This window comes from Hippocampus zosterae, chromosome 8 (genome assembly GCF_025434085.1).
Source record: "Hippocampus zosterae strain Florida chromosome 8, ASM2543408v3, whole genome shotgun sequence".
NCBI classification, from domain to species: domain Eukaryota; kingdom Metazoa; phylum Chordata; class Actinopteri; order Syngnathiformes; family Syngnathidae; genus Hippocampus; species Hippocampus zosterae.
Genome location: NC_067458.1, coordinates 6,497,008 through 6,978,629, shown reverse-complemented (window position 1 = coordinate 6,978,629; position 481,622 = coordinate 6,497,008). Strand labels below are relative to the sequence as shown.

The following is a 481,622-nucleotide window of genomic DNA, read 5'->3' as shown; positions in this document are numbered from 1 at the left end:
AAAAAGCTGTTCCATCCTAAAGCCTGCACACTGAACGGCGGACTTAGTTTTTAGTGCGTGTGTGAGTGAGTGCCAACTCGCAGGTTGGCGAGCGGGGTGTGACATGCTACATGGCCGCGATTTGTCGATATAGCAATTATCGTGACACGCCCAGGTCCTTTGAGAGTTACACTCCAGGTCCAACTGCTCAATTCTGATTTAATGCCCATGTATGAATTTTGTGACTGTTTCTTTACCTGTATTATTCAAGTGACACATTTCCAATACAGTGTGTTTACTTGCACGGAACGTGAAGCAACCTACATTCACAAATAATTAAATTGCCCTAAATAACTACGCAAATGAACCCAACACGGGCCCAAAATATACAAGAGATGTGCCAGGTTCACATCTGAAGAGATGCCATAATGCAAATCACTGACACCCCCAACTAATTTGTGCAGGCAGCAACCCCTCACTCTTACACTGCTCCTTTATTACATTGCCATTTAATTTTGTGCCTCAAGTGTGTGAGTTGAGTTGAGGTTTTCTTAAAACGAACGCTTGCAAAGATATGCAACGTTTTCGACAATGTACTAGACCAGGTGTCCACAAACTTTTTCCTGTCAGGGCCACATAACTTTTCCCTTCTCTGATGGGGGGCCGGTGTCAGTTTGTAACATCAACGATCGTAGGGGAGCTTAAAAAAATATTGTTTCCCAGAAAGCCACACATAACCAAATAACCCTTTCCAGGTTCTTTACAGGAAACAAATAATAACACTATTAATGAAATAAATAATAACCAAATAACCCTCTCTGAGTTCTTCACAGAAAAAACAGGAAATAAATAATAACTAAACAACTCTCTCTCTTTATAGCCACTTGAAATCCACAAAAAAAGAGTTCTGCCATTTACGAGAACGCCACCTATCTTGTCTTGTTTATGTCTGCTACCGTCTTGTTCACGTGTTCTACTAATTGATCTGAGACAACTAAAACACTGAAACATTCTATGGTGTGTAAATAACTTTGTGACCTTGATTTTAACCCTATTTGCGTCATGGGTCATTTTCCCCCGAAGACCACCTTTGTACTTTTTTTGGTACAGCTTCCATGGAAATGTGAATAAAAACATTTAAATTTTTCTGCAGTTAGGGACAATCTAGGAAAAGTCATAAAATTTCAAGTTTAAAAAAATGATCATTTAGGGTTTTTTTGGGGCGTTTTTAACACAGTGACAGGTCATTTTGACCCGAGGACAACAGGAGGGTTGGAGGGCCGGGTCAAATGTGCCCGTGGGCCAGACACGGCCCACGGGCCGTAGTTTGGGGACCCCTGTTCTAGACAAAAGAAAAATGGCTATCATTGTGGTGGAGTCCAGTGAACACATTTCTTCCCATACTGGGAAACCACTTGAGCTTCCTGTTTACTTTTACCGATAATGTGACTATGAATGGTTGTGCGCTTCGCTCCTCTCTAACCATGTCACGAAGTGAATGCCAACCTAACAAGCGACCGAGCATGCCTGCCCACAGAGGGTGGAAAGCTGCTCCTGGCAAACATTGGGAACACTGCTTCCCCGCAGAGCCCTCACAATGTCTGTGCAGCTTCTTGCAGGCTGTCTGACTGACAAAAACACTTCAGAATCACACATTCACAATTCTGTAGGCCCACTAACATGTCAGGAAGCACACTTCAACCCACTTACAAATATCTCCAGCACAATTATACCCTGGTCTGTCAAGAAATATTGAAATCAACCCCCCCCCCAATGCCCCACCACCTTCCAGCCTCCATGTTCTCTTTCTGCCATCTGTGTCTAGTGTTTCTTGGCAGATCGGGGTCCAGACAATCCCAGTGGTTGGTGGGTGAACGTGACCTCCCATTGCCAAATAACTGGCCTGTCTTTGGACTGTTTGTATTAAGGGGCTGGAAGAAGATGCAGCAGTCAATGGAGCAATGGTCAACATACAGAGCCATGTTTCCACAGAGAGGGACAGATGGGTTTGATTCACCACAGTGCGGTTCGTAACAGGAACCTGTGATCTCGCTTTCGTTCCCAAAGCGCGGTGTGGAGGTTGAGTCAGGATGACTGCATACATGTAAATCACCAATCGGTGAAAAAAATCGAACTACAGATGTGAAATAAAGTGATTGGTATCTACCAGTCTGAAATGAGCTACAAAGTAATTCCTCAAGCTGTGAGCCATTATCCACAAATTGACAATATGCATGGAAGATGGATGAACTTTACCAGGAGTGGCCAGCTGACAAACATTACCCCGAGAACATAGCAACGACTCATCTAGGAGGTCGCAAAGGAAACCAAGACAGCGATTTAATTGTCACTGACCATTTGCAATTGATGGTACATTCTTTCAAATCATATCTAGGAAGCAGAATGACATAAAAGTCTCTTCTTCATTACAATTCTAAACGTTGCCTGAGACTTAAGTTTGTTCCTGCTCATGTGATAAATGTGTTGGACAAAATTGCTCTATGCTTGCACTTAATTTCATGAAACCATCAATCTGATTGTATGTGAAAAAAAATCTTCTTGGTTATGTTCGTTGCTTGCTATGGTGTCAAAGTCATTATTTTGGTTGACATGCGCTGTAAGAATTCAATAGTAAAGGCAGGTTATTTTAGAGTTTGTGCTCGGATCAATTGCTAATTTGTTCTTCAGCGTGATGAAAACAGAGGGAAAGGAGGCTCGAGTTTGAATGTGTGCAAAACACAAAATGCCAGCACCACCACATCCACATCACCTGCCTAGCACAGCTAATGTTGTCAATTAACACTAATCTGTTCATTTTACACTTGGGCAAGCACTCCAGAGACAACTATTTGTATGCAGTACGTTGACAAGTCCATTTTCCCCACGATGTCATTTTTAAACTACATTCACATCTAAACGCTTGCCGAGTTCTCTCCTTTTTCTTCACAGGAATCACACATTGTACGCTACAATGGCATCCAAAAAGGATATTAGCGGATATTAGCGTTCACACAAGATCTTGTGTGAATGATGCTGACAGATTGGAGGACATGAATCATTGAGCAGTTGTTCTCTGACAAGAAGGCAAGGACTTGCCTGTCACACAGGCTGATTTTTTGAAATGCATGAATCACTTCTTTTAGTGTTGAACATAATTCCGATGAGACAAGGACTGTTGTTTTCACATTTGCCCATAGGGACTCCGTCTCAAAACAAGAAAAGAATTCAAACAGCAAATCCAACTGAAGCTGCTCCAAATCACTATCCAAATTGCATCTCTGTAGGTGTTTGGGCAAATTAAACCAAATACAGTGTAATCTTTGCTTACGCTGTACAAATGAGGTAGAAAAGCTTGATTGTCCCTCACCAAATTTTATAAACCGGAGCCCTGTCGGTGTTTGAGCCTGTCAGCCATTGAGTCAGAGCGTTTTGAAGTGGGTGGGAGTACAGAGTGGAAAATGCTCGCTGGGACTGAGAGCATGAAGGCGTGGGTGAGCAAAGTGGCACCTGGTTTGCACTTGGTGGGCGTCGGGGGAAGAGTAGAGGAGGGAAAGAGCCCGGCGTAAACCCTGAGTGGCAAAGTGGTTCTTGCATGTAGGAGTTGATGGCGAACGTATCCGGGCTTCGACTTGCACTATGATTAGAGACATCTCACTCGCTGCTCCATTCTGGTGAACTGAATAGGATGGATACCGGTAATTGGATTTGACAGAACTATGAACTAGTCTAAGTCAAGTCATATTGAGTCTCTTCGAAACCAAGTCATGTAATTCCCATTTTTGGCAAACAAGGTGCATGTCCTAGAAATACCAACTCCAGTCTACCTAGAGTGGGGGGGGGGGGGGCGTTTACCCGGGCTCATGACCCGCATGCGGCTCTTTGGTGCCGCCCTAGGGACTCCTTGGAGCTTTTTCTAAAATGTTTGAAAATTGAAAAAGATGGGGGAGGGAAATATATTTTTTGTTTTAATATGAATTCTATCAGAGAAAAAACATGACACAAACGTTCTTAACATTTTCCAATGCTGTAAAAATGTGCTGAATAAATTTCAACATTTCTGTCAATGAGGATTTGCGTCATAGCCTGCGACATGCGTTTCTATTGGCAGGGCGGGATGTCAGTCGGGTGGCTGTTGTAAAAAATCTGTGTTTCATGTACAATTCACCGAGGGTACTGGCAAAGAATGAGATTCTGGGAGGGCCGAGAGAAGCATTTTTAAATGGCACACGTGAGCTACGATAGTTAACACGCTGCAAAAGTGCGTCCCATGCCTTGTTCATCATAGCCAACGTTATGGCTGTTGCTCATTATGGCATGCATGTGTAAGCGCGTGCGGTAACGGGTCGATCGCGGGAGGTTGGTTGATCAAAAATCGGTTGGTCAAAAATGGTTCTGCACCTCTGCTCTCCAGATGCACTGCAGGAAAAAAAAAACATTTAATCATGAAGGCTCATTGTGTATTTGTCGCCGATTTAAGTCATTTTGATAGTAGGCTAATATAGCTCATATAGATACAGCAAGTGCTGCCTTCATTATAAGGCTTAAACAGTCTAAGGCTTTTATTTTTTATTTTTTTTGCGGCTCCAGACAATTATTTTTGGTTTTTTGTTTGGTCCAATATGGCTCTTTCAACATTTTGGGTTGCTGACCCCTGACCAAGAGTCAAGTCAGATGACTCGAGTGCCCCATCTACGGTGACAACCCTCGTAGAAAATGCTCCTTATCAACGCACTGCATGCATGACTATTAGCTTGATCACTCGAGCCAGACGACTTTAGAAAAGTAGGGCTGGAAAATATGCTGCGAGTGCATGCCTGCTGTACTTGCTGGCAGAGCAGAGTGAAATGACCCAAGGGCTCTTGGACACTGCGCTCCGTGCTCTAATTTCGTGTCTTTGCTTGGCAAAGTCGAGCGAAGCACTAGTGACAGCAGAAGAGGCAAGAACATTCTTTCGTATGGATTCATGAGCATGAGCGCTGTAATGTGGAATTATTGTGCAGTCGCCGTGGTGTGATCCTTGTATCCGCTATTTGGACGATTAACAGTATATCCGGTCTACAGTGGGAGAGCAAGGGGCAGTTTATCCAAGACCATTTTAAAATGAAGCCAGATCTTTTTTTTGCCCGCTCCTTTGCGCACCAACAGTGTGTCAACATTTTGGGAAAATGCTGGCACCACTAAAGTGGCAGATGTGGGCATGCATGCGGACATCACATTCATTCATGAATACTATGCTGGAACACAGATCTGTTGTTGTAAGAATGTCATGCAGGATAACGAGCTTCATCATCTCTCTGTAGTGAAATGTAAATTTTACTCCACCAGCATTTCTCCCAAAACTAAAGTATGTATTTTTGAATGACACTAAATGATGACCCCCCCCCCCACACACACGTACACACACACACAATAGTGACGGTGGTGATATTAAAAAATAAAATAAAATAAAATAAAATAACAATAATAATAATAATAATAAACCAGGGTAGAATGAGTGCTGGCGGTCTTGTGGACAAAAAAAATCTGTAGATCATGCACACATATTTTGAAAATGTGAAAAGTTGAAAGATTATTGGGAAGAGGTTTGGAGAGAACTGAAGAAGATAATCAGCTATGAAATACCAAAGACCGGCTTAGTGATGTATCTAGGCAATATAATTCAAGAAAGTGTACTAACGAGAGATGAGTACTTGATAAAAGTGTTGCTGGCTGTCAGCAAGAAAGCCATAACAATAATATGGTTTAAAACTGACCCGCCAACAAGAATCAATGGCTGGAAATAGTAGGAGAAATATTTGAGCTGGAAAGATTCACAAACATATTGAGGGTCCAAGTAGGGAAGTTTAAAACGAGATGGGAAAAATGGGAGGAATATAAAAAACAAACAAACAAATGAATTAGAGAATGACACCACAAATCAGGAGAAGTCAATGTAGATTACGGATATAAATCCAAAATGAGGGACACTTGTCACTGTTGATCACAATATATTATTTTATTTATTTATATATACCTGTATATATATATTTTTTCTGTCACATATGTTTACACGTTATTTTGTTGTTTCCTGCGTTAAAAGACTTTCGCAGCCATACATGGACGTTGTTGTGGAAACTAACTACGGGTGGAAATATAGGAAACCCTTTGTATTCAAATGTGCAGACTTGGTCCTATATGTTGTTAAAATAATAAAGATGCAAGTTACAAATATATATATGTATATATGATAATGATTATGATGTGATAATGAATTGAGTTCCACTGTGATTCAGAGAGAATGTCCCACACTGGTGTCATATTTCGCTGGGGGGCAAGGCAGAAATATAACGCGTAGTACGTCTACCAAATTTACAAACGCGCTGAATGAGTCAATTTCTTTGGCAGTAAAATGACAAAGCTCCCCTTTTTACGGTGATCCCAGACTATTCTCTGTGGTCAAATTGTCGGAAGACAATGCATCAAGACTTATGCTTATGCCTGTGTTTATGGCGAGCGCACTGGTGCTAATCTACCACAATAGGGCCCATCCATCGATCCGTCCATTTTTTTTTAAGCAGTTTATCCTCATGTGGGTTGCATGCGTGCTGGAGCCTATCGGAGCTGTCTTCGGGCAGTAGGCGGATTACCCTGAAACGATTACCAGCCAATTGCAAGTCACACATAGACATAACCATTCGCGCTTACAGTCACACCTCGGGACAATTTAGACTAAGAGTGTTCCATTAACCTTCCATTCATGTTTTTGGAAGGTGGGAGGAAACCAGAGTGCCTGGAGAAAACCCACACAGGCACGGGGAGAACATGCAAACTCCACACAGGAAAGCCATAGCCAGAATCAAATCTTGCACCTCTGCACTACGAGAACGACGCACTAACCAGTCGCCCACTGGTCCACCCAAAATAGGGCCCATTGAATTAATCTTCTTAATAATGAGAATTCAATAAAATTAAAGTCCTTCATAGATAATGTTTTAAGCAAAATATTAGCATTGTTCATTCTCATATAAGTGCAAAATAAAGGCTTTGTATGTACAACCACATTGTTTATTATTCTACTGTCAATCTTTCTTTTGGTTCTGGGACACCCTGACGAAAGGTTTGACACATGAAAAAGCTGGCATGATTTCTAAACCTTAGAAGGAGTACAGTCTATCTTCTGAAAATTGTCAGATGTGGTGCTTAGATTTTGAGAAATTGCCTGGAGCTGAGCCTGGCCAATAGTGCTTGACAAGCTAATGAAATTGAAAAGACACTTAGGGAGTCACAGAGACTCGGAGATGACGCTACCCGCCTCAAGGATAAACAATGTGTTCATCACTAGATAGCTACCTATAGGATATTTTGAGTGCTTCAATGATGAAAGTTACATGTAATATTTTGTCCAAAAATTAAATGTCCACAATTGGCCAAATTCTTTCATAATGAAACAACTGAAACCCATTGTCCCCAAATTCCTTCTAACAAAGTTAGTTAAAAGTGAAAATACTGTATATTTATAATTTTTTGTCCAGACTGTTTTTATTTATTTATTTTGGGATACGCCCGGGCGGCCCGGTAGCCCAGTGGTTAGCACGTCGGCTTCACAGTGCAGAGGTACCGGGTTCGATTCCAGCTCCACTCCCTGTGTGGAGTTTGCATGTTCTCCCCGGGCCTGCGTGGGTTTTCTCCGGGTGCTCCGGTTTCCTCCCACATTCCAAAAATATGCATGGCAGGCTGATTGAACACTCTAAATTGTCCCTAGGTTTGAGTGTGAGTGCGAATGGTTGTTCGTCTCTGTGTGCCCTGCGATTGGCTGGCAACCGATTCAGGGTGTCCCCCGCCTACTGCCCGGAGACAGCTGGTATAGGCTCCAGCACCCCCCGCGACCCTAGTGAGGATCAAGCGGTTAGGAAGATGAGGAAGATGAATTTTGGGATACGCCGTTTGATTGTCCTCATTTGTCAAATGTGGCTGGTGGGCGCCATTATGATTGCTTCAAAAATAGCGTCGGCGGTTCTGCAGTACAGATATCGCACACAATTCACGTGTCTCGTGCTGATTTACTGCCACCTGCTGCCTTCGGTGCAAAAACACGGCGGCAAATTTAAAGAACGGTGGATGGGAAGTGCAAATAAGAGCAAAAAAGTGCAGTAGTTTCTGCCACTCCTCTTACAAGTGGGAGGAGTAAGAAAAATGGATTCACCACTGATTAAAGTGAATCCTGTAATGAGATTTAATTATACTGACATAAAAGTGCGACCAACATCCATTCGCATGTTTTGCTTTCATCAACTAGTGTAAAACACAGGCGGTGGTGCCAAATCCCACAGGCTAGAAACAAATAAAAGCACTCCTAAGAGCCACTGAAAACAGCAAATTCAAAATCCCTCAAGTCGTACCCTCGCTCATTTCAAAAAATGACTTTGGGAATAAAATGTCACCATCATGAATCAAATGTGCGTTTCGAGACTTTCTAATATGAACTAAACTGTAAATATCAAAGTTAATTGAATAAATACAAATGTCGAATTACGCTTTCGTTATGTGACGTAAAATGAACAAACAGAAGCGAAGAGAGGAAGAATTGCTGAAGCTGTGATGGGCTATTTACAGTACGTGTCCGAAAAATCCCAAAGCCTTTGCCCCACCCCCCTCCACACAAATAATAAACAATAATTTATACAAAAATTGCAATGCTTTATGCATTATAATTACAAATAAACTCAACAAAATTTGCTGGGTTATGTAAATTGCGGGGTTCGTTGTTTTTAGTGGATAGCTCTTCTTTAGGAATGACAAAAGGAGAGATGGAATCCTTGAATGCAGTTTAATAAAAGGGGTCGGGGGGGCGACGTCTGCACCGCAGCACGTTCACACAACTCTCATAACTAAAATTAACATGAAATAATATGATGATCAAACATAAAATGATAATGAATAATATTACATAAGCTTACAGTTGTAATATTTCATCCGTAGTAGGACCCGCCCGCCACTCCCAAAACCATTTACTGTACTTGAATACCGCTGAATTGTAGCATGTACAGTAGATATAAAAACAATAAACAGTAACAGAAAATATAAAAGAGACAGGTTTGTCAAGCGTATTTAAGATGAAAGTGTCCTTGGCCTCGAAGACCGGCTCGAGGACTTGGTGCATAGCCTTGGGAGTCAAGTCCTTGGCCATGGATTAGCGATCCTCGGACACAATGAGAGATTAGAGCCTCGAAACACTTGTATAATGACCGCTAAAATCACGAACGAATCTAATAAATTCCATCCAAGGAAACTCATATTGATGGTTCAACTCTGGCGCTGTAAGAGGGGCGGGTCTGCCACTGACAGTTTACAGTTAGCGCTACGTGTCAACAGCGGCATCACAGTTAGTTTCAATCACGGTTTGTTGCGTTTGCGATCGGCAGTTTAAATAGCGTGTAAAGCCTTTCTGTAACAGTTGTGTCTTTTATTTAGTTATTTTTGCACAGTCGTCACGTTTGTGCGGTCGCACTCGAATGTTTGTTTAAAACAAGTAATTTGCATTACAGCTGTATCAGCTGTGTCAATAATGTTCACTTCTGGGTTTGGCCGTTGGGATTTGGAGTCCTTTTGCTCGATTCGAATAACACAAACAACAACATATACATACAATTATAAACAAACGTTGCAAAAATTTAAATAATTCAGGAGCAGGCCTGAGGATTTCAGCTCTTTGAAGTGAACAATGAATATACTATATTTGTATAGTAAGGCGTTTTTAGCCGAAAAGAAATTACCATGGATAGTAAGGCGTTTGAACCCCAAAAAACGACCACGTATCGTGAGGAATTTTTAGCGTCGAAAATGACCATGTGTAGTAAGGCGTTTTTAGCCAAAAAAAACCCCGACCATGTTTAGTAAGGCGTTTTTAGCCGAAAAAAACCCGACCATGTATAGTAAGGCATTTTTAGCTCCCTATAAACGACCATGTATCGTCAGGAATTTTTAGCGTAAAAAATGACCATGTGTAGTAAGGCGTTTTTAGCCCAAAAAAACCCCGACCATGTATAGTAAGGCGTTTTTAGCCGAAAAAAATGACCAGTAAGGCGTTTTGGGATCTTTCACCATTAAGATTAAGATTAAGATTAAGATTAAGAAAACCTTTATTAGTCTCGCAATGGAGAAATTCCAGATTCACAGCAGCAAAGTTATGAAAGGAAGAAGTAGAACAACAAAAAAATAGGAGCTGCTGGAAAGGCAGCCACTCTCGCGGCGCCATTTTGAAGTCAAAATAACAAAAATAACACAGGACAACACATAGGACAGAGACAGTCGTGCAATCTTCACCACTTTTCTGCATACACTTTGTTGTCTGAAATAGTTATAGATGAAAGAGGAGAGGATCAAAGTGTCCTTTCACCAGTGGATCAGAGACATCATGCTGAAAAATGTGCACACGTCTGCTACAAGCAAAGTTTTGAAAGCAAACACGCTCATGCTCACATTGGCCTGAGCATCCAACTGGACAGGAGAGAATGTTCCTCAGCATTCTTATTCTGGAGGTTTACAAATCGTACAAATGAAAGTACAACACGTATTGAACTGTAAAATGAACTTTATCACATTCACATGGCAATGAATTTCAATTTGATAAGTTTATGTGATACAGTACAGGGGTGAGTGATGTACATCCTTCAGTACGTGACTTAATGTTACGTCTGTACACAACAGCTGCTGATCACTGTTTCAAAAACCGTTGACAATTTGTTCAAATTTTTAAAAAATGCCCAACATAAGAATCCAAAACGATTTAACCCAAACAATAACAACAACAACAAAAAGAACAGGTAATTGCCTTGGAAGTCTGCTTGGACTTAAATCGAGATTTGTAAATGCCATTAGGAAACTGAACTCAATTCATTGAATAAGAGTCTTCTAAGTATGAAGGAAACAGGGAGCTATTATAACAAGATTACAAAAATGTACTGGAATCGCACTTACGAGAATGAAATCTTAACATTAAGGGCAAAATGGTGTAATATGAGAGGAAAAGTTGTGATTTAATGAGTGTGCGGTTACAAATGTATGCTCTCATTAAGGCTATATTCTCTTACCATGTCCAATTTATGTAGCGATCCTTATGTTACACTTTGTAAAATAACTATTTACCTCATCCAATACAAAATTACGACTTCTCATTGTGTTTCAGTCTTGTATTTTTGATTTGTTTTGTCTTGTCAGTGTAGCTTGACAGATTCAACGTTTGTGCCAATTATTTTCTCATCAGTGACTCAATAACAAAAATGAATGTAGAGCGAAGCTTGCTTGCATTGCTCACGGCAGAATATGACGCTTCAGCTTTTTAAATGTTATTATCTGCATAATAATGTACCGTTCTCTTACCATATCTACAGTAACATTTTGGGAGCTTTGAAAACACACAATAAAACTTTGAAAAACTGTTGTCATGTAAACGTATGAATTCTTCCAAGTAAACAAAAATAAACCTCAAACATATCCAAGGCATCCTTAATATAGCGAGACACCATGAACACATCAAGGCGAACATCAGAGGATCGTTTCAGGCTTACTCGGCAACAATAAAAATCGGGAGTGATCGCTATTTAGGATTCTCCCCTTGACACTACATAAAGAATCTCTGGAAAACAGTAGACATGTTTGTACCGAAGTGTCCAAAATTTGAGCACAAAAACAATCGAAGCCACAGAGCGCAGATCGGGTCACGTGACTCTTCATCAGGAGGAAAACTAAGTGATTAATTAACTATAGTCTATGTCTTGAGGGAAAATACAATAATGCATTCAATAAAAATGCACGCACGCACGCACACACCCACACAGTAAACACTTTTCTTGTGTGGACCAGTAGCCACAGAAACATGTCCTCACCCAAAAAGAAAAGAAAAATTAAACATCTACACACACTTTGAGTGGTTCACCACAGAGGAGAAAACAGACAGGCCTTTTCTCTTCAAAGCAGCAGCATCCTTCCCTCCCGTTCTTCTTCTTCAACAAGGATTTTCCAACTTTTGTCCTTTTTATACTTCCACGTGCATTACAATTCGGCACGCACATCGCGAGACGTTCCAGGTATCGGGAAACAGCGAATGTTGGGCAGTGTCAGAAATTGTTCAGCTGGTAATGGCACTGCCCAAAGGCTGCCAACTTCCTTGTTGTGAGATGACACGGAAAGAATTTTCCGTTCCAAAAGTGTACACAGAAAATAGTTCCAGTTGAATTACGGAAAGCCGTCCAAGGTTTTATTCAACAACCCTCATGTCAAGCTTCTGGTCGGTGTACTATTTGTCTTGACTAGTTTGGACAAAGAGCATCCTCGTATGAGGGTCGTTTAATAAGTAAGGTGAATTTTTCGGCATAAGGACTTCTAATACAAGTAGAAGCTTACTTTTTTTCAACATAGTCTCTCATGCACTCTCACACCCATCCGTGCACAAGCTCCCATATTCCCTTGGCATAAAAATGATGTCTGTTAGGTCCCCTAACTCTTTCATTCCACAAGACGTACTTGTACGTCTTTTTAAATTTTGGCCCCGCCTACCAAGGACGTATGTCTAAGTCTTTTTTTTTTTTTGCGTCATAGAGAGGAGGAGGGTCTGATGCAATTAGTGAATGAGATGCATAGTAAATCATGTAAAAAAGCGACCAGTAGGTGGCAATGGTGCCTCACATGATTGAAATGCATGCTTTTACAAAATTCTCTTTTTCTCAATTTTTTGCCCAGGAATCGCAATTTTCATGAAACTTAGCCATCTTGTAATGCCGATTGCTGAAGAATGGAAAAAAATAGAAACCAATTTTTTTTCTGCTGAAAGAAGAGAGTCCAAACATTATTTTGGTAGACTTCATGTTTATATGGCATTGGAACCATAATATTCTGTGGGCCTTGCAAGATCAGTCAAAATCCAGTAAAACGCTGAGATTGAGGGGGTTGCTCCAGTGAAAATGGCGGGGATTGAATGAGTTAAAAGTGTTCATGAGAGGCACCAAGTTTGAAAGGGACAATGAAGTCAAAAGTGTTGTGAGCGACCGGCTGAGACATCAGTCCAAAGATTTTAACGCTGAAGGAATAAGGAAGCTTGTGCACAGAGGGGAAAAGTGTGCGATAATGCTGGGAGACTACTTTGACAAAAAAATTATAAAATCCTTATACCAAAAAATTCACCTGATTGATTGAATGCCCCTCATACATTGTACGGGCCTTAAGATGAACATCAATGATATCACTCAAACGGCTTTCCGTTTTGAATTGCAATTGCAGAGCTTGTGATTCAGGTTCATTGTTGACACAATGAGACAGTGAATAAACTGCAACTGTCTCAACAGTACGCGTGTAGACAAATATTACATGACCGGATGCAGAGATCTTGTATCCGTCCTGCAAATTTGAATAAATAGCTTTATGATGCTTTAAAAATCTTTTATCTTTATAGTGTTTTTCTATGTGTGTAAATGAAGTTTGTTCTTTTCCTTGTAAGGTTCCTGCGTGTGAGTTTTGATTATTGAAAGTCCTGTGGTCCAGTAGTGTTGACAAGTTGGTTTTGTGTTCGCGTTGGCCCTCCACGGGGAAAAAAATTATGCTTGTTCACAGGTTGAAGCCTTTGGCTGTTCCAATGAACTTCCCCGAAATGGGCTGAATTTGTTTTCAAGGCTGCTCTTAAAAGAGTCCAGAAGGCCCGATACCTTCAGAAAACAAAGTGAACAAAATAAAGAGTTTGCCCATTTTCATTGTGTCAAAAACAACCCCCCCCACACACATTTTGAGCTCAGTTCAATAGAAAAAAAATATCTATATATTGGCAACGATGATGAGCGCAATGTGAAGTGTCTTAAAAGCGCGTTTTCTAGATTCTACCCATGTCATAGATCAACACTCGGCATCCACGCTGTGAACGGTGACCGCCGCTTGGAGGTGGTGCGTGTGCAGCGGGTGATGGTGTGTGTGCGTGTGTCGGTAGGGGTAAAATTTGTGGCTGAGCAGGGCTGCCGTCTGAGGGGGGGTGTCCAGGTCCAGGTCGTCATCGTGGTTACCGACATCGACGCCCGCCGAAAGTGGATCGTTGTTCCCAGGTGGATTCTCGCTGTCCTCTTGAGGGCTCATCGTGCTGTAGCCTGGAGAAAGCACACGAAGAATTGAATTCAAACATCATGATTACCGTGTCGCCCTCTGCGGTTCAGCTTTCAGATCTCCGATAAATTGTTCATGTTAAAGTAATTTCTGTTTATCTTCAACAGTAACCAATCAGGTCCGAATTTAGAGCCCTGCGCTTTCTGTGTCGTGCCAACCCGTGGAAGAGAACCCAATGTCATATTGTCATAATTACAGTAAATGTGGATGCCAGGTGGCCTGAGGTTAAAATAAGATAATATATCCTTTATTTGTCCCACACTGGGGAAATTTACAGCCTCCAGCAGCAAGAATGTGGGTAGAAAGAAGAAAGAAGAAAAAAACAACAAACACCGTTCAATTGTGATTGTGAATGAAATCAAACTTGACCAAAATTAAATTTGAAAAAACAAAACCATCAAAAAAACCCAATTAACTGAAACTACATCTTAAGTTTATAAAACTAACGAAAACAATGATTATTGCTATAATGTAGTTCATTGATGTCTCTGTCAATTCATATCGCATCAGCTGTCGGAGTTCATTTTAGTGGGATTGAAAATTATTTTGGTATTGCTGTGAAAGCCATGTGCGCATGAGTGAGTCAATCAAGTAAAAAAAAAAAAAGGAAAAAAAGAAAAAAATGCTTACTGAACAAACAGACAGTTACCGAAGCTTGATATGCTAGTACAAAAGTGGACAAAGCTTGCAGGTATGTTTAAAAGACTCGAAACCGGAGTACCCGGAGAAAACCCACGCAGGCACGAGGAAAAGATGCAAACCCCACACAGGATCGCCTGAGCCGGGATTGAACCCACAACCTCTGCATTGTGCGGTTGACTGGCTAACCACTCGGCATTATGCAACATATAACATTAAATTTATGGTGCGCTATTAAGAGATTTCATTACGATATGTGCTGTCAGCATGAAATATCCAAACGCACCGGGCAATGGACTGCGGTTCAGAGGTGCTCTGGGTCATGCCGGATGCACGACAGCCAGTCATTAAGAACCTGGATTCAGCTGCTTGACCCCGCACTGAAGAAATGTCCTACAAGTCTTTTCCTAACATCCCGGTGACATTCCTCGGTTTTGCATGAAATATTATAAAAGGTCAAAGAGTTCAAGGGAGGGGCTAATACTTTCGCAATTGAGTAATGTGTAAAAAAGTAATGAAAAAAAAAAAGTATGTGGCATGGTGACAGTTGTATCAGCTATGCATGTAACTCATCAGCGGATTAAACAGAGCGACATGGTAGCAATTCAAGTGTGTGGACATTATCTGGAAGATGCCGTATACTCCCTCTCACTGCTTTAACCTCCTGACTTCCAGGGAAAAAAAATGTTGTCCAATCACATTTATTTTGAAATTCCCCAATCTATGTGTAGTAATTGGACTACTCCAAAAGAAATTTTTGAAATCCCACTACATTTTTTAAAACAGGCTCAAATACATTTAAAACAACACTTTAACGTGTTCAATAAAGTCATAATTAAAATGCCAACAGCATTTCAAGACAAAATGTGTTTGGTAAAAAGTATTACTTTTCCTCTTCCCATAAAAAGTGCTCGCACTGAGGCAAGCCATTTTTTTTTAACTTTTTCTAACCCCTACAAATTTGGTATCATTGGAAAGCACTACATGTCCTCTTTAGAGTAGCAAAAGGAGTTAATGCGATTGGATGCACTGGGTGGGAGATATTTAGGTTCACAGATGTCCTCTACAGAGGACAAATTTGAACTACTGGTCGTCAGGAGGATAATTGAGTTTTTTTTTTTTAATGGGTTTGTTATTTTTCCAGCCAAAAGAATCAATCGTTCGTGATCCAAATATGTCCCATTTATTGTATTGGCACAAGAAACAGGACCACTTCAAAAGCAGTAATAAAGGCACCCAGCCTTTAAATACAAGCAGATACAGTACATGCGCATTGAGCTAACACTCTTTTTTGGCACCCAAGTTCCTCCCCAGGCTAGTTTCCACCATATGTTGCCACACAATAATAATTTTTAAAAAAACATGGATTTCCGTGTATATTCATGAACAATTTTGTCCTGTTCTTAAACATAGCATCAAGCCTGAGGTCAAAGAAAGACTAACGGGGGTCAATGGGACAACCAGTGATTGGTGGGCCAAACCGCAACACAACGCATGCGTTGAAACAATAAATAATACAAACCTGTGATCAGTGCGCACACTAAAGTACCTAACGTCATACTAACCATCGACAAAGATAATTTGTCTTGTAATCATGAAGATTGTGTGTACTTTACGGCAAATGGTCATTTGGGACTAAAAAAAAAAAAGACTTTTCCCCCCCTGTTGAACATAATTAATTGGCGCCTTGATGTCTGCTACACGCGTTTGTAAAAATACTTCAGCAATCAAAAACGATATCACACTTGGCACACCATATTACTTGTCGTGTTGAAATGAGGTTGTTTGAAGGAGCTGGCCCAGACTCATGCAAATGAAAAAGTGCATACGCCACCCCCACATACTGCTGGATCTGGCTTTTGTTATCCATGACGATCAGGGTGGAGCCTATTATTATGTCGACTTGAGCAGAGCAAAAAGCAAGCATCCATAGACACTTTAAGCATTTGACGTCATGATTCGGTTTGGGACCAACAGGTGGCACTGTAGGGTTCTCCCTGCAGCTGCACACCTGTTGGTCATTATGTAATTGTTAGTTCTTTAAAAGGACGCCCAGCCCGACCACTCATGGTCGGGTCATTGTTTGCTCTTGGCTTCTGTTTCAGTCATGTTTAGTTCATTGTTATGTTTTACCTTCAGTCATGATTTTTGTTTGATACTTTGGACTTTGTTTGTTTAGGATTTAGTTTTCTCTGTTTTAATACAATTCGTCAAGTACAACCTGTTCCTCCACGTGACATTTGACAGATGGAGGAAGAAGTTCATCCATCACACTGCGTGAATGCGCACAAGCTCACGAATGCATTTTCAGAAAAAAGGATTATAAGATTCACTTGGTTGTTCGGTTTCACACTTAATAGGTCAGCAGTCGTTTCAAAGACTCAACTATTTGTATCCATCCCATTAAAAAGTAAAATGTCCCCGTGTAATCATATTGAAACAAATTAGGGTCGTAAAACGTATGGCGTCATGACTGCCATGTTAACAAGACTGGTATGGAGAATCAAAACACTAATTTGTCCTTTTAAAGACTTCGTAGGAGTATTGTGAGCACATGACTCGAAACCAAAACTTAATTTCAGTGGCAGCCATTTTCAGGCCCCTTTTTACCTCAACTGTTGAAGAAAAAAAACAACAACGAAATGAGTTCCTGCGATTCAATGTGTGGAGTCTGAAAACACATAAATGTATTTGGGTGTAGGAGGACACCTTTGACCCAGCACAGAGGAGTTGCGACTTTAAGTGTCTACTTAGTAATGTATTTTCTTTTAATCCCTGATGGAGTTCCACCCACTATCTCTCACTCTATTATTTCCAGCTCATCTTCCTTGTAGCCTTTGTGTTACACTCAAGATGTCTCATCTTTCGTCTTTTTTGCATCTCGGGGAAAGTGGCGAGTGGAAGTATCCTTAAGTGAGCCACGGATCACCGACTCTACTCCTGATTCCCTGCATGCGGAGCAGTATGAATAGGGAGCAGATCGCAAGGAGAGACTTGCTACCTGAATGGAAGCCACGCATCGGCTTCCACTGAACATGACCTCATCGTATGTTACACAGCACGAGCAGATCTCCATGGTTTCATCCAACGTCGCTACATTCTTAAACACTGCGCCGAAAGATTCTCTGAGCCCACTCATCTGTATCATTTGTCTGTCATCCTCGGTTATGCAACGAGCAGAGGCGCTCCGAAGCAATGCCTTACGTGGGTGTGAAGAGCCCACATGAAAGGAGCTGTCCATCCGCCCACATCCAGCGAATGTGAGAGCCTGGCTGCTAACACAATAACAATCCGGCATGTTGAAAAGCAAGATTCAACCATGAGCAGAACAGTACAGTGGAACCGTAAACGTAAAAGTAACAATTTATGGAGTATAATACGCTCTCAGATATAATCCACCTCCCCAAGCTTTTGTTGTTGTTGCTGCTCTACTCATGTATAATGTGCACCCCGAATATGCTGTCATCCAAGCTCATCCCCTATGCCGAGTTAAACTATTATCTGCATAGTACTTTGATAGATTGGGATTTCTCATGTTCACATATAGATACAACATGATCCTTTTCAGCTTTTCAGAAATGAGAAACTTACAACTTCATTTCAGTGTCCATGCATGGCATATGACAGCAACGTCTATCTCCCCAACATGGCCGCCATGTAGGCAGTCATGAGCTGATTGGCACAGCGCTATGGGAATATTTACAAAAAAATCCAGTTTAGTATCTAGTTATATCGAGTTTACTAACATATCTATTGTGTGATATTTACGATCAACACAAAGATGGGAGAAAAATCAAGACCTGGACATGCACTGTTCTGAAGACAAGCGAGTGTTAAAATGACAATTTGGGGAAATTCTGATGCTGTTTATCATTTGAGGAACCCACTTTCATCATCAACATCAGGTAAGACATGTCTCATAATGCTGAGAAAGCAGCGGAAATGATGTTATTGCGGAGCTCAAGAAGAACGGTACTGCCTGTGGACACTATTATTGCTTATCCAGAAAAAGACCCTTCTCGCTGACGGCACAATGCCTCGTTTCCAGCCCCATCATATTCAAGGGCTTGCATGAAGAAGGAGAACACGAAGAGAAGCCTTATCCATTGTTGGTGTTATTATCGGTCATCTGTCTGCTAAGTACTTCTGTCTAGTTTTGTGAAAAAATGTCCTTTTTGGAACCCCTGTCCATTACCATCATTCCAAGTCCTCATTCACCGACTCAGTACTGTTCTGCAGTCCCATCTTTACACTTGGTGAAGTGGGGGAAAAAAGGAGTTGTTCTAGCTTCTTTAGCTTCAGAAACTCCTCCTGAAAAACTACAAGACTGACTGGGTTGTTGTTCCAAATCTATTTTTCAAGAGTTAAGGTTTAGAGGGAGCTAAGCAGTCTAGTCCAACCTGACTGATGAAGTCAGTGATTAAAAGAGATGCCCTTCTACTTTTGTGCCAATGAGAGTTGAAATAAGAGGTCTTACCGTGGTCACTCTCTGTGCCAGATCTTCCCCAGTACCTTCGCCGCCGTTCTGGAGTGTGGGTGTGTCTCTCGATCACCGCGGCGATAAATCGAGTATTACTTACTGAAAGTGAAGAGAACACACACATAATTTAGAGGGGACACATTGTGGAAAATGAAGTCTTTAATTGCTTTTATGCAAATAGTTGGGACTCTGGAAAGCCTGCCAAGCCATCAAATGTGAAATAGCCACGTAAATCTTTTGCTCCCCGCCTACGCCTGAACATGTGTTTGTCGGCAAGCCGTTGGAATGTCGCTGAATAGTGTCATTTCAGTTTGGAGAATTTCCATAATAATCGCCCTTACACCAAATTTCTCTGCCCCCGACTTGGCAACAAGGCTGACTAAAGAGGCCCTTGTCGCAAATCTCTCAGTTTCCAGGATTCTCCAGTAATGCCACAAAATGTCACGAGAATTTCTGCTACAGAATCTAAGACTAGAGTGAAATTGTAGTCCACAAGCGGATATATCAAGTGTACTTTAATTCTTTGTCCTGAGAGTATTTTGGCAAAAGAACGTCATCAGAGACCTGATTAAGTCACCAGGGACCTACTTTAAATTACGGAGGAAACACATAAATGTCTCTCATTTCATTAACAGAAAAATATCTTCACATTGCAATGCTTCATTCACATACTCATTGTAATGACATCACGGTCACGTGATACCGCCAGCATAACTTACTTATGCCTCGGTCCTCGTGGCTGTCGTCATCCCTCTCATCTCTGTCATTATCCAGGTTGGACATTCTCACTGACATTTCTGGTGCAACAGGGGGATAAAAAAAAAAGTGGAGTCGTAATTTCAGAGAGATTGTGTGTGAAAATTTGCGAGGCATCGCACTGCACAAAATAAATAAATCAAGCATTTCATTTTCTCTTGCTGGGCAGTGCCGTATTGGTCCGAATATAAGACAGTGTTTTTTGCATTGAAATAAGAGTGGGGGGTCGTCTTATATTCGGTGTCTAGACATTCACAACGCTAGATGGCGCCAGAAATAATTGAAGCGAATGCTGAACTTGACCGCCCCCAGACCGAAGTGAACCCGTCACAAAGAATAAGAATGAAAATAAAAATAGCGGTAGCACAAAGAAGAAAAATAAAAAATAGCGGTAAGAAAGAAAAGAGAAGAAAATAATAGAAGAGATCATAGAAAATGGAGAAACATAGCGACAATCTGGAGAAAAGTGGGTCGAAGATCGGCCAGGTTAACACAGGTGAGGAGAAGTTATGATGTAACTTACATTTCAAAAACCACAAGCCATTCATTTACGAATGTGATTGCACTTTATTTCCATATTTAAATGTTAAGATAGTAAGATTTGAATGAGACAAAATAACATGCTTTTTCTCTCAAATATATTGTTAGAATCATTTGATTCAGATGTTCTGTAATTATTTTCTGTATAAAAATTAATTTGGAGTTCAAAAGTCTTTTTTCAAACTTGAGTCTTGAAAAAGAGGGGGTTGTCTTATAATCAGGGCTGTCTTATATTCGGGCTAATACGGTATATGTGTTAGAAGCTGCATAAAGGCGAACCAGAATCGTACAATTTTCTTACTTTGCTGTCTTACTTCTAAGTGGTTATAAGTCAGTACAGTGAAGCGGCAAATATTTGCAGTGAGTCAGTCACATATTCACATGATCGCTGAATATTTTGTCAAGGGGGGGGGCTTATCCACCGTTATACTCTAATAAAAAAAACTCCTTTAACTTATTTTCTGATTTAATGCCGAGGCCAAAGGAAAAAAAAAGTATTGCTTCGCCGGCATCTTGGGGGATTTTGAACTATGTTAATGTAAGTTCAGCAGTTTTTGTTAGACAAAAGCATTGAGTTGTCGCTGTCTTGTGGCATCTTGGTGCAAAAGAACTGTATTGAAATTATTTGAGGACCTTCATTTAAACAAAGGTAGCTCCAAAATAGGAAATCATACAATTTTTTGTGAGGGGCGCAGACAACGTGCAGAATCTTTGCCGCTACTTGCCGCAGAGCTTGGTCCTTATTCCCCAGAATAGTGGGGGTGCACTCTATATTTGTCCAAGACACAGGTGTTGCTTCGGAGTCCATACCTTGTGCCGCCAATGGCGACATGTGCTGATGCGAGCGCCTGTGGATCTGGTGTCTGTACGCGTACACGGCCAATACCAGCACCATGATGCATCCCATAATACCTCCGGCAACCGGACCCACAGGAGCAGTCTTGATCATGTTCAAAGATGCCACCTCCTCATCTGAAGAGGATATAAAGACAAAGTGGCGGGGGTCAGAGGTTACTTAGAAAGGATTTGAGACGATGCGAGAAGCCAGAAGCATACAGAACAATAGCCGCTGTGCTGCAGCAACACATTTTATTTGCATTTCTTTGTGCTTTGTGCTTGTGTGTCTTAACTGCAAGCAGTTGGCCAATTTGACGGCAAGAAAAAAAAAAATCTGAAGGAAACGATACGTCATTTATTACATTTGTGTGGTCTACACACAATATCTGCAGCACCATAAAAAAGTACATTGGTGTTTGTTGTTACTAATGGTCTCTCGAGTTACCGAAATCAACGTGGGAATTAATTGACTCACCAAGGAGGCCCATGGTGTCTACATATGGACTCTTTGCACCGACAATGCCCCCGAAGCACTCCTTTTGCAGGGCACAGTACGGCTTGTCCAGATGGGTCTTGCCATCGCTGTCCACCATGCACCACTCACAGTCCAAAACACCAAAGCAGTCGCTGAAACAGAACATAGTACAGTCAAACCTCGGTTTTCAAACGTCTCGGTTCTCGACCAATTTGGTTTTCGACCAAAGATTTCGAGTTTTTTATGCCTCGGATGACGAACAAATTTCAGTTCTCAAACAAACTGAGCGTACTTGAATGCACCACTTGACTTCTCTTGCCTCCCTTACACGCTTGCCTCCAATGTCGCTTTCCATTGTGAGCATACGTGTTCAAGAAACATGTTTTGTTTTGTTTTTAAAGCGCGTGGTTTCGGTTTTTGAACAGCCTTCTGGAACGGATTTTGGACGAAAACCGAGGGTTGACTGTATTATTACAGTTTCACTGTTTGCAATAAACAGAAAAAAAGCCTTTGATATTGTCTTGATTGGTGTCTGCCCTTTGCCCTTTTTATAGTGCCACCTGATGACGCTTGGCCAGCTACGAACATTTTTCATTTGGATACTGATGTTTCATTCATTCATTCATTCATCTTCCTAACCGCTTGATCCTCACTAGGGTGGCGGGGGGTGCTGGAGCCTATCCCAGCTGTCTCCGGGCAGTAGGCGGGGGACACCCTGAATCGGTTGCCAGCCAATCGCAGGGCACACAGAGACGAACAACCATCCACGCTCACACTCACACCGAGGGACAATTTAGAGTGTTCAATCAGCCTGCCATGCATATTTTTTGGAATGTGGGAGGAAACCGGAGCACCCGGAGAAAACCCACGCAGGCCCGGGGAGAACATGCAAACTCCACACAGGGAGGCCGGAGCTGGAATCGAACCCGGTACCTCTGCACTGTGAAGCCGACGTGCTAACCACTGGACTACCGGGCCGCCCACTGATGTTTCATTGAGTGGTAAAATTATAAACGTCTGGGGAAATCTCCAAGTCATCTTCAAACTACAATTCTAATTACTATTCATGACCACTACGTGGGACTAAACAACTAGTTACAAGTGCGCGATTGCGCGGCCTGTTCCTGTATGGCACCTTCGAGAACATGGAACTAAAATTACAATTCAGAGGATCTTCAATTAAAATTCAAAGGGGTCCAGTTGCAAGGGATTTCCCAGTGCAAAGGTACGGACCTCAACATGTTTCGATTTGCGTAGCCAACCTAGCAAATAATATTAATATAACAGCTTTTTGTTTCTTTTTCACAATATTTATTTATAGTTTTGCACAATCAAATAATGGAATATGAAAAATATAAATAATATATATATTATTATATATAAATTATATATAAATAAATAATATCTCCGTGCACAGTAAATGAAACTATTTTATTCCCTCTAAACTAAAAGAAGAAACCATTTTGCTAGAATTTGCTTACAATTTAGAGCACCAGTGACAAAGTCAAGGAAGACCGGGTGCCAAATCTGGCCTGCCACATCATGGCAAGTTAAGTCAAGTCCAACTTTATTGTCAAATGTGCAGATGAAATTTCTTCCCTCTCAAGACAACATGCAACAAGAGGAGCCGCTGCAGGTGCCTGCGCCACCATCAAAAGAAAAGTTCACATCATTTTATGTGGCCTGCCAAAGCAAATTAAGCATGTCAATTCCATGATGCGTGCTAAAGTCTGAACCAAAATTTCAAATTGTCATATGTAATCCACAATAACAGCCATTATTCTTGACTTCTGAATTTAAAACGAGTTATTTGTCAATTTGTTGTGCGCTGTGTTGTACGTGGAGGGGATTCAACATTTATATGGTTTCCCAAAATTCATAACCGCCCAGCAAGGGAAAACGTAACAACAATGTGGCCCGTGACAAAAATGACTTTGACACCCCTGATTTAGAGTAAGCAGCACTGGTGTCTCAGACTTCATTTCAAGTAATATTGAACAGGCAAATTCATCCTTAACTTTCAATGCAATCATAACAAGCAAATGCACATTTCAAGTGAAAAATGATTTTGTTTACCTTTGAGTAACCTCATTGAAGCTGCATTGATACATTCCTTCACAGGCTCTCTGTTTGGTTAACTTGTTCTAAGTCAAATTTTCTTTTATAGAGGCCATACTGCATCCTGCATTTTCAATACCATGAATCTCTTTTGGCAAACAAATGGTTTGATAATGGTCACGTGGTCTAAACAAGAGACACCATGATGCTGAATATGGTCTGCGGTGGTGACATATGCGGGGTCCCCCCCCAACAAAAACAGTCCTGTGATGATTTAGAGCAGTGGTTCTTAACCTGGGTTTGCTCGAACCCCAGGGGTTCAGTGAATCGTTCTCAGGGGTTCAACGGAGGTTTGGACACAGCCGACTCAACACGTCAATGAGTGATGACGCGCCCGCTTGGCCATCACTGGCTGTGGATGATCACATTACATTGCTTGTCCAATCAGTGCTGCGGGAAATTTAGTTCGCTCAATTGTCAACGTGTCACTGTCATGATAGTATGTCGTGTGATTTTTTTTCTGAATGTTTTCATACATGCTAACTATGTCAAGCAAAAAAAGAAAGTGGTGGGACGAATACATAGTACATGGATTCACATGCATCACAGAACGTGATGGGAATCATCAGCATCCTATCTGCACGAATTGTCGTACCAAGTTGAGCAACTCAAGTCTCGCACCGGCAAAACTGAAGGAAAGCTTCTTGAACCAGATTTTTATTTTTCAGTAATGAAGGATTCAGGGAACGTGCATATGAATTGGTTGGGTTCTGTACCTCTAACAAGGTTAAGAACCACTGATTTAGAGTGCAGTAGAAACCACTAACTATATAATTCAGTGAATTTGTTCAAAAGAGGTGTTCGGGGTTCACCTGCTGCTGTATCTCTGGCTGCAGCGAGTGTTGATACATTGAGGAAGTGTGTCCTGTAGACTGGGATCGATCACATTCAAACTGAGTGGCTCCTGATGTACCTCACAGCTAGGATTTCTGTCAAGAGCAATTACGGAAAATACATTGAGCATGAAATCTGTTGCACAGATTGTTGTCTTTTTTCATGTAAATCAATGCAAAGAACTCTCTCAAAACGTGAGACTAAGAGTTAGTTGGCTTTGACACAAGAAGGGGGAAAATATATCTGATGACAAAAAAAGAAAAAGAATAATTGCATGTCTTCCTGAAAGCAAGGGCAGACGTCACACTCGGAGGCTTGCGAAGCTTGATGAAAGGAGGTGGGTGAAACCAGAGATTTGAAGGACATTGAATGATGGCACAGTTTGGCAGAAAGAAAGGAGGACAACTGGAGACAACTACAGCAATAAAGACAAAAGAAGCACGAGCATTCAATAAAGAAACAACCAGACATTTACGATGGCGCGAGGATCATGCTTCTCTTGACATTTAAAACACACACACACAAGCACAAACAAGGCAAATTATGAGAACAGCCGGAGGAAAATGAACCAGGCATAAAACCTTAAGAGCACTACACAGAAATGAAAAGTAGACTTCCTACTAATGTGCTATTTCTGTGACATTTGGCTGCTGTACTGGTGTAGTTTTGGACCTAACAGCCAGATTTCAAATTTAACTGTCAATCTGATACATAAGGTACAAGTCTACATCCTCCCCATTTTACTTTAACCAAAACAGTGCCAAAATGTGTTAACTATTTTCGCAACACCAATAAATAATGTAAGTAAATAGATCATAGTTATTTCAGGAATACCTATTCCTGAAATATCGATTATGAAGCCGGTCGACTTCTCTATGACCGGGCTTTTTCTTGACGGAATAAGATAAGATAAGATAAGATGAGATATCCTTTATTCGTCCCACACTGGGGAAATTTACAGCCTCCAGCAGCAAGAATACCTGTCACTAATAATTTTTCGTTTCAAGGTGTAAACTCTGAATAAATAATTGCATCTTTGTATATGACACTGAAGAAGATTTACAAGAAAATAAGATAAGATAAGATAATAAAACCTTTATTAGTCTCGCAATGGAGAAATTCCCAATTCCCAGCAGCAAAGTTATGAAAGGAAGAAGTAGAACAACAAAATATAGGAGCTGCTGGAAAGGCAGCCACTCTCGCGGCGCCATTTTGAAGTCAATATAACAAAAATAACACAACACAACACACATAGGACGCAGACATTCGTGCAATCTTCACCACTTTTCTGCATACACTTTGTTGTCTGAAGGCGGTTATAGATGAAAGAGGAGGGGTTCAAAGTGTCCTTTCATCAGTGGCTCAGAGACGTCATGCTGAAAATGTGCACGTCTGCTACAAGCTAAGTTTTGAAAGCAAACACGAAGCTGTAGCGTCCATTGATGAAAAGAGATTAGTTCACTTCTCACTGAGCATCAGCACAACTGACCTGTTTTCAGCATTGGTGAGGTTGCCAGTACACTCATTCACCTCGAGGGGGCACTCACACGGGCACTCACACTCATTCTGCTCCATTCTAAAACGTAAAGAAACGTGATTTAATGAGTGTGTGCGGAGGAAACGGTTATCCCTTTTTCTACTGGCACCTACACAAACATGTGTGCTATGCATGGAATGTTTGGAATGAGGTAGTTTTCACGTGAAAGGGTACCTGTGGCAGTTGAGACAAAGGCGGTCCACTGTGCTGCAAGCACAGAAGGCCAGAGAGTCACACGTCTCGTTGACAATCCCAGCAAAAGCGTTGGTGCCAGGTATTCGTGTCAAACGATACTTAGAGCAATGGCTGCCATGGACAAGATTGGTTAGGTCCCCCTAAGGAAGACGGGAGGTGTGAGTATGAATATGAAAAGAGTCAATTGCATGCACAGTAAGAGGGAATCTGATGCGAATTCAGTGTTGCGCCACCAAAGATGACCACGCGGTGGCAGCGTTAGATCATATTTCCAAGGCTGTCCTTCAACCAGTCCTTACCGTGATGCTCGTGTTGAACTTGTAGAAGCGCTGCACAGTGCGATCACTGAAGCTGTTGCACAGATTCTTCTTGACAAAGTTGGGGTGGTTCAGTATATCATTGGCAACCAGCGGCTCCTGACATTAAAAGGAATAAGAATTTTTTTCACACATATTAGCGATACAAATATATTTTATGTTAATAATTAACCCATGTTTCTATTTTTGCCAAACGCATCAAAAATATCAATGTCATGGGGCATATAAATTGGGTGTTTGTCGGGAGCGATGTATTTTGTTGGAGTAATGCTAACTTTATCCAGTCAAAATTACATCAACGCACTAAGTTGTGTTGTTTATTTATAGATTTTGATATGTATTTGTCTGCGATTGGCTGGCAACCGATTCAGGGTGCCCAAAGCCAGCTGGGATAGGCTCCAGCACCCCCTGCGACCCACGTGAGGATCAAGCGGTTCGGAAAATGGATGGATGGATATCTATGGTGTTTAATGAGCACTTAAGCTTTGTGCTCTAGTGGAGATAAGCAATACAGACAATGGGTAGATGGGTGGCTGCCTTGTTTTGGGCTCTTTACCTTGTGTGTGATGTGCTGTTGCTCTGCAGGGGCATGACCTTTAGGGTCAATGAGAGTGGGATGGGCCACCAGATACCCTCTGTCCTCCATTATAAAGCACCTACAAAAAACACATTACATGTCCATGTATTCATGCATTACGGCACAATATAGCAGAAAAGTATTGTTTTCATGATTATTGCCCATGCAATATAAATATCGCAAGGACATGCAATAAATCATGTTGAATTGTATGCTATTATCAAAATCCAAACAGTCCAATGCAACGTTCAAATGTGCATGCCATCCAATTGATGAACAGTATGGAAGATCATCAATCACACTTAATTTACTCAAAATCCATTGAGCTGTCTTATTTTGCTGCATTAAAACACAACAATGTATTTCTTTCAGTAGTTAATAAAAATGCATTTCTTTTGGTATATGTTTAATATTGCAAATACTGTATATCAAAATCGCTAAATTCAACACACATATTGCATGTTCAAACTGACTATTGTTATTAGCAAATAATCACTAACATAAAATTTTATGGCTGCAACACGTTCCAAATAAGTTGGGACAGGTGTCAAAAAAGACGAAGAAAATTGAACAATGCTCATCAAACACATTCTACAGGTAAACATGCTAAGTAGGAACAGGTAGGTGCTACGACTGCATATAAAAGGCACTTCCCTGAATTGCTCAGTCGTAAACAAGCAAAACTGGGACAAGATTCACCTATTTGTTCACAACCGTGTGACGGAATAGTCGAACACTTTAAGGACAATGCTCCTCTACGTACAATTGCAAGGATTTAGGGATTTTCTCATCTAATATCATCAAAAGGTTCAGAGATTTTGGAGAAATCACTGCATCTAAGTGGCAAGGCCAAAAACCAACATTTACTGCTCGTGACTTTCGATCCCTCGGGTGGCACTGCATCAAAAGCTGAAATCAATGTGTCAAGAACATCATCATATGGGCTCAGGAAAAACCAATGTCAGTCAATATAGTTAGGTGCTACATCCATAAGTGCAACTTAAAACTCTACTATGCAAACCAAAAGCAACAACAACCAGAAATGCCGCTGGCCTCTTTGGGCCCAGGCTCATCTAGGATGGACTGATGCCAAGTGGAAAAGTGTTCTGTGGTCTGACAAGTCCACATTTGAAATTGTTTCTGGAAATCGGGTGAATGGGGAATAAGGTGATGTAACAGTGGTAAAACATGACCCTGTCCCAGCTTTTTTTGGAACGTGTTTGAGCCATAAAATTTGAAGTTAATGATTACTTGTAAAACTCAATAAAGTTCATTATTTTGAACATGAAATATCTTGTCTTTCTTAGTATATTCAATTCAATAAAGGTTGAACATGATTCAAGAAATCATTGTATTCTCTTTGTATACACACAATCGTCATATCCAATTAAAAGAATACATGGTATGTTATTTTATCTCCTCTCTTGCTGGACCAAGCAACTAATTGCACCCATTCTGCCAAATAACGGCCGCTCCTGCACCAGATACTCGCTTTCGGTTAATCCTGTTTTATATGGCCTCTGCACGACAACAGAAAGGATGTGAAAGGAGCTGCAGCTGGGGGCAGAAAGACGGCTGGGGTACTACAGGGAGGAGGGGGTGAAAGCATCAGATAAAGTGCAGAAACCCTTAAAGTATGTGGGGCAGATGATACAGAAAGGCTCATCTCCAAAGTGAATACCAAGAAAATCTGATTATCTATCTCTCGCCTCTTTTCATTTTTCTTCTCTTGTGAATTCACTGATGCACAAAACAGAACACACTGAAGAATTTGCTCAGAAGTGATGGTAAGATGGTAGCAGGAAGAAGTAACAATGCACACAAGAAGAAGAAAAGACAAATTTCCACCCAGGCCATAGTTTACCCACCTGATCTTGTTTCCCTTATCCTGGTTGCAAATGGGAAGCAGGTCCAACAGAACTTTATAGAAGTAGCGAAGGGTAAAGTCTATGCCCATCACTGCAACTGCATAGCCTGGGGCCATCTGAGAGCTAGAGACAGAAGATGGAAGATAGCCAGAAGCAGAAATAGGTAACAACATCTTCATTTCAATATAACACAGCTATTTACCATCAATAATTGCCTTCGCATAGGCATTCTGGAATCTGCGTTGACACAAACTACACCCCTGACTGTCAAAACACGGCACACTATCAAACATGCGGAGAACATGCGGTCAATGCATTTCCTGGTAAATAGTTCTTGCTATGGCTATCATACATTGCAATTTAGGCTCACGTAAGTGGAACAGTCAACAAGCTAATCTCCACTGCAATTGCATGCCCCTGAAAAACTCCAGCTTAAAGAACCTGTGTTGAAATGTTTCTGCGTTTGTTGCTGCAGCATCTCTGCTGTTGTATTTAGACAAGACATGTGGAAAAACATAATGCTATGCTCAAAGGTTTTTTTGGGGGGGAAGGTGAAAACACAGATGAGCACAGTGTATGTTACCACAGGACATTGTTGCATTTTCCTCATACATTCAAATAAGGATGTAGACAAAAATAATATTTTCTAGCTCAGGGGTGTCAAACTCATTTCACATTGTGGGCCACATACGGACTCGGTAGATGTCAAGTGGACTGAACCATTAACATTATAACATACTGTGCTATGAATCACCAAAATATCATCTCTTTCCTTTGTTTTGGTCTCACGAAGCATTGATTGGCGCTTTCATATCATTTGCTGCATTGGGTCTATCTCGGTGACAGACTGAGACTGCTGTTTTCTTCCCCGATCAAAACAATGTTGTCTTCTACTGTGATCAAAACAGTGTGCCCCCTAGCGGATAATCCACGAATTGCGTTTTATTTAAAATAATCATTCCGTTTCTTTAATGCATTTTTTCCACTTTTAAATGATCCCGTGGGCCGGATCGAACCTCCTTGGGGCCGGTTCCGACCCGCGGGCCGTACGTTTGACACCCCTGTTCAAGCTGCTCTACCCATGGGGAAGTTGACTTGGAATTTAATAAATCAGGCAAGACATCTGAAATCCTGTTTGAAGGGCAAATGTGATTTGTAGTTAATCAAGGAAATCATCCATCATTTTACCTGGAGGCATGGATGGTGTGGCTGATGGTAACAACGTAGCCTGCGCCACCTGCATCCAAGTAAGGTCCAGTAAAGGTGATGAGGCCAGGGTTGGCCACAGCGTGCTGGTACCTGTTACGCAACACAGCAAGTAGCCAAGAGAGAATTTGTATATTTGGGATAACATGCATCCATCCATCCATCCATCCATCCATCCATCCATCCATCCATCCATCCATCATCTACCGCTTATCCGGGGCCGGGTCGCGGGGGCAACAGCTTTAGCAGGGAAGCCCAGACTTCCCTCTCCCTAGCTACTTCTTCCAGCTCTCCCCGGGGGATCCCGAGACGTTCCCAGGCCAGCTGGGTGACATAGTCTCTCCAGCGTGTCCTGGGTCTTCCCCGGGGTCTCCTCCCGGTGGGACATGCCCGGAACACCTCACCAGGGAGGCGCTCAGGAGGCATCCTAATCAGATGCCCAAGCCACCTCATCTGGCTCCTCTCGATGTGGAGGAGAAGCAGCTCGACTCTGAGCCCCTCCCGGATGACCGAGCTTCTCACCTTATCTCTAAGGGAGAGCCCGGACACCCTGCGGATAAAACTCATTTCGGCCGCTTGTATCCGGGATCTCGTTCTTTCGGTCACGACCCATAGCTCGTGACCATAGATGAGGGTTGGGACGTAGATCGACCGGTAAATTGAGAGCTTCACCCTTTGGCTCAGCTCCTTCTTCACCACGACAGACCGATACAACGTCCGCATCACAGCAGACGCTGCACCGATCCACCTGTCGATCTCCCGCTCCCCCTTGTCCCCACTCGTGAACAAGACCCCAAGATACTTGAACTCCTCCACTTGGGGCAAGATCTCCTCCCCGACCCGGAGGGGGCACTCCACCCTTTTCCGACTGAGGACCATGGTTTCAGATTTGGGATAACACAATAAATAAATTATATGACTAAGCATGGCAGCATTTTGTACAGTCAAATGTAAATGTCTCAGAGCTACACACCTGCCCGGCGCCTCAGGTCTGCGGACCAGACATTATTAGAAGTGCCAAGAACTAAACTGAGGCTCAGAGGGGATCGAGCCTTTTCTGTTGCTGGTCCCTCTCTCTGGAATGACCTCCCACTGAACATTCGGCAAGCTTCCTCGCTGCCCATCTTCAAAACTCACTTGTATTCTTTGGCATTCGACTCAGCATGACTTAGATTTATTCTTGTTCTTGGTTTTGGTGCTTTCTACCGTCTTTATTACCGATTTGTTTTACTGTTTATTGTATATGTTCCATGTACAGCACCTTGTATGCAGTGATGGCTGTTTGAAAGTGCTCTATAAATACAGTTGATTTGAGTAAAAAATAGCTACATTCATTACAATTTGTCCGGGAGGTGAATATTCATCCATTCATTTTCTGATGCGCTTATCCTCACAAGGTTCGCAGGCGGAGGGTGTGCTGGAGCCTATCCCAGCCGTATTAGGGCAGTAGGCGGAGGACACCCTGAACCGGTTGTCAGTCAATCGCAGGGCACGCAGAGACAAACAACAATCCACGCTCACACTCACACCTAGGGACAATTTGGAGTGTTCAATCAGCCTGCCATGCATGTTTTTGGAATGTGGGAGGAGACCAGAGCAACCAGAGAAAACCCACGCAGGCCTGGGGAGAACATGCAAACTCAAACTCTACATAGGGAGGCCGGAGCTGGAATAGAACCCGGTACCTCTGCACAGTATGGTCGATGCGCTAACCACCGGACCGCCGGAGAGTTGTATTCATTCATTCATCTTCCGTACCGCTTGATCCTCACTAGGGTCGCGGGGGGTGCTGGAGCCCATCCCAGCCGTCTCCGGGCAGTAGGCGGGGGACACCCTGAATCGGTTGCCAGCCAATCGCAGGGCACACAGAAACAAACAACCATTCGCACTCACACCTAGGGACAATTTAGAGTGTTCAATCAGCCTGCCACGCATGTTTTTGGAATGTGGGAGGAAACCGGAGCACCCGGAGAAAACCCACGCAGGCCCGGGGAGAACATGCAAACTCCACACAGGGAAGCCGGAGCTGGAATCGAACCCGGTACCTCTGCACTGTGAAGCCGACGTGCTAACCACTGGACAACCGGGCCGCCCGCCGGAGAGTTGTATAATGATAAAATAACTAAAAACAATAATGATTGCAAATCATTGTGCACACATTCAGTACCCATATCCACATGCACATGTACACACTGCCGCGTGCGCGCGCACACACGCACACACACACACACACACACACACACACACACACACACACACACACACACACACACACACACACACACACACGCACGCACACACACTTGCCCCTTCGCTTCATCCAAACTAAGTCTCACCATTGTCTGCGGGTGGGGTCAAAGGCTTTGTCCATCAGTGATCCAGGGTAAATCCGGAGCACCCCACTGAGCGTTGCTATGTAACGGCGCACAATGTAGCAGTTGAGGCTACTCATTTCCATTAGTGTCATCCACTCATCTGTGACGTGACTGGTCGCCATAACCTCGTTCCTGACAGAGGACTGCGGTGGTGAAGGATGAAACATGAGGGAATGTGAGATCACAGTACAGGTGATGAAAAACGACATACGTTTCAGGAAACAGTAGGGGGAGTGGAATCTGACTTTTATGTTCTTGAGCTTTCGGGTTTGGCAAAAACTGGACAGATTTTCATCATATAAGCTCCTTCTAAATGCACCAAGAAAATATCATCGTTGTATTGTAAGGGTGTCAAACTCATTTTAGCTCATGAGCCATTAGCCACATTTTTGTTGTTGTGGTTGTTGTTGTGTACCTTGAGGCCTGGGTTGGCAATGAGCCTAGTGTTATCACTCAGATAGGCTGTGTAGTGTTCCACCATGCGCTTTGTTTCTGGCTGACTGAGGTGCTCATAGGGAGATGAGAAGCTACCAGCTGCCAGCATCACTGTGGGGGATTCTGAGAAAGGCAAAGAAAGGGACTGAGAGGTTTTCAGAGCCGATATCTGCATGGGCACACACGCACGCACATAACAAAACATTTGGAATTTTGAGAAATTTAGCTTGGTCTTACCAACAGATGCAAGCTGTTTAAAATGGAGGCAGGAGCTGGGTTGACCCAGTAAGTCCAAACGATGGTACAGGAGCTTAGAGCTAGGTGCGGTGTTCAGATGTTTGAGCTGCTTCACTGGAATTTCTGGCTGCACGTACACGATGCACAGGATGAACGACGTGTCTTGAACCTAAGGCAAGATAGGCGGGGGTTTTGAGATTGTATCTTAGACTTTTACAAAGACCAGGTTTTCGTGTTTTCTAGCTTTGTATTTTCATCTTCTTCCTAACCGCCTGATCCTCACTAGGGTCGCGGGGGGTGCTGGAGCCTATCCCATTTTGTATTTTATATGCTCAAAATGTTAACGTAGGCGGCACGGTGGTCGACTAGTTAGCACATCCGTCTCACAGTGCAGAGTTACAGGGTTCGATTCTGGCCCCGGCCTTTCTGTGTGGAGTATGCATGTTCTCCCTGTGCCTGTGTGCGTTTTCTCCGGGTATTCTGGTTTCCTCCCACATTCCAAAAACATTCATGGCAGGGTAATGGAACACAATCAATTGTCCCTCGGTGTGATTATGAGTTCAAATGGTTGTTTGTCTATGTGTGGCCTGGGATAGGCTCCGGGACGCACGCAAAACCCTTGTGAGGCTAAGCGGATAAGAAAATGGATGGATGAATTTTAATGTAATACAGTCCACGGAATTGTGTAAAAGAGCACGGCTTATATCATTTTCCATGTCTATCTGTAAAGCACAGAATGTATGACTGTGCTAAAGAGTTAATCAGAACCATCATTCTCCAGCTTTACCTACCAGCTTCCACGCATAGCTAACATTGTACGCATCTTTGCGGTTGTCTCTCAGTCGGTTAGTGTGCCAGGACAAAGATGAGTTCACAGGAACAGCGATGACCTGACTGCCCAATGGGAGACTGCAGGAAATACACTGAGTTGGTCAATAACAGCACACGGACAGTCACTTTTTTTTTTTAAAATTCCACAGCTATTCTCACTTGAGGATGTTCTGTCGCACAACATGGAATCCAGGAATATTCTCATAGTGGACAATGTCCGTGTGAAGAGGAGGCTCGGTCATCAGGTAAGGCCGCGTTAGTGATGGATGCATCAGGGTATAACCTGAAAAAAAACCCAGCCAATTTAAAATGTGCTTATACATGACCCAAAAAGGAAGACTACATACTTGAAATTTAAATTTCCTGACATCCTGAATGTGGATGATGATATGCTCTCCAAGGTGCTTCAGAAATCACACGGCATATCAAAGTGCAAACACCATGCAAACCTGGCCCCCGCAGGCGAGCAGCCATATTGGGATGACATCAGAACATTCTGATCGGAAGAGACGATTTCACCATCGCTCGTCTCGCACAAAAAGTCTGACTTTATTTTTCTTCGACTGAGGATGAATCATTTGAGCAATGATACATCCCCAAGTCTGCGAAAAAATAAGTATGAGGAATAAGAAAACACTGAATGAATCTCCTGCCATTTACGCAAAGCTTCCAGGTGTGTGTACCATAATTTTGAGAATAACACAATTTGTTCACAAACAAACAAACAATTGAATCACAACTTGGGGACCGGATTATATACGTAAGTACCCCCCCCCCAATTTTTTTAAAACCATTTCTTCACATTGTAGAGACATGTACTGGTATCTGTAGGGCTTGTGAAAAAGGTGTACTTTCAGTCTAATATGCAATGTCTATCCATCCATCCATCCATCCATCATCTACCGCTTATCCGGGGCCGGGTCGCGGGGGCAACAGCTTTAGCAGGGAAGCCCAGACTTCCCTCTCCCTAGCTACTTCTTCCAGCTCTCCCCGGGGGATCCCGAGTCGTTCCCAGGCAAGCTGGGTGACATAGTCTCTCAAGCGTGTCCTGGGTTTTCCTCGGGGTCTCCTCCCGGTGGGACATGACCGGAACACCTCACCAGGGAGGCGCTCAGGAGGCATCCGAATCAGATGCCCAAGCCACCTCATCTGGCTCCTCTCGATGTGGAGGAGAAGCGGCTCGACTCTGAGCCCTCCCGGATGACCGAGCTTCTCACCTTATCTCTAAGGGAGAGCCCGGACACCCTGCGGAGAAAACTCATTTCGGCCGCTTGTAACCGGGATGTCGTTCTTTCGGTCACGACCCATAGCTCATGACCGAAACATTTTGAACAAGCTGTAAAGATTGTGACACGAACATTTCTTTCGTTGTCCTACGAGACGTTGTTTGGACTGACCTTTGTTGTCAATGAGGAATGTGTACGAAGCAAGAGAGTCCTGATAATATGTGACATCCTCCAAAATGTAGGCCAGATTCACGTCGACACCAACCACACCTAGGAGCAGGTTCCCAAAATAGCAGGGCCGACTCACAGTCATAATAAAACCTGGAGAAAGAGAATGCACACAACATGCAGCATTTCAAATCAGGCACATCTTATCTTGTGGTTGGCTTTATCTGCAACCACTGTCAATCGAAACACAAACATGTATAAATGTGCCACCTGTTCTCAACAGACCAGTACGATTACTTATCGAATGGAATGTACTGCTGAAAGTTTTGCAGCATGGGAAAAAAAATCTATATTTTGAATCAAATCTGCTCGTGCAACACAAAAACTAACATCTCAAAATTGAGACATTTTGCTTTAGCATGAAGCATTTTCCCCCATGTTTGCGACATATGTAATTTGACTAGTGTTGTAATTCCACCCTCGTAGGTTGTCAAACGTTTTTTTTTTTTTTTAGTCAATTATAAGCTGAACACGCAACACACATTCAGATGCCTCCTTACAGTGACTCTAAATACACTTTCAAACTGTTGGTATATACTATACATTCACTATATTCAGTATAAATGAGACAAACAACAATATGTTGTTCGCCTCATCAATATGCAAACACTGGAAGGTTTTATTCTTAAGTCTTTAACCTACCTTGTCACTTTTAGAATAGTATCCAGAATTATGGCCGTTGAGCTTTATTAATATATGTTCATTGCATAAATGGTACTGTATATATTTAGGAGACTATCAAGCTATAATTTTGGGCTTTGTGATGTATCGAAAAAGTATCAGAATGCCCCATACAACATGAATTTTGTAATGACAAGCAATAAGTTCCAGAAGGAATTGTATGCTATTAAGAAAGAAAACTTTAGGTGCAGGTTAAATATCACTATGATGTTGTATCGCTACATTCAACCTTGATTTTGCATAGTTTTACAATATCGTATAGCCCTACTCTAACATATATACAGGTACATACATATGGTTTTAAAAAAAATCAATATATGGGTAATAGCTTTTGTCAGGTTGTAGGTGTTCAGTAGGGTCTTGAGCACGCACCATCTCCCATAGGGTCAGTGTAGGGCAGACTGAAACGGACGTGGTCGATCATGCGGTTGGGCAGGTTGATATAGAAGCGGCCCACTGTTGTCTCCAGGTTGCTGAGCTGGTTGAGCACCATCATGCTGCCCTTCACGACAGACATCATGACCACTGTGGATGATCCCGATGAGGACGCCACAGGAAAACGGTCAACGCCGTACTTCACCGAATTCTGCTCGGCAAGGTCTCGCAGGAAGGCCAGCTCCTTCAGACCTGTTATTCCCTCTGCAAAGTGAGGGTGGGACGCACCAGTGTTGAGCACACTATAATGTTCCATCTAGATTATTACCATACGTATACAGTCATCACTACATTAAAAATCTGATGAGTTGGGTAACTAATGCGTCAAATGTATGCAAGCAGCAGCTAACTCAACGTAATGTTCTCTTTATGCTGCGCACATGAGCAGTTGCACACTGCTCTCACCCTCCTTGCGCACAGCCAATGTATGCATCGATGTGTTTTATTAAATGCCACGTTTTCCATTATTTCTGAGTAGATAATGGATACCTGTTTTTTTTACAACCAAATTATGCTTAATATGGCATGTGTGCTAAAATAAAAGGAACAAACTAGGGTTGATTTTATTTGTGTCACAAATCTCTCTGCAATGATATGTTCTACTTTCATATATAAGTTATTTGAATATTTTCGTGACATACCGACAGCATGTAGCCTGTTATGATGTCAGGTTTTGGAGAGATCTAATACTGGTTTGGCTGCCATGTGCTTGTCTGTTGCTGTCATAAATATATACAAATGGACTGTCAATTGGCAGCCATCTTACGATGGGCTGCCACTTATATAGTGCTTTTCTACCTTTGGTATTCAAAGTGCTTAACACCGTTTCCCCATTTACTGACTTATGACGCAGCATCAGGAGTAACTGAGGTTTCAGTATCACAATGAATGTCTAACCTCTGGGTTGGGAGACAACCACTCAACTTCTGAGCCATGCCGCCAATATGCATGTTTTACGGTAGGATCTCTGTATGGAGTAGTGAATTGGATCGGATTGGATAGGATGCAACTTAATTGTAAAATGTGCTGTATGAGGATATTTCTTCCCTCCCAAGACAACATAAAACAAGAGGAGCTGCTACGGGTGTCCGCGCCGCCATAAAAAGAAAGTCAAAAAATGACAAAATAATACAAAACAAAACTCGACTGTTTGCATCAACCATTCTGAGTTTATTGACTTTCAGAATTTAGGTTTCCGTTTTGCAGTGATTTTGTCCTGATGGGCTTTGCTTTCATTTCGTTGTTCATGTTTCTGACAATATGAAGTAGGGATGTGAATCTCAGCACTGAGGACGATTCGATACACATCACGATCCACTGCCAGCGATGCGATACTTAAACGATACATGGAATTTTCTGGCGATACGATGCGATACGTTTCACCGTCGTCACGATGCGATACGATTCGATACACATTAAGTTCAAATCAATGCGATCCGATACGATACAATACAATTTGTTGCGATATTGTGCAATTAAACATGATGCAAATAAGCAAAGAAAAAAAGCTTTTAAAAAGATGGAATTCAGTATGGTATTACAAAAAGGATACCACTTTATTCCTTATAAAGAGTAGAACTTGTAAAACAACTTATTTAAGCCCTTTCACAATTGGGTTTTGTGCAAAGAAAATGTAAACAATTTGGCACCTGAGACTCACAGCTGTTGCTATAGTGTAAACACAAACAGACTCTCACTGAGTGTCTTATATGAAATATTCATATATATATATATATATATATATATATATATATATATATATATATATATATATATATATATATATATATATATATATATATATATATATATATATATATATATATATAAGCGGCTGGATAGCTCAGTTGGTAAGGCATCGTTTTGGCATACGGGAGACGGTGGTTCGAATCCCGCTTGGGGCAAAAATGAGCACATAACACCATCCAGTGTGGGTCCTTGGGCAAGATCCTTCACGCTAATGCCTACCTCATACAATGATGAGAGACAATAAAACGAATGACATGCCGGCTCAGACGTCGCCCGGCCAAACAAGGTCTGCGTCAGGTGCTGGGGAACCAGAGCACCTTGATGAAAAATGGGCTACTGGAACAAAGCGGAGATGGGCGAGATGCGATAACATGGCTCTGTTGGACTGCTACTACTCAAGCAACCCTAGTCAGAGGGGTTACATGCAGAGAATGTGGGCTAAATGGTTACTTCGAAACCCACAGTCACGGTTGACCACGAAACAACTAGTAGCTCAGTGTTCCCACATCCACAAACGGCAACTGCTCTCACAACTTGAGATTGATGAGGTACAACGCAGGTTCCATGGTGAAGGGCCCCAGGCTGTCAGATCAGAGGAGGAGGTCATACAAGAGATTGGGAGGCAAGCCCCAATGAATGCAGATGATGAGATTGGGTGGCCAGCCCCAATGAATGAAATGCTGAGCGACGCAGCAACTGACCTGAAAGCGAAGATCATGGCGAGAATGAAAGCTGGGCAACCTAGAAACCGATTACAACGACTATGTGAAGTACCATCTGAAAGTCTCATAGAAAGTGTGAATGCAGCACTGAGGGCGATCCCTACCGTAACGATCACAGAAACCAATGAGCTGATATACGCTTCAGCATCAGTGATCCTGGAGACTCTGGGCTATAAGAGCAACCATGGAAGCCATGAGATACGTTACCCACCATGGAAAAGACGGTTGGAGGCTAACATCAAGGCGGCCCGGAAAGATGTGAGTCAATTGACGGAGGCCCAGAGAGGTGTGATGAAAAGGCCGATACCCAAGAAGTACATCCAGATGACCATACCTGAAGCACTCGAAACTGCCAAACAAAGGCTCCAAGCCTTGTCCAGTCGCCTAAAGCGGTACACGAAAGAGAATGAGGCCAGACGAATAAACAGGCTGTTCGCAACACAACCTGCGAAAGTGTACGCTCAGTGGCAGGGTCCTAACAACAGAGCTGACCCACCAAGACTGGAAACTGAAAGGTACTGGAAAGGCATATGGGAGAAGGAGGTTGCACATAACAGCAGTGCACAATGGCTGGTGACCCTGAGAGAGGAGCACAGCAACCTCCCTGAACAGAACCCAGTTACCATAACAGTGGCAGACATACAGGAACGAGTCTCAGATATGAAGAACTGGACAGCACCAGGCCCGGACATGGTCCACACCTACTGGCTAAAGAAACTCACAGCACTCCATGAGCGCCTAGCAGTACAAATGAACCAGCTGCTGAGGGATGGGACTCACCCAGAATGGCTAACCGAAGGGCGAACGATCCTGATCATGAAGGATCCCTCGAAGGGTGCAGCCCCATCCAACTATCGGCCAATAACCTGTCTCTCCACAACATGGAAGCTCATGTCAGGAATCATTGCGGCTAAGATAAGTGGACACATGGATCAGTGGCTCTCACACTGCGCAGAAGGGCATTGGTAGAGATACCAGAGGAGCCAAACATCAGCTCCTGGTTGACAGAATAGTCGCACAAGACTGCAGGTCCCGACGTACCAACCTGTGCACAGCCTGGATTGATTACAAGAAAGCCTATGACTCGATGCCACATACATGGATCACTGAATGCTTGGAGTTGTATAAGGTGAACAGGACCCTAAGAGCCTTTGTTGCGAACTCGATGAGAATGTGGAAAACCACACTTGAAGCCAATGGCAAGCCACTTACCCAAGTGTCCATCAAATGTGGCATATACCAAGGCTACCTAACCCCCTAAGCCAAGTAATCACCAAGACAGGCTATGGATACCGCCTCAGAAATGGAGCTACAATCAGTCACCTCCTCTACATGGATGACATAAAGCTGTATGCTAAGAGCGAAAGGGACATAGATTCACTGATCCACACAACCAGGATCTACAGCAGCGACATCGGGATGTCATTCGGGCTTGAGAAATGCAGTCGGATGGTGACTAAGAGAGGCAAGGTAGTCTGCACTGATGGGGTCTCACTCCCTGAAGGAACAATAGCAGACATTGAGGACAGCTGCAAGTACCTTGGTATACCACAAGCCAATGGCAACCTCGAACTGGCAACAAGGAAAGCGGCTACGGCCAAATACCTCCAGCGAGTGAGGCAAGTCCTAAGAAGCCAGCTCAATGGCAAGAATAAGACCCGGGCAATAAACAGCTATGCCCTGCCAGTGATCAGATACCCTGCAGGAATAATAAGGTGGCCAAAGGAAGAGATTCAGACCACGGACGTTAAGACCCGAAAGCTCCTAACCATGCATGGAGGGTTCCATCCCAAATCCAGCACCCTGAGACTGTACGCAAGCCGAAAGGAAGGAGGCCGGGGACTAGTGAGTGTGAGAGCCACTGTCCACGATGAAACATCCAAGCTCCATGAATACATCAAGGAGAAGGCTCCAACGGATGACGTACTCAGAGAATGTCTCAGACAATGGGGAACAGAAGATGAGGCGCTGGAAGAGGGACCATCATGGGAGGACAAGCCCCTACACGGGATGTACCACCGGACCATAACTGAAGTGGCTGATCTCAAGAAGTCCTATCAGTGGCTAGAGAGGGCTGGCCTGAAGGACAGCACAGAGGCACTCATCCTGGCTGCTCAGGAACAGGCCTTGAGCACCAGAGCCATCGAGGCCCAGATATACCACACCAGACAAGACCCAAGGTGTAGGTTGTGCAAAGAGGCACCTGAGACGATCCAACACATAACTGCAGGGTGTAAGATGCTGGCAGGAAAAGCCTACATGGAACGCCATAACCAGGTGGCTGGCATAGTCTACCGAAACATCTGTGCGGAGTATGGACTGGAAACCCCAAGGTCAAAATGGGAAACACCTCCGAAGGTGGTGGAGAATGACAGAGCGAAGATCCTGTGGGACTTCCAGATCCAGACTGACAAGATGGTAATGGCGAACCAACCAGATATCGTGATCATAGATAAAGGGCAGAGGAAAGCCGTTGTAGTGGATGTAGCGGTCCCTAGTGATGGAAACATCAGGAAGAAGGAACATGAGAAACTCGAGAAATACCAAGGGCTCAGAGAGGAGCTGGAGAGAGCCTGGAAGGTAAAGGTGACAGTCGTGCCTGTGGTGGTCGGAGCACTCGGGGCAGTGACCCCCAAACTAGATGAGTGGTTGCAACAGATCCCGGGAACAACATCGGACATCTCAGTCCAGAAATGTGCAGTGCTGGGAACAGCAAGGATACTGCGCAGAACCCTCAAGCTTCCTGGCCTCTGGTAGAGGACCCGAGCTGAATGAGGGACGTACACCACCCGAGGGGTGAGATGAGGATTTTATATATATATATATGAATCTATAGCGCAAGATGTCCACCCATCCACTGTAAGTGCAACTCTTTGCGCACTGTTCAGCGACACAGTAATCTCACTTCTCACTTTGTTGTACACATCGGGAATATGTTTGTAAGTGAACACAGACGTGTCTGGTATTTTATACCTGGGTTCCAAAACGTGCACGAGCTGTCTGAAACCCTCGTTGTCCACGCTAAGGCTGGAGGTCTTTGCATATGAAATAAGCAGTGGCCTTAGTTATAGCTATTGCGCGGTCACAGTGAGTTGCAAGGGGACTCCCAAAATAAGAGGCAATTTTTTTCTGATCCTGACCTGGTTTACCAAGAGTTTCTCCGGTGTCCGACGAGGAACTGGGCGGGGAAGCGGGAGGGAAACTTGTCGGTGATCTGGTGCAATCGGTTTAAGTGGGTCTGCATATTTGTGGTGCTGCCGTTGTATGGCTTCTTAGTGCGACATTCCTTGCAAATTACGGAGGTTTTATCAAGCTTTCCGTCTTTCTTTTCGAAGCCGTAGTATTTCCAAACATAAGATTTGAATGTTGCGGCTGCATTAAATATAGTAGTTTCCTTGCTGCTGCTTGCGCTAACTTCCATAATGTTTCGCTCGTTGTGTACTGGACTGTATGTGACGCACGGCTACCGTCGGTATTCAACACAAAACGCAAAGCAATGATGGTGCATTCATTGCGCCTAGGAAAGGGCAGATATGTGACGTTTAACATGAATAAAACGGCGATTGAATCGGATTTTACCGATACCCATCAATGCATCGTGATGAATCGCGATTTCACCGATACCCATCAATGCATCGTGATGAATCGCGATTTCACCCGTCAATCGCATCGTACCCAGTGAATGAGCCGATGCACTCGGATCGCGGAGGTGCGCATCGATGTATTGATTAATATCGATTATTTTCCACACCCTTGTTATGAAGCAGACCAATCTTTGAGTAGCACTCACACATTCCAAATCACATTCTTACCAATGAAATGTGAATGTCACGCTTCTTCCAGACTTATTGGCAAAACCTTACGCCGCACACTGTGGCAGTTTCACCGTGGAGATAAAACACAGCAGAGTGGCTTAACGAGTGGCAACGTAAAATGGCCGCCAGTGGCTTCACTTCTTGCTATAGCAAGTAAATCAGTTTTCGCATGCAAATACTTCGTTATTTTCTACTTTCTTCCTTCCCAATTTTGCTGCTGTAGATAGCGAATTTCTCCATTGTGAGACAAATAAAATTCTTATTTTATCTTATCCTAAGCAGCAATGTTAGTCCTTTCATATATGCAGTCCATCTGTGAATGTAGCTCTAAGTCATCCGAGAAATGCTCAGGGAGTTTGTGTGAATGCTCTGGCACATGGAAAGTTAGAGGGAATATCAAGTTGAGCCAAACCTCATCTCCTGCCTTTAAAGGTCATTAAATGTAGCCGGAACAACCACTGCTGCCCCTCGCAGCTGTCACCTGGAACACTGGCACCTCGGATAGAGTGCAGCATGTCTGCCACAATTCAATCACTGACTGGATTACAGAAGAATCCCAAATTAATGCCAAGGCTTGTCTGTGGATAATTGTGCTGGGTGACTGACACAAGGCAAAGTCATCCCGGGCGGCAATGTCACAAGAACACAAAAGGGGGCTCTTGCTCACAGCAGAGCTTCCCTTCAATGAAGGTAGAGGGTAAACATGATGATCTTCAAGGACTCAGACCAAATATTAGAAAATATAAAATGATGACCTTCACTATATGAGCACCATCATGTTTTTACTCAGCACTACTCACAAAACTCTCTGAGTGATCGGCAGCACATGCATCACTAATAAATCTGGACGATAAGATGTTTGCTCCCTGTTCATCAAGGACCTCTTTAAATTGGTATGGTCCTCTGTCAGTCACATGCAGGCACAATGAGCCTTACATCCTTTGAAGTCTCGCTCGCTCCCCTCTTACATGTACCTAATTTACATTCCCCGGGTGCAAAAATTATTTGTTTGCTAATGCATTCGGTGTATGTGTGTGTTGCAGAGAAGGGAGGCACTTAGAAGGGCCGCATAGACAGACAAGGGCAATAAAATAGGAAAAGGAATCGCGCACAAACAAAACAAAAAGGCCTTTGAGGTTTCTGAGCCCCTCTCTATCCTCTTTTCTTCTTCTCTCCACAGCACATGCACAAAATACATTTATCATTGCCCGTTGGTGCTGCTACACAGACGTCATGCAAAATTTAATGGATTTTTCACACTTTTAGGGCAAAAGATGTAAATGTCCATTCAAGTTAGTTAATGTAACAAAGAAAAAAGCCCAAGATGGCCGCTTGAGCACCAGTGTGTTCGGCGACACTCCTGCCATTTTGTTTTTTTTTACTTTTCACAGTGCTTGTTACCTCCCTAACAGCATCTCGGTTGGTTTATGATCGCCGATCGTTGTTATTGATTCAACAACACGTCGGAGATTCGGCCGTGTTTTGGCAAGACAGTGGTGAAAAGACGCGACCTCCGTTCTTGGCTAACCTGCCGGCTGATCTCTTCCGCGTTTGCTCGCTCCCTTCACAGAAGCGCCGCCGCCGCGGCAAACGTAGCGGTCAGCTCGTGAAGGTAAAACGGGATCTGAGACACACTTCGATCACTCCGGCGTGGTGTGCCCTCGACCGCGTCACCTCTTGCTTGCTAACAGTCGTAGGCTCTCCCATCGCGCCACGGCATTTCTACCCTCCACGCCTTTCTCGGGGAGGAATCCAGCGAAAGCTTTTGAGGGAATTCCCCCGGGCTCGGCGATCGGAAGACGCAATCCCTCCCGTTGCTACTCCCACAAGGATCGCGTTGTTAAACGCCCGGTCGCTGAAGAACAAGACCCATATTCTGAGGGAGTATTTCCTTTCCAATGACTAGGATTTTCTGTGTCTCATGGAGACTTGGGCAGGTACTGGTGAGTACAACGCTTTGCTTGAATTGTTGACACCTGACTGTGGTTTCCTCGATACCTCGAGGACATCAGGCCGTGGTGGAGGTACGGTGAGCATCTTTAAGAACAATTTCAAATGTAAACGGTCCTATCTAGCTGACAGAACCTTTTGTGTCAGCTTTGGCTGCTCTGAGTCACGCACTGCTCCGCTGTCATGTGGTGTTCCACAGGGCTCAATTCTGGGGCCTCTGCTGTTCTCGCTGTATCTGCTCCCATTGGTTTCCATCTTAAGGAAACACGCCATTCCCTTCCACTGCTATGCAGATGACTGCCAGATGTCCCACTGAGCAAGAAAGACGCCTTCTCATTAAGGCCACTCCTATCCTGTCTGGAAGAAATCAAAACCTGGATGGCACAAAATGTCTTGAAATTCAACGAAAAGAAGACAGAGGTGATATTGTTTGGTCCCAGTGGCCCTGTTACATTCCATCCTGTAGACTTGGGCCCCCTGTCCCCTTATCTGAAATCAATGGTCTCAAACTTGGGCCTTAAACTGGACAGTGATTTCAAACTCGATCGGCAAATTGGTGCCGTTGTTAAATCAAGCTTCTTTCACCTTAGACAGCTGGACAAAATAAAACCTCTCCTCTCACATGAACACTTTGAGACAGTAATTCATGCCTTTGTCACATCCCGGCTCGATTACTGTAATGCCCTGTACTTTGGAGTCAGCCAGTCCTCCATTAAGCGCCTTCAGCTGGTCCAGAATGCCGCTGCTCGCCTTTTGACTGGTACTTGTAAGAGGGAGCATATAACTCCTACTCTGGCATCCCTTCACTGGCTCCCCATTCATTTTAGAGTTATTTTCAAGATCCTCCTCTTTGTTTTCAAATCTCTAAATAATCTCGCGCCACCTTACCTCTCTGAGCTCATCCGCTCCTACACACCTGCCCGGCGCCTCAGGTCTGTGGACCAGACATTATTAGAAGTACCAAGAACTAAACTGAGGCTCAGAGGGGATCGAGCCTTTTCTGTTGCTGGTCCCTCTCTCTGGAATGACCTCCCACTGAACATTCGGCAAGCCTCCTCGCTGCCCATCTTTAAAGCCCTCCTCAAAACTCACTTGTATTCTTTGGCGTTCGACTCAGCATGACTTAGATTTGCTCTTGATTTTACTGCTTGGTGCTTTCTACCGCCTTTAGTACCGATTCATCTTACTGTTTATTGTGTATGGTAAATTGCTCCATGTACAGCACTTTGTATGCAGCGATGGCTGTTTGAAAGTGCTCTATAAATACTGTTGACTTGACTTGACAACGGTGTTGTGCTGTTTTGAGTTATTCTACATGAAGATATCTGTCATTATTTATACTAATCAATACCTGATTTTACTTTTTAGCATTCTTGTACATTAGCACGGTGCCAAAGAAGCAAGACAAGTATCTCTTTGTTTTAAAATATAAATATAAAAAAGTAATAAAATAAAATATCAAACGTATAGCTGAGTTGTTGAGTTCAAAGTCTCACACACTAACAGTGGTACAACAATGTATTCGTTCGTCCCTAACGATGGAGTGACCAAGTGACTGACAATAGCATGTCTGACTCCAGATCAAGCTGGCCATTAAATTCAATGTTAGTATCTCCTCCATGCTTCTTGTGAGTGCTTTCATTTCATATTTGTGTGTTTGTGTGTCCGCTTGTCACGTTCAAATGAAGCATGTCGGTGTGTGTGCAGTTTTTTCCCAACTTTTCTCAATTGACAACCTATTTGAAGCTTGCTGAGAGGTCAATGTTTAGCTTGGCATCACAAAGCAGAAATCGACCAGACCAGCGCTCATAACTTGGAAATCTTGTGGTACACATCAATCAAGTTACCATTGTGATTTACAAACAACACTCGGATTTGTTAAGAAAGAGTTGTTGCTTTAACCTAGCATAACAATGTCTAAAATCTGGAAGAAGTTCAGATAAGGGAGCATGACTCTTAGCGTGATGAGGGCAATGCTCTAGTGACAGACCTCCTGCTATCTATCTGCACCTTTGTGTGGAACATAATAATAATTTGAAAGCCCGTGTGTTTGTTTTCCAAAGGTCTGTTAAGTGGTCAACTCACCATTCATGAGTGCATACGTGAGGATCATGACAGAGTTGTTGAAGTGTCTGTTCTCCTCTTTGACCACACTGAGCGTGGATTTCTTCTCTTGCTCTGATGACTCTCGAGATGTAATCCCAGAAGACAGGTAGATGATAACCATGTCTGTGGCTGGTGGAGGACAAAAACAAAAATGTCAGATAAGAAGCTTATTTGTTTAGTGAATAGTCCCGTGGTGATAGCATCGTCATATGCATCCACTCCCTTACTGGCACTCTGCTTGCTAAGGCTGCTGGTGTTTCTAAGAAGCTGGAAAGCCCTTTGGAAGCCTGCTGCGTGTTGCGTGGTGCCATCAGTGGCCTTGATGTTGGAGATGAAGTTGCTCATCTTCCTCTTTGTCTCGCTAGTGGCCGGAGAAAGCAGACTCTTGTAGCACTGGTCGAGAGAGCAGGAGCGGACCGTCTCTGCCACTGACAAAACGGCGATCTTGACAGGAATGACAATGGTACATATTACATGACGGAGAAAGCAATGGAACAACACCATTGTGATGCAAAACCAGCGCTATCAACAAGTTTGAATCCAAAATAATTAATGAGTAGATAGGGCCTGTTGCAAAACCCTAACTTCACTTTCCACATATTATTTCACTTTATTTCACTTAAACAATGTTTTGCTTTCAGAAAAAATGGAAAATTCGTACAATATTATATATCATATCTTAAGTTGGGCGGCCCGGTAGTCCAGTGGTTAGCACGTCGGCTTCACAGTGCAGAGGTACCGGGTTCGATTCCAGCTACAGCCTCCCTGTGTGGAGTTTGCATGTTCTCCCCGGGCCTGCGTGGGTTTTCTCCGGGTGCTCCGGTTTCCTCCCACATTCCAAAAACATGCGTGGCAGGCTGATTGAACACTCTAAATTGTCCCTAGGTGTGAGTGTGGGTGCGAATGGTTGTTCGTTTCTGTGTGCCCTGCGATTGGCTGGCAACCGATTCAGGGTGTCCCCCGCCTACTGCCCAAAGACAGCTGGGATAGGCTCCAGCACCCCCCGCGACCCTAGTGAGGATCAAGCGGCTCGGAAGATGAATGAATGAATGTATCTTAAGTAAGGGTGGCTTTCCATACCTTGTCATGTTCATCAATTGCATAAAGGATAACCAGTGCTGAGTCTCTGGCAATTTGAAGTTGTGTTTCAGTAACAGACGCGCCGTGATCCACCATTACAACAATATGTTTCGACTGGGGACGCACTGCAGAAACATAAACAGGCCTGTGGAAAATACACACAAACACCAAAAAGACATATTAGTGTCCTGATTCTCTCCTCAGTGGTTCCACAATTCAGTGAAAACATTTCTATTAAAGCAACTTGGGTCACTTAAAAACAAAACAAACAAACTAGCAAAAAAAAAACAGTTTAGTGTAATGTCACCCTTTTATGCCATTACTCCAATAGCATCAGCGTGCTAGCATCAAATCTTTGCAGCCCTCGTGCTTGTACAAACACAGTGCTTAGAACCGCAATGGTTCACCATTTTCTTTTTTTTAACTTAAATTATATTTCTGTAATATTTATCCTATGGTTTCATTTAGTGTGTTGCTGTGGATGGGTTAGTGTGCACATAACAGCTGGGTAGAGCACAGGGGATATCAGAGGATTGAGGGAGTTAGCTTCACTGTGTGTGGTATGCGGACAATATCATTCGGTGGAGAGGTGGAGTAATGTCCTTACAATGCCTGATTCACAGACAAAGCAAGAAAAGGAACCCAATCGCACTCGTGGATATGTGCCAGTTTACTAGCCCGAGCAAAAACAAAAGACATGACTGACGGTCAAAGCACCTTTTATCCCAAGCAGTGTGAAAAATACATATAACGGTAAAGGAAGCAATTGAAAGAGATGTCTTTTAGTGGTAGTCAAATAAAAACCACAACGGTGGAGGTGTGAAATTCCAATGAGCCTCAGTGGTACCTAGCCACATTCCTGTTGAGGGTATGTGTGGTCAAGGAGAATGCTGCCAACATGCTACCTGGGCCCCCCACAGCAACTGGCAGAGAAGTGAATGGGTGAGGAAGAGGAAGAGCAATGAAGCATGTTACAGGGAGAAGAGAAGAGAGAGAGGGTGACATAGGATGAGTAAGAGGCTAGTGTAGTCGATCACCTGGCAGAGTAATCGTGTAGTGCTGTTCCATACCGGTAGGTAGCACCACACTCGCTAGCTAATTGTTTTATGCTTCGAGACAAGCGAAGTTTCCAGCGCGAGGCAGTACAACGAAAGGTATGTTTCATTTAGATTTACTTTTACCGAATATGCAACGGCACTGACTCCGTTGTGCTTGGTATGTGGTGAAACAGCGCTCTGGTCTCAAGTAAGCTTAAACTCCATCTCCAAACAAAACACCCTTCACTTCGAAACAACAATGTGGAGTATTTTGTCCGCCTACGTGAATACACAGAGAAACAAGCAAAGTGCATGAAAAAACTGCAAAGGCAAACAAGAGAGCCTTGAAAGCAAGTTACCATGTCGCCGAACATGTGGCTAAATCAAAAAAGTGGCAGAGCAATTAATAATTCTCGCCTGCAAAGCCATTGTAAATGAGATGTTTGGACCCGAAGCGGCTAAAGAAATAGCCTGACTGCTATAAAAACTAAAAACATAGAATGAATGAGAGCTAATTCTGTGTCTTTCATAGATTGCTGCCAGGATATCAGATCTGTGTTCATCCAAACCATTTATTACATTGAGTGAGAATAAATTTGAAACATTGTAAAATATTGGATAGATGTTGATTTGATTCCTATTCAAGGTGTGATAATATACAGTAATCCCTCGTTTATCGAGGTTAGTGGGGACCGAAACCACCCACGATCGACGAAAATCCGCGAAGTGGCGAACCCCCCCGTATAGGTATATGTGCAGGTGTATGAGCATAAATAATATTTATAAGGCCAAATTTAATGGTATACATGCATGTTTGTAGTAATTAACACGGCTTAATGCTATATACTAATGTATTTACACATGTATAAGTTAGTGTATGAATAACGAAATACAGTAAACACATACAGTCAGGAGTGTATATGTTGCTCTTTGTGACTTGCTGTTGTTTTGCTGACTTTCACTGCCTCCTGCGGACCTTTTGCATACTTTTTGCGGCATTTTCCCTTTTTGTTTTTTAATGAATATGTTGATGAGAAATCCGCGATGCACCGAGGCCGCGATAAACGAACCGCAAAATAGCAAGGGATCACTGTAGCGTTATTTTTCAATGTTAAAAAACGCTTATAATGACAATATAACACTTAATAGGTAAAATAAGCTTTTTTCACATTTTCAGCTTGTGGGGTGCAGCAGGATTTTTTTCAATGAAAGAAATGTGCCTTGTCTCGAAAAAGATTGAAAAACACTGGGTTAGAGGTGCATGACAGGGTTAAAATGGCAAAAGGATAGAGAAGTGAGGAAGGTAGAGTGTGAGGAAGAAGAAGCACGGCCTTACAGCGAGCGAGTCTAGTACATGTTACATACAAAAGGTCCACAGAGGGAACAGTCAACAAAGTTAGTGTTCTACCTGCTGCGGTGTTCATAACTTCCTTTGCAGTGGAACTTGTGGGCCGGGAACACAGTGAAGATGCCCTCCTCTGAGCTGAAGTACTGCCACTTGATCCCTGGGTTGGATTTCAGATTGTCTGCCAAAACTACGGACCAAAGACAACAAGTGGAATTATGGCACTGATGATGTCTGGTGTCATTCCCAAACTTTATGCATACACCTCGTAATGCGGGAATTGTGAACTGAATTACCCTCTAAAGTGGGTAAATATATACATTTATTACTCGATTTAATGGGTATCTGATGGCAAGCACTGAGAACGTGTGACTTGTCAGCAAGTTTGTGCTGATGGGTTCGGTAAGGAAGCAAACATTTTTCAAAGATTGTGAACATTTGCAAATTGAAAGGGGGAAAGAAAGAAAACCCAATGAGTTCATCGGTGACCCATAAAACTCTCCTGAGAGAATGATGGTCATAATATATGACTAGAGCGTAAAGATGATTAACTAGCAGATGCCAATGACTCTAACAAGAACAATGGGAAAGCTAGGCTTGAATTTGCCACAAAAGTACAGATGAAAAAAGAAATTCTGGGACAATGTCTAAGAAGAACTGAGCTGCTCATCATTCCATACAAGTGATGAAACTCAATGGAAGTACAGACAATGATTAAAGCTTGGGCCTGGATGGCTTCAACTGTGACAGGCCCTTTTTTTTTTGCCAGTTTATAGGAATCTTAAACCTTCATCATGCATCAAGATAATGACCCAAAACACACCGCCACAACAGCAGAGGATTTCATCTGGGGGCAAAACGTTCTCTAAAGCTCTTTCATTTCTTTCAATCAGTCAAGTAAACAGCAGACTTAGAATCAAGGTCATTGTAGTTATTGAGAGCAAACAAAAATACTCAAACTAAAAAGCATTTTTCTTAACGAAATAATGATCCTTAAAAAAAACTAACTGAAATTACATGTTTCATATATCTGTATAAAACTAATTCAAACTAATTACAATTATAGCGAAAATGTCCTTCGCGTTCACCTTTGTCAATCTAGATCATAAATGAGCTCTTAGGATTCTTTTTAAATGCATTTATTTCAGTACTGCTGAACATCTGTACAGAGGAAGGAAAGTAAAAAAATTGTTTGAAAATTGTGTTTTCTTTTATTAACATTACTCAGTGATTTATTTTTTTTAATCTTGCCCTGGACAAACATGTCTCACACACACACATTTTGTTTTAGGTGCTTGTTACAGCGATACTCGAGTGGACTTTAACACTGGAGAACCCACGGAGACAAATTTCGTGTGTGCTTTTAACACACTTGGCCGATAGAGATGATTATGATTTGCCATATTTGGATCGGTGCACATGTCACTGCAGAGAGTGCGGGACAAGCTGAGACAACAGCATTAACTCCAACCGAAGAAGTTAATAGTATTTGTTCAGCACTAACTGAATTTTAGTAGGTCACACAGTCAACATTCTCCATGCAGAGATCCCATCACAAAGCCAGCGACTTCCTTGCTGCTCGCAGCAACGTAACACAACCTTTCACACAGAGCAGGAGGAGAGAGGCGTCACATTTAGAGAAAGTTTTGGGGCCTCATTAAAATGCCACCAGACAAGAAAGCAGCATTCCAGACTCGCATGAGGACAAATCCTACAAGGCTGCAGTTCTTCTTTCTTGTATTTCATTCCATTTGTCAATCTTTGCCAGCAAACAATAACAGTATAATGTTATGCTGTTATTACTATATATGATTAAAAACCAAAAGTGTAAGAAATCGTTTTGATTTGCATATATTAGTCAAATATCACAAATTCAGTCACAATGACAGCAGATTTTGTTGCAAAACCTCCTTTCGAACAAAGGTTTATTATGATCGTTGAAGCATAAGACAGTTTGGTGCAAACTGATGATATTTGACAAGGGGTGTTCTGATCTTGCTGCCAATACTCATCGTTCAGGAGCGAGGAAAAATATGAAGCGATGCAGCAGAAGAGAAACAGATTCAAATGGAAACAAGAATGGGAACAAGAGAGTCTAACCACGACAGCCTCTCGACAGTGGAGAACTAAATAGTTTGGTATGGTCCTAAGTTACTCCACCATTAAAACCTTTTTAACTACAGAGGAATCTTAAAATAGGCTGTCCAATCCGCAAGACAAACTTCAGGGAAAGTTTGTAACATCACAAAACCTTGGAGAGTTGAACCACTGTCATGAATGACTATGCGAGGCATACAACCTCAGTGTGGAGAGCATCGAATGGATCAAATGTACCATATTTTCCACACTACAGGGCGCACCAAAAAGACTTCCATCTTCTTAAAAGCTCAATGTGTGCCTTAAAATCTGGTGTGTCTTGTGTATGGTCATTACGGAAATATGTCAACCCCAAAATTGCTCCTTGCTGGAGACATGCTTACTATGTTATAACTTGCTGTTGGTTCAATGGACTGTGTCGCTGCTTTATTAAATACGTTTTTGTTGCAGCTCTGAAAAAAGAAGAATGTGGCTTTTTTTTTTTTAACGCACACTCCATTAATGGGTTTCACAGTCTCAAAAAATACGGGTACGCCTTTGTCTGTGTCCGTGCCTTCTCTTCTTCCGTTCGACTCGAGAGGTGTTCATGACCGCCTCAGAAAAAACGTATATTAACGATTCCTTCAATGAAATTATGAAAATTGAAAATAATGCATCAAAACAAAAATCAAGCGATGAAATTACAAACTAAATTCTATAGCCCCCCTACAAAATTCATTTTGTGATTTCCTCGTTTGTGAATAAACAAAAAAGGAATAAAGAACAAAAACTTCTGAGGCAGTCCCTTCAACAACATTTAACTAACATCTGATCGCTCAAGGAAATGTCAAGGGGGGTTAATAGAATTTATTTTATGATTTGCTCGCTTGATTTTCTGTTTTTATGCATTATTTTCAATTTTCGTAGTTTCATTGAAGTAATCGTTAATTTAACGTTTTTCGGGGGCGGTCATGAACACCTGTCGAGTCGAAAGGGAACAGTGTAGCTCCATCTAGTGGATGTATTGTAGATTGCGCCTTATAAACAAGTGCGCCCAAAGGTTAAAAAAAATAAAAATAGACCATTCGTTGAAAGTGTGCTTCATAATCCAGTACGCCTTTTAGTGCGGAAAATACGGTAAACAAATATGTGCTTTTCAATGTTTAAATCACATAACCGACACGTGATCAACAAAAACAGAATTTAATACATGCCAACTTGGTGGCTTGGCACGTTTTCAATTTGTTTTTCCAAAATTTCCCAAAGTTTGGTTGATTTGAGGTGAAAAGGGCCACATGTAAACAGCAACTAGAACCAGCAGAATAGAGAACTGCACAACAACCTGCATCTTTAGGAATATCTTATCTTCACTCACTGTTGGAAAAAATAATAATCACCAGCTTCGTGCTGATTCACATTGAAATGAGGACACACACAAAGGAGAGACAAACCTTAAGGACCTTGAGGAAGCATGCACACGTAAGAGTCACGCAACAAACAAACCTGAGTTGAGGTCTCTTCCGGGGTTGAAAGCTCGGCTGTTGACGGTCGGTGAGAGTCTGTCACAGCAGATGGTTTTGGACACATTGGTGTTGAAATTTCCATCAAACCTAAAAGAGGCACAAACAGGCAAAACATTGAAGAATTTATGGAAGACCTCCAAAGCCATTTGTTGGCAGAGTGGCTCTGGCTTCTCTCTCAGCACCAAAGGCTTTACTACTCCCAGGCTTTTACGTCCAATAAAACTCAACTCTCAGGTATCACATGCACCCCTGACTGTGTGCTAATGTGCATGTGTTACGATTTCAACATCACTATTGGCATGAATAGTAAGGAAAAAAAATGTTTGTTGTGAATTAAATTAAAGAAAACATCTGGTGAAAAGTTAGACTCAGTTTTTTCATTCACACTGCATTCATCTGTTGCCCAGACCTCTTATTAAAGTAGGATTTATGACTCTCGGTGAATAAGATTTTCCATGGAAAACTGCCCAAAATGTGTTTTCCCCAACAAAGCAAAGTTCCCAGATCTATATAAGACTAGTACTGATGAAAGTACTCTTTCAGTACTCTTTATATAATTGGGTAATCCAGATAGCGTGCCAGAAAGGTTCATTGTGACATGCATGTCGATAAAAACACTGAAACCTGATACCTCTTCTTTATTCACCAAAAATAAAAATAAAAATAATAATAACACTGCATGTAATAACATAATTGGCTGCAATGCTTAACATGACAGAATCTATTTGTATATTGATGATCCTCGTCAGTAACAGGATTACTATAAACAATTGTGCAACAATATTGGGTTTTTCTAAAATGTTCTCATTTTTAATTAAAAATGTAATCATTTTTGTAGGAAATTAAGGTGATTATTACGGTCAACATAAAGTGAAGTAACACGAGCTCACTGCAGCAAAGGCAGCCCATTTTGAGGTATGGATAAATATGTGGTGTCCCCATTTTTGTGTCTAGCCTGATATTTGGCAAAATAATTCCCATGGTTAATTTTAATGCACACCATCATGTTAGGAATTGATGTAATGTCAAGTCATTGACCGGGCCGAACCTTGCACCCACCAGGTACCAAATGCTTGGAAAACACAAAATAAGCTGTCGTAGGAAAAAAAATAATAAATCCAGTGCCGCGCAGGCCATGAGCAAGCTCATCAGTGGTGCCCTCTTCCTCTTCCAATACGTCCCGTGACCCACCCGGTTAGATGGCCATGAGCGTGGCATCCAGACTCGCCATAAAGAAGTCCGAGAGAGCCGAAGACATGGCAGCGGGGAACCGAAAGGCGGTACAAACGCTCGGACAGGCAGCAAAGAAGTGACAAAAACAGAGCTGCGGCTCGTACATCTATAAGACCAGTATTTCTATAAACAACCCTCACACAGGGCTGATCCTGATCTTCAGAATTAAACTCCAATAAATATGCACATTTTCAGATACTTTTAATGTCGTATTTGTATATGTTGACATTAAAAAATGCTCCCTCCAGCACATATCTCTGGAATTAAGGGCTGACAAAAGGACGAGCTATGCAGAGAAGCAGCCTGTTCTGCACTGCACCAAGGCTGCAAGCTTTGATCCTTCCATCGCTTCAGTCCGACTCACGCCCCCCCCACCCCACCCCAGCTCAGCAACACACGCACGCACACATGAAACACATGCTCTGCACACTTATTGGCTCCCTCTGCTAGACGACCTCGCCCTAGCCCAGTTTGATTGGCAGGTGCTGTGATGTACGACTCACGTTTGTACTTCACTCATTTACAGTCCCATAAGGCCAAAGTCATTACTATTCTCCTTAAATCCGGTTTGCATAGAAGCGGTGGGCAGGACGCTCAGCGAAATGTGCGCCAGATAAAAAATACATTTGGAGCTGCTTTGAATTCCACATCAAAACCTGTGTAACGAGAACGAGAGCGAGAGAGGGAGAGAGAGCTGTGAGGGGGCTTCCATACTGATCACGAATCTTAATGAAGTTGAAAAAAAAATCTATTTTAGCCTCAGCAGCCAAGAGCAATGGAATATTTGAGCACAATTTACTTAGCAGAATATGAAATGTAATTACATTAAATTGCCGTTCAACACTATGAAACATCTGCATGGCAATTTAGAATCGTCATGAAAAATGCTGCATTGATTACTACGTACCTGACCAAAAGGAGAAGGTTCTTAATGCACTAATTAGATGTGCCACTCGAGAAGTACAAGATAGCGAACACCAGTGAATGAATAGATGGTGCATTTCTTTTCAGTATTCAGACTGACTGTGCCTCTTTTCGGGGGACGAAATCAGATCACAGCAATATGGAACATTTTCAAGCAGGTGTTTCCGCATGGTACTAAAGACAGACTGTAGCAGTGATATTAAGCTGTTACCTTTCCTACAATGTTTGTTTAATAGATTAGATTAAACTGCACCCATAGAGCGGAACATCAAAAATCCTTCGGAGTACATTTATATTAAAGTGGCACACTGTTGCGCCAAAGCCCAAGTCACGAGTACGGATTTTTAATCCTTCAAAGCACGGCAGTGGCTGACCCACGGGATGCGGAGATTTCTGGAAACCACTACAATGCATGACAATACATGCAATATGCAATTAAATGAATTTTATTTAAGAAATTATACAACTGGAGCTCCAAATGACTTAATAACCTTTGAAAATGATCGTTATAGAATTGTAAGAAAGTCACAACATAAATTATGATTAACACAAGGGATCTTCGCTACATTTCATTGAACTCCTTCTTAAGGTTCCCATTAAAACTGTAGGATTAAGTATTACAAAAACGTGCTAGTTTGAAGAACTTTTCCGATTGAAGGGTTGCATGATCCAAGCAGACCAGGAGAGCTTATTCAAGCTTTTATTTCTGGTAGATTTTAATATTGTAGTGGTCTTCTGACTGGCCTCTCTCAGAAGAGCATCATATCTGTGCAGTTTATTCAGAATGCTGCAGTTTTGGTTCGGACCAGTACTAAGATATCAGAAATATTACCGTAGTCCTCAAGAATGAGCAGTGGCTCCCATTCAGCTTTTGAATATGTTTTTAAATTATGCTACTGATCTAGGTCGGCCCGATGGTCCAGTGGTTAGCGCATCGACCTCACAATGCAAAAGTACTGGGTTCGATTCCATCTCCAGCCTCCCTGTGTGGAGTTTGCATGTTCTCCCCGGGCCAGCGTGGCTTTTCTCTGGGTATTCCGGTCTCCTCCCGCATTCCAAAAACATGCATGGCAGGCTGATTGAACACTCTAAATTGGCCCTAGATGTGAGTGTGAGCGCGGATGGTTGTTCGTCACTGCGTGCCCTGCGATTGGCTGGCAATCGGTTGAGGTGGTCTCCTGCCTACTCCTTAAACTACTTTTTATTTCTTTACTCTGCTTTTATAAGTATTCAATTGTTTTGCCTTTGAATGTCGCATTTTTCCTTTCAATGCTGTTTGAGTTGAGTTACCTTGTAAATGAAATGAGCTCTATAAATAAGACCTCGTCTTTGCTTTGCCTATTTTAGCATTGCTTTGAAAATTGGATTGCAAGCTTTATATATGCAGAAAAACATGGTATTTCCTTCCACTGCTTTGTGGATGACTGGAAGATCTATGTGCCCCTGAGCAAAAAAGACGCTTTCTCATTGAGGCCGCTTTTATCCTTCGTGGAAGAAATCAAGACCTGGATGGCACAACATTTCTTGAATTTCAATGAAAGAAGTCAGAAGAGATGGTGGTAGTCCCAGTGCCCCTTGTAAATCCCATCCTGTGGACTTGGGCCCTCTGGCTCCGTATCTTAAGGCAACGGTCTCGAACTTGGGTCTTAAACTGGACAGTGATTTTAAATTGGACGGGCAAATTGGTGCTGTTGTTAATTTCCAGCTTCTTTCATCTTAGGCAGCTGGCTAAAGTGAAGCCTCTCCTTTCACAAGAGCACTTTGAAAAAGTCATTCATGACTTTGTCACATCCCAGCTGGATTACTACACTTTACTTTGGAGTCATCCAATCCTCCATTAAGTCTCTCCAGTTGGTCCAGAATGCTGCCGCTGGTCCAGAATGCTGCCGCTCGTCTCTTGGCTGGTACTCAAAATGTGCGGCACATAACTCCTACTCTGGCATCCCTTCACCGACTCCCTGTACATTTTAGAGTTCCTTTTAAGATCGTATTATTTGGTCTCAAATCTTTAAACGGTCTTACCCACCTTCCCTGTCTGACCTCCTCCGCCCCTACGCACCTGCCCGTTGCCTCAGGTCTGCGGACCAGACACTATGAGAGGTACCAAGTACTTAATAAACCGACGTTCAGAGGGGATTGAGCCTTTTCCCTTGCTAGTCCCTCTCTTTCCTCCCACTGAACGTTCGGCAAGCCCCCTTGCTGCCCATCTTTAAAAGTTGTCTAAAACTAATTTTTATTCTTTGGCTTTTGATTCAGCATGAGACTTGATTTTTAGTTTTACTATTTTTGTGCTTTCTATTGTCTCTGATATTAATTCATTGTTTTATTGTTTGTTGTTGTTTGAATTATTTCGCTCCATGTACAGCACTTTGTATGCAGCGGTGATTGTTTTAAAGTGTGCTATAAATACAGCTGAGTAAAGCAATTAAAAAAATGAACAACAAAATTTACAGGCATATTCTCCCATCAGCTTAAGTTTTGTTTTGTTTTGTTTTGTAAATGCCTGGCGCCGGCCCTTTCAAGATGCTGCAATTCTCCAGTCCAGACTTCTGACACACCGACCATGCATAACCTTGAAATTTGTGCGCAACCACCAAACAGGCGTAACTGCTAGAAGTCAAAGAGTGGGAAAAAATTCTGGATCGTGGTGTTGAAACGTGAATTTCATCAAGATGCACTTATGCATTTCATGAAGGTGCGTAGCCCCCCTCCAAAAAAAAAATGCACAGCAGCACACCTTTTCTGACTTCAGAACACAGGAGAATATACCCCTTAGTATCTTACCAATATTAATATTTTAGGAACGCTACATCACCGCTCCAAGGGACTACTGGTGGGACAAAGCCGATGGCTGCAATTTTTTATTAATAGGTCCAATTTTTGTTTTTCATAGTTTTGCATGCACAGTTTTTGCTTATTTGTATTGGTTGAGGGCAACATGCTGAGAATCAAACTGACTGCAAGAGAATTGACGATGTAACAAGTGTTGCTTCTTAGGAGTATTACCGTCCAAAGATCAGTTAAGCAGGGCACCTGGAGAATGTCTTTTTCTAAAAGCACACGTGAAAATTTCTGTTTTAAGGTGTATCCGTTATAAAGGGAAGACAGTAATTGTGGCATACTACTGAAAGCTGAGCACCGACTTCAATAGTCTCCTTCTAAAATTATAGCCTGCTCGTTAACTGATAGGGACACATTGTGGAGCCTTACTTGAGCCCTTTCTAAACTGACCTTACAGAAACTGCCAGGCACAGAAGCTTAAACAAGGACTGAGTGTCATATTCTTTTATGAACACCATTCTGTTTTTTTCCTTCAGTAGACTCATGTTGTGACTCAAAAATATGTTATTATCTCAATAACCACGACAAAATCCAAACACTCAAAACACTTAAAAGGTGGAATGACTTCTTGGGGTAACACACAATGACGGTTCATAAATACCAACATTTACCAATATTTAAAATTGTCATTTGGCAAAATGATTAAATTTCCATGCTCTCCATGTTGATCTCCCATGGAAATTGAAAATGCAGGGGCCTCTTAGTCTGGTGGCACAATTTTTGTTGAATTAAATGTTTATAAAAAATTTTGGCTGCAGAATCCAAAAGTGACCTTGATTTTTCTGTGCGTCACCTTTTTTGAGCTATAGAATGCCCGTTTCTTTAAAAAAAGAAATCTATGTATATATATGTCAATAAAACAGAAATATGGAGTAGCATAAAATGAACTCGTTTATAGTTATCAGAAGAACCAGCACTAATCCTCTGAAATCTAACTATGTACGCTTTCCATTTGCAGATATTGATAGACCTATTGGAAGCTGCACACATCTCTCTGTGATGACACAAACAACCTGCCAAATAGCTGTAGATGAGTCCAATTGTAATCAAATCTTCCTACTATAGTTTTTTAACAGCTAATCGCTGGAATTTTGCATATTTGGAGGGTAAGCTGCGCAGGGAAAAAAGTAGATAATTTTAATCAGCTTTTTTATTTTTTTGCAAATTGTTCCCCAGTGTTAATCACGATTAAAATCATTATTCATGTCATAATGGCATGGTGAAATTTATCTGCAAGCGCCCCTCTCTACCCCCAAAATGCATTATTTAAATTTGCAGGCTGCGCTGATGTGCAAAACTATGGAAGGGAGCGCACACACCGTATCTCATGTCTCACAATCCTGCACAAGTAAGCGAAAATGAAAGTGCCCTTTTCCTTCCCCGAGGAAGTTGCTTTGAAATTTTTGGACCTATCACAATCTATTTCATCTTACTATGTCTACCCCAATTGCCTTTTGAGTTGCCACATCATTCCAAGTTAGGCTATCCTCCATTTACTGCCACGATTTTTTCAGCCTGACTGTCTACAAAAGGATGTAAGTCCAAGGCTAAAGGACTGAAGACGTAGCTACATAAACATAAGCTTGTCTGTAGAGAATGTATGTGCACTATATCAAATTGTCTATAATATGCATACTTTGGTTACAGGTGGCTAGTTGGTCTTGAGCCAGATGGCTTCCCCTCTGCAGGACTGAGATGACCTTGGAGCAAGTTAAGTTTGCATTGCAAAAGCAAACAATCAGAGGGCAATAACTGCTTACGGCGAGTCGAGGGAAGTAGACAGAAATGGAGAGTGAGAGGGATGAAAGACGGAGACAGCTGCACCACTGCAGATTACCGTATATGTGAAAGCAGCACTCGTGCTTAGCTTCACTTCAACTTCATTTCAGGCCAAAGGAACAAGTAAAGTCAAGTCAACAGTATTTATAGAGCACTTTCAAACAGCCATCGCTGCATACAAAGTGCTGTATATGGAGCAATTTAACATGCACAATAAACAGTAAGACAAATCGGTAATAAAGGCCGTAGAAAGCACCAAACAGTAAAATCAAGAACAAATCTCAGTCATACTGAGTCGAATGCCAAAGAATACAAGTGAGTTTTGAGGAGGGCTTTGAAGATGGGCAGCGAGGAGGCTTGCCGAATGTTCAGTGGGAGGTCATTCCAGAGAGAGGGACCAGCAACAGAAAAGGCTCAATAACCTCTTAGCCTCAGTTTAGTTCTTGGTACTTCTTATAATGTCTGGTCCACAGACCTGAGGCGCCGGGCAGGTGTGTAGGGACGGATGAGCTCAGAGAGGTAAGGTGGCGCGAGATTATTCAGAGATTTGAAAACAAAGAGGAGGATATTGAAAATAACTCTAAAATGAATGGGGAGTCAGTGAAGGGGTGCCAGAGTAAGAGTTATGTGCTCCCTCTTACGAGTACCTGTCAAGAGGCGAGCAGCGGCATTCTGGACCAGCTGAAGGCGCTTAATGGAGGACTGGCTAATTCCAAAGTAAAGGGCATTGCAGTAATCAAGCCGGGATATGACAAAGGCATGGATTACTGTCTCAAAGTGTTCATGTGAGAGGAGAGGTTTTATTTTGGCCAGCTGTCTTGAGGTGAAAGAAGCTGGATTTAACAACGGCACCAATTTGCCGATCGAATTTGAAATCACTGTCCAGTTTAAGGCCCAAGTTTGAGACCGTTGATTTCAGATAAGGAGACAGGGGGCCCAAGTCTACAGGATGGAATACAAGGGCCACTGGGACAAAACAATATCACCTCTGTCTTCTTTTCGTTGAATTTCAAGAAATTTTGTGCCATCCAGGTTAAGTGACTGTCTGTCAGCGGTGTGTCTTCATTGTGCCTGCAGCCAAGGGCGACTGCTCCAAATTCTAAAAGCATATACCAGTGGTCCTCAACTAGAAAGGCTGTAGGTCCACTTTTTTTTTTTATAAGACCAAGGTCCGGTCCCATGCATGGCGGTCATGGGGAGCAGGGCTATATGCCAATTTAGTATGGTCAAGCCAAGCTCATACAAATCAACACTCCTCACAACCAACCAATAATACAATACATGATGGGGTGCATGAAAATAACAATTATTCACTTTGCCAGTACACAGCAAATAATGAGAGGTATTGTGTTGAGGCAGAGGAACTCTTATTTTTTTAAGTTGTGCCTGCTTAATAATAGAAATAGCCCTTTTAGGGAAATAAGACATTTTTACTTTAACTTTGTTAAACAGTAGTTGTCTTTTTTTCCATTAATTTAACAAAAGCAAAACAAAATACTAAATTTACCAAAATAAATACTAAACATGAAAACAAAAATATTATTTTCATTTGTACAATTCCCCCTTTTCACATCCTCTCTGAAATCACTGAAAAATATATCAGAAGAGGAGTTAAGAACCATTTTAAATACTGACACAAGGGAGCACAGGAATGTGCAGTGCTGTTCTTCCACTAAAGGTGAATGCAATGTCTGAGGCATGCAAATATTATTTGAGGAGGCCATTGGGATGTTCATTTACCATGTTGCTGTGTTCTGCTGTTAAACAGCTGCAAAGATCCCCGGGAGCAAAACTGGACACAATTGAAACCTCCCGCGATTCGTCTTGTCTAACTGTCTGTGTGCGGCTCTCCGGGGCTGAAGCTGTGAGCACACTGTGGCGTCGCGCATGCGTCTGTTTCCTGACACAATCATCCATTTTGAATGTGTGACACTTATGTATGTGCACACCTTAAGTTCAGAGGAGCCAATCAGCGCATCGTTATCGCCGACATGCCCTGCTCAGCCATGAGCATGAGGTGGTTAGTCAAACATACACACACAGTCGCGCTGCTGCGTCCTCTACAATACATCTGTAATAATAATAATAAAACGGATAATTTTGCGCAGATTATAGTCCAAAAATATAAAATGCATAATGTAAAAATCACTTTATAATTGATTATTACAATACAATACAATACAATACATGCTGATTTATATAGCGCTTTCACAACAGCGGCAGCTGTAACAAAGCGCTTTACAAAACAGTTAACATAAAGTAAAATAATAAACACAACACATAACATAAAACACGGACAGTCGTGCAGTCCTAACCACTTTTCCGTCACACGCTTTGTTGTTTGAAGCGGTTTGAGATGAAAGAGGAGAGAATCAAAGTGTCCTTTAACCAGTGGATCAGAGACGTCATGCTCAAAATGTGCACACGTCGGCTACAAGCTAAGTTTCAAAGTCAACAAGAAGCTGTAGCATCCATTGACGAAAAAAGAGATTGGTTCACTTCTCCTGTCCCATGGAAATCCATTTCAATTCCAAGCGGCAACTCACGGTTCCAAATACGCATCGGCGCTCTTCGCCAACGCTCCTCTCTTCTCATCCTCAACTTCAGCGGCCATCCATCCAGCCGCACCAACGCCAACTGTCCAACAGCGCTGACATAGCCACTGAACAAATCGGGGTTGTGAAAAATGCTGCCCATTACTGGCGCAAAAAACACAAGCGCCCCAGGTCTGTCCAGCACCGACAGTCAATGGCGCCGACATTCCTCCCAATCAAAATCTGTGCTGGTACAGGCGTGCTGCCGAGAAGGCGCAACCACCAAGCACAGATACTGCTCCTTTGACGAATGTCGTGGCCAAAAAGCGCTGAAAACAGTCCATATCAGGTCCACACAATGAAACAACAAACAACATGTGACAAAACAAAAGACAAAAACAGCAAAAAAGAACAGAAAAGCAAGGCTCTTGAAGAGCACTTGCCGAAGGCTGCCTACTCGGGCGCCATCTTGGGAAAAAAAAAAAATATATATATATACAATTTGAAGAGGTCCGGACAGAGGAGGTCGGCGGTCCAGTCGTGGATTGCGGTCCGCCAGTTGAGGAAGACGGGCATATACAGACCCCGGAGAGTCTTTTTTGTTTTCTTCTGAAACAATCCGCATTTTCGTAAAATAGACACTCGCGTACACATATCAAGTGGCAAAGTGCATTTGTAAAGAAACACTACATACGTGGGGCAGTTAAAAAGTAATGAGCCCAAATGAGCTTCACCTACTAAAATGGGATTTTTTTAAACAAAATACTTCATGGCATTCAGTTTCAACACATTTTGAAGGTTTATATAAACAATGTGTTCAATTATTAGTAGGTTAAAAATTAAATGATGTCATTGATTTTCATGTTGCGTTTCAGATTACAGGGAAGTCAGAAATATCCAGCCTGGAGCATATCAGGTCCGATCACAATGTCTTGTGTTGAAAGAAAAAACCCAACATGGCTGTAGCTGACAACAGCAAAACATACAGTACGGTATGTTGTCCAAAGCCACTGGCATATAAAATGGCCCTACAATTATGTTTGTGTTGAAATTGAAAGTAGTAGTAGCATATTATTACAATCTCAAAGTGACTTTGCAGACAAACCAAACTCGAGACAGATATTAAAATGGGAGACAAAACATCAACAAAGAGAAAGTGAGATTTCAAAATAAGCCGGTTGCTACTCACTCCATCATAGATGTTGGGATGGAGCAGCAGTCCTGTATTGCAGTGAGAGGAGAGGTGAGGTGGGCAGTGTACGAGGCCTCCACCACCTGTTTGTTCCTGTTCACCACATCAAGGTAGCGGTTAAACTTCTCCCGAATCTTCTTGGCCAGCTGCACAAAGGGAACATAGCGAAGTTACAACCACAACAAACATCAACACAAGAGTCAGCAACTTTTGAGTTGAGTCGAACTGGGTAGAGTTGCTTATATTAAACACACAAGGGCCTCTAAATTTTACCAATACTTCCCTCGACCAACACACATCAATTTCATATTGACACATACTGTACTCGACATCATCAAAGTTAATGGTGATGTTGTTTATAACTTTTACAATGATGCAGTTAACTTCTTGTGTCCATTCAAATGACAGATAATAATGTTAAAAAGTATGTCACATTAAGTTAACTTTTTCTCAGAAACCCTCTCCCTTCTAATGGGAAAAATGCAAAAGTCTCTTCTACTGGAAATGCCACGTCTCTGTTGTGCACCATCACAAATGAATCGTGAATGTTCGTGTTGTTTTGTTCAAATGACTGAAAACGTAAAACAGACAACTTTTACGATGAAGTGGATACTTTTCAAACCTTGGGCAAACAAAATACAATGAAACAGGAACTAGCTCAGAAACAAAGAATACATACAATGAAGGAGCAAATCATGCATCTGAGCTCAATCTGGAGCGTGGAAGATTGAATTAAAAATAACCCTTACTTCCATGGTAACTAAGGCCCTTTGTTCACATCCCGCAATTACCAGTGCCAGCAAAACTTCGGTGATTCGAGAGAGAAACAGTAAAAGGCTGAGTGACCCACTGACCGCTTGCCCACCTAATCAGGCCACCATTAAATTCTGTCAGGCTTTTAAAAGGAAGCTCTTGCAAAGCCCACAATTACCGGTACTTCTACAGCACCACAAACACAGCTCCACACATAGCTCCTGAGGTGTGCACTTACCCACAGACAAAGTCAACACAAAAATGTGTTCAGTACTAACAAACATAATGTCTGTTGCAGCATACCAATTAGCGGCAATGAACTTTCTTTAAAAAAAAAAAAAAAAAGGAAAATGGGCCATTTTTCATTTTGCATGATTGGGGGAAGGGACAGACTAGTATGAAGACTAAACTCCACTTTTAACTCATTCAGTACCAGACTCATTCTTACCCGAACTCTTGAAAAAAAAAATCACAAGTACCTTGGGATTGAATATGTGGAGTTTGAAAAGATATCTAAATATGTCTTTGGGAGTGAAATTAACAAACTGGCTCAAGAGAAACCAGAAGGTTTGAGCATGTGAGCTCCATCTTGGGTTACAGCTTGCTTAAGTGCAGACAAAGAACGCCATTCCAACCTGTGCTTTATACTTAAACCACACTCTTACGAACACAGAGCTCCTCTCTCCTTACTCTGACCGACCTGACCAGTGTGTGGGGAATGCGAAACCCAGAGTTCCTTGCAGCCGCACACTGGTGCAGGGTGCACTGTGAAGTCTTAAGGCTGAGGATTTCAATGACTGCCAGACAACATGCAACCACAGCCATTGGCAGTAGTGCTGGTGGCGACACTGACTCTTATTTTGGAGACCTTCGTTGAAATTAATACAGGGATGAGCATGGCAATGACGAAAACCGCAGAACCCCAATTCCACGGCAAAGCGATGCGCCATTTGACTGGCTCACAGAAACAACCCATTTCAATCCGGGATTGTTAGTAGAATGCTAACAACAACAAGCACAAGACAGAATGATTGGGGCATATGGGTCAATCGTACGAGGTTTGTTGGCTTGAACATTACTTAGATCTTTGGTCAAAAAAGGTTGGTCACTACTGATTGAGATTAATGTTTGACATCATGTGTTCTGAAAAGTGCTTTGTTACAGCTGCAGCTCTTTTGGGAAAAAAACCAACAACAACTATCAATAACATTAAGCTGACTTGAGTATTCATAATGAAATCACTGGGCCATTCTTCAAGCTTTCCTGTGCTGGGTGGGACATCAAATGTAAAATATTGAATGATAGTTTCGACTGCCTGAAGACTCAAATAATAAAATGTGTAAAAAAATATATATAGTCATATTCAACTGTTCTGAGTTGTTTAAAAATGTTCACAATTTATTTTTTATTTCACAAAATGAAATGCATTCAGATTAGTATCCCAAGAGTAGTTTTTTTTTCAATGTATGCACATTCAAGTCAATTGACATTCATTTCACTGCTTTTCACTGAGCTTTTAAGTTTTGACATGGTATAAATTTCAGGACTGGTATCGAGGTAGTTTATGTAGGTTTAGTATCAAAGTCACAATTTTGGTATTGTGATATGTGTGTGGTGGAGTACTCAGGGCCATCGTCCACCCATTTTATGGTGCTCATAAAATAGCAGTGATGCTCGGAAATTTGGTCAACTTGGAGGATGCGATATTTACATGCAGTCAATAACCCTTCAGAAACCCAAATATTGGCAAGGTTTGGGTTTTTAAAGACCATTATAAACTTGTACAAATATGCTCTTACTCTGTTTTTTTTTTTTTTTTTGAAACCCAAATAAGACCCCTGTGGTAGCTCTTTTAAACCTGAGTATTGGATCATGTACAATGTAAACAGGATTGGATTGTCAAAGGGGTGGGGGGGGGGGGCATTGATTTGTGTACTAAGCATGCTCTTACTCTATCTACAAGGAATCTTGGTCTTTGCAGGAAAGGAAATACTTGTAAGCGTGTCATCCTTGCCAAAAGTGCGTTGAACGTTAGCACTTTATGCGTTAGCACTACCTCCGAGCTAAATAGTTAGGTCCATCTCATTCGAAGGCCGAACCACAGATGTATGAACAGCCCGTCGCTGCTGCCATCGCTAGTGCTGCTGAAAACACATTTAAACCCATAAACAACACATCCGTGTGGCTGTCACCGGAGCTCCAAAGCACCAGACCTGACATTCCCCACGCACAAGAATGGGGGAAATTTCCATTACTCCTTTAAACTGATGAACTGGCTTGCACCTGGATCGATTAGGTATAAGTGTAGCATGTGGAAGCCAGAAAGTGTCTGAAAGGTATCTGAAAATAACAGATTTGGCAAATGCACTCAGTATAAAAATACAAGTTGCAGCCAGCAGTTCTATGTTCAAAATATCCATTCTGGCAGTGTATGTCACAGAAGCAAATCAGGATCTAAAAAGCAAAAAGACCCAAAAAGCCAAGCGGGGGTACATGTCTGCATATCAACCCAAATGTGCTTTTCCAGGAAGAAAAACAGTCAGAGTTGTCAGGGGATCGTCTGCATTACCCTTTTCCCGCACATTCACTTTTAATTGAACCTCACTTTGGCTCAAGCACACGTTCCCTCTGCCCAGTCAAAGACAAGCCAACTATGAGAGAGAAGACGTCTAGGTTAGCAGCTTCCGACTTAAAAAAGATTTATGGTTAGAATATATGGCCAGGAAGTGAAGATGGCCATGGTAATAAAACAATTTAATTTACCCTGCTCACCAGAAATGAACCGATGCTGCTGCGACTAATTATTTACACATGGTAAACTAAATTTTCTCAGGAGAATTTTAAACTGGCTGTTTGCAACAACATCAAAGTCTTTGCACCTGTGTGAACTCCGGGTGCATGCGCACATTTCCTCAACTCCAAAAACAGGCCAGTTATGCTGCAACACACTCAATAAACGTGACCGAAATGCTGAGTGCTATGAACCCATAAGCATTAGGGGGAAAACAAAAAACTGTTGTGAATTGGAAAATTGATTTTGATATGAGGAACCAAATCAAATTGTTGTATTCATAAATCATCACATCCTTTAATCATATTGCACCCCATGTATCGAATTGTCTTACTTTGTATATGGGAGAAGTACACCAGATATAACTGTATGAATCCTTTTGACATTGCTGATGATTTGTTGTTTCTTTGACTACAATTAACTTTCAATAGTTTGGCCTTGGGAGAGCTTTTACGGATTGTTCTTTTTTTCATAAACATGACAAAAGCGACAGCTGGACCACATTGAATCAAATTGAAATGCTCAAGAACATTGGAGAAAGTGAGAACATAATTAACTTACATCCTCTAACTTGTTCGATAAACCCTGAAGCAGCATTTGGGATGAACCTGTTAACCGAAAAACCAAGATGTTTCTTACCCACCCGCCGCCCCTTCCAGGAATCTACTCAGTCAGAATTTATTGCTCATATTGAGTAATTAAATATCAAGTCCCACCTTCCTGCAGGTCTAACAGTACAGACATTAGCTGACTTTGGTTCTGTGTTGATACATTATTGGATGAAATAGTGATCTATCATTACAGCTGGTTAGTCATAACGTCAATCACCATTTGTACACACAGAGTATAGTACAACAGGCTTAATTTGAATCATATGCCAAAAATAATACTATACTTCTGGCCAAGTAACCACATAGGCCCTGGTAAAGCACGTAACTTATTTTTGAAGGAAACTAACATTTCATTTTAATTTGTGCCAAGAAACCAATGAGTTTATTTGATTTTTTTGAAAAATGTAGCTGTTCTGATTATCAGGGACAGTTTGGAGGACGACTAAAAAAAATTCATTTTTTTTGAAGGGCTATATATAGATCTATATATATATATATATATATATAGAGAGAGAGAGAGAGAGAGAGAGATATATATACACACACACACAAAGACACACACGCACATGCACAAGCACACACACTCTTGGCAGTCACAGCAGAAATGCAAACATCAAGCTGACTGTTCCTTGTGGTGGCTGTTCACCAGCCTGGTCATTTTTCCGAAATTGCACGCAAACGCGTTCAAAATGCACGAATACAGATAATCATAGTCATGCAAGCCAGAAATTCCTGCCGTTTTGCAGTCAGATCCTTTCCTGTTAATTTCCTAAAGGAATGCTGTTGTCACTTTTAAGTCATCTGACTGTCTGAGGCTTCTATTGTGAGCCAGGGTGATAACGCAGGCGAGTCCAAACACAGGCACAGCTTCAAAGCTGTCCAGCCCGACTTCGGGGACCACCTTTACGTGGTGTCGGGCAAAAATAAGAGTACTTGATCACATCGACGCAAGTGCTTTTTCCCCCCTCTTCTTTCTCCCTCTCAACTTCTGCCCATAGCATATCTGCTCGACAAAAACAGCAGCAGCAGAATCTTAAAACACTTCAAAATCATCCCATCTACCCTTGAACCGGCTGAATAATGTCAATATTCTGTTGCTTTGTGTGTCTGTTGCTTTCAAAATAAACTACCCGAACATAACCAACACACCATCGGTTTGACAAACAGAGACGAAAGCAGAAGGGCCTCTGTTGCTCACCTGCTGGACTTCTGTCTCTCCGTTTGATGTCTTCTCGGTGTACACAAACGAGTTGAAAATCCTCTGCAGAGAAACAGATCGGGAACAAGGTTAGTTCAATATTTGTATCCGATTCCCCAAAATTCGCCGACTTGTCATCATTCTTGACCTGCCTGCTCAAAAATAATTTTGATGATTTGAGGTTCATGCGAAGCAAAACAATCGCAGCTTTGTGGAAAGTGACAATCTGAATTTCAAAAATTTGACAGCGATATCATTGTATTCAACTATGTAAAGTTGCACTGTGAAGACTGTGTAAAATCTCTAAATGCAAAAAGTAATACCGTATTTTCACGACTATAAGGCGCCATTAAAAGTCTTAAATTTTCTCCAAAATGGACAGGACGCCTTATGGTGCGGAGCGTCCTTTATATGCGCTGAGTTCCAAAATCTGACTGACAGCCGACACGCTGTTTATATAGAGAAAAGGCGGAAGTGACTGTGAAAGAGGTCGGCCAATCAGGGAAGGGTGGGCGTGTATATATACATATATGGAAGGGAGAGAGAGAGAGAGAGGGAGAGAGAGGACAGACAAGCTAGTCCGCCAATGGTGAAGGGTGGGCGTGTAAGTGGACGCCTCAAGCCAGTACCAACACTTGTATAGCGTGTGGCAATGTGCATTGTTGCAAAACAACTCCGGTTTTGGTTTCTAAGAACCCCTGAAAATAAATTCGACAAAAAGACACGCCTACGAAGCTCAGTTCAAACTTAAAGCCACCGGTTATGCTTTTGGCATGCGTGCCCATCTCACAGCAGCGGTGAAAAAACAATTCAAGCAAATGAACTCTGAGCTTGCCGTTATTCCCGGAGGCTTGACTAAAGAACTCCAACCGCTGGACATTGGCATCAACCGGGCGTTCAAAGTAAAGTTGCGAACAGCATGGGAACAATGATCGATGGCAAACACAACTTTACAAAGAGTGAGAGGCAGCGCTGGGCGAGTTACGCCACAATACGCAACAACGAGAGGGAACGCGGCGTTTTTGATGGATTACGGTACTTGCACAATTGTTCAATTCTTTCTACACACACACGCGCTGCCACCATGTTTCGCTCTGTTCTTTACTTTCAAATGTGGGAAAGCTTCGCATGAGAGAAATGTTGACTTTGCTGTTGCTACTCCTTCTTTCCGCTCGGCAATGCGTAGCAACTCACACTAGCATGTGATGCATTCAATGACAACTGAGATGTGCAGTCCTCTGCTTCTGATACAGAGGATGAGGACTTTGATGGATTTCTGGGTGATGATTGATCGAAAAACGTGAGAACATTGTACGATGGCTAAATAAAATACACCCGAACTCAGTTCTGCTTTCGTTGCCTTTTTAAAAACGTGTTTTTATCTTATCTGTATGTCTTGGCATGCTACCGTATGCTTCAAGCTAACGTGTTAGAGTGCGCGCATGCATGCCGTATGTTTAAGCTGGCGTATGTTTTACCACTGTAAAACTGCGGCTATTCGTACGATGCGTCCTGTGTATGTGTAAAATACAGAAATGTCACCCATTAATGAGACTGCGGCCATTAGTACGATGCGTCGAATAGTCGTGAAAATACGGTACTTGTAAATATGTCACTTTTCTCAAGCATCAAACATTTTTAAATGTATTTTTTATAGTTTTTAGTTTTTGTTGTTATTTACCATTTATTTATTCAGGTCAAGAAAATGAGAACACATTCTCACTTGCAACAGGGGAGCTGCTGAGAGTGCTCGGGAGTGGTGGGGGCGGGGGGAGATGAAAAGGAACATATTCTTTTAAGCATTGTAAAGACAGCATAACCATATTATTGATCTAACGTTCCATTATGCACAAAACTTGTGCTGAGGCTAAATATTAGCAGGTAACTAGCCAATAGCTTCCCAAGACAACTGCCCCTCTGTCAGATAGTGAATCCGCCACAATGTGCGTCCTTTTCAGATGCTCATGCTCTTGCTTCACCGTCATGATTCTCACATCAAATTCTTCAGTATTTTTGGGGAAATGTGCCCTAATTTTTAAACTCTGTTGCTATCAGCTGTTAGCCATTATACTATTTAGGCATAGATCGTTTGTTTCCATCACAGATGACCCAGATTAACACGACTGTGGCCAGCGGGAGACGAGGCAGTTTTGGAGAAAACAAAATTGTTCCCAAAAAACTAAATGACGACATCCAACATTAAATGGTTGAAGATTTTGATCAGATATGATGTTATTATGACAAGTTGAATAATCTTGGCAGCCCTAACACACACATACACACACACACACACACACACATACACACACACACACACACACACACACACACACAATAATAATAATAATAATAATAATACATTTTATTTATAAGCGCCTTTCAAGACACCCAAGGTACTTTACAATAACAAAAAACACACTCTTTCGACAGGCAGCACTAATGTTTGTGCTGGGGCAGCAGGTAAGCACGTGCTTCACTGAAAGGAACACCACTACGCAACGCCTAAAATTGCCTGGTTCCACTGCAGCCTTTTCCTACCACCAATTAGACATAACACAGAGCAGCACTTACATTGCACTACCCACGCCTAATGAACCTGATTCCTTTTAGATTGTTGTCATTGGCCATGAACTTTCTCACCTCCGGGTTAAAAGCAACGCTAACTCACAGATGTCAGCTAGTGTCGTTCCAGATGATTTTCTAAACATCAGCTGAATTTGAAGCCTTGCTTCCACCAGCTCTTGAGGGAAAGTGTGTCAACCTTGAAAAACATCAAAATTTGAACCAAATGTTTCCCATGTTTAATGAATTGCCAAACAGTGTATTGTTGTTTTGCATCATTGACGTAATATATACAGTATATTTTTGAAAAGGACAGGAGTACAGGGGTTTTTCAAATGTCAAATAAACAAGAACAAGCAAACACAAACAAGATTAAAACTGAACCAGGAGAAGAACTCCTGCTGTTGATTCAACGTTTATTCCCTCTGGTTACCCCAGTATTTGTTGTTGGAACTGCGTTGTGGTTTTCACAGCTATGGTGTAGCCAGGGAGGAATGCTCGCCTCTGAAACCTGAGAGGGCTGAAGTTTCCTAGGTCACCGTGGGCCCGTGGTCTCCCTTGACCCACAATCAAACACTAAATTGTCCACAGCCGCTTAGAGATACAGTACAAAAACACTACGGATATTTAAGACTGACCCAAGTAGAAGGCGTGCTCTTGCTCATGTCTGCACAATACAGAGACAAAAAGACGATTCCAATATTTCAGTTAATGTTGGTCTCAAGGCTAAAGAAGGAATGTAAATATTAAATGGGGAAAAAAGGTGATTTGACAAGTAGAAATGAATTTATTTGTACATTCCTAAGAATCAAATTCTGACTAAAAGGGAGCGAAATTCAAGATGCACTCGACAATAGCTCCAAATAGCTCACTTTGTTCAAACTCTTCTCCATTGATAACAGGGCGGTCTCATTTGTCTCAGTAGACTAGTTCTTAAATCCCTCCGCCAAGGAGTTAATCTAACCACAGATGACTGGCTGAGAGGAATTCTCCATTTAAATAGCAACTCCAAGTGCACAATATAAATGTCATTTCCCAACTCCATCTTGCGTCACTCATTTTGGTGGGACAGATATGGGGATTATGTTTTATTCCAAAGGGGTCAACGGGCAGTTGAACCAAGGAAACCAGTCATTCAGATGCATTCCTTTTAATTGGGTTCTCAGATGCCAGGCTCTGAGAAACATGGAGAGAATAAACTCCATCCAGCAAGGGATTCTTCTCCTTTCGAGTGATTGATTTATTCTTGTTGTGTGTCCGGAATATAGTCCAAAAATGACCAGTCAAAAAGCAAGCTGTCATGTCAGATCCATGTATGAACCGTGACGCCAATGCAAAGAAGGAAATGAAGGAAACTACTAAAATGGCTCATGAGGGATGAAAAGGACATAACTGAGTATTACTGCGTGCCACATTCTTTTGGAGTTGGGTTCAAGCGCAATAATTCTGTCCCAAGGGTCTTTTGATCAGTAAGCCATGCCTTTTTGGGAACACACAAAATGGCACAATGGGTCTACTGCTTTGGTGGGGCTCAACGAAATGGATGTGCATTTCGTCGCCGTGCTATGTACTTTGTAGAGTGAACCCATAGTGTGGCCCCACTCATATGGAGACTCATAAGTATAAGCTGAATGCATTGCATTGCGCGTTCACTATTTTCAGCCATTTTCCTTTGGTGCATCCCTTTTCTTTCTACTTTCTTCCCTACCTCCCTGCTGCCAGCCAACTCTCCACTACTACAACACATTGCACTACAAACAGCTGAAGCCAGGAATGCAGCATCAGGCTTTGCCTCTAATGCAATCCTCCCGTTTTCTGCGACCCTGTGCCTTGACTTTCTCCCTACTCTTACTTTCCTCAACTAACCCCCCCCCCCCCCCAAGCTAGAGTAAAAAAAACTGACAGAATAGAAAATGCACGTCTTGCTCTTTGCAAAGCAAAACAGGAAAAAGCTATTTGTAGTACAATAATACACAACCACAGAGAAAAAGAGCATTCGGGTTTTCGGGGGGGGGTCAGAAAAGGTACTGCAGCAGCAACTCAGAAAATACATTTTTGAGTTATTTTATTGGCGAACCGGATCTTAATTGCAAATTTGGATCAAGTGGTCATCTCAGACCTGGTAGGTTACATATTCAATCTCCCGTCAATCCCATCATCCTACTTGAGCAGGATACTCAACACCAATTTGTTGTTGATAGTGCATCAGAAACTGTATTTCTTCTCATTTTCTTACACATCAGCATACGCACTTGACAATTTCGTGTCAAAGGTGAAAAAAAGAAAATGGAGTGGCTTTAAGGTTGACAGAGTATTTGCAAAATAAATGCTTCACATTGCCCATAAATTTGATATGATGCAAAGCCATCAGAGCAGAGGTTTGGTGCCTATAAAAAGCAGAGGAAGAAAGATAAGAGTGGCTCTCTAAATGTCACTTGTAACGACTGTAAAGAAACCGAAGCCTTGATAAATTATTCTGTCTCCCTTTCAATCCGGTGGAACAGGTTGACTAATTAATTGAGTGGCCAACAGAGTCTGCCAACTGCACTCTTGCATTTTGAGGGTAGTGGGAGGGAGTGTGTGTGTGGTGGGGGTGGGGGGGGGGGATGGGAGGGTAAATTTAATTTGCGTCAATCGAAGTACCAGACAACCTCAGACAATAGCACCAAAGTCCAAGCCCACAAACACCGGACAGGTTTGTGGGTAGCATGTGGTATTCAAACGACTGGGACGAAAGTGGTCTAATTGACTTACCGGTAATATTCCTTCGACATTTGTAACCATTGGTGCATGTGAAATGTGCAATGTGACTTGAATCTGAGTCAAGTCTCAACATTAATTTTAGTTTTATTCTCCTCAATATATAATCTTGGTGTCATGGTAAATTCACATAATGGATAAAATTTCTTTTTTGTAAGTGTGTAAAATAATTTTGTCATTGAAGCAAAATTAAACTTACCTGTTGGGGGGCTGGGTATATTTCTACCTGTAGGAATGGCCCTAGGAGTCACAAGTGTTTTTTGCTGTTGCTGTACTGACATGTGACTTTTCCCCCAAACATCTCACTCAGACAAATAGCTCATTTGTACCCTTACCCTTCGCGCTGGGTGCAATACAGGGCCATTCAGAAGCTCAACCTCACAGGTTCATTTGGATGCCATCATTGTAAATGCACACAGAGGAAGATGCCAGATGTTTGGAGCTGGAAGGTAATGATATTATACTGTGTCCCACCATTGTTCTTTCAAAAATACAGTCGTTTGGGTACTGGTCACCTGTGTTGGCAATCAGCATGTGACGAACGAGATAGCTGTGTACACAGGTCTTTTCCCCATCATTAGTGTATGACGTACAGAGCACCTCTGCTCAACAGTACAAATAGACTCAATACAGTCAGTATTCATATTTGTGTTGTCCAATCTTCCCTTAGAACAGAATTTCCTTATGTGGGATACGACTATGGTACATGTCCTTTATGAACATCCAAGTATGTTAACAACATACTGTACATGTGTGACAACACAAGCTACAAAGTGCAACAAAATATTGCCCAAAAACTGCAGTATACAGTACGGGTATGTGGACAAAATATAGTATAACAAAATTAGGACTATTTGCTTCCAGAACTTCCGTTGGTTTGAATCGATCGTTAATGTAATGTAATATCGTCGTCGAAATTTCAATGCGTAGGTTTTTATTCCGGGTGAGGGAATTTCCGTTTGACAGAAGTCCGTAGGTGGGAATACTTACTGTATATACATTGCAGTGTTCAAAATTATTTCTTATTGTGGAGCAATTTGCTTTTTGAGGCTTAAATATATGCGCTGCTGTTAGTTAACATAATCTCGTCAGAATATTCCAAATCTGAGGTACAGTACTCACCAGAGATGGGCATTCTTTCCCTAGGACATTTCAATGTGGAGGATGCTTTATAAAAATGTATGTTCATGTACCATAATTGCCTGGGGAGGCAAATGACACCACTTTGAAGGAATCGTCTGGGTAAGCTTTCACATAGAATGAGGCCATCTTCTGTTAGAGTGCATTTGGTTTTTTGTTCTTGCTCAACAATATATTTACATCGTTGTTAGTCGGCGTGTGCAGGCATATTTAAGAGTCCCAAAACTACATACACATAGTTGGGTATGTGAGTGACTCCTCTCATTTAGAAAAGACACAATTTATTTTATGACCTACTTAAAAGCAACCAGTGGGGAACAAGCTGGCATGTCACCAAATAATTTACACTTGTCAAACTTCTATTTGAAGTTATGTCATTTGGACATGTCACACCTGTGACTAACATGTCTGTCGCTTTCTCACCTCTATCACAATGCCGTTTAGAGAGGAGGCTTCTTTATAAGATAAGATATCCTTTATTCGTCCCACACTGGAGAAATTTATATCAGGCAATGCAGATTTATTTATTTCAGCTTGCTTCTCCCGCCGTACAAATGTATATATTGCGGCTGGATAGCTCAGTTGGTAAGGCATCGGTTTGGCATACGGGAGACGGTGGTTCGAGCAAGCAACCCTAGTCAGAGGGGTTACATACAGAGAATGTGGGCTGAATGGTTACTTCGAAACCCACAGTCACGGTTGACCACGTAACAACTAGTAACTCAGTGTTCCAACATCCACAAACGGCAACTGCTGTCACAACTTGAGATTGATGAGGTACAACGCAGGTTCCATGGTGAAGGGTCGTACCAGAGATTGGGAGGCAAGCCCCAATGAATGCAGATGATGAGATTGGGCGAGAATGAAAGCTGGGCAACCTAGAAACCGATTACAACGGCTATGTGAAGTACCACCTGAAAGTGTGAATGCAGCACTGAGGGCGATCCCTACCGTAATGATCACGGAAACCAATGAGCTGATATACGCTTCAGCATCAGTGATCCTTGAGATGCTTGGCTTTAAAAGCAACCATGGAAGCCATGAGATACGTTACCCACCATGGAAAAGACGGTTGGAGGCTAAGATCAAGGCGGCTCGGAAAGATGTGAGTCAATTGACGGAGGCCCAGAGAGGTGTGATGAAAAGGCCGATACCAGAGAGGTACATCCAGATGACCATACCTGAAGCACTCGAAACTGCCAAACAAAGGCTCCAAGCCTTGTCCAGCTGCAAGTACACGAAAGAGAATCAGGCCAGACGAATAAACAGGCTGTTCGCAACATAACCTGCAAAAGTCTACGCTCATACCCACCAAGACTGGAAAACTGAAAGATACTGGAAAGGCATATGGAAGAAGGAGGTTGCACATAACAGCAGTGCACAATGGCTGGTGACCCTGAGAGGCTACTAAAATAGTTTGGAACGGAACGGATTATCGTGGAAAACTGAGGTATGACTATCTATCTATCTATTTATATAGATAGACAGAGAGAGAGAGAGATTTTTTTTAATACATACACACACACACACGTAAATATATACACACACTGATCACTTAAATAAACTAGGCTTACTCAAGTAGTGCAAGGGGTTATGTCAAAAAAAGTGTCTCCTGTCTGTCCTGTCTGGGCGAAAGAAACAATCAAATTCTAGGGGCTGAGATAATTTTGTACTATTCAATTGCAGGGTACAGACCACAAACAGAATGTTTGGTGGTACGTACAAAATGCTGTGTTGCGAGTTCTAAATGTGATCAATCATAATTATATCAACATGGACCAGTCAAAGTCCAGAGTAGTTTGGAGGTTACAATTGCTCTACAAGATGTAATAACCATACAACTAGGGTTGAGCACTCAAAATCAGACATATTGATAGTCAGCAGCAAAATTTGAGTTGGAAAAACTGTGATAAAAACGTAGTCTAGTCGCATTAGCGCCGGGTCTGCCATGCATCCTGGGAGTAACAACTTGCTGCTAAAGTAGAGCCAACGTGAAAATGTTCCAAAGGAAAATGAAGGCCTGGGCCTGTCCATTATGCAGATAAAATTTCAGAGTGAGCAAGGACATGAATAAATTTCACTGTGGATCAACAAAAAATAGTCTGAACGTGGGTCAATGAAAATTAATGATGCACCTGGTTCATAGTGACGTAGTTAGATCATCAAAGTTTTTATTGGCTCAAAATGTTGATGAAAGGTGATGGTTGATGGTTAAAAATTGCTCCATGTACAGCACTTTCTATGCAGCGATGGCTGTTTGAAAGTGCTCTATAAATACTGTTGACTTGACTTGACTTGACTTAAAAAGCTCATTCCCATCATCATGTGCCCACATGGGCAACTTGTGGCCTACAGTTGGAGGTTCGAAATGGTAATATTGTCTCGTGTCCATATGTGTGTTGGCTCCGATGGTCGGGGAAGATATCAGTCAAACCTGGTAAAACCTAACTTATTGTGAGAGTTTGCTGGGAATGTCTGGCATCCCCTGTCAAAAAGACCTTTAACGGACACCTCCAACAAAAGTCAGAGTGGACCATGTTCCGTGCCTCCATTGTTGAGGCGGCTGATCGGAGCTGTGGCCGTAAAGTGGTCGGTGCCCGTCGTGGTGGCAATACCCGAGCCAGCTGGTGAATACCGGCAAAAAGGAATGCCGTCAAGCTAGAAAAGAGTCCTATCGGGTCTTTTTGGCCTGTGGTACTCCAGAGCCAGATGACAGATGACGGCTGGCCAACCGGAATAAAGGAATAAAAGGTTCGGCGGTCACTTAAGCAAAAACTCGGCCGAAGGAGGAATTCGACGAGGCCGTGTTAAAAAATTTCCAGACAGCTTAGAGGAAATTTTGGTCCATCAGCCGGCGTCCCAGTACGTGGGTGCATTTCACAATTAAGCCCATGTAGTTGTTGTGAGTCGGTGGGGAGAATGGTTCATTCTCCCAAACAAACAAAGTTGTAGGGGAAGAGACTCACATCTTCTTCATAGTTTAAGATCATAAATGGCAGTACAAAAAGTAATTCTTAAAACAGACTCCTGTCAGTGCAAAACTCGTAAAATGTGTATAGTTGAGCACAGTGCAGCGTGGTTATCTTAAAACGTGAAATGATTAACTGGCTCTAGAATTTGAGTTTGCTGCTCAGTGAACAGGAGAAGGCAAATTGGGGAGCTGGGGTTAGTTAAGAAAATATGGACCCAAATTGTACTCACAAAAGCATTGCCATATAGACTTGGATTGATATTACACATTCAAATACTGTGCAGTAAACGTTTCCCAGAATTATACAACGTAACTTTGAAAGCTAAAATGATAAAGCCTGATTGTATTTCATATTGACGCCTCACCTAGTTACCAACACAAATGCACGCATGCCGGCCCCTGCCAGTTTAAAGTGAGAACACTTCATGGGTTGTGTCCCAAACTTGCAGCAGGAAGCCACAAAGCCAAATCAAACACCTCAAATACATAAGCACTGCACATTTTTTTTGCTCCGTGCTAAAAACAGTTTTGTAAATCAAAAAGCAGGAAGACATGGTGAGTGTTCAGGACAAGGGAGGAACAGGTTAAAAATAGAAATGAACTCTTTACTGAGGAGCTGCTTTAGGACAGCTTTATAATTTTCCTCACAAGAATCAACGAATGACTGAAGTACAGGACAGTTAAAGATTTGAACGCTTCCCAAGTAAAACACAATTTGGAGTTCGACTAACATTTTCGGGGAAATGTATAAAACGATGCACAAAAAATTGAATGTCACATTGTCATCATGAATGATGTCAGACAAACCATCAGCAAGTTTTGGAAAACTATCAAATACTGTGTTACGATACTTTAGTCAATATGGTATGTAAACTCCAGTTTTTTTTCCTATGATTTTTCCCCTCCCTTTTTGTATAAACTGTTCAAGGAAATACATTTTAAAAAACCATTCATCCATTATCTGGTTCACTTACTGAGTTTGAAACTAGAAGTCAAACAGCGTTACAGAATGCTGTGGTTGACTTTTAAGTATGTTTTAATAAAAATAGAACCTCAGACTGAGAGGCAAAATGACTCTTACATAAATATATGCACCATGATTGACACTGATGCACATATGACATTATTTCACAGAACACTTCCAGAACTGATTTACTCTGTTTATTACTACAGTTTTGCAGGGAGACTTACATCAGGTTTCTTATATTTCTGTTGAATCAATTATGGTATTGAAAAGAAATGAAAGCCACACCCAAACAACAGCCTTTAAAAAAGGGTTAATTTCATATCCACTCACAAGACAGCAAAATAAACCAGATTTCTTTAGTGCAACTATTGCCGCGGCTGCTGCTGCTGCTATTGTCACAATGGGAACACTCTTAACGAGAAAATAATCTGCATGGAGCATTTCCCAATTCCAAGGATCTTCAACACACAAGTGATCTTTCCTTTCCATTTAAGTTCACAATGTAAGGGCACCTAATAAGATAAGTTTAAGGTGTTACTATAATAGTATGTTGCATGAATAATAACATCAAATCATAATGCTTATATATCATCAATCAATGTTGTTTACAGTATACGTAACACATAACAACACTGTACCTTCACCTATGTGTAAACATTGATGCAGAAATGCACGCGAACAAGAACCCAGTCACTGTGTTTAATCAACATGTGAAGCCTGGATGTCAGACAGCAAGCTGGTGTGCCGTTAGCCAAATATGCATATGCAGTTTTATTTCTTATGTTGACTGAATGGTAAAAAGCCCTTCAATTCATATTCGAGAGGCTGTAGTGGCAAGGAGCAAACACTGAAGTGTGAGCGCCTTACAAAAAAATAAAAAGACGGTACTAGAGAGAGAAAGAGAGAGAGAGAGAGAGAGAGAGAGAGAGAGAGAGAGAGAGACATAATGGATATATTGAATTGATATTGTCAAATAAAGTTGTATTTAATATAGTCAAATATGTCAATATAAAAGTCATGTAACACAGTGGTAAACATGTCCCTGTCCTAGATGTTTTGGAGCATGATCCTACAATCAAATTCAAAATGAGTGTATATTTGCACATAAACAAGAGTTTATCAGATTGAACAATAAATATATTTGTTTTGTAGTGTATTTAATTTAATATCGGTTGAAAAAATTTTCCAAATGATTGTCGTGAGTTTTATTTACATTTTGCACAACATCCCAACTTCATTGGAATTAGGGATTCTCTGTAAATGACTTAAGATTGCATGGTTGCATGACTAAATCCAGTTCATTTTTGTCTAAGCCTAGTATCAATTGGAAACATAGCATATACTGTTTTTTTTTTTACGTATGTGTGGCCTTTCGAGAAAGCCATGATACAAAAAATTCTGCACTTTTTGTTGACTGATGATCACTCAAGCTTGTCCCACACACCTACAAAGGAATGTAAACAGACACGTTAATACCACAATGGCACAAGCACCCAGGTGAACACATATGCACACACTTCTCGCATTCTCAGAGCTGAGTGTTCGGAAAGACTTGCCAGTCCAACCAGGTAACACAGATGGATTAACATTTAACTCATTTACACCCTTTGACTATAAATACGTCAATTAGCGCATAGCCGTTCCCTCCCCATGACGTATTAATACGTCAATCACGTGTTTTCATGGGGGAGGGTGCAAGAGAGTCTGATGCAACTTCTCACCACAGGATTAGGCTTGACGGTAATGTTAAATAGAAAAAAAATGGCCATCGGGTGGCAGTGGTGCAAAAATCAATCACGCCGCAGAAGTAGTAGAAAGGGTGTACAGTGAAGGAGAGGCGTATGTAGATAGTGGATTGGAACATTAGCAACTATGGAGAAAAGGAAATAACTAAAAATGTTTTTTTTTTCGGTGTAAAAGCGTCCGAAAGCGGCACCAGTCAAACGAATGTCGGCCGGCACAAACATGGCGTGCTACACGCAGCCCGCATAGCTCACGCCGAGTTTCGAGTTCATCTGATAAAGATGAACTTGCTCTACGTCAGCAATCATCGCTTGGCAGAGCATTTTGTGCCTCCCGATGCCCCACATCGCCCACAAATCGTCTCCCCGGCAACTTCCAGCGATGACGGCAAAGAAGCTGCATTGCTTCGCATGGCCGACGCCGGGCACACGTCAGCGATTCGTTGGAATCGTCTCGTAATGACGACGGCGAAAACGATGAATTGGAGAGCGATTTGGATCCCGATATGTCGGACGAATACGTGACTTCGGACATAACGGAAAGCAGCTGAGAGTCCTCGCCAGAGCCGCTGGAACGAGTAGGTAACTGCTGACTAGCTTGCAAGTTCCCATTCAAAACGTCATCACTTCTTATGCCTCATCAGTCACTTTTATGTACCGCTACTTTCTCCTATAAAGTTGCCAGTAACACACATATCATTTATGTACGCTTGATGCGTCTCGTAGATGTGGATGAAAATATGTGCCGTAAATGTGCCGACTTGCATGTCGCCATAGGTTTAAAAAAAAACAAAACAAAAAAGACAGGACGCATTTGGTCCACTCAGCTCTGCTAAAACCACTAGTGTTAAATTCAAAGTCCATTTCATGTCAAATTGGATGCTGAGCAACGTGGAATGAATGGTGTAAATAACAGTGTGCGAGCATGTATGTGTGTGATTGTGTGTGTGAGAGAGATGTGGAAAGCAACAATAAAAAAATAGAAAAATAAAAGTGTGGTAATTGTACATACTTCTATAAATTACAGATTGTCCAACCAGAAGCCAAAAGATGACGACTCCTCGCTTTGATGGTGGAAAGAAAGGTAAATAAAATTATTCTACCTCACTCTGCAGCAAGATACTGTATCTTTGCAACTTTTTATGTTTCCATAATTTATAGGTCGTGCACCTGGATGTGGTGGGATGGATCGATGTGGTGACAAACTGGATGGAAGCAAAAAACCATCTTCTCCACAGCTGCACTTTTGTTCAATAGTTTTGTTGTGTGCACATAAATTATTTTGCTACAAAAAACATTATTTGTAATGATCTTTTGTAGGAGGAACACAATATTGAGGTATTTGAGCTGTCACAAAAGCAAAAAATTGTGTAAAACTTGAAATGCATGCTTTTACAAAGAGCTCATTTTCTCTGGATTTCTGCAGAAAATCGGCCTTTTCCATAAAACTTTGCAGTTTTCTAATGCTGATTGCCAACGAACGGAGAAAGATAGAAACAAACTTTTTTTCTGCTGAAAGAAGAGAGTCTCACCTTTCTTTTGACAGGTTGTATGTATATATAGCCATAGAACAGAAAATTCTGTGGGCCTTGCAAATCAGTCGAAATTCAGTAAAATGTGAGGGATTGAGGGGGATGCTCCAGTGAAAAGGGGTGGTATTAAATGAGTTAAACAGGTAAAACCAAGGTTCGAAATAAGCGGCTCCGCATTGTTTTTTCCGACGGAATTTGTGTATGTTGTCCCTCAAACGACGCCAATGGAATGCAAAACTGTGGGCCGAGTTTGCGAGTTTATTTGACAAAACGCAAAGCTGCCAAATGTTACGGTATAACTGAGTGGACCCTAACTTGTTGGGACCAGCGCGCGTGCTCTCTCGTTCAGTGTGTGTGTGTGTGTGTGTGTGTGTGTGTGTGTGTGTGTGTGTGTGTGTGTGTGTGTGTGTGTGTGTGTGTGTGTGTGTGTGCGCGCGTGTCTCGAGAAGAAGGTAATGTGTGGCTGCGCATGCTCTGTCTTAACGTAGTTGAAAAGTGACGTCGTACTCATTGATGTGCTTGCAAATGGTGGTGACTCATTAAACCTTGGCTGAGTAGAGAGAACTTTTTTCAAGCTATTTTTAACTTGTTTTTCATAAAAGTGCTGAATAACATGAATGAGCACAATCTTGATAAATCATGTGATATTTACATCGATCTGCGCTGTAAGATGTCTGTTCTGATGAATAGATTGGACATTGGGGCCTGCAAACAGGTGACGAACTTAGGTCGGTCTACATGTCCCAAGTCTCCGGGTAAAGGGCGTGAGTTGACCACTTGGTCCTCAAATGATATTTAATTTTGTTTCTCACCAATCAAAAGGTGTGAATTTGAGAAAATTATCCTATTACCGGAGGTACACAAAGTCATTGAACTTCTTCTTGGGGATTATTATTATATATTATTACAAGTGAATCATCTAAACGGGGGGGACGATCGGGGACTGACAAAGGACTTTGTGGACTGGTGCCAGCAGAATCTCCTCCAGATTAACCCTAGGAAAACTAAGGAGTTGGTGAGGAAAAAGTCCTCACCAGCACCGATGAACATCCAGGGTATGGACATAGAGAGGGTGACCTCCTACAAGTACCTTGGTGTTCTTCTGAACGACAAACTGGACTGGTCTACAAACACGGACACCCTGATTAGGAAAGGACAGAGCCGACTCTTCCTACTCAGGAAACTGAGGTCTTTTGGGGTTCAGGGGTTGCTCCTTAAGACGTTCTATAACTCGGTGGTGGCCTCGGCCATCCATTATGGCATTGTCTGCTGGTCAGGCAGCATCTCAGCCCGGGACAGAAAGAGACTGGAGCGACTGGTCAGGAAGGCCAGTTCTGTCCTGGGTTGCTCCCTTGACACTCTGGAGAAGGTGGGCAACAGAAGGATGCTAACTAAGCTAAAAGCTATGATGGCCAGTCCCTCCCACCCCCTCCAGCCCGCCCTGACAGCACTTGGTAGCTCCTTCAGCCAGAGACTGTTACACCCGCGCTGCAAGAAGGAGAGATACCGACGCTCGTTCCTACCGACTGCTGTCGGGCTGATGAATAAAAAATAACAATCAAAATAATAATAATTAAATGATGTGAAGGAAAATTGTAAATAGTACTGCGATTTATCCATTTTGTGTTCATATAGCATTTAATTGAAAGATGTTTGTTGTTTTTTTTTCTCTTTCTTCTTTCTACATACATTCTTGCTGCTGGAGGCTGTAAATTTCCCCAGTGTGGGACGAATAAAAGATATCTTATCTTATCTTATCTTAAACCAGGGGCGCCCAAACTTTTTGGACAGAAGATCAACTTTTCGATCAACCAACCTCCCGCGATCAACCACTTACCGCGCACGAACACGCACATACACACACGCCATGATGAAACTACAGCAAGGGTGTCCAAACTTTTTTTGACCGAAGATCCACTTTTCGATCAACCAACCTCACGGCGATCGACATGTTACCGCGCACGCACACCATGATGAGGAACAGCGTGACGCGGAGGCATGCGACACATTTTGGCAGCCTATTAACTATTGTAGCTCAAGCTTACAATTTTAAAATGCCTCTCTCGGCCCTCCAGATTCCTATTTTTTTCCCGGACCATTGGTAAATTGTACACAAAACAAACTCTGAATGAGAATAGTGATAACGATAAAAGACATAGTGCAACAGCTCTGATCACTGCTGAGTGCTAACAACTTCGGGTGATGCAGGTCACGCGCCACCGTAGGTTAAGGATTTACCTGCTTTATTTTATTTTTTCATACTTTTTGTGAAAATGAAACTGATAGAATTGTTAGGGTGTGGTGTACATTAACACAAAAAATACATTACTACCATGCACAAAAACGCACAAATGGTTATTAGGTTTTTTTTTTGCTCTCCACTCCTCGCGATCGACTTGGGAGCAGTCTGCGATCTACCGGTCGCTCGCGATTGACGTAATGGGCACCCCTGATCTAAACCATTTAACTGAAATGTAACATTTCAACTGTTTTCTCTCCAGGTGTCTTCATTTGAGGGCCTTCCGCACTTCCACAATGTGTACTGCTCCTTATTCTGCTGGTTTAACCTCATAAACGCACAGCCATGAACCTACAATATTATGTTGCATGCTCAAATGCTATCTGCCATTTTGTATTTCGTGCCTTACGTTTTTGATACAAGAAATGCTAAGTTTACATTTAAATTGATATTTGTTTGAAATTGCCACATTTTATGTTTCTACACAATGAAATCCAGTTTGCAGTTATGCACTGTGTGGATTTAACAAATAAAAGCTGTTGATTATATAAAAAAAGGGTTTGGGTTTTTTTGTTCTCAAGTGCGCCATAAAAAAAAAAAAAAAACGTCTGTCTTAAATTGTAGACCGACCGGCCGTTCCCAAAACAATTATCTGTGCTTTCCCCCGGATGGAAAAAACACACAGACACAAGTATTCCTATCTCCTCTTCTCCATAACTCCTCCCCGAGCCTGTGACTGATAAACTGCAGGTGCAATGTCTAAATCCTCGCTGGATTCCTATTCACGCTGCTCCGTCCCCTGTCACGACTGAAGAGACTTGAGCGCATTTACTGTGTGCAGCTTGTTTCACAGATTGTGACCCTCCCCCACCTTTCATCCCTCCCTCCCCGACCCTTGCATTACACGTTAAGACTCGAGAACTATTGTACAGGACTGTATTTTTGAATGTACACTACATGTGCTGACATTTTTTTCTCTGGCTCAAACCATCCCCCCATTTAAGGAGAATGGTTGGAGTCGATCGGTTTTTTCCCCTCCTCTTCCCGACTGTTTTCCTTTCGCATCTAAGATATCAGGGCGCTTAACAATGACCCACCAGTCTTCTCGTTCCGTCTCCCCCATGTTGGTTATTGCTGTCTTGTTGATGTTCTTCTGAACAGGCTGTAACCGGGAATTAAATTCCTTGTGTTTCTTGCATACTTGGCCAATAAATCTGATTCTATTTCTGAAACTGAAATATTCCACAACTGCAGCCCGACAATGGGCCGCCCTATTATGTTGTCATAATAGGGCAACATAACTTCTGGTGTTTTCTGTTAACCCAGAAAAACATGCTCTGAAAACGGCAAATTGAACCCCTAAAATGAAGTCTGAGCCCCGAGCATGTGTGATGTCATTTTCCGTCAAAGTGGCAAAATGTCCTTAAAGGTGTTAATTGTACATGAAAAATAATGAAGTTATCAAATTTATTATGGACAAAATATTAACTTGTGACTCTTGAAAAAAGCTAAATGAACAAAGTATCCCTTTAAAACATATTTAAAACATATACATGTATACAAAACACATTGCAGCAGGAAGCATGGACATTGGGGTGAACAATCAACATCAACAGTTCTATTACAAGCAAGGGTAGTTTGCCTCAGCAACATGCTCAAAGAGCAGAAATAGACACAGACACACTGTGAGGCCAATTGGTTTAATGCTATTAAATCACACTAAAATGTTGCCATTTATGTCAAGGGACTCTTTCCACTATATGCATAGAGTATATACCGTACTCTCACAAGACTTTTCACAATGGAACACCAACTGTCTGCCTCTCCAAGCCAATCAACTTGACATCCAAATGAAGAAGCCAACTGTCACAAAAGAAACGGCTTGATCACTGTTCTTCAGAACTATGAGCATTCCAGTATCTGTGGGGGGTAGTGAGCACTAAACACCGACAACATGTGCGGGTGCAAGGGACAAGGAAGAGACACTCTAATGATGTTTAGATTTATGTCTTTTTCAAACTATTCAGACAGCATCACAGCAACCAATAATATTCAGTGTAGTTTTATTAGCCAATCTTTTACTTCAATCAAGTAATCCCATCATCAGTTACTCAGATGTCTCCAACATTTGTTGTATTTTCTTCTTGTCGCAAGGACATTTTCAACTTGTTCAAAATTCCCTTGCAACAAGATATGTACAGCGTCTGACATACATTTGGCACCTTGAACGAACTCTGACGTGAACGCAACTTTGACTGCCTTCAAAAACTCTCACAATTGTTCCCCGCTCAGTGGGTTAGGAGCTTAAACATAAGGAATGAATTACGTATCACAAATAAGGGAGACACTGCAGGGGCAGAAGAAAGTCAAGACCTACTTGACCTTCTCAATTGTGTGATTTCGGGAAACGCTAGCAATAATTCCTGTGCAATTCATGATGTAAGTGCACGATCAAATACATAAGAACATTGCAAGCCTTGGTTATGACCATAAAAACAGAAACTTCTCCACAATAAAAACTATAGATTTGCGCTTCTGTGATCACCACAAGGACAATGCTACAGGAAGGTTCGCCCTCCCTGTTCGCCACATCTCCAATAACGAATTTAAATGGGGAGTGGTGAATATTTCCCTAATTCGCCATTCTGGCGAAGGGCTAATTTGTCCATCAAAATTGCCCAAGCAAAATCTGCATCAAAACCCATGACAACAAGAGCACAATAGTGCATATGCAAATAGTTCCGCACTTTTCTTCATGGCCCGTTACACATGTGATTTGGTCCAGTAGTAACATAACACTGCTCACCAAATAAAGTTTTAAAAAAAACATGCTTATACAGTTGCAAGAAAAATTATGTGGAATGGAATTACGTGAATTTCTGCATAAATTGGTCATACAATGTGCTCTGATCATCTACGTCAGTGTTTTTCAACTCCTGTGCCGCAAGGCATTGTCAGGTGTGCCGCGGGAAAATATCCAATTTGTATGCCAGTGCAGTCTATAGCCCAGAAAGTAATCATGTAGTACCCTCCCATACCACTAGGGAGCAGCAACAGCTAGCCAATTGCGACAGACAAGCGAATTAGTGACGCATGAATGCAGGACGACGGTGGAAAGATGAGAAAATACGTTTTTTTTGTGTTCAGTTGATTCCAAATCAAACTGTAATAACGTCATTCTTCAATGTTAAAAACGATGATAGTAACAATATAAAACGTTCATTAACCATGGACCCCGTACTCTTGCATGACTGTACTGTCCACGTACATTCAGCGAATGAGTTAAAATTGTGAAATGCTTTGCATAGCAATATCTAGAATAGCAACAGTAGAAGTCATTTCACCGTGCTTCCCTAAATTAGAACCTCAATTAAATTGTCATATTATTTGACAAAGAAAACAAATTATTTTTTTACTTGATGAAACGTCCTTGTAAGTGGACGCCAGGCCCTTATAGTCCAAAATTTAACCTTATAGTCTTCAAAGCCAAAGACGTCATGTCCACACACGTGGACACACAGGTGCCAAATAAACCTCCCCCCCACACACATTTTTAGCTAGTCATGTGCCGCGAGATTTTAACAATGAAAGAAATGTGCCTTGGCTCAAAAAAGTTTGAAAAACACTGATCTACGTCACAACATTAGACAAACACAGTCTTGCTTGACCTCATACCAGACAAACAATTAGATGTTGTGTTTTTATTTTTTTAACACCATGTAAACATTCACAGTGCAGGGTGGAAAAAGTATGTTAAGCCTTTGGCTAATGAGTTAATTGAAGTCAGAAGTCAGCAACCTGGAGTCCATTCAACTTTGAATCCTACTCCCACACTCATGTGACCAAAAAAACCCCTCCAAAAAAGCAGGATGAGTGACAAAGACACAGTTAAACAGCCAATTTAAACGGGAGACGAGTCTTCCTATCAAATCTTACTTTTTAGTGTAAATTACCCAAGCTTCGACACTTTGAGGACAACAATGCGTGTGTGTATGTGTGCATGCGCACGTGTATGTGTGTGTGTACATGCATGTGAAAAAGAAGGAGACTCAAACTGCTTTCAACTAGAGGAAAGCTGGCTAGGGTCATTGAGGGACTATTTTTCAAAACAAAAATACTGCAGACCACAGGTATGTGTGTTCTCCATGCAGTTTAATTTGATTTCATTTGTTATTTTCATTCATTTCCCCCATATGATCACAGCTTGAATGTACACAGCGTAATCCAACAATGCACAGTGATTGACGTCGTTGTGGTAGTAGATGTGTAATGATGCAGTAATCATGACTTAATGTCAGCATCATTATAATCTGTATATAATAAAATTGCATGTTGCAAATAATAGTTTATAATTACCTGTATCTGTATACAGGTAATTATAAACTATTATTTTGTACTATCAGGGTATGTCTGTAATAATAGGAACATAATTAAAAATATATCATTTATTCATCTTCGTCAGTCATTCCTTTTACAGCAAGTACCATCTAAAAAATATCTCATTTTAAAAGTACTGTACCAACATTGTGACAGTCACCAAAATACAGTATGTTGTCTTAAAAATGAGCTTTTCCCAATAAAACGCACCTTGAGCCGTTGCAGTATTTTGCAGAATTGAAACATTAACACTGATCTTCAATACAATAACAAAAAATGGTCATTATTAATTCATGTGCTGAAAAAAAATGTTGAGTAAAAATCATGCTCCAATACAAACTAACATTTCATAAATATTAAAGACCCCGTGAAAATTTTCTCTTTTGTTGTTTTCGAAATACATCTTAAAAACAAGTGTTGAAAGTAACAATTGGTAACAATTTAGTACTAAACTTCTGAGATTTGTCGTAAAACTTTCTTTCATCCTCTCAGTTATCCCGACTTTTGAGACGAGGCTGCAACGCATGCAAACCGACAACCAAGGAGCCAGCTTCCTTACCGATGATAACTTGTCCCAGTTCTACCACTACAAAGTGCTATCAAGCTCTGCCTACAAAATCGTCTCCCCTGAAGCTTTAATGTGTTTTGTGTTATTTGGGCTACAATGTGTCTGCTATTTGCACTTATGCGCAGCGCACATAACAAGACAACGGCAACACAACAATATCTACATCTAAATAGAAGTGTGGCTAGGAGGTTTGTCTTCTGTTTAGCCACATTAACTCAGGGGTTTCGTGACCTGGCACCAACCCTGTTCAAGGGACAGGTCAACACCACATCTGCCCTTGGTAAGAAGCAAAAATGCTTACAAAAACAACAACCCAAAACTGTTATGTTGGGGCTTGGCACTTACCACAGCCCTAGTTTTGCACATATACACATTCAGGAAAAAAGGAACAATGGTATGAAAACAGTCTGATGTGCTTCACAACAGAAGCTCCAACACTCGCCTCATTGAGAATGCAAAGCCTCTTCAGTGGTAGTGTGTGTGTGAGTGTGTATATACTGCGGGGGATGGGGGTCCTTAAAAAGCTTAATGTCTCAGGGAGTGAACCAGTCCCTCTTCAGTCCTTGCACTCCCAATGGGATATTTTACTTGCTGCCCCTTTGACTCAATAGACTCCCCCCCACACGTACACACACGTGCGCGCACGCACGCACGCAAACTCACACAAACACACACGCAAACACACACACACAATTTACCTTCTGTCACTATGTCAAGGATAGTTCATTTCAAGCTGCGCGCACTGAAGGTAGCGAAGGGCTAACTTGCTATGGGTGTGTGTGTGTGTGGCTCCCTTTGGTCACATTTCCAAGTCAGTCCCTGCGGGGCTCAACGACACTGGCAGGAAGCAGGGAAAATAAAGCCTCGATCAACAATAAAGCCTTTTCTGCCAGTCCTACTGGGCATTTATTATTGTTTTGTTTGTGTGTAAATGAGAGCGTGGACATATGGAGAAAGACAATGCACAGTGTGCATATCGATGTCGAATGGGAGAACAATAATGTGACATAAAAAGGGTGACTCATCAAAAAAGCGATTTACTTCTTTTCATTTGTAAACTGACGTGCAGGTAGAATATGAAAAGTCTCCAATCGTTGCAGTACACAGACATGGGGGTGAAAGTATGCACAAACGTAAGCGGCATCCTGACTTTTACGGTAAAACAGATAAGGACCTAATGTTTTCTAGAAAGAGAATCTTATTTTGACCAAGTAGAAGAATCTTGGTCAAAGATAGCGACCATGGAAATGTTCATAGTTGATTCTTAACAGCAGTTTGGCATTTGAAAACAGATGGTGGAGAGATGTAAAACAGGCAAAGCAGCACCTGAAAGTCAAATGCGGACAAGTCTGCAAAAAAAAAAAAAAACATCAAGCTCGTCAAGGCCAAAGAGAGTGGCTATCTTCAACTGAGAAATGTGGGAAAAACATCAGAAAACAGTCAGATAAATGATTTGTCCACAATTGTACAGAAGGATTGAAAACCCCACACCTGGTGCAAATGGGGAAAGAACCCGGTCTGGTCTGACCACAGTCCGGCAGAAGCCAAGAGGGAATGCACAAGGCTGGCAAAAGAATTAAAGGAGCTTGATTGAAATGAAAACGAGTCCTGTTGTCTGGAAGCTTGGAGCTGGGAGAGACATTTCACAAAATATTTTTCTCACTATATCTTTCTTCCCGCAGGCCTCCAGCACAAAGGTAGCCAAAGCAAAAAGGCTGCAGGTACATTCAAAAGGTAGTCAAGATTAAGTGATACTCTTGGGAGGCAATTTGGCGCTTTTTAAAACAGGGATACCGACTGGTCTAAAAGAATATCAACATTCTGAATGGGTTAAATGAACATTGTTATGTCATCACTGTATTTTCTTGCGCTAAGCTCCCCAGTGAAAAATAATTGGATCAGAGGTGAGAGTAGTGCACGTTAGATTATGATTACCTCTCGCAACCTTTGATGCAGTATACGATCAAGTAGAAGAACTTGCAATCGGATTCTTATCAGTCGACAGCAAAACATAAAATGTAATAAAATTTACTTAACGGCACTGAGTCCTCTCCGAAATTGTGTTCAGAAGTAATAGGGGTAAAAAGCTTCTGGATTTTTGGGATGCCAGCTGCTGAAACTTTTAATGAAGTGATATAAATTGTGCACAAGAAGCAAATGAAATACAACTGGCAGAGCCATTTGTATTTTTGGTGACATCAAAAATCTAGGTTGCCCGTGACGTCATCACATTAACTCACACCTCACAAAACAACATGTCTTGGGATGAGTCGCCCACCCACATACAATGTTTTGGGAGCATTAATTTTTTCAAATATGACAGCTGTGTGTATGTGTGTGTGTGTGTGCGTGTGTGTGTATGTGTGTGTGTGTGTGTTTGTTTAAGATCTTCCTTGTGAGACCATTTAAAAGGACACTTTCTAAAAGAACAGATGTAGAGTTCTGCAAAACCTGAAATGGCTCATGTACTCTGGATTCACAACACAGCAATAACAAAGGGAAAATGTTGTTCTATGGTAATGTGGCATGCACACTTAACTCTAACAAAGTAAACCTTACAAAATGGTTGAGCGGAAAAGAACCCTAAGACACTGTGTGGATGAGCTTCAACACCTCCCTGAAATCAAGCCATGTGCCAGCCTGCTTTAAGTCCACCAATAATGTCCTTTGCTCGCAAGAAGCCACACATTACAGGACTTAACGACAACATATCTGTGACGATCTGTAGTCATGAAGTCCTTTTAGCGCCTCGTCCTCACCCAATTTAGTGAATCAAAAATCCCCTCCTGGACCTGCAGCAGATCACCTATGGACCAAACTGATCCGAAGATGATACAGTCAACCAGGCCCTCCAACTCATACTGCAACACCTAGACTCCCTAGAAATGACACCAGGATCATGTTGTGGAGTTCAGCTCTGGCTTTAACATCATCCTCCGAGCTCTACTCTAGGACAAACTGTCCCAGCTCAGGGTGCCCAACTCCATCTGTAGGTGGATCACAGATTCCTGACGGACAACATACAACATGTCCGGCTGGGGAAGACTGTCTTGGACACAAAGACCATCAGCACTGAGACCCCCCTGGGCTGTGTACTTTCTCCGTGGCTTTTTTTCCTATCCCACAACTGCTCCACACTAAACCATCACTACATAAAACTGATCAAGTTTCCGGACGACACGACCCTAATCGGGCTTATCCTAGATGGTGATGAGTCTGCCTACATTTTAACTGGCGTCAATTATACGCTGACATTTGCTATTCGCAGGTCGGCCCGGTCACAGTACCAAACAAATAGCACCGTTCCAATGTAACACCATTTTTCCACCGAAGACAACTCAACAGAACTCGAACCAGAAGCAACTTTTGCAATGGCAAAAAAGATGTACTATTGAGTACTATTTCACAGAGCCCTTCCATTGCAGTTCAAGGTAGTTGGGCAGGTCAGTAGATAGGTGAGGAAAAAAAGAACATTTCATGTAAACCACACCAGGCACACAAAGTATAACAATATAATAATAAAGTAAAGCTGCGGGCAACTTAATGACTTTTATAGCATAAAGCTGAGTCCCCCCCCAGAGCGAGTTGACTTAATTATGTTGACTATCAGCCAAATACCCTGACATCCTGCTATTATTACGCAAGTGAGTGCCAAACTGAATAAGGTGACTCAGACGCATTGGCTAGGTAATTCTCAGTTTCGTATTTGCTGGAGAATGAAGGGTGGGGTAGTGAGGGGTTGCATTACATTTTAAAGAGAGATGCTCGAGCCTCGATAACAAAGCTTTCAGGACCATTCTGGAAGGCTGTACTCTTATCTCAGCCAAAAGAAAAAGAGGGAAATACTCATTAAATAAAAAATGAAAAATATATATATAGCAGTAGAAAATGGATGGATGGATGGATGGATGGATGGGTGGATGGATGGAAAAAAAATATATGACAAAAAACCCCATCACGAGCAACATCATGACGAAACAAAATCAATTCAGCTAATTTCCCAAATAACACCAGGAGGACAGGAAATGTAACCATTAGCTCACTCCAGCAACACACAGAGTACATAACAAGTATATTTCACAGTTTAAGAACAAATGTTGCTGCTGTTCTGATCAATTCAGCTCAAGCGTAAACGACACACAAAGACATAGATCAGCATTGAGTGTCTTGCTCAAGAACTTAAGGAGATGGAGTTAAAGTTGCGTTTCAGGTACTCATCATTATGTACTTGGTCCTACTTTTGCCGGTTTCTGATCAAATAGGAAAGATCCAAAAGTAGGAACACAGGAAAGGATGTCAGCATGGTGCATACAGACTGCATTATAAACAGGGTAATAAAAGAGGCAAATGAAGCAGCGATGGCCCAGGCAGAGCTCAGGTGAGTGCGAGGAGGGGTGACAAAGGAAGAGTCACGAGGATCAGAGGAAGCCTTAAAAGCTGACTCCCATAGGCAGGATAAAGGGATCTCAGTGTGGCAGCTGAGAAGATGAAACACCATTTGGGGCCTGGGCTCCCCCACTGCCTCGCCTCTGTGTTCAGGGCCTGTGAGCTCTTCTGCCTCTGAAGTACTCCCCCGCCCCTCCTCCCGCGACCTCCCTCGGCCTTCCTGCCTCACGACCTCCTCCACCCCAACGCTACGCACCTCCTGCCATTTGGCGACCCAATGAAGCTCTGCTTACATGCATATGGTAAGGTGATGTTGGTACTTTACGCCACAGATTTTGAGACAATAATTAATCAATGCTTTTGCAAATTAATAGTCAGGAAGTCATTGGAAATGCAGGGCATCTCATTAGGGGAAAAACAAGCTTTTCGTCCTGCAGGGTGGAAATCAACATGAAAGCATCTCCGCTCCTCCGCAAAGCTCAGGATGACCTCTTCAAACAGCACAATTCACCAAAGCCGAGGAAAACTGCATTAATTACTGATTCGTTTTCTATTTAAAATCAATGAATCCATCTTCAAAGCAGTCTCACCTTTTGATTGTGCACTGAGTCATCAATTATTATATCAGCTTGAACCGAAACGTTTTTACAGATTTTTAAAAAGCACATATTGCATATAAATATATAAATGTATGTGTGGTTTTCAAATGTTTCTATATTTAAAATCTCAGTTCACGTGTGAAATCCGGGATGCTTGAGTATCAAAAATGTCAAATCAATTACCTTTCATCAATCAGTATCATCCACTACTCAGAAATAAACCAATATGCCCAATTACTGTATGCATTGGCAGCACAGCCACCCAAACAGCAGATAATATTGCAGTTGGCACTGAATGTAATTTTTAATTTGCCAATTTTTTTTGGGGGGGGGGGTTATTTTGGAGACAGCAAACAGCGCTGCAGATTGAATTAACATAAATGGGATGGGCAGCCCTACATTTCAGACAGGACCACATCTACTCCGCGGACATTTGATTAGGGACACATTAGGGACATTAGGGATCTCATATGACTGACTCAGAGTACTGTGTATTGACAAATTAAAAACAAAAACAGTAAATTAGCATTAGCGTGCAGTTGTGATTGTGTTTTACTGTTTTGTAAAGCAATGTTGCAGTGACAAGTTTTTATTATAATTGTATAGGATCTCGCATATTTGGATTGGATGTACGGGCAAATGTAAAACAGCATGCAATCATTTAATAGACTTGTAAATGTAGTGACTATAAACTGTGTTGGATGACATCTTTTAGTTGATGATTGATCAAACAAATTCACTCACATACAGCATGCGTATGTTTTGTTTAAATTATGCTTTATAAAATAAAATAGCAAACTAACGGAGTCGCCCCCATCAAACACACACACCGCTGACACCTAAATCGACAGGGTCTTTTGGTCATATCATCATGATAAATTACATCGTCAACACCGCTCAGGAATCGGATTCTTCTAGCAAATGCTGGCATGTAGGAGCTAATGTGTAACGCAGATATACTTTTAGGGACTTGTGAGTTCGAAGAGGGGCTCCACTGTGGTCAACATAAACACGTCCGACAAACTTCAAAGCTCACGTTGAGCTTGCTGTTTAGGAGCAACCTTCCTTACGTTTCTGTCGCCACGTCGCATCGCTAAAATAACAGTAGTTTAGAGACAAAACGTGTCCCCTCTTTGTTTTTGTTTATTAACCTTGTTATGCCAGGTTTGGGGCTGCTCCGCCCACTACAAAGTGGCACAAGTACAGTAGTCCCCACAGGTTTTCATGAAAGCCAAACGACAACAACATTCAATTTACCTGCATAGTAAAGACTCCGAGCTCTTGAGTGGACAGCTTCTTTATCTGTTCGGAGAGAACTTGTGTTTCTTCCAAAATAGAAAACTCCGTGTCGGCTCGACAATATCCCCAAGAAAGAGTCGAGCACATAAAAGCGAAGCTCCACAAACGAGCCGACAAGCTCCCGCGAAGACGGAGCAGCGCAGCCCGCAAAGGAGCGCGTCGTTTCGGCGTCAAAGCCCAAGTGCTGTGCCTGGTCCGCCTCGCCATGATGGTCGGGGCTCCTCAAAGCGGACAAGCACCGAGTGTGAGCGAGGAGAAGAGGAGAACTACTTTTTTTCACAACTTTGTGCTGTGGAGTAAGTGTGGCCTTTCCCTCACGGATGACACTCCGAAATGCCTGGCGACGCAAACCATTGCCCTTCTTCGAATTCCCTGAAGAGAATAAAATATATCCATGAGTAGAAGGGAAGTATTTCTTCAAAAAAGCTTGACCTCCCAACTCGAACTCCAGAAGGGCTGGCAGCGTGTGTGTGTGCGTGTGCGTGTGTGAGCCCCAGCTTCTCCACAATAGGGGTGAAAGTAGGGGGCGTGGAAACTCGGGAGTCCTACAGACGTCCGGAGCAGAGATCAATGGATCGACGTGTAATGACGCCTTCATGAACAGCTGGGAAATTTTTCGTCAGCACAAATGTACTTGTACACCGTTACAACTTTGTTTTGTCCGCGTGTTTAAAAAAAAAAAAACTATGACAAATATTTAATCGGTCGCGTCACGCAGCGATTCAATATATGCCTACATTGATAAATATTGTTCTAAATGTGCCAAAGAAATTAAACCACAAGTAAACATTAAAATTTTTTAACATTGCAGCTGAGTGAGGTACATCCTAAATGTCGCTTTTATGATACATTTTTACACATAGTATATATATTAATGTAGCATTGTTGTCATGATGTCACAAGTACTCACACTCACAAAAATGAGTATTTTGCGGTTAAAAAAACACGTCCCATCTTTTTCCTCCAATTATAATTTAATTATTCTTTTAAAACGCGTCCCACCGTGAATAGCCTATGAGAGTGATACATTGACTGTACCAGTGGGTAGAACTGTTGCTTTGCGTCTCACAACTCTCTTGAGCTATCTTGCAACCTCAGAAAGGCCATTCTTGTTTTCTTTTGTTTGTAATGTCCACTACCTGACACATTTTAAAATATTAAAATTGAATTAGATGAATATGGTTTCTGGTAGTGTAGTGGTGCTCTCCCCTTCCTTGTATGCGGGCAGCGTGGGATTGGTTCCCTCTCAGTGGTGGTGTGGATATGAGTGTGAATGGTCGTTTCTCTCTATATGTCCTCTGCGACTGACTGGCAACCAGTTCACAGTGTAGTCTGTCTACTGCCCGAAGGCAGTTGGTAGAGGCTCCAGCAACTCCCTTTGATCCTATTCACGATAAGGATGGATGGATGGATGGATGGAATAAAATTGAGGCCAGCGAGAGATGGTTTTTCAAAGATCACGTTCTTAATATTCTACTGTCATATAATACAGATTGAATGAAGATGACCAAAAGTGTATCTGCGTGTGCGTGTGTGTGTGTGTGTGTTTTAAACTGGAAACTCAGAAAAAAAGACAACAGTAAAAATTAACAAAGTGATTGAAACGCGGGCGGCCCGGTAGTCCAGTGGTTAGCACGTCGACTTCACAGTGCAGAGGTTCAATTACAGCTCCGGCCTCCCTGTGTGGAGTTTGCATGTTCTCCCCGGGCCTGCGTGGGTTTCTCCGGGTACTCCGGTTTCCTCCCACATTCCAAAAACATGCGTGGCAGGCTGATTGAACACTCTAAAATTGTCCCTATGTGTGAAAGTGAGCGTGGATGGTTGTTTGTCTCTGTGTGCTCTGCGATTGACTGACAACCGCTTCAGGATGTCCCCCGCCTACTGCCCGAAGACATCTGGGATAGGCTCCAGCATCCCCCGCGACCCTAGTGAGGATCAAGTGGTTCGGAAAATGGATGGATGATTGAAACACTTAAGGGGAAGTCAAGTCAAATATGTATTTACGATGATATGTTCTATGCGCCCCCACTAGTCTAAACATGGCATTCTCATTCATAGTGCATTTGTTGAAGATGAATTAGGTAGCAAAATCCATCCATTTTCATCCACCTCATGGGGTGGCCACTTTCACTTACTGTTGCCTGAAAATGAAATCACAGTGAGTAAACATTAGGCGCTCCGGTTTCCTCCCACATTCCAAAGATATGCATGACAGGCTGACTGAACACTCTAAATTGTCCCTAGGTGTGAGTGTGAGTGCGAATGGTTGTTCGTTTCTGTGTGCCCTGCGATTGGCTGGCAACCAATTCAGGGTGTCCCCCGCCTACTGCCCGGAGACAGCTGGGATAGGCTCCAGCACCACCCGCGACCCTAGTGAGGATCAAGCGGTACGGAAGATGAATGAATGAATGAATAAACATTAGGCACCGTGATGTCATTTCAATCCACCGTGTCCATTCCGTGGCCAGTTCGTACAGTTAAGCTTCGTGAGGGATGAAGACAGGACCCAAACGCAGACACAATAAACTCAGGAGGGTTTTAATTCCAGGAAGTGGGACAGGTCGAGGTGGCAGGTACAGAAGGGTAGTCAAAATGACCAATTCAAGGAGTACAGGAACGCAGGAGCGTCACAGCTTGCCAGAAACAACTACGGCAGGAACAATCACAGACGAACTGGCAACGGGTGGCTGTTCAGGCTGGTTTATATGCTGCGAATGGCTGGCTGAATGAGATGAAGACTAACAGGTGTGTAGGGGAGACAGGTACACTGATTAGGAAGGCGTCCAGCCCCACACTGAAAAAGGTAACAAAAACAAAAGGGAGGGGCGACACCATGGACAAATAAAGGATTCTAAGAGTACACCCCCACCCCCTCCTCAACGGGAGCTTCCCGGCGCCCCCCCCCCCCCCCCCCGCCCCACCCAGGCCTCTTCAGGTGCACCCGATGTAAGTCAGAGATCAAATCTGGGTCCAAAATAAAAGATCGGGGCACCCATGAACGAGACTCCGGACCGTACCCAATCAACCAATCGACCAGGTACTACATGCCCCGACACCTACGCCTCACATCCACCAGGTGGCAGACTTCAAAGACGGGATGGTCATCAATGATTCTGGTGGGAGGAGGGAATTCTGACTGAGGGGACAACCAAATTGTGTGGTGCGCTGTTGCACGTAATGGAAAATGTCCTTGGTCTGCTGGAACGCCCAGCAAGGTGCAAATTCCCAAACATAGTCACTAGATTTTACCCGCAACGAAAATGAAAATACACAATTTTTTTTCCCAGAGCATGTGTCCCTTTCTCTCTCTCTTTATCTGTCATGCGCTCTCTCATGCTCTCTCTCGCACTCTCTGCTGCCAACATCCAAACAAAGTATTTAATTTCATTACATAGAACGTGAACCGTCATCAAGAAAGACACAGTGATTGCTGTCACGGGATTAATCCATTTGCATTATTTTAATTAGAGCATACACTTCCAAAGCCACCTGGTTTGGAAAGATAAAGGGGAGCAGAGAAAGAAAAAGTAGGGCTGATGAGTCCAAAATGCAAGAAATAAGAACATAACTGTATTTATTGAGCTCCGGGGTGAGATGATGTGAGCACTTTTCATAGCCATAAAAAACAGACTTTGTGGTTTCACAGGTGGCTTTAAAGTATTCGCCGACTGAAGGATATGGATACTATATATATATATATATATATTTTTTTTTTTATCCTCATCTCACCCCTCGGGTGGTGTCCATCCCTCATTCAGCTCGGGTCCTCTTCCAGAGGCTAGGAAGCTGGAGGGTTCTGCACAGTATCCTTGCTGTTCCCTGCACTGCACATTTCTGGACTGGGATGTCCGATGTTGTGTGTGTGTGTGTGCGTGTGTGTGTATATATATATATATATACCCCTCCGTGAGTCGTCCGTCACCTTACCGTGGTGGAGGGGTTTGTGTGTCCCAATGATCCTAGAAGCTAAGTTGTCTGGGTCTTTATGCCCCTGGCAGGGTCACCCATGGCAAACAGGTTCTAGGTGAGGGGGCAGACAAAGCACGGCTCAAAGACCCCAATGATGATCGAAATACAGTGCACTCCGCTTAATAGAACACCGGTTAATAGAGTAATCCGCTTAATAGAGCAAAAGGCTCTGGAACGGATTTGCCTAATGCAATTTCCTATAAAGATACTCCGCTTAGTAGAACAGATCTCCGCTTAATAGAACAGGCCGTAAGCAATGAACATTGTAAACTAGTGGTTTTCGAAGTGTAGCTATCGCGATACTGTACCACTATCGCGAGAAAACATGGTAGTTCTAGCCGTATACAGTAACAGGTAGCACGCGTCACTCCACACATAGACACACGCACGTCACAATGGCTTCAACTTCATTCAAGACACGAGAGAGAGACGAAGTGTAGCTATCGCGATACTGTACCACTATCGCGAGAAAACGCGGTAGTTCTAGCCGTATACAGTAACAGGTAGCACGCGTCACTCCACACATAGACACACGCACGTCACAATGGCTTCAACTTCATTCAAGAGACGAGGGCTATCACCTGCGGATAAGAAGGACATACTCAGACGATACGATGCATTGCCGGATTCTCAGAAGGTACGCCCGCGGTTTCCAGGACTTCCCTCTTATCCAGCACATTGAGAGGGAAGTCAACCGCAAAATTACGGACTCCTGTTTCCAGACAAAAGTAACGAAATTTTTCTCGTGATTTGAGATGTTTGACTGAAGTTGATTAAAGTTGTTGTTTTGTTGTTTGATTAACGATATGGACGTCCACAGTCGAAATATCTCTTCTAACTCGTCAGCAGGGGTTTTTCTGCGTGCATAACTTGGTCGTGGACGTGTCTGAAGGTGTACCTAATAAAGTGTCTCCGGTTAATAGAAACTCCGCTCAGTAGAACAGAAGCGCTTCGGCCCAATGGTGTTCTATTAAGCGGAGTGCACTGTAAATGGATCTAGGTTTCCCTTGCCCGGACGCGGGTCACCGGGGCCCCCCTCTGGAGCCAGGCCTGGAGGTGGGGCTCGTTGGCAGGCGCCTGGTGGCCGGGCTTACACCCATGGGGCCCGGCCGGGCACAGCCCGAAGAGGCAACGTGGGTCCCCCTTCCCATGGGCTCACCACCCATGAGAGGGGCCAAAGGGGTCGGGTGCAATGTGAGCTGGGCGGCAGCCAAAGGCGGGGACCCTGGCGGTCTGATCCTCGGCTACAGAAGCTAGCTCTTGGGACATGGAATGTCACCTCTCTGGCAGGGAAGGAGCCCGAGCTGGGGTGTGAGGCAGAGAATTTCCGACTGGATATAGTCGGACTTGCCTCCACACACAGCCTGGGTTCTGGTACCAGTTCTCTTGAGAGGGGTTGGACTCTCTTCCACTCTGGAGTTGCTCACGGTGAGAGGCGCAGAGCAGGTGTGGGCATACTCATTGCCCCCCGGCTCAGTGCCTGTACATTGGGGTTCACACCGGTAGACGAGAGGGTTGCCTCCCTCCGCCTTCGGGTGGGTGGACGGGTCCTGACTGTTGTTTGTGCATATGCACCAAACAGCAGCTCAGCATACCCACCCTTTTTGGAGTCCTTGGAGGGTGTGCTGGAGAGTACTCCTGCTGGGGACTCTCTTGTTCTGCTGGGGGACTTCAATGCTCACGTGGGCAATGACAGTGATACCTGGAGGGGCGTGATTGGGAGGAACGGCCCCCCCGATCAGAACCCGAGTGGTGTTTTGTTATTGGACTTCTGTGCTCGTCATGGATTGTCCATAACGAACACCTTGTTCAAACATAAGGGTGTCCATATGTGCACTTGGCACCAGGACACCCAAGGCCGCAATTCGATGATCGACTTTGTAGTTGTATCATCGGATTTGCGGCCGCATGTTCTGGACACTCGGGTGAAGAGAGGGGCGGAGCTGTCAACTGATCACCACCTGGTGGTGAGTAGGCTCCGATGGTGGGGGAAGATGCCGGTCCGTCCTGGCAGACCCAAACGTATAGTGAGGGTTTGTTGGGAGCGTCTGGCGGAATCCCCTGTCAGAAGGAGTTTCAACTCCCACCTCCGACAGAGCTTTTCCCATGTTCCGGGGGAGGCGGGGGACATTGAGCCCCGTAGACCATGTTCCGTGCCTCTATTGTTGAGGCGGCCAATCTGAGTTGTGGCCGTAAGGTGGTTGGTGCCTGTCGTGGCGGCAATCCCCGTACTCGCTGGTGGACACCAGCAGTAAGGGATGCCGTCAAGCTGAAGAAGGAGTCCTATCGAGCGTTTATGGCCTGTGGGACCCCAGAGGCAGCTGACGGGTATCGACTGGCCAAGCGGACCGCGGCTTCGGTGGTCGCCGAGGCAAAAACCCGAGCATGGGAGGAGTTCGGTGAGGCCATGGTAAGCTGACTTCCGGACGGCTTCGAGGAAATTCTGGTCCAGCATCCGACGTCTCAGGAGGGGGAAGCAGATCACCACTAACACTGTGTACAGTGGGGATGGGGCGCTGCTGACTTCGACTCGGGACGTTGTGAACCGGTGGGCAGAGTACTTCGAAGACCTCCTCAACTCCACCAACACGCCTTCCTTGGAGGAAGCAGAGCCTGGGGACTCTGAGGTGGGCTCTCCTATCTCTGTGGTTGAAGTCACCGATGTGGTTAAAAAGCTCCTCCGTGGCAAGGCCCCAGGGGTGGATGAGATCCGCCCGGAGTTCCTCAAGGCTCTGGATGTTGTGGGGCTGTCCTGGTTGACACGCCTCTGCAACATCACGTGGTCAACAGGGAGAGGGCCTCTGGATTGGCAGACCGGGGTGGTAGTCCCTCTTTTTAAAAAGGGGGACCGGAGGGTGTGTTCCAACTCCAGAGGGATCACACTCCTCAGCCTCCCTGGTAAGGTCTATTCAGGGGTGCTGGAGAGGAGGGTCCGTCAGGAAGTCGAGCCTGAGATTGAGGAGGAGCAGTGTGGTTTTCGTCCCGGCCGTGGAACAGTGGACCAGCTCTACACCCTTAGCAGGGTCCTTGAGGGTATGTGGGAATTCGCCCAACCAGTCTACATGTGTTTTGTGGACTTGGAGAAGGCGTTTGACCGTGTCCCTCGGGGAGTTCTGTGGGGGGTATGGGGTACCGAACCCCCTGATACGGGCTGTTCGGTCACTATACCACCGATGTCAGAGTTTGGTTCGCATTGCCGGCAGTAAGTCGGAATCATTTCCAGTGGGGGTGGGACTCCACCAAGGCTGCCCTTTGTCCCCGATTCTGTTCATAACCTTTATGGACAGAATTTCTAGGCGCAGCCGAAGCGTTGAGGGGGTCTGTTTTGGGGGCCTCAGTATTACATCCCTGCTTTTTGCAGATGATGTGGTGCTGTTGGCTCCTTCAAACGGGGCTCTCCAACTCTCACTGGAGCGTTTCGCAGCCGAGTGTGAAGCGGTTGGGATGAAAATCAGCACCTCCAAATCTGAAACCATGGTCCTCAGTCGGAAAAGGGTGGAGTGCCCCCTCCAGGTCAGGGGGGAGATCTTGCCCCAAGTGGAGGAGTTTAAGTATCTTGGGGTCTTGTTCACGAGTGAGGGCAGGAGTGAGCGGGACATCGACAGGCGGATCGGTGCAGCGTCTGCTGTGATGCAGACGTTGTATCGGTCTGTCGTGGTGAAGAAGGAGCTGAGCCAAAGGGCGAAGCTCTCAATTTACCGGTCGATCTACGTTCCAACCCTCATCTATGGTCACGAGCTATGGGTCGTGACCGAAAGAACGAGATCCCGGATACAAGCGGCCGAAATGAGTTTTCTCCGCAGGGTGTCCGGGCTCTCCCTTAGAGATAAGGTGAGAAGCTCGGTCATCCGGGAGGGGCTCTGAGTCGAGCCGCTTCTCCTCCACATCAAGAGGAGCCAGATGAGGTGGCTTGGGCATCTGATTCGGATGCCTCCCGAGCGCCTCCCCGGTGAGGTGTTCCGGTCATGTCCCACCGGGAGGAGACCCCGAGGAAGACCCAGGACACGCTGGAGAGACTATGTCACCCAGCTTGCCTGGGAACGACTCGGGATCCCCCGGGGAGAGCTGGAAGAGGTAGCTAGGGAGAGGGAAGTCTGGGCTTCCCTGCTAAAGCTGTTGCCCCCGCGACCCGGCCCCGGATAAGCGGTAGATAATGAATGGATGGATGGATGGATGAATGGATATATCTATCTATATATATATATAGTGAGAGAGAGAGAGACACACAGAGGGGACCACAAACAGAGACAGACCTGTGGCAGACGAGATAAGTTCTTTTACCATTGTTTGTGCAGTTTGTTTTGTGTCCTGACTTGCGTGTGTCTTATCCAGGTTGTTAGTAATCCACTTGAGTCTGTTCATGTTTTTGAAGATTGTTTTAATCACTCACAAACAGACAATAAACATACAGTAAGAGAAATGTCTGTTTCTGCAATTCAACACTGCCAGTCTGAGCATTTGTTTTCCCTAATGCCCAAGATGAACGCCCTGTGTTGGACACTAAATGCGAACACCTGAAGAAAGTACAACAATAACATTATTGACATAAACAGTGACGTAGTTCCTAACTCTTGATCCATCCATGTAGTTTGCCAGAAAACCTCTCTTGGCCCTTTATCTTTGAAGTGTAAATGTTCTGCTCAGGTAAAGTGTAATATTACACAGTATGCAAGGCAAAAGTAAAGGACGGATTCAAAATTATGACGGATGGAAGTTAAATCTACATGGCAGTAGAGTAAGATATACAGTAATCAATCAGCAAGACTTCGAAGTATCCTTTTTCCTGCTAAAGTGTTCATTTGACCTTGGCATGTTTAGTGTGGTTTAATTGCCTTCACTTCAACCCATCACAACAAATCAACAGGAAGTTTTTGTATGACAGAAATACAGATTGTATACCTCCCACCAATTGGAATCTTCTTTATTTTTTATGAACACGTCGCTTAAATCTGTATTTGTATCTGTGTGTGAGTGGGGTGGGGCGATAAAAGTAGGCCCCATACTGTTTCTATGGCAACTGGATTCTTTCAAGTTTTGGCCCCCTTTTTACAGCTGGATATAACAACCAGATCTGCGCCCCCCCCCCCCCCCCGCCTTCCTTCTGCCTCAACCCTCCTCTCTCTCTCTCTCTCTCTGCAACATCAAAATGTTATTTTTAAGACATAAGCTGATTCCAAGTCAGACCCAAAAAGCTATTTCTGGCTCTCTTCAAGACTGAGGTTGTGTGCAGTGCTACATTTGACATGCATAAGAAAGACAAAAGTAAAATAAAGGACTCAGTGGAAGCGTGCAGCATATGCACACATACAATAAGCTACAGAATGTGATTGAAATGCTGCCTGTTGTTTGCTGATAATGATGAGAATTGCTTCATGTGTTTGAATGCAACTATGACTGAATGCGAGTATGAGTATGCGCAGTGCAGCAAGCAGCATAGGCAGACCTTGAAACAAAAATCCTCAAAAGGAAAGTGGGGGATGGTGGGGAGGGGGCTTCAAGAGAGGGCAAGAGCAGAGGTAGATTGTAGAAGATGAAAGGAGCAGACAGGGGAAGGAAAAGATGAACCAGAGGAGAACAAACGTTTCATGTTATGTTGTGTCATCCAGCACAGTATCAATAGCATGTATCACCCAAGTGAGCATGAAATATTCATTAGAAAATCGAGAAATGATAATTTTTTTAAAGCCTAGAGAAGATTCAAGGCTTCTAAAAGCATCCCACTTGTATTCACATCCATTTCATAATGATGTGAAATGTGCGATTAATTAAAAAAAATGGATGTAGCAACTCCATCAATGTTTTTCACTTGCTGTATTATGATGTACATTTGTTAAAGCTTCTACACTGGCAATGGGCAACTTGTGGCACACGGCAGGCGTAAGCCCACAATCAGAGTGACTCTCACTTAATTTTCGAAAATGAAAATATGCCAGCCAGATGGTTTGGCGTAAAGCTCTACTGGGGAACAGGCCCCTACGACAGTGATACTTAACCAGCGGCACGTGGCCCAGTACTGGAGTGCAGGCAACTCGGTACCACACTGCACAGACATTATTTTAAAAATAATAATAAAAAGAGCAGATAGCCTAAATGTACGTTATCACCATGGCAGGAATGTAACTGATGGTTGCCGATCCATGAACTATCAGCTGGATCATGAACTGGTCTGTTGCGGAAAAAAGGTTGGGGATCACTGCCCTATTACATCCCCTTCCTCCCGCACACGGTCACAAACCTACATGCAAACAACACCCCAACCTCACTGCTGCAATCTAAAACTATTACTTGAGGCATTCACAAATGTACAAATATATATTTCTTATTATATAATTCAACAAGTATGAACACTTTGAACACTACAAAAAAAAAGCACAGCAAAGCTGTGTTTGCATCACGTCAAACTGCACTGTGCCTTTAGTGTTCCGCACCCCAGGTAAAGCGGTGTGCGTGGGCACAGTGGCGGTACAAGCTTGATGGCACCGTTTATGTGTGCAGTGTGCAGACTTAATAACCGGCATGTCCTACATTGATATGAAGAGGGTAGGTGTTGTCGTTGTACCAAAAACGTAAAATCACCTTGAAGAAATGAGGAAAGAACATGCTGTTTAGTCAGCTTGCTTTAATGTGTTCATGCAAGTGAACAACAGTGTGTTCCAATATAAAACACTGAGATCGGTAAGGAATAATTAATAAACAGTCATTTGGAGTCACAGCTCCAATTCTTCATGTCAATTTTATTTTTTTATTTTTAATGTAACATTTAGCCTTCACCAGAAAATTCCAGGAGCTTTATGTGATGCCTTTCTATCCCAAACAAATTACTATTTCTATTTTGGAGTGACCAAGCTGACAGAAAAACTGGGGTTGGGGTATCAATGTTATCATTTAGCAGCAAATGCATTCACCTACTAATATGGAAGAAATTACCATTGTCAGAAGAGGACTAACATTTTGTAGCATGATTAATAATATAGCTGTTTTTTGTATGCAAATTGAAACAGATGATGTATATACTGTAATACAGTATAACTGCAATGTAATAAAGTGTATGAGGGAAAAGTGGTTAGGATTGCAAGACTGTCCGCGTTTTATGTCATGTGCTGTGTTTATTATTTTACTTTATGTTAGCTGTTTTGTTAAGCGCTTTGTTACAGCTGCAGCTGTTGTGAAAGCGCTATATAAATCAGGATGTATTGTATTGTATTGTATTGTATCTGTTCCCTCTTATTTGTTCGTGCGAGGGCGGGGCCACTCGAGTAGAGTGTTACGTCAATGAGTGGGGACGACCCAGGAGGGGAAGAGTGGCACGGACGGGCAATCTGAGTGTTGAGCGTACGGGGCATGTGTTGTGGCCAGGGGCGGCTCTGGTATGTATGAGTTTTGTTGTCATTTTGCTGAGTAAAAAAAGTCAACGGATTGCATCAGTGACTGTGTGCATCCTTGACGACACTGAAGGGCATTACAGGACTGTTTTGTCTTATCTGTCGATATGCGCCATTGCGGTATCATGTGAGCTTGGAACACACAGTCAACATTGTGATACTCTGATAAACTAGCAGGGCTATTCACTGCAGAGATGCTGCCCTTTGTTATTGCAAGTGAACTGCACAGGGCCTATCCGAACCTTAAAAAATTAAATAGGATCGAGCTGACTGTTCCAATAAGCAGTGCAAAGGCAGAGCGCACTTTCAGTCGCCTTAAATTAATTAAATGTTACCCGCACTCTGCAATGAGTGAGCTACATCTCTCCAACCTGGCACTACTTTTCATTAAGAGAGACCATACTGAGAGTACTAACTTTTATGATCTTGAGACATTTTCTGGGATGAAGAAACGAAAAACAAAATTCAAGGCTAAGTCAAATCGTAACAGAAATGCCATCCATCTTCTACCGCTTATCCGGGGCCGGGTCGCGGGGGCAACAGCTTTAGCAGGGAAGCCCAGACTTCCCTCTCCCTAGCTACTTCTTCCAGCTCTCCCCGGGGGATCCCGAGGCATTCCCAGGCCAGCTGGGTGACATAGTCTCTCCAGCGTGTCCTGGGTGTTCCTCGGGGTCTCCTCCCAGTGGGACATGCCCGGAACACCTCACCAGGGAGGCGTTCAGGAGGCATCCGAATCAGATGCCCAAGCCACCTCATCTGGCTCCTCTCGATGTGGAGGAGAAGCGGCTCGACTCTGAGCCCCTCCCGGATGACCGAGCTTCTCACCTTATCTCTAAGGGAGAGCCCGGACACCCTGCGGAGAAAACTCATTTCGGCCGCTTGTATCCGGGATCTCGTTCTTTCGGTCACGACCCATAGCTCGTGACCATAGATGAGGGTTGGAACGTAGATCGACCGGTAAATCGAGAGCTTCGCCCTTTGGCTCAGCTCCTTCTTCACCACGACAGACCGATACAACGTCCGCATCACAGCAGACGCTGCACCGATCCGCCTGTCGATCTCTCGCTCCCTCCTGCCCTCACTCGTGAACAAGACCCCAAGATACTTAAACTCCTCCACTTGGGGCAAGATCTCCCCCCCGACCCGGTGGGGGCACTCCACCCTTTTCCGACTGAGGACCATGGTTTCAGATTTGGAGGTGCTGATTTTCATCCCAACCGCTTCACACTCGGCTGCGAAACGCTCAAGTGAGAGTTGGAGAGCCCTGTTTGAAGGAGCCAACAGCACCACATCATCTGCAAAAAGCAGGGATGCAATACTGAGGCCCCCAAAACGGACCCCCTCAACGCTTCGGCTGCGCCTAGAGATTCTGTCCATAAAGGTTATGAACAGAATCGGTGACAAAGGGCAGCCTTGGCGGAGTCCTACCCCCACTGGAAACGATTCCGACTTACTGCCGGCAATGCGAACCAAACTCTGCCATCGGTGGTATAGTGACCGAACAGCCCGTATCAGGGGGTTCGGTACCCCATACCCTCGAAGCACCCCCCACAGAACTCCCCGAGGGACACGGTCAAACGCCTTCTCCAAGTCCACAAAACACATGTAGACTGGTTGGGCGAATTCCCACATACCCTCGAGGACCCTGCTAAGGGTGTAGAGCTGGTCCACTGTTCCACGGCCGGGACGAAAACCACACTGCTCCTCCTCAATCTGAGGCTCGACTTCCTGACGGACCCTCCTCTCCAGCACCCCTGAATAGACCTTACCAGGGAGGCTCAGGAGTGTGATCCCTCTATAGTTGGAACACACCCTCCGGTCCCCCTTTTTAAAAAGAGGGACTACCACCCCGGTCTGCCAATCCAGAGGCACTCTCCCTGTTGACCACGCGATGTTGCAGAGACGTGTCAACCAGGACAGCCCCACAACATCCAGAGCCTTGAGGAACTCCGGGCGGATCTCATCCACCCCTGGGGCCTTGCCACCGAGGAGCTTTTTAACCACATCGGTGACTTCAGCCACAGAGATAGGAGAGCCCACCTCAGAGTCCCCGGGCTCTGCTTCCTCCAAGGAAGACGTGTTGGTGGAGTTGAGGAGGTCTTCGAAGTACTCTGCCCACCGGTTCACAACGTCCCGAGTCGAAGTCAGCAGCGCCCCATCCCCACTGTACACAGTGTTAGTGGTGCACTGCTTCCCCCTCGTGAGACGTCGTATGGTGGACCAGAATTTCCTCGAAGCCGTCCGGAAGTCGGCTTCCATGGCCTCACCAAACTCTTCCCACGCTCGGGTTTTTGCCTCGGCGACCACCGAAGCCGCGTTCCGCTTGGCCAGTCGATACCCGTCAGCTGCCTCTGGGGTCCCACAGGCCATAAAGGCTCGATAGGACTCCTTCTTCAGCTTGACGGCATCCCTTACTGCTGGTGTCCACCAGCGAGTACGGGGGTTGCCGCCACGACAGGCACCAACCACCTTACGGCCACAACTCAGATTGGCCGCCTCAACAATAGAGGCACGGAACATGGTCCACTCGGGCTCAATGTCCCCCGCCTCCCCCGGAACATGGGAAAAGCTCTGTCGAAGGTGGGAGTTGAAACTCTTTCTGACAGGGGATTCCGCCAGACGCTCCCAACAAACCCTCACAATACGTTTGGGTCTGCCAGGACGGACCGGCATCTTCCCCCACCATCGGAGCCTACTTACCACCAGGTGGTGATCAGTTGACAGCTCCTCCCCTCTCTTCACCCGAGTGTCCAGAACATGCGGCCGCAAATCCGATGATACAACTACAAAGTCGATCATCGAACTGCGGCCAAGGGTGTCCTGGTGCCAAGTGCACATATGGACACCCTTATGCTTGAACAAGGTGTTCGTTATGGACAATCCGTGGCGAGCACAGAAGTCCAATAACAAAACACCACTCGAGTTCTGATCGGGGGGGCCGTTCCTCCCAATCACGCCCCTCCAGGTCTCACTGTCGTTGCCCACGTGAGCATTGAAGTCCCCCAGCAGAACAAGGGAGTCCCCAGCAGGAGTACTCTCCAGCACACCCTCCAAGGACTCCAAAAAGGGTGGGTATGCTGAGCTGCTGTTTGGTGCATATGCACAAATAACAGTCAGGACCCGTCCACCCACCCGAAGGCGGAGGGAGGCAACCCTCTCGTCTACTGGTGTGAACCCCAATGTACAGGCACTGAGCCGGGGGGCAATGAGTATGCCCACACCTGCTCTGCGCCTCTCACCGTGAGCAACTCCAGAGTGGAAGAGAGTCCAGCCCCTCTCGAGAGAAATGGTACCAGAACCCAGGCTGTGTGTGGAGGCAAGTCCGACTACATCCAGTCGGAAATTCTCTGCCTCACACACCAGCTCGGGCTCCTTCCCTGCCAGAGAGGTGACATTCCATGCCCCAAGAGCTAGCTTCTGCAGCCGAGGATCGGACCGCCAGGGTCCCCGCCTTTGGCTGCCGCCCAGCTCACATTGCACCCGACCCCTTTGGCCCCTCTCATGGGTGGTGACCCCATGGGAAGGGGGACCCACGTTGCCTCTTCGGGCTGTGCCCGGCCGGGCCCCATGGGTGTAGGCCCGGCCACCAGGTGCTTGCCAACGAGCACCACCTCCAGGCCTGGCTCCAGAGTGGGGCCCCGGTGACCCGCATCCGGGCAAGGGAAACCTTGGTCCATCTGTTGTATTCATCATTAGGGTCTATGAGCCGTGCTTTGTCTGGCCCCTCACCTAGAACCTGTTTGCCATGGGTGACCCTGCCAGGGGCATAAAGCCCCAGACAACTTAGCTCCTAGGATCATTGGAACACGCAAACCCCTCCACCGTAACAGAAATGCAAGTTCTGAAAAAAAAATATTTTGTATTTTTTGAATAGCCATTTTTGCTGTCATGCAACTGTTATTCTGAGATTTCTATGCCTGTTGGTGCAATCACAGCTTGAGTTTTTTTATTGGAGTCAAGTTTTATTTTGCTTATTGTATTGGGAAAGTGTTGGTATGCTCGTCACTCGAGTGTAAATTAAGTTATTTTAATGTAATTTTACCTTATGCATTTATTTGTATCGGGATTGTGTTGGGAAAATGTTATTTATGTTATGGGAATGTATGACGTTTATTTTTTTATTTTTCCTGTTTGTATCGGGTCTAGGGAATGCGTGGGAATGGATTGCAATAAAACAAAACAGCAATTGCAATTCTAGTCACGTCATGGTCAATTCCTAGCTTACTTATTCCTTACTTTTTTTTGGCCCCTTTGAAATCAAAACCCATGTAGAATACAGCCCAGCTACACCACTGGGGCTTCAGCAGTTGTGTGTCATCTTTGAATTGGAATTTTAATGAAAGAGACCCCTTTACATCAGGGCGGGGGGTTTATTTATTTATTTATTTATTTGTGGCTGGGGTGGTGGATCTTTTACAAACGCATCTGAGAATTAAAATATATTAGGATAATATCCTGAATATATCCTTTCCAGAAAAAAACATGATGCCTTATGTTGCGAAAAACAAAAACAAAGCCAAAGAAAAAGCAAACCACGGCCGTGAGTTCTGACTAATGCATGACCTTGTGCATCATGATTTTTTGGACAAATACACTATTTTCTCATATTTGTGTTGAATTTTACATATTGGGCGGCATTCAAATGTGGAGCTCAGACTGCATATGTGGAAATGGAGCTCACTTGAGAACGATTAAAGTTCACACAAAGCATTAGATTATTTAATAGTACATAGAGTTGCATTACCTCTAACAATGGAAAGAGATTCATGTCACGTGCTGCTGATCAACCCTCTGATCTCGCAATACAGTTAAAAGGATTACTGAGCCATAAGCACCATGGTGAGCGCAACTTAAATGAATTTGTGTAATAGGAAGACAATTGTTTTGACACTGCAGTATTACAGTGGCTGCAGTGTCAGACGGAAGAAAGAGCATTTAGGCAAATAAAATACATTTTCTCCCCATCCATTTCGCCAATGAAGTCAATGAAATAAACTCAAAAGCAGAAACCGAGTACAAGTCCAAGTCACTTGGCGCTTCCACACTGTAAAATATTCATGCCGTTATCAGCATGGGCATGCAATCAACTACAAACTGACGATAGGATACTTTTCCCTCACTCCCTTTTTTTTTTAAAATACACCACCACAATAATATTGTAACATCTCATACTGAGCGATAGTTGTACTCATAACATGTGATAAGGAGGGTTCCACTGGTACTTTCAACAAATGATTTTTAAATCTATCCATCCATTCATTCATCCATCCATCCATCCATTTTCTAATCCGCTTATCCTCACGAGGGCTTGCGGGCGTGCTGGAGCCTTTCCCAACTGCCTTCGGGCAGTAGGCTGGGTACATGCTGAACTGGTTGCCAGCCAATCGCAGGAGTGTAAAATGACTCATTCATTCCTAATTTGCTTTATCAATGGGATATGTGCTACATTTTCTGGGGTTCTGTGTGGATCCTCCAGGTATGTGATTAATGTGCCCCTTCTCAACTCATAGTGACCCAGAGTTTGGAGACTCACATCCAGGGGCCTGAGCTAACCCCCTTAGACAGCCTTGGGCCACAAGGGGCCCCAGCACAGGGAGAGCTCTTCAAGGGCTGAGTGGAACCAGATTCCAGTCTTTTTGGAAAGAAATTGAAGTGGAGAGGGGGCGGGGGGGGGGGGGGGGTTGAATGAAGAATGGCAAGCCTTACACTTGAAGCCCCGCAACTGATTCACACAGATGGAAAGCATTAGACTTCCATTCCACGGCAAAGATGGATGGATTATTAGATGGGGAGGCTGATGCTGTGCAGAGTGAGAGCAGGCAGAGAAAGAAACAGAAGAAAAGTGGAGGTGTGGGGAGAGAGGAAGAGGGGTGAGGGAGTTGGGGGCGGAGGGGATCCATGGTTTAGGTCATTTGAATTGGGCTTGACTTTGCTAGGATTCCTTCTCAGTTTTGAATGACATTGTCAGAGAGGGAAGCACTTAACATTTTTTATTGTGGTTGTAATTTGCAGTGGCGTAGAAGTGTATTGAGAGTGATACTATGTATCAATATAAAGTGGACTAAAATGACATCCCTCCAAATCACAACCAATTAAAATATTTTTTGTGAGGAAGTGTGTATTTTTTTCAAGGAAGCGCAGTAAACATTTGATAGTATATGTCCCCTCATTTCTCTCCTTCTGTTGTTGTTCTCACAGTCATCCCAGTTGAAAAAATAATATGTGTGACCCAATGCAAATCGTGACAGGAAACCTAAAGTTCAGATGCAGTAAAATTAGAAATTGCGTTCCTTCAGAATTTGCATGTGAATGCTGAGGAATGGTTCTTCAAAAAATACACACATTACCGGTACTATTTTTCTAGCGAATCAATCACAGCAAATCATAGTAATACCTAGAGATCATGCAAACGTGCCCTTTTGGTAAAAGGCCAAGCCAGCATGCTAACCTCAACTTTGTCTCTTAATCTATTTTGAAAAATCACATTATCTTGTTTGAATAAAATACTAAATGTATTATATGGTATGTATTGTCCTAATTATCCATCCATCCACTTTCCGTTTCATTTTATCCTCACAAGGGTCACGGGGGGTGCTGGAGCCTATCCCAACCATCTTCGGGCAGTAGGCAGGGGACACCCTGAACAAGTTGCCAGCCAATCGAAGGGCACACGGAGACGAACAACTATCTGCGCTCACACTCACACCTAGGGACAATTTAGAGTGTTCAATCAGCCTACCATGCATGTTCCGGTGTACTCGAAGAAAACCCACGCAGGCCCGGGGAGAACATGCAAACTCCACACAGGAAGGTCGGATTGAACCCACGACCTCTGCACTGCGAGCTCGACGCGCTAACCAGTGGATCACCGGGCCCTTGTTCTAATTAGAAAATTCAAATTTTAAGTGGGAAGTATAAGATTATTAACCGTGACGTGTATTGACAAACAGTAAAATTATGAAACTTAGGTTTGCATAGAGTGTAATCTAGCCAAATCTTCTATGCCTTCTTCCGTCCACTGTGCAGGAAATAAGATTGTTGCTCACCTTCAACGACTGTTGTCAGTTGCTAGTATGTTTTTTGGAAAAAATAGTTGCTGAGAAGGGTTGGAAAAGTTGCTAGGCATGGAGTACTCCTCAAAGAATGCAGGTAACATTTCTTTGTCACCCCGTGTCCAAGCTTATCTCGACTTCTTCTTTTTCTCAGCGTCATCAGATGACCAAGATGAGTTATCTTATAGTTCCTCAGGAGGTGCAGCGGTGAGTTCAGCTGGGACGCAGGGGACTACAACATCTTCTGAAACAGAAGGGAGTTCGTTCTCGGCTGGACCTTAGGCATGACATTCCGTGTCATTCTCAAAGCCCTCACGAGGGGTCTTTACCTTCATCTTTGTGCCTCATTGCTTCTTGGCTTTCATGTTGATCGTTTTAGTGTACTCATATCTGTAAATGCGTGTGAATTGAGCACACATATTGGTCTCATATGGAGTGACCCATGGTCGCTTGGTCTCCCGCATTGGCAAATATGAAAAAAAACTTTGGCAACACGTCTCACGACGGTTAACATCGGTTTTGTTAACGTTTAGCAAAACAACGGACTTTGAAGATGTTCAAAGTTTCCTTTTGATAAGAAAAACTCTTGTTTCCAAGCTTTTACAAACTCTGACGAAATGCAACATTCTCTAATTTTGCAAATGTTCGCCGCTCAGTGGGAAAGGGTGCTTTAGTCAAGTTGTGTTGATTTTCCCAGTCGAGTGGGAGGGCTCATGTGATTTCAAACCTTTGAGGCATGAATAGAGAGCAGGAATGTGCATTCATCTTCCACTCTGTTGCTCGGCTGCCATCTTTTCCACAATGGGTTTTGTGAACAATAGTCAGGGCAGGTTTGAAATAATATAGGATAATAGGCAATAGCGAGTTACTTGTTTTTGTTTTGTTCAATTACCCACAAATAGTTAAAACCATGGCAAATAGGTGTGCTGATGTTTAGATCATGTCATCTTAACGTTGTTGAAATTGAAATGAAAAATATGAGCAGTGCAGTCACCGAGTGATTTGCCTCCTGCCTCACAATCAGAGGTCCTGGGTTCAAATGACATCTGCATGTTGTTTGCATGGATTTTCTCCAACTTCCTCCAGAAATCCCCAAATCAAGGGTGTATATCCTACCTCTTGCCCCAAAGCTAGGTGGGACAGTTTTCAGTTACTCGCGACCCAAATAAGGAAAAACAAATGAATGTGCATACATTTATCTCGTTTCCCAACAACGGAGAATAAAAAAAAAATCCTTAAATATGGTAATGATCAGTTCGCAAATTAAAGCCATGCAAACATACAATAGCTTTTAGAGAGGATAATAATCAGAATGAACACATCACCTGAGAGCAAAGGAGGGCAAGCAATGACAGATCGCTTGACAGCATTGACTTCATTTCCTGTCTCCAAGGTCAGGACCAACAGAGGTGAGGCACCTGTCAGCCCGGCAACAAAACACCTCTCAAGTTCCCCAACAATCAAGGACTTGTTAGCGGATTCCATCACTGCCAACACAGAGGGAGCGATGCTGAAACAGAATCTTCGATGCGCCTATATGCTCCTCTTCCATCATTCTTACTGCTTGCTTTCTCTCAGAGTTGGTCAAAGCCTGAGGCTGTTATTTTAACACAACGATGATAATAAGTGATATGCTGCAGTCATATCAATGAAGACTTCAAAGCAGCAATATAACTAAAAACAGTCAATGTGCAACCTGAGAGAAAGATGTCACGTCTGCAAGGTCAGTGGTGGACCCCAAAAAGCAGACACGAGGGAGGAGCAGGGTGAACTTGAAGAAGTGTATTGATTAAACACAGAAAACTAAATCCTAACCAAAGTCATGAAAACAAAACGAATCCAAAGTAACAAACAAACACCATGGCAGAAACTAAAAACTCTCAATAACAAAAACTTGACCAAAACAGGACTGACGCTAAAACATAACGATGAACTAAACATGACTGAAACAAACATGCCAGAAGCCAAGAGCAAACAATGACCCAACCATGATTGGCCGGGCTGGGAGTCCTTGTAAAGCACTAATTGCAAAATGACCAACAGATGTGCAGCTGCCGGGGTAGCCCTACAGTGCCACCTGTTGGTCCCTAAACCGAATCATGACAGATGTAAATTCGACTCGCCGTTGCGCAACAGTGCAGCGGAAATGCAGAGCAGCTTGCTGACAGACACATTTTCAGAAATAGGCAGATGAAGGATTTATCTTATTGTTTAATTTCACACTTAAGGTAGGTGAGAGGTGGCGTGGTGGTCGACTGGTGAGCAGGTCGGCCTCACAGTGCAGAGGTGCAGGCTTTGACTCCAATCTGGGCCTTCCTGTGTGGAGTTTACATGTGGTCCCCGTACTGTACTCCCGGTTCCTCCCACATTTCAAAAACATTCACAGTAGATTAACTGATCACTCTTAATTAACCTTAAGTGTGATTATGAGTGTGAAGTGTTGTTCGTCTACGTGTGCACTGCGATAGGCTGGCAACCAGTTCATTGTGTACCCCGCCTACTGCCCGAAGACGACTTGGATAGGCTCCAGCATGCCTGCAATCCTCGTGAGGTTAACAGATTAGAAAATGGATGGATGGATGGATGGGTAGGTGGTCACTCACAGTAAAGAGAAACAAAAAAAGTCTATTATATCCTATTATATTATATCCCCTGTAATATACTGGTTTCTTTTTTTGGCTGCATTAATAGGATCCATATTTGACAAGCATCTATCTGTATGATACATGACAGCTGTAGACCACTGCAAACTACAACCACAGATTGTACGTTTCAAATATCAGTGACAAACACCCTGCTTGTAGTTGATTCTATAAAACTCAGCAGGTCCAACGCCTCATGTTGAAATTGATGAGTGTATGCTCATTACAAACAATCATAATAATAGAATAAAGGAAGAGTAAAATATTTCTGAATGTTACAAAAAAATATAACCAGACAAATTTGATCTAATTAGTGAATTGCAAACCAATGAATGAGTAAAATCGTTTTCGTTTTAAAAACAATTTATCCGCACTTCAAAAACATTTATCACCTCAAATTGTGAAATTAAGCAACTTCAAACAGAATAAACATGTGTTGAGGCTTCTCTTCTTTCTCGAGCAATCAACTGTATTCTCTTCATTAATATTGCATGAATTTACAAATATTCACTCCATGTTCTCAACTCTCTTTCTGATCCTCCCGGCGGAAGAGCATGCGTACTGATTGCAAAATGAACACTTCTTCATCTCTGCATTGCACCATCGTTGCACCGCTTCTCTGTCCTTTTCAAGACCCGAAAGGATTAGCCACATAGATTTGGATTCCTACCTCTTTAGGTCAGCTTGCTTTGAAGCCACACGAACTAACCCCACTTGGACATTCACTGCACTTTATCGACAACTCACCACTCCCTCACCAATTATCTTATCTTGTATTCTTTACCTCAAAGCAAACAACAAAAACCTAACAGCCAAATAACTCAAAAGACTAAATGGGGTTCCCGTGGCATGCATTGAACTTGAGGCTTGATTGTTATTGGTGGACAGAAAGTAGCTGCTTTGGAGTGTACAGGATGTTGCGCCTTTTTCTTGAAACAAGGGGGTGACAAAACATTGAAAAGACGCAATTTCAGACAGGTGCAGTCACCAGCGGTTAATATTTTATATATATTCATTGATTGATATGTTGAGACCCCCTCCGAGAGTCGTCACCTTACCGTGGTGGAGGGGTTTGTGTGTCTCAATGATCCTAGAAGCTAAGTTGTCTGGGGCTTTATGCCCCTGGCAGGGTCACCCATGGCAAACAGGTTCTAGGTGAGGGGCCAGAAAAAGCACGGCTCAAAGACCCCTATGATGAATGAAATAAATGGATCTAGGTTTCCCTTGCCCGGACGTGGGTCACCGGGGCCCCCATCTGGAGCCAGGCCTGTAGGTGGGGCTCGTTGGCAAGCGCCTGGTGGCCGGGCCTACACCCATGGGGCCCGGTCGGGCACAGCCCGAACAGGCAACGTGGGTCCCCCTTCCCATGGGCTCACCACCCATGAGAGGGGCCAAAGGGGTCGGGTGCTATGTGAGCTGGGCGGCAGCCAAAGGCGGGGACCCTGGCGGTCCGATCCTCGGCTGCAGAAGGTAGTTCTTGGGACATGGAATGTCACCTCTCTGGCAGGGAAGGAGCCCGAGCTGGTGTGTGAGGCAGAGAATTTCCGACTGGATATAGTCAGACTTGCCTCCACACACAGCCTGGGTTCTGGTACCAGTTCTCTCGAGAGGGGTTGGACTCTCTTCCACTCTGGAGTTGCTCACGGTGAGAGGCGCAGAGCAGGTGTGGGCATACTCATTGCCCCCCGGCTCAGTGCCTGTACATTGGGGTTCACACCGGTAGACGAGAGGGTTGCCTCCCTCCGCCTTCGGGTGGGTGGACGGGTCCTGACTGTTGTTTGTGCATATGCACCAAACAGCAGCTCAGCATACCCACCCTTTTTGGAGTCCTTGGAGGGTGTGCTGGAGAGTACTCCTGCTGGGGACTCCCTTGTTCTGCTGGGGGACTTCAATGCTCACGTGGGCAATGACAGTGAGACCTGGAGGGGCGTGATTGGGAGGAACGGCGCCCCCGATCTGAACCCGAGTGGTGTTTTGTTATTGGACTTCTGTGCTCGTCATGGATTGTCCATAACGAACACCTTGTTCAAACACAAGGGTGTCCATATGTGCACTTGGCACCAAGACACCCTAGGTCGCAGTTCGATGATCGACTTTGTTGTTGTATCATCGGATTTGCGGCCGCATGTTCTGGACACTCGGGTGAAGAGAGGGGCGGAGCTGTCAACTGATCACCACCTGGTGGTGAGTAGGCTCCGATGGTGGGGGAAGATGCCGGTCCGTCCTGGCAGACCCAAACGTATAGTGAGGGTTTGTTGGGAGCGTCTGGCGGAATCTCCTGTCAGAAGGAGTTTCAACTCCCACCTCCGACAGAGTTTTTCCCATGTTCCGGGGGAGGCGGGGGACATTGAGCCCGAGTGGACCGTGTTCCGTGCCTCTATTGTTGAGGCGGCCAATCTGAGTTGTGGCCGTAAGGTGGTTGGTGCCTGTCGTGGCGTCAACCACCGTACTCGCTGGTGGACACCAGCAGTAAGGGATGCCGTCAAGCTGAAGAAGGAGTCCTATCGAGCCTTTATGGCCTGTGGGACCCCAGAGGCAGCTGACGGGTATCGACTGGCCAAGCGGACCGCGGCTTCGGTGTTCGCCGAGGCAAAAACCCGAGCGTGGGAAGAGTTCGGTGAGGCCATGGAAGCCGACTTCCGGACGGCTTAGAGGAAATTCTGGTCCACCATCCAACGTCTCAGGAGGGGGAAGCAGTGCACCACTAACACTGTGTACAGTGGGGATGGGGCGCTGCTGACTTCGACTCGGGACGTTGTGAACCGGTGGGCAGAGTACTTCGAAGACCTCCTCAACTCCACCAATATGCCTTCCTTGGAGGAAGCAGAGCCTGGGGACTCTGAGGTGGGCTCTCCTATCTCTGTGGTTGAAGTCACCGATGTGGTTAAAAAGCTCCTCGGTGGCAAGGCCGCAGGGGTGGATGAGATCCGCCCGGAGTTCCTCAAGGCTCTGGATGTTGTGGGGCTGTCCTGGTTGACACGTCTCTGCAACATCGTGTGGTCAACAGGGAGAGTGCCTCTGGATTGGCAGACCGGGGTGGTAGTCCCTCTTTTTAAAAAGGGGGACCGGAGGGTGTGTTCCAACTACAGAGGGATCACACTCCTCAGCCTCCCTGGTAAGGTCTATTCAGGGGTGCTGGAGAGGAGGGTCCGTCGGGAAGTCGAGCCTCAGATTGAGGAGGAGCAGTGTGGTTTTCGTCCCGGCCGTGGAACAGTGGACCAGCTCTACACCCTTAGCAGGGTCCTTGAGGGTATGTGGGAATTCACCCAACCAGTCTACATGTGTTTTGTGGACTTGGAGAAGGCGTTTGACCGTGTCCCTCGGGGAGTTCTGTGGGGGGTGCTTCGTGGGTATGGGGTACCGAACCCCCTGATACGGGCTGTTCGGTCACTGTACCACCGATGTCAGAGTTTGCCGGCAATGCCGTCGCATTGCCGGCAGTAAGTCGGAATCGTTTCCAGTGGGGGTAGGACTCCGCCAAGGCTGCCCTTTGTCGCCGATTCTGTTCATAACCTTTATGGACAGAATTTCTAGGCGCAGCCGAAGCGTTGATGGGGTCCGTTTTGGGGGCCTCAGTATTGCATCCCTGCTTTTTGCAGATGATGTGGTGCTGTTGGCTCCTTCAAACAGGGCTCTCCAACTCTCACTGGAGCGTTTCGCAGCCGAGTGTGAAGCGGTTGGGATGAAAATCTGCACCTCCAAATCTGAAACCATGGTCCTCAGTCGGAAAAGGGTGGAGTGCCTCCTCCGGGTCGGGGAGGAGATCTTGCCCCAAGTGGAGGAGTTCAAGTATCTTGGGGTCTTGTTCACGAGTGGGGGTAGGAGGGAGCGGGAGATCGACAGGCGGATCGGTGCAGCGTCTGCTGTGATGCGGACGTTGTATCGGTCTGTCGTGGTGAAGAAGGAGCTGAGCCAAAGGGCGAAGCTCTCAATTTACCGGTCGATCTACGTCCCAACCCTCATCTATGGTCACGAGCTATGGGTCGTGACCGAAAGAACGAGATCCCGGATACAAGCAGCTGAAATGAGTTTTCTCCGCAGGGTGTCCGGGCTCTCCCTTAGAGATAAGGTGAGAAGCTCAGTCATCCGGGAGGGGCTCAGAGTCGAGCCGCTTCTCCTCCACATCGAGAGGAGCCAGATGAGGTGGCTTGGGCATCTGATTCGGATGCCTCCTGAGCGCCTCCCTGGTGAGGTGTTCCGGTCATGTCCCACCGGGAGGAGACCCCGAGGAAGACCCAGGACACGCTGGAGAGACTATGTCACCCAGCTTGCCTGGGAACGACTCGGGATCCCCCGGGGAGAGCTAGAAGAAGTAGCTAGGGAGAGGGAAGTCTGGGCTTCCCTGCTAAAGCTGTTGCCCCCGCGACCCGGCCCCGGATAAGCGGTAGATGATGGATGGATGGATGGATGGATGTTGAGACCTTGGGCGTTTACAAGCCAAGATGTGAACCACAGAGTATAAACAATGACACAACAGATTGAGAGAAGCAAGACATCCAAGGCCTTATTCAAAAAGAATTGTGTATTTTTTTTCTGTTATCAGTAGCTTATTTGGCTTTTTTCCCTGCCAGTTGACAAAATTATCAATGCTTTGGGAACATGTTTTGAGAACAAAAGCCACTGGTTATTATCTTCTCACTCACAGGCATAACCAGACATGCTTCAATGGGGTAACCCGGGTTGTACAACAACTCGATAAAGGGTGGCCACAGATGGCTGTGGATGCTTGCATACGTGTGTGTCATTATTTATCGTACCATTCACAGTCAGGTTGAATGAAGTAAAATTCACACATAGCCAAGACCAATGCTCATCATACTCATAATCAAACAAGTCTAAGTAAAACAGACTGTTTATCGAATTTACTTCATAATGCCATTTTCTTTGCACTTTCTTTGCTTTTGTTTACCATCTCATACTCGTATTTCATGCACTGATTGCTACCTAACAGACAATCAGGGTAACCAGCTTTCAGACGGCAGACAGCATTTTGCAGCCTGGGATCAACGGCTCATTCATTAAAATCATATCCAAAAAGCACAATGACACAAAAGTCTCTTAATTTTTCACAATTCTAAACATTGCTCTTATAATTTGTTTCCTGCTTGTATTATGAGTGCGACTGGAAGATTGGTATAGGTGTGCATTTTATTGACTGAAACCATAACTGCGGATGGTATGATAAACAATGCCTTCTTAGCCATGTTGTTTGGGATGATGTGAAAGTAATCATTTTGACTGATGTCTGTAAGAATGAAATGTTCTTGACTTAAGACAGATTCGTTTGCGTTTAGATCAAGTGTTTATATTAAGTATGCAGTTCATATACTGTACATAACTTGCGGAAGACTGTCAAGGGATCTAAGAATACGGCTTCGATGTGAAAATGGCAGAAAAATCAGATATAGAAATGTACCCTTAGGTGTGACTGTGGCCTCTGGGGAGTTGGGGAGAGAGTGACATGGAGTGGCCATGATCACCCCCAAATCTCAGTACGAGCACTGTGAAGTTTAAATAAAGCTGAAAGTAAAGAACTTTTATTTCATTATGTCAAGTTGTTAAAATTGAGCAACTGTATCCAGTATAACTGGGAGTAAACCTTTACACTTTTGTACTTAAAGCACCACTTTCGGTTTACGTTGATTATGACGGCACCATACGGACAAAAGTGGTAGTGTTCGCCAGAAGGAAAACCACATACTGTATTTAACTTTGGTTTTGTACCGTAACTGCACACTCCCTCACCCGATTCGTTTACTGCCTTGAAACTGACACAGGTAAATATAACGCTATGTTGGATAATTTCGCCGCAGCTACACATTCAGATCCCGGCAGGAAGGTGCTGCATTGCTTGAAGACTGTCACATATGCAAGGTGGTGGTGGACCCCAAAGAGCAGGCAGGGGGGAGGAGCAGGTTGTACTTGATGACTTGTATTAAAACAGAAAACTAAATCCAAAACAAAGTCCCAAGAACAAAACGAATCCAAAGTAACAAACAAAACCATGGCAGAATCATGTTTCCTTCACAGGCTAAATTGATTGTAGTGATGAAGTAATTTTATTACCAGCTGACTCTCACGAGGCCCATACAACTCAAGGGTACCACCTGCAGCCTACAAGTGGGACTGCTATTACGCCATTAAAAAAAAAAGATCCCACGTGAAACCAGTGGGGAGCAAAAAATGAGTTTTGCTGTCAACTACCGGTAGTAATTGAAACGTTGCACATTGCTCAGATGTGAACAGTACACAGTATCCCTACAAATTAGTCATCACATTTAACTCCAGCGTAAACCAAACATCATTTAATGAATGACTGCAATACAAAAACACCTGTGCAAAAGTATTCATACAAATCATAGGCCTCTTGGTCAAATGGGGCAAACAAAAACGTAAACCTCCTCAAATTGACACCCAATGATGAATTCAAACGGACTTGTACAGTTTGTTTTAAAAAAAAAAGGAGTAAAAAACAAAAGGTACAATAGTTTCACGAAATAAAAAGGACTTCGATTTGATTAAAATTCACAGTCTTGCATACAAGTGGTACTATTTGCATTTGCTACATTACAAATAGGCAAAATCCTTTACATTTGAGAGAGCCAAAACATTGCTTGGAAAAGAAAAAAATGTCTACTTAATTTGGGCTGGATATGAGGAGAATAAAATCAAATATGTTCATCAAGTTCGATTGAAGCAGAATCACAAGAGTTGAATGTGTACATTAAACTGTGAGACTTTCTAAATTGGATTGTGCCGTTACGAAAGAAACAATTCTACTCAATAGAACTCGTCCAAATTTGTATGCAGAGAGGAAAAATATGAGAACACAAGGCGGTGATTGTCGGCTTCATAGGTAGTCACGTTCAACGACACGAGCTCTCTAACAGTTTCAATAAAAGCTGCATCTGTTTCAGGGATTCGTGTGCTGCTATCTGATCATCATCAAATACTGCTCAAGACAACGGAAAGCAAAATAAATCACAGAGTATTGAAGAAAAGTCTGAATATTCGAATTGCTGTCCAAATAAGTACACTTCTGAAGTCTTTCTCTTTTACAGCCTCAGTACAAAGAGGAATCCTTTTCAAGGGCAAACATTGTTTTTTCTTCTTCCGTCTAATTAAATATAATAACATTCTTCTGGTTGAGGCGGTAATAATCCATGCATATACAAAAATTAACATATTTCATCATAAAAAGGTAGCACAACTCCCCACATCTTTAATGAGGCAGTAACCAAACAAGGACAATTTCCTTCAAAATCCAAACATTGGAAAAACAAAAAAACTAACTAAAATGTTCCTTTGTGAGATTGAGAGATGGGGAAAATAATGGCTATATAAGACAGCCGATGTGACCTCAGACCCATCAGCTTCTATGTATGATGACATCAGTGACAGATGACTTGATCGATTGATATTTTCCGAAGGTAAGGCACAAAATAGCAGAGAAAAAGTGAGCTAAAAAATATGCAGTTAGCTGCCTGATTGATGCATCAACCCAAATATTAAAGATAATCTTTGGCGCCTATGGGGGAAAACCTTCAATTTCACTTGTGGCATGTTGTTGGTTTTAGCATGTCATGTCAGTGCAACTTCTAGTTATTGCTTCATAGAAAAGGCTTGATAAATTGAATTTGTATTTTCAAACATACGACTGAAAGGAAGTCACACTGACGCCAGCTAATTATTAACTTACTGACACTGGCGCTCTATTAAACTGCAACATCGTCCACTTATACTTGGAGGCAACTTCTTCTATGACGCCATCATGAAAAGTTCTCTTATAACCTCGAATTTCATTCATTCATTCATTCGGTACTTAGGTATATTGTACAAAGGCTAAAATAACAACGCAACATATATTTGAAACGCAATGATATTAAGTACACTTGTTAAAATGTTGTGGGATTTGGGTGGAGACCAGTCCAGGGCGTACCTCGCCTCTTGCTCAAAGTCACCCGGCATAGATTCCAGCTTCCCTGTGACCCTAAGAAGTACAAGCGGTGTAGAAAATGGAGGGATGAATGTACGTGTGTGGTTGTCGCAGCCCCAAATGTTTGTTCAGGCCTGTCTCCACACAGTCGCCATTTAATTCTTTGCCCAGGTGGCTGGATGAGAGGCAACATTTCGCAAGCGGGAGACGGTGAGCATCCTTTTTTTTTTTTTGTAATCTACAGGTCTGCAGTGATGACAGCGTCATTATACATCAGCATGTCAGAGTCAGGCACGAGCAGCGCCGATGTTTGCGTGTGGTCCAGCTGACCCACCGTCTTCTGTGTTAGTTGTCCATACACTTGGACCGGGCCTCCGCCGTTCCCCGGCATGATGCAGTGTGACAGCAGCGGCGTGTTGGCGTCGTGGTTGGAGCCCGTGGTGGAGGGACCGCCGCTGACGTGACCCGTGCTGGTGGAGCCGCTGGCGCTGCTGGGCGAACGGCTTTTAGGGGGCGGCAGGTGATGCTGGATGACTCGAGTGGGCGGCGCCGGGGGAGGGAAGTGCGCAGGGAAAGCTGCATATCCTGGTGGAATTTGGTAGCCGTTGACGGGGATGAAACGCGGGTGTGTTTGAGGTACAGCCATGGGGGCCCACGCTGGAATGGGAGCCATCTGGCCCGACGAGGGGATCGACTGGGCCGGGTAGAGATAACCCGCTGCGGCGTAGCGAGGGTTGCTCAGGTTGCTGACGGGGCTGGCGCTCAGAGAGGTGGTCTGGGTGGTGGCGTTGCCGCCGCCACCGGAGGGCGTGCTGGAGCTTGCGTGAGATGACGGCCCTTCCCAGGCTCGTAGGCGGCCGTGGATGTCCTTGAAGCGAGGTCTTCTCGCTGGCCCCTCCTGCCAGCATTCGGTCATCAAACTGTAGAACCTATGACATCACGCATCATTCCTTTCATCACTTATTTGACAGCTCTCAGCAGGGCTGAATTTTGAAAAGTAATGGAATTGTGATTTTCTGATCCTCAATTCTGAGATTTGCAATTTCATACGTAATCATTTATTCCAGGACCACGTGGCGTGTTTTTTTTTTTTTTAACAAATACAAGTTACAATGAAAAAAAAAATATAATCTTTATCTTACAGAAATATTTTAGCCTTATAAATTCGTGTTATGCTAAAATAGAGGTCAATGAACCACAAATTAATATTAAAGACAGTTTGTGTAGATCAGTTAAGAGTTAATGTATTCAACTCTTTGACTTGGACTCTTTTAAGCGTTCACCACGACATCTTCACAACATTCTACCCCACACGTGTGATGTTAACATAAGTCAGTAAATCAGATGACTACAATAGTGTAAACAAATATGTGGCTTTATCATTTCACCTTTTCACGTTTAGCGAAACGAGGAAACGTAAACAGCCTTTTCATTGATTTGATTTGAAAAGAATTCTCAGGTCACAGTTCAAACATATGCAGGTAGAAATTTCCATATGTTACAAGTTACTCCTCTCAGACATAATGACTGATACAGTAAACCCCTGCAGATCTGTGGTTCGGTAATTTGTAAATACAGCCCCCCCGCCCAACATATCCTCTTTTACAACCAGATAAAATTCACTTATTCACCGTTTTTGTCCAATGACTTTGGATCCACCTTGTAGCATTTTGGTGTTCAAGACCACCTTTCATTTTCATGCTGATTATTAGATTTGATTTTCATCATTTGACGATTGACAGGTGGACTTTCTTGGAGTTGTAGTACTTGATAGTGAAACTATAGGTGGTGCCATTTTATTTTTCGAATTTACTGAAAATGTCATACCTATACGACTTACAATAAGTGAGTATTATTGTCATTTTAAATATGGAGGTCTTGTATTGGACTGCAATCTAGTGTGTACCTAATGAAGTATCCGGCGAATATCATACAGATTCAAACATACCTTGGCGGACAGTCTTCAGGACAGGGCAGCAGCTGCCTTTTTCGAACCATCTCCATCACTTCCTGGTTGGAGAAGCCATAATAAGGTTGCAGGCCGTAACTGAAGACCTCCCACAGCACCACCCCAAAGGACCAGATGTCCGAGTCTGTGGTGAACTTTCCGTAGGTGATAGCCTCGGGGGGCATCCAGCGGATAGGAAAAAGGGTTTTGGGTTGGATGCAGTAGTAGTCTGACGAGTAGATCTCTCGTGAGAGCCCCAGGTCGGATATCTTCACGTGGAGCTGCTCGCCAACTAGAATGTTCCGTGCCGCAAGGTCCTTATGAATGTAAAAGTGGCTGGCCAAGTACTCCATCCCAGCAGCAACCTGGGTTGTGTTCATTGAAAAAAAAAATTCAGGATGTCATCCTTATTGGTATTCAGCATAAACTTGATATAAAACACGAACAGGCAGCAACCAGAGCTGCATTTATATCAAGTGATTTTATGCATGGATGATATATGACAAAAGTAAAATGCATGGCGGTCTTCAGAATCAAGTCTCACTTTCGGTTTTATGACTGAGGTAGTCGCAAAGCGGCTGAACGTTTTTGGCCATTTGCTATTACATTTCGAGAAACTGCATGGAACAAATTTTGGGCATGCAAAATACATCACCTATAATTAAGGTTGCCACCCATGCCGTAAAATACAGAATCATCCTTTAATTGGGAATTTAAAGTTGCATTCCCAGTTACGGGACACGGTTTGTTCCATATTTTCCCAATTGTCTCATGCGTCTGTCACACACAAACGTGAACACTTAAATTTAACAATAATGAACAGGGGGGGAGTTTCGCAGGACCTCCTGCGTAGCCAGCGTCTGGTGAGTTCACCTCTGCTCTGTGCCAAATCCTTTGTCCGTCTGCCTGCACGCAGGCAGTCCAGCCACTTTGCACTGCCGCTGCTTGATATTTTTGCACTTTTCCCCATTCTTTTCATCCATTCATTTGGATTCACATAAGTGTTTCATCTTATCACAGTTATCTTTATGATAGTAAAAGTGTCCCCAGACAGGCTTTGTTAACATGTATAGACACACATTTAAAAGTGTTTCATTTTTTTCTTCCTCTTAAAGTCGAGGTGTCGACAGTTATTACATTTACAGCACTTTATAGGCTATTTAATTTAAGTATTGTCCGCTTTCATGAAAAGTGTCCTTCAGACAGGCTTTGTTTAATTTACAGCCCCTTTAAATGGATACAATACAGTTGGCCAGGTCTATATGCTCAGGTTCAGTCTATAAAAAAACTTTAACCCTTTCATGCACCCTGTAACCCGATAACATGATAACAAGATATCCTGTCCACTGTTGTAATCGCTGTCCCAGAAAGGGTCGAAATGTTTTCTTGAATTCTAATTCCTTACCGACCGACAGGTGATCCCCAGGGTCCAAAGGCTTAAATCTTACATAGTATTACATTTAAATAAATAAATACATACACATGATTCTGTACATTTCAGGGTTTTGGGAAGCCAAACCCTCAAATTTCTTTCACCCGCATGGTTTTTCTGCAACGTCGTGAGGAGTTTTATTTCCAGATCTGAAAGCTGACCACCCTACCTGTAATATAAGTGGCACACACAAACTTGGAAAAATAGAAACAAGGGCTCTTGCCTGTATGGCCATATGGAGGAAGTCGCCATGATCCAGGCTGGATTTAACGGTTCCGTCCTCGTCACTGCTGCAGCCCACGTCAGAATGTGGCGAACGCATGATGAGGAACTCGTGAAGGTCGCCCTGAGGGAGAAACTCAAACAGCAAACAGACAGGCTGCTCCTGGGTCACCACACCCAGCAGGCACACCACGTTTGGGTGCTGCAGCTCTGTCAGCATGGCGGCCTCCTGCAACAGCAATCAAAAGAATGCGAGTGAAATGAGTGTGGTAAGACACATCATCGCACACAAAGGGGTTCTTTCTTGACAAAAATGCTTTTTGGAGATTCCGGCAGACCAAATGGTAATATTTTACTCTCTCTCTTAAGTTTGACGTTGACCGAGACATCCTGATTGATAATGGTGAACTACTGTTTATGTGTTCACCTATTTTCAGTGAACATCCTTTAACACATCTGCTAAAGAATCCTTTTTCAATATACACAGCCACATTTGTCGGTTGCCGCATTTCAAGTACCTTCTGTGGAAATAAAACAGGACACGCTTCAGATCTTGTGGGAAGACAGAGCGTTCCGCTGGCAAAGCACTCGCTTTGGAGAAATGCATGACTGCCTGTTAATGTCGCTTTTCTTTTTAGAAATCCCCACAAATGTGGAGACTGTCGCAGTGTGTGGCTCCACGAAAGCAAGGAAGCAACTACTGGTAAGCAGAGTACAAAATTGCCACTGGAACATAAATAAACTGACCGTAAAATTCAGCGAGTTGGCCGTTTCAAGATATTAAAACTCAATTCAGGCTCTTCTCGAAAAAAAAAAAGCCTATCATCCCACATGGTATATGCATAAGATTGGGTATACGGCATCTATTCCTTTACAGTAATAGAAACGGTATAAACTGTTAACTTGGAGTCAAATCCAAAACACAAATCATTGGCATTTCATTCGTCAAAATCAGCGTCGTCTAAAACAGCTCCAGGGACAGCTTCAAATTCATATCACAATCTACAAATCTAGACAAATATCCATCCATCCATCCATCCATCCAATTTCCAATCCACTTAATCCTCACAAGGGTCACAGGGGGTGCTGGAGCCTATCCTCGCCGTCTTCGGGAAGTAGGCGGGGGACACCCTGAACAGTTGCCAGCCAATCACGGTTCACACACAGACGAACAACCAACCGCGCTCACACTCAGACCTAGGGACAATTTAGAGTGTTCAATAAGCCTGCCACTCGTGCTTTTGGAACGTGGGAGGAAATCGGAATACCTGGAGAAAATCCACGCAGGCTTGGGGAGAATATGCAAATTACACACAGGAAGGACGAAGCCTGAATCGTGCACTCTGCACTGTGAGGCCGATACACTGACCAGTTGACCACCGACAAATAACCATTCCCATCAATTTGGAGTTTTCCATTATGCTGAAATGCATATTTTTCAGGCAGACCTGCAAACCACTGCCATGGGTCTATTGTGTTTGTTATGCAATGTTAGTGTTTCTCGTTCAACATTCAACAGCATGAATGCTGTATATTTTTAACTTGTGGTCGAGACAACCAAGAAAATGGACTCGTGCTGAGAAAGCGTACCTGCTGAAACTCACTCCACTGCTGGACACTCGTGATGCCCTTTAAGGTCTTGATGGCGACCAGTTGTGCTTGGTCCATGCCTGGCAAGTACAAATGACCCTTGTATATCTTCCCCAATGAGCACTCTCCAAGCTCTTCCATGAAACGCACCGCCGACAGTGGAAGCTCTTTGGCCTTACTCTGCAAAGGGAGAACAGTTTGTGTGTACTTTGCTCGTCATTGTCCTGCATGTAAAAATTCCCGTATTTCATCTAATCTCATGCTGGCAAGATGCCTGCTATATTACAATGTACAATTCAATGGAATGTCACCCAAAAAAAAGCCCTAAATAGAGCACAAAAGTCTGCCAAGGTTGAAAGCGGGGAAAAACTTGGTTCGCCCTTTGCATGTTTGTGCAACCGCATTGTCATGAGCAGCAGTTTGTGCAATCAACAGCGCACACTCTGACAAGATCAAAAAAGGAGCTCGCAATGAAAGGGCTTTTGTGCGAAGCCTGCACAAGAACAAAATACATGGATGGGTGTCCTGCTAATAGGTAGATAACAGCTTTTGCAGCATAAAATATTGAAAAATAAGTTAGAACAGGCAACTCCAGCAAGAAAAAAGTGTATATTCATTTGAATGTACTTAAAAGGGTGACATTGTGAAGGCTTTGATGGAAAACATTCAATATCCTGGTTGGCTATTGAAGCATTTTTCTTATTTGGAATATAAATGCAAATAAAATACAAACATACTCATACTTATATTGCAATGAAAAAAAAATGCCCTGAAAAATCTGTTGGTCTCATTTTCCAGTCTGCATAGTTTCAGTTTAATTGGAATAATTTATAATTCAACTGTATCTTGAATGTATTATTCAAAAAAATGTATTCCGGATGTACGTATCTCAATTTTCAGTTGTGCATATCTTCTGTTTCACAGCACAGAGAGACCACACAAATGCAGCCGAACAAAGAGAGATGTCAGAGTTAACTGTTCAAAATTGCATTTCCAACCTTGACCATATGCTTAACTCTGGAGTACGTTCGGTTTCACCGAGTGTCTGTTGTACCGAGGCCATATTTCCAGTCATCAAATTTTATGACGGCTCAAGATACTTGAAAGTAATCAAACATCACATTATGCATGTAACCACGATAGCCGTCCAGTTGGTGTTTTTTTCTCTCTGCAAATTTAAAAGAATGCTGTCACACGTTTTTAAATTGACCGAAAGACTGAAGATGCACTCCAGTCGTGCAGTGACACATCTTGGCCGCCCTGCATGAGCTCTGACAGGAGGGGGTGGGGGTGGGGTGATTGGGTGTGTGCATGATGTGACACACATGTTTTTAGTTAAAAGTTTGTTTCACCCCTTCTTTCCGCCCCACCCAAAGCCTCAGATCCTCCTTACACCGCCACGTTTTGTGTGTAAGTGTTGTGTACGTGTGTCTAAGTGGTTTGTCACAGGCGTTGACCCCAGTGTGATCCTGCACAGAAGCCAAGCAGTCGCAGGGAGACCAAATACTTTGCTGGTTTTAAGGAAATCGCATAATGCTATGAAATCTTAATATCTATTTTGTCACTTTTTTTTTTTTAGAGCCAAGCATTGTTAATTAAGTGGCTTCCCTATTTTTAAAATTTGGTGGATAGATATATTTTTGCTTAAAATTACACAAAAGAGATCATTATTTTCATCATTCATTTCATCCATGTTCATTTATATACATAATTATTCAGTTTTTGACAATTGAGGCATATCGAAAATAGCACCTTAGAATGTCATCGATTAGGCTCAATTTAATCAGGAGAATGGTGCACAAAGGTTACATTATGAATAACTCTAATCAGTAATCAATAGTCCGAACACTGGTCAGCAAATTTTGACTACATTTTTTAACCCGTAAGTAAACTTTTCTCGATTATTATTATTAGTTTGGCGCTAATTGCAAATCTGCTCCAGATTTTTCTGTAGTACATCGATTTATAAAATGAGGGTTAGGTTCCGCAACAGGTGTAATTTATCCTGAAACGTCAACGCTAGATTATAATGCTGGTAAAATCTGTATTGCACAACCTACTATGGGTTGTTCTTTAAAACAAAAACCTCATGTGCTAGCAAAAAAAAGTAAATACATTTTTTTAAAATCAGCATCAAAAGTACATTTTGTAACAAATAAAGGCATTTCAGATATATATTTCAAATATTGTGTTGACAAGCATAATTATAAATGTATTATAATGTTAAAAACGGCAATCCCTGCCATGAAGCTCTTTAAGACACTTTCCAACAAAAAGATACCTATTCAACAAAGAAAATTCGACTTTGACAAAGTTTACGAACCATTTGGGGCTTACCGCTTCTTTAGATATGTAAATAAGATGAGAGTCATCTTTTCCAACCGTTTTGGAAGATCACATTTTCCCACATGTGGACCCTTCAATTTCTGCAAGACAATTCCATTCATACATACCTTTTGATCTTTTTAAACCTGACACAAGGTCATTCAAACACAGCAAGGAGGCCAGCAACATTTGGCCTGTCTCTCTCCCCTCACGACAAAGTAAATAAAAGATATTCATCATGCCTGACACCTCTGCCATATTGCATGGTTGTCTCCACAAACAGTGACAAGAATATTTTGCATTCCACCTTGAACACAGGCCAACAGTCAATCTCGTTAATTCCCCTCCACCACAAACAAAGTGATGTGGTCAAAAACAGAGAGACGTGCAGCCTTCAGAAAACTACATTCTACTACCGCTGGAGCAGTAGTTGGCTGTGACATAAGGGGGAGTTTGGAGCAACAAAAAGAAGTGTAGTCAAAAATTCCAGGACCTGCTGGGCTTTAATGAAAAAGATATGAAGATCTCCACGACGATGCATGACCGCAGCAGTCAGCGAGCTATTGGACGAAAGGCACACGGCGGGGAGGTGCTGTATTATGACTCTGTCTTGCAGTCTGCTCTCATGACTTCAAAAGTCAAAACACAAGACTTCATTTTGAGTCACCACAGGCTAGACCAAAGGTTGCAAGTGTAAAAAGTAGTCGTACGGCAAAAGAGACAGCTTATGTGCTGGTGCTGCTTCCTGGCAAACTTGTTCAAGAATTGTTTGTGATTTTAGGACCTTCCATCTTAAAAATCATGAATGTATTACAGTACACTCCACTGATACTGGATCAGCAGCTTTTAAGACCGATGTTATTCGACCCCTACTTAAGCGACCAAACCCCAACCGAGAGAGGATCAGTTATTATAGACCGGTTTCAAGTCTCCTGTTTATTGTGAAAATTCTTTAAAAAGTCATAGCGCAACAACTTAATGATTACATAGCTATTGATTGATTGATTGGAACCTCTTCATTCAGGATTTTGGTCCGACCACTCCACTGAGATGGTACTTGCTAAAGTGACCAACGATCTTCTCCTAGCTATGGACTACGACACCTCATCAATACTATTACTCGACTTTAGTGCTTCCTTTGACACTGTCGATCACAACATACTACTAAAACGCCTCGAAACCTGTTGGTATTTCTGGTTCAGTACTTTTTTTTGGATTAGTTCTTCTCAGAGAGCACGCACAATGTAATTCATGTCAACGTGACTTCTGAGCTTTGTAATGTTGCATGTGGAGTGCCGCAGGGATTTGTACTTGACCCTCTATTGTTCACAATCTACATGTTTCCGTGCTTGAGAATTAAGGCATACCCATTGTATTTGAATACACCTATTGGTGCAACATCATCAGCGATATTCCCGGGGTGATAGGGTCTTTTCGGGTCTTCTGTCAGACACCCTCGCCCGGGCGACCCAGCTGGGGATGAACAGGCCTCGACTGGTATCCCGTATGCTATTATACAGTATGTAAATATAACATTACTTTTCACTGTTATGCTGATGACACCCTCTATGCTCCTGGAAATAACACATCTGTGCAATTGCGGTAATCTACAGGCGCGCCTTTACTGAAATAAAAAAATGTATGTCTTTCAATTTTTTGCTTGTTTAACACCGATAAAATCGGGATGTTGATAATTGGCCCTGCTCATCATCGGCACATCGTTCTGAGCCTTGATAAATGTACTATTACTACAATTGATTCAGCAAATATCTCAGTGTTATAATTGACTCACTTCTATATTTTCAAATGCACCTTAAGAATATTACTAGAACTGCGTTTTTTGACTGCTGCATTGCCGCTAAGATCCGTCCCATCCTCTCTTTAAGACCTATTTGTACACTCTTACATTTTAAGATAAGATGAGTTAAGAAAACCTTCAGTTGTCTCACTATGGAGAAATTCCCAATTCATAGCAGCAAAAGTATGAAAGGGAGAAGTAGAAAAACAAAATGTATATAAATAAATATAACTGATAAAACATAGATATAAGCATCTTAAAAATGGGGGTGTGGGGGTGAGTCCAGGTTTTCGGGTCTGTCTATTCAATAGCCTCACAGAAGTCGGCAGGAACGAGCGGCGGTACCTCTCCTTCTTGAAGTGCGAGTGTATCAGTCTCTGGCTGAAGATTTAATTGACCTGTACATGTTGGGCTGTTGGGCGGCCTCCCCTGCCATCCTTTTCGGTTTGGAGAGGAGGCTTGGTGACGACAACACAATTGGATGTCACCGTACGGATTCTGCTCCGAATGATCTGGACAAGATATGAGATGGACCACCGACTTGGAGGCACTGCTATGGAGATTTTTTTCATTGACCAAACGGGCTGAGTTTTGAGGAGGACATTATTCTAACTAACACCGTATACCATCATATTGTCTTAAATGTTGCCCATTCAGCATCCATTGAACACTGGTCACGCTGGCCGGAAGTGTGATTCCCCCATTTGCAAGACCCTTCTCAATGTTGCTCATTTTTCCACTCATGTTTTTCCTTGCCCTCCTGGGGGTCAAGATCAGAGGATGTCGTTAATACTTGTCCACTGTAGGCATGTGAAGCCCTTTGAGCCTTTTTCTGTGATTTAGGGCTTTATAAATAAACGTGATTTTACTTGACTAAATGTGCGTGAGTACGAGTGAATCTGTGTTATGTATAGCGCAAGTGGTCACAATAAAAATTTCAATACACCATGTCACACGACAACCAAATAAACCTAATAAAAACAGAACTGTTAAATCAATAACAAGAAGTGCACCAAAGAGCAAAAACAAAAAAACAAGTCAAAAAAGTATAGAAATACAAGAACTTGACTGATATGAGAAGTCTATGTTATGAGAATAAGGTTGCAATATCAAATAGAAAAAGAAATTCGTCATTCATCTTCAAAGAATAAAGTCACAATTCTAAAAGTGATTGTTTTTCCTATAGGGATATGTCTAAAATGAATAGCTGTTCCAATTTTTGTCTGAGAATTTAATTTACTTAGGCCTGATAATGGAACGAATACAACTAAAGAGGCCATTTCAATACAAGTTCCCATCTTCTCTGTCCTAATTTTTTTCCCTTCTGAAAATGATACCTTGATTCATGAGATAGTCTCATAACATTCATGGAAAAAAACACAATTGCTTGGAGGGAATTCGATAAATTTGAGCGAAATGGGCCAAAACTAAGGCGGCACAAGTCTCCCTTGAGACAAATCATTTGGTATGTCCACTATCTAATTATTGCTTGTGATTATTTTAACTTCCTGGATTTTGCATTGAAATTCTTTACAGGTGTTTGGCACTGCATAGTCACTCGCACCACACTCCTTGTGTCCTTTCCTCACAGGACGCAGCGCTACCATCCCGCCAAACGTAACATAGATAAAATCCAACTCCTACTGTGTAGGACATTGTATTTGGTTTTATATCGCCTTGTTCCAAGCCTTGTATTGGTTTCTCCTTCCTCTTCTGACCACTCCTAAACCTCCTTCTGTCAGACTACATTTCCAATAAATATTCAGATTTACTTCCAGAAAGATATTGTCCAAAAAGAGATGAAATTACATGAGGATGAGAAAAATCCAGACAAATTTTCAAGGTAACTCAGACAGACTGAGTGGGGCACAATGTTTAATTTTAACATGTGACATACCTTTGGCTTGTATGCTGTTGTGAGCATGGACATCTCAACATTTTGCCCACGGACCGGTTTGGGCTGGCGAGGGGCAGGCGGCCTGGCGGACTTCTGGTTGTTGCGGCACACGCAAATGAACAAGAAGAGCAAGGCGATGGCCAGCGGGATGGCCACACTTGGCACCAGAATGTACAAGATCTCCATGTTGCCGCCACCAGACTTCTCCTTATGGTCTACAGGAAATGAGGAATGACATCACACAACGTGCTGATTGTATTCAATTCCCATCTGAAATGTGAATGTAAACACTGTCGCACCACAGATGGGGATGTCGCAAAGCTCCACGCGGACCCCTTCATCCAGCGTGAAGCACCAGGGGGCCTCGTGTTTGTTTCCCGGATTGCGGCAGTACGAATGACCCCCGTTGAGTTCCGGGTAGCGTGCAGCCAGGAAGTTGTGGCTATGTGGATACTGGGAATTCCACGGTTGACACTGACGGCCGGACTTGGTCATACTGATGGTGCCGCGGTATTCTGATCCGCTGCTGTTGTAACACTTGTGATCTGACGAACAGTACAGAAGACGGCATTACATGTTTTGGGGTTACAATTGTATAATACAAAGTACAATTGTTGACAAGATGTCTGAAGTTTTCTTTTAAGACAGCGAACAGTCAATGACAATTGAGATTTGTCATTTATCTATACTTTCACGCTCAACACCGCTTGCCCTGAATAACATCGCAGGTGGGCTGGAGATTAGCTGACTTTGTGCAAAAGGCGGGATTCTTCCTGGATTGGTCACCAGCCAGTCGCAGGAAACAAATACAAACATACATCGACACTCGTATTACACCTATGGATAATTTTGTTCTTCTCTTTACCTAAATGCAAATCTTTGGAACCCACACACGAGAACAAACAGAACCAATTCCACAAATTGCTAGAGGCTGGATTCAAACCCCCAACCTCAGAACTGTCAGCAGTGCTAACCACTTGGCCACCAAGATTTGTGATATGAATTTGAAATATTATCCATCCATTCATTTTCCGAACCGCTTAATCCTCACTCGGGTCACGGGGGGTGCTGGAGCCTATCCCAGCCGTCTTCGGGCAGTAGGCGGGGGACACCCTGAACCGGTAGCCAGCCAATCGCAGGACACAGAGAAACGAACAACCATGCGCGCACACTCTCACACCTAGGGACAATTTAGTGTGGTCAATCAGCCTGCCATGCATGTTTCGCTATCAGAAAGTGGCTTGTCAATAACTATTAAAAAATGCGAGAGGCAGGATTGGGCATTCACGCAGAGATGAATGGGCAAATCACAACATCCCACTGAGGTGGATTCTGTTGTGAATTAGCGAGGTTGATTTTTTCATTTGGTTTACAATGGCAACATCAAAAAAATACTCTCACAGGCCACAGCTTTAGGCACACTTGCCCATCCACACTGCAAGAGCTCTAACAAAAATTCTCAACTTCTATTTTCACTAAATAAGGCCCCAAAATATGAGTCGCACCACTCAATTATGAACCAGTGCATTTCTACACCGCTGTAACTTCAACCATATACCACTGTTGAGTTGGACACCTACTTTATTTCAAATTGGCTGTTAAAAACCCTGTCTCATTAGGTTGGGTATAAGATTGTGTAGACTAACGAATCTGAGGTGCCTTACTTTTGTTAATCGGTTCCGCCATGGGGATGCCGATTCTCAGACAGTTGGCTGCCTCCAGACTGTCTGAGGCTGCCAGATCCTCACAGTTAGGCAGCTTCAGCCTTTTCAGGATGATCGGGTTCGAGCGGGCGATGATGTACTCAGTCTTGCACAAGTCATTCTCCAGGATCTCACACTCATCCTTGCACAGGTCCCGTGGTTTGTCGGCGCCCGAGCTGCGGTCACAGGTCGGGAAGGCGAAGTGGCACAGGGACGGGATAGCAAACTGAGAGCAGCGATCGGAGAGATGGTTGGAAGTGCCGATCATGGTGAAGGCCGCTGGGGAACAAAGTGGGCAAAGTCAGTTCCAGACAACAGATACCGTAAAACATCGTCAAGGTTCTTTCTTGATTTTTTATGCATTCATTTAAATTGTTTTCCAGTCAATAACATGTGTAATTCACACATAAGGAAACAGAAATGCCATACTCATATCGTTCACTGTGCACATGCCTAAAGGATCAAAGTGATCAACTGACAATAAAAACCTGCAGTTTAAAATGCGTGAGAGCATGATTCATAGACTGTGCAGTTATTGCAAACATATGCTTCTTTGTGGCGGGGATTATCGCTCAAGCAGCTCTTTGTGGGGGAGCGGACAGGCAATTAAAGGTGAATGCGGAAAATTGGCTATTTTCCAAACCACAAGCACACGTTCTTCAAATAGTGATTTTTTTTAGATGACTGAAGACATCTTGAAATGTAAAGCTGAAAAGTGTTTTGACCATCTTAAAAGCTACAATTCTCAGTCATACTTCACACCTCTTACTTAAGTGGCATTGTAAATGTGCTCTGTCAGTGGTCCCCGCTTCCCAGATTTGTGGGTGACATCATTAGTCGAATCGATAACATATGCATTACCGAACCCCACAGCCTGGTCTGCATGTGAATGGCAAAATAATTGCGAGGATGGATCACGCAGTTTCGTTCTATTTAAGCCTGAAATAAGTTTCTAGGAATAAGTTAGACATTTTTTTATAAAGATTCGAATTGAACAGGAAGTTGTGAATGAAGACTTTGCTTATAGACCTGTATCGTGATGCATTCTGTTCATCAACTAGATATTTAGGACATTTTATTCAGAATATTGGCCCTGAGCGGTTTGCAATTTATTAAGAAATTGGCTGGCAACTAGAACTGCTTCCATGTGAATTAAGAGGAATGTATGGGAATTGAGAGAATTCAACACGAATACAAAAGAATGTTTAACGTATAACAGGTTATCTGACAACAGTATACAGAGCAAAGTGGTCGTTTTTGTGGAAAAAAAAAATTGCAACCTATTCTACTTCTATTGTAAGAACCATGTGTGTTTCTCACCAGTTATCTGGGTCTCTATTTCACCCTGCATCTGCAATGAGTCGACAAAGATGCTGCGGTTGCCGATGAAGCGGGCGCAGGCGATGCCTCTGTACGGCTGGCAGAACCCCTCCTCATCAAAATCTTCCCTAAAAAATACAAACAGACAACTATAAAATACACCAGGTTCACTTTTCCAACGATGACACAAACTGGAAACTTTGTCTGGAAAAATGAGATGACCTCTGCCTCCATTTTACATGACACATTTGAGCCACAAGAGGTCCCCCTGTGAATGGAAAAAAAAAAACCAAACCCAAAAGCAGCTGGCGTATGCTCAGTCAAAGAGTGTGTCTGGCTGCTGGTCCAGAGTTCCTTTCAAGTCAAAAGACCCAGCTCTCAAGCACACATCTCACTTCACCATGTAAACGACATGACAAATTCATCTTTGAGTGTTTGGACTTATTCCAGAGATATCCTCATGAGCCATAATCTGAAACGTATGCCCCAAAATGATATGGGGGGGTTGAGAAGTAGAGATGATGCTTGTACACTTTATATTCACTTTACATTCAATATCCCCTCCCCCACATTTTGTTTTGAACCAAACACGACTGAGAAAAGCAACACCATGATGCTTTGAGACTGAAATTGGTTCTCATAAATGGAGCTGTGCAAGGACACGCCACACGCTGAATATTCGCTTGGTGTGAGATCACTGTGTCATGTGCTCTAAGTTGTGCCATATGGGACCTTAAGACCAGGCAATATATGAGGATAGTGCGTGCTGATGTTGTGTATGGCCTTAGCCCACACACACACACACACGCGCGCGCGCGCGCGCGCACACACACACACACACACACACACACACACACACACACACACACACACACACACACACACACACACACACACACACACACACACACACACACACACACACACACACACACACACACACACTACAGTCTGCCATATTGTAGCTATTGGCTGACTGAAGAACAACCCCATGGACCCACACCTATTTAAACCTATTGCTGTTCTCCAGTTCTGCAATAAATCTCCCTTCACCAAAATAAGTTTTATTGCATTTTTAAAGAAAATATCAGTCTCCAGACTTACGATTATGAGTAAACCCTCTCTGAAACACAAGCAATGAAAATAAACATTGTAATTAATTGCAGGCTTTTAAGTGAATGAAAGCAGTGTCCACTGTGTACTGAATACAAATTGCTACTTGCGTTCACGCTTCTTTGTTAATTGATGTCTGCTTTGATATTGGTGAAAGTTACGGAAAATGTTCAAGTCCTGTGCAAACTACATAAATTTCACCCCCAAATTGAAAAAAGGAGCTATCAAATGCTTTTGAGATGCAAGTGCGGACATGCATGCATGCATGCATGCACACTGACATACGCACACACAAAGCCACGCTAAGTTATGAGGGCATCATGGAGTCAGCATGGGGTCATGAGGTTCCCTCTCTCTGAGGAGTGTTAAGTGACTGAGGGGTCAAGGTCAGCTCTCTTTGTGTCCCCCCCAAGCGCCCCCCCCGCCCCGCATCCAGACACATTTAAATGGACTTTTCAGGCATATCGAAGCTAAACAAACGAAACTACCAACAACGTAAAAACATTACTTTTACACCAATTTTTTAAAGTGTTTTCTTTCACCTCCCACTTTCATCATGCGTTCAGAATACTGCCATGGACAATAGGCCCGTCAGCAATCCGACTCCGCTGTGTAAGTGCAAATCATCGCTGACAGTGTATAGTGGGAAGGCGAATCATGCGGAAAAGTATTTTTGAGTTTTGATGGTATGGACTGTACTGTTGGAAGTGGAAAATGGAAAAACACGCACAATATATAATAGTGAGTTATGTCCGGGCAGCTAGGAGGTCAGTTTTATTGTGTGTCATTGAAGATCGTAGACATTTGTTCTCTGTAACATTTTTGCCTCAGACACACAAATAATATGCTCACGCATACCATTCACCGCAGTGCAGCCGGAGCACTACCAGGAAAATGTAAGTGCAGCCAAGCCAACCAGCTTCAAACAAAGCAGCTGTGTACAAAAGTTCATCCAACTCTGGTTCCTCCAACTATGCATTTTGTATTGTTCTTGTCCTCATGAGAGTCATAGATGAGCTGGAACCTATTCCAACGAGAGTTGAGGACTCTTCACCAGCCAATTGCAGGAGACATAGACAAACAGTCACATTAAAGCCATGGACAATTCAGCATCTTCAAATGTATCTAATATTTTGGGAATGTTGAAAGGACTAATCCAGAGGACAGGCAAAATCCACACAGGAAGGACATAGCCTCGATTCAAACCCAGAACTTCAGAACTGTAATGCAGATGTGCAAACCACTTTGGTAACCATCCTGTCTTGTATGCTTCCTGTTACATTTTTCCCCCAGCATTTTAATGAAAACCTTGCCTGACTCTGACTTTGTTTTAAGCATGTTTTGGGCATTACATTTGTTTTTTTTCCATCGCTGTAGCTTAAACGTTATGTGCAGTGCAATGAAAACATCTTTTTTTTCCTCTTCTCAAATGTATACATTTTTGCATATTTTCCCCACTTCAGTGTCACACAAATTACGTAAATATCAGAAAAGGATACCTCATTGAACATAAAATGCAGTTTTAAAATGGTGATTTAATTTGGTAAAGAAAACAAACTATTCACTGTTCAATCCTCCCCTAAACCAAATAACTAGGGATGTAACAACACGTTTTTTGAATGATACGATCTGTATCGAAATAAGGCTTAACGATTCGACACAAGGCAATATCGCTTTTGTTTTTTTAATACACTTTGATATGGTAAATGCATTTTCGATATTATGATACACTATCAATGGCTGTTCTGTAAATAAAGCTAAACTATTTAAGGGTAATGCCAACCACAGCATTTTTCCATTGGCTCTTATTTTAAAACCAATTCAGCTTTGCAGATTCCAAAATATAAATAAACAAACAGGGATATAATATGAAGTTCTCTTTATATTCTTACATAGTTAAAGTGCGACAGGAAAATCCAATTCTTGTTTTATACACTAACTTATTACCTTATTATTAGAATAAGATGGCTCTTTCGATGCATTAATGCACCAATGTAAACAACCCCTTTTGATAAAGTGCTTCATATATCTGAAAAATATCCAACATTCTGTTTTGAGGAACTCTCTCTCTCTCTCTCTCTCTCTCTCTCTCTCTCTCTCTCTCTCTCTCTCTCTCTCTCTCTCTCTCTCTCTCTCTATATATATATATATATATATATATATATTCATTCATCTTCCAAGCCGCTTGATCCTCACTAGGGTCGCGGGGGGTGCTGGAGCCTATCCCAGCTGTCTTCGGGCAGTAGGCGGGGGACACCCTGAATCGGTTGCCAGCCAATCGCAGGGCACACAGAAACGAACAACCATTCGCACTCACACTCACACCTAGGGACAATTTAGAGTGTTCAATCAGCCTGCCACGCATGTTTTTGGAATGTGGGAGGAAACCGGAGCACCCGGAGAAAACCCACGCAGGCCCAGGGAGAACATGCAAACTCCACACAGGGAGGCCGGAGCTGGAATCGAACCCGGTACCTCTGCACTGTGAAGCCGACGTGCTAACCACTGGACTACCGGGCCGCCTATATATATATATATATATATATATATATATATAGGCCTGCTGTGAATGATCTGTATAAAGAACAACTGTATGTAACAGTAACCATGACCTTGCACGGCAACCGTCGCTGATTCCAGTTTGATGCTGTTTGTATTGCATGGGGCTGGTCGAAAATGCGTTGGACAAATTGTCATGCTCATGTGAGATTTCAATCAGCATCTTCAAAAATAAAAGGTCATTGGGAATTCGGAGTATAAAATTATTTTGTGAACTATGCCGATTCAACCAATCAATGACGGTACTCATAAAAATGATATTGTGTCAAAGTGTGGCTAGCATGGATGTAAACTAGTCCAGCGCGATCCAATGCAGACACATCGATTAAAACAATGTATCGTTACACGCTGACAAATAACTGGTTGGGCCACCCTCAACAGTAACTGCTGCTTCTGGTACGAAGCAGAATTCATGGTACAATCACAGCAAGTCATCCAGGTTATGAAGTAGCAAAAAAAAAGAAACCCAGACCATCACAGTAATGCCACCGTGTATTTTTATGATGACCTTTTTCTGAAATGCTGCGCTACATTTACGCCAGATGGAACGAGACACTGCTTCCAAAAAGTTAAACATTAGTCTCATCCGTCCATAGAATATTCACCTAAAAGACTTGGGAATCATTCCAATTCTTTTTTTTGTAAGAGTAAATGAGCCTTTTTGGTCAGCAGTGGTTTTTCCCTTTGATGCCATGGATGTAATTTTTGCCCAGTCTCTTCCTTATTGCAGTTCTTTCGATGTTTTCCTGGGTTCTTTGTGAACTCCTGAATGAGTTGTTACTGTACTTTTGAGGCAAATTCTGTAGGCCAGCCACTCCTGGGAAGGTTCGCCACTGTTCCATGTTTTCTCGCCGATAGATGTCAATTACCGGTACTTATTTTTTCATCTGTTTTAGAATTTCTTTTGATTGTGGCATTTTGTTGTAGTTTTTTTTAGATAGTTTGGCTGACTTTATTTTGCCAGACAGGTCCCATTTAAGTAATTAACTGATTAAACAGATCTGAAGATAATCAGGCTTGAATGTGGTCAATAAAAATGAACATGTGATTAGCAAATGTTAATTCATGATTTAACGAAGGGTGCTTTTTTTTCACACAGGATGAGTTAGCTTTGAATATTTTTTTTCCTTAAGTAAAACCATCCTTTAAAAACTGCATTTTATGTTTACTTGGATTATTTTGTCTGATATTTACATTTGTTTGATGATCTTAACATTTAAGTGGGGGAAACTATGCAAAATAATAAGTGTGAGTAGAGGGCAAATACTTTTCCACGGCAATATATAATTTAAATGAATTCCTTCTGCTACTTTAAAAAATTCTGTCCCGTCCACTGACGTTTAAAAGACAAATGGAAGACGTGACGAGATCAAAATCAATATTATGTGCACGTCTGAAAATGATCCATGTGCATGAATCAATTTACATTTGCATATCTTCAAACCTGCACAGTATCCCATGCAAAGAGCATCAAATGTGGTTGGTAGAAGTTGTTATAAAGTACCGTATGTGGTTAGTGTAGTGAGTGAAAGCCTTTCCCTTCACACAAGGGCATGGGGAAAACGTTATGCTCGATCTATGATCCAGATCAATACAAAAAGAAAGACTAGACTCACCACAAAACCTTGAATAGCAAATTGAGGACACTGATTCATTGTTCAATAACATTTTTTCCCAACCCCATTATTTATTGAGGGAAGCCCTCTGTTAGCAGCCGTGTTTTTCTTGTAGCACTGCGCTGACTCACATCCATATGGACACCTGGGTGGCGCCAGGGAAAGTGCAGACACAATGCTAGATTTATGAAATAAGCCACGCAGGTTTGACGACACATTTATTAGGCTTTCTAAAATCATAATTAAAAAAGGATGTAGGAAAAGAAGTATCACTCGTTCAATAAAAACTTTCTAGATTTGTGTGGTCTGAATCACAAATCCATTGCAGATGCATATGGAGTAAAAAATGACCAACTTAAAATAATAATTAATAATAATTCATTAAAATGGAATTACATATCAAACTGAAAAGCAGAATATAGGCAGCAAACTAATGATTAAAAAGTTATGATCTGCAGGATCTTGCATTTGACCTCCATCAATCATCAATTGTATAAATAAATACACTTCGCTTTGCACGAGTTGCCTTTTTCATACAAAGCATGATATTCAGGCACTGATATTTAATCTTTTTTTCAGGTGCAAACTATTGGTTCTATTTCAATGGTATAAAAAAGTAAACAACTGCATATATAAGTTACAATACTATTTAAGCAAATTGCTTTTAGGTGTAATTGCTCTGCAGTTTTCTCTTTTTGTACTTCTTAAATCAAGGGTAACTATTTCCATCGAGGGTCCAATATTTTGGAAATAGACTGAGTGATGGTTTGGATTGAGTCTTGAGTCACATTTTGCGAGTTAGGAGGACATGGAACTAAACTCTCTCTTTTTGCGATGGTGGTGGGGGGTGGGGACGGGGTGACATAAAAAAGATGGTGTTTGAAGTGAAAGGGCGCATCCCTGATGACATTTAAGATTTCAGGGTTTGGTTGCGATGGGTGTTGAGTGAAGAGATGAGCTGCCAAGTGTGTGAGGTCACGGCAGTGATCTAACATCCTGATTGTGGGGTGCGCCTCAACGTATTGCTTGTCTCCTTTAAAAATGCACTTCCGAGATTTACTACAGATCCAAATGGCACCGTCACCCCAGACATTTCATCACAGCTCCCTGTTGCTTGCTTAAAAGCTCATCGATGACACATGCAGGATGTGACTTTTTGAACGGATCAAACTTGTCTTCAACTATGTGATTAATGAACTTGCAGTAAAATTGGGGATTACTAGTATAATCCTGCACATAAAATTCACTGACATTCTCTTCATATGGGCCTAAATGCATGGCCGGTAGAACTCCATTACTCGGACGAAGTGCAGAAGACGTATGTGGTTGCAGCATGTAATGATCTCTCACTGACAGGCAGCCAAAATGGTCACGAGAGACTGAGGTTGACTGAGGTCTGTGGCTGCCAGTGGCCCGTGACCGCAGTGGGAATGAACGGCGAGCGAGGGCAACTGAGACACGGTGTTAAATACAATAGAGAAAGAAAGGGTCCTCGTGTTACTGCTGCTTACTGAATGCAATAAAAGAGGCTTCTGTCAGCAAAGGACCAAGAGAATTAGAGTCCATTTGGCAGACGCAGGAAGCAAGAGGCAAGTGAAGTAAGGAAATGGCCGGTCCTTCAACTATTTGGAGACGGTGCTAGATGAAGAGCTGAATTTCATGACAATCCATCAAATATAAAATTAAAATATAATAAATAAAATATAATATATATAATAATATAAAAATAGAAAATAGAAAGTAGAAAATTGAATGGGAAGAAGGCGCCCGAGTAGGCAGCCTTCGGCAAGTGCTCTTCAAGAGCCTTGCTTTTTTGTTCTTTTTTAGTGTTTTTGTCTTTTGTTTTGTCACATGTTGTTTGTTGTTTCATCGTGTGGACCTGATATGGACTGTTTTCAGCGTTTTTTTGGCCACGCCATTCGTCAAAGGAGATGTATCTGTGCTTGGTGGTTGCGCCTTCCCGGCAGCACGCGTGTACCAGCACAGATTTTGATTGGGAGAAATGTCGGCGCCATTGACTGTCGGTGCTGGACAGTCCTGGGGCGCTTGTGTTTTTTGCGCCTGTAATGGTCAGCATTTTTCACAACCCCGTTTTGTTCAGCGGAGATGTTGGCGTTGGTGCGGCTGGATGGATGGCTGCTGAAGTTGAGGATGAGGAGAGAGGAGCGTTGGCGCAGAGCGCCGATGCGTATTTGGAACCGAGAGTCGCCGCTTGGAATTGAAATGGATTTCCATGCAACAGGAAAAGTGAACCAATCTCTTTTTTCGTCAATGGATGCTACAGCTTCTTGTGGACTTTGAAACTTAGCTTGTAGCCGACGTGTGCACATTTTGAGCATGACGTCTCTGATCCACTGGTTAAAGGACACTTTGATTCTCTCCTCTTTCATCTCAAACTGCTTCAAACAACAAAGCGTGTGACGGAAAAGTGGTTAGGACTGCACGGCTGTCCGTGTTTTATGTTATGTGTCGTGTTTATTTATTTTACTTTATGTGAACTGTTTTGTTAAGCGCTTTGTTACAGCTGCCGCTGTTGTAAAAGCGCTATATAAATCAGCATGTATTGTATTGTAAATATGTCATGGGTAAACTCAGTCAAAATGTTTCCATCAAGCGGTATAGCTGTTTCATTTCTCATTTCAGGTGTCAATTGCATGTGTCTGAACATACTGGGTTTATGTGTCCAATCAGAATCAATATGCTCCATTTATAAATCTATCCCTGGCGCCTGGTACAAAATGACCTGTGGACCTGTAGGGGTTACCACTGATTTTGACGATTGCTTATAATTGTATTTACAACTTATTAAAAGAAGACAATTTCATGCTTTACTGTATATAAATACCAAGCCTTCAGTTAATGTGGAACATATAGTACAGTATAGACAACTTGTACATTTTCTCTGTATTTTATAAGTTTTTTTATCATTTCAAATCATGTACGGCATATTACAACTTTTATACGGGCAAAAACAAAACAAAACAAAACAAAACAATTGCGAACCGATCTCACAAAGACTATTTTGGCTCAAATCCAGATCGTCTCACCTGCTGGTAGCCAACGACAATGCCGTCTTCGATCGCTACTAGTCACGGCAAACCAGCAAGAGTAAACCTCAATCGTATTTTTTTTTCATCGCTGCGTGCTTTCAGATTGATAAAGCATGATGTGCGCATGCGCAGTACACCGCTGTACGGATTTTTGTTGCTTTGTAAGGGGAATCATAATCATTTATAAGGGCAGGTATTAGCTGAGGTTGACAGGTATGTAGAGAGGTTAGCATACTGAGGTGACCCTCATCAACTGTCCCATTGTCTCCTGTGACCCATTTTGAAAATTAATTGCCCATCCCCGTTGACGAAACCTTTTCAGTATTTGAACGTGAAAGAAAGAGCCAAGCCCGCAATGCTATTCAAATGAAACGGAATGATAGCCATTTATATATTCATTCATTCATTCATTCATTCATTTTCCGTACCGCTTGATCCTCACTAGGGTCGCGGGGGGTGCTGGAGCCTATCCCAGCTGTCTCCGGGCAGTAGGCGGGGGACACCCTGAATCGGTTGCCAGCCAATCGCAGGGCACACAGCGACGAACAACCATCCACGCTCACACTCACACCTAGGGACAATTTAGAGCGTCCAATCAGCCTGCCATGCATATTTTTGGAATGTGGGAGGAAACCGGAGCACCCGGAGAAAACCCACGCAGGCCCGGGGAGAACATGCAAACTCCACACAGGGAGGCCGGAGCTGGAATCGAACCCGGTACCTCTGCACTGTGAAGCCGACGTGCTAACCACTGGACTACCGGGCCGCCCGCCATTTATATAGTGAGCTAAAATTGTGCTTTTTTTTGCAAAGAAATAGAGGAGCAACTAGTAGGTTGGGTCCACCAAGCCGTTCACCAAGAAGTAACGTTTGCAACCTCAGGACAGTTGACAGATAAGCTAACAGCTAGCTGGCTGTTTCTTTTTTTCATTTTCTTCTTCCTTTTTTGTCTTCCTTTTCTTCTTCTTCAGTATGGTTGCCCTTGATGTTTTTTTTTTTTTCAAATTCAAAAAATCCAAATTCAATGTGAGTGGGCAATGGGACCCAGGACAGCTGAGCAGCAAGACAGCAGTAATGTGAAACTAGACACATCGTTGTCCACTGAACAGTCGGCAGTGCTTCATACATTCAAACTGAGAACATAAATGGAAGGAGAAGAATACAAAATGACAGTGAGAGGACGCGAACCGTGTTTCTTGTTTGACGCTTCTTGCTACTTTTAAAATTAATAAGCAGCACTGTACCATGTCTCAATGTTGTACTCACTGACTGGGAACATGTGCAGCTATTTATGTTGGTGAGGCAAATATGGTCATGTGGCGTACACATTCTACAGTGGAAAACCAACCTAGATTATGGTTAGAAACTGCATGGTCGTAAACCAAACTAAACTGTACAGCTGGGAGGAAACATGTCTTTTGTATCATGGTGGTACAGGAAGTTGAGGCAAGTCTGTAACGTTTATCATCCGACACTAGCACATGAATCCGTTCTGGCCTCGCCCGATAGTTGTGGTGTCTGTCTGCCTCAGCAAAATATAGTTTACGCATACTCTCCCTGTAGGTATTTCACACAATCCACACTTTGCGTTTCCCAAAAATGTAGGACACAACAATGTCCCAGAATATGAAGAATTTGTGGAAAAGGATGTGCTGTCGACACTAGTTTGTGTGGCGGCCTATTTATTAAATCATTTGGTCTAGATTTGTGCACATTGAGTTTCAAAGACATCAATAAGGAAAAACACTTCCAAGAACAATAAATACTGTACATATTGATCCAGCATGCAGGGAAAGGCCTGACATCAGTCTTGACACTTCTCAACATGCTTGATCTAATGATATCATTTCCCCCTGAAGGACTGCTTTGTGTCGGAGATCCCACAAGGGGAGGAAGTGTGTCACTCATCTTATTAATGAGTCACACAAGTGTGTGTTAGTGTTTCGACAGGGGTGAATACTTGTACATGTTTTCAATGGTCCCAACCTATAATTTTTCGTGGTTATATACTTTGGGGCCCTTCCAGTTTGCAAACCAACCCTAGGAATAAAGTAAGAAATTGATCTTGTTTTTGAGTCGATTATTTCGTAGATAAATGGTTCAGATATATATTTACGATAACGATTAATGAACTACAGTAATCCCTCGCCACTCCGAGGCTTCAGTGCTTCACTGGTTTTTGCAAAATACGGTATGATTCACTCCCAAAGACATTTTTTAACATCTTTTCAGACTTGGTCTAGAATTGGCTGGTACTGAATGAGTTTTAATATTCAAAAATATATATATAAAAATAAAAATGAAAAAGCAAATACAGCCATATTGCGGAAAGCTGCGTTCTTTCATGTCGATGCGTGAAAGAGAAGGTTTCCCTGCATGCCGAACGACTCAGAGACTCTGTACATGCCTTTACTGTACTGTACCATGTTAATGGCACTCATTCAAGGCGCGTAATTGGTTCCCGGTGCGACATCGACCAATGAGAGTGGATTTATCACGAAAGCTGATTGGCTGCACATCATCGTAGCCTCACCCAGCATCTTCCCTTGTGTCTCGTCATGCTGTTGACTGACTGGCATATTGTATCTTACTGTTGTGTTTCAAGGGGTGTGGCGGGGGGCTGCTTCGCAGCCTTGACCAGGTCGAGGAGCATTATTTTGAAGGTTTCCCAACCTGGTAAGCTGTTTTTTAGACACTCACAAGGAAGCAGTGACAACTCAGACGAAAGCTCAAGTGACAGCCGAAACTGTCAGCTAGGTATCCATCCATCCATCCATCCACTTTCCGAACTGCTTGATCCTCACTAGGGTCGCGGGGGGTGCTGGAGCCTATCCCAGCTGTCTTCGGGCAGTAGGCGGGGGACACCCTGAATCAGTTGCCGCCAATCACAGGGCACACAGAGACGAAGAAACATCCACGCCCACACTTATACCGAGGGACATTTTAGAGCGCCCAATCAGCCTGCCATGCATGTTTTTTGTAATGTGGGAGTAAACCGGAGCACCCGTAGAAAACCCACGCAGGCCTGGGGAGAACATGCAAACTCCACACAGGGAGGCCGGAGGTGGAATCGAACCTCTGCACTGTGAAGCCGACGTGCTAACCACTGGACCACCGGGCTAGCCTGTCAGCTTGGTAAGAGTTTTTAATCTTCACTAAAACAAGACCGTTGTCTAATTAAAAAAAGACACCTTAAAACTATTTCAACTCATAAGAGGACAAGATGAACATCATAGGGCTACCCGTCAACATGTTTTTCTCCAATTTAAAAACCACAGCTACACCATCAGTGCCTCCAGCAGAAGAGTCTCAGAATGAACCTAAAGCTTGCACGAGTCAGGTGTGAGCCACCTTATACGCCACCAACACAAGCCTCTTCACCAATTTCAGAAGGCAACGTTGAATATTGTGTAACCGTTGTGTCATTGAAATAAAACTGTTGTAAATTGAGGACTCCCTCTATGGGTACACATGCCCATGTGATATTTGTAGTGTTGCTAATTTATAAATAACTGCGGAGAAGACAGAAAAGGCACTTTAATTTGATGCAACTGCGATAACACTTTCCTTAGTCTCATGCGTGATTAATATGTTGCTTAAGACTGTCCTACTTCTAAATATAATACAGCAGTGGTCTTTTCAAAAGATGAACCGAAAAGCACATCTGTTTATTTCCAGGCAAGTAAACAGGCATTCTTTCAGTGTAAACAAAAGTGGTAATAAATCGAGCATTTTTTCCTGTGTCAACTTTCCACTTCAGCTCACTCCTTGATGTAAATCACACAGAAATGTTTTTCTGCATGATTTATGACAGAATTATTGCACCCATCACAGAGCTCAATCTGCATGTGTGCAAAGACAAGCGTACGCATTTCGGCTGACTTCTTACTGATACTGCTAATAGAATAAGAACATGCACATTTGAACACCAGCCACATGAAATATTTCTTCATTTGAGGGATTGAAAAATTGGTTGAAGCATTTATGATGAGGACAATCCACAAAATATATCAGGGGAAGCAGCCAAGACATTCCGCTGTGAAGGCCTGAACAGAAAACTGTTGATTAAAGGATACATGGAGTGATTCTTCAGAAAAAGCTTTTCAATGTGTATTGTAGACGTACTTAGATCCTGATCCGAGTCAGTATTCGACATGACGGTTTTAACTGAAAACTGGCCCTAAAAAAAATTGCCTTGTCAGTCAAGTCAAACATTTAACATTGGCAAAAATGCTTGAGCGTACTTTTGTTGATGCTCAGTAAACAGTACACAAAGTATATAAAGTATATCATGAAATTATTTAAATCGCCATATTGTGATTGAATACTTGATCGGTTTATTCAAACTCTCTAATTGGTGACTGGCCCCAAAAATCAGATCATGTCAAGTCTTCAAACAAGCGTTTCCACACACATTCACACCAAAGGACTATTTTTTAAAACACGGATGTAAAATAATAACAGAACCGAAAAGTCCATGAAGAAGAACAACACCGATGTTTCTGACATTTCAATAGAGGTTTTTGGAAACATTTGCACAATTTGTTGCAGCTTTAGTTTGCTCCGGTTTTACTGAATCATAGCATTTCAAACTCACAACGGATGGCCAAAACATAATGCATTTTTTCCCCCCCTGACTAATCGCATCCAATAATATCGTCTTGTCATATTCCTGTAATTTGAGAGGCGCTGATATAGATGAAATGCTAAAACCGATAAAAGGAGATTCAAAAGTGTGACAGCAAGCTGCATTGATCAACTAAAGCGCGACAAATGAATAAATAACCCATGGCTCCGACATGTGGGATATGACTCCTACAAACAAAAGCCTCTATTTATACTTGGAAATGCTCAAGGTAGACTTTGTCGCCTGCCCTTATAGACTCCACCAGCACCAAGGGCAAAGAAAGAGCACTTTCTGTGCATATATGTTTTTTTAAAAGTGCGCTTGTGTGTGTGTGTGTGTGTGCGTGCGTGCGTGCGTGCGTGCGTGCGTGCGTGTGTGTGTGTGTGTGCATGTACGTGTGTGCCTGCGTGCATGAGTATGTGTGTGTTAAGGGGGCAGAGTTCAGGGGAACACGGCATACCCCATTTCAAGCTTGTGACCCATTGGGAGAAACCATGATTCAAACAAACCACACACACACACACACACGCACACACACATGAACACACTTTGTTGAAAGCACAGACTTTACCAGACGTGACCTTGAGCAGACCTGCCAACGGGATTGCCGTCAGACAGAAACCTGGAACTCTGGGAAACAGGAAACAGGAAGTGAGACCTGTCCAAGAGTACAACGCGGCCACACTAAGAGAGATCGATAACCAAATGCCTAGTTGGACTTCTGATTATGATATAAGCAGGTAGCACATCCATCAGGTCCACAGACATGCGTTCACACACGCCATCCTCAAAGTGTGTGACGCGTCACGAAACGAAATCGGGGGCATCCAGGCTTGTGGTAGGGGGGTTCTTATAGGATCTCTAATTTCAAATAGTACTAGCGCCCGGGGACCAGACCATGTCAAAGGGCCCATCCCTTATGAGCCATATTAGGGCTCTGATCCCCAATCAATCAGCACTGGGCTAAAAAGAATCTACAACAAGACGGCAATTAAGCCCCGTCGAGGGCTTCACCAAACACATGTGAGAGATAGAGTTTGTAAGAGTAACTGTGTGTGCACTTATTTGACGGTGCTTAGTGGAGGGCTGCAAGCGTGTCGGACGTGTGTGACTGAGAGTGTGGGTATGTGTGCGTTGCCTAGATGCTAGAGGTGTGAAAGATCCAGCCGGTTGGGAGTATGTGTCAAGAACTACATCCACTCACATTTTGTAATTTAAAGCAATCCAAACATAAACACAAAGGCAGCCCCTTTCCTTAAACTATCATTTACATACACTGAATACATACATTCCCATAAGAATTCATGTTTTTAAAAAAAGAAAAAAAAGCAAACAAACATACATTTGGGAGTAAACCTCTTGCCATCAAAAACCCTTTATCAAATGTAGAAGCAATTTTAAGGCAAAATGTACCCTTTCATTCCGCCGTGACCACATGGACGTTTGTTGCTGCCACGTGTATTTTGCAAATGCCGCTTTGTGTGAGTATCACCGTTTCAAGAAATTCACAAAGTGCAGCTCACTGTGTGCTACTTTGAAAATCAACCAGCACTGAATAAGCGAAAGCCTCGGCACAGGATTTCCCATCACTACTTTACATCTATCACTAACTCATCGTGTCTGGTTAAATTTGTCTTGTTGCAGGTTTAGGCTTCTCCACCTAACTGAGCTAAACTGAGCTTGCTCCCCGCGTCTCTTCCTTCACACATGGCAAAGCTGTGATTGAGTGCGAGTGTGACACGATTTTGGGAAATGTGCACAAAAATTATCTGAAAAGCAAACGAGTGGGACAGTCGCGGTTGGATCATTTGTTTTGTTATTTGAGAGGCCTGCTTATCAATGGATGAAATTTTCACAGGAAAAAAAATAAACATTCATCAACCGGTTGATGCGTTGAGTGTGTGGGGATGTTCATGTTGATAGGATATTCGATTCTAAAAAGATTCGTTAGTGACAGCCTTCGATCCCGCAAACAAAACAACACTAGTGATAGTACCACAAGTAAGTTGGTCATAATTTCAGTGAAATCCAGAATTAGAGAAATACTTTTGAATAAGCTTCCACGGTGACTTAAAAGGAGCAGACCGTCCGCATGAGTCTGATGTGCGCAATCAAATGGATCAGCATGCGGCTGAGAAGCAACGCATCCCCAAAAATGTGAGTGGGCCTGTCAAACTCCAAGTTTAAAGGAGCTGCAGCGCCTGTGCTGAGCAGCAGATCGTCATCAATCCTGGCCGGTATCTGAGAACCACAGCAGTGTTGACACTGGCACTGATGTGAGGAGAAGTGAAACTGAAATCCAGACTTTCTCAATTCGGCACACAGGCAAGTTAACACTCAGAGTTAAGAGGCCATTATGACCAACTATGGAGAGCAGCTTTGTGTGGGCCTGGCTTCAAAACGACATATTTTCAGTTTCTGTGTCCTGAACCACAAACCGCCTCATTGTAACAACTTGGAAATCATATTTAAATGGCATATCTTAACACAACATCTGATAGACTGATAGAAATTTGCAGCTCCCCAAAAAAAATTGCAGTTGGACCAGTGTTCTCACCAACCTTGAACATACGGTTCACCGACAAGCTAATGTACAGAGACAAGTGCATTGTTTTGACTATAAATAGCCTCGAAATGAAAATATTTTTGCCACCTGTTTCGAGACTTGTAACTGCCAATGCCACATGCGAGAGTAATTAAAAACTTGCCAACTAAAGAACTATGCTAAATATATCTATGTGGTAAGATATACCAGAGGTTTAATTAAAACACTTTAGATTGTGACTTTTTTTTAACTCCAGGGTTCGCTCTGGAGTTTTATTTACTTTTAAGTCATTGTGATGAATTGGTTAAAAAAAAAGCCTTTACAATACATCTGGAAGTATTCACAGCACTACACCTTTCACATCTTTTCTTATTCCAAAATTGATTACATTTTTTGCATTTTTCCTCAAAATCACACGCAGAACTCCCCACATAGACACGATGAACTTATATGAATAATAATAATAAAAAAGACTGACTGTATCCTACAGGATACAGTCTTGTGGTTTCTTTTTTATTTTAATGTGAATGGTTTTCCTATAAAAATCTATCTCTAAAAATCCAGCAAAACTAGTGGAATTATAGTCAGCTTGCCGGATCCACACGCAGAGTTGCTGCTAGCTAGCTTGCACCCTGCTCAGTAGCATGCATGCTTCCTTTCCGCTGTCTCTCGCAGGGTATTTTGATGCAAATGTAACATGGCGCCTGTCAAAGTGCCACTTTAGATTCGACTGATTCATCGATGGTATTTTGTCATTGCAAATCACACCAAAGAACCTGTTCTTTCCAAAAAGGCGAATCCTTTGGTCCATTCGTCCTAAAGTCTACCGTACTTGTCATCTTTTTTTCTTTTCACCATTTTATTAGTTTAGTATTAGCATTGAGCTCATGACGAGCGGGCTGATTCAAAAGGGGGCGTTTACCTGTTTACACAGCAACGGCCAACGTAGGCCAGTGTTATCCAATCAAAATTGCTCCTGGAGCCAACTGCAGCGCAAACAGGAAATGAGCAGTAAAAAAATTGATGAATGGATGGATGAAACAAGCGAGAATGTTTTGTTTTATCTGCGAGACAGATGCAATCATCAAAAGAGCCACATATGGCTCGCGAGCCATAGGTTCCCGACCCCCTGGTCGAGAATCTCAAAATGGAGCTCAAATGCATCCACTGATCATGCTTGAGATGCCTCTATAGCTTAATTGGAGTCCACCTGGAATAAATTTGGTAGACCTGACATGATTTGAAAAGGCATACATCTGCTATACACTACTGTCCCACAGTTGACGGGGCATGTCAGAGCACAAACCAAGCATGAAGTCAAAGGAATTATCTGTGGACCGAGACAGGATTGCCTTGAGGCAAATATGTGGCGAAAAATAGAGCCACATTTTTGCAGCTTTGAAACTACCAAAGACAATAGTGGCCCCTTTTATCTTTAAATGGAGTTCAGTGCCACCAGAACTTTTCCTACAGCGAGCAGCGCAACTAAATTGAGCAATCTGAAGACTGTAGGAAGGAGTGTACCTTCCAGAAAAACAACATCTCTGCAGGACTATTAGACCATTGGAAACATAATTGACTGGTCTGATGATACACAGATTGAACTCTTGGGCCTGAATGCTCGCTCTCGTGTTTGGAGAAAACGAGACACCAGTCAATCTCAGTAAAGCATCATGGTAGCAACATTATGCTTTGGGGATGTTTTTCAGCGGCAGAAATGTGGCAAACTACTTCGGATTGAAGGACAGAGGGATGCAGTAGCAATGTCCAGTCCAGAGACATCCTGGATGAAAATCTACAGAGTGCGCAGGAACTCAGAGTGGGGAGATGGTACATATTTGAGCGAGGCAATGATCTGACCGAAACACACTGCCAAGTTATCAGAGCAATGACTTCAGGACAACTCCGTGAATGCCATTGAGGGCCCAACCAGAGCCCCTGAGTTGAATCCGATGAAATATCTCTTGACATATCTAAAAATGGCTGCGCTCCAATGCTTCTCATCCAACCTGATGGCGCTTGAGAGGTGCTACACAAAGAGAAACGGGTAAAGATAGGTGTGTCAAGCTTGTGGAATTTTATTGCTGTATTTCGTAATAGTTTGCTGACTTTTTTTCCCTTTTGGACTTAATTCGAAAAAAAAAACTTGGTCATTGTGGTGTGTTGTGTTTAGAGAAAAAGGAAAGGAATTAATTCCATTTCGGAGTACGACTGCTGTAAAAAAAAAAAAGTGGAAAACATGCACTTCACATTCATATTTCTATTCATATTATTAGCAGGTAGATCATAAGTATACCCTCCGTCCATTGGTTTACTGTTGCTTATCCTGTTTCGGATCAAAGGATAGCAGCAGATCTGACCTGACTTTGTGTTGGAGGTGGCCAACATTTCATTTAGTGGACACACATACATACTTCTGAATACATGCACCACCGTGGTTCCATACCATTTATCGTTTTTTAATAGGGCTTGTCCATATTTGGGTCACGGGTGAGCTAGAGCCTAACCCAGCTGACTTTCGACATGAGGTGGGATATACCCTGGACTGGTTGCCAGCCAATCGCAGGGCATATACAGTACGACCAATCACAATTCTGGACAAGTGATCATCATTCAACCTGACATTATCATGCATGTTTTTGGAATACCCGGAGAACGTCCATACAGGAAGGCAGGAGCAGAAATTCAAACCCTAAAAATCATGACTGACCTATGCTGGTACCATTTTTAAATGTATTTTTTTTAAAAAGGCAACATTCTTATTTATTGTGTCTGGTTTTAATACACACCGAATAAATGTTTAGATATAACAGGACTGCCGATTCCACTGGATCAGATGAACAGTTAGTAATCCCTCAAACTCACCCCAAATCACTCATAACCCAAAGCTGCTGCTCATTGACGTGTAACCTGCGACTACATAAAGCTTCCAAGAGAGCTGCAAATAAAGAATAGCAATTGAAGGCGATTATTGTGTTCGAGTTTTCTTATACCTGCGAGCAAGTTGCACTTCTTAGAAACGACTCCCTTAAAATAATTTCTCAATCATCTTGTGGACGGCGTTGAGAGTAGATACATGTCGCAATAGTGCCCATAATGAACTCAAATTAGCTGTGCTTTCATTCTTTAACTGCATAATTGGATTGCCAGTGGGCTGACGGTTGTATGGGCCTCACAGCTCACGACAGAGAAGATATCGCTTTTAAGTAGTGTTGATGGCTGGCTAATTACAGTCATTTAGCATGTGTTGGTTGGTTTCTTAGCCACTATGTCAGTATATTGACAGTACAAAAAGATGAAAGGTAAAGAGTTTTTACATAACCATGCACAAGATTAACTGTTCACAGTTGACAGTAATAACAATTATTCCACATCTAATGTATTCCAAACCAGATCACAAGTATGAAATGAAATATAAGCCCTCAGATGTCCAAAGGTATTTTCCATACGAGAAGCCTCTACTTTTTTCCCCACCCTTTAAACCAGTGGTCCCCAAACTTTTTCCTGTGAGGGCCACATAACATTTCCCTTCTCTGATGGGGGGCCGGTTTCAGTTTGTAACATCAACCATCGTATAGGAGCTTAAAAAATGTATTGTTTCCCAGAGAGCCACACATAACCAAATAACCCTTTCCAGGTTCTTTACAGAAAAAAAAGTCAGAAAACAAATAATAACACTATTAATGAAATAAATAATAACTAAATAACCCTCTCTGAGTTCTTCACAGAAAAAACAGGAAATAAATAATAACTAAACTACTCTCTCTCTTTATAGCCCCTTGAAATCCACAAAAAAAGAGTTCTGCCATCTACGAGAACGCCACCTATCTTGTCTTGTTTATGTCTGCTACCGTCTTGTTCACGTGTTCTACTAATTGATCTGAGACACAACTAAAACACTGAAACATTCTATGGTGTGTAAATAACTTTGTGACCTTGATTTCAACCCTATTTGCGTTGTGGGTCATTTTGCCCCGAAGTCCACCTCTGTACTTTTTTTTGTACAGCTTCCATGGAATTGTGAATAAAAACAGGTAGCAGCACCAAATATTCCAAAATAGTTTTACCTAGAAGCTAAAAAAAATACAGATTTCTAATATTTGCAATAATTTAGGAGGTGAGGAGCAATGTACAACAGGTTCTGTGAGCTGTATGTTGAAATAGAGTAAATGACAGGAAGGTTTGAAGAAAGGCACAGTCAGAGAATGCGTTCTTGGTTAAAATTGTCTGTTCTATGTTCAAGTGCACTTGGATAAAGCAGAGACACAATGAAGAAAAAGAAGAGGAGAAAGTGTGCTATTTTAGTATTTTTCTTTTTTGACACTGTGGAGGAAAAAAAAAAGAACGAGAACACTGAGAAATATAAACAGTGTCAGCAACCAAGGTGTCGTGGTATTAATCATTTCAAACAGGGAGAAATGCCAATTGTAAACACAGACAGAGACTTCAGATCTGTGGCCATGTACCATAAAGTCCATTTTACTGCTGTTGTCAAATTAAACGCCTCCGGAGCATGTGATCAAAAACATAGATGAAGCACTCATTTATAGTTCTAAGAAACGGTGAAAATGGTGCTGGTTTCTCAACTCCCACAATCCCAAATTCCTTAAGTGGGACTTCACTTCAAAAGGTATTTTTCAAAACCAGCCTTCAATAAAATTTGGGTCATTTTTACAAATATGCACAGTAACACATGATTAAAGAAGTGAAGAATCAAGAAATACCTATTCATCCACTTTCTACAGCGCTTGTCTTGAGGGTCACGGGTAGAGTTCGACACGAGAATCGAGTGGAACCTGCACAATAATTTTGATTTTTTTCCCGGAATCGTCCAGATTCTCAATGTTGGTGGTAAATTTCGATGCTTAGTTGACTGGGCGTGAGAAGCACGAACGAAGAAGGAACAATAGGAAATATGTGCGTATGGAATGCGGCACCTCTTCAGCCGGCCCGGCTGAGCTGCCGTGTGCCGCTGCTCTTCCCACTCCCCACCAGAGGCCCGTGCTGGACATGCGAGGAGGGCAGGGGCGTCTTTGGACATGCACAGGACTATTCGAGCCGATTCCACCCTTTTCAGGCCGCCACGGCCAGCACCTCACAGATGACTATCCGATCCAGACTCAAAGTCGGAAGAGGGTAAGCACATCTAACGCCAACAATGAGCCAACAAGTTAAACTGCAAGTAAAACAGCGAGTCAACATACAAATGCAAATGCCTAGCTAATATTTAGTTAACAGCATATACACACAAACCAACATATAGTGTTGTAAAAGTTATTCTGTGTACAGCGATTCAGTGTTCAGTTCATAGTTCACAATGGAAATTATTTAACTCAGTTCTTCGTTCCACAAATAAACTAGTTCATACACCCAGCCCCCCCTGTGAGCTGTTACTCTCTGGCATGCTGGCATATGCCCATTGTTGGCAACCATTTAGTTCACACTTGTATCCATGATACTTAGTATTATTTTAAATCGCCCATCGTGTCATATGGCGATATCGTTTTTATAATGTTATGAGCATGCACTATGAGACATACAGGATAACCAGTAGTACACCAAGTTAAATAATATTAACATCAGAGTTGTACAAAAGACAGAATTTCACTTGGGAAATGCATTGCGCACAGATACTGGTGTTTGTCCATATTGGAAAAAATAAATAAATCCCATTTTAAAACCCTTGGGTCCTATTTACGTCCCATCTTGAATCGGCAGCAGCATAATTTTGAAGTACTGCACATCATCGGTCCCCAAACCCCGGGCCACAGACCGGTACCGGTCCGTGGGTCATTAGGTACTGGGCCGTACAGAAAGAAAAAGGAACTTACATTACTTCCGTTTTACTTATTTCGGAATCTGAAAGATGATTTATATTGAAAAAAATAGCAGATTCTCTGTTACATCCGTCTACAGTATGTCACTCTTGAAGCAGGTGCACTTCTCGGTCACGTGATAGGTTACCGCTAAAATGAAACCCAGAGGCTAGCAAAATGAGTAAAAAAAAAAACCAAACGTTTTTAGGAAGGGGAAAAGGCCTAGCCAGGGAACATAAGATTAGCCTCTACCTTTCAAGAAAAAAAAGGCTACATTTAAAGACAGTATCAGGAGCCCTACTTAAAATATGGATTTATCTCAACGGCAGATTCCCACGCACCAAGGCCACTCTGCATAATATGCGGTGGTGGTGAGTCATATTTTTCATGCACTATGTATTCGTGGTGTATTTTATTTTGAAAGCACGTTTAAACATTACCATACCGACCAGAGAGTGTTGCAGCCAGAACGGACATTCCTCGTGTCATGATTCGGATTTATTATTATGTTTAGAAAATACCACAGTTTTCATGCAGGTCATATCATATTATTTTGTTGTATTTATCAATCACACCTTAAAGGCCGGTCCCTGAAAATATTGTCTGACATTAAACCGGTTAAAACAGGTAAAACATTGGGGACCCCTGCTATACAGAATTACAATGCTGTGGGTTTGCGGTGCGGCCCCAACGGTTGAGCATCTTTGGTGTCGATGAGATGTTATAAGCAGAGTTCACGCGGTTTAAATCGCAGGCCTGAGTTATTAGCTGACTCTGATGTGATCTTACAGATAAACCTTCTTCTTTCAGCTAAACACTAGTCATCATCCCTGAGCGTAGTCGGGAATCAAAGAACAACACGCGGCCTGAGTGTTAATGGTACCATCGTCCTCCCACTCGACTAACACTGTTTTTCTTTCACCCTCCCGACATTTCCATCACTGCTCTTTTTTTCCCTGCCAAAAAGCAAAGTGTGGCAGGGAAGAGAGAGAGCGAGGGAGGGTGAGAGAGAGAGAGAGAGAGAGAGAGAGAGAGAGAGAGAGAGAGAGAGAGAGAGAGAGAGAGAGAGAGAGAGAGGGCATCGGTGGGGGTGTTCTGTCTTTGGCTCAACCTGTATTTGTTCAGGCTCTGTAAAAACATGACCAATGCAACGAGAAGAGAGAGAGACGGAGGATAAAGGTGAAGTAAAGAGAACAGAGATGAAGGTTGTTGCGGAAACCTTTTCGTCTGTCTCTTGGTGAAAGATAACTGTTGACATATTCCTGAACATTGGAAACATTTTCATCTGTCTCTTGGTGAAAGACAACTGTTGACATATTCATGAACAATTCAAGAGAACTGAAGTCGATTTTAACTTTGGTTGGGCAAAAGTACGGTAATAAAAACGAGGATGTGAGGCGTGACTTCAAGGAATGGTTATGACTTCTTGGCTTCCAGTGCAAGAGTTAAATGAGAACATCATTACCATTCTTTGTGTCTTGGCCTTGGCCAATGGTCAAACCTCGTAGCCAATCTTTACTAGCCAGAAAATTAGCAGATACTCCAAGTGTTTGCTGGGGAGAGCCAAGATACGAGCCACCGCACCATTCCGCAAACACCACATTTTACACTCTGCTCTTTATGTTGGTATGTACTGTATAAACAAAACATCATGTGTTAATTTGTGATGTTTCAAGGAGGCTAACAGATTTTCTATACAGTGCCTGCCCCTTGCTCAAGACCCATGAGAGACTAATATTTTTTTTGCCCATGTTGACATCACGACATGTTTAAAATCTAGGACCGTTACGAACACCTCGAATAAAACACAAATACAATTGCGACCAGTGTTATACATTATGAATGGGAAATTTTAGGCTACTTCTTAATTTCAATCCACTGAATGTGGAACGTTACGTGACCAAACCTGGGAAATCATGTTGGCTGGTGTCTTTGGACAAATGTCAAATACATGAGATCATTCATTTATATTTATAGGATATGATACATGTAAACACGACCAAAGTCTAAACATTGACTGTTATTATCTTTGGCGGCTCTGTGGTAACATCTTGTGTTTAAAAAAAAGACATGGAAATTTTAAATTTCCACGGGGATTCTGTCAAGGTCCTTTCCACTATTCACCTGGGTGAGGAGGAGCACTTTTGCACATTTAAAGTACCGTATTGGCCCGAATAAAAGATAGCCCTGATTATAAGACGACCCCCTCTTTTTCAAGACTCAAGTTTGAAAAAAGACATTTGGAACACCACATTAATTTTTATACAGAAAATAATTACAGTACATCTGAAACAAATGATTAAAACAATATATTTGAGAGAAAAAGCATGTTATTTTGCCTCATTCAAACCTAAAGTGCAATCACATTCGTAAGTGAATGGCTTCTGGTTTTTGAAATGTAAATTACATCATAACTTCTCCTCAGCTGCCGATTAACCTGGCCGATCTTCAACCCACTTTTCTCCAGATTGTCACTACGTTTGTCCATTTTTTATCTCTTCTATTATTTTCTTCTCTTTTCCTTCTTACCGCTATTTTTTTTTTTGCATTTTTCTTCTTCATGCAACCACTATTTTTATTTTTATTCTTCGTGGCAGGGGTTCACTTTGGATTGGGGAGTCAAATTCAGCATTCGCTTCAATGATATCGGGTGACATCTAGCGTTGTGAATGGGTATAATGTCTAGACCCCGAATATAAGACGACCCCAACTTTTTCAGTCTTATTTCAATGCAAAAAACACCGTCTTATATCCGGGCCAATACGGTAAATTGAGCGTTTCCTGGATTTAGGCCTTGTTCAGACTGGCAGCCAAAATCCCATTTTCAACCCATCCAGACTGAAAGTGGATAGATCTTTTGTAGTCTGAACAGTCAAAAATCACATGAAATTCGATTTTTGCGAAATGAAGCCATATACAAGAGGTAGCTTCATTTCGGGTTTGGGCAGGATAAGTCTCAGTCTGACCAGCTACAAACAAATCTAGCGGTTTTAACTTTCTGTGACCTCACCCATTGCGCCAAAGTGGAAAGCACCAATCAAAGCAGGAAATACAGCAGGAAAGAGAATGCTACACATCGAAAAAATTGAAGACAGCAGGCACTGGACAGAGAGGAAATGCATTGCCTTATCGGTCTGTCGAGAGATGGTGGCATACAAGCAAAGCTCGAGGGCATGTATAGAAAGAAGTCTGATGAAAGTGTTTCGTGTGTTTCCGCTGTTGCAATTCGATGACTTCAAACATGCCTCCATTACGATGCTTTTGCTACAGTCAGTCAACCTGTCAGAGGGGTCAATTATGTGGCCCGGTCTAAACGGGGCCAAATCCAATCTGAACAAGAATCTGATTTGAGTCAGATGAGCCTGCAGTCCGAACGCAGCTTCAATAAATAATAAAATTTATAAATAAAAAAAATAGAGTTGAAAGTGGATAAATTGACCACCTGGACAGGACCATGTGGAAAGTCATCGTTACAAATTCTTACCATGTCATGCAAACCACTGAGAGCCCAACAAAGGGACACTGAAAAATGACAATTATTGGCAAATAAAAACTATGCCTCCATAAAAAACAGCCACACGCCTTTTATTGCCAGATAGGCTAAAAATGAGATGTGTGGCCACAGCTTGAGTTTAACACTCTTTAGAATGTTTGAATTGAAGTTTAGACCTCTGGTTCGTCAGCTTTACTCCTGCGGCTAAAAGTGCCCCCCGACCCGAACAAACACACACTCACACAAACTATTAAGCGCCCACACGCCACATGTGTACTCAAGGCCAACGTGGAAAAATGAAAATGACCACACAAACCAAAGGAAAAAAAAACTATTTCATACAAATTGAGGATAAATATATTTTTTCTTAAGAAAAAAATTGGGAAAGATAGCTAACTTTGCAGCGAACATGTTTCAATGAACACAAGGTGGTGCACCAGATGTTTCAAGAAAAAATAAAAGGCAGAATTTGTGATGGTCTAGCAACTGTGGTTTGAGGTAGAGTGTGTGCCATCATTAGGTGACCCTGTCTTCTTGACAGCTGCAACCCGATTTTACATCGCCTTAGTTGCCCATGACACTCATAATGAGCTGCAGTGACGATGGGCTGACTGCCACCCCACCTCAGCTGCGGTCAAAGGCATTTATTGCCCAATTTGACTCATACGCTAATAACAACACACGTGACAGTTTAGGACAAATATGTGAAGTTTGGGAGGCTTTACGACATCTTAATAAAGTACAACTATCCTTCAAATAAGATTTCAGCTTCTCTTGTGCAATTCTAATAGAAACTAACAAAACTCAGGTGTTTTTTTTTCCTTGCTTCTGTTGCCATCATTGGGCCATGTCGGAAAAATAAGATAAGATAAGAAAACCTTCATTTGTCTCATAATGGAGAAATTCCCAATTACAGCAGCAAAATTATGGAACAGAATTGAGTCATTTTAGATCTTACGATGCATTAAAATGGATAGTTATTGAAAAGCCTCTTTCATTGTGCTCAAACCTTGAGGGCGGTTCACCATCGCCGTTGGCTCTTAATTTGGCCACAGTGAAAGTGGCACCAATATAAATAAATAAACAAATAAATAGATAAATCGCAGGCTCGGCCATGGTATGATGTGAAGGATTACTCATCTCCATTGCAGTGTGTTTTTAGAGGCCCTTTTTGTTTTTTAAACGGACATGCAGATTCAGCTACTTACGTCGGCCGTCCCGCTAGAGGCGTAGGCAGCGGATCTGGAAAAGAGGACAAAGGGATATTTGACCGCAGGGTAAATATTATCATAACCACATTTGTTTCTGTGTTAGCTGCCAGCTACATGCAAGAATAGGTCGAGTGTTGTTAAGTGGAGCCAGATCCCCTCCAGGAAAAGCGGAATCAGAAAGAAAGTTAAATTATACCAAGATGGTTAAACACAGCTCATAAAATGTTTTCAATGTGATGTAGGAAAGTGATTCCCTTTTTAGTGTGGCGACTGCTCAGCTGCCACAGGCACGAACTCTAGCAAGTTTTCTTGAGTACATGCTTACCAAATTTGACGAAGAGCACGCCTGTGGTAGACACTGTGCCCTGGGTGTTGGTAGCTACACACTGGAAGTAGCCAGTGTCTGTGGTGTCCAGATTGCGAATGCGAAGACGTGACCCATATGGTGTGGACCGGAACGAAACCCGTCGTGGCTCCTGTACCACAGGCGCGTCATTCTTTAGCCAGCGCACCGTCGGCGGTGGGTTGCCTGACACGCGACAGAACAGTTCAGCTGTTTGGCCCAGAGAGGTGGTGATGTTGTTCATCGGAGTTTCAAGACGGATAAAAGATAGCCCTGAAAGACAGGAATGCAAAACGACGTAAGGGACAAACATCAAAGAGGTGAGCACAGCTTTTCACAACATGTAAGGAGAGCCAGGTGATGGCTCAGGTGAAGAAAAAATATGAGCATAATATCTATCCATCATCCATCCATCCATCCATCCATCCATCCATGCGTCAGTTCGCTGGAGCCCTTTTCCTCACTAATGCTGGAGGCGTGCTGGAGTCCAACCCAGCATTATTTGTGTGAATGTTCAAAGCAAACATGTTTTTCTTCTTTCAACTACTAGTTCTACATTTCTCGACTGATTCGAATTATTCCACCGTTAACATATTTGAAAAATGTACGCCTTGAGGGCTATTATGTTTCTCATTTCAAACATTCATAGTTTTCCCACGAGTCCACAGTTTTCCCCCAATAATTCTCCATTTTTAATGACACGTTCAAAAATTCGCTCCCATTCGAAATGCAAAATGTTAAGTTCATTCAATTCACCTTGGGATCAGTTTTTAACATTCCCACAAAAATTCAAAATTCAAACATATTGCATATTTTCACCAGCAAGATTCCCATCTTTGGGATATTCAAAATTATTCGCTTCTCTTTGACACCCATGCCATTTAATCTGATATATTTTACCCGCAAATTTTTATTTCAACATTTTACGGTTAAGTCTGTTTTTCACCCCGGAATTCCCATGAATTTCCATCGAGACATTAAAAATGTCATTTTAATTCTATATTCAAAATGTTTAGCTCATTAAATTCATTTTGGGAATGATTTTCAACATTGCACCAATTCCCACATAGGAACAATCCAAAAATTCCCATCAACATGTTGCACATGGCGGCCCGGTAGTCCAGTGGTTAGCACGTCGGCTTCACAGTGCAGAGGTACCGGGTTCGATTCCAGCTCCGGCCTCCCTGTGTGGAGTTTGCATGTTCTCCCCGGGCCTGCGTGGGTTTTCTCCGGGTGCTCCGGTTTCCTCCCACATTCCAAAAACATGCGTGGCAGGCTGATTGAACACTCTAAATTGTCCCTAGGTGTGAGTGTGAGTGCGAATGGTTGTTCGTTTCTGTGTGCCCTGCGATTGGCTGGCAACCGATTCAGGGTGTCCCCCGCCTACTGCCCGAAGACAGCTGGGATAGGCTCCAGCATCCCCCGCGACCCTAGTGAGGATCAAGCGGCTCGGAAGATGAATGAATGAATGTTGCACATTTTGCACCATTATAATTTTTTCTTGTTCCACTGTTTTTCTTCCTTGAACTACTTGTACACTTGTGTACGGCTTATGGTCTGGAAATTACGGTAGTTAAAAAAATCAAGAAAAAAATATAAGGGCAGAGCCGGTGTCAGGGATTTTCTCGGACAAAGTTAAAAAAATGACTCGGCACACAGGAAAACTGTCTTCAATATCGGCGGGAGTGGATCTCTGAGAGCGAACGACGGCAGTTGGCCCGATCATCACACTCTCAGCTCCCTCTCTGCCAGTTCGAACATTTATTGGAAAATATAAGAAAAACACTGCCCCTGAGATTTGCATACCGCACCCCCCGGTCTGGCCCCTCGGTAGTGATCGGATCTACCCGAATACACAAGTCACAGACTTTGCTGATGACAAATGTCCACCTGGGCGTGACAGCTGTTCCCAAACTGTCTTTTGGTATTCAACAACTCTTTGTTCCCAATTTGTTTATTCCAACTCTGTGATTGAATCTAGCCTTCTTCCATCTGTTCACCCCCCCTGCTTTGATGTGATTACTCAAGAAAAGGCCCTATGCCCAAACGCCCGACACATCTGCGCTGAGTATGTGCAGACATTCCCAAAATAACTGAAACTTTAAACATGCTACAATTTTGTTCATAGATTTCTCTATCAGCCGGGTACTAATTTTAGACAAGTATCCATTTCGGATGAGGCTTTATTGCCGTGTGCGCGCATGAAACAAGTACAGCTCATCATTGTCCGTATTTGTGCTGAAGGAAATTCCTCAGTGGGTTACTACTTTGGTATTCACTCTTCACTCTGTGATCGTCCAGTTACACCCAGTGACAACATCTCCTTCGACAGACTTGCTGGAGCAAGAGGAGCCGTGCCTTATGGCCTTCTCAAGCTACACGATTTGTCGTTCATGACCTGTCGCGCTGACAGACTACCGGAGAAGTATCGTTCTGTGTCTTGGACCGGGGGAGATGTCATACTAGAAGTCCATCACCAACCAGATCCCGCTCAGTCGATGCGTGCTTCCATCAATATTTAGTCGACCAGGACATATCTGTCAGGGAGGCGGGACAAGCAGCTGTCAAAGTCATGTCAATAAAGGCCTTATGTGGATATGTGTTGTTTCTCTGCTCCCCATAGGCAAAATAAAAAAAAAGAAAACAAACAAACAAACAAAAAAAAACCAAAGGAAAAAATGGACCAGTTCGTGGATAGTGGCGAGAGGGCAATATGGACTGCCTATTATCAAAAAATGACACCACATTTTGAGAATCAGTTACAAACTCTGCAGTTAGCATGATTTGAAATGCAACGTGCACTTTCCAATATTTCTCCTTTTGTTCAAGTCACTTTTTAAAGAATGCACACCACATTGTGATTGTATGCGCCGCACCCAGTCTCTCGTCACAAGTAGGAGGGCACTATCTTCTCATTGGTCACTGTAGAAGAACCAAACGGAGGACAATGTTGGACATGTCAAACCATGCAGCAAGACGAACACAAATTCTTACACGTCAGACTTTTGTCGTCGTGGTCGTGAAACGTCCCAGAAGCAAGACAACCAATAGTTGATTATGTCACACTACAAGGGCAACAATGCATCAAGACAACTCAAAATTGGCTACAAGACACTACGTTTGCGACACATCTGCCATACATTTGGGTAGTCTGATGTCAGCATTACTCTTCCACACAAGACAGTAATTGACGACCACTCTGGACTTGCTTGACCTGACTCCGGCTCACACTGCTCAAAGCAGTACTCGGTTTTCCGCATCTCACCTCTATTTCGTTTCGTTTGATATTTAAAGTTAGTTGTTAGTGTTGCTTGGTAATGGATGCAAATGGCAACATAGGCAATTTCAGCCCACCTCATTTCTCGTAATCCCCACCCACTTCCAGTTGATGTCCTGCCCACTCTGAGTCCAGATGCATATACAGTACAGATCATTTAGATGGGTGAACAGGAAGATACAGATAGTGGTCTACTCACCCGACTAACCACATATCCGTTTCTGTTATCTTCTTTTGTTTACACCGGCCAATTGGATAAAAATTACTATACATTGGCGGATTGATGGTCTACTTGTTCACACGTCGGCCTCACAGTGCAAAGCTGCAGGGTTCAATTCCAGCTATGAACATTGCAGGATTTGCATGCCTGCGCAGGTTTTCTCCGGGTACTGCGGTTTCCTCCGGGTACTGCGGTTTCCTCCCACATTCCAAAAAACATGCATGGCAGGTTGTTTGGGCACCACAAATTGTCCCTAGATGTGATTGTGAGCGCGCATGGTTGTTTATCTATGTGTGCCATGCGATTGGCTCGCAACTAACTCAGGGTGAACCCCGCCGAATGCCCGAAGACGGCTGGGATAGGCGCCAGCATGTCCGCGACCCATGTGAGGATAAGCCGATTAGAAAATAGACGGGTGGATAACTACATTTAATTTTGGGTAAAAGCAACTTTGCCATACCACAGAAAAGGGTTACGCATTTTAATACAACATTTCCTCCCCTGCAGAATAACATTTGAAATAATTACAAACAGTAACATAATCAATCAGGGTAAAAAGATGACAAAACTAAACAAGTTCTTAAATGGAAACGAGGATTTAATGAACTGCGGTTTCAATTCTAGGTTGCCTTGCCTTTCTAACCCCAATTGTTGAGACATGGCTATCCATTCTATACAACCTCCCAAATGAATTTACATTTTATCATCTCACTCTGCCTTGATTATCCGTTTGGAGGGCTTGTTAAATTAAACACAGGACACTTGAGCTTTTGTCAGTGCTTTCGTCTAAGTATGTGTGTATATGTCTGTAGCCATCCCAAAAAGTGTCAAAGAGTCCTTGAGCAAGAAAATCAACCCCTCGTTACTCCTGATGAACTGATTTTTTGGCAGCCCCCTTGTGGGTGTGAGGTGCTGGCAAGACTGATAGCGGATTCTAAAGCTAGTTATTTTTGGCAAACTCTCTGAGAGCGAGCAAAGAACTTGTCAACTGCACATTGTGTCCACATGAAATGTGCAAGAGCTCATTTATTTACTCCAGCTCTTCTTGAAATAACAATGTGGGCTCGGGGAGGATAGGAAAAAGACTATGCCAGAGACAGATGACAGAGAAATTCTTGGGATTTGGAGAGAGGAAATCTAATCACATAATTAAGTTCATGAAATACCAAACATTTACATTTTTAAAAACAATATAGTCCAGGGGTGTCAAACTCGTTTTAGCTCAGCGTTCATATGTTGCACCTCAGGCTTTTTCTATGTGAATATGTTGATGGTTGTAAATAATACTCTTAAAAATATTGGGTTGTTAAAAGTGACTACTAGTCGTTTTGAACGGGTAATCAAGGATTTATTGACATTTAAGGAAAAGCTAGACGTACCTACATATTGCGACGACGTAATTGCCGGTTTTTGCTGCCGTACTTCTGGGTTGTTCGTTTTCTCAAAGCCAAGAAAATTGCCGGACTCATGTGACTCAGTCTGGAAAGTTGATCTAATCATCCACTTTAGATTAAAGTTCTATTTTATTATATTACATACACATGCGTGTAGACATTAATTTGAATTGAATTGTTATAATATATAATATATGTGCTCTACAGTGTGTGCAAAGAGCGACTTTAGCTTTGTAATGACAGGTTTCACTCCATTCTTGTGAAGACAATTAAACGCATTGAAACTGAACTCCAGGGGCTTCATTTGTGGTCTATATCGGTGTCACCAACACCTCAGTTGAAACCACGACAGTGAAAAGGCATCATTTGAAGAGTCATCGCCGGACAAAATGTCATCCAGTAACAAGTCTGTTTGCAATTGCAGGACCTGACATTCATTTGCATACGCGGTAAGCGCTGCTCAAGCGAAAGCAGAAGCTGCTAAAGTGAGAGTCTCATATGCTACACAAGAAGCACAGTCAAAGGTGGAACAAAAAAAAAAAAGCACAAAATGAGTTGGAAACGGTCAAAATAGATGCGAAAATGAAGTGATTAATGCTACATAGGGAAGCGGACTGCATGAACTGAAGCACAAGTGCTTGAGGAAGCAGAATCCAAGAGGAGACTTGAAGTAGAAATACAACAACACATTTGTAACATGGCATCCGCCCGATGCAAACAAATTGGAGCGATCACTAATCAGCTCTGAACCGAAGCTTCCAAAGGACAATGTTGCTTAAACTGGACAGTGACCACTTTGTTTTCAAATCTCGGAATAATCTCGCGCCACCTTACCTCTCTGAGCTCATCCGCCCCTACAGACCTGCCCGGCGCCTCAGGTTTGTGGACCAGACATTATTAGAAGTACCAAGAACTAAACTGAGGCTCAGAGGGGATCGAGCCTTTTCTGTTGCTGGTCCCTCTCTCTGGAATCACCTCCCACTGAACATTTGGCAAGCCTCCTCGCTGCCCATCTTCAAAACCCTCCTCAAAACTCACTTGTATTCTTTGGCATTCGACTCAGCATGACTTAGATTTGTTCTTGGTTTTACTGTTTGGTGCTTTCTACCGCCTTTTTAATGCCGATTTGTCTTACTGTTTATTGTGCATGTTAAATTGCTCCATGTACAGCACTTTGTATGCAGCAATGGCTGTTTGAAAGTGCTTTATAAAAACTGTTGACTTAACTTGACTATAGATAATAACGGCATACCGGTACCCAAAGTTGAACAACCAAATTGCCAGTTTTCCATTCACACCTCACTGTACTACCCCAGCCACCATCTCATAATCAGCAGCACTGTTTGCTCATATATGGCACGGTGGGATCGTATTACTTCAGGCCTTTATCAGTTTAACTAGAGAGCAGAGAGTTATTGATTATCGATGACCGCGTGAAAGTCGAAGTATATGGCAACTCTCGTCCTGCTGTAGTTGCTTACGGACTACGCAGGGCCATCAGCGCAATGCAAGTCCACTTAGCCTTGATTTTGTGCCATGACTGTTAAGAGCTTGTGCACATCCTCGAGACTCTGTTCAGTGATGTTGTTCTTTTATTTTTAGTAATAACCTTTACAATATTAGAATGCTAGGGGGCACTGTTGCCTTGAGGACATAGCACGGGTTTTGTGGAGTGTGGGAGGGCGTGGGGGGGATCCTTCTGTGTGTTAAGGTGGACGGTCGCAAAATAAAGAGTTCTACGACCATCATACAAGTGGAGTTATTATTCGGATTAACAATGTACTGGAACATCAATGTGCCCAGTTTAACATTTTCATCAATCAAAAGGAGGCATTTTTTTCTTTAAAAAAATACTTGCAATCAAGCAAATCATAAAGCTCAATGTCAGGGCAACTGGAGTCATTTCTGATTTTTTTTACTCCGGATATTCACCTTCATAAATTGCAGACACAGCAAATTCAAGGGGGATTCAGCGTAAACTTCACAACCCAAATCATGTTTTAGTTATGTCACATCTAGCAGATGCAATCATGTTCATATTTCACAGATTATTATTCCTTGTGAAAGTGATTTGTTGCGAGGGAGAATTTGAGGAGCACAGGGCTTTGTCTGAGAACCTCACTGCATTAAAACAAATGAAACATATTTGCTAACAAGGAAAATAGACCCATCTGGAAGATCAGAATATACAAACTGTCTTGCTTGCCCCAATGGAGTCGTCACTGCAGTCAAGGATGGATTAACCAGAGATAGACTAATATGTTTTTCTGAGGGATGCTCCCGATTTTTGAAGTTAAAGGAGGTGGAATTACACCCCCCCCATCCCCAAAAAAGAAAACCGAACACTTTCCTGTTCATGTTTATTTAACAACTTTCCAGATTTGCAAAATGTCGCGTTTATATTACACATGTATTTATTTATTAATTTCCTCTTGAACAACTTGGTTTTCAAATTCTAACAAAAAGTTTAGGTGTCATTTGCATGTCTTCAAATATGAAAAAAAAAACAAATCAATAGCTCCCACTAGTTTTCCACAGTAAACAAAGTTTTCTGCAATTCCGAAGTAACCAAACTGTTAATCTTTCACTTATCTTTGATTTGATTGCAAACAGAAGGTGCTAAGAGATGCCAGAATCAGCAACATCCAGTATTCATTAAATTGAATCTTTAAATGAATGATTACCTGAAGTTTATATAGTTTTAGATTGATCTGTTATCGGCTGTCAGATTTTTTAAAAAAAGGCAGACGCGGATATCTGTCAGAATGACACATATCGGCACCGATAATCGGCTTGGCTGATAATTGGTCTATTCCTTGCATTAATCTTAACTTAAACCCATTCCTGAACGTCATTGCTTCAGTTTGAAAATAACCACTCAGTTGTTGCCAGCAATTATTTGGACAGTCTTCGCTTCTTGCCGGCGGCTCTCAAAAGAGAACATTTACAGTGTACTTCCAACGGAGTCTTATTTCGGACCACAAGTGCCTTAGACATCATTGTCACTGATGAACAAACAACAGGATCACAAACACGTGCACTTATTTTATTCTTCATCTTATCAGTAGAGTTGATGGAATAATGAACAGTCTTTGAAGCCGAGAGCCTGCGCACTTCAGTGGCTGACAACTAACAATGAAGCAGTGAGAAGCTAAAGGAAGGTTAAGTGCACCAAACATTGATGTGAGCAATGTTAAGAGGAGAAAGAGAAGAAAAACGTCCAACCAGTGTCAATGCAACAAAGCCGCTCTGGAGGCAATTGTCTTGCGGCGAGTGTTGCGGTATTCGACATCAGGTTCACTGTGAATTCCAAACCGTTTTTCTGTACCCTTTCCTCTTCATGTGGCGGCCAACTCAATGGTGTCCTGTCATCAACCCGCATTTTCTCACAGAGGTTTTGTGCAATCACACACTGACGAGCAGCAGCACGTGTGTAAACAAGACAACCCACAGATCGCCACCACAATGCACACAAGTTATTCATATTCCTAACTAGACACATCGCATGACGCATTTTTCCTTGACCAGAAAGATTGCATTCAACATGTGAAGCATCATGGGTGAAGAGCGCTTCGCAGGTCGCACTCAGCGAGGGGTCGACCGAGAAACCCGAGCGGCTGCGCAGCTAACTAAACACGCTGCGAGGACTCGGCTCCGTAGCGCTGCCAGCGATGGCGAAAGGTGAATTTCATTAAAGTTGACTCGCTCTCCAACTGCGTGATGACAGGAAGGAATAAGTGCCTAAAAAAAGGAAAAGGAAGCCCGAAAAAAGAGAAACTTTGTAAACTATCAACACCCCTAATTACATCCCAGTATTGCTGAGCCCAATAATGAGCCTCTTTCAGCATAACTTCCTGCTTCTGATGCATACTGATAAAGTCGCGCTACCTGCATGCTGTCGTCTTGGTCAATCTAAACCATTCCCCCCCTGAAGACAAAACAGGTGGTGCAATCACACCAACCATCCATCAGATAAGGAGCAGATGTTGCTTATGAGGCCGAACTCAAAATGACACACACAAATACACTAGTTTCACCACATGCCTGCACACAATCTGTGTTTGCTAAAGCATTTCATGTGGCTGTGTGGGAAAAAAAAACCCAAAAACGTCATCTGTCACACCGATTCTCATAATTTTTATGTTTGAACTAGCACTGATGTTTAACCTTATTGCCTTAACCTCCCAAGCCACGTGTCAAGCCAAACTACAACATTGCCTGTGTGTTGAGTAAAATCTCACCCTGTCCGGAGCATCTGTTCTGAGACAGATGTTGGGGTTCATTTGGCCCCCGCAAGAGCGGAATTAATCAAACCAGACCAAATGATAGAGCAAAATAAGGTCAAATTCAGTTATGCTGAGGGCCTTCCAATTTGGGGCATCTTCGTGGGTGATATGGCGGATGTCTGCTTGCTGAGTCCCATAGGACAATGCTGAGAACAGATTGACCAGATAATGCTGAGCAGCACTGTTTCAAAAAAAAAAAACCCTTCCCAAAAGTTTTAGATCTTACTCCTGCAGTCTTGAAATAGAAACAATTTCAAATGACCCTTCCATCAAGTTTCTATGTGACAGCACACTATGTACCAGCTTGTAAACATCATTCGGAAATAAGAAAGTCAACTGTGTGTTGCGGATACGCCTAGCTGAAGAAATTGGCCCAGTGAAACAGCAGTGTTGTTATTTTGCTTCCTGCTGATCAACAAGTGGTTGTGTAAGTTGTGACACACGTCCCGTTGTTCGTATCACTATTGTGATAGTCCCCCTTCTTCTCTCCAGTGTGGTTCACCGCGGATGTCGAAAGTGAGCGGCTCTTCATCCATGTTGATGATGTGGTTGGACGGGATGTGTCTGTCGGCAATCTATTTGTTTGTTTCTTAAAATGAAAAGTATGCTTATCCCACATCAACTGCCGTAGCCCAAGAGGGTATGCAGTAATGTGAGGATTGGTCGGGAGAACAGTTGATCATGGAAGTCAAGTGAGGCAGTCACAGTGGCAGAATAAAAGATTAAAATCTGCAAGAAAGCCTTTTAATTTAATGTAATGCAGAACTTTACACATTTTACTGTAGCAAGAGCAGAGAATGGCCAGTTTTTCCTTGTAATGTGCCAGGTGTGGCTGCACTACGGTCATCCTTGCCCGGATGGATAGATGGCACCGTTTCAGTAAACAAAAGCACCGAGCACCATGGATTCGTTGATCTTGAATTCTCTCGCGGCGACTCGATTCCCACGGTCCTCCACGAAACTGATAGCTAGGTGTTTAAACTATGCTTCGTAAACGCGCCTCTTCAAAGGTGCCATTTTCGGGAGGTCCTAAGCCAAACTTATTGTTGTTTAGTAAAATGCACATCTCGGCAGTTTTTACACATAGCGGGGCCATGCCTTTAGTGTCCTCATTCACGCTTACCCTTCCTATTTTAATATCCGCATGCTGTCCTAAGATACGTCCGCCTTTCCTCGATATAAGCAACGGTCCAACATTAGCCTGTCAAGCGGGCCCGTCATCAAAGTCACTCAACAGCATTCACAGATTTTGGAACAGGGTGCATACACAAGGCGACCCGCATTATTAGACGGCCCGTATATTTTAGAGAAAATCTCATACGTATGTGTGCCTTATGGTCATGAAAATACGGTACCCAAATACATTTAAAAAAGCACACGGTGATCTATCATTTGAGGATCCACTTGCAGCTTCAGTCCAAAACAAAAGGCAGAGTGGGTCATTGGAAATTAGGGATGCACCTGCGTCTATGGCCACATGGTGTTGAGTAGGTAAGTGTGTAATTTGTTCCATCAGTTATCGCGGCTGTACTGGAACAGTGCCTTTTGTTTGAACTGCTGCAGGTTGCCATTCATTTGTCAACACCTCATTGACTGCAATCTCAGAAAACACAAACGCCGTGTGTTAAGTGCAGCCGGTGTCTGTAAACAGCCAATAGATTAGAATTTACGGTATGGTTCGAGATGGAGATAAAGACTGGATGCTTAAATGTAAATCGTGTGTGTTTGTTTACCATCAGTAGAAGTGTTCCATGAAGGGGCTGCTACCACGCTGGGGTCTTGAGCAAAGTCAGATCCTGTAAGCACAGTTGGAGGTTTCGATTAGCATTTTTAGCTCATTATTTCAATTATACAAATGTCACGTTACGTGGTGGTGGTGGACCCCAAAAAGCAGGCAGGAGAGAGGAGCAGGGTATATTTGAAGATGTGTATTGATAAAACAACAAAAACAACAACCAAAGCATGACAGCAGCAAACGCAACAATGACCCGACACCGAGTGTGTGGGCAGGAGTCCTTTTATATGCCTGATTACCTATGACCAACAGGTGTGCAGCTGCCAGGGGAGCTCCACACTGCCACCTGTTGGTCCCTAAACCGAATCGTGACAACAAACAACCATTCGTAAAGGTTATATTTTCATTTCTTAAAAAAATAACGTTTTTAATATACACTAATTATGATCCCTGAATGGAAATGACAATTTCACTCTGTTGTAATTATTTTTTTTTGCATGCATTAACGTAGGCACAACCAATTCACACACTGAGCTTTATCCCCCAAGCCAGGTGTTTTAATCGAGATAGTTCCGTGGATTTTTTCCCATGCCAGAGGAAAATCGTGGTCGTTCAAGTTGTACAAATTTATACTTCATGAAAGTGTCTTACAACAGATCAGATTTTTTCTTCCAGCTTTGATTCGTGTTTTTTCCTGAGAAATGAAAATAATATTTTCTGCCACAACCTAATATCTCTCCTTTTATTATCTATAATTTTATCTGTGGTTTTATTGTTCTTGTTTTGGTTGTAAAGTGTCCTTGAGTGTCTTGAAAGGGGCTTATAAATTTTTATTTATAATTATTTATTATTATTATTATTATTATAATGTGACACGACAACCAAAACAACAAAACTCAAACGAAAAGCAGCAACTGTAAAATCTTTATGAGATTTTAGAAGCATTGGAGTAGAAAGACAGTATTTAAAATGATCAGAAAAAAAATAAAAACAATGTTCTTGAAATTTAACTTGGTGACTGACTGTCCTCCGACGGAACTTTGAGCAAAGGTTTCAATATGTAAGAGAGATGCCATCAGTGAACCATGTGGCCTTAATGCCGCGTTATTACCATCCGACGACAGAGCGACCCCCTCTGCTTTTCATTACAGATGAGGGGCACAGAAAATGGGTCACATAAGGGGATTCCTGACAATTGGGAAGGGAAGAAAAACCCTCTGGAGGATGATAAAAGCAGTTCTTTCGGAGGGTATAAGCTGGTCAATTTGATGGATAAATACAAACGTGTGCCCTGAACAAAAAGATAAACGCCCTACTCCATAAACACTAAATCAAATGTCACAGACATGAACTGAGTAAAACATTTGACTTCCTCGTACCAGTATTTCTTCTGTGGGAGCATCCACAGAGTCAGAGGCTGTGACAAGAGAGTCAAACAGGAGCAAACCAGACGAGGTATGCTAATGGGGTGAGATAAGGTGTTGTTTCACAGGTGCTGCATCAGGATGCTAAAGACTGTGGGGAGGTGCTTGTGAAATGAGGTGTGTTAATGAGAAGCATGAAGGCCAACACATATTAGTTGGCAAATATTGGCAGCAAGCTCTCGACAAGCAACAATGTTACATTCGTGGCAGGTTAAAGAGACACTCTAAATTGTCCCCAGGTGTGATTGCGAGCACGAACGGTTGTTCGTCTAAGTCTGCCTTTCGATTGGCTGGCAACTAGTTCAGGGTGTCCCCCGCCTACTGCCCACAGACAGCTGGGATAGGCTCCAGTCTCTCCTCACCCTTGTGAGGATAGAGCGGATCAGAAAATGGATGGATGGATTATTCAAATTGAAAGTGATACTTTGTTGAAACAAATCACAATTCACTGAAAAGTGCGGCATTTACATAAAAAAGTATAGATATTGACGAGCGCATTAAATTATTTGGATTTGCCCAATAAAAGTAGATGTCGCAACGGCAAGTCACTCGCATGATTTGTTTGACAGTAACATGACAGTCATTCAATAAAAAAAAAAGGTCAATTTTAAATGTTCAATTATCTGAAATTATATTATGAATTAAAGGCAATCTTAAAAATTCGATTTTGTGAATGGAGGGGCTGCGGGGGGCACTATAGGAAATCTCGCCGATAGGCCAGAGCTGCTTAATGGAATTGTAATGGAAATGGCATTCAATGATTCTGCTTGTCACTTTACATCTCTGGCACAGATCGGTGATCAAATACCCATTATTTGTAGTGATTAAAATATTTTGGGCATCAACCCAGTGAAATTTCTCACAACTGATGATCAATGTGCCGTGGCACACCGATTGTGAACCACCGATCTCGGCCATCTGACTGTTTCCTCTTGTCCAACTTCCAAATGCTCACTGTCCAGTCTGAGCACACCGCAACAACTGTGTCAGTTAGCACACGGTTCTGATTTGCGGGGGTTGACTGTTGATCGTACAATACACAACAACCTTTATCAGTAACAGAATGTTACTACATAGTTGATAACCTTAAAGCTTTTCTTTTTTTTCTTTATCGTGGTGCTATGAGAATTTAAAGTGTTCCTACTGGCTCCGCCCACACAGAACAGTGTGTTACTTTGACTCTGTTGCCCCAAGGTGGGTCTAACTTTCCTTTTGTATTCATGTTTGATGGGATTAAGGAGCCCGAGGGTTGTGTGGTGGACAAAGGACAGAGGAGAGGCGGTGTTGCAGTTGACTAACTTCACTCACACAACTAGCTGAGCCTGGAAAGAGGTCACTGACGAGCAGATGGGAAAGGGTGAGTTGAGAATGGTACGAGGTGGTGTTTTCTCCCCCAATTAAAGGCAATTAATTTATTACAAGGACATCCAATAATGTCAGCATATGAGACCTGTGGCAATATTGATAATGTTCACTCCTGTACATCTTGTAAAGAATTGATGAAATGATGTGTCGGCTTTTCTTTTTCCACTTAATCTCCCCTCTATTTGGGTCACATCGTTACTTCTTTTTCTGAATATCTGGGATGAATTGCAGCAATTTTGAGATTAGCTCTCTGACGTTACGCAGTAATGGAGGGAAGCAATTGCAGTCAGACTATTTCTTAATGAAGGTCTTGCAAACAGAAACCTTCAGTGGGCACCTGTCACTTTGGATCAGGTCACTCTCGGATGGTTTGGCGACCTAATTGAATCATGCGCCGAGAATAAATTATGATTAAACCAGAGGGACAACATGAAGGTGGTGCTCATTTTGGCCGTGCAAATGTGAAACAGTTAAGCAGGTTTATCATGGTGTCACAGGGAAAGCCAGATGGCTAATTTGACGGAAAAGAACACAAGGAAGAGCTGATAATGGTTCACAGGCTACTTGAATTCTTATCTCGTGCTTCATCACAGTGACAACAAAATCTTACACCCGAGGACTACGGTAATCACATCATGTAGTAAAATATAAGGAAGTAATTGCCTTATTTATTGATTATCTCGATTGGGGATAGGCAACCCGCGGCTCTGGAGCCGCATGCGGCTCTTTAGCGCCACCCTAGTGGCTCCCTGGAGCTTTTTCAAAAATGTTTGAATTGAAAAAAGACGGATGAGGGAAATATATTTTTTCTTTTAATATGGTTTCGTTGAAGGACAAACATGACAAATGTTTTCCAATGCTGTAAAAATTTCAACATTTTCTGTCAACGAAGATGTGCGTCATAGCCTGCGACACACCTTTCTATGAGCAGGGCGGGATGCCAGGCAGATGGCTGTGGTCAAAAAAAAAAAAAAAAGCAAACAAAACGGCGTTTCATGGACAATTCACCGAAGGTACTGGCAAAGAATAGCCATCTGTAGGGCCCGAGACAAGCATTCTAAAACGGTACTCTTGAGCTACGATAGTTAACACTCTGCAAAAGTGCGTCCCATGCCTCGTTCATCAAAGGCGCCGTTATGGCTGTTGCTCATTGCGTCATGCTTGTGTAAGTGTGTGCAGTAACGGTTCGATCGCGGGAGGTTGGTTGATCGAAAAGTCAAAAAAGGTTGGCCACCTCTGCTATACAGGATGCACTGCAGGGAGAAAAAAAACATTTAATCATGAAGGCTCATTGTGTATTTGTAGCCAACTGAGTCATTTTGATAGTAGGCTAATATAGATATATACAACATGTGTGGCCTTCATTATGTGGCTTTTAATTTTTTGCGGCTCCAGACATATTTGTTTTGGGTTTGGTTTTTTTTGGTCCAATATGGCTCTTTCAACATTTTGGGTTGTCGACCCTTGATCTAGATCAACACAAAGCTTAATTGAGGCTGAAGCTAAAGCTCAAAGAAGCTAAATTGCAAGTAAACTACCATTGCGCCTGTCCATCAGCTATCCCGCTGCACATGGAAATTGAATTTCTTCTCATTTTTTCTTGATACTGTCACATGAATTTGACATATAACGGTGCTAAATGGAAGTAACTGTTCGTACTATTGAATGCTGACCAGTTATTTTGCAGATAAGCAAAGTTTCCTGCTCATGCACTCGACTGCATTCTGTGAAGCTGCTCAAAATGCTGATTGTGCCGACATTCGTCCCTCCCAAGTAGAAGAAAATAAGATAAAACAACAGCGCAAGACGCCGGCGGGGAGAAGGCTCCCTTGACAGATCTGTGAACGGTGTCTCTCCATGTTTTTATTTTCTTCCTTAAATAAATCTCATCATTTTTTATAAATACTTTTGTTGTCTTGGTTTCCCTGGACAAGACAATCCTCAGTCTCATTTTCTACCCACTTCCCTTCAGACATTTGATGGTGTTTCAAACATGAGACAAATAAAGGAAATAAGAAATCATATTGTGAAACCCAAGCTATTGTAAAATATCTAAAACAGAGATGAGCAGCGACTCAATTGAAACCCAAAACGCAAGAGTGCATGTACCCATGTGTGTGTTGTGTGCCGATGTTTGTTTCCAAGCTCAACTGGAGTGCAGAGAAGCATGAAAACAGGCACCTGTGGTCATGACAGACCAAAGAAAATGCCGTCGAGCCAGCAGAGTGTTTGGCACGTAACCTTATAAGTGCACAGAGATGAATGAGAGAAAGAAGCAGAAGGTTTGAGAGCAGAGGAAAATGCAATCGGGGTGCATGGCAAGGCCCCTTCGGAACGCCAAGAAGAAGAAAGGCTTCTTGTTGCACAGCCCATGAACATTTGAATTTGCAAACATCAGTACAACTCATTAATTTAACTTAAGAACGTGTCGTTGTGATAAGATTACATTGTTTGGATAACTTTCGAAGCATGACCCTGTCCTATCGGGGTTTTTTTTTTGTTGTTCTCCTTGGAGAGTTTTATGTTTAGATATTTCCCAGAATTGCCCATCTTCAGGTTTGTGACTCGTTAAAATGACCTTGTGATGAGGGTTTTGTAGGTCCACCTGTTGCTTTGGCCGGCTCGTGATGACCGGCCACAGAGAAAACACTCTTGGTGGAAATCGAAAATGTGTTCAAAGACACTGCTATAGGTGTTGCTAAAGGCTTCAAATCACATTGTATGACGTGTGAGAGAAACCTGGATGATACTCAAGGAGTAATGTAAAAGGCCTGCTGGGGTGAGGCTGCCATTGGCTCCAGTTCCCAACGTTGACTAGTGAGGAATTTGATGAAAGCATATTAACCTTTTACTGTACAGAAACTGAGACACATTTGGAACACATATATGCACAAACTCAGAAGATTCTAGAAAGGTATCAGTCTATGACTTCTCCTGAGCGACAAGTGAGGATTGTTAAGATATGAGTGTTTGGTTGCCACACTGCCACAGTGTGCAACCTGAGGATCCCGTTTGAAACAGATGACTGTCTGAGCGCGCATTTTTGGAAAAGTACATTTCCGAAAGCTCAGGTGCAGCCTGAGACACCTTTTTGCTCAATGATCTCATGAACCAAACGTTCCAGATTCCTTGAGGATGACACACTAATAAAAGGAGGGGCCCTGACACAGATGGAATAAGAGACCACCGGGATAATGCGCCTGGCTGCCAAAAGAATGATGAGGATTTAGACATCATGTGACTTACAGACGAGCAGGGAACCATTCCATAGCTATCCTTCATGCCTGACGGTTCTTTATCACTCGGTAGGCTGAATCTCCCCTTGCCTGGAGGACAGATAATGACTGGAAATTGCTCGAAAACTGCTTGAAATCACTGGTTATTTTAAGTTGGGACGTTATTGATGAAACGGAGCATGACGAGCTTAGGAAGCTTGATTAAAGTAACAGAGGTGGCACAAATGTGGAAAACATTAGCAATATTATCCTTGATGGGCCTGCTCTTTCTATAATACAGTACCTCCATCCAGTGCAACCCACGTGCAACGTGGCTTGCATTTGCTCAAAAGCATGAACAAGACATATCTACATGAAAATTCGATGCCAGGGTTACAAAATATTCTCTCCTGTGCTGCTGGTTACAATGACATCCATCCATCTGTCCATTTTCTAATGCGCTTATTCTCACGAGGGTCGTGGGCACGCGGAGCCTATCCCGGCTATCTTTGGGCAGCCGGCGGCATACATCCTGAACTGGTTGCCAGCCAATGTTATGATGACAATTAATGTGAATTTATTTTTATTTTTTTAATTCTCCTTGCTCCCTCAACTGAACCGATGTACCCGCCAGGAAGTGAATGCTGCCTTGAAGCACCAAAACATGCTGTGCCGCTTCTGGGAAACAAGGTGACACATCCTCAGTTCATTCAGGAATCCTAGTCAGTTCTGAGTCAAAAGTGCAGACTAAGCAGCAAAACGTCTGACTTGAGGTAAAAATTAGATGAGGAAAAAAATCAGACAGCATTGAGATAGAGGCCCTCCAGAAATGGTGTGGAAGGCAATCGCGTTCGAAAAAAAGGTGTGTGATTAATCCAGACTGAATTGTTGCACAAACAAGTCCAATGAATTCCAGTAAAAACATCTCTTTTTTTTCCCCTTCACCATGTCTGTATTAAAGACTTAACTTGGGTTGCCAACAGCCACTTTGAGGTAAACTCTGAGCGTTTCCAGCATGCTTCCCTGTCAATCACAACGATGCTCTATGGGGAAAGCTCTCCTCATTCCAGGTTAAGAAAATAAGCATCAGCATTCCTTCACTTCTCAAGGCGACTGGCTATGCGGCTGGCCAAAGTGAAATGTAAATCGATGAGAGAGATGAGTCATTGAAAGGAAAAGAGCTGCGCGTCCCCAACGTGAGAACTGATAAACCAATGCAGGATTCACAGAGTTAAGGTTAAAATTGCAGAAAGGTGCAGATACAAGACTGTATCTATTCATTATTTTCAGATCCAATGCCAGCGATAGTCCACCACCTCGAATTATAATACAGTACCTCCATCCAGTGATAACCATAAAAGGTATATGTGACTGCGGTGGAAACTCGCCGACAATAACTGGAGGCCTTCCAAACTGTTTGTGTGCAGGAGGACTGATGAAATGCAGAGGAAAACCTTCACCCTGAGTATCACAGCAAGGCAAATGGACAGACGTGATTCATAAGGATGCATTAACACATGGAGAAACAATGGAAAACCCACAGTTTGGAGAAAGTCTCCAGGCACGGAGAGATGATTACTATCTCGTAAAAGGAGGATTTTTTTTTTTTTAAAGGTCATCAATGGAATAAAATGATCAAACATTATCAGGTGTTTTGGAAAGTGTGCGGCGTACGACACACACATCCTCTTTAGGACACATTATTTGTTCTGGCTACATCAGATAAATGAAACATCATGTGGCTTTGCCCTTGCTTGACAACATTTCACGTGACATCGATTGAAATTTGGGCTCTTGAAAAAGGACAGTGGATGAAGATTAGACAGAGAGACAATCAGGCAGACAGGCAGGGTTCAAAACAGGCAGCAAGATGGATCTTGTTTTGCTTTGCATGATCCTTGGCTGTGATTAGATGCTGATGCTTCCATGCACAGATGTCTTTGTGGCTCCAATATTATGACTTTTAAGGCGGGAGTAGAGGGAGGAAGGCTGGCTGGTGGAATTGAACAAAACGTACAATCTAAATCCCTTTTTCATATTGTTTGTCAACTAGAAAAAATTACGAAAAATGACCTGAACTGAAATGACAGCAAACATTTTTTTTGATTGCTAGACACAACCCCCAAAAGAGTTTCTTTATTTTTCTATTTTTCTGATGATGTTTAATTATTCTACTCTTTATTCTATCAAATAAATAATGCTGGCAATAAAACTAACAAATCCGAGTTTTACTCTTTGTGAAGTGCCAAAAATAACTGTTAACTGTGAAGCATGACACTGTGAAGTTGGAAAATATGGCTGTGTGATACAGCTGAAATATTTATCACAATGTATTTCATATCAGTCAGTACTGATTATATATATATATATATATATATATATATATATATATATATATATATATATATATATATATATATATATAAATCCTCATCTCACCCCTCGGGTGGTGTCCGTCCCTCATTCAGCTCGGGTCCTCTACCAGAGGCCAGGAAGCTTGAAGGTTCTGCGCAGTATCCTTGCTGTTCCCAGCACTGCACATTTCTGGACTGAGATGTCCGATGTTGTTCCAGGGATCTGTTGCAACCACTCATCTAGTTTGGGGGTCACTGCCCCGAGTGCTCCGACCACCACAGGCACGACTGTAACCTTTACCTTCCAGGCTCTCTCCAGCTCCTCTCTGAGCCCTTGGTATTTCTCGAGTTTCTCATGTTCCTTCTTCCTGATGTTTCCATCACTTGGGACCGCTACATCCACTACAACGGTTTTCCTCTGCCCTTTATCTATGATCACGATATCTGGTTGGTTCGCCATTACCATCTTGTCAGTCTGGATCTGGAAGCCCCACAGGATCTTCGCTCTGTCATTCTCCACCACCTTCGGAGGTGTTTCCCATTTTGACCTTGGGGTTTCCAGTCCATACTCCGCACAGATGTTTCGGTAGACTATGCCAGCCACCTGGTTATGGCGTTCCATGTAGGCTTTCCCTGCCAGCATCTTACACCCTGCAGTTATGTGTTGGATCATCTCAGGTGCCTCTTTGCACAACCTACACCTTGGGTCTTGTCTGGTGTGGTATATCTGGGCCTCGATGGCTCTGGTGCTCAAGGCCTGTTCCTGAGCAGCCAGGATGAGTGCCTCTGTGCTGTCCTTCAGGCCAGCCCTCTCTAGCCACTGATAGGACTTCTTGAGATCAGCCACTCCAGTTATGGTCCGGTGGTACATCCCGTGTAGGGGCTTGTCCTCCCATGATGGTCCCTCTTCCAGCGCCTCATCTTCTGTTCCCCATTGTCTGAGACATTCTCTGAGTACATCATCCGTTGGAGCCTTCTCCTTGATGTATATATATATTAGGGATGTGAATCTCAGCACTGAGGACGATTCGATACACATCACGATCCACTGCCAGCGATGCGATACTTAAACGATACATGGAATTTTCTGGCGATACGATGCGATACGTTTCACTGTCGTCACGATGCGATACGATTCGATACACATTAAGTTCAAATCAATGCGATCCGATACGATACAATGCAATTTGTTGCGATATTGTGCAATTAAACATGATGCAAATAAGCAAAGAAAAAAAGCTTTTAAAAAGATGGAATTCAGTATGGTATTACAAAAAGGATACCACTTTATTCCTTATAAAGAGTAGAACTTGTAAAACAACTTATTTAAGCCCTTTCACAATTGGGTTTTGTGCAAAGAAAATGTAAACAATTTGGCACCTCAGACTCACAGCTGTTGCTATAGTGTAAACACAAACAGACTATTCTCACTGAGTGTCTTATATGAAATATAATAATAATATATATATGTATATGAATCTCTAGCGCAAGATGTCCACCCATCCACTGTAAGTGCAACTCTTTGCGCACTGTTCAGCGACACAGTAATCTCACGTCTCACTTTGTTGTACACATCGGGAATATGTTTGTAAGTGAACACAGACCTGTCTGGTATTTTATACCTGGGTTCCAAAACGTGCACGAGCTGTCTGAAACCCTCGTTGTCCACCACGCTAAGGCTGGAGGTCTTTCCATATGAAATAAGCAGTGGCCTTAGTTTTAGCCATTGCGCGGTCACAGTGAGTTGCAAGGGGACTCCCAAAATAAGAGGCGATTTTTTTTCTGATCCTGACCTGGTTTACCAAGAGTTTCTCCGGTGTCCGACGAGGAATTGGGCGGGGAAGCGGGAGGGAAACTTGTCGGTGATCTGATGCCATCGGTTTAAGTGGGTCTGGATATTTGTGGTGCTGCCGTTGTATGGCTTCTTAGTGCGACATTCCTTGCAAATTACGGAGGTTTTATCAAGCTTTCCGTCTTTCTTTTCGAAGCCGTAGTATTTCCAAACATAAGATTTGAATGTTGCGGCTGCATTAAATATAGTAGTTTCCTTGATGCTGCGTGCGCTAACTTCCATAATGTTTCGCTCGTTGTGTACTGGACTGTATGTGACGCACGGCTACCGTCCGTATTCAACACAAAACGCAGAGCAATGATGGTGCATTCATTGCGCCTAGGAAAGGGCAGATATGTGACGTTTAACATGAATAAAACGGCGATTGAATCGGATTTGACCGATACCCATCAATGCATCGTGATGAATCGCGATTTCACCGATACCCATCAATGCATCGTGATGAATCGCGATTTCACCCGTCAATCGCGTCGTACCCAGTGAATGAGCCGATGCACTCGGATCGCGGACGTGCGCATCAATGTATCGATTAATATCGATTATTTTCAACACCCTTAATATATATATACATACACACACACACACACACACACACACACACACACATATACACACACACTTGGGCGGCCCGGCAGTCCAGTGGTTAGCACGTCGGCTTCACAGTGCAGAGGTACCAGGTTCGATTCCAGCTACGGCCTTTGCATGTTCTTCATGGGTTTTCTCCGGGTGCTCCGGTTTCCTCCCACATTCCAAAAAACATGCATAGCAGGCTGATTGGATGCTCTAAATTGTCCCTAGGTGTGAGTGTGGGCGTGAATGGTTGTTCGTCTCTGTGTGCCCTGCGATTGGCTGGCAGCTGATTCAGGGTGTCCCCCTCCTACTGCCCGAAGATAGCTGGGATAGGCTCCAGCACCCCCCGCGACCCTAGTGAGGATCAAGCAGTTCGGAAAATGGATGGATATATATACTGTATAACCAATTCAAACTAAGGTAAAAAATTATAAATATTAAATGGATGAATGATAAGACACAATACAGAACAACGATCCAGAAAACAAATACCATTCGAACTACAAATTACAGTTACACACTGTTTTGATTGCCACTCTTTTCTTGAAATTATTTTCCAGGACGTTTACATCTGCTACAGTACTAGCCAAGTTATCACACCATGTACAAAGTTTGAAGAAGTGTTATTTTCAACAATTGTGTTAACTGTTTTGTGAAGTGCTTCGTTACAGCTGTAGCTGTTCTGAGAGCGCTATATAAATCAGGATATATTGTATTGTAATTGTCACTCATATTTTGTACATTTACAAACATTTAATGACTTCAATGTTACCAAATACAGTGCACTCCGCTTAATAGAACACCATTGGGCCGAAGCGCTTCTGTTCTACTAAGCGGGGTTTCTATTAACCGGAGACACTTTATAGGTACACCTTCAGACACGTCGACGACCAAGTTATGCACGCAGAAAAACCCCTGCTGACGAGTTAGAAGAGATATTTCGACTGTGGACGTCTATATCTTTAATCAAACAACAAAACAACAACTTTAATCAACTTCAGTCAAACATCTCAAATCACGAGAAAAATTTAGTCACTTTTGTCTGGAAACAGGAGTCCGTAATTTTGCGGTTGACTTCCCTCTCAATGCGCTGGATAAGAGGGAAGTCCTGGAAACCGCGGGCGTACCTTCTGAGAATCCGGCAATGCATCGTATCGTCGGAGTATGTCCTTCTTATCCGCAGGTGATAGCCCTCGTCTCTTGAATGAAGTTGAAGCCATTGTGACGTGCGTGTGTCTATGTGTGGAGTGACGCGTGCTACCTGTAACTGTATACGGCTAGAACTACCGCGTTTTCTCGCGATAGTGGTACAGTATCGCGATAGCTACACTTCGTCTCTCTCTCGTCTCTTGAATGAAGTTGAAGCCATTGTGACGTGCGTGTGTCTATGTGTGGAGTGACGCGTGCTACCTGTTACTGTATACGGCTAGAACTACCGCGTTTTCTCGCGATAGTGGAACAGTATCGCGATAGCTACACTTCGAAAACCACTAGTTTACAATGTTCATTGCTTACGGCCTGTTCTATTAAGCGGAGATTTGTTCTACTAAGCGGAGTATCTTTATAGGAAATTGCATTAGGCAAATCGGTTCCAGAGCCTTTTGCTCTATTAAGCGGATTACTCTATTAACCGGTGTTCTATTAAGCGGAGTGCACTGTATCAGTGGTGGGCAGTACGGACGGAAGGTACGCCAGTCACTGATGGATTCTCATTTTGCTGGCGGACTGACGACTCAAATAAACTTGAAAACACTGACAAAATAAGCACAGACAAAAGCGAATTTCGTTCGTTACCCGAACAGCCAATAACCCGAAAAGCCAAAGACGACCTTCATCAAATGTTTTGCGGCACAACTTGGTGCGTTAAAGCCTGTTCCACGTGACAGAAATTTCTGCATGACTGCATCATGTCATATCAGTACCCTGCTGGCTTTCATTATGAAAGATTGCCCGCTGCAAGCTCTCCACTTCTGCAAAGCAGAGGGCCAGCATCCAGGACTGCAAGCCCCAGTGGGAAACCTTCTCCAGGACACTCTTTCCCAAGCAGCACAGGGAGGTGTGAGTAGGCTCGTTCGTCGAATACAACACTGCCCTCCCAAGGTTTGCTGCTGTGGGAAGGATATTCCCCACAGCTGGCCAAAGAGGGCCACCCAGTTGAGCGCCAACTTCCAGAAGCTGGTGTTCCTCAAGGTGAACACCAGCCTCTTGCACCACAGCTGCAAGGGGCAGTTTGGGGAGAAGTAGGAGGAGTAAGAGTAGGAGTAGTAGTAGTAGTGTACATATATATAGTCATACCTTGGTTTTCGACCATAATCAGTTCCATACGGCTGTTTGAAAACCGATTTGTTCGAAAACCGAAACCACGCTCTTTAAAAAAAAAATCTTTATTGAAGACGTCTGCTCACCACGCAGAACGCTACACGAGGAAGCGTCACTTCCTCGTCTACCCGAGGAAGCGTCACTTCATCGTGTAAGGAGGAGTCAAGTAGCACATTCAAGTGCGCTCAGTTTGGTCGAGACCTGATTTTCGGTCATAATCAGAGGCATAAAAACCTCAAAATTTTTGTCGAAAACTGAGACGTTCGAAAACCGAGGTTTGGCTGTATATATATTTCGTGTGTGTGTGTGTGTGTGTGAGAGTGTGTGTGTTTGTACGGCTATACTTGTGAGGACCACTGTGATTATAAGACCAACGTAGTGAGGACATTTTTGACAAGTGAGGACATTTAGGCCAGTCCTCACAAGTTTTTCATTCTAAAGGCCTCTAGAGGGTTTATATAGGCATCTCTCAAAGTTTCAGAGAGGTCCTCACAAATATACCAAAAATGATTTTTTGTGTGTATTTTCATTTAAATTCAATACACACACTTTTTACTCACTACCGCCACCTATTGATTTCTGAAATATTTTTGTTCCAACAAAACTGAAACTATAGAAAACAGTCTCATGGGCTTATTAGAAAGTAAAACAATGATGTATTTTTTATTATATCTAATATTTGTCTAAGTTTAACTTTTTTAACAAACATCTTGTTATGAAATAGAAGTTGTTATGCAAACCCAAATCTGGAATATGGCCTCAGACCCACACGAAATTACACCTTAAATCAAACCACTAAATAAAAAACCTAAAATAATTTAGTGAAGTACACACTTATTCCATTTGTAACATATTGAGGTTTTAGTTGTCATTTCATAGCTCCACATTTGTAATTTGAAGTGCACATTTCTAACATTAAGCAAAGCTCTCTGAGTATTTTTACTGAGTAATGTTTTATATTCTATTGTATACTACTGATGGAACTATTATTTACTATTATATTTAGGGCATCAGTCTCATCTTTTCCATAAGGACACAAGGACAGAGGTGGCAGAATAAATGTGCACTCAATTGTATTAGTGTTACTTTTGAAAAATATGACATGTAAAAAAAAAGAGTCCTTGAATAAGAGTAAATATGTACGTAGTGGGGCAGCCCGGTAGTCCAGTGGTTACCACGTCGGCTTCACAGTGCAGAGGTACCGGGTTCGATTCCAGCTCCAGCCTCCCTGTGTGGAGTTTGCATGTTCTCCCGGGCGTGGGTTTTCTCCGGGTGCTCCGGTTCCCTCCCACATTCCAAAAACATGCGTAGCAGGCTGATTGAACACTCTAAATTGTCCCTAGGTGTGAGTGTGAGTGCGAATGGTTGAACGTTTCTGTGTGCCCTGCGATTGGCTGGAAACCGATTCAGGGTGTCCCCCGCCTACTGCCCGAAGACAGCTGGGATAGGCTCCAGCACCCCCGCGACCCTAGTGAGGATCAAGCGGCTCGAAAGATGAATGAATGTACGTAGTGAAAGAATCACAAGTACTGAGTAATTGGTGAGGAACTTCTTATTTATATTTTCAAACTACCACATTAAATAGAAATTGGAAAGTGCAATTAAATTAAAAAAGTTAAAGCTGTAAGCATATTTACGCCCTCTGGCATGTCGGAGTTCTCATTGTAACATACATTCAGTCATTTTCCGATTCGTTTTATCCTCACAAGGGTCACGGGGGGTGCTGGAGCCTATCCCAGCCGTCTTCGGTCAGTAGGCAGGGGACACCCTGAACCGGTTGCCAGCCAATCGCAGGGCACACACAGACAAACAACCATCCGCGCTCACACTCACCACCGAGGGACAATTTGGATTGTTCAATTAGCCTGCCATGCATGTTTTTGGAATGTGGGATCTGGAGAGAACCCACACAGACCTGGGGAGAACATGCAAACTTCACACAGGGTGGCCGGAGCTGAAATTGAACCTGGTACCTCTGCGCTGTGAGGTCAACACGCGGACCACTAGTTCACCAGGCCGCTCCCCAGAAAATCCATCCATCCATCCATCATCTACCGCTTATCCGGGGCCGGGTCGCGGGGGCAACAGCTTTAGCAGGGACGCCCAGACTTCTCTCTCCCTAGCTACTTCTTCCAGCTCTCTCCGGGGGATCCCGAGCCGTTCCCAGGCAAGCTGGGTGACATAGTCTCTCCAGCGTGTCCTGGGTCTTCCTCTGGGTCTCCTCCTGGTGGGACATGACCGGAACACCTCACCGGTGAGGCGCTCAGGAGGCATCCGAATCAGATGCCCAAGCCACCTCATCTGGCTCCTCTCGATGTGGAGGAGAAGCGGCTCGACTCTGAACCCCTCCCGGATGACTGAGCTTCTCACCTTATCTCTAAGGGAGAGCCCGGACACCCTCCGGAGAAAACTCATTTCGGCCGCTTGTATCCGGGATCTCGTTCTTTCGGTCACGACCCATAGCTCGTGACCATAGGTGAGGGTTGGGACGTAGATCGACCGGTAAATTGAGAGCTTCGCCCTTTGGCTCAGCTCCTTCTTCACCACGACAGACCGATACAACGTCCGCATCACAGCAGACGCTGCACCGATCCGCCTGTCGATCTCCCGCTCCCTCCTACCCCCACTCGTGAACAAGACCCGAAGATACTTGAACTCCTCCACTTGGGGTAAGATCTCTTCCCCGACCCGGAGGGGGCACTCCACCCTTTTCCGACTGAGGACCATGGTTTCAGATTTGGAGGTGCTGATTCTCATCCCAACCGCTTCACACTCGGCTGCGAAACGCTCCAGTGAGAGTTGGAGAGCCCCGTTTGAAGGAGCCAACAGCACCACATCATCTGCAAAAAGCAGGGATGCAATACTGAGGCCCCCAAAACGGACCCCCTCAACGCTTCGGCTGCGCCTAGAAATTCTGTCCATAAAGGTTATGAACAGAATCAGCGACAAACGGCAGCCTTGGCGGAGTCCTACCCCCACTGGAAACGATTCCGACTTACTGCTGGCAATGCGAACCAAACTCTGACATCGGTGGTATAGTGACCGAACAGCCCGTATCAGGGGGTTCGGTACCCCATACCCACGAAGCACCCCCCAAAGAACTCCCCGAGGGACACGGTCAAACGCCTTCTCCAAATCCACAAAACACATGTAGACTGGTTGGGCGAATTCCCACATACCCTCAAGGACCCTGCTAAGGGTGTAGAGCTGGTCCACTGTTCCACGGCCGGGACGAAAACCACACTGCTCCTCCTCAATTGGCGGCTCGACTTCCTGACGGACCCTCCTCTCCAGCACCCCAGGGAGGCTGAGGAGTGTGATCCCTCTGTAGTTGGAACACACCCTCCGGTCCCCCTTTTTAAAAAGAGGGACTACCACCCCGGTCTGCCAATCCAGAGGCACTCTCCCTGTTGACCACGCGATGTTGCAGAGGCGTGTCAACCAGGACAGCCCCACAACATCCAGAGCCTTGAGGAACTCCGGGCGGATCTCATCCACCCCTGGGGCCCTACCACCGAGGAGCTTTTTAACCACATCGGTGACTTCAACCACAGAGATAGGAGAGCCCACCTCAGAGTCCCCAGGCTCTGCTTCCTCCAAGGAAGGCGTGTTGGTGGAGTTGAGGAGGTCTTCGAAGTACTCTGCCCACCGGTTCACAACGTCCCGAGTCGAAGTCAGCAGCGCCCCATCCCCGCTGTACACAGTGTTAGTGGTGCACTGCTTCCCCCTCCTGAGACGTCGGATGGTTGACCAGAATTTCCTCGAAGCCGTCCGGAAGTCGGCTTCCATGGCCTCGCCGAACTCTTCCCACGCTCTGGTTTTTGCCTCGGCGACCACCGAAGCCGCGGTCCGCTTGGCCAGTCGATACCCGTCAGCTGCCTCTGGGGTCCCACAGGCCATAAAGGATCGATAGGACTCCTTCTTCAGCTTGACGGCATCCCTTACTGCTGGTGTCCACCAGCGAGTATGGGGGTTGCCGCCACGACAGGCACCAACCACCTTACGGCCACAACTCAGATTGGCCGCCTCAACAATAGAGGCACGGAACATGGGACTCGGACTCAATGTCCCCCGTCTCCCCCGGAACATGGGAAAAGCTCTGTCGGAGGTGGGAGTTGAAACTCCTGACAGGGGATTCCGCCAGACGCTCCCAACAAACCCTCACTATACGCTTGGGTCTGCCAGGACGGACCGGCATCTTCCCCCACCATCGGAGCCTACTCACCACCAGGTGGTGATCAGTTGACAGCTCCGCCCCTCTCTTCACCCGAGTGTCCAGAACATGCGGCCGCACATCCGATGATACAACTACAAAGTCGATCATCGAACTGCGGCCTAGGGTGTCCTGGTGCCAAGTGCACATATGTACACCCTTATGCTTTAACAAGGTGTTCGTTATGGACAATCCGTGACGAGCACAGAAGTCCAATAACAAAACACCACTCGGGTTCTGATCGGGGGGGCCGTTCCTCCCAATCACGCCCCTCCAGGTATCACTGTCATTCCCCACGTGAGCATTGAAGTCCCCCAGCAGAACAAGGGAGTCCCCAGCAGGAGTACTCTCCAGCACACCCTCCAAGGACTCCAAAAAGGGTGGGTATGCTGAGCTGCTGTTTGGTGCATATGCACAAACAACAGTCAGGACCCGTCCAGCCACCCGAAGGCGGAGGGAGGCAACCCTCTCGTCTACCGGTGTGAACCCCAATGTACAGGCACTGAGCCGGGGGGCAATGAGTATGCCCACACCTGCTCTGCGCCTCTCACCGTGAGCAACTCCAGAGTGGAAGAGAGTCCAACCCCTCTCGAGAGAACTGGCACCAGAACCCAGGCTGTGTGTGGAGGCAAGTCCGACTATATCCAGTCGGAAATTCTCTGCCTCACACACCAGCTCGGGCTCCTTCCCTGCCAGAGAGGTGACATTCCATGTCCCAAGAGCTAGCTTCTGCAGCCGAGGATCGGACCGCCAGGGTCCCCGCCTTTGGCTGCCGCCCAGCTCACATTGCACCCGACCCCTTTGGCCCCTCTCATGGGTGGTGAGCCCATGGGAAGGGGGACCCACGTTGCCTCTTCGGGCTGTGCCTGGCCGGGCCCCATGGGTGTAGGCCCGGCAACCAGGCGCCTGCCAACGAGCCCCACCTCCAGGCCTGGCTCCAGAGGGGGGCCCCGGTGACCCGCGTCCGGGCAAGGTAAACCTAGATCCATTTATTGTATTCATCATGGGGTCTTTGAGCCGTGCTTTGTCTGGCCCCTCACCTAGAACCTGTTTGCCATGGGTGACCCTGCCAGGGGCATAAAGCCCCAGACAACTTAGCTTCTAGGATCATTGGGACACACAAACCCCTCCACCACGGTAAGGTGACGACTCACGGAGGGCCCCAGAAAATCCAATTCATTTTATTCTGCTTTGGACATTGAAACTGGAAAATATGACTTGCATTCAATAAGTAAAGAATTCCAATTCCAAGAAACCAAGAAACGATTAAATTCCATATTAGAGTTTGGAATTATGTTGCTTTAAAAACAATTGTACATTTTTAAGTCAGTTTAAATATACCGTGTGTGCGGTTGTGTTCGTGAACATATATATAATTTTATTTTCTGTCATTATTTTAGGAGTATGTGACATTGGTGATCCTCGTTATTCAAATACTGTATGTAGATGTTCAAAATTTATCATGCTCTCCTTCACATCAGACCTCAAAGTTCACAAAGGCTGTGGGAACTTTGATAATTGAGTTAATCATTGGCCATGAAGGGGAGCGGCTGTTACCTGCTCCAAAACGAAGATTTTGCAGCACCCCTCCCCCCAGACATGAGTTTGTTTACATTTCATTTAGCAGAGCTGCGCAGAAGCCAGCCACAACGCTTTGCAAGAAAAAAATGAGTTAGGTACTGTATTGCAGAAGTGTCCCCAGCATATCCAATTTATTTCATTCAGCTTTGGACATTGAAACTGGAAAATATGACTTGCATTCAATAAGTAAATAATTGTTTCATCTAAATTCCATATTAGAGTTTGGAATTATGTTGCTTTAAAAACAATTGTAAAATTGTAAGTCAGTTTAAATATACTGTGTGTGCGCAGAGTATGTGACATTGGTGAGCCTAGTTACTCAAATACTGTATGTAGATGTTGCTCAAAATTTATCATGCTCGCCTTCACAGCAGACCTCAAAGTTCAAAAAGGCTATGGCAATTTTGATAATTGACTTAGTCATTGGCCATGAAGAGGAGCGGCTGTTACCTGCTCCAAAACGAAGTTTTTGCTGCACCCCTCCCCCCAGACATGAGTTTGTTTACATTTCAATTAGCAGAGCTGCGCAGAAGCCAGCCACAACCAGCCACAACGCTTTGCAAGAAAAAATGAGTTAGCTACTGTATTGCAGAAGTGTCCCCAGCATATCCAATTTGTTTCATTCTGCTTTGGACATTTCAACTGGATCATTATGATTTGCATCCAATAAGTAACAACAGTAAGTATTCTTTAGTAAGAAATCATGTTTGCGTTGCTCAATCAGTCTTGATAACAGAATTTCCTTATGTGGGACATGACTACGGTACACGTCCTTTATGAACATGCAAGTGTGTTAACAAAATACATGTGTAAGAACACAAGCAGTAAAATGCAAAAATATATGCCCCAACAACACAAATAACACAAAAACGGCAGTATACAGTACAGGTATATGAACAAAATACATTATAACAAGAGTAGTCACAAAATGAGGGCTCTTTGCTCCAAAATGAGACCTATAACAGCTGGTGGCTTTTCTTTCCAATCACTCACTATCTCGAACTTGACCTCCCCTCGATCACCACCCAAGACAGCGTTGCTCAGCTGATGTTGTGCAACAAATGTCTGAAGGCATCCACGGGACCCTTCAAAGTCCTCCATGCCCATAGCGCGATGGAACTCGCCTTCTCTCTGATTAGCGCTCCAGTTAGCGCAAATTGTTTTCAAATCTCTAAATGACCTTTTCAAATCTCTAAATTACCTCGTGCCACCTTACCTCGCTGACCTCATCTGGTCTGCGGACCAGACATTATTAGAAGGACCAAGAACTAAACTGAGGCTCAGAGGGGATGGAGCCTTTTCTGTTGCTGGTCGCTCTCTCTGGAATGACCTCCCACTGAACATTCGGCAAGCCTCCTCGCTGCCCATCTTCAAAACGCGCCTCAAAACTCACTTGTATTCTTTGGCATTTGACTCACCATGACTTAGATTTGTTCTTGGTTTTGCTGTTCGGTGCTTTCTACCGTCTTTATTACAGACTGCGTTACTGTTTGTTGTATATGTTAAATTGCTCCATGTAAAGCACTTTATATGCAGCGATGGCTGTTTGAAAGTGCTCTATAAATAATGTTGAGTTGAGTTAGCATCATATCAGGTCAAGCATTCCAGGAAACGTTCATTTACTCTACAGTCCGTCGAGCCACAAGCAATTTGCTTTGAGCATCTAATCGGATGCATTCCATGTTCTCTTCCACAGTCATTACCATTCCTTTGTTTGGATGCAACCATCGACAGGACGTAAATGTAAATGAATGGAATAGAAAGTTGTTCACGATTCCAGTAAACTCATGCTAATAGAGAGATTCTGCTGTTTTTGTGCCAAAGAGAGTAAAAAGTGGTGCAGACAGTTATTCCGCGGTATCGCACGGGACTTGCTTGAGTTTGCTCTAATTCGAGCTTCCGTATGGCTTCCAGGTTCCAGGTATCGGAACGTTCGTCCGTCGTTATGAATCGATCACTAATGTAATATCCATCCATCCATATTCCACCGCTTATCCAAGGTCGGGTCACAGGGGCAGCACCTTTAGCAGGGAAGCCCAGACTTCCCTCTCCCCAGCCACTTCTTCTAGCTCTTCCCGGGGATTCTGAAACGTTCCCAGGCCAGCTGAGTGACACAATCTCTCCAGCGTGTCTTGGGTTGTCCCCAGGCCTCCTGCCCGTGGGAGATGCCCGGAACACCTTTAAAACTCATTTCGGCCACATGTATCTGGGATCTCATTCTTTTGGTCACGACTTATTGCTCATGACAGTAGATGAGGGTTGGAACGTAGATCGACCGGTAAATTGAGAGCTTCGCCCTTTGGCTCAGCTCCTTCTTCACCACGACTGACCGATACAAAGCGCGCAGAGCAAGCAGCAGACGCTTCACCGCTGCGCCTGTCGATCTCTCATTCCCTCCTGCCGTCACTTGCAAACAAGACCCCAAAATACTTAAACTCCTCCACTTGGGACAAGATCTCCTCCCCGACCCGGAGAGAGAACTCCACCTTTTTCCGACTGATTTTCATCCCAACCGCTTCATACTCAGCTGCGAAACGCTCAAGTGAGAGTTGAAGGGCCCTGCTTGAAAGAGCCAACAGTTTCACATCATCTGCAATAAGCAGAGATGTAATATTGAGGCCACCAAAATGGACCCCCATCAACACTTACACTGCGCCTAGAAATTTCCAATGTCCATAAAGTTTATGAACAGAATCAATGACAAAGGGCAGCCTTGGCAGAGTCCAACCCTCACTGGAAACGATTCTGACTTACTGCCGGTAATGTGAACCAAATTCTGACATCTGTGGTGTAGGGACCAAAGTGCCCGCATCAGGGGATTCGGTACATCATACTCCTGAAGCAATAATGCAATGTAATATCGTACTCAAATGTGTAATGCACAGGTTTTTATTCTGGGTGAGGGAATTTTCGTTTGACAGAAGTCCATAGATGGCAATACTTACTGTAATTACGTTTCATTGCAATTCCATATTAATGCTTGAGAATTCTTTTGCTATAAGGACAATTATAATATTTAAGTCTGGTTTAAAAAAATATGAACAGTTATATACATTTGTGTTATTACAGTTGCTGAAACATATAGATGTTGCTTGAAATTTATATCGTGCTCCCCTCAAAACAGACCACAGAGTAAAAGTTAAAGGCTGAGCAATTTTAGTTTATCGTTGGCCATGAAGGGGGGAGGGGCTGTTCCCAGCTCCAAAACCTCGCAGTTGCACTGTTTGAACCTACTTTATGCAGCTCCCCTCCCCCACACTAGTTTCAGCACGTGATCAATTAGGAGCGCTGTGCATACAGCAGCAACAAAGCTTTGCAAGAAGAGTTGAGTCTTGCAGTCGTGTCCACAGAAAATTGAATTAGTTTTATTCTGCTTTGGACATTGAAACTGTATAATACGAATTGCATCCAATAAGTAAATAATAATGATGTTTCAACACAATTCCATATTAGCATTTGGGAGTAATGTTGCTTTCAGAACAATTACAATATTTTAAGTCATTTTTAAAATATGTGTGTGTGTATATACTGTATATCTATCTATCTATCTATCTATCTATCTATCTATCTATCTATCTATCTATCTATCTATCTATCTATCTATCTATCTATCTATCTATCTATCTATCTATCTATCTATCTATCTATCTATCTATCTATCTATCTATCTATCTATCTATCTATCTATCTATCTATCTATCTATCTATCTATCTAGTATATATATAGTATATACACACACATGTATATATGCTGTGCTCATTTTAGGAGTACATGACATTGGTGTAAACAAGAGTTCATAAAATATGTTGATGTTGCTTGACATTTACTATGCCCCACTTCAAAACGGACCTCAGAGGAAAAGTAAAGGAGCTTTGGTCATGAAGGGGCGGGGCTGTTTCACACTCCAAAACGTCACAGTTACGTAGCAGGAACCGTGTTTCTGCAACTACCCTCCCCCATCACACACTCGCTGACCATGTGATCATCAATTAGGAAACGCGCGCTTTGCTACCTGCACAAAAGAAAGGCGTTGAGAAGAGTGAGCGTTCGAGTCAGCATCATCGAGAAAAACACCGAAAGTGACAAATACTTCAGAATTAAAGCAGGTAAGACACTCAAGTTTTGAATATTTTCTTACAAGTTAGTCATTCTAAGTAATTCGTGCAGGCTCAAACGTTCGTGTTATATCAGCATTAGAGTGAAGCCAACTATATGAGTAACTCTACTATGCTGTACCTAAGGAGTTGTCGCCAATAAACTTTCAATGGGCCGTCAGACACACAATACAGCGCCATAGAATAGGCCGTTGGTGTGGTTAAAAACAAGAGTTTGAACACCCCCCCCCACCCCGCGCCGTCGTCTCGTCGTCGTCGCCATCTTAGTTAAGCAGAGAATTAGTTGCAAATGAGACAGCGTCTTTCGCCGCCGCCGCCATCTTAGTTGAGCAGAGAATTAGTTGCAAATGAACCAGTGTCTTTCCATATACAGAAACTAACTGCAAAAAGACAATGTAAAATACAAAGCAATTTACGAAGTGGGTTGAACAAATTATTATACTGTGAATCATTTTTGGGCTGAAAAAAACACTTATATGAGGAGAGATGCATATTTTCTAATATGATAAGCTTTCTTGTATTTTACAGTGACATTTTAATGATTTTTTTGTGGCAAGATACATTGTCACTGTCATCAACCTTTGAGATATGTAACCACACTCGCTCATCGTTTATTGATCCCAAATATCCTTATTGGCAAAGCCGAATTAGTGGTGATTGAAACTTTGACTTTTCAAACGTCAAAACAGTTATTGGCCCATGCTTATAAAATCACACTAGTGATGCATTCTCAGCATAAGTCTTAACCTGATCAACATACTCATATCAACTTAATGATTAGACGTTAATCGGCAAATTAGTAAATGAATGTTGATGTAATTCAAGGAGAAAAAAAATGCTCTGGCGTGCAGAGATTTGGAGAATATGCGTTCATTTTAGTAGCCACATACTTGGAGAAATTGCCTCTTCTGGTAATATAGAAGGATGGACGTGGAAGGAATTCAAACGAATTTGATTAAAAAGTACACATAATCCGTTCAAAGAATTAATGTAAATATTGTAATTATGTGCAGAAATTGCATCTTAATAGGTGTATGAAAAGATTGACCTGGGTACAGCTCACGTGGAAAATTTGTTCTCTCCACACTCTGTGTCGGCCTTCATTGTTATTGGATTGCCAAATACTTGGAAATAAACCTCTCTTTGTGACGCAGATGATTCGCCAAATGTGTAGTGGCAACTATTACCGTGGAGGACTGACTTGATATCCAAATTTATATTTATTGAGTTTTTAATTTTCTGAAATATCAATGGCTGGTATTGGCAGCCTCCATGATAACCTTACAATAATGCCAGTATTGGCTTGAAAGCATTACTTGGTTTTGGCACTTACCTATCTTTGCCAAGCACTGGAAATGAGTGATCTAGACAATTTAAAATTTACAATAAGTCGACTTTTAATTGATTACCCGGTCAGTTTCAATGCTTTATTTGCCCATATTAAACAAAATAAGTTATTTTTATAAGGTATTGCTGTTTTGCCATGTTAATGTGTTTGATTAATATTTTATCCCACAGAACTATCTTGTCATGTAAGCCTGACTTATCAGTACTACTCCCTAACATTATTCATTGCAATGGTATATTCTGATTTTTTTTATTTTTTTTAACAGATGGACAATCCCACTGAAGATAGTGATTATTCTGACTCAGTCAGTCTTTTTGGATCAGATGAGGAATACAAACCCACTAAGACATCCACTGAGTCGAGTGATGACGAGGAGATATTCGACCCAAAGGTAGAAAAATTGACTTATGATACATCCAGTGAAGACTCTACAAGTCAGACATATGAAGCAGAGGAGCACAGAGTCACGTCTGCAGTTCGCAAAGAAAGTAACCCATTAACCTATGTAAAGAGAAAAAACAAAAAACAAAAGCTGAGCAAAGAAGATCCTTCTTTAACTATAAAAACTTGTACAAGAAGGGAAGGCAAACGAGTTTGGGACAAAACTCATTATTGCTTTTACTGTGGCCAATCAAATTTAAAGATGGCAAGGCATTTGGAGAGGAAACATAAGGAATTTAAAGACGTTGCCTTTGCGTTTAGCTTTCCATCAGGATCCAAAAAAAGAAAAGTCCTTTTGGAACAGCTACGGAACAAGGGAGACTTCAAGCACAACAGCACAGTTCTAAAAAAAGGCCAAGGGGAACTTGTCACATGGAAGCAGCCAACAGATGCCGCCTCTATCCATGATTATTTGCCCTGCCCATCTTGTTATGGGTGGTTTTTAAAAACTGGTCTGTGGAAACACCATTTGGTTTGTAGAGCCAGGGAGCTATGCGAGGACGACAAGCGAAAGAAAGGAAAGAGGGTCCAAAAAGATGCTGCCAGTCTCCTCCCTACAGCTCTATCATCAGGAGGATGTGAAGAGATAATCAATAACATGAGACAAGATCCTGTATCATTTCACATACGCAGCGATTACCTAATTTGCAAGTATGGTGAATCACTGTATGCAAAACATGGTAGTGTCAAGTCAAAGCACCAGTACATTGCGCAACGAATGAGGGAGCTAGGGCGATTCATGCTAATTGCCAAAGAAATGGACAAGACTGTCATGGGTTTGCAGGATTTGTGCATCCCTTCGAAGTTTAAGACTGCCGTGGACGTGGCAAAAAGACTCACTGCCTTCAGTCCAGGCAAAAATGAGTATGGGAAACCCTCCACAGCTCTTAAATTGGGATTTTGTCTGAAAGGAGCAGTGGAAGTCCTGATTGGACAGACTCTGATGAGGGATGATGACGTGGCAGAGAAAAAGGCAAAAAAATTTCTGGAACTCCTAGAAAGAAACTGGAAAAACCACGTATCAGTCAGTGCGCATCAAACAATAGAGGAAAAAAGATGGAATAGACAAGATGATATTCCCCTCACCAAAGATATCATCACTCTCAGGGACCACCTTAGAATGGTTGAACAAGAGGCAAAGGCAGAATTGACCCAAAAGATGAGCTTAAGTGCTTACAGGAAATTGAATGAATCTGTTCTGGCCCAAATTATTGTTTTTAACAAGCGCCGTGAAGGGGAAGCATCACGTATGACTCTAGAGACCTACCAGAATGCCAGCACAAATCCTGTAAACCAGGACATTTTTGAAACTCTATCGCCATTGGAAAAAGAGTTGAGCAAGCTCTTAACTCGCATTGAAGTCAGGGGGAAAAGAGGCAGGAAGGTCCCAGTGTTCTTTACAGAAAGAATGAAGGAGTCCATTGATGTTTTAATTGAAAAGCGAGAAGATGCAGGAATACCAATTGAGAATCCCTATCTTTTTGCAAGACCTGGTGCAATGACAAATATCCGGGGATGTGACTGTCTGCGCAAATATGCTGAAGAAAGCAATGCAGAAAATCCTACATTCCTAAGATCTACCAAACTGAGGAAACAGGTTGCTACACTGTGCCAGCTGTTGGATCTTGGTGAACAAGAATTGGAACAAGTTGCAAGATTCATGGGACACGACATCAGTGTACATCGAGACTTTTATCGACAGACTGATAAAACATTTCAGATCGCAAAAATTAGCAAGCTTCTTTTTGCAATGGAGCAAGGCACTGGAACACTAAGTGGAAAGAATCTTGACACCATTCAATTATCTTTGTGTGGTATGTATGCACTGAAATTTCACAAGATTTAAAACAATTGTGTAGAGACTGGCATATAGAAATACTCTGTTCTCACGTCTATACTTCGAATCTTTTTCAATCCTCCCCAAAGCAGACTCTAGCAGCACCAAACCAGGAGGGAAAAGAAACAAAAATGTGGATGAAGGTAACATTTTAAGATTAATAAGTATGCCCTGGTTAGCACTAACTTTCAATCTTTTTCCTTCCTCCACAGATGACATCCCCAAAGCAGGGCCTAGCAACATCAAACGGAAAGGGAAAAGACAAAAAAATGTGGATGAAGGTAAATTTGTTCGATTACTAAGTATGCCCTGGTTAGCACTAACTTTCAATCTTTTTCTTTCCTCCACAGATGACATCCCCAAAGCAGACCCTAGCAACATCAAACGGAAAGGGAAAAGACAAAAAAATGTGGATGAAGGTAAAATTGTTCGATTACTAAGTATGCCACTACTGTGTATGTAGGCATTGTTAGATTCAGACTTAAGGGCGGTTCACACGGCACACATTAGCATCGGTGCTGCACCGATGTATTCTGTTGCGATATATCTTACACCAGTGTATATTTTGTGGAGCGTTCACACATATAAAGCTGCTTACTAAAGAGAAGCGTGTTCACCCCTGTGCAGCCCCACTTGCGTTCACACGGCAGTTTCTGCAGCCATGAAATGCGATGATGCGGAAATAAAACATGGGCATTCGTAAAGTGTACTTACTTTTCCCCGCCTTGTTTGTGACATATCGAAAAACCATGGATTATACCTCTCTAGACAAATCAATGCTGTGGTCTATTAGACACTGTAAAAGAATGAGAGAAAGTGTTGCAGCTCCGAAAAAAAGAGAGCTGTCGTGTTGGTTATTTTTAAAACATACACTTTATTAATTTAAGTCAAGCAACTGCGGGCACGTCCTTCTCCGTGCCTTCTGCTCGAGAGGCGTTCAATGACTGCCCCCAAAATCGTAAATTGATGACTTCAATGACACTCAGAAAAGCAAACAATTCGCCAGACAGAAAATCAAGAGAGGAAATCACAAAATAATTTCTATAGGGAACTCTATGGGGGGTTTGTGAACGCATAACAAAGGAACAAACTACACAATCAACTCTGAGACAGTCCAGTCTCCTACAAAAGGAAAGATGACAGAAGTACAAACGAGCACGAAAGCAGCACATTCTAACTGTATGTAATCAACTCTTCACGCGTAGCAAGTCTACTCCTGTAGCGTTCACACGTCCCATTTTATATCGGTGCCGCCCTGCATACTAGCATTTACTCCAGAGTAAATGTTTAAACCACCTCCTGAGCAGGGTTACATTTGCTCCGGTTTAAGCTGTTTTCAGGGGCTACACCGGTGTAACTTTGTACGTGTCAACGCTCTACGGGGGGCGCTCAGCTTTAGAGTCGGCTTTCGGTGGGGTGGGGTGGGGGGTGGGGGGGGGGTGGAGCGGATGAATGGACATGCCAAGAGTTCTAATTTCTCCAGATTTTGTTCCGGTCAGTTGTCACGCAGTATGAGGAACATATGTAAATTGTATTTAATCCTTGTGTATTTTTAGCTGTTATAAATCAAATGCTTCTTGGGGGAAATGATGCAGAGTAAATTCACTCGAGCACCTAATGCACTATGAAATAACATACAACATAAAAATTTCTACTGTACAATATAACACTATCGATTACAGCATTGTTTTGGGGTATTTAGGATTCATGTTCTTACCATTTCATTTATTAAATGCATTGCCCACACTGGACAATGTAATCTATCAATCTGAAAGTCTTTTTTTTTTAAAACATATTTAGCCTTCACCCCTGCTATTCGTGTTCAAGTTAAAGGGGAAGTTAATTTATGGATAATCGTTATTTTGAATCGGGAATCAGTGTTTTATTTCTGTCAAATATTTGCATTGGTCTAACAAAATTTCATTATGTCGGACCCTCATTTTTGGTTCACACTGACTAGCATGTAATCATACAAGATGTTCTTGTAACATACCTTTCAAATGTTATAGTATAATGTAATGTTAAAGTATATAATGCCCAGTAAATCTTTATTCTTAACGGAAGCACAAACTTGTATTTGCTCTTGTGGGATATGTTCAACATAAATGCATAATACAATGATTTGCATGTCATGTTCAACCTCTATTTAAATGACACTATGTTGGAATTGATGGCTGCAACACGTTCCAAACAAGCTGGTTCAAGGTCATGTTTACACCACTATTTTATCACCATTAAACATTCAACGAACATTTGGGAACTGAGGGTACTAATTATTAAAGGGTCTCTCTTAAATCTTGATCTTGCATATAACAACCAATAAAATCTTAAAGATTTCAATTAAAATAATTAATGAAATTGTACCTTGCTTGATGTACAGCTTCAGCTGTACATCATTCTGGCATCACCATCGTATTTCACGCTTCATAATGAGCCACACATTTTCAAAGAACAGGTGTGGACTGTCGGCAGGCCAGTGTAGTCCCCACACTCTTTTACTACGAAGCCACGCTGTTATAACGCGAGCAAAATGTGTTTTGGAATTGTCTTGCTGAAATAAGGAAGGTGTGCACGTTGCTTTGGATGACAGCACGTTTCTCTAAACGTGTGTACCTTTCAGCACTAATCTTGGCCTAACATATGCTTTACGTTAGCCATGCCATTGGCACTACCATAGCATCATTGATGCTGGCTTTTGAACTTTGCGCCCATGACAGACCGCATGGTTTTTTCCTCATTGGTCTGGAGGATACGACCCCCACAATGTCCCAAAAACAATTTGAAATATGGAGTTGCCAGACCACAGACTACTTTTCCACTTTACATCTGTCCATCTTAGATGAGCTCGGGCACAGAGAAGCCCATGCAGTGTCTGGGTGTTAATGAATGGGTTTTGCTCTGCATCTTAGAGTTCTTAAATTGCACTTAAGGATGTAGCGCTGAACCGTGTTCACCGACATTAGCTTTCTTAAGTATTCCTTAGCCCATCTGGTTATAATCCTTGACACATTGATGTTGGTTTTTGATGCAGTGCTCTCTGAGGGGTCGAAGGTCATGGCCTTTGAATGTTATCTGTTTTTGGCCTTGCCGCTTCACATGCACTGATTGGTCCAGATTCTCTGAACCTTTTGATATTATGGACCAAAGATGACGTAATCCCTCAATTCCTTGCAATTATACGTTGTGAAACTTGGTCCTTCAATGATTCAACTTGTGGTGACCCTCACCCAATCTTTGCTTGTGACTGAGCAATTCAGGATAGCTACTTTTTGACCCAAACATGGCACCCACCCATTCACAGTTAGCCTGTTCACCGGTGGGATGTGACAAACAGGTGTTTGATGAGCATTTCTCAACATTATTTTTTTTGCTAGCTGTTCCATCTTTTATGGAACGCATTACAGCCATTAAATTCTAAGTTAAATATTATTGGCAAAAATCAAATGTACCAATTTGAACATTGAATGTCTTGTCTTTGTAATGATTCACTTAAATAGAGGTTGGACATGATTTGCAAATCATTGTATTCTGTTTTGATTGATGAGCATAATGTCCCAATTTCACTGGAATCGGGTTACTGAATGCCTTGATAACATATTTTTGTTCAACACTGATTTAGTAAAATGTGTCACTTTCTCCTTTTCATGTGGAGGTATCAACCTTTTACCCCGAAAAAGGGAAAAGCATCTCCCCAAGAGACGGAAGACTGATTTGGATGGTAAGCTTTGGATGAGGAACTAGATCTTTTTTTCATAATTTACAGTATATATATATATATATATACACACACAGGTTTTTAAAATTAAAATACAAAATGTCTGCTGTGTAATTGCAGGTTAACAAGAGAGGAAAAACTCTAAAGTCCATACCAAAAGTTGTTTTGTATACTTAACTGCAACAAAACCAAAAAAGGTATTTTAACCAAAGTCACAACAGGAGTGAGGACTTTGAATGTGGCCATTCAGAGTCCTCACTCCTGCTATGATTTCAGTTTCAAGTCTACTTTTTATTGCTTAGTTTTTTAAAGAAGTTGAAGTGGGGAAAGTAGTTGGGGTGACATCTAGTGTACAAATCTAAGACTAGTTCCTCTCTAAACCTATCAGAAAGGGTGGTCCTCACTCCTTATCTGGAGTTACCCGGACCTCACAAATACAGTCTTACAGGAATGTGTGTGTGTGTGTGTGTTTATGTGTGTATATATACAGTACACACACACACACACACGAAACGTGGATTTAACGAACGTCAACATCAACAACAAACAACAGCCGACATCTTGTTAATCGCTACGGGCCACTGAGGGGGCAAAAATTTACGAGTGTTTGCAAAGGTTGTGAATGTTGCGTTCTCGTCAGGGTTAGCCAGAGTTTGAGGGGGTTTCTTTCAGGTCACAAACGTTCGCCAAACGATTGCCTGAACTTTTCTTGTTTCTTGTCAACAGGAGAAAACAGTCAAACTGACAAGAAAAAAACATTCAAACTGTTGGCAAACGTCTGGTGAATGACCCCTGATGTGAACGCAAATCCTACTTTCACCAACACACACCACAGTGAGATAAGCTCTTGAACAAATTCGTGCTACAGTGCTTATTGAGTTCTTTCAAAACACTTCTACATTCTGATGTTTCCTGTCCAGTATGAAAGAGAAGCTCCTGTCAACATCCAAGACATCCAGCTGAAATTTAAGAACACTCGTTCAGGTATTTCCGTTACTTAACTCCCACCAATTGAGTAAAACTGGCGGTTTGTGATGGGTTTAGTAAGGGTTTACTACATAAACACAGGAAGCGGTAAACTGTACATTTTACCCCTAGCTCTCTTAATATGTCCATATTCAATATTTTTAAGATGTTTGTATTCTTTTGGTGTATTTAAAGAACACTAACAATCATTGCCATCCATCCATTTTCCGTTCCGCTTATTCCTCACAAGGGTCGCTGGAGCCGTCTTCGGCCAGTCGGCGGGGGACACCCTGAACCGGTTGCCAGGCAATCGCAGGACACACTCAGACGAACAACCATCCGCGCTCACACTCACACCTAGGGACAATTTAGAGTGTTCAATCAGCCTGCCATGCATGTTTTTGGAATGCGAGAGGAAACTGGAGTACCCGGAGAAATCCCACGCAGGCCTAGGGGAGAACATGCAAACTCCACACAGGGAGGCAACAGCTGGAATTGGACCCAGTACTTCTGCAATGTGAGGTCGACGCGCGAACCACTGGACCACCGGGCCGACAATTATTCCCATAAATGCTCTAAAGTCATGTCTAAGGAGAATTTAAATTGGATATTTCTATTGAGTAGATTTTACTTAATAGGGGGTCTGGAATGTAACCGCCACAATGTATGGAGGTTCATTGTTTCCATTTACTTTGAATTCAATAGGGAAATTGAGATGTGAGCTTGGTCACAAATTCAACTCGGAAGTGAAGGAAATACTGTGGCGTTTGGTTCTTGACGATGACCTCACCGTCCTCCCAACTGCTTCAAAGCCAACAAGGGCATCAAAGTCTTTGGCCCCAAGTCGCCTTGTGCTCTCATCCCCGTTTCCCTCCCCCTCTTTCCTTTTTGTCTCTGCTGTTCCAACTTTTGTTGTTCCTTCCCTCATGTGCAAGTGATTAAAAAGAACGCCTCATGGAAAACATACTCTTTGTTTTCAAGTACGGATTCCATCGCAGGATCCTTCAAGATCCTAACTGCTCAAAAAAGCCTCTGGGGAACTCTCTTCTCCACACCTAAATTGGTTATTTTTAATCAGAACTGAATTGTACTCTCCTCAAAAATGAATCACATAAAAGGCTTGTCAAGGCCTTATACAAAAGACTATTCATGATCTTTATGGGCACTCATTTTCTTCTCTGGCCAGCTGTCTTTCCTCACTGTCACTCTGCTCCTAATGAAAGGTCAGAAAATCACGGATGGTACAGTTGCTGCTTTTGTGTCCTCATCGGCAGCAGTTATTTCATTTTTGTTGTCAGCTGGCCTGACAGCAAAACCAGAGAACCAGCCGACTTGAATGGTTTGTCCTTGCAATGACCTTGACAAAAAACTGCATTCTCTGTCCGGCCGAATGGCTTGAAAGTTATTGCAGGGTTCCCGTGGGGCCCAAGAACGAAATGAAGAAGAGCTGAGTGCTTTTAATAGATGGTCACCAGATTACTTCAGCACCGCAAGTATGCAGCCAATGTCCTGTCAAGCTGGCAAAGGAATAACAAGACCCTCCCCCGCCAAATAAAAAAGCTTTGGAGCAAAATGTAAGCAACGCTTTCTTTCTCATAGGAGATACAGATTTCTCATTAAGATAAAGTTATTGTTCTTGGGTGCAACCTTGTTCCAGCTGTGGCTGCAAGTCTTCTTATATTTGCATTTCCAGGCAACCAAGTCAAAACAAATCATTTGATGAAAAACGAAAGACAATCTGAGTCACTGAGGTTTGTTAAGGCTGCTGTCTGGGTAAACAACAACTATTGGGGGGATTTACACGACAACAATCTTAGAACATTCAGCTTCCAACAGACAATGTTGTTCAAAACTTGCAAGAACAGGCAAATTCCGTAATGCGTTTGCCAGGACAGTAGAACATTCGAGCAGCGGTCCACAATAGAACAAGAGTCAGTTTTACATTAGGGAAATGCAATTGGCACGGGTCCGTATATTTTGACTTTTATCAATGTAATACAAACACTATCTTGGTAAGGTTACTTCTGCTATGCATTGTTTTTATACAGATGATTGTGACAGACTCATTAATTCTTGTGTTTATGTTGTAGTTGGTCCCTACTTATCCTCTTTATGTCTTCTTACTCGTTATCTTGACAGTTTTTAACACATTATTAAAACAATAGGTGTCAATCTAGCGGTGGTACGGGGAAAGTTGAAGACTTTCTAGTTTGTGAATTTCTGTGGAGACCCTTGATTGCATTGCCTACCATTCGAGTAACATCCTTCAAACAGAAATGTGCAACAGAGTCCTTTAAATACCACTTGTGGTCACTGTTACTTACAAGCTATGCAGACTAAAATTAAACTATGAAAAATCGTGAAAATATTCTCAAAAATAAGTTCCATCCATCACAGCTCTGACCTCGAGGTTTTCATCAGGCGACTGTGATTTGCCTCGGTTGTGACCATCCCACTTAGCAGACTTCAATCATGCTACAGGAATAGCAGTGGTGGTGGCCAGTAAAGCATTTTGTCCCAAAACAATCAAAGTAAGTGAACTGTGGATCACAGAGGCTGTCTGGCATGTGCTGTATTGGCCACAAAAGAAGAAGAAGAAAAAAATGAAATCACATTCCGGTCAAACAAAGGAAAACCACGATGGGATTGGATTGGGTTTGGCTAAGAGCCCCAACTTTTTCATATGGAATTCTGAGGAATGAATTACATGTGCTTTGTGCGCATTGTAACCATTTTGTGGAAAATATCGCTGGGCATCAAGGATTCAATAATCTGTCTATCGTTCGCTTCGGATTCCTGATAAATGGTGCTATCATGCATACTTAAATTGAAGCAATAAAAAAGAGTCAGCCTGTCGTTTCTGATGATTCTTGGCAGTGACTGCTGTGTTCAAAAGCACAAAAAAAAACCCAACCACACACACACACAGACAGTACTAACAAGGCCCATCCATAAGCTGTGAAGGCTGAGAAACACTGCAGTGTCTGTGCACATATCTGCGACGTGGAGCACGCTACACTCACACTGACAGGCAGACAATATAAATACACTATTTTATTCAGACATGATATTTCCATTTGTTCTGTAGTTCAGGTGGTTTTCTTTTGATGGAAGACTTTATCTGGTGAATGTTCAATAAGCACACAGATCATATTCCATTCTCTCGAAAAGGAGTGTCTAACTCATTTTTGTTTTGGGCCGTTATGGAGTTGTATCTTCCCTCAGAATGCCGTTAGTAGTAGTGTTATTACTTGTACACAACAAATTGATGGATGCCGTCAGTAAATGCTCTTGAGGAGACTTGCTTGTTGTTTTTCTGTTTTGTTTTGTCACATGTATTGTCTTTTCTTCGTGCGGACCTGATGTGGATTGTTTTCAACATTTTTGGCCACGACATTCTTCGAAGAAGAAGAATCCGTGCTTGGTGGTTGCGCCTTCTCGGCAGCACGCGTTTGTACCGGCACTGATTTTTACTGGAAGGAATGTCTGCGCCATCTGACTTTCGTTGTTGGACAGCCCCGGGGCGCTTGTGTTTTTTGCGCCTGAAATGGGCAGCATTTTTCACAGCCCGGCTTTGTTCAGCGGAAATGTCGGTGCTGTTGGACAGGCTGTGGCTGGATGGATGGATGACTTGTGGAGCCGACGATGAGAAGAAAGGAGCGTCAGCGCAGAACGCCGATGCGGATGTGGAACTGGGAGTCGCGGCTTGGAATTGGAGCGGGTTTACATGGGACAGGAAATGTGAGCCAATCTCTTTTCGTCAATGGATGCAACAGCTTCTTGTTGCTTTCAAACTTAGCTTGTAGCTTGTGTTCAGTTGAACATTTTCAGCATAACGTCTTTGATCCACTGGTGAAAAGGACACTTTGATTCACTCCTCTTTCATCTATAACTGCTTCAAACAACAAAGTGGTTGAGATTGCACGACTGGCTGTATCTTATGTGTTATGTTGTTGTTATTCATTTTGTCATTTTATGTTAATTGTCCTTTTGATAGCGGCGCGGGCACCCTCAGCGGCGCCTCACTCTCCTGTGGTTGAGAGGAAAGAAATTTCATCTGTGCTGTATGTTGCGCATGTAGCACATTTAACAATAAAGTTGACTTGAACTTGAAATGACACAGATCAACTATTTGTTTGTTGTTGCATAATTGTTCAAATGAGTGTAGCAGGTCTAGCAAAATGATTGCAAAGTTTCAACATTATTTATTGCACATGATTTGCTTTAGTGGGCCACAAAAAAAGGATGCGGGGAGCCGGATATGGACCCCAAGCCTTGAATTTGACACCTGTGCTCTAAGAAGCATACTTGTTTACTTTAGTATGATGCAGTCTTAATTCCATCTTGGGCTCAGTGCTCTCCTCTAATGTCTATAAAAGGGAGACACAGTCTGCACAATTGGCTGGTGTGTTCGCTAAACGGAAAGAAGCATGTTTTTTTTCTTCGCAAAGGCAACAAAGGAAAGAGAAAGCCTGAAACTGATGAGAATTGCCATGGTAACATCCGGAACCAGCAATATTACTTTAAACATATTCCATATGTTCTGGCTGGCTGGCTCGCTTCATCTCTGATTAAGATTTACTTTTTCTGTTCTTGCCTTTTCCACGTTGATGAATGCTCCACTTGTGAGGGTATCTGGCCTTTTTTTGACTTAAAGATGAAGAGCAGGAGTTCCAATAATGTATGTGCATGGCAGCGCAAGTCACCGTTGCACTCGGTGGTGAAGGGATGGAGGCCAGTGGCCAGGGATGTCCAACCTGCTGCCAACTCTATCACATATGCATAGACTGCGCGCACGCACGCATGTATTCAAGTGTTGTTGAGCAACTTTAAAGTGTTTGGCCTCGGGAGCGATGTCGAGAGAATTAGAGAAACCAGCTTGGATTTACCACGTGCTAAGTTCAGTGTTAGTGTCGGCTCCTCGCGAGTGTTTTCATTTTCATGCGTGTGTTTGATGGTTTGTCCCATTCATTATATGTCTGAAAGTTGTTCGCTCGAGTGTAGGCGTCTCTGAGCCTCACTTGTGATTCATATTTTGGCTTACAACACAAAGCAAAAATCAATTTACCAAAAAAAAAAAAACAGCTCGTAACGCGAAAAACTCATAATTCAATATTAGGTATCCAATGTTGAATACTGCTGCTGACCAAATGAAATATGGAGGTTAGAAGTGGTTGGTGGAGAGATTTTCGTCTCACTGCTAAATACTATTTAGGTACCCTTGAGCAAGGCAATGGAGCCCTTATGCCAAGTTCATGGACACACAGCCCCATCATCCTTATTGCTGAAACACTTTTTAAAGTAAACTAGTTTTTATGACTGTGGAGCCGGCTTCCCACGTAGTAATCCAATCAATCCATTTTCTAATCCGCTTTATCCTCACAAGGGTCGCGGGGGGTGCTGGAGCCTATCCCAGTTGTCTTCGGGCAGTAGGCAGGGGACACCCTGAACCAGTTGCCAACCAATCGCAGGGCATATAGAGACGAACAACCATTCACACTCACAAAGACACTAATGGACAATTAAGAACATTCAATTAACCTGCCATGCATGTTTTTGGAATGTGGGAGGAAAACATAGTACCCAGAGAAAAAAACCCAAGCAGCCCCGGGAAGAACACAAGGAGGCTGGAGCCGGAATTGAACCCACGACCTGAACTATGAGGTCGACGCGCTGACCACTAGATCACCGGGCACGCCCATGTAGTAATCCTGCTTCAGAAATATCTGCAATCGTATGTCATGGAAGATTTTGTGACAAACAGAACAACAGAGCCTTTTTATTTCATTTTTTTCACGCATCACGCCTCGTAAAAGTCTCTCCATCGCACACGCAAGACTCTCTGCACAATTCCAACAAACATAACTTGGAGTCGACAACAAACTGAACAGACCATCCATCATAACATGGAACTATTTACAAGAGTCCGGAGAGAGTTTAGTTTGAATTGCGTCCAACAAATACTTTGATGTCAGCTATGAGCAAACATTTACTTATCAATGTTGATTTATTGGATATCATTGTTGCAGTACATTCAACGGGACAACATGTATTGCATTCAATAATTTGTATTGTACGGTAGCTTGGGTTTCATGGAGCCTATTTTATGGCTGGTAGTCCCTGTAACTGTTCTATTCTGTGTGTTTTAACATAAAACATCCAAGAAACCGGAACCCTAACCGCCCATTGCACCAGAAACTATTGCGCATGTGTGGTGATGTTGAGTCGCTTGCATGTCTCCCTTGATACCAGAAGTGTCAAGTAACAAAGTAAAAAAATACTTTTTTACTTGACATGTTAACTTTAGTGGTATCTATACTTTAGTGGAGTAGTTTTATTTGATTTTATTTAAATTCTTGAGTTGAATTGTTATTTTTCAGCCTACTTTGTACTTCTTCTCCTTACATTTTTTAGACCAATATCTGTCCATTAAACTCCGTACACACACACACAAAAAAAAGGCTCGTTCTATGTTATTTTGGACTGTGTTCATTCTAGTGTATCATTGCTCAAAACGAACCAATCCGGAAATCATGCCATGATAGTTCGAGTGATTTGGCTTGTGGTTGGATGAGAAATATACACCATTCTGACATGGCCTTCCCAGTCCATAATTTGATGAAATCTAAATAATTATTCCTATTGAGGTCACATACTGTTTCGTTGTCGTTTTTGTTCTTTTGGCTGTGTTCTCTTTTTTCTGTCTGTCCTCCCAAACCTTGTTCACTCCGACTGCATTTCCAATAAATATCCATCTCAATACGACCAGAGCGAGTGTATCAAATTCTCCTGTTGAACAGCAAAACCAATGAGGCATGAAAAAGCATATGGATCCACCATACGCACGACTAAGCAGCTGAACAGGACAGGTTAAAAAAAAAAAGAAGATCGGATTCCTTCTGCTTCGCGACTGCAACTTGCAATGCAAGAGTACAAGGTCTTTGTGGAGCCAAAAATAGTACACATTTGACTGTCAGAGACATCAACGTTGTGATCAAGTGCAGTTTCCAATATTTTTTACATGCTTGATTTAAATCAATTTCTTCCAGTAGTGGATGATACTGTTGGGGGAGTGAAATATTCGTCCCCAGTAACAATGGGGACGCCAATTGGTCTTTTTCAAAACAATATGTCATCGCTGGATTCGCTCTTTGTTGCTCCATCCCACATTGACTTGACCAAAGTCAGAAGAAGAAAAACATTGAGTGACCCCACATATTGTACAGGCACAAAGTACAACAACACTCGGTTGAGCACAAACCTCCGCCAAGGTTGAACTATTCAAGTAAAAAAAACAAACCTTACCCTAACACACAAATCACAACACTGCTGAGTTGTGCGGAACACGCCGAGTGTGACTCATCGCCAAAAAGAGAAAATGTCACAATTAGCTATGATTTATTTCGTTTGTCTGTCCTGATACGTTCGTCAGCATCCTACTTTCTGGTTCAAGCAAGACTACCAAAGACCACAAAACGTGTTATAGACATCAATAGCTTCTCTGAGGTTAGTCGTTGATTGATTGATTTTTTCTTAATTCCTCCCACGTAGCAAGCAACAAAACGGTAAACAAAAGTTGACACGAACCACAGAGGAAGACATCAAAAGGAAAGTCTACACAAATCATAGAATATGAAGTCCCAACAGAAAACAAAAAACAAAAAGACATGCAGCGCGTATGTTTTCGAGCTTCCGTGCTGTGAAACAGCCCAGATGATGGCAATTTTTTCTTCAAAGGCTGATAATTTTTTTTATTAAAGAACATTGTCAACAGAAAAAATAAACCACAAAGGGGGACAAAAGAACAAATCTTTTGACTCTCTGAAAATGGCACACCAAGTCTGTTTGAAAATATATCACTATCGTCTTAGCTATTCTAAGTCAATTTAGTGGGTTCTTGCATGAAAATGAAGTTTGTTAAGTGATGTTTACGGTTTCAAATGTACAAAAAGTACAAAGGGTTGCTAATTTTATACTTTCTGCATTAAACAATCAAACTTCTAATGCCGTCGCTGAGGGTGTAGTGGTTTACTGGCCTGCGTTGTGAGTCGGCAGTGTCGGATTGGTTCCCACTCAGTGACGGTGTGGATGTGAATGGCTGATTTTGTCTATGTGTGTCCTGCAACTGACTGGCGACCAGTCCAGGGTGTAATCTGCCTCACGCCTAAAGTCAGCTGGGATAGGCTGCAGCAACTTGAGCTCCAGCAACTGCTGACTCTGTTCAGGATCAGCAGTGTTGAAAATGACAAGAGAAAAATGTACAAAATGGTGTTTTCAAATTGTTGTTGAGACAAAATTGTCCAACTACTTTCCCACACATCGTTCTTATTTTTAACTGACAACATGGTTAATTTATGCATTTGGGACCCTTTGATTTTTATCCACTAACTCAAGAGATACAGCTTCTTCTTTGCTTTTTTCTTTTTCTTTGGGCATCGCTCTGCCATTACGCTAGCTTACAAATTACAGTACTTGGGAACTGAAAAGTACATACAGTAACATCTGAAGGGCATTTTGTTCATATTGAACTTTGCGTAACATGCACACCCACACACACACACACACACTCACACACAAAATTATTTTCCCCATTGTTTAATGGCTATCTATTTATGCGGCCAAATTCAGCAATATGTTGTTTTTTGGGCTGTGCGGCTAATCCAGAGCTTTGACAAGCCATACTTCTGTGAGTTAGTTTATACATCAGCTTTCGTTTCATTGTAAAGTAAATGTTTATGTTAAGCAGTACAAGCCAAAATGTTAAAGTGGCCAAGATATTTTTTTCCCCATTTTTTTCAAACCGTGAATTTAACACTTGAAAAAGATACCACATCACCTCCTCTCCAGCGAAGGGATGCAAACTTCACGTCGTGTGACAGTCGATAAAGTTATTTTGATTTGATTTTATTTTTTTGCTCCAAATGAGTGAAATGATTCTCAAGTGAGCTCATAGGCAGTATGACTCCTTGCCAGAAACTGCAGCCAAACCTAAATTCTGACCTCAATAGGAAAATCTGACATGCAGATTTCAGGCGATAAGGCATTTTTAAGAGGGCTTGTGAATGGACACTGCATTCCTCATGCCTGCCTTATGTTACTGGGCCTGGTGTTTATTTGAGTCTATAAGCTTCAATCTGCCTGGAAACCTCACTAACTTGACCATAGACAGCCCCGCCCTCAAAAAATTCAATTTTAACCACCCAGGGGTCATGCAAGGTAACTGATGCAAACGGAGAAAACGGTCTCAACACGTTTCAAGCTTGTAAGTTGTAAGTAAGTTGAACTTTTAGCTCCCATTATGACCCCTAAATGGTCATAAAGTAGTACAGTGGTACCTCAAGTTACAAACTTAATTTGTTCCATGACCGAATTTGTAATTGTAAAAGGTCATAAATCGAGGTAACCTTTCCCACTATAATGAATGGAAATGATGCAATTAATCCTTTCCAGCTCCCAAATTTTACTGTATTCACATTTTATGATTGTGTTTGTGGCCAGGGGCATCATTAGGTTTTATGGAGGAGCCCATAAGGGATGCACCGGATGTGATCGAGTGCAGCACCCAATAGAAATTCACAAGCAGCTTACGAAGAGTGATGATAATCTGTGTAAATAATTAGTCAACATTAGATATGTGATTGCAGTCTGTGTTTTTTCAACAGTACATAAACACAGTATGTGTACAGCATTAACCACAAAAAAGAAAAAATATATATACACATTGTTAACAATGCATGCAAAACTGGATGCAAAAAAGGTCATTGGATTGTGGCAAAGTAAGTCAAGCCCGGGATTGATCAATCAACAAAAAGAAATACAGAGAAAATTTGCCTTTTGATGAGTTGATAATGGAATGAAAATTGATTTAACAGCAACAATTGCCATCTGCTTGGTGTGTAGAAGCAATGAAGAATGCTGTTGGTTTTAAAGGGTGGCAAATGGGTTGATCACTCTGGTGATGAAATGCATCCGGACGGACACACGTTTTTTTGGGACTGAGACGAGACATTTTTTTTAAAAAAAGGACGTTTTTGTCCGTCCCCGTAATCGTCCCTAACCAGGTTGAGTATGTGGTTGTCGGGAGGCAAAATAACAAGGCCAGAGGTTAGCCAAACATTGTATTTCTTAACAACATGACCTTTTTCATCTCAACAGTATTTTTATACTGCTACCTAGTGTACAGTCAGGGAACATAACAAAGTACCTACTGATACCCATTTCACAAACGATCAATTCAGCCGGTTCAGAAAGCTGGCTAAGTTGTATGCCTCTCGGTGTCTGCCCACCAAGATTTTGATTCCCCCCCCACCCCCATCTCCCACCCGCCCCCAAATTGAGACACAGCTTTGTGAAAGCCACGTTTTTATTATTTTATTGTAGTAGCTATTTTTTGGGTTGTGAAATACTAATGTTGAGTTGCTTATCACTAAGAGGTTAAATATATAAAGAAAAAGTGATGTCATTTTTTGTTTGATCGATGGTCAGTCTTAGCTGCACAGCCATTGATGAATACGTCAATGTTTGCATGCAGGAATCCTGCACATTTTTCGAAGTTTGGCATTGTGTAGTGTGGTAAGACATGTCATGTGTTTTTTATTTTATGGGGGAAGTGACATAAGCTTTGTCGTGAGCGCCTCGACGAAGAGGAAAACATCCGAAAGTCCTTCACACTTGATGTGACCATAAGTGAAGAGGTCAACATAAATTTTGGTGACCATCAACATGGCACATTAGAGGACATTTAGATTCCTACATTACTGGTTTAAACGGTCATGTTGCATCACTGTATGCCAAGTGAGAAAGGCCATATTACATTAGTGTCTGCAACTAAAGAGGCAATTTGCTTCACTTTGCCACATCCAATACAGCTGCGGCGTCGACGTACTCAAGAAGGCGTCTTGTATACGTAATGTAAATGTTGTCTATGATAATACTTGCTTGCAGTTGTCGCAAAAGACGACATTCAAGATGAGATCGGCAGTGCGATGCGAATGTATGGAGCAACGAAAAGTGCTGTCTCGTCTGTCGGTGTATTAATCCCAGCCCCTTCCTTGCCTCTCTCCCACGGCGTCATGCACGGACACTTTAATTTTTGGAGGGGGCGGGGGGCAGAGGAATGAGATGGAAGCACTTTCAAACAATGAGGACAGACGGGGACAGAGGACGATTATTATATGACCAAGGAAGGATGGACGATGACGGAAGGGTACCCAAGTCGCGGATGGAGGACGGACCGGCCCGTCTCGGCTTTTAAAGTCACAGAGATTACATTTTGGCAAATATGTGCCTAAAATTGTTGAAGACAAAAACATTACTTCATAACATTTTAATTAAGTAGTAAAGGTAATACAGTATTAAAGTAGTAGTCTTAATTAACATTTTCAGTGATGGCACAATGAAACAAATCATTTCAAAGCATTTATTTATGTTGCTCTATTGATTAGATTCCTGGACTTTTCCTGACCGGCCACCCAGAAAGCCATCACGCTATAGAGAGATGTATCAGCAGAAGTATTAAAAAAAGGTACCAGAATGGGTGAGACAACGACGACTTCAATTGAAAAGAAGCAAAAGAGCCACACAATGTGAAAGTAATACAAACCAGCTTCCAGAAACTACAAGGTTCAGATAATTAGGGTGCTGCTGTAATCCACACCTATTCGTTCACTCGGCCACAATGGTTCATCCAGGAACATAAGAAAAACCCGAACCATTAAAAATCACACGATTTATGCGTCTTTGCGCCAGATGTTATTGAGTCCTAAAACAAGGCTTTGGTCCCCGATATACAGTAATGTTGGATAACTCGGAGGACTTGTAGCAGGCAAGCACAGGTAGGAGAACAATAAAAAGAAATCCAAACACTTCCACAGTCTGGGCCGGTAGAGTGTACTTGAGCCATTAATGTTGCTCCAAGGAATATTCACCCCCCTCTGTGTGACTATTAACTAGTACTGCTGGCGGGCTTTTACAATACAAACCTCTGTCATTGTGCTTGTGTGGATTTGGGAAAATATTGTAGGCAGTAACACCGTAGGTGTTGCCAGCTATGTAATATAACATCTTTTTATTGGCCAAGTTGAGGCGCGACCGCAGCAAGCTGTGACTGACGCTGTGCAACTGGGACAGTCCCCCAACATCTGTGTGGGGGTGCAGTCCCATAAAGAAACACCCCCTAAATTTTAACTGGCTGACAACAGCCTGATTTCCACATTCACTACTGCAAGCCCTTATCAGTTTTAGAATTCTTGTGGCAGCCTCAGCAGTAAGCCATGAGACCATGAAGTGTGAATAAACATGAAAGATTGAGCAGAAGCCTTTATTTACATCAACGCCACAGGAGTGCTTTAAAAGTAATCAACCTCCAAGAAAAACTGTTACAATTTTACAAATCTTCATTAGGGATCTTGTTTACATGCCACAACAGGCATCCATTATTCTTAAGTCCAGTCCAAGTACTTTTAAGGAACCTTCTGTAAATATTTCTATTAAAAGCAGATAAGGACAAGATACAGGAATTTGCTTGGTTTTTTAATCTACTTTTTTCATTCACTGATTTTGCATTTCTGCCATGGTTAGACTTCCATTTATTTACTTTAATCCAATTTGTACTCATAAGGGTCTGTTTTGTAATCAATCCCATCTGACTTTTGGAAAAAGGCGGGCTAAGTCTTGGCCTGGTCGACAGTCAGTCACAGGGCATGTTATTGAAAATAAATATTTAATTAATTACTTGACCAACCTGTGTTCATAGCGGAAGAGAATTATGATTTAATTTGCTGCAAACAAAAGGTAGTGCAGCGGTCACCAAACTTTGAGAGTGAGAGGTACTTCATGTGTCCTGATTGTGCGAAGGGCTACCAAATTGATACACGTCTGAAATAACATTTGTACAAATTACATTTAATAATATTAGAATGTGTTATTTTTCATACTTAATGATTTTAATTTTCAGGCTCTGATCATCTTAAAGATGTCTCACAATACTGCTAGTGTTTGCATTTTTAAATAATAATTTCTACAATTTCTCACAATCCTGGCGGGCTATTGTGTGGTGCCCACGGTCTACCTGGTGCCCACGGGGACCATGTTGGTGACCCCTGATCTAGTGTGTCTACTCACTCAGAAATGTCAACATAAATGCAGCAACATGGTGTGTTGATATCTGAAACAAGCCCAGACGACTTGAAATGGACAGGAACAGACATGTCATGGGACCAGCGAGCGATGAATATTATGGCAAATGCTGCGGTGCGATTAAGTTATGGGCAGATTAGTCCCAGGTATGGATATTTTCGTAATAACCGTAAATAGCATCAAGAAAAGAGCATCTTTTTTTCTTTTCTTTAGCTCAACAGCAAAACATTGAACACTTACTGTAAGTCAGTGAAACCGAGTGGAGATGATTGACTGCAAATGTGGCACACCAGTAGAGATGGCATACAAAAAAAAAGAAATCACTTGTGGAAACCAAATGAAAGTGCTGTCAGTTTTGGCATCCCTGTACATCTTTCTTTTACCCAAATGCAAAACTTGCCATTACTGGGCTGGATTGCAGCAGAGGGTCATGCACGATTCAAACATGCAGGCATTGTCATTTCTTGTCAACGGACTCTGCGGTTAGGAAGCACTATGGATAATAAAATGGGATAACTGACATAGTCTGGTCATTCCTGGGCAGATTTATCACCAGTGGCTGACAGCGTGTGCCAGCTGAAAGCAAGAGAGTGTTTTCCTGAGTGATCAACGCTCTGGCTGCCTGACTTGGTCATTGTCTGGAATTCATTAACTTTCTGCTTTTTTTGTTGTTTTTTTCCCCCAAAGTTTTAGTGAATCCTGAAAGCGGTTTTGAACTAGCTGATGTATTCAGAGACTTTTCATGACACATTGAGAATGCATTTGAGAATTGAAACAAATATTGTGAAGTAGCTGGAAAAGGTGGCGGGCAGGGTGAGGGGGATCCAGTAGGATTTTCCGTGCCCTTGTTTTGATTCTTGCAGTGTGCAAGTCCTCAAGAGTGGGTAGGGGTGTGCGAATGATTTTTTCCGCCATCCTAACTACCCGTTGAAGTCGAATTTTGTCCTTTTTTGTGGCGGCCCCAAAACCAAACCAAAGGCTGAATTCAAATTCTACTCATCATACCAACACCAGTTGGACAATTAATTAATTGGACAAACGCTTCCAAACAAGGCTCTTTTCTGTTCTAGCATGAATGTGCCCCAATGTACAAATCACGTTTCGTAAAAACATGATTGGATTTTTGTCGTCATTGGGGTCAAAAGACCCCAATGACGACAAAAATAAATGGATCTAGGTTTCCCTTGCCCGGACGCGGGTCACCGGGGCCCCCCTCTGGAGCCAGGCCTGGAGGTGGGGCTCGTTGGCAGGCGCCTGGTGGCCGGGCTTACACCCATGGGGCCCGGCCGGGCACAGCCCGAAGAGGCAACGTGGGTCCCCCTTCCCATGGGCTCACCACCCATGAGAGGGGCCAAAGGGGTCGGGTGCAATGCGAGCTGGGCGGCAGCCAAAGGCGGGGACCCTGGCGGTCCGATCCTCGGCTGCAGAAGCTAGCTCTTGGGACATGGAATGTCACCTCTCTGGCAGGGAAGGAGCCCGAGCTGGTGTGTGAGGCAGAGAATTTCCGACTGGATATAGTCGGACTTGCCTCCACACACAGCCTGGGTTCTGGTACCAGTTCTCTCGAGAGGGGTTGGACTCTCTTCCACTCTGGAGTTGCTCACGGTGAGAGGCGCAGAGCAGGTGTGGGCATACTCATTGCCCCCCGGCTCAGTGCCTGTACATTGGGGTTCACACCGGTAGACGAGAGGGTTGCCTCCCTCCGCCTTCGGGTGGGTGGACGGGTCCTGACTGTTGTTTGTGCATATGCACCAAACAGCAGCTCAGCATACCCACCCTTTTTGGAGTCCTTGGAGGGTGTGCTGGAGAGTACTCCTGCTGGGGACTCCATTGTTCTGCTGGGGGACTTCAATGCTCACGTGGGCAATGACAGTGATACCTGGAGGGCCGTGATTGGGAGGAACGGCCCCCCCGATCAAAACCCGAGTGGTGTTTTGTTATTGGACTTCTGTGCTCGCCACGGATTGTCCATAACGAACACCTTGTTCAAACATAAGGGTGTCCATATGTGCACTTGGCACCAGGACACCCTAGGCCGCAGTTCGATGATCGACTTTGTAGTTGTATCATCGGATTTGCGGCCGCATGTTCTGGACACTCGGGTGAAGAGAGGGGCGGAGCTGTCAACTGATCACCACCTGGTGGTGAGTAGGCTCCGATGGTGGGGGAAGATGCCGGTCCGTCCTGGCAGACCCAAACGTATAGTGAGGGTTTGTTGGGAGCGTCTGGCGGAATCCCCTGTCAGAAGGAGTTTCAACTCCCACCTCCGACAGAGCTTTTCCCATGTTCCGGGGGAGACGGGGGACATTGAGTCCGAGTGGACCATGTTCCGTGCCTCTATTGTTGAGGCGGCCAATCTGAGTTGTGGCCGTAAGGTGGTTGGTGCCTGTCGTGGCGGCAATCCTCGTACTCGCTGGTGGACACCAGCAGTAAGGGATGCCGTCAAGCTGAAGAAGGAGTCCTATCGAGCCTTTATGGCCTGTGGGACCCCAGAGGCAGCTGACGGGTATCGACTGGCCAAGCGGACCGCGGCTTCGGTGGTCGCCGAGGAAAAAACCCGAGCGTGGGAAGAGTTCGGTGAGGCCATGGAAGCCGACTTCCGGACGGCTTCGAGGAAATTCTGGTCCACCATCCGACGTCTCAGGAGGGGGAAGCAGTGCACCACTAACACTGTGTACAGTGGGGATGGGGCGCTGCTGACTTCGACTCGGGACGTTGTGAACCGGTGGGCAGAGTACTTCGAAGACCTCCTCAACTCCACCACACGCCTTCCTTTGAGGAAGCAGAGCCTGGGGACTCTGAGGTGGGCTCTCCTATCTCTGTGGTTGAAGTCACCGATGTGGTTAAAAAGCTCCTCGGTGGCAAGGCCCCGGGGGTGGATGAGATCCGCCCGGAGTTCCTCAAGGCTCTGGATGTTGTGGGGCTGTCCTGGTTGACACGCCTCTGCAACATCGCGTGGTCAACGGGGAGAGTGCCTCTGGATTGGCAGACCGGGGTGGTAGTCCCTCTTTTTAAAAAGGGGGACCGGAGGGTGTGTTCCAACTACAGAGGGATCACACTCCTCAGCCTCCCTGGCAAGGTCTATTCAGGGGTGCTGGAGAGGAGGGTCCGTCAGGAAGTCGAGCCTCAGATTGAGGAGGAGCAGTGTGGTTTTCGTCCCGGCCGTGGAACAGTGGACCAGCTCTACACCCTTAGCAGGGTCCTTGAGGGTATGTGGGAATTCGCCCAACCAGTCTACATGTGTTTTGTGGACTTGGAGAAGGCGTTTGACCGTGTCCCTCGGGGAGTTCTGTGGGGGGTGCTTCGTGGGTATGGGGTACCGAACCCCCTGATACGGGCTGTTCGGTCACTATACCACCGATGTCAGAGTTTGGTTCGCATTGCCGGCAGTAAGTCGGAATCGTTTCCAGTGAGGGTAGGACTCCGCCAAGGCTGCCCTTTGTCGCCGATTCTGTTCATAACCTTTATGGACAGAATTTCTAGGCGCAGCCGAAGCGTTGAGGGGGTCCGTTTTGGGGGCCTCAGTATTACATCCCTGCTTTTTGCAGATGATGTGGTGCTGTTGGCTCCTTCAAACGGGGCTCTCCAACTCTCACTGGAGCGTTTCGCAGCCGAGTGTGAAGCGGTTGGGATGAAAATCAGCACCTCCAAATCTGAAACCATGGTCCTCAGTCAGAAAAGGGTGGAGTGCCCCCTCCGGGTCGGGGAGGAGATCTTACCCCAAGTGGAGGAGTTCAAGTATCTTGGGGTCTTGTTCACGAGTGGGGGTAGGAGGGAGCGGGAGATCGACAGGCGGATCGGTGCAGCGTCTGCTGTGATGCGGACGTTGTATCGGTCTGTCGTGGTGAAGAAGGGGCTGAGCCAAAGGGCGAAGCTCTCAATTTACCGGTCGATCTACGTCCCAACCCTCACCTATGGTCACGAGCTATGGGTCGTGACCGAAAGAACGAGATCCCGGATACAAGCGGCTGAAATGAGTTTTCTCCGCAGGGTGTCCGGGCTCTCCCTTAGAGATAAGGTGAGAAGCTCAGTCATCCGGGAGAGGCTCAGAGTCGAGCCGCTTCTCCTCCACATCGAGAGGAGCCAGATGAGGTGGCTTGGGCATCTGATTCGGATGCCTCCTGAGCGCCTCCCCGGTGAGGTGTTCCGGTCATGTCCCACCGGGAGGAGACCCCGAGGAAGACCCAGGACACGCTGGAGAGACTATGTCACCCAGCTTGCCTCTGTTCCAACTACAGAGGGATCACACTCCTCAGCCTCCCTGGCAAGGTCTATTCAGGGGTGCTGGAGAGGAGGGTCCGTCAGGAAGTCGAGCCTCAGATTGAGGAGGAGCAGTGTGGTTTTCGTCCCGGCCGTGGAACAGTGGACCAGCTCTACACCCTTAGCAGGGTCCTTGAGGGTATGTGGGAATTCGCCCAACCAGTCTACATGTGTTTTGTGGACTTGGAGAAGGCGTTTGACCGTGTCCCTCGGGGAGTTCTGTGGGGGGTGCTTCGTGGGTATGGGGTACCGAACCCCCTGATACGGGCTGTTCGGTCACTATACCACCGATGTCAGAGTTTGGTTCGCATTGCCGGCAGTAAGTCGGAATCGTTTCCAGTGAGGGTAGGACTCCGCCAAGGCTGCCCTTTGTCGCCGATTCTGTTCATAACCTTTATGGACAGAATTTCTAGGCGCAGCCGAAGCGTTGAGGGGGTCCGTTTTGGGGGCCTCAGTATTACATCCCTGCTTTTTGCAGATGATGTGGTGCTGTTGGCTCCTTCAAACGGGGCTCTCCAACTCTCACTGGAGCGTTTCGCAGCCGAGTGTGAAGCGGTTGGGATGAAAATCAGCACCTCCAAATCTGAAACCATGGTCCTCAGTCAGAAAAGGGTGGAGTGCCCCCTCCGGGTCGGGGAGGAGATCTTACCCCAAGTGGAGGAGTTCAAGTATCTTGGGGTCTTGTTCACGAGTGGGGGTAGGAGGGAGCGGGAGATCGACAGGCGGATCGGTGCAGCGTCTGCTGTGATGCGGACGTTGTATCGGTCTGTCGTGGTGAAGAAGGGGCTGAGCCAAAGGGCGAAGCTCTCAATTTACCGGTCGATCTACGTCCCAACCCTCACCTATGGTCACGAGCTATGGGTCGTGACCGAAAGAACGAGATCCCGGATACAAGCGGCTGAAATGAGTTTTCTCCGCAGGGTGTCCGGGCTCTCCCTTAGAGATAAGGTGAGAAGCTCAGTCATCCGGGAGAGGCTCAGAGTCGAGCCGCTTCTCCTCCACATCGAGAGGAGCCAGATGAGGTGGCTTGGGCATCTGATTCGGATGCCTCCTGAGCGCCTCCCCGGTGAGGTGTTCCGGTCATGTCCCACCGGGAGGAGACCCCGAGGAAGACCCAGGACACGCTGGAGAGACTATGTCACCCAGCTTGCCTGGGAACGACTCGGGATCCCCCGGGGAGAGCTGGAAGAAGTAGCTAGGGAGAGGGAAGTCTGGGCTTCCCTGCTAAAGCTGTTGCCCCCGCGACCCGGCCCCGGATAAGCGGTAGATGATGGATGGATGGATGGATGATTGGATGAATTTGGGATGTCAGAACCCCCACCTCAACCACAGTCTCCAATTCTAGGATGAACTAGAACAGAGGTTTTGATTCAATGTCCAATACTGTTCCCACTGACCTCTCAATGTTCCTCTGGATGAATAGTCAAATATTTCCATAAAACACGACATTTAATTTTCCGACTTTAAATGAGGCAAGGTACACACACAATAGACAAGGTTTAACGAAACAAAAAGCTGACAAAGGTTATATACTCACAGGAAGCCCTGAATGTTGCCATGTCACTGGCAAGCCCAGATGAACAAAAACACATTTGCAAGAAATAAATATAAATTTTTGGACAAATTTAGTGAAATTGGAATATGATGGCCTCTCATGACACTCTAGTTGGGAATCACTGTTGCAGGAAACTTTAGCCAAGTTCAAAGAACAATCCAATATGTTATTCCTTTTTCCCACATCTTCTAAATGTAATACCGAAATGCCCCACTACGTTTATCTTAAATTCTAGTTCTAGGATAAGTCAAGTAAAGTCAAGTACAACTTTATTGTCAAATGTGCGATTTGTGTAACATACAGCACAGATGAAATTTCCTCCCTCTTAAACAGACAACAGGCAATAAGAGGAGCCGCTGAGAGTGCCCGTACCGCCATAAGATGCACATACTGTATCTTTTGACAGGATAAATGAGAAACAGAAGACAAATGACTCATAAAAGCAAACCATTTATCAAACTGATCAATAACCTGCTCTGTGGGGGTTTGGGTGAAGGTGTTGGCAGGAAAGAAGAGAGTCAAAAGGCTTAAAATAGTGACATGAGGCACTTTAATTTTCACTCCAGCTGTTACATTTACAAGCGACTGTGTTAGAATAAAGAAAGAGGTGAGGAAAATGGGCAGGGTCAAGGCCCCAGGCGGCAACAATGATGTGAGGCAGGTCCATTTGTGAGTATTAATGAGCCAAAAGCAGTACAGCGTATAGTCACGGGTGGTGTTGTTAACACGTTCATGATAGGTCACGGTGACTACGCGGCAACGCACTCCTGTGTCAAGTTCAACAAATGAAGGCGGCAATAAAGTACATTACACAGATTTGTGACTTCTTTTTGGCACTGTGTTTTCCCGCTGGATGAGTAATGGGTATGCAAAGGCAACACAAGACAATAAATCAAGTTGTGAGTGGAGTTTTTCCGGCGAACAAGAATGTGTCCGGGCTTTTGTGTTTAGCATACTGTCCCAAATGGCCGGTGCAAAATTTCATGTTCACGTTAATAGATTGCACGGGCTACTGGTGGCCATGTCGCATAATCACCGAAGATTTAGGCTCACACACGGAATCGATTCCTCACAGATTCGTCAACAGGTGCAAAAGTGGTAAAGCCTGTCATATTTAAAAAAGGGGTTTGAACTTGAGGTAGCTCTGAGGGTTTTCAGCATGGAAAACCCGGGAGCGCATTCCAAGTGCGGAGTTAAGTTTGAAGTGATGGAATTGGAAGTGTGAGTGGTAGAGGCAAACAAACAAAACAGAGATAAACTGAGTTACAGAAAAACAAATTTTCCCTCTGACAATCGTGGAGGATAGGGCGGCCCGGTGGTCGAGTGGCTAGCACATCGACCTCACAATGCAGAGGATGTGGGTCCGATCCCGGCTCCAGCCTGCCTGTGTGGAGTTTGCATGTTTTCCCTGGGCCTTGCGTGGGTTTTCTCCGGATACTACAGTTTCCTCCCAGATTCCAAAAACATGCATGGCAGGCTGATTTAACACTCAAAATTGTCCCCAGGTGTGAGTGTGTGAGCGGATGATTGTTTGTCTCTATATGCCCTGCGATTGGCTGGCAACTGGTTCAGGGCGTCCCCCGCCTACTGCCCAAAGATGGGCAGCTGAGATAGGGTCCAGCGACCCGTGTGACGATAAAGCGGATTGGAAAATGGATGGTTAGATAATCTTGGTGGAAACAGCACTTGCATAAAAGCCATGTTTTGTTTGATTTAATTGTTCGAAGTGTGTGGCTCACACGTGTGTCTGTCCACCTACACTACCGGTACTAATATTACTGGATTAAAAGTAACCAAAATCGTGGGAAATAGCTAACCCAGCACTGGGCACACAAAGGACTGAACCAATGCTCACCTGTTTTGTGCATGTAATCCATGATTGGTCGCTACCTGAACCCTGAGCATGTGTTATGTCATTTTCAGTCGACAGCAAGTGGCAAAATGGCTGCCCCGTGAGATGGACAAAATGGATGGATTTTACCGTTTCACTCATTTTCCACAATCATAATTTTAATGGGATTAGTAAGGAGTAAGGACTAGTGGCGTTTCATTGAAAATATTCTCCTAAAGAAAATAATTGGGTTGACGTTCCCTTTAAATGCACATTATTTAATCCAAAAACAGAATTTGGAATTTTGAATGTAGAAGATGACAAACAAGTTAGAGTTTATGCCATTTTGATTGTATTGAAAGACAGAAATATGTATTGTGTATAATGCAATGGTTTTCTGTGAAAAAGAATGTAAGAATCAAGTATTGCTTATACTGGATAAACGAAGTCAAGCCATATTCAGTGAGGACATTTATGGTTAATTGTGGATTTTATAAAGTGTGTATATAAATGTAGTGGTTGAAAATGGTCACACTCGAGACAACAGCGTTGGTGTCCCTGTTTTTTAACACTGTTTCATGTAAGTAAGTATCCTTTACGGTAAAAGCATGAAAAATGGGTTGATGTATTGTAGAGGATGTGGGTCTTAAGACTTGGAGTCATAATCGAGCAATGGTCACTCTTCACCGTCACTCTCAAAAAGTGTGACAACTGAGCTGCACGTGGATGTTGAATGCAACCCAATGATTCCGAAATGGGTTTAATTCCGTCAGGTCAGTTATTATTGGGTTAAGTCAATTTCTAGATAATGAATGGTGAGATTCCAAAATGAATAAACGCAAGCAGTGTCTCAGAACAATTAGATGCTGACATGGCCTGATGTCTCAGGTTAGCATGGAACAGTGATGGGCAAACTAGAAATGGCTGGCCAGGCATTCAAAGAAGTGTGTTAGATTGCTGATATATACTGCCATACAGCCATGCATGCACACACGCAAACATGTACACATACCGTATTTTCACGACTATAAGGCGCCATTAAAAGTCTTAAATTTTCTCCAAAATGGACAGGACGCCTTATGTTGCGGAGCGTCCTTTATATGCGCTGAGTTCCAAAATCTGACTGACAGCCGACATGCTGTTTATATAGAGAAAAGGCGGAAGTGACTGTGGCCAGGCATGCGGGAAAGAAGTCGGCCAATCAGGGAAGGGTGGGCGTGTATATATACATATATGGAGAGGGAGAGAGAGAGAGAGAGAGAGAAGGCAGACGTGAGAGAGGACAGGCATGCTGGGGAGCAGTCCGCCAATGGGTGAAGGGTGGGCGTGTAAGTGGACTCTAAAGGGACGCCGCAAGCAGGTACCAATACCTGTAAGAGTGTGGCAATGTGCATTGTTGCAAAACAACTCCGGTTTTGGTTTCTAAGAACCCCCGAAAATAAATTCGACAAAGAGACACGCCTACAAAGCTCAGTTCAAACTTCAAGCCATCGGTTATGCTTTTGGCATGCGTGCCCATCTCACAGCAGCGGTGAAAAACCAAGTCAAGCAAATGAACTCTGAGCTTGCCGTTATTCCCGGAGGCTTGACTAAAGAACTCCAACCGCTGGACATTGGCATCAACCGGGCGTTCAAAGTAAAGTTGCGAACGGCATGGGAACAATGGATGATCGATGGCAAACACAACTTTACAGAGAGTGAGAGGCAGCGCTGGGCGAGTTACGCCACAATACGCAACAACGAGAGGGAACGCTGCGTTTTTGATGGATTACGGTACTTGCACAATTGTTCAATTCTTTCTACACACACACGCGCTGCCACCATTTTTCGCTCTGTTCTTTATTTTCAAATGTGGGAAAGCTTTACACGAGAGAAATGTTGACTTTGCTGTTGCTGCTCCTTCTTTCCGCTCGGCAATGCGTAGCAACTCACACTAGCATGTGATGCGTTCAATGACAACTGGGATGTGCAGTCCTCTGCTTCTGATACAGAGGATGAGGACTTTGATGGATTTCTGGGTGATGATTGATCGAAAAACGTGAGAACATTGTACGATGGCTAAATGAAATACACCCGAACTCATTTCTGCTTTCGTTGCCTTTTAAAAAATGTGTTTTTAGCTTGTATCTGTATGTCTTGGCATGCTACCGTATGCTTCAAGCTAACGTGTTAGCGTGCGCGCATGCATGCCGTATGTTTAAGCTGGCGTATGTTTTACCACTGTAAAACCGCGCCCATTGGTACAGTGCGGTCTGTCTATGTGTAAAATACAGAAATGTCACCCATTAATGAGACTGCGCCCAACCGTACGGTGCGTCGAATAGTCGTGAAAATACGGTATATACATATACACACAAAAACAAAAATACAACAATAGAACTGAAAAAATATATCTCGCTATGTGGATCTTTCCAGAATTGGAGGACATTTTACATCCTAACAATCACATTATAAATAATGCACGTACAGAATACGAAAACTTGCCGTTCCTGTGTTCCCGTTCCTCTTGCTAGAAAATAACGCTAGGTATTTTTTGGGGGGTGTCTTAAGCTTGTGAACGACTGCAATCTAAAACATGGATGGATAGAATCCTTGAAGAAAAACTGAGATCCTTAATTGAAATGCAGTATTCTCCACTCGTGAGGGGCGGGTCACCCTTTGTTACAAATATGATGTTTAACTTTTTTCCATGAGATTGAGAGTTTGTGTGCAAGCACATTTGCATTGCAATTAATGAGGTGCCATGTTGGAGTGCGGCATCTGTTTCTCAAAATGCATTCATGATTTGAACATATGCCAAGCCACAGATGTTTGTTGCGGTATTTTACCTCGGGGTAAAGATGTCCAGCTTCAAGTATCATTTATTAGTTTTGAACTACAAACACAATTTAAGATTTACATTATAGGAACTATTCACTCTATGGAACACATTTCTTCCACACTGTCATGAACAGGAGAGAGCAGTTGCACCAGCACTTCAAAATGATGCTACAACTGGAGTTGACTAAAAGAACTGAGCAGACAAGCACGTTCAAAGACATTAAACGGGAAATCTGATCGGAATGTTTGTATGAGACTGTGACATTGATACTGTCTAATATAACACATTTCTTCCCTGCATGCATATACCCATCCAGTCCTTTGAAAGGTCGCACCTGCTCGATCAAACGTGGACAGATGGAAAGCACGGCGGGTGTCAGTGTGTGGACGGTTTTACTTGGCTCCACAGACACAGCATTGCTTTCTCTTAAACTAGCTGTTACTCAAAGTGAGGGGAGATGTTAAAAGACCACTGCTTGAGCAGGTAATTGAGTCGTTGTGATGGCAGCAGGACCTGTAATATGAAAAGTCACAAATTTGCGGACAAGAGTAAAAGAGGATTTATAATGGAAAGTGCGTATTTGTGAAAACTAAGTAAATAATAACGCTCAGAGACCCCAAAACAGTGATATAAGGCCCCTTCGATTAGGTCAGTAACACATATAAAGAGGAGAATACCACAACTAAAGTGTCATTCATGGAAATAAATGACTCCCTGTCAAACAGATGAAATCCCAATTTTTGCAAGTGATGTAGCTGGAGTAAAGAGAAACCTGATCCAAGGAAAACTACAACAGATGAAAATGGCCAAACATAGGGGGAATTGCAAATCCAGAAAGGGGAAGAAAAATACAACAAGACAACAAAGATAACCAGAAGGGCAGTCAGTAGGCCAAGGTCAAGCAACCCTAAATATGTGTGAAAGATTTTAATATTCTGGATACATGCCCTGTAGCTGCCACATCCATTTCTAACTCATTGGACACTCCCATTAAACTTCCACATCCTTCAAGTAGAACTATCTCTCTGTCTCTGTCTCTGTCTCTGTCTCTGTCTCTGTCTCTGTCTCTGTCTCTCTCTGTCTCTCGTTCACTAGCATTGGAAGATAATAATAATACAGTATATTTAATACAAAACACATTGCGATGCACATTTGAAAACAGCAAGAGCTGGCTAAAGCGCGGAATAATAATAAAATATATTCAATTCACTGTAATTATTACATAAAAAAATAGGGGAATAACATTTTACATTTAAAACACAACTTAAACATGCAAGTCTCTAATATTTAACCTTTAGCAAAAAAGACAAGACAAACATGAGTAGAAACACTAAAACGAAAATAAAAATCTCACAGTCGGCTGAAACCCAACTGGAAAAAGTCCAGCTCTATATAGATTAAGCTGCATTGTATTGTTTTGTATTGCTGTCACGCAGCACCCTCTAGTGGATGCATAATGCAACAGCAACCACGACTGTAGCTTCTATGCGCCTTATAATGTGGTGCGCCCTATATATGAAAACCATTTTACAATAGGCCACTCATTGAAGGTTCACTTTATAATCCGAAGCGCCTTATAGTGCAGAAAATACGGTAGTACAAGAAGTGGGGAAAAAATGGGACTACACTTACGGAGCTTCCTTGCGTTTCTCACGGCTGAGCTGCTTTTGGATGGGTCACGAACACAGGATAAACCAACTGCTTGCTTTCCACAGCTCAAAGGAGAATGAAATACTTGAGTTGTTAAAGTATGTTTGTTCATCATGAGCTGTTTCTAAAATGCGTGTTACCTCAACGTTGTACCAAAATATTAGATTCAGCTCTAAGTATGACGCTGGATATTTCAACACCACACAAACAAAACTAACAATTATACACAAATGGTGTTGGTAATAACTTTATCGACATCCTAATAACTGTAAATACTGAAATTCTGGTGGAGATCTTTTATTGATAACAATAAATTGCACCTATCTACCAAATGACGGACAAACAATCGCTTAGATAGATAAAGACATTTGAAAGCTTTCATCTGCGCTATCTGCTCATCATATCAGATCTCCAAGTAGCAGGTCAGTTCCAGTAACATATGCCTGCATGTACACAGCATTTCTTGAATTCCAGCACTTGTGTGTCCATCAGAAGATAAGAGGGGAGGGAAAGAAGAACCCTCAAAATTATGTCCACTGCCAAATGTTCAACATAAACCCCAAAAGGCAGTTCTGACACTTTCGACTTGGATGTTATTTCTTGTAAACGTTTGTTGGTCCTTTTCTCATCTTCCCAGAAAGATCATCATCATCATATCTTGTCGCGCCAGTACTGGATCCATTGCTTGGCAGCATCACTAGTGTCTAAGAGGTCTTGATCGGTGCAGGTGGGCCCCAGTTCACAGTCCCGAAGAATGTGCTCCATTGTTTGTATTGGGTGGCCACACGGACATTCACTGCTGAGTGAGAGTCCCCATTTATAGGTGTTGTTCCGAGTCTTGCCTACTCTGGTTCTAGCTCTATTTAATGTCACCCAGTTCCTTCTTGAGAGGGCTGTTCCACTTGGAAGATGTTCGTTTGGGCTTTGGATTGCACCATTTAGTGCAGAGCTGTTCCATTCTTTTTTCGAGCCTGTGGTTTGTTGACTGCTCAGGATCTAAACTATGGACAGTCATAAAGCTCTTTCTGGACTTCAGTCTTCTTATTGATTCACTATGACCATAGGGGGGGTGTCTTGTGTCATTTTCTTGATTATGCTTGATTATAGAAAGATAGATAACGGTGAGTTATTGAAAATGTAGGGGTTCTAATAGTTGATTTTCATGCAGATGGCATCGGAATTCACACTCGGTGTAGTCTGCACAATTATCCTGTGATTCACTGGAACGGGCGACCAGTCCACCCCAAGTCAGCTGAGATAGACTCCAAGCCCAGCTATGACTCTGACCGAGACAAATGGACATTTATTCCTCAAGATGCCACAAAAACCAAACAAGCAAAATACCCATGAAACCCTTTTCCTGTGGTCGAAGTTGTGTTTTGGTCACTTAATGAAAAATGCACAACCCTGTTATGTTGTGCCCGTGCAAAAGTCGTAGGATTAAGCATCGATTGATGTTGTATGCATAGCAGCAACATCTCCAGCAACAACAATTTTGTAGTGCACTGTGTTGTGGCTGTGTTGTACATAGAGAGCCCAATTTTTATGCCAGGCGCAGAGCACTAACCGCTGAGCGCAATGTCTGGGCCGCCGGCTCGCCGAATTGCCTTGTAACCACAATGGAAGATACAACTCAAACTGGCATCCGTTATACATTACATTTATAGTATATTCAGATATGGACGGGCCTTTCTTGAAGTTCCGTCCGTTTTTACGCTGAGCGCACGGGCACCAGTCTACCATAATAAAGCCGATCATCTTTCACAACACAAACATGGTTTACCTTGGGTATATTATAGTAATGTCTCATGATTAATGGATAATGAAGTGAATGCTTCACAAAAAATGCATGTCAACTAAGTGTGCCCGTGGGTAAAAGCAATGAACAACACAGGTCAGAAAGTGGTGGTCTGCTGTGACAGAATCAGTTTTCCTTGTAAGCCAGTGACCCTAAAAATCACGTTGCAGCTAAAATTATGCTACATACTTTTACTTTAAAGTAATTCTGTGGATAGAAAGTAAATGGGATGAGCTTAAGCGGCCCCTTCACAAAGAACTCTTTCATGTGTCTTGTCCCCTTTGCTGACCTTTCTGCTTCCCACATCGCCATTTAATGCATCTCCTATCTATTTTGTCTTTATCTCCATCTACTCCCTCAGGAGACATCAGTCCCGAAAACACCTCCCCCCTCCCCTCAAGCTGGCCTGCTCACACAATCGGTGAGTCACCAATGCGGCAACCTCCACTTTTTTAGTGACCTCAGCACTGACGGGAGTAGAGGGGGGATGTGACTGTCTGGCCTAAGGGGAGACATTTGGAGCCCTGCAGAAATGTGAAGCTGCCTACTGCAGGTTAGCTGAGGTCGGAAAGGACAAATTGCAAAAAAATAAATTAAAAAAAACTGCCTGACAGTGTCTGTTCTTTTGGCCAGTGGCATCTCAGCCATATCTGAGATGAGAGAATCTGTGCGGTGCCAAAAATTACAACGCCGTTCAGTTGAAAGGATTTCCTTCACTTTTGCTGGGGCTTAGCTTGAGCCGTCTGACAGATGACGGCCGCCAGTATAAATCACTGTTGAGCAAGGCTAGTTTTTAGCATGCATGTCTGTGCATGTTGGGAGTGTCCAAATAACTGAATGAAGAGAAAGGAAAAAAAAGAAGAGCCAACTTCATGTGGCTCCATCTATGTTGATGGTGAAGGGGGAAAAAAGCACCGAAAAAGACATTTAAAAAAATAGTGAACATGGGAGGGAATTTGATTGAAAAGCATTGGAAAGTTCAAAAACATGATGGGCAGTTTAACGTTGCAGCGCTCCAGATAACGGATGTAAAAAGAATCAAATGTTACTTCCTCTCTTCAGACATATGCTGCTATAAATCTCTGGTTTACCTTGTATCTTTTAGAAGTAACAGGATAACCACCGGTTGAGTGAATTACATCGGTGGATGTGCCAACTGGCAGCACGGCTGCCTTGATGTCTGGAGTCCATTCAGTCAACAACATGTGGGATGCTGTTTTTTAATAACGCAATTATGGTGGATAAAAGAAGCCATATACTGGATCAGTAAAGTAAGACTTCCACTCTTAAACTGAGTATCATTAAATGATACAAATCTATCAGCAAACAAATGTTGACGGTACGTTAGATAAATAACACTGACGTGCACTTTTGAGCATGTTTTGCTTTTCTTTAAGAGGAAAACAAGGTCATGCAGAGCACTTAAGAGTACAAATGATGACAAATGTTTTGTTTTATACGCTAATGTTACAAATGATCTGATTCCAATCTCAACTCGGACTGGGGTTTTTTTTCCCCCTCAATGAGATGAGGAGTTACAGGAGTACAGGAGGGGAGGCATTTATCACTGACAAGACTACTGAGGTCAGCAGTAGTTCAGTGGCTGAGAAAAAAGTCTGAATGGATGAGAGGACGACTGAGCCAGAGAGGGCAAGAAAAAGCTAAGTGAAGAGAGAAATCCAGAAAAAAAGACCCACTTGTGTCTCTGCCTGTTCTAATTACAAGGGAATTCGCTTAGCGCATGGATATTGCATCATCTCGCACTTCCTCTGTGGTTCAATGTACAACTCCAACATGTTTATGCAGATGTGATAGGACTTAATGCAACAACATAATTTGCCCACCTTGGGCTCATTTTCATCGTAACAAATTCAGCGCAAACACAATTTGAGGTGGAAGTCTCAATGGTTAATTGCATTTGACATTTGTGATATTATAGTATGATAAAACTGTCATCCATCGTTCCATTATTTTTGTACGGTTTATCCTGTTCAACGTTGCCATGAAGGTAATATCAATAACAAAAAATATATATAATAATAAAAAATAATTATAAAAACCCACCCGACCTTTGAGGATTCCTCAAATATTCTGTTGAGACTATTAATTTTATATTGAGCTTTTAAGTATTAACCAAATTATTATCGGCTCTCGTTCCTCTGAACATGAATCTCTATTTTCAAGATGTGGCCTGCTCATATACTCTACATGTTTTTTTTTCAAGCATTAAGTGATTTTTAAAAAGGTTCCTAACCGGCTTGACGCGATTAGGATTTTTGGGGTCAATCAGCGATCAACAAGTTTGGAAAAACAAAAGATACATTTCCTTCTCTGACAGGAATGAAAAATAACAAATGCATAAACATCACGAGTCATTCGGGTGGCCGGGGAGTTTGCGAAAACTATTGCTCGGTCCAACAGCTGTAAACAAGCTGGCTGTATTGTACAAGTCTTGGTGCCCACAGAGCGCAATGATTATTTTGTCATTCATTGTTTTTCCATTTTTTGTCCTTCATAGTTTGTCCTCTTTTTACTTGCTGTTTATGTGCCGTGTATGTGATGATGTAAGCACATACTTGAAGCCGTTTGACTCTGGTGTCGCTGTACACATTTGGCCTCATCTACGTAAATTGTATTGACTTTATACGTAATAGCGAAAAAAAAAGTTTGCTGAAAAAGTTTAGCGCGTGTGCCGTGGTTTGCTGAAGCCTGCCTACTGGTTGCAGCTGTGACTGGCTAAATGTGAGCGGCCAGAAGTTCAAAAACTTGAGTAACATTGATTGATGAAAACTATTTTGAATAAAACAGATGTTGAAATTAGAATGCACGTTAAGGTCGCCAGGTGTTTTTGTTTTTTGGATAAATAAGATGGCTTGCGGATTTTTTACCGGCATCATTTTTTTTTTTTAAATACATGAACGTTTTGTGTGATTGGATGGTCGAGTGGGTGGAGGGGGAACTTCCGCCTCCCAGCGCAAATGCTTTTGGCTCACAAGACACATGACAAGAGTACAAATAGATTAGCTTTTGGGCCCACATACACACTATGGCAGCACAGGGTGACCCCGGAACGAATGAGGTTGTGTTTGCTCTAATATTCTTATTTTGTGGATTTATCAATGACACCACTGATATATCGCACAAATTATGACATTACAGTCAATTCAAGAGTTTGCATGAAATGCAAAATATCCCTCGATTTTGATGTAGTCGATCAGATCAGTGTAAAGTGTACTTTTTGAAGTCATCAGTTAGAATAATGTACACATTAGAGCAGTGGTTCTTAACCTGGGGTCGATTGAACCCATTGAGTTCGGTGAATCGGTCTCAGGGGTTCGACGAAGCCTCTGTCATGGAGGTTAAGATACACCTGACTCAACATGTCAATTACTAATGACCCGCCCACTTGCCCATCATTCATTTTGTGCACAATTTAAAAAAAATTATACTAATGTTTTGAAAATGTGTTTTTTTAATGTCTTGAATTTATAAAAAAAAATCATTAAATTTAGTTTTACAATAATGAAGGGTTCAGTGAATGAGCATATGAACTCGTTGGGATCGGTACATCTAACAAGGTTATGAAGCATTGCATTCGAGGTAACACCTTATACAGTTTGCTGGCTTATTTAATGAGTAATCCACTTGTAGACTGCATGACTTGAGTACTGCGTTTGTAAGACCACATGTGTATATATTTGTTTTTGCGAATTTTTATCAGATGTATGTATGTAACTGTGTGTGGAAGAGAATATGTTTCAGCTGCATCACCGATTCAACCCCCCACCCACAAAAAAAAAAAAAAAAACAATAATAAATAATCACCGGAAGTTTATCCTGATTCTCAACTGTAGCGGTTTGGATTGTTTTGAAAGTCAGTGTTCCGTGAGCATTAAAAATGAAACGGATCTTTCCACTGAGGTGTTCTAATGCAGTTCCAATGGTTTTTGTTTGCAGCGGTGCACTTCGAACAGAGGAAGCCCTTCCACAGCCTGGCCTGATTTAAGACAATATGAGTAGATAATTTATGACGTGCGCTCTTTCTATTTTGCAGATAACTCATTTTAAAAGAAAATATTTTCCCTCCCAACTATGTTTCATCTTGTTGCTCATTCTCCAAAGGGAATGAATAGCACAATTAAAAGTGGAGCTAGCATGGCCAGGTTTTTTTTTTAAACACTGCATTCATTACTGTAAGCAGCAGAGTACTTGCATTATATTTCCATCTTGGAATGCAACATTTCTTTTTTTATTACGGGAGCGTGTTAAGATGTTTTCCATTTAAAATTTTATATGTTTCAACCAAAGGTCAGGTCACTGTTTTCTTTCATCATCCGGGAGTGAGGCTGGTCCCACATCATTGATCATAGGCCAAAACAAGCTGCCTCGAACTGGGAAGGAGGCTCTGAATTGGTATGCAGACATTGAAAAGTGGCTGTTAAGTTTATCCTGTTTTCATGTTGACGGTATTGAGTGCTCTCATCTGCGAGCCATCAAAAATAAAATTTAAAAAAATATCATATTTCAGTACCTACAGTACAGTTAAACATACAAGCCCAAAGGTGTTTGGAAAAAAGAACATACTGAGAGGTACTGTATGGCCACCGTTTTATTTTACAGTTCTAAATTTATTTTGTAGTGTGGCACGATGGATGACAGGTGAGCAATTCCATGTCACAGTTCAGAGGTTGTAGGTTCAAATCTGGGCTGTGAACTTCCTATGTGGGGTTGGCATGTTCTCCCCGTGCTGGCAGGGGGAGGTTTGTTGAAGCCTAAGCTGCCTGTGGGTGTGAATATGAGTGCCAATGATTGTTTCATTTGCAATGGTTTTGTTCTTTGGAAATGTTGACTATAATGTGCCTATTCATCATATTCCTTTCAAGTCAGCAGTCCACAGTCAAAGACACTTCGATGCACTAATGACAAGTTAAGGGTGCGACACAAAGTAAAACCATATCATTATCTCAAACTACAAGTTTGTGTTGTTTGCAAGTGAGCTGTAAAAGTACTGCTGTTGTAGATCAGCTTGTCACGCATTGAACCAACGCGCAATCCAGGGATTGAATACACACAAACACACTTTCAATGCAAAGGAAAATATCAAATGCAAAGGAAGTGAAGGTGGATGCGCATATTCGAGTCTGTGTAAATTGTGTGCATTTCAGGAAGTATCCCTGTCCTACTTACGACTCAAAACAATGTACATACAGTACATGACATATGACCAACTTTGTGGTGTGGAGTAGCCGGAATAACCAGAAGGCAGAGCAGACGAGCATATAATGTATCCAAAATAAACAGACATAATGAATGTGGATCTAGTATGCCCATTACATAACCCAAGTTCATGGTCTATAAATACATTTGTAGTTTAATACACCGGTCCTCAACTGTTGACACCCTGCGATGCATATTTTTGTATGAATGTTGCTAAGTTGTGACCCACTTTTATAGAAGAACAATAAACGTGTATCATTAAACATTCCCCTTTGAAAACATTTGAATATCATATTTTTAAACATAACGACTCATGCTTACATTTTCAAAGTGCTTTCGAACTCATGGATTTGTGGATTTTTTTTCCCCCTTGGGTGGAGGGGGGGGATATCCCCCCATTTTTCATGGAAAATGCATAATGAATGTTTCTCAGCAGTTTTTTTCCACAGGCTGGCTCTGTCTCTACCCTATTCTCCACTGTATAATATTTGAAGATTTAATTATGTGGCTGGTGCTGGCGACGAGTAGATGTTACATCATCAGTACCTTATAGTGTGTCCTTGCACCGATATGCCGAAAGCGCATATGTATAGATATGCGTCTCTCTCTCTCTCTCTATTGTACTCTCTCTATTGTGTGTGTGTGTGTGTATATATATATATATATATATATATATATATATATATATATATATATATATATATTAGGTCGATAGATAGATAGATATTGATATATAGATATATCTATACAGTATATATGTGTGTGTGTGTGTGTGTGTGTGTGTGTGTGTGTGTGTGTGTGTGTGTAAAACAATAATAATTTTTTTCTCCTTAAGTTGGATTTGGGAGTCCTAAAAACATTGTCTCTCAATGGATGGGAAACCGCAGAAACCGCTCCTGAAAGTGCGCGGATGAGGTCTTTGAGGGGAGGTATTAAAGGCCAGCTGACCCTGCCTGGGGATCTAAGAAAAGGTTGATGAGGGGAACAGAGCCCTAGAGAAGAGATTCTAGATGGCTACAGTATGCAGGGGCTGTAAAAGGACCATAAAACAGGGTCAAACAGGGGGAAGGCTAAAAAGTCTGGGAAAACACCCTGACAGACACACGCGTACATCCACACAACATACGGACTACTCTCTCATTCACATTCCGAGGGTGCCGCTCAGCAGGTCTCTGCCATTTTTTTTAAGTGAAGAATTTATCGTCGTGATATATCGCATATCACTCACTGTACCCACCCAAATGAGTCACTTTGTTGCACCACAGAAACCAAAATTAGCATGCATGCAAATACGACGCTTCACTCACTCATGCAATGTTAAAATTTAAATATCACAAAATGTTCCTCTAACTGAAATCATGCATTCCAACTTTGAAAATGCATCATTTTCAGGGGACGGGAAGCCATACGAAAACCCCACCTAAAAAAAAATAAATAACAACGTGATAATCTACGATTGCCTGGAAATAGAACAGCCCATTTTGTAATTCCATTAATGGATGCAAGACGTTGCTTATCTATACCGGGGTGTTCCTCGTGAGAAAGGTCTCATGGAACGAAGGCTGACCTCTGCCTTGTCCACTCACCCATCATGCTGGATGTCCTCTGTCAGTGTTTAAATCCTCAGTCTTTGCCTCCCTGCCGGTGTCTCCGTGCCTCCTTTCCCACATAGAGATTTGCAGTTTGATAAATGCTACTACTCCATTATCCCTGACAGCCCTTTCTCCATTTTTCTCCTTTCATCTCTCCATCCATCCCCCATGCATTCCTTTCCCGTTCACCCTCAATCTCTGTCTAGCTGCGATTACACATAATCCATCCCATGAATATGATGTGTGGCCACAGTGACCGAGATGACAACGCAGATGAGACAACTGGACATCCCACGGATCGAAATAAGGAAAAATGTGACTTCAAAATGTGCATGTCACATTGCTGATTATCCTGTAATATTGGATAATGTCTACATTTACAAACATATCACATTAAAACTCCAAAAAGACCACTTTTTAGTTTTGGTCCAACTTGGATTCAAATCCCAGCATAGCATCACTGGATGTCACATATGCCAAAATTATAGGATCTTACAACTTCAATAAACATGTACAATTTACCAAATGTGTCAATACAAGCTTGTGGTCTAAATGCTGGAGGCTCACCAATGAGACTTGGAAATGATTTTCAAGCACAATATATTTTAAAATAATTTTAATAGTCACATGGCATTTTTTTCCATGCAGGTCACCGCAGATCCCAAGGCAAGTTAATGAACACCCATAAACTTTCACTCTATAAAACAAGTTGAATCTCATATTTACCGAAAATATTTGGACAAAAACACTAATATTAAGTGCCAAAACGTATAAATATGTATTGGGTGTAATTTATTTTTCAAAATGCGTTTGTTTTAAATTGTGTATGCTTTCCTTTAAAGTGTACATTTTTCTCCCGTGTTGTAAACTCTTGTAAAGTGTCTTTGTGTCTTAAAGTGTCTTTGAGTACTATGAAAAGCTCTTTAAAAATAAAATGCATTATTATTATTATTTATTTAAAAATATTAAGAAAGGGCTTCACATACTTCCTCAGTCAGTCTTATGGCTGCGGGTATGATTTCAGGATGATGAATCATGAGAAGACAAGAGTGGCTTTGTTCAGATCTTGGTCACACATTGTATGAATGGGTGTGGGGTGTGGTACGACGATCCTGCATCGCGAGGTGATGTACAGGAGCAGTGTGGTATTGAGAACATGTATAAATACCGGCAGTAAATTCAGATTCAACAATTGTTCTTCCCTTTCTGAAGTTTAGCAACAGTGCAAGCTTCATTCAGCTTTCCAATTGTGTTGGCTGGCAACCGGTTCAGGGTGCCCCCCGCCTACTGCCCGAGGACGGCTGGGATGGGCTCCAGCTTCCGCCGTGACCCTTGTGAGGATGAGCAGATCGGAAAATGGATAGATCGATCAGGCAACAAGATTTTTTCATCGTAAAAATTGACCATGTTTAACAGGTGACCAAACTATTTTTGGGGCCTCCTTTGAGCCATTTGATAAAGCTGACTTTGGTCTGAAGCTGGGGACCCCGTCCCCGGTACTAAACTGACCTTAGGGATAAATTTTTAAAGACCTCTACATTAAGACTTTTGATGCCCCCCACCCTTAACAGATTTTGGACAAATAACTCACTTATTTTCTCTTTATGTAGGTTATATAAATGTTATTTTGAAACTTTTACATCACTGATCTTGTTTCTAAACTTGTACTATAATCAACATATTCATCCAATCAGTAATGACTGAGCCACCTCGGCCCTCACCAGTGAAGCGCAAAAGAGGCATGGCTTTTTCCTATGCTCGCATGGTGCTGTGTGATCAAATTAAAATATGATTCATAGTCTTATAAAAATATGCACTGCGCGATATAACCCCATAGAGTTTATATGGATATATTCATGTAAGGGTTGGGTATGGGTGTAACAGTGGTGACTCAAGTGTCGTATGAGCCAAACCTACTCGGGCCTGGAAGCCGCAACGTAAACGTGTCTTCGGCTTGGGAGGCCAGGCCACCAACTTAGCAGCGAGCATCTTCGTGAAGGCTCGGAACACTGAGGTTTTACTCACGTAGACTTGTAAAGCGCAAGATGGAATATGTTGTATTGGTTAGCTCTGTTGCCATGCTAACGTAGCATCAGGCGTGACAATTCAATTTACATTCAATCCAACCGTTACCCACATTTTTAGATTCCTGGTTTGATCGGTAATGCCTGAAGAGGGACAGATGAATGACAATTCGACCGCTAGAGCTTTCTATGCATGATTGAAATAAGTACCTCATGCACAGTCGGCGCGACGAGCGAACAGAGTTGAGAAGATGTGGCAGCGAGACAATCTATTGCTGCCTTGTCTTTCAGCAATTCAACACCGCTGTTTCCTTTTGCACTAAATGTTTTTATAATGTTTAACACAGTGATTTTTTTTTCAAAATGGTTATTTTTCGGGAAAATGTTTTTGTGGCATTTTACATTAATGCTACAGCTGCAAAATGAGTTAATTTATTTAAAAATACAGTGTTTATGCTGATTCCATTTTAGTGTTTTTATAAACAAAAAAAGACTGCTAAGAAGACTGTATTGGATTCATAAGTAATATTTTGGAGAGTAGTAGTATCGTCAAAATCCTTATGTGAGTTGATATGAATGATATTCATCCCTAGTCAGAAGGGTTTAATCAGACTCTGAATTTTCCAGAATCGCTGAGCGGGTGCCAGGCTTGCGACACACACACACGCGCACATGCAAACGCACGCGCGCGCGCGCGCACACACGCACACACACACAGACACACAAGTTATTGAGTTATTGCCTAAAAATGCATTTGTTGCAAGAAGACTACATTTCTGATCTGTTTTATGGGAGGAAAAAACTGACTGATTCAGATGATTCCCCCTCCAAAAACATCCATGACCCCAAATGAGGAGGAGACATTGGGTATGTTTTTCAAAGCCTTCCTCTAATTTATGATGTGGATTTATTTCCAATATAGTTCACATGGAACATAACTATGGGAGACAAGTCCAATGTAAAATATATTTTGAAGTCAAATAGTTCTATGGAGACAAATTTGAATCATATGTCTCCTTAAGCACTGAAATCAAGTATGCCAAGTTTATATACAGTGCGTGTGACATTCTTTATATATATACTGTATACAGTATATATATATATACTGTACATACCTGTACATACGGTTTAGCCATAGTTCATACATATTTTGTGGTGAATCTTACATATATGGCCGTATCGCACAAATCATACGGATTCTGAAAATTTCCGTCCCCCCCTAACGGGTAGTTCCGTTTGCTTTTGCCCAGAATGGTGCTAGTCTACTCGAATGCTTTCATTTCCGGTAACTTTCCAGTAAATCACGTGGTTCCTAGTTGGTTCTTAGTTGAAACCTGAGTGCTGAATGGCTATTTTTTTCTGTGTTTTCAATATTTGGAGTTGGTGAAAAAAGTAACGCAGGAATACAACTCTGAACACAGTAATGCCACTAAGTAGAATGATGATTAGACATTAACCAGACATTGTATTATGGAGATCTACAATAAATATCATTGAAAATTTTGTGGGGTTTTTTCTGCCGTTATTTTGACCTGTAAAAATGCTTTGGTATGTTATAAGGATTTTTTGCTCTTTATAAGGATTTTTTTTGGTAGTTTATACAGGTTGGCGCTCCGAAAAGTTGACAGGTATGACTGTATATCCTCCTTACTACCAGTAGTTCAAATTTGTCCTCTGTAGAGGACATTTGTGAACCTAAATATCTCCCACCCAGTGCCTCCAATCGCATTAACTCCTTTGTTACTCTAAAGAGGACATTCAGTGCTTTCCAATGATACCAAATTTGTAGGGGTTAGAAAAAGTAAGAAAATGGCTTCCCTCAGTGCAAGCACTTTTTATGGGAAGAGGAAAAGTAATACTTTTTACCAAACACATTTTGTCTTGAAATGCTGTTGGCTTTTTAATTATAAGACTCTTGTGAACACGTTAAAGTGTTGTTTGAGTTGTTTTAAGTGTATTTAAGGCTGTTTAAAAAATGTAATGGGATTTCAAAAATTTCTTTTGGAGTAGTCCAGTTACTTCACGTGGATTGGGGAATTTCCAAATAAATGTGAGTGCAGTGCAGAGGTACCGGGTTCGATTCCAGCACCGGCCTCCCTGTGTGGAGTTTGCATGTTCTCCCCGGGCCTGCGTGGGTTTTCCGCGGGTGCTCCGGTTTCCTCCCACATTCCAAAAACATGCGTGGCAGGCTGATTGAACACTCTAAATTGTCCCAAGGTGTGAGCGCGGATGGTTGTTTGTCTGTGTGCCCTGCGATTGGCTGGCAACCGATTCAGGGTGTCCCCCGCCTACTGCCCGGAGACAGCTGGGATAGGCTCCAGCACCCCCCGCAACCCTCGTTGACCAGGCGGTACGGAAAATGAATGAATGAATGAATATATATGAAATAATAATAGCAGTCCGGTGGCCAGTGGTTAGCGCGTTGACCTCACAGTGCAGACATGCAGGGTTTGATCTGGTTCCGGCCTTCCTGTGTGGAGTTTGCATGTTCTCCTCCGGCCTGCGTGGGTTTTCTCCAGGTACTCCAGTTTCCTCCCACATTCCAAAAACATGCATGGCAGGCTGATTGGACACTCAAAATTGTCACTAGGTGTAAGTGTGAAAGCAGATAGTTGTTTGTCTCTGTGTGCCATTGGCTGGCAACTGGTTCAGGGTGTCCCCCGCCAACTGCCCAAAGACGGATGGGATCGGCTCCAGCACCCCTCCGTGATTTTATTTTAATTTTTTTTCCACAGTTGCCAAAAAAGTTGAAGTAATGTTGACCACTTGATAAATGTAGGACTGAGAGGAAAAGGTTTGTTTGTATTTGACATTATTTATTATTTTTTTTATGCAGGGGCTTGGTATTTTTTTTTAGGGTACAGCATTTAAGGTATCTATTTTGTAGAGCTTTCATACAGATATGCAAATTAGATATTCAAATTGAATGTCCACTTGGTCACTATTGCTCAATTTAGACCTACGGTAATAATGACAGCGGTCATAAGGGCCTTTTCCAGAACCTTTTGACGTCAGCAGACTTACACTGCCATTGACACCATTTGTAAACCACACACGGATGAAAGGCTTAGCTGAATGTTACTGCAATTATTCCAGAGGTAAAGCTTCAAGCACATCTAGTGTCCCTTTTCACCTTCAAAGCATCAGCACAAATCTTGACGGCTTAATTTACCCTGGTTTGGAGAGGTTCTTTTTCCCACGCAGTTGTCATCAGAAACTACTAAATCCAAGACTGATGCATTGAAAGGCATCAGAAGAAGAAATGCGAGCAAACAGCAATGCATCTAAAGGGTGTGCAATTCATTTTCCAAAGGGGCCATGTGAGAAACTGAAGCTGTCATCCCAGGCTATGTCTACATGCTAACCTCAAATGTGTCCCAGATGAGGGTGTGGATTCGTTGCATTTACAGAAAGCATTACATTGTATTAACTTAGGGTTAGGGTTTTGTTTTAACAACATGCTACTTGTTTGTGTGTACCGTATACTCTCGCGCACACACATACATACATACACTGTAGATACATATTTTATAAATATTTGTGTATACTGTATATCCATCCTGTTTCAGATCTGCTTACGCTCACAAGGGTCGCGGGGTGTCCTGGAGCCAATCCCAGATATCTTCGGGCAGTAGGCGGGGGACACCCTGAACCAGTTGCCACCTAATCGCAGGGCACACAGAGATGTGACCACCCGTGCTCACACTCACACTCACACCAAGGGACAATTTAGAGTGTTCCACTAACCTTCCACACATGTATTAGGAATGTGGGAGGAAACTGCAGTACCCACGCAGGCACAAGGGGAACATCCAAACTCCACGCAGGAAGCCCGAAGCCGGAATCGAACTGTGCACCTCTACACCATGCGCTAACCAGTCGACCACCAGCCCGCCCTAATTAATGCACAAAATCCCAACTTAACCGTTCATCCGGCGTGACCGAAGCAAGAAAAGTGTCCTAATCCCTCGTCGCGTACAACAAGGGGATAACTTAAAAACTTAATAGCCTTTGGGGCCGGTGGTTTTGAGATTCTGGCTCAACTTGCAGAGTAGAAGTGTAATGAAGAGAAAGTGCAATGCAGAGCAGGATATCAAGCATGAATGCTATCTTTGTAAAGCACTGGGTCAGTAATGACATGCAAATACAAGGTTCGGACCGCAAAATAAGAAGACAAATATCCTCCGTTTGCTTTGCCCCTACTTCAGCTGTCTGTCAATGCAAAGTTGCCTTGCTTCTCCAATCTGTCACTGAAGGTGTCAAAAAGCAGGTAGGACTCCACTTTTGATGAAGGACGTTTTAAGGGGCTTTGAAGGTAAAAGAGTTTTTTTGTCCCACCAACTTCCAGTAGTTGCAATATGGTCATGCCTAAGACAGGGGTGTCCAAACGTTTTCGTTTGAGGCCTGCATACAGAAAAATTGAAGGATGAATTGGTGACTTTAAAAGTTTTTAGGGTATTCACATCCAATCAAAAGAGTCGTATCAATTGTCATTTTTAGTTGGGCTTTTTTTCCCCACTTTACAGGCCATTGAAAAATGGATGACGGGCTGCAAATGGCTCCCGGGCTGTAGTTTGGACACCCCCGGTCTAAAGACCTACAACCTAATTAAAATAATAAGCTGCATTACCTTTGGTGCCTTGCAGAATTAATTCCACAAACGAGCACGTTGAGATTTGAATTATTCAGTTCAGTTCCAACACGTAGATCTAAAAGAACTACTGAAAATGTAAATTGAGATTCAATTATTTTCAATTGAAAACATTCAACTTTGGGTATTAAAAGAAAAGGGGTCAATCTTTTTATTTTTATGACAGAAGAAAAACAAAATAATCTGTTTGGTGAATTGGAAATGAAAACTTCGGTTCAAAAAACGAGCAGCACCACTGCAGCTGGGGTGAAAGAACGGAAAGGACAAATCTGAAAATTAGTCTTCAAAGCTCATGACATCATATTGTGACTTATGCCGCGTCATAAATGGATGGTTTGGAATTAAATGAGACAGACATCCCCATTAGAGACTTTTTTAAAGAGTGTTTTATGTCACATATTGCTGTCATGTTGTGTTGTATTCATGTTCCCATAGTGAGGAGAGGCTTCTTAAAACTCCGGCATGTGTGCATCGCACTCAAAGGTTTATTCTCCATCACGAGTGCCGCTCTCCTCTCATTAACATCACATTTGTCAAATGTGCCACAGTAATCCAACACCGCCACCCTGTCATTTAGCTCACAGTGGAGGCCCGCCACACTCTCACTCATCACTGTCTTTCCCCATATAAGGAAAGTAAAAGTGAAATTTTGCAATCAGACGTGTGTGTGACGTTTTAAATCAGTTGCCATCATGTGAAATACATCCCGACTCCATTGTGGTAAAGCTTTTACAGTACTAACCTCATCTGTCGACGATATGCTTCATCAAAAGGAAAAGGAAACTAATTGTTTGGCCGAGTATAAAACTCGAAAGCAGCTCGGGCCAAGTTGTTGTGAATATGAACCATTTTGAAGTGGGTTTGTTCATGTGGTCACATGTTCCTTAGGTTGAGTGAGTCGACCCCCCCCCTGAGATTGAGATTATGTTTGTGCTGAGCAAATAAAAAAAGGTGCTCACAATGTGCTCAAAACCGAATCCATCTCCAACCCACGAGTATAGTCATACAACATGCTCCTTTTTTCCCCACTGAATCCAATTTGATCAATCTGAGCAGACTAAAGAAAGCCCCGGTTTGTGTGAGAGTCGTCAACGTGCTCACACGCAGACATACACAAGGTCAAGCCAAACCTATCTCTCGTTTTCTCGCGCACAAACACACAGGGGCACATGGTCTCTCTCTTTCAGTCCTCAGTCGCAATGAAATGACACACGGCGGGTCTCACACTGAGGAGTCCAACAAAAACAAGCCTGAGTGTGTGTGTCTACGTAGCAGCGCACTGCTACGTACAAGGCGTGTGCCACAATGTCAATAAACTGTGAGACGATACGAATCCAAACAGAGAGAGCTTAGATTAAAAACTACAGTGGGCCGTGTCTGCCACCCTCGGAGAAACTGGTCCATTGGGTACCTTACAAGAGACAGATTTTGTTTCTTCAATACGGTGCGGTGACGACGACCATCATGTCACTTTGCTTCTTTACAAAGAACTCAACACCTTTCAAGATATATTTTAACTTTTTTTCCCAGCATCCAAAGACATCCCAATTGCCTTCTGAGGTTACCCTTATTCATTGGCTAAGCGGTGTATTCTCTTACGCGCTTAAGTGGGAAACGGCACGCAGCGACGCACTTTTTTGGGGCAGCGCGGATCCTTTAATTGACTCAAAGCGTGTCATTTAAGCGCCTTCGTGAAATGTACGCGCTCTGGGTGGCCGCGACCCTGAAATGAAGGTGTTCCCCGTGGTAGCAAATCTAGCGCCTCTTGAAGGTGACACTTCATATTGCATGCTTTGATTCATATTCACTGCCTCCCTGCTTCACAGCTGACGGCCAGGTGACAGTGCTGGTGGCTGACTCGCGCTGGCGGTTTGGAGGTTGTCTGAAAGCGCAGCTCGCAGACAATGCAGTCATTGTAATGGTGGCGATGGTGAGTTAGATTTTGAATCATTTGCTTTAATTTGAGCTACGCCGGTCATGAAATCCATCAGTGTCGCGCCCTCGTGTGCGGCGAGACGTGTTGCGAGGCAACGCTTAAAACAACGGATGGCTCACTCGCTTTTCTACAGACGGAACGGCGTCTAACATGCTTTCAGTCATAGGCACAGTACTGTGATTACATCACTTTTATTTTATTTATTGAATAAGGAATGCAAATACAAATACTCCTTCAAAATAGTCTGTTAGCTGAGCCGCATGCACGTCATCGGAGACGATCAGTATGACTTCCAGATCCACTACCAAAGTTGATTTCACATTTAAAATGTGACATATTTTCCAATTGGTTCACTATTGAATCCACATCTCATGAGAAATTCTGAAATCGGGGTCAACCTCAGACTTCAACGAATTTTGCCATTGTTGGTTGCGCACAAATTTCCAGGTTAAGCATGGCGGGTGTGACAGAAGGCTGGATGGGAGAATCACCGCACCCTGAACGTGCGCAAAACAGGATAGTACAAAAAAAGACTGACAGGAGAATATGGGGATAAATTCACATTCTCTGTTTTTCAATAGATTTTTTTTCGTACCATTTGAGAACTTTACTATCAGTTACTCAGAGAGCCACTTTTAGCCACCCATCCATCTATTATTACCTGACTCACATATCCTCACTGCTCCATGCTTTTGTATGTAAGAATCATGGGAAATGTAGTCCTAGGCTAATGCTGCAGTTGCCGTAGCTCCAACGTAAACTGAGCTTTTCAAGTGGCATATTTCCAACGTTACACTGGTGGGGGGGGGGGGGGGGGGGGGGGGGACCGGCGCGAGATCAATGATGTCAGCAGCTTCTAACAGCTGCTGGGACCGAGCAAAAAAGGTTTGGATAATGCTGAGTGCATTGACTTGTTTACAGATCTTACAATACAATACAATACAACCGATTTTGCACTATCGAGCAAGGTAGCATTTGGCCTGAGCCAAAGTAATAACACGGATAACGCCAGACTGACAAGTGATGTTCAACCTTTTTTTTTCCATCTGTCGGAGCCCTCCTCCACTCAAGGCAACCCTCATTTACTTACACAGCTAATGAAAGCAAGTGAGGCATACGGCACCACACCATGTTTTCGACTGATCTGAACCTACCATAAAATCTATCAAATAAATACGCGGTACAATTTGAATAAACTATTTAAGATACAATGCTTCACAAAATAATGTGTGATTTAACCTGGTTCCCTCCTATGTATGATTTTATTATTTTTTTAAATAGATCTGTTCAGTGGTATTGCCTCGATGATGCATCTAAAGGTCAGCAGCACATCGGTTATTATTATTCTTACCAAAACTATTTTTGTCTCGGTGGGAGCATGGTTCGAGATTTCAATTAAAGGTTTGGAGCCAAGGAAACAAAATGCCATTGGTGGAGTTCCCACTGTTGATGTGACTGTCATTTTTCTCTCGGCGGGTCTGAACAAATGGCCAGCCTGATGGAAAGAATAATGTTCCTCAAATTCCAAAAATGACGATTCTGTTGGAATACGCTTAATCAGCTTTGTTGAAAGTCATTTAACGCCTCTTGTGCTGAAGTCAAGCCCAAACTTTTCTCTACCCCCGCCAGCTTTTCCTTTGTGGTTTTAGTTAGCGAGCGATGCCTGCATTTGATTATGGTTCCAATGTCAATAATGGCTGTTTTGTCGAAGAGATCTTGAACAAGGAAGGAGGCCAAATCAGTGAGAGACAAAAAGACATAATGAAGGCAAGAAGAAACAATCATAAATTGAAGTACAGTGGTACCTCTACTTACGAACGTCTTTTCATACGAAATCTTCAAGTTACGAAACGCCTCAACGGAAAAATATTGCCTCTAGTTACCAGAGACATTTCAAGATACGAAAGGTAAACATACGGTATCGGTTGCAGCTTGCAGCAAGTTTCCTGTACACAACATACTTATAGCTGCTCTGCCATTGGCTATTTCTGAGCATTATCCTGGAATCCCATTGGCTAAGAGGAACCTCTACCGTTTGTGTCTATGCGTGTAGATCAGCCATGTCCAAAGTCCGACCCGCGGGCCAAATCCGGCCCGCGGTCGAATTTCATCCGGCCCTCGGCCCCTGTCATAAAATCAGTGCCGTCTGGCCCGCAGGTTGGGCGCAATGGAACACGTGTTGCATTGACTGAGGTCTCGTAGACTGGTGAGTGATGTTTCATAGAGTACTGCTTCCCTCGAGTGGCTAAATGAGTAATAGCATTCACTAAATGAGTAATAGCATTTAGACACTAGAGGGCATCACTCACGAGTTAACAAGACATCACTCCGTGTTTATATTGACTGATATGTCATATTTCAAATGATCCTTGCAGTTGTGGATATGTGTATTGCTTGTTCATTTCCCTGTTGTTCGAGTCAAAGGTTTTGTGACTATTGAAAAGTCATGGTGATACATTTTATCTTTCAAATCAATCAATTTGCACTCAGGAGACTTCTGTTTAAGAAAAAGTCAAGTGAATAAGCAGTTGCATGTGATATACCTGTTTCAAATGAACCAAAAGAAATTCTTAAGATTGTTGAAATTAAAATAAAAATGGAAATGTGAAACAGACTGGTTTACTAAAATTTGTTGAACAATATTGTTGTTCAATGTAAAGAATGTCAGCCAAGGTCGACCCCCCCCGACATTTTACCACATAAAATCTGGCCCCCTTGGCAAAAAGTTTGGACACCCCTGGTGTAGATAGAGAGATATGTGTCTATGAAGCAACCTCATCATTCCTACCTCAGGCCACAAGGTGCTCCGATAGTTTTACGTAAATGTGAATCCCCAGAAAAGGTATTCAGCAGTAGGGCGATCGCCCACTCTGCTGATGTTTGCCGTGGACATTTTCAAAGGATTGTTAAAAGCTGACAACAGCAGATGCCCTTTGCAATTTTTTTACAAAACGCCAGGCAAAATCCACTTCTGAGAGAGAAGATGCACTCAAGCGGGCAAAAAAACGATGAGGACGCAGTTAAATGACCATCATTTTTATTCTTTACTCGCTTCTTTGCTTTTTGCATAATGCACAACTCTCATTTATTGTGCAATAATCCAATTTGTAACATGTATTTGTTACATATTTGAATGCATTTTTACCCTTTGGAAAACATTTATGTCTGAATTTTGGGGACCTTGGAACGGATTAGGGCATTTACATGGAAAACGCGTCTCTACTTACAAAATTTTCCAGTTAAGAAATTTCTTCCGGATCCAATTGATTTCATAAGTATCACTATAGAAGCTAACCCGGTACTCTTCATAATGATGCATGAAGCGGGAAAAGTTCATGCAAACATTTGTGTTTTCCTTTATCTTTCGTTTGCACTTCTACTCAATGACTATGATAAAATTGCAAACAAGTATTTACAGGAAAACATTTTACGATGTTCAGTCAATTGGAACTTGGTAAAAACGTTGTCTTAATGTTTTGTGTGAAAGTAAAAGCGATATATGTTTGTTCAAATATGTTCGGTGTAAATACCGTTTGGGACTGTTCTGGCAAGTACTTTGTCAGGATGGGAAGCCTGAAAATGTTGGAGAGGCCTCTAGCACACCACTGAGTTAATATCCTCTTAATGTTCAGTGAACAATATGTGTTCACCCTCCACTTTAACATTTAATTTAAATGATGCCACAGTCTCCAAGTACACCCAGCGATGGTGTTGATTTTCCTTTTTTTTTTCCTCCATTGAACTACTCAGAAGAAAATAAAGACAAGTAATCTGTCTGTTGATCTTGGCACCATGAAGAACATACAGTAATCACTGTTTACGACCAACAGCGTGACTAAGAACTTTTTGGTGCCAATATTCAGATTTAGAAAATATTTTCCAGATATTTTGAGAAGATAGAGGGGTTAAGAATGTAATTACAAAAGGAAATATTAAGATGGGTAAAACAAGACACGCAACAGGGCGTCAACTGGGCGTCGTTTTAGCAAAAAAAAATTGTTTTGCCTATGGAAAATTAATGGTAGATCACAATCAGTAGACATGAATGAATGCTAAGAATAAGAAAGAAAAGACGACACTAAGTTGCTGCTCACGACCGAGAGGCGCCTCCAGCCCAGAAGCGTGGTCCTCATCCAGTCTGCTGCCACCGCTCCTCTGGGGATGATGTTTTTTCTTTTGTTGCACAGCTTGATGACTCAAATGCACCCATGTCCGAGTGGAAACAGAAGTAATACATTATCTTAAATCTCCCCTGTAATGGAAAGCCTTCACCACTGAGTTAAAAAAAAAAGTAAAAATGGCACTGCGCTTTCACGCCGCAACACCATCGAGTGCATCAGTCGGATTTGTGATTACCCCGACACGCTGAACACTTTCAGCAGCTTCTCCTCTTGCGCTACAACAAATACTTCAGTGGTATGGAGTAGTTCTAGAGAGCCTTTGGCCAAGGTCAAAGCTAAATGCCCACAGTATTTCACTATTACCATTGATGAGATGATAAATTATCAGCTTACGCTCACCTATAAGTTTTGTCTTTTCAGACTGTTCACATTGAAAACAAAAATAATAGGTTATATAGTGTAGAGTCTCTGTGTAACTGAAATGAGCCAGATTTTGAACCCTTCTTGCTGTCCTGATGCAGTTTTATTCCTGCTATATCAGGGCAGGATATATGCTCAGCTTCATTTCAAAACATGCTTTGTCCGGTGGCTGTTATACCTCATTCTGAAAGAGGACTTCATTTCCAAATGATTGAAATAGCGTATGCTTTTACCATGTTTAATTTCACAAAAATGTAACTGTTTGGTTGAATCTTTGTGTGGACGCACGTTGGAACACAGGATTGAAATCAATGAGGCATAACAAATTACTCTGCTTCATGTCGAGTACAGATTTGGGTCATTTAATTTTTCTATGACGTGACATTATTTTCGTTCATGTTTCCATAGTAACCGCTTTTGCAGTTGCAACAGAGGCGCCATTATACTGTATGTGCGCCCCACCATCACTCTGAGGAATTACTATCAACTGAGGAACAACAACAAAAAAAAAGTAACTTCAACGTAAGAAGTAATTTATCACTGCAGAGAATATTGCAAAGAAACTATTTTTCCAAATGCAAGTAATTAGTAACATTTACATTTTTAAAGAACTTGCCCAACACTGCTTCTGATCCACCGGCACACATGTGCAGCGGGGCTGAAAAGTCACGTCTCTCCCAATAACATACCAAATCCATCAATGTTCCCCAGAAAGCAGTATTGATGGCTACCACCACTGAGAGCACGCTGGGAAACAACTTGGAAACAAACTAAGGTTTGTATGATTATGTTTAGAAAATGAGACAAATACCAGCAGCAATCTAAACATTTCTAATGGTGAACTGTGTTGTGCACCAAAAAAAAAAGACGAGAATCCAAACTGTAATTGTTCCAAACAGGAGTTGGACAGAAAAATGGAAACAAAAATCAACCAATTGATGAAACCTGGAAAAGTTATTCTGCGTATTTCTCAAAGTACCAAAAGGTAAAGTCTTCTCATTTCCAAGCTTTCAAAAATGTTAAACAGAAGTAAAACAGATCGCTTATTTTGACAAAATACAGGAAAAGGTAGAGCTGAGAGAAACTTAAGGGTTGGCGCATGTGTGCGTTGGCAGGAGGGGGAGAGACGCAAGACCAAAGTGATCCCTGCGGATGTGGAATGTTCCCCATTGAGTTTAATAACTAATCTCACAAGACTGAAACCTTTATATGACAAGGCAAACAGAGATGATAATGATAAGGCTCATGTACATGACCTCAGTGGTTCTTCAAAATGATAAGCTTTCTTCAGGACCCGCATTTGACTTCAGATTTGGCAAGGACATCCGGAGAAGGAAGTGAACAAACGGCATGTGTAAAAATAACTCTACTAAATCTTTTAAGCAACACAACGTGATTATATTTTGTGAAAGTGTGTGTGTGTGTGTGTGTGTGTGTGTGTGTAGGGAACAAGGGAACAATAAATTGTGGCATGTCATATCTGTACATGGCACGAATGAAATATGAAATATAAAAGTAGCCGGTAGAGGACCTAATTATATGCACTGAACAGACAAGTAAATACATCACTTTCTTTTTTTGCCCCCATTTTTCATGAGCTGGCCTCAAAGATCTAAAGATTTTTCCACAATTGGACTTTCCGTCAGTTTCGTATTTTGGAAAGATGACTAAAAGTATATTTTCATTTTTAAAACATCTGATTGAAGAAGTTGAGTTCTAAATCGGTGGTTTGGTTTTGTTGGCACATTTGGCTCCACCCACACAATACTACACAGTTGTACTCCAGGGTGCTTTATCCTGCTCAAAAACGACACGGGTTTTGGAACTAGACTTCAGATAGATACTAGGTACCACATTCAGAAAAAAATGAAAAAATAAGTGGTTGACTAACTGGTTGTTTATAGTAGATCACAGGAAAACTGCCAAATGCTTGTCCAACAAAAATACATTCAGAACAGTGGTAGGTATATAACGGGGGTCGGCAACCCATGGCTCAGGAGCCACATGCGGCTCTTTAGCCCCGCCATAGTGGCTCACTGGAGCTTTTTAAAAATGTTTGAAAATGGAAAAAGATGGGGGAGTGAAAATACATTTTTTGTTTGAATATGGTTTCTGTAGGAGGACAAATATTCTTAACATTTGCAATGCTGTAAAAACGTGTTGAATAAATATTATATTTCAGCATTTCTGTCAACACGACACGTTTCAATTAGCAGGGTGGGATGCCAAGCTGGTGGCTGTTGTACGAAGAAACGGTGTTTCATGATCAATTCACAGAGGGATGTGGCAAAGAATGGTAATGTGAAGGACTGAGAAGCATTTTAAAATGATACACGTCAGCTACAAAAGTTAACACGCTGAGAAAGTGTGTCCCGCGCCTCGGCTGGTTGATCGAAAAATACAGCTTTGGTCAAAAAAGTTTGGGCCCCCCTGCTCTACAAGATGCATGCAGGGAAAATAACATGTTTAATCAGGAACGCTCATTGTGTATTTGTAGCCAACGTAGTCATTTGATTTTGTTGTTTATGATGACACTAGTGCAGCGTGTTATACCGGAGACAAATTCCTTGTGTGTTCTACATACTTGGCAAAATAAAGATGATTCTGATTCTGATTTTGATTTTGATACTGTCAGAGGCTAACATAGCTAATATCCATACAGCATGTGTTGCCTTTTTTTCGAAGGCTTTTAATTTGTTGTGGCTCTAGACACATTTGTTATTCGTTATTTTTGGTCAAATGTGGTTCTTGGTATATAATGTATGTACTGTATGTGGCACTCCAGAAGTTATTCTCAAATAGTCTTCTTTTTGTTGGGTGGGGGCGGGAGACGCACTGCACAACAGTGTGTTTGGCAGCTAACAGGGTGCCGCAAAAATTAGCTAGCCAGTTATAACCAAACCATTCGCAAGTGCCATACGTTTAGTAGCATGTTTCAAGGAAGACCATTTCAATTTTCAGACTAAACAAAATACGATTCATTATTCCCTCTCAAAAAGACTGGTCTGCGGACTCATTTTTAATGCCTCATTTTATGACGGGAAGTCCCAAGTCCTGACCTGGGCACTTTACAGTTCCTGTTCTGTTTTCCAGGAACACCGTGGCTGCAAAGAGAATATAAACTTTAAAATCCTACATTAAATACCTCGTGCTCCTGTTAGAGGCGTATTCCAGATGTTAATCGAACAAACAAAGCGGGACGCTGACATTTCCCACTGTCACTATTATCACACAGCAGCCCTCATCAGTGGCCCATCAGTGCACAGATACACACATACACTATAAAATACTCACACTCCATCCACACTTTTCTATTCACGGTGACTCAACAGCTGTGTGAACCAACACGTAAAAACATGCAAGGGAGTCACAGCACAAAAACGTGTCACAACACACACACACGCACACACACGCACGCACACAGGTGTCTGACCTGTCCGAATGTCAGCACACCAAAAGACTCTTTGTCCTTTGATAACCCTTGCCCTGCCCCCTCCACAAGAGGCCTTCACCCTATACAAGACCACAGCAGGACCTCTGAGCAAGGGGTCTAAAACAAACCACTGTCAGTCTTCCACTCGCCCACCAATAAGTGACCTTATTAAAATATCATCATTATTATTATTATTATTCAATGTTAACATATTCATTTTTAGTGATGCAGAGTTGGAGGCTATGTCAAATACATAATTTGTCCATCATCGGCTCGTCAAACGATACGTCCTGTTGACAATGCTGAGATTGTTCTCGGCATCGGCTCTATAATTACACCGCTCTTGTTCTCACAATCAAGCACTTGAGCTCGTTCACAATCAATCTTTGTCAGCCATATTTATTTCTTCTGAAACCTTGCCACCTGCTTTAATTGATTTTATCTCCTTTGTTTCAAGGCAGCCTTTTACTATATACTTTATACTATAGTATATACTATATATATATCACACAGCAGCCCATATATATATATATATATATATATATATTACAATATAACTTTGCTGCTGTGAATTGGGAATTTCTCCATTGCGAGACTAATAAAGGTTTTTCTTATCTTAACTTACCAAACTTAGGGATGGAAACAAATACACAGCAACAGTTAATTTTTATCAGGCACGTGTCAGTGGAAATGCATAATGCTAAGTTTGCGTCCCGAGAAGGAACCATGAATAGAATTTGTGTCTTGAAATGACTATGTTAACTCTGATTTCAAATTAAAATAAGATGAGACACTGCTGACTGACTCAGAATTCTTGTTTTTCTGCATTGCAAAATAATTTCAACAATTGGATAGTTAACAAAAGGCAATATTTACTGGAAACTCCTTTTCCATGTTTCCATAATTTATGAGCACACTTCAAATGATTGCTAGTTAGCTTAGATTTCAGCCCTACGCTCCGGACTATAATAATTGGTGCGTGAATAACCCGCAAATTAATGAAAGATACATTACCAGACACTGAATCATTTCAAATATGGATCATACATTTTCAGTTTTGAGGAAAAAAAATGTGTGGCCTTGAGCGAGGAGATAACTTGAAATGAGGAGGCCTTGAGGATTTGAACAAGACACATTTCCAGAGAGAAAAAACATTAAGAAGGGCAGATTTACAAGAGGACAGACAGAGAAATGAAGGAGGAAAAGCAGAGACGGAGTGGAAAGGGAAACGCTGACTTCTGTTTTCTGTGCGACGGGCTGTCAGGAAAGAAAAGTGGTAGGATCATAAATAAGTTATCTTCACTTTCCGTCTCTTACAACAATCCACCTGGACTACTCAGTGCTACAATGTTCAACTCTCTCTTTAATGTCTCGGCAGAGTTTCTCATTTTAACCTTTCTAATCAACCGTATGTGCGTAGACCTCGAACAGAAAGGTTGTCGCTGGTAATTACACTTGTAGCTGCCTTTCGGGCAACCAACATGGCATCGAGTCCGGCACGGTGACTGGAAGTGAGCATGTGTGTGTGTACGCTAACATCATGCCCACTCTCAGCTGGGAATAACTCCAGATAAGCTGTTGAAAATGGATGGCTGGACGAAAAGTAAGTACAGATGCGAAAAAAAAAGAAAAAATATCGATAAATCAGGCAGCAAATGTTTTTTAATATTCTTTTGAACCATGGACGTTATTCTCATTTGTAACAAGCATGCTTTCTGTCAATATCACCTGCGATTCATTTCTCCCCTTTGAATCCAATAATCTTTGCGCAGTTTGTGATCTTTTTCCCAAACTTGCAATCATCTGTCATTGTCAGTGACGCTGCCTTTTTTGTTTAATGTCTCTGTCAACACTTTAAAAGAGTTATGAAAAATGACCCCGAGCGTACGTTGGAGGGAGGTGATTTCCCTCGAGTCACTTAAAATTGTTTCAAGCTTGGACCAGACAGGACAAAACCAGGAGGCCTTGCGCAGGAAGCGGCACAGGAAATGGTTGGGATTCAGCCAGAGAGGCAACATGCTGGCTCGCTCTGAAGACACAATCCCTTGCATGTATCATGAAAGTAGCCGTGTGCCATTGTATGTTTGAAAGGTGGCTGTATGACGGGTGAAGAATCAAAAACCCAAGATGTGCTTTCCGATCCATTACATCTGTACGTTTATGCTCGACTAACCCTGAGTGGTCCGGTTCCCATCGGAGGCGACCAAGATAACTGCTTCATCTCTTTTCTGCACTTAATGACACATTTTCCTTTGAGGATTTGCTATAAATCAAAAACTCCGTTCTCACTTTATGAATAGAAAATAACGATATTCTACAACCTATGTGCTGTGTAGAAAAAAAAAGTCTCCAAATACGCCATGCTCGGTAGTTGTTTCAAATCTTAGGTCCTCAATTCAGCTACCCCCGAAGGTAAAAATGGCTTTACTCACTTCCCTCTGGGCTAAGAAGAAAAGTACGCACTGGGTCATGCAGAACTTAAGGACTTCACCTCTGAAAGAGTACAGCGGTCTCATTAACTTCAAATGTCTCCATGACAGAACAGAGACGAGTTGGACCACCAGCGTAAGAAAGAACACCCGAAAGCAGTAGAGCACAAACATGATTGAGTGAATGAGACCAGGAGTTTTCTCAAGCAATCATTTCTGCCCAACCCCTCGGATGCGCCATTGCCATCTACATGGCTCCTCCCTCACGCCTTACTTTCCAGATTTTCCCCTTTCTTCCGGCTAGGATTAGCTCAGCAGGATGCCAGCATTCCTTCGCGACTGGTCGTCTTTGTCTTGACATTCCCACTCCTCCCAGTGTCCTCCTCTGGGAGGTGTCAAATTCAGAAATCTTCCACGTACGCGGTGTGTTCCGTGCACTATTGAGTAAACTAAACAAAGATGGAATACTGTTATGATGAAGAAGAGATTACACCATCATGGTCGTGCGTGGGTGTGTTTTTCGTCTGAATGACCATTATGGTAAGTGTTGATTGATTGAAGCACAAAGGTTCGGATGTTCAAACGTGTGTGTGTGGGGGATGCCATGCTGGTTGCTTGCACTTTCTTCCCAATTACCATACACCAGTTTCTTTGGGAAGATGCACGCTCCAGAAGCTACCGTATGGCTTCATTCATTTATTGCGGCAAGTGGAGAAAGGCCTTCCATTGCCCCATTTTACATCCAAACAAGCCCAGTGTCCTTCGTTTTGAACACCCCCCCCCCCCCCCGACCCCACCAAGACAGATTTGTTTTCACTATGTTTCGGTACGGGAACTGAACTCAGTACTTTTTGGTATATGGACCGATTTGGGTCGGGACTCCCGCTCACCGATTCACTTGATATCAAATGGCGCCATGTTTTGGTTCCGAAGAGCGTGGTTCTAAGTTCTGACTGTGCTGAAGTCAAAGAGTTTTTCCATGGCGCACATGAACTGAGCAGTTCATGCACACCAGCGTAATGACGTCACCCACTTACGCATGCTTTCTTCACACACTCCAAGAATAATTTCCAGGTTTGGAGGCAAGCGAGACTCGCCTGCCGCCAAGCCAAACAAATACAGTTTCTGCGTATTGTAGCGATGGTGAAGCCTCGCGCTTCCAAGCATGCTTGGTTGAGCATGTTGGGTGGACTTCTCGGTGCTGGCGCCGAGCAGTGGCTGACGATATCCCCGGGCCGCCGCAATAGCGCGTCTGGGGATCCCTGACACATCACCCACCCCTGCCCAGTGTTTATTCTGCTGAGCGTTTTGCTCATTCTATTATTTTTTTCATACAGTTTGTCCACCTGTTGTTTGTTTGTTGTTATGGCAGTTTGTTCGCCACTGTGACGTGGCCTCTACACTGTCACATGATGTAATGAATGAATGAATGACGTGAAAATAAAAGTGCGAGTACCCGTGAAGTGGTTGTTCACGCAAAGAACAAAGACTTGTGCTCGAGTGTCGCGTCGAACACTGTGCAAACCAGAATCCTAACACAAATAAACAAACCAAACCAAACCAAACCAAACATTGACTTTCATCAACCAGCCAGGTGAAAGTCGTAACGTTCACTGCATGCTCTTGAGAAGTGAGTTCAAATAGCCCGCCAACATGGGTAAAAAGGACAGCGAAGCAGTGACGAGTAGCTGCTGGGCAAGGATTGTGTTTGATGGTGATAAGAGAAATTATAAACTTTGGGAGGCACCGTTGTCGGGCTACCCCTGACTGCGGGGGGTTAAAGGACACTATTTTGAACAAACCAGCTGCAGAGAATGAGGATGACGATGAGGAGAAAAACACCAAGGCCTATGTGAAGCTCATTTAATTCCTGAATGACAAGAGGCTGACACTGGTAACACGTCAGATGACGGACGCCGGGCCCTAAAGATTCTCCGGGGCTAACCAGAGGTATAAATCTGTATTACAGAGCTGACTTCACTGGAAAAGTCACCCAAAGAGAATGTGACTGAATATGTAATTAGAGCAGAAACTGCGATCACTGCATTGAGAAAGGCAGGAGAGACGCTCGTTGATGGACTTTTAATAGCCGCGATTGTGAAAGGGCTGCCAGAGACATTGGAGCCGTTTGCAATACATGTGTCTCAGACTGAAGATAAAATGACTTTTCCTGAATTTAAAACACAACTCTGTAGTTCTAAGGATGTTGAAGACATGCACACAACTGCGTCTGAGGATAACATTATGAAGGTGCAGTTTGGCACCCAGCATGCACCAGATGGAGCGAAAGAAATACGGGCGTTGTGTGTTAAAAATGCGCTACCGGAGGTCACATTGCCGGGGCCTGTTCGCATAAACAGTGGGGCAGTATGAGTCACATGCACAACAATGCGAGCTAGAGACGAACCAAGCGGCGACACACAGCACTAAAAGGGTCCAAGTACATGGATGATAAAGACTATGCATTCCGGGTGAGCAAGATGGAGATGGCGAACTTGATTGCACCAGCGCCAAATTTAGTTACACCAAAGGTTTTGACAGCATTTCATTATGACAATGTAATCACTTTATGCCGCTGCTTTGCATTTTTGGTCACAAGCGTCAGGAATCTGAGCATGTTGGTTTCCGTGATGAATAAAATGCAACATTTCCAGTCATGGTGACTTCTTGCTAGTTGTAGTTCCGGTTCACCCATCTTGTGTTATGGAACTGGCGTTGGAGGTAATGGCTGGTCATTCGACTAAGACAATTGGTGGATTCACTCTTTTAATTAGCTGTGGTGTGGATACACTTCAAATTTCTTGTGCCGGAAATCCGTCACAGCGCATTACTTTAAACCAGTGGTCCCCAACCTTTTTTGTGTCACGACCAGTTGAATACATGCTGCTTGCGGACCGATAACCATTTTTTAAATTGTTCGTTTTAAAGCACCGATACTGACAACACGGATAATTATCGAGTAATGAACCATTTTCTCATTCATTTCAAACTGTATTATTCTACTGTAAAACACATGTAGAGTAAAATAAAATAACAGTGAACTACGAAGAAATGGACCAATCGGGAATAATAACATAACAAAATACCAATAATTTGTCAGTGATGATATTCTACATATGGCATCAATGCTACTTGCAGATGTTGCTTTCATCCGGTGGCTGCCGACAAGTTATTAGCGACTAAACTGCTAATGTTTACATGGGAACTCTGTTCGCATTTTCATGCTTTCCACTTGATCACTTGGGTGCGACGTGTTCAAATGAGTCAACAGGTTTCTTGTGTTGTTTTGTCAACATACCATGCACAACAGCTTCCTTCCTCCTCATCGCTTTTATACCTCAGTTGCAAAGAGGTCGAAGCAACAGAGTCCTGGAGATAAATACTGGGAGTCATACTGGAGCAGAAGGTAACATGAGAGCAAGCAGGCTGAGGAGGCATGGAGACATTTTGATTGATGAGTACCTGTGACGGATGATGGTACTCGGCCGCGGGACTTGACCCATCACTGCTAAATCTGTTCACCGGGCCTGTACAACTGCACTTTAGCATACATACACTTGTCTTGCCGTCTCCCTTGTGATTTATTCATTATCGGTGAGGTTGCTAGTTCTGGAAAAATCACTGATTCAACACTACAAATTCAGTTCACTCCGAGCAAAAGACGACGACGGTTAATTACACAAGTGTTCATACGTCCAGGTCATAAAAAGCCATGCCCGTTGCTCGAAACCCATTAACAAGGTCTACATAAGGAGGTCATTTTAATCAGGTGAATACCATGCAGCCTAATCTTTGGGTTTGTGCCCGAGCATAAACAGAGAATGTCCCCGGGCTCACTTGGGATCACATACTTTGAGGCAAGGAAAAGTCATTCCTCAAACGGAGTGGAGCAGTCATAAGCTCAACACCACCCGTTGCTACTCCCCCCTGACAATTCCGTATCACAATGAGTCCAGGTGCAGGCCTTCATCCTCACGCTTCCCTCACTCGATCAGGTTTAACTTCTACCTCACTCTGCACATTTGCCCGCTTCATGGAACATCAAGTATGCAATCTATAATCCAGCAGTGCAGATAGGATGTGCTCAGCCTCGTGTACACATAAACCACAAAGATACTTAACTCCTGAGTTGTTCGTGTTTTGACTCCCTTTGAGTTGTCCAATTTTTCATCACAAGTTCTGATCAAGCTGGCAACAAATGTAGAACGTGTGTTAATGTATATTGGGCAGTCAGCTGAGTCGTTCGGGGCCTCAAAAATATTCATCTGCATTTTTTTTCTTATTTAGTCAGAATCACTCTTTCACAACACCCATATTAAAGTGTATTTGCATAGACACCGCATGCAGCTTGATTGAAACCAGACAGGTGGAAAATATTCACATACTGCAAATAGGAATTATATACAGCGGACACTGATGTCTCAAACAATTAATTTCAGAAGCCTGATGAACCTTTGACTTGTTCATTTTTCAAATTATTTTCACCAAGAAATAGTGGTAGCAGCATTCTCAGGGCATGACTTGTCATCTAAGTGCAGCAATTTTTTATTTTTTACAAAATACAAGTAAAAGCAGAACAATGAATGGATTCGGATAAAAATAAAGAATATCTTTTTGTTTGGTTTGAAAAGATACACAAGACAACAAAAAAAGCCATTTCCACTCAATAATAAATGGCCAGCTAATTGAAGTTTTTAGATCAACGTTTTTTTTACTTAAATTTAAACTGAACATAGCGACACACTATTTTTCTCTAGAAACGTCAGAGAATAAATAAATCTCTCCCCATAAATTTTGGACTATGAGACAAAGTGACGTGAAAGCCACAGTAGGAATTTTTCCGCCTAAAACAAGACACTGGAGTCAGCCTTGTTTGTTAAAAAGTGATTAATGCGAAAGGCAACGTCAGGATATCGGCATCAAAGTGTGCAGAGTAATTTAGGTCTATTAACATGAGCTCTTCCAGCCTCACTAGCAGGGGTCGCACTGCTATTGCTAAAGGCTGGCAACATGCGCCGTACAATACAGTGGCAGCTTAATTAAGTTTTGTTTTTTTTTAAGCGCCCTTAATGAGCAATTGAACATTTCAGGACAACATTCAGTTGTCGTTGGCAAAAACCAGCAACAGTTGGTGACGGCTATCAACGACCTCCCCAAATATAGGATCAAGGACGAGTCAAGGAAGCTGTTATGCCACGACTCGCTGTTGGGAACAACTTCAAAAGTATACCAAAGCGGTGATGTCCATATATTAAATATTTGGTCAGGTTTCTTTTGAAGTTGGGCTTCTTAGCGGATTGACGGCATATTACCGTCAAGTATAGCATGAAGAATTGTTGTCGTGGTTGGCTTGACTTCTTCCTGATTGTGTACACGTTAATAAGCGAGCACTTGAGGGGGGAGGGGAGGGGGGGTGCCTGGAGCATCTTTTCAATCTGTGGGACTCAAATTACACAAGATTCAAGATTAAATGAAACTCTATTTAAAGATAAGAACAGTCTTCGACTTTATTTCCAGTTTTTTTTAATTCTAGCAATACCTCTGTATCTGATAATCTCTGAAACAATTATGATAATATCAGGTTCGTGTGTCTCATCTCACCCCATGTTGCTTCACATTTTTTTCCGGTTCTAGATTCTGTTTGACTAAATGACGAATGGAAGAATGAAAATAAAAATCTACGGTTCGTTTATCGCAGTTTCAGTGCATCGCGGATTTTTTTCAAACATATTCAGAAAATATACTGTGTGTATATATATTCATATACATGTAGTACAGTACTGTATATGTTGCTCTATGTGACTCGCTGTTGTTTTGCTGACTTTCGCAGCTTCTCGCGGACCGTTTGCGGACTTTAAAAAAATGTTTTTTTTAATAATACGTTTACTGTATTTTGTTATTCATAAACTAACCTAACTTATTCATGTTTAAATCTATTAGTATACACCATTAAGTCATGTTAATTACTTCAAAATTTACTTCTACATGCATGTATACCATTAAATTTGGCCTTATAAATATTATGTACATGGACCTATATGGAGGGGGGTCGCTACTTTGCGGATTTTTGTTTATCGCGGGTGGTTTTGGTCCCATTAACCGTGATAAACGAGAGATTACTGTATTTAAAAAAATCTGATTTTTATTTTTATTTTTTTAAACAACTGGTGTCTGGCATGGTGCCTCTGTTCTGTGGGTGATAGCTTATCATGAAGACCACCTCTTAAGGCAGTTGGTCAGGAATGGAGTGGCAACCTAGTTATCGCCGTCTGGCTTTTGAGTATGTGCGTGCGCACGTGCGTATGTATCTTTGAAACGTAAATAGAGAACTCCATATCAGACTGTCTGAGTGACACATTTCATCAATTGCAGATTACAGTGTCACAGTATAGTCTTAGCAATAGAATGCAATCTATATGATGGTTGACTGGAGTCTGGTCAGAGAAACTGCATTCCCCTTAGTGTTACAGTCCAGTGATTTACTGTCATTGTTACTATTCTCGGGTTGTCTCCTTATCCACGGAGGCCTATCTGTACTGCTCTATTCGAGAAAAGACTTGGGCCACACTTGTTTCTCACCGACTAGACAAGAAGTCAGGGGCTGTCTGTAAGTGTGTGTGAGTCAGAGAAATCATAGACATCATTATTTAGAAAGCTGAGACAGCAAGTTGAATGAAGGAGCAATTCATTTTTGGAATGAAAATAAAGCATCACAGCAGTCACCAGATGAGCAAGGAGAAATTGTGATTGATTGATGATTGATGATGTATGCTTCATAACGCTTGTTCATGTGCAGACAAATAGTCATGGTGCTTTAAATGTGCAGACTTCATTGAGGGGTTTTCTGCTCAATGGAAAAATCTGTGGAAAATTGGCAGATGAATGGTCTGTTTCATAGTTTGTTTCAAGTTTCTTTGCACCTCAAACCTGTTTCGACAGCATATATGGTTGGTTGCAGCTATGTTGTGAACGACATTTTGACTTTAAATCTATTAAGGGTGTGAAAAATTCCTTATAGTCAAATTATTTTTTAGTGATCAATTGTTATAACCAAATTTTCACAGGTTTTGGTAAATCCCATTTTGGTAAAATCTTTCGAATAAAACTATCTATTTCAGTCTCTATACAGATTATAAACAAATGCGTTCTTCATATGGTGCGGTCCTGTGATGCCACGAGTATCACAGCGTGCTGGAATATGTTACGAAAGGAAAATGTGAACCCAAAGTTTTGCTTCAGTGGCATTTCTGTACCATACATAACCACTGATGACAGCCTATGGGCAAACAAAAGGAAATGAGAAAGTTCCAGTCCGATTTGAAATGTGACTGAAGTGTTGTTTTTTCCCCCTCCCACCTGATTAGGGAATCGCAAGTCAAAATATAACACAATGTGATTAATTCCTGATAAGTGACTCTGAGGAAAGAAGCTCACTCCATCACCCGATTAAATTTCTTTGAATGAAATTGATGTCGGGGGAGGCGGGGGGGGGGGGGGGGGGTGTGCCAAAGTGGTCTGCAATAAAAGAAAAGGTGGAAATGTGGTAGACTTGATTAGATCCAATGAATAAACCCAACAAAAGATGTTAACAGAGAAATCAGGAAATGACTTGCAAGGATCTATTTGTTAACTAAACTGATTCTCAGTGGACCAGCGCTGCTGGGAGAAGAACAAAAAAAGCGCAGGGGGCGGGCGAGGGTCTGCCATGGAACTCCTGCCTGCACTTAACCTCTTTCCCTCACTTTCTGCTTGAGCTGCTTCTTTCATCATCTCCTTTGACTCCCAAGATTGTGGACACTTAAAAGGCTGCAACTCAAGCAACTCCATGAACACTATGTGGCGCACACCTCCAAGAGGAACCCATAACACACATTTATGTGAAATGGTTCTGACTTCAAACGAGTCACATTCAATTGGACATCAAATTTCATTCAAATTGGCCCAATAGTTTAGTCATAGTCCTGCCGACAGACATCGGTGCTCCTGTTTCTCTTGTGGATGAACGAGGCAGCAATTAGCCCACCTGCTGCCGTGTTGGTACTGCGACCTGAATGCATAATGCTGCTCTAAGTTCGTCTTGCTGGTCCCTTTTTTGCCTTTTTTGAAAGCTCAAAACTTACTTGGTATTTGACATTTTATCACAGTCACCTCTAATAACGTCACAGACTGTCACTTGCCAATATTTTATTTATTTTTGAACAGACTTGAAAAAGAAGATATTCAGACCAAACCTAAACAAACATATTTTTAGATGAATCCCCTTCATACACCTTACCGCTTCACTATCCAGTTCTATCTTTAAACAAGTGCCGTATTTCATATTTAAGAATATTTTTAAGAAAAATAAATTAAAAATAAAAAAATATTTTTTTTTTATTTAAGAATCAGCATTAAACTATCATTCAGAAAAAAAGTTGAGCATTTACAATTGTCCAAATGCTTTTTGCCTGAGGACGACATATTTTCATGAAGGAAAAAAACAAAACAAAACAAAACAAAACGTGAATTGACTTGCTCTGAATTCTAATTTTAAACATTTGACATTGAAATCGCTTCTTGTGTAAATAACTACTGGAAGTGCAGCTGAACAGCACGTTTCTGCTGGAACGACGGTGATGTAGTTTAAGCTCTACACACACTCATGCGACAGGCTGGTAATTGGGACAGACATATCACAACAAATGTGACCGCTTTTCTATTCAAATGACAATAGCCGCTTGTCTTTCATGGCCTTTTGACTTTAAATCACCACGGTTCAACGAACAGAAAAACGTTGTTATTCTATGACAAACTCATGTAACTGGTAAATTGAATTCCAATAGCATTTATCCAATCATGAGACATTCAAGTAATGGCTCGCTTTAAACATTTAGTCTAAATCAACTACAATTAGTACCTCACTGTTGGGCGGCTGTCCAACTGGTCAAATTTCATTTTCCAATACCACAGACTGCAATAAAGCCCCGACATGAATTTTGTCAAATACGGTACATTGAATGTTGGCCAGATGGATCATGGTATGATTTAGTTCATCGCTTTAATTCAAACAATATTAACTAAGAGATTATATGAAAAGTAAGGCTGAGGTTAAGAATAATGAGTGGCTTTTAAATGCATTGCGAGCAGATCCGTCCACCTCATATTTGTTGCTTTGGACAATCTATAGCATGGGGAAAAAAGTGTTTATTTGTGGTCGTCATTCGCAAGGGCGACTTTATAGATCCTAAATCAGAAATGGATAACTGTCTGCCTGCACTGATTCAATATACGTTTTCCATGAAAAATGCGGTGAAAAGGGGGTGCGGGAACATCCCAGAAAAAAATGGGAAAAATCCAAAATACAAATTACTGAAAAAAAAAGAAAAAAAATCTGCAACTATGTGAATCCAAAGGTGCTGAACGGTGAGTATGCAGAGGTCATCTGTATTTTTCATTTGTAATAATATAACATTTTTGAGTGAATTGATTTTTGTGGAAACATGTACTAAATTAGCACTTAATCTTGATTTCTCACTCATCAATTTTTTGCTATCCTTGACTTTTAAATTTTAATGCAGGAGAGCCCGTTGTGGGAAAAACAGTACGGAATAATTATATTCATCATATTTTGTTGTTTACCACAAACATTTGCTGTTGGGTTAGGACAGTGGATCGTTTATGCATGCAGCAAAAAAGCATCAAAAATGAAATATATTAAGAGCATTTTGCATGTATACTTCACATGTATTTTGTCCATATTAAAATGGTCACATCTGGTTAGGAACTGCGCGGTCATATGTGGCCCCCCAGTAGCACTGATGAAAATTTGTGGCCCCCTCCAGCATTTAAGTTGCCCATACCTGTCCTGGGTGAAGTATTTTTTTTTTAATTTCCCTACTCTACAGGGACATGGAATTGCCAGCAGTGCCAGCCCATGAAAAACTTCCCAAGGGCCAGTAGTCATTCTCGATCTTATTTTGAGACACTTTAAGGAGTTGGACCCATAGTTAGACGGATATTCCCATTCATTACAGCACACCACCCTGAAGCAAACTCACTGCAGCGTGGGCATTGGTATTTACATGAAATGGTCTAAAGAGGACATAATGAGCTTTGAGCGTTTTGGGACGCATATATCACATAACACATAACTTTTACTTAAATAAAAATCCACCTAATTTACTGTATATACATATAATGCCTACACCACGTTGGAGCAAAAATGCAACAATTCTGCACTAAGCAATCAGTGGACAAAAACATGTTTTGTTTCTGGCAGGTCCCGAATAGAAGGGTGCTGAAAAATGGAGGTGTACATTGCAGGTCAAATGTTGCAAGACTTGGGGTTAAAATGGGAAGAAAAAAAAAAAGATTTCTCAACAAATTTAAGGTGAAAAATCCAAAAAAACAGGTCATACGTCTGAAGGCTGGGTGACTATTGGTACAGAGAGAGAATACAAATATGCTAAGATAGAGGAGGTGAAAGAAGGAGCAACGGCTACCTCCAGTGAACTGTTGATGGAGGACCTCAGCACTGAAAGCTATGCTGAATAGAAAGTAAGATAACATATCAAAGCTGTTTGGAGGAGACTTCCCTGGGGGGTTGCTGGGAGTGGGTAGGGGGGCTGCCAAACTCCAAGCAATGTTAAAATGTTTGAAGCAACTTACTGTCATTTGTCAGTTTCCTGTTTCCTGTTTCCATTTGTCAGTTTCCAACTCACCCATCATGTAAAAATCAATGTCGGGATTTGAACATGACTTCTTCTGGTGTTAATTCTGCCTGTTTACATTTAAAGGCTTTCATGTTGAGTGTTTTTCTCCCTTTTCATGGCCCTTGCGTCTTTTTACAGCCCTTCACTTCTGGCTGTACGGCATAGTTTATGATTTGCTGATAGAGCAGGCAGCCCGAGCTCTTTGAGGGGTCGTAGGAGACAAAAGCTGCTTTTCAGCTCTCAAGGTTGATATCTCGCAGCTCAGCTCACTTCAGATAGCTGAAATATGCCGGGTGCGGCTTTACTGTGAGAGGTGGGAGGAATGGGTGCTGGTCCTGATCTGCTCTTCCCACAGCGGCCAAGGTGAAAATGACGTTCCAATGCCAAGAGGCATTTGCTGCACCTGCAAGCACCTTTTAATCCTGCTACACACTGCCTGTCGTGCTGTTCTTTTTCTGAGATTATGCTAAAAACATTGTACGTGCGTGAATATTTTCCGCTGGAGAATGAACAGCTGTGCTTAAGTATGCTGCTTGGGGCCGAAAAACCCTTAGACTCGATCCCCTCCACCTGTACTCACAGCTGAGGTGCCCTTGAGCACCTAAATTAAGGCAACTAAGTGCCTCAAATGTCACTGAAGCATGTCAGTTGCACTTTTTTGGCCCTTATGTGACATGCATCTGATTTCTTTCATGCAAAGTGAACAGAACCATTTTTTTTCTTTTTCAAATCCTACCTCGGAGTCGCGCATATTGCTGCCGTCTGGCCAAAATCTCCTATGTCGCAATTTGGTCAATTCATTTTACAAATCTATTGGTCAGACCATTCATGTGGGTGTTGTTTATCCAAATTGGTGACCAAGCTAAAGAGTTGAAAATGCCTTGCGCTCAATGACAATGCAATCATAAGTGGTTGAATGAACAAGCCGTTTTGAGGTTTCCTGAAAAATGATGATTTCAGACGTAACTAGGATTTGATGCCATCAATTTGTATCTGATTCGACCTCCGTTCTGTATGGTCAGCTAGCGCTCATCTGACGTACCCGCACACGTCAGCAAAAGCCAAATGTGCTCTGCGCGTGGGCTAGAGAGACGAGCTTGGCATAGACCACTCACGATGGTCTTTGTATCTGCAAATTTGTGAAGAGTAACAATCCATCCATCCATTCTCTCCTGTCCCCAGATATAAATCCTCCAACTTTTCCAACCGGGAGACATAGTTCCTCCAGCGTGCCCTGGGTCGTCCCCTGGACTGCCTCCCATTGAGATGTGCCCGGAACACCTCACCAGGGAGGCGTCCAGGAGGCATCCTAATCAAATGCCCAAGCCACCCCATCCAATGTTGAGGAGCAAGAACTCGACTCCCGGCTCACCAAGCTTCTCACCCTATTTCTAAGGGCAAGCCCGGACTCCCTGTGGAGGAAACTCATTTCGGCTGTTTTTATCCGTGAACTTGTTCTTTCGGTCACGACCCACAGCTGGTGACCATAGATGAGGAAAAGAACATCGACTGACGAGGAAAAAGGACATTTTTGCCTTTCAGTTTGGCTCCTTCACCATGAGAAAAAAAAAACGGCACAGTTGTAACGTTATATTTGACCGTGATTGAAGTCCACTTGAAACATTGCGCATAAAGGGAACATTTGTCATGATAGAAAATAAATAAGTTCAGTCACACAGACGGTTGGTTAATTTGAAATGCATGTGAAACACATGACGTCGTCATCTTTACTCAACGTTGGCATGAAATGTTGACATTGAGGAGCAGTTGTCTCATTCCCGCACAACATTGGTACCTCTTCCTCCCTCGCCTTTTTGTCAACCTTTTCATGTCCTTGATGGAGTTTCTGGTGGGAGATGTTTTTGTGTAAACAGAGGAGTGAGAAGCGAGGACTTGGGAAATTACACATCGCGTAATGTGATGGGGGCCCAACACGCAGGGCCATACTTACTTCCGCAAACTCTGCGCAAGTCTTAAATTCATTGCTACGTTTACCACTGTGAAACAGTGAAGAAATACATCAAATTGTGTGCAATATTAGAAAAATGTCACGACGAACAAAGAAGCTGAGAGCCAACCTTGATTCATGAGGCTCGGGTCACTGACTTCTTGTGAAAGGTTATGCCGGGACGTGTGCACATATTTTGGGGAGGAACGATGGAAAAACGAGAGCGTGAGCTCAAGAACTGCAGAACGCCTGAACCAGGTGAGTTTTCCTGAGGGCAGCTGGGAGTATTTTTCCCCTCATTTAGCAGGTCATGAAAGAAATCACAGGCTGCCAGATGTGACAGAGGCCACGCACCTTACTCGCACACACACACACACATACACACACACATGTCCTCACTCTACAAAGGAATTTAATCTAACCCGCAGATGGGTAGAGGAGGCCAAATTGTACTAAAATAAAAGGACTCTTACATCACTCACCTGTATAGCACAGTGCATCAATAGGGCAGTCAAGTTTGTCCCAGATGCGTCTTCTCTGTATCTCAGGTAATCTGTCACAACAGCGGCTTGTCCAATTAAGACAACATATGTGTTTGCAACACTATGAAATGTGTTTTTTGGAAGACGAAAATTTGGTAATTCCTCATCCACTTCATACAAACTGTTTCTGTTCAGTGAAACTATAAAATAAAAATAAAAATAAAATGTTTTGACACTTTTGAGATCGGTGCTGGCGTTTCATGACAAACTAGGCAGATGGTGTATAAATTAGGTGAAAATATCATCTGCTTTCAATTTTAATGGAAAGACAACCATTTTTGACCAGTTGGGCTGTCTTCTGTAAAGAAGTACAATCTTTGCGTTGTGGAGGGGCTCTTGTGTTATGTGTGTCATCTAGTGGTGAACACTGTTATTACACCTTAAACCTGATCAGGAACATCCATCCATCCATCCATTCTCCGAACCGCTCGATCCTAACAAGGGTCGCGGGGGGTGCTGGAGCCAATCGCAGCCGTCTTCGGGCAGTAGGCGGGGACAGTTGCCAGGCAATCGCAGGGCACACAGAGACAAACAACCATCCACGCTCACACTCACACCTAGGGACAATTTAGAGCGTCCAATCAGCCTGCCATGCATGTTTTTGGAATGTGGGAGGAAACCGGAGCACCCGGAGAAAACCCACGCAGGCCCGAGGAGAATATGCAAACTCCACACAGGAAGGCCGGAGCTGCAATCGAACCCGGTACCTCTGCACTGTGAAGCCGACGTGCTAACCACTGGACTACCGGGCCGCTCTTGATCAGGAACAGTACATTTATTTTCAAACCTTATGTTCATGCATGGGCTGCATGGCTGCCAGTTGCCATCCCTCCCACACAGATGACATCTTTGTCGTTCATCCATCCGCCCATTCTCTACACCACATATCCTCACTAAGGTGACGGGTGTGCTGGAGCCTATCTTGAAAGGTGCTCACAGATTTCTGCCATGTTTTACACAAACAAACCGCTCGGAAAACTTTGATTCTGGGCAGGGCTGCCCCGAGATCATTTTGAAGCCATGCGACTGCCCTGCAGGTTGATTTGATTAGTCAAATAGAGTCACTCGCAGTGACGAACCAAACCAGATCGCACAAGCAATGATAAATACATCTCAATAACATTACAAGTAACGGGCGTAGTGTAGTACAATGTAGCGGAGAAAAAGTAGTGTTTATTCGAAACAAAAATTGTCAAAAGTAAGTTGCATTAAAACCATTCTGTCAGGTAAAAGGTCTCCAAAAAGTTACGAATGCAAATGTAACCGCAGAAATGTAGCTCATTGCAACCCACAGTTGACGCAACTTAATGTTCATAACTTGATGTGTGATACCAATTTTCTACATTCCAGCATTACTCTGAGGCAGATCTTTATCGGATAGGGAGAGGTGGGGGTGCGGAATGTCAGATGAAGGAGACGGAGGGTGAAGACATCAAACAAAGAGCCTGCTGGGAACTGAATAAATCTGGATTTAAACTCTATCCAAACCCATTTTCATCTGACATTCAACTTTAACCCTGAGCACAAAGTTGTAACTTAAACCTTTGGGTTGTGGTTCGGTTCTACTTCCAGTGATACACATATGTTGCTGCCATCGGACATTATGCATGACATCGACAGGCTTGGGCAAAAAGCACTGACACCGCCATGTACCAAAAGCTCACCGCTGACCTACATAGCCCCTTGTCATTCCGCACATAGCGGCCGTGTGTAAAACTGCTGCCTGCTAATTACTTTCACATTACGGAACAGCCAAGTGATCTTGGTGGCTATCCAAGACCACCTACACTGGGACTCGGCTTGTGCACATTTGCAACGCATACCAACAATCGCACTTGATCTGCTTTCAAGCGCAAGTCCAGATGGAGGGCAAACCTGCTGGCTGGCATCCACCAGGTAACGCAGAATTGAGACTTGCGAGGACTAATGCTTGGGCCTGACCTTCCAATTTCTTGTTTTTCTTCAAGCTTTGTTGTCACCGAGTACAGTAATCACATGCATGTCTTATTAGGAGCGAAAAGGAACTACATTTATGGAGTAAATCCGACCACCATAGCTTGCTTTTCTATACAGAACAGACAGCAGCATTATTTTTCCACCAGTGCAATAAGGTTAACAATAGTCAATCACAAGAAGTCATTTTTGAACAAATATTTTACTCTCTGCTACCTGGCAAATCACTGACTGGCGATGAAACATGCTTGATAGCAATTTGGGTGTTTCTCCAAGTGCGGTATGCGTACCAATAGTGGCAACCCTAATGTGGATAATTGACTCGTGTTATGCGGCTTCCCCCGAGTGGTACATGAAAGAATCAGTGAATTAAACGTTCAAATTATGTTTCAGTGGCGTCATTCTTTTCATTTGTTTTAGTCCAGTACGTTACATTTGTTTAAAACAATTCAATTGGAATGAATTTAGTTCAATGCATTTGCATCTATTCTTTTCAACACAATTATTTAGGCACGGTTTAGAGACTAAACGCTGAATTGAATCATTACGTGCAGTACTTTTTCCGAAGTTTGAGCATCGTGTTAAAATTCCAACTGTGCATTATGTTATACTGACTTAGACTAATATTACTATTAAAGATATCATTTTAGTGGTAGCCCACTGAGAGAGCCAAATATTTGGTACTTGGTGTAAAAACGTAGAAACACTGTGCTTTGTCATCTTTGTGCACATCCTCTGGGATGTGGTTACAATGGAGATATTCAAATGTACTTGCAATTGTTTAAATAAACATTTAAAAAAAGGACATTTTGAAAATAAAAATGATGTCTACTAATTGAGAACATCTGATCCATTTTTTAACCCAACAAAACCAAAAGTTGGATTGAGAATATGATCTGCATTATGAAAATTCAATTATCCACATTCGGGTTGCCACTATTGACTATTTTTTAATTAATTATTCTATTGCATAATCTGAAAAAATATATTTTGCATTAAAATGTATTACAGAACCTTTTCCCCCCTTGATTCCTGTTTATTAATCTATTGTTGTTGTTTATTTGGTATTTTTTCAGACATCATAAAAAAAACATCATTAAAAAAACCCCACAACGAAACAACAATCAAGCAATACCACACACAGGGGTTTGATGTTGTACTCGCCAAACCTTTTGAATTTTCATTCAGTGGTTGTTTGGTCATTGTTTTGCAGAGTACTGTAAAAGCAAATGTTTGCAGATGTTTTTTGTTGTTGTTTTTTTTAATGAAATAAAAACGAGAATCAGTCTGTTCTCATGAAGGATTTCAGAAATCACCCAATAATTACTGTTCAGGGACTGAAATCAGGAGGAGTTGGGCAGTTTGAAGTTAAACAATGGCTCTCAACTATTACTCAATTATGAAAATAGTTGATGATTAAGCTGATAATCGATTATTTGTCAATTCCTCAATTCATTTTGACACATCTAGTCAAAGTGCATTTTGTATACATGCATTTTGCAAAATTGGTAATAATACCGATAGGTCTTCTAAACCAGGTGTCACCAACATGATGCCACGGGCATCAGGTGGCCCCCAAGGGCGACTTGAGTAGCCTGCGGTCCTTTTCTAAAAATAGCTCATCAGTGAGATGCTAATTTACTTTGTGTATTTTTACCATTTGGGAAAAAGGTGTGCGTTTTAAATTGGTTGCTATTCTTTTTATATCACCCTTGCAATGGGGTAAATTTTGCAATGACAATATTTAAAGGCAAACGCACATAAAATTACCATTAGTCAAAGGTCAACATTGTCACACGTGACCAAAATCATCGCGTTCATAGAAAAAGCTAGCAGGCCAAATAACAATAAGGGGAAAATTGATCCCCAAATGATTGGAAAATGTCAGTTTCTTGTGAAGTGCGTATGAAACAGGTAGCCGTTTGCATTAACTCTATGAGCAATGTTGACATGAAATGAAATCAAGTGCAATCCTAACGAGGAGCACCATCTACGTCAATTGCTGTCAACTTTGTTTTGATGATGATGGTTTGTTGACCATTAAGCTGGGAAAGTTAAAACACACACACACACACAAAAACAAACTGTGGCCTGCAGATGGCAGTACTGTCTCTTTTGGATGAGATCACGTGGATCAAAACAAAGCAAAAGCTGGGAACTACGACATGACAAGCACCTCATGACTGATAAAAGTGTTTGTCACGTTACATCTACTCCAGAGAGTGTCACTAAAAAGGGAACATTATAATATAATGGAGGTTTTTTTTTTTGAGAGATAGAATTGATGATGTTATCATGTCCAACCAAGACACACACACACACACACGCACACCCACACGCAAACGCACACACACACACACACACTGATTACTGAATACTATAGCATGCAAATTGTCAAGTGGTTCAAGTGTGTGTGTGTGTGTGTGTGTGTGTGTGTGCGTTGAAAGAAGCGAGTCTGGTTTTTCATTTGGTAGTTTCTATGTTTACAAAAAACACATTCCGTTAGTCTTGAAAAAATGCTCTCGATCGGCTTGCACGAAGGAGGTTCTCTTTTTTTGAAAATGGCCGACATGAAAAGAGTTCATCACTACCCAAGAAGAATCTCTCCGTTTCCAAAAGGTTAGCGACCGCTGCCATGCCTGCCAAAGATGATCATAGGTAGAAACTGGATGGATGGACCAAACAGGAGTCCTTTTTTTTAGGAAGTCTTGGAAGAAGTCACCGCGAAGCGTTTGTGTATTTGTACCGTACGTGTTGGCACACTCTTAGAGCCTGTACAATTTCTTTGTTCTCAAGCGCTACTAAATCCATGTTTCACTGCAAAGTAATGAGCTCTTGTGGGCAAAGCTGAGTGCAGCGCTAAGGCAACCATGCAGAGGTTAAGCAAACAATTGGTGGGATCGCGTCGGTCTAAGCCTCTTAACAAACGCCTCTGAGGGGAAGATCAGTGACTTCTAATGAACGTGTTAAGGTCAAGAGTGGTTAAAGAGAGACGCAGCAACGATACACAACACATAACGCTTCTTTTCCATTGTGGCAAAATGCCATCAAAACCGTGTGAAAAGACGATGCACGTTAACTTTGCACATTGAATGACTCAATTGCATCGATATTACTTACTCTGTGGATTTTTTTTTTTTTTTCACTATTTTTTTCAGGGAGTCTGATGTAAATGTTTTGACAAGCTGCATGTTGATTTGAGCTTACTGTTCATCAAGTATTTTTGTTGGCTTAATATTGTCTAGTCTTTTTATATTTGGGGTTTTTTAAGCCAGGCCTGTCAAAGTCCTCGGTCTCATGAATTATTTCACTCCTTTAGAAAACAACACATGGATTTTTCTTACTCTGTGGATGTCTTCCTCTTTCCCTCAACTCATCACATTCTCCTGCTGTTAGTTGCAGGGCAAGGACTCTCATTTCCTGACCTGTTGAAACCAATGCCTTTGAGAGAGTTTTTCCTCCCCAAGACAGACTGAGTCAGATATACAGAGCGACAGGGAAACAAGAGTGACTTCTAAGAAGCCTGTTGGCATGTGGGACACAACCGCATCAGTAAGCAAATGTAAACGCAGGCTGGTTCCAAGTCACTGTCAGCCTTGCTCAACATCTACTGGGATGTTAAATAACCTTTCAGAGTGGATATACAGTATAGAAAAACAGAGAGAGTAATTGAAGTCAATTTTCCCCTCAGCACCTCTTGACAGATGAGGGAGCAATTCAGCAGGGAGTGACAGTCAGGATTTCAAAGGATGAACACTATGAGGAATTTGCTCTTTCTGAGTGTTTCCCACAATCCCACTTCCAGGTTAAATACAAAATTCTACAAGACAAGATAACGGAGATTTGGGCTTTCTTTTAGCTATTCCACTTCTTTCCATAACCCGACAGTTATCATTTAAATAAGAAAAACACTACAGCATTTAACACAAGTCTCCCCTCAAGATGACACACCAAGCCCGTCTTACACTAATTTGTATACAATGTGCGGTAATTTCACTGAACGTGGGTCACTAAAATTAAATGCAATTCTGTATAGTTAGGTGAGAGATTCTTTTAAAATAGTGAAAGAAGCTGCCGAACAGCGCAACCATCAACTGGAAATTGGAGGCCAGCAGGGAAGGTCCTCCATATGAGAGTCTTAGAATAGCAGTCTTGCAAAATGGAAGGAGGCTTTGAGGGCTTGCCAAAATTTAGGGTGTTGAGCGTGGCATAATCTGCACACTCTTGACCACAGTTTTGGACAAAAATCAAAACGTGGGTTTGCTTTATGATCCTAAAATAGATTTTGCACAATTAAAGAGCCCTCAGTGGAACTGGTGTAATGCTGCCCCAGCATGGGATTTGGCCAGAAGGGCTCAGGTGTGTATGTTTTATATATATATATATATATATATATATATATATACACACACACACACACACACACACACACATACATACACACACACACACTCAAAACCGTGATCAGGCTCTTGCCGAGGTCGCTGATGAGCTGATCATTTGAATCAGGTGTGTTGGAGGAGGGAAACATCTAAAATATGCAGGATAGCCGCCCTCGAGGATAGGTATGGACGCCCCTAAATAATTGAGAGATAAGAATGAACTTCCCTTCTCTCATCATCACAGACACTGTAGAATAATGCATGCAAATGAAATATCAAATTTTTATTTCAGCAACTACTACAAACCATAGAAAATGGACAATGAGCTCCAAATAGACCAAGGCTATTGCAGTGTGGACATCACTGCTTTATTTATAGTGAAAATTACAAAGTAAGCATGCTAAGATAACGACATGTTGGATACGCAGTAGGACTAAGAGCTATGGGGTCAGTTCGGGGCTTCATAACCAACTAATGAGATCTCTGCACTGAGCCAAATCCAAGTGTGGTGGCTGTAGGCATGGAAAAAAACGGTTCCAAACACAAATATTCACAATGGACGTGTACCAAGCAAGCAGTGATAGGCATTTTGATTTAAATAATTTTGGTGATGTCTCTAAAAAACGGAGTGTGGTGTTGGAAGGAATAATTGACGGTGGAGGGAGAACAACCTCCCAGTTTTCAGTGTGACTTTCCTGAATGCAATACAAACAGGGCTTGAAGGATTTACTCTGACAAGTACAGGGGCAAGTCAGGTTTTATTCCACATCCTATTAAATGAACTGTAGCCAAATCTCGACCTATTATGAGCAGAGACACAGCCAGCCATGGCAAATGCAAACAAAGGTGTAATTTGATAAAACTGCTCTTTAAGGCAATAGTATTCCCTGCAGGCCTCCAAGTTAAACTATGCCAAGCACACACTGGTCATTGAAATCCAATGCCTGTATGTGTGTGTGGCGTATTCCAGTAGACTCAAGTGTCACTTTGTCATCACGGTACTCTGCAAACAGCTTGCCTTATTTACACCATAGGAGCATTACATTACATCAATAAAATACAGTCAAGCACATCTGATGCAATGCGACTCCAAAGTGTCAAAAGGGTTGAAGAGAAATTTGTAAAAGGCAAGGAGAGCCATTCAACATCACTACGGCCGGTTTATAAAGCAGGCGAGTGAGCCAATCCTAACGCAGCAGACATTGGGCAACAGGCCAGGTACAACGTGGACTGGTTGCGAGCCAATTGCGGGCCACGTAAGCGAACAACCATTCTCGCACTCATTTTCACAACTATGGATAATTTCGAAACTTTAATCAACCGACTGTGATGTTTTTGGAATATCGGAGGACGACGGAATACCTGGAGAACTCACAAGCTCCACAAAGGAAGGAATGAGCCTGAAATTCAAACCTCGGACCGCTCCACTGTGAGGCAGACATACTAACCAGACATACAACCCCGAAAGGTTGAACTGTCCATCAAATGCATTTTTTTTCCAACATGTGTACCGATTAATTTATTTGGCAGAAAAAGCAAGGAGACTTGTGAGTACTAGGCTACTCACATGATGAAAATCTTCAGAGCGCGCATCATGCTTTGAGTTGATGAAAGTCGAACTGGGTCACATCATCACAATGTGGTGGCTGAATTAGCCATTATGCGCTGAATTGTGCATGGCAAATATGAGAGGTGTTCTGGTCGGTTCACTCCAACAAGCAGCATACCTGTCAACTTGTACGTTTTCCCGTATTTTATACATGTTTTTTTTCAATCATTTCAAATCATGCACGGCGTATTACAACTTTTATCCAGGGGAAAAATAAATTGTGAACCGATCTCACAAAGACCATTTTGGCTCAAACCCAGATTGTTTTCACCTGCTGGTAGACAACGACAATGCCGTCGTCGATCGCTACTATTGTCACGGCAAACCAGCAAAAGTAATCCTCAATCGTATATTTTTTTTCATCGCTGCGTACGGTCGGATTGATAAAGCATGATGTGCGCATACGCGGTAAACTGTTACACAGGTTTTTGTTGCTTTGTAAGGGGAATCGTAATCATTTATAAGGGCAGCTATTAGCCGAGGTTGGCAGGTATGAACAAGAGATCCATAAAAGAGGTGATCAAGCGGTTGCCATGGCAATGACAGAGCAACTACTCACCGGATTTTGAAGCTGTTATTTAAAGGTCAAATAACTACATGCTGTGGCTTTAAACTTAAAGCTTTGGCCCGAGCCATGACGTTTTTTTTCCTCCCTCTCACAGACTGACCTCCTAAGTCGACAGTAAATTGCAGGAAAAGGTTTCCACGCTTGGCTACAGTTTATAGTGGTAGAAACTTTATCAAACGTTTCCAGTCGAGATCAGAGGGAAGCGTGTTTATCCCGTGACAGAAGGCTTTACTAAAACATGGTGACCACTAAAAAACAAACTAGCTCCACACAGTCCAATTTAAGGGAGTCAGACCAGTTTTCTGCCAATGTTACAAAGTCTTAGTATTCACATAAAGCCCCGTCTTGGCGTCGCGTAGATCAGGAGAAAAAAAAAATGCAAACCCTAAATCCGTGTCCTACACGATTCCTCGACCAACTAAGCATATTGCTGGGACATTCCAGACGATAATTTAGTGGAATAGACGTGTAACCTTTACTCTGATCACACATCATAAGAAAACTCCATAATAAGCGAATTCCACATTACACAGGGGAAATAGAAACATTAAACACAGGCTATGTGATACATTTGGAAAGAAATGTTCTGCATATTTTTTAAGCGAGTTAAAGCAAACATTAGTATACGATGTCCTTTAAAAAGGTCATCGTATTTTAGCAGTTAGCCACATTGACATGTAGCAGATGCACGCTTCTGACAAGCAAGGCGAAGCGGCAGAGAAGGGCCGAAAAGACATTTTGACTTAACCCTTTCAGGGACGGCGGTCACTACAGTGGACAGCTTATCATGTTATCAGGTTACAGGTTATCATTATTGGTGTATGAAATGGTTAATATTCACATGAAGTCTATAGAGCAGTTTACCTCAGTTTGAAAAGACTGGCTAGGTCATCTGTTTTTCACATTCTGACCCACACATACATGACAACACGCTTGTAATGAGAAACTGTTTTGTTCTCTGGGTTTCTAAACAAGTCCATGGCGCTACGTGGCTCTGTGCTAGGTGGCCATTTGTGGGCGCCCTGCTTGCTTTTCTTTTGTTTGAACAGTTTTTCCTTTGTTAATGTAAATGGATTCAAACTTCTCACCAGATGGGATTTTTGACTGATTTAGTCATTTTCCAATTTCAGCTCTTTAAAAATATGAATCTTGATCCATTTATATTCAGTTGTACCCATTGGCTGCCCCACTTTTGGAGGATGAAACCTATGAAAATATTTTTTTCATTCCTTGTTCGGCTGTTTACTGGACTAAATCATATAATTTGGGTAAACTGGGATTCATTCTACAGTGAGCACTTGAAAAATGTTAGTTCAGAAGCAAGGCAACTATTTGCTGACAGAATTGCACTAAAAATGAGCAACTTTGATGTTAAGAAGTGGAGATACCCTGAGGCCCGGTGATCCAGTGTTAGCGTGTCGATCTTACAGTGCAGAAGTACCGGGTTCAATTCCAGCCTCCCTGTGTCGAGTTTGCATGTTCTCCCCGGGCCTGCGTGGGTTTTCTCCGGGTACTCCGGTTTCCTCCCACATTCCGAAAACATGCATGACAGGCTGATTGAACACTCTAAATTGTCCCTAGGTGTGAATGTGAGCGTGGATGGTTGTTTGTCTCTGTGTGCCCTGCGATTGGCTGGAAATCAGTTCAGGGTGTCCCCCGCCGACTGCTGAAGACAGATGGGATACGTTCCATCACCCCCTGCGGCCCTAGTGAGGATAAGCGGATCGGAAAATGAATGAATGAAAGGATACCCTGAGCTGACAAATGGGAACTGCATTTTGATTTAGAAATGTGGAAATTACTCTATTGCCTGTGGAAAGACTGTGATATCAGGAACAGAAAAAAGGTAGACCTGCTGAAAATACTGTTTATAAAAATTTCATTTTTTGAGGTTGTTTTACAACATGTGCAATGTATAAAAACACCGCAATTTGAAGGGTTAATGTTTTTAAAAAATTAATTATGCAGTTAACAACCCAGAGACAAAAAACATCAAAATCTGAAAAAATTACAGACTATGCCTGAACACCACAAAAATGGCCTCCAACAAGCTCGAAGTGGAGCAAAATCGAACAAGGCCTGGGATTTAGATGAGACAACAACCTTGTCAAAAGAATTGCCCGAAGCTATTGGATCAACATACACTGGCACTGGTAAAGAACGGCACATGGACCAAAATTGGCCTGCCACCAATTAAAACTGGCCCACCAGATGATGCTAATGGAAAAAAAAACCCTGATAATTAGGGGTGTCACAATCGTCCCGATATTAAAAGTGCCTCAATTGTTTTGTTACAAAATACTGAACCGTTCTATCCAAAATGTAATTTTGGTTTGGCATGTCGCTTGGAAGCCCTCCACTTCTTTTATTTTTCCGGTTAGGCGGCAAATATACAGGCACCTGATTGACTGCCAAACCTAATCCAAGTGACAATGTGACCAGATCACATCATCATGCTTGCAATATGCGTCGGCCCATTTGTGCGTAGAATCCACAAACATTCGCCACTCAGACAGGTATCAACAGCCGTTCTCCGTATGGAGCATCATGACAAGCAAGAGGAAGCGGCACAAAGAGGAAGGCAATGAGGAGTACTTTATGTTTTACAAAGCCCGTTTGGATGATTTTAAAAGGCACAAATAGCAAAATTGAGGTGGTCAAGCAGTTTGTGAAAGAAATTTGAAGACATGGATCGATCTGTACCAACCTGTGTGTAATGAAGATTTTCTTGTTAAATTTTACATGTTACATATCACAATTAGTTTCTCTATTATGGAAATCCATTTTCAGTAGATGGCAGAAAACTGAATGCTGCGGAAGGTTCACGCGCCTTTTCATTGAGTTCGGTCTATTGATTTGTCTGTTGCTCCAGGAGTTGGCAAAAGGTCCCAAAGCTTCCAAAACAATGGCAAATGAGAGGCAAATCATTGCTGAATTTTGCAATACACAATACAATACAGTAGTTTGTAGTCGTAATATGAGATTTAACAGTGTCGTATCGTGTATCTTATAATCACCTGATCATGCTATCTGTAAATGTTGCTATGCTAGGTTGTCGTATTCCTGTAAATTAGGCTTCAACCCTTCCCAAGAAGAAGAAAATGGCATATGAGGGGCCGCAGCCCACTGCTTGGAGAGATGCTCCATCAGACATCTGTTAATGGTATTTCTCCATCAATTGTAGCTGAAATAAATCTCATTGCTGGACAAAGACTTTCATTGTCTTCGTTTCCCTGGACAAGACGACTCTCCCAAATCGTCGCTACTTTTCTTTTGCAGACAACTTTCCCAAATATTCGGGGCGTTGTCTCTAAGCATTGTTAAAAGCCCTTAAATGTTGCTAGTAATGACAGAGGCCACCCCCTGATTTTCGCCATTATGCATTAGAAAAGTTGACAAATTCAACATTTGTTACATGGTGGGCATCCGACTATATTCAACATCTACACGACATCAAAATCCATTACTCAACATCAAATGGATGTTACGTGCCCACTGTGTACCCCCTTCAGGTCTTCGCCAGTCAATGAGATACCACCGTAAGGGATCAAAAATATCTCAGCAGCTGATCGGTAGGGTGATGCAGCTCCCAATGCAACACCTTTTTTTAACCTGCTTGTAAATTGCTTCCATCATGTCTGTCAAAATGTCAGATGACACAAAGCAGCAACACAGAGCAAGACAAGCCCTAATACATTAGTGTGCCCCCTCTCTCTTCATTCCCCCCGCCCCCCCACCCAAGATGTGAAGTGCCTTTAGTGTCAACACGGCGCTCCCTTGCAGACTGTAGCGTGACAGCTGGGCCCAACATGATCTATAGGCTTCCTGAGTGTTATTAAATAGCTAAATGCAATTCTAAACAGATTTCACATGGGGGCCTGTGCTCTGCAGAGGACCTTTTACGTTCTCAAATGCATGCCCCGCGTCAGGAACACATACACAATTTATGTCGTTGGAAAACATTGTCGTCAATTTATTTTTATAGGCTTGTCACAGATTATTACTTTGTAGCTTAAGGGCACAGCTTGATGGATGGACTGAAAGTGAGCATTTTGAAACGACGCCATACAGAGGACACATTTCTATAGATTTTTTGCACCTTTTTGGAAATCAGATCTTCCACTAGAAGCTACAATATTAAGATTTCAGATGAAAGGAAAGTGTAAGATCCCCCCCCCCCCCCGCCCCCTCAAATGCATGAAAATACTTTTTAAATGTTAAGGAATTGGTTAAATGTTTCCAGCTTTGGTGATGATGCAAATGAATAAAAGTTAGAGAATCATGTTTGTAAAACTATTATCCAACTTCCTTTTGAACGTTAAGTAAGAAGAAGCTGTTATACTGATTCTAATCATTCTTGAGCAGCACGCATTTTCCAACAGGGTGAAAAGATTTGGTTTCGAATATATGATCCCAGCTGGAATATCTAACTGGAGACCGTTTTTTAATACAGAACTCATCAGACTGCTACTTAAAACACAAACACACACACACACACGCGCGCAGTATTAGCATTTTATTAATGTACCGATGTTTCCCAAAGCCACCATTTGACCACAACTCAACATGCACTGAACCGAGACAAAATTGCACTTACTCTTTTTTTTTCTCCTAAAAACATATGGCTTCAATAACTGGTGATAAGTAACTGCTACTTTTATGACCTGCATCAACAAAGTTATGATTTCATTGCCGGTTGTTTGTTGTAAACTATTTTTTTCAATCCCACCAATTTTTGAGGAACAACGATCATTAAAATGTCCCACTTTTTATTTCATGAAAGGCCTTTAAAAATGAATGTTGGGCTAAATTGGGCTGTGTATATCAAGTGTGCATTTTTGTGCTAATCCGAAATCCGGTTTGCCGTTTACAAAGAAACGTGATTAGCTTGCAGTTGAGTTGAATGTCATTTGTTATAATATTCAAATATTAGAAGCAGTTTCAAGGTTCAGGTCCCGTGTTAGACTATTTGGATGTGAAAGAAAATATATTAAATAGGTTTATATACAAATATTGATTAGACAAGTGGACATATAACATGAAATACAATCCTGACTGATTTATTTTGAGGCCTTACAACTAAAAGACAGCCATGGCTTTTAATGTATTCCTTGTCATCTGTCCTGAATCACTTCCACAAAAGAAACATTCTGCACTGATGACTGCAGTCAACTACTCCTGTGAAGGCTGCAGTGTCATAATGCTCTTTTTTTTTCAATGAACATGTAAATTACAGTTGTAACCGCCACAGAAAACATCTTCATCTGGCAAAAAATAAATAAATAAATCTTGGTCCCAGAGCTCAACCTTGCCTTGTACACGATTGGAAAAAAAATAGCTGTGCTCTTATTTTTAACATACACGGAAAATGACAGGTACACCAGGGTCAACAACAATAATCAGCTTTGCCATGGAATAAAAATACGACCATATGCACTGCACTCAAAAAAAAAAGTAGAACACAGCTCATGACAGTTTTCGGGGTGTACCTGGTTAAAGTGTTCAATGGCTGCAGATGAGATGTCAAACCCACATGTAGGTCTTCCAACACTTTCAAAAAGCAAACAGCCATTTTGATAGATAGATAGATAGATAGATAGATAGATAGATAGATAGATAGATAGATAGATAGATAGATAGATAGATAGATAGATAGATAGATAGATAGATAGATAGATAGATAGATAGATAGATAGATAGATAGATAGATAGATAGATAGAAGTAAAAGGCCTCCCGCTTATCTTTAGATGGCACAATAGCTCTTCAGCTGAGTGGCTAAGAGGCTCCTATTGTGGAGTCAAGTCCTTCCCCGTGTGGATGCCGCTCACTGACAATGGGCCCCATCAACTAAATAGCAAAGATCATTTACATGAGAGGGGAGCTTGCAAGGGGTACTGTTTAAATTACACGTATGGTATTATCACGGCCAAACAAAACCCAATGGGGGAAGCAAACAAAGACGTGCATAGTGGCACGCACGGTGGTGGGTGACCTAAATTGCCTTTCCAACATGTGATGAACTCACAGCATCAGAGAAATATCAGCGCAATGATCTTTCACATGTACTGTATTTGTACCCACGCGCGCACGGTTGAGAAATCCGGGGTATATGCAGAGCGTAGAGTGGTTTAAAAAGTTTGAAGACTCACCCGACACGCTGAGGTCCAGGAAGCCGAGGAGCAGCACGACCATCCAGCCTGGACATCCCCGGAGACATCCGCTCAGCGCGGTCCGAATTGGATACATTCCTTCGACTCTGCGTTACACCTTGGCCAGCTTTAAACATCCACCAGTCAGAAGTTTTAGTTCGACAAGAGCAAAAATGTGAGCGACTTCAAGTCAAGGTCCTGAGTGCGTAATCTCTGACTTGTGTGCGCGTCTGCCACAAAGTTGAGCCTCAGCCCTCTTGCTGGTTTGAGTGTCTTTCCTCCGCTCAGCTCGCCTAACTTTCTCCTCTTTCTGTCCAAATGATCGCGATCCTGCCCACTAAAAATCACGCTCACACTAAAGTCTGCAGACACTGTGGAACATACGGTTACCTCGAAGCAACGTGTCGCCCTCTGGTGTCCGTAAATGGAACAACCACAACTCACTTTGCGGTACATTGATCCACTCAAATAACTAGAAAAGAAAACACACCGGTTGCGTTAGGAATCACCATAAAAATGGGCCCACCAAAAAAATCGGCCGAGGGGCCTTTTTACAGCCCCTTGCACATTTTTATTAGCTGAACCATATTTTGGATATATTACTCAAAAATGAAATGCAAATGTAAAAAAAAGGGTCAATAAAAAAATCCTACCACTCCTTTGTTGTCCTGGATGGCAGTATGTTTTGGTTCTATGTAATGCTCGAAGACTCATTCATGATAATGAAAGGTGGCTTTCTTTCAGAGAATTGGAGCACCCTGAGTGTTTGCATGTTTGTATTTTGGTCCATTAAGGTGTAATGCATGTAACACAAAATTATAGAGCAGATTTCAACTTTTGAGATTTGAATGCTTGAAACAAAATTTGCATGAAAAATGAGCATGCTTTAAATTAAACAGGAAAACAAAACTGAAGCCGATGCACCTTGTTGCGTTTCACGGGATTCATTTGTAGCACGTACTTTGGCATTTCATGTGAGTGCGCACATGGAGGATATAAAAAGGAAAACATTGGTACCAATTCAGTGTCCTCTAGACTGGACCGACTGTGACAGTTAATTATACCAACCTCTTAATGAGCATATTGTCCTCTCTGAATATCTTTTGGATTTGTTGTTATCCTCAGAGAAATAGGGAATATCAAAAATGTCATGACCTTTGATTTGAAATAGTGGGGTGTATGGTCTCTGTGAACTGTCTCTGCTGTGATGTTGTCCATGAAGTGTAGGGCTTCACGGATAATGTTGCAGGTGCTTGTCAAGTCCAGGAGGCGGCCTACGGCGCTCTCCTTAGTGTATCTAATTCAAATCCAACTTCACTTCCTTCCTACCATCGACTTTCAGAATCCTCCCTTGAGAGATCTTGTTAACCAGTGTATGGAGATGATTCAGCCCCGGCTTCCTGCTGAATTTAGATAGTGTAAGGGTGTGCCTAAATTGGCATCACTTGAAATAAATCATTTATTTTCACATTACTTTAATAACAAACATCACAGATACACGTTCAGTTTCTTTGCGTCAATTAACAATATAATGACTCAATAAAGTGTGGCACACAAAGCAGCAGCAGATCATCAAATGCAGCCAAAAACTCAAATTAGGTGTGTCTGTGTCCACTGTACCAGCCATCAAATCGTGACACGCATGTTCTCCATGCTGTCAATCGACCATTTAGCATGCTCTGGATTTTTCTCCTCTTGGCTTATCCTAAATGTCTTGTTTCAACGAATATTGACATTTATGGGTCAGTGTGTGTGTCTGCGTGTATACTGGGCGGCCCAGTGGTTAGCGCGTCGACCTCACAGTGCAAAGGTACCGAGTTCAATTCCAGCTCCAGCCTCCCTGTGAGGAGTTTGCATGTTCCCCCTGGGCCTGCGTGGGTTTTCTCCGGGTACATTCCATAAACATACATGGCAGACTGATTGAACACTCCAAATTGTCCCTACCTGTGAACGTGGATGGTTGTTCATCTCTTTGTTCCCTGCGATTGGCTGGCAACTGCCCGAAGACAGCTGGGATAGGCTCCAGCACCCCCCGCGACCCTAGTGAGGATTAAGCGGTTCGGAAAATGAATGAATGAATGGATATACACACACAGTAATCCCTTGTTTATCGCGGTTAATGGGGACCAAAACCACCCGCGATAAACAAAAATCTGCGAAGTCGCGACCCCCCCCCCCCCTCCATATAGGTACATGTGCATAATATTTAGAAGAATTTAATGGTATACATAGATGTATTAGTAAATTTTGAAGTAATTAACAGGAATTAATGCTGTACACTAATAGATTTAAACATGTATAAGTTAGGTTCATTTAAGAATAACAGTACATGGAGTATATGTTGTTCTATGTGACTCGCTTTTGTTTTGCTGAAGTTCGCTGCTTCTCGTGGACCTTTTGTGGACTTTTTGTGGACTTAAAAAAAAAACAACCAAAAAAAACCCTTTTTTTTAATGAATATGTTTGAAAAAATCCGCGATGCACTGAAGCCGCGATAAACGAACCGCGAAATAGCGAGGGATCACTGTACAGTGTATATCTATCTATATATGTGTGTGCGTGTGCGCGTGTGTGTATACACATGGTGGTTGGGACCCCTGGTTGACAGTCTAAACTCAGAGAACCACAATATGCCAAGCAGCAAATATGAAACGTTTTTATTCTTTAACTTTATTTCGTAGTCTTGAGAATTACGTCTTTGTCTGCCACGTTGCCCTCTTTTCTTGGGTGAACTGAATGGGTCCCTCTGTAAACATGGCGGCATGCCAGCTCTGGAGAAGGCCATTTGGTCCTTTAATAGCAGCAGACCAGACCATCCTAATGTAATCCTTTTCTGTGATTACATGATGTAATGACAGCCAATCCAAATACAGCCTGTGGGCCATTAGCAACATTAGCACGGGGAACACATTTGGCATGACACTACTAAGCCTTTGTGCAATGCAATCACGATGCCCAGGTAGTGACTATCACGATGGGTCTGAATAATGTTGCAAGGCCTCTACACAGCTGTCCCAACGGCTTTTACAAATCCCGGGAAATGCTAAAGACATTCTTGCTACAGAGCAAACTCTTTCACGAGAAAATACAACCTGATTGACTAATCCCAGCTCAAGAACTTTAACCTAACTAACCCGTACGCTTTGGTGGGGGATTAGTGAATTGATGGTCGCAGCCACGACACATTGACATGTATGACATAAATTGTTGCAAAGTATACCATCGTGATTAAGGCCAATTTTCCCTGTCATGTTCAGAGAGAAACATGCAGCCTTCCCGCTGCACCTGAGATTTAACCCTCACTCCTATTAACCAAATTGCAGTCAATTTTAGCCCAGATATGGCAGTTGTGCAAGTTGACACCAATTTGGGTCACAAATGGTCCGGCTTTTTTACTTGCAACGATTAGCGGGCTTATCCAGAAAAAAACTGCAACTAAGGAAGCAAACGTGGATTGGATTTATGCTTCTTTGTCCACCTAAAGAAACTCCTGAGGGGCTTAGACAAACCAAACACTTTGATCGTCACAGTACAAACTCATTTAGTTGTACTTAGAGCACAAAGATTTGTCCTCCAACTCAGTTTAGAGATTGATGCCGTTTTGATATTCATGCTCATGGAGGTTTTATTGCACTGTAAGAGTCGTATCGTTTAGCTCAGTAAAGTATCAATAAAGTACGGTGTATGCTGTTCATTTCTACTACACTGCAAACTTTATTCAATTAAATTATGTTTTTTGTCAGGAAATAATTTGTCTTACATTGGCTCTTAAGAGTTTGCGCTGGTGTGTCGAATGAAATAGACAGCATGTTTCCACAGCATCTGTATGAGTGGGGGAAATTATCTGCAACTCCAACTGTCATATGTAGCCTAGCCCGAGTAAATCTAAACAGGACCACAATTATTGATGACCATTTAGTTTACTTTATTTTTAATGCATCACTTTGATGGTGGTTTCGTGGTTCTGGCTGGTCTGGAAGAAGAGGGGAAGGCACCAGGTCCACCAAGATGAAGGACAAGGAAGGATGAAATAACCCCCACATTTCTCATTTTCAGTTAGTTATTTGTCACAGTGTTTAGGATCAAACCGGACAACACAGTAGATCACGCTTTAAACGTTAATTCTCCTATATACTGTACACTTTTTATGACTGAAATGCTACAACATTAAAATAAACGTATCTGTGTAAGGCAGTACCATTAACAACTTTCCCTTTTTCGCAAGAATCCCACATACCAACTGAAATAACGGAAGTGTCAAACCGTGTCCTGTGTTTTGCCCAGTTCTTTTAGTATGACCAAAATGAAATACAGAGGACAAAAAGGTTATCATTGCGCATGGTGAGTGGAGGCAGTGTGGCAGAGGAATCATGTGATCACAGTGGGGCCGGTGCGTCCAGTTTTCTCATGAAGCCGTGAAACCTTCAAGGCGATGTCTACCAAGGGCGCCAACATCACCTGCACAGAGCCACCATATACACACATCCTAAATATGTGACTTTTCTTTTGGCAACCTGCACATTTGCACAACAATAAAACTGAACGAAGCATATGATTTTTGCTTCAGTTCTGGACAATGAACTCTCACCCTTTTTGGGGTGAGATTTTCGGCTTTCTGCCCCTGGCAGGGACACCCATAACAAACAGGTCCGAGCTGAGGTACCAGACAAAGCACAGCTCAAGAACCTCATAAGGTGAGAAAAACTTTTGGATCTTGTTTTTCCTCGCATTGACGTGGGTCACCGCCCAGCCCAAAAAGGTAACGTGCGTCCCCCTTCCCATGGGCTCACCCCCTGTGGGAGCCCAGGGGAAAACATCTGGGTCGCGGCCAAACGCGGGGACCTCGGCGGTCCAATTCCCGACTATGGATGCTAGCTCAATGGGTGTGGAATGTCACCTCTCTGGCAGGAAAGGTGCCTAAAATGGTATGCCAGGTTGAACGTGATCTAGTCGCGCTCAGCACCACACAAGGCTTGGGCTCTGGTACTGTACCAGAGCAAAGGGTTGGACTCTATTCCGCGCAGAACTCGCCCACGGGGAGAACCACTGAGCGGGTGTGGGCCTATGCTTATTGTGGTTTACCCTGATGGATGAGAGTGTAGCCTCCCTCCATTTTCGGCTGTGTGTGTGTGTGGGGGGGGCTCCCGATTGTTGTTTTGTGCCCATGCACCAAACAGCAGTTCGGAGTAGCCACCCTTTTTGTAGACCCCTTCTGGGGGACTTCATTGCTCATGAGGGCAATAACAACGAAACCGGGAAGGGTATCATTGAGATGACCAATATCAATAAACAGTGGTTAACACATTTGCCACACATGGCTGGAGTGACGACAAGCAGCATACAAAATGGGTGGATGGTTACTCTCGCTGATATCAACTGAAAAGTTCTGACCTGAGGGTCCTGGTAAATCTTCTGGGGGTCCTTTTCGTAGCTATCAATATACAGCCTGATGGTTGCGCCTGCACTTCCAGTGCCGCTGAGACGGAAAATAATCCGAGAACCGTCAGCAAAGATAATCCTGAGGCCCTACGAGAACAGCATAGTGAAGGACCGATCAGTGGACAAGTCCAAAAAAGGGAAATGTAACAAGTACAGTATTTACTGTATTCCTTAGGTCAGGGGCCGGCAACCCGCGGCTCCAGAGCTGCATGTGGCTCTTTAGCGTCGCCATAGCGGCTCCCTGGAGCTTTGTCAGAAATGTTTGAAAATGGAAAAATATGGGGGAGGTTTAATATATTTTTGATTTAATACGGTTTCTGTAGGAGGACAAACATGACACAAACATTTGTAATGTTTTCCAATGCTTTAAAAATGTGTAGAACAAATATTAAACGTCAATGTTTCTGTCAACGAGGATTTGCGTCATGGCCTGCGACACAAATTTCTATTAGCAGGATGCAAATGAAAACCATTTTTTAGTGGGTCTTGTCTTGCAAACAGATGCAAACAGGATGCATTGCAGGGAAAAAACATTTAATCATGAAGGCTCATTGTGTATTCGTAGCCAACTTAGTCATTTTGATAGTAGGCAAATATAGCTAATATAGATTCATTCATACATGTGTTGCCTTCAATGTAAGGCTTATATAAGGCTTTTCATTTTTTTGCGGCTCCAGACATATTTGTTTTTTGGGGTGGCTCTTTCAACATTTTGGGGTGCCGACCTCTGCTTTAGGTGAACGTAAACTGCTGAAAATAAATAAATAAAAGGCAACACTTGAAGTTACGTTGTGCTGTTTCACTGTGCCCTTTATTTATTTTTTGAGCAGTATATTTATTTCAGATTAAAAAAAAAAACATCTGACAAAGTCAGCAATTCTCTTGAGACTCCTGACCTGGTTTTTGGAAACACTCCCATCCACAGGATCTGTGTAGGCAAAGTTGTCTGCGATTGCCACCTCGTACGTTTTATCACCCGATGAGAACTTCTTCCCCACAAAGGATGGGTTGAACATTGCCGTTTCCAGGTCCTTAATCATTTGATTGGCAGCATCTGAGTCGACCTCCTCGTAATCATACCTGATCGAAAAGTTTGTGTGTACTTAAGTCAATCCATATTTCTATATCAAAACGGAAAGCATTGGTAACTTCAGTTTACACGCATAAAAACATGGTCTATCATCAGAGTTGTTGGAAAGCTGCACCCCACCTCTGAAAGACAGCTCATATTGGTTGATAACAATGCCAAAACCTGGGTTCGATCGAACCCCAGGGGTTCAGTGAAATCGTCTCAGGGGTTCGACGGAGCCTTTGCCGTGGAGGTTAAGACACACCCGACTCAAGATGTCAATTAGTTATGACACCTGCTTGGCCATCGCTGGCTGCAGATGATCACATGACATTAGTTCGCTCAGTCGTCAACGTGTGACTGTCATACAATTAAAACAAAAAAACAACAATATTTATGACATGTAAGTTAATTTACTTTTTTCAGTTTTTAATGTCTTGATTGTAAAAAAAAATCATTTTTATTTTTCACTAATGAAGGATTTGATGAACGTGCATATGAACTGGTTGGGTTCGGTACCTCCTACAAGGTTAAGAACCACTGAACTAGATAGATACTGTATTATTTAGCTCCTTGAATATTTTGGTAGCCTACAGGATAAATGTTATTTTGAACAAAACGTTAACATCACGTATTAAAGTTGTTACAGGCTGTTTGTCAATTATTCCATCCAGATCTCAGTGTTTTAATTGGCATACATGATTGTTCACTGGCAATAACATGTTAAAGCAAGCTAACCAAATATAATACTGGGAAGCTCTTTTCCTTTTTCTCCTCAAGGTGCTTTTTTGGATAACAACCCGCTTCAAACCCAAGTAGACCTTGATTAAGTTTCTCTATTTACCGGTATTTCGAAATGTGTGTTTTAATTTCATTAAATATGTTTCATTATCACTGCTGTAAACATGTGCAAAGGCTAATCACAATTGATAAAAACAAGTCCAAGTGTGCACTTTCTGGTCATGAGTATTGGGCGCTTTCATTTCACCATCGGCTATCGGCTTCAATTGTGAGTGACTGAGTCATAAAACCTTGGCCCATTCCTAACACTTAAAAGTGTGCCGTTAGCCATCAAGATATGCATACAAGCCCCCAAAAATCCATTTTCCCTGAAGTGTCATGCCACGTGCGGTGCACGGAGTGAGACAATGGCGAAATAACCAGCTCCACTACAGATTGGCTTGCGGACTGGCATTGACCTATCCAATACTCCACAGCCTTGCTCCATCCATCACATGTCGATCCACACAACAGCGACAGTTAAGGGTTCAATGTTGTTATTTGTTATTCATAAGCCAATTATAATACAATAAATATGATCAAATCAAAATAAAAACACGGTCACGTTGGTGGTCATTTTCTTCTTACCTGGTGAAGAAGTTTCTGCCAAACTTTTGCCAGTGGTCCTTCATGATCTCTTCCACGCTCTGTTTCCGACTGGCTAAGATTGACAACCATGCGAGTACTGCCCACAGGCCGTCCTTCTCCCGAATATGATCGGAGCCTGGTTGTTCAAAAAAAAGGACGGAGTGAGGCTTTTAGGTATTCTTGCAGTGTTCTACCTTTAAGAGTCTTGGGTTAAATGCATACTTTTACTTACCGGTGCCAAAGCTCTCTTCTCCACACAGTGACAGTTTTCCTGCATCCATTAAGTTCCCAAAGAATTTCCACCCTGTTGGAGTCTCATATAGTTCCATTTGCAGCGCTTTGGCCACACTAGAATAGATTATCACACACGCACACAGACACACGCACGCGCACACGCACACACACACACTAAAGCTCATAATTTGTTTTTTTTTTTTGTGCATTTGACTAAGAGTTCCGTGTTCTGTACTTGTCCAGGGCTCCACTTGTGGGCATACTGCGGGCCAGTCCCTTCACACCAGACTTCCGGAAGTACGGAATGCTGGTAATGTTGGCAGCAATAACAGCCACGGAGTCCGACGGGTTCACAAAAAATCCATGTTTGCCGAGCACCATGTTACGGTCCTGAAAGGGGGCAAGCGGCAAAGCCACAAAAGGGTCGGCAACGCCACAGAAGCAATCATTCGTCACATTCAAAGAAAAAAAACAAAAACATGAGTTATGAACCATTATCATGATCAATACAATTACTAAACACATTCTCTTCTACTGTACGTCACAAAGTTGAAATTGTCTCATTCTCTTGGTCGGGATTTACAATACAGATCAAAGTGTCCAATGCAGATTGAATGCCCATATTCATTTTTCATTGACAACGACACGGTCTATTTAAATTACAAGTGACACAAGTGTCATATGGAACACGAGGCCAAATTGCACATCAATTATTCTCCAAGTGTCTACACTGGGCAGTGACAACGCCGACATAAACAATTATGTATAAAAAATAAAAACATTAAAAATGACACCCCGTTTGGGTGGGTCTATTCCTGCAAACAGATTTAATAGAGGGTAACCCTCGACATGACCGCATTGGCCATCATCACAGTTTTTGTCTCTAGCTAACGATCGACACACTTGTAGAAGAATGAGAGCCTATTTCATGATATATGCGTTTGTTGTCGTTTAGATTTACACCAGGTGTTATCTTAAATTATTTACTTGAGTTGGTTGGGCAGATGCAGGTGTCTATATACGTCACCAATTAGTGTATTTAAATGACAGGGTATATCCGATCGGTGCATTTACGCTGTATGTGCGATACATCCGATTCCATGTGTTACTTCTAAAACACCGTATGGCATGGCATTGTGACACGAGGGGTGTTCACACGGCAACTTTTACACCGGAGAGCATAGCACCGGGGCTGCCACCCCCCGCCCCCCGTAGAGCGTTCACACGTACAAAGTTATCCCGGTGTCGCCCATGAAAACAGCTTTAACCGGACCAATTTTAACCCTGCCCAGGAGGTGGTATAAAAACTTACTCCAGAGTAAATGCTAATTTGCGGGGCGGCACTGACATAAAATGGGACGTGTGGGGTAGACTCGCTACGCGTGAGAAGAGTTGATTACCTCCGGGTATTGCATAACTTGCATCTCTCTCATCCTTTTACAGTGTCGGATAGACCACAGCATTGATTTGCCTGGAGAAGTACTGTATAAACCAAGGTTTTTTGATATGTCACAAACAAGGCGGGGAAAAGGAAGTACACTTTACGCATGCGCATGTTTTATTACCGTATTATTACGATCGTATTGCACGGCCACAGGAACTGCTGTGAATGCAAGAGGGGCTGCACCGGGGTCAACATGCTACTCTTTAGTAAGTAGCTTTATACGTGTGAATGCTCCCCAAAATTTACACCGGTGTAAGATATATCGCGACAAAATACATTGGCGCAGCACTGATGCAAATGTGTGCTGTGTGAACACCCCAATAGAACAACAACAAAAAAATGGATTTGTGTTACGTGGCTCATGCAGCTTAACGAACATGGAAGTGATACAATCTCCCACATTGAACATGTCGAACATCTCTGGGATATGTTAGTTACTGACCTACAAGAAAACAACTTTTACGGTATCGAGAAAAATCTGTTTAGAGCTGACATAATTGCTAACATAGCGTCTTAAACGCATCTCACTGGTCTTGACAAACCGTGTTCTTCAGGGACTCTTTCTACCAAATCCTTTTCCAAAAAAAAAGGATGTTTGCTTACGCCATCACCATCGAAGGCGGCTCCAAAGTCATACTCTCCGCTTTTCATGGCGTTCACCAGGTCTGCAGCATAAGTCAGGTTTGGGTCAGGATGATGCCCGCCAAAGTCCTCCTTGGGGACACAGTTGACTGCAGAGTTGGCTGGAGAACCCAGCTCCCCACACACTATCTTCTTCACATAAGGACCAACCACTGACAAAAAAGCACAAATGACAAATGTTAATCTCAATGATGTGCCAATTCATTACATTTAATGTACAGGAAACCACACAGGAAACCACATGAGACGCATCTGCAAAACATTGTTGGGATCCAATCAAAGAGATGTTGCTTTTTTTTGTACCTCCATGCATTGCGTCCAGGCGGACATTAATGTGATTGGCTTCAGAGAGAAGCTCCTTCAGTGTAGCAAAGTCAAAGATCCCCCTCAGCATATCTGCATAGGCCTCAACAGAGTCCACGATCTCCACTGAGACAAAGATGATGTAGAGCACAATGAAGAAAGGTGCAAATGTTCTCAAAATCAGGGTGTATTCTTTTTGAAAAACATGTATTCTCTTTTTCACAGCACACAAATTGTAAATGGAAAAATAAAACCTACCTATGAAAGGTTTGAAACCCTCCACATCAAAGGTCTGCTTGCCAATCTTTGACAGATCCGCTTTGAGCTCCGGGCAGATGTAATACTCCTGAAGGCTTTTGCTGATCTCAAAGATTTTGTTTGTAATACCCTCTGGAGCAGGACCTGCAGACAGTACAAACTTTCACATGACCAACTCTAGACTAAATCTAAACAATAAACCTCTAATAGTAAGATTAATAGTTGTGCTCGTTCTTTATTCACCTCCATTGGAGATGTTGAACTTGATACCAAAGTCTCCGTTGGGACCCCCCGGGTTGTGGCTGGCTGTTAGAATGATCCCACCCACTGCCTGCAGCTTGCGGATCACACAGGACACATTGGGGGTGGACATGATGCCATCCTGACCAATCACCAGGCGACCAATCTGCAAAATGAGGCAAAAATTCAAATACTAAAAAGGTGTGACACTGGTTTTAGGGATTGGCTGTAATTCTCCAATAATGGGAGTGAATGTTTGTTTGTCTATGTGTGCCCTGAAATTGGCTGGGGGCCAGTTCAGGGTGTGACGCGCCTAATGCCCAAAGTCAGCCAACATTCCCGCGGCCCTCGTGAGGAAAAAAAGCAGATTAGAAAATGGATGGTAAGTAGAGTATTGTTAAACCCTCACTACCTTTTTTTTATTATATGTGTATGCATGTGTGGGGCGGCCCGGTGGTCAGCACCTTGACCTCACACTGCAGATGTCATGGGTTCAATCCCAGCTTAAGCCTTCCCGTGTGGAGTTTGCATATTCTCCCCGTGCCTGTGTGGGTTTTCTCCGGGTAATCCGGTTTCCTTCCCACGTTCCATTCACCTGCCATGTATGTTTTGGGAATGTGGGAGCAGCCCGAAGACAACCCACACATGCACGGGGAGAACATGCAAACTCCACACAGAATGGCAGGAGCCAGAATCGAACACTGCACCTCTGCATTGTGAGGCGGACGTGCTAACCACTCTCTACCCTGCCGCCCTGTGTCTACATAAAATATCACTCTAAAAATATGGGGGGTAAAAAAAAATATATATATATAAAAAATCCACAAATAGGTGGATCTGCAGGTGCCAAAACACAGCGGAGCCCGGGGCTCCACCGTACTATGTTTTAAAAACTATAAATACCTGACACAGCGAATCATTCCACAAACGCATCTAAAAAGGACTACTTACATCTGCGATTGAAAGAAAAATGGTAAACATTTGTTGAGAAGTGTTATTAGAACACTACGATACCTTGTCTGTACTGTAATGAAAACTGAGTGATATTCTTGAGTAAAACCTGATGCAATTTCCCAACTCCGTCATTTCTTAACAAGCCACTGGTGTCACAATGGCGTTAAGTGCCATCATCTTTGTGCAACTTTGGCCATTTGTGATCACAGATCATGTTATTTTACTGTCCATGTTTTATGTTATGTACTGTTAAATTACTTTGTTATTTGATGTAAAGCGCTTTGTTACAGCTGCAGCTGTTGTGAAAGCGCTTTCTAAATCAAGCTGCATTGTCTTGTATCGTTTGTACATCCATTTGCTGTACAGCTTGTCAGTGTTGACCTCAACTAAATTAAATGAAGCAGTGTCCATTTAAACCCCCGGGTGCTGTCCAGCGGTGACAGTCAAATAGCACCGATATTCCTCCCAATGAAAATCAGTGCCGGTACACGCGTGCTACCGAGAAGGCGCAACCACCAAGCACAGATTCTTCTCTTCTCTTCTCTTTAAGAATGATAATTAATAATAATCATGAATAAGAGACATATTGTAAGCTTTTTTTTTTCCCCTCCGTGAGTCGTCACCTTACCGTGGTGGAGGGGTTTGTGTGTCCCAATGATCCTAGAAGCTAAGTTGTCTGGGGCTTTATGCCCCTGGCAGGGTCACCCATGGCAAACAGGTTCTAGGTGAGGGGCCAGACAAAGCACGGCTCAAAGACCCCAATGATGATTACGATAAATGGATCTCGGTTTCCCTTGCCCGGACGCGGGTCACCGGGGCCCCCCTCTGGAGCCAGGCCTGGAGGTGGGGCTCGTTGGCAAGCGCCTGGTGGCCGGGCCTACACCCATGGGGCCCGGCCGGGCACAGCCCGAAGAGGCAACGTGGGTCCCCCTTCCCATGGGCTCACCACCCATGAGAGGGGCCAAAGGGGTCGGGTGCAATGTGAGCTGGGCGGCAGCCAAAGGCGGGGACCCTGGCGGTCCGATCCTCGGCTGCAGAACCTAGCTCTTGGGACATGGAATGTCACCTCTCTGGCAGGGAAGGAGCCCGAGCTTGTGTGTGAGGCAGAGAATTTCCGACTGGATATAGTCGGACTTGCCTCCACACACAGCCTGGGTTCTGGTACCAGTTCTCTCGAGAGGGGTTGGACTCTCTTCCACTCTGGAGTTGCTCACGGTGAGAGGCGCAGAGCAGGTGTGGGCATACTCATTGCCCCCCGGCTCAGTGCCTGTACATTGGGGTTCACACCGGTAGACGAGAGGGTTGCCTCCCTCCGCCTTCGGGTGGGTGGACGGGTCCTGACTGTTGTTTGTGCATATGCACCAAACAGCAGCTCAGCATACCCACCCTTTTTGGAGTCCCTGGAGTGTGTGCTGGAGAGTACTCCTGCTGGGGACTCCCTTGTTCTGCTGGGGGACTTCAATGCTCACGTGGGCAATGACAGTGAGACCTGGAGGGGCGTGATTGGGAGGAACGGCCCCCCCGATCAGAACCCGAGTGGTGTTTTGTTATTGGACTTCTGTGCTCGTCACGGATTGTCCATAACGAACACCTTGTTCAAACATAAGAGTGTCCATATGTGCACTTGGCACCAGGACACCCTAGGCCGCAGTTCGATGATCGACTTTGTAGTTGTATCATCGGATTTGCGGCCGCATGTTCTGGACACTCGGGTGAAGAGAGGGGCGGAGCTGTCAACTGATCACCACCTGGTGGTGAGTAGGCTCCGATGGTGGGGGAAGATGCCGGTCCGTCCTGGCAGACCCAAACGTATTGTGAGGGTTTGTTGGGAGCGTCTGGCGGAATCCCCTGTCAGAAGGAGTTTCAACTCCCACCTCCGACAGAGCTTTTCCCGTGTTCCGGGGGAGGCGGGGGACATTGAGCCCGAGTGGACCATGTTCCGTGCCTCTATTGTTGAGGCGGCCAATCTGAGTTGTGGCCGTAAGGTGGTTGGTGCCTGTCGTGGCGGCAACCCCCGTACTCGCTGGTGGACACCAGCAGTAAGGGATGCCGTCAAGCTGAAGAAGGAGTCCTATCGAGCCTTTATGGCCTGTGGTACCCCAGAGGCAGCTGACGGGTATCGATTGGCCAATCGGGCCGCGGCTTCGGTGGTCGCCGAGGCAAAAACCCGAGCGTGGGAAGAGTTCGGTGAGGCCATGGAAGCCGACTTCCGGACGGCTTCGAGGAAATTCTGGTCCACCATCCGACGTCTCAGGAGAGGGAAGCAGTGCACCACTAACACTGTGTACAGTGGGGATGGGGCGCTGCTGACTTCGACTCGGGACGTTGTGAACCGGTGGGCAGAGTACTTCGAAGACCTCCTCAACTCCACCAACACGCCTTCCTTGGAGGAAGCAGAGCCTTGGGACTCTGAGGTGGGCTCTCCTATCTCTGTGGTTGAAGTCACCGATGTGGTTAAAAAGCTCCTCGGTGGCAAGGCCCCAGGGGTGGATGAGATCCGCCCGGAGTTCCTCAAGGCTCTGGATGTTGTGGGGCTGTCCTGGTTGACACGCCTCTGCAACATCGCGTGGACAACAGGGAGAGTGCCTCTGGATTGGCAGACCGGGGTGGTAGTGCCTCTTTTTAAAAAGGGGGACCGGAGGGTGTGTTCCAACTACAGAGGGATCACACTCCTCAGCCTCCCTGGTAAGGTCTATTCAGGGGTGCTGGAGAGGAGGGTCCGTCAGGAAGTCGAGCCTCAGATTGAGGAGGAGCAGTGTGGTTTTCGTCCCGGCCGTGGAACAGTGGACCAGCTCTACACCCTTAGCAGGGTCCTTGAGGGTATGTGGGAATTCGCCCAACCAGTCTACATGTGTTTTGTGGACTTGGAGAAGGCGTTTGACCGTGTCCCTCGGGGAGTTCTGTGGGGGGTGCTTCGTGGGTATGGGGTACCGAACCCCCTGATACGGGCTGTTCGGTCACTATACCACCGATGTCAGAGTTTGGTTCGCATTGCCGGCAGTAAGTCGGAATCGTTTCCAGTGGAGGTAGGACTCCGCCAATCTGCCCGTTGTCGCCGATTCTGTTCATAACCTTTATGGACAGAATTTCTAGGCGCAGCCGAAGCGTTGAGGGGGTCCGTTTTGGGGGCCTCAGTATTGCATCCCTGCTTTTTGCAGATGATGTGGTGCTGTTGGCTCCTTCAAACGGGGCTCTCCAACTCTCACTGGAGCGTTTCGCAGCCGAGTGTGAAGCGGTTGGGATGAAAATCAGCACCTCCAAATCTGAAACCATGGTCCTCAGTCGGAAAAGGGTGGAGTGCCCCCTCCGGGTCGGGGAGGAGATCTTACCCCAAGTGGAGGAGTTCAAGTATCTTGGGGTCTTGTTCACGAGTGGGGGTAGGAGGGAGCGGGAGATCGACAGGCGGATCGGTGCAGCGTCTGCTGTGATGCGGACGTTGTATCGGTCTGTCGTGGTGAAGAAGGAGCTGAGCCAAAAGGCGAAGCTCTCAATTTACCGGTCGATTACCGGTCGATTACCGGTCAATTTACGTCCCAACCCTCACCTATGGTCACGAGCTATGGGTCGTGACCGAAAGAACGAGATCCCGGATACAAGCGGCTGAAATGAGTTTTCTCCGCAGGGTGTCCGGGCTCTCCCTTAGAGATAAGGTGAGAAGCTCAGTCATCCGGGAGGGGCTCAGAGTCGAGCCGCTTCTCCTCCACATCGAGAGGAGCCAGATGAGGTGGCTTGGGCATCTGATTCGGATGCCTCCTGAGCGCCTCCCCGGTGAGGTGTTCCGGTCATGTCCCACCGGGAGGAGACCCCGAGGAAGACCCAGGACACGCTGGAGAGACTATGTCACCCAGCTTGCCTGGGAACGACTCGGGATCCCCCGGGGACAGCTGGAAGAAGTAGCTAGGGAGAGGGAAGTCTGGGCTTCCCTGCTAAAGCTGTTGCCCCCGCGACCCGGCCCCGGATAAGCGGTAGATGATGGATGGATGGATGGATGGATGGATGGATGCAAGCTTTTTCTTGTTACCAAACCACACATTACAGTAATTTAAACAATAGTGGAATAAATTGTAATTTTGGACTTTTGTATGGTTTCAGTCATAACGGCCCTCCAAGAGAAACGGTAACTAAAATGACAAACGTGTGAGTTTGACAACCCTGATTTAGAGATTAAGTTAGTGTTAAGCTTTCTTTAATATTTCAGAGTTATTCGTCCAGACACACAGTTCTCTTTTCCCATTTTATGTTTTCTAATGACAGACCCGAACCTTCGTTCTTTTAAATTAATATCTCTCATGGTTAGAGGTATTCAAGATAATACAAAGAGAAAAAATCAATTTTTATGTTTTGTCGACGGAAAAGTTTTTCTTTTTTCTTGCAAACAACTCACTCAGAAAGTTGTGATGTCAAATTTTGGAAAGCTCAATGGGGAAGCAAATATTACTTTAGTCATGGCACATCTCGGTCAGCAGGGGTCAGTATTTCACTTAATAAATATAAAGGAGACACAATCGAATGATTTCTTTTCGCAGGATGGTAGTTTGATTATTTTTGTAACTTAAGTAGACTACTATGCAACTATAACCTGTAATCTTTATAGTCAGAACATTGTCGCTCAATCCAGAGTAATGTTTACAAACATTTGCATTAAAGTTACCGATCTTAAAAACAAATACAATGAAGCACAGATAATAATTGGAGATGAATTTAATTATGCCCTAATGGTTAATAAGCCAAATGGTTGGAGTTTGGGGAAAACAAAAATTCAATTTATTTTTTTGGCCCTGTAAAAGCATAATAGGAAAAAGAACAGATTTTACAGCATTGCAAGAGCTGAAATCTCAGAGGCCCTCCACTCAATGAAAAGACACCCTAGTATGGATGGGATCTCTTTGGAGTTTTACATTCATTTTTGTAGAGAGAAAAAATGTTTAATGAATGCATAGGAAAAAAATGTCCACAACTATGAAAACAGGGTTCAATTTCTTTAATTCCCAAACTGAATAAAGACCATTTGTTATGAGAAAATTGGAGACCCATCACACTATAGGGCTGTTCACACGGCAAGATTTGGTCCGGTGCTACGCCGGGGCTGCCCCAGTAGAGCGTTCACACGTGCAAATTAGCTCCGGCGCAGCCCCGGAAAAGAGCTTACACCGGACCAAATTTGATCCACCTCAGGGAGGTGGTTTAAAAATTTGCTCCGGAGCAAATGCTTGTTTGTGAAGCAGCACCAGTGTAAATTTGCACGTGTGAACGCAACTGGGTTAAATTTGCTCCAGGGCAAATCCTTGTGAAGAATTTACATACAGCGAGAATGTGTTGCTTTTGCGCTCTGTCGGACTTCATGTTCATATTGACAAAAATGTTACTTGAATGTTAAACTGAATATTATGTCCGTCAAAAAAACTGGCAGACGTCACGACCCCGTATCACGCCCCCTAGTGACTAACAAGTGTCCCAGCATCTGCATTGGGGCAATGAAGCATCTTGCCACACGCCACAAGTGATGAAACGCATCTAAACTTGTTTGCACTCGCTTGTGAAACGCTCTCAATATTAAATCGAACGGGCTAGTTTTGTCATGAATGCTAAAGGTATGTATATTTGCCAACATAAAGACCATGGCAGAAAAGCGAGTCTGATGATCGGCTATATTGAACTGGCTATATAACCATTTGCTGTCTGGACAAAACCTAAGCCATATTCACACATACATGCAAGATGTTAATCTATGACAAAATTTAAAAGCCTGGGGAAACAAGAACGTCGGACGATCACCCCGACAACAAAACACCGACGAAAAGGCTGCGGTCAGACCTGCCAGCACTCGCAAAATTGAAATCAAGCCAGCCCCTCCAGAGATTCGAAATACTGTGCATTACGGTAATCTGTGATGCATTAGTTGGGGCGCTTTTATTTTGAAGGTGGCAAACGCCGCTCGCTGGCGGCAGATTACCGTAATGCACAGTATTCACGATGGCTCTGGAGCAGACTTGACTTCAATTTTTCGAGTGCACCGTAGTAAAAAAAGAACGAAACCCTACATGACATGGCTGACTGAACAAACCAGGTTACGGTGTATTGCTTGCGAGGTTGCTGACTCTTGAATGGTCTGTGAAATATGTTGCAGCAAAACCTTTCAACGTGTCGTAAAAGTTCCGACATTTACGTGTTAATCAAATGAGACGTAATTCGACAGTTAGCTATCAAACATTAGCTCATCCAAAAAGAGAACCGGTCCTACGGGGTTCATTCCTCTACTGACCCCATTGGCGGCTGCAATCTGAACGATGAGCTGAATGGCGTCTTTCATGAAGAACCTGCCGTCGCCCCCCACCACCAGAGTGGCTGTCTGGCGCTCAGCTGGCTCGATGACAGAGATAATGCTCTGGATGAAGTTCTCAGCATAATGTTCGTTCTGCTGGAACACAGTCACCCTCTTCCTCAGGCCGCTCGTTCCGGGTTTTTGGTCCGTATACGGCTTGGTCTTCGAGGTCGTTACTTTCACCATTTTACAGGCCCACCCGGGAGAGCTCTTCCTATGGTCCTCAGTGATCCGCTGTCGAGGGCGATGGGGGCGCCTGCAGTGGCAGGGGGAGGGTCCACAGTCCACGCGCACACACACATAGACACGCGCGAGACAACGCGCCCCCTGCCGGGTTTAAAGGTCAAAAATCGGAGACTTTCCAGCTGAAATGCTGCCTGCCGGAGATTTAAATGTCCACATTCACATATTTTGTGTACAAAAGCTTACTGAAATAAAATGATAACTCGATGTTCTCATTGTGTTCTCAATGTTTCAGATCATCAACTCAGTTTAAATATTAGTCAAAGATAACACAAATAAACCCAAAATGCAGTTTTTAAAGGGAGGTTTTTAGTATTAAAGGAGAAAAAAATCCAAATCTACATGGCCCTGTGTGAAAAAGTGTTTGGCCTCCCGTTACAACATAACCGTGTTTTATCATACCTGAATTCAATTTCTCGAGCCAAGCCCAGGCTTGATTACTGCCACACTTGTTCTCAAGAAATCTGGCATAAGAGTAACACCGCATTTCAGAGAAAGAACATTATACCACCAGTGAAAATGGTGGTGGTAGTGTGATGTTCTGGGGCTGTTTAGCTACTTCAGGACCTGGAAGGCTTGCTGTGATAAATGGAACCATGAATTGAATCCTGAAGGAGAATGTCAGGCCATCTGCGACGTCAAGCTGAAGGGACCTGGGGTTCTGCAGCAGGATAATGATCCAAAACACACCAGCAAGTCCACCTCAGAAAGGCTGAAGAAAAACAAAGTGAAGACTTTGGAGTGGCCTAGTCAAAGTCTTGATCTGAATCCTCTTGAGATGCTGGGGCATGACCTTAAAAGGCAGTTCATGTCCAAAAACCCTCCAAAGTGGCTGAATTACAACAATTCTGCAAAGATGAGTGAGCCAAAATTCCCCCCACTGAACTGTGAAAGCCTCATTGCAAGTTATTGCAAACACTTGATTGCAGTTGTTCCTGCTAAGGGTGGCCCAACCAGTTATTAGGTCGAGACGGCGAGGTGTGGGCAAAAAGATTTTCACACAGGGCTACGTAGGTTTGGATTTTGTTTTCCCTTTAATAATAAAAACTGCATTTTGTGTTTACTTGTGTTATCTTTGACTAATATTTAAATGTGTTTGATGATCTGACATATTTAAGTGTGACAAACATGCAGAAAAAAAAGGAATCCGGAAGGGGTGAACACTTTTTCACACCATTGTATATATTGCACTGTCAGCTCTATTTAAATACGAAATAAACATGAATAGAAGGTAGATATAAATATGTTCTGAAACATTTTGAATTGTTTAAATGTTACCCATTCAAAAATATATCCATGTACACTCCCATGCACTGTGAGTGGGTGAAACATTGAGAAATAGCCCTGAGCCTTTTCCTGTCGCTGCATTGTGTTTATTCATCACGAACTGAGCAAAGTTAAACATCAGTCTTATTTCATTTCTCTGCACAGCATGAAACAAAACGAATGAGGCCGATTGAGAAAATGAAGACTTTATAAACAGAAATGGGGAAGCCAAACCTTCTTTCTATTAACAAATGATGGATTTTCCATTTGTGATTTGATTATTTTCCAAAAAGAAAAAAAACATAAAAAATAAAATGAAAAAGATTAGGCAGTGATTACAGTAATTACAGCAACACATAATATGCACCAACTGCTCAGGGTGTAAAGCAAACCATTTAGGAAAAAGAAAAGCAGACACTGACATAAAATACATCTCCTATGCCAAATGACATTTAGTTAGCCGGCTCTACTGTTTCCACAGATAAAGTCAAAGGGCAACGAACGGTCTGTGAGATATAAATACCAGGTCAAGACTCAGCTGAAAAGGCCATGGGCAAGTAAAGTTCAGACCAGAGGCATGCAATTCATTGCCAGTGCAATAGTCTCCCCAATGCAGATACTGCAGTGCAGAATCAGAAAGGAATGGTGACAACGATATGTACCATTTATCTATATACAGCATTTGTAATTGCTTTCATTTGGCATTGTTTTACTCTGCCGTCTCCTGACAGCTCACCGTTGCAAATAAGAATCTGATCTCAAGTAGCTTGCCTGAATATATGACGGTCAACTACCGGTAAATACATTTTAAAAATAAACCACAGACAGGAAGGCACTTGAGAATCTAGCAGCTCCTATATTTTGTTGTTCTACTTCTTCCTTTCATAACTTTGCTGCTGTGAATTGGGAATTTCTCCATTGCGAGACTAATAAAGGTTTTCTTATCTTATCTTAAATGCAAGCTTATCTTTTCGGGAGCAGCATAATTGATTCAAGCCGCCACTTCTTTTTATTTTTATTTTTTGCAATCATCTCAAGTGCTTCAACAAACTCTTGAGGGTCACAAGCATAGACGAGCAGCAAACCGTATACAGCTCTATTTAGAGGACAGTAAAGTCTCCACACAGCTGTAAGACCAGTCCTGTTTTTCATTGATGGGCAGGACATGTTGACACACCTAGCGGATAGCAAATATGACTGTATTAACAAACATCAAACTCATCCACAACGTCAGAAGTATTAAAAATGATTTTAGTTGTGTGCGATTCAACTGCGATCAAGAAATAATGTAAATAGAAAAAGGTCCTACCATCTTAGTTCTGGCTGGCACCTCTATAGCAAACACATTCAGGCCTCTACTGCTGCAGCAGTTGCTGTTGTGTTTGTTGTTGATACGAACCGTCACTTTCTGGTTGGACTGTAACAACAACAAAAATTGTAGTCACTGACTGCAGTAAAACAAGAAAAAGAAAAAATAATAATGTCTATATATACTATGTCTGTGCAAGGCTAAAAATGGCCCCGAACAGGCTGAAAGGTTCAAATCAAACATAAAGGCCTGAGGGTTAACGGTCAGTTTACCTTTTTGCGGTGTGTACAGTTACTCGTTGGTAATGCGTGAACACAAGAGCACTTAAAGTATCCGTAAACAAGAGCTCCAACAATGTGCAATGACTTTAAAACAATGATGACGATCAGCTATCAATGTACAGTTTATTTTTAAAGTCTAAATTGAATCATGAATTTATATTGTGGTTTTACAAGGAGAATGACACTTCATCACGACGAGTTATGATTTAATACCCACACATCCATTCTCTACTTCGCCTATGATATTCACAGCGGCCAAGAGCTAGGGTCAATCCCAGCTAATTTTGGATGAAAGGTAGAGTAGACCCGGGCTGAACGCCTATCAATCACAGGCCACATCTACAATATTCATCTGAGCATTTTCACAATTAGAGAGTGGGAAATAAAGCCATGCTAACCGCGGAGAACTTCAACATCATCACTTAATGATTCCAATAACCCCCGTTAAAAAAAAAAAGTTAATCAAATGTTTCAAAAACAAAAGTCAGTATAATAAGAACTTCCAATGCAATAACTATCTCCAGCTGAAATAAGGGCATGAATATGCAATAGCAATGGAAGTCTGCAAGAAGCTATCACCAGTGTGATAAGTCTGTGCCTAAACATTGAGAAACCTTGTCAAGTGTCGGAGTCTACCTTGTTGACTATGAGGGAGGATACCCTGTGTTCTCCTCTGTAGGTGTAGATGAGCACATTGTCTTGCCCTTTTAGTTGTTTGACTGCTCCCTCTAACGTGATGGACTTCTGCAAGGCCTGGTTCAGAATCTTGGACCCAGAGTCCAGTCTGAGAGGCTGAACTGATGGCTGTGTGCTCTCACAGAGGATGTCTATCTGGAACGGGCAAGCCTGATGGATGACATAGGAGATCATATTTGGGGAGAAAAAAAAGCCTGCAAATGTCATTATGTAAATTAAAAAAAAAAAAGATTGATAACCTCGACCAGTTCCAGCATACGGTTGTAGCCCATGGTCTCGACAAGGGTCCACAGATCATCAGTGTCGCCGTCTGTTGCCTCCATCAGAGTCAGCTCCATGAAGCCCTGTTTTGTCAGTTGATTCTCTCTCATGTCAAAATTATCTGCGGACGCAAATTATCCTGATGGCAATGCTTGGAGAGTGTTTACACCACTTGGAAACTATTGTCAGCTTTACGATGCAGATTGTTCAACTGCAGTAAAATACAACATCTAGAGGAAGTTCAGTTCAGACTTTTCCCCTCATGGACTGAACAGGATATTCAAATACAGATGTTTGACGAACATTCATAGTAAGGGCATTTAACTTTTACCTTTGCAGATGGCCCACGTCCCCATCTTGCACTCCTCTCCACTGATCATCAGCTCCAAGAAGTTATATTCCTCAAGACTGAGCAAACCATTCCCATCCAGGTCGATCATATAAAAGATCTCCGATAGTGCCTCCCTGTGGCGCACAATGGCATTACTGCACTACCGATGCTTGTATCTTGGCTGTCTATTTGCATAATTGGCAGAGGCATAATTGTCGAGATTTGTAATTATGATGCACTCAAACACCACAACCAACAAAGATCGCTAATTAACACACAAGCAATGGCATCGTTCCACAAATAAGCAACCAGATGTGACTCATGCTCAAGCTGGGCGCTTGAAGTTTAGAACAATTTCAAATATACATAACAATAAAGTAACTGATAGTTTGATACAATTCTGCTGTATTATACTGTGTATGTTTTTTTTAAAGCAATGTAAAAGTCACCACACTTTTGTTTTTGTTTTTTTGCTGCTGTGTAATTTTCTTCCATCCAGTCCCTAAAAGTATTATTTGAACATAGTGTCCTACAGATGCAACTTATACATTTTGCTTTTTTTATCCATAATTATTTTGCCTGGGATGCAATCTCGTAATTTATCTGCTACCTTTGACATTTTCCTCAACCACCTTAAAAAACTACCTCCATTTCTTATCAATAAACAAGAACACCCCATCCAAGTTTCTGATATTGCAATGATGTTAAATAGCCTTGCAAATTGACAACTACTTATAATAATAATAATTGAAATTATGTGTTCAGAGTTGATGGTTTATGTTTAGGAACTACGGTAACTAAGCAACTTACCGAAAATCTCTGGTGAGGTCGAGTCTTCCAGTGTCTGTCTTGTAGACAAGTTCTACGGATCTACTAGAAATATTTTTTCGATTCATTTTCTTTAATCTGCAGCCACTGGAGAAAGGCAATAGGTAGTACATCCCAGCTTTCAGTTGACCTCTCCAAATGTACTTCTGTGGAACATTTACACTTTTCAAAATATATATATATATATTTTTTTTTTTACCCACAACATACCACACAATCGAGTACGAAAGCTATGGGATATATTAGAGACATATCATGCCATATACCGTATTGGCCCGAATATAAGACGGCCCTGATTATAAGACGACCCCCTCTTTTTCAAGACTCAAGTTTGAAAAGACATTTTGAATACCAAATTCATTTTTATGCAGAAAATAATTACAGTACATCTGAAACAAATGATTATAACAATATATTTGAGAGAAAAAGCATGTTATTTTGCCTCATTCAAATCTTAATATCTGAACATTTAAATATGTAAACTAAAGTTCAATCACAATCGTCAATGAATGCCTTCGGGTTTTTGACATGTAAATTACATCAACTTCTCCTCAGCTGCCGGTTAACCTGGCCGATCTTTGACCCACTTTTCTCTCTTCTATAATTTTCTTCTCTTTTCTTTCTTACCACTATTTTTTATTTTTCTTCTTCGTGCTACCATTATTTTTATTTTTATTGTTCGTGACGGGTTCACTTTGGCCTGGGGAGTAAAATTCAGCATTCGCTTCAATGATATCTGGCCCCATCTAGCGTCGTGAATGGGTATAATGTCTCGACCCCGAATATAAGACGACCCCCACTTTTTCTGTCTTGAAAATGCAAAAAACACCGTCTTATATTCGGGCCAATACGGTATTGCATTTTACGTAAATTGTCATGTTCGCTATGAGTTTGTTTTTTTCTATAGGCAGAAAACCCAACAAAACCAAAAAAGACATGCTCAATTGAGGACTCAAGGTCTGTGTCCGAATGGCCACACTATTCCCTATATAGTGCACTGTAGAGGGGTCATGCCATTTTGCAGGGCTGTGCGAATGTCCAAAGCAAATGAATTACATGAAAGAAAAATCTAATTAATTTTAAAAAATGCAAAACCTACTTCTTTGTCCTTTGTACTAGTGAAACACAAGAGTGTCGAATCCTCTTCCGTATCGCCAGCTAACATCACAAAAAGAGCCGTGTCCACATTCATCCAGGGGGAAGACTTATCTTAAAATCAGAACAGAGGCTTACATTTACGAAAGTTAAGATGTGTGACAAAGCCTGGTTTCAAGGAGAAATTTTTATACACGAATAGTTGGGAATCTACAGAGCCAGTGATGAAAGTGCATTTGTACCGGCTCTTTGGTCGAGGCTCATAGGCTGGATGCTTAGTGTAACATTGGAAGTCTGGGGCAGGTGCAGCTGGTACTGCAGTGAGCTGATGGTGCCATCTTCTTCCAAGAAAAAAGATCCCCTCACGCAACTGCGATACCACTGCTGGGAGAACGAAGCAAAAATATTAAGAGGAGGAAATTGACACATTTGTTTGTTTCAAGAGGCATAATTGGCAAGATCTTATTAACTAGCTACATTCTAAAACAAATTGACTATGCTTAAATTAACTGATTCTTCTTATGATGGCGGAAATACATTTTGGAATGAAATCGGAATTAAGCAGTCTGCCATCGACCTAGAGAGGGCATAATGTACACATGGGGTGCCCATTGCATTGTTCGCGATCAACCAGGAGCTTCCAAAGGAGGAGGTGGGGGGGTAATCAGTCAATCACATGGCATTCACTCTCAATCACTGCCAGCGCTACCATTTTTATGCTGTTGATATAGCTGCCTGTTCACGGCAGTGAATGAGTTAAAAAAAAAAAAGGAAAGATGTCAGGGCCGTGCAAAGTTCAGAGTTCAAACATTTAAATGGCTTAATTTGAATTTACTCCACCACACAGGGCATTGAATTTTATTAGAATTACCGGAAAACAGAATTTAATTCAATGCGCCCTGAACAAAATGGCCAAAATGTTTGGGCAGCCGTTTTAAAGTCTTAGGAAGGTGTTTATAGCAAATGAACGACTATCCATGATATCAAAACATTTCACTTTATTTTACAATTGTAGTGATCTGTTTTATCTGCATAGGCTTTTCGGGTTAGTTTAAAAAAAAAACAGTACACCAAGTATTGTGTGCAGAGAGTATATTTTGTGAAATATTCAGTTCAAATCTATGTTGTTAATCGACTTCTATAATACAACGCTTCATTGACAAAAACTTTCATTTGCATCCTGAATTTCATTTCTACTTCCTGCAATTTGAATTTCAATTACAATACTGCTTCATGTTTGCAAATCCAATTCAAGAATTGAATTGGAAGGCGGTACGGTAGGCGACTGGTAAGCACCTCACAGTGCAAGTTCTCCCTGTGCCTGCGTGGGTTTTCTCCGGGCACTCTGGTTTCCTCCCACATTCCGCGACCCTCGTGAGGATAAGCGGATTACAAAATGGATGGATGAATTTAATTGGAATTGAGGCGTCACTCTCAATTGAATACAGAACTTGGTACAGCCCTGGCAATGTGCTTTTGCGCTTGCATCTGATTGGTGATAGTAAGTTAAAAACATACCGTTCCCTATGAAAATGATTGCATGACTTTGCGATACACTTGCGATGCCGACATATTGAGCAGCCCAAGTTCTTTCAATCACAACAAGGCATCCAAGTCTTGAAGAAGCAAGCGGACCAACACACTATCGCCGCGTTTACTGTAAATACTTTTTCACACAGGGCCAGTAGCTTTAAAAAGGGGAGTCTAAATGCACCTAGCGCTTATCCGGGGCCGGGTCGCTGGGGCAACAGCTTTAGCAGGCAAGCCCAGACTTCCCTCTCCCTAGCTACTTCTTCCAGCTCTGCCCGGGGGATCCCGAGACGTTCCCAGGCCAGCTGGGTGACATAGTCTCTCTAGCGTGTCCTGGGTCTTCCTCGGAGGAGACCCCCCCCACCCCCCCCATAAAAAAAATCGGAATTTCATGTTTACTTTGGTTCTTTGTCCGATATTTAAATTAATTTGATCATCATAAAACATTAACATGGGGAAACTATGTAAGAAAAATAGGAATTTGATTGGAAGGAAAATGCTTATTCACAGCACTGTCTAACAGATTCCACTCTTCAAGTAAGATGTGAGATCAAAGTCTACTCAATTGGGGGGGGTGGGGGAAAGGACAAACCGTCAAGATATTTAATTGCAAAGATGTTTGATTCATCCAAATATGCCTCTATAGTTCTGCAGAGAAAAGGGAGTGTCTTTCGCAAACTGTCACAAAGTTGGAACCATACATTTTGGAGCCATCATATTGGATTGAATTGACAAAGTTGTGTCCAATCCAATCCAATCAATCCAATATAATGGCTCCAAAATTGAAATGGAAAAGGAAGTGGAAAAGTAAGCGGACGAATGAAGATTCAGAAGCGACACAGGGATCACTGATTATTTCATTGACAAGTTGTCAAATGTCACTCAACATGTAGTACTGCAGCAGGTAAGGCTGGCAGCCGACAAATATTGTTGTACTCATGTTCATCCTGAGGAGGGCAGACATGATACACATTTCACAACTCCCAAAAAAGTGATCTTACCGGTACATTTATTTTACTTAACCGTTTTGTGAACGTCAGCATGTTTGTACCATTAGTTCACCTTCCAAACTTAAGAGTGACGCGCACAACAGTATGATAATTTGTCTGAGTGATTTGTTTCTTCACTAAAGCTGAGTATTCACGAATTAAAAAATAAATACTTCTCTTCCGCTGAAAAATAAAGATGAATGTCAAAAGACAAATTAGGATTCATGAACATCACCAAACTAGACTCAATTGTTTAAACTGTCTGGCGGTCTAAAAATGACAACACTATTTACAAAAGTAAAACTGACCTACCCATGAGAGAAGGTGAGCCTGCAGACGAAAAACAGGTACAGTCAACTACTGCCTTAGCTTTGACGTACCGAACACACCAAACCAACACCAAACACACAGACCACTTCATTTGGTTCAACATTACAAGTAATGTGTATTAGTGTTTAGTTCTTTCAGATTTGACATCACATGGGAGAGAAATTCCAGAGAAATGCGACAATTTCCAACTCACAACCCTGTCATATGACAGATGAAGCAATGGCGTCATACTTTGTATTTTCCCTTTGAACAGGCGGGAAAGCAAGCTTGACTTCCAATTGAGATTTAATGAAGTGATTTTGCTAATAATGTATCATCCACACTAATTAAATGTCATGTTGTGTACTGTAAAACATTCTGGTGCAACATATTTAGATATCATTTACACATTTTATTAAGTACATCGAGGCACTGGGCAGTCTATCGATCCATCCATCGATGAGATCATTAAAAAAAAAAAAATCAGCCTTCAGAAAAATAATCATGCTCCACTTTTAATGGAGGTCATATTAGTGTGCGTCTCCCATTTTGGTTGCTTGATTTAGGCCAAGGAAAGTCAGTCACTGAGGGAGTTGCCACTGGTATCGCACTGGTATTTTTACTGACCTTGCTGATGCTGGATGTTGCAGTGACTGAGTGTGACAGTGACGATCGTCTACTGCGTGCAGATGAAGGACGGGAGGATGGTCGGCTATCTGAATAAAACACACCCTGTCAAACAACAATACAATACTGGCAAAGGAGAAAGCTATGTTTTTTCTTTTTTTTTAATTATGTTTAGAACATATAAAATGCAAATGTTTGTTCATGGAATCAAAGAAAGCATGCTTTCAATGTCAACCAATGGCTTAACGTTGAATACAGAAAACAAATTGTGCAAACAAGAAGATGCAATCGGACCCATCCATCCACTTTATATATTGCTTATGCTGACCAGGTGACCACCTGGTGAGTTGGAGGTAAGTGACTTTGGGAGGGGGGATTTTATGCCACCTGTCCCGGCTTTTTTGAAACATGTAGCTATAAAATTCCAAAATAATAATTTGGTCAAAACAATTTTGTCATATTTTATCATATTTTGTCTTTGTAGTGTATTCGATGAAATATAGGTTGAACATGATGTGCAAATCATCGTATTTCATTTTGAGTTGTATTTAACACAACGTCCCAACTTAATTGGAATTGGGTTAGTAAATCACAATACGATCAGCACAATATTTTGGATTTATTATTTGACAGTAAAAGTGAGCTCCAAAGAGGAAATGGCTGAAATATTTATAATATAAAGCAGACAATTAATATAAGCAGACACTGAATAATTTACACTATGTTTGAATTGGTACACTTTAATAAGTGCAATGAAAAATGTACTCTGAATGACATAAAATTTGTATTCATTTGAATCTTTAGTTTTAAAAACGGAATCGGACAATTTGAATTCATCCCTGAAAATCCAATTATATATATTTACCGGTATTCACAATCAGTTTTACTAATACAAATGTAAATGTTTTCCCACACAGTTTCAGATAGCTTGACTTTTCACATTGTTTCAAAAATGAAAATTTAATTTAGCTCGTGAAACATCCAGGTACTTGAGGATGAGCAATCGATTGAAGAACTCACATCGCCTCTTGATTCGACATCATTTTGAGCTCGTGAACTTTCTTTAACCTTTGTGGTACAAGTCATTGGATCGGAGAAGGATGAAAAGGTGCTTCCTTTCAAAGATATTTAGCAATGTATCAAAACGAAGCCCGGTCGTCAGTATGTCTCGATTTTCTGTGTTGTTCAAAGAGTGGGATGCTTATTTTTGTTCTATATCTGGCTGTAAAAACCTTGAAATTGTAATGGTATGGGCGCATTGAACTGCATGCTTTTGGTATTAGTGACGTTTAGAGGTAAAACCAGCGCATAGCACGTATCCACCCAAGGACTCTTAATTCAACACGAGTCTTAAAAATGAATAGCTAAAAATGACTCAGCAATTATGCTCAGCGATGGATAAACACACACACACACACACTTCAAAAAAATAAAGGGAACACTTGAACAGTACAATGTAGATAGATATACACACCCTACCCACCATAATTCTAATTATTTTATATCTTAAAGATTGAAGCCTAAATACTGACTGACAAACAGATCCACATTAGCAACCAAAACTGTTTTCAAACTGAAAGAATAACACATTCAATACGTGCAAGTGGGAAGCATTTTGTCTCATCTCCTTATTAAAATGTAACAGGGAGAAATCAATATGTGGGAGAGGCACAATAATGTGATAATCCCGACTACTGTGTGGGAACTCATTTGTTTTTGCAGTTGCCGTTGGTGTGGGTCCTCCTCCTGACCACCTGCAAATCACTCATCCTCTCCCCAGTGATTAGTAGCGGGATCCTCCGAATCAATAACATGAACATAGACTGACCACTTAGATCAATCCCATCTATCACCCCACAGTGGTAGGATTGTCTTCCTCTTTCTTTAGCAGAATCTCTGTCTTTGGTTCGACCATGTTCTGAACAATAATGATGGCCGTCAGCTTTTAGAGTTGACTTCGTAGTTGCATGATTAATCCATAAAAACATACTTTGGGCCAGAATGCTCTCGCCAAAACACATCTTTTGGGCCATAGTGCTCTCGCCGAAGTCTGTGGATGGTTGTTTGTCAATCTGCTAATGGCTGAAATGATGACCCAAATCAAAGGGCTTCACAGTTCCTTCCCTACAAACAAGCGGCTCTAACTGTGTGGCTCTCCTGATGAATGAACTGTCCTAATGAGGTGATTTGTTATCGGGAGTGAAAAAAAATAAATCGATAATAGAGCTAATAAATTCATCACAATAAAGTAGCAACGTGTAATTGGTGTGAACGGGTGCGCGCATCTAATATAGAAAAGTCAATCAAGACTACAAGGCAACAAACTTGGAACCTTTGAAAGAAGCAGATTAAAAGTTATTCAACTACCTTTCCGAAGTGTGATCTCTGGATCTGACCAGGTTGTTTCCAGAGGCTGAGGTGGTGATGATTCTGATGTCACGGAGGCTTTTGGAGGGCTGTCTGGATGGCTGCCAAAGTTTTGTCTCTTCAGCTTGGCATCAGACTGGAGCTTCTCCAAAGAGGCCATCTGACATTTCTCTGCAGTGGACACGAGCTGTCGACAAAACTGACAGCAAGAGTAAGACCAGCACATCAATGCGTTTAAGTACTGAAATAACAGATGGCAAGCACACTATTTGAAAGAACTAATTTTCAGATTGCTATGTTACCTCATATATTATCCAGCATGTGACGATGACATGCTTTGAAACAACTTGCGCATCGATCAGACAGACTGTGGACACCGGAGACTCATGTTACATCTCTGAGGCACCACTCAGAAAGTCAATGTCAGAGCTACTTGTTGCAGTATGTCCAGGAGTATCAATGACTTTCGGTCGGTCGTTGAAACTTAAGTCAGGACCGACGAACCTCCTCAGTCCGTCATTGAAGGACTCCCATTTTTCTTTCTTCATGTGTTTGTAGTACAAACACACAGGCGAATGAACACAGGGGTCACTATTCAGTGTTCCCGCGTTTACGTTTCCACAAATACCCGAAATAAGTTAAATCCATGAAGCAGAGGTTGATTTTTGTTGTATTTTGTTTGTTTTCTTGCTTGTGTGTTTTCATTTATTACAATGTGTTTTTGTACGTTATATATTTCTTAATCATATTCGTTTTAGTTTCGATGTTTTTTAAAAAAATATTTTTCACATATATCTTTCACCACACACTTTATACACTCTTCTCAGACAGGAATTAACATTTTCACATTTTTTTCACAGGAGTGTGGTTGAAATAATGACGGACAGAAGACTGAAGGACTTGCGGACCGGTGAAATTTACTTATGGTACAAAAATAGTGAATATAAAATAACGATGACTGAGTGACTGACTAATAATAATGTACAGTACTGGTGAATGACGAACTGTCAACATTTTGTGATGCGACCAGCTCTGGGATCTCAAATGGTCAATTAGCATCTTAGTACTGGTGAAAAAGGCAAAACGTTTATGAAAGTTTTTACAGAAAAAAAATAACCTGTATGCAGAGCTGCTGCTATTTACTGATTGTGACTATTTGCAGTGTTGAATTGCGATTGTTTTTTATTTTTATGGAGGTGTCTGACAGCTATAAACAACACACAAATGAAAAGACTTGCAGATGACAGTTTCATCAAATGCACAAATCACAGTTTCAGATCGAAAAGATGCATCCAGTATCCACATATGCACACCTACCTCTGCATAGTTAAATTTATCATCCCGGTTGATGTCGCTTAGTGAGAAAATGGCTTTCACCTCTTCATGTGTCATTTTATCTCCTGCCTGCAAAGTTTAAAGTAGTTAACAACCAAAACACAATTATTAAAATAGTCTGTGTAATGCAAAATATGTCGGAACTCACAGTTGTAAGAAGTTTTTCCACTTGGCTGTGTGTGATGTAGCCATTGCCATTTGTGTCCAGCTTTTTGAAAATTCCCATAAGATCATTCTCAGTTTTCCACTCTCTTTTCAGGATCTCACAGAAATCATCAAAGTTCATGTGCGTTGTTCCTGGGTTCCAGTATTTATCAAGAGTAGCTTGGGAGGGATTTCTACCAGCTAACTGGAGAACTATTAAAAAAAAAAAAAAAAAAAAGAATTAACTTGACAATAGGCAACCAATACCAACTATTCAATTTAATTTTGGGGGGTATTTTTTTCTTTGCCACATTTATTATTATTGTATGTACAGAGAAATATTTTAGCCACATAAAATATGCATTTCCCTCGTCGCTTATCCTGCATTCATTTTTGATGCAAACGTTTCAAACACGGGGTGACACAGATTTTTTTTAGGAAATAATTTAGTTACAAGGCCTCACAAAATCTTTTGGGCCATTTAAGTTTGCATTTCATCATTTACATTGTGAGAAATTACTATTTGAGTCATTTGTAGCCTTAAGAATTGCAAATTAGAAATTGAGAATACGTTCCTGATATGATGCTCATTTTGAGATGATGTTACGTCATTGAAAATGGGTCCTTGTGCAACAACAAAAGGTAGGCTTTTCCAAATGTTTGGGAAACACTTACCTCGACATAACTCCTTTTTCGAGGAGATATTTGTCAGACTAGATCTGAACACACTTAGGAAAGCGGCTCTGCACTGCAAGTAGAAAGTCTCCTCCTCATCAGCAACCTCCGATGAATCCAGGTAAGACATCTTAGTCAAGGATAGTATCGAGTGGGTTCATGTTCGCCCCCTCTGTCCCAGAATGACACATTCAAAATACACCCATCCATCCATGATATGTGTATTTATTCATTATGTACTATGACATACAATAAAACCCGCCAAAAAACACAAGCCGACTCGTTAGAATTAAATGAGCTTGTGTGGCAACCTACACAAGAACACCGTTGCCAGAGCTTGCTGGTTGCTAGTCAACAACAATGAAATTGGTGTTCACTTATAAAGCACACGGAAGAAACAAATGTTAATGTCCGGAACCACACGACAATGCAACGTTGTATCAGTTTGCAATTCCAAAAAATAAAACGAATTACCACTTAACCACGTAATATTTTGGCTTTGATCGTAGTTGTAGCCTGAATTATTAAAATGTTTCAGCTCAGGCTGCCAGTCGATGGCTGCGCCTGCTATGGCTCCACGCCAACATTTACAACGTACTTTCCGGAGCTGTGGTGTTTTTACGCCAAAACACCAATAAGATTGGATTGATGTAACAGAGGATACGGTAAATTTTCAAAATAAAGCATCTTTCAGTTTCCAAAATAAAACGGAATATATTTTTTCAGTTTTATTTTGGAATAAAATTTAAAATAAATTTTATTCTTTTCGTGCGGCTGGGTACAAATGACCCAGGGACTGGTGCCGGTCCGCGGCCCGGCGGTTGGGAATCAATGCACCAGATCTATTTAGTTAGTGACCTCTTACAAGTTATGTTTGCATGTAATTAATGTAATGTAATTACATTACCACTGCACACTACTGTTAGTGATTGAGTTGTGTGATTCGGTGGGGAAGGCGCGATTTTGGAACATGACAGTGACCATGTTATTAACTTAGATTAAAATAACGACATTTACAAAGCGGTAGTGCTCGTCAGAAGATATATATATATATATATATATATATATATATATATATATATATATATATATATAGGCGGCCCGGTAGCCCAGTGGTTAGCACGTCGGCTTCACAGTGCAGAGGTACCGGGTTCGATTCCAGCTCCGGCCTCCCTGTGTGGAGTTTGCATGTTCTCCCCGGGCCTGCGTGGGTTTTCTCCGGGTGCTCCGGTTTCCTCCCACATTCCAAAAATATGCATGGCAGGCTGATTGAACACTCTAAATTGTCCCTAGGTGTGAGTGTGAGTGTGAATGGTTGTTCGTCTCTGCGTGCCCTGCGATTGGCTGGCAACCGATTCAGGGTGTCCCCTGCCTACTGCCCGGAGACAGCTGGGATAGGCTCCAGCAACCCCCGCGACCCTGGTGAGGATCAAGCGGTTAGGAAGATGAATGAATGAATGAATGAATATATATATATATATATGAGAGAGAGAGAGAGAGAGCTATATCCATAGATATAGTTACCATTTGCACATTTGATGTTTTCTCAGATTTTGTGGGGAAAAAAACCCTCAAAATATCGTTTAGACACACAATGCACAAAATAAAATAGGATACAATACATTTATTAAGCATGTCTCTTAACACATCATTAAACACAAAAAAATGGAAGGTGTGTTGTACGTCCAAAGGGCATGAGGACTCCAAGTGTCCCATGGGAGTTTTGAAGGCTGATCAAAATCCCGAATCCTAACCAGGTGATAGGCGCTGCGGAGATCACGTTTAGTGAAGATGGTGGCAGATATGTTGCACAGACAGCACACTTGACAATAAAGTTGACTTGAACTTTAGATTGTCTAGGGGAACGTGGAATCGAGCAAGGGTAGCGGCTATTTACGCCCAAGAGCGAAATTATTCAGGCCTCGGTAATCAACAGATGGTCATTATGACTTGTCTTTTTCAATACAAAATAATCCCACACCCACGGTGGATGTAGAGGGACAAATTAAACTTGTTGATCACGAGCTTGAAATGTATTCGCGTAAAGATTCTTGTATGGGTTCAGACTTGATCAAGTATAGAACTGGGAAGCGGGGCATTGGGAACAAGTTCTATCGTGCAATCATTGGTCAATGAGGCTGCTGTGACTGAGCGCGATCTTTGCTGAAAAATTATGTTTTTCAATGGGAATGTTGTCAAAACATGTTTTCCGGCGAAGATTTAATGGGTGAGGTGTGTCCTAATTTGCCCGATATTAGGCAGTTGACAGATTTAAAAAAAAAGGTTCCAATTTTTGAGGCTTAGTTCGTATAAGTGTGATCCCCCTCCCCCCAATCACTCTCTCTTGTGAATTCTTAACCACAATACTGTAACCCGAACAACATTGGCGTGGCTCGTGAAGGCAAAAAAAGAATTTCCTCTTCTTCACGGTACCCCAGATTTTCAATTCGAGCGGACCAGTGATATGTTTTATTTGTGTGTTGTTGAGTTTTGTATGGGCGGCCCGGTAGTCCAGTGGTTAGCACGTCGGCTTCACAGTGCAGTGGTACCGGGTTCGATTCCAGCTCAGACCTCCCTGTGTGGAGTTTGCATGTTCTCCCCGGGCCTGCGTGGGTTTTCTCCGGGTGCTCCGGTTTCCTCCCACATTCCAAAAACCTGCGTGGCAGGCTGATTGAACACACTAAATTGTCCCTAGGTGTGAGTGTGATTGCGCATGGTTGTTCGTTTGTGTGCCCTGCAATTGGCTGGCAACCGATTCAGGGTGTCCCCCGCCTACTGCCCGAAGACAGCTGGGATAGGCTCCAGCACCCCCCGCGACCCTAGTGAGGATCAAGCGGCTCGGAAGATGAATGAATGATTTTATTTTGCTTTTCGAAATGCACTAAGGAGTGACACCCAAATTTCGTTGCATGCTATACAATGACAATAAACACGATTCTGATTCTTTCTGCCAGAAGAAATTCATCTACATCCAATACTTTCCGCCCCTCCAAGTTCTTCGATTGGACAACCCAATGCTTCCACGATTCATGGATCTGCAAAACAATCAGCGGCACCGAAATCAACAAGAGCAACAATCTTGAGTCCTTTCCCATATTCTGATACGGCACCCTGGAGTCTTTTCATGTTCTTGGTTTTGTCATAGTGTAGACTCGATTATGATGATGCCAAGTCATACTCACATCGTTTATTAGAACTGGAACTCATAACACGGAGGGTCCGATGTTTGTACTAATCTGAGCAGAACGGCGGGCTTGGCGTGATGGTCTCGAAGGACATGTGGAGATTCGGTGATCCAACTGGCCACAGTAGAAACATGCCCCAGTCTGGGACCGCCATGCTCTATCCTCAGGAAGTAGATGCCCACAATCAAGTTGCCTTTGTTCCTCCCCTGGCTGGGCTGGTTCAGGGGGCGATCGGCATTCCAGATAGGAGGGACTTGGGCTTTCATAGAGGGTTCTCCTTCTGCTGACACTGGGGGTCTTTGTTGCTCGGGTGTGATCTAGCTTACGTTCGCGGCGTCTCTCATTCATGCGATTATCCAGTCGAATGGCTAGTGAAATTAGGTCATCTAAATTAGTAGAGTCATCATGTACTGCCAGTTTGTCCTTCAACTTGGAATTTAATCCGCGGCGAAAAATGCTGCGCAACGCGCAGTCATTAAAGCCGCTCTGGAGAGCCAGAATGCGAAATGTGATCGAGTATTCCACCACAGACTGACTACCCTGCACGCAATCAAGTAATTGTCTTCCAGCTTCTTTTCCTTTGACCGGATGGTGAAACACACACTGGAATTCAGTTATGAAGTCAGAGAAAGATGACTGGATTGTCGGTCGTGCTTTGCTCACAGCCAAAGCCCAAGAAGCAGCCTTGCCAGTCAAGAGACTCATAATAAAGGCAACCTTGGAACTGTCTTGGGAGTAGGCGGACGGTTGCTGATCGAAAATTAATGAACACTGGTGTACAAACTGCCTGCAAAGTCCTGGTTCACCACCATAGCGAGACAGATGGGGTAGATTGGGTTCCTGGGATATGACCGGGGGTGGGCACACCCCGACGGGGGCAGTACAAGGATCTGAGGGTGATGCCCCTCGGGTACTCATTTTCTCAATCCGGGAACCCATTTCCTCCAACTGGTGGGCCAGAAGGGTGACCGCATCACGGAGTTCCACGATTGTGGCCACCTGCTGTCCCATCATTTGTTCTTGGCTGACCAAAGCTTCCTTGATTTTGTTCCAGTCTGCGGGATCCATGGTCGAATTATACTGTCAGTTTCCAGATCCCACAAATGTAGATCGAGACAAAATAATCTTATTTTTAAAAATAAATGGAAAAAAACGTAATTACAGAAAAACACAAAGCCGTGGGGGGAAAAAACGAACAAAAGGCACTTGCAGAAGGAAGTGGAAAATAACGAAAATAGCTCGTCACCAAAAGACAAGAAAAAGTCAATTGCAAAAAATTACATTAAACAAAACAATAAGGACACTACTTACAATGCAAGGCAAACCAAAATGAAATCATCAAGAATCGGGAGTCGAGAAAATAAGCACTTTTTACATAAGATGCAAACAAGACAAATAATCCAACAGAAAGTTGTTTGTCTAGCAGTCCTGAAGTAGTCCACTGATGGTAACGCGTGACAGGTGCTGCGTTGGGGGGAACCGCCCACTACTCCCACCGGAAACTGAAACCGAAAACAAACAGGAACATGAGAACTGTCAGGTCCTCAAGACAAAAAGCTTTGTTTTTGTTTTTTGAAAACTATGAACTCAATCTATAAGGCTGTCTGTCGATTGATACAAGACACTTTTACAGCACGAAAAAAAGATCACCACTGGGTGCTGTGCTAATGTATTTATTTCATGGCTTTTCTCTTTCCTGAATGACAATCGCCTTCCAGTGCCCGTGAGAAGCAAACAATTGACTTATACTAAATGTTTGTTGAAAACGGAAGTATCCTACTAGCATATCAAAAGTGGTACCAAACTGCTTCAAACATGGTGAAAATAGAGTCATCGATGTGCATGGTTGATTGTGTTAAAGCCTATAGTACTGTACTGTATTTTCCATTAAGCAGTTTCACCGTTTGTGTTCTGCTACCATCTAGTGGAGATTTTTGGCCGGAACAAATATTGCGTGGAAATGTTGCACGCAACGCCAGTTGCCGCGCGCTTTCACTGGCGCACACTCAAAGACATGTTTTGTGAGCTCTGTGTGGACGTTTTTGGAAGACGACGAAAGTGCTACAGATTGCATCAACACCCTCAAGGATTGGCACATTTCTATAGAACCATACATTTTCCACATTGATTCTTCATCAAACACCAGTGACCAAGTTGCAGTCAGTCTCCACTAAATGAATTTTCTTGCTGCTTGTAAAATCCATGTGGTTTATATTGAACAGGCTGAGGTCACCACACCTCAAAAAGCTGCACCACGAACAGAGTGTAAGTTAGTCTTTTCGTTACCTGTTGATGAAGCCAGTGCATCGATTTAAAGACTTTTCAGAGAGCTGCATTTTATGAGTTGCCATATTTCAATTGACACACTCTCCTGATGTACAGGACAAAATGACATATCAGAATTTAATGACAGGAGACAAGAAATGGCAGGGGTTCGTCCCTTGCCAAATTATGAATGATTTACATAGCACTAAAAATAGTTGCGTTAGGACCACTTAACACAAGAACCATTTCCTTAGCCAAGGCAGACATTTGGTGTCTGGCCCATCCATCAAGATAAGCATTAGTTTTTAATTTCATAGTGAAGTCAAGAATACATTTCATGAGCTAAATTGACAGCATATTCATTGTGCTCGCTTGCTTGTCATACTCGGGTCCTCTGAAGCACAGCAGGGTTTTATTTTAGGGAAATGTAAACGTAGAAGGTCACCAGTGATGGACAGAACTATGAAATGGGTCATTGCATTTATTCTATTGAGTGATACTGATTGTACGTTAGTCACAAATGGAACATATTATATGGCTGCAACTAGTACGAGTGTTTATTCAGTCTAAAGTACATATTTTTGCACTCATCTGTACTTTGTACCAAACACATTGTTGTGGGTGGCCTGGTGGTCAACTGGTAAGGGGCGTCAGCGTCACAGTGCAGAGGTGCAGGGCTCTGGCCTCCCTTGTGTGGAATTTGCATGTTCTTCCCGGGCCTGCGTGGGTTTTCGCCAGGTACTCCGGTTTCCTCCCACATTCCAGAAATATGCATGGCAGGTTAATGGAACACTCTAAACCAGGGGAAACCAACCTTTTTGAGAGTGAGAGCTATTTCATGTGTCCTGATTGTGTGAAGGGCTACCAAATTGATACATGTCTGAAATAACATTTGTACAAATTACAATTAATAATATTAGAATGTGTTATTTTTAATACTGAATGATTTTCTGGCTTTGATCATCTTAAAGATGCTATCTGTTTCATTTTTACAACCCAAACATTTATTGTATGAATCTAAAAATTCTTGTGTGGACTGGAATTTCTGCTCATGACAGTTGAGCGACATTAAACAGCAAAATGAGCACCTCAACTTCAACATCTTAATTCATTTCCTGTTACAGGCAATAAAAAACAACTATAATTTGTGTAAATCAAAGAATTAGACAATATGCATTTTAGTGTAACAGTTAGGCCTCTTATCAATTTTAAACTGGCATCCAGTCATGTGGAACAAGGTGCACTCAGCCGATGTCACACTGTTTTACCATCTTTTCCTTTTTGCTTTGACCAGATTGGACTCTTTGTGGTCCACATTGGAGCAATCGCAGGATGCATTCATCAAGGCCAGGAAAGAGCTAGAGGAAATGTTCATAAGACAAAACCGTCCTTTGGTATTAAATCTTTCAAATTGGCGGAAATGTCTCATCTCATTAAAAAGGCCTTTACAAATCATTGGCTCTTTCGATGGAGGGATGATGGCTTTAGTACATAAATACTCACCCCTGACATGGCTTTTCCTTTCACAATAGTTTTTATCAGGAAGGCATTGTGTGTGTGTGTGTGTGCGCGCACACGCGTTTAATAGATTCTCACTCGGAGACGTGCATATTCCTAATTTTCTAATTTTCATGTATTTTGTGGCCAACAGAGGGCAACAGTGAACAGGAACATTCGCTGTCTGCATCGAGACACCTGAAAGAAGAGCTGAAGAGGCACCAAGAGCTCGCTATATGTAGAGAAAGCAACTTTTCGACCGTTTTAGAACATCAAATGGTAAAATTTATTCATTCATTCATTTTCCGAACCGCTTAATCCTCACTTGGGTCGCGGGGGGTGCTGGAGCCTATCCCAGCTGCCTTCGGGCAGTAGGCAGGGACACCATGAACCAGTTCCCAGCCAATCGCAGGGCACACAGAGACGAACAACCATGCGCACTCACACTCAAACCTAGGGACAATTTAGCGTGTTCAATCAGCCTGCCATGCATGTTTTTGGAACATGGGAGGAAACCGGAGTACCCGGAGAAAACCCAAGCAGGCCCGGGGAGTACATGCAAACTCTAAACAGGGAGGCCGGAGCTGGAATTGAACCCGGTACCTCTGCACTGTGAAGTCGACGTGCTAACCACTGGACTACCGGGCCGCCCAAATGGTGAAAATGATAAATTAATTGACCAATCATCATAGTTTTTCTCATAGAATATCAAAAAGCAAAAAGTGTACGTGGGTTCAACAATATTTATGATTGTTTTATACAATTTTTTGGACTGTATCTTTGCAGAAGCTGGTAGTGTTTTCCTTGGAGGTTCCGTAAAGGGAACCTCAGAGGAAAAGAATTCCAGCCAAGCTAACTTTAACTCCTTTCTTTCAAGTTAAAATGAACAACGTACATTCAAACCACCACAGAAACACACTTTCACTTTTGAGTTGTCACAATGAGAAATTTAGGCTTCATGGGTCTTTCCTTAGAGGGTCTTAGATACAACAAACACAAAATATCTCTCACCTCCCTTCTCAAAGGGCACATTTGTATTTGGGAAGTCACCACTTTGGTGCCTCATTGAGATTTTATGGCAAAATCCCCCTTTTGATTTGAAATAGCTCATTAATCTGCTTCTTCATGGTTAGACTTTCTCCAGAATGACCTCTTCTTGGTCATATTAGACAGGCTCTACAGTCACTGGTATTTTTTTCTAAGCAAGACAGGGTTTTTAAAAAAAAATCATTTTTGATCATTCAATCAGATAAAAAACATTTTACAGTCACAATCAAACTCTTCTGGTTTTGTATAGTGTTGAATACATACATTACAGAACCACCTAATGGAAAGTTTACCCTATGTCTGTGCTAAATTTAGAACATTAGGAGCTGATTTTTTTTTTTTGGGGTGGGGGGTGGGGGCTCCAGTTACTGTAATCATTCTTTAGCAGAAACATTTTTCAAGTCCCATTACTTATATGTCACAAAAGAGTCACAAAGGGCTTCACATGCCCACGGTTGACAAATATTTAAACCCAACCTGGATATAAATATTTAACTCCCGCCCGGGCCCGCCTCACCCAAGTGAAATATCCCGACGCGCTGCTTGTGTCGCGTGTGTTTGTTGTTTCAGGTGGACATAGGTAAGGGCTCTCCTGCTTCGATGAATATCACTGGTCAATCTCGTGATGGCTGATGTGTGGGCTGCTAAATACAGTATTATCTTGGTTGACAGTTCCACAGTTGTCAACAATTCAGTCCACTCACAAGATACTCTAGCTTCCTGGCTCCCAATTGGCCAAGCCTGCTCCTTTTTTTTTCTCTTGATCCCGGCCTGTAAAGGAAACCGATCGTTTCATTTACTGTATACCACTTGGGCCCACAGATTGCATCGATATTGTCCCACACTTTATTTCACCACGCTCTGTGTGTGCGAATGTGTGCATGTCTTTGTTTGGCCGTGTGTCTGCTCGTTCTACGCAAGCGTATGACATAATAAGTACGTTCTCGACGGCGACAGCCACTCCACGGCCAAATGTTCATTTCAGCTTATTACGGCATACAGGATTAGCTTTCCAATTACTCCAGTGTAGATTTAAAAAATATACTTTTCAGTATTTTAGAGGGCTTTGTTTTTGTTGGGGAGTGGGGCCATTTTGGTTCAAGAAAATAACAAATGGGCCACCCCATCCCCATGCATTTGAAAAGGATGTCAATTACATGCAGATTTTTGCTATTCGCGGGCTGGTCCAATCATGATCCTTAATGAATTGCAGACGTCCACGAGCATCTATTGTTAATATAGTGAACCATTTGCTTGCAATATCTTTGTTTTTCAGTTCAACTATAACATAATTTTCATTGCTCATCAAGCATTGTGGATTGAAGTTGAGAATTAGCACCAGCTATAAACTCGATATGCACCACGTCAGCCGCAAGTTTTTAATTATGTTTGACTGCACTGTCCCTATCAAATAAAGAAGTAAAAAAATGACGGCGTCCTCAGAGGAAAATTGCTTAATGGCCTTTAGAACCTCAGTGCATATCCAGGTCTTTTCTTCCCCTCTTTGTATGGATCATGATCGAATACTACACACATTAGGATGTGCTTATGTGGTGGCCATTTTGTGGAGGTTGACGTTCCCAAAAAATGCAACGCATGGATTATGTGCTCATTTCTCCTCAAGAGTTTCATTAGTTTTTTTTTTTCTTTTGCCAACATCAAAATGTGTGCTATCCACATTCATGAATTACGCTGACGACTTAGACTTCCTATCACACAGCTTCAAAGTGACGTGCTATATTTTAGTACGTTATTCAGATCTGTGGGCTCAAGGCTTGACAACCATAACTTTCGGCTCAGTAAGGGAACTTCTCTTTCCACAAAAAAAAATATGTGTCTGAATATTTAGACCATGGATACCAGCAAATTGGGACCGCATAATTCATGAGTTCTTCAGCTTTTGAACACAGATTATTATTTTTTTCTTCGTGATGGGGTCGTTTTCCATCCAAATGTGTGTCATACTCGAGCAATTTGGGTCAATAATAACAAAAGTTCGATTTGTGTGAGTTAATTACGTCTCCATTAAATGTTAGTTAAGCACATTTTAGTTCCACAGCCAGAGGCAAAGCATTTCAGCTTCCTATTTTTCATTTTGTCAAATGTTCTTGTGTTCTGCTTGTTTTCAAATGCCTCATGGTCTGTCCCATTGGTTTTGGAGCAGATGTCTCAGTGCCTCATATTGAGGCCGTTGCGAAAGGATGTCTTTGCTTTAGAAAAGTCAAACAATTCATGCATTTATAAGACTTGGGGAGTAACGGAATACATGTACCGGCGTAGGATATTCAGGATATAACTCTGTTGTGTTCGTAATTCATGAAGGTTTTAGAAAGAAACGCCACCTAATCAGATTACAGGTACATTTATTCAAAATTAGCATGATTTGCAGAATTGTTTTTTGAAGAGGGAGAGAGACAATCTGTTGAGTTTAAGCTTTCAGCTTTCAAAATGGGACCTCGACTAAACTTTCCCGTAGTAAAATGAATATGTTTGTCTAAGATGCATGTTCTGTCAATGTGCGAGAGGACCCCGTGACTCCTTGCTGTGGCAATGTAGCTGTGTGATCATATTACAACAGGACATGTAGGATTGTGTGTCTGTGTGTGTGTGTGTGTGTGTGTGTGTATATATATATATATGTAGCCGGGTCTTTGGAAAGACTGGACTGGACACAAAATAATTTTTAGGTGGGCTTTATTCCCGACTGAACAATGAAAAATTGTTCAGCATTAAGATGAAAGACTGAGATGTTAACTGAATTTTAAAAGAGGTCGAAAAGGGATCTAAGAGATCAAAGAAAATCATTTAACAGAGTACAGACAGTTACGCCACAATAGACAACAGCAGTGGCTTGCTTAATAGGAAAACAGAAATAAAAATACATTATTTACAAGCCACAATACTTCTTAGTGCAGAACAAATAATCATTACAACCCAATGTTTTGAGATGCAGCCACACTTACTCGATATGTTCCGGTGTGTTGGGTGTGTACAAAGCACGTGGTCAAACACAAATGATCTCCCCTCTAAAGAACAGATAACACAGTTCATATAATTTACAGTAAAAAAACATATTTACATCTTATAACATTGTGAACACTTACGCTGTACAGCTGTTCACACGACTCACTAGTGGTAGATTTCAACTCCAACCCAAACCACTCCAGATATTGTGCTCTACAAATACCATTCAACTAATTAATCATTTGTCCAAAATAAACACCTAACATGCGTCATGGTAAACTAGTTACCAATTACCTGAATATCGCCAGGGTTACGAGGACGATCATGGGTGTATCAAGTTGGGACAAGCAGTGGGCACAGTTCAGCGACTACCCTCCTTTACGTGCATGTCACCCTTTCTGGTCTGATTCTCACACGCTGCATATGTTCCCGCGTGTTTTGATCTAGTGTGGCTCTTAAAGTGACAGTGCTACATTTGTTAAACAAGGAAGCCTTCACTACAAGCATCTAAGTAAAGTTCCATCCATCCATCCATCCATTTTCTGAACCGCTTAATCTTCACTAGGGTCGCGGGGGGTGCTGGAGCCTATCCCAGCCGTCTTCGGGCAGTAGGCGGGGGACACCCTGGATCAGTTGCCAGCCAATCGCAGGGCACACAGAGACGAACAACCATCCACGCTCACAATCACACCTAGGGACAATTTAGAGCGTCCAATAAGCCTGCCATGCATGTTTTTGGAATGTGGGAGGAAACCGGAGCACCCGGAGAAAACCCACGCAGGCCCGGGGAGAACATGTTCACCTGGTTATATATATATATATATATATATATATATATATATATATATATATATATATATATATATATATATATATATATATATATATATATATATATATATATATATATATATATATATTTTTTTTTTTTTGGGTGGCCAGCATGCTGAGCTGCCATCCGCCGACTCAAAACACAGCACCCCTGTTTGTCAGTACTCACTCATTTTGACTTCCGAAGCCCTACATTTGTTGCTCGGGGGCCTTGTACTGTGGATCCATACACCTTGAGGCCACACATTCTAACCATGGTTCACGAGGGACACCTGTGAGGGTAAAGACAGCTGCAGGGGCCTGGTCTCATGGCCAGGCATTGACAGTGATGACCACTGTCAATGACTGTACAGTGTGCCTCACCGGTGGGAAAACTGGTCAAACTTCACCTTCTCCTCAGCAGCCCTTGGCATGACCGACCAGTCCCTATACTCAAACACAGGTGGATATTTTCCTCCTGGTGGCGTAGGACCTATACTCCAAGTGGCCCGAGGTGCTGCATGCTGGGTCAGTCATGACAAAAGTCATCATGGAAGTCGTGTCCTCCCTGTTCTGCTTTTTGGGGTATACCTTATATGTTATCACGGCCGGAAAAGGACCTCAGGTCATCTCAGCAGATTTTGCAGGTTTCACAAAGGGGAGGGGAATTAAACATTTCAGAATAGCTTTGTATCAGCCCCATGCCAACAGCCATGTGGAGAGTTTTAACCAAACTCTGAAAAATGGATTGAGAGCTCACCTGGTGGATGGCCTTCCTTTCCCCTCTGCACGAGAGTGAAGTTTGTTGCACTACAGAGCAACACCACACGCAACAACTGGAGCCTCCCCAGCCACTCTCACGCTGGGACATGAACTGCAGCTTCCCCTCCAACCGACTTCATGCATTGGCACCCTCCCCGGGCAGCAGGGTTGCAGATCTGTAGCAGAGTATGAAGCGGTGTTTTGATGATTAGCGCCGAGTGAAGCGACCCGCAGTGACTGTATCAGATTGGGTCAGCCGCTCACACAAATTGACCTCATTCTGGATGGCTACAAGATTGGCCGCCTTTTGTCAGGCTGACGAGCCATGTTGGCATGCCAGCCACCGCAGGAGAGTGGCATCACCAGCAACGCATGAATGGAGGCGCGGTAGCGGATCATGATCACTTTGACAAGGACTGTGAACATCGGTAAGGCATCTTCAAGAACAAGGTGAACCAGCTGCGCCCAAGGAACCAGAACCCCCGTCCAGCTTTGGCCTCCTTATTTGGACAATTACGTTACTGACTTTTAATGTTAAGAGCTTAACAAGTGCTTAGCTCATTGTGTGGCAGAATAACCCACAAGGCTAAGCAGGTAAACTGACAGTCTATCTGGTTTTGCTCAGCCCTTGTTTTGTGTGTGTTTTTTTGTTAGTTGGGAAATTGTCCAGGTTCCATAAGGGGGTCGGGAGTGTTAAATATAGCACATTAAATGTGGCAGCAGTATCCCCAAGTATAAGTTAAGTGAATGCTTTCACCTGTTTTGGCAGTTGGAATAAAAGCAGGTGGCATACAAGTCGTCGTCCTCACATTCATGGACACAACAGTTTGTTTTGGATTACAGTGATCCCTCACTCTAACGCGGTTTAAACGTCCGCGGCTTCGCAGTTTAACAGATTTTTTTGTGTGTGCAGTTTAACCCTTTAAATCAGAACGTGTCGGCGGTGCCACGTGTCAACAGTACAGTTTTTCCAAAAACTATTATAGTTATTTGTTGAAAACGTTTTTTTTTGTGCTTAGGCCTGAAAGCAGGTTTTGGTCTTTGGTTTCATTGTATACATAGTTCAGTATTGTATAATAACGGTAAAAAAAATAAAGCTCACTCCTTCACGGATTTCACCTATCACTGGTTCATTTTGGAACGTAACCCCCGCGATAAACGAGGGATTACTGTATTCACAAACAAAGCTCTTAAGAGCTGACAGTTCACTGAATTGATCTGTGTTTGACTGCAAGCAGACACCTGCTGGGACCGTGGGCTCAGTTTGTTCTTCCATGCCAGGACTGGGGGAAAAAAAACTGACACAGAACATCAGAGAAAAGTTTGGGTCATCGAAAGAACATGTGTCCACCCACGTTATTGATCTGACATCTTTCAAACAACAGCTGTGATTTCATTGACAACAAGCGGCAAGCTCAAAATGAAAAGAAGCACGTCAGCAAAGAAAAGGTCAGACAATCCAATTAAGAAATGACCACATGACTTCCCATGGAAGCGCCGAGCACAGAGAATGTGTTTGTAAGCTTCTGAAGTTGACCTTAAATTATTCACATGAATTTGTCGTGTATTGACAAAATCAAGTTTGAGTGTCTAAAAAAAATAAAAAAAAATACATACACCGATTTTTTTTTTAGAGATAGGATTAATATTGATTTGTTTCCTATCATGTTAAATCATTGTCGATCATCGTGATAAATTAACATAATCATAATTAAGTATTAATAACAGCATATTTATAATAATTTGAATGCCTTTATTTCAGAAGTGTGCATCCAACTGGTAGCCCTTTGCATGAGCCAGTACCAAAGCAGTAGCTCTCTCTCAGTTAGGTGACCCCTTTATGGCTGAAGAAAATCCACGCAAGCACAGGGAGAACATACAAATGGCACACAGGAGAGCCCGGGCTTCGATTTGAACCCCGAGCCTCAGATTTGTGAGCCACGCTAACGGTTAGGTGACCGCGCTGCTCCCATCAGTGACCGTGATGTTTGAGCCGGGTCTCAGATCAGTTCAAACATTTTGTTCCATGTACTCACTTGATTTCAGGGTCAGCCTGAACACACAGATGGAGTCACAAGGCGCATTCGATTTCCCAACGACTTCCCCCTCGCGACTACCTCTCGCCACATCTTTTGGCATTTGCCGTTAGTCACATCAGTGGATGCTTGTTTGAGTAAGACAATTATGTTTTCTACGACCTTTGGAGAAAAACAACATTTTTCTCTGGTTACACCAACACATTAGTGAGCAGATTTCCCGGGGAAAGAATTAATTTGATTATTTTAGGCACATATTATGCCTGCAGCAAAGCAATTCTTGTGATCCAATCTTACAATAGTGAATGGTGGAAAGTGAATAGGGCCGATTGTCAGACGGCAAGCTTGTTTTCCGACAAGGTTGTTAGAAATTATGTTAATTCGTTCCAGTAAGAGAGCCGAATCATACATGATGCATTGTGAATCCACACCCCAGGAATGTCACATTTTTGTCACATGGTGAATCTGTGAAATTTATCTCTTTTGCATGAACCTCCTTAAAACAACAGACGTCACAATGTTAACGCGGAGAGCAACCGAGTGGAACTGGGTTTCTGTTTTTTGAAACATGCATTTTAAGCAAACAAGCGATAATTGAAAGTTGCCGGATCCTGAGATGCGATCAGCCGATGGGATCAGTGCAAAAGCTGTAAAGTGGAAGCTTTAAAAAAAATGTAGCATCAGCAGAGGTTTATCACCATGCAAAATTAGCCGACTGTCAGATTAATTACGTAAAGAAAGCTGAATCAAAGGCATGCTGGAAATGAAATATGTGGAGACCGTCAGATTTCCTGGTGCTGTTTATTTGTGAAATAGCACTTGATGAGTAGATCAACAGAAAAAAAACGCTTTCCTTCGTAGACTCAACCTTGTTTGGAGGATCCAAAATACATTTTCAAACTGTTGTTCTCTCTCTTTGTGATGGAAAACAATTTAAGACAAAATGATATCATGTCACTTCTTAGCATCTATGCTGAATGCAAGTTGTGTCCCGCTCGATTTAGACCTAGCAACATTAGGCCCGAAGGCCGAATTTTTACATTTCTTTAAGAAGAGACTCATTCAGCTCGCTTCGGCTCGTGGCTCTTCTACATGAAGAGTGTAACGAATTTACAGTTTACCAAATGGCGGAGACAAATTTGATTTTGTACCAACCCATGAACTGACATTTGTGAATAAGAGGCACAATCTACTTGGAATAGTCAACCCCATTGTAAAAGTTACTCTTTTGTATTTTGGGGTCGAGATTGGGCAGGCATCATGAGGGTCCTACTGCTGGAAACTATTCCAGTTTGATTGTGGAAAAAGAAAAAGGCTAAACTTCAGGCTACAACGCACGCTGTCGTGGCAGTCAAGTAAATCCATGAAAATATTTAGACCCCATTCGACAAATCCGAAGGGATGCAGTGGTAGCAGTGCTTACAGCCATTCTTTGATGTGAACAGAAGTCTCAGCGAGCATTCTGAAAAAGTCACTTTCAGCAAACAATAAGACTTTGAGCAGGTATAAATCCTTCAGGTATTGTTCCTGCATTACAAATACCCACTGTGCCTGTATCTGCTGATGACTACAAAATGGAAAAAAGCACAGCCCTAATAATTCTGAGGCAAGTCCCACACAGCAGCAGCTATTGATTATTTGTGTGTGCCGTGAGATTTGGAAAATTCAATTAAAGGAGTTGTGCAAAGGATTCATAAATTTGGCGCCTCTTCTTCGTATGGAGACATGGTTATGTTCTAAATCAATGCAGCGCATCACAATATATTTTCGTCGTCACATAAAAATAGATAACATTTAAACAGTTCTGCTAACTACAGAAACTTAAATGTGCCCGAAGCTTTTTGGTACAATGAAACACTAAATAAGAGCAGGATAGTAGTTCAAGTTTATTGACATTTTCCCCGTAAAAGAAAAGATCCTTCAAAATATGAAATTTGACTATGACAAAATGGGCGAAAAGGAGGCGGCTCAGCAGTGTATAAATTGATCAGTCTGTAGATGGGGCCACAGAGGGAAAGATTTCTATGAAAGCAGTAGTGGGCTGTCTTACAAAGAAGACTCCTTAAGATATCATAAAAACCCATCACTTTTTGCCGTGTCGTGGGCTGCCAACTCAGGAAGTGCTGGAACGCGGGTGCATCAATCCTCGGAGGCTTCATGGACATACGCCACCTGTCCACTGGGAGTTTTATGCTTTCTGATTGAACACGCGGCTGTAATTAAAGAGAGAGTTGTATATTGGGCTGTTTTGCTGCAATATACAACCAACTTCGATCGGTGCTCCGGATTGCAGTGTGCAATCTTTTCAGGCAGGGATTTGATTTAGTTGAGTGGCATTTTGTTTTCGAGCAATGGTGCAAAATGCACACATTGGCCACAACATTAGGCACACCATCACATTATGGTATATAATTGTACAAAATCTGCCTTGAATGAGTTTTTATTATTCAATATTAGATAGTGGGCGGCCCGGTGGTCCAGTGGTTAGCGCGTCGACCTCACAGTGGTCGTGGGTTCGATCGAGTTTGCATGTTCTCCCCCGGGCTTGCGTGGGTTTTCTCCGGGTGCTCCGGATTCCTCCCACATTCCAAAGACATGCATGGCAGGCTGATTGAACACTCTAAAATTGTCCCTAGGTGTGAATGTGAGCGTGGATGGTTGTTTGTCTCTGTGTGCCCTGCGATTGGCTGGCAACCGATTCAGAGTGTCCCCTGCCTACTGCCCGAAGACAGCTGGGCTCCTAGCATCCCCGTGACCCTTGTGAGGATAAAAGCGGTTCGGAAAATGAATGAATGAAAATGAATATTTCAATAGTATTATTATCCACTGTAACATTTTTCACAGTTTGAAAACACACACTCACACACACACACAGACACAGACACACACACACACACACACGCGCGTCGCAGGGTGTGCTAGAGCCTATCCCAGCTGTCTTGTGGCATGGAGGCGGGGCACACAATCGCAAAAACCATACCTTAAAAACAAATAGTTCTTTAAAGATTCTGTATTAAACTTAAAAGTGAAATACAACTGAACAACTCCCAACAGGCAGTGATTGTTTTGATTATTTCTCCAGGGAACTACGGTACCATACTTTGAGAACCGCTGGTCTGCTGCGTGCTGCATCTTACCGAGGGATATGGTTGGGCATATTGTCTTAAGAGGGAAGTCAATCCAAACATTCAGTTACAACCATCATGGCTCACCCGTTTTCTGGGTTTGGTCATGCGACGTTTGCAAGATGAGCCCGAGGGCACCTTGATGTCGTATTTCAGTCGACAGTGACACAATGGCAGCCTCCTGAGATCGTGAAAATGGGTGGATTACCCATTTTCAACCATCTTTGCTGCTTCATTTAGGTTCTACAAACGCAACATTAACCACAATACAGTGTGGGGGCAAATATTGCATAGAACATTTTTGACTTGATTCTTACCCTTTACAGGAATGTAGACAAAATGAGTGAACCTTTTGCCTGCAACTACAAGATGGCCTTGTTTCTTTCCTTCAGTTTGTACTTTCAAGAAGAATAAGGTGAACTCGCCATGTTCCGTCCAACAATCTTCACAATGACCTCCCCGCCCTCCCGGCAACATTACTCTATTCCATTACAAATCTGGTGTACAAAGTGAAGTTTAGAATTCAATCGCGCACATCCTCATTTGGTTTGAGTGTGTGCTGGAGTTTATCTGCTGACTCAGGCCTAATGGCAGTGAAACTCCTGGACTGGTCGCCATCTTTTGCCAACAGTCTATTCTCTTCATTTCCTAGTGCTTCTCTTAACTGCACTACCTCCAGTGGGCATTTGTGGATGTTTTTTTTTTGTCCAATCATATTTCAACCTCCATATTTTGTCATGTCAATAGCAATGGGACTGTTCCTTGAACCAATCAGATTTCAAATTCCCGTCATTAGTAGCAGTGATTAAAAAAAAAAAAAAAAAGATGGTGGTCCTTCCCAGCATTTGTCTATCCCTGCTATAACCTTGAATCAGAAAAAAGTCAAAGGTGCGTCACAAGCCCACAGTTGACAGAATTGACAGCCTCCTCTGGTCTAACTCCATCATCTGGCCCAGGAAAAGCCCGGTGAAAACACACTTTGGGAAACCTTGGGAAGGGATCCCCTGTCTTGGACGAGCAGGCAGCAATGGATTCAGAGTGGGCAACATTCATCACATATGATGTTCAACTCCAACCTGCTGTTGATTTAAGCACATTCGGAGAGAATTTGTCCCATCCCATTCAAATTTCATTTCTACCTTTGCAGCATGTTGTCTGTTACCGTGTGAGTAAATTTCTGTGGCATATTGAAAACGGTTCTTATGTTGGCCTTATACTTGCCAAATATTCCAGCTTGACAGTTAGTGTAGAGTTTGGAATATGAGTGGGTGCCAGAAGGGTTACGATCATGTTTTCTTCTTTCATATTCCCCAGGATTTTGTTTTGCGAGTCATCTCGGCTGCTTACAGCTCACGGAATTGCTCTTCACCTCCCGTGAAGCGCCGGGCGTATGAACCCGCTCAGGTAAAACTGGAGGCGGATGTCGAATGTGCGCTGTCATTCGCGCGGGCGAGACGTCTCGGATGCCGTCATTTATTTGCCCAACGTGCGTCTACGATGTTTAGTCGCGAATCATCCGTCATGTATGCCGCGTCCATTCTCTGCCAGGCAACTTGACACATTTTGATTGCACACAAGAACCCCAATCCAGCAACTTTGCGCAAATAATGTTCTTGCCATCAGCAACTGTCGTCTCATCTGTGCCTCAAGCTGTTGCGATGCTGCCCACCTCTGCAGTTTCACACCTTGGAAAAGTAAAAGTGTGTGTGCGACGGGATTGGGTCCGGGGCGCAAGCGAAGGGGGGTTGGCAGGTTTACGACACAGTAGTCTCTTTATTTGGCGGTGCCTGGGAAGGCCGAGGCCTCTCGCCGCACAAGTCGACCCAAGCAACAGCTGCGCTTCGCACCAACATTTCCTATTTCTGCCTAAGGTGGATCGTGTAACTCTCACTTTATCGCCCTTTAGAGGCCACGTGAAGGACAAAGCCGGCACAACTGTAAACATAACTAATGTTTTCATTCAGGCCCCTCAGGAGTGTCATACAGATTTCCAACACACTTGCAAACGGCCACCGCGAGTGTCGGCCTGATAAGTGTAAGTGGCCCCAAGTTTCTCATGAATGCTTCCTTGATCTCCTGTGAGTGCAAAGTTTCACTTGGGAGAACACGGGAAGTACTCAATGTACCATCTTCTAATCCTAAATGATTTGCAATGCAGTCTTGGCGACCTTATTTGTCACTGTGGGAACAAATATTGTCTTTTGACACATAATCAGGGACTAAATGTTGAATGTGACAGTCACAAGATGATTTGCTGCTTGCATCAAGTCGATTTCAAAAGCTTCCCTGTTGTTCCTCCCGAATGGAATCACAAGCCTCAATTGCTAATTTCTTCAGAATCAGAATCAGAATCATCTTTATTGGCCAAGTATGTAGAACACACAAGGAATTTGTCTCCGGTATAACACGCTGCACTAGTATCATCGTAAACAACAAAATCATTGAACCATTTTAGAGTAACCAGTAGTTTTGTAGTACCATTTTGTGGTGCAAGAAGAGTGACTATGTCAGTGACTGTTTAAGGAGTTAATGGCTAGAGGGAAGAAGCTGTTTAAGTGTCTGCTGGATTTGGTGCGCATGGATCTGTAGCGTCTGCCTGAGGGGAGTGGCTGAAAAAGGTGGTGGGCAGGGTGCGGGGGATCCAGGAGGATTTTCCGTGCCCTTGTCTTGATTCTTGCAGTGTGCAAGTCCTCAAGATTGGGTAGGGCGGTGCCAACGATTTTTTCTGCCGTCCTAACTGTCCGTTGAAGTCGGATTTTGTCCTTTTTTGTGGCGGCCCCAAACCAAACCGTGATGGAAGAACACAGGATTGATTCGATGACTGCCGTGAAGAACTGTCGTAGCACCTCCTGTGGCAGGCCATGCTTCCTCAGCAGCCTCAGGAAGTACATCCGCTGCCGGGCCCTTTTCAGGATGGAGATGGTGTTGACTTCCCACTTCATGTCCTGGGAGACTGTGATTCCCAGGAACTTGAAGGTCTCGACGGTTGACACAGGGCAGTTGGATAGTGTGAGGGGCAACTGAGGAGAAGAATGTTTCCTGAAGTCCACGATCATCTCTACAGTCTTGAGCGTGTTCAGCCCGAGGTTGTGTCGGCCGCACCAGAGCTCCAGCTGCTCCACTTGTTGGCGGTACGCAGACTCGTCGCCGTCTTTGATGAGACCGATGACCGTGGTGTCGTTTGCGAACTTTATGAGTTTGACAGCTGGATCTGTTGAGGTGCAATCGTTTGTGTAGAGAGAAGAGCAGTGGCGAGAGGACACATCCCTGTGGGGCTCCAGTGCTGGTGGTGCGTATTGATGATGTTGTTGCTCCCAGTCTCACCTGTTGTGTCCGTCCCGTCAGGAAGCTGAGGATCCACTGGCAGATCGTAGGGGACACACCGAGGTGGAGTAGTTTGGGAGTGAGGAGTTCCGGGATGATGGTGTTGAACGCAGCGCTGAAATCCACAAACAGAATCCTTGCGTAGGCCCCTGTGCTGTCGAGGTGCTTGAGGATGTAGTGCAGACCTATGTTGACTGCGTCTTCCACAGACCTGTTTGCCCGCTAGGCAAACTGGAGAGGGTCCAGCAGGGGTCCAGTGACATTCTTTAGGTGGTTCAGCACAAGGTGTTCAAAGGACTTCATGACCACAGACGTCAGGGCGACAGACCTATAGTCGTTCAGTTCCGATGTTGCCGATTTCTTGGGAACTGGGATGATGGTAGACTGTTTGAAGCAGGATGGGACCTCACACAGCTGCAGGGATCTGTTGAAGATTTGTGTGAAGACCGGAGCCAGCTGGTCAGCGCAGACTTTCAGGCAGGAGGGGGACACTTTGTCGGGCCCCGGAGCTTTCTTGATCTTTTGCTGCTTGAAGAGCCGTCTCACGTCCTGTTCGTGGATCTGTAGTGGAGAAAAAGAGGGTGTGGGGGTAGGTAGAGTGGTTTCTGGTAGAGGTGGGTGTGTGTGGGAAATGGGGGTGTCCTTTTCAAATCGGCAGAAAAACATGTTTAGTTCATTAGCAAGACCCTTATTGTTCACTGTTTGGGGGGATGGCATTCTATAGTTAGTGATTGCTTTCAGGCCATTCCATACAGATGCAGAGTCGTTAGCAGAGAACTGGTTTTTCAGCCTCTCTGCATAGCTTCTCTTTGCGATGTTAATTTCCTTTGTCAATTGGTTTCGGGCATGTTTGTACAGTGCCCGATCTCCACTTCTAAATGCGGCCTCTTTCTCTTTCCTGAGTTGCCTGAGTTTGGGAGTAAACCATGGCTTGTTATTGTTGAAGGAACGGAAGGACTTCGTTGGTACACACATGTCCTCACAGAAACTGATGTATCATGTTACAGTGTCTGTGTATTCATCCAGTGTGCCCGTTGAAGTTTCAAAGACGCCCCAATCAGTGCAGTCTAAGCATTCTTGTAGAGCTAGCTTTGCTTCATCTGTCCATTTTTTCACAGTCTTAACCGGTTTAACACATTTGAGTTTCTGTCTGTATGTAGGTATTAAGTGGATTAAATTGTGGTCAGAAAGACCCAATGCTGCACGGGCGACCGATCGGTATGCATTTTTGATTGTTGTATAGCAGTGGTCTAGAATGTTGCCTTCTCTGGTGAAACAGTCGATGTACGGCTTATATCTGGGAAGTTCACGGTTAAGATGTGCTCTATTAAAATCGCCCAAAATGATCAGGGGTGACTCTGGGTATTTTAGTTTGAGTTTGTTTTCTTGTTCGGCTAGTGTTTGTATCGCCGTGTTAGCGTTAGCTGGTGGCGCAATGTAAACACTGACTAGTAAAAAGGAGGTGAACTCACGTGGCGAGTAGAATGGCTTGCAGTTTAAAGACAGCGACTCCAGGTCCGGGCTGCAGTGTGCGTCGAGCTTCGTGACATCAGTGCACCATTTTTCGTTGATATAGAAGCAAATCCCACCACCTTTCGATTTCCCTGATAGCTCCGTGTCGCGGTCGGCTCGGAGAAGGCGGAAGCCGGGTAGATGTAGCGCGGGATCTGGATGGCGGTCACTGAGCCAGGTTTCAGTGAAGCAGAGCGCAGCAGAACGTGCAAATGTTTTGTTGGTCTTTGTGAGGAGAAGAAGTTCATCCATCTTGTTTGGCAGAGATCGTAGATTAGCAAGATGGATCGATGGGAGCGGGGTTCGAAATCCGCGCTGCCGGAGCTTGACGAGCACGCCGGCTCGCTTCCCCCTCCTCCGGCGGCGTTTCCATGCTCCGTACAGCGCAGCCGCTCCGCTCGCGATTAGCTCCGAAAAACCTTGTGGATTTTCGTGTGCTGGTGAAAAAAGACCGAGCGTAGACTCCACAATGCGCAGCAACTTTTCCCTCGTGTAAGTAAGCCGCTCAGGGTCGCCAAAAACAAACGAAAATGACAAAAACAGGGATAATACTAGGGAGCGTGTGACCGAGGCTGCCATACCTGTCGGCGCCTGATGACGTCTTCCATTTTGCTGTTCATTTTACATTTGGGATTTATCGCTTAACACATAAATTCTATTTTCATGGGATTTATGTGTTTGAGCATGTGCTTTTCGTTAGATTACATTGTTTTCTGTTCTCAAAATTAAAAGCAAAACTATGTTTGGTTCACACGATCCATCGCACGAGGAGATCATTCCAAACATTTATCAGGGAATCACGTTAGTAGAATACCATCAGTATTTTCCTGCCACTGCAATAAATATGTTAAATTACCGATAATACACCTGTTTAAGGGTGGCCCGGTGGTCACAGTGCAGAGGTTCGATCCTCCCTGTGTGGAGTTTGCATGTTCTCCCTGGGCCTGTGTGGTTTTTCCACGGGTACTCCCGTTTCCTCCCACATTCCAAAAACATGCATAGCAGGCTTATTGAACACTCAAAATTGTCCCTAGGTGTGAGTGTGAGCGCGAATGGTTGTTCGTCGCTGTGTGCCCTGCGATTGACTGGCAACCGGTTCAGGTTGTCCCCTGCCTACTGCCCGAAGACAACTGGAATAGGCTCCAGCACCCTTGTGAGGATAAGCAGGTCGGAAAATGGATGGATGGATGGACACCTTTTTAAAAGTACAATGTTGACACAATGTGTGGAAAGTGTACCATAATTGCTTTGTAGGTGCTTGGTTTTTGTTCTTTTTTTGGGCCGCTAAAACAGAGATGGGCTAAGTATGGCCCACGAGGCATATATAGCCTGGTTAGGGGATGTAATCTAAGGGTTGGTCAGTAGATTTTGGCTAAAGTAGACTGGGGGATATTTTCAGAGAGGAGCGAAAGAGGGCTACTTTGTGTTGAAAGAACTCTTCAGTATTGAGTCCTTGTATAAAGACATCACAAGAAAGAGAATTACTGCTGCAGAGGCTGCCATCCCAAATGCCAAGCCAAAACGGTGGAGGAGGAATGTGCTTTGGTGGTCTGAGGAATGTAGTGAAGCGATCGACCCCTTTCCGTGTTTGTCAAAAAAGTGGTGTCATCGGAATGCGGCATTTGAGAACGTGGACACAGGCAGACTAAAAGTGCGGGGAGGATGTTTCAAAGTGACCCGATGTCCAATCCATGGCCACATATTCATCTGTATTTAGTGGAGACACCCAGTGTTTACACGACAGAGAAACTGCGAGCCACTGGATGGATGCTTTAAAGTATGTGACGTGGAAATGTACAGACCATAAGAAATCACAATTTAGATTCACAGTTTCACGTTTTGAGAGTTTTACTCTCATCTGACTGTCGTTTGCTTGGCTCCCAGATTCTCACACTATCGCTGCTGACGGACGGCAGGCTTCCCCTTTGCCTTTTCCCTTATTCAAGGTTAGCCGACAAATTTTGGCACTGTATCATTGTCTTCTGCATCGAAGAAATTTGATGAAATGTCTGAATGTCCACAAACCTATCCAAATGATGTGTGACACGTCGACATAAGAAAGCAAGGTAGCTTTCAACCCTTTGTGGATGGTCAAAGGTGAGTTGTCCCGCCAGGTGTCCGCTAAACTAAAATATTGCATGAAAACCATCAAACTGAAAACGAGGCGATGGGAGATTCCACTGTACGTCAAATCTAAAAATAGACGGGGCAAACACATTCTTAACAAATCAGCGGGGTTTTCTGAGAGGAGCGCAAAACAGATCTGCGCGACGCGATCACTCAGTATACGGCCCCATGAAAAATGTCGGAAATTAGTTAATTTTTGTCTTACCTGCTCATAAGACGAACACCAGCAGTTAAGTCATTTTGATGTTGCTCAGGTCCAGGGGTAAATTGCTAAGATAAACATAAAAAAACTATAATGCTAATGAAGAACTTGGGTTACTTGTGGCGAGTGTGGACGCAAGCTCAAAGCTGCAGTCGTTACTAACACACCATGGCCATTTTGCCACAATTCTCCGACGGCTTACTCCAAGTTTCAAAACATAGACGTTAAACAAAATGGCCGTGATAACTTACCAGAAATGAAATGAGCACTGCGAACGCAGGCATCCCTGTTGACGTCCTCGGTCCAGTATGTATGTTGAAAAGCCTGCAGCCACAGGCTCCTGCTTTTTTCTATTGGAATTAAGAAAAACTGCAACAACCTTCCCATTTCAATCTTCCCAGCCAAACAATGTATGTCTACTGTTCTTTTGCACCAATGATATGATGACGTAGAATGGAAAGGGATCTATTTGACATCGGAATAAGACTTTCAGAAAAGATGCATAATTTAGAAAACTTACACACTCCACAGTATGTATTAAAATCTTGTGTCATAGTCAGGCAAGACAACAACCGAGGAGTCAGAAAGCGGGTTTTGTGGAGAAGTTCCAGTGATTTAAGTTTTAAACTTCTATTTTTATTTTGGATAGAATAGCCTCAAATAGGAGAATGTGATCGTTTAGGATTATCCAGACCCACACTCCATTCCAGAAGGTGGCAGTGATCCACCAAAAGGTCTTTGCCATTCACCGTGAAACCGACGAAGAACAAGAAAAAGAAATGCCACCATGTCCGGTACTGTTGCGCTGCGTGCTAAGCTATAAAAATGTCAACATAAAAAGAAAAGCAAGATGGCAAGGATCCATTTGTTTTGGGTTGTCCACAAAAATGATGTGACAAAAAAAATGAAATAAAAAAGCGCAGACATTGAAGTAGATATCCTTTTCTCTCAAGATACAATATTGCGAGTGGAATCTACTTTTCCCCATTTGAGAGCTCAGGTATGTCAACTACGTCTAATGACACATTCCTCATAGTCACGTTAAACTCATGCCTTCACAAAGATGGCATCATATTCATGACCCGTGTGAATCAAAATTGAGCCATTTAAAGCATACTTTTCCAGATGTTTATTGGGAGCTCATTCGATGAGGAAAAAGAGGAAAAGCAAAACCAGGCAGTGCGTCTCTTTGATTTCATGTCAACCGCATAAATCTGAGACAGTCACTTCCCAAACAAGCATGTATACTAATATGTATAATATTATAACATGTATAATAATAATAATAATTAAATGATGTGAAATACAATTGTAAATCGCACTGCGATTTATCCATTTTGTGTTTATACTGCACTTAATTGAACGGTGTTTGTTGTTTTTTTTCTTCTTTCTACCTACATTCTTGCTGCTGGAGGCTGTAAATTTCCCCAGTCTGGGACAAATAAAGTATATCTTATCTTATCTTATCCAAGTTATTAAATGGATCAGATTTTGTCCCCATCATTTCAAAGCAAGAACAAAGCAAATCCGAACTTGGGCTGCCCTTTATTGGCCAGCGGCTCAGAGCCTCTGATGCTCCAACACCTCTCACTGACCTGCTAACATTTATAGTTGTAATGGGTTTTTTTATGCCCATGTCATTAACTCGGAGAAAGATTGGAGAGAGAGCGAAATTGCATGTTTCGTTTTTGCTGTGGTATTTCAAGTTTATAGCATTATCCACTGTCACCTTCCATCATCTCTTTTAGGGCCTGTCCGGTCGCTGGTTTTGTGTAAAATGTCCACGTCTTGTAAGGTGGCCTTTAGTGTTAACAAGGGCTTGAAATAAATGTTTAATATTGTTGAGTAAAACCCTTCGGCGATGTCATTTGTGTCTAATTACCGGCTCTGTCGCTTCCTAATACTCAGTCGCGGTCGAGAAAAATGAATTTGTTGATATCATTGCTCGTAATTGTCTAATTTAATAAGGAAATATAGGGCTGGTGTTCACTTGGGGTTGCAGGCAACTTTATTTTGTTTTCTGATTAAAATACATCTGTACACAATCACTTGCATGGCATGTAAAAAAAATATGCAGTCTAAAAAAGAAAAATAGTGCTAAGCACCATCCATTCAGTCCTTTTAAGATGACGAGTTAATTCCAAGGAAAAGGCAATTTCACCAAAACGAACAGCTTTGCAAAGAATTGGATACAATTGCCAGGAGAGAAGTGACATGAAATCTAGCTAACTATTCTCATTCTACTCATTAATTTGGGTGAACCTCTCAAGCAGGGGTGGGCAAACTTTTTGGCTCAGGGGCCACATTGATTTCGAAATTTGGCAGATGGGCCGGGTCAGCACAAGATACGGTTCATATAAAAAACTGTATATGTTGACAGTCCATACCAAACATCAACAGAACAAAAGCATTAAAGTATTACCTTTTTTTTAAAAATAATGATAACAGTGAACCAACTGTGGTATATGTCCTGTATGAACGTCCAAGTATGTTAACAACATACATGTGTGACAACACAAGCAACAAAGTGCAATAATATATTGCCCCAAACCTGCAGCATACAGTACAAGTAGGTGACAAAATATACCATAGTTGGGACTATTTGCTACAAAATGACACAAGTAAAAGACCTGGTGGTTTCTTTCCACTCACTCACTGCATCAAACTTGACCTCTTCTCGATCACCACACAAGACAGCGTTGCTAAGCTGATGTTGTGCAATGAATTTTTGATGCCAGCCACGGGACGCTTCAAAGTCTTCGATGCCCATAGTTACTGTTATGGAATTCGCTTTCTCTCTTATTAGCGGTCCAGTTTGTGGAAAGTATTTAGCACGATAACAGTCGAGCCATACCAGGAAACTTGTATTTACTCGACTGTCCGTCGAGCCGCAAGCAATTCACTCTGAGTATGGAAACAAAAAAGGAACACAGCCACTTTCACATTAGGTTTTGGTTGAATAAAATTTGGATTCACCCTTGAAAACAGCAGTTTGTGAGGTGGGATGAATGCTGGTCCATCGCACGTGCCCAATCGGACCCAAAAACAAGCCAATTTCACAATGGCAAGAAAGTTTTGAAAATGTCTAATTCTTGATCCTTGGAGTATTTTGACAAAAAGCATGTCATAGACACGTAGTCCTTCACTGTATGAAATTGTGGGAAAATGCATCTTACAGGCATGTCCTTTTACATAAACAGTTTATGACAGACAGGAATGTTAAAATGTTACTTGAAAATTGCCTAGTAGGAACAAATCAGAGATTCACTCCTAGCTGGAATGCAAAGCGGTTGGACTGCTACATTTCACTGAATGTGATTTGTTTTTCCAAGATGGCCAATTAAGGGCTTGTACAAGAATTGTATATAAAGACGTGTGTGTGTTTGCGATTGGCTAGCAACCAATTCAGGGTGTCCCCCCCACCTACTGCCAGAAGACAGCTGGGATAACCTTTGTGTCTACAAGATTTATTTGTTCTTCTTCTGGCCTTTTCTGCTTGGCAGTGGACTGAATTGGACGACGTTGAAGTACAGAAATGTCCCCAAGAAATGAACGAAAGAAAAAGTAGAGACGAGCACAGGAAACAAGTCGGGCAAATGAGGTGGAGGTGGGAGAGCAACGCTGGCGATGCTCAAACAGGCCATGGCTGAGAGGCTGATATAGAACTGGAAGGCAAAAAGACGGGTTCTCATTAGTGAGGGAAGAGACGACGAAAACATTTCAAAACTAGAGTGGATTTCCAGATTATTTTATAGTCTTGAAATTGTGTATTTCTTATAAACCTGCATTTGAGAGACAAATTAGTTATTTCCAACTCTAAAACAGTTTTCAAAACCTGGTCCATTTTCTTTCTGGACCATCTTTGTCCTCAGCAGTAATGCAAGGCAGAGGCCGTAATACCAGCAGGAGTGGAGTAGGGTTTCACAAAGATTCATTCAGCCGAGTATTTTATTGTAACACTTGAATTGAGTTGAATCACTATGATTTCACAGATGCTGCGGCCCTACACTATGTGACAATATTCATCAGTGACACGTCATGAATTAAAGTCTCGTGTGTTCAAGGAATAGACATTATCGAGCAATTTCCCCTGGCTTATCCTGTTCAGGGTCACGGGGAGCTTGAGCCGATCCAACGTAACTTCAGAAAGGAACGGAAGACAACTTCCTGAATTGATCGCCAATCCCAGGCCATACATACGTTGGTCATCGTGATGGGGTGAACCCATGATGCCTGCTCGCTAACGGGCATCGAATTTCTCTAAACCAGGGGTGCCCAACCTTTTTTGACAGAAGTTCAACTTTCAAGCTCCTGTGATCGACCCACTACAGCACTTACATGCCATGATGAGCAACAGCCATAATTGGCCCCGAACACGAACGAAACACAACAATAAAGTACATATAAGAGCTTGTAAGTTTGTAAAAAGGAATCAGTACCTACCTTAGTCGAGACCTGTCGCGGCGGCACAAGACACACTTTGGCAGCGTCTTCAGTGCAACAACGTCACTCTTGTAGCTCACGTGTATCATTTTAATTTTTTTCTCCTGGCACTTTAGATTCCCATTCTTTGCCAGTGCCATTGGTGTAATGTACATAAAACAAACTTTGAATGAGAATAATAAAAATTAAAAGTCTGCAAGTGCAGACTGCTGACCGCAAACAACTTCCAGTGATGCAGTTCACACGCCGCCGTAGGTTAAAGGTGACCTGCTTTGATTAAGAAAACCTTTATTAGTCTCGCAATGGAGAAATTCCAGATTCACAGCAGCAAAGTTATGAAAGGAAGAAGTAGAACAACAAAAAAATAGGAGCTGCTGGAAAGGCAGCCACTCTCGCGGCGCCATTTTGAAGTCAAAATAACAAAAATAACACAAGACAACACATAGGACAGAGACAGTCGTGCAATCTTCACCACTTTTCTGCATACACTTTGTTGTCTGAAGCAGTTATAGATGAAAGAGGAGAGGATCAAAGTGTCCTTTCACCAGTGGATCAGAGACATCATGCTGAAAAATGTGCACACGTCTGCTACAAGCAAAGTTTTGAAAGCAAACACGAAGCTGTAGCGTCCATTGACGAAAAGAGATTAGTTCACTTCTCCTGTCCCACATAATCCGCTTCAAACTCCAAGCCGCGACTCCCAGCTCCAAATCCGCATCGGCACTCCGCGCCAACGCTCCTTTCTTCTCATCATCGGCTCCTCAAGACCTCCATCCATCCAGCCGCAGACCGTTCAACAGCACCAATCTCTCCGCTGAACAAAGCGGGGCTGTGAAAAATGCTGCCCATTACAGGCGCAAGACACAAGCGCCCCGGGACTGTCCAGCAACGACAGTCAAATGGCGCCGACATTCCTCCAGTCAAAAACAGTGCTGGTATACCCATGCTGCCGAGAAGGCGCAACCACCAAGCACAGAGTCTCCTCCTTGATGAATGTCGTGGCCAAAAAATGCTGAAAAAGGTCCACATCAAGTCCACACGACGTAACAACAAACACAAAGTGACAAAAGAAACACAAGAACAACAAAAAAAGCAAGGCTCATGAGAGCACTTGCTGACGGCTGCCTACTCGGGCGCCATCTTGACTTATATTTGTTATATTATTTAATTTTTTGAAATACTATTTTTGTGAAAGTGAAACTGAGGGGATGCTTAGGGTGCAGTGTGCACTGACATAAAAATATAGAATATTAATAACACGCACACATCTTTTTTTTTAAAATCTATTTTCCCCTAGACTCCCACGATCGCCTTGGGACCAGTTCGCGGGCTACCGGTCGATTGTGATCTACTGGTTGGGTACCTCTACTCGAAACAGTTCATCCTCATCGCTCCTTGACCGTTTTCCTGGACTCCGAGTTGCAATTTTAGGTGGGAGGGGCGAGAATATAAACACAATCGGGCACAGAGGAACTTGCAACTTGCAAACAGAGAATCAACAACAACCCGAGACCCCACAGCTGACACAGCACATCAAAGCAAAAATCAAGCAATCCGGTTCGAGGAATTGCCCGAAGATTTCAGAAACGTCATTGTGACAAGAATACAACCAAATAACAAATCCTGCTGCACAGTGATTGCGACCATTTCTAAATGATCAGACAACTTGGTACTAATCCAGAACTTCCCCGCTGATATCTTCAAAGAATCTATGGAAGCCAGCCAAAATGACTGCTGGATTTTCAGTCACCAGTGAGCTCAAGAGAGAATGTTTCTACCAATTCCATTAATTATAAAGGCCACTTCCCTCTTGGAAACATAAGGTCAAACGAGAACAAAATATCAATCCTATCTTTAAGATCTTCAGGCAGCACCTTTAATCTAATGTGTTTTTTGTTTTGCTTTCCTATGCACCGTCAGTGATATTATCCCGTGTTGAATCACAGGACTGCTTTTTAAAAAAGTGTGATCCCGGGGATAGTTTAAAAGGACACTGTTGTGTTTTTAAAGATAAAATTAAGATCATTTGCATGAGGTAAGTAGGCTGCTTAGTAACATTTGTGCAATTCGGGGTGGGGATAATTTCTTAGATGCATCGTGCTTATGAATATTGCCGCACATCTCTGTTTGTCCTACGTTACAAGTTTTATGCAATTTAATCTCCACACAGATATATGCGATGTTCCCATGAAGAAAGTATTTCCAATGTAACCCCAACCCCATCCCAAAAGAAAAAAAAATGGCACCTCTGTCTAAAAACTAACTGTTGTAATGTGACTATGATTTATCAAACCAAGCAGTAATTAAATTTGCCACCAGAGATGCAAACAGCTGATGGTGAGAGTGACATCACTTCTATGTCTATTTAAGCTTTATGACCCGAAGATAAATCAGCGAGTACGATGGAGGAAACACCTCGTGCTCACGCCCACCCTGCTAGTCCAAACCTATGAAACCCTATCGCTGTCACTGATGCTCGCTATTTATGCTGCTTGTGTAAATAAATACATCTAGGCAAACGTGTGTTAATGACACACGCTATAAAAAGACACTTTCTCTTAATCTCCGACACTCTACCGGTGCCCCTTTTGCGATGGGCCTGGCCCTGCAGTCACACCGTACGGTGCGAAAACTTTTAAGAAACAATTCTTAATCATGGGCTTGGGAGATGTTTTCATTGGCTGAAAAACACAGCTAAGAGTGGCACCGAATCTTTCTTGATGAACATTTTTCGGCTCATTCGGATAGAATTACTAAACCTACTAGCTCTACATCCTTATCCCCCGCAGTGATGAGGTTATGCAGTAAAACTCAGTTATGTGAAACACATGCGCCGCATCACACCAAGTCCCAGTTTTTAATATTTTTGTTACAGAGGGTAAATGACTTCGTTAAATCATAAAATACTTATGCTGTGGAACCTTGTTCAGCCATGTTGCCCAGGCCTGCTAAGCACATTATTTTTACAAAGGTATTCATTTAATCTTTACATTGACCAGTTTATTTGACCTTTCAATAGTTGCGTTGACTTCTTATTAAAGATGAAGTACCGGTACTCTATGTTAAAATAAAATGACCTAAATTCACCCTTTTTTCCTCTGGGTCATTATTTAAAATACTGTAAATAAATAAATGAATGGACACTATGGCGGCCCACTGGTCTAGTGGTTAGTGTGTTGACCTCACAGTGCAGAGGTCGTGGGTTCGATCCTGGTTTTGGCCTTCCTGTGTGGAGTTGGCATGTTCTCCCGGGCCAGCATGGGGCTTTTCTGGGTACTCCAGTTTCCTCCCACATTCCAAAAACATGCGTGGCAGGTGCGAGTATGAGCGCGGATGGTTGTTTGTCTCTGTGTGCCCTGCGATTGGCTGGCAACCGGTTCAGGGTGTCCCCCGCCTACAGCCCAAAGAAGGCTGGGATAGGCTCCAGCACCCCCCCACCCCACCTTTTGAGGGTAAAGTGGATCGGAAAACGGATGGATGAATGGAAATATACAGAATAGCGATGAATCTGGAATACTAGTATAATGTACTTTTCAGTCATATCGCCCAGCCCTAATATTCAAAATATCCGGTCGGAAAACTTTTCAAGGAACGTACACTGTTGTATACATCTTCATGCAGTGATATGTGCAACGTTGTTTCCATCCATGCTCCTCCAGCAGTGCAGCGTAAATGTCTAGTTGTGGAACACGCGATCCCCAAACGGGATTGGGATGTAATTACCATGAATTAACCTTCATTCGTTGTTCATACAATGTAAGCATAGTGAACGAATACTTGGAGTACACTCTTGCATTGGAGTTATTTGGAGCAATTATTGTTTTTTTTGTATGAGCCGGCAGTGATTTTACATTATTGTTATTGCAGTTGCAAGACAAGTACATTTATTAAAAAAAACACAAAAAAAACTGTTTGTTCAAATATTCTTGTTTTGGTGTTTTTCCAAACAAAAAATTACCAATAAGAATACCATTAAGGCACCAGCTCAGTAAGCAGTATCGTTTAGTCTCGGACCTACTGTACATGTATTTGTCTCCAAAAATTTTAAATGGATCCTCATTGCAGACGACACAAGCATGTTAGTTTCTGGGGATAACTTGCAGCAACTTCCGCAGACTGGTCCCAAGTGGACCGTGAGGGATGTAGAGGGAAAATGATAAATAAATAAATTTATTTGTGTTTCCGTGTGCTTGCTATTAATATTATATATATATATTCTTCTTGAGATCGGCCACTTCGGTTATGGTCCGGTGGTACTTCCCGTGTAGGGGCTTGTCCTCCCATGATGGTCCCTCTTCCAGCTCCTCATCCTCTATTCCCCATTGTCTGAGACATTCTCTGAGTACGTCATCCGTTGGAGCCTTCTCCTTGATGTAATCATGGAGCTTGGATGTTTCATCCTGGACAGTGGCTCTCACACTTACTGGTCCCCTCCTCCCTTTCAGCTTGCGTACAGTATCAGGGTGCTGGATTTGGGATGGAACCCTCCATGCATGGTTAGGAGCTTTCGGGTCTTAACGTCCGTGGTCTGAATCTCTTCCTTTGCCCACCTTATTATTCCTGCAGGGTATCTGATCGCTGGCAGGGCATAGCTGTTTATAGCCCGGGTCTTATTCTTGCCTTGAGCTGGACTTGCCTCACTCGCTGGAGGTATTTGGCCGTAGCCGCTTTCCTTGTTGCCAGTTCGAGGTTGCCATTGGCTTGTGGTATACCAAGGTACTTGTAGCTGTCCTCAATGTCTGCTATTGTTCCTTCAGGTAGTAAGACCCCTTCAGTGTGGACTACCTTTCCTCTCTTAGTCACCATCCGACTGCATTTCTCAAGCCCGAATGACATCCCGATGTCGCTGCTGTAGATCCTGGTTGTGTGGATCAGGGAGTCTATGTCCCTTTCGCTCTTAGCATACAGCTTTATGTCATCCATGTGGAGGAGGTGACTGATTGTAGCTCCATTTCTGAGGCGGTATCCATAGCCTGTCTTGGTGATTACTTGGATTAGGAGGTTCAGTCCTCCAGCAGTGGGCAGAGTGCATCACCTTGGTATATGCCACATTTGATGGACACTTGGGTAAGTGGTTTGCCAGTGACTTCAAGTGTGGTTTTCCACATCCTCATCGAGTTCGCAATGAAGGCTCTTAGGGTCCTGTTCACGTTATACAACTCCAAGCATTCAGTGATCCATGTATGTGGCATCCAGTCATAGGCTTTCTTGGAATCAATCCAGGCTGTGCACAGGTTGGTACGTCGAGACCTGCAGTCTTGTGCGACTGTTCTGTCAACCAGGAGCTGATGTTTGGCTCCTCTGGCATCTCTACCAATGCCCTTCTGTGCTTCGCTCATGTATTGATCCATGTGTCCACTTATCTTAGCCGCTATGATGCCTGACATGAGCTTCCATGTTGTGGAGAGACAGGTTATTGGCCGATAATTGGATGGGACTGCACCCTTTGAGGGATCCTTCATGATTAGGATCGTTCGCCCTTCGAGATTAGCCATTCTGGGTGAGTCCCATTCCTCAGCAGCTGGTTCATTTGTGCTGCTCGGCGCTCATGGAGTGCTGTGAGTTTCTTTAGCCAGCAGGTGTGGACCATGTCCGGGCCTGGTGCTGTCCTGTTTTTCATATCTGAGACTCTTTCCTGTATGTCTGCCACTGTTATGGTAACTGGGTTCTGTTCAGGGAGTTTGCTGTGCTCCTCTCTCAGGGTCACCAGCCATTGTGCACTGCTGTTATGTGCAACCTTCTTCTCCCATATGCCTTTCCAGTACCTTTCAGTTTCCAGTCTTAGTGGGTCAGCTCTTGTTAGAAGAAGCTATGAGCAAAAATGTATCATGTTTAAAGTTTCACTTATTTGGGCACATCGAAGCGTTTGGGTGCATATCCAGTACCCCCAAATGCCTACACACAAAGGCGCCGGCCACCTGGCCGGAGGGCTGTTGAAGTCCACGATTAGCACGTCAATACAGGTGGGCGATCATGGGGGAGAAAGCGAAATTCGGTCACAAAAGGGGAATGAATAATTAGGGAACAGCGGTTGAGCAACAAAAGACGAGTTGAGAACACCCGTCGCGCCCAGACGACATTGACCATCCGCAAAGTCTACAACATGCTAATTCGATGTAGACCAGAAAGAAAAGGCGCCAATGTACTGGTGGTTCGAGGTTGAAAAACAGGTAACCAATCACTACTGAGGGGCCCGACCGGGGGTGCGGCATGCAAATATTGGGGGCAGTGTTTTTCTTGTATTTTGCATATGTTACAATAAAATGTGGACTTTGAGTGTGATCGCAGAGCAACAACCGTCGTTCGCTCTCAGAGGTCCGCTCCCGCCGATATTGAAGACAATTTTCCTGTGTGCCGAGTCGTTTCTTTAACTTTGTCCGAGAAAATCTCTGACAGCTCTGTTGTTAGGACCCTGCCACTGAGCGTACACTTTCACAGGTTGTGTTGCGAACAGCCTGTTTATTAGTCTGGCCTCATTCTCTTTCGTGTCCCGCTTTAGGCGGCTGGACAAGGCTTGGAGCCTTTGTTTGGAAGTTTCGAGTGCTTCAGGTATGGTCATCTGGATTTACCTCTCGGGTATCGGCCTTTTCATCACACCTCTCTGGGCCTCCATCAATTGACTCACATCTTTCCGAGCCGCCTTGATCTTAGCCTCCATCCGTTTTTTCCATGGTGGGTAACGTATCTCATGGCTTCCATGGTTGCTTTTATAGCCAAACATCTCAAGGATCACTGATGCTGAAGCGTATATCAGCTCATTGGTTTCCGTGATCGTTACGGTCGCGATCGCCCTCAGTGCTGCATTCACACTTTCCATGAGACTTTCAGGTGGTACTTCACATAGCCATTGTAATCGGTTTCTAGGATGCCCAGCTTTCATTCTCGCCATGATTTTAGCTTTCAGGGCAGTTGCTGCCTCGCTCAGCATTTCATTCATTGGGGCTGGCCTCCCAATCTCATCATCTGCATTCATTGGGGCTTGCCTCACAATCTCTGGTATGACCTCCTACTCCGATCTGGCAGCCTGGGGCCCTTCACCATGGAACCTGCGTTGTACCTCATCAATCTCAAGTTGTGACAGCAGTTGCCGTTTGTGGATGTTGGAACACTGAGCTACTAGTTGTTTCTTGGTCAACCGTGACTGTGGGTTTCGAAGTAACCATTCAGCCCACATTCTCTGCATGTAACCCCTCTAACTAGGGTTGCTTGAGTAGTAGCATTCCAACAGAGCCATGTTATCACATCTCGCCCATCTCCGCTTTGTTCCAGTAGCCCATTTTTCATCAAGGTGCTCTGGTTCCCCAGCACCTGACCGCAGACCTTGTTTGGCCGGACGACGTCTGAGCCGGCATGTCATTCATTTTATTGTCTCTCATCATTGTATGAGGTAGGCATTAGCGTGAAGGATCTTGCCCAAGGACCCACACTGGATGGTGTTATATATATATATATATATATATACCTACTGTATATATATATATATATATATATATATATATATATATACGGGCGGCCCGGTAGTCCAGTGGTTAGCACGTCGGCTTCACAGCGCAGAGGTACCGGGTTCGATTCCAGCTCCGGCCTCCCTGTGTGGAGTTTGCATGTTCTCCCCGGGCCTGCGTGGGTTTTCTCCGGGTGCTCCGGTTTCCTCCCACATTCCAAAAACATGCGTGGCAGGCTGATTGAACACTCTAAATTGTCCCTAGGTGTGAGTGAGAGTGCTAATGGTTGTTCGTCTCTGTGTGCCCTGTGATTGGCTGGCACCCGATTCAGGGTGTCCCCCGCCTACTGCCCGGAGACAGCTGGGATAGGCTCCAGCACCCCCCGCGACCCTAGTGAGGATCAAGCGGTACGGAAGATGAATGAATGAATGAATATATATATGTGTGTGTGTTAGTGTACACTCTGCCCAAAGCATCATACCAGTTTCACTTTCACAAAAACAGTCTTAAAAATTAATCAAATTAAACAGTAGGTCACCTTCAACCTGCAGTGCCACGTGACCTGCATGACAGGTAGTTGTTAGCGATCTATCTATCTATATTTGGGTTGCCCTCAATCAAAGTGTGCTTGATCTGCAATTCACTGATGGCGTGTGTGTGCGGTAACGGGTAGATCGCGAGAGGGTGGCTGCTTGAAAAGTAGATTGTTGGTAAAAAAAAAGTTGGGCCCCCTGGTCTAAACAATCTATAATGCTAGAAATAATCTATTACCCGCAAATATACAGGCGGTGCTGATTAAAAGTTGAGGAGAATACTAAATTTCAAGGTCTGCTGCACACGTATAATGAAAGAGTCTTTTTGTTACAGCATCTATAGGGGTAACACTTTGGAATAAGGTTAGAGTAGAAGTACAGAAAAGTCTAAACATAAAACAGTTGAAAAACAATGCTGGGGCCGGCTTCCTAATCTTGTTTTTTTTTGTTTAATCGATATTATTCTGAGCGCAATTTTTATTGATATTGAACATGTGTCGATCATGATATCTATTGATATTGCCTAGTCCTAGATGAGAAAAAGAATAACTATTCTGAATGAATTCTGTGAAGCGTGACAGATTTGTTGTTTTGTTTCAAATAATGCTGTACATATGTTAAGGAATTATTCCGCTAGAAGTAGTAGTAGAACATTGTTGAATTTCATGGTGTTGGGTCTTCTTCCACCTTATAGAGAGATAAAAGAATCTGTAACCAAGGAAGGGCCAAGAGCAAATTGACAGCTCCCATTCCTCAACAACATATCAGATCCAACGAGAGATGAGAGCTAAAACCTTGATCTTGTCTCATGCCCCAGCTACAGTAAATGTTTTCAATCTACACCAAAAATCATTTGGCCTCGCTGTTCCACTATTTTTACAAGGATAGTGTATCGTGCCCAATCCACAAAACACATCTGTTTGCCATTTTCCACAAATTAAAGTAACAGGTTCATTTCTCTCAAATGTAACCACCCAAAATATAAACTTCTCATCGGTGGGTGACACTATCATGCTGAGATGATGTCACTGTATTTACATCGCACTACCCGTCACCGTGGTTTAGAATTATTATTCTAAACCGTAGCACAACGAACCGCTTGGTGGGCATACTCCCACTAGCTTGTTGAAGCTAAATGTCACTAAATGTCTCCCCATACCCAAAGGGGATAATATATTTTCCTCCAAACAAATTAGATCCTGCCCTCTATCTCCATAGATTCTAACATGGTGTCTGGATTCTTCTCCTGTTATTGCAACAGCAAGTGGCACTCACCTTCCATCTCAGAATCCAAGCCAGGTCCATTCTGGGCAGGAAGAATAAGAGCTTGTGGTAGGCTCCCAGTGCAAGCTCTTCCTCTGAACCGTGTTTCAGGGCTGACAGTAAGTATGTGCTGAAGAAGAGGAAGCCTAGCGAAGTCACAACATATGGCACCAGAAGACCGTCCTTCAGAAGCAGAGGCAGCATGCTGTGCAGGCGGACATGGGGCGAAAAAACAAACCAAAAAAAAAAACTAAGGGGATTTTCAAGGACATCTTCATGTGTGATTCATTTCAACCTGAAGTTTGATGCCCAAGACTTATTAATATGAATGACATACGCCAAGCAGAATGGTGATTAGGTTCAGAATCACAAATCTGGCAGTGTCGAAGCAACACGACATAGTCAAACCTTTAGCTCAGGGGTCCTGCACCAGCATTTTGTCCCTGAGAGAAATAACAATCTTATACAAAGCTTAACTTTGTTACGCGGATGGCCGTGGACAAGAACAACAATTGACTCATACTCAATCGCACAACACCCCACATATCAAAAACCTCAATTCTTAGCCACTCATTCGTTTTCTCTGTGCAAACAGAGAAACGCCCCATTCAACAGCTAAACATTTTCGAAACACATAATCAATTTGAACAGACTGGTTACATTCTGGCCTCTCTCCCCGTTCAACTTGAGCATTCATTCAGCCAAATGCGCAAACAAAAGATGTATTTTTTTAGATAATAAAGCCGGGAGAGGGTGCCCATTATGTCCATGTCAGACTGTACGGAGAAACTGGAGAATGACCTTCTGTCCCTATACAATGCGCACTTAGAGAGCAGGCATTCTGACTATGCAGAGTAATCCCCATGTATCCTTATCCGAAACCACACACACAACAATTAGAGCTGCCGGAAGAATTTAACAACAGCTGGTGAAAGTTGAGGAAGCACCTGAAACACGACTTGTCTTGCCAAAAGCAGTGCTCACCTCAACCCCTAGCATCTCACTGACATTTTCAAGACGATTACCATGACATTTTCCATTTGACAGTGATCAGATTATAGACGGTAAAAGCATGTAAGAATAACAATTAAACCTTATGTGAAAATGAATTGACAGATTCATATGGACTGATGACTTTGTCCCAGGTCATTACACAACTTTGGCAACTTTTGCAAAGAATGACATCAGTTTATTATTTATACGGTGTGTTCCTCAAAAAAACATTTACATTTGACCTTGACTCCAGGTTTAGAGTTCTGCTTTTGGTCAAGTGGTTAAGAACACCACCTGCCGAATAACTTTGCAGGGGGAAAGATCGAGCTGAGAAAGACGCAATGAGAAACATACACACAACACCACTCTCGTCCTACAGTAAGGCACTGACAGCCTGAACTACTCCCCAGGCGCGACATAAGTCACCTTGTGATCCAGCGTGTCACTAATGTTTGCAGTCTTAATATTGTAATGGCCTAAATGCAGGGGATGTATTTTGTGAATATGCATTTAAAAAGATATGTCATAGCCTTCAATATTGTATCCAGATTAGATTCATTAATGGGTTAATCATTGGAACCATAACATAGCATTTCTAAAAGATTCAAATTCTTAATTGAGGAGAAAAAAAAGCCCAACAATATTCTGACCAGGACAACTGTAATCACCAACAATACAGAGGAAAGACAAGCTTACATTTGTGAAATAGGTTGAGAAAGCAACAGTTTGATTTACCTGAATGTAGAAGCTTGCAGGAACCAAACACACACCAGTGGAAAGTCATTCAGGAAGAGACAGACGGGCCTAGAAAAGATATAAGTGGGTTGTCAAGGCACCATGCAGGAGAGGGGATTTGAGGTTGTGTTGGGTCAGCACCAAATGTATGCTTGCAGCACATCTTTCTCATTTTAAGATACTAATACAAGACCAACTTGAACTGGTCACTCCTCACCCAGTAGTTACCATTTGACCCAATTTAGCAGAGAAAGTAAGTACCGGTGGGTATTTTACTGTAACAGAACCATTTCCTTCCAAGTGTTTCATTACATCAGGACGGGCAATATTTTGACACGACTTTACAATGTTAACTTAAAATGCCTGCCTTCTTGATCAGTGCTGACAAGTGACTTGTACACTTGTATGCTCAGAAGGGGGCACCTTCCAACAGTCCTTGATCCCATAATTACAGTCAGTGCTCTTTGCCGATCCTGTTACAGCCCAATAATTGATCCTGCGCAAACAACGTCCGAGTTGCTGCCTTCCATTCTTTCCTAATCCCTGGACATGCATTACTGATTGATTTATGGGTCAGGTGGTAGATATAACTCAAGAGTTAATAAAGCAACAATCTAGATTAATACATGATCCCAGATCTAGAAACCAAATCCCCGGTTCTCAAACGTACCCGTGGCCTCACTCTCTACCATAATATTGTGGTCATGAAATGCACACGTTTACAAGAAATGCACCTTTGATGGTGATGAATTGAATTGATATGCGTTTGTAAGAATGTCAAATTGAGTGTGATGGCAGAGGCAACGTTCGGTTATTGAGCAAACGTGAATGTAAGACAACCTTGCAGCTCTTGGCAAATGATGCCATATATACAAACTGTATAAAAAAGCTGTACTTACAAGGATGTCAAGAGAATGGACTTCTCATGTACTTGATAGGAGAAGAGGAAGAAGCCCAGAGATGAGTTGACCTAAAAGGGAAGCAGACCTTGTGCGATTATACTACCTCAATGAATCTCAACAACACTTAGACGGGTAGTAATGACATGGTCAAAAAAAAAATATGAATAGATTTCGAAGAAAATCTTACTATACTCTTAACACTATACTCATTCAATAATACAACAGGCAAAAATGATAATAATAATAATAATGGAAGAGTCATATCCGGTAGGATGTACTAACTTGAGCCTTAATCACTCACCAAGGTCAGTTTAAACTGCCAGAATGTCGGTTTTGTCAACACTCTGATACAGGATGGAAGGACTGCCAGGACAGTGCAGGCCAAACTGGAATAAAGCACACGAGCACGCACACAGAGTTTTCAGATTAAATTCAAATTGGCTGCACTTTTTTAGTTAACTTCCCGAACATCCCATTCGCATCAAATTGGCTACAATTTCAATTCATAGAAGAGAAAGAAGTGAACAGTCAATATGATGGAAAAGTGTTTAGAACTGCATGACTGTCCATGTTTTATGTTATGTGTTGTGTTTATTATTTTACTTTATGTTAACCGTTTTGTTAAGTGCTTTGTTACAGCTGCCGCTATTGTGAAAGCGCTATATAAATCAGCATGTATTGTAAACATTCAAATGTGTATAAAATTAGGACAATACTTTGTGACCGTATGTGCTAACACAGGGGTGCCCATTAGGTAGATCCTGATCTACCGGTAGATCTAAGACAGCTTATTATTATTATTATTATTGCAAGTAGATCCGAGGAGTCTCGAGAAGAAAAAAAACAAACAACCATTTTTGTGTCTTTGTACATCTTAGTAATATATTTTTTGTGTTAATATTCACTGCGCACTAATCATCTTATCAGTCTCATTTTCACAAAAAAAAATAATCAAATAAAGCAGGTAAATCTTAAATTTACGGTGGCGCGTGATTACGTCACCAGAAGTTGTTAGCGCTCAGCAGTTTGCAATTGCAACTTGTGATCAGAGCTGTTGCGCTCTCTTTTATTGTCATGATTCTCATTCAGAGTTTGCTTCGTGTACAATTCACCGAGGGCACGAGCAAAGAGAATTGGAATCTAGGAGGGCCCAGGGAAGCACTTTAAAACGGTATGTGTGAGCTACGATAGTTAACAGGTTCCAAAAGTGCGTCGCATGCCTCCGTTTCAGGCTGTTTCTCATCATGGCGTGCGCATGTGTGTGTGTGTGTGTGTGTGTGTGTGTGTGTGTGTGTGTGTGTGTGTGTGTGTGTGTGTGTGTGTGTGTGTGTGTGTGTGTGCAGTAAGGGTAGATCCCGGGAGGTTAGTTGATTGAATAGTAGATCTTCGATCGAAAAAGTTTGGGCACCCCTGTGCTAACACAATCAGACGGAGACAGAACTCCATTTGACATTAGGTAGAACGTTCTGTTTTCTTGACATGCCTTCATGTCAACAGGGCAATTAGAGAAATAGTCCATTTCTATACTGCTTGTCCGTATTAGCAATCGTGGGTGAGAGGAAGCCAATTCCAGCCGACTTTGGGTGAAAGGCAGGTTGTGTTCTTGACTGGTCGTCAGTTGATCATAGGACATATAATGCAGATACAAACAACCATACACGCTCACATTCTCACCCATGGACAATTGAGTCTTTGATTAACCAAACATTGATTTTTGGAATGTGGGAGAAAGCTTGAGTGCCTCGAGAGAAAGCCCATACACGCGCAGGGAGAACATGCAAATTCCACATAAGAAGCCCTTTAACCAGATTTGACCGTGTCAAATCCAAACATTCAAAGAACTGTCATCACACAAGTGGATCCTCTCGTTTTCCTATCTTGGAGGTTCTTGTTATGTAGAACAACTAAACACTGCCCTCCCCCTCTCAGGGGACCATTAGTTTAACCCTTCAATTGTCACCTTCTGAGGGGGGAAGCAGCAGAGGAGAGGGATTAGGTGTTAGTATGTGTTGAGAGGTCAGTCAGCAGGTTTAAGGCGTCAGACCAACATTGTATTTGCAACAACGAATTGTGTGCCAGATGGAGAGCTGTGTAAAACAACAAGGCTGCAAAGCAGACATGGCGGAACTCAAGTCATTCACTTCCTTCACTGTCTAAAAGTATGCATGTCTTATGTGGAAGGGTGGCATTTTACAGTCCAGAAGGACAGATACTGTTTCACAGCATATTCGGTCCATGTCCACGGCACACCAACGCAGAAGCATTTAGCAAACAACCAGTGCCAAAGGACAAGTGTTTTTCATTTGTTTGAAATTCGCCACAGTCAAAGAGGTCCAACTTGATCCCGTGACTTAGCAGCCTGGCAAAAACATGCTCATGCAGCGAACATAGGACTCCTATATTTAGAGTGATAGGTTATTTAAGCACAGTCGTCCACGGCACAACTGTTATATCAACTGCTTCCTCCCACTGATTTACAGGATCTCAGCTTTAGTTCAAAATAGAAATTCAAAATGCTTCTGAGATCTGCTTTATTTAGAGAAAAAAAAGTTCTGTTGCCCTTTTGTTTTTTTGCTCTACACAAACAACACCGGCCTCAACAGCACCAAGAGAAACCAAAGCTCTTGTTGTCATCACATTTCTAAAAACAGCTGACTTCATGTTTAGAAGGTCCTCACAAGATGTATCTACTTCACTAGAACACAGTAGTCACACCCTTGGGCAGGCTTTTTTTCTCACTGGTTTAAAATGAAAGATACCACAACATGAAACAGGATGGAGGAGAGCCAAACAAAACACACACACACACACAAACCTAGAAAAAATTACAGAAGAGAGAGAAAAAAAAGCAGCAAATGTGAAGCTTTTTAATCAGATGATATTACCTGAGGTAGAGTTGGAAGTCAGTGGACAGAATGGATCTGATCTTTATTAGGATGTTCAAGCTGCACCATGTGTTGGCCACCTTATCCTGTCCACATGCACACTTGGTTAAATGCGAAGTGATGACATTCAAACTCATCGTCGTCATACACAACAGACACTAAACACTTGACAAGTGCATTTGAGCACACCATAACTATTTATTATTGTGTGCTTTTTATAGTGCTAGACTGTTTTGACACATGTCGAACATAACTCTGAATTCCATTTTATAGGCATAGCAAAATAAATGGAGTAATTTCCCTCTGGAAGTGCAATAGATTTGGTTGATGCATTCCTGAGGGACAGTTCCACCGGACAGCTCTAAGGTGTTACAAGTAGCCCCCCTGTCAGCGCGGGACTTATTTGTAAACTCGGAGATACCAGGTCAATGGTCAAAGTATAAGTAGTTTCTGCTAACAGCCACATCGAGACCAATCGCAGGACACAACCTAACTGAAGACTGACTGTGCTCATGAAAGTGGTCATCTTTTGCAGGAATAAATATTTGAATCATCAGATTTATGAAAGCCGGGGTGTGAAAAATTAGACTGTCTATGCTTTCATTGGTGTATGATGCGGTCCATTTTTCATCATTTTTCTGACAAAAAGTCCCAATTTGTAAAGGAAAGGAGCAATCATTTACAAAAGTACTGGAAATATATACAGACTTGTAAACAGAGGACAGCAAAAGCAAGAAAAATAATCTGTAAATTCCTTTTCTCTTGAATTAACCAAGAAAATCTTTGACAATAAGTTTGACCTCATTCGTATGTCTTTTTTTGTGAATAACCCGACAAGCTCCTTTTAAAGTTGCGCAAATAGTCACTTTTGGGTCACGGGGGAGATAGTTGTGTCTGGTTCAGATCAGACTTACAGTGCTTTGAGAACAAGTATTATTAAACTAACTTAGCTGCCACTGTGCACTCTAATGTCACACGACAACACAGAGACCACATGACAAGAGCAGCTTCATCACTTCTTTGGTCTCGGGCCACACGACGAGAAATCCTCTTTCTGGCCTATTTCTGTCTCTCTTCCATGCTACAGCTGCTCACGGCACAGCTGTGCGGACCCTCGTGTTAGCCCTGTCAGCATTTGGGCTTTCCAATGTTATACTGGCTCAACTGCAGCCCTCTCGATTTTCCTCGTCGTCCCACTCCAAATAACTACGATGGGAAATGTTCTTGAATGCCACGTAAGGCAACACATGAACGGAGGGGTGGCCGTTGGGGATAATTTCAAATGGGGCGAGAGTGGTTACGGCTCTGTCGCCTATAAGCTATGTTAGACAGGGAAAAGCATTTGGTGCCATTTTTGTGAGCAGAGGGCAACCTGAGATGAAAGAATGTAGTTCAGTGGGTAAACTTACAACTGCTCCAAACCAGGAGTCGCCACGAGCACCAGTCACTGCCCCTCCCCTCCCCCGATACCCCTCCTCCCCTCATCCCGTTTCTTTACTCGAAGTGTATGCTTGTGCTCACAATTAGTTCAAGACAATTTGCCCCAGCCGACTGGTACCTCGTGGCTGGATTGATCAAATCCAGTCACATAGATAATATATGTCATTCATTTCGACCTTTTTAAAGACGCTGCAAAGTTTCCGCTTTCAAGACCGGCACATACAAATGGACGGTGACGAACAATGGTAATTAATACAGAATCTGAGCCGGAGAACCAGCCCAGCTTTGAGTAGTGCTGCAATGCTGCCATGCAGTAAACAATAAGACTGCGGAGTCTGAATCAATCATTTTTCTTCACTTTTCATTCCCTTAAGTTTCCCAGACACGGTGTGACCTTCCCAAGATTTGATTCCTCTGATCTCTTTCTGATTGGCACTGAAGGACTTAACAATGTTTGCCATGCTTTGAGGATGGAACCGCTTGAAAGGCGCGAGGAGGTTTTGCTTGACCTTAATGAAAAGGACACATCTTGCTGCGTGTTTGTCACTAAATCCATGAAATAAGGACTTAAATTACTTGGGAATGAAATGTCATTCTCAGGAAAATGTCCGATCATGACGAATCACGGAACCAATTTTTTTCTCTCGCTCATTTATCATCTCCCAATTATTTCTTTGAATAACATGTTTTGAGGTGCAAGCCACAATTCCTTTACAAGTGTAGAAATGTTTTTTTCTAAATGAAGCTCACATTTTTCTTCTCGCTTTTAATTCAACCCATGTACCTCAAACAGGCCTCGAGCCACTGGAAAGATTCTCCTGAGCACCTGCAAGGTCTGAGCGGGGTCAGACAGGAAGGGCAACCAGCAGAGGGCAAAAGTCACCAACACTGCAGCTGCGACTTTCAGTAACATCAACAACCTACATTAAAAGGATCACACATAAAAAAAACAACACTTTAAATGCATCAAAAGACAGGCTTTGTCAAGCAATGAAATATGAATGTCCATGAGCAATGATTTCTCAAAATCCAAATATTTATTTGGCATGTCCCCAGTTAAGGCGTATTTTGGAATGCAGTGAAAGCCCTGCATCAGCTGAGAGTCTCCAGTATAGGTCAGACTCTGCAGTGATCTTGTCAGCTGTAGCTGTGGAAAGCTGCTACACACACGGGGCATAGCTGAAGAGTTTGGACATAGCTTGAGTGTCATCTGGACATATCTTCCCACCAACCCTTCTAATCCAGCTCTCCATTTGCTTTAAATGTCCTTGGAACATTGTTACTAGATAAATAGACACAAGTAACTGCATCCTAGCTGATTACCTCAGTCATTCTGTGACGCTCCAGTGACCTGTGCCTTCTTTCCAAGTGACAGAAGGTCAAAACAATATGATGGCAAAATTAGAATTGACTAAACTGAGGTCTTTGTTGGTTGGGTGATGACGCGCACCAAGGACAATGCAAAGCAAAGTTACATACTCATCTGTCAGAACACTTGGTACACTCACCCTCGCCCCAACAGGCCCATTTTGACACACTTTCCCAGGAGGTAGCAGAAGAAGGGCAGAGCGTGGTACAGCTCCATCTGTTTGTAGTTGAGGGCCAGGGAGAAGGCCACTGAGCCCAGTGCATCCCAGCTCAGTCCCAGAGCCAGAACAGCCCACATGGCAAAGCCAAGGCTCACTGCATTGTACCTTGTACTGTTAAGATCAATCTTACACAACACAACAGTGTTTTCACATCATGCCAAGATGTGAGGATGTTAACAATCAATTTCCAAATGCGGTAACCAGATGAAAACATTTATTTTGTCAATTCAATTTTTATTCTCCAGGTCTGCTCCAGGAACACAGAATGTGCCACAAGTAGCGGAGCATCCTAAATCTGCTGCAGACAAAGCTTTTCCTACTTTGAAATGCTGTATATCATAAGTTCTCATTACAATTACAGGTACATTTTAATGAGAATGTCCTACAGGGCATGGGTCTTCAACCACCGGTTTCGGTGTCATTCGATACCAGGCCACATAAAGAGATATTTTTAAGGATTAGGTGGTGATCAGTTCTGTCTCCCTCTTCACCCGAGTGTTCAAGAGATGCTGCCCCAAGTCCGATGACACGACCACAAAGTTGATCATTGAACTGCGGTCTACGGTTCACTGTTGACGATTGCACGTATGGACACACTTACACTTGAATACGATGTTCGCGATAGACCACAGGTGTCAAACTCAAGGCCCGGGGGCCAGATTTTGCCCACCGCATAATTGTATGTGGTCCGCGAAAGCAAATCAACCAAGTCAACTTCCATGACGCTTGCTAAAGTCCGTACCAACATTTTGAGTTGTCATATGTAATAAATCGCTATTGTTAGCTATTACAAGCATTATTTCAGAAACTTAAACAACAGGGGAACGAACTACTCTCCTTGACTTTTGATTTCAAAATCTAATAAGTGTGTATTTTTCATGGAATAATAGGAGGAAGTGATTCAACATTTCTACGGTTTCACAATCACAATGGCCCTTCGAGGGAAACTGTGACAACAATGTAGCCCGTGACAAAAATGAATTTGACACCCCTGTTATAGACATATCCATGACAACCACAGAAGTACAATAACAGAACACAACTGATCGAAGGGGTGGTGGTGGTGGTGGTGGGTTCCTCTCAATATGGGTGTTCACACAGCACACATTTGCATCGGTGCTGCACCGACGTATTTAGTTGCTATGTATCTTACACCGGTGTAAATTTTGTGGAGCATTCACACGTAAAAAGACGCTTACTAAAAGCGAGAAGCGTGATAACCCCGGTGCAGCCCCACTTGCGTTCACACGGCAGTTTCTGCGGCCGTGCAATACGAATAATACGGAAATAAAACATGTGCATGTGTAACGTGTACTTCCTTTTCCCCGCCTTGTTTGTGGCATATCGAAAAACCATGGTTTATACTTCTCCAGACAAATCAACGCTGTGGTCTACCAGACACCGTAAAACATAGGTGTAAAACTCAGGTCCTGGAGGGCCGCCGTCCTGCATGTTTTCCAAGTCTCCCTGTTGTAACACACCTGATTCAAATGAACAGGTTCAATGTCAGGCTTTCGCAGAGCTTGCTGATGATCTCTTCATTTGAATCAGGTGTGTTGCAACAGGGAGACACTTGGAAATTTAATGTAGTTGAGAGATGAATTCTGTATAGTATGGTCATTTGGTCAAACACCTCGGCCGCACGACATTAGGAAAAACATGCAATGTGCGATATCGGTTTGAATATAATGATATTACTATAATTGCGATATTTAACATGTACCGAAAGAAACATTTTATTATCACGACAAATTTTATCATGAAAGAAATGTATTACTTTCATGCAGCAAAATAAAGAAGCTCAATGTAGTCTTCACTAATTAATTGTAATGCCGCAAGATACTGTTCACCTATTGGGTGACACATTTAAGGTTTCATTGTTGCTGGTCAAATTGACATGAAAGCATACAATTCCATATGAAATTTATTGCAAGTCTTTGCGATATGCATACTGCATGGGCAATTATTGCAATAACAATATTTTTTTTCAGTATACTGTGTAGACCTAAGTAACAGTACTCAGAAAAAGGATACTGGAAATGTCCATAGTCAATAAGAAGAAGCCCTGGATATATCAGAAAGCAGAGCAGAGTGCAAATCTGGAGAGAAAAAAGGTTTTAATTGTACCTCAAATCCCTAAAGGGTATATTCAACTCACATTGTGCTCTTTATTTATTGTATGCACAGAGATAACCATATTATCATTACTGTGCTGTGAAAAACACATATACCGCTTTGGTTGTTTTAAAATATTTTTGTGTTCATGCGATGTCGGGAATGCGGACACCCTACTCACATAAAAAATTTTGAAAACAAAAACGGACGTGTATTTTTCTCAGGACAGCGAGATTATGTGATGAGCTAATGTATGAAGAAGACAGGAATTACTATGATGATTGTAACTGCGTTAGCTGAATAAGCGAATGCTCAATGCCACTGGACAATCATGACTCACCTTTCTTTTAATAGTGCCACCATTCAGCCATAAACAATATAATACAACGGCAGGGATGTATATGAGTACATCTGCAACAAGCACTGCAACAGATACAGAAACAAAACATACCAGAACTTTCAATTCAAGCATCCCTGCATCCCTTGAAGGAAGTATATTCATAAATGTTATTATCTATCATTACAACTTTTGCAGTGTACAAAGTGCTTTTGTGTTTTTTTTCCCCAATAATCATACCTGTTGTTCTCATAAATAACTTGTGTGTTGTACTTTCATAACCTCTGGATTTGTGAAGCTGCACCCATTCAGGGTTTATGATCTTGGCACTGCAACATGGACATTAAGAATTAAGAAAACCTTTATTAGTCTCGCAATGGAAAAATTCCCAATTTACAGCAGGAAAGTAATAAAAGGAAGAAGTAGAACAACAAAATATAAGAGCTTCTCGCGGCGCCATTTTGAAGTAAAAATAACAAAAATAACACAACACAACACATAGGACACAGACAATCGTGCAATCTTTACTTTAGACTGCAACAGTTATTTAACTGTTGTTGAATACGCAGACAGGGGAACGTCAAATCAACTAAAACTTGGTGAAATGGTGAATTCAAAACGGTTACTCAAGTCTCTGACATTTTCAGTGAGGCTGTCATCACAAAGTGTGATTACTTACATATGAGCACAGATCAGGCTGTGATAGGCAGTCAGAGGAGGATAGTCAAGACCCCAGTAATTCAAGTCATTGTCTGTGGTATTGAAGTACCTAAAGGAGGGCAAGGAAAGAATATCCATTAGTAACTGTTTTGTAAATACCGGGCAAAACTCCTATTACGTTAGCTGAGGTGATAACCCTCACATGATATTAACATTAAAACATTGAATATGCACGGCAAAGATTGGAGCTTCGGTCCGTAACTGTTACTGGGATTATCTGCAAAAGTGTCTTCCGCTATCACAAAGTGTGCTGATGGTGATGCTGTGAGCATGACACAGCATGAACACTAAGACATGTAAAACATAAGTCGACGTGACGTAAGCTATAAGGTACTGTATCTCTTTCCAAGCATACAGCAATGCTCAGTTGGTATGTGTCAGCAAAGGGTTTAATACTGACCATTCATGCACTGGAAGATTGTAGGTTATTTCTTGCCAGTGCCTCTGTGCTTCATAGTCGCCAAACATTGGCGCTTTTCCTGCCCCTGGAGACAAACATTGAAGTTTTGAGAATGGGGGAAACAGACAGGTAAAACATAATTTCACTACTTTATGAACGTCCGAGCATGTTGATTTTGTGATTGGCAAAATTATCGATGGCAATGAGTAGTGCTACAAATATATAAGGAGCTTCCTACCGGAGTAAGAATTTAAGGACACTCCCCATCTCACAACAACGCCTAGTAAAACACATATTGAAATGAAACACCAAGTCGGCATTACTCTTAAGAGTTAAGGTTAGTTGTTGTCTCATTCAAAACTGACAAGACTCTATTAAATGTGTCTGTTTGCAGTCTACAAGCATTTCCTGTAAACGTCACCATTTACACATTGTTTTATTGGTCCATGGTTGCCGACGCTCTCGTCCAGACGGTATGAGACATTCAGGTTCCCTAAGAATATCGGATTTTCAATTGGCTCTTAAAAGAATTGCAGGTACAGTACTGTATTGGTGGTGCATGACAGATATTTTTTTCTATCATATACTGACAGAACCAATTATTTTGTTTAATAAATACAAGACAGAATTGATTTAAATTTTGGAGAATGGCAGCGTGTAGTAGACCTTGTGGAATCGATTTGGAGGGCAGAAAGGTGGGCAAGTTGTTATGATCTGTTATAATTTTTATATCTGTATTGAAAATGCCATGTTCCTGTTCTTGGGTTAACCAGCAGGTTGCAGATTGGAGCGAACTTGCTGTGTGCCCACCTACTGCCAATCCTGTCATTTGGGAACCACGTCTTTAAGGGCCCACAAACTTTCTGATGGTTGTGGAGTATTGTTTGACCCTGCTACTGCCGTTGCGCAAGTGATCATTTTCATGACCTCTCGCTCTCATGTTTGCTCTTGTTCTCCGGGTGCTATGTTTTTGGAAGTAAAGTTTTCGTTATTTGTTCTTGCGTTCGTAAATTGGATTCTTTGCATTTTGTTTGATAGTCTCGGGTTCATTTCTTCCTTGCCTTTTTGCAAGTGCATTTAGATTTTTAGTTATTGCTTTGTTTGTCTTTCCCTTGTCCTTATTGGCAGTGCTTTCTGTTCCTACTTTGTCGGTGCGTTTTTGTTACGGAGTTTTGTCTGGCGTCGACTATTCTGGGATCCAAAAACATTATTCGGTTCGTTTGAACCGTGACAGAAAATTACTGTTGCATCTCAGTGCCGGCAAGGTTATCGATTATTTAGCACATCCGCCTCACAATACTGACGGGCAGGGTTCGATTTCGGCTGTAGAGTTTGCATGTTCTCCCCATGCCTGCGTGGGTTTTCTCTGGGAACTCTGGTCCCCCCCCCCCCCCCCCCATTCCAAAAACGTGCATGGCATAATGGAAAACTCTTAGTTGTTCTGGGGTGTAATTGTGAGCATGAATGGTTGTTCATCTGTGTGCCCTGCAATTGGCTGACAACTAGTTCAGGGTGTACCTCACTTTCTGCCCAAATACAGCTACAATAGGCTCCAGCAGACCGGCGCCCCTTGTGAGGATAAGCGTATTGGAAAATGGATGTTGGATCTCAAGAGAAGTAAGTCAAATTTGTGCAGACTTATAGCTTTACCAGTAAGACATGCCCGACTGTTCTTGTTCCAACGAAGAGTCAAGTTGCAGCAGTGAGGTTTGTAGCCAGTAAACCCAGCCAACAATAAACAAACAAAACAAAACAAAACTGTGACGCATCCCTAGTCGTACCTGGAGTTTTTCTAAAATAATTTCGAATGCGCTCCAATCTTTGTAGACCGAACCTAAAAGCTACTAGTGACTATCAATCAAAAACTAACTGTCCAACTTGAGAAAGAGACTTAATTAGACTTCATTCAAATGTTATGAGTTTAATGTATTGCTACATGTAATACCTAATGAGGTACTATCACTAGCTAATACTGCAGTACATATGCTATCTTTACTATAACTAGGTACTTAGAAAGACATGCCAAGATTTGCTGGCAAGCCATAGGCTGTGATTCAATGTTGCAAGCTTATTTGATGATCTCTGTGTAACATTTAAAATTCAGCTTCAGACCAATCTGAAAGAATAGATATTATATTATTGCTATATCCAACATTTGTACGTAACACTAATTACTTTGGGACAGTTTTGTCATCTTACATCTGTGACCCAGTTTGAATGCACACTTACCTAACCAATAAAGGTTGGTGATGACACACCATTGAAGTTGGACTTTTAGCACAATTACATGACTGAATTACCTGTAGTCATCATATCTTGCGTTTCATGAAACACATGTCACTTGAATGTATTTGCCTCAAAGGCCTACTAATGTGCACACCTTGTAGGGGCATATATGAAGCGAAAATGAGTACACTTTATAATACAACTGTGATGGGCTGTCACAGATCCTACTCTTGTGTTTGTATTCTGACTTCCTCATTTATTTTGGTGGTCCACTTCCGGGGACTTTGCTTGTTTCCTCTAATTATCAGGCTGGGCCGGAGGGTGCTCCCTCACCTGCAGCTGATCAGAAATAACCACTTGTGTGTAAGACCTTTGCTGATCTGCAAGCGGGTGCCAGATTGTTCGTGAATTATGAGTGGTACCGTATTGGCCCGAATATAAGACGGTGTTTTTGCATTGAAATAAGACTGAAAAAGTGTGAATAGCGCCAGATATCATTGAAGCAAATGCTGAACTTGACTCCCCAGGCCAAAGCGAACCCCTGTCATGAAGAATAAAAATAAAAATAGCGGTTGCACGAAGAAGGAAAAAAAATAGCGGTAAGAAAGAAAAGAGAAGAAAATAATAGAAGAGATAACAGAAAATGGAGAAACCTAGCAACAATCTGGACAAAAGTGTCTCGAAGATCGGCCAGGTAACCGGCAGCTGAGAGGTTATGATGTAATTTACATTTCGAAAACCATAAGCCATTCATTTACGAATGTGATTGCACTTTAGTTTACATATTCAAATGTTGAGATATTAAGATTTGAATGAGGCAAAATAACAGGCTTTTTCTCTCAAATCTATTGTTATAATTCTTTGTTTCAGATGTACTGTAATTATTTTCTGTATAAAAATTAATTTGGTGTTCAAAAAGTCTTTTTTCAAACTTGAATCTTGAAAAAGAGGGGGTTGTCTTATAATCAGAGCCATCTTATATTCGGGCCGATATGGTATTTAGGCCTTTTCTAGTGCACACACTTGCCCATTTTGGATGTTTTGTGCATAACTATTTGTGTGCACAATATGCCCTGATGAGATAAGATAAGATGTCCATTATTTGTCCCACACTGGGGAAATTTCAGTCGGAGTTCAGAAAGCAAACCACAAGCGAGGGAGAGGGAAAAAATGCAGAGCAAGTGTTTGTTGTTGAAGTCAAGTCAAAAACTTTGGGATGGATGCATCTGATCAATTATCCCATGAACGCGACATTAATCAGAAAACCGTGTTTAGACTATCGTGGCAACATATTGAAAAGAAAATGTTTGACTTTACTTCCTCTTCTATGCATCTTTTTTTTCCTCCCTGCATTACTTTTACTTTTATACTTGAAATAGTTTGAAACCGTTACTTTTATACTTCAGTAAAAAAGCTAGAGGTCATACTTCTACTTAAGTATTTTTAAATACCAATATCTATACTTCTATTTGAGTAATAACCGTGAATACTTTTGACACTGCAGGATGTGCTTGTGCGTAGGTGCCAATGTGCATACGATTCCATGTCGCACGTGTCCATGCTCAAAATGCCAGGGCCGATTTCATGCGTCCATCCAGCCCTGCCTGTTGTCACCTTTATCTTCCGCTCCATGAAACTGACATTAATGCTCAATCGTGCACACATGGCTCATTAATGTATTTGTATTGGAAGCCTTATAAATGTGATAATTTTTAATAGGTTGTACTCTCCCCTACAAAAATATTGGTCAAGGTTAATCCCTTTGATTTTGTTGGATACGGAAGACATTTAGATCAAAAGATGAGTATGAGACAAAAGTTCCAAGACTCCAACTTTTATTCATGCTATTTACATCTCAATGTGCTAAAGCAGGGGTCCCCAACCGCCGGTCCGCAGGGCATTTGGTACCAGGCCGCACAGAAAGAACTTGCCTTAATTCCGTTTTCTTTAGTTCAGAATTCGAAAGATGTTTTATTAAATTAGCGGATCCTCCATTACATCCGTCTGTGTCACGCTTGACTCACGCCAAACCACGCTTCTGCGTCACATGACCGATTACGCTAAAAACAAAACGTTGGAGGTCGCAAAATGAGTTTAAAAACTGCTGGAGATCGCAAATGACGGCTGCCTAAAAAGTACGTTCGAGACAACTGGATTAGAGTTATGGCTGAATACTCTGAGATCGCCACAATAGCACTGTTGCTATTTCCGAGCAAGCCAAATTGATCAGAGCTATTGCACAAAGATTGCGCATAGCCAATGCAACAATTTGGAATGTCCTGAAAAAGAAAGAAGCTACCGGTGTAGGGTGGCCTGGTGATCCAGTGGTTAGCATGTTGACCTCACAGTGCAGAGGTACCGGATTCAATTCCAGCTCCGGCCTCCCTATGTGGAGTTTGCATATTCTCCCTGGGCCTGCGTGAGTTTTCTCCAGGTACTACGGTTTCCTCCCACATTCCAAAAAACATGCATGGCAAGCTGATTGAACACTCTAAATTGTCCCCAGGTGTGAGTGTGAGTGAAGATGGTTGATTGTCTCTGTGTGCACTGCGACTGGCTTGCAACTAGTTCAGGGTGTCCCCCGCCTACTGCCCGAAAATGGCTGGGATAGGCTCCAGCACCCCTCGCGACCCGCGACCCTTGTGAGGATAAGCGGATCGGAAAATGGATGGATGGACTACCGGTGTACTCAGCAACAGACATCAAATCTGTCAGCAAAGGATGTTAACAGACACCAGTCAATGACATCACTGCCAACCTCCACAGGGAGTAGTGAAGCTCTCACAATCTACCTACTGTTTGAAAAAGACTTTGAGAAAAGAAATACAGTGTAGAGGCCATACCACAAGATGCGAATAACTCATCAGCAAACAGAATCAAAATTGCCAGATTGGATTTTGTAAAGCAGCACAGTGGTGAACCACAAAGGTCTTAGACTGGGCAAAAGCTTTTCACGTCCTAAAGAGAAGACTGAAAAGAGAACCCCACCTCAGAATGAATCAAGAACTGAAAGAGGCTACAGTAAAGGCCTGGCAAAGTATTTCAAATGAACAATGCAAGAATCTGGTCAACTCGCTATGTCTAGCTTTTGCAGGTCTGTATACAGATGTAGAATTATTCAGCCCTCCATTTTACCTTCTCCTCACAGTGTAAATCTCAGCCCACAGGCTCTGTGACCTTTTCCTCTGTTGACACCAACGTCTTTGTTCCCAATGTGTTAGGTAGACATGTTCCTTGTGGTTCTGGCATCAATTATGTATAAATAATAATAACCTTGGACAACTGCTGATTTGCAATGACACTTTCATTACAAAGTGAGCAGCCAATAACTCACCGATAGCCATTAGTTATTAATGCTTGGCCACATCAGCTTTACTTTGTCATTTATTGCTTCACCTTGATGCCTTTTTAAATATTCAGTAACTGCTGTACCTACATTTATTGTCTGTGGCCTCCTCCCTGGAGAAGGCTATTTGCTTGTGGTGTGGAAGATGACCTAGTTATTGAGGACGATTCTTCCAATGGCAGTGTGGCGAGGAAGAAAAGACCTTTTTTATTCAACAACGTTGGGGGAAAAAATATTCATTTGATGACATGCAATCCAAGTTCCTATTTCAGATATACTTTCAGGTCATTTAATTTTCATTTTTGATTTGTTTTTTTTACAAAGTGACAAAACATAACAAACTTTACTAATGCATTAAAAGTTAACAGTATGTTGAATTAAAAGGTCTGACTGATACAATATTTGTTTTTGCATCAGATTGATACATCACTTCTGACTCCTTAACTGTCCTGGCAAAACCATGCATGAACCACTATGTGGTCCGCCATGCGAGCAGTTTGTTTTGATTTCATGTCAAATCTCGAGGCAATGGGTTTTTAGTTGTATTGTTCTTTTTTTTTATGTCCCACATAAGCCGATCAAAATGGCTCAGATTGAAGGGTACACTGTACATTTACTCATGAGGTCAGTGTGGTCTGTGTATTGAGTGTACTGAGTTAAAATGTTATCTGAGACCAAGAAAAAAAAGCCCAGATGTTGATTATAGGGTAAAAGTCATATTAGTCCTTGTTCGTTGTCTCTTTACTACCATCAATTCATTTTGCAGAGCACTTTTCATGCTCAAACCAGGGAATGCTGGAGTCTATCCCCGTATAGTGAATCGAGTTTAAAGCCTGGGTGGAATACCATTCGATCCCAAGACTGAGTGATGAAGACAAATAACAACCATTCATTCTCACAATCACTGAAACATCCAAATTAGTTATTCTGATTGTGGAGTGCAAATCAGTGTACAGAACTAGAACCTTTTCGATTTTGAATGGGATCAAGGTTATTCAGGTCGCTAAAACAAATCAGGTCATGGTATCTTTTTGTTTGTCTTTTTCTGCTGTCAGAAATTTCAACCAAATGTATTTATCATATTTAGTGATCGTTTCACGGGATAACTACTTACACATCCCACACACTCAGACTAACATCTCTAACACAAAGTTAAGATATTTCCATTGAATTGGGTTTGCAAGCAGCACAGTGTAGCAGCCGTTATCACATCCACCTCACAGCTAAGAGGCTCCCGTGCTGACTTTGGGGTTCCCATATTCAAGAATCATGTTATCTGAATTAAAAACTCTAATTTTTCTCTGGTATAATATGTGCCCTGTGATGGGCAGTCTGGGGTGTACCCTGCCTTTCGCCAAAGGAAAAAGGCTTGGCTCCATTTGTTTGCTATTGAATGTGTAACCTGTTTTTATTTGTTTTGTCATTCACTGTTATTGTTCCGGCGGCCCGGTAGTCCAGTGGTTAGCACGTCGGCTTCACAGTGCAGAGGTACCGGGTTCGATTCCAGCTCCGGCCTCCCTGTGTGGAGTTTGCATGTTCTCCCCGGGCCTGCGTGGGTTTTCTCCGGGTGCTCCGGTTTCCTCCCACATTCCAAAAACATGCGTGGCAGGCAGATTGAACACTCTAAATTGTCCCTAGGTGGGAGTGTGAGTGCGAAAGGTTGTTCGTTTCTGTGTGCCCTGCGATTGGCTGGCAACCGATTCAGGGTGTCCTCCGCCTACTGCCCGAAGACAGCTGGGATAGGCTCCAGCACCCACCGCGACCCTAGTGAGGATCAAGCGGCTCGGAAAATGAATGAATGAATGAATGTTATTGTTCCAAACACATCATGTCAAACTCCAGAACTATATACTGTTCTGTCATGCGGGATAGGATTCTTAGTTCATAAAACCTTATAATCTACATAAAGTTATACTTTCTCCTTTGTACAACAGGTACTGCACTATGATATCCACAGAGGCTCCTACAGTGTAGCTCAGGCATGGGCAACTGCCGGTCCGCTGATGACCACACTCTGGAGGTTATTTTTTTTCCAAACACAAGAAATTCTTTCCCAAAAAATGTTGATAAACATTCAATTTATGCTTTCCACAAAAAAAAAATGGGGTGAGTATGCTAACCCCAGAACAACCACAAAAGAAAATCCAAAATCTGAAAAATATGGTATAGTAATGGAGTTTTTATTTTAATCCATGAACGAAAATGAGAGTATGCCGAACTGTGAATATGCGAATATGTGAATATAGTTGACTGTAGTTTTAAGTTGTAATATCACCAATCACCACTAGATTGCAGACATGGCTGAGTTGCCTTTACACTCAACTCAACTGACTTGTATACTATCCTATAGTATGTGAGTAGACCTAATATTTTTTGGAGTGGATTTAGAATGATATGCTGCACATATGCAGCAATATTACATTTTAGAGTGAGTTTATTTATTTAAGAATTGATTTCTTGCATTTAACATTGTTTTCTTGTTGAGCTGTTTTGTATAAGAGAGTCAATGAAAAATAAATTTCACAATGTCATTTTTAAATGTATTTAACATTGTATTCGTGATTTTAACTGCTTGTTGTAAGGTGTCCTTGAGTTTCTAGAAAGGCGCCCACAAATAAAATGTATTATTATTATTATTATTATTAAATTACAGTTTGTTGTTATTTTGTTGTTTGATTCAAACCTTTTGTTGTTAGGTTAGGATAATGGATCTTATTTACATGTACTGAAACATTTTTTTCAAAAATGAATTGTATTAAGAGTGGGTTTTCCATGTATGGACATATATTCATATTTAAAATATCATTTTTGTCATTCATCTGGTTCGAAAGTGGTTCCCAGGATCACTGATTGATATTGTGGTCCCGCCAATATTAAACTTGCCCATCTGTAGCTGAAAACAAGACATGATTGGAAATTAGTTTGTTTGTACCTTGAATTTCATCCATTTGCTTGCCATGCTTTTCAATTAATTGAGCCATTTGTTAAAAGAACAAGGCCACTCAGCACTGCGGGAATAACACTTCGCTTTTCTCCACCTGTGCACAAGCAAGTGCTGCAAAGCTCAAAATAAAGTATCCAGGTTGCTTTTCAAATGTACATATTTAGCCAGTCAACAATTTATCTTCTGGCAAAATATATTGTGATAAAATAGATTTTTATGATTAAAATTTATATAAATGTTAAAATGTGTGTGTGTGCGTGTGCGTGTGCGTGCTCGCAAGCGTTACCATGACTGTATTTGTAAAATCCTGGAGGCGCGTGTTTTTTTCCTCAGCATCGTTTCAAAGGAAACATCGCAAATGAATGAAAATGCAACAATATACTGCATAGTGTATGCTGCAGTCACGGACGCGGGATTTGCTCCCGACGACGGCTCTCGATCTTTCACACCAGAGATGACGAATGTGACGGCCAACGAAAACACCACTGACAGACCACCCTTGTTAACTATGTGTTGTGTTGTGTTATTTTTGTTATTTTTTCTTCAAAATGGCGCCGCGAGAGTGGCTGCCTTTCCAGCAGCTCCTATATTTTGTTGTTCTCCTTCTTCCTTTCATAACTTTGCTGCTGTGAATTGGGAATTTCTCCATTGCGGGACTTCTTATCTTAACCACGGTTGCATTTTCAACAAATTCTGCTTTCATCCTTTTTTTTTTTTTAATTTCCAAAGATTGTAATTAAATTTTTGTGTCACTGGACGCCGAAATATTTTCCCGAATTATCCTCCAAACTAATTATAAATGGACCGACGGATTAAAATACTACAACTAATAATGATAATTAATTTTGTGTTACTTATATATATATTTGTATTTTCGTTTTATATCAGTTATTATAATTCCCATCGTATCGTTCCTTTTTCTATTTCGTTAGTAATATTAAAAATGCCATCGGGTTATTGGAGAAGGGTTTGCATCATCGTCACCTTCTTCGGTGTCTGACCGTGTACTGAAGCAGCGAGAGGCTCCCTTTCTCTTTCCCATGGGCATCGGATAAATATAGAGTGCAAGCACGCGCGAGTAAACGTCGCACGGACACACACACACACACGCGCGCACACGCACACGCACACGCACACACGCGCTCACACACCATTTGCTGTTTGTGTAAAAGGGATTAGCCAGACACAACTGCGAAACTGTTGAAACTGTGATCTGTGAGGAAGTCGAGCCACCGAATCTTGTCAAAGGACACCAGCAGTGATGTAATATTAAAAGGTCTCCAATCCCTCGGTCCAAATAAAATAAAGTCGGTGCTCATTCTACGTGATTATTCTAAAATCTCAAATACATCAACATAATGACTGTACCGATGTCGTCCGTGCCGCATTTGTGATTAGTTGCGTGTTAGGCTGCATGTAAATTGCCAATCTAGCGAGTTCCGCAATTTGGGAATACATAATTGTGAAGGTTTGTATAATATTGCCCATCATGTTTTTCATCCGTCAGATCTATATACATACGTTTATAAATTGTTATTATTCTTACACACGTTTTTTTAATTAATCGACAGATTTTAGAAGCAGAGCAATTTTTTCTGCACGCGGTTTTGATTCGATTTCAGGTTTATGACTCGGAAAAAAACCCCTTAAATTAATGCTGATATCAAACGCCCAAATTAAAATGTTCCACCTTAGAATTTTGCATAATGTAATTACATTATTTAAGGCCAGTACCCTTTTTTCATTCAAGAAATGTCTTAAGTGAATACAGAAACTTAGGCATGGAAATAGGTCAGTTGTATAAGAATTATTTATCTGATTTATTTACAATAAAAGCCAGTGTACACCACAATATAGCTAAATTGAACTACACATACTGGTTATTTTTTCATAATAAACAGACTATTTCAGAACTTTTTGTATCTATACGAAAAGGAAGTCATAATTGTCTACATCCTGCATCAGTACAAAAAAATGTAAACTAATGATCACAGATCTCTAATGGTAATCAAACAAAAAAGGCCCCCGAAATTCTGATTATTCATTTAGAAAAAGAATATTTACAAATATTACCTGTACAGAAATAATTCCTATTTTTTTTCTCTGCGTGTGAACAGTCTTTACATATTACACAAAGTCCAGTGCTGCCTAAACGTCCACTGCAAGAGTGTCTCAATAGAAAAAATATGTTTTGTAGTAGTTAAGGTAAAAGTTACTGTGAGGGCCATTTGGCCACCGTGGCCGACGGTAAAACGTGTCCGGAAAGAATACGGGAAGGTACGCTGAGGATGGGGGCGATGGCGGCGGTGGTCCGGGTCAGCGAGAGGGACTGAGCGCTCAGCAGGGCCGACTGAACGGTCACCGGAGGCCGCAGGAAGGCCTGAGCTGAGCCCGCCGTGGACGACGACGAACTGGGCACCCCGATAATGTTCTCTATGCTGAACGAGGGTCTGCTGGACGGTTCGGACTTGATCATGGACGCCGTGCTCAGACCGCTGAGCTGCAGTTGCAGGCCCGGGCTGAGTTGGGAGTTGAACGCTTTGCGGTTCAACTCGGCCGACGGCAGTAAAGGGACGCCCGGTGGCAGCATGGGCCCCACGGGGGGGATGTACGGGTATTGCAAAGGGTGCGAATACGCGGCCGGGTGGATGCCGTAGTGCCTCCCATAGGGGCCACCGAGCCCGTACGCGCCGAAACTTTGCATCATTAGAGCAGTCTGGTCCCTGAGCACGTCCGGTTGAACTCTTTTGAACCTTTTCCTTCTCCTGAGGAAGCTGCCGTTGTCAAACATGTCCTCCGAGGCTGGGTCCAGGGTCCAGTAGTTGCCCTTGCCAGGGTTGCCGGGCTCCCGAGGAATCTTGACGAAGCAGTCGTTGAGAGACAAGTTGTGTCGGATGGAGTTTTGCCATGCCGGGAACTTCTCTCGGTAGTAGGGGAAGCGGTTGCTGATGAACTCGCAGATGCCGCTGAGGGTGAGCTTCTTCTGCGGGCTCTGCAGGATGGCCATAGTGATGAGCGCGATGTAGGAATACGGCGGCTTCACCAGGCTACTTTTGGGCTTCTGGAGTGGACCTCCCGGCGCGGTGCTCTGATCGTCTCCCTTGCCGGTGCCGGTGCCGGTGCCGGTCTCTCCCTCTCCGGAGCTCTCGCAGCAGGGACTCCCGCCGCCGGACCTCATCTCCTCTTTGTCCACCTCAATGTCCTCATCATCCCGGAGGTCGTGCAGGACGCCTCCCCCGGGACTGTCGCACTCGCTGTCCCGCTCCATACACTCATCGTCTCCCTCGCCCACCACGTCGATGTCCACGTCCTCGGCTGTGAGCACCGTCTGGCCGGACATGTCGCTGGCTCTTTCGCTGCCTCCAGACAGGGTCATCTCACGGCTTACTTACAGTTCTCTTCTTACGAAAAAAAAGAAAAAAAAAAGAAAAAATGTATTCGAGCCAAAACAAGCAGTGGTGTGATGGTTAGGTCAGAGCGGAGCGCGCGCGCACACACACAGACACACACACACACACACACACCCACACACACACACACCAAGCGTCTGTTGACTTTGTGCTGGCCCCTGTCAAGAGATCGGATGTCTCTCCAAAGAATGAGATTCAAGAGGCAAGCGGAGAGAAACTTCTTCCAGTCTGGTGTACAAGTTGCGTCGAGATGGTGCGACTTGTGCCTTGCCGCGTCCACGTCCCTCTTCGCTCACTTATTCTCCTGTATGGAGCCACGCTTGGAGCACAAAGTCGAGATGTCACATGCTTTTAAAGGTCGGAGCTTTTAAAAGGGACTCTGATAGATTACTCCCACCACCACCACCACCCCAACCTCCACCTCCACCAAGCCCAGTATATGATGAGGGACTGGCCACGTGGTTCGGTGACGACATTAATCCCCCCCCCCCGCCTCCCTCCCTTCCTCCCTGCAGCCCGCCGTTAAACCATGCAAACTGGAGTTGTTTCATGGATTTGTCAACAAAGGGACATCAGCAGTGCTGCTTTCCGCTCATTTCTGTGTTCGCCCGTCATAGACCATTTCACGGCGCGCAAGCGGGTGGAGGAGACGCAAGAGGAGGGGGGAGAGAGAGAGAAAATTGGTCTGCGTGATTGAACGATCGGGCGCGAATTAACACGAGCGCGTGAAACTCTGCGATTAACTTTCGCGAACGTGACGAAAACTGCAGAATGCAATCGACCAGAGTTAAGGTTGGATTCTTATTCTTAGCATCGTCAAATGTGCCTGCATTATTATTATTATTATTATTATTTATTATTATTATCATCATCATTATTATTGTTATCATCATCATCATCCGTTAACCGAAGCAGTTAACCTCACGAGAGTCGTGGTATTATGATGATGATTATTGTTCTTATTTTTATTATTATTATTGTGGTTGTTAGTAATATTTATATAGTTGATGTTTCCTTTTATTTATTTTTTTTGCTGCCGGGTCGTAAATGCAAAACGTCAATTCAGGTCTATTTATTCCCGCAGGATTAGCCGAGGGTGGGAAGAATATTGAGCAGCAGCAATGAATGAATGGAGAGAATAACGAATTTCCAAAGAGTTTGAAAAGGTGTTAACGACTCCAATCATTGCATGTTTTTACATTTGAAAAAAGTCGGAAATGCACCAGCGGGAGAATGCAAAGAGACACATCATTCAGACACATGAAGGTGAGCTGCGTGAGAACGCGTAGTAAAAAAAAAAACGGATTTATTAATGCGAACTTTTAAAGCGACTAATATTTATAATTTAATGCACGGGACCGTTTTGTTTGACCCTATATGCAATGTGATTAATTGATGCGTATTGAAGGATTTTGTGGGTCCATCAAATGCAGAAAAAAACGCGCGTTTTAAAATTGTTCCTCCTAATGTTTTTCAACGGTTATATTTTTCTCGACAATAACATGATATAATATTAGTCGTATTATTTTCTTTATTATTTGTATCAACGTTATTGAATATATTTTAAAAAACCACAATTGTGTTTGTATGTAGGATTGTCTGGTTTTATTTTTCCTTTGTTTTCTCTGAACGTGATCCTTAAAATTGATTTAACGCCGAAGTCTCACGAGACCTCCTTTCAGGGTATAAATGTGGGATTAATGAATGAATGAAGCTCTATCATTAGTAATGCTCGCTTGGGTCAGAGGAGAGAAACCCGTGTCTTCCAATAAGACCTCTCTGGTGTTAATCTTTGGTCGACCTGTGTGATCCCAGAGGCCGTCAATATACGAACTATTTAGCGGGAACTCGCAGTCAACTCTTGAGCAGACTTATTTAAAGGAAATACCGCTGTTAACTTTCTGGTTTATCATTTGCAGATTTTTTTTTATGGCGATATCAATTGCAAATGCTGTGTAAGAATCTTGATCGTTTTCTTATGATGTCCTGTGGGATAACAACATTCGCGTGCTCCTCTTTATTGCAACTGTTGTGCAGACAGGTGCCGATTGTAGCATACACCTTTCCTATAAAAAAAAAAAAAGCTCAGTTGCAGTGTAGTGTGAAAAGTGTCTGATCTAACCTATACATGCAGCACAGGCGTCCTTCCTGTGATCTTTTGAAGGCTCATAAATCCGCTCTTATACCGCCGCGGTTTGCTAATGAAATGTTTTAAGCACACATGCACGGGTTAGCGCGACCGACCGAACCTTTTAGGATAATAAGGCAACTCGTGTGTAAGTGCGAGTGTGTACGTGTGTGTGAACTGCTGCCGATGCCGCTCCTGTTGGAGGACAGGTGATGGATAGGAAACCTCACGTGATCATTTCAAACTATACAACAAGGTCACCGAACTAATAATTGTGATCACAATAACGGGATGCTCTGTTGATTTCTGACAGGAGAGTTACTCCCGCGCCCCCTTTCGTTTTCTTTCACATACACAATTCACGCCCACCTCTCTTCACCTTTAGCAGGCTTTCGTGGTTATTTTCAGTGCCACCAAACAATGTTCTAAAATATATATATATATATTTTATATTATAAAATATAAAATAAATGTACTAAATGAACTTGCCTCCGTGTGTTCTCAGTTTTCAGTGCAATTCTAATATCAATGCTGCATAATTATTTTCTGCCCACCATAAAATAGCTTTTACTTGCCATGACATTGATGATGCTTCAGACAAGTCCTTGAGTACTGCGATGTGCACAAATAAACCCCAGTGTGCAATAAAACATTAGAACAGTTTATTTGATGGGCTGACGCCCTTTGCAAAGCAACAATTTGATCCCTTTTCACCTTTTTCAGAAGAAGAAGATGATGATGATGATATGCTATAACCGATTTAAGACAAATTGTACTGGGTTACGTTTTGAAATTATAGCAGTAAAACTCAAAATCGTCACTCTGAGCAAATACTAAAATAAATTGATTATTAATTCGATGGTAAATTGCTATGTTTCCACTCATGTTTATTTGAATGGTTTAGGTAATGGCATGAGCCCTCAGCCTTTGCGCCACTGGTACTCTTTTTATCCACATCCCCAATTTCATCCTCTCACTCTACCAGCCTGCAAGTTTCTGTCAAACAACATGACGGAGCACATTTTTAAGCGTCCCTGTGTGTGTGTGTGTGTGTGTGTGTGTGTGTGTGCGTGTGTGCGTGCGCGCGCGCTGCATCGACGCTTTGACCATTGTTTGTAGTGAAACAAATAAACAATTATTAGTTTGCGTGAATTTTGCACACGCCCATTTTAATCGATTAGGCCGATTTTGTCCAATAGATGTCAGCAGGTAGCAGTGAGATGCATTCATGGGACTTCAAGAGTGTTGGCCTTTTAACGACTCTGGCATCCTCTCCAATTTCTATGAGTTATGAAATATGAATATGTGGACTAAAATATGGAGGTATAAATTTCAATTTAGAGAGCAGGAAATCCGACACTATGTAGTCGTTATTTATGAATGTATGTATGTATTTATTTATTGAATTTGGGCAGGCGTAATTAAAAAGGGGGACGACAACATGAATGTATCAGAATTATATCCCAAATATTAACTGTAAACAAAAACAAGAGCTTCCACACGGTTTCACTGTTTGCCCGAACGAAGGAAGGAATAATCGGAAAGCTGCATTAATCGCGCAAAAGCACTGGTGGGAAAATGACACCTTCAACTAAATGCATGAGCCAGATTACCATGCTAATGGCGCACTTGTTAAATACGTGCAATGTCACCCAGTTTGTAGGCTTTTTGTCATTCAGATAAAGCTGACATGACACACAGCGTGCTGTGAGTGTGATTCCGGCTGTAAACAGTGCAAATTAGCTTTCTATTTAAGCACGGTGTCAAAACACAAGCAGACCGGTTTAACATGGAAGCACTGATTGAAAAAGAGCGACAGTAGCAACGTACTAATTCTGTGGGGGTGTCCAAATTCAATCAAAAGGCTCACGATTTGTAGTATACAGTACTTGGGGGCATTTTCAATAAGATGAGAAACGAGAAAAAAACATAAAAATACACATATCAATGGCAAAATAGCATTATTATAATAATAATAATCATCATTATTATAGGAAACTGCAATCGCACATGCACACTTTGGCCCATCATTTCCCAAAAGTCAAGATGTTGACCACCAATTTTTCATAGTAGACAGCATTTTTACTGTTCACCCCTGTGGCAGCATCCTCTTGCCAATTGATGCACATGTAACATCACACAAGATTATCATCACATAACCCCTTGTTGTCACCTGCACAATCTGTTCGCCCATCACTGGGATTCCTTACCTGTTTTTGTAGCCAATTTATTAAATGAGGAGGAAATGAATTAAAAAAAAAACAAGATCATGATGTTTTGATTTAAACTGATATGACTATATGCTACTAACACACACTACTCTGTTTTAAATGGCTCTTTCTTATCCATCAAATCTGTAATGGCCTTTCGAGACTCGGATATCATACAGACTTCATTTGAAAAAAACAAAACAACCAAACAAACAAAACTTATCTTGTTTGGGTGGTCACTGCTTCTCTTATTGGCTTTCTGAAATGAGCCCTTGTTTTTGATTAGAGCAAGAAAGTGCACACCCCACACACTAATCAAAATCATGATGCTGCCTGTTGAAATTAAGCATTGCACTTCTCTTTTTTAAATTGTTGATGAAGGGAGATTAAGTGGACTGGACAGAACCAGTGATTTCATTCAAGGTTTACTGCAGTTTACTGCATGTAGTTCCGCAAGTTAGCCAAGTTCTCTCTTTTCAACAATTGCAGATGGCTGTGAAAATGACATTGAAATAAAGTTGACTGCCCGTCCATCTGTACTGGAAGCCCAAACCCAGACACACAAGCATCAATAATTTACATTCCTGTCATAAAAATGACAAACAAATCTTCAGAAATCTTACAAAAGCTCATTAACTTCAATTTAAGAGGCCACTTGACAGATTGCCATTCCAAATAGGAATTGAAAATTTAAAATAAAAGTCACCGTTTAATATCGTCACAAAGATTCTCAGTCAGAATTGAATTAAGTCCAACATTCAATCACTAAAATGATATTTAGCTTCAATAAGTGCAACTTGACATGAATCAATGTGCTTTAATATTTGTTTTTATTGTAAAACAGTGAATTGGGAAAATAACAGATAACATTACTGATCATATGTTAGCATTAAAACCGTTCATTTGATTAAAGAGCTTGAACTCATTTTTTGTAATTACCAATGCTGGGGCAGCTGTGGTGGTCGAGTATTTTCGAACATTGCATATTTGGTCTCAAAAGATTAACGCTAACTTTCTGATACAGTCCATGACGATTATGTGTAGTTTATTAATAAGCCGTCCAAGTCGACATGTCACAGTTTGGTTTCAATTTGGTGAAATTTTGCACCCATTCGCATTTACATATGGCTGGGAAAATGACATTGAAATAAAGTTGACTGCCCTTCTACACCTGTGCTGGAAGCCCAAAGCCAGGCACACAAGCATAAATAATTTACATTCCCCAAAGATTCCTGTTTAAAGATGCAATCGATGGCTTTTATTCATTATCGCGTGTATGTCTTCTAGGTATGGTCTTTGTCATTAAGCAATAATTCTCCTGTCCACACTCCCCCATTACTCCACCGCTTCACACTTTTACAAATGCCTCAGGGCCATAAATACTAATGAAATGTCTTTGCTTAATTTGATTTTGCTGGTACACTCGCAGTTATGACTGAACTTTCCCATGAGAGAGGCTGATTGAACACTTTCAAGTCCTTACAGAAGCAGAAAAACATTCCAAAGAGCCATGGAGATCATTTCCATAATTACCCCGATTGGCAGCCTAATGACCCTCTGTGACAATAAAAAGATCTCTTGTTAATTCCATTTCTGTCGCTGACATTCAAGAGATTCCGATCTTGCATGTTCGAGGGTTCACAAGATAACAAGTGTACATTTCCCCCCCCCTCCTCTCTCGCTCAGTGAGAAAGAGCAGCCCCATTTAGTGTTGGACCGCATCACGCTGCAGAGATGCAGCTCTGCTTCGCTGGAACAGAGATCTGCTCATGCTCGCACTGGCCGACCACCTTGGCCCAAAGTTGGGTAATTTATCGTCTGATAAAGATGGATCTTTGGGGCAATCAATTTTCGTGTTGCGTTTTGAATGGTGAGATAGAAATGAAGTGCAGAATAATTAAAACGATCACAAGTCCCCCCTCGCATGTAATAATGAGAAGCTCTGGAGCTTGCAGGTTCTGCCACAGTTGCCACTCGATGAGAAAATGCGGGTGGAACATTCGCCCGCGACAAATGGGGGTGCGGGGGATGTCACTATTGCAACAGACTGAGATTGCTCAGAAAATAAGGCGATGCTGATTGTTGGGGAAAAAAATGCGTAGGGGACAGTTTTAATATGTGACACAGTGACCACAATGCTCACAGTCTTGGTTTTCTCCCACATTCCAAAAACATGCATGGCAAGGTTAATGGATCACTCTGAATTGTCCCCAGGTGTGATTGTGAACGTGGATTGTTGTTCGTATGTGTGTGCCCTGCGATTGGCTGGCAACCGGTTCAGGGTGTCCCCCACCTACTGCCCGAAGACTGCTGGGAGAGGCTCCAGCACGCCCCGTGACCCTTGTGAGGACAAAGTGGATCAGAAAATGGATGGATGGATGGAGAATGTGCATACTGTGAAGTAATGTGCCCCAATGAAGTGAACTGGTCATCAAAGACCCCCCCCCCTGCCCACACACACACAATCTGTAGATATATTAAATTAATGAACGTCTGAACAATGTTGTTTTCTTAAGCACCTCAGTTACATGTTTCTATACCCATGAACGCACTCTTTGATGCAGTTATCATGTACCACTTTCTTTACATGTGCTATATATTCATGCCTTGCCACAAATCTTTGGTCCTATGAGAGTGTTTTGCTATGGGCTAAGAATATAAGAATATAAAAATGATTAGCTGGTCGGAGCTCATTGTCATTCTGCCGGTCATTTGCTCACCTGGCATTGGCACAGGGCAGTGTTTAGTATGAACAGTGGAGTGGAACTGATTGTGGATGAATCATCTCTTGGAAAAAAAAAATTGAGGCAAAATGGAATTCAAGACTTGGTGGCAACCAGCAGAGGCTCTGTCGAGTCAATGCAAACGACTGGTTGAAAGAAAAGCAACAAGATAACTGACTATTAAGGGTGTGGAAAATAATCGATATTAATCGATACATCGATGCGCACGTCCGCGATCCGAGTGCATCGGCTCATTCACTGGGTACGACGCGATTGACGGGTGAAATCGCGATTCATCACGATGCATTGATGGGTATCGGTAAAATCCGATTCAATCGCCGTTTTATTCATGTTAAACGTCACATGCCTGCCCTTTCCTAGGCGCAATGAATACACCATCATTGCTTTGCGTTTTGTGTTGAATACGGACGGTAGCCGTGCGTCACATACAGTGAGTCCAGTACACAACGAGCGAAACATTATGGAAGTTAGCGCACGCAGCAGCAAGGAAACTACTATATTTAATGCAGCCGCAACATTCAAATCTTATGTTTGGAAATACTACGGCTTCGAAAAGAAAGACGGAAAGCTTGATAAAACCTCCGTAATTTGCAAGGAATGTCGCACTAAGAAGCCATACAACGGCAGCACCACAAATATGCAGACCCACTTAAACCGATGGCACCAGATCACCGACAAGTTTCCCTCCCGCTTCCCCGCCCAGTTCCTCGTCGGACACCGGAGAAACTCTTGGTAAACCAGGTCAGGATCAGAAAAAAATTGCCTCTTATTTTGGGAGTCCCCTTGCAACTCACTGTGACCGCGCAATGGCTATAACTAAGGCCACTGCTTATTTCATATGCAAAGACCTCCAGCCTTAGCGTGGTGGACAACGAGGGTTTCAGACAGCTCGTGCACGTTTTGGAACCCAGGTATAAAATACCAGACACGTCTGTGTTCACTTACAAACATATTCCCGATGTGTACAACAAAGTGAGAAGTGAGATTACTGTGTCGCTGAACAGTGCGCAAAGAGTTGGATGGGTGGACATCTTGCGCTATATATATATATATATATATATATATATATATATATATATATATATATATATATATATATATATATATATATATTTCATATAAGACACTCAGTGAGAGTCTGTTTGTTTACACTATAGCAACAGCTGTGAGTCTCAGGTGCCAAATTGTTTACATTTTCTTTGCACAAAACCCAATTGTGAAAGGGCTTAAATAAGTTGTTTTACAAGTTCTACTCTTTATAAGGAATAAAGTGGTATCCTTTTTGTAATACCATACTGAATTCCATCTTTTTAAAAGCTTTTCTTCTTTGCTTATTTGCATCATGTTTAATTGCACAATATCGCAACAAATTGCATTGTATCGTATCGGATCGCATTGATTTGAACTTAATGTGTATCGAATCGTATCGCATCGTGACGACGGTGAAACGTATCGCATCGTATCGGCAGAAAATTCCATGTATCGTTTAAGTATCGCATCGCTGGCAGTGGATCGTGATGTGTATTGAATCGTCCTCAGTGCTGAGATTCACATCCCTACTGACTATAATGACCGTGGCACACATAGAGTGACTGAATTGGACCATTGCAAAAAAAAAAAAAAGTAAGCTTGGTACCTCTTAATGAACACAAAGCGATTAAGTCCTAAAACAGAACAATCAACCGTAAAAAAACAAACCAAAAAAAAGCACAAAAAAAACTACGACCCTGTACTGTATTGGGTTTTGAGGCAACATAGATGGTATACTGTATTGTAATCGCTTTTATTGAATTCACATAAACATGGCGTGATAATTAAGAAAGGAATGGACGGTTAGAAAAAAAAGAAAAAACAGACATGAATAAGGACAAAGTGTGGCTATTTTCAAAGGCTGTTGGCAATGGCCGCGCCCCAATCCCTGACTGCACCACATGCAGTTCAGCAACAGAAAATCTGTACTTTGCTTTCTACTAGTAACAAGTACACATGAAATTATACACACATTTAGATATATTGTAAAATTTTTTTTATATATATATATATATATAAATGGGCAGCATTTTTCACAACCCCAATTTGTTCAGTGGCTATGTCAGCGCTGTTGGACAGTTGGCGTTGGTGCGGCTGGATGGATGGCCGCTGAAGTTGAGGATGAGGAGAGAGGAGCGTTGGCGAAGAGCGCCGATGCGTATTTGGAACCGTGAGTCGCCGCTTGGAATTGAAATGGATTTCCATGGGACAGGAGAAGTGAACCAATCTCTTTTTTCGTCAATGGATGCTACAGCTTCTTGTTGACTTTGAAACTTAGCTTGTAGCCGACGTGTGCACATTTTGAGCATGACGTCTCTGATCCACTGGTTAAAGGACACTTTGATTCTCTCCTCTTTCATCTCAAACTGCTTCAAACAACAAAGCGTGTGATGGAAAAGTGGTTAGAACTGCATGACTGTCCGTGTTTTATGTTATGTGTTTATTATTTTACTTTATGTTAACTGTTTTGTAAAGCGCTTTGTTACAGCTGCCGCTGTTGTGAAAGCGCTATATAAATCAGCATGTATTGTATTGTATTGTATATATATATATATATATATATATATATATATATATATATATATATACTTGCATCGGCTATACTGTATTGCCATGTGGCTTGGCAGTTTGATGGCAGCCTTCTTGGGTCTCGTTTAGATATATAACCCAGATTTATGTGTATGTGTATGTGTGTGTGTGTGAGAGAGCTCATACCCAATTTTGATTGCCATCTGTAGTGTTGCGAGCAAAAAATGTAATCCCGGCAACACTAGTTGTCGATCGTTGGCTGCTGATGAAGTTGTTGAACACTGCAAGCTGCTCACGAGTCGGTTTTGGGTGTGTCACTTGTTGTACCGCAGGTTTAAGCTCTCCGGCCGCACAACTCTCCAGGCACCATTATTCTGCTCAATGAGTCACCAGCATGGAAAAATAAGTTCAGAACATTCAGAGAGATATGTTACCAATCCTCGATTGTAACTTAACACACACGGAAAGAAAATAAAGTATGTCCAGTTCAGTCAGGTTAGCAGTAGCACACATTAAACTCCAAGTGACACTGTAAGTAAATCGCCTAATATGGGATGTCAAAGTTTAATGCCTGAGAGTCATAACTTGTATCTTTTTTAAATCACTTACCTGCTTACATTGTACATGGGGTAAAGTGTGTTTGAAACTATTGTTGACCTTGAAATTACTCCAAGAAAACGAAAGGGATTAAATCACAGATGAACTTGATATACTTAATGCATTTCTCTTAATTGTGAAAAGGACTGAAAGATTGGAAACTGTCATCCACTTCAACTGTGTGAGATCACTGATCGGGCTGACGCAGTAAGAATTTATCAGATCCTCTGCGCAGAGACTTTGAAAAAAAAAGTACATTTTTTTCTGGATTAGGCTAAGAAAGAACTCACAGAGGATGCCATCAGTCTCACAATTCAAACAAGCTAACGCATCATCAAAGTGTCACTGTTAATAGTCATTTTTTTCTGGGTTTGTGTTTGGCCTTTAATGTCACAAGAACCAAATTGGTTGAAGAGAACATGTGATTATTGACTTGAGAGCAGCTAAGAGCAACAAATTCAATTACCATGACAGAATTCAGCTCAAAAACAATCTATGCTATAAATTAGAGCTATTCATGTCAGATGACTCATGTTATCAGGGCTAATGTCATTTGCAAAAAAATCTTCAGCCCTCTTTGAACATTACCAAATGTTTACGAAGGATCTTAACTTGAGAAAATCCAATCCAAAGAACCTGGTGCTTATTCTGTTTCCACAACAGCGAATGGTTTTCTCCATGGTGGCGTATCATTGTTGAAAACATTATCATCAGTGTGCACATCTTCCGTTGCTCAGTTATTATTCATGCAATAATTTGTCTTCGAATTTTCCCCCGAGGGACGTGTCCTCCTGGGTCAGGTTTTGCTGCATCCTGCAAGGGGGCTTCAAACTTTTGGAGGTCCACAAAGACCCCATTCTCTTCTGTGTTGCTCTTCTTCATCACCCAGCTCCGGGGTATAGCGGATCTGCTCAAACCCCGCCATTGTCTCGCAAAGTCCCATATTGAATTTGCCTTGCATAAGCCATTTCAGTGAGCTGCGGCGGGAATTCTTTTACTCGGTTTTCATCTGTGTACTTGGTTTGGAAACACATTTGAAACAAAGCATGGCTGTCAAAAAGAAAATATTGAAATATTGAGGATGTTACGTACATACAAGTTTTGTCGCATATGTCATTTTTTTTCTTTGTGCTCTTTGGCATTGGATTTGACCATTCAGATTCCTACAGATGGTGATTGTAAGCGATCCAACATTTCTGCCCGGATATGTAATGTTTGGAGTACCATTAGGAATTCTGGATTTTCCCCATCAGGAATGTCAAGTGAATAGAAAGGAGGGGGGGAACTAAAAGAGCACTGTATCCACATCAGACAATTGACAATGAATAAGAAAAAAAAAGCAAAAATCAGATGTAATTGGCCAACCAGAGGTCTTGTGGTGTGTGGATAATTCGTTGGTTCTGTATTGGGGTAGAAGCTTGCCACTTGTCAGTCCACATCATTTGTTTGATGTGTCTGCTACCATATCTGCGTCTTCATCTCTGCATTTGCAGTCATGCTTTTCTTATGATCATAACCATGTCAGTGGTTTATGGAGTGGTACGTGCTTTTGATCCATTCCCAAATAAATCTTTTTTTTTTTGTTAGCCGTGCAAAAACTGTTTATATGAAACAAATGGAATAAGCTTTGAAATGAACATCTTTCACAACATTATTTGATTGTTGTTTTTAATTCATCCTACACAAAAGCTTTGCGCCAATGATGTCAGCTGGTGGTTTGCAGCCTGTGTTGTTCATTCGTATTAAAAGTCACTCTAGAATTATTCGGGGTGTAACAAAAAAAAGATTTGAATTGGAAAATCTGATTTTATTTAAAAGATGCCAAGGCAGTGAAATGAACCCAATCGAATTGTTCCACTTTATACTGTACCAAACTTGAATTGTTGTGTGTGTGTGCGTGTGTAAGTGTGCAATCTCTGCCACAATTACAGTACTGACAAGTTCATTCATATTGCAAAATGACAACAAGAAACTCATCACATCATACCCTCTTGTATATTGAATTGAAATTCTACGGAATTTGTTAGGCTTCACTAGAGATGAGCACAGGACCCACACGCAGACACAATGAACTCAGAACGGTTTTATTGTGAGGAAGTGGGACAGGTCTAGGTTGTAGGAACTGAAAGGGAGTCAAAATGACCAAGTCGTGGAGTATAGGAATGCTAGAGTGTAGCAGCTTGTCGGAAGCGAGTACGGCCGGAAAGATTGCTGACAAAATGACAACTGGTGGCTGTTCAGGCTGGCTTTTATGCTGCGAGTGGCTGAATAAGATGAAGACCTGCAGGTGTGTCAGGGAGGCAGGTGCACTGATTAGGAAGGTGTCCAGCCCACAGTGAAAAAGGTAACAAAAACAAAAGGGAGAACTGAACCAAATCAAATCATTCCCCTTTAAAATGAACTGGCAATGAATTGTATCTCAGCCCATATTCTGAGATACCTGCAAAATTGTCTTTTATTGGAGACATGCATATCCCTAAAAATTATGCATACGCTCTGAAATTAAGATCCAGGACGTAATTTGTCACAAGTATGTAAGAGGCTATTGAATAGGCAGGATTCCACATTAGCAGTGGCCCAAGGTCACAAACAAACCAAAAACAACAACAATAAAACCCACACAACAACATATTAAATAAAAACAAAAATATGTAAAATACCGCCCAAAAAGGTAATTGCAAACAAATGAAAAAAAAACATAAAAACGAAATACAACAGCAAGAAAACCCAAAATTTAAAAATGACAAAATAAAAAAAGTTAATTACAAACACAAAAAAATGAACAGCACGTTAAAAACAAGAAACCAAACAAAATGTTATTGCAAACACTAATCAAAAAACACAAAAACAGAATGCAAAACCTAACAGCAAATAAAAAATTACTAAAACAAAGAAACAAAATTAATAGCAAACAAAAAAAATCTAAAGATAGTAAAAACAAAAAACAACAGCTAATCAAAAATCACAAACAAAGAAACAAACAACAGAAAATTAGTCACAAAAATGTTAAACAGACAAAAGAAAAGACAACAGCAACATTTTTCTATCAGAAGTGGTTGGTAGGATAGGGAAGTGAATCAGACTCATGGTGGATTGGATGAGAGGGACAACTTCATTGGACTTACATCATCACGTTTGTATTCGTTTTGTTAGTTTAAATTTTTATTTGATGATTTATTTTGCATTCGTCTTTGTTTTGGAAGTTATTCCATTTGACTTTATTTATTTATTTATTTATTTATTTATTTTTAAGTGAACGCAACCAATGATTCAAATGTAGTTGTTGCAATCAAAGAATATTGTATGTGTTTTCCGGCAGCCTTTTTGTCATCAAATCATATATTTCAGTGCTCATCCATCCAATGTTGGCGTTAGAAGAGCTACAAAACTCAACTATTGATTGTGCTATGCTCACAGGAACAGAAGTTTCCATTGAGAAATGATCTGCCCACTAATTTGACAGCATGTACTGCCATTTCTTTTTTTTTTTTACAATGTTGGAACTGGGAACACTCTAAATTGTCCCTAGGTGTGAGTGTGGATGGTTGTTCGTCCCTGTGTGCCCTGCGATTGGCTGGCAACCGGTTCAGGGTGTCCCCGCCTACTGCCTGAAGATGGCTGGGATAGGCTCCAGCACACCCCGCAACCCTTGTGAGGATAAAGTGGATCAGAAAATGAATGAATGTTAGAAATGGGATACTGCCTAGTAACAGTGATTCTTTTGCTTAAATCCAAACATTTATTTTGAGCCACAAACACAGAACTCTCCTAAATGTATAGAAACAGCCATATAAGCAAAATAATCAGCCACCCTTGTTAATTTCTTTTTTCAAACAGGTGATGTGCTTAAATTCGGTATGTCATCCAGTCTGATCTGAGGTGAGAGGCAAGAGAGAAAGGCAAAAGGAATTGTTTACATTTGTTGAACTGTAAAATAAAATAGCTTTGGGCAGCCAACATAACCACAGCTCACCAGATTGACTGGCGATGTAGAGCCAGGTTATTTTCTGTCGGAGAAGATCCTCCTTTAGTTCATTCAAAGAAACCCTGGTGTAGGAACAAACACGTGAGAGACACGCATCACGTCACGATATTTCAAATTTGGTCCGAAGGTAGCAGTGTTTGTGCTGGACTTGTGGTAGACTTGCGTTTGTCACATGTGGAGCAGAATCAGGACCCAGGAGCAGCCACGACACGGTTGAAAAGTAAAAGTCTTTATCTGAGAAAATACAAAATAGAGAGAGTCATCCAAGTTTATACACTGCGAGACATCAAGATGACAGAATAAAGATATAAAGCATAAAATAGCCTCAGCAACTGCATAGACACTGAAACATTAATAGCAACAGTCACAACAGCGTTACATATACAAATAGTCCATTACAAATTAAACACATTGAGAAGTTGACTTTTGTCAATACTTTGAAAACTAATATTAAAAAAAAAACTACACAAAACAAAACTGAAAAAAAAAACTATTTTTGCTCCTACATCTCTCTCTATTATAATGGAAATGGGCATCCACTCTGTCAGTCGTACCATAGCTTTCATATTAATACACACAAGACACGACTAGGTTCTGGTTCATTGTAAAATTGGGATGACGTCATTTAATGAGATTGTCACCTTGTGGCAACTCGGAAATTGACCACAAATGAGCTTAGATTTAACCTTGGGTTTATTCTCTCCTCTTATTGTCTGTCAATTCTTGTCATCAGCCTTGTTCACATTGAGTTGTTATTGGGCTGATGCTACGTATTGACATCACATATGCAGAATTAGTGACCTAAACAAACCCAAGATGTTTTGAGCCCGTTTTGGTTATAAACCGTGAACTTCGCCGGTGGAACAATATCACTCAACTGACCGTGAGTTGTTGCCCTCTCATGTCCTGATCATTTGTTACTAATGACTGAATGTCTCTGTTGTCCAGCCGGTGGCAGGACCATATAAAGAGGTTCACTCCAGATGTATGAGTGCAGTGAGAATGAAAGATTGGTGGGCAGGATGAGATTTTTTTTTTGTTTATGTCCTATTTCTGACAGATAGATGATCGCTGAGGGAAATATTATTTGTAGTGTTTCCACAGTTGACTGTTCCTTGCCTACCTCTGTGATGCTGTCTCAATCTGGATGACAGAAGCGAAAACCGAGCAGCGGGCCAACGGAAATGTCTGCCTCAATGCTGGAATACCACAGACGCAAGAACTCTACTGCCATATTTCAACTGGCGAGACCTATTACTGAAATTTTGATTTAAGGAGACAGATTTTCAATTTTCTCCCAAGTTTTAAAAACAGCCCCCAGCTGTCTTTATGACATGTCTCTGACTGTCTGTGCTTTTGTCAACAAAAATGCAGGGATCTCACACACAACAAAACACTTCACACTTTTCATGCTGAAATTCCGCTCTTATTGAGAGTCATTCCCTCATCATGCAAGTCATATCATCACCGATATACTGCTGGGTGAATGGAGAGGCCGGCTTTTCGGTACCATGAGCATTGCAATACCAACAACATCACCTGAACACGCTATTTCTAATCATTTATACTTTTGAGAGATTAATTTCACAATATAGTATTTTCAATATTGTCTAAACACTGTTTGTTCTGTATGTTAATAAACTTGCCTGTTGATGTTGTGCCCTTTGGCAATCAATATCAAGCACAATATTGGTCCAAGAGTGAAATGGCTAGTATTTAATGTTTACGGGAGAGGAGTTCTGTGAACGCCAGAGGGTAGATCTCTTTGCTATACTCAAGGTTAAGGGGCACAGCTTGGCAAAGATGAAACACTCCAGAGCAGTTCGAGAGGTTGGTGTCACGTTGCGAGGTGGAAGACCTCAAAAAGCAGGCAGGAGGAGGAGCAGGGTGAACTAGACAAATTGTATTAACAAACTACTGAGGAAACTAAATCCAAAACAAACAAAGTCATGAAAACAAAAAGAATCCAAAGTAACAAACAAAAACCATGGCTGAAACAAAAAACTAACAGTAACAGAAACAACAACAGAAACCGTGATAATGACAGCAACAACGACCCAACACTGTGTGGTGGTTGGGCATCAAGTCTTAACTCTTTCAATCTCAGCCATTTTCACTGGAGGAACCCCATCAACCCCAGTGTCCTACTGGATTTGGACTGATCTTGCAATATATAGAAACATGGAGCCTACCAAAATAATGTTTGGACTCTCTTCTTTCAGCAGAAAAAAATTTTTTTTCCATTCTTCAGCAATCAGCATTACAAAATGGCTAAATTTCATGGAAATGGTGATTCCTGGGCAAAAAAATTGAGAAAAAGAGCTTTTTGTAAAAGCTTGCACCACTGTCACCTACTGGTCGCTTTTTTACATCATTTACAATGCAAACGGCTTATTCTCATTCACAGATTGCATCAGACCCTTCTCCTATTTATGACGCAAAAAAAAAGACTTTGGACACGTACATCCTTGGTAGGTGGGACCTAATTTTAAAAATATGTACAAGTTCGTCTTGTGGAATGAAAGAGTGAAAGTGACAACTAATGACACAATGACCAACAGGTGTGCAGCTGTAGGTGGAGCCCTACAGTGCCACCTGCTGGTCACAAACAGATCCATGACAGTAACGGCGGCAAAACCTGCCTCGCCAGGAGCAGGAACGGGTGGCAGTGGGACCAGGCCTCTGGTCCTGTGGGGTCCAGTTTGGTTGGGTCATTCTGTCACATTGCGTGGTGGTGGAGGACCCCAAAAAGCAGGGACGCAGGGAAGAGCAGAGTGGACTGACCAAATTGTATTTAACAAAATACAAACAGGAGTACACTGGCAAATTACTAACTACAAGTGATCAAATGAAGGTCTGGAAATCACATGGAGCCAAAGTAACAAAAGAAACCTGTGACAGAAAACGAAACGTGACAGGAGTGGCGTGACAGTTCGGTCAACGTTTATGACCCAGCTGTGCTATTGTGAAGTATGTCACCTAAAAATACAATGGAAACAATAAACAAATGCCAAAATATAGAATATATTGTTGTATTTCTGGAAACCCTGTTTTAGTGTCAACAGCAGCCTGCCTGTTCGCATCTGGTTAGTGGCTCTGTATCTCTTAATCATGACACTTTTGAACTTTGCTGTACAGCTCAGGGAAACTTCGCAATTCATGCAGCACTTGCACAATACACAACTTCACTTTAAAATAGCATACACTGTACATGAACAAAAGTATTTGGAGTATCGGCTCCAGCATTACTATGCATGCACAAAAAGCAAGTGCCTGAGAGGCATGGTTGGATGAGTTCCGTAAGTTTATAAGTAAGTAATCATTCAGTAAGTTAAATTACTGCTAAATGACCAATTATGGCATACAAAAGCAATTCAAGATCATAGGACTGTACAAAAAAAATCTGTTTTAAAACTCCAAGCAGCCTGACATACACAATCCACAGTATATCTAAATTCAGGGTTCAAATTCTGTGTTATCTCTTATTTGAATCAATTAAAGATGCTGCTAATGTGATGTGATCTAATATGATGATGAGAAACTGAGTGACGCTTTTAAATGAAGTTCATCCCAATGAAAACATCACAAATGTGAGCAGCGTGATAATTTGTTTTTGACATACAGTTAGAAATATGTGCCAGTGACAGCGGGGTTAATCACTTGTTCATGACTCATCATTCAAGACATCATCAGGCCATTTACAACAGAGTGAGCTCTGTTTTGTCCAATAAGCACTGTTGCGATATGTGTTCCTACTCTGTCCTCACCCTCATGTTTCATTCTGCCATTAGCATCATCCCAGCACTAACTGTAATTGTCTGCTCTTAATGGCCAATTACTTTCTTTGATTTTGGACAAAATGGCATAGTGAGGACTTTCTTACTCGAGTTTGCTGCGTTACTTATCTGTAAATCATTGTTCCTTCCCATTTGGTGGCATTTAGGAGGCCCTGATCACGGTATAACTGCAGGTCATTTGTATGTTAATGACTCAGTGACATGTACTGAAGTAAGGTGTTTAGCTGAACACCTCGCCAGAGTAAAACGCTGAGGAAGAGCAAAGAATAGACCGCACCTTATTCCTACACCTCATGAGGCTTTGAGCGAATTGTGGGAGCGACTTCCGATTTGAACCAGACCCACCGTTTTGTTTACATGGTAACTGGTAACAAGTCCATTTTTTATGACCGTTACAGACTTAAACAATGTACGGATGCCTGTTGTTGCATTTTAACCCTCCTGTTGTACTCGGGTCAAAATGACCCGTCACTGTGTTAAAAACGCCCCCAAAACCCCTTAATGATATTTTTTTAACTTGAAATTTTATTGCTTTTCCCATCCTTTTTCCTTTTCAATGTTTTAGTTCTGTCTCAGATCAATTAGTAGAACACGTGAACAAGACAGTAGCAGACATAAACAAGACAAGATCGCTGGAGTTCTCGTAGATGGCAGAACTCTTTTTTGTGGATTCCGAGGGGTTATAAAGGTGCTACAAATGACGGGACTCTGAATTCTCTCTGTGCTGACGCCATGAGTGTGCGTACATTGAAGAGGTTCTAGAGATATTTTTTTCTGCTGTCCAGCAAGACAACTGATTCGGAAGAGGAAGTAGAGGATATGTCAGAAGAAGTTCGGGAGGAATATAACCCAGAGTATGATGAATCATCTTCAGAACAAGAAGAAATCCCTGAAGCTTGAAGAGAGACTTTCCTTTCAAAAAATGGCAAAATAACATGGTCCTCAGCAGCATACAACCAACAAGGCAGGCATGCAGAACAAAACGTACAGGAGCTCCTGAGAAACCTGATGATCCACCTTCCACAACCACTTCCCTAGCGAGGGCAAGTAAGAAGAAGAAATACCAGTTCTGCCCTCAAAAGGACCGTAAAACACATACTGTGTGCTCTAGGTGAAAGAAATATATCTGCAAAGGCTGTGCACTTGCATACGGCACTACATGTGCTAATTAGTTGAATGGATTATCTTATTTTTCATATTTTTGTCTTGTATTGTATTCTCCTAAATAGTTTACTGGAGGAAAAATAAAAGAAAGAAACTTTAGTCATTGGAATGAATACAAATTCATCCATAACTCATTTTTGCAATTTTTTTCCTTTTCTTAAGCTATAGAAATCCAAGTGAAGAGGGAGAACTATATCACACATGTGATGAAGCACAAGTTGTTTCTTCAAGTAATATGAAATTTGGTGTTTAAAATTCAATTTAGCTGCTTATTTGGGGGGTTTAGTGAAAATGGGTCATTTTGACCCGGAGGACAGGGTGTGTACAGGAGGACAACAGGAGGGTTAACAGAGATAGAATTTTAATCCTGCTTCTTACTAATGTAGCAGAGTATGGGGATGACATCAAAAAGTGGGCAGTGACAATGCAGAGTCACATGTTTTGGTACTTTCTGAACTCCGTCCCTTCAGGTGAGGCACTGAGCAATCTCAAAAGCGCTGAGGCGTATCAGGACCGTAGTAAACAGTGACTGACTGACGACCAGTTCAGGGTGTTGTCCGCCTGAACTCAACTGGAATTTGCTTCAGCCACCCTCCAGGACCATTTTTACGGATGCACGTTTTGGAGAAGTTTGTTTTTGTTTGTTTGTTTCGTTTGTTTATTGAACATAAAACATGTACAGTAATAAGTAAATAAGGTGAAAATGGATGGATAAAACAATGCAGGAAAGGTATGCTCCAGCTGTGTAAAACTGCAATCCTTATGACAAGGCTGTCCATGAAAAAATGGTCTGCCAGTGGATACATTGGGCTTTGGCATATATGGTTTGATCAAGATTATCACCAGTATTTTTTTCCAGCATCAGCAATATGAAGTGACGCAAGATTCGGCACATGTAGAGTATATACAGTATATATATATCAGAGCTGTCAGTTTAGCGCGTTTATATTGACATTAATTTAAATGAATTTTAACAGGATTAATTTTTTTCTCGTGAGATTAACGCGGCACACGTCACAGCGGATGTTACGTTGCTCTATAAATAAAACAGAAACAAAACAACAAGCGCGCTGCATAGGTCCACGCACGTTTGTTTTGCCAGCCACGGCAGCGCGAAACACAGAAAACAGATACTTAAAGAGTTTATGAATGGAAAGTTTACTTTTAAAAAGTTGCCAGATTGCTCCACTGACAAGACCAAAGTTACCTATATGTTTTGCAGTCGTAAACTCAGCTATCATCATAGCACGTCGAGTCTGAAATACCACTTAATGGCTGAGCACACAGCTGATACTAGTACTCCGCGCCCTCGTCTCAGACAGACAGCTATGGATTATTTCAAAGCGAAGAAAATGGATAACACGACGTAGAACAAATTTGCTGAACCCATAGCTAAATGTACGACTACTGCATGCAAGCCTGTCAACATTGTCCACAGCTTGACTCAAGCTGAAATCATTCGCGTTGCATCTAACGACCCCACTATGGATTGCCAGCGAGAGCCTCCATTAAAGCTGTGTAGAGAGATTGTACGTAGCGGAAAAGGCTAAGGTACACCAAGCAGGAGAAGACACTGTTTCAGGAAAAAAATAAGAGACTAGGTTGATGAGCCTCTGGTGAATAAAGAGCAGGCAGCCTGTCGAATACAATGTATGCCACTGACGCGACTTGTTTGGAATTATTTTGTGTGGAACGTTACAGTGTTCCGTGTCCATATAAATAAAGTGGGTGGAGCTTCTCTGTGTTCGTCTAACAGTGACGGTGCGCTGAGGAGGTGACATGCCAATGAAAGTTCAGTGGTAGCGACCACACTGAAAATAAAACGTCTCCAGTGTTGTCATTGAACCAAGTATAGTTATCCGAAATGATGTCTACACAAAACCGTAGAGAGACTTCCGCGCAAGAAGGACCAACAGAATCAACATAGCCTGACTGCTGTGTTCAAAGCAAACTTGAGAAAAACGAAGTATGCAACCATGGTTTAAATCCACTCTAGGCTGAGTACTAGTTTACCTTAGATGTTCACTTTATAATGTTATATTGCTGTTTTGATTCCATAAAGAGTTTAACACAGCAGCTGTTAAAGCAGCTGCTGTGTGACCAAATATTTTTTTCACAGTTGTTAATGGACAGTTATATTGTGTGATAAATTATGTGTGAATAACTGCTCCAAGTGAAAAATGTTCATGTAAAATTGAAAAACGAAATTGTTATTTCAGTAAATATTTGCATTTTGCAAAACAGATTCATGATTCCATGTTGATGAGAGCATTAAAATGGAGGAAAAATAAGACAAAAAAAGGAAATTCAGAAACGATAAAAAATGCGTAAGTAATCATCACGATTAATTTTTAGTGAATTTGAGTTAATTATGACATGCATTTTTAATTAGATTAAATATTTTACTCATTTGACACGCTCTAATTATATATATATATATATATATATATATATATATATATATATATATATATATATAGTGTATATATATAGTGATACTCAATGTTGGAGTAGGCTATTTAATTAATGATTACAAGAGATACATTCGTGGTGAAATTGGGCAGGGTGCGGGGGAGAGAGGGGGGGGGGTGTCCCTGTCCCCGCTGTCCCCATGCCATCTGCGTCCATGGTTGTCAGGTACCCTATGATCTTCAGATTAAGTCCAAACACCAAAGCAATTATTAATTCTACTGTTGAAAAAATGTACACTTATGCTACGGATATTTCAGCCCTCTCACCCTCCCCCTTCCTGGAAGTTGAAGACGAATAGTGTTCTTCTAATCCATCATTTTATAATCACTTAAACATTGTTGTTTGACAATCGCATAAACTTCAACAGTTTTTCCAGAAAGTCTTGTGACATTGTTTTCATTTCACAAAAATCCCAATATGTCACTTAAGGATGTTGGTTGGAAAAGAGAAAGAAGAAAGTTGAGCGAATGTTCTATGCAAATGTTTGGTGTATTAGCATACACAGTCGTAATTAAAGCATAATTACGGAGACAAATGGTGCTGTGAAGCTCTGCGCCTTGGCTCCAGAGTCTGTTTGTCAGCAGCCCCTTGTTTAGTCGACTAAAACCGGTTTATAGGAAACAAGGGCCACCGACTGCTGCATTAATTGTTATCATTGCCTTGGAAAGCAAATAGCTGCCATAGCACCGTGGACTGTGAGAGGAGCGAGTCCAACAGGGACCTGGACAAATTAGTGTGGAAAATGAGAGTGTCGAAATTGGAGAGGGATTAGCACAGACGATAATGAAGCAATTAAAGAGTAAGCGCTCAGCACTCAGGTGCCTTTACTGAGCTGGTTCACTCCAGCTGCTTTCAGACGCTCCAATGCAAATATATCCACAACGGTGAGGAGAGGAAACACTCTCTTCTAATACATCACTGATGCAGAAAGCAGCAAAGGCATCACATCAGGTTGTAGTATAATGCAATGTGAGTTCAACACAATCCGACACAACAAGACTGACTGAAGCATGAGAGCACCTGTTATGATATGATACAATGCAGCATTGTGGTGGACAATGAAAACATTTGAATAAACAACTCCAATATTCATAAGACAGAACACAATTATCATATTAACAATGGAACCAAAAAGGACCAGATATTATTTTAATATTTGAACAAGGATCGATTTGAGCAGCGGAGTACAAAGCAGTTGAGTAAGTAATCATTTAATAACATCCATCAATCCATTTTCTGATCCGCTTATCCTCACAAGGGTCGCAGGGCATGCCCGAGCCCATCCCGGCTGTCTTTGGGCAGTAGGCGGGGTACACCCCGAACTGGTTGCCAGCCACTCGCAGGGCAAACATACAGTAGATGAACAACCATCTGTGCTCATACTCATACCAAGGGACAATTTAGAGTGCTCCATTAACGTGCCACACATGTACCCGGAGAAAACCCACACAGGAACATGCAGTCCACACAGGAAGGCTGGAGCTGTAATCAAACTCTGTACCTCTGGACTGTGAAGTGACGCACTAATGAATAACATTCATCCATCCATTTTCACTACTGCTTGTCTTTATTATGGTCACAGATAACGACTCCGCTGATCCCAGTTGACTTTAGAGAAGCGACGTGGTACAACCTGGACTGCTCACCAGACTGCCATTCATATTGGAACGTTAACATCTTTGGGCAAATAAACCGAGCGTGCATGTTATTGGAAGCCAGAGCACTCGGAGAAGGGGAAAATTGCATGCAAGGGCTGAACCCATAACTTCTCGATGTGCTCACCAGTATGCCACAATGTTGCCTAAAAATATCCACCTATCCATCCATTTTCTGAACCGCTTTTATCCTCACAAAGGTCGCGGGGCGTGCTGGAGCCTATCCCAGCTGTCTTCGGGCAGTAGTCGAGGGACACCCTGAACCAGTTGCCAGCCAATCGCAGGGCACACAGAGACAAGCAACAATCCGTGCTCACACTCACATCTCGGGACAATTTTGAGTGTTCAATGAGCCCGCCATGCATGTTTTTCGAATGTGGGAGGAAACCGGAGTACCAGGAGAAAACCCAAGCAGGCACGGGGAGAACATGCAAACTCCACACAGGAAGGCCGGAGCTGGAATCACCCTGTACCTCTGCACCGTGATGACGATGCGCTAAGCACTCGACCGCCGAGAAAAAGAATGATTACCCCCCCCCCCCCCCACCACCCTCCACAGACACAGACAAAAACACAAAATAATAAATGCAGAAATAAATGATACACCCAAAATTGCATCAGCATAGACAGGTCATCATAAAGTTTAATACTGGCTTTTATTTTATCCTCAAAGTCAAACGCACAAAAGAATGAGTGTAGTTCAAAGTCACACTTTTTTTTAACTGAGCAACATCGACCTCAATAGAGGACGGAGATCAGCATTATTGTTCTCTTCAATTAAAGGTTGAAACTAACCTCAGATTTAAATTCATACATCGCCGAGAGAGAGACGCTTCAGCCTCATGCCATGTGAGATTTGACTCATCCTTGAAGATCTCAGGAGCCAATGTAGCAGCAGGTGAAAGGAAAAGAAAAAAGGGAGGCAAAGGGATCGGGGGTTGGGGGGTGGTAACTGTCTATGGCTTGGCCAGACATCCACAGTTTGGGTAATAAAGGCCCTCTCAAAGTCAACAGTTCAGAAACTCCTTTGTCCTGCTAAAAGAGCTTTTAATTTTTAACACAAACTTGTACTTAGGTATGCATGAACTTTGGTAAAATCCCAAGACATGTGTATAAAAGGTTTTAATAGATGACGGTCATGTGCTCTGCTGGCGGGTAACGATGTCAGCCCCTCGATCTCTTCCCCTCTCTGCCTCTCTTTTGGATCACTTGATGGAGGAGGGTCTAATGTAAATTTAATTTGGAGTGATGTATGGCGCGAGCGCCTGAGTGAATGGGGTTTGGGGTTTTGGGTACTGTGAAGGTGGGTGGGGCGGGGGGGGGGGTGTGATGGGAAATTGGGGCTTATGAGAGAATGTAGAGAAGCCTATCAGATATGGAGGGCCGAAGAGGTGGGGTGGTGATAGAGGAGTGGTTGTGAAGTGTCTCTTAGGGGGGTTGTAGCAGCTGCACCGAAGTGCCGCCACTCTGCCAGCGCTGTCATTCTTAAACAGGATTAATGACGATGTACACGGAGGCCTCCTCTTTGCTTGAATGCAACCACACACATGCATGCAGTCCCACTGCCTCACACGTTCGACCCCCGCCATGCCACATTTACCCTCGACAATGTGGAGGGGAGTGACGGTTGCTTTTGCTCTCCAACAAGAGGGCGACATCTGAATGGGAGCCTGCTAAACACATTTTGTCTCATATAAGAACACCCCACCCCTCCACAAACACACACACACACACACACATACCCCGCCCAGACCCTGCCTCCTCTGTCACCTCCTTATCTCACTTCAAATGAAGTGGACAAACGCTAAATCAATGTTTTTAGTGTCTCTCATCACCATCAAGATCCTCTCTCATTGTTTCCTGGCAGATTGAGAGCGTATTGATGGCCATGACTGTCAAGAGTGCAGCTATCAAGGTCTGCTCTCCTTACCTGCTGTCCTCTGGGAGTTTGCTCTCATTGGAATGGATTGCATCTAAAGTCCTTCAACAAATCCTCCATTTATTGTACATTAATGCGGCAACATTCTCAAAAATATTTTCCCTATGTGCCGTTATCATAGATTCAGTTCAGATCCAATTTGAGAGATTGTGCAATGACTTCAGGCGTGCACGTTTAATAATCAACACATCACATTGCAATAATAACAATCCCCGCTGTAGTTTTTGTGTAACAAAACATGGAACAAACAATGTATTGCGAAATTATCTTTAGTGAGAGCACTATCAATATCCCTTGTCATCTTCAGCTGTGTATGGCGGGGTAATGAATGTGAGGAAGAGGATGAATAGTGAGAAGCATTCATCAGACCTCGGGGAAGCTTCAGCCAAGATCCAATTATATATATTCATTAAGTGATAATGATATCATGGTCTTTTAACTGAGAAGAAAAGGCAGCGTAATTGAATAATAACAGTTGTATGATCCCAGAGGATTGGATATCCACCCCCCCCCCCCCGCCCCCTTTCCCCGCCCGACAATCCCAACACCTCACCGACACGCACCCCGACATGGTGGTCCCCCTCCCCATGGAATGAGGAGGAGGCAAGAGGGAAGGGAGGCTGAGGACTCGGGATTGATGGTATTCTATTAGTCCCTGATAGATTTATTATGAAGGCCTGAGTGGACTCTTTGCTCCACTTTGTCACTCACACTAATCAGTGAAGGGGAGGGAGTGCGCCGCTACCTTCCCCCGTTTTGTGTCCCCGACCGACCCCCCTTCTTTCACCCTCCTGCACATCGCCAAAGACAAGGTTAGCGGTCGTCTGACAGGCAGACAGGACAGGATGACTGGCCATTTTGGATCTCCGTGAGCAGAGAGATGGTTGTGGCAAATGGACCAGCTGAGCTCCTCTGACCTCCAGGGTGAGCGCTTCATTTGTTTGTTAATGGAGGGCCACGTGTAACACCGTAAGGGCGGCGTGTCATCCGGAGATCAACATGGCAGCTCATCTGAGCACTTGCTACCTCCCACGACAAGTCACACGAAAACAATTTGTAGACGCTTAGCATGGTGATGAGACACTAGCATGACCCCCCCCCCAACCCCCCTTCTCACTTGAGATTCGTGTATAACAGGGCAGATGAAGGCAGCAAGATTCTCTCACACCTTATCGAGCATTTCTCAACATGCCTGCACTGACTGCTTGTGCAATGACAATTGCAAAAAGAACAAATAGGGTCAAAACTGTGGTGAAGAAAATATGAGTTATGAGCCAAAGTCTAAGACAATTTGAGAAATCTAAATTTCCTCGACAATCATTTCTGAGTTAACTGAATTCCACATCCATTTTGTGTCAGAGTTCATAAAAATATCCATCCATCCATACATCCATTTTCAGATCCGCTTTGTCCTCACAAGGGCCGTTGGGGGGCAGGGGGGTGCTGGAGCCTATCCCAGCCTTCTTCGGGCAGTAGGGGGCGGGGGGACCCTACACCGGTTGCCAGCCAATCGCAGGGCACACACAGATGAACAACCATCCACGCTGACACTCACACCGAGGGAATATTTAGCGTGTTCCATTAACCTGCAAGGCATGTTTTTGCAACGTGGGAGGAAACCCGTGTACCCGGAGAAAACCCACGCAGGCCCCGGGAGAACATGCAAACTCCACACAGGAAGGCCAGAGCCGGGATCGACCCCACAACCTCTCCACTGTGAGGTCGACTTGATAACTAGTCGCCCTACATAAAAATATACTTGACAAAATTCTATCAATTTGTTTCAACACATCCTATATAAAAAGCACTAAGTGGAATTTCATGAAGTTATTGAATGCATTTTTAAATAATTACTTCTTCTGTCAGTGCAACCAAGAGATTCTCGATGAAATCATTTTGATTAACACAAAAAACATAATATTTTGACAATAATAACTGTTTTTATTTTAAATGTACTTCACAGTGGGGCCAAACTGGATGGCGTCATACTCCCCAAATAAGATGACCTAGTTGTTCGAAGCAAAAATATGTTTTGGAATTACAATAATGAATCTTGTTGTATTGCAAAGTCAGATTTTTTTCAATCCACTGGTGTCACAAGCATGCAAGATGTGAATGTTAACAGAGGGATAGAGAGAAGCAGAGCGGACGTAAAATGAGACCCGGGAGATACTTTGACCTTTTGATTTGAATTTTAACCGCAACAAGCACCTCATAGATTATTGATTAGTTTGTTGCACATTTAGTTGAGTTGAAAGAAATACTCTGCATTTAAATTGTGATGTTTGCATCCATCTGCATGATGCAAACCCCTGTTTTTGTAAGACTTGGCGCAGGAGAAATATTTTCATGGGCATAAGTAATTGAGTGTTGTCACACAGCAAAACATTTTCAGCGCTTTATTTTAGGCAAGAGTACTACTGAGGCCAATCATGTTGATCCTGTCGGCAATTAGAGAACAGTTACATTCATGCAAGAGGCTATATCAAATCAACAAGAGATTGCAAACAAGTGAAACTTTGGTTGATGTGAAATGAAGGTTAGCTCTTTACAGACTTGGGTCAGGAGGGTTAGTAATATCCTGATGGGACTTTATTCAACCAGCTGCCAAAATTATTCCGGCCCATCTGTCGAACTACGATGTGTGTGCGTGTATGTGTGTGTGTGTGTGTGTGCTGTCCTTTTCTCTCTCCCCTTTCTATATATGTCTGTTCTAACTCACACACACACACGCAAGCACACAAAAAAATTCTCATTACCTCATTAGCAGAGGCAGCTCTCATTTAGCTCTTTAATGACGGTTCTAGATGAATGGGCCTGGTGCTGATCCCAGCGCTGACTAGATTAGTGATAATGACTGATCTAAGGGAAATGTGACAGCCTCATCTCAACTCTTCACAGTTCTCATCCTCAAGCCTCAAGCCAATCAGAGTGAGGTCCGAAAGCCGAGTTTGGCGCTTCACACGGACACCACTTTCATGAAAGGTAACTTTTGAATTAAGTTTCTGTTTAAAGATGTGGACTGGAAGCAAACGAGCTGGATGGATTGCATGGAACAAGGAAATCATCAACCCATCTTTTGATTCTTGATAACAAAACGACAATTGGATGCGTTGCCTCTTTCTCAATATCTGATAGAGCTACTCCTACAAGTGTATGTCAGAAATGTCTAATATGCATTATTTAAAAACAGGAGTGCTTTCCAAGTTCTCTTGGCTTATCTACTAACTTGTTGTGTTAAAAGTTTCTCCTTAACTCATTCACTCCCAACGTCTTTTCAGACTTGATCCAGAATTGGCTGGTACTGACTGAGTTTTACGGGTTAAACATGTTACACATGCAAACGCTCAACACAACTTCACTTCATTTCTGAAACAACAGTGTTGGCTTCAAGGGGCTCACTATCTGGCTATTGTTTCATTTCACTATAACAGAGACAATGGCTCTGCTGACATCAGTATTTACTAGATATGTGATAATTTGTGATCGGGAATATTGAACAGGCGGCCAGGTAGTCCAGTGGTTAGCACGTCGGCTTCACAGTGCAGAGGTACCGGGTTCGATTCCAGCTGCGGCCTCCCTGTGTGGAGTTTGCATGTTCTCTCAGGCCTGCGTGGGTTTTCTCCTGGTGCTCCAGTTTCCTCCCACATTCCAAAAATATGCATGGCAGGTTGATTGAACACTCTAAAATTGTCCCTAGGTGTGAGTGTGAGTGAGAATGGTTGTTCGTCTCTGTGTGCCCTGCGATTGGCTGGCAACCAATTCAGGGTGTCCCCCGCCTACTGCCCGGAGGCAGCTGGGATAGGCTCCAGCACCCCCCGCGACCCTAGTGAGGATCAAGCGGTTAGGAAGATGAATGAATGAATGATGAATATTGAACATGTTCAGCAGTTGCGTAGTTGTTGGCCCTGACCATCTTCTTAGCACATCACGGAGGACAAATAACACACTCCACACCACAGCATAATCGGTCAAGATAGTATCTTATGATGTCATCAGACTGCACAAATCTAATGGAATATTTAGCCGACAAACATGTCGGAGACAAATGTAGCCTCTCATAGCCGATTTTGAATTGTCTTGACACATTGTGAAATACTCAATGACTGGTTGTCTGGCATCTGAGATGCTTCACGATCACAACGCCAAAAGTCTGGCATGTCAGAAATTTTGTTCATCTTGCCGCATAAACTGCAATGTACGACGTCATCCTTGATTTTTTTAAATTTTTTGTTTTTTTGGGCCTTTTCTCAGAAGTGTGCACATAATGTGCTCCTTTGACAGCCGATTGTCCCTCCTCTCCAACATACCTGCATCAGTGGACTGAATCCCGATGGAAGCACATGACAATCGCGTCGGTGCTGGACTTGTAGTGTGACACATAACATTTATCTGGTAGTCTGACAAAAACATTGTGCAGTTTGAGAAGACCCTTGGAGATATCCGAGAGCCAATCCTTTGCCGACTTTGATTGCGAGCGGGGAATTGCGATAAAATGTGTGTCAAATACTGTACTTGTGCGTATGTACATACACTGTTATAAGTAGGCCAGGAAGACACAAGTACTTTCTATTATCTGATGTCTTTTATTTTTGCACGGTGAATGCCACAGACAACAATATACAAAATACTTGGTCAGTGATAATCATATTATCAGAATGCATGGCTTTAATCAACATATTGGGAAAGAATAGCCTCTCTATCACTGGACTTTGTGATATCCATCTAACTGAAGAATGATTTAACTGGTAGTGTCTTCTTGCACATTATACATACAAAAAAATAAAAGCAATCGTTTTATACTATAATGAACTGGTCTTTTTTCGAGGGTCTTACTTGATTTGTTTTATCGCTGCAGAGGTTATTAGTGTGTGCCATTCAAAATCAGATCACATATAAACACGTTTTACACTAACAATTTACACAATTTATGTTCTTCAATCAACCAAACGTGCATGTTTTTGGAATGTGGGAGGAAGCCAGGGTACCTGTAGAAAACCCATATAAGCACAGGGAGAACTTGCTAACTCGACACAGGAGTGCCCTAGCAGCACCCGGAGCCAAGAAGCGGTCATAACCACGACAGTACGGCGCTGCCCAAAATTTGACATATACTGTACAAGAGTGATTTTTATGTTCGCGGTTCTAGGGGAAGCTATTTGTATTCCATCACCATGCCTCATCTTAACCCTGAGGCTGCTGCTAAAACCCCTGCAGTCAAAGCTGGCCTGATCCATCAGAGCTGCCAGTTTGGTCTCCAGTCTCAGTAGATCTCGGCCTCCAGATGAAGACCACAGGGGACACAGATCTCTGTCTGGAACACCCAGCAAGACCACCATGACCCCATGGTCACCATGAGGGCCAGCCGGGCTGAATTCATGAGGGCTATTTAGGAGGTGTCTATTAAGTTGAGTCTGAATAGTCAGGTAGTCATGTTTAATGTTGGAATGCTCATTATCATTTCAACCAAAACTGAGCTGCTTAGAGCCCAAATCAATGTAATGGTTGGAACCCTTCATAAGTTTAAACCGAAGGACAAAAAAAATACAAAACCAGCTTTTTGTAACCATTATATCGCTCAATTTGTAGAGTAGTGCATCAGGAGAGGTCAAACCATATCTGCTTTTCTCCATGGGGTGGAGTCTAGGAATGATGGATCATATAATGTCCCCTCCATCTTACGCCACAATATGTGCACAGCATGGGGGGTAGCCAGAGAGTTGTGAGTGGGCATTATCACTATATCATTCCATCCAAAGTCAGGGTTTCATGAAATAAAATTAATGAATATATACTGATATACATCCAGAACAATAACATCGTAATCCATCATAATCAAGCAGGAATAAGTCTCAAGTAAAAAGGAACCTATTGCTGAGGACACTTCACTAGATAATACAATTTTTTATCTCATAGTCTATTTCTCATACATTGAATAGCTGGCTAATGCCAACCAAAGTTATCAATTGCCACGAATGGCCAACATTTGCTCACTACGATCAGTGACTCATTCATTGAAACCATATCGAAACATTTCTTAATTCCTCAGTATTATACATTTTGCTTTGAAATTATTTGAACTTACACATTTGTTACTGCTCGTATTATGAGTCTGCATGCAAATTGATATACAGGTGCATTTCATTTCATGAAAACATGACTGTGGATGGTATGATAAACAATGGCTTTTCAGCCATGTTGTTTACTTGCTTCAGCATGAAAATAATGATTTTGATTTTGATTGACTCGGAATCAAAGTAGTATTTAGATCAATTGTACATTTACTCTTTACAAATGCTTTTTAATTTAACAAAAAAATGTGGCAGAATATAAAGGGGTCAAAGAAAATGGAATTCATGGGGAAATGGCAGAAAAAAAAAATAGATATCACACATTTTCCCCTCTGTGTGGGGCTGGCCAGGGAGTGACAAAGGGTGGAAGGCCACCCCGAGCCAGCATGTAGCTCAACCCCTGGTGCCCAAGGCAATGGGTGCCCTGACTCCTGTGACTAGTGGGTTTTCTCCCTTCAGCAGCCTTGCTCATCTCTCTCTTTAATGTCATTTAGCTGCAGGGTGGCCAGCGCCTCACTCACCCATTAATCCCATTTCAAATGCCATAACATTTCCCAAAAAGCCCTTGCTTCTTAAAGCGATAATTAGAATGTCTATTTAAAGTTCAACGCTCTCGCTTGCCGTTATCAATTAAAAGCCGTTTAAAAGCGATCGGTAGCAATCGTCAACAAATTAAATCTTTTCCTCTCTTTTTGACGTGAAGTCTAGAATGCATAAGAGAGGTCAAAGAATATACGCAGAAAAGAGACAAAAATAAGGTTTCTAGAGCTTCTGTAAAAAGAAACATGGACGCATTTGACTGTGACTGACAAAGGATGCAGATATACAGAGATTAATCATGCAATATTTTATATAAAAGTAATGAAATGAGTGCCACTCTGAAGTGTTTACTGCACATCCGCACGCCAATCAACAGTTCTGTGTTTGAATCACGAACCTTCTTAAATGGAGTGTACATGCTCTCCCTGTGCTAGCTGATATTCTTGAAATGAAATATCTATCGACAGTATATGCTTAGTATGACAGGCGGCCAGTCCAGGTTATGTCCTACAGTCTTGACTAAAATCAGCAGGGACAGGCTCCAGCTCGCCCATAACCTTGAACAGAATGTGGTAGCAAATGGATGGATGGATGTACCCTGGAGAACTCACGGTGTCTGATTTGGCCCCAATAAATTCTGCTACTCAAATGCTACCCTTAAATCCCAAAGGGTCAAATTTGGCCCTAATCCTAAATTAGGATTAAAGCATTAAATATTTGAAACAACGTATTTTGGTGTTCATTGAACATATAGCAGTCATTTAATGTATAATTCATCATTTTCCAAAGAACAAAACGGTTCTTGGGTTCTCCAGGGTTAAATTCAGCATTTGTGACGCTACAATTTACTAAAGGCAAACGAGTCAAAAAATAGTGGCTAGCTGCTAGCATGTCTACACAGGTGGTTCTATGCTTGAATCTCAGCTCAGGCCCTTTTGTATAACATTTTTCCCCGTGCTTCAGTGGGTTAACATGCATGTTAGGTTTATTGAAATGAAAGACTGTCCAAAGTCGAGTTCATGTCAATATAGGATATATAGTCTTGGGCAAAGTCAGCTAGGAAAAGTCATTAATGTGCTTTAGCGCACCAGAAAAACATCAAAAGTCAGATGGCATTACAGCGTCCTGTAGAAATGCCACACTGACAATTGTCTGTCTGATTATTAAGCCTTGCTCACGACTCTCTCCTCAAGTGGTTACAGCCTCTACACCGATGGTTCTTAACCTGGGTTCGAACGAACCATAGGGGTTCGGTGAATCTGTCTCAAGGAGCCTCTGCCATGGAGGTTAAAACAGTGCTGCGGGAAATTTTGTTCAGTCAGTAGTCACGTGTGACTGTTGTGATAGTTCATACAATTTAAAAAAAAACTATACTTAGGTCATGTAATTTTATTTACTTTTTCATGTTTTTAATAAATGTGTTTTTTTTAATATCTTGAATTTGTAAAAAAAAAAAGTTTATTTTTCACTAATGAAGGGTTTGGTGAATGTGCATATGAATTGGTTGGGTTCGCTACCTCCAACAAGGTTTAGAACTACTGCTCTAGACACTCGTTTTTTTTCTTCCTAGCCTTTTACTAGGAATTCATAGTATTTTTGTTCTGCAAGTATTCTTGGTTTATGTTCCTTGTGTATTGGATTCACTTGTCCTTTACAGTGACAAGCAATTAACTTTTTTCTTGGTCGATAGCTTTTGCAAGTTCTTTCGATGTGCTCTTGCACTTCCTTGGTTCTTTGTTACCAGCATCTTTTTCTTTTCAAAACCTCTTATCTCTGTCTACGTTTGTGAGTGATGGTACCAATGTACAGCACACTGACAAAAGTATCGAGAACGCAATCCTAATTGATTGATGAATCAATGACGACATCCCTCTCCAAATCTCAACCTGCATCATATAGAAAACGGATGGGCTTGACTCTCTCGTACGACATGGGGGACATCACAAATATTCTTCTAGAACAGGGGTGGGCTTTCTGATGAGACATTTAACACATGCAGAAAAGCAGCCCTCGGGCACCCGAGTAGCCCACCCCTTTTCTAGACACACTAAATTAAACACATTCAAACATTTTGTCCAATGTCTACTGAGGGTGAAACATACTTTATTGGTGAGTGTAACGGGTGTGTGTCAATATTACCATGAACTGTTGCACATAAAATCTATTCTATCCACACACACACACACACACACACACACACACACACAAAGAGTAAAAGAGAGAGAGAGAGATAGAATAAGCTCCAACATCCTATCACACACGGGACAGCATCCTTTTTCAAAGAATTCCAAACCTGTTTGGTGGGACTGTAGCATCTGGACCTCAACAGGCTTCGCTCCCAAATCTTTTGTGGGCTAGCACTGGGAGGCAAGACTAAATGCTCATGAATTATGCATCCTTTTAACAAACTGTCATATTTATCTGGTGGTGTGATGCGACCGACACGAAGAATCATCCCCATTACCATGTGGAAAATGACCACATTGCATCTAGAATAACTGATGTTCATTTCTACTACCAAAGAGAAGGGATGATTTTTCAACTATATCCTGTATTTACTGAATCTCCGCCTTGTAAATGATGCATTTCATGGCCGGATTGACAGTTTATGAGCAAAGCTGTAAGATATTATAACGTTGGATGGATAACTTTTTGCTGGCTGTGTGCGCGCATGCAAAGCCCATTACATTTGATGTCGCTCTCAGGGGCACACAGCGTCTCCTTGTTCATCCCACCTCTGACAGTGACAGGGTGAGCCTGAGGAGGTGTTCCGTCTAATAAAACATTTATATCTAAGGAAACAGCGTGTCCAGCTCAGCCACAATACCGGCTTTGACACCGGCCTCTTTTGAAGTCACCCACCAAGATTTGGAGGCTTTTCCAAGGGGGGCCCATTGTTCAGCACTGTCGCCGTCACATTCCCGCCCCCTGCATTGAGAACCCCGATGCTAAAGTGTCACAGTGGTCTGTTGCCACTTCAAAAGACGACCGCATGAAAGGAGCCGGTTTGACCTCACGACAGTTAAGTCGCAACTAAATCCGCAGATAGCGAAGCAGGGTAATTTGTATCAACTCGCAGCGTTCCTATGTGTACAGCCAAACTGCAAGGGCAGACCTTCATGCCAAGGCCTGAGCGCCGGACCCATAGCAACAAGACATCAATACAACATCAGTTCTCCAAAAGGATGGCTAGCATTCCTTCAAAAAAGGGTGCACGTAAACAAGGCCCGATTGTGGTGAGACAGAGACCCAGTCTGCAAGCAAAGGAAGCAAAGGGAGGACAGGAAGTGGATGTGTGCTGCGCTTTTCTTTCAACGTTGGCATGAAGTAATTGTTCAACTTGGACTGGGAGATCATGTCCGATAATAGTAGACAAATGATGCTTGGGCTTATTGAATTAGGCCAGAGGTCCAGTGGGTCAGAACCCTGGAGCCTGTCAGTGATTCACCTTCCCCCTGCAACTCCACACTCAAGTTTCCTGGGAAAGGCGAAGATTGGTGTGTGAGCCCTTCCCTCACATCAGCACTGCCCACCGGACCCGGTTTTTACAGCTCAAGCAAAATTCTCATGGCACTAAAATCAATGTTGCTATTGTTGGGGCCAAATGACACGTCCAGACCATGGCCAATGCAAAGAATTCCAAGTGGCAGGGCCTGGTGGCCTGTTGGGATCCTCAGATTTGATTATGAAGAGGCCCAACGTTGTTTTTCAAGGGGAGCACATAAAGGCGGTCTTGTTCATCAGCAGGACAATGGGACCTAAGTGGCATGTGAAACTGACCCGACTGTGCAATAATTCAAGCCTTTGATTTGACAAATATTTTTTTGTACCTTCCTCCACATCTGCAAATACCTCCACTCCTTTTGCCGCGCCCTTCGCGGGAAGTGTCAGCATTGATCTCCTCTGATGAAAATACAAAGTGAGAAAATGGTAAAAGAGGGAGATGGCATTTGTGTAAAATCGGCAAAAAGTATTCATGATGTTGTGGAAGGCAAATAAGTTAGGCCGTTTGGCTTTTGTTGTTTGAATTAAAATAAAGGTTTCCTTCTCCGCTGTCACATCACATTAGAGGTGGCGGCGATGGCTGCTATCAGCCTCGTGCCGAGCTACAGCTTGGCGAGGAGCGAAGCTGGCGGTGTGTGGAAACTAACACAGGCACTGTGCTGTGACCGCGTCGCCTGCAATCAGGCCCAGCAACGGGGCAGATTAATCATGACAGAAGGCAATATTTCCAACATTATTAGAAGAGAAACCTAATATTTTGGGACATCGGGGATCTTGGTGCTGGTGTCCATCAAAGTGAGCACTTTCATTAAATATGCCTTGGATGGGTAACCCTGGCACTTAACCCCTTTTAGATATTCCATCTCACCTCTCGACTCTCATCCTCCTCACGTACGCGCACGAGCCTGTACACACTCACACACACAGTGTCACACACACACACGCACGCTCGCAAACAGGTATATCAAATGATGGCTGATGATGAAGCATCCCTTCCAAAAAGAGGTATTGCATTTATTCCCAACACGGTTTCTCACTGGCGTTATACAATGTTTTCGCAGAGCCGAATATGGAATTGTACACGGATATCTGGCCTGCACTTGCAATATTTGTTGGGCCCCAAGCAAAGGGCTGCGCAGCAAAAAATAAAAAACAACCCTAAAAAAACCAACCCAAAATGCACTGTTGTCCACATTTTATCATGTGCGTGTTTGTGCTGGGATGGCTGGACTGTACACGTTTGTGCTGATTTTGTATATCTGTAGACGGGTCTTGAGTCTCTAGTGTATCTGCCAGATATTGCTTTGTGCTTTGCTCTCTTTGTGGCAAGGCTACCTCAAAGACAACGTAAACCCGCTCCCTTTAATGAATTGGATAAACATGCATCCGCAACTTGCAGTATATTAAAAAAAAAAAGAAAAAAGAATACCTTCCTGTATGTTCATGTTTGTTTAATTTATGAAGCTGTTTATTTAAATTACAATTAGGCTTTTTTTTCCCCTTGATATTCCCACATCAGAGCCGAAAGAAAATGTAACAAACACTCTCATGAAGGCATACTTACACTTGAGGTGTTGATATTTGCCCGTTTGTTATATATGTCAGCGATTCTTCAATTTCATTAGATTTTACAATGTACAAACCTTTACTTACATTTTGTGTATGTGTGCGCCTGAGTGTCAGCGTCAACCTCATTCTCGCAGCCATGTTTAGGGGAGGAGAAGAGAAGAAAATGTTGTCCTGCTGGCGCGTGTGCCTCGCCTGTGTTCATCAGGGGGTTTGGGGTGCCTAATACACCATGGCGGTCCCCCATTTGTTTAATTTGTAAGGCTCTGACATCAATTGTTGAGCTTCATTTGCCCCGTCGAAACGTCACATGTCAGCGCTAATGGGCCAAGCTGTGCATGTGTGAAGTACATGTGTGAAACGTGTGTTTGAGCCTCATTACAGCAGGCAAGGGACACGATTATGGAGATTATATATCTGTCTTGTTGAAGCAGGGAATAATGTATTCAAAAACACACACACACATACATATGTATATATGTATATATATTGAGAGCATAATGTGGAACACATTTAAATATTGGACACTCTGTTTGTAAAAAGTGGTTACATGTAAAGATGGGGTAGCAGTATATTTATTTGCATTTTCAAAGTGTTCCTAATTGCATATTGTAATTGGATTCACATTTTACATGAATGCGTTTGAGTAAAGTCAGAGTAATAAGATAAAGGTCAACAATTAGTAGCGGATGGAAATTGTGGTTGTTTTGCCTTGGCCGAGGTTTACTGCTTCAACTTTAAGTAAGCAGTTTTCATTGACGGACCCGTCTGCAGAATTATAAAATAATGCCATTTGTTATAAGGAGAACCCAATTTCCATCTAAAGATGCGTAATCTGTCCCAGGGTTGAATTGTTGCCATGATAAAACCTTTATTATGTGTAAATGTGAAAATACCCATGTGACAATGTGAGTCACGTCGGGATTTCTTGTTGGTCAAAACGAACAGCTCATTAAGACCTGCTCTTCTGACTCAATCAATGCACAGATGCTGAATGCGCGTGATGATGCCACGTGGTCCGCTTGCTGGTGGAAACGATGACTTCACTGAGCTCTGCCGCAGCGCCGAAGCCCAATCCCTTTCCCAGGTTGCCGCAACAGACACATGCGGCACTGTACAAGACGGTGACTCATTTGTGCACCAGAATTAACACCAAACACACACTTAAACACGCTCATAAAGAGGCACATGCACATAAATCTAATGTCGCAACAATGAAAAGCAAAGACCAGAGATGGCCGTAGAGGGGAAGCGAGGGCCCACACACCACACTGATAACCCTGTTGCATGAGTCAATGCAGGGAAGATGGCCCGTCATTTCAAAACATGCTCTTTGTCACTAGCTGCCGAAAAACATGTTTGTCATGTTGCCCTCAGAGGGTTATGTGTTTCCCAATTCACAGGTCCAAGTATAATTATTCAGCATCTCAATAGTGGCCATTCATCTTCTCCTATGGCAAATGATGGTCCGGAAGTGATCAAAACATGACCGCGGGAACCTATTTATTTCAAAGTGAAGCGGGGGCGTCCAGGGGCATAATGCTGTTGTTGAAGGGCTAATGCATTCACACCCACACAGATTGACTCACTCTGACAAAAGAGACTGTGTAGTCTCTTTTGGCCAGCTGGGCAGGATGGCGAAATTTGGAATCCTTTGTAGGCCGATAGAAAAGACGGTCTTTGTCACATTTTGCAGAGTATGTTTTACCATACGCCTTCACATAGTGGTTCAGGCAGACTGGAGAAAGTTTGCGCAGATTAGCACTGTTATTGCAACTGTTGCGTCTACTTGGGTGACAAAATGCACAGTGTGAATACTTGAAACCAGTTAGTAAAATGTAGTTAATAATGATATAGTATCACTGTTCATTTTCTGATTGAGGCTCATCTTGAGCCTCGTCGAGCTGACTCAATTGGTTACCAGGTCATTTCAGAATAATGGTTTTACATAAAGTTTGTGTAAATTTAGTGAGACACTCGTCCAGTCGTAGGGAGGGGAAACAGTGAAAAAAGAAGAAAAAAATATTCACATCCAAAGTCACGCTCGAATGAAAAGCGTTCAACCAAAATATACAAGCACATTTAAGTAGACATCCAAATACGATGATACCCTTTTCAGTTTGTAAACATAACTCTTTTTTGTGTGGCGGTAATTTTGCGCTAATTCCCAAGCGTGGTTCGTAAAACGACTATTTTTTTCCTTTCCATCCATCCGTCCATCCATTGTTTTGTACTGCTTACGCTCACTCGCGTCATTTCCATCAGCCCAATAAGGTCAGCAAAATATGAGCTGCTCACCTCCTCATATACTAGAGTAACATTGTTACAATGCTAATGCCAACCACAAAAAGCAACATGTTGCGAAAGTAACAGCTTGATCGGGTCAGTCAAAGCTGAGCGGTATTATTTTTGTCAAAGCAGAATTTTTGATGGGCTTGTTGTATTTGATTGTGCGGGTTATGTTATGGTGTGGCTTTGTTTGATATTGCCTCAATTTCAACATAAAGATTACTAAATACATATGACAAATACAGTAGGCAAGACAAGCTAAGGCAAATGTATTTATGTCGTATATCATACACACGACAATTTAATGTGCTTCACACAACCAAAAACACAGCACCTAAAAGCATTATATTGTAAAATACAATAATAATAATAATAATAATAATACAAATAATAATACTCCCACATTCCAAAAACATGCATGGCAGGTTGACTGGGCAATCCAAATCGTCCCTTGGTGTGATTGTGAGCGCGGGAAGAACAAGCAAACTCCACACAGGAAGGCCGGAGCTAGAATCGAACCCTGCATCTCTGCACTGTGAGGCCAACGTGTTAACAAGTTGTGCACTGTGCCGCCCCGACATTGAAATATGACTTAGGCAATTATGTTATGCGATTGACGATATGAAAATTCATGTTAACAGACAACTCCAACGCTTTATTTCCTCTTCAATGCACTCATCGATAGGGTGTATCCTTGCTGCCAATCAAAATAAAACATTTGCCCTCGAATGGGCGGCTACTGCAGCAGCAGTGAGGCATCCCCTTCAGTTATTCAATTATCATGGTGGCACGCAACACCAAAAACAAGGTCATTGCATTATCAAAGAAATGTATTTTGCGCAAGGAATAAAAAAAAAAAAAGTGTAATTAGAAACCATACACAGCCTGTGATTTTTGGATGAACTTGATGATCAGGGTTCATGTAAAAGAACACTTTGTTCTTTTAGTCTGGTCGGAGAATTGGAGGAAAACAAGAAAGTTACCGGTTTCACTGTCAGGTGGAACGTTACCCGTTAAAAAGCACGCCGTCCTGTGAACAGAGGTGGTAAAAGTATTTCCATTCATTAATTAAGTTTAAGTACACTGTAAATATTGGGATATAACTTACCGGTACTTGAGTAGAAGTTGAAGTCTCTGCAGTTCTTTACTGAAGCACAAATATAAAACTGTTTTTGTAACTACTTTAAGTATCAAAGTAACACGAGGGGGAAAAAAAATGCATTGAAGCGGAAGTCAAGTCAAAATTATTTTTTTCAATATGTTCTTTACTGATAGTCTAAACACAGTTTTCTGATTAAATCAGCATTTGTGGAAAGTAATTGTTGCCTTGACTTTAAGGACAAAAACTTGCTAATTTTGCTAACTCCCCTCCAAAAACATTTTTGATGTAGGCCATAATGATTAGAATGTTTTAGTAAAATCCACCAGTTTCAGCCGCATTTATGCTTCTTAAAAATGATCACATTTAGTGGTCCTATAAGGCAAATACATAAAAGCGGCATGTGTATTACTGAGCACTAACGTATGTTTCATGACGACTAAAGTATTGTAATGGTGCAAAAAGTCTAATTTCAATGGCGGGTCATAACTATACATTTATTGGTATGCAAGTGTGCCTCGAAAGGGGTCACAATTATAACATGACAAAACTGGCCCAAATTCGTGCCATTTACAAACATGGCAAATAGAAATAATACAACTTCAAATCTCAGGAAGAGATATCTAGAAATTCAGCATTTGCTAAAGTTGAATTTCAAATATTACACAGCCCACCAAACATTGAATCACAGCCGGTCGACTGTCAGCAAACAATGGCACTTCTCGCTGAGTACCTAGCCATAGGAAATATAGTACATGTACTATTAGCTAGCGCGAGTACATTACTTGGTATTACATGGAGCAATAAATTAATCCCGGGCGGCCTGGTGGTCGACTAGTTAGCGAATTCGATCCCGACTCCGGCCTTCCTGTGTGGAGGTTGCATGTTGTCCCCGTGGCTTTGCGGGTTTTCTCCGGATACTCCGGTTTCCTCCTGCATTCCAAAAACATGCATGGCAGGTTGATTGAACACTCTTAATTGCCCCTAAGTGTGAGTGTGAGCGCGGATGGTTGTTCGTCTGTGTGTGCCCTGCGATTGGCTGGCAACCGGTTCAGGGTGTCCCCCCACCTACTGCCCGAAGACCGCCTTTGTGAGGATGAAACGGTTCCAAAAATGGATGAATGGATAAATTCACTCCATATTATGACATCTTTATAATAACTTTTCAGTTGTCCTCAAAATGCTTTTTGCAAGTACTACGGCGAGTTTATGAAAGCGATGAGCTGGTGGCACTTGGCTTCAGTTTGCAAAGTTATTGCATGTTCGAAATGAGGCATTTTAGAAAAAACCAAGTACAACCAGTGATTTGCGATGTTTGGCTGGCTTTTCTGGCTATGAACCTCCTGGCTGCTGCTACTTGACTCAGGTGAGACACAGACAGTTGGACATTTGACCAGCTGTCATTGATTTGTGTCACATGCAGGTGCAATGCATCGCTTACCATTTTCTCATTCAACCACAATCAAAATCACTTGATCTCGCGTGATGTATTTGGGTTGGTGTTTTGAACAATGTTAAACTGGTATGAACACAATCTAAAACGAATGGTAAATGGGCTGTCACTTATATAGCGGTTCTCTACCTCAGTTACTCAAAGCACTTTCGTTACCACATTTCGTTACCATATGCATCACTGAGCCATGCCTCCCCCATGAAATAATTACAAGCCTGTTTTGTGTGTAAGGAGTACAAAGTACAGATATTTGCGTAAAATGATGAAGAAAATAAGCCTGCCTGTCATTGTTTGGTCCCTGTGTTGTTGTGTCTGCATTGTTTTTTTTTTTTTTTTTGTAAGAAACAACACACGGCTGGCTGTCACAACATATTTAGCAACTCTCATTCACAGTGAAATGTTTTGTTACACTGTCAAAACTCCCTGGCAAGAAGCCCAAATTGCAAATTAATGTATAGTTGCACCTTGGTGATTCATTATGCACATTTTGTTTCCTGCTTTAACGCAGAAGTGCTCAAACCAACAAATGCTCGACTGATGTTAACAGATAAGTGTCAATGAAACAAGTGGAACCACTGCGATCATACAGACTCTGGTTTCAGCTGGTTTCCCTCAGGAAATAAATATAATTTGTTTAAGGGTCACAATGTCACCATGCGTAACATCGTTGCATTCGTCTTTGCCATACAAGTGGGGAACTAAGTTCACTATTGCTCATATTACAACATGAAAAGACAAGAACACTCAGAACCAAATTCTCAAAAGGATTGTGTGGCTTTTTCGTGGCGCTAACCAGTAAAAATTCACAAAGCACACGCAGATGACAAGCAGAATGCGTCTCATATTTGCACATATTTAAGTGAGGGGAGAAATTGTCTAATGCAAATGAGTCTGTCTCATTGATAAACAACATCTACTTCACGAATTAGTCACACACAGTTTTGTGGGGTGCAAACAACACTCAGTGGAAGCCGTTTGGAGCCAGGGTACTCATTGACAGAGCAAGGTTAAAGAACGTTTCCACAAATCCGAGACATGTCGTCCGAAATGGAGAGAGACCCATTCGCACCTCCTCGACCTGGGTACGATCCCAAACCTATTGCATAGATGTCAGGTGAGTGTACTCAACTCAAATGTATTTATAGAGCACTTACACTATAGTACCATGACACCATCAGTGACAAGGACAATACAAAATGTAATGAGGAAAAAGAAAAACAGGCATTTACAGATCAAAGTGACAGGTTGATTCGGCAATTTTAAACAAGAGCGTTTTGAGTTTGTGATTTGAATTGAGTGAAAGAGGCTCTTCCTAACTGCCATGATGTGCTCGGTCGGAAGCCAGCATTTATACTTTGCCATGTGTGCAATCAGGGGGGAAAACAGGTGCAAACTGCACTCAGCTGTCAAACCGTGCGAGCATGTTTGCACTGGTATGTCATGAGCGCAATATCCTTTGTGAACACGACGCTAAGATGGTGCAACTAGCAGCGGCCGTAGTTCATTCTTTGTGCATTCCCGCCCGCATTCTTGTGCCTTGCGCATATCCTAAATTCACCTCCAACTCTTTGCATCTGATCAGTCTAAAATACATAAGATTTTAAGTTTATAATGACTTCTAATGCCTGAATATTAAGAGATGAAAATCATGTGTATTTTGTCAGATACTTTTTCTCCCTCCCGTCAGTCTATTATTGAGTTAGACTACTGGCATGTCCGGTAATCTACAGCATTTACAGGAAAAATGACTTACATGAAGTGAATAGCATTACGGTTCTCGTGACTGCAGCAAATTTGCCTGGACAACAAACCTAATGACATAAATGTGTCCTTTTGTGTTGATTCCCCAATATAGGAGGTAAGAGAGAGAAATAAAGTGATAATTCTGCCAAGGCAAAATGTTGTTGCAGTCGAATGAAGACCTCCAATAAGGTTGAACTGTTAAAAAACAACAACTTTTGTTTGCTCATATTTTAGCAGACCGATTTGTGCTTCACAGTGGATGACACAAGTCAACAAAAAAGGCACGATTAATTTAATGTAGTCGGGAAGGTACGTTTCATTACTGAATTTACATTTCTGCTTTGACCTACTGTGTGATAAATGTGTCACACGATAATAGCATGTTAAATGGCACTGACAGGTGAATGTACGGTAAATGCATATTTCCACGTTGCAAAGTGTTCCAAACTGAATATTGATAGCAAACTTTGCCCTGTGCAGCCAGCTTTCTTTCACAACTGTCAACATGAGCCAGAGCAAGTGAATACTATAATATAGGAAGGTCAGTCTATATGACTTAGTGAACCCGACACTTAACAGTTAATCTGGATTTTTCATGTGACTCTTATGGGGCATCAAAATTGACTCACTCAAAGCCAATAAAATGTGGTCATTTCGGATTGTACAGGGAAAATGAGAGTAATTCTCTTGCGCACTGAATTAAAATTATGCACAATAAAAGGAGCGGCAGTTTCCCCAGACTGTTTATGCAATTAACATAGTCGAAAATATTCTTTTTCCACTGCTTGTGAATCCATTTTCCAATCTCTCTTTAAGGGTGTAATTATAATTGCATCCATTTTAAATGGTACACGACCTAAAATGTGATTAATTTTTTACGAGTGTGCTTTCATGCCACATCGGTGAAAAAACAAAAAAAAATGTTTCCCCCTACATTTATGGGTTATAAGGCATTGAGGCAGTATGGCAGGAGCACAAGATAAGATAAGATATCCTTTATTCGTCCCACACTGGGGAAATTTGCAGCCTCCAGCAGCAAGAATGTATGTAGAAAGAAGAAAGGAGAAAGAGAAAAAAAACAACAAACATCTTTCAATTAAATACAATATGAACACAAATGGATAAATCGCAGTACTATTTACAATTTTCCTTCACATCATTTAATTATTATTGGGCCTTCCGTTGGGAGACGTGAACTGTGTTGGGTTTCCAGCATGACAACTGGTAGCAAAGCTGATTTTCACTTTGAACAGGCTTATTCTTTGAGAAAACACCCGCTATATTGAATTTGGAGTTTGCGTTGCATACAACCACACGGGATTAGCTGTTTTAGTGTGTTATTCGATTGGATTAGTCTTTGCTTTTTGGACAGAAACCTGGGCCAACTTTAGACAGGACTGTGAGCTTGTCACATGCATTGAGTATCCCACAAAGTATATGAATCAAACTGAATAATTGAATAGGTTCGGAAATAAATTAGCCCTTGGAGACCCTTTGATAGAAGGGGCTAATTTCTGAGGAATGTAAAGATAGATACCACTGCTACATGTAACCTTGAGTCTGTTAGGTTCACATCAAACTGTATAACATTTTTGGATTCCAACTATGCAGGCTCACTGTGCGATTACAAAAAATGTTTATTCAAGAAAATCGCACCGAGATAGTATAGCCTGAAGTCGCTGGTCACTAAGAGCCAGGAATAGAGAGTAGACGCAAAACGAAATGTCAAAAATCCAATAACATAAAAGCAATCAACAACAACAGTAAAAATAACACTTGGAACATAACAGCATGCAAGGTCAACAATCCGACAACAGCAGAAGTCCGAGTCCTTAAATACCCAGTCAAGCTTGATGGGGTAACGAGGCACAGGTGCACCTGCTGGAGGGAAACGCCCTTAACTCCAGCTGCAGCTGGATCGCAATCAAGACAGACGTGACAGTCACAGGTTTGCAGTGCTTTCTGGACATGTCTTCCAAGAATGTCTTTCTCTCCTTTTCATTTATTACCCTTGGAGCCATTTTCTTTCACTATGAACTGCAACAACTTGACTGAATGCAAAAAAAAAAAAAAAATCGAACCAATCCAGCTGATGCAATTTTGTTATTGTGAATACGTCCCCATTAAAAAAAAATGTTACAGACCTTGTGCAAACAACAGGCAATTACATTGGTATTTACCACAGCCAGTTGTAGGTAAATTGCAACTGTATCATCTATCTAACTGTATCGTAACCAAAACCAACTAAAGTTTACAGTGCATATAAAAGCTGCAAGTATGATTTTTCTTTTAAAGGTTTCACATCAAGATGACCGACAAACTTGCCCGAGTAATTCCTTTTTACGCCAGAATGCACAAATGGCTAAAAATGCTGTGATGTGCATACCGGGCCACAAGTTGGCAATGCTAGTGTGTCAAGAAAGACAATTGTCTCTTTTTAAGCCTTTCTGTCTTCTGCTTGATGTATCGTCCATCCACCGGCGGGCCGTGTGGCCAAAGTTCAGAAAAAGAGCCTGAGGTGTTTTCGTACTGATCCAGCCAACAGACAATGACGACTGTGTGGTTTGTACACAATTGCCATCTCGGTGGAAGGCCAAAGAGCACAGCGGCTTTGCAGCAAACAGTTGACACATTGGCATAAGTGAAAGGTGTGTGAGGGGTGGGGGGCGGGGAGGGTTCAGAGATGGAGTCTGACTATGCTGCCGCTCTGCCGAAATGAAGGACAATGTAAGACTGTTGCAGCATGACAGGTTGTTATCATCACAACAGTTTGTTTACACTTTCAACATCCCCACTGGCTTCTAATTTAGTGCCCTGGTGAATTTGTCTGTCATTAGTGGCAAGAAAACATTCTGTCATTTCTTCCGCTTTGCTCCTGCAGTTTGCATGAGGCTGTTGGGCTCTGCATAGCTGATGAGGCAGCATGCTGGCTTGAGAGTTACTTTCAAATTGATTTTTTTTGGGGGGGGGGGGGGATTGTTTACATAAGGCGGCCTGGTAGTCAACTAGTCGTTAGCACGTTGTCTTCCCAGTGCAGAGATACTGGGTTCAATTCCAGCTCCGGCCTTCCTGTGTGGAGTTTGTATGTTCTCCCCGTGCTTGCGTGGGTTTTCTCTTGGTTCTCCGGTTTGCTCCCACATTCCAAAACATGCATGGCAGGCCGATTGAACACTCAAAATTGTCCCAAGCTGTGAGTGTGATTGCGGATGGTTGTTCGTTTCTGTGTTCCCTGTGATTGGCTGGCAACCGATTCAGGGTGTCCCCCACCTACTGCCCGAAGACAGCTGGGATGGGCTCCAGCACCCCTGGCTACCCTAGTGAGGATCAAGCGCTTCGGAAAATGAATGAATGAATGTTTACATTTAAAAAAAAATACATTAAAATAAAATAATAATCGTACTACATACATTACACATAGGATCGGATTTTCTGTAATCATTAGATTTGTACATGCGTTGTTTTACCTGGCCACCAATAATATCCTTAAAAGAGATCTCTATAGCCTACTTCAGTTTACCTTAGCAGAGACTACAAACGATTCAAAATGTGCAGACTTTAAAAAGGGGGCATTTGTTTAATTCATTGAGGACTGAGTTTTCTTTGACCTCCATTGAAGCTGGGTCAGGGGTTGCATCTCTTAAGGGAGTTTTAAAGATGACTTCTTCTGAAGCCTCTGCCTGTCAACTCTCGGCAGCAGTAGGTGGTGCGTTATAAGACAAAAGACTGTTACCACCGAGTAATGCTGACAAAAAAGTGAGTGTCGCAAGTTAAATGGGGATTTTGAAAAGCGTATAACATTAGCAGGTATGTCGTGACCCTTGTGACAGGCATGATCACGTAACTACTTCCAGCTTGCCAGAAAAAAAAAATATTCTGTGATGTTCCTCCATTTCTTTTGCAGTTTATGTTGAATAATAACGCAGTGTAATGGCGAGGTGATGCATGAAACGACTCCGGAAAATACGGCTGTTATCTTCTTTCAGACGTAATACACAAAACCAATCAGCTTGTGAATCTAAAAATGCAATAGTATGGAAATGAGAAGTCTGAAAAAACAACATCAACGTGCACAAACTTGTGGTTTACAACGATTGTGCAAACACACACACACACACACACACACACACACACACACACACACACACACACACGCACGCATGTGTATACACACACATTAGCATACACAAAAACACAAGCGTGCAAACACACACACACACACACACGCACACACACGCTGTATTGATGTTTAATTACATTAATATGCATTAATATGCAGTCGTTAGTAGCACTTTAATTATGAATGAAGATGTAATGACACCCCCATCAATATTTAATTAAAGAGCAATAAAGTGTTATTTGGCAGCATTACCAAACTAGACACCAATAAAAGAGTGTCTTTAGTCTGCAATTATTCCACACAGAAGAGCTCCATTCCTCTTAAAATCTGTAAAGATAAATTCAGAGGACACCTAGAGGTCAAATACATATGTACACATTAGTATGTGCGCACTGACGCCACTCTGATTCAGGCCTGGGTGATGAAAGCCTTCATCCATCAAGCTGCACCATATGTGACTTTTCCAAAAAAACATCCGAAAAACAAGAGTGGCCGACAGGAAGTAAAATAGCTTCCAGTCGGTTAACTCACAGGATTGACACAGACAGTGGCTCAATAGGCACCACAGAAGTTAACATCCGTTCTTTGATATCGTAAAGAAGAAAGCATTATATGTAGTATTTTCCATAGCAAAGCAACATTTCTCTCTCATTAATTCATTTATCTCAACAGAAGGAGTAGGAAGAATTGTTTGTCCAGAGTTCTTGGATGCTAGCAGTCACGATTCGTTGTTTAGCATCAGACGCCCTTGTGGTCACATTGATATGCTAATGATGTCACTTGTTTACACAAGATTCTCCCTTTGCCCCCTCAATGAAATCACCATTTAATCGGACAAAGGGCACAATGTGGCCCTCATCAGTGAGTGGGCCAGCTTAACAAGGAGAGCAGTCTATTTGGTTTGCTCTCGAGTGGATGTTTACATCTGTAGGAGCAAAAGCATTGTTTTAACCTTGAAGGTCGGCGCGATGCACACGACTTTTCGCGACAGAGGCATTAGTACCAGTGACTACCACAGTCTTTGTGCTAATGTTATTCAGTTTGCAGTTTGTGTCATAAGAATGTCACCACACACACACGCACACACACACACGCACACACACACACACACACACACACACACACACACACACACACACACACACACACACACACACACACACACACACACACACACACACACACACACACACACACACACGCACAGACAATCATAATACAGTATTCTAATAATAAGCATCCATCCATCCATCCGTCCGTTTTCTACCGCTTATCCAGGGTCGAGTCGCGGGGGCAGCAGATTTAGCCGGGAAGCCAAGACCTCCCTCTCCCCAGCCACTTCTTCGAGCTCTTCCTGGGGAAACCCGAAGCGTTCCCAGACCAGCTGGGAGACATAGTCTCTCCAGCATGTCCTGAGTGGTCCCGCGGGCCTCTAACCACCTAACCAGGGAGGCGTCTAGGATGCATCCTAATCAGATGCCTGAGCCATCTCATCTGGCTCCACTCGACGTGGAGAAGCGGCTGAATTCAGAGCCTCAACCGGATGACCGAGCTTCTCACCTTATCTCTAAGAGAGAGCCCTGCGGAGAAAACTCATTTCGACTGCTTGTATCCAGAATCTCATTCTTTCAGTCACCGACTACAATTGAACTACAACAACACTCACAAGAGTCACTAAAGTTGAACCAAGTCTTGTCTTGAAATTTCTGTTCTGCTTCATCCCAACGGTTTTTAAAAAAGCATCCCCTCTCCATTCCTCTCAGAGTTCTATCCACCATGTGTTACAGGCCAAGCCAACTACCAACCACAATGTAGCTCTGACGTGCTTCTCGTGCGTACATTAAGTCAAGCTAATGAGCTGGTCAATGTACGAGAAGTGTCTGTGATCGATGCCCCGAGTGAATTTATGTGCTCTGCCAACGAAGGACGCTGACCTGCCGAGAAATGTTAATGAAGTAGTCTTCTGGAAACTTCAGCATGTGAGCACCACTGTGCAGACGTGGGTCATTATTGTTGAAATGATCACTTCATTTTCAATTGAAGATGAATTTGAGATCTTCCGAGTAGTTAAATAATATCGAGGTAACTGTGACTCTTTTATGCTGGAACAAGACTAAACTGTGACACTTACGAGAGAAGGACTTACTTTCTCTATCCACATTCAAATGTCTCTTTCACTTTTGGACTGCAGTGCTGTATTCATAGGTTGTCTTCATTGAGCGTTTAAAATAAACCTGTCAAACATTTAGGGCTCATCAGTTTGATGACCGATGGCTTCAAGGGTCCTTCCTTTTCCGACACATATTGTATTTATCTATAACATTAACCCCCCATTTTCGGCTCTCTGTCCCATATTTCTCCAGTCTGTCCCGACCACTGACTTTCAATTATCAAATAACCGAAGACTCAAACTTGTCCGTAGGTGTGACTGAGAGTGTTTGACTATTTGTGGCCTGTGATTGACTACCCATTGCCCAAAGTTAACTGATATGCTCCAGCTAACACATACCCTTAATTATTGTAATTGCTATAGAAATGGATGGATGGATGGAAGGCTGGATAGAAAGATGGATGGATGGTTGGCATGATAAAAAGGTCTGACAGCCCCAGCCGCCATCAACACACACTTTATCTGTCATCCTTTCATTCTGTTCAGTATGTAGAGCAGGCAACAACTCAATTAGCCAGAAGCCTCAAGCCATCACACCAGCAGACTGCCTCATAATATTTCCCATAATGTTTCATCCAATTTGGAGAGTTTGACGTTCATGCCCTGAAGGACTGCTGCAAGAGACAATGACTGAAGGCGAGTGGGCACCGAGGTGGTGGTTGTGTGTGTGTGTGTGGAGGGGGGGGGGGGGTGAAGGTTGGGGGTTTTTATGTTAGGAGGTAAAGAGGATTGCACTCATTCCCGAGGCCTGATGAAAGGGATGTAACCCTTAACTTTGTAAGACAGAGTATATATTTTTTCACATAAACCTCTCAAAATGCACAGAGAATTAATGCCAGGGAGTTTATGAAAATAATTTTTGAGGCATAATGCACAGTGGAGAGTTAGCAGGCCGCTGTAATTGTTGTTTTAGAAGACTCCGTTTTACTGCCATCCGCCATTGGTATGACCTTTTGACCTCTCTTTCTTCCTCTGTTCCGAGTCCACTTCTTGTACCCCTATCAGATCTTGGTTCTGCTCCTCTTAAATTACATTAGAGGATTCACTTCTGCAGAACCGATGTCCCTGATCAGTGGCGAGCTTGAAACACAAAGACAGACCATAAGGGGGTTAGAGACAAAAAACTAAAAATGCTGAGGTAACACTTTCCACAGACAGAAGGATATATAGAGATATGCTGGGGTGTTAAGGGAGACGGCTGGGAGCTGGGCTTCTATGGCTGAAATGGGAGGGGTCTCATTTATGACTAAATGATTGGCCCGATAACCCTGCAAGCCAGGCTCATCACCCTCCTTGAAATTGACATTCTAATGGCACCGGGGAGGACGGGGAGGCCTGGACATCATTAAACCAAACCTTAAAGCTATAATTTGCCTTGAATCTGGTCAAGCTAGTACCTCATATTCTCCCTCCCAAGTTTCAAATAAAGTTGGGGTATTGACACCTATTAAAGCTACAGAAACACATGAGAAAGATGTCTTTCGTAGTGCGAGCCGGAAGGCAATTCATTCATTGGTGTTTATTTTCGTTCAAAACCTCAGCTGTGGCCACAAGCTTGAAGTTAAGACGGGCTGGAATGATTTTCCTATATAATGTTTCATCAACACAGTGACGGTGTAACTACAGTAGGTAGGCAATTAATATTGCAAAGGGGCCACAGGAGAAACTGGAATGCGAGAAGGGTCAAGCCAAGATGCTAACATCAACTTTGTCTGTCATTGTTAATGTACTTAGCAACGGTAAAAAATTGCCACCTGTACATATGGTTTGCATTCTTATAATTAGGAAACACACATTTTAAACAAAATTATGAATGGGCATTGAAATTACATACAGTATTTACAATTTAAATTCTAAATGAAAAAAGACTTTTTGTGCACCAACCAACTCATATTAGCCATACCTCATCTAGACTCGCAAATAAGTCATTGAATACCTTTATATGTATGCACTTGGGTGCATCGCTGTCCTTCATTGCTGCATCTGTCTTTCGACATGACACTTCTAATGAGTGGCGATTAACAATAATGTGTCTCATTAGTTCAAACACAATGATACTGACGCCAAGAGCTTTACCGAACTATAAGAACTATCAAAGTTGCTTCAATTACATAAAAATGAAAGACAGTGGATCCACTTTTTTTAATTACAGTTTCCATTCCTTCTGTCTTTGGAATTTTATATGATTGAAACTGTACTATCCATCATGTTTAAAGATGACCAACAAGGTCAAAAGCAGAAAATAGTTTTCCAAAATATGTATTTATTTATTTATTTTACATTTTCCTGAGGCTCATCATCTTTCTCTGACCCTGCTACGTTTGTCGTCATCTTCTAGTCATGTGAGACATCTTGCATCAGTGTTGGAAAGCAGTGCAGTCATTTCTAAGGTCATAAAAGCTGAGAAATGCTAACAGTTTGCAATGATAGCCAGTCTTGCAGGTGCCACCCAAACAGGGCAGTCCGAGTATCCTGAAACCAACACCATGGATGTTTCCATTCCTCCTATTGACATATCAGTATCTTTATAGTTAGAAATCATCCATATTTTTCCAGTTGCCCCCCATAACTCTTATTTTGCTGCGTCTCATGCTACGTATCTGGAGCTGGTTGGTATGTCAAGTGTGAAAGAAGATACACACGGGAGAGTGCGATCTCAGGAGGAGGCACTGGCTAAGGCTTATGACTTACTACACTTTCTATTTTGATGAATGGTCAACTCTTTAGGATATGATCTTGATTCAAATCGTGTTGTCTTTCTGTATCAGTATAGGGTCATAAGTAACACACAGAAGTGCACTAAATAAATAGATGATGATGATGATAGTGTATGTGTATATGGAGAGACACCGTAATTTCTCCCAAAGAAGCAGTGGGCCTTTTTTGGGATAGCCTTTGCGAGCAAGAACAACAGAATGTTACGTCAATTCGCTGCTTTTTTGATCGTCTTGGTGGCACACGTGGGAGTGGTAAAAGTTTCAAAAACGTTTCCGATGCCATTTCTACATTACGGATTTTCTCTCTTTTAGGGGTGAGTCTTAAAAATCTAATAAATAAATAAACAAACGAATAAATAAATACATCAATAACGAATGGCCGTTCATTCTGAATGGGACAGCTGGAACGAAGGAGAAGGTTGATCATAATACGAAGGGAGGGTGTTGACGCATCATAATGTGTTTCGTGTAAACACACGAACAAACCTTAGCATTTTGTGTGGAGCTGTTCCAACGGGCTGCAGTAAGTATTTGCAGAGTGAGGTGGAGGGGGCGGGAGATGGCTTTTAACAGTGGGATAACACTTTTCTAGCATCTTAATATAATCAGCGCTTAGCGTCAGCGCGACAACAGTTTAGGAAAAGCCAAGCTTCCGTCAAACAAGGGCAACGAAGCACTGAAAACTCTCAACCCTTCAGCAAACCAGTGTGCGTAACTTACTGGTTGCTGTGTTGGACATAGTTCCGTGTGTACAGCGTATACGCGCCTCTTTCGGAGTGATTTCCAGTGTGAAGTTATGGTGCTGATTAGTGCGGTGACAGGTGCCATGATTAAAATGGCTGATAGTAATAGTGCAGCATTCATGCATTGACAACTTTGCTCTGCATGGCATTGTGAGGGGTGATGTACGACACCATTAGGGTAACCTCAGGGCCCCGGAGGACACTTATCTCCCTCGTCACGTCCTTCACACTTCTCAGTCTCCCTCCAACGAAAGGACAACTGTTCCCTTGTCTGCATGCTTATTAATTGTATGTGTGTGTGTGTGTGTGTGTATTTCAGTATGTTTACTGTCCAATTTACATATGGACAATTATATACTTTTATGTATTTTTATAAACAGTCACAGGTTCAGACTGTATTTGTTGACCAAAAAAAGGAAATATACATTATATATTTTTAGAGAGACTGCCATGACAGATTAATTCATTCATTCATTCATTCATTCATCTTCCGAGCCGCTTGATCCTCACTATGTATTGAAAAAAGAAAATAGACACAGGCTACTGTACATTTCCTAAACTATTATCTACATTTGTATTGTATGTATTTTGTTTGTTTAACTTTTCAAAAACAGGAATTGGGAATTGTTCAAGTCCAAATATGGACAAATGACAACTGACTACTGTTAAGGCAAAGAATTCAACTCACTTCACCTTACGGCACTCATGACAAATAGTTCACAATTTTTTGAAAAAAAAAAAAAAAAGACTTGAAGTTTACTGTCAAACTAATAGACAAAAGTGGTGAGAAGCTCGCTGAAATTAGTGCACGAAAAACAATTCTAGTTTTAGATGTATAACGAATAGAAAAACAGAAACTACTTTCAAAATAATACCGTCACGATTTGGAATTCGCATCATATGAATCAGTGAGACTTTAAAGTAGGCTTCCGTGTTTTTTTTTTTCACTCAAAAATCCAAACAATCATTAGATAGATGGCTTTGAACTTCAATGCCGACATTTATGACGCCCCGGGGATAAACTGCAATCACTTTAATGATCATCTTAATGTCATCCAATGCCGTCACTGGGTCAAGTCATCAGGTATTTTGTTTCGGTGCAAAACTAAGAACCTACCTGTCATGGTCATCGTTAATTTTGGGTGAGAATTAGCCCAGGGTGCCATCTGTCTCCACCAAAATGTGTTTCGGCCACATGAAAGTGACATAATATATAGTAAAAAGTGATAGACAAATTAAATTTTGTTCAGAAAGATGTGCTCCTGCGTCTTTAGTTCCATTCATCGCATTATAAGTGTCAACACTTCTTCCTGGCCGCTACTCCAGCCTGTCGTAATGCACTAGGCAAATGTTTGTGCGCGGACATCTCTGTAAACATGCACATCCTGAGCCAAGCTAACCAATGGCAAAAACACCACAGCCGCCCAAACACCTCTGCAATTGACACTGCAGTCATGTCATCGGAAGTGTAAAGCAAAACCCCAATTTTCCTAACGAGCCGAACCCAGCCAGAGGCACCCTGGTATCTCTTGAGTTGAAACACATGTTCCCTTCCTTCTTCAAAAATACACCAGCATGTAACCCATTAATTATTTCAGTGCGCTGAATTTGAGACGACTGAGTTCTTGAGGTTTTGCACATGATGCTGAGGAACAGCAAGATAGAAACATTAGAAGCGGCAGGGTATTTGGGGGTGAGTGGGACAGGGTGGTAGTCAAGTTTTAGAAGGTAGATGCACACTTTTGCAAAATTAAAAAAAAAAAAACTGGTAGTCTCTGTCTCTCTTGGTGCGCCCCTGGTCGCCGTTGCCACCCCATCCCACATAACATTGCTGATGGGAAAGGTAGTGATTACTTTTGTAATCGTGAATCTGTATGGAGTACCAACTTCTTTACGTTGAAACTGCGGTTTGTAGGTTGCATCAATGAACAAAGGTTAAGTGATTTATAGTTTTGTTATTTTTTTTAACTGTTAATCTTAACAAAAATCGAACACAATCACACGTGATACCCCCCATTCTCTCCACAAAACAGAATGACAGAAACAAAAAAGTAAGAGTATAAACCATCTTTTTAATGAAAATATTTAATATGATATAAAACAGATTTAAATATTATATTTGCAATTGACATTTGCAACTGTACACGTCAAATCTACTTTAAAGTCGAGATCAATAGAGACCGAATGAGAGTAATGGTCCTCACCTTCAAACCTTTATTTATTTATTTTTTAATTAATTCTAACAGCCGTTTGTCACTTTCAGAGCAACTGCTGTCTGTCTACATTATCTTGTTAAATATAAACATCCAAAATGAACGGTCAATTATGCGTCATAAAAGAAGCCCCCGGGAAAAGGGGTACCGAAATGGATCATCTTTTCTTCCCCCTTGTAGCCTACTTAGCGTGGTATTAAAAGTGAAATATTAAATGACCCACACTGGCTGTGGGTTCCAAATGGTGAGTCCAAAAGGAACATCTCCAATAAATCATAAAGCGAAACTTGAGTCACGGGCTGTTGTCAGAGATTTATCAGCAGCTGTATTTTTCTAGCGTCACCTGATGTTCTGTAAGACTTAGCCAGCTTCTTACATTGCTTCTACTCATACCCACTCCCCAGCAAGAGACACACACACACACACACACACAAAACACATTGCTCTTCCACCACCTTCAACGTGTGAGTTATTCAATTGAGATGAGTTGGGTATCAGCACACATATCTTATTAGCAAGGCAGTACTGCCTTTCCAGTATAATCCACATTTGCCACCCCCCCCCCCCCATCCCTCCTTCTGAACTGATGGTTATGTATATTTCAGAAAAAGTCACTTTGTCTTTAAATCCAAATCTGGCGTCATCGTGTCTTAGCATGCTGCGACATACCACAAAGATGTCAGTTTGAATTCGTCGTGACAGTTGCTGTACACTCTCACTCGGTTTCCACTGACCGGGCAATGTCAACTATTTGAGGACCAATGGACAGGTGAGTAGAGCAAGGGTTCAGTCAGAGTGGACGGGAGTGATGGCCAATAGAAACATTGATTGAAATAACTTTGCAGTGACTTCTGCACACTTATTTTGGGTATTTTGGGTAGAGTGATTCATTTAAAAAGTGTGAAATCAATTCAAACAGTGACACACCAGTGACTAAAAAGCGCACTTTAATGTTCTACGAGATCTGTGGCGAAACTACAATTGTGGAGTCCAGAATGGGTAACAGTCCCACTTTTGAAACAAGTCAACAAACAAAATTTTCGCACAAGATAAATACTATCTACACGATAGTCATGGTACAAATACACAACCTAATATGATCTGACTTTGTTTTAGAGGTCATGTCTACATAAAACTTTGGGATGCCTAAGTCATCCTAAGCCTGAAAACACCCTGAGTTTGTCATTTTTTTGTGAAATGAGAGATAAGAATAATCAACATTTAAATTGTTGAAGTGATGCTGATGTACCTCTACGTGAGCCATCACCTTAATGCACTGGAGGCGTTTTGAATAGTAGTGATCCTAGAAGTAAAGTTCACTGGGGTTTTCTGCGCCTGGCATGGCAAAAAGGTCATTGGTGAGGAACCACACAAAGCACGGTGAAATGAAAGCTTATGATGAATACAAACACTATATCAGGGGTGCCCATTACGTCGATCGCGATCAACCGGTAGCTTGTGGACTGGTCCCAAGTTGATCACGAGGGGTACAAAGGGGGGGCGGGGGGGGGACCCAAAACTAACAAACCCAAAACATTTGTTTGTCTGTGTGAGTGTTATTGATATCTCTTTGCGTTAGTGCACACTGCACTCAGTCTCATGTTCGCTAAAAATGTATTTAAAAATAAGGTAACATAAAAAAAAAATACCTGTCAACTTTTCGGAGCTCCAACCTGTATAAAGTACCAAAAAAATCCTTATAACATACCAAAGCATTTTATATGTCAAAATAATGGTAGAAAAAAAACACCAAATGTTCAATGATATTTATTGTAGATCTCCATAATACAATGTCTGGTTAATGTCTAATCATCATTCTACTTAGTGGCATTACTGTGTTCGTGCGTTACTTTTTTCACCAACTCCAAATACTGACCCATCGGCTCGAAGTTACAGCATCCATTCATATTTACTTTGCACTGCAATAATGCTGGCAGTGTTTCTGGTGCAAGCGATTTTCGGAAATCTGTGTGAAGAGAAAGTTACCGGAACTAGCATTCGAGTAGACTCGCAACATTCTGGGCAAAAGCAAACGGAACTACCTGTTAGTGGGGAAAAAAACCCGGAAATTTTCAGTATCCGTATGATTTGTGCGATACGGCCATATATGTAAGATTCACCACAAAATCCGTATGAATTATGGCTAAACCGTATGAGTTGACAGGTATGTAAAAAAGCAGGTCACTGCTCACCAACTGTGGCGCGTGACCTGCATCACTGGAAGTTGATAGCGATCGACAGTCTGGAATTTCAGCTTGCGATTGGAGCTGTTGCGCTATATCTTTTATTGTTATTATTATTCACATTCAGGGTTTGTTTCATATACCATTCACCGAGGGCACGGGCAAAGAATGAGAATCTGGAGTACCGGGAGAAGCATTTTAAAATGGTGCACATGAGCTACGATCGTTAAAAGGCTGAAAGTGCGTTTGATGCCTCTGCGTCAGATCTCTACGAAGGTCGGCAGTGATTTGCTTTTCATCAACTCACAAAATTTGTAGATAATTTATTTTTCTGATCCGTTTACCTTAGTGGCTGTTATTGCTATTGCTCATCGGGGCATTCGTGTTGAATGGGTGTGCGGTCACGGGTCGATCGAAGGAGGTTGGTTGATCAAAAAGTAGATCTTTGGTCCAAAAGGTTTGGGTACCCCTACACTATACCCTCATTCGGACGCGGGCCACAGACCCCCCTCTAGAGCCATTCTTAGAGGTGGGGCTTGTTGACCAGGCCTGCATCCATGAGGCCTGACTGGGCACAGCCAGAAGAGGCAATGTGGGTCCCACTTCCCATGGCCTCACCACCGATAGGAAGGGCCAAGGGGTCAGGTACAGTTTGTGCTGGGCAACAGTCTGATCCCCAGCTTTCGAAGCTAGCTCAAGGGACATAAAATGTCACCTGACAAGTAAGGACCATGAGCTAGTGAGTGAGGTTCCATCTAGACATAGTGGGGCTCGTCTCTACATATAACTTGGGCTCAGGTACCAGTCTTCATTCTTGGGTTGCCCAAGGTGAAAGGCGGCAGGCAGATGTGGCCATAACTGTATTTATTGCTTCCTGTTTCTATATGTTGGGGCTCACACTGGTGAATGAAAGGGTTGCCTCCCTCCACTGTCAGGCCCTGACTGTCGTTTCTGCCTATGCACCAAACAACATATTGTACTGATAAAAAGTGTGGTGCCTGGCTAGGCCCTGGAATGATCACTTTGAATCAGTCATTCTAGGACCTAGCCAGACCATTTTAGTCAGGTAACCATACCATGGGTGTCTCTTTGCTAGCCCGGGAAGACCTCGGGATCCCACAAAAGAGCTGGATTATGAATCTTGACTATTATTGAGGTGTCCACAAGTAACGTACCAAAATAACATGCATGTGTGTGGTCTGCTGTGCAATAAAAACGTCCAGCAAAATGTGCAAGGATTTTCCTCCAGGAATCATAATCATCAACCTCCATTAACCTCGAAATCCAAATATGATAAAGAAGCAATTATGCCCACCTGCGGAAATAGCAGACACATCGTAGGAATAACACTGCTGTTTTGTTCGTTTTGGATTTTTGTTGCAGAACAACAAAAAAAAGGACCACTGCTGCTTTTCCTTGAGTGATTCATTTCAAATGTTGTTCATCAAAATGACTTTTGTCAAGGTTAAATATTAGTTCTGGATACTAAACTTATGTTTTTTCCATTTTTCTTTGAGAATAGACAAAATGTTACTATGTCATAATTTGAACACATTCTTTTGAAAAAATATCAAGAAACACAATAACAACGCAAAAACTGCCTTTCCTCTCTGGTACGCGAATGAACAAATTCTTCAATCTTTGTTTCATTGAGTTACTTTTACACACACACAAACAACCACATGCGACAAAGAGTTAAAACAGTTCCCTCTGATCGCAGTGCGGTACGGAAAATGCTTACTACCACTATTTGCTATTCTGAGAAGAAAGCCTGTGAACACGGCGGGTGGGCGAGCAAGTCCTCACTGATCACCTGTCTTTATTTAGCAGACGCTTCACACTTTCTTCCTAATAGATGTCCCCCCACGCCCTGCTTTCACTCCCCCCCTCCCCACCACACACACACACACAAACACACACAAGTCACCACTATAAAACAGGCTGTGCAGTCAAGTTGCCTGTCACCATGCTTGTTCCTGGGTACCATATATGAGCCCTCTCAGCTGTTGAACCACAATTAACCCTCCGTTGTGCTCTCTGTGCTTGCGCGCAGACGCACAGATGCACGTCTACACATGGTTTGCACTTGTGGTCTCGCTCCTTGTCACCGCTGTTGCCTTTTCACGACCAGCTCGCTGCAACCTAATCTGCGACTGGGGTTGATTCATTCTGTCCGTCAGCGCGAAGTGTCACCAAGTTAGTTTACAGCATTTGAATGAATGCGTGCATCTGCCATTCCTTTCATATCATCTGCTTGTGTTTCACCTCTGGTAAACAATTAGAGCCAAGTATTTTTAAAGAGTACAGGAATTATTTTTACCATACCACAGAGTATTGCCCCCCTTGCACACACAGTATACTAAAAAGGAAAACTATATTTTAAAATTAAAGTGACACACAAGCCAAATGTGATATTTTCAACCTGGCATCCAAGCAATGTGACAACAGAATTAGATAAATTATTCCAGTCCTTAGTAACTGAGAATAATATTGCAAACGGAATCCTAAACGGAATAAGTACGGATATGGAGAGTTAGTCATTGATTAATCTAATGTGCATGTTTTTGTGGAATGAGTAATCGGCGAAAACCAACACAAAGTGTGGCAGGCACATTCAAACCCCGTCTAGATTAAAAATCCCTAAAGCGAGGCAGACATGCTAACTACTATTCTACTATGCAGTGGCCTACTGTTGTCACATAACATTACTCTGAACACAGTGGTACCTTGACTTACAAGTTTACAACTTGCCCCGATGAAGCTTTGAACTCATTTTAGTCTCAAATCAATATTCCTCATGGAAATGAAGTGAAATCTCATGAATCCATTATTATCATTAGGGGAATCTCATTCTTTTTTCATTCATTATGAAGAACAACAGCAGTTTTGTAAACTATAAATATAAAACAAGAATAATAAAGTACGGTAAAATAGGCTAAATAGATGTACCTTTCGTTAATATTTACCTTGTATTTGATGATAATGCTTTCAGTTAAAAAAATGTGGCTGTTCTCAAATGTGAATTACTACAAACTGTAGTACATTTATATGTTTTGTTCTATTAAGTGGCTCGTAATTGCAAACACGAATATCGACAGGGCCTTCTCGTATCACACTGGTCATGGTGAAAACAATCAGTTCTGGAATGCAGGCCACCAGATTTCAAGTAATGTAAGATTTAAATTTAAAAAAGAAACTCTTTTTTGTTTTTTTGCGGTGTCCTCGTGGGCCACTGGTGAGCACGCTAGCCTCACAGTGCAGAGGTGCAGGTTTCGATTCCAGGTCCAGCCTTCCTGTGGAATTTTGGTGTTGTCCCCGCCCCTATGTGGGTTTTCTCCAGGTAAAACACTCTAAATAGTAGGCTCGGATCAGAAAATGGAAGGATCTTTTTCTTTTGCCTGTCATGTCATTTAGAAATTAATTTGGATACATGTGTTGTACAGTATCGGAAACAAATCCTGTTTGCTTTTAATCTTCAAATGAGACACACTGTTTGTTGTTGGTTGTGAGAGGCATACAGGCAGGTGAAAATCCGCATATGCCATTGAAATGCATTGGAAACAAAAATTAAAGTCAGAAAACTCTTTAGAAAAAAAAAAGAAATAGAGTGGGACACCAAACCCCTTTTTTTTTAAGTTTGAAAAATACGGAGCGTGCTAGGGGACATCACGAGAATATTTAACACTGTGATAAAATACAAATCCATTGTGTTTTATTGAAAAACTTTTGCTGTTGTAGCGCAACACATTTTCCATTTTTTTTCCTTACTTCGCAATAAAAATAATTATGGGAGGCAAAACGAAAGACTTCCACTTCTGAGTCATAGCTTTTAAGTCTATGGCAGCGCTCACAGAAGCCTTACTGATGATTTGGAGAGAGTTTTATGTTCTAGAGATGTCCCAGACATCACTTGCTTCGTGTTTGACACCCAAATCAAAATAAAAGTCAATCAAATCCCTCCATTCATGCCCCATTATGTGTTTATCGTGGTGGTCATGATAGCCAAGGCTCTTGCTAATTGACCCGGAAGTGGAATCTCTCGTATGCTCACAAATAATTGCCGTTATTTTGCTATATTTATGCAAAATTAATTGCATTACAATGCAAAGCTATTGCGTTATATCTACACAAAAGCACAAGGAGATCATGCAAACTCCACACAATAAATCCGAGCTGGGATTGCAACCCACAAAATTCTGTTTGTGGTAGACACTTGCTGGGGTCTGTCGATATAAACACATAATACAACCCCCTCCCCCAACACCCTCAAACCTTTGAGTTACTCCATCACCATTTCCAAAATGATCTGATGGAGATATTACCTAAAAATCTGGCAGGCTGTGGGCTGCTAACTAAATGCTAATATGTGTCAGGCATGCCTGAGGATTTATTACTCGCCATCTGCTCACCAGCGTACTGTACAATGTTGGCTTTGATCAGGACCACCCTGTTCATTTTTCTCAATTGCTCATTTGAAGAGGAATTAGCTCCAAGTTCTTTTGGCTCCATCCAAATCAGACCTCATCATTAGTATTCAAATGGCGAGTCATTGGTTTTGCTTTGGAGGGGGGGGGGGTGGGCGTAATTCACAGATGTTTTCAAACAACACGAACTTAAAACTGTGTCCTAATGCAGTCGGGCAGTCGGCACGGTACACCCTCAGTCGGTTGGCAGCCAATCAAACAATTATTCAAGCTCACTTTCACACCTACGGACAACTTAGAGTGTTCCATGTGCCACTCATGTTTTTGAAATGTGGGAGTAAACTGGAGTACCCGCAGAAAATCCACACAGGCACGGGGAGAACATGCAAACTTCACACAAGAAGGCCGGAGCCGGAATCAAACCCTGCACCTCTGCACTGTGAGGCGGAGGTTGACACCATGCCACCCCAGGAAACCATTATATCAGCGTAAACATATTTTCATATCCATCTTTTTTCTTTTCCGGTGTCTCATATTTTTATGTAAAAGAATGAATTTATAAATTGCAACTTTGAAGCAGGGAAACAGTTTGGCAAATAAAATGGCACATAACATAAAGTGGCACTACAAGAAAAAAACAAAACCATGACATTTATCCTTATGTTGTAAGTGCAAAAAGTGTGTCTTTACTACAGTTGCATAAAGGCATTCATTTAGCCAGAAGGAGACCAAAGGCATATTTTCTCTTTGAAAAGATTGTTGGAAATGGCATGTACCTGTATAGGTTGTGCAAGTCCTTGAGTGCGACTTGAACACAGTGTGACATTTAATAGTAGTCAACATAATGAACTAACCGCTTCTAAGTGATCTATATGGATCTGTGAGGGAAAATAGTGAACTTTGTGGAGAATTCCATCCAATCCATCTGTCTAAACAAGTTTATTCTAACATTTGTCTTCCCAGAGAATCTTCTCGGCCTTGGGGCGTGCCTAATGCCATTTGATGAAGGAGTAAAGATTCTCCATATCTTTTCGCCACTAAAAGGCTAATTGCTGTTCTGTAGTCAGATTTACAGCCTCCTCTCTCTCTTTTATGCGCCAGGCATCTGTAAGCCCTCACACTGCTGGTCTCTGAAGGGATGTATGTTATGATCCCTTTGTCAGGGAAATCAATCCTTATCAATTTTAAAGTTCAGATTTTTATTCCATTGCTCTCTGGGCCGCAAAAATGACTATTCTTGCTCTTTTTTCCCCCTCTACCCCCATGACTTGTTCCATCTGTGGCTGTATTGATTGTCTTGGTGCAGCTCCCCTGTGGATTTTTTCTTTCCTCACTGTGGCCTCTGGGCTGTTGTTCGCAAAGGGCCTCAAGACATGGCTGAGTTAAATAATGCTAACAAGAGCCAGAGATCTATCTCACTCTGGCCTCCCGGCAACATTAACGTGTTCTGGCGATTGTAGTGTCTCCGCTCTCTGGGAAGAGATCAATTAAGGTCAGAAATGGTTTACACTTTGGATGTGGGAATTTGACCTATCGCTTCAATATAATTTCACACATTTAGATTCACACGTATGCAAAATTTGGATAATCACCCATTTGCACTCCCAAAGTACAGTGTGCGCTTTTGATGTTTATCCATCCATTTTGAAAGTATCATTTTAAAGGATCCAAAAATGTACTCAAAATGGTCACTCAGGAGCATTTGATCAGTTTGATTCCTTCTTGGCAATCATCAATCAAAATGATAACGATGAAAACATTTAAATCAATCAATAATATTACACCATTTGAATAAAATAAGCAGCAAATATATTTTGTGTAAACTGCTTTCAGATATCCTTTATTTGTCCCACACTGGGGAAATTTTTTAAGATAAGATATCCTTTATTCGTCCTACACTGGGGAAATTTACAGCCTCCAGCAGCAAGAATGTATGTAGAAAGAAGAAAGGAGAAAGAGAAAAAAAAAACAACAAACATCTTTCAATTAAATACAATATGAACACAAATGGATAAATCGCAGTACTATTTACAATTTTCCTTCACATCATTTAATTATTATTATTATTATGATTGTTATTTTTTATTCATCAGCCTGACAGCAGTCGGTAGGAACGAGCGTCGGTATCTCTCCTTCTTGCAGCGCGGGTGTAACAGTCTCTGGCTGAAGGAGCTACCAAGTGCTGTCAGGGCGGGCTGGAGGGGGTGGGAGGGACTGGCCATCATAGCTTTTAGCTTAGTTAGCATCCTTCTGTTGCCCACCTCCTCCAGAGTGTCAAGGGAGCAACCCAGGACAGAACTGGCCTTCCTGACCAGTCGCTCCAGTCGCTTTCTGTCCCGGGCTGAGATGCTGCCTGACCAGCAGACAATGCCATAATGGATGGCCGAGGCCACCGCCGAGTTATAGAACAGCCCCCAGCAGCAAGAATGTAGGTAGAAAGAAGAAAGAAGAAAAAAAAAGCCAAACACCGTTCAATTAAGTGCAATATAAACACACAATGGATAAATCGCAGTGCTATTTACAATTGTTTTTTACATCATTTAATTATTATTGTTATTATTGTATTTAGTATTTTTGTGTTATTGTATTTGTAATTATTACACATCTCAATATCTCTCTCTTCTTTTTTTTTCTGTATCATAGCCCAAAGTTTTATTTCAACCAGCCCTGTTTTGGGTTCCTTTCAGGGTCAAGTCTTACTAACAAGACTTACTGGCATCCAACAAAGTTTCTTTGACTCTTTTTGTTTTCCAACTTGTGTCAGATAAACATTTGAGTGTTGAGGTAAAGAGTCTTTGACATCCACACGGCGTGTAAGTCATAGCATCGGTGTGTGTACCGTGTGTACAGTCGCCAAATAGTAAACTAATGGTTCAGCGCTAACTGCTCACTAAGTGGGTGGGACAAGGATGGCCTGACCTCACTGGCCTTTCCACCAGTCCCCTCTAACAGCTTTGGCCCCGAGGTCAGCTCAATTTCCCCATTGCTGAGTGGTCATTACGAAGCACAGCTTTGATAAATGCCCACACGGCTGCTGCTGCTGCTCCTGCTGGCCAAAAGCACTGCACATCTCCGAGGTGCAGAAATCTCCCGTGCACTCACTTGGCCACAAAAGAGGAAAACAAAAAAAAAAAAAAACGGGGGAAAAAAAGATGACGGAACATTGTGGAACTAACAGAAAAGTGAAATGGAGAAGACAGACTGAACTCATTCGAAATAGAACCCAAAATGGAAGATAGTAGCGTGCCTGTGTGGGGCTCATGTTGCCTCGCAACCAAAATGACATCCAATTCTCACTCAGACAAATAAGTACAGTGATAGCACATGATACTTCATAAGCAGGACATGGTCACAGTGGGAAACATGCTTACATAGAAATCCCAATATATAGAAGTGACAGGTCACCCACCAACAACAAAATCACATTGACACCTGAGACTTCTTGTAACAACAATTTTGAGATTGACACTTTGACATGGATAGTCCTTGCTCACAGCAACGTTTGGCACGATACAGGTTCCTTGATACGCACAGTGTGAATCTCTGAAATTGTTGAATGGTGGCATGCTATCTTTGTACTACAAACGTGATGTTGGTCATTATGTATGCCCGTATAAGATCTGTGCCAACCCTTTCAGTGATGCTGCAAGTCTCACGGCAACGCAGTACTTGTTTTTGTGTCACCTGAATTATCCATCCATCAATCTATTTTCCGATCCGCTTATCTTCACAAGGGTCGCAGTGTGTGCTGGAGCCTATCGCGGCCAGTAGGCGGGGGACACCCTGAACCGGTTGTCTGCAAATTAATCACACATATGAACAACCATCCACACTCACGCTCACACTCACACACAGCCTGCCATGCATGTTTTTGGAATGTGGGAGGAAACCTGAGTACCTGGAGAAAACCCACGCAGGCCCCGGGAGAACATGCAAAACTCCACACAGAGAGGCCGCAGCTGGAATTGAACCCGGGACCTCTGCACTGTGAGGTCCTGCACGCTAACCACTGACCACTGGGCCGCCCTCACCTGAATTAGTACAGCTAATATCAAGTAGTCCAGAGATTAGCCATTGATGTTAGATTTCCCTGGTTTCTTTCTATCATCAAAAAATGTGTATGTTTAGTTGAGTGGAGATAACATAGCTAATGTGATTTCATTTGTGACATTTTTATTCTCATTCGTGCAGCAGTGCAAGGCAAACGATTTATAATAGACTATTGACAACTATCGCAACGGCAGATGGGGAGGACCACAGTGTTGAGTCCTTGCGGTCACTCGCTGTGAGCACTGGAGGTTTTCGCTCGCAGTATCTTTGATGCCTGGGAGAAACCAGAACACCAGAAGATGCAAACGTTGGTTCTCCTTCATCGATCTGTCTGTAGAAAGCTTGCCCTTTTTTTCTCCCCTCTTGTTGTGCCACTGATATTGTGTCATTTCATAAAATTTCCGGTGACGCAGGTAACACGCCATGGTAGGTTAAGATATAGATTTTTTAAATACTTTTTATGAAAGTGAGATTGATGTGATTATTAGGGTGCAGTGTGCATTAACACAAAAAATATATTACCAACTTGCACAGAGACACACAAATGTTTGCTTGCTTTTTTTTTCCTCCGCGTCACTCCTCGCGATCGACTTGGGACCAGTCCAGGAGCTACCGGTCGATCGAGATCGACGTAATGAACACCCCTGCTCTATATTATTCAACTGGAATAGTGGGGCTGTGTAAATGTGCAGTGTTGTTCTCATTTCCGCACTTTAAAGTGACTTCCAACCAGCGCTTGTTTAAAACTACTTGTAACTTATGTTTTTTTTTCTTCTGCTTGGCTCTTCACGAAGGCGGACGCTTTTTTGCTCTGCTCCTTCTCCTGTCCCCCCCCCTCCCCCTCCCCCTGCTCACCACTCAGTCTATGTGCTGTCCTTGTGTCTTTTCCTAGCCTCCACAGTATTTTTCATCCTAAAAAAACAAACCATGGAATTGGTTGGCTGGTCTCTTCATGCAATCGACAAAATTTTCTCGACGAGAAGAGCAGGCAGTGGGGAGCCTGCTTGCCCCTCGGAACATTTGCTGCCGGGTACACCCTAGATCCATGGAGGAAGCGGAGAATGGTGCGCCTGTCAATGCTGTACATTGAGGAGGAGGAAGACATCTACGTTATCGGCCTTCTGATAGCTGGTATGCTGCAGTTTGGTGTTAGCAGTTTCCTGTTCTATTGCAAAATCCAACCGACGGCAGCGGCTTTATTGGAAGTGAAGAAGCTGCTGGTCATTCTCAATGGTCTAGCTCAGGGGTGCCCATTAGGTAGATCTAAGACAGGTCCCAAGTAGATCCGAGGAGTGTCGAGGAGAAAAAAACAAAACAAAAAAAAACCCAACCATTTGTGTTTTTGTACATGTTACTAATATTTTTGTGTTAATGTACGCTGCACCCTAATCATCCTCAGTCTCATTTTCACACAATTTTTTAAAAAAAATAAAATAAAGCAGGTAAATCTTAAATTTACGGTGGCGCGTGAGTACGTCACCGGAAGTTGTTTGCGCTCAGCAGTCTACAATTGCAGCTTGTGATCAGAGCTGTTGTGCTCTATCTCTTATCGTCATTATTCTCATTCAGAGTTTGCTTCATGTACAATTCACCGATGGCACGGGCAAAGAATAGGAATCTAGTAGGGCCCAGGGAAGCACTTTAAAACTGTACGTGTGAGCTACGATAGTTAACAGGCTGCAAAAGTGCATCGCATGCCTCAGTTTCAGGCTGTTTCTCATCATGGCGTTCATGTGTGCGTGTGTCTGCGCGTGCCGGTAAGGGTAGATCCCGGGAGGTTAGTTGATCGAAAACTAGATCTTCGGTCCAAAAGGTTTGGGCACCCCTGGTCTAGCGCGAATGTCCAACACTCAGACTCAAGCGGTGACTGAGCTCAACCGCAATTGCGGTTTTGGAGCGTCTCCGTACGATAGACAACAACATAGCGAAGTTGGAATTTTCGCTTCGAAAAGAAATTGAGGATTTGGCTGATCGGCGCCAGTGAAGGGATACAGCCACGGACTCAAGGCCACCTGAAATTGTTGGCGGCCGTCCCTCCAAAACAAACAACGCTATTTGGACCCCTTTTCCCTGGATGGAAGGTATGCACGGAAGCTAGTGCCCCCACCATCACCCCCTCCTTCTCGGCCATGGACTGATAAGCCGGGACTGTCTTCATGAGCAGACCTTGACGAAGCAGCTGCGGCCTGTTCACGCATACACAACCAGACAATCACACGCGCATACACATCCTTATCATCACCGTCTTCGTCGTTCCTATTCTTTTCCACCGCGACGTGGAATGATCTGCGGAGCGCTCGGTGGACCGTGCAGCTGGTCGGACGGGCCGCGTCGCGGTCGCCCCTCCCCCTTCCCATTCATCCGCCCCCTCATTACATGTTATGTCTTGTATCTTGTTGTAACTGTCATATGCTTATTTATGTGCTCAGGTCTTTTTTTTTTATCCTGGACTTTAATTATCCTCAGAAGAGGATAGTTCGAGTATGTTTTTTTTCCCTATCCCTACCTAGTGGTTTCCTTTCTGAACGCTGACTGTAAATGTCCCCATTGCTGGACAAATAAAGGATATCTTAATCTTATCAAGCTGTTGCATTGATAAAAATATGAAAACAATCACTACTTTGTTAAATGAACGACAGAACTCGACCTCGGTAAATCATGTGACGTTCACATTGATCTGTGCTTGCCTTGTGGCTGTAAAACGGTGGTTCTGATTAAGTGTGGTGACAAATGTAAACGCTACATCAGAAGAGCTCTCATATCGATCTACTGGGAGAATATGCATACATCATACAGGAGGACAGGAGCGAACCCAGAACCTCTGGACTGTGAGTCAAGCTGTGCTGCCACAACCTAACACTGGCAATAATCGAATAAAACTAGTACAAAATGTGTAATAATCTGTTGATTTTTTTCTTGGTGGCATGTGTACTGTACAATAAAGCCTAAGAATAAGATAAGATATCCTTTATTTGTCCCACACTGGGGAAATTTACAGTCTACAGCAGCTTGTGGGTAGAAAGAAGAATGGGTGTAACAGTCTCTGGCTGAAGGAGCTACCGAGTGCTGTCAGGGAGTGGGAGGGTGGGAGGGACTGTCCATCATAGCTTTTAGGTTAGCTACCATACTCTTGTTGCCCACCTCCTCCAGAGTGTCTAGGGAGAAGCCTAGGACAGAACTGGCCCTCCTGACCAGTCACTCCAGTCTCTTTCTGTCCCGGGCCGAGATGCTGCCTGACCAGTAGACAATGCCAAAATGGATGGCCGAAGCCACCACTGAGTTATAGAAGGTCTTAAGGAGTGACCCCTGAATCCCAAAAGACCTCAGTTTCCTGAGTAGGAAGAGTCGGCTCTGTCCTTTCCTAATCTGGGTGTCTGTGTTAGTAGACCAGTCCAGTTTATTGTTTAGAAGAACACCTAGGTAGTTGTAGGAGGTCAACCTCTCTTTGTCCATACCCTGGGTGCTCATCAGTGCAGGTGAGGACTGTTTCCTGCATAAATCCACAACCAACTCCTTAGTTTTCCTAGGGTTGATCTGGAGGTGATTCTGCTGGCACCAGTCCACAAAGTCCTTTATCAGTCCCTTGTACTCCCTATCGTCTCCCTCAGTAATGAGGCCTACAATCGCAGAGTCATTGGAGAACTTCTGAAGGTGGCAGTTTAGAATGGTGTGTCTGAAGCCCTTGGTGTCGAGGATGAACACACTCCAGTGCTAGGAATACTATTGTTTATGTCCTAACAAACATACATTTTCCTCTTATGCAAATATTACCATGTCAATCTGTCAGTCTGAATGTTTTTGTGCTTGCATGTGTGTTTGGAAGGGCAGAAGGAGGTAAAGAGCGAGTAAGAGGAGGCGGGACCATCATGGCAACAGATTGATTGTGAAATATTGTGGAGTCTGCCTCCTGCATCATGATATATTGGGAATTCATTCACTTGCTAATTACCGTAAATTAATAGTAGAGTTAAGTGTGACAGTTTTATTATTATTTTTTCTGTACAGATGAATGTGTTAGGGGGCGGATGGTGTGACACTGTTGACAAAATGTCTTACAGAACATTTCAAACCAATTTGTATCACTTCTCAGGCCATATCAGAAAGCGTAGAAAAAATATTGGTGTCATCCTTGCCCCTTGTTCAATCATAAATGTAGTGGTACAATTGTAAATCAAACCCAAACTATATATATATGTTTGGGTTTGATTTACAATTTCCTACAATGCTCTATACTGAGATTGGCTGGCCGGCATTGTCCTAGGTCTCCCCATTGTTCACCAAAAGTCAGCTGGGAAAGGGTCCATCTCACCCATGACCCTACAAAGCGCATGGATGGATGCACAATGCTTTGTAATTGATGCTAATTTTTATGAAATTAAATTTTCCCCATTGTTTTTCATACAAAAGTTGACACGTCAGATGTTCCTCCTCCATCTCAGACACACGCACACACACAATATTCTGTCCAAGCCTACCTATGGAGAGATCAGGGAGGATTTGTAGGTCTGTGAAGATGACCAAGAAAAACGTTTTCTAATCAATTATTCACAATCCCACAATCCCTTTTGGGTGGAGTATCGCATCGCACAGTTGACGCATTACACCTACACTGCCTCTGTCTCTCCTTCTTTCTCGCCATCACTCAATGTGCCCTTTTCCGAGCTCTGTGTCTGTTTCTTCTTTTCTCTCCCCCTCACCCCCCCAACCCCTCCACCCTCAATTCTGCAACGCCAGGCCTAATGCCCCACAGAGAAGGGCCAAGTTCTCGAGCAAGCTGTCCCTGATAATGGTGGCAATTAATAACATGTCATAATCCAGCAGGGAGAGTGCATGTGTGTGCTTGTGTGCAAGTGTGTATCAAGGCCATGAGCCAACCGTGTGTGTTTCGATGTGAACACGGACTGATGACAAAGGAACAGAGTGTCAGAGTTCCGGAATACTCTGGAACAGAATCGGATCCCTCAAACGTAGACAAGGATGAGATTTGACATAAAATGTCGTTTAATGAAAAATGCAATATCGACAAAGTACAACAAACGACGCTGGAAACAAAGAACCGGGATAGAATGAGAAAAACAAAAAGTGCTTGCAACATGCAAAGAAAATAATCACCCCAAAATCAATCAATACAATTAAGTGAACAAGAACATTGCTGAGATAAACACGATGACAAAAACACTACTTACAATAGCAAATACAAAACGTGACGAAATAATTTGGGGCCGAGATCAAGAACGTCGAGAATAGTGGTTCTTAACCTTGTTAGAGGTACTGAAACCAACCAATTCAAATGCACGTTCAAAAACCTGAAAATAAAAGCAACAAATACTTGACATTTAAGTTTGACTTCCTAACGGCTGCAGAGACTGTGGACAGATCAGATGTGGCCCACGGACTCTACACTGTCCAGATAAGATGTAAACGTTTACGTTCATCCATGTGGTTGGTGGGTCGGGAAAAATTAGCACCAAACAGCAACCTCCGTTGGTAATCTGAGAACCATCGCAAAACTTGATTAAAACCCTGCTCGATGCACCAATCATTGGCCAGGAACCATCTGTGACAGAGTCTGGTGTTTTGCAACGGTTAACCTGCAGAATGCATGATTATTCTTTTTTTTCTCATCTTCACAACATCCTATTTTGACAAAAGTCTTTTGGACTGAAATTGGAACAGCATTTATGTGCCATTTTCGGGCCAATATTTTCTGTGGCGGAATTTCGTTTGGCTCCAGCCGCCACTGTTCGTGAATACGGGAGTGGAAGCGAATCCATGTTTTCAGAGAAGAGAAAAGTGGAAGGGGGCGAACAGCTGCAAGTGTTGCGTTCATGTAATTTTTAGTGGACACAGGTGTTCTGCACATCAGAGGTCACCGCTCCATACACACATGAAGGTACACAAACACACAGATGCACAAAAGGCTTCAGAGTGTCGGTCGACTGCCAAGCCACAGGCCAAGTCGCACCACACTGGCACATATCTGCACATAGAGTTACAGCAAATAGAAGAAGCTTTAGCTTAACAGTTTCTTGAAGAAGCCACCGGCCAAATGAAAGGGCACAGGGTAATTCCAAGTATCATTAGTCCTAGAACACAAAAAAGCATGCATACAGTGATGACTGTTCTATATTTTCAGTGTGAGGTTGGACCTCAGTGTTGCTTAACAGTATTAGACTACTTGATTGAGTTTTTGTCATATTTCCTCAGAGTCTTGCTATTAATTACAGTATCTGCAAAACACGATTTGCAGAACCTGGAATATGACACTGAGAGTTTTTTTTTTAATCTATGGAAACCTGCTCTATGTTCGTGTTCCTCTGGCCAGGTGCACCAGCATGTCCAGACACTGCATGCTTGTTGCATTTTCCTTCGCCCCTGTGTAAACTGCAGCAGACAGGTGTGACTGCAAATGCCAGACCTTATGCTATAGAAACTCAATGATACAAACAGACAACATTATTTGGATGGGACATTGGGATTTCGTAGGAATGTTCTTGAAGTGAACATTTGAAAATGTAAATATTTATGGAGATTTAGGTGCGGAAATTGATCAGTTTTGCTACCCTGCCACATAATGTTGATAATTATTGTAAGAAATCATTAACATGATCAGTGTTTTTACATAGATCAGTGATTCTCAAAGTGTGGTAGGGGGACCATGAGTGTCATTTGAAAAAAACCAAAACAACAACTTGATTTTACAGTCATGAATGCTTGAAATTTAGCTGCATCATTCGTGAGACCAAAAGGTATGATAAGTATTACAAAGATCTAATCTGGCGAAAATGTGACTTCTTTGAAGGACTCAAAGGAGGGGTCGACGAGTGGAAGCAGATACTTATTCTTGATAGTGATGTCATTTAGTCCTCTAAAGTCGATGCATGGTCGTAGGGTCTTGTCCTTTTTGTCCACAAAAAGAAAATCCAGACCTAAGAAGAGAGGAGGAGCGACGGGTACCGCCAGTGATGTACTTCTTCCATTGCCTCCCTCTCGGTGCGTGACAGGTAGTAAAGTCTACTCGAAGGCAGGGGGCCTCCAGGGAGTAAGTCGATGGCACAGTCATACGGTCGGTGAGGGGGAAGGGAATGTGCCCCAGACTGAATAAACTGATAAATACAGCTTTTATTTTACTTTTATGCGCAATGCATTTCAATTGATTAAATATCTAAATCCAGTTTTTTGTTTTCATTATGCTGTACACCATTTTGAAGAATAAAACCTCTCCCTCATTTATGATGAACACCTAGGCCTACTACGTGACTGTATTTTAGTCTTGGAGAGTATTTTTTGAAGTTGTACTTGGCATAAAGGGCAAGGTTTGAGAACCACTGACATAGATTTATGTTGTACAAATTTGTTGCGTCACAAGTGTGTGTGAGACACACATTTTTAAACAACCGCAATTTTGCTCAACTGTCTTTATAAATGTATAGAGGTGTTTACATTTTAAATTAATATGTCTTCACCCTTCCATGTCGCATCAGTGGTGAGCAAACTTTAAAACCAGCCCATGGGCACAACGTTGGCCGCTCTAACCGATTGCACCTTTTTAGTGAGGGGAAGTGCAACTGAAATGAAAAGGCCTGCAAAACCAAACAGTGGACATGAGAGGCATCAGTTAATTGTTGAAATCTTGCCAGCAAATTCCTTCAACCCAACAGTTAGTTTATTACTGTATTATTTTTATTTACCTCCTTTTGTGGTGAGATAAAACATAGTGAATACTTCAGACAAGCAATGAGTTCTCCTGAGATGACTCAGCCATTTAAATCTGAAGGCAATGCTGCTTATTAGAGAATTGTACGCGAGGAGGACCGGCTTGTCATCTTCTTGGTAATGTAAAACGCAGTCCCACAAAAAATATTAGACCATGTTGCACCACTTCAGACTTTATTACTTCATAAAGCTACTTTGAAGGATTCAATGTGAAGCTTTGACGGAGACATTGAAAAAAAAAATGTTTTCGTTGCTACACTAAATGTCATACCTCGTCATGGTCGCTTACCATTCTTACTTCAGGAGCAGCAATTCTCCATCCTACCATTCCCATCTCATCCCCATTGACATATCTTGTGGAAGACTTGTATACTCATGGAACAGTTCCCCTCCTCTTTGTATGAAGAGTCCTGCCCCTTCATCTCACCATATCATTGGGGGTGTTGATTTAGTTACCTGCTACCAGCAAAGATGCTTGTGAGGCTAAGATGCCCCAGTAGGCAACGTTTACAAACCTCTGGCAATTTGTACACTCCTATTAGTGACCACGGGAGGTACATTAGTAACTGTCATTGGGCCCTGCCCGATGCACTGCTCTCATGTGACCCAATTCATTGCGTTGGGTGTGTCGCAATGGCAGTGATATATACTCGCTGGGATTTTACTGATGCATAATCACTCACATCTCTCACAAGCCACAGTTATCTTAACTTCAATAGGCTGAGGAAACAATGAGTGTACACTGCACATAAGCTTTCAAAGAGGTTATGGTGAGGGAGTGGGGTGCATAGGTGTGTGGATAAGGGATGGTAGGCCTTTTGCCAGAACATGTCAACTTTTTCACCCCCTGAATGGCATCAGAATCAGAATCGGAATCATCTTTATTGGCCAAGTGTGTAGAACACACAAGGAATTTGTCTCCGGTATAACATGCTGCATTAGTATCACCGTAAACAACAAAATCATTGAACCATTTTAGAGTAACCAGTAGTTTTGTAGTACCATTTTGTAGTACAAGAAGAGTGACTACGTCAGTGACTGTTTAAGGAGTTAATGGCTAGAGGGAAGAAGCTGTTTAAGTGTCTACTGAATTTGGTGCGCATGGATCTGTAGCGTCTGCCTGAGGGGAGTAGCTGGAAAAGGTGGTGGGCAGGGTGTGGGGGATCCAGGAGGATTTTCCATGCCCTTGTCTTGATTCTTGCAGTGTGCAAGTCCTCAAGCGTGGGTAGGGCGGTGCCAACGATTTTTTCCGCCGTCCTAACTGTCCGTTGAAGTCGGATTTTGTCCTTTTTTGTGGCGGCCCCAAACCAAACCGTGATGGAAGAACACAGGATTGATTCGATGACTGCCGTGTAGAACTGTCGTAGCACCTTCTGTGGCAGGCCATGCTTCCTCAGCAGCCTCAGGAAGTACATCCGCTGCCGGGCCCTTTTCAGGTTGGAGATGGTGTTGACTTCCCACTTCATGTCCCGGGAGACTGTGATTCCCAGGAACTTAAAGGTCTCGACGGTTGACACAGGGCAGTTGGATAGTGTGAGGGGCAACTGTGGAGAAGAAGGTGGAGAAGTTTTCTAAATTCATGAAAATGTCCATCTTTGTTTTTCACAGGACCAATTTTTTTTTTCTTTTGAATGAGAGGCAGAGCGCATCGTAACCGATGTGTGGTCAATGGCGAAAACCCGGAAGTGAAGGCAACTAGCGGCAATGAATAGCAGTAGTTGGGACAGGAGTCTCGAGCAAGTGCATTAATTTACAAGCCTTAGTTGCAGAGAAAATAGTTTGCTGCTAATGGGATGGAATGAAGCCGCAATATGAAATCCCGTTCATTTGACTGTGTTTCACCTCTGTGGTTGAGGTGCGTTACTCTTATGAATCCCGAGCTAAGGACAGTGACGACACACGAAAAAGGTCACAGTGTATAAAGCTCAAACTTAAATATTTCTAAATCAAATAAAGGTGCCGGTTAAAGACCTCAAAGCTCATACACAGAAGAACACAAAAAAGCTGTCCGAGGAAAATATCTGTAAAGTTGACTGAGTTCCTTATTGGACCCAGGAACACATGATGCAGAAGAAAATTATGAGGAAGAAGGCTTTTTTTTTTTTTTTAAACGCAACATTCCTAGTTCTACCTATCGCAGTATATAGTGAAAACCTTCGGTCATTTTAGTTTCTGAATGTTCTTAACGCAAGTCTGAAGTTGCTTGATGCGTTGTGGCTTGCTATCAGGGCAGTGTGCCAATCAGAGACTTGACTTCAGATGACCAGAGTGTATCTTCACTTTGTCCTCCAAGTGATGAAATGTCCATTACCCACTTATAATGTACGCCTAGAGGCAGGTTGAGACAATGCATTCCTCTGCCAAGTATTTCTGTTGATTTGATTTTTTATTTTATTTTTTATATGCTCATCATCACCCCTCAAGGGGATATTCAGCTCACAATCTGCTCTATATTTGTGTTAGACCCCACACAGTGAACAAGATCATACACACGCAGTCTTGTAACGGAAACTGTGCTTCACTCTTGCCCAACCAAGTCGATCGCGATCGATCGGTATCTATGACTTATTTTTGTGTTAGCGTACACTGCACCCTCAGCATCATATCAGTTTCACTTCCACAAAAAAGTACTGAAAAAGTAAAACAAAATTAAAAAAGCAGGTCACCTTTAGCCACTGGTTGGCAAGTGACCTCCATCACCGGATGTGGTTAGTGGTCAGCAGTCAGCAATTGCAGCTTGCGATCAGAGCTGTTGTGATGTTTTTGTTGTTTTGTTTTGTTTTGTTTTTTTCTCAATCAATTTGTGTCATCTGCAATTCACAAATGGCCCTAACAAAGAATGGAAATCTGAAGTGCAAGCAGAAGCATTTTAAAACGATCCACGTGAGCTACGATGGTCATGTTCATGCAATTAACACGCTGCAAAAGTGGGTCGCATACCTCCGCGTCAGGTCTCCCACTGAGGCAGGCAGTGATTTCCTTTTCACAAACTATTTTTGTGTTACACTCATGTCAGGGGCCGTTATAGCTGTTGCTCATCATGGCAGGCGTGTGTGCGTGTGCATGCACGCGTGTGCATATGCGTGCATGTGTGTTTGCGCGTACGTGCGGGAACAGTCAATCGCGAAGGTTGTTTGGCTTGAAAAGTAAATCTTAGGTCAAAAAAGGTTGTACACAGCTGACCATTAAGTCTTGCTTATGACAGAAGTTAGAAATCAGACAAGCATCTCGCGAGTATTTTTCAATGTTTAACATTTTAATTGTGTTACTCTTAGTCTTGTGTTACTTTTACTCTTGTGTTACGGTTTCAGAGTCTAAGTCTGCACAGATGAGCTACTGTTGCCCCATGATGCCGAATTGATTAGGTTTATATCAAGAGACATGTTTTTTTTTTCCCAACCCTGTTCAGTTCAGCCCTTATCATGGACTCAAACTGCAATGTTAATATTGTGGAGGACTTTTGAAAATGGTCAGTCAGAAAGATCTGAATTAAGATACTCTTTAGGGTTGTAAAAGACAAAGAGAGATTGATGCACACATGCATTCTCGCACTATGATTTTCTTTTGTTGCATTATTTTATGTTTTCATTCATTTGTATCTTCAGCAATAAGTAATCCTAGGCATGGTTGTACAGGAAAGAAAACATGCCTCTCCCCCCATCAACCACTGCTAGATTAAAAAGAAAAAAAATCCATGAATCAATTCATATTTATTCCAGACAATTGGACAGGACTATAGATCAGTGGAGGTTATGTTGGCTAAATGGACACAAGATGGAAAAGGCTGTCTGAGGCAAAACTGTCCCACTGATTGTCCCTGGCCAGGATTACTCTCCAGCACAGATATGAAAAGCGCTCCTCTCTACCGTCCATCTTCACCAGGCTCAACATTCTTGTCGACAAAGTACATTCTGCTGTGCCGTGCCTCCTCTCATTCCTTTTGCTGCATGTTTGTTATTCTTACGGCATGGTGGACAGCAACCGTGATGAAAAATGCATGAGATTCATTTTGCACCCTTTCTGACCTCCAATGTAAAACCACAACCTCCGCCCCACCGAGCCGCTTCATCCCAGACCCTTCATCCACGCCGTCTCTCTATTGCTCTGCATTGCGTAGCATAAATCAAATCACACGGGACTCGCTCTCTCACTCTCTGGCTCCCTCCTCGTCTCTCTCAACCTCCAGAGTCATAGCCCATCTCTCCGTGTTACATTGTATTCACAAATTTAGTGGCGTTGTAAATAGATAAACACAAGCAACATTTATCAATGCAACTTGCAGAGAGGCTGTGTAATAAGAACGCTGGACCCGTGGCCAGGGATGTCCGTTCACCTTGGGATAAATCCATCGGTGTGACCAACACAGGCGCAGCACAGTGGTCTGACAAATCGCCCCAGTCAGTCTGTGGCTTTGCTGGGCCTTCCCCCTCAACGGAAAGGATGGGACCTGTCAAGCGTGGCCAGATTAAAAAGTATACTCTGAAAGAAATGATTTGTTATTAAAGAAAGCCTCAGTGGGAATTTCTTAGAGTGGGAACAAATATGGGTGACAGGAGGTGGGAAAGCTGTGTTTGCGCTTGACGTCCAGAGAGCTGTTGCCAATCTTTCTCGCTGTCTTCCTCTTTCCGAAATGTTATTTTAACTTAGTGGATGTGCACACATTATGACTTTATGTTATGATGTCTGAAAAGAAAGGGTTTTGTTTCACCCAATCTTAACGTCATAATGATTGCAATGTTCATCCAATGCAGGATATTATTCATTCTACACACTGGACATTGCCTGAGCTACATTTGATTCGATTTAAAACATGCTCAAGAGCATGGGTTCTCAATCGCTGTCACATGGAGACACACATTTTCCTTTTATTAATAAGTTGTGACTTCCTTAAATAGAAAATGTTTAAAAATAACCTTTAAAAATGTATGTGCCGCATCAAGTGCATCAAATTTTTACGACACATGTTGCAAGTATCTTCTGGAGCACCTACCGGTAATTAAGAAACTGATGATGACCATGATAACTGCAAATAAAACTTCTATTGTTTATATTGACATTGCAACGATGAAATGTCGAATGTCTGCAACACTACAACTTGTGGAATCGATGCTAATTTTTACTGTCTGCGACCCACCAAAAATGGCATGGCAACAATTGGTTGAGAGTCATTGCTCGAGGGGAAGGTGTTCTAAAACGTTTTGTACAAAGTACCACTTAAAAATTTCTTCGTTCTCCAAGTATCACCATCATAATCAACCATAAAAGACAGTAGTGTGGTAGGCCTCAGGGTCTGATTTCGTCAAGGTTTGCATTTGATTGCATCTACAGATGTGGAAGGCGATTTCATACTATTGAGAGTAACCCGGATTGCATCTGCCAAATTCACAAAATTGTGGCACAGTACCATTTGTGAGCTGTGGTCGGAGTATTTTCGAGGCGATTAATTTGACAAGTGCAATGCGATTAATCAAGCCTGAGATGTATTGCAATGGCTGATTTTGCATCTTTGAATAGTCCGTCTGAAAGGCAGGTGCAGAGCAGCACACAAAGCAGTGCAACTGTAGCACATGCAAAATGAGAGGTGGCAGGGTGAACTTGTGTAAACACATTTGGGTGGTACGGTAATCCACTGGTAAGCATGTCTGCCTGTCAGTGCAGATGTCCGAGGTTCGATTCCGAGCTCTGGCTTTCCTGTCTGGAGTTTGCATGTTCTCCCTGGGCCTGTGTGGGGTTTTTCCGGGTACTCCAGTTTCCTCCCACATTCCAAAAACATGCATGGAAGGTTGACTGACCACTCTAAAATTGTCCCAAAAATGTGATTGTGAGTGTGAATGTCCTTTTTGTCTATGTGTGCCCTGCGAGTGGCTGGTAACCGGTTCAGGGTGTACCCCGTTTGCTGTCCGATGCTAATGGATGGGCGGTTGGATGTGGTGGGAAATCTCGTGGCTGAATCGTGAAACATAATGGGCCCGAACACTCGGTGTAAGGGTGAACTCTCCCAGCACGTATGTTTTCAAATCTTCATATCAGATCTCATCTGGTTGGTCATTGAGCTTTGCCAAAACCTGAGGGTACACTGACTCAAGGATGGATTCCAGCACATAATTGCCCTTTGTTTGTTCGTCAGTCACCTTGCGTTGATGAAATTGTACTCCAAACATTGTGGCGTGTCGAGTCGAGTCGTAAAACGTTTGGGGTCACCTGTTGCAACGATACAAAGTGAATGCGTAGAGAGCTGTATTGTCACTGACTTTATTTAACGGCAGTCATTATCTATACCTGTATACCGGTGAGATGGAAGAAATGGACGCAAGAGTCTTGGAGCAATCTTTTTGGTCAGCTCTCTGGAACGCTTATTGCAAAAACACTAGGCCCTGTGCGGGGGAAAAAAAAACTCTACATTGCCAAGCTTCTTAGTGTCTCCTGATTCATGTAATGATGATCAAGGATACTGCCGTTTGAAGGGAAAAAACATTTCACCAATTAACACATAGATTTTGCAGCCTTAGGTAAATTTGGGAATTTTTCACAAGGATACAAGACAAGAAAATAATTGAACCAGCAATCTTGTAATTGTTGTCAAGAGTGCGATTGACCAGCAGAATAATATATGAAGTCACAACAAAAAAGTAAGCATGAAAAATGCATTATTGTCATCATTCTGGTCAGTAGAATTGCACCCCCCCCCCCCCCCCCCCACACACACACACCACTTTCCCGCCCTTGCTGTTCGTGATGATCAAACCTGAGGCCCTTCGGTCACGGCCTCTCAAAGGATTTAAAGGATTGTAATAGCTTTCTATAAGGACACACTCATTGTTTCAGGACTTACAGGTTATGAGGGACCAGCTCTCGGATGTTTTATGATCCCTTTTCAGAGTCTACCCGTTCAGAACATCAGGAAATCTGTTCGATATATGACTTCCCATTGTACTGACAGCATGGTTAAGAACAGGACCAGGGCTGAGAAAATAAACATTATTTCTCTGTGGTTTTTCTGACGTTTGTCGTTGTAGCCTGAGATTTAGTGATACTTTTGCACATAACAGTCTGCAAACGCATTGCTGTAAATTATTTGAAGGTTGCGGGTATGCACAATCTTGCTGACAGAAAATATTCAATGTTTTTTTGTTTTTTTATCTTTTTAAACTGTGTGTGTGGTGTTTGGCTGAGAGACATATGAGCAAAAAGTGCAAACAGCCATGCAGTTATAGTACCTCAAGTAGCCATTCTCTACTCCTGTCGCATCTTCTGAAAACTTTTGTAAAAGACAGAAAGACGAACCGATTTGGTGTTTGCACTGACTTTTCATTCGATTCATTCAAAATGTATGAGATATGAACGGTTAGACCTTTACATTGGAGACAATGTTGGCATTTTCTCCACACACCAGCTGTGCTCTCTGCTTGTGCAAGAATGAAAGCAGAGACTATGTGACCTCCTTGTGCTCCTGTTTTGTGAGAACAATAATGTGCCTTTTGGACGTTAGTTTCTTTCTTATCTTTTAGAAGGACTGAAAACAACTAACAATCAAGAGATATATATGAAAGGGAAAGAAGTCTCATCTGTGCAAACATCCACTTAAAACATATCCATGTTTATTGCCCTTTTGGAGCTAGACAAACATTTGCTCATCAAAGCAAGCTGTTTGAAGATGAAATTCACGGTAATGTTTGACGGCAGTGAGGTGAGGAAAAACAGGAAAATATTTGTCATTTCTGGGTTACTCTGAAAGCTTGAGGCCTTTCAACTAGCACGTGTGTATCCAGCCCAGACACTCGTCTTGACACATCCGTTCATTCACTAACCTATGCACACTGGGACAACACAGCTGGCAGAAAGGGGAGAGGTTATAGCATTGTACAGAAACACACGTAAACTTAAAAAAAAAAAAGCCTGTTTCAGGAATGACAAATTCCAAAAATGGTATCTGTGTGTATTGACGGTAAAATAAGTTATCTCATCCCCACCCCTGCCAAAAAAAAAAAATAAGTATATATTGTCCACTCCACTTTACGAGGCACAAGTCTCCACGTTACGTCATGGGATATTTGAAAGGAAGGTCTCAACCAGACGGATATTTTAAAACTTTTAACAACCTTAAATACTGGTGAACATTTTTTCCCCAAAAAACTGTTTCACAAACGGCTCCCAGAATAGTCTTTGCTCAATACGTCCGGTCTGCACATCCTTGGCGTAAATGAGGAGTGACGTTGACGTGTACGCACTTGAAAATGGAAATATGCCCTACAAGAGTGTGTCACACGGTTTTAAAACAGCTGTTTTGATGAATGCAGTGCATGGAAACGCAGATCTGAATAAATCATGTCATGTAAATGACATTTTCATGATCATTCCATTTCATTCTAATAAGAATACAACCATCATGACTGATCTGAACAATCAGTATGAGCGCAACAGTTTCATTCAGAAATGACGAGGCTATCGGTAAACATATTGGCGGCTTGAGGCTTGTTAGTAAAAATCCATACATTAACCACATTACAATTTTAAAGCCACACGGTTCAAAGTGTGGGGGGGAAAGAGTAGCCACTTCTCGTCCCGAGATGATGTTACTTTAATTCATTATTCACTTGTAATTCAATAAAGCTCATAGCTGTGAGGACAATCATTATCATCCATACACCCATTTTAGGGACAATTATGAGTGTTGAATCAGCCTGCCATGCATGTTTTTGGAATGTGGGAGGAAACTTCAGACTGAAGTTTCAGAAACCGGAATACCCGGAGAAAGCCCACACAGGCATGGGGAGAACATGCAAACTCAACACAGGAAGGCCAGAGCTGGAATCGAACCCGGTACCTGTGCACTGTTCGGCGGACATGCTAACCAGTCGCCCACCATGCCGCTATGATTGCTCTGATTATTATTATTCCTATTATTAGACGTATTATTTCATTAACAGAAGGGAAGCAACCATTTTTGTCTCCATGTTCATTTGTGATTAACATTCGTGGAGTTTGTGCCTTTTTTCATCATTTCATCCATAAATCTTCTATAGATGTCCTTATTAGTGTTGTGGATTAGCTCGAACAGATCCCATCCACCTAAGCAAGTAGTGGAGTACACCAAGGACTGGTTGTCAGTCAATTTTAGAGCAAATGTTGACAGCTTTCAGTCACCCTGTTTTTGGAATGTGGGCAAAAGCTATGTTGGCCGGAGAAAGTACGCACAAACACACAGAGCCCATGCAAACTCCATCCCTTAATCTTGTTTTTTTCTTGTTTTTTTAGTCCCTTGTCTTCTCTAAAGGTTTTTCTACTCTGTCATTCCGTCGGTCTCTCAGTAGCAGTGTGCTATACTGTATGTGTTTTAGCTCCAGAGGTTCTTTGACGGTTTTGAAGCATAATTACTTTTTTGACACTGCGGTAAACACAATTTGATAGCTGCTATATAAACAGCGCTATAGAATAGAAGCAGCCATTGACATGATTAATGAACGATCATTTTAGCATGTAGCTAACTGCATAATCACTGCCAGTGGTGGTGAGTAATAAACTACATTCTAGAGCTGTCAAACGATTAAAATATTTAATCTAATTAAAAATGCAACTGTCATAATTAACTCAAATTAATTAAAAAATTAATCATGATTACTCACACATTTTTTATCGTTTCTGAATTTCCTTTTACATTTTTGTCCTATTTTTTCCCCATTTTAATGCTCTCGTCAACATGGAATCATGAATCAGTTTTCTATGTGCCAAATGCAAATATTTACTGAAATAACAATTTTGATTTTCAATTTTACATGAACATTTTTCACTTGGTGCAGTTATTCACACATAATCTCTCACACAATATTACTGTCCATCAATAATGGTGAAAAAAATATTTTCTCACACAACAGCTGCTTTAACAGCTTTTTTAATGAAATCAAAACAGAGCAATATAACATTATAAAGTGCACATCTAAGGTACACTAGTACGCAGCCTATAGTGGATTTAAACCATGGTTGTATACTTCATTTTTCTCAAGTTTGCTTTCAACACAGCAGTCTGTTTCTGTATGTTTGTTGAAGAATAACGAGACACCGGACACTAGTGTTCATTATGTGCCGCTGTATTCGAAACTGCCGGCCGTACAAACAAGCACAACACTTCCCAAATGCTGCAGGAGCAAACCATTCTGAATGGGGGCGGGGGGTTCACTCCCTCTGACAGAGTCAGGCTATGTTGATTGTGTTGGTCCTTCTTGCGCGGAAGTCTCTCTACGGTTTTGTGTAGATCTCATTTCGAATGACTACACTTGGTTCGATGACAACAATGGAGACATTTTACTTTCGCTAGGTCGCTACCACTGTAGCGCACTGTCACTGTCAGACGACAGACGAACACAGAGAAGCTCCACCCGCTCTATTTATATGGACACAGCACACTGTAACCTTCCACACAAAATAGTTCCAAACAAGTAACAAACGCGTCAGTGGCATACATCGTATACCTGTATGATACAGAGAGAGAGAGAAGAACAGATAACTTTGGTCTTGTCAGTGGAGCAATATGATGACTTTTTAAATGTAAACTTTCCATTCATAAACTCTTTAAGTATCTGTTTTCGGTGTATCGCACTGCCGTGGCTGGCAAAACAGACTTGGGCGTGGACTTCTGCAGCGCGCTTGTTCTTTTGTTTCTGGTGTATTTATAGAGGCGGCCCGGTAGTCCAGTGGTTAGCACGTCGGCTTCACAGTGCAGAGGTACCGGGTTCGATTCCAGCTCCGGCCTCCCTGTGTGGAGTTTGCATGTTCTCCCCGGGCCCTACTTGGGCGTGGACTTCTGCAGCGCGCTTGTTCTTTTGTTTCTGGTGTATTTATAGAGGCGGCCCGGTAGTCCAGTGGTTAGCACGTCGGCTTCACAGTGCAGAGGTACCGGGTTCGATTCCAGCTCCGGCCTCCCTGTGTGGAGTTTGCATGTTCTCCCCGGGCCCTGTGTGGGTTTTCTCCGGGTGCTCCGGTTTCCTCCCACATTCCAAAAATATGCATGGCAGGCTGATTGAACACTCTAAATTGTCCCTAGGTGTGAGTGTGCGCGTGGATGGTTGTTCGTCTATGTGTGCCCTGCGATTGGCTGGCAACCGATTCAGGGTGTCCCCCGCCTACTGCCCGGAGACGGCTGGGATGGGCTCCAGCACCCCCCGTGCCCCTAGTGAGGATCAAGCGGTACGGAAGATGAATGAATGAATGAATGCTTTTTCAACCGTACATACTCGTCACTAAATACTGTCATTTCCAACTAAATACTGAGTGCAAGTACTTTTGCTACCTTGGTCACTGAACCTAACTTTATGGGCTAACATTAACCCTTCTACTAAGGTGTTCACCATTCTTGCGTTTCAGTTACAGCCATTTAACTCGATTACTCGCGCCTTATAACACTGTTAAACTCCTTAAGAAATATTCCTAGAGAATAAGTGAAGCACAAACGTTTCTCTTAAAACACGTTCTGGTAATTAACAGTAGTCCGAAATGTGCTTCTGATCCTCTGAGCATTGAAGTGCAAAATGGTAGCAGACAATGACATGTTGACAAGAGCAAACCCATTATCTTCAACCTTCAACGGCAAAACACCACAGTGAGCAACAAGACTATAATATCCGTCCTCCCTCACTTACCTTGGGCTTATTAGCCTATAAAATCATCACATTTGGTCCCTCTGTATTTGTTTGATTATAGTTTCCCTCCATGCCAGTGAAAAGATGTGAGATGTTATGTTACACCCTATTGATTACCGGTCTTAATTAAAAATTTAATTAAAGTTTTTTTTAATGGTCTGTGTTTCACTTGTGATAATCCTGTGGTGTGAGGAGACTGTCTCCTGCATAAATCATGCATTTATTTGCAGTGGCTGCCCATCAACAAATACAACTGTGTACATAAAATTTTACTAACATTGATTTTGAAAATATGAATATGACTTTAAACATCGGCGATGCATAATTCAATTTAGACCCACAAAGCATAAAATCCCAATGCTATAACTCAGTTAATGAACAGGAAAAGTCCATTACAGACCTATCAGCGGGCGCATCATCTGAATCACATCCGCCTGATGGAAGCCGAATCATTTACTTTGAGCTGCACTGACGACTCCTTTAATAACAGCAGCCAATGTATTGAGAAAGTAATATGAGCTCAGATGAATGGGTGATTTTTGTTCTGTATCGCAAATACAAAGGATATTATGCAAACCAAATTTAAATTTGATTTCCGCCCTGCATATCCATCACGTGCATCGTTCTGTGGGAATCATTTAACATGATAAATAACCAGTGGCTGTTAATGTAAGCTTATGTGAAGGTCGGGGAGCTGAAGAGAAATGGATGCGGCTCTCTTTAAACACTTTTTTGTTCGGCTATAATGGAGCTAATTCTCCAGTGTTCAAGTGTGGTCACGGTGTAATTTGCTGATATGATAAACCTTTGCCAATTTATTGGACAAACTGTTTCTTCAGTTTCAGATGCGGCCACGTTGGCTTCCACTCTTTATTTGCTCTCAGCCCAAGAAGTGTGTCTGTACTTAATTCTACCTATGATATGTTCTAAGTCGAGGTGGAAAAGCAGATTTATTTCATATATGTGGATGGAACAACGTGAAACTGAATCTGGGGAAAAGTCTGAAGAAACCAAAGGAAATAAGATGACGGAGACCCATAATTGAGCAAGGCGGGGTGGGGGGGTGGGGGGGGGGGGTCTGGGGGGACGCTTGGCATAGACAGACAAGGCTCTGTCCTGGCTCATCTGTACCCTGCAGACTCTGTTAATTAGAGGAATGTGAGTTTTAAATGAAGTGCTGAGTAGCGTGGAGCGGTAATGAACAGAGATTGGCCTGGCACTGGGTAATACGCTGGAGGCCTTATGGTATTTATGACCCAGGGGGCCTCTGCTTTATCTCGCTCTTCTCCATCCCCAACACCAACACAATACACCTCTGGCACGCTGTCACCGACACCAGACATGTAAACTTCAACGAAACGGAATACGGAATATTTAAAGGGTCATTATGATTAAAAGAAAGAACAGTGGTTCCACACAATTGCAGAACCCCATGATTATGAAAGCTTTCGTGCACACTGTCATCTGTCACGATCTGAAACTTTCCACTGTACTAACCGCTGTGCCCAAAAGGGTTCAGCGACATATTTGTTTGTCAAAGACAACAAGTTCTCTTATCTAAAGAAATGCAGATGTGTGGAACTGCATCATTTCTTTGGGCGAAAAGTTTTTATTAAAACATCCAAATGTTTTCCCCCTAACATTTTGTTTGCTATTTTGCAGTGTCACCGGTCAAAAAAAAAAAAAACACAACAAACAGAGGCAATTAAGCTTTGGAGTCAGTTGGCCTGCAAAATGAATTAATTTCATATTGATTTTATGAAAGGTTGCTCCGACTACCCAGTAAAAGATGAAAGAAGTTGCGAAGACTGATGATTGTGCCAGTTTACCCCCGTCAGCTTTACAAATCCCTTCCCCATGCTGTGCTCTTCCAGGTCAGACGGTGGAAAAAAAGCAGGCCCACGGGGAACATCTTCCCAACGGGACGGCTCCTTGGGTGCATCTTTGTCACCCCTGCCGCCCTCCCTCCCATGCCAGCCTGACTGATGTGTCTCCGCATTGTTTTCCAGGAGGATCATTGGGATCATTGAGTGGCGTGTTGTTTTAACAGCTAAGCTCTAACCGAAAGGCTCCATTGTGCGAGCCGTCCTTCCCTCAACTGCCGACAGCCTAAGGGCAGAGCCCGACAAGATGGGTTCATTTACTGCTGCCGTGAAGAGCTCGGCAGTGTTAAGCTAAAATGAGGCTTTGCATAACTCCAGTTACTCAATTACAGAATATCTGCAGCCTTAAGTTAAGGTTCATTTGAAGAAAGCATGACGTGTTAACAGATACACACAGCGAAACCCAGTATATAGGTAAAACAAACAAACAAACAGAAAGATGACCAAAAAAAACCCACTTTTTAAGTTGTATTTATTTGAGATTGTCGCCGTGTAGAACACTGTATCACCATTATTGTGGCACACTAAAGAAACAATCGTCATCATGATAATATTGTTCAATTTATACCCGCATTTCATTCACAAAGACTGATTTTCCTTGATGCAACATTTGGACTCGATCGCATGAAATTGTTCAGGTGTACCTGTAAAATTGCCAGCGTGTGCACTTTTTAGTCCAAAGATTCCACAATAGGAATATCCAACAAATGGGCAGAAACATACACAATGGCAAAGACATACCACGTGTTGCAAATATAAATACACACATTCACACTATACAGTCACATTCAAGTACGGACACCTACGGTAAGAAAACCTTTATTAGTCTCGCAATGGAGAAATTCCAGATTCACAGCAGCAAAGTTATGAAAGGAAGAAGTAGAACAACAAAAAAATAGGAGCTGCTGGAAAGGCAGCCACTCTCGCGGCGCCATTTTGAAGTCAAAATAACAAAAATAACACAAGACAACACATAGGACAGAGACAGTCCTGCAATCTTCACCACTTTTCTGCATACACTTTGTTGTCTGAAGCAGTTATAGATGAAAGAGGAGAGGATCAAAGTGTCCTTTCACCAGTGGATCAGAGACATCATGCTGAAAAATGTGCACACGTCTGCTACAAGCAAAGTTTTGAAAGCAAACACGAAGCTGTAGCGTCCATTGACGAAAAGAGATTAGTTCACTTCTCCTGTCCCACATAATCCGCTTCAAACTCCAAGCCGCGACTCCCAGCTCCAAATCCGCATCGGCACTCCGCGCCAACGCTCCTTTCTTCTCATCGTCGGCTCCTCAAGACCTCCATCCATCCAGCCGCAGACCGTTCAACAGCACCGATCTCTCCGCTGAACAAAGCGGGGCTGTGAAAAATGCTGCCCATTACAGGCGCAAGACACAAGCGCCCCGGGACCGGTACGATAAATCCTCACAACTGCGCACATTTGACGTGAGCTGTGTCTGATCAGCACTTCTTCCAAAGGTGAGTATTGACATCTTTTGTTATTCATCGCATATTTAAGCGATTATATCTTCCCTCCCCTGCTGCCATAATGTTGCCGGTGTTGCGGAACACATTGGTAGCCACTAGCCATCATTCGCCATCTCCTTTTAAAAAAACGTCTTGAGGCGTGACATTATTACCCAGGAGCCATAAGGAGTCTATTCAAAGACCAAACAGGGCTGGTTGTTCCTTTTATGACTGCCACGTTCTCAGTGAGCGCCAGGGTTCAAAAGGGCACGGCCTCCCTGCCCTTGCAACATACAGCCGCCATCGTTTTATACCGCCTTTAATCGAAACACCGTGTACTACATCACAGTTATGCTTTGGGCATATTAAGGTCACTATATTGATTTGATGTTTGTCATTATGCGACGGGCACTCGTATGCTCACAAATCGTGTTGTTTGCCACGTCCCTGTAGACATGTATCCCCCATCCGGCAGTTTATCATCGCTCATAGAGCTATATTGGTGCAGGAGGTTCATCATAATTCCCTTTGTTTTGGTGGCGGGTCGCTTTTTCAACTGAAGTCGGCCTCCTTGTCCTTCCTAAGAGTCACTGAACCTATAAAGGACTCCGATTGAATAAGTGTGTTCAAACATCGATTCGATTTAGTGATGTCCAATGGTTTTTCTGTCATTTCTGTCAGCTTTTGCATGATGGTAAGGCACCCAAAAAGCAGGGAGGCAGGAGGAGCAGCGACTGGACTGAACAAAAAATATGAACAAAAAATACTTGCAGGAGTACACTGGAAAAACTAACTCAAATGCACGAAGTCCTGAAGACCACATGAAACCAAAGTAACAAACAAACAAACAAACAAACAAAAACTGTGACAGAAACAAAAACCCATGACAGTAACACAACAATCCGACAAAGACTGACAGAAGCCAGGGAACTACATACAAGCAAACTGACGACACAACAAGGAACACTTGGACAAGACACAAAGGGTTGAGGGAGCTGATTGGTTAAACACAAGGGACCCGGATGACGGGAACAGGTGGAGACAAAGAAGGCACATGAGTGAACAAAATCAAATGTAATGTAAACAAAAATAAAATCATAACAATTTCACTGTTAAGCTGGTGACTCGTTAGAAGGCAGAACAGATGTTTCAATTAAATTTTGAGTCATATTTTTTGAAAACATCAATGTGATCATCCCTCACGTAGCTTCATGCTCAAAGTTGTATTTGGTGTACAACTTTGTTGTAAAACATATAATATATGTATATAACTTGTGTATATATGTATACATATGTATATATTCATTCATTCATTGTTGTTGTGTGGTTGAAAATAAATACAGTACAATGTAGAAATACATTAAAATACACTTGTCATGTAGTTTTCAATCAGAAATAAGGTTTTATTCTTATTGTTTGTTTGTTTGTTTATTGTTTATTGAACATAAAACATATACAGTAATAATTTGACAGAAAATAAGGTAGATAAAAAAGTAAAAGAAAGAAATCAGTCTTCATTCAACACAGTTATTATGTTCAAGGGAGTAGGATGAAGTAAAAAAAACTTATCTAGTCCTACCCCGTTATGTGTTTATATCTACTAAATCATTTTTATATCAATCAGAAAAGAAAAAGTAAGAAGAAGTCTCCATTAAGGCTCATACTTTACCCTTAACCGTGATATTTTCACAACCTTTGGTTTGTATCGGGATTATATACATCCTCACCCTGGCACTCTTGTGTCAATTTTCTCTTGTATTCATAATGGATATTGCAATACCTTTCTCTATTTATCAACTTAGTTCTGATTTATCATTATATTTAATGTTTAGAATTTATCATTTTAACTCTGATTGGTGTAGGTTGTTTGTACTATTTTTTTGAATTTGTTTTTGAACTCAGCAAGCGATTTACTCATTTTTAGGTCAGTTTCGAGATATTCCACAGATTAACACCTTTGCTAGATACACTTCTTTGCTTGATGTTTGTTCTTGTTTTGAGTTTTTTGAATAAGTTGGTACCTCTTAATTCATAGTTGCTTTCTCGAATTTCTAAAAACTATTTAATTTGATAAATAGTGGATTTGTGGGTTCCGTATATTTTGATCTATTAATAGTTCGAATTGCTTTTTTTTGTAGTTTGAGAATAGGGAGTGTGTTTGTTTTGCAGGCATTTCCCCATATTTCCACACAGTAGGTCATGTATGGTAATAATAATGAAGTGTATAATGTGTACAAGGATCTCTTATTTAGCACTTCCTTCGTTTTGTAGAGGATCCCTACGGTCTTGGCTATTTTTCTTTTTACGTTATCGATATGTGGTTTCCAACATAGTTTTGAGTCTATTACTAATCCGAGAAACTTGGTTTCATACTTTCTTTCTATTTCAATTGAGTTTACCATAATTTTAGCTTGGTGTTTGATTGGTCTTGTGCCAAAAACAATTGAGTTCGATTTTTTCAGGTTAAGTGACAATTTATTTCTGTTGAACCAGTTTTTTAATTTGTTTAATTCGTTTTCTACTGTTGTCAGGAGCTGTTTCAGATTTATTCCAGAACAGTAGAAAGTTGTATCATCAGCAAATAGGACACATTTAAATAGTTTTGAGACCTTGCAGATATCATTTATATATAAGATGAATAGTTTTGGACCAAGCACTGACCCCTGAGGTACTCCGTGAGTGATTTTCAGTTGATTTGTTTTTTTATTGTTGAGTTGCACGTACTGATATCTGTTTTCTAAATAACTTTTTATCCATTTATAAGCTACACCTCTAATGCCATATCTTTCTAGTTTTTTCAATAATATACTGTGATCTATTAGTTCGTTGTGTATCACCTTCATCTAAAAAGAATTCTCGAAATAAAAGCTAAAATGCTGAGATTTTCTCTCATTTCCATCTCATTTCTTTAATATGCATACATTTGTTTCTAGTATTTTTTTTTTTAATTTAGTAAAACACACAAATTTTCATCAGACATGTATTGTGAAATTATACGATCCTGTATGAAAGAAACCATGATTGTCGATGCATAATGCATGCGGCACACATGCATGTTCTCATATTTATCATGTCATTTAACAGACAGGTTCAAGGCCTGAGGCCTGGATTGGATAAGTACCCCCTGTGGCCCTCTTAGGGGTTAAAGTGTGATAAAAAGAGGAAGAGTGGAGGGTGGGGTTTATCAGTCTGTCTTTGTTAGGCGATGCGCTTGGGCTGACTGCACACTTCCCACCCTCAACACACAGACGTAGACACACATGCACGCACAGCGAGGAGCACGTGGGCTGCTCCAGGACAATCTGTTATTCCCATGCTGATTAACAGTGATATGAATGTAACTGTACGTACACTCGTGGGAGTTGGATGCCGGCTACAATTAAAGCTGACCTCGGTTTAATGGGAAACAAACTTGTGTGAATATTGTTCATCATCCATCTTTATTTACACGTGGTAATGATGTCCTGTGGTCAAGTACTCCGAGCCCATGCTGCAGTACGGAAGGAGGCAGGTATAGACTGCACACAAATATCCAGACCTGCATATGTGGTTGGCCATGTGAGAAAGTCAGAAGATGAAAACAGACCGAACAGTACAAGTACAATTTGGATATAAACCACTATGAACTGCTTGAAGGTATAAGCACATCTATCATTCCATACAACGTTTACCATTTCATTGTTTGTTTGTTTTTTCAATCATTAATATCCATTTAAAATTCATTCTTCGCACATGTTCTGGATGGTTCAAAGACCTGATAGGATTGTCTGAAAGGAATCGATGGTTCAACAAACCAACTGCCCCTTATTGATTCCACATCAGAAGATGGACATGTTCGCCAAACCTCTAACAGAAGTCACCTGGAGCTACATTTCCATCTCAAATGAATCAAACACATGATGATGACTGAAAAAGTCATTTCTTGACATCATACTCTTTTGGACTTTCAATGGTCCCCATATATTGTATGCACTGTATTCGATATCATCTTCTTTCCGCACGCCCTGCTGCCTTCCGAATAAGCGTCACAAAAGCAGCATTCAGCAGAACGTGTTCCTTTTCAAAGATGCTAAACCATGCAAGTCGAATCGTGGGCTCCCTGCATGAGTCTCCCTAAATGAGATGTCCGTGGGGATAATAGGACGGCCTGCTGCAAGAGAGCGCTCCGTGTGGCTCTTTTCATGCCAATTAGACTCTGTGATATAGTCACAGCAGATGCACCGCCTCAGCTTGTCGCACAGCGCTGAGGAGACAGCAAAATATATATATTTTTTAAGTACAGTTGTGTTGGAGCCTGTTCCCACATGAATTTTATTGTACTTGTATTCTGTACAAAAAGCATTTAAGTGTATTTTGTAGCAACCAGCTGTATTTTAAGAGGTTATAACCTATGTGATAATATTTAGAATAAAACTTTGTTGTGGAAAAGTTTGGGTGGACAATATATAATGTATGCTCTTTTTTTTTACTGTGGGGATGTGTTATGTCGACTAGCACATGATGCTTTTCTTGAAAAAAAAAAAATCCAGTTGCAATTTATTGTAGTCAGTGCCAACACTGAAAAAATAATTGGCGTCTTGAATTAACTGCATTATATTTCATCAGGTGGGTTGCACATGTGTCATAGATGTGTAGTCTACTTGTATGTAAATGCATCTGGATCCAGGATGATTTTATTTAGTGCGACCATAAGACAAAATGAAATTGAGCAAATTTATTTCGACAAACCTTTTTTCCTAAGCTATCTGTTGCGCTTTATTTGCCACTGAAGAAGAAGAAGAAGATTGTCTCACAATGGAGAAGTTCGCAATTTACAGCAGCAAAAAATATGAAAAGTTGCAAAAAAGTATTTGCATGCACAAAAATATAGTTTTTAAAACAATTCAAAAATACAAATATAAAAATATGTGTTTCTCATATATATATATATATATTGCGCGTCGTCCCGCACGCGGTCTGTCCTTCCGTCTGTCCCTTTTCAAAACGTACCTACTTCACCGCGCCGCTGCGCGCCGCCACTGCGCCGCTCAGGCAGTTGCTCACTACGATCGCGCGGGCATCTTAGCGAAAAAATGTTGTCTACCCACAAGCATTGCAATACAATTGTTAGTTATTTAGTAGAGCTAAACATCTCTTTATTTTCGCGATAAGCAATGAAGATGAACAAAAAGTTGAACCAAGCAACAACACTTTTGTGGGCCGAAGGCCCACCTTACCAGCCTTCCGCAGGAACTAGCTGATGAGCCGCCCGGAGGACGGCGAACCACCACCTTACCAGCCTTCCGCAGGAACTAGCTGATGAACCGCCCGGAGGGCGGTGAACCAGCTAGTAATCTCATAATTCTCAGGTTAATGTTCTTCCTTGTCATCACTTACCCTTGACTTGCTGCCAGGGAACACACACTGTGAAAAATAAACCAACAGAATCCACCCCATAAATGTAGGGTAACAATTTGCGGCAAAAAATTAAATAACTTGGTGACTGGGCTTTTACTCACCATGGAAAGTTCAAAAATAGTCTTGCCATTCAGGAGAAACTGGGGGATTGGTGTCTCGCTCAAGGACAAAATGGCAGGGTCACAAGTGCTGAGGATTGAACCCACAACCTTTGGGTTAGTACTGTACTGTGAGTGTTTCACAAATTATAAATTTAGATACTCTTTATTCAAAATGTCTGATTTAAATGTATGCAATTAAAGTGGCTGCAAATTGTTACTGTTAATGGGACATTTGTGGGCTACAGTCTATAAGATTTTTTTTTTACAGTAGACATTGAGTAGATTCAATAGTTTTTGATTTTTTGAAGGTATAGTAGGAATATTTTACGATTTTTTTCTAGGTGACTCTTGCTACTGATATAAAATAGGTAATGTAGGTATAAATTACCCGCTATTTTGTAATTTCTTTACTGCCTAAAATAATTCGCTAACATTTAGATGACTTGGGTAATACTGACCGCACTCCAAAATCGTTTTTATTTTTACAGCGCAGCAAGATTTTAGATTAAAATACAAACTACCGAACCAGATAAATATAACACACAAATAATATTTTATTCACCTGTTATCTTTGCTATCTCTAAGATTGAATATCGTGCAAGTGGCAGCCGAATAAATGTTAATTAATAATGTGCAAACTCGGTAAACACTACTTTCTTCCATCTCTTGAGCTCCCTCTGCTGCTTCCCCTACTTTCATTGTGCCACTGAGAACATTCACCCTCAGACAAAAAGGAAAATGCCCCGTAATGGGCTTAATGAAGTGTGACAAGAGCACAGAGCATACCCAGCTGACACACAGGGGCCCCAAAATTGGATTAGTGATTAACAAGGTTGTCCTGCATTGAGTCAAACGGCTGTGGCGACACAAAAAGTGTTTGGTGCCTAGTGTGCTGGCCTGCCCTGCTGGGAAAAAAGGGGCGCCCTCAGGTAGACAAGAGAGATATGGGCAGAAGGATGAGGAAATGATCTGGGGATCTCCGGGATGCTCTGGGAGGAACACAGGATTAAGTGAAGGAAGCGAGGGAAGGAAGGTTTTCAGAGGGGCTGTCCCCGGGGTTCATAGCTGCGCCGCGTCAGGAGGCCCTACTGTGCAGTGAAATGAGAACGGCTCCGTGCACCTGAGCAAGCCCAGAAAGAGCCCGAGGCAGTGGGAGAGCCTGAGCAGGATCCTCCTCACTCTGATCCCTTCCTCCCTCTCCCTCCGAGCAGCTCCTCACATATATCTTACCGGGAGACAAGAGCGCCAGCGCAAATCAAACCTACCTACCTATAAATTACCACTTTCATTCTCCCTTAAGCCCCCCCTCCCCACCCCTCTCCCTCACTCTTTCTGTCTTTCTCTACCCCCTCTATCCATCCCTTTTACCCCGGCATCATTCCACCCGCACCAGCCAGGGGCCCTCAACGTGCTGCATCTCGTCGCAATATAAACTTGGCTGTCAGAGGTTCAGTTGCAATGTGGCAAACTTGCCATCGTAACAGACAGCTTGACAAATGCATGAAGGGTTGCAGAGCGTTGTGGTCCACGTCCTACGCCTCCTCCCCTTCTACCGTCGCTGCATAGAGGAGAGGAGCGAGTGATGCAAGGAGAGGAGAATGAAAGGAGGAACCGGGGGCGAGAGAATGGAGGGGGTGAGTAGAGAGATAGTGAGAGTGACTTTCAGAGGGATAATGAGCCTTTGAACGATGGCTGAAATGTTGCCGTCAACCTGCCCTTCTGCTGCTGGGTAATTAGGTAATCAGTAAATGCCTAATTATGGGATCAAGGTGCATGGAAACAATTAGCAGAAAGTATTGCCACATAAAACAGAAATTTACGTTCTGCCAAAGCATGTTTCATTTCGGAATGCGTGTGCGCCGTCCTTCCTAAATAACCACATAAAAAGGATATTTCCCTTGCCTCCTACCTGCCAAGTGAAAAGGTTCATTTTAATGGCGCAGTCGGGATTTGCAAATAAGTAGAAGGACTCGCGGTGTCCGTGATTGAATCGCTAGTTTGAATAGTTTAAAAATAACTGTGATATTTTATCCTTGAATGGATTGTGTACAAGTGCTGTCAAATCCGTGCGGGTATGCAAGGCAGCGGAGGGATGGTACTGTGGAAACAGATGTATTGCTAAGTAGCCTCATTGCTTTGGTAAGTGATTGCAATTAGATTGTGTTGTAGGGCCCCCCTCTGACACAGCGGCACTGTGTGTGCTCGGGTTGGGTGAAAGGAGGGCAGAAGGCAGAGGGAGCAAATGCAGACGGTGGGTGGGGGGCGGGGGGGGGGGGTGTCACTCCACAATGC

The 481,622-nt window shown here is 42.5% G+C and overlaps 7 protein-coding genes and 2 long non-coding RNA genes across 13 annotated transcripts; 3 read left to right on the top strand and 6 right to left on the bottom strand.

Annotated features, from left to right (window-relative positions):
- Positions 1-10,531: 10,531 nt before the first annotated feature.
- Positions 10,532-97,853, bottom strand: cachd1 (cache domain containing 1). Its single transcript, XM_052073316.1, has 27 exons — positions 97,287-97,853; positions 70,187-70,249; positions 64,831-64,979; positions 54,311-54,417; positions 50,795-50,921; positions 48,350-48,494; positions 47,497-47,713; positions 47,249-47,398; positions 36,865-37,131; positions 35,755-35,904; positions 34,517-34,640; positions 34,318-34,435; positions 33,527-33,695; positions 33,270-33,412; positions 32,816-32,997; positions 30,462-30,572; positions 29,274-29,396; positions 27,385-27,484; positions 26,811-26,927; positions 26,491-26,651; positions 26,269-26,355; positions 24,758-24,874; positions 21,828-21,979; positions 21,326-21,487; positions 19,939-20,016; positions 19,217-19,318; positions 10,532-14,084 (listed from the first exon to the last, which is right to left on the bottom strand). The coding sequence occupies exons 1-27, from the start codon at positions 97,533-97,535 to the stop codon at positions 13,840-13,842; spliced, it is 3,915 nt and encodes a 1,304-aa protein (XP_051929276.1). The 5' UTR covers positions 97,536-97,853; the 3' UTR covers positions 10,532-13,839.
- Positions 97,854-99,634: 1,781 nt separating this feature from the next.
- Positions 99,635-373,504, bottom strand: alg6 (ALG6 alpha-1,3-glucosyltransferase). 3 transcript variants are annotated; one of them, XM_052073440.1, is made up of 15 exons: positions 373,314-373,504; positions 373,076-373,160; positions 372,635-372,724; positions 372,196-372,284; positions 371,959-372,041; positions 371,538-371,602; positions 369,423-369,608; positions 368,699-368,834; positions 366,475-366,560; positions 363,891-363,975; positions 363,587-363,657; positions 362,688-362,756; positions 360,972-361,164; positions 350,702-350,943; positions 99,635-99,651 (listed from the first exon to the last, which is right to left on the bottom strand). In XM_052073440.1, exons 1-14 carry the CDS (start codon positions 373,393-373,395, stop codon positions 350,746-350,748), a joined length of 1,518 nt encoding a protein of 505 aa, XP_051929400.1. In that variant the 5' UTR covers positions 373,396-373,504; the 3' UTR covers positions 99,635-99,651; positions 350,702-350,745. The 3 variants fall into 3 exon arrangements, 2 of the variants coding, with proteins under 2 accessions (XP_051929400.1, XP_051929399.1); XR_007963631.1 differs by lacking the exon at positions 99,635-99,651 and adding an exon at positions 349,264-349,700 and having other exon boundaries at positions 349,736-350,943; XM_052073439.1 differs by lacking the exon at positions 99,635-99,651 and having other exon boundaries at positions 349,264-350,943.
- Positions 124,664-290,269, bottom strand: ror1 (receptor tyrosine kinase-like orphan receptor 1). The gene is made up of 12 exons (XM_052073358.1): positions 289,864-290,269; positions 177,828-177,890; positions 166,900-167,190; positions 166,572-166,605; positions 140,545-140,672; positions 139,186-139,503; positions 137,821-138,066; positions 137,522-137,736; positions 131,502-131,681; positions 129,913-130,140; positions 128,258-128,622; positions 124,664-127,238 (listed from the first exon to the last, which is right to left on the bottom strand). The coding sequence occupies exons 1-12, from the start codon at positions 289,958-289,960 to the stop codon at positions 126,548-126,550; spliced, it is 2,856 nt and encodes a 951-aa protein (XP_051929318.1). The 5' UTR covers positions 289,961-290,269; the 3' UTR covers positions 124,664-126,547.
- Positions 139,475-186,026, top strand: LOC127605758 (uncharacterized). The gene is made up of 3 exons (XR_007963654.1): positions 139,475-139,524; positions 180,492-180,610; positions 185,261-186,026. It is a non-coding gene; the product is annotated as an uncharacterized LOC127605758 (long non-coding RNA).
- LOC127605660 (uncharacterized) lies at positions 200,472-205,275 on the top strand. Of its 2 annotated transcripts, XM_052073411.1 has the most exons (4): positions 200,472-200,829; positions 202,452-204,607; positions 204,677-204,745; positions 204,815-205,275. In XM_052073411.1, the coding sequence occupies exon 2, from the start codon at positions 202,452-202,454 to the stop codon at positions 204,471-204,473; it is 2,022 nt and encodes a 673-aa protein (XP_051929371.1). In that variant the 5' UTR covers positions 200,472-200,829; the 3' UTR covers positions 204,474-204,607; positions 204,677-204,745; positions 204,815-205,275. The 2 variants fall into 2 exon arrangements, with proteins under 2 accessions (XP_051929371.1, XP_051929372.1); XM_052073412.1 differs by lacking the exon at positions 204,677-204,745.
- LOC127605751 (uncharacterized) lies at positions 246,157-246,533 on the top strand. The gene is made up of 2 exons (XR_007963647.1): positions 246,157-246,315; positions 246,432-246,533. It is a non-coding gene; the product is annotated as an uncharacterized LOC127605751 (long non-coding RNA).
- Positions 293,765-308,422, bottom strand: pgm1 (phosphoglucomutase 1). The gene is made up of 11 exons (XM_052073434.1): positions 308,077-308,422; positions 300,864-301,026; positions 300,621-300,764; positions 300,363-300,488; positions 300,021-300,211; positions 298,209-298,363; positions 297,972-298,087; positions 297,740-297,875; positions 296,199-296,382; positions 295,255-295,389; positions 293,765-294,321 (listed from the first exon to the last, which is right to left on the bottom strand). The coding sequence occupies exons 1-11, from the start codon at positions 308,320-308,322 to the stop codon at positions 294,232-294,234; spliced, it is 1,686 nt and encodes a 561-aa protein (XP_051929394.1). The 5' UTR covers positions 308,323-308,422; the 3' UTR covers positions 293,765-294,231.
- efcab7 (EF-hand calcium binding domain 7) lies at positions 309,731-323,044 on the bottom strand. Of its 2 annotated transcripts, none has more exons than XM_052073430.1 (13): positions 322,423-323,044; positions 321,752-321,960; positions 321,586-321,672; positions 320,269-320,467; positions 317,902-317,990; positions 314,689-314,830; positions 314,451-314,560; positions 313,334-313,497; positions 312,524-312,657; positions 312,171-312,313; positions 311,872-312,081; positions 310,955-311,062; positions 309,731-310,822 (listed from the first exon to the last, which is right to left on the bottom strand). In XM_052073430.1, the coding sequence occupies exons 1-13, from the start codon at positions 322,550-322,552 to the stop codon at positions 310,742-310,744; spliced, it is 1,806 nt and encodes a 601-aa protein (XP_051929390.1). In that variant the 5' UTR covers positions 322,553-323,044; the 3' UTR covers positions 309,731-310,741. The 2 variants fall into 2 exon arrangements, with proteins under 2 accessions (XP_051929390.1, XP_051929392.1); XM_052073432.1 differs by having other exon boundaries at positions 314,689-314,827.
- Positions 373,505-383,383: 9,879 nt separating the features above from the next.
- Positions 383,384-385,387, bottom strand: foxd3 (forkhead box D3). The gene has a single exon (XM_052073467.1). It carries the CDS (start codon positions 384,965-384,967, stop codon positions 383,804-383,806), a length of 1,164 nt encoding a protein of 387 aa, XP_051929427.1. The 5' UTR covers positions 384,968-385,387; the 3' UTR covers positions 383,384-383,803.
- Between the last annotated feature and the right edge of the window lie 96,235 nt (positions 385,388-481,622).

What these genes read in the sequence shown, in the direction of transcription:
- alg6 (XM_052073440.1), bottom strand. Translation starts at nt 373,395, where the DNA reads ATGCCGACTTGGTGTTTCATTTCAATATGTGTTTTACTAGGCGTTGTT. An exon ending in GTCCTTAAATTCTTACTCCG is followed by an intron (nt 373,161 to 373,313) that starts GTAGGAAGCTCC and finishes GTTTGTCTCCAG; the next exon opens with GGGCAGGAAAAGCGCCAATG. An exon ending in ATGGGCCTGTTGGGGCGAGG is followed by an intron (nt 368,835 to 369,422) that starts GTGAGTGTACCA and finishes CTTTTAATGTAG; the next exon opens with GTTGTTGATGTTACTGAAAG.
- ror1 (XM_052073358.1), bottom strand. Translation starts at nt 289,960, where the DNA reads ATGTATCCAATTCGGACCGCGCTGAGCGGATGTCTCCGGGGATGTCCA. An exon ending in CAACAGCATACAAGCCAAAG is followed by an intron (nt 131,682 to 137,521) that starts GTATGTCACATG and finishes CTCCCTTTGCAG; the next exon opens with AGTAAGGCCAAAGAGCTTCC. An exon ending in TCCTCCATATGGCCATACAG is followed by an intron (nt 128,623 to 129,912) that starts GCAAGAGCCCTT and finishes AACACAACCCAG; the next exon opens with GTTGCTGCTGGGATGGAGTA.
- cachd1 (XM_052073316.1), bottom strand. Translation starts at nt 97,535, where the DNA reads ATGGCGAGGCGGACCAGGCACAGCACTTGGGCTTTGACGCCGAAACGA. An exon ending in AGTTATGAACACCGCAGCAG is followed by an intron (nt 48,495 to 50,794) that starts GTAGAACACTAA and finishes TATTTTCCACAG; the next exon opens with GCCTGTTTATGTTTCTGCAG. An exon ending in GTGCGACAGAACATCCTCAA is followed by an intron (nt 34,436 to 34,516) that starts GTGAGAATAGCT and finishes TATTTCCTGCAG; the next exon opens with TCTCCCATTGGGCAGTCAGG.
- efcab7 (XM_052073430.1), bottom strand. Translation starts at nt 322,552, where the DNA reads ATGTCTTACCTGGATTCATCGGAGGTTGCTGATGAGGAGGAGACTTTC. An exon ending in GAGCCTCGACCAAAGAGCCG is followed by an intron (nt 314,561 to 314,688) that starts GTACAAATGCAC and finishes TCTGATTTTAAG; the next exon opens with ATAAGTCTTCCCCCTGGATG. An exon ending in GACGTGGGCCATCTGCAAAG is followed by an intron (nt 312,314 to 312,523) that starts GTAAAAGTTAAA and finishes TTGCGTCCGCAG; the next exon opens with ATAATTTTGACATGAGAGAG.
- LOC127605660 (XM_052073412.1), top strand. Translation starts at nt 202,452, where the DNA reads ATGGACAATCCCACTGAAGATAGTGATTATTCTGACTCAGTCAGTCTT.
- pgm1 (XM_052073434.1), bottom strand. Translation starts at nt 308,322, where the DNA reads ATGGTGAAAGTAACGACCTCGAAGACCAAGCCGTATACGGACCAAAAA. An exon ending in CCGCCTTCGATGGTGATGGC is followed by an intron (nt 298,364 to 300,020) that starts GTAAGCAAACAT and finishes GCCCCCTTTCAG; the next exon opens with GACCGTAACATGGTGCTCGG. An exon ending in AGAAGAGAGCTTTGGCACCG is followed by an intron (nt 297,876 to 297,971) that starts GTAAGTAAAAGT and finishes TTGAACAACCAG; the next exon opens with GCTCCGATCATATTCGGGAG.
- foxd3 (XM_052073467.1), bottom strand. Translation starts at nt 384,967, where the DNA reads ATGACCCTGTCTGGAGGCAGCGAAAGAGCCAGCGACATGTCCGGCCAG.